General features: G+C 43.7%; 3 protein-coding genes across 17 annotated transcripts; all 3 read right to left on the reverse strand.

Annotated features, from left to right (window-relative positions):
* Positions 1–71,592: 71,592 nt before the first annotated feature.
* Positions 71,593–106,372, reverse strand: LOC141127053 (fatty acyl-CoA hydrolase precursor, medium chain-like). Of its 4 annotated transcripts, none has more exons than XM_073613189.1 (14): positions 106,344–106,362; positions 97,596–97,689; positions 95,105–95,309; positions 93,510–93,648; positions 91,191–91,321; positions 89,297–89,450; positions 88,904–89,017; positions 88,046–88,141; positions 85,513–85,653; positions 83,528–83,605; positions 81,378–81,525; positions 79,652–79,801; positions 79,163–79,235; positions 71,593–74,720 (listed from the first exon to the last, which is right to left on the reverse strand). In XM_073613189.1, the coding sequence occupies exons 2-14, from the start codon at positions 97,645–97,647 to the stop codon at positions 74,546–74,548; spliced, it is 1,656 nt and encodes a 551-aa protein (XP_073469290.1). In that variant the 5' UTR covers positions 97,648–97,689; positions 106,344–106,362; the 3' UTR covers positions 71,593–74,545. The 4 variants fall into 4 exon arrangements, with proteins under 4 accessions (XP_073469290.1, XP_073469289.1, XP_073469293.1 ...); XM_073613188.1 differs by lacking the exon at positions 106,344–106,362 and adding an exon at positions 106,066–106,304; XM_073613192.1 differs by lacking the exon at positions 95,105–95,309 and having other exon boundaries at positions 106,344–106,372.
* A 4,687-nt stretch (positions 106,373–111,059) lies between these two features.
* Positions 111,060–150,636, reverse strand: LOC141127054 (fatty acyl-CoA hydrolase precursor, medium chain-like). 3 transcript variants are annotated; one of them, XM_073613193.1, is made up of 13 exons: positions 150,427–150,613; positions 147,905–148,109; positions 143,371–143,509; positions 141,520–141,653; positions 141,174–141,327; positions 137,836–137,949; positions 126,953–127,048; positions 124,318–124,458; positions 123,013–123,090; positions 118,531–118,678; positions 114,235–114,384; positions 112,039–112,111; positions 111,060–111,601 (listed from the first exon to the last, which is right to left on the reverse strand). In XM_073613193.1, the coding sequence occupies exons 1-13, from the start codon at positions 150,476–150,478 to the stop codon at positions 111,427–111,429; spliced, it is 1,659 nt and encodes a 552-aa protein (XP_073469294.1). In that variant the 5' UTR covers positions 150,479–150,613; the 3' UTR covers positions 111,060–111,426. The 3 variants fall into 3 exon arrangements, with proteins under 3 accessions (XP_073469294.1, XP_073469296.1, XP_073469295.1); XM_073613195.1 differs by lacking the exons at positions 141,174–141,327; positions 141,520–141,653 and having other exon boundaries at positions 150,427–150,615; XM_073613194.1 differs by lacking the exons at positions 111,060–111,601; positions 112,039–112,111; positions 114,235–114,384; ... (2 more) ...; positions 124,318–124,458; positions 126,953–127,048 and adding an exon at positions 133,765–134,545 and having other exon boundaries at positions 150,427–150,636.
* Positions 150,637–191,011: 40,375 nt separating this feature from the next.
* LOC141127056 (uncharacterized) lies at positions 191,012–418,732 on the reverse strand. Of its 10 annotated transcripts, none has more exons than XM_073613200.1 (28): positions 418,349–418,732; positions 404,191–404,678; positions 368,664–368,750; positions 316,099–316,232; positions 314,818–314,843; positions 287,580–287,665; positions 278,108–278,145; positions 273,120–273,154; positions 268,748–268,842; positions 267,190–267,227; positions 255,330–255,403; positions 250,804–250,868; positions 248,662–248,696; positions 242,280–242,347; positions 239,541–239,593; positions 235,791–235,863; positions 233,592–233,623; positions 232,786–232,833; positions 230,488–231,547; positions 221,660–221,734; positions 221,340–221,432; positions 220,168–220,272; positions 214,928–214,984; positions 213,104–213,153; positions 204,213–204,279; positions 196,556–196,675; positions 194,410–194,478; positions 191,012–191,876 (listed from the first exon to the last, which is right to left on the reverse strand). In XM_073613200.1, the coding sequence occupies exons 2-28, from the start codon at positions 404,464–404,466 to the stop codon at positions 191,059–191,061; spliced, it is 3,777 nt and encodes a 1,258-aa protein (XP_073469301.1). In that variant the 5' UTR covers positions 404,467–404,678; positions 418,349–418,732; the 3' UTR covers positions 191,012–191,058. The 10 variants fall into 10 exon arrangements, with proteins under 10 accessions (XP_073469301.1, XP_073469300.1, XP_073469303.1 ...); XM_073613199.1 differs by having other exon boundaries at positions 196,556–196,678; positions 418,349–418,731; XM_073613202.1 differs by lacking the exon at positions 287,580–287,665 and having other exon boundaries at positions 196,556–196,678; positions 316,136–316,232; positions 418,349–418,731.
* Positions 418,733–429,873: the final 11,141 nt, after the last annotated feature.

The following is a 429,873-nucleotide window of genomic DNA, read 5'->3' on the forward strand; positions in this document are numbered from 1 at the left end:
TCATCCCCACAACCCTGCTTCCAGAGTCTGATAAGTCACCCCCTGCACCCCCACAACCACTAGGCCAGGGTTGAGGGTAAGAGGCCCTTTCCTCATTAACATGGGGACAAGGTGCTTTGGGGCCCCTACATGCTCAGAATAGGGTGTGGAATGGATTTTGGAGGGGAACCCACGGCATTTTTGGAAACACTGACATTGCCCATACCAAGTCATTTGCCTGGTTTACACAGCATGACAAATTATCAGCCCTGGTATTTACAGACAGTTGTAAAAATCACAGATTTTTTTATAACTATCTGCAAATTTACTGACTGTTGGCAATCCTGTCATTAATACATTGTATTGGCCAGAATATTAATTAATTCTGGCTATCAGAATGTATTAACATGCCTAATGTTAACATGCGTTTATGTGCGTTTGCACATTTTTTCCAGTCCAAACGCTCTTCTTCAGAATGCGCAAGTGCTGGGGGTTTTTTCTGCCTCAACTCCTATAAATGTATGGACTCAGTTAACAAACAGTGGCGTATAGAGGCAGAAAAGAAATGAAAAGTCAAATGCCTTTCAAAACAGGCATTTTTGAGATCAAGTGTGCATGAGTCAAGCTGCATTTGTCTGCACTGCGAATGCACAGAAATGCACGTAAATGAAGTGCAGTGCATATAAAACCACAAAAAAACAAAGAAGACGATGACCTTAAAAGAGAATGCAACTTTAGGCCCCTTTCACACGGATGGTCCGAATCCGATCGGGTCTGTCTGTTAGTTTTTCGGCCAGACTCGATCGTACCATCCATTGCTCTCTATCTGATTCGATCCTGTCTGCTATAAACAGATGGATAAGGATCCATTCCCCATAGAGGAGAGCGGGGCTTTGTCCGTGTCTGTGCATGGCAGAGCGGACACAGACCTGTCTAAATAAAATAAATTGCACCAAAATTATAAAGAGTGGAAAAAGGAAAAACGATATGTGTTGACCCTAGTAAGCAATCACATCCTGATGCCACGTACACACGAGCGGAATGTCCGTCAGAAAAAGTCCCATGGGAGCTATTCATCGTATATTCCGACCGTGTGTATGCCCCATCGGACATTTTCTGTCGAAAATTCAGACGGACTTAGATAGAGAACATGTTCTAAATTTTTCAGACGGAACTAATTACTATCGGGAAACCCGATCGTCTGTATGCTGTTCCGACGTACCAAAAACAACGCATGCTCTGAAGCAAGTACAAGACGGAAGCTATTGGCTACTGGCTATTGAACTTCCTTTTTCTAGTCCCGTCGTACGTGCTGTACGTCACCGCGTTCTGGACGGTCGGACTTTGGTGTGACCGTGTGTATGCCTTGCGCAGAATTCCATCGGAACTCCGTCAGAAAAACCTTCAGAGTCTATTCCGACGGCAAAACCGGTCGTCTGTACAGGGCATAATTGTATTTTATCAGGTCCTTTAGAAAATCGAACCTGATTTCAGTTTTTTCCTTCTTCCAGTTTTTATGAACGCTGTTGGTTATTGTCCAGTATTAGTGTCCAAACTGAAGTGAGTGTGCTGCTACCTACAAGGAGATGGTGCCCTTTGCACCTCCTCAGTAAGGCTGGCTGTTATGGTGCAAAGTGCACCATGTTGTGTCGAACAGAGCACTCCTGACTTTTTAACTTTCACAGATTAAAAAAAAAGGGTGAATGCACTGCCTAACACAGGATGGTGCACTGTAATACTGGGCAGGTACAAAGGGCACCATCTTGTGGAAGGAAGCACACTCATTGTGTTGACATTAGCTTAATTTTCAATTAATCACAGAAAAAAAAAATAAACAGAAGAATTACCAGCCTTGAAAACACTGACTTTTCTTTAGGCTAGGTTTACATCTAAGCGGGTGCGAGAAGGTATGTAATTGCACACCTTCCTGCACTGGCAGAGGATAAACACACTACTGCTTAGGAGATTTGCGGCGGTACACTACAATGCGGGAAACCCTCAATCCACGAATGTTTCATGCACCTCATTCACATCGCACCCCCCTTGCAATCTGCAGTGGGTGTCAGTGCTATTTTAAAGTGGTAGTAAACGCACCAACAAAACACAAACCTGCTAGACAAAGACATAATGAGCTAGTGTGCATAGCATACTAGCTCATGATGAATTACTTACCTTAGATTGGAGCCCCCGCAGCGGTCCTCGTACACCGCTTCGGCCGGCGACTTCACTCCAGGAGTTACTTCCGGGTATCGCGGGCTCCGGAGCCGCGATGACATCACTCCTGTGCATGCGCGCGGGAGCCACCGGTAAAGGCACACTAGCTGAAGCAATGACACGGACGTGCTATTGCTTCAGTGTGCATGTGCCGATGACGTCGGCACATGCTGATACAGGGGATATCTCCTAATCTGTGCAGGTTTAGGAGATATCGGAGGTAGCTAAGGTTGCAAAACCGTGTGTTTGCCTGCCCCAGATCGTATTCACAAAACGACCATGCGAACCAGTTGCCACGCAGTTCCAAAATTGGTGCATGCATGACTTTGGTGCGATTTGAGCCCATTCAAAATGAATGGGCCTCGATTGCACCACAATCAACACAGTAAGCCTGGTTTCATACTATGGTTTCCATGTAAATCGCATGGTTTGCTGGGGTTTTTTGCCTTCCTCTGGATCAACTGTGGGTATAGGATTGTGTATATGGAAATGTATGGTTTTTTTTTGGTTGTACTAAATGGAATTGTCTTTATTCAACCCGACTAACTATGTAACTATTTCATGCGTGTATTTAATGTAGCTATTTGCCCAGAGATACAACTTTAACGTAAGTTATTAAAGGAGAAGTCCAGCCTGAGCTCATTTGGCTGGGCTTCTCCTATGGATCACAGGAGTGCAATCCCTTTTGCACGCCTGTAACCCATTCTCAGCAGAGAGAGGGCTGAAGTCGGCTCTCTGCTGACGTCTCTGCAAACTCTGGAAGTCTGGATCCGCCAGGTGCCTGGACTGATAGCCGTCTCAGCCACTCAGCTAACCGCTGAGACAGCGGATCCCCACCCCTCCACAGTTTAGCACTCCAGTGAGCGTGGAGGAGCAGAGCGGAGAGCTGCTGATTGACAGTCAGCAGCTCTCGGCTGAGCCATCGGCGATGTTTGATCATTCTCAGTGCGGTTCTCAGTGCAGAGACACCGGGGGACAGATGCAGCATCGGACCAATGCTACATCCACCTAGGTAAGTATGATTATGGGGGAAAAAATTCCCATGCTTCTCTTTTAAAAGAAAGACTTTTTTTTTTTTTTTTGATAATTGACTTTTTATTGATTTACAAAATAAGTGCATTACAGCACTTAGGCCTCATGCACATGCAGTGTATGAAAAAGCCCCCCTGAATGCCAGAACCGCTGGCAGAAAAATACAACAGAAAAAAACGTACGTTTAGATGCGTTTTGCCCACACATTTATGCACGTGTAGATGCAAGTACGCGCATCGACACGTACAAGCAATTTTTTTTCTAAAACACTGCCCTCTGCTAATTTTTCACTTACAAATGCCCACAATGCATTGGCAAATATTAAACCATCATTTTTTTGGCTCCATTTTGAGAGCAGGGGGGCACTTTGTGTTCATTATGTATCCCATCATACAGAAGTTTGATGAAGCACTGCTGCTGATTCTGTTACAGAGGGTGAGGAGACAGAGATAGCTGCATGAGAAGAGCAGCTGTCATAGCTACTGGACTCTTTGGGATACTTTGCCAACATGTATGTAGAGCTGCGGAATTATCCAAAAGAAAATCTTTAACTTCGCAAGGATGTCTGTTGGTGTCTTCAATGAGCTCCTGGATAGACACAGACCCTAACTGAGGCCGGGTTTACACTGGTGCGAAACGACAGCCGTCCTACTTTGGATCTGACTTTGCCCTGCGACTTGAAGCCGACATATGTCCGACCTTCAATGAACAGGGATCCGACATGGATCCCTGCCAATACCAGGCACTGTGTTTGGTATGAATCTTGAGTGGGAACTCCGTGCCAAATTTTAAATAAAACACCGACATGGGTTCCCCCTCCAAGAGCATACCAGGTCCTTGGGTCTGGTATGGATTTTAAGGGGAACCCCCTACGCCAAAAAAAGGCATGGGAGTCCCCCCAAAATCCATGCCAGACCCTTAACTGAGCACGCAGCCCGGCCGGTCAGGAAAGGGGGTGGGGACAAGCTAGCGTGCCCCCCTCCTGATATGTACTAGGCTGCATGCCCTCAACATAGGGGGTGGGTGCTTTGGGGTAGGGGGTGCCCTGCGGCCCCCACCCTAAAGCACCTTGTCCCCATGTTGATGAGGACAAGGGCCTCTTGCCGACAACCCTGGCCGTTAGCTGTCAGGGTCTGTGGGCAGGGGGCTTATCAGAATCCGGGAGCCCCCTTTAATAAAGGGGCCCCCAGATCTCGGCCCCTCACCCTATGTGAATGAATATGGGGTACCATACCCATTCACCTGGGGGAAAAGTGTCAATAAAAAAAACACACTAGACAGGTTTTTAAAGCAATTTATTAGGTAGCTCCGGGGGTCTTCTTCCCACTTGGGGGGTCTCTTCCAACTTCTCTGCTCTCTCCAGCCTCTTCTCCCGCTCTCCAGTATCAGGAGGGGGGGGGCGCTCGCTCGTCCCCACCCCCTTTCCTGACCGGCCAGGCTGCGTGCTCGGATAAGGGTCTGGTATGGATTTTGGGGGGACCCCCATGCCGATTTTTCGGCGTAGGGGGTTCCCCCTAAAATCCATACCAGACCCAAGGGCCTGGTATGCTCCCGGAGGGGGAACCCATGTCGGTTTTTTATTTAAAATTTGGCATGGAGTTTCCCCTCAAGATCATCAGAGCACAAGTCGCATGCCAAAGTCAGATCATGCAAGACAGCGATGCGACTTTGATCCGACTTCAATGATATGGGCCGAAGTAGGATCAAAGTCGGACCAAAGTAGTACAGGGAGCATTTTCAAAGTCGGAACGACATGTGTCGGACCAGTTAAGACGGCTCCCATAGGGAAACACTGATTTTCACACACCATGCGACATGAGCTCCCAGTGTCGGAGCGTTTGTCGCACTAGTGTAAACCCGGCCTTAGGCCCCTTTTACATGGGCTTTCCGATCAGGTCCATCTGTCAGTTTTTCAGGCGGACCTGATCGGAGCCTCCGTTCACTCCTATGGAGTAGCAGATGTCAGCAGTGACATGTCCGCTGACACCCGTGCTATCCAATCCTGTCCATGAAATCCAGATGGATGGTGACCCTTAGACATGTGCACTGCCGAAAAATTCATTTGTTTTCGTTTCATTCGTTTTTTTGTTTAGTTTTTTTTTTTTTTGGGTAAATTCGAAAATCCGAAAATAAGAAAGCAAATCCGAAAGAATAACTAATTAATGCCCTGTACACACGGTCGGACTTTCCGACGAAATATGTACGATGAGCTTGTTCGGAAATTCCAACCGTGTGTGGGCTCCATCTGACTTTTTCCATCGGAATTTCCGACACACAAAGTTTGAGAGCAGGCTATAAAATTTTCCAACAACAAAATCCGTTCGCATAAATTCCGACCGTGTGTGGACAATTCCGACGCACAAAGTGCCACGCATGCTCAGAATAAATTAAGAGACGAAAGCTATTGGCTACTGCCTCGTTTATAGTCCCGACGTACGTGTTTTACGTCACCGCGTTCAGAACGATCAGATTTTCCGACAACTTTGTGCGACCGTGTGTATGCAAGACAAGTTTGAGCCAACATCCGTCGGAAAAACTCCATGGATTTTGTTGTCGGAATGTCCGATCAATGTCCGATCGTGTGTACAGGGCATAACTAATAATAACTAACTAATAAATTATAGGTATTGGAACTTCCTTTCAAATTTGGCTGTTAGTGAACGTAACGAATACAAATTTATCTGAAGTTACGAATGCCACATCTAAACAAATGGAATGGAATGAATTAATAATAAATAATACTTAAAAAAAGTTTTCATTATTATTATTGTTATGTATTATTATTAATTAGTTCCGTTCCATTCATTTAGATACGGCATTCGTTATTTCAGATAATTCGTAACTTTGGACAAATTCGTATTCGTTAGGTTTACTAACAGCCAAATATAAAGGAAATTCCAATACCTTTAATTTATTAGTTAGTAACATTTAAGTTATTATTAGTTAGTTATTATTTCAGATTTTCGAATTTTCAGATTTTCAAATTTACGAATATTCAGGAAAAATTTGTTAAATGGGTTTTCGTTAATTCTCATTTAAATTTGTTAAAAAACGAATTCGGAACTAAATGAATTGCACATGTCTAGTGACCCTATTTTGCATCCGTCTGGCGGATCGCATGGGATCAAACGAAAACAGACAGGCGGCCCATTTTCATCCGATCTCCCCATAGAGAAGAGTGGGGCTCTGACAGGTCTGTCTCTGCACAGTGGGTGGAGACGGACCTGTCATCCGCCTGCTCAGCAGTGATCAACAGAGCGATCCCCCGCTGAGCAAAGCGGAGTCTGCCGGGCGGACTGACCGTGTGAAAGGACCCTTAGGGCTCCTTCACACGGACGCGTCCGTGTACGGAGCCCGCTCTGCTCAGCAGGGGATTGCTCCGTCGATCCCCGCTGAGCAGGAAGATGACAGATCCGTCGCTGCACAATGTGCAGCGACGGACCTGTCAGAGTGCCGCTCCCCTCTATGGGGGATCGGATGAGGACGAACCATAGAGTCCGTCGTCACCCGATCCGATCCACAGAGGGATGGAAAAGTAGGTTTTTCCTCCGTCACACTTTTTTGGATCAGAGTGGGTCGGATGTCAGCGGACATGTCACTGCTGACATCCAATGCTCCATAGAGGTCTATGAAGCGTCCGTTCAGGTCTGCCTAAAAAACTGGCAGGCGGACCTGAACGGACAGTCCGTGTGAAAGAGGCCTTACTCGAATGGACACCCAGATGAAGATGAGCGTTTTTCTTTCAATTTAATTAATTTTTTTGCTCTTTTTATGTTTTTTTTTAAATGGTAATTTTTTTCCTTATATGTATTTTTTGATTTTTTTATATTTTCCCCTTTTTAAAAAGATGCAACTTTTCTTTTTTAATTATTTTTTTTTTTAGGGGTTCTTAATGTTTTTTTCATATGAATAGTTTTATTTTATGGGTGTAAGCACGGTGGCTAAAATGACCCAGACAACTTGCTTAGCACTGTGGGAGGAGTTGCATGATGCGGTCATGCCTGAGCCAAAGATATGTGGGAAGAGGTTCCATGTGAATTTTGTGAGAAGACTCCGTTTCCCTGAGGGAGCCCTGGATGGAAAACACGTCAATGTGAAAATGCCACACAAGTCAGGATCAACTACAAAAAATACTTCTCTATAGTCTTCTTGGGGTTGGTGGATGCTCACCTTCAGTTCATATCCATTGACGTTGGAGCGTACAGCAGCCAAGGAGATGCAAAAATCTTCATAGAGTCTGCAATGGGTCGTCGGCTATATGAAGGCCGTTTCTAGATTCTCCCAACAGGTCTTTCCCATGCACAATGGAGCTGAGTCTTCCACTTGTCATCATAGCAGATGAGGCTTTCAGACTAGATGAGAACCTAATGCACCCCTGCAGTGTGTATGGACTTTGCCAAAGGCAGAAGATATTTATTTATCAACTGAGCCATGCCCGTTAAATTGTTGAATTAGCATTTGGCATCTGTACTGTGAAGTGGCGGGTACTGCTTTCATGCATGCAGTTGGATGTTGAAAATGGCCTGCTGTGTGCTCCCTAATCACCTATGTGGTAAGGAGAAAGGCTCCTGGGAACCTGCACCCCCAAACCGTGCTCAGGATGTCCAGTTTACTGTATATTGCACTGCACAGAACATGAGCCTTAGAAATCAATTTGCAGACTTCTTTGTTTCACCTGAGGGTGAAGTGTTCTGGCAGGATCAATATGTGTAATGTCATCTTATATATCCATTGGCTTTGCATCTTCTCAGCTTTTCTGTCCTCAAAATAAAAAAATATCCATGTCTTTGAATAACATTTTTCAAACTTGTTTTTTGTGTCTTGGCATATTTTTATCTTTTTTCAACTGTGTGCGGAAAATCGGCCATTCTCCACGTACGTATTTACCCCACACAGAAGAAAAAGTGTTCTTTTCTACTGTGAGAGCTATAGCATACAGTGGTGTCTGTACGCATTTTACCCCAAACAGAAGAAATAGTGGGGCTGATTTACTAAAACTGGAAAGTGCAAAATATGGTGAAGCTATGCATGACAACCAATCAGCTTCCAACTTCAGTTTGTTCAATTAAACTTTGACAAAAAAAAAAAAACCTGGAAGCTGATTGGTTTCTATGCAGTGCTGCACCAGATTTCACACTCTGGAATTTTATTACAACAACCCCTGTGTGTTCTTATCTTCTTTGGGAGGTAAAGAATACAGTCAGCTTTGGTGTCTGTACACATTTACCCTACACATAAGAAATAGTGTGTTCTTTTCTTCTGAGGGAGTTAACACATACAGTCTCTGCATAGCTATGCATGCATTTACCCCCCACACAAGAAAAAATGTCCTACTTTGTGCTATGCAAATGACAAATACAAAAACTAAATGACAAAACAACTTAATGCAATTCCCTTTTTTTATTTAACTGAAAAATAATTTTTTTTTTGTATTTTTTTAAATGGCAAAGATGTAAAAAATTGCCTGCATGAATGTCACTATTTCAGGCAAGGGCAAAAGGGGCAAACAATTTCAGGAAAATAATAAACAGTAAAAATTGTTGTTGGTATGAGGGGAATGAGGATATTTATCCCCTTGGGAATAAATCCCATGGAGATTGGGGGTGATTTCTGTGGTAGTGAGCTGGTGGCTCCATATAGGAGCTTGTTAGTGATGGGGGCAGCCATGGTGAAGTAAGATGATAGGAAAGGGAAGATGGCCTAGTGGAGGTTACGGCTTACAGAGGTGGACCTTGAGAAACAGTGCATGGATAGGTGGGTGGTGGCATGCCACTTCTCTTAGCTGTCCTATATTGTATGGCAATAAAACGTATGGCATCCATGCATTGTTTCTCAAGGTCCCCATCAATGTCCTCCATAATGTGGTACAGGTTGCGGTAAAAGATGGCCCGGGGGTTACTGGGATTCAGAAATGAATCTGCGGCTATACCGTGGTTGGTGCTGGGAGCAGGGTATAAAAGTGCGGTCTTTTTCAGTGAGGATTTGGGAATGGTACTGGTGGTATTAATAGATGAATCATCTCCTTGTTTCAGAAGAGAGTCTAGATCGATGGTATCGATTAAGTCTCTCGAATTACTCTCCTCCAATAAGGAGTTTAAATTGTCTAAATCAGTGGTTCTCAACTCCTGTCCTCAGGACCCACTAACAGGCCAGGTTTGCAAGATAACTGAAATACATCACAGGTGATATAATTTGCTGATCAGTGATTGCAGTATTCTAGTCTGCATCACCCCAAGGTAATACTTAAAATCTGGCCTGTTAGTGGGTCCTGAGGACAGGAGTTGAGAACCACTGGTCTAAATCTTGTCTCGCTGTATGCTCTTCAGTAATAATTTTCGAGTGTAGAAGTGAAGATCTTAAATTGCCTCAAATCTGTCCAACCTGTTGGTTGGACAAAACGAGAGTCCTTTAGAAAGGACTGAAATTTCATCTTGAGTGAGGGGGTGAGAAGAAAGATTAATGATATTTAATTCAGAGGACAAAATTGGTGATTTTAAGGTGGTGTCGGAATCAGGGGAACAGAGGGATTCCCCTGTTTTTTGGGGAAAAATATCGTAGGAATCTTGGGAGTGACAAAAAGGGGAGTGTTACCTGCGGTGGCTGCTGGGGCCGCAGCGCCAACAAGATCCACCGGTGTTGGAGTTGCTGCCCCTGGACCCACCACAGGAGAGGTGCAAGAATTGTGTTTCGGTGCATGCTTGTTAGTAGATGTAGTGGGGTTGTTGCCATCTCGGCGTCTTTTAAGCCGTCTAGTATGTTTAGAGTGTTTGGAAGATGGATGTGATGTAATGGATGATGCAGAAGAGGTATCTGACATGTCCATTTGTGCATGGTTTGGTAATGGATTATGTTGAAAACCTATTATAAACCTTTTTGATTCCATTTATATGCCCTTCCCTCAGAAAAGGCCTGTCTATCTCTCAAAAATTTGTTCTCTTTCTTAGCAAGAATATTTTTATTAAAGAGTTCTATATGGATTCTTCATTTCTCATTCAATTTCTGAAAGGATGAATGGCCCTGTAAAGGTTTAATTTGAGAAAATATGTTATCTATATTAGCATCTATATAGACTAGGCGTTTTTGGTACTCCTCAATTAGAAGCCTCATCATGTCTGTAGAACAAGATTTTAAATTGTTTTCCCAGGCCATTTTGAATGCAGGGTCAATATCATCAAAAGAGGGAAAGATTTGGACACAAAGCCCTAAGGGGTTTAGATCATCTTTAATATATTCTTGAAATGTTTTGATATGCCAATGTATAAGTGACTGCTTCTCAAGCCATTTTGTCAGGCCCAAGAACAGGAAACTTAGTTCTGATTCACGGGATTCATTTTGGCCATATTCTTTTTGAAGTTTAGATACAAAATCATCCCAAGACTGTTTTAAAAATTCTTCCATGTTTTTAACAACACAATTAACACTGTAACTCAAAAAGGGATTTCAGAAAAAGGGACTTATACGGTATCTACTACCCCAGGGGTGTCCAAACTTTTTTCAAAGAGGGCCAGATTTGATGAAGTGAACATGTGTGAGGGCCGACCATTTTGCCTGACATTCTTTGAACCATTAAAATTCGGTCTAATGCCCCGTACACACGGTCGGATTTTCCGATGGAAAATGTCCGATCGGAGCGTGTTGTCGGAAATTCCGACCGTGTGTGGGCTCCATCGGACATTTTCCATCAGATTTTCCGACACACAAAGTTGGAGAGCAGGAGATAAAATTTTCCGACAACAAAATCCGATCGCGTCAATTCCGACCGTGTGTGGCCTGTTCCGACGCACAAAGTGCCACGCATGCTCAGAAGAAATTCCAAGACGGAACAGCTCGTTCTGGTAAACAGCGTTCGCAATGGATACAGCACTTTCGTCACGCTGCAATGTTAAAAATGGTTTAATACAGCGCACTCTCTTCTTCTTTATAATGTGACAAGAATTAAGTAGTTTTGCTGCTCATATTCACACACACTTCTCACAAAGTTGTATTTTTGTTTTTTTATTGGGATTCCCTGAGTATATTGTTATTAGTTGTCACATCTGACAGAATTTTTTTTTTTTATTTAATTTTTTTGGGGATTTTAAGCCTTTTTTTTGATTTAATGTTTGTATTTTTTCAAAGGCTGATCTTTGTTCAATGTTATTTTTATTTTTACTCCAGAATATTTTTGTGTGTGTTTTGTGTGTCAAGTTACCCCAACACCATTATTATCTTGTATTATTTAATCTCCAGGAGATTGTTTGTTGTTGGTGTCCCTTGTTCATTTCTGGACATTTTCTGGACTCAACACATTTCTGTCAGGGTCAGCTAAAACAAACACAAGCAGTAAATGTCCACCAAGAATTTCTTTTTTTTTTTAATTATAAAAAGGCTTCACAGATTGTCTGGCATATTGATAGCCCCCCTACCCGCAAAGAACTCCAGGTAGCGTAACCGGACATCACGGGCACTCAGGGAGGGCAAGCCAGGACGGCCACTTTCAAGCGCCGTCAGTGTGGTTTGATGTAGGATTCCGGCCTCAGGCCCAACTGAGCCAGCATAGTTAGCCGAATGTTTCCTTAAAAAGTTATGGAGAACACAGCACGCCAGTATAATATGGTTCAGTTTATACTCCGCCATATGGATGGGTGTCAGAAATAGTCGGAACCGGCTGGCCAGGATTCCAAATGTGTTCTCCACCACTCTTCGGGCTCTGGCCAGCCGGTAATTAAAAACCCTCTGTTCCAGGGTGAGGGTCCTCATTGGGAATGGCCGCATCAGGTGGTCCCCCAGCGCAAACGCTTCATCAGCAACGAACACAAATGGGAGTCCTTCCACATTGTCCTCTGGAGCTGGCAAGTCCAAGCTGCCATTCTGGAGACGCCTGTAGAACTCCGTCTGGGCGATGACTCCACCATCGGACATCCGGCCATTCTTCCCCACGTCCACATACAAGAAGTCGTAATTAGCCGACACCACCGCCAACATCACTATACTATTAAACCCCTTGTAATTATAATAGTACGACCCCGAGTTGGGTGGTGGGACGATGTGGACGTGTTTCCCATCAATTGCCCCTCCGCAGTTAGGAAAGTCCCACCGCTCGGCAAAGTGGGAGGCCACAGTCTGCCATTCCTGTGGCGTGGAAGGAAACTGTTGAGGAAAAAACAATAAACATTACTATTTTTACTCAGAAACATGGCAAGCAGATTATACACAAACATTATGGGGCAACCTCCAGATAGCATTTATTAAGGGGAATTTAACAAAGCCAAAGTATAAGGTACACCTATCATATTCCCCCTCCCCCCCTCTCATGGGCCATTTCTAACATTATAGGGGGTGTGTGGAAATCTTGGACAGGTAACCCTCTTCACTTCATTGAGAGATGAATGCCTAAATAATGGGTATTACTTTGAACAGACCCTCCTTAGTTACACTATTGGCAGACCACTGGACAGGTAAGAAGTGTCATAATACAAAGATATAAATACACATTGTACACATTTGAGGACATTTGGACATTCTGCTATTACCTATCAAGATAATAATAGGATACAAAAACTTTAAACAGTACCATTGGAAAGTATACAGGCAGGCCCTTGCACTACATGCTTTGGGGAATTCATCCATAAATCTGAGCACTAAAGAGGTGGGTATAGTGTGTATGGGTTTTGCAAAGTCAGCAGATAGATGATTAAGGATAGAGAATTGGGATCAGCTGACTTAGCAGTTGGGGGAGGGAGGGTTACTAAAAATTTTTGGGGGACACCACAAAAAAAACCCTCTGGCACTCTGCCTGATTTTAAATCAAAAATAACATTTCAAAACATTTTAGGGGGTGTTTGGGGTAAAGCACTACTATGGAGCTGATAAAATACATTGTTAAGTGACTACATGAGGTGAATATAGGGCAGGAGACACCATGCTGGGGAGGTTAGTGAAGGGCAAATATGTATGAAGGACATAAAATAATAATTACATAAAAATCCAGCATGCATGAGAACAAAGGGGACATTCACAGCATATTACAATCATGGTAATTAGGGAATGAGGAAAGAAATACAATATATTAGCAAACATTCAATACAATAAAATGTGATATAAAAGGATAAAAATCTTACCTTCATATACTCCTTCTGCAGGACCTGGATGATGGCAGAACAGGTCTCCGGGATAATGATCCCCAGAGCCTGGGGGGAGATGCCTGTTGAGAACTTCAAGTCCTGCAGGCTTCTCCCTGTGGCCAAATACCGCAGGGTAGCGACCAACCTCTGCTCCGGAGTGATGGCTTGCCTCATGCAGGTATCCTGCCTGCTGATATAGGGGGTCAGCGAAGCCAACAAACTGTGAAACACGGGGTCCGTCATCCTGAGAAAGTTCCTGAAATCATCAGGATTATTCTCACGGATCTCACGGAGCAAAGGCATATGAGAGAACTGGTCACGCTGAAGCAACCAATTCTTGGTCCATGAACTCCTCCCCACCCTGTTCATGGACTGGACTTGTGTCAAGATCAGGACCCCAACACCAAGCCCCTGCACAGCACGAACTCTACGAGGAGTACGCATACGAAACATGGCTAGAAAACGGTCGGCTGCTCAGAACGAAGTAACAGAACGCACTGAAGAACAGCAAGGCCTGTGAAGAGCGACCTGAAAAACAGCAACGAGCGGACAAGATCGCACAGAAAACTCCAATACGAACTGACTGCACGCACTGAAGAGCAGATACAAACCCACAAGCACAAACTGAACGGCAGAAAACGATCTGAAAGCCACGAGTCTGAAAAAGCGCGAATCGTCTCTCACCAAACTTTTACTAACACGAGATTAGTAAAAGGAGCCCAAAGGGTGCCGCGCTTGGTTCTGAACCGGCCTTTTCTAGTCTCGTCGTATGTGGTGTACGTGACCGCGTGGTTGGCGATCGGAAATTCCGACAACTTTGTGCGACCGTGTGTAGACAAAATAAGTTTGAGGCAACATCCGTCGGAAAAAATCCTAGGATTTTGTTGTCGGAATGTCCGAACAAAGTCCGACCGTGTGTACGCCCTATAAGTGTGTTCGTTCGAGCACTAATACACTGCCCAACAAGAATTCTCTTGCCTTTGTCGCGCTCGTTCCCGAGACACAGACGAATGCTCTGCTCTTTGGGGGTACCGTTAATTCTTAATGGTACCCCACACATTGGAAAACGTGGGGTGCTTTTGGTGCAGTGCAATTTAAAAAAAAAAAGGTAAGGGAATTCTTTCCCTGCATTTTTGTGGGTAGGGAAGCCCACTGAAATGAATGGGCTGCCCTACACGCAGCACGCAGCCACACAGATGTGAACCAAGGGCTTGTTCACATGTCAGGCTGGAGGGGCAGTAAACCCGCTTGGTTAAGCTGTTTTTACCACCCCCAACTTCTCCCCCTTTAGCTGCAGAGGGAGCAGCTGGGGGTGTACACATGCTATGGCTGCAGCTGGAGGTATACCCAGGCTGAATGGGGCTGCACTGCAAATATCCCGCAACTGTGTGCATTGCACGGTTGCGGTATAGTGATGCTGCATTTACGGGCTTAAAACAGGTGGTGAGGAGGCAACATAATGCCTCTTTACAACCTGTCAAATGCCTCTGAAAAGTGATCTGTGCATGGATTGCTTTTCAGAGGAGCAGCAGTCCTGGCTGCTATCACAAACAAGCCATACAAAAGCAGTTCTGATGGTACAGGAATGGGGGGGGGGGGGATTAAAAGTAACATACACGCATACATAAACACAGACACACGCACACACATGCAGACACATACACACATACAGACACATGCATACACAGACATACATACAGACACATGCACACACACACACACATACAGACATACATACAGACACATGCACACACGTACAGACACATGCACACACACACACACACACACACACACACACACACATACACATACATACAGACACATGCACACACACATACACACACATGCAAACACACACATACAGACACATGCACACACATACATACAGACATACATAAAGACACATGCACACACACGTGCACACACACACACACATACAGACAGACACACATGCACACACACATGAATAAAGCTCTTTTAAAATGAATCTAGCTTCAATCACAGTACTGTACCTTTCCAACTTCTTCATTCAGCCGGGTACTGCACTGTAGGGGGAAGCAGAGAGCACAGCACACTCCCCTGCACTTTACTTTCACTTTTGAGGCTGACGGAGCGTCTAACAGTGCCGATGTACAGTGCGGCAGGGGATCGGGCTCATCTGACAGCCCTGATCCCGCAGCACACTGGCTGAGAAAGGCTGGTTTAGATAACCAGGCGGGCCGCTCAAAACCGGATTTTTGATTGGCCCGCGGGCCGGACTTTGGACATGCCTGTACTACCCGATAAACATGAATAATGTATGAATGAAGAGAAATCACCTAAGAGTTAATTCCCAGAAAACTCCTACCACATCCCATGTTACAACAATTTGGAAAAAAGATGCCCTTAAAGGGATTGTGTGGGTAGGAGTATGAGTAGGGGATAGAGGCAAAAGTACCAAAGTATATAAAACAGACAAATTTTATTACAAAATAGCAATTACAAAATACAATTTAGGTGCTTGTTTGTCGGATCACATATGGACTCCAGAAAGGGGGTCATGCAGGTGATGTGATCACAAAAAATCCCAACATGTTTCGGAAAAACGTGGGAATAGGGGTAAAAATATTCATTTCCTTCCTCAGGGGTTAAGCGGAAGCAAACTGTTAATGTCTGGTAAAGAAAAGTTTGTTTTCAGTATAGTAAAACATATAGTAAAAGGAATGAATATATATATATATATATATATATATTTGATACAATAAATTTTGTGTGAACATAGCAGAGCATGTCAGAATATGGGAGAAAAACAATACAATTTAAATATCCCTTTTGGGAATAATGCACAAGCCTCATTAAAGAGCGACGGAGCCTCAAGTCTCAAAGATTGCTAAGTAGCAATATTGTGCCAGAGAAATGGGGTTCAGCCAGATAGATAGCTGATCATCAGGTTGATGGAAAGTAAATGGGGGAGGGAGATGGGCGGAGCCTAGCGGAGCAGACATGCATTGTTAGAGCTCTGCACCGCTGAGAAGAGAAGGACAAAGCGGAGCCTGCAGGCTCAAAAGGTATCCATTTGAACCTTTTTGCCCCAGGGAACAAACTGTGAAAGTTTGGGCAGGAAATATGGTACTGGGAGGAAACCGTGGCAGAAATAAAAATCACCTCACAAAGAGCTCACAGGCACTCACTGCAACTAAAGCAGCTCCAGTCACCTCACAAGATACAGCATCAGGGCGCTCTCACAGACAGAAAATGTCACAGCAAGACTCTCCATTTGAGTCAGATACAGAACAAATCCTCTCACAAACTTCTCCACAAGCCTCCTCAGCATCCCCAGTAATATTATTACAATTTGAAAAGATGCTTCATAAGGCTTTAAAACAAACCTCAGACCAAATAACAAAAAGCCTAACCAAAGAAATAAGAGAGCTGGGAAACCGCACCGCAGCCTTAGAAATAAAAATGGATATAATTGAAATTACAACCCAAGTAAATATAACAGAATTGGAACAATTAAAAGAAGAGAATTTAATACTTCAAACTAAGCTCGAAGATTACGAAAATAGAGCCAGACTTTCAAACTTGCGCATAAGGGGAATACCTGAAACTGTGACAGACCTGCAATCTACTATTACTGCTCTATTACAAGAACTAAAGCCAGATATCCCTATTGAACGTTTAGAACTGGACAGAGTACACAGAGCCCTCACAGCCAAAAAGAAAGATGGACCCCCACGTGATATAATCACAAAATTTCATTATTACAGAACGAAAGAACAAATACTAATTGCTGCAAGAGAAAAAAAGGAACTTAAATTTCAAGGACACAATTATCAAATTTTTGCTGACCTATCCCAACTTACTATTACTAAAAGACGATCCATGAAACCCCAATTCATGGAACTGCAATGCCACAACATTATGTATCAATGGGGCTTCCCCTTTTCAGTCAGATTTAACTACCAAGGTACAATTTACAGAAGCAGATCAGCAGATGAACTACAACAAACCCTTTTAAAATTAAATCTGACAGAACCCACAAGCAGCAACTCTCCCACACGCAGAAGAATGGCATCATCTTCACCTTCAGGCAGCACTCAGAAAATTTCAGAACAAAATGGGAATCATCATTCTCACAAAAGAGGCCGTTATGCCACATCATCCATGGACCAAGAAGATTCAATGGACTGACATCCTAATTCCTGATATCTCTTCATTTATTATACTAAGAGATGGTTCTCTATAAAAAACCTGTATTTATAACTGAATGTAACTGCATTCTGATAGTCACACACTGTGTGGGATCATGTTACATTCCAGTTATATTTCTTATTACTTCTGATTCATATAGCCTTAGAATATATAAGTGAAATAAGGAAATTCTTGTTCAGTTATATATTATCAGGTAATAACAATAGATTTATTACTTTTTTGGACAAATATGTTCAATAATCCTGAAGTAATGGAAGCTTTTTCTTTCTTTTCTTAAAACAAATATATTATTACCTAACTAGTTCCTAGAATTATGTTTTTGTTTATTCTAATCTGAAGCAATGCAACCTCAATTTTATGAGTTAACATATCTAAACAGTTACATATGAATAAAATATGTAATTGTTTACTCTAAAAGGGTTAAAATCCCAAAATATTTCAAACTATCTTCATCAATACCAAAGTTATTAACAGTACCTTTCTAACTGAATTATTTAGCCTAGGGCAAGACTAACCATATACAACCACCCTGGAATAAATAATTTCAACAAAAACTATATTCTGCACTCCAATTAATGAAACATCATTTTGATGTCTTTTGACATAGCACTTCTCTCCTGTAAGCGGAAGATCTGTGTACCCCCCATTAGCCCTCCTCATTCTCCCAACCATATTATGTGGGAGTGTGACGAAGGCACTTATTCCCCTGAGAGAGATATTTATTCTCTTTCACGGGTAAATTGTGATTACTTGCAAAAAATAATTTATACAATGTATCATCTAATCTCATATGTTTTTTGTTTACTCTTTACTCCAGAATTCACTGGTTTCTTTTCTATCTATTCATCTCTTCAGTCCACACAGGTTGATCTGCGCAGTCAGCTCTGCATAACAAAAAGTAAGTCAAAACTATTTGATCTGTTGCCATGGCACCACTGAATATACTTTCCCTGAATGTTCAGGGAATAAATGTCCCTCAAAAAAGGACCAAAGCCTTCCGTACTTTCCATAACAAGAAGGCTCACATAGTATGCCTCCAAGAAACACACATCACCAAAGATTCTACTCCAAAATATATTTCTCCTTTTTATCAACAAATTTACACGGCTTTTGCCTGTACCAAGCAAAGGGGAACTCTAATTGCATTTCACCAATCCACACCATTCACCTTATCATCAGAAATTAAAGACCCAGAAGGTAGATACCTGATACTCATGGGTTATATAATGGATACAGCAATCACGGTGATTTCCTACTACGCTCCTAACAAACAACCTACACCATTCCTCTCACATATATTACAAGTGATTAATACACACAAAATAGGAACAGTGATAATGTGTGGGGATTTGAACCAGGTCCTCCTCCCATTTCTAGATAAATCACCTTTTACACCATCCAAAATAACCTCTAGATTACCTTTTTCTCAACTTCTTTCCAAATACAATCTGGTAGATTCGTGGAGAGAAAGTAACCCAATGAAAAAGAAATTCACTTATTTCTCGCACCCTCATCAAACCTTCACCAGAATAGATCATATTTTTCTAACAATAGGAATGATACCAGAAATTATTGCATCAGATATAATCCCGATTCCGTGGTCTGACCATAATGCAGTATACACTACTATAGCCTCAGCCATACCAAAAGCGCATGACCCAACGTGGTACTTACCGGACATAATGCTCAAACACCCACTACATAAGATGGCCATTGAACAAGCTTTAAAGGAATACATATCAATTAATAATACAACAGACATCTCCCCAATAACACTGTGGGAAGCTCATAAGCCTGTCTTGCGTGGTACAATACAAAGACAAATGGCACTATTTAAACAGGAACGCAAAAATCTAGCAAAAAAACTAGAACTCAATTTTAATGCAGCCTACATATCATTTCAAAATAATCCATCTCAGAGTACAAAATCTCATCTGGAAAAATCTAGATTGGAATACGATCTATTTCTCACTGAGTCAGTTGATAAATCCCTCAAACGCTCCAAACACAATTTCTACATGAATACAAACAAACCAGGTACATATTTGGCTCGGGCATTAAATTCAACTAACAAATCTTTCAAACCAATACGTTTGAAATTATCAAAAAATGTTTACACTTGTAATCCAGTTAAAATAGTCCATAAATTTCACTCACATCTCGCAACTTTATACAAGACAAACAATGAATTTAATCCTACAGAGGCTGAATCCTTCTTCTCAAAAATAACCTTACCTGAGTTATCTCAGAATCAAAAAAGCAGTTTGGATGAGCCTATAACTATAGATGAAGTTGCTAACGCCATAAAAGACCTAAAACTTAACAAAAGACCAGGCCCAGACGGCTACTCGGCTTTATACTATAAAACATTCTCAGAAATACTCTCTCCCATTCTCACTGAAACTTTTAACAAACTTCTAGATGGACATTCTTTTCGGCAAGAAACACTAATGCAATTGTTTGTATGATCCCAAAACCCCTTTCTGATGATACTTCCTGTGTGAATTATCGGCCTATCTCTCTGTTAAACCTCGATATTAAATTATTAGCAAAAATAATAGCAAAACGCCTCAATAGCATTATAGGAAAATTAATACATAGAGATCAAATAGGCTTCATGCCAAATAGACAGGCAGGCGATAATATAAGCAGGGCAGTGTTATTGGCACATATTGCTAAAAAAACGGAAAATCCCTTTATGTTTTCTATCTCTCGATATTAAGAGGGCATTTGACACAGTATCCTGGCAATATATGCAATATTCATTACAAAAATGGGGTTTTGGACCCCACTTTTTAACATGGATCAAAGCATTATATAATAAACCCAAAGCCTATATTAAATATGCTGGATACAAATCTGAAGCCTTTAATATTGAAAGAGGTACCTGACAGGGTTGCCCATTATCTCCCTTATTATTTGCCCTTATACTCGAACCCATGGCCCAATACATCAGAACAAACCAAACTATAACTGGCATTGAAGTAGGAGGTATTACACACAAATTATGTATATTTGCAGACGATATATTACTTTTTCTATCATCACCACAGGTCTCTGGTCCTAACTTAATACCAGCTCTTGATGGATTTGCAGCCCTATCCGGCCTTATGATTAATCCTAAGAAATGCCTAGTGCTTAATATTTCACTCACAAACATGGAATTGATCCCGGCTAGGGCTGCACTCCCATTCACATGGGCAGAAAAATCAATCCCATATCTTGGAATTCATTTAACAGCATCTCATTCTGATTTATTCTCAACCAATTATCCTCCTGTATTAAGACAGATCACAAATCTAATAAAACAATGGTCGCAACTTCCTTTATCCTGGATAGGGAAGATTAATGCAATCAAAATGACTATTCTACCCAAATTGCTTTATCTATTCAGAGTCCTCCCTATTCCAATTCCTTCTTATTTTTTGAGAATAGTACAAAAAAGAGCAACTTTGTTTATATGGGGCTCTTCTAAACCACGTATACCTATACACACACTACATCTTCCCAAAAATAAAGGAGGCCTGGGATACCCTAATTTTACTAACTATTACAGAGCAGCACATTTGGCCAGTCTGTCCAAATACCATGCAAAACAGGAAATCCCATTATGGGTATTTATAGAGGCTTCAGAAAATGACCCTCTATTAATATCAAATTTATTATGGCTTGATCCTAAAGACCGCTTTAAAATTCATAATCCCATAACTAAACACTTCTTATCTCTCTGGGATAAACTAAAAACCAAATATCAGTTACAATCTCCACACAATCCTCTCCTTTCTTTTATCAGAAATCCGGCCTTTTATCCGGCATGGATCTACCCAAATTCTTTTAAAGCTTGGACAACATCAGGCATTCAGACACTAAATGACTTCATAGCATCTAAATCATTTCTTTCATTCCCATCGCTTAGAGAAAAATATGATCTACCAAACTCTGAGATATTTAGATATCTCCAAATCAAAAATGTCTATACACCATTCCTAAAGGGGGAAACACCATTATCCCAATTATCCATTTTTGAATCAATCTGTACAAAAGATCTATTTGCTAAAGGTACAATTTCATCACTTTATAATCAATTATATGGAGTAGCAAATCTTAATAGACCCTCTTACGTTCAGAGGTGGGAGGAGGACCTGGGACGAACTTTAGAAGACACGGAATGGTCTAACATATGGCTCACATCTAAGTCATCTTCACCCAACATCTTAGCACTGGAGACAAATTATAAAGTCCTAACTCGCTGGTACCTTGTACCCGCTAGAGAGGCAAAATATTCACCTAATACCTCAGCTCTTTGTTTTCGAGGATGCCCAGAAATAGGCACATATTTACACATATGGTGGACGTGCCCAGTAATCCAAACCTTCTGGAAGGAAGTCTTCGTGATTGCATCTAAAATATTTAAAAAAATAATACAACCAGATCCATATTTAACTTTACTTAATCTAAAACCGGAATGGTTAACACTCTCTCAATTCAAACTTATGATCCAACTAATAACGGCTGCAAAACAAACAGTGGCCAAGGCATGGAAATCTCCTACATTGGTACTAGCAGAAACAATTCACAGAATGAATAATACAATGTCCCATGCTAAGATGGTAGCCATCGATCAAAATCAAATTCCAAAATTTGAAAAACTTTGGCATCCTTGGATAAAACAACAGTTCCTGTCAAACTTCAATGACTCTGTCCTGTTGCCATGGTAACAGATTAAATGACTTACAGAGACACCCATTCTAAGGCTTCAAAGAGAACTAAAAAGAATAATAAACTGACGAGCAGGACAACCTTGTGGACCATACCTCTACCTTTCAACCCTTTTTCTTCTCTTTCCTTTTCTCCACCTTACGATTAAAGCTCATTATCAGAATTTATTTGACCTATATACACTCTACTTGTAAACAATATATATAGTAAGTATAAATCATTTAAATACCTACAAAAGTAACTAAGGAAATTATATATATATCTTTAATTTAGGTTTACGTGAACCCAATGTTTAATATTTGAAATTTCATGATATTTACCTATATAAACCCTACTGTAAAACAATGAGCTTACTTTATAGATCCTTGTAAACTTACTTTATGTATCTTTATAACATTGTATACTCAATAAACTTCTTTTGACAAGGAAAGTAAATGGGAGCCCTAGACTGGAACGTTCCCAGACTGTGCTTCAAAATATGTTGTGGTATGTATTGTCTCCACCATCAAGCAGCAAATCAAATCTCACAAGGAACAACCATGAAGTCAGGGAAACGCCAATCTAACATAAGACAGAGATGGTAGAGATGTATATTCATTCAAGAACTAATAATGAGTCATTAATGTATATCAGTTACAATCAAAAATAGAAAAAATACAAAGTATAGCAAAAATCCCAGATTTAGCTGAATTACAGCAGAGGGAATAATCTATAGAAAGGAGTATATATTAAAATGCAAAAATGAAAATAGAGAGGTATGAAGGAATATAAAACACCTTCAATGTAAATTCTGAAGTGGAAGGAAAATAACTGGTTTTCAAAATTTTTTACAAATATCTGAAAAGTGTGGCGTGGATTTGTATTCAGCCCAACTAAAATCCAGTGGAACCAATTGCCTTTAGAAGTCACCTAATAAGAAAATAGAGTCCACCTGTGTGTAAATTAATCTCAGTATAAATACAGCTGTTCTGTGAAGCCCTCAGGGGTTTGTTAGAGAACCTTAGTGAACAAACAGCATCATCAAGGCCCAGGAACACACCAGACAGGTCAGAGATAAAGTTGTGAAGAAGTTTATGGAGACAAATTTTAATAAAAAGTAAAACACTTACATTTAAGCAGTAAAAAAAGCGCTTTGTGTAAAATGAGCACCCCAGACGAAGTCTTGTGAGACGAAACGCGTAGGGTGGACCCCACTGCCGCCACGATTTTACACAAAACGCTTTTTTTACTGCATAAATGTAAGTGTTTTACTTTTTATTAAAATTTCTCTTGCTTACGGAATTACGCTATGTAGCCCTTCTTTATTTCCTATGGGCCAATCTCCCTGTATGTGTAACCACTGATTTGGAGAAGACCCCTCTATGAAGGTTTTGAGGATTCCAGATTCCAATCACCATTGATTCCTTAGGTCCCTTCTCCATTGCCAGTTGGCAGTACAAGCTCGTTTGACTCATAGAATGTACGTTCTTTTGGGTCCAAACTTTCTGGTAAGCCTATATTTCACTCTGGTGGTGGCATCATCCCATGGGTATTTTCACCTTTCATCTACCATATTGGTTATTCACATGGTGTTCAGGACTGTCCCACTTCAATTTGGACTGCGACTAATCACCGCACAAGATTGACACTTGGATATTATTAGAGACTTTATTTCTTATTTTGTTATATTAATTTTTTCACTGCATGTGTTACATGTACAATTCATTATCTATTATGGTTATTTAATTTGGCACTACAGCGCTACACTTTGATACACCTGTTGTTTTGAGCAATATTTCTATTTTTGTGTTAGCTGCTAATTATTGAGCAAGAGCAGAGTTAATATTTTTTGATTAAGGCCTCTTTCACACGGGGCAGATCAGTCATGATCCGCCCCGTGAACACACGCTGGCTCAGCGGGGATCGCTCCGCCGATCCCCGCTGAGCAGGAAGATGACAGGTGCATCGCTGCACGCTGTGCAGCGACGGACCTGTCAGAGCGCCGCTCTCCCCTATGGGGGGATCGGATGATGACGGTCCGTAGTGTCCGTCGTCATCCGATCCGATCCGAAAACGGAGGGAAAAGTAGGTTTTTCCTCCGTTACACTTTTCGGATCGGAGCGGGGTCGGATGTCAGCGGACATGTCACCGCTGACATCCGACGCTCCATAGGGATGACTGTATGTCCGTTTTTCATCCGAAAACGGATGGATGAAAAACGGACATACGGATCATCCGTGTGAAAGAGGCCTTACTGTTTCCAGATGGAAATAATGTTTAGAGCATGATATAATTGCCTAAATGGTACTGAAATATGCGGTATATTATTTAAAGATAATCTGCTTTTAAACTGTGTGAAAAAGTGATTTCTACACTGAAATATCTTTAAAAGTCTGAGAAGAGATAAATTCCCTGTTTTTGTACAACTAGGTACCAGCACAACTAAGCATGCTCAGACCGGAAAATAGCTCTCATTTTAGCTCCAGTGTCTTTTTTACCAGGCGCTATAGTAAATACCAAAATTAGCGCTTGGCTAAAATGCGTTTTTGAGAATGAAAATCAGCGCTATTATAGTCCAATGCAAGTTTCAGCCATTGATTCTAATGGTACAATAAATACATACTTTTAAAGTTGAAATGAAATGTATCTTTCTCTAAAATAAATGTTCCTTGCAACAATGTTGCTGCTTCTATTTTTTTTCTCATCTATTTTGTTGTTAAGAATACTAGAATGTGGAATGTTTTGATGTTTTGGTAAAATATATTTTTCTCTGTCACTTTCACTTGTTACATAGTTACATAGTTACATAGTAGGTGAGGTTGAAAAAAGACACAAGTCCATCAAGTCCAACCTATGTGTGTGATTATGTGTCAGTATTACATTACGTATCCCTGTATATTGCGGTCATTCAGGTGATTATCTAATAGTTTCTTGAAGCTATCAATGCTCCCCGCTGAGACCACCGCCTGTGGAAGGGAATTCCACATCCTTGCCGCTCTTACAGTAAAGAACCCTCTACGTAGTTTAAGGTTAAACCTCTTTTCTTCTAATTGTAATGAGTGGCCACGAGTCTTATTAAACTCTCTTCTGCGAAAAAGTTTTATCCCTATTGTGGGTCACCAGTACAGTATTTGTAAATTGAAATCATATCCCCTCTCAAGCGTCTCTTCTCCAGAGAGAATAAGTTCAGTGCTCGCAACCTTTCCTCATAACTAAGATCCTCCAGACCCTTTACTAGCTTTGTTGCCCTTCTTTGTACTCGCTCCATTTCCAGTACGTCCCTCCTGAGGACTGGTGCCCAGAACTGGACAGCATACTCCAGGTGCGGGCGGACCAGAGTCTTGTAGAGCGGGAGAATTATCGTTTTATCTCTGCAGTTGATCCCCCTTTTAATGCATGCCAATATTCTGTTTGCTTTATTAGCAGCAGCTTGGCATTGCATGCCATTGCTGAGCCTATCATCCACTAGGACCCCCAGGTCCTTTTCCATCCTAGATTCCCCCAGAGGTTCTCCCCCCAGTGTATAGATTGCATTCATATTTTTGCCACCCAAATGCATTATTTTACATTTTTCTACATTGAACCTCATTTGCCATGTAGTCGCCCACCCCATTAATTTGTTCAGGTCTTTTTGCAAGATTTCCACATCCTGCGGAGAAGTTATTGCCCTGCTTAGCTTAGTATCGTCTGCAAATACAGAGATTGAACTGTTTATCCCATCCTCCAGGTCGTTTATGAACAAATTAAATAGGATTGGTCCCAGCACAGAACCCTGGGGAACCCCACTACCCACCCCTGACCATTCTGAGTACTCCCCATTTATCACCACCCTCTGAACTCGCCCTTGTAGCCAGTTTTCAATCCATGTACTCACCCTATGGTCCATGCCAACGCACCTTATTTTGTACAGTAAACGTTTATGGGGAACTGTGTCAAATGCTTTTGCAAAATCCAGATACACCACGTCTACGGGCCTTCCTTTATCTAGATGGCAACTCGCCTCCTCATAGAAGGTTAATAGATTGGTTTGGCAAGAACGATTCTTCATGAATCCATGCTGATTACTGCTAATGATATCATTCTTATTACTAAAATCTTGTATATAGTCCCTTATCATCCCCTCCAAGAGTTTACATACTATTGATGTTAGGCTAACTGGTCTGTAATTCCCAGGGATGTTTTTTGGGCCCTTTTTAAATATTGGTGCTACATTGGCTTTTCTCCAATCAGCTGGTACCATTCCAGTCAATAGACTGTCTGTAAAAATTAGGAACAACGGTCTGGCAATCACCTGACTGAGTTCCCTAAGTACCCTCGGATGCAAGCCATCTGGTCCCGGTGATTTATTAATGTTAAGTTTCTCAAGTCTAATTTTAATTCCGTCCTCTGTTAACCATGTAGGTGCTTCCTGTGTTGTGTCATGAGGATAAACACTGCAGTTTTGGTTACTGAAGCCCCCCGATTCACTCGTGAAGACTGAGGAGAAGAATAAATTCAATACCTTTGCCATCTCCCCATCCTTTGTAACCAGATGTCCTTCCTCATTCTTTATGGGGCCAATATGGTCTGTCCTCCCTTTTTTACTGTTTACATACTTAAAGAATTTCTTGGGATTTTTTTTGCTCTCCTCCGCTATGTGTCTTTCATGTTCTATCTTAGCCAACCTAATTGCACCCTTACATTTCTTATTGCATTCTTTATAAATTCTGAATGCTGTGGATGATCCCTCAACCTTGTATTTTTTGAAGGCCTTCTCCTTTGCTTTTATATGCATTTTTACATTGGAGTTAAGCCATCCAGGATGTTTGTTCGCTCTTTTAAATTTATTACCCAATGGGATACATTGGCTAATGTCCTTATTTAATATGCTCTTAAAGCAAACCCATCTCTCCTCCGTATTCTTTGTTCCTAATATTTTATCCCAATTTATGCCTTTTAGCAAGGTTTGTAGTTTAGGGAAGTTGGCTCTTTTGAAATTCAGTGTCTTTGTGTTCCCTTCATGTCTCCTATTTGTGTGATTTATACTGAAACTAATTGACCTGTGATCGCTGTTACCTAAATTGCCCCGTATTTCCACATCTGTTATCAGGTCTGTATTGTTGGTAATCAGTAGATCTAGTAATGTTTTATTTCTAGTTGGTGCGTCTACCATCTGACCCATAAAATTGTCCTGCAAGACACTAAGGAACTGGCGAGCCTTAAATGAATGCGCGGTTCCCTCCGCCCAGTCTATGTCTGGATAATTAAAATCCCCCATTATGATAACACTTCCCATCCTTGCTGCTAATCCAATTTGTGATAGGAGATCCGTCTCCACTTCCTCCCTCAGGTTAGGGGGCCTATAGCATACTCCCAGTATTATTTTCCCCTTAGCTTCATCCCTTTGGAGCTCTACCCATAAAGATTCCACCTCCTCCCTAGCCCCCTCAGTGATGTCATCTCTCACATTCACTTGTACATTATTCTTGATATATAGGCATACCCCTCCCCCTTTTTTACCCTCTCTGTCCTTGCGGTATAGGGTATACCCTTGAATGTTTGCCAGCCAATCATGAGAGCTGTTGAACCAGGTCTCTGAAATTCCCACAAAATCCAAATCCTCCTTGTACAACAGTATCTCTAGTTCACCCATCTTGTCCGCCAGGCTCCTGGCATTGGTGAACATGCCACATAGTTTAGACCGGTCGCATATTGTCCTCGTATTGGGTGTTTCAAGATTGCAACTTGGACTTGCTACTATACTCACCTTGTGTTTTTGTGCTTTGGTTAACCTACCACTAATGCCCCCAATACTACCCTCTGGAATATCTTCCGCGCTGGCTATCACTGTCTCTGGACCCTCCCCCCCATCGCCTAGTTTAAAAACCCCTCTAACTTTTTGGCCATCTTCATTCCCAGCAGATCTGCACCCTCCTCATTTAGGTGCAGTCCGTCCCTTCTATAGTACCGGTTACCGACTGAGAAGTCGGCCCAGTCCTCCAGGAACCCAAACCCCTCCTTACTACACCAGCTCTTCAGCCACTTGTTTACTTCCCCAATCTCCCTCTGCCTCTCTGGTGTGGCTCGATGTACCGGTAGTATTCCTGAGAACACTACCTTAGAGGTCCTTTTCCTCAATTTAGCTCCTAAGTCCCTAAAATCGTTCTTTAGGACACTCCATCTGCCTCTGACTTTGTCATTGGTGCCAACGTGCACCATGACAGCCGGGTCTTCCCCAGCCCCTCCCAGTAATCTGTCCACAAGATCCGTGATGTGCCGAACCCGAGCGCCCGGTAGACAACATGCTGTTCAGCGCTTCAGGTCTTGGTTACAGATTGCCCTCTCTGTCCTTCTAAGAATTGAGTCCCCTACCACCAGGATCTGTCTTTCCTTTCCCTTTGCTGCCCCCCCACTCTCACTGGAGGAGTTCTTCCCCTGGCAGCTAGGAGAGTCCCTCATCTCCAGCAGTGCTGGTCCCTGACTGGTTACACCAATGTCACTCAATGGAGCGTACTTATTGGGATGCTCCAGTCCTGGATCGGCCTCCCTGGCACTTCCCCCTCTACCCCTCCTGACTGTCACCCATCTACTCTTTGCTAGTGCCTGCACCTCTTTGTCTCCACCCGCCTCTGTGCTGGCCCCTGCCGGCACCTGCCGTGTACGTTCCTGGCTCACCTTTAGTATGGAGGGACTTCTCAGTGCTGACAGTTGCTTCCCCAGATTCAGAACCTGGGCTTCCAGGGAAACAATGTGCTTACCTTTTGCACAGCAGTATTCGCCCTCGATTGGATGATCAAGGAACGCATACATGCGGCAAGATGTACAAAGAGTCGCCTCTCCACACCCGCCGGGCATCGTACCTATTAAATTTGGTGAGGATTTGGGGATTTTACCCTGTCCAAATTACCTAACAACTAACTTCCTGGCACTAATACTCAAGACAATACACAGGTACACGACAAGACAATACACAGGTACACAATACACAAGTACTAACGATCCACACACACTACTCAGACAACACTCAGATACTCACACTACACAGGTACTATGACCCCCTGTTATAACCTCCTGTTTTAAACTCTTGTTTTTAACTCCCACTTAATCCAGCTCCACTTACACCAAGCTCCACAGCTTCAAACTGAGCACGCTCAGACTGAGTCCTACAACAAGTTAAATAGGCACCTGTGAGCAATTAACCACACCCCTTAATTGATAGACTGATGAAACAAGAAAAAAAAAAAAAAAAAAAAAAAAAGCTATTTAAAAAGTGACAGCAAAAGGCAAATTAAAAACTAAAAGGAAAAGTCCCCAAAATGCAACCCAGCAAACACCAACAGACAGCAAACACACACCAACAGACAGCAACACACACCAACAGACAGCAACACACACCAACAGACAGCAAGACTTGTATACTCTAACACTTGTTTTTAACTCCCACTTAATCCAGCTCCACTTACACCAAGCTCCACAGCTTCAAACTGAGCACCTCTCAGGGGGGGGTTAAAACCGCCCCGCTAGCAGCCGAATAGCCCTGCTAAAATGACGGTAAAGCAGCGTTAAATATAGCGCCGCTTTACCGCTGACGCCCGGCCGCCCCAGTGTGAAAGTACCCTTAGTGTGTCTATGGCAATGTTTGACCATTCTTCCAGAAGTGCAATTGTGAGGCCAGGCACTGATGTTGAATGAGAAGGCCTAGCTCGCAGTCTCTAATCTAATTCAGCCAAAAGGTGTTCTATTGGGTTGAGGTCAGGTCAGGGTGCAGGCCAGTCAAGTTCCTCCACCCAAAACTCACTCATCCATGTCTTTATGGACCTTGCTTTGTGCACTGGTGTGCAGTCATGTTGGAACAGGAAGGGGCCATCCCCAAACTGTTCCCACAAAGTTGGGAGCATGAAATTGTCCAAAATGTCTTGGTATGATGATGTCTTAAGAGTTTCCTTCACTGTAACTAAGGGGCCAAGTCCAACCCTTGAAAAACAACCCCACACTATAATCTCCCATCCACCAAATGATTTGGACCAGTGCACAAAGCAAGGTCCATAAAGACATGGATGAGTGAGTTTGGGGTGGAGGAACTTGACTGGCCTAGACAGCGTCCTGACCTCAACACAACAGAACACCTTGGGGATGAATTAGTTGAGTGGAGACTGTAAGCTAGGCCTTCTCGTCCAACATCAGTGCCTGACCTCACAAATGCACTTGGAAGAATGGTCAAACATTCCCATAGACACACTCCTAAACCTTGTGGACAGCCTTCCCAGAAGAGTTGAAGCTGTTGTAGCTGCAAAGGGTGGGCCAACTCAATATTGAACCCTACGGACTAAGACTGGGATGCCATTACAGTTCATGTGCGTTTAAAGGCAGGCGTCCCAATACTTAGGCCAATACATTGTATATTGCTTGTGACACTGGGCATGGCTTTGGACTTGGGGCTGGTTCACATTACAGAGATGCAGAAAACTTTTGTGAGGCTGCCTGCTGGCTAAGTGGGTAGCAATTCTGTCTAGCAGCACTGGGGTTGCTGGATCAATTCTCCAACATGCTAATGCTAGTGTTGAAGTTTATGTTCTCCCTGTGTGGGTTTCGCACTACAATCCAAAGACGTGCTGGCATTTTATTTGTCTCCTGTCGAAATAGTCTCTAATGTAAGAAAGTTACTTTTGGACTTTAGATTGGAAGCTCGTTGCAGCCAGAGACTGATATTAATGGGGGTTATTTACAAAAGGCAAATCCACTTTGCACTACAAGTGCAAGCTACAAGTGCAAATTGTAGATCTGAGGGGAAGATCTGAAATGAGGGGAAGCTCTACTGATTTTATCATCCAATCATGTGCAAGCTAAAATGCTGTTTTTTATTTTCCTTGCATGTCCCCCTCGGATCTACAGCAACTGCACTTTCAAGTGCACTTTCAGTGCTTTTTCAAGTGCACTTTTCACTTGTAGTTTGCACTTGTAGTGCAAAGTGGATTTGCCTTTCGTAAATAATCCCCAATGTTTGTTAGCACTTATCATGCCCAGGGACTTGGACATTTAAAATTGTAGGGTTTACACTGCACAGGTACATATGCTTAGAAAACGGTTGCTTTGTTTACGTGCATGCAAATGGACTTCGATCTTTGCCCTGTAGTTGGAGATTTGATGCACACAGCCAAGGGCTAACACAGTTGCAAATAGTGTTATGTGTCCCTGCTCATCGGGTGCAATCACTTTAAACATACACAAAGAGACAGATTGAAAGATACCAGTGGGCGTGTACTTCTATTGGGCGTGTGTCAGTGTACTAACAATACAACCTCTCTTATATAAAGGGCTGCAGTGGGGGGGTTCGTTTGGCCTGAGAAGGTCAGGTTTTTTGCTGTGATTTGTGGGGGAGAAGGAATGATATTGTGCATATTGACAAATGCCCAACTAGGGTTGTTTGCTAAAATTCGTGTGCATTTTTTCCTTCAAAAGTGGGTTTAAGTGGCCATGCTGTCAATGTTGTGTGTGTATTGTTCCTGTCTGACCATGCAAACATGGTTTGGAAGCATCTGCTGACCTTCTACTCTTTGATCTCATTGCTTAATTGTGTATACAGAAATGCAGCTTCCAGCAGAACATGGTCAACTATGTATGTGTGGATTGTGGGGTGGTGGTGGGTGTTATGTTTTGAATAAGTGCCTTTTTTAATATTACGTTGGAATGCTTTGTAAGAATGACTGTTAAGTATGTTTCTATAATCTTGCAGATAGAAATGTGATGTGTTGCCCATTCTACACTGAAAGTAAAGCTGTGTCCACTCTTAGGCCCCATTCACACCTGACCTCGGCGTTGTCAGGCAGAAAATCGTGCACGTTTACCGCGATTTTGCTGCGGTTTTTACCGCGATTTGCCGCGATTTTGTGCAGGGCAAAAGGTCACCAATGTAAAAAGCAGAAAAACGCCCATATCTGCCCGATTTGCGTGACAAAAAAGGGTCCAGAACTTGTTTGAGCTTGAGGCGTAGGGCTTCAGGCATTTTGGAGTGGAGATGTGAACCATCTCCATTGAGAATAATTTATTTTTTCCCCTCCAGCATTTTGTAGCTTCAGGCTTCAAGCTACCAAACGCTCAGGTGTGAATGGAGCCTAAGATTTAGACAAATTTTAGATTGTAAGCTCCTATGAGCAGGCCCCTTAAAATCCAATTGCTAACTGTTTTGCTAAATGTAGCACCATACATACTGTAGATTTTTTTTTAAGCTAGTAAATGAATGTAGATAAAAAAAAAAGCAAAATAAAAGTACATTATTGAGCTTGTTTGTTGTGGTGTTTTTTTTCTCTTTTCTTTCTTTTAATTAGTTTTGGGGGTGGTGGTTTTGGGGAAGTGCAATATCTTTTTATATCTTGTAATTTCTATATGTATTTGTGCACCAAAAAAACTAGTCTCTTCACCCTGGTTCACACTGATGCTACTTTGAAATCGCGCTACTTCACTTGAAGTAGCGCGGTTTCAAAGTAGCAAGGTCAGCGCGATTACAGGTGCTTGATAGACATCTGTGTGGCTTCATACACAGATTTCTATTGAAGTCACACCTGAAATCGGCAAAAGTAGTACAGGAACTACTTTTGCAAATCGGTGTGGCACTGCAAAATTGGTGTTGCATCGATTGGAACAGTGCCATTGCCGTCAATAGGCTGCGACTTGTCATGTGATTTGAGCTCTCAAATCGCTTCAATGTAAACCTAGTCTTCAGCACACCTGCAAGTAAGTGATAAAGGTGGAATCTTTATATATAACAGCTGTGGAGAATTCCAGGTAATGAATTCATCTGGTGGATAGGAATGAGCCAAACATCCCCCGGTTCGGTTCACATCTAAAACACGCGAACGGACCGAAAGTTTGCGCAAACTTTCGAACACCGTTAAAGTCTATGGGACTCAAACGTGAGAAATCAAAAGTGCGAATTTTAAAGACTAATATCCAAGTTATTGTCCTAAAAAGGGTTTGGGGACCCAGGTCCTGCCCCAGGGGACATATATCAATGCAAAAAAAAGTTTTAAAAATGGCCATTTTTTCGGGAGCAGTGATTTTAATGATGCTTAAAGTGAAAAAATAAAAGTGAAATATTCCTTTAAATATCGTACCTGTGGGGTGTCTATAGTATGCCTGTGAAGTGGTGCATGTTTCCTGTGTTTAGAACAGTCCCTGCACAAAATGACATTTCTAAAGGAATAAAAGTCATTTAAAACTGCTTGCCGCTGTAATGTAATGTCGGGTCTCGGCAATATGGATGAAAATTATTGAGAAAAACAGCATGGGTAACCCCCCAGCCTATTACCAGGCCCTTTGGGTCTTGTATGGGTATTAAGGGGAACCCTGCACCCAAATTAAAAAAAGAAAAGGTGTGGGGCCCCCAGGCCCTATATACTCTGAACACCAGTGTACAGGTGGTCCCAAGAAAGACAGGGACTGTAGGTTTGTTCTTAAGTTGATTCTGTTTGTAATTTGGAACAGGTACATTATGTAAGTGTAGCTCCAGCCAAAAAATCTATTTTTAAGCTTTTTGGAAAACATAGGGAAGGGTTATCACCCCTGTAACATTTGTTTTGCTGTCTGTGCCCCTATTCAGAAGATTTCACCTCACTTTCTGTCCCAATGACAATTGGATTTTGAAAATTTGAGGTTTTTAGGAAAACGAGGATTGTTGATAAAGCATCAGTGGAGGAGACACCTTTTTCCCATATTAACTCTTACAGGAGAGAATTTCCCTTCCTAGGGGTAGATTTCCTCTCACTTCTTGTTGTCTCCCTCTGTTTGTAAGTAGGAGTCGTTTGTAAGTCAGATGTTTGAAAGTAGGGGCCTGCCCTATATACTCTGCAGAAATTTGGGCCTTAGGTGTTGGTGGTACCAGAACACTGTAAGCCCTCACAGTTACTCTTGGTGGGCGCTGGAACGGGCCCTACTGTGAAATATTATATCAAGAATTGTAATTACATGCTCCTGTTGAACAGGGTCAGAAAAATTGGGCCTTTGGTGGTGGTGTGGTGGTGTTGCCACAACACTGTAACCCCTCACAGATACTCTAGTTGAGCGCAGGAACAAGCCCAGCTGCAAAATATTACAGCAAAAATTATAATTACACGCCCCTGTTGAACAGGGGCAGAAAAATTGGGCTTTAGGCACTGGTGGTGGTGCCACAACACTGCAACCCCTCACAAATACTCTAGTTGAGCGCAGGAACAAGCCCTGCTGCAAAATAACACAGCAAAAATTCAAATTACACGCCCCTGTTGAACAGGGGCAGAAAAATTGGGCTTTAGGCAATGGTGCTGGTTCCACAACACTGCAACCCCTCACAGATACTATACTTTAGCGCAGGAACAAGCCCTGCTACAAAATATTACAGCAAAAATTGTAATTACACGCCCCTGTTGAACAGGGGCAGAAAAATTGGGCCTTAGCCATTGGTGGTGGTGCCCAGAACCAAAAATGTTCTTACAAGCTATCAACATGAACATTGAGGAGGAATAGGATAGTCACGCTGCATAACAGGATAGTCACTCAGCATCAGCATAGGCAGGCTTCAAGGGATCTCACATTCATAAAAAAATTAGTCGGTTACATCAGCATCAGGTGCTTGGTAGCTGGTGATCCAAGCCTGATTCATTTTTATGAAGGTGAGCCGATCAACCGAGTCGGTGGACAGGCGCACTCTGTGATCGGTTACAAAGCCTCCAGCAGCACTGAATGTGCGTACTGAAAGAACGCTGGATGCAGGACAAGCCAGTAGCTCAATTGTATACTGTGCAAGCTCTGGCCAGTGATCCATCCTCAAGACTCAGTAACCCAGAGGATTTTCCGTTGGAAAGGTCTCCAAGTCTGATCTTGCCCCTAGGTATTCCGGCACCATGTAAATCAGACGCTGGTGATGGTTGCTGGAACCGATCAGATCTTGGGGCTGTGGACTAAAAAATTGTCTGAACGCATCTGTCAGATGGCCACCTTCTCCACCGCTCCTTCTGTGACTGACCGAAGCCTCAGCAACATGTTGTCCAGGACCAGGAATTTGTAACCTCCCAGGCTCTGGAAACGCGTTGCACAATCCTTTCTGCAAGGCCTCCCAAAGATGTTTCATCTTCTGCTCCCTCTGCGACGCCTGGATAAGTTCCACAACCTTACCCTTGTAACGTGGATCAAGGAGGGTTGCCAGCCAGTACTGAACCCTCTCCTTGATACCACGAATCTGAGGGTCCTTTTGCAGGAACAGGGAGGCCATGCAGCGTAGGTTTGCTGAGGCATTCAGTCTGGACTCATCTGGGTCACTAAGGTCAACCTGATCCACAGCCACCTCCTCCCAACCACATACAAGTCCATGGGTTTCTGGGGACTGTAAACAATCCCTTGAAGACTGCTGCTGATGCTGAGTGCTAGGCTCCACCTCCATGCTCACACAATCCTCCTCCTCCTCCTCTTCCTGTGTGATCGGCGGGCCCGCAGGAACACTGTCTGGATAAAGGGGTCCTTGAAAGGTAAGGAAGTCCTCCTCTTCCTCCCTTTGTTCTGCCTCAAGTGCCCTGTCCATTATTCCACGCAGCGTGTGCTCCAACAGGTAGACGAGAGGGACAGTGTCACTGATGCATGCACTGTCACTGCTCACCATCCTCGTGGCCTCCTCAAATGGTGACAGGACAGTGCAATCATCCTTGAACATGAGCCACTGGCGTGGCGAAAAAAAGCCAAGCTCCCCTGACCCTGTCCTGGTGCCATAGTCGCACAGGTACTCATTGATGGCCCACTGCTGCATGTGCAGCCGCTGCAGCATGCCCAATGTTGAGTTCCATCTGGTGGGTATGTCACAGATTAGGCGGTTCTTGGGCAGGTTGTATTCCTTTTGGAGGTCAGCCAGCCGAGCACTGGCATTATATGACCGGCGGAAATGCACACAGACTTTCCTGGCCTGCCTCAGTAGATCCTGTAAGCTCAGGTACCTGCACAAGAACCGCTGCACCACCAAATTAAGGACGTGAGTCAAACAGGGAACATGGGTGAAGTGTCCCTGTCGAAGGGCCGAGAGGAGGTTGGTGCCATTGTCACAAACCACCATTCCTGCCTGAAGCTGGCGTGGCATCAACCACCTCTGAGCCTGCCCCTTCAGAGCTGATAGAATCTCTGCCCCAGTGTGGCTCCTGTCCCCTAAGCACACTGTTAAAGCACCGCATGGCATGTTTTTGCCTGAGTGCTTGCGTAGCCCCTTGAACGCCTATGGAGTACCGCTGGTTCCGAGGACAAATCTATAGAGGAAGAGGTCATGGAGGAAGAAGAAGAGGAGGGGGTGGAGGAGAGAGGTGTGTCAGAATCACCACTAGTAGCACTAGTAGCATCCTTCCCAGCTGCCAGCAGGGTCACCTAGTGCACCGTGAAAGATAGGTAACATCCCTGTCCATGGCTGCTGGACCATGAGTCAGCGGTAATATGCACCTTACTGCTGACCGCCCTGTCCAGCGAGGCCAAGACATTGCCTTCCACATGCTGCTAGAGAGCCGGAATTGCCTTCCGTGAAAAAAAGTGGCGTTTAGGAACATGCCACTGAGGTACCGCAAATTGCACAAATTCACGAAAGCGGGCAGAGTCTACCAGCTGAAAAGGCAGCAGTTGGAGTGCTAGCAATTTAGCCAAGCTAGCATTCAGCTGCTGGGCATGTGGATGGCTGGGACCGAATTTCTTTCGCTGGTTTAGCAACTGGGGTAGGGAAATTTGCCTGCTACAATTGGACGTTGGTGTAGCGATAGCAGATTGCCCGCAAATACTTGGCACACCTAATTCTACATCTTCATTCCTCTCAGTGCAGGTTTCTGAGAGAACTGAAGGTATGGTGGGGTTGGAGATCCCAGCTGATGAGGAGAAAGGAGAGGTCCGCCTTGTTCTTTGGTGTGTGTCTTTTAAGTACGCTTGCCAATGGACTGCATGGGAGTTCGACATATGTCTGGTCAAGCATGTGGTGCCCAAGAGGCTGCTGTTTTGGCCATGCTTGATATGCTTCAGACATGTGCCTCCTCCTCATCCTCCTCCTCCTCTCTCCTATCAGGCACCCATGTAGAGTCAGTCACCTCATCATCCCCTCCCTCCTCATCACTGGAGCAAACCTGGCAGTATGCTGCAGCTGGGAGAACATGACTGCCAGTTTATTGTCCTTCTTGGGCACCCCCTCTCTCTGGGTTCACGTTACTGCCTTCCTCAATCTGGGTACCATCATCGGAGCCTTCAAAATGCTGAGCTTCCTCCTTCAGCATGTACCCAACACTGTGGTCGAACAATTCGGGGGACTCATCAAGGCATGATGGTGGGGCTAGGGAAGGAGTGACTGATGACAATGAGCCGAGGGAAGAGGCCGCTTTGGCAGCTGCATTGGCAGCCAAAGTACTCTGAGCCTGGGTGACGGAGGATGAGGACGGCTTGATCATCCACTCTACCAACTCTTCTGCATGTTGTGGCTCAACACGGTCAGCTGCCGAAAAAAAAGGCAAGCCTGCCCCACGGCCACGTGCTGAGTATGCACCGTGTCCATGACCAGCAATATTGGCCATAGACACAGAGCCTGCTTGCCCTCTCTTAGTGGCCTGTGAGCATCTGCCTCTCCTTGTTGACCTTCCAGACATACTGTATTTGATGTATTTGTAATGTATTTGAATAGGTAAACCAGGAATGGTCTGCAGTGAGATGTAGCTGCACAAAGCTGGGATGTATATATATTACTGAATATACTGCAGCTAACTGAATGAACTGCCTGTAGAATATTAGGAAGAGAACAACAGGAACAGTCTACAGCGAAATCTAGCTGCACAGGATAAAGTACTGAACATACTTCAGCTAACTGAATGAACTGCCTGCCTGTAGTATATTTGATAGAGAACAACAGGAACAGTCTGCAGCGAGATCTAGCTGTACAGGATACAGTACTGAATATACTGCAGCTAACTGAATGAACTGCCTGCCTGTAGTATATTAGGAAGAGAACAGGAACGGTCTGCAGCGAGATCTAGCTGCACAGGATACAGTACTGAATATACTGCAGCTAACTGAATGAACTGCCTGCCTGTAGTATATTAGGAAAAGAACAACAGGAACAGTCTGCAGTGAGATCTATCTGCACATAATACAGTTCTGAATATACTGCAGCTAACTGAATGAATTGCCTGCCTGTAGTGTATTAGGAAGAGAACAGGAACGGTCTGCAGCAAGATCTATCCGCACAGGATACAGTACTGAATATACTACAGCTAACTGAATGAATTGCCTGCCTGTATTATATTTGGAAGAGAAGAACAGGAACGGTCTGCAGCGAGATCTAGCTGCATAGGATACAGTACTGTATATACTGCAGCTAACTGAATAAACTGCCTGCCTGTAGTATATTAGAAAGAGAACAACAGGAGCAGTCTGCAGCAAGATCTAGCTGCACAGGATACAGTACTGAATATAATGCAGCTAACTGAATGAACTGCCTGCCTGTAGTATATTAGGAAGAGAACAACAGGAACAGTCTGCAGCGAGATCTAGCTGCACAGGATACAGTACTGAATATACTGCAGCTAACTGAATGAACAACCTGCCTGTAGTATATTAGGAAGAGAACAACAGGAGTGGTCTGCAGCGAGATCTAGCTGCACAGGATACAGTACTTAATATACTGCAGCTAACTGAACGAACTGCCTGCCTGTAGTATATTAGGAAGAGAACAGGAACGGTCTGCAGCGAGATCTACTTCACAGGATACAGTACTGAATATACTGCAGCTAACTGAATGAACTGCCTGCCTGTAGTATATTAGGAAGAGAACAGGAACAGCCTGCAGCGAGAACTAGCTGCACAGGATACAGTACTGAATATACTGCAGCTAACTGAAACTGCCTGCCTGTAGTATATTAGGAAGAGAACAGCAACGGTCTGCAGCAAGATCTATCTGCACAGGATAGAGTACTGAATATACTGCAGCTAACTGAATGAACTGCCTGCCTGTAGTATATTAGGAAGAGAACAACAGGAACGGTCTGCAGCGAGACCTAGCTGCACAGGATACAGTACTGAATATACTGCTGCTAACTGAATGAACTGCCTTCCTGTAGTATATTAGGAAGAGAACAACAGGAACGCTCTGCAGCAAGATCTATCTGCACAGGATACAGTACTGAATATACTGCAGCTAACTGAATGAACTGCCTGCCTGTAGTATATTAGGAAGAGAACAACAGGAACAGTCTGCAGCGAGATCTAGCTGCACAGGATACAGTACTGAATATACTGCAGCTAACTGAATTAACTGCCTGCCTTTAGTATATTAGGAAGAGAACAACAGGAACGGTCTGCAGCGAGATCTATCTGCACAGGATACAGTACTGAATATACTGCAGCTAACTGAATTAACTGCCTGCCTGTAGTATATTAGGAAGAGAACAACAGGAACGGTCTGCAGCGAGATCTACTTCACAGGATACAGTACTGAATATACTGCAGCTAACTGAATGACCTGCTTGACTGTATTATATTAGGAAGAGAACAACAGGAACGGTCTGCAGCGAGACCTAGCTGCACAGGATACCGTACTGAATATACTGCAGCTAACTGAATGAACTGCCTTCCTGTAGTATATTAGGAAGAGAACAACAGGAACGGTCTGCAGCGAGATCTAGTTAAACTGGATACAGTATATATATATTTGTATACACAAAGCCTGGAATGTATATATATATATATATATATATACTAAATATACTGGAGCTAACTGAATCAACTTTCTGCTCAATCTATCTAAATGAAATTAAATGACTCTCACTCTCTCTCTCTCTCTCTCTCTCAATGCCAGAACACACTACACACGGTATATAGTGTGGGGCGTGTACTTAATCCCCTGAGCCATAATTGGCCAAAGGCACCCTGCCTTTGGCCAATTATGGCTCTGTTTGCTTACGGCGCTGTGATTGGCCAGAGCATGCGGGTCATAGTGCATGCTTGGCCAATCATCAGCCAGCAAACCACTGCAATGACGCAGTGCATTATGGGCCGTGACGCGCCGCTCAAATTTAGCGCGAAGGCCCATATTGTTCTTTGACAAACGATCGAACAGCTGATGTTCAAATCGAACTCATGCTCGACTCGAACTCAAAGCTCATCCCTACTGGTGGATAGGCAGTGTTTGAATGTGTCAGCTCTGGTTCACATTGGTGCGATTTGACATGTCAAATTGGTGGCAATTGCACCGTTCTAATTGGTGCGACTTTGGGGTGCGATTTGTATTAATATCAGTGCAGAAGCCTGCACAGATGTCTCTGATATTGCCCCTGCAGTCGGGACTGACATGCAGGAATTAAATTGTGTGAGTTCAGCTGAATGATTTCCTCCTGCTGTCAGTGTGAACCAGGGCTCATAATGGGCCTTTTGTCTTTGTAATTCACCTGCTGCTATCCCAGGGACACCATTTCTTATCAAACTCCCTTAAGTTTACTTTCAAATATCATTATATGTAGAAATACAGATTTGCATATCTGCAAATAAACGTAAATAAAAAATACTAATTGTGGTTGTGATCAAATATTCGCAGCTGCGATTAAAAGACAGTGGTTTCACCTTCTGACCCTGAAATGAGTCACCCAGAAGTTCCTGTGCTGGTCAGGATCTCCATCTAGGTGGACATGGCAAGGTCTCTCTTTAGCAAAGAGGGGGGTGCTGCTGATTTGCTGGGTAAGTGTTGGATATGTACTTGTGCTTACTCAATGTGGGGGTGGATGTGGTAGTTAGATTTGGTGTGGGTGGGGTTCATTGATTTGTTTGGCATCACCACACATTTGCTTCCGTCCCATGTACACACATCACTTCCTGCATTTGTTCTGCTGATGTAAATCAGTAAGGACTAGGGATGGGCCGAACACCCCCTTGTTCGGTTCGCACCAGAACTTGCGAACAGGCAAAAAATGTGTTCGAACACGCCAACTAGGGGAGGCTCCCGCCGTGTGACGATTCTCCTCTTCTGACGGTTCTTAAATAATGGGGGGGGGGCCACCCGGTGACCCAGCCCCCTCTGTCGCACGGGGACTTAACGGGGACTTCCCTGTGGCATTCCCTGTGATGTCAGAGGGGGGCGGCAGTGCCGGGACAAGGTCATCCAGCGCCCAGGGCGAACATGCCAAACTGCACCCCCCCGGTTGTGCATGGGATTAATGCCTAGTACACATGATGAGAACACTGGATGAAAGCAAGTGCATTTGGAGCGATTTTCTGATAATCTGATCAATAGTACACAGCTTTCAAGTGCTGTTTATGACAGTTCATGTGAATTTATCATAAAATAAGCACAAAAAAATTCTTGTAAGAAAGCAGAACGAACGATTTTCATGCAATTAGTATGGTATTTGCACGAAAAATAAAATCTGCCCATGCTTGGAAAAGAAAGAATACATTACAATACACCATTTCTGAAGTTGTATTCTGTCTAATGAGAATTTTTGTAAATTTAGTAACCTATTTGTTTTCCATATGAGACCAGCATGGAAAAAAAAATTATCTAATATTCTCATTGTGCGTATGGGCCTTTTATTCTAGGAGCAGAGGATTAAGATAAAAGCACCTAAACTGGCACACATGCATAGGTTTTTTTTTTTTCCATTCAGCCATTGGGCTGAATGAAAAAAAAACACTAATGCCGCGTACACACGATCGGAATTTCCATCAACAAATGTTGGATGTGAGCTTTTGGCTGGATATTCCTACCATGTGTATGCTTCATCGGACATTTGCTGTTGGAATTTCCATCAACAAATGTTTGAGAGCAGGTTCTCAATTTTTACGACAACAAAAGTTCTTGTTGGAAATTCCAACCGTGTGTAGCCATTTCCGACGCACAAAAGTGCTGCACATGCTCGGAATCAATCTGACGCATGCCCGGAATCATTGTACTTCATTTTTCTCAGCTCATCGTAGTGTTGTACGTCTCCGTGTTCTTGACCATCGGAATTTCCTGTCAGAATACATTGATCAATGCTGCAGCTGATTGGCTGCAAGCCGCTGGTCGAACAAGGTTTTCTAGCAATCCCATTCTACAGAAGCTGATCTGATGGGGCGGCTTCTAACAGGCAAGGTCATACATAGATCAAAATTTAGCTGGTCCCTGCTAAACTGAATGAATTTTGATCTGTGCTTACCCAGCTTTACCTTATTCTTTGCTCCAGTATGCTCTCCCAGTGCTGTGACTGGTCCTGTGGAGCTCCTGGGTGAATTGTGATTGGCTGCGGTCACACTCCAGCTTCATCATATCATACAGGGTTAATGTTCTTGTATTGTATGATGATGCTAAGGCTTTGGGTGGAGGGAGGAGAGCACTGCAGCTGGCTGGAGCAAGTACAAGTTTTCCCCCAGCATTGAAATGGTGGACTTTTTTACTTTGCTGGATTTGGGCTGCATTCAGGGCTGCTGTTAGAAATCATGGGGCCCCGTACAGCCTACCTGACAGGGCCCCCCTAAAAAATATCAAAACAATATTTTTGCTAACCATACACCACCACAAAAATCATTATTAGCATACACAAAAACAAAACTTATAAACTTACAGAGGAACAGGAGGGTACAGTGTGGGGGGAGGGGGCAGGATAGCACAGTACAGGGGGGGCAGGAGGGTACAGTATGGGGGTTGGTGGGCAGGAAGGTACAGTATGGTGGGGTTAGGAGGAAAAAGTACAGGGGGCGCAGGAGGGGGACAGTACAGGGGGAGGGTAAGGGGACATAGTACAGGGGGCAAGAGGGTACAGTATAGGGGCAGTAATGTAGAATACAGATATGGTCTCCTGAAGTAGAGCTGTGCAGGGAAGCTGATGTCACAGATCCTATCTATTCTGGCAGGCTGTCACTGGGCTAAATATACAACAGGAATGACAACTCCCCTCTTCCTTCCCCTTCAGAGTTTCTCAAGTCTCTGCTTTTGGACAGAATTAGCATCACAGAGGCTGAGACAAAGCATGATGCTCCAGTGTTTTGGCGCCCCCTCCCACACTCCGCCCAGGGCAGTGGCCCCTCCCGCCCCTGCCTTGTACCGACCCTGGGGGGCGGGGTCACCTGTTACGTAAACCCGCCCCTTCTGACGTCACGGGGAATGCCACAGGAAAGTCCCCGTGCGTCAGAGAGGGCGGGGTCACCCCCCCCGTTATTTAAGAACCGTCAGAAGAGGAGAAGCGTCACACAGTGAGAGCCTCCCTCCATGGCACCATGGATGCGGAGCGGCCCGAAAAGAAGATGAAGACAAGAAGAAGAAGATGAAGAGGAAAAGATGAAGAAAAAGATGAAGAGAGAAGCGTCACACAGCGGGAGCCTCCCTCCATGCCATTATGGATGCGGAGCGGCCCGAGGAGAAGAAGATAAGAAGACGCCGCGGAGGAGATGCCGGACGAGAACACCGGAGGAAGAACCAGAAGAACCAGAAGAAGAAGAAGATGGAGGAAGAAATCGAAGGAAGATAGAAGAAAGGAGATAGAAGAAAGAAGAAGCATTTAAATAAAGGAATTGTCAAAAACTGTCTCTTGTCATTTTTAACATTTTTGACAGTTTTTTTCTGAAATGGTAGGGGTACTTTTGTACCCCCTTACCATTTCACACAGGGGGGAGGGCCGGGATCTGGGGGTCCTCTTGTTAAAGGGGGCTTCCAGATTCCGATAAGCCCCCCGCCCGCTGACCCCCACAACCACCGGGCAAGGGTTGAGGGGATGAGGCCCTTGTCCCCATCAACATGGGGACAAGGTGTTTTGGGGGCTACCCCAAAGCACCCTCCCAATGTTGAGGGCATGTGGCCTGGTACGGTTCAGGAGGGGGGGCGCTCTCTCGTCCCCCCCTCTTTTCCTGCGGCCTGCCAGGTTGCGTGCTCGGATAAGGGTCTTGTATGAATTTTTGGGGGGACCCCACGCCGTTTTTTTTTTAAATTTTGGCGCTGGGTTCCCCTTAAAATCCATACCGGACCTGAAGGGTCTGGTATAGATTTTAAATGGGGACCCCACGCCATTTTTTTTTTATTTTGGCCAGGGTTCCCCTTAATATGCACCCACGTCATTTTTTAAAAAAATTTTGGTTCAGGGTTCCCCTGTGGGGAATTCCCATGCCGTTTTTATCAATGAACTTTTATGTGTATTGTCAGACCGGCAATTCATTAATAGCCGCGAGTAGTTTTAAATGACTTTTTTTCCTTTGAAATGTCATTTTGCTGTCAGACTGTTCTAAACACGGGAAACATGCGCCCCTTTACAGGCATACTATAGACACCCCCCAGGTATGAAATTTAAAGGAATATTACACTTTTATTGTTTCACTTTAAGCATTATTAAAATTCACTGCTCCCGAAAAAACAGCAATTTTTAAAACTTTTTTTTGCATTGATCCATGTCCCCTGGGGCAGGACCCAGGTCCCCAAACACTTTTTATGACAATATCATGCATATAAGCCTTTAAAATTAGCACTTTTGACTTCTCCCATAGACTTTTAAAGGGTGTTCAGCGGCATTCGAATTTGCCGCGAACACCCCAAATTGTTCACTGTTCGGCGAACTGGCGAACAGCCGATGTTTTAGTCGAACATGAGTTGGACTCGTACTCGAAGCTCATCCCTAGTAAGGACTATGGTAATATAAACAAGAGCTTCTTTCTATTAAAATATATATGACTTGTTTCACAGTTGGGCGACTTTTCCAGCAAATTTGAACCTCTGAGTTGCATGACAAGTTGTACCCCATGATTCTCAATGATAACCATTCATATCTGTGCTACTTTAGGTTGCACCAACTTCAAAGTAGTCACTGCATTACTTTGGTGTGACTTTCATGTGACTTGAGGTACATAGGGCGCAATATTACACAGGCCTTCCCAGAAGTTGGGGCCAAGTTGCAGCGGCAGCAAAATAGTGTGACTTTCAGGTCGCAGCAGTGTAAATGAGATTCAAGGATAACACCTTTGAATTTGGCCCTATTGTCACGTGTGCATCCTGAAAGTGTGGAAAATTCGTCCCTGCACTACCTTGGTTTGACTGCGATTTGAGGTCCATACACCACAAGATTACACAGACATTGCAAATGGGGCCTTATTCAAAGGTGTTATCAATTAATCTCATTAGGTTACTTTCACACTTGGGTGACTTTTCATGCAGCTTTGAACCTCAGAGTCACATGAAAAGTTGTCCCCCATGATTTCCATTCATATCTATGCAACTCCACCCATGTTCACATAACTCTGAATTGACATGGCAAATTGAAGGCCAAATCGGCGCCTATTGATGGCAATGGAACTGTCCGAATTGGTGCGATGGCACAACAATTCCCAAAAGTAGTTCCTACACTACTTTGGGCGACTTCAGTGGGCGATTTCTTACCTCCCAACTTTTTGAGATGGGTATAAGGGATACCTATTAGCAAAAGTATGTAGGCATAGGACACACCTCCTAAAACACCTTCTTAAAGGAGAATTATTAAAAAAAAAAAATATTGGTTAAACCTCCAAGTGATTTTTTTTTTACCAATAATATTCCTTTAGATTTGCTTTGGAAATTTACAAACAAAGCAATTTAGAAATTAGATGAAAGGTTTAGCGCTGGGAAACCCTTTTTGAAAGATAAAAAGTGCATTTTATATACAACTATACAGAACAGAACAAAATGAGGGATAACTAAGAAGGAAAGAGGGACAGAGGGACTTTGTTCCAAATCAGGGACAGTTGGGACCTATGTGATTTCACTAGACATCTGTGCAGGAAAGTGCACTAATGCCTCTGAAATCACTCACAAAGTCGGGCTGAGGCCCCTTTCACCCTTGTGCGACTTTGGACATCGGAGTCGCATGACAAGTCATACCCCGTGATTTTCAATGTGTAGCATTCATATCTGTGCGACTTCAAGTCACACCGACTTCAAAGTAGTCCCTATACTACTTTGGTCCGACTTTGATGCAAGTTGAGGTCCATAGACCTCAAGTTTACACAGGCATTTCCTGGAATCGCGGCAAAATTGCTGATGCAAAATCGTGGGAAAATTGCAGGCCTTTCCCTGCGACTCCTGCGTCCATAGACCTCAAGATTAGACAGGCATTGCTTAAAGTCGCATCAAAATCATGCAATTTTCAGGTGGCACAAGTGTGAAAGGGGTCCTAGTCACTGTGCTGAGTACTATTATACCTAGAATATAAAGTAGTCCCACCATCAAACACTAGTAAATGTATGTTCTCAATATAATTGTGCTCAAATGGCTGAAAATCACACAGATGGTATCACCTACTGAAAGCTTGCATTAGACTCAGCAGCATATGCTGAAAAGAGGCAAATGCCTATTAGCCAATGCCATATCAGCATGAGCATGGTTGTTACTATAATATTAATGCCTGAAATGCAAAACATTATTGTATAGAATCAAACATTAGTAAATGTAATCTCTGGAGGTATGTGCTCAGCTCTGTAGCATAGCGGTATGCCACCGGTATGTGATAGCATCACCTCCTGAAAGCGTGCATTGTACTCTGCAGCATAATTAGCCAATGCACATCAGTTTGGTTTATTCCATATTTTAACTCTTCAAATGCATCCAATGGTATGTACTTATTCAATTATTTTATAGTGTGGCATTCCAAAAATGAAGGAAAAAAACATTGTTGGGTCCCCCCAGTACATACCAGGCCTTTTGGGTCTGGTATGGACTTTAAGGGGAACCCTGCACCAAAATGTAAAATAAAATTGACGTGGGGCCCCCCCAAAATCCATACCAGACCCTTATTCGAGCATGCAGCCTGGAGGTCAGGATGGGGGGGGGGCGAGCACCCTCCCCTTCTGAACTGTACCAGGCCACATGCCCCAAAGCACCTTGTCCCCATGTTGATGGGGACAAGGGCCTCTTCCCGAAAACCCTGGTCGGTGGTTGTTGGTGTGCAGGCAGGGGGTTTATCAGAATCTGGAGGCCCCCTTTAACAAGGGTGCTCCCAGATCCTGCCCCCCATGTAAATAGGTATGGGGTACATCGTACCCCTACCCGTTCACCAAAAAAGCAGTGAAATATAAAAAAATCAATAGGCATTTTTTTACAAGTCCTTTATTGTAAAATTGCTCCGAGCTGTCTTCTTCCCTGAGCCGTCTTCTCCAGACGCTGTCTCTCTCTTCTCCCCGAGCTGTATTCTCCCAGAGCCATCTCTCCTGCCGCCGCCGCCATCTTCTCCATCTGTTGTCTTTTTCCACACCGCCGGTTACAAGCTAATAAAAAAAAACACTCTTCTTCTGTGGCGGTCTTCCTCCGCTGTGTTGTCACCCGCTGTGTGGCGTCTCTTACATAGCATTGGAGCAGACTCTCCGGGTGACGTTATCGGATGGCCACAGAAGACCGCCACAGAAGAAGAGAGGCTTTTTTTATTAGCGGGTAACTGGCTGTGCGGAAGAACACAGCAGCGGGAGAAGACGGCAGCGGCAGGAGAGACAGCTCGGGGAGAAGAAACATCAAACACTAGTAAATGTATTTTCTATGTATGATTGTGCTACGCCCAATAGGCTAGCGGTCAGCACTTTTACCTTTAAAAACTCAAGCTTTGATGCACTCATGGGTTCAAATCCCACAGAGAGATACTAAAAGATTGAATTGGTTAAAAAAAGGCAAATGACTATTAGCCAGTTAGCCAAAGCAGCATATGCTAAAAATAAGTGAATACCAATGCACTTTAATTTTGCTGATTCTTTTATATTAACTCTTCTGCCCTGTACACACAGTCGGACATTGATCGGAAATTCCGACAACAAAATCTATGGTTTTTTTTCCGACGGATGTTGGCTCAAACTTGTCTTGCATACACACGGTCACACAAAGTTGTCGGAAAATCCGATTGTTCTGAACGCGGTGACGTAAAACACGTGCGTCGGGACTGTAAACGGGGCAGTAGCCAATAGCTTTCGTCTCTTAATTCATTCTGAGCATGCGTGGCACTTTGTGCTTCGTATTTGTGTACACACGATCGGAATTTCCGAAAACAGATCTTGTTGTTGGAAAATTTTATAGCAAGCTCTCAAACTTTGTGTGTCGGAAATTCCTATGGAAAATGTGTGATGGAGCCAACACACGGTCGGAATTTCTGACAACAAGGTCCTATCACAAATTTTCCATCGGAAAATCCTATCGTGTGTACAGGACATTCAAATGCATGCAATGGTATGTAAGTATTCAATAATATTATGGTGTGAAATTCCAAACACCACACACTAGCTAACGGGCAGTTTACATTTTGTTGTTTGTTTATTTTAATTCGCTTGTGCACTGAAAAAATAAACACAGCTGGTGGATGTTGGGTTGGCTGGCATTTGAACTCGTACCGTGGGTGCTGTGGAGAGATCTGAGCAGACTACTAAGTCATTGTGCTAAGTACGAGAACTGCATAATAGTGTAGTATTATGAACATAAATAATTACCGCTTTATAGTCACCTAAATTGAAAAATAAAAAATAAAAACATGAAAAAAACAACATACAACAAATAGGTAACCTAAATGTTTAATACATGTAACTTTACATAATAGCAGACATTACTGTCTAATAATCATTCATAACTGCATTCGTTAGCAAAAGAAGGAAAAAAACTAGGAATACTAATTGCAATATACAGTTGCAATAAAAAGTATGTGAACCTTTTTGCAATGATATGGATTTCTGCACAAATTGGTCATAAAATGTGATCTGATCTTCATCTAAGTCACAACAATAGACAATCACAGTCTGCTTAAACTAATAACACACAAAGAATTCAATGTTACCATGTTTTTTATTGAACACACCATGTAAACATTCACAGTGCAGGTGGAAAAAGTATGTGAACCCCTAGACTAATGAGATCTCCAAGAGCTAATTGGAGTGAGGTGTCAGCCAATTGGAGTCCAATCAATGAGATGAGATTGGAGGTGTTGGTTACAGCCGCCCTGCCCTATAAAAAACACACACCAGTTCTGGGTTTGCTTTTCACAAGAAACATTGCCTGATGTGAATGATGCCTTGCACAAAAGAGCTCTCAGAAGACCTACGATTAAGAATTGTTGACTTGCATAAAGCTGGCAAGGGTTATAAAAGTCCAAAAGCCTTGCTGTTCATCAGTCCACGGTAAGACAAATTGTCTATGAATGGAGAAAGTTCAGCACTGCTGCTACTCTCCTTAGGAGTGGGCGTCCTGTAAAGATGACTGCAAGAGCACAGCGCAGACTGCTCAATGAGGTGACGAAGAATCCTAGAGTGTCAGCTAAAGACTTACAAAAGTCTCTGGCATATGCAAACATCCCTGTTAGCGAATCTACGATACGTAAAACACTAAACAAGAATGGATTTCATGGGCGAATACCACAGAGGAAGCCACTCCAAAAAAAAACATTGCTGCACGTTTACAGTTTGCACAAGAGCACCTGGATGTTCCACAGCAGTACTGGCAAAATATTCTGTGGACAGATGAAACCAAAGTTGAGTTGTTTGGAAGAAACACACAACACTATGTGTGGAGAAAAAGAGGCACAGCACACCAACATCTAAACCTCATCCCAACTGTGAAGTATGGTGGTGGTGGCATTATGGTTTGGGGCTGCTTTGCTGCGTCAGGGCCTAGACGGATTGCTATCATCGAAGGAAAAATGAATTCCCATGTTTATCAAGACATTTTGCAGGAGAACTTAAGGCCATCTGTCCACCAGCTGAAGCTCAACAGAAGATGGGTGTTGCAACAGGACAACGACCCAAAACATAGAAGTAAATAAACAACAGAATGGCTTAAACAGAAGAAAATACGCCTTCTGGAGTGGCCTAGTCAGAGTCCTGACCTCAACCCGATTGAGATGCTGTGGCATGACCTCAAGAAAGCGATTCACACCAGACATCCCAAGAATATTGCTGAACTGAAACAGTTCTGTAAAGAGGAATGGTCAAGAATTACTCCTGACCATTGTGCATGTCTGATCTGCAACTACAGGAAACGTTTGGTTGAAGTTATTGCTGCCAAAGGAGGTTCAACCAGTTATTAAATCCAAGGGTTCACATACTTTTTCCACCTGCATTGTGAATGTTTACATGGTGTGTTCAATAAAAACATGGTAACATTTAATTCAGTGTGTGTTATTAGTTTTAGCAGACTGTGATTGTCTATTGTTGTGACTTAGATAAAGATCAGATCACATTTTATGACCAATTTGTGCAGAAATCCATATCATTCCAAAAGGGTTCACATACTTTTTATTGCAACTGTACATCAATAGATGCACACGAGGTAGAGCACATCTCACATACAAATGTTTCTTTCACATATATGGATCATGGATACAGTGCATTGCTATATAATAACTTAGTAGAAATTGGCATTTGCATATACACGGAATCGCTAATTAGCGCTGATTTTGAATTTACTAACGTTTGTTCGCCGCTAATGGCGCTCTTTTTCATTCGTACATTCGCCTGTTGAAACTTTAATTGGCTAAGAAGGGCGCTATTATTTGCAATAGTGCCCAGTACTTCCTGGCGCTATAGTAAATGACCCGCAGTATGTTTTTTAAAAGAAGTCGAAAATAAATGTTTTTTTTTTTACATTATATTAATTTTTTTATAAACTTTAATTGGCTAAAAAGGGCGCTATTATTTGCAATAGTGCCCAGTACTTCCTGGCGCTATAGTAAATGACCCGCAGTATGTTTTTTAAAAGAAGTCGAAAATAAATGTTTTTTTTTTTACATTATATTAATTTTTTTACCAAATTTTTTTAAAATATTATCATCGTAGTTGTTTATTGTTACCATAGTAACACTATACTGCTCTGGGGGGGGGGGTTGGGTGATCAGGGATTTTTTAAATTTGATTGCTGGTACAATGAAGTTCATTGCCCCAGCAATGGTTTGAACTGTCATTAAAGGGTTAAGTTCATGACAATTGAAACACTAGTTGTAAGTTTTGAGTGATAACGCTATCTGAAGCCTTAAATATGGCATCTTATCCATATATAGCAGCACACTCCTTTAGCATTAGACCTCACCTAAAAAAAAGGGGATCCTCTGTCTGGACATCGCCCTGCTTTGCAGTACTCGAGTACAAACAAACTTGATTAGAAATTCCCAACAAACTTTGTTGGCAATTCGCCACGTATGATTCCTTGTGATTACCAGGCAAATTCAATAGGCAAGTCCTTTTATCTGATATTTTCGTATACTATTGGTGCTCTTGGTGGGCATTCGCTGACACCCCCGCTGGCAGTGCTTCATTCATTTTTCCAAGTTGCATGGTGGAACATTTTGCATGTAAGACAAAACTATGACTGCATATACTCTTATTAAATATCCCTGACGAAGGTGCTTGAACCAGAAACGCGTCGGGTACCGGAGACCACTTTATACCGGAGAGTAACAATAATCTTTTTGTCATGCAAACCATGTAACCTGTCATGTTTTCTGTCTTTTCTTTGTTTTTCTTGTTTCATTTTTTGGTACATTTTTGTATAATCTTTGTTATGTCCTTTTAATACGGTCATCTTATGATCGAACAATTTTATGTACACCTAATAAATTATATTTTCTAAATTTATATATGTGTGGTTGTTGCCTACAAAGTCCCAATAAAGGGGGATTCTCTTTTCTTGATATACAATTAGGGATGTGCCAACAACACACTGGTCTGATATGGTGAAATCCTCTTTTTTGCTCCTAGACAGTCCCATCCACCCTAGAGTTAGAACACACCTAGGGAACACAGTTAACTTCTTGATCATCCCCTAGTGTTAACCCCTTCCCTGCCAGTGACATTTATACAGTATTCAGTGCATTTTTTTAGCACTGATCGCTGTATAAATGTCAATGGTCCCAAAAATGTGTCAAAAGTGTCCAATTTGTCCGCCGCAATATCGCAGTCTTGATAAAAATTGCAGATCGCCGCCATTACTAGTAAAAAAAAAAAAAAAATAATAAAAATGCCATACATCTATCCCCTATTTTGTAGACGCTATAACTTTTGTGCAAACCAATCAATATACGCTTACTGCGATTTTTTTTTTACCAAAAATATGTGGAAGAATACATATCAGCCTAAACTGAGGAAAAAATTAGTTTTTTTGATAAAAAATGTGGGATATTTATTATAGCAAAAAGTAAAAGATATTGTTTTTTTCAAAATTGTCGCTCTTCTTTTGTTTATAGCGCAAAAAATAAAAACCGCAAATGCCACCAAAATAAAGCTCTATTTGTGGGAAAAAAAGACGTCAATTTTGTTTGTGTACAGCTTTGCACGACCGTGCAATTGTCAGTTAAAGCGACACAGTGCCATATCGCAAAAAATGGCCTGGTCATTGAGCAGCCAAATCGACCGGGGATGAAGTGGTTAAAGAAAAGCTTTCCTTTGACTGGTATTCCAGTCACCTTTTTTCTTAATACATATGTTGCAGGGACCGCACGGACTTAGTGAGTTGGCATATTTCTACGTTTTTTTTTTTTTTAGCACTAAAAACTGACAGGGCTTCTGATCCCTCTCCACTGTATCCATCCCATTGGATACCACGTCACGAGATAAAATACTGAATGTTTTTCATGAGTGAAATGCCTCACACTTTGATGAAATAACTAATGCTTTATTTTAGTAGTGTTTTTTTGTGAATTGCAAAAAAAGTTAGAAAAAAGCTATGAGTTATTTTATCTCAGATTTTAAGAGGAAAATGACTCTTTGTGAATTGAGCCCAGAGAGTGTGGAGTCCAGATAAATGTGAAACATGGACCAATATGTTGTCAAAACCATAGTAACAAAACCCAATTTGAAATCATAATTCTTTCTCATACAACTTAACTGAGGTTGAAACTCAGATTTAGCGTCTGGGCTTAACTTTTTATCCATCTCAAGGCATGGACCCTTTCGAACGGAATAAAAAGGTAAATTTATTTGCGTGAAGATTAACATACAAAGTTATTTTTGATAAGGATAACAGGTCATGTACATGGGCAGCTGTACAGAGCACCTGGGTTTTCCAGGCAGGGAAAATCAGCTGAAATTTTAGTTGCTCGGGCTCAAGTGCCCGTTTGTAAGAGGCCTTGTAAAACCTCAGCCAAAATGGATTTTCTAGTTGGGTCTTTACCACAATACCACTTGTTGATCATTGCCTAGGGCAGCAAGGTTAGAAGGGGTAGCACCATAAGACTCTCTCACTAAAAAAATAAACTTTAAAAAAATAACAACACTTTCCTTTCCTCTGCCAGTAAATCAAATCTTTGTGCTCTTGCAGAGATACGCCTTTTGCTTGAATGTTCAGCATCTGACATTTCTGGATATCCTGCATGCCTATGACTCCTGCTGTGAGCTCTGGTTTCACCTGACGGCTTATACATCAATACAGCATCCCTACAGCTCCAGGAGTCACAAAACTCTCTTGTTTGGTGGTATGTACAGATAAAAAAGTAGCTTTGCTTATGAAACAGATTACATACTGTTACACCTCCCGACCACCGGGGCTCAGCTTGGGGAGGCTCTGTCAGCAGGGAGGGGCAGGCCGGGAGCTTCACTGACTCTTTGACCCTGCCCCATGCAGCCTGTATGTGCTTAGACCCTCTGAGCAGCAGAGAAACCGAGCAGGAGCACTGAGAGCACCTCCACCAGACCTATGAGAGCTCCACCCCCAGACCGGTAAGAGCCCTGCCCCTGAACTGATGGGAGACCCGCCCCCGAACAAACGAGAGCCCCGACCCCAGACGGTCAGACCACTGAGAGTGGGAGGTGAGCCCGGCTGGTCAGGTAGATCTTTTTACCCACAGGAACTTGCAGTGTATTACTCGTATGTACAGCTGACAGTGTAAATGCTAATATGCTTGAATGTTAATACATTTTAGTTAAGCAGAGGCTGCAGGATATTATCTAGTGTTTATGTTGTAAAATCATCATATGCTATGCTATACCTCATTCTCTCACTAAAATAATTACTTAGCACTGTCCAAATGTTACATGCAATAATCCTTTATGAACTGATGATTGGCAATGGTTGAAAACACCTGATTATTGGCCCCCTTAACTTACATGTGAACATAGCCACAAGGATTCTTCCAGAGGCTGAAGCTACCACTTTGAAAGGTAGTTTCTGGAAGAATCAGTAAACCCCTTTCACACTGCAGCCGCGGCTGCGCTAGCAGCAAAGCGCCACTTGTTTTAGCGGCACTTTTCGTCCGCTAGCGGGGTGTTTTTAACCCCCAAGAAGGGGTTAAAAACGCCTGTGTTGCTGCTGAAGCGTTTTTCAGGCGCTCCAATGGGCAGTGGCGGTTTGGGAACGGTGTATACACCGCTCCCAAACCGACTCAAAGATGCTGCTTGCAGGACTTTTTTATCGTCCCACAAGTGCACCACCCTAGTGTGAGGCACTCAGGCTTTCACACTGGGGTGGCATAAGAGGCCGTTTTAAGGTCGCTTTACAGGTGCCATTTATAGTGCTAAAAGGTCTGAAAACTGCCTCGGTGTGAAAGGGGTCTTAGGTTCACATGGGCATTAAAGGGGTTGATTGTCAGGTATTAAATGTTCCCAACCATCAGATTGGAAAGGGCCACCATTAACACAGGCCTCCTCAGGAGCCATGGAATCTATACTAGCAATAGTTATATGAAGATTGAAGAGGCTTTGATTTATGACTTTGGAAAATGTGTCAGAGACATATATACACTGCATGCAGACTCACTGTTATGCTAAACCCTCCCTTACAGTGTTGATTACCCCCCTGTATAGCTGTGCATTGCTGAAAGTTAGAATCTTAAAAATGGCTACGTGATAATCTCCTGTAGTAGGTCGAATCGGCAGTCTCTGGTTATCTCCTGTAATGAATCCGCAGTCTCTGGTTATCTTCTGTAATCCATCCACAGTCTCTGGTTATCTCCTGTAGTCTGTCTGGAGTCTCTGGTTATCTCCTGTAATTCATCCACAGTCTCTGGTTATCTCCTGTAGTCTGTCTGGAGTCTCTGGTTATCTCCTGTAATCCATCCGCAGTCTCTGGTTATCTCCTGTAGTCCGTCTGCAGTCTCTGGTTATCTCCTGTAGTCCGTCTGCAGTCTCTGGTTATCTCCTGTAATCCACCCGCAGTCTCTGGTTATCTCCTGTAGTCCGTCTGCAGTCTCTGGTTATCTCCTGTAATCCTTGTTTAATTGTTTTAATTGAGTTCTGCACAGGAAAATACAGAGTACAATTTAAATATTGTACGTCATGCAACGACGTTGTTGAACACATAGTAAGAACATTAGGAGCTCATTAACAGTTAACAGTTTGCATGTAAATCAAACAGCAGGTAGATATTGGTATAAGCGTTCCTCTCTCCAGTCGTGGCACCCCAAATGGGAGCACTTTTATGCCACAGGAGGAGAGAGGGCCCAATGTACACATGCTTGGCAAGGGCAAGGTTCCCTGTACCTTGTATATATAGATCTATAAACTTACTTATTCAAAGCAAACATGTGTATTTCAGACATATTACTCGGTCAAGAAGAAAAACATTAGGGTAAGGTAGAAGTTTAGCTGACAGTCACAGCACGAGACCATTTCACCCAGGGTTGCCACGCTTTGCGGGTTTTCGTGGCCTGACCATTACTGGAGGCCATCATCGTCTCGTAGCTGTAGTGTAATGCAACCAGGTCATTAGTTTGTGTTACAGTTGGGGTTTTATCAGACTTCCATAGCCTCGTTATGTTGAGTCTGGAGGCCAAAAGAATGTGGGTGGGGATATGCTTGTAAGGATGGGGGATTGATTCTATACTTAGATTTATTAGTGCGAGGTCGGGCGAGGGGGGAAATCTCCTGTAATCCATCCGCAGTCTCTAGTTATCTCCTGTAAACCATCTGCAGTCTCTGATTATCTGTGCATGTGGCTTGTGGCTGTGGTAACTGTGACATCAATGGGCTTTTAATAAATTGAACTGCTATAATTACACAGTGAGCACTTAGATCCTTCCATCCTTTTTTTAAACTTCCACCCTTTTTTTGAAACTTGACATGTTGCGGCACCGTCAAGCTAAGCATCAATATTATGGCAATGTGTAGTCAACGATGCAGTTGCTATGTTTATTTAGAGATATGTATACAATAGGAAGTGCAGTGCAATATACAAAAAAAAATCACAACAAATTAATGTAAAAAAGAATGAATAAATATGGCAGAAAGTCCGGAATAAAAGTCCTTATACTGGTGTACTACAAGCCTCAGAAGATTCAGCAAAAAAACTCCCAAGGTGACAATCAGAACAAAAGTGAGTATATGGTGACAGACCCTCCACCTCTGGTAGTATATCTACACTCACCTCACTGCATGGACTCCTGAACTAACAGGCAGTCAATGCAAACAGATCCCACGCAACAAGGTAGGTAGCTGGTAAATCAATAGGGACAATTCCTCCAGAATTTTTACATCAAGGAACGATTTCCAAATATGTTTAAAAAAAGGATGGAAGGATCTAAGTGCTCACTGTGTAATTATAGCAGTTAAATTTATTAAAAGCCCAAACACAGGCTACTCACATTTCACAGATAAAATACAGGCTCTTTGTACAAACACTATGTACATAAATCGTATGGATGGCAGCGGGTGACGTCGTCCACACGTGGCTCCTCCCCTGTATGCGTTACATTCGATTGAACTTCCTCAGTGGGGCAGGACCACAACGTTACCTCACGTCTTATTTAAAGTACACGGTTGTCATACCAACCGTCAAACAACTACACGCCGCGATATTCGTGGCTCATTAATGGATAATGAATATGACAGCTGGTCGGTGCCGACGCCTCAGACCACAGTCGACATAAAAAAAGAACCTGTTAACAATAATGACAAACGTTCAATGCAGATAATAGCTGCCTGAAACACTCCAGTGGGAACAAAACAACTGCCCCCTACTGAATGGTCAACATAAAGATAAAAATTCCAATTTAATTGTTTTATAAAAAAAAACATTATTTCTATTTAAAAGACGAGTCTCCCGATGCCATCCAAAAAATATAAAAAAAAAACACTCATAATTCTACAATTTAAAAACAAACATTTTAAAAAACTCATAAAAAATCTCAAAATAAATAAAACCAAAAAAAAAAAATATTATTTATCCGCAATAAAACAATTGATCAAAATCAACGTTTAACCCTTCAGGTGTTAAAACTTTCGCCTCCACTATCCAGAAGGATTCTCTTTGACTGATCTGTCGAAAGTAATTACCACCCTTCCAATGTCTGTCTACCCTCTCAATGCCCCCAGAATTTCAAACATCTGGGGTCTCTATTATGGCATTGTCTGAAGTTTTTAGACACACTATGGGTCCTTAAACCTTTTTTAATATTATTCACACGTTCCCCCACTCTAACCCCGAGGGGACGGGAGGTGTGGCCTATATACTGGAGTCCACAGTCGCACTCCAGCATACAGACCACTCCTCGTGTACAACAAGTTATCAGGTTTTTAATTTGATAAACTCTTTTAGTAGAAAAGGAGGTAAAGTCCTTCCGCTTTTTAATATTAAATTTGCATTGCTTACATGACTGACATCTTCCACAGGCATAAAATCCTAAAAGGAGGGAGAAAATTCTATTTTCTTTAAAAACGGGAGGATCAATCGTTTCTGGGGCAAAAATATCCCTAAGGGTGGGGGCCTTTATATAAATGAATTGAGGACGTGAAGGGAGTACTGCTCCAAGATCCTTATCCTTCCTTAAAATATCCCAATGTTTTTTGACAATTTTTTCGAATTGTTTATGCTGAATGTTAAGGTCCAGAACCATCTTGAATTCGAACTTGTCTGTCTTCTTGTTAACAGAATCCAAAACCAAATTGGTTCTATCAAGAAGGCCAGCCTTCTCAATCTCACTCTGTATTTGGTCCTTGTGATAGCCCTTATTTTGGAATCTTTTAGCAAGAATCTGGGATTGTACTACAAAGTCCTCATTAGAGGTACAATTGCGCCTTAGGCGAATAAATTGGCCCCTAGGGATGTTACAGAGTCAACTTTTATGATGGCAACTGTCCAGGGGGATGTAGCCATTCCTATCAGAGGGCTTGATGTAGTTCCGGGTCTTAAAAACATTCCCTTCTTTGAAGATTTCCAAATCAAGGAAAAACATTTTTTGAGTGTTCCAATTCCAAGTCAGGGAGATATTTTTTGAGTTAATTTTGACTTAAAAAGTTCAAGGCTATTAACATCACTCTCCCAGATCATTATAAGGTCATCAATGTAACGTTTGTAACATTTGAGCTGGTTGGGACGTTCCTGAAAAATACTTTCCTCTTCCCATAAGGCCATAAACAAATTAGCCACGCTAGGGGCAAATTTTGCCCCCATGGCTACACCCATTATTTGGAGGTAAAAATTCCTGTTGTACCAGAAATAATTATTGGTTAAACAAAATTCCAGACATTGTAAAATAAAATTTCCTATGTCTACTGGAGAGATCTGATTTTTGTAAAGCCCATTTGACAGCCAACACAAGGAGCTGACATCAGCCGTAATCAGAATGCTATTACTCATACACAGTATTTCTTCAAGCAGTTGAATAAACTGTTTAGTGTCTCTGAGACAAGCTGTGGTCCCAGAGACAATAGGTTTCAGAAAAAAATCTATATATTGGCCCAAACGGGCAGTTACTGAGTTGATGCCGTTAACTATAGGCCTTCCTGGTGGATGTAAAGCGTCCTTATGGACTTTGGGCAAAAATATATAATAGGGGTCCTACAGGCACTAGGATCTAAGTACATGGCCTCTTTCTTACTCAAAACATTTTGTTTTAGACCTTTTTGTACCAAAATGTTTAAGTCTTTTTTGTACTCAAAAATCGGATCACTTTTTAAAACTTTGAAGGTGTTCACATCCCCCAGTAATCGTCCCATTTTTCCCCTGTTATACTCCTTACTCACCACTACTAACCCCCCCCCCCAATCAGCTGGGCTTATTACCACATCCTTTTTGGACTCAAGTGAAGAGATGCCCTTTTTGATAAAGGAGGGGTCTCTGACTTTACGAATTTTCATTGCATCCAAGTCACTTAATACCATGTTTTTGAATACATCAGTGTATTTGGTATCCATATTGGGCGGATTGAACACTGACTTATTTTTGAGAGATGAATGGGCTCCCACCGGAATCAAAGAAGATCTTTCTGCCGGCTTTGATAAAAAATATTTTTTAATATTTAGAGTCCTTACGAATTTCTGCACATTAACAAAATTCCGAACAGGGGCAAATTTCAGTCCTTTATCCAACACTTTCAATTTGTCATCAGAAAGACTAATACCACTAATATTAAATATACCAGTGCCTAGTGGGATCTTATCTTTTTGAACTGTTTTGCTTCCTGCTCTCCTGCCTCGTTTTCTCTTCTTTTTCGCCCAAACTTGTTTCCAGTGGGGGTTTGCGTGGGAGGTTCCCACCATTGGGAGTTGGGGTTCCCTAAAAAAACCCACGTTGGTCTCTATCCATCAGGGGCGTAAAATGGTTGTTGGTGGGAATCAAATACTCTTGATGAGCATATTCATTCCTCCAACCATTATGTTGACTGGATGAATGTTCATAGATAGTGGAGGGTAATACACATTACCTCTACCCCTCCCCCTCTGGAGGAAATGTCCCTATTAATTTACCAGCTACCTACCTTGTTGTGTGGGATCTGCTTGCATTGACTGCCTGTTAGTTCAGGAGTCCATGCAGTGAGGTGAGCGTAGATATACTACCAGAGGTGGAGGGTCTGTCACCATATACTCACTGTTGTTCTGATTGTCTCCTTGGGAGTCTTTTTGCTGAATCTTCTGAGACTTGTAGTACACCAGTTTTTTAAGGACTTTATTCCGGACTTTCTGCCATATTTATTCATTCTTTTATACATTATGTTGTTATGATTTTTTTTATATTGCGCTGCACTTCCTATTGTATACATTTCTCTTTTTGTTTTTTTGTGAAAAATCATTAGTGTTCTGCTTGCAATTCTTTAAATGGGGGGGGGGGGTGTAGGTTATTTTTGCGCTGATTGCTCTTATTATTTTTACTGTTCATTTTGACTGTCCTCTCATCCTGGATCACAAACCTCCCTCACTGGGCTATATGTTTTCTGCTGCTGGTTATATCTTCTTAGTCCTCTCCATAAAATTATCAGAAATTTGTGCTTAAAGTAGAACTATAGGCAACACTTTTTTTTCATTTTGTATAGAGTAAGGGAGGATTATAGCCCCTGTCGGTTTATTTTTTACCATCCTGTCTCATTGCAGAGATTTCCCTTTACTTCCTGCTCCATAGCCATACAGGAAGTGAGAGGAAATGTATGCAAATTTATGGGATAAAGTGGTTTTGGTTATGCGATGTAAACTTAAGGCTTTAACTACTATACAAAAAAATTTAACCAGTGTTACACGGAAAATTCAAAAGGATATGTTAATGGTTAACCAAGAGAAAGCTTCTTTGCTTAAGTTACCACAGCCACCGGTGCATTCTAACAGAGGGATAGAAATGGATATTTATATTTTTACTGAGTGTCAACAAATATCTCAAGAGAATAAAACACATATACAGTACATAAAGAGAATGAACTTTAAAGGACCAGTACAGTAGGAGAATGGTAGTATATGAGGAAAGTCTCCCCTTTAGGCCCCTTTCACACTGGGGCGGTTTGCAGGTGCTTTTGCGCTGAAAATAGTGCCTGCAAACCGACCTGAAACTGCCGCTGCTCTTTCTCCAGTGTGAAAGCCCCGAGGGCTTTCACACTGGAGTGGTGCGCTGGCAGGAGAGAAAAAAAAACTCCTGCAAACAGCATCTTTGGAGCGGTGAAGGAGCAGTGTATTCACCGTTCCTAAACGGCTCCTGCCCATTGAAATCAATGGGGCAGCGGGGCTATACCGCCGGCATAGCGTTTTGCGGGCGGTTTTAACCCTTTATCGGCCGCTAGCGGAGGTTAAAACCGCCCCTCTAGTGCCTGAATACCGCCGCTAAAACGACGGTAAAGCCGTTTTACCACCGACTCTCCCACCGCCTCAGTGTGAAAGGGGCCTTACTAATATTTGTTTAAAGAATTATAGAGTATAAGTTCCTTGCAAGAAGTGTAATTGTTTAAATTAGGGCTGCGGAAATTAACGATTAATTCCTCGATTAATCGTTCATTTTTTGGATCGATCAAAATTTTTTTGATCGGTAGGCTGCCTGCCCTGGGGCCGCTTTGGGCCAAGCTGTGGCTGCAGTGCCCTACTCCCTCCTCCTCCACTATATGTCATACACAGTCTGCGGGTATCTCCCGCTGTGTGTCTCGGAGCTGAGTGTGAAAACTTTGGCCACGCTGTGAGAAAAGTCCCGTCCCCCTCCTTGATCAGCTCGTGTGATAGACGCAGTGTTCTGTCTATCACATGAGCTGATCTAGGAGGAGGGCGGGACTTTTCTCACAGCGCGGCCAAAGTTTTCACACTCAGCACCGAGACACACAGCGAGAGATGCCCGCAGACTGTGTAATCCAGGCACAGGCACTGACTACAGTGGGGCTGCGATTATGGGCACAGTGAGACTGCATTATGGGCACCGTGAGACTGCATTATGGGCACGGCGAAGCTGCCATTATAGACATGGCGAGGCTGAGATTATGGGCACGGTGAGACAGCATTATGGGCACGGTGAGGCTGCAATTATAGGCGCGGCGAGGCTGCGATTACGGGCACAGTGGGACAGCATTATGGGCACGGCGAAGCTGCGATTATGGGCACGGTGAGACAGCATTATGGGCATGGTGAGGCTGCAATTATAGGCACGGCGAGGCTGCGATTATGGGCACAGTGGGACAGCATTATGAGCACGATGAGGCTGAGTTTATGACGTGTGATGTCCTAGCCATGCCCCGCTATGTCCGGCTTCAGCTGTTGCCATAACAACGGTGCTAAATCAGCTAAAAGTAGTTGGATCTGTATGTGCGTTATAATGAATCGAAATTAGTCGATTAATCGATTAAAAAAAAAACGATTAATGGAACACGAAAATTTTAATCAGTAACAGCCCTAATTTTTACATTGGAGTTAAGCCATCCAGGACTTTTGTTCGCTCTTTTAAATTTATTACCCAATGGGATGCATTGGCTAATGCCCTTATTTAATATGCTCTTAAAGCAAACCCATCTCTCCTCCGTGTTCTTTGTTCCTAAGATTTTATCCCAATTTATGCCTTCTAGCAAGGTTCGTAGTTTAGGGAAGTTGGCTCTTTTGAAATTCAGTGTCTTTGTATTCCCTTTATGTTTCCTATTTGTGTGATGTATACTGAAACTAATTGACCTTTGACACCTTCGCTGTTACCTAAATTGCCCCTTATTTCCACATCCGTGATCAGGTCGGTATTGTTGGTAATCAATAGATCCAGTAATGCTTTATTTCTAGTTGGTGCGTCTACCATCTGACCCATAAAATTGTCCTGCAAGACATTAAGGAACAGGCGAGCCTTAGATGAATGCGTGGTTCCCTCTGCCCAGTCTATGTCTGGATAATTAAAATCCCCTATTATGATAACACTTCCCATTCTTGCTGCTAATCCAAATTGTGATAGGAGATCTGTCTCCACTTCCTCCCTCAGGTTAGGGGGCCTATAGCATACTCCCAGTATTATTTTCCCCTTAGCTTCATCCCTTTGGAGCTCTACCCTCTACCCTAGAGCTTTGGAGCTCTATCATCAGTGCCTATCAGTGCCACTTCATCAGTGCCACCTCATCGGTGCCCATCAGTGCAGCCCCATCAGTGCCCATCAGTGAAGGAGAAAACTTACTTATTTATAGGGCTGTTACTGATTAAAATTTTCGTGTTCGATTAATCGTTTTTTTAAAATCGATTAATCGACTAATTTTGATTAATTATAACGCACATACAGATCCAACTACTTTTAGCTGACGTCATGCATAGCTCCTCCCGCGTACGGGTTACTTTCAATCAGAACTTCCTCAGAACTTCCTCAGCGGGGCGGGGCTACGGCGTCACCCTACAGTCTATTTAAATAGCACCATTGTGCATCAGGGGGACCGATGGAGAGCCAGAGACATCCATCACCTGCTGAGACAGCAAAGTGTCAGCTCCTTGGAAAAAAGTGCCCTCATCATAAATGTTTCTTGATTGCTGGATAACCAATGTCAGTTCATCGTCAAACTGACTTACAGCCAGGAAAGCCCTCAGATATGTTGATTTTCATAGCCAAGTCCAGGATTTACATAGATATTTATTTGAATACTTTGACCAGTGAGATCAATCAAATCGTTAGGATCTGTCTTCCTCAATTTTTGACTTCACAGACATCGACGTCACTGGACTCCTCCCCCCTTCCCTTCGTTAGCAGACGGAGGCACTTGGGGAAGGGGGGAGGAGTCCGGTGACGTCGATGTCCGTGACATATCCGGATCTCCGACGGAACTCCCTGAAGACCCCGAAGCCGGCGGAGAGGTGAGTACCGATCAAAAGAATTTTGATCGATCAAAAAAATGAACGATTAATCGAGGAATTATTCGTTAATTTCCCCAGCCCTAATAAAAATGACTATAAAAGCAAAGGAGAAGGCCTTCAAAAAATACAAGGTTGAGGGATCATCAGCATTCAGACTTTATAAAGAATGCAACAAGAAATGTAAGGGTGCAATAAGGACGGCTAAGATAGAACATGAAAGACACATAACGGAGGAGAGCAAAAAAAATCCCAAGAAATTCTTTAAGTATGTAAACAGTAAAAAAGGGAGGACAGACCATGTTGGCCCCATAAAGAATGAGGAAGGTCATCTGGTTACAAAGGATGGGGATATGGCGACTCGAACATCGGCTGTTCGCCAGTTCATTGAATAGCGAACAATTTGGTGTGTTCGCGGCAAATTCGAAAGCCGTGGAACACCCTTTAAAAGTCTATGGGAGAAATCAAAAGTGCTTATATGCAAGTTATTGTCATAAAAAGTGTTTGGGGACCTGGGTCCTGCCCCAGGGGACATGGATCACTGCAAAAAAAAGTTTTAAAAATGGCCGTTTTTTCAGGAGCAGTGATTTTAATAATGCTTAAAGTGAACGCCTGTAAAGGGGCGCATGTTTCCCATGTTTAGAACAGTCTGACAGCAAAATGACGTCAAGGGAAAAAAAGTCATTTAAAACTACTCGCGGCTATTAATGAATTGCTGGTCCGACAATACACATAAAAGTTCATTGATAAAAACGGCATGGGAATTCCCCACAGGGGAACCCTGAACCAAAATTTTTAAAAAAATGACGTGGGGGGGTCCCCCTAAATTCCATACCAGGCCCTTCAGGTCTGGTATGGATATTAAGGGGAACCCCGGCCAAAATAAAAAAAATGGCTTGGTGTCTCCCCAAAAATCCATACCAGACCCTTATCCGAGCACGCAACCTGGCAGGCCATAGGAAAAAAGGGGGGATGAGAGAGCGGCCCCCCTCCTGAACCGTACCAGGCCACATGCCCTCAACATTGGGAGGGTGCTTTGGGGTGGCCCCCAAAACACCTTGTCCCCATGTTGATGGGGACAAGGGCCTCATCTCCACAACCATTGCCCGGTGGTTGTGGGGGTCTGCGGGCAGGGGGCTTATCGGAATCTGGAAGCCCCCTTTAACAAGGAGACCCCCAGATCCCGGCCCTCCCCCCTGTGTGAAATGGTAAGGGGGTACAAATATACCCCTACCATTTCACAAAAAAGTGTCAAAAATGTTAAAAATGACAAGAGACAGTTTTTGACAATTCCTTTATTTAAATGCTTCTTCTTTCTTCTATCTTCCTTCGGTTTCCTCCATCTTCATCTTCCTCTGGTTCTTCTGGTTTATCCTCCGGTGTTCTCGTCCGGCATCTTCCTCCGCGGCGCCGGCATCTTCTTCCCTTCTTCTTCTGGGCCGCTCCGCATCCAGCATGATGGGATGGGAGGCTCCCGCTGTGTGACGTTTCTCCTCTTCTGACGGTTCTTAAATAACGGAGGGCGGGGCCACGGTGACTTCTCTGTCCGCTCCCCTCTGACGTCATGAGGAATGCCACAGGGAAGTCCGCGTGCGTCAGAGGGGGGTGGGGTCACCGTGTGGCCCCGCCCTCCATTATTTAAGAACCGTCAGAAGAGGAGAAGCGTCACACAGCGGGGGCCTCCCATCCCATCATGCTGGATGCGGAGCGGGCCAGAAGACGAAGGGAAGAAGATGCCGGCGCCACAGAGGAAGATGCCGGACGAGAACACCGGAGGAGGAACCAGAAGAAGAAGAAGGAGGAAGAAACCGAAGAAAGATAGAAGAAAGAAGATAGAAGAAAGAAGAAGCATTTAAATAAAGGAGTTGTCCAAAACTGTCTCTTGACATTTTTAACATTTTTGACACTTTTTTGGTGAAATGGTAGGGGTAATTTTGTACCCCCTTACCATTTCACACAGGGGGGAGGGCTGGGATCTGGGGGTCCCCTTGTTAAAGGGGGCTTCCAGATTCTGATAAGCCCCCCGCCACAGACCCCCACAACCACCGGGCAAAGGTTGTGGGGATGAGGCCCTTGTCCCCATCAACATGGGGACAAGGTGTTTTGGGGGGCTACCCCAAAGCACCCTCCCAATGTTGAGGGCATGTGGCCTGGTATGGTTCAGGAAGGGGGGTGCTCTCTCATCCCCCCCCCTTCTTTTCCTGCGGCCTGCCAGGTTGCGTGCTCGGATAAGGGCCTGGTATGGATTTTTGGGGAGACCCCACTCCATTTTTTTTCAAATTTTGGTGCAGGGTTCCCCTTAGAATCCATACCAGACCTGAAGGGTCTGGTATAGATTTTGAGGGGGACCCCACACCATTTTTATTTTTGGCTGGAGTTCCCCTTAATATCCATACCAGACCTGAAGGGCCTGGTATGGAATTTAGGGGGACCCCCCCACGTCATTTTTTTTTAAATTTTGGTTCGGGGTTCCCCTGTGGGGAATTCCCATGCCGTTTTTATCAATGAACTTTTATGTGTATTGTCGGACCGACAATTCATTATAGCCGCGAGTAGTTTTAAATGACTTTTTTTCCTTTGAAATGTCATTTTGCTGTCAGACTGTTCTAAACACGGGAAACATGCGCTCCTTTACAGGCATACTATAGACACCCCCCAGGTACGAAATTTAAAGGAATATTACACTTTTATTGTTTCACTTTAAGCATTATTAAAATCACTGCTCCTGAAAAAGCGGCCGTTTTTAGGGAGGACAGACCATGTTGGCCCCATAAAGAATGAGGAAGGTCATCTGGTTACAAAGGATGGGGATATGGCGACTCGAACATCGGCTGTTCGCCAGTTCATTGAATAGCGAACAATTTGGTGTGTTCGCGGCAAATTCGAAAGCCGTGGAACACCCTTTAAAAGTCTATGGGAGAAATCAAAAGTGCTTATATGCAAGTTATTGTCATAAAAAGTGTTTGGGGACCTGGGTCCTGCCCCAGGGGACATGGATCACTGCAAAAAAAAGTTTTAAAAATGGCCGTTTTTTCAGGAGCAGTGATTTTAATAATGCTTAAAGTGAACGCCTGTAAAGGGGCGCATGTTTCCCATGTTTAGAACAGTCTGACAGCAAAATGACGTCAAGGGAAAAAAAGTCATTTAAAACTACTCGCGGCTATTAATGAATTGCTGGTCCGACAATACACATAAAAGTTCATTGATAAAAACGGCATGGGAATTCCCCACAGGGGAACCCTGAACCAAAATTTTTAAAAAAATGACGTGGGGGGGTCCCCCTAAATTCCATACCAGGCCCTTCAGGTCTGGTATGGATATTAAGGGGAACCCCGGCCAAAATAAAAAAAATGGCTTGGTGTCTCCCCAAAAATCCATACCAGACCCTTATCCGAGCACGCAACCTGGCAGGCCATAGGAAAAGAGGGGGGATGAGAGAGCGGCCCCCCTCCTGAACCGTACCAGGCCACATGCCCTCAACATTGGGAGGGTGCTTTGGGGTGGCCCCCAAAACACCTTGTCCCCATGTTGATGGGGACAAGGGCCTCATCTCCACAACCATTGCCCGGTGGTTGTGGGGGTCTGCGGGCAGGGGGCTTATCGGAATCTGGAAGCCCCCTTTAACAAGGGGACCCCCATATCCCGGCCCTCCCCCCTGTGTGAAATGGTAAGGGGGTACAAATATACCCCTACCATTTCACAAAAAAGTGTCAAAAATGTTAAAAATGACAAGAGACAGTTTTTGACAATTCCTTTATTTAAATGCTTCTTCTTTCTTCTATCTTCCTTCGGTTTCCTCCATCTTCATCTTCCTCTGGTTCTTCTGGTTTATCCTCCGGTGTTCTCGTCCGGCATCTTCCTCCGCGGCGCCGGCATCTTCTTCCCTTCTTCTTCTGGGCCGCTCCGCATCCAGCATGATGGGATGGGAGGCTCCCGCTGTGTGACGTTTCTCCTCTTCTGACGGTTCTTAAATAACGGAGGGCGGGGCCACGGTGACTTCTCTGTCCGCTCCCCTCTGACGTCATGAGGAATGCCACAGGGAAGTCCGCGTGCGTCAGAGGGGGGTGGGGTCACCGTGTGGCCCCGCCCTCCATTATTTAAGAACCGTCAAAAGAGGAGAAGCGTCACACAGCGGGGGCCTCCCATCCCATCATGCTGGATGCGGAGCGGGCCAGAAGACAAAGGGAAGAAGATGCCGGCGCCACAGAGGAAGATGCCGGACGAGAACACCGGAGGAGGAACCAGAAGAAGAAGAAGGAGGAAGAAACCGAAGAAAGATAGAAGAAAGAAGATAGAAGAAAGAAGAAGCATTTAAATAAAGGAGTTGTCCAAAACTGTCTCTTGACATTTTTAACATTTTTGACACTTTTTTGGTGAAATGGTAGGGGTAATTTTGTACCCCCTTACCATTTCACACAGGGGGGAGGGCTGGGATCTGGGGGTCCCCTTGTTAAAGGGGGCTTCCAGATTCTGATAAGCCCCCCGCCACAGACCCCCACAACCACCGGGCAAAGGTTGTGGGGATGAGGCCCTTGTCCCCATCAACATGGGGACAAGGTGTTTTGGGGGGCTACCCCAAAGCACCCTCCCAATGTTGAGGGCATGTGGCCTGGTATGGTTCAGGAAGGGGGGTGCTCTCTCATCCCCCCCCCTTCTTTTCCTGCGGCCTGCCAGGTTGCGTGCTCGGATAAGGGCCTGGTATGGATTTTTGGGGAGACCCCACTCCATTTTTTTTCAAATTTTGGTGCAGGGTTCCCCTTAGAATCCATACCAGACCTGAAGGGTCTGGTATAGATTTTGAGGGGGACCCCACACCATTTTTATTTTTGGCTGGAGTTCCCCTTAATATCCATACCAGACCTGAAGGGCCTGGTATGGAATTTAGGGGGACCCCCCCACGTCATTTTTTTTTAAATTTTGGTTCGGGGTTCCCCTGTGGGGAATTCCCATGCCGTTTTTATCAATGAACTTTTATGTGTATTGTCGGACCGACAATTCATTATAGCCGCGAGTAGTTTTAAATGACTTTTTTTCCTTTGAAATGTCATTTTGCTGTCAGACTGTTCTAAACACGGGAAACATGCGCTCCTTTACAGGCATACTATAGACACCCCCCAGGTACGAAATTTAAAGGAATATTACACTTTTATTGTTTCACTTTAAGCATTATTAAAATCACTGCTCCTGAAAAAGCGGCCGTTTTTAAAACTTTTTTTTGCATTGATCCATGTCCCCTGGGGCAGGACCCGGGTCCCCAAACACTTTTTATGACAATAACTTGCATATAAGCCTTTAAAATTAGCACTTTTGATTATTCATGTTCGTGTCCCATAGACTTTAACAGTGTTCGCGTGTTCGAACAAATTTTTTGCCTGTTCACATGTTCTGGTGCGAACCGAACAGGGGGGTGTTCGGCTCATCCCTAGTCATGAGGCATGCGCAGTTTAGCAAGCGGCGCTTCACTCATCATTAGGATATATAAGGATTGATTGTCGTGCCGTTCAGCCAATCCCATGAGTAAGTCTTTGTGATGAAACATGTCGGGGGCGTGGCTGTACGACAATCAACAACATTGACACAGGACTGTGCACGACATACCAGCAAGTGAACAAGTGGGTTTTGATCCGGGACCAAGGGAGGGGTGAGATTCAACCTTATGCCTGCATACCTTGGGTCTGCCGTGGCCGCATTATCCACTGCTCTGGAAGTTTTAAAGGCTTGCCTTAGCCACTTTTGCTGCTGTTTTTTAACTTTTATCATGTGAGTGTAAACTTTGGAGGTTTGTTTAGTGTTTCTATTAAAAAATTTTTTACGATATTACACTATTGGTACACCTCTTTCATTTACATGTGGAGATTATATGAGACACACCGCTGAGGCTTGGATGCTAGCTTTGAAACCCTGTTTATGTGGTTCGAATGCGTTTTAGCCTAACATGAGAATGTAGGCATTGGAATTCGGTGGTATGTTACAGTCCCTCGCTAGATGCCCCAGTTCCTGACACAAAGAACACTTCTGTTCTGGACATTTAGAGGAGGAATGTCCCTTGACTCCACATTTATGGCACAGCTTAGGTTGACCAGGGTAGACGACAGTAATCCTATCCAGGGGCAGACTGATAACTCATGGGGCCCCCGGGCAATAGGAGATTATGGGGCCCCCAGGCAATCAGAGATTATGGGGCCACACAGTATACAATCACACTGTATACACATACTTGTACACACAGTATACACAGACAGATGTAAAAAAGTAAAAAATGTAAAAGTAAAAAATGAGATGTAAAAAATACAGTTTTACTGAGGCTGGCAACCCTGATGGGGCCCCCTAGTGGCCCAGGGCCCTCGGGCAGTGCCCAAGTGGCTCAATGGTCAGTCCGCCCCTGATCCTATCTCTACCAATAAAGGCAGAGGAGGGCAAAATGCTGGACCACATTCCCACATGCACTCAACCTCATTGACACTGACCACCCACCAGTGCAGATTCCTCTATCATCCTCAATCTTTTTTAGGGGACACAACGTTTCACCAAACCTCCTCAACCAGACCCATAAATCCTCGGGGGGTATAGATTAATTCCTTGTCAGGATAGTCACATTCTTAATCAAGCGCTGACGTAAGACAACTTTGGGGACAAGCCCCTTCCAGTCCGGCTGGCCCCTATATACATGCTCAAACCGCTCCCAAAACAGATCCAGCGACTCTGGACGCTACAAAGGATGAATCATATTCATATGAACCAGCCGGACTGATAAGCGCATAAATATCCTCTGCCTTAAATCCCATGGCTAGGATCTTATCCACAACTAACCTCCTGATAGGTGGAATATCTTCTCCCTCCCATCTGAGCTGTACCACATTCCTGCGTTTAATGGAAGAAGGTGCGTTAGGTGAAAATCGCACAACTGGCTTCCTTCCACCAGCAGCAGCATGACTTTGTCCCGACACAGCCTTAGCATAGTTCATAACTGGGACAGATGACACATTAACTGGCTGCATAGGAACCTCTGAAATCTGGTTTGTCATGCGACATTCCTGCTCTGCATTTTCAATGTTCATGCGACATTCTTGCTCTGCACTGTTAATGTCCATGTGGGACTCCTCACAGCCAGCAACTTCTCTGTCTGGATACATGCCTGCATTCCCATGATTGTCATCTGATGGGTTGGTGCCATTCAAGGGAGATTCTGTTTCTATAATGGTCTGCAGCAATCCGCCATTTTCCTCAACCCTCTCCTGAGATCACCCAGGCTGCTGGAGAGAGAGGGGGGCAGATACTGACTCAGGTGCGACAGATCCTGAGACGGGGTAGTAAGGAAGCCACTTCCTTACCCCCATCCATACTGCCGCCATTACTGCGGCATCCACCCTCTGGCTAGTAGTGGCACAGGCACTCTCCTTCATCTGTTGGAATCTCTCCTCATTCTCACACTTTTCTCTTAACACACCGATGCTCTCCTTCAGAGAAGCAACCAATCCCTCCTGCTTTTTTAATGCCTCCTCCAGAGACTTCAGCTTGGATACTTCCCCCTTACTGTTTCCAGACATACTTTGCAGAGATTTCTTTTTCCTGAGATCTTCTGTCATGACAAAGTTTCTGTTCCTCTTTAGCAATGCGGCGAAGTCTGTTCACCACTTTATCCTGGAGGACTGGTAAGGACTCCCCTTGCATAGGGACAGGCCCAGGATCCATTGCAGCTTGAGCACATGGAGTAGGCCTCAGTGCCTCTGGAGAGCCTCCACCTTCATCTTCCCCAATATGGTCTATGCTTGCCTGGGAAAAGCCTGCATGAGAGGCCCCAGGCTTTGCTGCTTCTCTCAGCTGAGATCACAACGGAGTGAGCCAACAGCGCCCTGCATAACAGCACCACCTGGTGGAGAAGCTCCTCTGGTGCAGAGACTGATGTGACTGGCTCAGTGTTCTTTGTACAGTGCTGTGGTATATGTCAGATCTATATGCAAATGCAGTTCTGTATAAATTATAAAGAGATGCCAGAACCTGAAGAAATGTTTTAGAAGATATTTACTGAAAATGTGCATCAGTGCCATTACACAGTTTGTGTCTCAGTGAAATCATTTATCAGTGAACTGAGAAATAGCCAACAAGATGTCTTCTTTTAGTGGATGGAGGTGACATTTGGTCTGACTTAAAGTAGTATTAAACCAAAAAGCAAACGTTTATTATATTGCAGCTTACCAATTCTTAAATGTAATGGATGCATTAGTTTTCTTTTTAAGGCTTTATTTCATTTATTTTCACCTGGTGATCTAGCCAGTATGTCTGTTGATTTTCAACAGAACAAGTTCTCCTGCAGATGTAGCAGAGGGTTGAGACAAACCATTTAACACTGATAGAAGCACTTCAATTGTATTTATTTATGTAAAACCTTTATCCCAAAAGAGAAAAAAAACAGTTTACTGTAACAGCAATGTAAGCTGGAGTTTGTTAGTGTATCTAAATCTGCTAGAGCATCTAACACCCCCTCCCCCCAGACTGACAATGCTGCTGTCCAAATTCGTATCTGTTGCCCCTTCATCCAGAGTGGTGTTACAGAAGATGTGGTACTGGCCAGATCACCAGGCGAAAACAGAGGGGAAAAAGCCTAAGAAAAAGAAAACGAATGCAGCCACCGCATCTAATGATTGGGATTGGTAAGCTGCAATATATATTACATTTTATGTTTGGGTTTAATACCACTTTAACTATTGTGGAAACAAGGGGAAAGTGGTAACAATAGACAAAGAGCGCAAAGAAGGTATGGAAGGGGTAAGATTAAGTAGACAGAGAAGAAGCGAAAAATACTAAGAGATTAAATTAAAAAAGGGGACAATCACTGCATGTAATTTAATGTTTGTGAATGTGGGTTTCCTTCACCTTGTTCAGAATTTGGGGCCTCTGAAGAGACAGAGAGAGAGATGGAGGGAAGGTAATGTGGAAATAAAAAGCAAGAAGCGCCAATGTAAGTGCAGTATCAAAAGCTGACTTTAATAAAAATATAAAAACAAACGGCCAAGTGGCTACTCACAAGAACAAAGTGAAAATAAGGCGCATAAGGACATGTAGCTGGCCCAGGGACATCATCTCAGCTGTTCACGGTGCAGACTCCAAACTGTGTTGTCAAGACGCTGGAGAGAGAGTGGAGAGGCGGTCTGTGGTGTAGAAGTCTCCGCTGATGGGTCTCTCTGAGATTTGAAGAAAATGCGGATGCATTGAAACGCGTCATGTGACACGTCCATACGTCATTTCCGCTTCTTTGTTGCTGGTGTATGGTGTGCCTCACGCTGGTTTCCATCCGGGTCCTGTTTCCTGCTTCCGGTCCTGGCTTTCGGTGCCCGATCAGATGCCGGCTCACCTTGCGGACACCCGGGTTTCACCATCCTCCCCACAGTCCAGCACCCATCAGCGGAGACTTCTACACCACGGAACGCCTCTCCACTCTCTCTCCAGTGCCTTGACAACACAGTTTGGAGCCTGCACCGTGAACAGCTGAGATGACGTCCCTGGGCCAGCTACATGTCCTTATGTGCCTTATTTTCACTTTGTTCTTGTGAGTAGCCACTTGGCCGTTTGTTTTTATATTTTTATTAAAGTCAGCTTTTGATACTGCACTTAGATTGGCGCTTCTTGCTTTTTATTTCCACATTGCCTTTCAGAGTTCTGCTTCCACTCTCAAGAAAGCAGCCGCTGGTGCTAAGTATCTTATTTTTCTGAACTGTATATATTGTTTTATTGCCAATTTTTGGGACTCTTTAGGTATAGTGTATATGTGTCCTGTATACCTATACGCCTTATCATAGCCACACATTGCCTTTTTGAACATTTGAACATTTGGGACATTATTCTGTTTTTTTTTCTTTTCTTCATGTTTGGTTGAGATCTTGCGCCATTTTCCCCTTTTTTTCTGGAGGGAAGGTAATGTAGAGATGGAGATGGAGAGATAGAGATGGAGGGAAGGTGATGGAGAGATGTGGAGATGGAGAGATGGAGATGGAGGGAAGGTGATGGAGAGATGTGGAGATGGAGAGATGGAGATGGAGGGAAGGTGATGGAGAGATGTGGAGATGGAGGGAAGGTGATGGAGAGATGTGGAGATGGAGAGATGTGGAGATGGAGAGATGGAGATGGAGGGAAGGTGATGGAGAGATGTGGAGATGGAGAGATGGAGATGGAGGGAAGGTGATGGAGAGATGTGGAGATGGAGAGATGGAGATGGGGGGAAGGAGATGGCGAGAAGGAAATGGAGAGAATGAGATGGAGAGATTGAGATGGGGGGGGGAGATGGAGGGATGGAGAGATGGAGCTAGAGGGAAGGAGATGAAGGAGATGGAGGGAAGGAGATGGAGATGGAGGGAAGGAGCTGAAGGGATAGAGATGGGAAGGAGATGGAAGGAAGAGGAAGGAGATGAAGGGATGGAGATGGGAAGGAGATGGAGGTAAGTAGTTAGATGGACTGGGATAAAGGGAAGAAGATGTAAAGAAGAAAAAGGAAATGAAGAGATGGAGAGGAGCTAAAGAGGCAAAGAAGGTGCATGGACAGACAGTGAGGGAGACCAAAGAAGAGATGGGTAAAGAGAGGGGAAGATGACGAGACAAATAAAAAAATGGATAGATGGAAGAGGAGATGCAGAGACAGAGAAGGAGATGAAGTGGGAATCGGAATAATCGAAATACAGAGAAGAAGAACATGACGAGATAGAGAAGAGATGAAGAGGAGGAAATGGATAGGAGTAGAGGGGGATGGAACTACGGAGGGGGAGATAGAGGAAGAAATGAGGAGATGGAGAGCTGCAGGAGAGACAGAAAGAAAGGAGGAGTTGGAGAGGTAACGAGACAGAAACTGAGATGGAGGGATGGAGGGATGGAGGGGAAATAGAGAGAAGGAGGAGAGTTGGAGGAAGAGACAGCGAGATGGGGAAACAGAGGGAGAGAATGGAAGGACGGGGAGAATGGATGGAGGTCTACAGCTCGGTGTGCTCTCCTCTCTCCTCCAACGTCCTGGAAAGGATCTTGCTCCAGAATTTGAACTTGTCTTCCTTTAGCTGAGTGGATGCTTTCTGCTTCAAGTTAATTTCCAAATATCCTTCTTTTGTGTCATACAGAGGCCAGTCTACCAGACCCGGTCCATTAGGATCCCTGCCAGGAATAAAATCAACAACAATTTAGTAAAGAAAGAAATAAAAAGATATGCATATGTTTAGAACCTTTTTGCACTTGCACTTTTATTATATTTATAGAGAGCGCGGTTTCAATTAATTAATTTAATACATTTTTTTCAAACTTAATAAAGAAGGTCATGTTGAAGTGAAGTTATACTCATTGGGGGTAATTAACAAAGGTTCCTGTGCCGTTATAACGGAATAGGAAACTGGCCTTTGTGGCATGGTGGGACATTTAAAGCGGAGTTCCGCCTAAAAAAAAAAAAAGAAAAAATTACAAGTCAGCAGCTACAAATACTGCAGCTGCTGACTTTTAAAATAAGGACACTTACCTGTCCAGGGCACCCGCAATGTCCTCACCCGAAGCCGCCCCGTCCCTCAGCTCCGAGTGGAGGCACCAGCATTGCTAGTAAGGAAATCAGGAAGTGAGGCCTTGCGGCTTCACAGCCTAGTTCCCTACTACGTATGCGTGGGTCGTGCTGAGCATTCTGAGCGGTCCCTGCTGTCTTCTGGGACCTGTTTTTCTCCCAGAAGACAGCGGGGGGGGGGGGGACAGAGGAGGGGCCGGACATGGTGTAGATCGCTGCGGATACTGCGGCGATCTTTCACCGGATGTGGGAGCAAATACCTGTATTAGACAGGTATCTGCTCCCCCCTCCCCCCTCAAAGGTGCCAAATGTGACACTGGAGGGGGGGAATCCGGACAGTGGAAGTTGCATTTTTGGGTGGAACTCTGCTTTAACTAAGTAGATAGACCTACAGTGTCTTGAAAATGCATTCATACCCCTTGAAATTTTCCACATTTTGTCATGTTACAATAAAAAAAAATTGAAAATCATTTTCCTTCCACTTCACAATTAATGGGCCACTTTGTGTTGGTCTATCACATACAATCCAAATAAAATACATTTAGGTTTTTGGTTGTAACATAACAAAATGTGGAATTTTTCAAGGGGTGTGAATAGTTTTTCAAGGCACAGTATTTCAGGTCTCTCCATACAACCCATGCTGTTTTATATTTCAGAGTGAAATAGAAACTGCTTCAGGGTCCTCTTCTAATTAGCAAAAGGATTGCAGCAGTTTTAGAAAACTGCCTCTGATCACCACCAGATCAGACCTGGTGTACTAGGTGTGAGCTGTCAGCAGACAGCTCATTTGTGACAACCCCTGTGTCTTGTCTGTTACAGACAAAGCATAGAACACAGAATGGATTACTCCTAAAGAACATAGGGGCTTGCATCCATTCTAATAATTAGAAGCAAAATCTGCTCTGCTTACTCAAGTTAGTAGAGTGGTGCAGGCATGAAGCCTGCACCGCTCTTTGTTAATTACACTAGTTGCGTATATAATTATTTTGTCATGTGCCTATATATTTTTTTTTCCATTTATCATAGCCAAAACTTAAAAAGTAAAATTTAAAAAAAATTTCTTCAAGTAAGTATTAAATAAAATATATAAATATGATGCATTCTCATTTTCTGAAAAGGTAGCATTTTAGGCTTTGTAGGCTCTTTTTCGAGACATTTTGTTTTTTTCACCTTTTTGTCTTGATTTTTAAATTTTGGCAAGGTGAAATCATCCAATATCACTTGTTCCCAATGGTTATTCAGATTCAGAATACTTTATTAATCCCAAAGGAAAATTATTATTGATCTCAAAGGGAAATTATAAAATGTTATCATTTTTATTATTAACCACTTGCTTACTGGGCACTTTCACCCCCTTCCTACCCAGGCCAATTTTCAGCGCTGTCACTCTTTGAATGACAATTGCGTGGTCATGCTACACTGTACCCATATGAAATGTAATGTTTATTTTTCACACAAATAGAGCTTTCTTTTGGTGGTATTTAGTCACTACTGGGTTTTTTTTATTTTTTGATAAACAAACAAAAAAAGACAGAAAGTTTTTAAAAGTTTGTTAAATTTTTTTGCAAACAGGTAATTTTTCTCCTTCATTGATGTGCGCTGATGAGGTGGCACTGATAGGCTGCACTAATGGGCACTGATAGGTGGCACTGGTGGGCACTGATTAGGAGGTACTGAATAGGCTGCACTGATAGGTGGCACTGATGGGCACTGTTAAGTGACACTGATGGGCAGCACAGATAGGTGGCACTGATGATGAGGCACTGATTGGCAGCACTGGTGGGCATTGATAGGTGGCACTGGTAGGTGGCATTGGTGGGCACTGCTTAGAAGTGCTGATATGCACTGGTAGGTTGCACTGGTGGACACAGGTAAGTGGCACTGGTGGGCACTGCTTAGCAGTGCTGATATGCACTGGTGGACACAGGTAAGTGGCACTGGTGGGCACTGCTTAGCAGCAGTGGATCTGGAGTGGTCAGGACCGATGTCCCATTTACTCCAGATGGTAATTGTCTTTTTTTTTTTCTCCTCACACTGAAAGCCAATTACCGGCTTCTATTTACATCACGTGATCAGCTGTCATTGGCAGACGTTGACGGGATCGGCCCCTTACTCCAATCTGTGATCAGCCGAGTCTTATGGATTCACTGATCACAGTGCGAGCCGCCCACATCCCACAGGGGGCGTGCTGGCTTCACATGCACGGGAGGACGTACATGGACACCCTCCTGGCAATTTAGGCCTGCGCTGTAGCTGTCTTTTGGCTATAGCACGGGCGTGAAGGGGTTAATCTCATGCTTACCACAGTACACATTGTATGTATATATATATATATATATATATATATATACACATACATACATACATACATATACAGACTGTCAGCAAGTGGTTATACCAAGATCATGGCTGCATGGTTTCATTTTTTACAACAGGTGACTGACTGTCTAGTAAAAGTGATCCAGGTGGCTATACAGAGGCCCCATCACTTTTACAGTACCAAGAAGGGATAGCAGTAAAATGAAATGAAAAAAAGTAAAAAAAAAGGGGAAAAAAAAAAAAAAAAGTCAAAAAACCCCCAAAAAACTTAGCGGAGTTCCAAAAAAAATGGAACTTCCGCTTTAAGGGAGATGACCCCCTGACATGCCACATTTGGCATGTCATTTTTTTGGGGGGGAGCGGAAACTCTCTTTTTAGAGGGTTCTAGCTCCTGCTTCCTCCCGAGGCACCTCTAAGTTCACCTCTCCCCCCTCCCTCTCTTGGAAACTATCTGGGATCTTCTGTCACAGCATGCAGCGCGGCTCGAGCATGTGAAGCCACAGCCAGGCACCCACAGTGACAATGCCAGCGCCTCATAGAGGAGGGGGAGACGAGTGGGGCTTCGTTCCCTGGCATAGCTGGACCCTGGGACAGGTGAGTGTCCGATTATTATTACTTAAAATTTTTTTTTTTTAGTTGGAACTCCACTTTAGATCTTTCCCATGCATGCAAATGTGCTCATGAGAGCAATAATTCTAAGGCCACAATTAATGATCATCTCTAAACTGATGATCTGTAAAGGCTTTTAAATCGTTGTCTGTGAAGAATTTTATGCGCTGTAGTTTGTTGGCATTTCAGTGCACACAATTTTAAATTTGTCATGTTTGGTATCTATTTACTCAACGCAACATCATTTTTTATATTTAACCAAAAAATCTGGTATTAATTTGTGTTTGTGTGTATTAATATTCATTTTAGTGTCTTTTTTCCCAGAAAATGTGCATTTGACAAATGACTGTGCAAATATCATGTAACATAAAAAATTGCAAAAGCCACCATTTTATTCTCCAGGGACTCTGCTTTGAGAAAATGTAACATGATTGGATGTTCTAATGCCGCGTACACACGAGCGGACTTACCGGCAGACTTGGTCCGGCGGACCGGACTCCGTTGGACAATTCGATCGTGTGTGGTCTCCAGCGGACTTTTTTTCCTCAAAAGTCTGACAGACCTAGAAATAAAACATGTTTCAAATCTTTCCGACGGACTCGAGTCCGGTCGAAAAATCCGCTCGTCTGTATGCTAGTCCGACAGGCTAAAACCGACGCTAGGGCAGCTATTGGCTACTGGCTATCAACTTCCTTATTTTAGTCCGGTCGCACGTCATCACGTACGAATCCGTCGGACTTTGGTGTGATCGTGTGTAGGCAAGTCCGATCGTTAGGAAAGTCCATCGGAAGTCCACCGAAAGTCCGTCGGATAGACCGTCGGACCAGTCCGGTCGATCAGTCTGCTCATGTGTACGCGGCATCAGTAATTTTCCAGCAAAAAATGCTGATTTTAACATGTGTAAGAAAATTTAAAAAACTGCCCTGGGCAGTAGCTGGTAAACAGTCATTTCTGATGATCTCAGTCCTCAAAAGAATATCTAAGGCAGGCCATATACAATTCATTTTCTTTTGGTCAATCAGCAGGTTCACCCATCTATGGTCGGCACTAAACCCACGTTGGATCTCTAGCCCTTATTGATCGTATAAACCAACATTGAGTCTGTACAGGACAGTCTTCTTACCCATTCCGTGCAAAGTTGGCCCAGTATCTCATGATGGTTCTGGAGAGGGCCTTCTCTTCATCAGTCGAATTACCTTGATGGGAAAAAAAACACGGCAATCTTTATCACTGGAAAAGCTTTAGGAGAAGAGATATAATAAACAATAACAAATATCCATTAATGCCTGGTTGTCTTTATAATAATGTATGCAGCAAATGTGACTGCTGTGATCATTGAATCTTCCAACATTCATAACATATTGTATGGCAATGATTCATCCTTCACCAGAGAGTGTTTGGTGAAAGTCACATCCACTGCTTTATAGTTGGACCCAATTAAATTGATATAGAAATTTCTCCTAGAGTCTCTCCATATCTTCCAATATCTAGGCAGGGGTACTATGACCCCACCACCGATAGGCCTATCACTGCCCTCACCATGGTGGCCAATACACCCATTTGGTCCAAACCAGTCCCACCATTACCCATCCCCTCCTGGATTCTGTATTACCGGCAAAGACAACGCCATCTCTTAAGAAGGGGCCTCCAAACACATAGATGAGCTCATCGGCGTGGTCCGCCTTCACAAAGTCCGGCTTAATACCATCAAACAAGGATGGGCGGTGCTGGTATTCATAAAAGAAGACAGGAAGTCCGGAGTCTGAAATAGATGGATGGTGAAATCAGTGTTACAGAGAGCACAATTCAGTTTAAAGTGGACCTGTCATTAGATATATCTTTTCAAGTCCATTTATGGTCAGCTATGTGTCAGTGTAACCCTTTCAGGCAGTTATTCTTTCTTGCAGAGATCACAGTAGTCCCCTGACAATGTCTTCATCTGCTTTTCTCTCCAGAAGGACAGGGCCATCTTTGTTCAGGCATCATCCAGGGTCATCAACTATTTCCTGGGTTGAGATGCCGGCTCAGAGATGATACAGTCATGTAAATCTTGGTGCCCATGCAGTTCTTGGCTGTGTTCACAAATGTCTGTCACAGATCAGCCCCTCTTGCAGCCTCTTTCCAAAGTAACAATGTACAGTCTGATTACTGGGGGTAGAGGAGACTGAGGATATGCTTCCTCCTGCCTGCTGCAGACTGGTTACATCATCTCAGCCTGGGCAAAGTCACTGACTGGAGCTCAATGACAATTTCATAATGATAAAACATGAAGCTTTTATAAAGAATGATGTTGTGATGTAATGTGAATTTGTTCGTGAAAACTTAAAGAATATGTAAACCCAACTGTACCATGTAATTGTATGACAAAGTATCCTGTTCTCTTTGTATTGCTTCCTTTGTGTGAAATCCCTGGTCTTCCTGCCAGTCCCTCTGCTTTCCTATTAAAAACTGACCACATTAGGCATGAGAGCACAGCGTGGTCAGTTATTTAGCTGTGCTGGGAACTCAGGTTGCTCTCCTCCAATGATCAGATTTGTCCTGCCCCCCCTGCACAGCCTTTCACTGGGAAGCTCAATATACTGCTGTTTCTCCTCCCCCCAGCTCTTATGCAGCTGAGAACAGAGGGAATGTGATCACTTATAAAAAAGGGGGGGGGGGGATAAAAGTATTTATAATGTTTTTTTATATCTATACATAAAGGTTTGGCCTTTCATATTTATTTTAAAATGAATGGGTTGTTTTGCAAGGTGAGGGTTCACATAAGCTTTAATAAAGTTATTGACAAGTCTGGATTAGGGCTCGTTCACATGGACTGTAGCCCTTTCTGCCCCGCTGAAAAGTGATCTGCAGCTCAGGGCAGTTTTTAGGGGGCAGGAAGGCAATATGTCACCTCCTTATCACCTGTTTTAACCCTGTAAAGCCTGGACCACTATGCTGCAACTGCATTGCACATGGTTGCAGGGTGGTGCACTGCCCCATTCATTTGCATGGGTCTCATTGGTTGGTGCCGTACTGCCCACCAAAAGCAACAAGGGGTTACATTTTTATCTCAAATGCTTAGCAAAACATGGCAGCTGTGGCATATTCTTCTATAGGTGGGTGGTCAGAGGGAAGTAAAATCGTGACTCAACCGTCTATTTTTACCACCCCTGGCCACCCATGTGGGAGAGGCCCTAAGCAGACTATACTGACTGATCTGTCCTTCTAGCTGGATCACATGAAAACCTCATGACCACCCAGCTGGACCCCTCCATCCCACATAAGTAAACTTAGATAATATAATCATCCCCAGAATACACCCAACCAGGCACTGACTCCGGCCTGTCAGCATCTCGCACCTCGGTGATATCTGGCGACTTTCAGAGCGGGATGAATGAACAGAACGTCTCCGCAGATATCCAGAAAACCGTCACGGAGTGCTATTGGATCGCTCACATCAGACAGGTATTCGTCCATGATAGAAGGGAGCACTCCAGGGGTCAATCCCTACAAGGAATAGATGTATAATAACAGGGTGACACTGTCATAGAGGAAGGCAAGTGAAAGTGAAACTGAACTGTATTTCTAATGAGTGTGGTAGAAGTTATATACGGTCTCAGGTCATTAAAGAAGATCTGTGGCCACTCAGTGAGGTTGGTTAAGAAGAGGTTTAATTTTAATCTGCACGGGTGTTTTTTTTTAAACTATCAGAGCAGTAAGGATGTGGAACTCCCTTCCTCAGTTGGTGGTGTTGGCAGGAGGTGTCATTAATTTCAAAAACGTTTAGATGGGCATGTTTGTTAGGGCAATATAGAGGGATAAAGGAAATGGTTGTGACCTAAACACACACACCCACTGGATGGAATGGTGTCTTTATTCAACCTTGCCAACTATGTATTGTAAATCTGTACACAGGGCTGCTGATAGGCCAGTACAACTGGCCCTGTTGTACCGGGCCCGGCCAGCAGGGAGGCCCGGGCAACCTGAACAGATAGCTAATTAATGTTAAAAAAAAATCCTCCAGCCATGACGAACAACGTCTGTCCGACGCCCACTCCCCCACCCCCCCATTTACTTTATATGTGGCTGATATGCTCTACAGCAGGCATCTCAAACTGGTTACCCTCCAGCTGTTGCGAAACTACAAGTCCCATCATGCCTCTGCCTGTAGGAATCATGCTTGTAGCTGTCAGCCTTGCAATGCCTCATGGGACTTGTAGTTTCGCAAAAGCTGGATGGCCGCCAGTTCGAGACCTCTGTTCTACAGGGTTACAGATGGGGGGACATGCAGGCCTTCTTTACTTGAACCAGGCTCCAATGAGTCAGCATGGGGTCCTGAGCCCAGCAGTGAAGCTGTAGGGGGGCCCATGATTTCCAATGGTGGCCCTATATGACTTTAATTATAGAATGTACAGGATCCGCTACAATGTATCACTTAAGAAAATTCTCTTCCTGTCTCCATGGAAACCATAACACCAGGCAAGTATCCACCTTGTAACCCACCACTGCTTCCTTAGCCAATCACAACATACCAGGAGTCTTCATGTCACTCCCCCTTTGACTAATCCTTCCGTAAGTTTTCCTGTAACAGTGTGTGGTTGGTAGAGAGGTGGGACTAGCCAAGGGATTTAGTCCAATCAGAGAGCGTGTTTTGGTCCCACTCCTTAACTTATGCAGTTCTAGAGGTAGGCAGTGACCCTGCCAGCTAGACTGTGCAGGGCTCCATGATTTCTAATGGTGGCCCCCGATGCTCTATGTACAGGGAAGGAGAAAATCCACTTAGCTAGTTTATGTCATAACAAGTCTCATCCAATCCAATTAGGTAGATATGGGGGGGGGGGGGGGGAGGAGTTCTGATTGTTTTACAGCATCCCTGAAGAAAGATTGTACAAGGGGAATAGGGGGTGGAGCTAAGCAGGCACTGTGTGTTTTTTGCATATTGAGATCTATATGACTAGTATACTAATAAACACAGCAAAGAGATGTAATGTATATAGTAAATGTTATACAATGTTGCTGCTCAGATTAACCCCACGATGTGAGCCTGAATAGTCACATATTAGGGTCCTTTCACACTGGGGAGGGGGGCGGCGTCGGCGGTAAAGCGCCGCTATTGTTAGAGCCGCTTTACCGTCGGTATTCGGCCGCTAGCGGGGCGGTTTTACCCCCCGCTAGAGGCCGAGAAAGGATTAAGTACCACCGCAAAGCGGTATAGCCGCGCTGTCCTATTGGTTTCAATGTGTATACACCTCTCCTTCCCCGCTCTGCAGATGCTGCTAGCAGGACCTTTTTTCCCGTCCTGCTAGTGCACCGCTCCAGTGTGAAAGTCCTCGAGGCTTTCACACTGGAGACACAGCAGCGGCTGTTTCAGGTCGGTTTGCAGGTGCTATTTTTAGCGCAATAACGCCTGCAAACCGCCCCTTTGTGAAAGTGCCCTTACACAAGAAATGTCCCTTAATGATACCGAGATTCATGTCTATAAATGTTCATTCATCTCATCTTAACTCACCAGGAAAGGAAGTTTACTGAGCGTCCTCCATACCGACTCCCTGTCCATCCCTTCCCTTATTTCCGACACACGGATTAACTGCAGCAAAGTATACAAAGTCACAGGAATGACAATACCCCCTTTGTGATGTATCAGGAGTTCAACGTGATAATATTAATACAAATAATATGATAAAATCCCCTCTGTGACATATCAGGGGATGGGGGGTTAAGAGATTACAAAGTGATAATATTAATAAAAATAATAATTTATTATTTTATTACGACAATACCCCCTCTGTGATTGGAGGATGGAAGGGAGCAGCAGCACAATGTGATAATAATAATAATAATATGACACTACTCCCTCTGTGATCTATTGGGGAATAGGGAGGGGGGGGGGTCACAGGAGTACAATGTGATAATATTAATAATACATATAATAATTTACTAATACCCCCTCTGATATATATTGGGGGTACAGCAGTACAATGTAATAATAATAAGAATATGACACTACCCCGTCTGTGATCTTTTGGGGGATGGGGGGGGGGTCATAGCAGTACAATGTCATAATAATTATATGACACTACCCCCTCTGGGGAAAGGGGGGTCACAGAAGCACAACATAATAATAATAATAATAATAATAATAATTTTAATAATACAATAATATCTCCTCTGTGATATATTGGGGGATGGGGGGGGGGGGTCACAGCAGTACAATGTGATAATAATAATATGACACTAACCCCTCTGTGATCTATTGGGGGATGGGGGTCACAGCAGTACAATGTGATAATATTAATAATACATATAACAATATCATAACACCCCTACTGTTATATATTGTGGGTACAGCAGTACTATATAATAATAATAAAATGACACTACCCCTTCTGTGATTTATTGGGGGGGGGGGGGGGGGTCACAGGAGCACAATATCATAATATTAATAATAATAATAATAATAATTTTAATAATATGATAATACCTCCTCTGTGATATATTGGGGCACAGCAGTAGAATGTAATAATAATATGACACTACCCCCTCTGTGATCTATAGGAGGATGGGGGGGGGGGGGGGGGGTCAGAGCAGTACAATGTCATAATAATAATAATAATAATAATAATAATAATAATAATATGACAATACCCCCTCTTTAATGTATTTGGGAATGGAGGTGGGGGGAGTCACAGCAGTACAATGTCAAAATATTAATAACAATAATATGATAAAACCCCCTCTGTGACATATTGGGGGATGGGTGGGGGGTCAGTCACAATACCACAGCAATAGCAGCAATCTTCTGGGTCTTGTGCCTGGCATCTGCAGTTCTGCATAATAACCACAGGGGGTCACCATTTACAGAACACTTTGTACCAATATATTTTTTTTAATGAATGCAAAGCATCCTCTGAATGGACAAGGTGGAGATCGTGACATCAGCATCCCACCTCTTCACCTCATCTAGTCAGAGAACGCCTTGTATTCATTTAAAAAAATACATTGGTAAAATGTGTTCTCTAAATGGTGGCAGTTCAGGGTGCGGGGTGAGGGGAACTCCCCCACCGAGGTTCTTGTATGGACCATACACAGGAAATGATCTCTTATTATGTGCGGACTGGAACTGTCAGAGCATTTGCATAGCCCCAGTTTTTTCAGCTTTGGGTGTTGGGAGAAAACATTTTTAAGCTGTGGGGGTACAGTTAGAACTTTGGACAATGTGTTTAGCATTGTCTGCATTTTCTTGTTCAGATGACAGCTGGGCCCCCATTTCTCGTATGCGTGTCACAAAGACAGGAAGTGAGGGAGAATCTTCCCAAGGGGGGTCACAGACCGAGGTAAAAACCTGACATCAGTTTTAACTCTTTCTCACTCCATCCAAAAATAATTTAAAAAAGACAAAACTTGGCTGTAGTTATGGATTATATAATGATATTGGGAATAGTAGATCCCTGTATGGGTGATGAATGGTGGAGAATGGGATATAGATGACATTACCAGGGGCAGAATCCAGCCGAATTCTTGGTTACAGACGCCCAGGAGGAAGGGGACTTGGTTGCCTTCCTTGTTGGCCAAGATCTCCTCCGCCGGTTTGGGTAGGAAGAAGCCGTCCACACAGGCTGGCAATGGGAAGAATCCCTGAACAAAGAAAAGAGACGACAGATAATTGTTCCAAGAGGTCGCTGCTATGGGATGTTGGTATTAAAGAAGGAGCAGCTGCAACTATTCAATAGTGATCTGACACCAACTAATTATGTAAAAATATAAATAATAGTGCGCCTTATGTAGAGCAGTGGTTCTCAACCTTTCGCCATGACCCCTTGCTAAAATTTCCCAAGCTGTGGGGACCCCAACAGTAAAATTATTTTCATAGCGTGGGTTGTCAGCACCCAAGGCAAGACAAGCAATTTGCACCCATAACCCACGGACATTTAGCGCTCCCCGAGTCCCTTCTACTCGTACAGTATTAAAACCCCTTATGGTACATTTTAGGATCTACCACTCTTTCTCTTTGTTTTTTGTTGGGATGAGTGGCAGTGCTGTGGGGAGTTCTGATCAGCCAACTTAGGTGATTGTGATCACGGTCATTTGCTGATCTGAAAACTGTAGTGGGGACTTTTAATGGCAACAATAATCACAGGTAGTGTTACTCACTGTGTCTCCGGCTTCACTGGGTCTCCGACTTTGTGGAGTCTCGTAGCAGTGACACCTATGCCGAAATCTTGAGATGGAGTCTCCTCCATCCCCTCCCACTTCACATTCCTCACCAATCAGCTGACCTCTAGTCTCTGCCTCCCAGCCATGCCTTGAACTGAATGGGTGGCTGCAAAGAGGCTGAGTGGGTGGCTGCGGGTTCCAGGAACAGCCCAGCTGGGCAGCCACATGCTCCAGGGACAGCCCTGCTCGGTGGCTGCAAAAAGGCTGGGAGAGCGGTGCGGGCATCAGGAACAGCCCAGGATTCGGTGACCCCTGGCAAATCATCATTTGACCCCTGAGGGGGTCCCGACCCCCAGGTTGAGAACCACTGATGTAGAGCAACAATTCCTTTTTTCAGATCCTCAGAGAGTTCTTTGCCATGAGGTGATATGTTGAACCTCCAGTGACCAGTAGTAGAGAGTGAGAGTGATAACACCAAATTTAACACACCTGCTCCCCATTCACACCTGAGACCTTGTAACACTAACAAGTTACATGACACAGTGGAGGGAAATGGCTAATTGGGCCCAATTTGGATATTTTCACTTAGGGGTGTACTCACTTTTGTTGCCAGCAGTTTAGACATTAATGGCTGTGTGTTGAGTTATTTTGAGGGGACGGCAAATCTACACTGTTATACAAGCTGTACACTCACTTCTTACATTGTAGCAAAGTGTCATTTCTGTAGTGTTGTCACATGAAAAGGTATAATAAAAGATTTACAAAAATCTGAGGGGTGTACTATAGTGAGATACTATATATTCAACTTTTTTATTATCATGAATTTAAATGAATATGAATTTATTGTTGGCCATTATTGGCACCTTTTGAAGTGGTGTTAAAAATCCTTCTTGCTGCATTTTTGCTGCATATTTGGTCAGTTAAAAAAAAAAAAAAAAGCGCACTAAAAATATACCTCCCCGCTGAAATGCATTAAAAATGCAGCAAAAACGCATCAAAATGCACCTGTGTAGCGTTTTTTCTTTATACATTTTTTGAGTCACATGAAAAACACAAAATAAGCACGGCAACATCGCAGCAATCCTGGGCTTTTTGGCAGTCATTATCAGCACCTTTCTTTCGGCACAATGCTGAAAACCCTATTTTTGCGCCCAACATTTTGGTGCATCACTACTATCTACTATATATATATATATATATATATATACATATACACATACATACATATACATATATTTATAAATACTCTGCTCACTCTCCTCGATCCTCCTGCCAGTATGTGCACATGCACCAGAGCTCTGATTGGCTCAAATACTTTGTTGCCTTTACAAATACTACAATTTATTTTTTTAAATACCCCGGAGTTGTTCTTTAACCTCCTGACACCTACGTCACGCACGGTGCAAAAAAAGGCGGGCATTAATGTCCACATATGGGTCAACGGGCAGCAGCACCTTCTCTACTCTTGGACTTTACTAATGATTGCTAGCCAGTAGGACCAGCTCTGCATCAAGTGACCACTGTGACAGCCAGCCATGATGGTCATGTGACCAGCCACTCACTGCTGCTCTTTCTGCTTGTTCACGCTGACATTTCTTGTCACCACCCCCTCATTTTCTTTAATGGGTGGAGCCTAATGGGCCCCTCCCACAGCTCTGCTCTTTGCGTATGCTATCTACAGCACAGTGATGATGTCACTTCTACTTTTTAAGGTAATATCTGGGTTTGTAAAGACATTTCATGCACACAAGTTGGATTTATATCCTTTGTGGCTATTGAGGAATAGATTTACATGAAAGTATTTTTGCTCGGGGGTTCAACTTTAACAAATCTTTCTACGATACCCAAAGTGGCATCCTGGGATACGACGTACCATCTTTGCAGCAACAGACAAGATATCCTCCTCCGATTTTAGCTTTAGGCACTCCACCACCGAGGACACCGAACAGCCGAACAGCCCCGCCACCAACTGCAGGGAGGACACATAAACCTTAATCAGGAATCTCATCAGTAAAATACTGAACCAGTTACTTCTCTGTACCAGAGGAGCTTACACTCTACCCCCCCCCCCCGTCTCTACAGCCAAGGAGAAGCTTACACTCTAATGCTCCCACACTGTCACACACTATTATTATTATAATTTTACTGTTTATAGCTCACATATACCGCAGTGCTGTACAGAGAACACTGAGTCAATCATCTCTGTACCAGAGGAGCTTACATTCTAATGACACCCCCCCACCCCTCCACAGTCACACAATATTACTATTATACATTATATAGCTCTAACATATACCACAGTGCTGTACAGAGAACACTGAGCCACACACATCAGTCTCTTCACCAGAGGAGCTTAAACTCTAATGCTCTAATTTAGTAGCTTGCAGATAATAAAATTATGTTCCTTTGTATATAGTTCTATTTATGTCATTTTTGAAAAAAATAGACATTTTATATTATTTGCTGACGTAGGATTGTTTGTTTTTGTTTATTTATGTATGTATTCATATTTATTTATTTTCTGTATATATGTAAATATGTTTTTATTATGTTGTATGTTTGTAAGAGTTTTAAGAAACAAAAATGTACACTCTAATCATGCTTTAACACAGTCACACACTATTATTATACATGTATATAGCTCTGACATACACTGCAGTGCTGTACAGACAACACTGAGCCAGTCACACTAGTCTCTGCACCACAGTCATGCATCTGATGGTGGACTTACATCTTGGTAGATGGTGAGGTCCTCCGGCTTACTGACCACTAGGCTGCTCATGGTCACGAATCCGCTCTCGGCGATGGCTTTGTGGAACAATCCTTTAGCTAAAGGTGACAACACCTGGAAGTGGAGATATTATTGATGAATTTATAGAAGATTCTGTGATGGCGAAGATGAGAACTAACACAAGACAGAGGTTGTAGTCTTTGCAACCTGGAGTTTTCCTATAATGGCTGACCCTGCCTGGAGTTCCTAGTCAGTAGAGACTATAGAATTTTTATTTCTCAGATTCCTTCCCGGATTTTTCTCCTTTACTAAAATTTGGCAAATCAGAATTTTCATGGTAAAATCATTTTGCCAAGATTAATGTTCTTCATCCTCTGCAGAGGCGGATCTTACCAAAGCTGAGACGCTGACTCCCCCGGCGGACTCCCCGAATATGGTGACAGAGTGCTGATCACCCCCGAAATCAGCGATGTTCTCCTGCACCCAATGGAGGGCCGCCACCTGGTCTATAAAGCCCAGATTGCCAGGGAGCTTATCGTCTCCGGTACTGTGGGGAAGAGGAAATAAAATTCTTCAGACTATTAATGATTAGACATGTGCACTGCTGAAAAATTTCCTTTACAGTCGTTTTTCCTTTTTTTTTTTTCGTTTTCGGGTCATTCGTTATGATCGCAATTCTTAAATTCTAAAATTCGTAAATTCTAAAATCCAAAAATAAGAAAGAAAATCTGAAAATTCGAAAGAATAACTAACTAACTAACTAACTAACTAATAATAACTAACTATTAAATTATAGGTATTTGAATTTCCTTTAAAATTTGGCTGAACGTAACAAATACGAATTTATCCGAAATAACGAAAGCCGCATCTAAACAAATGGAACAGAATGAATTAATAATAAAAAGCTTTTATTAATATTATTGTTATTTATTATTATTAATTAGTTACGTTCCGTTAGTTTAAATATGGCATTCGTTATTTAGGATAATTCATAACTTCGGATAAATTTGTATTTGTTGTGATTACTAACAGCCAAATTTGAAAGGAAATTCCAATACCTATAATTTAATAGTTAGTAATAGTTAAGTTATTAATTGTTAGTTATTATTTCAGATTTTCGGGTTTTCGGAATTTCGAATTTTGAATTCACGAATTTACAAATTTCAAATTTCAAATTTACGAATTTACAAATTTTAAATTTATGAATTTAAGAATTTCGAATTTATGAATTTACAGATTTTGGAAAATTCTGAAAAATGTGTTAAACGGGTTTTCGTTAATTCGGATATTTCCGAATTAACAAATTTGGGAAAATTTGTTAAAAAACAAATTCGGAACAAAACAAATTGCACATTTCTATTGTTCACCATATAAATCAGAAGAGATGTCACTCAATGAAATGTCTCCACCCTGAATTGTCAGATAAACTTCGGCCACTGATTGAAATTTGAACCCGAATTAAAGCAGAACTCCGGACAGATATAGAAGACACAAATTACTGCAGCTCTTTGATCATTTGTTGGTTCACACCAATTCTAGTGCGGGAAGGTGCGCGGATGTGCATGCTTTCCGGCACCAAACAGAAACGCACTGAAGCATGGGTGTCTTAATTATTTAGGACACCCAAGGCATCCCGCAAACATGGGTGTGTTCGCAGGCACTGAACTGCATGACACCACAGATTTTAAAAATCATGCCTGCCATACTTTTTGCCATTCCCATGCATTCAGCAGCCCATTGAAATGAATTGGCTATCAAAAATGCGCCACGCAGGAACGCGTAAAAAGTGCACATGCTCGAATACCAGCCCTAAAACATCATTAACCATATTTATTAAATATGAGCAGTGTAAGTCCCTGAATGTGACCTGGTATCAGCCTCCTGCAGTCCCTGTACAGCAGAGCTAAGACTGGGAAAGAGGGAAGCAGCACAAGGAGCCACTCAGGTGCCTGCAGTTCAAGGAGCGTGCTCATAAGAGGAGAGAGCACAGTGACGGAGCTCCTCAATCTGCTACTTTTACTTTCAATGTACATTCACAGGTTGGGGGACAGAGTAGACCTGTAAATGAAAGTGAAACTGCAGCAGAAAAATAGCAGGTTTCCCCAGCCAGACAGGGCTGTGCTGTGTGGAGGAGCTGTGTAAACCTCAGAACTGCATTAACGAATCCTTTGGCAGGTAAAACAGCTTTCGTATATGTATTTAACTGTTTGCCCGGAGTTTATCTTTAAGTCCATCTCAAGAAAGCCACAACATGCTATAAATTAAAGGGGGAAAAAAAATGATTCACCTGAAAAATCCCAGAATTCCCAGCCGGTACTGAATGGACACGACAACCACATTCTCATAGACGCTGAGCGCTGAACCGTCATAATAGGCTCCGCCTATTATCAGACCACCCCCGTGTATGAAGACCATGACCTACAAACACAAGAAGAGCGTGTAGAATGACATGAATGAATTACATTTTTTTTTTTTTTACATAAACAAAAAAAGACTGAAAATTTTGAGAAAAAAATCCAAATATTTTCTACTTTCTGTTAAAACATATTCGTTTAAAAATTAAATTTCTTGATAAATTTAGGCCAAAATGTATTCTGCTACATCCCCATGTGCACTACCAAAAAATGTGTTTAGTTTAATTTTCGCTTCATTCGTTTTTTTTTTTTTATCGGATTAATCGATATGATTGGCATACATTACTTCAGATCATTCGTAACTTTGGATGCATTGGTATTCCTTCCATTCCATCCATTTAGATGCAGCATTCGTTAGTTTGCATAATTCATAACTTTGGATGCATTCGTATACGTTACGTTCACTAACAGTTATTTTGCCAAATTTGAAAGGAAATAAAATAAAATTACAATAAAAATGTAAATCTAATCTATCCCAAATTAGCTGCTACGGAGCAGTGACCTGAATAGAAGAATTACTGACCTATAATTTAATAGTTTATAATAATTCATAATAATAATAATAATAAAAACTATAACAATAGTTAATAATTTAATCATAATAGAAAATACGAAAAACAAAATTATCCGAATGTAATTAATTTGTTAAACATGTAGGTTGAATCGTTTTTCATTCTTTCAGATTTTTGTATCTTCGTTCTTTCAGGAATTTTATTGTTTCTGAATTTTGTATGCATTCGTCAAAATAGTCTTTCGTTCATTCAAAAACTGCTGAATAAACGAATATGTCGGATTTCTTCAGAAAACGAATTTGTAACGAAACAAATTGCACATGTCCAAAGTGTATATTAATTGGTTTGTGTGAAAGTTATAGCGTCTAAAAACTATGGTGTATATACTGGAATTCATGTGGCTATAGAGGCTATACTATAATGGCCGTGATCAGTGACTTATAGTGTGACTGTGATAGGGTGGCGGGCAATCGGGCTCTAACTGACACTGGCTGAGAGGGTCACTGACACTGACGTTGATAGTGACCATTGGTGTGTGCAACCTATTGCATTAGGGCGTGCACCCCAGAGCACAAACACACATGAGTGTCTATCAGCTGAGCAGTGGACGGTGTCAGTAGAGCAAAGATTGGTGTCAGTAGTGCAGTGGACAGTGTCAGTATTTTTTATTTTTATTGTTTATTAAAATGATATTTTTTAAAATGATTTTTTACAATATTTTATATTATTTAATTTTTTTACAATTTTTTTAGGTGCCTCGTTATGGGGCTATAGTGACAGATCAAGTGTCTCACCTGATGTCTCACAGAGACAGCGAAGGAAACTGAGGACAGAGATTCCCCAGTCCCTTTCTCTGCAGCCTGCGGGTAAATCATACCTCCCAACATTTTGAGATGGGAATGAGGGACACCTACTAGCAAATGTATGTAGGCATAGGGCACGCCCCCTGCCACACCCCCTTAGAGGACACTGAAAAAAAAGGTTAGTTAAATCTACAAGAGTTTTTTTTTTTTATCACTACCATTCCTTTATATTGGCTTTTAAAATTTACAAATGCAGCAGTTTAGAATTTGGATGAAATGTTTAGCACTGGGAAACACTTTTTTGAAAGATAAAAAGTGAATTGTATATACAACTATATAGATCAGATCAAAATGAGGAACAAATGAGGAGGAAAGAGGGACATTGCTCCAAATCAGGGACAGTTGGGAGCTATGGGTAAGTTTGCTCTGCTTCAGTTAAGAATGAAGACAGGCATGATCGGTACAGATCACTTACTGTTTTCATTCAGAAAAGGAAGGGGCCGGTTAATTAAACATTTACCAGTCCCTTCCCTGTTCCTGAGAGGAGAGGAGGGAAGCTGGCAGCACTGCGGGGGGGGGACAGTGGGAATTGCAACTGCACAGGATGATTAGGGTGTGCCCATGCACACGGCACACCCTGTGCACACACCTATGCTAGTGATACTAATCAGTGATAATACTGTACACTGTACTAAGGACACTGGCTGGGAAGGGGTTGACATCTAGGGGTGCTCAAGGGGTTAACTGTGCGCTTGATGATTTGTGTATTGTGTGCTGCTTTTACTTACTGATCTGGCTGTTTTTTCTTCCTGTTTTTCAGGTAAAAAAAACAGCCAGATCACTGCTGTTCACTGTACTCTTTTGTCACAATTCTTACAGGTAACTTTGATTCCTTTTCTCTGTCGTTCGGAGTGTAGATGTTCAGATACAGGCAATCCTCTGAAGGCGGCGGCATCTTAAATGTAGATTTGTAGTAGTGGGTCAGCCCTTCCATCATTCCCATTTCCTGCAAACACCTGGAGGAAAAAAAAAATCCATACACTCCTTCAGTGTCCTGCTGCTTCTGAGATCCAAAAAAAAATCAAATGCGCTTTAACTGATTGGCGAGCTGGCTGGTGTTATAGTACGTACAGTACCACATCCTGGTGGCAGATATTACACCAAAGAAAAAGGGAAATGGACTTTTAGGCGGGGCTGATGCCTACAGGTGGGACCGGGCATGTGCGCATTTCTGTGTATTTTCAGCGCATTCCCATGCATCACGTGTAGGGCAGTCTAATAATTTCAATAGGCTGCCATAAACGTGAAAAATACAGAAAGGAAGTCCCTGACTGTTTTCCAAAAATGCGCCGCACTGAACCAAAATAAAAAATAATGCCATCCCTACTTGTTTTCACACGTTCCAAACTTCCAGGTGCCGCAGAACCATGCATTTCAGTGTGGTGAATTCTTGGAAAAGAATCAGACTTCCTGTGTGCAGGGCAGCCCACTGAAATAAGCAATGCACAGATATACACGCATCCTCGGTTGCACCTGTTGGTGTGAACCAAGCTTCAGTGGCATTGCCATGCGTTTGCTAAATGCGCCACATTTCTGTGGGTGTCAGGAAAGCATGTGATTTTTGCGCACGTTCTAGACATGCATAAATGTGACTGTAAGCCGGTCATACATGGATCGAAATGCATCCGGTTTAGCATGGTCAAGTCTAATTTAGATCCAGGTATGGGCAGGCTGCTTGGATTTTTCTACATAGGATTACTGCTGGTGGCTATAGCCGCTAGCAGTAATCATTGTATTTTTGGCCAGGAAGGCTCCCCACACCCCCTGCTGGCAGAACACAATAGCACTGCGGGAGGGATTCCCCTAAAGTCCAATAGACAATAAACTAGCCCTTTGGAAAATTTGGAGATCCCTGATCTAATGCTTTGACCGCTATTTGGAAGTGCATTCATCCTCGCTCTTCCCCACTTCCCTTTTGGGATTGCCCAAGAACTGCATAGCCGCAGTGCTCCAGTGTTTATTATATACAAGGTAACATGACCTCATTCATAGTCCTGAAGAAGGAGACTTAAGCCGACCATAGATGATTCAAATCTTGGCCGATTCAGCAGGGACCGGTCGAGATTTAAACCATCTATGGGAAGAATACCCCTTACATTGGTGGTCAGTGGGAAGAATGCCCCTTACATTGGAGGTCAGTGGGAAAAATGCTCCTTACATTGGTGGTCAGTGGGAAGAATGCCCCTTACATTGATGGCCAGTGGGAGGAATGACCCCTTACATTGGTGGTCAGTGAGAAGAATGCCCTAAGTATGAAGTAGGAAGCATATTACCCCTTGTCAGTGGTTGCTTATCTGAGAGTCAGAAATTGCTCCTTTCTCTTTGAAGCCTTAGCCTCTTCTTTTGGAACCTTTTGGGTTTCATGGATTGGAATACACAGCGAAGCTCAGATAGTGAAATCCTGACACTTACATGGGGGCGTATTGGGAAGCGTCTCGGACGGATTCCCAGGGTTCGGGTGCTTCCGGATATGCAAATCTCAATGAGCCCACTGGAGGCTTTGCAAAGGGGATTCCATAGAAAGCATCTGCAGTTCTTGGAGTTTCCTTTACTGGCACGTTGACCCCCCGTAGCTTTCCGTACTTTGTGTCCACCAATGGCCTTTCCACTGCTTGGCCTGAAATCAGATCATGGAAAGATTACACACCATCCAGCCTGGTGGCCACTACTCATCCTCCACCTAATAAAATTCACAAAGGGGATCTGTATGTGACTTTCTGCATTGTGTGCAGCACCACTCATCCCTACGGAAGCCGTACTTGTTGGATATCGCGGGTAAAAGATTGATGGTACAGAAACACGGTCTTTTAGATTCTGAATTGTCTTAATATCTACAGAGAAGAATTTACATTTAACACCTCACTTGCTTTGCATGTTTTGTGAGAATATTAAGTGGGTCATTCTCTGCTGCTGTGGAAGGGGTCTGATTATAGCACTTTGTCCTTTACCAATGAATTGTTTCAAAATCTGATATAGAGTCAAGTTGGCCAAACACATGTTTACAGGCTGAATTAATTAGATATTTTTTCTTAACTTACCCTGGGATGTGGCGTCCTTAAAAAATATAGGGGGATACAATATTTCATAATAATTTATAAATCATTTTCTACCCCATTCACACTAAACGTGGCTTTGAAATCATGCAGATTCAGCACGATTTCAAAGCTGCTGGTCAATGCGTGTTTATGTGCGACTTGCCAACATATGTGCGACTTCATGCACAGATTGTCTATGCAAGTCACACATGAAATCGCCAAAAATAGCACCGGAACCTTTTCAAATTGGTGCAAGCCAGAGTTGCACCGATTTGAACGGTTCCATAGACACAAATAGGGTGCGACTTGTCATTCGATTTTAAACTGTCAAATCGCATGACAAATTGCACCAGTGTGAACAGGGGCTTAAAGTAACATTCTAAAATATCTTTGCTACACAACACTTCTCAGCACAGTGGTGTGGTGGTTAGCACTTCCACCTACAGTGAGGAAAAAAAGTATTTGATCTCCTGCTGATTTTGTACGTTTGCCCACTGACAAAGAAATGATCAGTCTATAATTTTAATGGTAGGTTTATTTTAACAGTGAGAGCCAGAATAATAATAAAAATATCCAGAAAAACACATTTCAAAAAAGTTACAAATTGATTTGCATTTTAATGAGTGAAATAACTTTTTTTGCAATGTGTTTTTATGGATTTTATTTGTTGTTATTCTTCTCTCACTGTTAAAATAAACCTACCAATAAAATTATAGACTGATCATTTCTTTGTCAAAAGAACTGTAGAAGATGTACAAAATCATCAGGGGATCAAATACTTTTTTCCCTTACTGTAGCAGCACTAGTGCCATTGGTTCAAACCCCAACAACAGCACTACTTGCATGGAGTTTGAGTGTTCTGCTTGTGCTTTTGTCAGTTCCCTCTGACTACTCCTTGTTCTTCCCATATTCAAAAGACATGCTGGTAGGTTAATTGTCTCCTATCTGAACTAGCCCTAGTATGTGTATGTATGAATGCAATTTGGGAACCTGACGTGGAGGTTTTTAGAGCCCTTTCACACTGCTCTGTAGCAAAATCACGATAAAAACTCATATGCATTTTTACCATGCTATTACTGTGTTTCATATGCGTTTCTAGTGTAATTTCCATTCATTTCAATGGGAAGCTGCGTTTTTGGTGCAGTTTTCAACACTGCATCAAAGATGCAGCATGCATAACTTTTCAAAACCCACAGCACAGTGGTGTGAAAAGTCCCATTGGATTAAAGGGAAACATTTTCCTTGCGTTTTTCTTGCAGAGTAATGCCCCGTACACACGGTCGGACTTTGTTTGGACATTCCGACAACAAAATCCTAGGATTTTTTCCGACGGATGTTGGCTCAAACTTGTCTTGCATACACATGGTCACACAAAGTTGTCGGAAAATCCGATCGTTTTAAACGCGGTGACGTAAAACATGTACGTCGGGACTAAAAACGGGGCAGTGGCCAATAGCTTTCATCTCTTTATTTATTCTGAGCATGCGTGGCACTTTGTCCGTCGGATTTGTGTACACACGATAGGAATTTCCGACAACGGATTTTGTTGTCGGAAAATTTTATCTCCTGCTCTCCAACTTTGTGTTTCGGAAAATCCGATGGAAAATGCCCGATGGAGCCCACACACGGTCGGAATTTCCGACAACACGCTCCGATCGGACATTTTCCATCGGAAAATCCGACCGTGTGTACGGGGCATAAGGGGACTTACAGACATAGTTTCTGGAGCTGGAAGACATGGAGCACTACCCACCCTGATATACATTGTATAAATCACTACAGACAATGTAACAAGATCAGAGAAGCTGGTAAACATTACTATAGGACAAAGAAACTGTCTGAAATAAGAATAAGTATAAAGATCTCACCGATCCCGAGAATGGCCAACAGGGACAGGCAGAGGAGAGCGCAGAACTTCATCTTCCTTCAACCCTTTTAGGTTGCCCGCGTCAGTCTGTGATTCTGATATTTAGAATGAGATTAATGCATTGTTAATTATCTCAGTGTTTCTATTTACTACACAATAGGATAGACACACCCCTCGGTCCAAATAAATTTCACAACCTGACCACCAGTCTAAAGTTCTAAATGCACTTCGATAAGCTTTCCAAGCTCTGTGGAGCAAAGTTATTAACCACTTCAGTCTCAGGTTTTGTTTTAAAACAGAATCTAGACTGAGCTGCACCCACGGGCCCCTGCAAACATCCAGTCCTGGAACTGCCTGCTGTCACTAGAAATGAGCTGAACCCTGAGTTCAGTTCCAGCAGGGTCTTCAAAGAATTTCCGATGTCGAACCCAAACACTATTGAAATCAATGGGAACTGAATTTGTCAAATTAAAAAATACCCATTTACTGGTCTAATAGGAAAAATAGCACGAGGGGTGGGCACTGTTCTGGGGAATATGTACCAGTGCAAAAATAAAAAAAAAAATAAAAATTTAATTTGTCCAAAAGCAGTGATTTCCTTTTAAAGCACTGACTTCTACAAATTTAATTGCCCACAAATGACATTTCCCTTCTGGCTCCTATTAAAAAAAATAGGACTGTTCCTTAACACCCAAATCCCTGTAGATAACCCAGGCAACAGAGCCATCTTTTCTTTCGACGCTGCCAAAGCTTTTGGGCAATAAATGTATATCCTGGGTGCAGTTTTTGTATGCCGCCCCTATAGCCAGAGTGAGGATAAATGACTCCCTATCGGAGCCCTTCCCTTTGTTTCGTGGCACGCGGCAGGGGTGTCCATTGTCACCCCTGCTGTTTGCCCTTGCACTGGAACCTCTGGCAGCTATGGTGCAGGCCTCACCTGACATTACGGAGAGTATAGGGGGAGGAAAAGATTTCCTTATATGCGGATGATACTATGCTGTATTTGGGGGATACCGAACACTCCTTAAGAGCAGTAATGCACCTAATAGAACAGTTCGGACAGCTATCGGGCTTTGCCATTTATTGGCATAAGTCGGCTCTGTTGCCACTGGATCCATTACCGGCGCCTTTGCTGGAGGACGTTTGCCACATACAGGTGGTTTCATCATTTAAATACTTGGGAATAGTGGTGATTGGGGACACGCAGGACTACATAACTCTAAACCTAAAACACATACTACAAAAGAAACAGGCTAGTTGGAGTAAATTACCACTGTCAGTGACTGGCTGCATAAATTTCATAAAAATGATCTGGGCACCGTAGCTGTTGTACATTTTGCACAATGCTCCAATCTGGATACCACAGTACTGGTTCCAGCGCATGGACTCGCAATTCAGAGCTCTTATATGGAGAGGTGGAGTGGCGAGAATTAAACTGGCCACTCTACAGCTCCCTAAGGACCAAGGGGGCATGGCGGTCCCTCACCCTCTAATGTACTACCTGGCTGCACAGCTGCAACATTTCATGGGTTGGGATCTTGGGACGGTGTCAGATCCCTCTAGGGGTCTCCTCCTGGGCCCTGAAACAGACTATACTGCCCTATCTAATATGGAGATGGGCTTCCCTAAAGTTCCCTCCACCTATCCAACGGTTCGGTCACTGATGAAAATCTGGAAGAGGGCTAAGACCACATTGGGATTAACAGGCTACCTCCATCAGACCCCTATATGGCGAAACCGTTTTTACACAGAGCTGAACAGGGTACCCAACCGGCCGATTTGGGAAAGGGCCGGGATTAGATTCCTCACCCAAATACTTGACGGACCTGTCTTAAAACCATTTACCCAACTACTAAGCGAATTCCCCACACTCAAAGGTCACCGCTTTCAATATATACAACTACAACACACCATTAGATATCAGAGCATACAATCTACTCTGCAGTTAGAAGAATCCACGTTCCTTGAATCCATATACTCTGACCCAAAGAAGAAAGGTATAATTTCTAGAATTTATATCCACCTATTATCACACACACAAGCCCCAGATTTGCTGTCATGTAGAGAGAGGTGGGTGCAAGATGTTGGCTCCATTGATGGTGAGCAGCGGAATGAAATCCTGGGAGTAGGCCCCTTGGTATCAGTATCAGCGGCACAGTGACTGTCCCACGTGTTCATACTGCACAGGGTATACCGTACTCCTGTGCAGTTGCATAGATGGGGCAGGCGTGATTCCCCCATTTGTCCAAAATGCCAGGCCCACCCGGGCGACCTCATACACATGCTCTGGCGTTGCCCCAAGCTAGTGAGGTACTGGAGTTGCGTTGTCACCAGGATAAATAGTGTTTTCCAGGTTCAACTTGAGCTGGAACCACTGGTGTGCTTACTACGTAACCTGGAAGAAGATTTGTACATTGCCCTCACGAGTCACCTATACTTAGCCAGGAAGCTGATTGCCCGTTTGTGGCTGTCGGCACGTACCCCAAGGGAGGCGCAGTGGATCCAAATGGTCAATGCTACCCTTATCTGGTAAAAAAACACATATCAACATAAAAAAAAATCGCCCAAAAAAATTTCCAATATATGGCAGAGTTGGTTGAACTCCCCAGACGTGGCACCGCCACAACTGCCCTTGGATAGGCTGCTGATGGGATAACTGTACATACAGCGTTGCTCTTGAAAGTTTTATACAGTATGATAAGATATGAGACATTCTGGGAGTGCTTTGCATGCATGGTGGATCTGAACCCCTGGTGATATGTCAATGGTTGGTTTACTTCTCTTATTTTTATTTAATTTATCTTAAATGTGTTTCTTTATTGAAGGAGCACTAGGCTGATACAATGCTGTTACTTTTTGGTTGTATGATAACAGTATTGGATCTATAGTTAATGCCACTTTTATGTTGTTGTGAGAATTAAGACTCTTGATCAGGGCTGGACTGGGAATAAAAACCAGCCCTGGAAATAATTTCAACCCAGCCCAACAGCATAACATCATTATTTTTTGTTCATAAAAGGGAAAACCATGCATTTTAAAGTACATTTGAAGAGCGTATTATACAGTATATAGATAAGACAGATATGAAAGCACATAGGGCTAGGGATATCTATCTATCTATCTATCTATCTATCTATCTATCTATCTATCTATCTATCTATCTATCTATCTATCTATCTATCTATCTATCTATCTATCTATCTATCTATCTATCTATCTATCTATCTATCTATCTATCTATCTATCTATCTATTTCAGTTAAAAGTAGTAAAAGTGAAGCAATCATCAAGGGGGACACCTGGGACTCTGGGAATGTGAGGGGGGGAGGGGGACTCTGGTGACCAGAGACCACCTTCCGCAGAAAATACACTAAGGTAAGGGGGGGGGGGTTGGGGGTTACTTATATAGGGGGGAAACCTTTATATCAGTTCCCCCCTTACATTAATGTATTCACTCCCTCCTTACATCAGTGACCCCCCCTCAGACTGGCCTGGCGGTGCTGTCACTAAACTCCTCTCAGGTGCACCTTGCAGGGCTCAGTCAGTCTGCTCCAGCTTGGTGGCTCTGGTTTTCCTATAGTCTCCTCTACACAGTCCACACATGTCTGACTTCTCCCATGACCCCCATCCCGGCTGCGCTCCCACTCTTGACTCCTCTCCAGACTCCCTCAGAGACTGCAGACATGATATAAGACAAGAGATTGTCAGAGGCTGTGGCATAGTACAGAAGATGGTCAGAGGCTGCAGGCATAGTACAGGAGAGGGTCAGATGCTGTGGGCATAGTACAGGATATGGTCAGAGGCTGCGGGCATATTACAGGAGATGGTCAGAGGCTGTGGGCATGGTACAGGAGATGTCAAGATGTCAGAGGCTGCGGGCATGGTACAGGCGATGTCAGAGGCTGCAGGCATATTACAGGAGATGGTTAGAGACTGAGGACATGATACTAAAGATGTTAAGAGAATGTAGACATGATACAGAAGATGGTCAGAGACTGCGGACATGATACAAGAGATCAATGCAGCCTCACCAGTGCCCATTAAATGCAGCCTCACTGTGGCCATCAATGCAGCCTCTGTGCCAGTCCATGCAGCCTCACTGTGCCCATCATTGCCGCCTCACTGTTCCCATCATTGCAGCCTCAGCGTGCCCGTCATTGCAGCCTCAGCGTGCCCATAATTGCAGACTCACATGCCCATCATTGCTGCCTCACCGTGCCCATCATTGCCGCCTTACCGAGCCCATCATTGCCACCTTACCGTGCCCATCATTGCCACCTTACCGTGCCCATCATTGCAGCCTTACCGTGCCCTCATTGCAGACTTACTGTGTCCATCATTGCAGACTTACTGTGTCCATCATTGCAGACTTACCGTGCCCTCATTGCAGCCTTACCGTGCCCATCAAATGCAGCCTCACTGTGCCCATCAAATGCAGCCTCACTGTGCCCATCAATGCAGCCTCACTGTGCCCATTAATGCAGCCTCACTGTGCCCATCATTGCCGCCTCACTGTTCCCATCATTGCAGCCTCAGCGTGCCCTCATTGCAGCCTCACTGTGCCCGTCATTGCAGACTTACCGTGCCCTCATTGCAGCCTTACTGTGCCCTCATTGCAGCCTTATTGTGCCCATCATTGCAGCCTCACATGCCCATCATTGCAGCCTCACTATGCCCATCATTGCAGCCTCACTGTGCCCATCATTGCCACCTTACTGTGCCCATCATTGCCGCCTTACTGTGCCCTCATTGCAGCCTCACCGTGCCCATCATTGCCGCCTTACTGTGCCCATCATTGCTGCCTTACTGTGCCCTCATTGCAGCCTCATCATGCCCTCATTCCAGCCTTACAGTGCCCTTATTGCAGCCTCACCATGCCCTCATTGCAGTCTTACTGTGCCCTCATTGCAACCTTACTGTGCCCTGCCTTATTGTGCCCTCTTTGCAGCCTCACCATGCTTCATTGCAGCCTTACTGTGACCTCATAAAGCCTCACCATCGTTGCAGCCTTAGTGCCTGGATTACACACAGCAGTCAGCAGGCATCTCCCGCTGTGTCACGGAGCTGTGAAATGTTCGGCCACGCTATGACAAAAGTCCCGCCCTCCTCCTAGACCAGCTCATGTGATGGACAGAACACTGCATCTATCACATGAGCTGGTCTAGGAGAATGGGACTTTTGTCACAGTGTGGCCAAACATTTAACATTGAGCTCCATGACACAGCCATCTCCTGTGCGCTCTTGTGTGTTACAAGTAGGGAGGAGGAGGAGGAGGAGGAGGGAGGGCAGCGCTGGGCTGCAGCCACAGCCACAGCATAGATCAAAGAGGCCCCAGGGCAGGCAGCCTACTGGGAAATGTCCCGGCATCCCAGTAGGCCAGTCCGGCCCTGCTCCTGATACTCTCTTTATATTTTCATATGCGTCATACTTATGCAATATGTACCATGTAATGCCTTGTGTTCTCATCAATAAAAACCTTTTTGTTGATTAAAAAAAAAAAAAAAATGTCACTTTTTTTGTGGTTAAGCTTATCCTACAGCAAGAATGTAAAAAATGTGTAGAGTCCCCCCCAAAATGAATACTAGACCCCTTGAGTCAGCCAACATTTGGCCTGTGTGTAAAGCACCCCGTCCCATAGAAGCCAGCCGTTTGGAAAACCAGCAGCCGACTTGCTCCCAATCAGCGCTCTCAGCCATTCGTAGTGTTCTGGCCACCCCCCTGTCAGAACACAACAGCTCAGTGGGGGAGATCACTGTGCTTACTTCAGATAGTTAGTACAGCGGCTCAGGCCTGGAGCGGACAGTATTTTTGTTAAAGCCACTGGCTTGAACGAAAAGAATAAAACATAGTATGTACTCTGCTTTAATCTGAGCATGCAGCCTGGCTGGCTAGGAAAGAAGGAGGGAGTGTGCACCCTCTCCTCCTGAACCATACCAGGTTACATATCTTCAACATGGGGGGGACCCCCTGGCACATCAACTTGTCAGCATAATGAGGACAAGGGTCTCTTACTTACAACTCAAGGCTGGCGGTTGTGGGGGTTGGCAGGCAGGGAGCTTATCAGGATCTAGAAGCCCCTTTAAAAATAAGGGGGCCCCTGGACCCAATCCCCCCCCCCCCCCACTGAGTAAGAAATCCAAACACACTATTCTCCATCCAAATTTCTGAGAAATGGCTTTGAGTGTAAGTAGGTGTTGCAGTGACCACCAACTGGAAATCGCTCTAAATAGGTAAAGGGTGTTGCTACTCCATTCAGGAAAAAAAATTATAACCAAGAAAGAAAGACACCCAAACATTTGAAAAGTTCTCTATTCAAAAAATTTTAAATGCCCCCAAAAAAGTCCCTCTTATATCCATCAGTGATCACAATGCCCCATCCAGTGAAATAAAATAACTGAGAACTAATTGCTCAGAGCTGGTTTGATTTCTAAAATATAGGTACCCACATCCCAAATAATATAGAGAGAAAATGGGATAGATAGGGCAGCAGGATTCTCCTGGTGCTGTCAGAGGACATTACAGGATATTTTTTTAAAAACAATAAATCTTATTTGTATACACATACATTATATAAAAAGACAATCCATCAGGACAACAACATACAGGCAAAACAATTCACTCTTTGTGCCGGTTCACACTAGACGCGGCACGACTTGCAGGTCGCCTCACCGAGGCGACCTGCACACGACTGCCGGGGCGACTTGCAAGACGACTTCTGTATAGAAGTCTATGCAAGTCGCCCCCAAAGTAGTACAGGAACCTTTCTTCTAAGTCGGAGCGACTTGCGTCGCTCCGATTAGAACGGTTCCATTGTACAGAACGGGAGGCGACTTGTCAGGCGGCTAGGTCGCTTGACAAGTCGCCCCCGTGTGAACCGGCCCTTAGCGTGTCCTACATCCCCACCGAGGGAGGCACCTCTACCTGAGGAGTTCCTCAAGGGGGATTTTGGTGTAGGACAGGGATATGCAGTTAGCGGACCTCCAGCTGTTGCAAAACTACAAGTCCCATCATGCCTCTGCCTCTGGATGTCATGCTTGTGGTTGTCAGAATCTTGCTATGCCTCATGGGACTTGTAGTTCTGCAACAGCTGGAGGTCCCCTAATTGCATATCCCTGGTGTAGGCCATCAGGCTCTCAACATGTTTCACGGGTACCTGCTTCTTCAGAAGAATATAGAGGGGTACATACTAAAATACAGATGGAAAACGTACGTATGTATATATGCACAAATAAATATCATAGCAGATGTATGTCATACAGTTCTTTTAAACATATTAAAGAATATAGTAATGTGGGGACACTCATCCCAAATGATGGGCCTAGCTGGCAAACAGCCACAGAAGGGCATCAAGGAAGAGGACCCCGGGTGAGCATGGGGGCAGGTAAACCAGAGACGCTGGGATTTCTCTGTGCATATTATACAGACATACTGTATATAAGTATACATATATAGTATCCATTTATAAAGGGTACCGTTTATGTGGAGTATAAAAGGCAGGGTATTTAGCATAAGGATAAAGGTTTACATAGCAAAATGATAGTATTAGGAATTTAAGTTGGTCCTAGTTCTAGAGTTGATGGAATAAGTAAGGCAGTGCTGGGCTTCAATAGGTTACTTGCTGGCTGTACAGGCTTTGGGGTGAGCCACACTGCCTCTTGTATCCATATGTATATTTAAATCCCCTGTGATTTTTTTGCACAGGGATTTTCAGTACCCTTATGATATAGAGATATTAGTTCTATGCCATCTCCTTACAAATCCCTAGGTACGCTGCACTAGTTGACAAAAAAGGTTGACAGCGTTCAGGAACTGAGCTGGAATTGATGGGTAATGGCTGCAATGAACCACATAAAAAAGGAAAAGAAAGGCGCCTCTAAGTGCAGTATGTCAAATTTAATAGAGTGCACAAAGGGTTAAAAGCACTTACAAGATTGTTGAGTGTTAAAAGACATGATAAAATCAGGAGTCCTCATCTGTGGCATGTGTTCATCCTCAGCACGGTGGTAGAGAGCAGTGTAGAGCCGTCCAGCAGCTGTAGAGCGTTCTCATGCGTGTTGGAAAGAGGAGGCAGCAGGGAAGCCTGTATTCACTGCGGGACACACAAGGCTGATGGTGTCAGTGTAGGGAAGGGGGTGGTACACATGCCACAGATGAGGACTCCTGATTTTATCATGTCTTTTAACACTCAACAATCTTGTAAGTGCTTTTAACCCTTTGTGCACTCTATTAAATTTGACATACTGCACTTAGAGGCGCCTTTCTTTTCCTTTTTTATATCTTCAGAGTTGCTTCTCCTCTAACCAAAGTGCTGCCAGAAGTGCCATCTCATCACTATCATCCCTCTGACCAGCTACCCACCTCCACCAGAGCGCCCTTATCACCTCTCTGCAATGAACCACATGTATACTCACAAAAGTTGCTGGCTGTTTATTCCAAAGATTAAAACAGTACAAATCTGAATGACAACGTTACCACAAGGCTGTAAGGCTGGCACTGATGGATCACTAGGACCAACCGGGACAACCAAACAAGGGACACCGACCATGGAAATCTGCAAGGACACGCCAGCTGCAGTGTGTGGTGTGTAGAGCCGGACCCACCGACATGGAAGATGGTGTCACTGACACTGGCAATGTGAATAGAGCCAAGCAGCTGACTGTGTCCAGAAGAAAAGCTCCGTGGTGAATGTCAAGGGAGGGGGGCGTTCATCGAAGGCAAGCCAGAACTGAGGTATCAGAGAAGGAACCAACCTCGGCCAACAATCTCTGTTGCCGTGACTACCGGTTTCACACGCTTGCGTGCTTTGTCAAGTCACTGGAAAACTGCTAACAGAGGCAATACAACCCCATTGTAGGGGCAGGGCTAAGCAAGATTGATTGGAGATTTGGACTAATTGATCAATCAGTGCTCTTAACCCATTAGGAACAATTATGGATTATTAACTCTTGTATTATAAGTCCATAGACATTCTAAAAATAAAATTGCAAGAATAAAAACTGCAAAAATAATGAAACACTGCCTGTGTATATCTGTATAATATATGCATCTACACACATGCAGACCTAAAATCCTGTGTTAATGTTATATTAAATTTAAATTCTATACACATAATATATGTAGCACCCTGATATTTCGGCAGAAAAAAGCTAAAGAGAGAAACCAATCAGGAGTATATAGCTGCCACATCCCAAATAAAGAGAAACTTTAAAAATGAGGTGCCCCAGGGATTTTATGGGCAAGAAAAGTAAGCCAGAATGACAAGGAGTAATATCGTAAAAAAGTATAAATTTATTGAATATACACATATATATATATTAAAATTGCACAAGTAAGTACACCTAAAAACAATGCATTTAAACATGGGCGAATAGAACAGCAATTGAATACTGGAACACACTAGCCTCAAAAATGGAGGTTACAGTGAATGTGTGGTCACAGATAATCCCAACATGTTTCGGAGATGGAGGATGTAAGTAGCCAATTCCTTCTTCAGGGGTTTTTTACAGGCTGTTTGTTCTATTCAAAAAAGTGTACACAAAGAAAAACACATAAGTACATATAAGTGCTAGAGAAAATATAAATGTATGTGGATACAGCAGGTAAACAGCAAGATATCTATTCGTGAGACATGTGAATACATCATACTCACAGAGGATCATGTCCCTGGAAATGTAATACACATCAGAATTTCACAAATAGGAGGGGTTTGCATCTCTGCATTCTTTCAGTTGCACGAGGGACTCTGGAAACCAAGAGTGAGTCTGCAATAATGCATCCCACATTCACCAAGGGTGATGGGATTCCTAAGAGGCCTTTGTGTGTAAAAAAGTGCATGCTGAGTAGCCTTGCAGTTTCACCCTGGCCGGGAAACGCGCCAAAAATCGCAGAGATCGCCATAAGATGGGAAACCAATCTAACTAATGGATCACTAGGACCAACCGGGACACCCAAACAAGGGATACCGACCATAGAAAGCTGCAAGGACACGCCAGCTGCAGTGTGTGGTGTGTAGAGCCAGACCCACCGACATGGGAAGATGGTGTCACTGACACTGGCAATGTGAATAGAGCCAAGCAGCTGACTGTGTCCAGAAGAAAAGCTCAGTGGTGAGCATCAAGGGAGGGGGGCGTCATCGAAGGCAAGCCGGAACTGAGGTATCAGAGAAGGAACCAACCTCGGTCAACAATGGCGCAGGGCTTCTCTGTTGCTGTGACTACCGGTTTCACAGGCTTGCGTGCTTTGTCAAGTCACTGGAAAACCGCTAACAGAGGCAATACAACCCCATTGTAGGGGCAGGGCTAAGCAAGATTGATTGGAGATTTGGACTAATTGATCAGTCAGAGCTCTTAACCCATTAGGAACAATTATGGATAATTAACTCTTGTATTACAAGTCCATAGACATTCTAAAAATAAAATAAAAATTGCAAGAATAAAAACTGCAAAAATAATGAAACACTGCCTGTATATATCTGTATAATATATGCATCTACACACATGCAGGTATAGTTGCCTTGGCCAATTGATAGGGGATCCATTGATTCCACCCTAATTCTGGAACTGCTGCACTTCTCTCTTCTGTCACTAGATGGCTGGGTACCTGGTGACATTAGACAAGACAAGGGCATTGCAAGAACAGATTAGGAATAGATGGGGTATCTCAGCCAATGGGCAGGGATCTTTTGGGGTCCTTTGGCCTGCTGGGAGAGCCTATTTATTTGAGTGAGGTCAGGTGATTGAGGTTCTTGGACAGCTGTCTGGGTGGACGTGAATTGTGCTTCCCTGGGCTGCTAGGCCAGAGCCTGAGGCCTATCCCGGGGACATCTGGCTGCTAGGCTGTCTGAGGGCCTATTCAGAAGCATGAGAGCAGCGTAGAGTTGGGATTGCGGCTTGCTGTCACCACTAAGGGACCATCCACCTTGTTACCAGGGACGTCATATGCCGGTGGCGTCTCAGTGGGACAGTCACATGCTGGTGGAGTCTCAATGTGAAGGTTATGTTTTAGTAGACTCTCAACAAGGATGTCAAATCTGGTCTCATTCACTGGGGTGGGCCTGCCATGTGAGCTGCGCATGCAGTAAATCTCACCTTGACCTGCAATTAAAAAAAAAAAAAACACTCAACTACTGATGGAAAGCCTCCTCGTGGTTACTTATATTGGGGGCAGCTGATGACATCATAGTACAGCCTTGCCATTTATGGAAACATGTTTTTATTTTTAAAATTTGGCACTCAGCCGAAAAAATAACTGACAATTTTTCTGAAAGGAGCCTCGGGCTGGTGTGTTATCTTTGTGAATTCTGCCTGTAGGCTCAGTATTCAGATCTAAAAGGGATATGGCTCCTTTAAAATAATGTTTTTATTGGAGTGACAGTTATTTTGATTGAGATTTAAACCTTACAGTCCCATGGCTGCAACAAAGAGCTATATTCCTAGGATAACACTGTGAATTGAGTCTTGTCATTTCATATATAGCATTCCTAAAATATTTTTATTTGTGTCTTGCTTTTAATATTCTTTGTTTTTTTAATGATCTTTCATTTAATCATTATTACCCAAAATAATTGACTTTTTAATTTTTTTCTGATCTTTCCAGTGTTCCTTTAGCAGTCTCAAACCCCGCCTCTTGACATCAGTCTGAGCTCTTTCTGAACTTTGTGTGCCTTCTAAACCTAAAATAAACCAGCAATGATTACCAGCAGCATGTGTAATATGTCTGAGCTGCAGACAGGAGGGGCTGCTGTTGTCATGTTTTATCAATTATATTTCTCTGTACTTGCTGGCAGTTGGTGTCTGCATTTCCAGTCTTCCTGATTTTAACTTTCGGTTGGTATGCAGGGGAATGGGGCCCCATTCACACTGCTGCATCACATTTGTTGCACCTTTTTTCTCACAATTTTTTTGCTGCAGTTTTCACACAACAGCTTAGGTAAGCCCATTCATTGCGAGAAACACAACAAAAGTAGCTCCAGCACCGTTCCCAGCATTAAGCTTTGTGCAATTTTTTGTGCTACAAAACATAGGTTTGCTAACATAATTTGGGCTTCCATTAACAATTCATGGCACTGCAAACGCAATGAGCCATTTTCACGTATTTTTTGAGCGTCTGGAAATTAGTGTGGAATTTTCCCAGAACACGAAAACCTTACTCACGAGGCCTTACTCTAAATGTGAGTGCAGCAGATTACACATAGGGCTCAGCAGCGGTGTAGGGATGTACCCAGACAGAGACGGGAAGAGGTGAGCACTCAGACTGGTTTTATTGATTTATTTTTTTCATTTCTCGCATTCATGTTAAGGTTTAACTAACGGAAAACCTTTGTTTTTTTGTTTTGGATAGAGCGCAGAGGGATTAGAACATCTGTCAGGTTTTTATTGCTGTCTGTGCCTCCTTTAGGGAGATTCACCCTTTCTATTTTTCACGTTTTCCATTACCACCAAAAGTGAAAGAAAATCACAAATTTTGGGTTGTCACCAGGACAGGAAAAGAGGGGTAAAGTCTCCAATGGGGACACTAGTTCTGGTGACAGCCAGGGATTAGAAAATTGAAAAGTTCTTCCACTTAAGGGAGACTCCATTCCCTGAATAAAGTTTAGCAGCCCTCCACCATTTTTCTCTACTTCCTGTGCTGTTTTTTTTAGGAACATAGCCGAGGTCTTCAGGTAAATAAGCAGTTTGGTAGCGCAGACCAGATCCCTCAGGGGGACCATCGCCTGGGTCATCCCCAGAATCTCCTATCCTCACTAATCCAGGTAACTCACCTGGCCCCCTGGTGTCTGGAGAGGGAGAGTTATAGCACGCGACCTCTCTGGTGTAAAGATATTAAAGATGCAAGCTGTGACCTATCTTTTAAAGATTACAAATGTATCATTTTTAAGACAATAACCTAAGGAAGGTCCCAAAAGCTCAACTCATTGTTGGCCAATAAAGGGGATCACTGTAATCCAGCCTCCGACCTTCCCTTCACTTTAATTGCCCACTCTGATTTCACTGCACACTGTGAGCTTTCCTTAATGTGCATTAGAAGCTGCAGAAAGTCAGAGAGAGCCCATCTCATCTTCTGGCTGGAGGATGTCCAACACCATCTAGTTTTTTCCTCCCCAACCTGACTGAGCCTGGCTTACACCTTTCATTCATTTGATTCATGAGCATTCATTTGATTTCAGTTCTTTCAATCATGGAGGCTCAGCACCTAAGTGTTCCTTAGGGCAGTCTGTATGAAGATGTAGACTGTCTAGGAATGCCCACTCCTCCAGCCTGACACCCACCCATCAAGGCATTTTGATATCTGCGTAAATCCTGCCAAGAGCCAGCCCACTGCTTTCATCAGGACTGAAAGTTTTTAAGAGGAGCACTGAGGCAGGGTGCTGATGTGTTTTCAGGAAGCTATGAACAGCACCTTGCTGGCCCCTCCCACCAGCCATGATCTGCCTGCATTGTAGAGAGAAGTACAGGGTCTAAAATAAGTTATGTAATAAAAATGAAAAAGCTTTATTTAAAAATGTCATTAGCAAGTTGATGAGGAAGGAAGCAAGGCAAAATATGAACAGACTGAACTTTAGCTTTATATCAAAATGTTGTGTATTAAACTTTACATGGAGACACAGGAAGGTGGTAGAAGAGAGAAATGGAGAGAACGGGGAGAAGAAGGAAGAGAGAAAGACAGAGATTGATGGGGGGGGGGGGGGGGGCCAGAAGAGATGGAGAAAGAAAGAACTATCTCTGTGTGATTGGATATGCAAATTGAATGTTGGGTTCCATCACTTTGGGGTTCCTTGGAGAAATGAAGAAAGAAGTAGAGAATGAAATGGACATATGAAGAATGGATGGAGGTCTACAGCTCAATATGCTCTCCTCCTTCCTCCACCCTTCTGGAAAGGATCTTGCTCCAGAAATTGAACTTGTCCTCCTTTAGCCGGGCAGATGCTTTCTGCTTCAAGTTAATTTCCAAGTATTGTTCCTTTTTGTCATACAGAGGCCATTCCACCTGACCAGGTCCATTGGGGTTACTGCCAGGAATAAGATCATTCACATTTTAATTAAGAGCATCATATTAAAATGCATTTGCATCTCACAATCTGTCTAAATCTGATCAAAAAAAAATCACATAGCCTGTTTGAATCAGGTAAAAACTAATGTTCTTTAGGCTATTTCCTCTTCTGAACGAATGCTCTTTTATTATGGGCAGTAGTAAAATACTATACTATGGCCACTAGATGGACTTGAGGAGCATAAGGAATACATGCATCTTTGTAACAAGAAATACAATGTAACAATTCTAGAGAGCATCAGCAAATAAATGTAACTATTGGTTCTGTAGATCATAAAGTCCTACAAAGTTCTCAGAGCAGACCTGTTTTGAATCTGCTGCCTCATTCTCCTCATATTTAGGATCTACAAACCAACAACAATGATTCTATGAAGGAAGGGCCACATGTCTTCTTACCCGTTCCGTGCAAAGTTGGCCCAGTATCTCATGATGGTTCTGGAGAGGGCCTTCTCTTCATCAGTTGCATGACCTTCATGGAAAAAAAAAACACTTTAAATCCAGAGATTTGAAGACTTTGTAACCCAAACAAAAAAAAAGGCAATGTGAAGAGTGGAGTAAGCCATAGCAGGCAGATCAGACTGGGATGACAGATCCTAGATACGGGATTTGATATCATACCTATGGTAAGGAACCTTTGAAACAAAGCTTTCCTTTCCTTTGTGCCCCATCAACTAAGCTCTGCTAACCTACCCTCCCATCTTCTCAGTTGGATACCTCCTTAGTTCTGACACCAGGTCCAGCCACATCTCACCAAAATGTTCCTCTCCAACTGGCTGGGTCTCTTCCCACTACCTACAGGCGTGCAGTAGAACCTCATACTCTTCTATGGAGACATCTTTTGTCTTCTAAGTGAAGCTTAGACAGCAGAAAGAAGAGGCCTGACCTGCCGAAGGTGAAAATCGTGCCCTGACACGGCTGGATTTTGTGCCCGATCTAGGTAAGTGTGCAGCTCAGAAGGGGGAAGGGTGGTTTAAATGAGCCCAGTGGGGGCAGGGGAGGGAAAAAGAAAGTTTCCTCACCCAGTAATGTTCTGTAAGGTACATTAACTAGTGTCAGGAATATTAGAAATGTAACCCATTATTTTGTAAATTATAGGGAAAAACAAGATTAGGGCTTAAAATACACTCATACATCATCCATCAAAGTACATCAATCGCCAGTGAGCATTTATTTATCTATTTATTTATTTACTTAATTTAGTTATCTGTTTATTTATTTTTTTACTTATTTTATTTAGTTATCTGTTTGTTTGTTTGTTTAGTTATTTAATTAATTTAGTTATCCAAGTAATGTAGTTATCTGTTTATTTATTTTGTTATCTGTTTATTTATTTATTTATTTTATTTAGTGCATACATTTTTTTGTTATCTTTTTATTTGTATTTTTTTTTCCTCAAACAAAAAAAGGTTTTATTGAGCATAAGAAATAATACCTACATGTTCCAGAGCAAAGCCAATACACAAGATCATCAGATCAAAACTCAAAAGGAATCAATGCATTATACACCATATTTCACATAAAGCTAAACCTCTTACCTATGTATTCAAATAGGACATTACTCATCCTCGTAAAGTACACCCATATAATCATCATCTTTGAAATATTTATTTAGTTATCTGTTTATTTTATATTGTTATCTTTTTGTTTGTTTTAATTACTTAATTAAATTACTTAATTATTTAATTACCATAATCTAGTTATCCATTTATTTAGGTATCAAATTAATTTAGTTATGTGTTTTTTTATTTTTTTTTATCTTGTTATCTGTTTATTTTTTTAATTTATTTGGGTATCTGTTTATTTATTCATTTATTTAATTAATTGAGTTATCCATTTATTTAGTTATCTAATTAGTTTACTTATCTGTTTGTTTATTTATTGAATGTATTTGGTTATCTGTTTATTTTTTTAATTTTAGTTATGTACTTATTCATTTATTTATCTATTTGATTTAGAGTTATCTGTTTGTTTGTTTGTTTATTTTAGTTATCTGTTTTTTATTTATATAAGGTATTTATGTACATTTGTAATAATCTGACTCTCTGCTCTTGAATTGTTAATATAATGCAATCTTAGCTTTCAGGAATAACAGATTTTTTTTTAAATCCGCTAGTATTCTCTCTCTGCCAGAACAAGCCATGTAAGCTCAGTGTCAGGCTGTAAGCCCCCCCAGAGGCTGTTCTGTTGTCTGCCTGAGTGCAGATCTGATCGCAGACACTCAAATACACTTTTAGGATAAAAAGGTAAATCGGGCATTACATGAAATAAAAACTAAGGGCTTTGTTAATTGGAGGTTTACCTCCAACCAGCAGCCCAGGCATTGCCTAAAGTGGTTGTAAACCTCAGACATGAAACATGAACAAAGCATATTCCTCTATAGTGTGTTTTTGTCTCAATCCAGAGCACTAAGTGTAATTTCTGTCTTCTGCTTCATTCTTCTGCTATCTGCATGAGTCACTTCTGACATGTTTTCCTGACACCAAAAGAAAACTATTGACAGGGAGGGGAGGGAGCTCCAGCACACAGCCTGTGATTGACAGCCTCAGCTCTGTTCCTGTGTGCCTTAATGGCGGCATAGTGAGCTGTATTCACCTGCAAAGAGAACACCGTCTCTCAGGAAGGGACCTCCGAACACGTAGACAATCTCATCCACGTGATCCGCCTTCACAAAGTCCGGCCGGACTCCATCAAACAGGGACGGGCGGTGCTGGTATTCATAGAAATAGACAGGAAGTCCGGAGTCTGTACAATAAGAGATGGAGAGTCACAAACAGGTCAATCCGGCCTAAAGTGGACCTGTCATCATATATAAAGGGGGTTATTTACTAAAACTGAAGAGTGCAAAATCTGGTGCAGGTCTGCATAACCCAATCAGATTCCAGGTTTTATTGCCAAACCTTTATTGAACAAGCAGAAGTTAGAAGCTGATTGGCTACCATGAACAGCTGCACCATATTCTGAGTGCACCAGTTTTAGTAAATACTCCCCAAAGGCAACATGCTGAGTATTGTGTCAGTAAAGCCCTTACAGGTATTTATTACCTCTTACAGAGATCACAGTACTCCACCTGACAATGCCTTCATCTGCTTTTCTCTCCAGAAGGACAGTACCATCTTTGCTCAGGCATCATCCAGGACTCACCATCTACTCCCTGGTCTGAGATGCCGACTTAGAGATTGATCATTGGTGTAAATCCTGGTGCCTGTGCCGTTCTTGGCTGTGTTCCCAAATGTCTGAGACTGCAACAATGTACTAGAACTGCACGATTAATCATTTAAAAAATTGCAATAGGATTCAACCCCCCTCACGATCTTAATCCGGCATTTCCACCATTCTATGTAACAAGCGCAGAGCAGTTGTCTGCTCAGAGCTGTAAAAGAAAAAAAGAGCCGGCAAAGTTTATCACAACACTGCTCAGCGCTGAGATAAAAAGAAACATTGTATCATTTGGTTCTTTTAGATGAAATGAACTTTGGTCTGTAAATGAGGGCAGTTTAACCACTTAGGCTCCATTCAAACTAGCGCGTTTTTTGATGCATTTTGCATTTTGCAGAAATGCACGGGAATTTTTTAACATGGGTTCCTATGGAACATGTTCACATCAATGCCTTTTTGTTTCTCTGCATTTTTGGAAAGGGTCAGGGACTTTTTTTCATGCAAAATGCAGCGTTTTGCATGTAATAGAATTCAATGGACAAGCATCAAAAACGCAAGTGCACCGTTTTTGCAGCGTTTTTGCAGCGTTTTTGATGCGTTTTTGCCGTTTTTTTTTTTTTATTTTTTTTAAGACTGTAAAAAAAAACTGTAAAAAAAAAAAAAAAAAAACGCAAAACGCAAATCGCGGCAAAAACGCGGCAAAAACGCTACAAAAACGCTGCTCACAAACGTGGCAAGCATGAAAAAAAAAACTCCAAAAACGCTCAAAAGCAACATGCATAGGTGTGAATCGAGCCTAAGCCTGGATTCACACCTATGCATTTTTAGTGTTTTTTGCATTTTGCTGATTTGCACTACAGAACGTGTTCCATAGGAAACCATGTTAAATGGACTGTAGTGCAAATCTGCAAAATACAAAAAGCACTAAAACTGCATAGGTGTGAATCCAGCCTTAGGCTAGATTCACAGCTATGCATTTCTAGTGCTTTTTGCATTTTGCAGATTTGCACTACAGTCTATTTAACATGGTTTCCTATGGAACACGTTCTGTAGTGCAAATCTACAAAATGCAAAAAGCACTAAAAATGCATAGGTGTGAATCCAGCCTTGGGCCTGATTTACACCTATGCAGGTTGCAGTTTGCATGCATTTTGCATTTTTCAATACACGTTTTTGATCCATTGAAGTCTATGGAACCCAAAACCAGGAAAAAAGTCCCTGGCCCTTTCCATAAAATGCACAGATGTGAACTACATTCATAGGAAACCATGTTAAATGGACTGTAGTGTGTTTCTGCAAAACTGAAAATGCGCTAAAAAATGCATAGGCGTGAACCAGACCTAAACCTTTTTCTGACACTTGTTGCTTACAAGTTAAAATCAGTATTTTTTTGCTAGAAAATGACTTAGAACCCCCAAACATTATGTATATATATATTTTTTTTTCTTTTAGCAGAGACCCTAGAGAATAAAATGGGGTTGTTGCAATATTTTATGTCACACTGTATTTGCACAGTGGTCTTTCAAATGTATTTTTTTGGGAAAAAAATACACTTCAACGAATTAAAAAAAAAAAATGAAACAGTAAAGTTAGCCCAATTACTTTGTATAATGTGAAAGATGATGTTACACCAAGAATTGCAATCTTTATTCTAAGCAAAAAAATTGAGATTCTCATTTTATCCAAAATCATGAAGCTCTACAATGTACCTTTGTAGCACAAGGTGAGGGGCTGCTGTTGCTGTCTGATCACTGGGGGAGGGGAGACTGAGGAAATGCTACCTCCTACCTGCAGCAATGTGACCATAGGGGGAGGGGAGACTGAGGAAATGCTTCCTCCTACCTGCAGCAGACTGATGACATAATCTCAGCCTAAGCAAAGTCACTGTACAATTACTTAAATATACATATCTCAGGTGATTATAAATGATACATATCATATAATATTTTCACAGCTGCTAATCTGGTAAGTCGAAAAAACACCTTTTCTCTGTTTTACAGCACTGATTGGGGTTTGAGTCCCGGTTCACATTGGTGCGATGTGGGAACACAGCAAATCCACTGCGGGTTCACGCATCACACCTGACTCGCAAGCAGTGTTAATTTCGTCGACTAACTTAATACCATTTTAGTCGACTAAAATACGACTAAAACTAAAACAATTGAGATGACTAAAATACGACTAAAACTAAAATGGCATTTTAGTCAAAAGACTAAAATGGGACTAAAACTAAAATTAAATATGACGTCAAAATTAACTCTGGTCTGTAGTGCATGTTCATTCCTGAATACCATAAATAATAACCTATTAGATTTTTCAGCAGTATATAATGAGTTTGGAAATTGTAGAGAAATGCTTAAATAATGCACTACACTTTAACTACACCCATTCGATTTTAGATGACTAAAATTATTTTAGTCGACTAAAATGTCCTGGAGATTTAGTCTACTAAAAAGTAAAACAGTTGCAGAAGACTAAAATGGGGCGAAAACTAAAATGCCATTTTAGTCCTAAGACCAAGACTAAAACTAAATGCAAATTTTCTGCCAAAATTAACACTGCTCGCAAGGCAGTTCACACTGCACTATGCGAGCTGCTGGGAGTGTCAATACAATTTTGCATATCGCACTGCGAACTGACAGTTCGGACATGAATCGGATCGCATTTGGTGTGAACAGCATTGCGATCTGATTCTGGTGCGGACCAAAAAAAATGTGATGCAAATTCAGCCATACTATCTCTATGGCTGAAGTCGCATCGCACAGACATTGCATGTGATTTGCACTGCAGTGTGGTGCAAATCGCATGCGACCTCGCACAGCACACCAGTGTGAACCCAGCCTTAATGTAATCATAGTCACTGAGTGGAGCCTGTGATAGAAGTTACAGTTTTTTTACAGCCAAATATATTAGGAATTGAAGCTGACCCTATCCACGGGATGACTGTCGCCAATCTGGATCAGTCTGAGCAATGGACACCCCACCCCCACCTCTTCCCCACTGTCAGTTAACTTAGAATATCTCTGGTAGACTCTTCATTAAAATTGGAACTGTAGAAGTTCTTGAACTGAACCTGCAACACCTCCAGTCCTCAGCCTCTCTTCTCATTATTATCACTCTGTTTGGGTGGGTCCAGCCTTGGCTCAGATCACACAATCTACAATGGCTCATGTGGTCCTGAACACACCCAGAGACTCCTCTGCTGCTCACTGGCCTTTGGGCTACAGGAATGGGATTTGGAATGTTAGCTGTTCTGTCAGACTGGGAAACCAAAAATAAAAATTTGCTGTGCCAATGTCTCAATTTCTTTTTTTTTTTTATAATCATCAGCTCCATCTAGTGGCCATAATGCAGCATTTTTCTTAAATACCTCAATCAGCAAAATACTGCATTATGACCACTAGATGGAGCTGATGATTATAGAAAATACACATTAGACACAATCTGTGACAGTTGTGTGAATGTTTGAGGCATTCGCAGAGAAGTTTTTTTTTATATATAGAGGCCTTATAATCTACAGACAAGTAGCTATTTATGTGGTTTATAAGTGGCTTTTGTGTTTGGGGGGGGGGGGGGGGGTCATGGGATGTTTTTATTTAGATTCTGTGATGGAATGATCCATGAGGATGTTCCTGGCTGGTCATGTGTATTCCAGTCCGATAATCAGCACCAGAATACAAAGATCCAAGAAGAGTAATTTGCACCAATTCAGCCCATCCACCCTCTTCATACCGCGGTGATAGTTGGCAACTCTACGTGTAGGAACAATGAACAGAACGTCTCCACAGATATCCAGGAAACGGTCACGGAATGAAAACGGATCGCTGACATCAGAGAGGTATTCATCCAGGGCAGAAGGGAGCACAGCAGAGCTCAATCCCTACAAATGATAGCAATATCTTATAATCAGAGCAGTGATGTCATAGAAGGAGAATATGAAACTGTAACCCTGACAATGTGCATTAGAAGCTGCAGCAAGTCTTCAAATGTAAAGCGTCTGTATGATCTAAATTATGGACCCTTGGTGGTATCTATACTAAAAGATCTGCAGAAGTGGAGAAGACACACTTTGACGTGGTTAGGCAGGGTAAATGCGCTTAAAATGAGTGTAATTCCCAGGATCATTTATGTTTTACATACCGTACCCATAACACTCCCACAGATATTCTTTAAACAAATAAGAAGGGCTTTTATGACCTTTGTTTGGGGAGATAAACATCCTAGGTTGGCATATGAGATTTTGAGGAGACCAAAACGGGAAGTTGGGGTGGGACTTCCAGATATAGTGTCTTATTGCAGAGCCATGGCCCTGGTTTGTATTATGAATTGGTACCACGACCATGCTAGTAAACTTTGGGTGCCCCTGGAGAAAACACTAGCAGGTAGGAACTTGGCCGGAGCTCCTTGGATTCCGGCTTCCTATAGGGGGTTGTCGGAACATGTATCACCATTGACAAAGACAACATTATCTATCTGGGACAGAATGAACAGTACGGGAAAGTTTGCCCCCCCCCCAATATCCCCCATGATACCATTGGAAGGATTTCCCTGGTTTCCTCCGGGGGAAGAGAAAGGGAGTTTAGATCGCTGGGGAATGGACGGGAAGGGAAACTGTGCTGGAGTGGCCACACAGGGGAAGTTGCTTCTATTGGTAGATTTGGTTCAGATATTGGGGGAAGTATCAATGGCTGAATGGAAATATCGTCAGTTGACGGACCTGTTTAATAAGTGGAAGCATCAGATTAGGCCAGCGAACCCGCTTACTACTTTTGAGGAATGGTGTGTGAACCTATCAGAGCTGGGTCATATGTTGTCTCAAATGTATCGGTTGGTTCTGAGTGCCCAAGGTATGACAATTCCCTATTTCATCCGTGAATGGGAAAGGGAGCTGGGTTATAATTTTACATCAGAACAAGTTAAAAGGCTGATGGGGGCAACACACCATGCTTCAATAAGTTCCCGTATACAAGAGATGTCTTATAAGTTCTTGACTAGATGGTACCGCACACCGGCCCATCTGGCTCAGATATATCCATCTGCAGGTGTTAACTGTTGGAAGGGGTGTAACCAAAGGGGCTCATTTCTTCATTTATGGTGGTCAAAGATTAAAGTATTCTGGGAGGAGATAGCTCCCCGGGTTAAAAGAATGACATTTAGACCTATAGAATTCTCTCCATTACATTTTCTTTTTCATGGGATGCCATCATCTATTAGGTTTTATAAGAGAAGCGTCACTCCACATTTGTTAAATGCAGCCAAAATATTGATACCTAGATTTTGGAAACAGTCCAGATGTCCCACTATAATGCATTGGAAAAGGGAGGTGGAAAAAATAATGGAAGCAGAGAGATGGATACATACGGTTAAGGACCAACAGAATAAATGTAACCACTTCAATACAGGGCATTTTCACCCCCTTCCTGCCCAGGCCAATTTTCAGCTTTCAGCGCTGTCACGCATTGAATGACAATTGCGCGGTCATGCGACATTGTACCCAAATTAAATTTAGATTGTTTCCCCCCCCCCCACAAATAGAGCTTTCTTTTGGTGGTATTTGATCACCTCTGCGTTTTTTATTTTTTGCGCTATAAACAAAAAAAAGAGTGACAGTTTTGAAAAAAAAAACACAATATTTATTACTTTTTGCTATAATAAATATCCCAATTTGTTTTTAAAAAAACTATTTTTTTCCTCAGTTTAGGCCGATACGTATTCTTCTACATATTTTTGGTAAAAAAAATCCCAATAAGCGTATATTGATTGGTTTGCGCAAAAGTTATAGCGTCTACAAAATAGGGGATTGATTTGTCATTTTTATTATTTATTTTCTTTTTTTTACTAGTAATGGCATCGATCTGTGATTTTTATCGTGACTATGACATTGCGGCGGACAGATCGGACACTTTTGGCACTATTTTGGGACCATTCACATTTATATAGCGATCAGTTCTATAAAAATGCACTGATTACTGTATAAATGTCACTGGTAGGGAAGGGGTTAACACTAGGGGGCACTGAAGGGGTTAAATGTGTGTCCTAGGGAGTGATTCTAACTGTGGAGGGAGGGGACTGATGAGGGGAGGAGACCGATCGGTGTTCCTTTGTACAAGGAACATACAATCAGTTCTCCTCTCCCCTGACAGGACGTGGATCTGTGTGTTTACACGTGCAGATCCACGTCCCTGCTCTGTGATGAGCAATCGCGGGTGCCCAGCGAACATTGAGGCCACCTGGCACGCACATCGGGTCCCCAGTGATGCCACGCACGGGCGCACTCTCCACCATCCCGGGAAGCCGAGGATGTCATATGGAGGGATGAAGGGTTTCTGCCGCCGTCATTTTACTATACGGCGGTAGGGAACTGGTTAAAGATACATGGGCAGGACGGCTGTACTACTCCTCTGAAATAGGGGTGGATTAAAAAAAAAAAAAAAGGAGAAACTGCAGCAAGTCAGCAGGAAGAAGTCCAGCATCATTTAGCCCTTTCCTCCCCAGCCTGACTGTCCCTGGCCCGCCCCTTTCATTTAGTGGATTTCAGTTCTTTCATACGTGGAGGTTCATGAAACAGAATAGTTATGTTCTAAAGATTTGAAGCAGTGTACTGCCACATTTAGGCCCCTTTCACACGAACGGATAGAATGGCGCTTTTAGCTGCGGAAAAAAAAGAAAAAGCCGATTTCTACCATATTTCCAAAGCTTCAAGATTACATTCAGTCTTGCTTATTGCAGAATAGAAGAGTTTAGCTGCATGTGGAGTTACACACAGGGAAATGTGTAGCAACAGAAATACAAGTAATAGAAATAATAATAATAAATAACTGTAACAATAATAATAATATTAATAATAAGTAATGAATAATAAATAATAATACTAATACATAATAATAGAAATAATAGATATAAGAAGAAAAAAAAAAAAATTATATATATATATATATATATATATATATATATATATATACATACATATATACACACACACACACATATATATATATATATATATACACACACTGTATATTCAGAAGACAGAAACTGCAAATCAGTATCAAGCTAAAAGAGGAAGTAGAGATAAGATAGAATAAATAAAAAAATAATTCAGAAGGATATACATACAGTAATATATTTATTTGGAGGAAGATTATTGTAAAGGAAGTGGAAGATCTATGAAATACCTATGCAGTGATTTCCTCTAAGTTGTAATTGTAAATGTACAGTATATAAATAAATAAAACACTCAAAAGGGGAAGTTCTGCTTTTCCTCATCCATAAAGACATGGATGAGCGAGTTTGGGGTGGAGGAACTTGACTGGCCTGCACAGAGTCCTGAGCTCAACCCGGTAGAACACCTTTGGGATGAATTACAGCGGAGACTGCAAGCTAGACCTTCTCATCCAGCATCAGTGCCTGACCTCACAAATTTGTTTCTGGAAGAATGGTCAAACATTCCCATAGACACACTCCTAAATCTTCTGGACAGCCTTCCCAGAAGAGTTGAAGCTGCTATAGCTGCAAAGGGTGGGCCAACACAATAATGAACCCTAAGGACTAAGACTGGGATGCCATTAAAGTGGTTGTAAAGGTTCCCGTTTAAAACAAAAAAACAAAAAAAGACAGACATGTCATACTTCCACTGTGCAGTTCGTTTGGCCCCAATCCTCCTGGAGTCCCACGGCGGCTCTCTCGGCTCCTCCCCGCAATAGATAACCCCCTCTGGGAAGCTCTCTCCCGAGGGGGTTACCTTCCGTGTCCATACCCGCCGAGTGTATGACTGGGCTCTGGTGCCCGCGTCATTGAATTTGATTGACAGCAGCGGGAGCCAATGGCTGCGCTGCTATCAATCTATCCAATGAAGAGCCGAGAAGCCGTGGAGAGAGCGACGTGGGATCGCGCCCATGGAAATTCTGGGTTCAGGTAAGTAAAAGGAGGATGCATTAAGGTTAAAAAACACGTAGGTTTATAACCCCTTTAAAGTTCATGTACGTGTAAAGGCAGGCGTCCCAATACTTTTGGTAATACAGTGTATGTGTCAAATAAATACATTCAATTAAGAAACAAATTAAAAATACATTAAAAAAATTAAGAAACAAATTAAAAATAAATTAAATCAAATAAATAAATTGGAAACATAAACTAAATAAAATATTAAAAAATGTTATAGAATTAATTAGAGTTTTGTTTTTTTAAACTTTTATGAACCCCGCCGTAACTTACCAGTATGGGAAGTTTATGGAGCGCCCGCCGTACCAATTCCCTATTCATTCCTTCCGTTATTTCCGTCAGATTGAAAATCTGCCACAAAAGTGGATATATAAATAGTCACACTCAAATCATGTGATATTAGGATATTAACCCCCTCCATGAAGAACCTGAGGCTGGGGGGGGTTGTAGAACAAACTTGTATACATTTTAGGGTGGATTTATAGAAAAAATAATTTGCAGAGCTATTTGTCCTGTGAAACTTCATGTAGATTAATTTTGTGTGAAGGGGCAAACTTGAATGTTATTAGGCTCATGTCTCTCCAGGTCAAATGTTTTTTATCCAGAGGGAAACAGGGAAATACGGCACTATGGCCACTAGGTGGAGCTGATGATTATTGTAAATTCACTGTCTACTCATTGTGAATTGCTTGGAATCGAACAAAACATAGACTGGGAATGATGACTCATTGAGTGCAGATGAGGATGGGGGGGGGGGGTCCTTCCAGAACATTAAGGTGTAAAGTCCAGCTGCATTTTTTTCTTTTAATGGCTCGGGGACGGGCCAGAGCCTCTGTCAGGTTTTTATTGTTCAGAAGGACACATCCCAGAGGAGCTGAGATTTTAGCACTTAATTGTTAAAAGCAATGAAGAGAACATACAGTAATCATTGGACGCATTGGCTCTGGTGAAACGGCTCACGTGAAACAAGAATCTCCGCCAACGGTACCTGCAATGGGAATCAGGGCCGAAGGAGCGCAAAACAAAATGGTAAAGGTGTCCAAATCCATCACTATTTTGATTTGCAATGCAATATCCCCCTTGGATCTAAAATTAAGAAAACACTTGTGTAGGTGGCAGTATTGCCATTAAACTGCCTCTGAAAAGTGATCCCACATGGAGCACTTTTCAGTGGGGTAAACTCTGCCACCGATGTGTATGAGGCCCAATAGAATACATATTGGAAGAACTGCTGTAGTTGAAACAGTGTTCCGTTCACACTTGTGCGACTTGTTGTGCAATTTTGGACACATAAAGTGGCATGACAAGTCTCAGTCCATTGTTTTTAATGGCACCTGTTTGGATCTATGATTGAAAGGGTTCTTACACCACTTTGATGCGACTTGAGTGCCAGAGAATGTAAAATTGCATCAAAGTTGCTCGATTTCCAGTCGCACAAGTGTGAATGGAGCCTTAAACACACAATTCTTGTCTTGTGGAAGCCTCTGTGACATTGTTCTCACTTTCTCTAGGACCTTGTGAATGGCAGGTCCCTGTCTGGGTTATGATTGGCGGGGGATGGGATATGGATGACATTACCTGGGGCAGCATCCATCCAAATTCATGGTTACAGACACCCAGGAGGAGGGGGACTCGGTTGCTCTCCTTGTTGGCCAGGATCTCCTCCACCGGTTTAGGAAGGAAGACACCATCCACGCAGATCGGCAACGGCAGGAATCCCTGAAGAAAGAGAAAGAGGTGGATACTGTGCAGATTCGCACTTCAATAACACACAACTATTGATTACATTGTTACATTTGATTAATCTTTGATAAAGGGGGCGGAGTCACATCCCCTGAAACGCGTTGGTTTATTCATTATCTTGGTTTGATTCTTCACTTCTATGTTCACTCATCCTTCTCACCACCCAAGGTGACCATGGAAGCCCTACAATGTGTAGAACCCACCAACCCAGTATTCAGATCCTCTATATATACACCCCGCCATACTTTTGGATGAGAACAAGAATATAGAATACAGAAACCTCAGGGATCCAGCACCATCCATCAACTTCTCCGAGCAATCATCATCATCTGTCACTGTCTGAGATTTTGGAAAACTTGATTTTGCTGTGAAATTGTCAGTTTTACATTTGCCGCAATTTGGGAAAAATTCTCCTCTCATTTCACCTGTGTGGCAACGCACAGCGAGACCAGCAAGAAGGACACACAAGCAACTGAAGATACCGGCAATAAAGAAGCTTACAGTGCCTTGAGAAAGTAATTATACCCCTTGAAATTTTCCACATTTTGTCATGTTATAGGTGGATGGCCATGTCTTGGTAGATTTGCAGTTGTGCCATACTCTTTCCATTTTCAGATGATAGATTGAACAGTGCACCGTGAGATGTTCAAAGCTTGGGATATTTTTTTATAACCTAACCCTGCTTTAAACTTCTCCACAACTTTATCCCTGGCCTGTCTGGTGTGTTCCTTGGCCTTCATGATGCTGTTTGTGCACAAAGGTTCCCTAACAAACCTCTGAGGGCTTCACAGAACAGCTGTGTTTATACTGAGATTAAATTACACACAGGTGGACTCTATTTACTAGTGAGGTGACTTCTGAAGGCAATTGGTTCCACTAGATTTTAATTAGGGATATCAGAGTAAAGGGGGGTGAATACAAATGCACGCCACACTTTTCACATATTTATTTGTAAAAAAAAATTGAAAACCATTTATCATTTTCCTTCCTCTTCACAATTATGTGCTACTTTGTGTTGGTCTATCACATAAAATCCCAATAAAATACATTTAAGTTTTTAGTTGTGGAAAAATGTGGAAAATTTCAAGGGATATGAATACTTTTTCAAGGCACTGTATATAGAATGCCATCACTTGGTGCACTGGACCTATTATTTAAACACTAACCGCCCACCCATAGTACATTTACTGCAGGTGGGCGGCAGCTACAGGCTAAGCGACATACTGATACGTCACTTAGCACATGCACACTAGAGCGCCACCATCTGATGGATACAGTGGATCATGGTGCTCGGTACCCAGCTGCTGTGAGCAGCATGGGATCGTTATGATCAATCATAGGGATCGAATGATATTATGTAAGCAAATTGTCATGAATGGCTTTCATTCATGAACAGCTTGCTTACTATTGTGATGCTGTGATTGTTCCACAGCTATCACATGGTACCAGGCAATTCATAGTAGCCTTGTGTGTGATAGTTAATAGTAACCAAGCTGTGGTGAATGAAAGCCATTCATGATAGTAAAAGGATTGCTTATAACAGTGGTCATCACTGTTATAAGCAACCACAGTGTAAAAAAAAAATCCCTTTTTTTTCATTTTTTTTTTCATTGTTTGAGATTTTTTAGGCAATACAAGTCCAAATAATTCTTTGAACATTTTAAAGAGAGAGCAACACACATGCCCTCAGTGTTAAAAGTGTAAAATTTGCTATTTATACTTAAGTCCTAAAAAAACTTTTAATTTATTGTCATTTTTTTTAAACGTCAGGAAAAATCCCCAAAGATTTTTAGATCAAATGTGGCTTTTTCTTTTTTTCACTTTTCTAGCTGTATTTTGTTATCTTTAAAGAGACGGTGTGTTTTGTTTTGTTTTTCATTATATTATTCAATATATTGTCCTGCTACATGATTTATAACAAGAAAAAAAAAATGAATTAACAGAAAAACACACTATAAGACCCCTTGCACACTGGGGCGGTTTGCAGGCGGTATTGCGCTAAAAATACCGCCTGCAAACCGCCCCTAAACAGCCTCCGCTGTTTGTTCAGTGTGAAAGCCCGAGGGCTTTCACACTGAAGCGGTGCGCAGGCAGGCAGGACGGTGAAAAAAGTCCTGCAAACCGGTTTTTTGGAGCGGTGAAGGAGCAGTGTACGAGGGATTTTAACCCTTTTTCGGCCGTCAGCGGGGGTTAAAACCGCACCGCTAGCGGCCGAATACCTCTGCAAGAACGACGGTACAGCAGCGCTAAAAATAGCGCTGTTGTACCGCCGACGCCCCCACCGCCCCAGTGTGAAAGGGGCCTTAAGGAGAAGGGGAAAAATACATTTGTGTGTTGTCTCTTTACCAGGAGTCCTGGAGTTTAAAAAAACTCAAAAACAACCTCAGCAAAGGAGAAAGAACGATGCTGAAATAAAATGGGACACAAGATATGCCACGCAGCTCTGAGCCTGTCCTTTATTATGACATACCAGTTTTTCAGTGGCAGACAAGATCTCCTTCTCCGACTTCCGCTTTAGGCACTCCACCACCGAGGACACATCACAGCCAGAGACCTCTGACACCACCTGCAGGGAGGACACACAAACCCCCATCAGAAATCTCATAAAAACTTTAGCAAAAAATAAATAAAAAATTAGTAGAAAAACTGAGAACAAAACTGCTGCTAAAGTGACCCTGTCACGTGTGAAAGATAATAATACAAAAACCAATGTTACTTTATATAGCTCTGACACAGCGAACACCAACCATTCACATCAGTCTCTGCACCAGAGGAGCTTACACTCTAATGTCCCCCCACATTCACACACTATTATTATTATACATTTGTATAGCTCTGACATATACTGCAGTGCTGTACAGAGAACACTGAGCCAGTCCCATCAGTCTCTGCACCAGAGGAGATTCTCCACCAGGTGGTGCTGTTTTGCAAGGTGCTGTTGGCTCACTCAACTTGGATCTCAGCTAGAGGAAACATCAAGTCTGGGACTGTCCTGCAGGCTTCTCCCCCAGCCCCCGTGGAGTGGGTGCGGGGAGATGAAGGTGGAGGCTCTCCAGAGGCACTGAGGCCTACTCCATGTGCTCAAGCTGCAATGGATCCTGGGCCTGTCCCTATGCAAGAGGAATGCTTACCAGTCTTCCAGGATAAAGTGGTGAACATACTTTGCCGCATTGCTAAGGAGGAACAGAAACTTTCTATCATGAAAGAAGATCTCAGGAAAAAGAAATCCCTGCATAGTAAGTCTGGAAACAGTAAGAGGGAAGTATCCAAGCTGAAGTCTCTGGAGGAGGCATTAAAAAAGCAGGAGAAGTTGGTTGCTTCTCTAAAGGAAAGCAGCAGTGTGTTCAGAGAAAAGTATGAGAATGAGGAGAGATTCCAAAAGATGGAGAGTGCCTGTGCCAATACCAGCCAGAGGGTGGATGCCACAGTAATGGCGACAGTATGGATGGGGGGGTAAGGAAGTGGCTTCACATGGTGGCTCCAGTACTACCTCTGTCTCAGAGTCAGTATCTGCCCCCCTCCCCAGCGGCCTGGGTCATCTCGGGAGGAGGTTGAGGAAAATGGCGGATTGCTGCAGGCCATTACAGAAATGGAATCTCCCTTGAGTGGCACCAAGCCATCAGATGAAGATCATGGGAATGCAGGAAAAGCTGGCATGTATCCAGACAGAGAAGTTTCTGCTGGCTGTGAGGAGTCCCACATGGATTAACAGTGCAGAGCAGGAATATTGCATGAACATTGAAACTGCAGAGCAGAAGGACAAAAAAGGACAGTTTGTGGGACTTTATATGAAGCACATTACTAAGTCACATGAACCAATGAAAGTTAGTATGGTTATTTATTACAAAAGGTATACATCCACAAGTACAGTAGTGCTTGTGTATGCAGAGCAGAAGGGCTGTATGAACGCTGAAACAGCTAGTGTTTTTTCTAAACAGAAGACTTTACTTGATGACGGGACTGCAGGTATCTGTGGTACTTCTGGGACTATGGTGAGCGGGACTGTTCTGCTGGAGGGGAGGAGGGAGGATCAAGTGGTGGGTAATTTTACCAAACCAGATTTCAGAGGTTCCTATGCAGCCAGTTAATGTGTCATCTGTCCCAGTTATGAACTATGCTAAGGCTGTGTTGGGACAAAGTCATGCTGCTGGTGGTGGAAGAGAGCAAGTTGTACGACTTTCACCTAACGCACCTTCCATTAAACGTAGGAATGTGGTACAGCTCAGGTGGGTATGAGAGGATATTACACCTATCAGAAGGGTGGTTGTGGATAAGATCCTAGCCATGGGATTTAAGGCAGAGGATATTAATGCGCTTATCGGTCCTGGATCTGTTTTGAGAGCGATTTGAGCATGTATATAGGGGCCAGCCGGACTGGAAGGGGCTTGTCCCCAAAGTTGTCTCACGACAGCCCTTGATTAAGAATGTGACTATCCTGACTAGGAATGAGTCTATACCCCCTGAGGATTTATGAGTCTGGTTGAGAAGGTTTGGTGAAACATTGTGTTCCTAAAACAGATTGTGGATGATAGAGGAATCTGCACTGGTGGGTGGTCAGTGTCAATGAGGTTGAGTGTGTGTGGGAATGAGGTCCAGCATTTGCCCTCCTTTATTGGTAGAGATATGATTACTGTCTTCTACCCTGGTCAGCCTAAGCTGCGCCATAAATGTGAAGTCAAGGGACATTTCAACTCTAATGCCCCGTACACACGGTCGGATTTTCCGATGGACAATGTCCAATCGGAGCGTGTTGTCGGAAATTCCGACCGTGTGTGGGCGCCATCGGACATTTTCCATCGGATTTTCCGACACACAAAGTTGGACAGCAGGAGATAAAATTTTCCGACAACAAAATCCGATCGAGTCAATTCCGACCGTGTGTGGCCTGTTCCGACGCACAAAGTGCCACGCATGCTCAGAAGAAATTCCGACACGGGACAGCTCGTTCTGGTAAACTTAGCGTTCGCAATGGATACAGCACTTTCGGCACGCTGCAATGTAAAAAATGGTTTAATACAGCGCACTCTCTTCTTCTTTATAATGTGACAAGAATTAAGTAGTTTTGCTGCTCATATTCACACACACTTCTCACAAACTTTTATTTGTGTTTTTTTAGTGGGATTCCCTCAATATATTGTTATTAGTTGTCACATCTGACAGTTTTATATTTTTTATGTTTTTTTTATTTTGTTTTTAAGCCTTTTTTTTTCTTTAATGTTTGGATTTTTTCCAAGGCTGATCTTTGTTCAATGTTATTTTTTTTTTTACTCCAGAATATTTTTGTGTGTGTTTTGTGTGGCAAGTTACCCCAACACCATTGATATCTTTTATTATTTAATCTCAAGGAGATTGTTTGTTGTTGGTGTCCCTTGTTCATTTCACATTGTATATTAGAAATGTACCTGAATCCTCACAAACAAACTGTCATTTTTGAAGTAAAACACATAGGAGAGTATAATTCAAAACAAAAATCCTTTATTAAGGGATCAGAACCAAACAAAGAGGGAGGCAACACTGGATCAACAGGAGAAATTAGCGAAGCCTGGGACCCCCACGGCAGACATCAATTCTTCAACATCAAAATTGGTGGCCTGAGGAGTCCATATGTAAGGGAGTGCAGTCTGGTCCGGGATTTGCAGAGATCCGGATAGCAGCAGATGACATCTGTGTCCCCAGGCTGTGGTACCACAAGAGGCTGCATTTTTTGGCCGACCAGACTGGACCCAGGGCAATCACTGTCTGGTCTTCCTTTCACACTTCCTTCCGGGCTGTGGCTGTGCAGTTGGAGATGTGGCAGGAGGAGGAGTAGGACCTGGAGGAGGAGGAGGACTGGGGGGACCTGGAGGAGGACTGGGGGGACCTGGAGGAGGACTGGGAGGACCTGGAGGAGGACTGGGAGGACCTGGAGGAGAGGGAGGAGGAGGAGGACCATCCCAAAGCTGTGTGTGAGGTGTAATTTGGCCCCTCATACCTTTCTCCAGAGCCTCTGATATGAGGGCCTCACACATGGCTTTTTGGCCCTCCTCCATCCTCTGCATTTTATATGCTATGAAGGCAGCAATGTTCTCCTGCCTGGTGTGGGGTGCTCCCAGGACCTCTGTAGCCCTCCAAAAGAATCTGATAGCCGCCTCCTCTAGGGCACTCGTCCTACTGCCACTTTCTCTTTTCAGGGGGGGTGGAGGGACCTGCAGATCAGCCAGCCGGCTCGGCCCGGCCACCTCCTGGCTGAGACTTCCCTGTGTATGAAAAAGGGACATAGTTGTAATGTTTTGCATCATCAATCACAATCCTAAATTAGTACTCCAAACTAACATCTAGTTAACATCATTGATTGGACAAGCAGAAATATTTAGAGGAATGCTATACCTGGCTCAATCTGGGCTCCTCCACATGCGGCCTGGAAGGCCCAGGTTGGGTGTCAGAAGCCTCAGCCAGGGGGGAAGGAAGCGTGGAAGGAAGACTGGAGAGGGATGGCCTGGGTTCAGTCTGGCCTGCCAGAAAGTGCAGCCTGTCGTAGTACAACATCCTGGGGACATAGATGTCATCTGCTGCTCCGGATCTCTGTGAATCCAGGACTTTCTTGCGCTCCCTCAGATATGTGCTCCTCAGGCCACCAATGAAAATCTTTAAATAAGTGATGTCTGCCGTGGGGATCACCTGCTTCACAATTTCACACAATTGCTCCAGTGCTGCCTTCCTCTTTGCTTGGTTCTTGAAATGGGGGTGGGTAATCTCCCATAGACAGGGCAGCTCACTTAGCATATCAATGAATAGTGACATGAAGTCAGTATCTCTCATTAAGATATCCATGTTCACTGCAAGACACAACACAAGACAAAGCCTAATGTCAGACAAAACTCTCCTAATCTTGTTACAATATAGGCCTCAATCTAGAAGCAGTATAGGCACAAGTTTGTCTCTTACCTTCGTTCTTACGATCGGCGCGTCCAATGCTCCTTCCTCCGCTCACAGATCGTACGTAATACGCACGCGTGTTACGCTTTATACACACTGCGCATGCGTGTAACTCCGCCCGCCCCTGACGTTCTTTCTAGTGTATTCCCCGCCCCTTTTCGTTCGGCGCAGTGGGTGAAGAGCATGATGGCAGAGTTACAGCAGGTGCATGCTAATTATAGCAACGAGGAGGAGGAGGAGGAAAGGCCGGATCCAGGCACGTCCCGATCCAGAAGGAGACGTTTTAAGGCCACAAATATGTCGTTTGGGGAGATGTTGGAGATGGTACACATCATGAGGAAGTCCGACTATGACGGAAAATATGGGCCTTACCCCAACCCCAACATCCGAAAGGCAAAAATCATTGGTAAAGTGGTCAGGAGTCTAGAGCGGAATTTCGGGGTACGAAGGTCTAAAGATCAGCTCAGGAAGCGGTGGTCGGACCTGAAGTTGAGAGAGCCAGAGCAGTACCGAAAGATCCGGAGAGTGCTGCAAAAAAGTAAGTAGTTGTGCTGTGTTCCTATTCTTTCTGTCTTTATTACGTTCGTTCTGCTCCATATGCTTTTATTAATTGTAACGTTTAAAAGGGCAACTTTAATGTTCATGGGCCCATTATTCGTTCGTATCAAACATTTTTATTTCGGCCTCTAGAACACCATTGTTTAGGCCATATGCATTTTCACACATTTTTTGGGGCCTACTTGGATGCCAAAGATTTGTTTGTGTAGATGGGTTTGTTACTAGAATGAAATGACAACTAGATTGTGTGTAAAGAGAGGACACTGAGCAGCTGTTTTCACATCTGGACACTGGAGCACTAGTGTGGGACCCCAGAACACCATTTTTATTAGGGGGGCACACAGGTGCTCCAGTGTATACTATAGGGGGGGCTACATCTGTGAAGCTTGTACCAAACATGTAAAGTATTGCAGCTTGACAAAGGGCAATAAAAAAAATATACATCTTGGAACTCGGCTAAAATAGACAATTGTACCCCACTTCCAAGCAATGTTTCCTATTTCTAGTTCTGCCATCAAATATCTGTGTGCTAATTATACCATTTTTGTTTTACATAGGGGAGAAAAGACTCGGAGGACACCCCTCATCCGAGGAGACCACAGACCCCCCACCTATGGAAGAAGGTGAAATACCCCCAAACGAAGAAGAAGAAGAGCAGGAGGAAGAAGAAGACGTGGTGGAGATTGGCACCACAACAGGTGAGTGTCTGCGACCACAGGCTCAGGTAAAAGAGATGGATGGTGGCAGATTTTTGAGACCTTTTTTTTGTTCTTTATCTCTTTTTAGGTGATCGTGATGTGAGGGATCCTGAACGCTTTACTTCAGAAAGTGCCCAGATACTTATCGGGGAGATCATGGGGTGTAATCTCCAATTGCAAAACATTCAGAACCAAATCAGTGATGTTATTAAAAAAAATAATAACATCATTGATGTTTTGGGGCGAATTTAAACCCCACAAAATCACCTGTTTTATTAATGTGGTCCAATCTTCCAAAAATTTTTAAAATGTTTAGAAAAGCCAAATTTGGAGGATGCACACAGTGTGCCAACATGTGCTATCTGCCATCACGGGAGATCAATGGACGCGTTTTGGGGGTGCAACACCTTCCTCAATTATAAAGTCGCATTGAGGAAAGGCTTTCTCCCCCAAAACACGTCCCTTGATCCCCCCTGATGGCAGATAGCACATGTTGCCATTCGTAAATTGGTGTGCATCTTCCAAATTTGGCTTTTCCAGGGGTGATTTCCCCCCATCTGAACGCTAGATCAAACCCAGTTCCTAAATACTGATGTCTGATCTAGCCTTCAGGTTTTACCTAATGTGAACTTTGTAAGTTCAAGTTTTTTGGCTTTCTTGTTGGTTTTACACAGGCCTGTTTTATCTGAAATGGATATTTTGATTTTTCATAATGCTACTGCAAACATTGTTATACAACAAACATGTTGGTTTGTTTTGAAAACCTTTGGTAAATGCGCATGTGATTGTGCAGGTATAAAAAAGTGCCTTACTCAAGAATGTGTGGATTATTGTCTCAACACTACAACACTTTTGGGGTGATGTAATTGTTGTTTTATGCACAAATGGGGGTTATTTCCTAAGGGCAAATCCTCTTTGCACTACAAGTGCAGGTTCAGTGCAGTTGCAAGTGCACTTGTAGTGAAATGTGTTTTTGCATTTAGGAAGTACCAGCCAACACTGTTTTTTATAAGGTTACCCAATCACGACATTTTCTGCACTCAACACATTTCTGTCAGGGTCAGCTAAAACAAACACAAGCAGTAAATGTCCACCAAGAATTTCTTTTGGTTGTTTTTTATTTGAAAAAGGTGTCACAGATTGTCTGGCATATTGATAGCCCCCCTACCCGCAAAGAACTCCAGGTATCGTAACCGGACATCACGGGCATTCAGGGAGGGCAAGCCAGGACGGCCGCTTTCAAGTGCCGTCATTGTTGATGTATTTGGGATTCCGGCCTCAGGCCCAACTGAGCCAGCATAGTTGGCTGAATGTTTTTGTAGAAAATTATGGAGAACACAGCAGGCAAGTATTATATGGTTCAGTTTATACTCCGCCATATGGATGGGTGTCATAAATAATCGGAACCGGCTGGCCAGGATTCCAAATGTGTTCTCCACCACTCTTCGGGCTCTGGCCAGCCGGTAATTAAAAACCCTCTGTTCCGGGGGGAGGGTCCTCATCGGGAATGGCCGCATCAGGTGGTCCCCCAGCGCAAATGCTTCATCAGCAACGAACACAAATGGGAGACCTTCAACATTGTCCTCTGGAGGTGGCAAGTCCAAGCTGCCATTCTGGAGACGCCTGTAGAACTCCGTCTGGGCGATGACTCCACCATCGGACATCCGGCCATTCTTCCCCACGTCCACATACAAGAAGTCGTAATTAGCCGACACCACCGCCAACATCACTATACTATTAAACCCCTTGTAATTATAATAGTACGACCCCGAGTTGGGTGGTGGGACAATGTGGACGTGTTTCCCATCAATTGCCCCTCCGCAGTTAGGAAAGTCCCACCGCTGGGCAAAGTGGGAGGCCACAGTCTGCCATTCCTGTGGCGTGGAAGGAAACTGTTGAGGAAAAAACAATAAACATTACTATTTTTTCACAGAAACCTGGCAAGCAGATTAGACACAAACATTATGGGTCAACCTCCAGATAGCATTTATTAAGGGGAATTTAACAACAACAAAGTATAAGGTACACCTATCATATTCCCCCTCCCCCCCTCATGGGCCATTTCTAACATTATAGGGGGAGGGGGGAACTCTTGGACAGGTAACCCTCTTCACTTCATTGAGAGATGAATGCCTAAATACAGGGTATTACTTGGAACAGCCCCTCCTTAGTTACACTATTGGCAGCCCACTGGACAGGTAAGAAGTGTCATAATACAAAGATATAAATACACACTGTACACATTTGAGCACATTTGGACATTCTGCTATTACCTATCAAGATCATAATAGGATACAAGAACTTTAAACAGTACCATTGGAAAGTATACAGGCAGGCCCTTGCACTACATGCTTTGGGGAATTAATCCATAAATCTGAGCACTAAAGAGATGGGTATAGTGTGTATGGGTTTGGCAAAGTCAGCAGATAGATGATTGAAGATAGAGAATTGGGATCAGTTGACTTAGCAGTTGGGGGAGGGAGGGTTACAAAAAATTTGGGGACACCACAAGAAAAAGCCTCTGCCACTCTGCCTGAATTTAAATCAAAAATAACATTTCAAAACATTTTAGGGGGTGTTTGGGGTAAAGCACTACTATGGAGCTGATAAAATACATTGTTAAGTGACTACATGAGGTGAATATAGGGCAGGAGACACCATGCTGGGGAGGTTATTGAAGGGCAAATATGTATGAAGGACCTAAAATAATAATTACATAAAAATCCAGCATGCATGAGAACAAAGGGGACATTCACAGCATATTACAATCATGGTAATTAGGGAATGAGGGAAGAAATACAATATATTATCAAACATTCAATACAATAAAATGTGATATAAAAGGATAAAAATCTTACCTTCATATACTCCTTCTGCAGGACCTGGATGATGGCAGAACAGGTCTCTGGGATAATGATACCCAGAGCCTGGGGGGAGATGCCTGTCGAGAACTTCAAGTCCTGCAGGCTTCTCCCTGTGGCCAAATACCGCAAGGTAGCGACCAACCTCTGCTCCGGAGTGATGGCTTGCCTCATGCAGGTATCCTGCCTGCTAATATAGGGGGTCAGCGAAGCCAACAAACGGTGAAATACGGGGTCCGTCATCCGGAGAAAGTTCCTGAAATCATCAGGATTATTCTCACGGATCTCACGGAGCAAAGGCATATGACAGAACTGGTCACGCTGAAGCAACCAATTCTTGGTCCATGAACTCCTCCCCACCCTGTTCATGGACTGGACTTGTGTCAAGGTCAGGACCCCAACACCAAGCCCCCGCACAGCACGAACTCTACGAGGAGTACGCATATGAAACATGGCTAGAAAACGGTCGGCTGCTCAGAACGAAGTAACAGAATGCACTGAAGAACAGCAAGGCCTGTGAAGAGCGACCTGAAAAACAGCAACAAGCGGACAAGATCGCACAGAAAACTCCAATACGAACTGACTGCACGCACTGAAGAGCAGATACAAACCCACAAGCACAAACTGAACGGCAGAAAACTATCTGAAAGCCACGAGTCTGAAAAAGCGCGAATCGTCTCCCACCAAACTTTTACTAACACGAGATTAGCAAAAGGAGCCCAAAGGGTGCCGCGCTTGGTTCTGAACTGGCCTTTTCTAGTCTCGTCATACGTGCTTGACGTCACCGCGTTCTTGGCGATCGGAAATTCCGACAACTTTGTGCGACTGTGTGTAGGCAAAACAAGTTTGAGCCAACATCCGTTGGAAAAAATCTGAGGATTTTGTTGTCGGAATGTCCGAACAAAGTCCGACCGTTTGTACGGGGCATAAATGTCCAGAACAGAAGTGTTCTTTGTGTCAGAAACTGGGGCATCCGGCAAGGGACTGTAACATCATTAAATGTAACCTATGTGATAAGGTTGGTCACCCTTATAGCCTTATAGATGGTGCCCTGAGGCTTTGCACAATAAGCCAGAGCTAGTGGAGGAATTCTTCCGTCTGGATAGAGAAGAGTTTGGGTTGGCATAGGTTGTACCAGCGGATCCTAGTGTCTCTGTCCTGTCCTAATCTGTGTCAGTGAGGCCCTCTGTGGTGTCAGTGTCCCCCCAGTCTGTGGTGTCAGTGTCCCCCCAGTCTGTGGTTCCCCAGTCAGTGTCAGAAAGTGTGGTTGTCAAGTCTGTGTCTGCACCTATTGTTTCTCCTAGTGTAGTGAAGGCAGTGGAGGGTGCTGGACCAGCATGTATGGTGGTGCCAACCCCTCCTCCACGACATGGCAGAAGTGCGGCTGGAGGTCGGCAGACACCGAGGGATGGATTGGATGATCGTGGAGGGGGAGGCGGGAAGGGAATGAGGGTGGCTGGTGCAGAATGCAAGGTGAATGATGTGGAAGTCGGGGTGAATGATTTGTGGGAGGGGTTAATGGGGGGGGGGTTTCAGAATCGCATCCTGATGGCGAATTAAATCTCAAAATGTTTCTTAGCCTGAATTATGTTAAAGTTGAAGTTCGGGGTTTGTAGTCTCCTTTTTGTTGTCATTAAAATATGTTTCTTTCTATGTTATTTTGTCAGGAAACGTTTTCCTTTACTTGCTGATGTAAGCACGCTTGTTTTTGTTTAGTTTGTTTATTTTTGTGTAAATATGTTTTTATTAATGAACTGTATGTTTGTATGATGTTTTAATAAAAAAAATGACACTCTAATGTCCCCACACCATCTACTCAAGTCCTTATACGCTCACCGGCCACTTTATTAGGTACATCTGTTTAATTGCTTGGTAACGCAAATTGCTAATCAGCCAATCGCATGGCAGAAACTCAATGTATTTAGACATCTAGATGTGGTGAAGACGACTGGCAGAAGTTCAAACCAAGCATTAGATTGGAGAAGAAAGGGCATGTAAGTGACTTTGAATGTGGCGTGGTTGTTGATGCCAAGCAGGCAGGTCTGAGTATTTCAAAAACTACTGGAATTTTCACACACAAAATCTCTGAGAAATGTTTCCAACACCTTGTTGAATCCATGCCACGAAGAATTAAGGCAGTTCTGAAGGCAAAAGGGGGTCCAACCCGGTACTAGCAAGGTGTACCTAAATATAGTGGCCTGTGAGTGTATACAGTATAAACTGTATATATACTAGGGAGCACCAGTGCTAACTACTGAGCCCCTGTGTATGCTATCCACTACACAATTATTGTACAAGGCAATGTATGATGGTGGACTTACATCACGGTAGAAGGTGAGTTCCTCCGGCTTACTGACCGCCATCCCCGGCATGGCCACTGTACCGCTCTCAGCGATGGCTTTGTGAAAGAGTCCTTTTGTTAAAGGAGAGAGCACCTAGAACAGGGAAAGATAATAAATACTGTATATACATATGAAGCATCAGACTGATGAGCTTATCTCTCCGTCACTCTGCTCATTTCTCCTATCAGCATGCTGCATGTCAGCACATTAACCGATTGTACTGCTTCTGCCTTTCTCAGTCTGAGCTCTGCTGTACAGGAACTGCAAGAAGCTGATAGCAGGTCAGATTCTGGTGTAAAATATGAAAATTAGTGCCGCGCAGTACTATATTATGAGTCTATATGCAAACAAGTGAAACAAATCAGAATCATGAAATATTCATATGTACTCAAACTTAAATCAAAATAAAACAAAATTAATCAAGAAACAAAATGCCCGTGAGTTGTCCTTTAAATCATCTTAAGATCTCTCAACATTCCCAAAACATCCAAGAATAAAAAAGATCTAAAAATGATCCGTGTGTGTAATATTGCCCATGTGTACATACTACAGAAATAGCTAGATTAAAGAAAGTGTCTGTGTGTGTTCCTTTAAATCTTCACAATATATTAAAACATTGCAAAAAGCAGTCCAGAATTATCCGTATATGTGCTTAATATTATCCGTGTACCAATCAGATGTATCTTAGACCTTTCTCACTCATATATCTTCATACTTCCATCCGTGACTTTAAATGTGTACATCAGAAAGTGTAAATCCCACCCCCCATAATATATACGCTCTGATCTTATAGCCACACCTAAGAAACAGGTCATATGCACCTTCCCTTTTAACAGGGGTTGTCATAAGCCAGTGGACTCCAAACTGTGGCTCGGGGGCCCCTTTGCTTGCTTTTATCTGGCCCTTGAAACACTATTCCTCCCACTGATACCAATGTTTGGGCACTATTCCTCCCACTGATACCAATAATGGGGCACTATTCCTCCCACTGATACCAATAATGGGGCACTATTCCGCCCATTGATACCAATAATGGGGCACTATTCTTTACCCTGATGCCAACAATAGGGCACTATTCCTCCAAATGATGCCAATAATTGGGCACTATTCTTTACACTGATGCCAACAGTGGGGCACTATTCCTCCCACTGATACCAATGATGGGGCACTATTCCTCCCACTGACACCAATGATGGGGCACTATTCCTCCAAATGATGCCAATAAATGGGCACTATTCTTTACCCTGATGCCAACAATGGGGCACTATTCCTCCCACTGACACCAATGATGAGGCACTATTCCTCCCACTGCTACCAACAATGGGGCACTATTCCTCCCACTGACACCAATGATGGGGCACTATTTCTCCCACTGATATCAACAATGGGGCACTATTCCTCCAAATGATGCCAATAATTGGGCACTATTCTTTACCCTGATGCCAACAATGGGGCACTATTCCTCCCACTGACACCAATGATGAGGCACTATTCCTCCCACTGCTACCAACAATGGGGCACTATTCCTCCCACTGACACCAATGATGGGGCACTATTTCTCCCACTGATACCAACAATGGGGCACTATTCCTCCAAATGATGTCAATAATGGGGCACTATTCTTTACTCTGATGTCAACAATGGGGTACTATTCCTCCCACTGACACCAATGATGGGGCAGTATTCCTCCCACTGATACCAACAATGGGGCGCTATTCCTTCAAATGATGCCAATGGTGGGGTACAATTCTTTATCCTGATGTCAACAATGGGGCACTATTCCTCCCACTGACCCCAACAGTAGGACACTATTCATCCCACTGATGCCAATGAAGGGGCACTATTCTTTACCCTGATATGAACAATGGGGCCCTATTCCTCCAAATGATGCCAATGATGGGGCACTATTCCTTTCACTGACACCAACAATGGGGCACAATTCATCCCACTGGGGCCAATGATGGGGCACTATACTTTACCCCAACAATGGGGAACTATATCTCCCACTGACACCAATGAGGGGACATTGTGTTGGCATACAATGTTCATTTGTATTTTGTGCAACAACCACATCAATATCAGTATTTAGTAGAGACATATTCTTCAACCAGTAGATGGCAGTGTTTAACTGTATCTATGGTCAAACTCTATGTCTTTTCACTGTATAATAATAAAGTGTCCTGTTTCCTGTCTGCAGTTAAGCAGCAACGCCCGTGTAGTCTGTCCACCCCCCAAAGTCTGAAAAAGTTTGCTTGGGAAGTTTGGAGACCTCTGTCATAAGCCACAGGGCTGATCTTCACTCCAATATTAGAAGCTCCACAGTCTACTTCCTTCCTCCATCATAATAATGTCCAGGGTGATATAAAGCTAAAAAAACCACCATATAGTGCTCTCTGATAAAAGTATACTATTTTTTATTTAATCGAAATGTACTCAACTTAAAAAGTGTACAAAGAAACTGATGTGCAGCAGTTCCTTTGTGCACTTTTTCAGTTAAGTATATGCCCCTGCTGCAGCCTCTCACCTTGTGACTTCCTACAAAATTACAATGTTGCAGTCTGATTAATGGGGAAGAGGAGACTAAGGAAATGCTTCCCCCTGCCTGCAGCAGACCGATCACCGAGAGAGGGGAAACTGAGGAACTTCTGCCTCCTGCCTGCAGCAGACTGATGACATAATTTTACCCTAAGCAGAGTCACTGACTGGAGATCAAGGATGGCTTTTTAATGAAATAAGGTGGAGGTGATACTATTATTTTTACTATATTATTTTTTGTTTTTTTCTGTTGGGGGGCTTTGGAGAAATGTCATTGGCCTAAACAGAGAGAAAGGGACTGAGGACAGAGCTTCCCCAGTCCCTTTCTCTGCAGCCTCAGCTGCACTGGACAGTGAATGCTACTCTGTACTAAAATGTACAATGCTTCAGTTAAAACTGAACAAATGAGCGATCGGTACAGATCACCCAATGTGTTCATTCATTCATCCATGCTGAAACATCTCCCGCAGCAGCCGATGGGAGAGCAGAGGAGGGAAGCTGGCAGCACTAGAGCGGGGAGAGACAGGGAATGCCAGGAAGCAGGGGGAATTGGCACTGCACAAGGTGATTAAGGTGTGCCCAGGCACACCCAGCACACCCTGTGCGCACACCAATGGTGATACTATTGCTGTATGAAATGTCAGGAAAGTGACACAGCCAGAGAACTAGCATTTTCTTCAGGAGGCCAGCACTGGCAGCCCCCGGTAATAGTGGCACTTAAAATCTAATAAATTGCTTGGCCTCGTTGGTGATCCTCAGTTAGTTGCCAAGTTGGATCTTACCAAAGCTGAGACGCTGACTCCCCCGGCAGACTCCCCGAATATGGTGACAGAGTGCTGATCGCCCCCAAATTCAGCGATGTTCTCCTGCACCCAATGGAGGGCCGCCACCTGGTCCAAGAAGCCCAGATTGCCGGGCAGCTCATCGTCTCCGGTACTGGAGGAAAAGGCAAATACATAAAAATTCCTAAAAATCTGCATGCAGGAGTTTCCACAATGCAATGCAGGGCCATGCCTAGGCATTGAGAAGGTGTGTTGGGGTGCATTTACAGCAGCGTGGTGGTGCGATCGGGGTCTTCATGGGAGTTTTTTGCTTTAAAATTAAAGCGGAAAAAATTGAGAGCTTTACCTGAAAAATCCCAGAATTCCCAGCCGGTACTGAATGGATACGACAACCACATTCTCATAGACGCTGAGCGCAGAACAGTCAAAAAGACTGGCTCCAGCCACCAACAGCCCGCCCCCGTGTATGAAGAACATGACCTAAAACAACAAGAATGCGGAGTGACATCACAAACTGAGATAATGTACAAATCACTATCACTCTTCATATTTATGTAGCAATTGTTGAGTAACATGTGGTGGAAAATCATCAGTTTTGTTGCCTTTTGTTTGAACTCCAGCTCCACAGCAGAGCGCTGAGCATAGTCAGGAAATCACATTCATTACAACAGGAGGTTTATCTATAAAACTTTTGTTGCATGAATGTCAGAAGCATTTGTGCAAGCTGAACAAAATGTCACCGTAATTTTTGTAGGAGATTAATGCCTGTATCATCAGCTCCATCTAGTGGCCAAAATGTGGTATAGTTTTCTCATTGAGGTATTTCAGAAAACTATACCTCATTTTGGCCCCTAGATGGCGATGACAACACAGGCGTTGATCTGTTACAAACATTATGGAGACATTTCATTCAGCTTGTATGGATGCTCCTGATATTTGTGCAATGAATGTTTTATAAATAGCCCCCTAAGTATTAATTAGAAGCTATTATTGCTGAATTAGTAGTTTTGATTTCTTTTTTACTTTGAAAATATGTGCATATCCTCCTGTCGTTGCAGCTGCTGTATTTTTAGTATTTCCAGCTCTTCATAATAGCCAGCAGGGGAGGGGTGTGGGGTAAAACATCAGCTTTCTGCTGATTGCAAAACAACATCTCTCATAGTTGCTTGCAGTGCCTCCAGTCACTGTACTGCTGCTCCACCTGAGCCAGAGTGAAAGAACACATCCCTGGGTGCCCTTTACATGTATATCTTCCAGAAAGGGAGTTGGCCATTGTATGGTATAGACTTTAGTTGTGCATTTTGCCCATCAGTTGCTTAATTACCTTCTAGTAGACCTGCTTTTGGAATAGTAATCAAGCAACTGATCAGCCTACACTTTCGAAGGCCATTAGGAAGGAACATGCTCATCTAAAAGGATCCTGGGGATGTGTTCTTTCACTCATGATACTCGCTGAACATCACTTATGCCGCGTACACACGGTCGGACTTTTCGTCTACAAAAGTCTGACGGACGCCGACGGACTAAAGCTGGCTGACAATCCGATCGTGTGTGGGCTTCCCCAGACTTTCAGCGGACTTTCAGTGGACTTTTCCAGCCTCAAATCTGACGGACTTTAGATTTGAAACATGCTTCAAATCTTAACGTCGTAACTACGCCGGACCCAGAAATACGCTCGTCTGTGTGCTAGTCCGACGGACAAAAACCCACGCTAGGGCAGCTATTGGCTACTGGCTATCAACTTCCTTATTTTAGTCCGGTGTACGTCATCACGTACGAATCCGTCGGACTTTTGTGTGATCGTATGTAGGCAAGTCCGTTCGTAAGAAAGTCTGCCGCAAGTCCGCCGCAAGTCCGCCGCAAGTCCGCCAAAAGTCCGTCGAAAGTCTGTCGGACAGGCTGTCGGACTTTTGTAGACGAAAAGTCCGACCGTGTGTACGCGGCATTACTCTCAGTGCATCTTCATGGGGGGATGCAAAGTGAGATATTGAGAGAGTAGATTGAATTATAGACGCAGCAAAGGAAATTTATGCAGATGAGGATCTTTGGTTGGATTCTAAGGTATTTATTGGGACCAAATGTACACAGAATTTCAAAGAAAGTATATATTTACTTATTGTTTTACTTTTTGAATGTATTTACACTTTAAGTTTGCATCACCATCATCAGCGGCCTCCAATTTTGTTGCAATACTCACAGGTAACTTTGATTTCTTGTCTCTGTCGCTCGGAGTGAAGATATTCAGATACAGGCAATCCTCTGACAATGGAGGCATCTTGAATGGAGATTTGTAGTAGGAGGCAATTCCCTCCATAATCTCTACATGTTGCAAACACCTGAAAGACCAAAATACAAGACGCTGACACTGATGCAGATGATGACGCAGATTATACCTGGATTGTGTCTCTGCTGGTGTAATGTGCAGGCTCTGCAGTCAGTTTGACAGGTGGGTCCTCCTATGAAAGTCTGCCAATGGGGGGGGTAGAGCCAGCCCTTCTGTACAGGGTCCGGGCCCCGTCAGTTCAGAAGTGGGGACAGAGAAGGGACTTTTCAATTACATTTGGGCACATCAGTAATCCCACGGCACAGCAGGCAGAGTAATCCTCTGTGCCGCGGATCATGACATATAAAAGAAGTACAGCCAAAGCTATTTTGCCCATACTTCTCCTATGGATCCCTGGAGTGCAGGGACTTTAAAGTCGCGATCCACCCAGATGCCTGGACTAGCAGCTGGCTAAGCCCCTCAGCGTGTCACCGAGAGCCTGAGCAAGCCGCTCCCTCCTCCTCCTCCACAGCCCGGCTCTCCAGTGAGCAATGGAGGGGCAGAGCAGAGAGCTGAAGACTGGCAGTCACCGGCTCTCTGCAGCTTGAAGGCTGAGAACTGAGCGATCAGTGGTCTTTGATCGCTCAGTTCTCAATCTTGCAGCTGGTGGGGGACAGATGCAGCATCCTCCTAGGTGAGTATGATTATTTTTTTTCACAAACCCATACTTCTGTTCTAAATTAAAGTTCTCGCCTCTTATTTATCTATATCAGTCCAGGGCGTAACTTTCATTTTGTTGTTGGGAGCCCGTATACATAGGATTTCCCCACCTGGCAGGAATTATGGGACCCTATGATTTCAGTGGCCCTGCCCCCTATGTGTGACAAAAGAAGTGCTGAGAGCAGCTTCTGCATTAATTAAAGGGGTTGTAAACCTACGTGCATTAAGGTGAAAAAACACCTTGCAGTGTTCGCCCCCCCCGTTTTACTTACCTGAGCCCTGAATTTCTGTGGTGTCTATGGGCGCTGAGTGTATGACTCAGGAGCGCGCCCGCAAGGTAACCCCCTCGGGAGAGGGCTTCCCAGAGGGGGTTATCTAATGCGGGGAGGAGCCGAAAGAGCCGCCGTGGGACCCCAGAAGAGGAGGATCGGGGCCACTCTGTGTAAAACGAGCTGCACAGTGGAGGTAAGTATAACATGTTTGTTATTTCAAAAAAAAAAAACCTGAACCTTAATGTCACTTTAAGGCTACAAACAGGTTGATGTCTTCATTTACTAGCAGAAAACCTATTTTTATATAAAGAACCTAACATTGGCATATAAGCACCTAATGTTGCAATTTAATTATAAGTAAAACATAATAATAATTTTTTATGACTGTGCTCATAGAATCAGCCTGACACTCACAAAAAAATATTACTAACAAACAATAGTGTATCATGTATCAAACACATGTAATACGGAACATCAAAAATGATGTTCACGAAACATGTTTGGCACCATCGCTTGGATGTGTGAGACAGTTTCCTAAAGGAAGACTAAAACCTCCCAAATATTACCTAGTTTTGAGGAGCGATGTCAATAGAATAGGGATTATTTCCCCCGTAATTTATCCACCATTCATCTCCCATCACTCCTGTAAACTCTTTTGTAGGAACTTCTTGAGGATGCGGCTAGCATTTTTTTACGATGGTGACTACTACAAGATGCGGCGGCACACTACGCTTGGGAATGGCTGCTGGAAGTCCAATATCTAGCAGATTTTCTGTTTGAATATTTTATTGTGTTTTCATAAGGCATAACAGAATTCATAATAATAGTACCGTTCATATTTGTACAATACAATGAAAAGAATAGATTACAAAAAATAAAAACAGATTCTACACCTAAATCCCTCTGGCATCAAGACGTTATTATGCCCCCATCCCTGTGCATTCTAGCAGTTTTGTGTCCGTACCCCCCTGACATCTAAAAATTATTGTGCCCATACCCCCTTGGCATCTAGCATTTGTGTCCATATACCCCTGACAGTTATTGTGCCTATATCTCCTTGGCATCTAGCTGTTTTTTCCCCTATATTCCTTTGGCAACAAGAAATGTTGTGCTCATATGCCCTTGACATCTAGCAGTTTGTGTGCCCATGTCCCTTTGGCTTCTAGCAGTTATGTGCCCACATCTGGCATTTAGCAGTTCTGGTACCAATATCCCCTTGGTATCTAGAATTTGTGTCCATACACCCGTGTAGTGTGCCCACATTCCCTTGGCATCTAGAATTTGTGTCCATGCACCCGTGACATTTATTGTGCCCATATCCCCTTGGCATGTAGAATTTGTGTCCATGCACCCGTGACATTTATTGTGCCCATATACCCTTTGGCATCTAGAATTTGTGTTCATACACCCATACCAGCTATTTTTATAAGGTATAAGTAGAAGCTCCTGCATGAGCTCAACATAGACAGTATGTGTTTTTATATGTATCTTGAAAAAAGCAATAAAGAAATTTATATACATACAGTATATAAAAAAAATGATATATAATATTGATCTGAGCATTTTACAGGCAGCCATTGATCTTTTTGTCTGATGTTGAGGCCAGAAGCATACTACATCTCACCCCATATAACTGTAAGGTCTGTCTAAATTGAATCAGCTTCACATTAAAAATAACAGTACAGAATCTTCAAAAATAGGGGATATGTGTTCAAAACCCCTTGGCATCTTTCAGTTCTTGTGCTCATATCACCATGCCTGCTATCAGGTTTTTTCCCCCCACATCTGTCTGTTATTTAGCAGTTCTTGTGCCCATATCCCCTTGGTGTATACCAATTTTTGTGCCCATGTCCCCTTGGAGTCTACCAATATTTGTGCCCATATCACCTTGGGATCTAGCAGTTTTTGTGCCCATGTCCCCTTGGAGTCTACCAATATTTGTGCCCATATCACCTTGGTGTCTATCATTTTTTTTGCCCATATCACCTAGGGATTTAGCAGTTCTTGTGCTCATATCCCCTTGGTGCCTACCAATTTTTGTGCCCAACTGCCCATATTTCCTTGGAATCTAGCAGTTCTTGTGCCCATTTCACCTTGGTATCTACCAATTTTTGTGCCTACAACCCATTGGTGTCTAGCAATATTTGTGCCCTTATCACCTTGGTGTCTATCATTTTTTTTTGCCCATATCACCTAGGGATTTAGCAGTTCTTGTGCCCATATCCCCTTGGTGCCTACCAGTTTTTGTGCCCAACTGCCCATATTTCCTTGGAATCTAGCAGTTCTTGTGCCCATTTCACCTTGGTGCCTACCAATTTTTGTGTCCATAACCCCTTGGTGCCTACTAATATTTGTGCCCATATCACCTTGGGATCTAGCAGTTTTTGTGCCCATGTCCCCTTGGAGTCTACCAATATTTGTGCCCATATCACCTTGGTGTCTATCATTTTTTTTGCCCATATCACCTAGGGATTTAGCAGTTCTTGTGCTCATATCCCCTTGGTGCCTACCAATTTTTGTGCCCAACTGCCCATATTTCCTTGGAATCTAGCAGTTCTTGTGCCCATTTCACCTTGGTATCTACCAATTTTTGTGCCCACAACCCATTGGTGTCTAGCAATATTTGTGCCCTTATCACCTTGGTGTCTATCATTTTTTTTTGCCCATATCACCTAGGGATTTAGCAGTTCTTGTGCCCATATCCCCTTGGTGCCTACCAGTTTTTGTGCCCAACTGCCCATATTTCCTTGGAATCTAGCAGTTCTTGTGCCCATTTCACCTTGGTGCCTACCAATTTTTGTGTCCATAACCCCTTGGTGCCTACCAATATTTGTGCCCATATCACCTTGGGATCTAGCAGTTCTTGTTCCCATATCCCCTTGGTGTCTACCAATATCTGTGCCCATATCACATTGAGATTTAGCAGTTCTTGAGCCCATGTCCCCTTGGAGTCTACCAATTATTACACCATATCACCTTGGCATTTAGTACTTTGTATGCCCATATTCCCTTAGTGTCTATTAGTTTGTGTGGACATGTTCTGGATTTCTGTTACTATTTTTCTTGGTTATATTCCTATACTTCTTCCTGTTTGTCTAAACAAGAATTTGTGTTTCCTGTTCAACTAATCAAATTCATCTCATATTCCCACTGCAGTATGAGGGAATCAAATGGATTATCTGATTGGCTGCTCTGGGTAATAAGAAATGTTTTTTCAGCAATGTTCTTTATTATATTCTATTTCTTTATCCTCTGCATACTGTAATTATAGTCTGTAGCAAATAGTGGTCTCACTTCTTATGCTGCATTCGTTGTTATGTACAATAAATAGCCAGTCCAGAGATGAATAAGAAAGACCCCATCACAATGACCCGGGGCAGGTGGGTGGAGCTGTTTTTGGCAGATTGATCTGAATACTTTTAGAGCATGGGGCAGAATACATGAAGAGGCACAGATGGTGAATTCCTGACACTTACATGGGAGGATATTGGGAGGCGTCTCGGATGGATTCCCAGGGTTTGGGTAATTCTGGATTTGCAAATCTTAGTGGGCCAACTGGAGGCTTTGCAAAGGGGATCCCATAGAAAGCATCTGCGGTTCTTGGAGTTTCCTTTAATGGCTCGATGACCCCCCGGAGCTTCCCGTACTTTGTGTCCACCATTGGCCTTTCCTCTGCTTGGCCTGAAATCAAAGAAAACACACAGAGATTGCACACTGTCCACCCTGGTGATCCCATTTCCAGTCTATATTAAATAATGTGCCAGTGTAACCCTTCCAAGTATTTATTATCCCTCTCACAGAGCTCACAGTATTCCTCTTTACAATGCCTTCATCTTTTCTGTCCAGAAGGATGGCACCATCTTTGTTCAGGTATCATCCAGGGTCACCAAAAACTTCCTGGACTGAAATGCCGGATCAAAGATGACACAATCATGTAAATCTTGGTTTCTGTACAGTTTTTGGCTCTGATTGCAAATGTCTGACACAGTTCAGCCTCTACTGCAGACTCCCACCTTATGATTTGCTACAAAGTTACAATGCACAGTCTAATCACTGGGGGCACTAAGAAAATGCTTCCTCCTGCCTGCAGTCTGATGACATCATCGCAGCCTAGGCAAAGTCACTGACTGGAGCTCAACGATGGCTTTTTAATGATAGAAGATGGTGATTTTCTGAGAAATTATTCTCTTACTGTATATTGTGATAGGTCATGAAGTTATGCATAAAGAATGTTCATAGTGTTATTTCTTATCAATAGCTCCCATAATGTTCAGTATATGTAGTTCACATGTAATGCTAGAGAGGGCTGTCAGAGACTGGGGACATACAACAGGTTATGTTGAAGACTGGGGACATGAGACTTATAAAGGTCACTGCTATTATGCCTTTAAAAATCAATACTCCCACCACGGACTGCTAGGGTCCAAAGGCCACACAACAAACACTAAAGGGCCGCAGGTTGGGCACCGGGGATATAGAGTTTCTCATAATAATTATTAAGAGATAACGTCAATCCCGCAGATAAATTCTTCTATTAACTAGATTCCTGGCAAGTAAAAAGACATTAGCATTTATTAAAGTCCAACACCAACGAAAACTTTTCTATTTAGTGTCTGTCTTCTTGTCCCCGTGATATATATCAGTGATCAACCATCATTCTTGTTTTGGTGTCACAGAGACAGGAAGTGAAATGAACTCTACCTAAAGGGGGAAGGGCATTTCAAGAAACCAGTTTGTCCTACCAAAATAAAATAAAAATGATATGTGAATTTAACCTGTAATGAAGACAAATATTATATAACAGTGATGCCCAAACTGTAGTCCTTCACTCTCCTTTAACTTGCCCAAGGATGACACCCATGATGGGAAATTATTCCTTCTACAGACAATAATAATGGGGCACTTTTCCTCCCACTAACACCGATGATGGTGCACTATTCTTCCCACTAGCACAAATGATGGGGCATTATTCCTCCCACTGACACTAGTGATGGGGCACTATTCCTCTTACTGACACCAATGATGGGGCACTATTCCTCCCACTGATACCAATAATGGGCATTATTCCTCCCACTAACACAAATAATGAGGCACTTTTCCTCCACTGACACCAATGATGGGGCATTATTCCTCCACTGACACCAATGATGGGGCATTATTCCTCCACTGACACCAATGATGGTGCACTATTCCTGTCACTTGACACCAATGATGGGGTACTATTCATTCCACTGACACCAATGATGGGTCACTATTCCTCCCACTGACACCACAATTAAGAACTATTCTTTCTGCTGATACCAATGATAGGGCACCATTAATCCCACTGACACCAATAATGGGGAACTATTACTTCCACTGATGCCAACAATGATGCTCCTATTCCCCTCAATAACAACAATGGGGGCACCTTCTGGATCTCTCTGAAGCTGAGGGTTTTTTAAGCATCCTGGAGATGGAGCTGGGGGTCCCTGGATCTACCTGGAGCTAGAAGTTTCTGGATTTAACTGGATTTTAAGTAGCCTTGAGTTGGAGCTAGGCGGTTTCTGAAGATGCCTGGAGTTAGAGCTGGGGGTTCTGGTCTGGATCTACCTGGATCTAGATTTCTGGATGTACATGGAGCTGGGGATTTCTGTGTCTACCTGGGGTTGGGGGTTTCTGGAGCTGGCTAGAGATGGAGATGAAGCTGGGGGCTTCTGGATCTACGTGTGGCTGGGGGTTTCTCTATCTGGCCAAAGCTGGGGGTCTCCAAATCTGCCTGGAGTTGGGTGTGTCTATGTCTGCCTAGAGCTGGGGATTTCTTGATCTACCTAGAGTTGGGGGTTTCTAGACCTGCCCAGAGTTTTTTTTTTTTTTGGACCTACCGGGAGCTGAGAGTTTCTGGATCTGAGCTGAGCTGGGGGTTTCTATATCTGCCTGGAGCTGGGGGCTTTTCTGGGTATGCCCAGAGTTGCAGATTTCATATACATCATATACATTAGGTAACCTGAGATCTCACCTGTTCTGAGGAGGATAAATGAGGACAGGCAGAGGAGAGCGCACACCTTCATCGTCCCACTGCCGTTCTTCTACAAAATGCAATTAGGTGTTCTGATATTTGGAATGAGATTTTTATAAATGGTATTGCTTCCATGACAGGAAAAACACACCCCTTATAATCTTCACAGCCTGGCCAGCTCAGCAGATTTAGAAGTCCAAAGTTCCAAAAGCTCCTGTATACACATCCCATGTTCTGTTGAGCAAAGGTACTAAATACCTTCTGTGTTAAATATGATACACCGCCTGGGACAAAGATTACAACCAATAGGGAAAAAACAATATCCCTACTAATGAGCACCAATCTGTTCTGAGCAAAATCTGTTCTCAGCCCATCACCCCACCTGAAAAAGTTTTGCCTATAGTTCTACTTTAAGTAAAGTGCATGAAACATTGTCCTTGCCTGGTCTGGAGTTACTAAAGAGGTGTATCGTAAGTAGCCAGCACACATTTAGTTAACAAGTGGTTCTTTAACACATTGGCGTATGAAGACATCAATGTAGAATGAAGCAGCAAAGAGTAATGGAAGTGTAACAAGCAGCCTATCGATGCTGGCATGGTCTCTAGCAGCGATAGAGACGTTGTCGGCACTCCCTCCGTCAGCATGCTGTCTCCCAGAGTAACGGGAATGGATTGCCCTGCAGAGGTTCCAATCCTGTACGGAAATTTGAGAGTTCAGTGCACGTATGGAGTGGCACCTTACTTGGGAGTAGTAGTGGAAGATGCTGGACAGGTGGTTGTGGACATTGGCTCAGCGTGTCCCTCCTAAGTGCAGATTACATAGAAGGTGTACATTGTTACGGGGAAACAAGAGTTAACTGCAGAACAGTTGCAGTGCAATTGTACTTAGCTTACATTCATCTCTAAGAGTAGAGGTCCGCCTAAGGTCGAGTTTTCCCCCACAGCAGCCTCAGCCTTGTCCCTAGGCACTGTTGAAGACAGCACAAAGTAAAGGTACCCCAATTGTGCGTGTAAAGTGACCCTGTACTAAGTCTCTAACGTAGACCAGAAGAACCCATGTGAGGCAGGCCTTCCATGTAACCCAAGTACTTGGCGTCCAACAAGTTAATGGGAAAACATGGAGGACTTGACAACCAACCACCACTCCTGCCCACATGTAGTATAGGTGCCTGCCTGACTGGATACAAATTAAATGGGTTGTTTGGGTGGGTCCTCATATTACATAGTTTTGGTACATCTAAGGCTAGGTTCAGATCTTTGAGTGTTGAGAACTGTGCAAAATCACATGCTTTCCAGACAACCCGAGAAAAATGCTGCCCTTTAGCAGATGCGTGGCAGTGACACTCATTGTTAATGGCACCCCCACACATCTGCAAATGTGAACATTCTTGCATTTTTGCATGCACCAAGCCGCATGGTGCCACAGTACCATGTTGTTCTATGTGGCATGTTTTTGGAATAGAGTCAGGGATTTCTTTACTGCGATTCTCACGTATAATGCACCCCATTGAAATACAATGCCTGCCTTATACGTGTCACGTGGAAATACACCCATGCACGGTTGCACCTGTAGGTGTGAACCAAGTCTAAAGGAGATTGTACAATCAGATTGTATAGTGTATGGCCAACTTTAGGGCTGGGGAAATCTGTGCCCTGGAAGTAAGGTGGCTCATTGTTGATGTCTCCTTCTGAAAATGCTAGCTCCCTGGCTGCAGTGCCGGCGCTAGCATAGACAGCCACCTTTGGGTGCCGGACTGGGGGGGTGTAAAATCCTTATCCCCAGCCACTTGCTGTGGGCAGTCTGAACCCAGGAACCCTTCTAGGCCATTGTTAAACTACTAACTACCAGGGCAAAGGGACAACCCTCGGGACAGTCAACTCATAGTCCCAACAAGTCTGAAGGCATGGTCACTCTGAGCTCAGTGGAGTCCGTCTTAATCAACGGGCAAGAGATCTCATGTTTGATCAACACTGGGTCCAAGGTCATGGTCATGGAATATGATCTAGATGTGCAGCCTGGGGACAGCTCAACCCCTGTTGGCTGTCCTTCCGAGCAGCCAATAATCTACCTATCCTGGTAGATATCATCACTTGGGTGAGGATTCAAATTGAGGACCAGGTGGTGGGGTGGGTCAGAGTAGTGGTGACCCTCAGCCCAGTTAATTCTTCAGTGCTCGTGGTGCTAGGTATGAATGTCTTGAAGGACATTAATCTGCCCCACCTGTTGGACAAATTTAAGCATTCAGGCCGGTGGGCCTGTGGCTGCGGCCTGTGGGCAGTATGGCTCAGAGTACTTCAGGCTTTTGTGGCACAACACAGAGCTACTAAGAGGCAACCTGAACAAGTAGGGGTGGCCTGTACCCTCCTGAAGCAATTAGTTTTGGAACCACTGCAAGAGGTAATCTGGTCCCTGCCAGTGGGAAACCATAGGAAGCTACAAGGAGTCACAGGCATGGTAGAACCCTACAAAGATCCCAAGAAAATGGCTGGTGCACCATACCATATCTAAGGTTCACCTCGGAAGGATGTTGGTACAGCTCATCAACCTGGGAACAACACCAATCTCGCTGCCCAGGCATGCTGCGTTGGCTTACATATACGCTGTACCTCCCTACTGCACTTCCGAGGCCCAACCAAGGGTGCCCCTTGCAGCCAGGTAGCCATGGCTTCTTGGAACAAGACCCGATACAAGTCCCTCTGAGAGCAGCTGGACGTAATGGAAAAAAAGCAGCTTACTTACTCAGCTATTTGGACCCCCCCAGACAGTACCTATTCTCCACCACAAGATGTCCTCTGGAAATCAGTATCACATGTTCCCATTGATCACAGAAAATATTTGTACTGGAGTACAGGAAGCCATGGGACACAGTAGCCTGAAATATTTGTATTTGTATCTGCTCTAAAACCTTTTTTTTTTGTTTTTTTAGTAGATAATGGCCAAGTGGTTCAGATCTTTAAATGATATTATCCATTCTCAGTTTTGCTGCTGATCTAATAAAGTGGACAGGACTGGTGCTGTTTCAAGTGATGAAGGTCTCATTTCCCGGCAAATTCTTACATATCATGCTTGATTATCAGCAGACATCACAAATATCTGCATATGCCTGAGACTGGGAAAGCAATATTATTGACCAACAGAAACATTCCCAATTTTAGCATGAATAAAAACAGTAATAGTAATCATCATCAGAGTCATCTTCATCAATATCATCATCATAATCATCTTCATCAATATCATCATATCACCCTTCATATCATTATCCGCATCATCTATCGTCATCATATGCTCATTATATAATTGTCATCATCATCATCATCTTCATCAATATCATCATCATCATCATATTATCATCAATATCATCAACAACATCATCATTTTCATCAATATCATCATATCAGCATTAATATTATCACATCATCATTCTATCATCATCTTCATGATCATATCATTCTATCATCATCATCATATCAGCATCAGCATCTCAATTATCTTCAATGCAGCAATCAGTACCACCTTTTGTTTGTCCCCACCCACCTCTGTCAGTTCCCACCCATTTTGTGTGCCCCACCCACCTTTGTATGACGTCTGCAACTTTTTTCTGTCCCTGCTCACCTTTGTATGTCTCCTCCCACTGTTGTTCTGTTCCCACACACCTTTGTTTGTCCCCACCTACCTTTTTTCTGTCCTCACCCACCTTTGTCTGTCCCCACCTATCTATGTACAGCACCCTACAAGCCCCTTCCACCAGCCATGATTTGACTGCATTGCATAAAGAAGCACAGAGTACCAGTGATGATATCACTAGGTCTAAAAAAGGTATATGGTGAAAACAAAAAGATTTTATTTTTAATTGAAGGGGAGTGTTGATGGGTGGGGGGTCAAGGCAAAATATGAACATGTTACTGGAAGAAGGTGGTAGAAAAAAGACAGGTGGAGAGAGTGAGGAGAAGACGGAAGGGAGGAACATCAAGAGATACAGTCAGGTCCATAAATATTGGGACATCGACACAATTGTAATCTTTTTGGCTCTATACACCACCACAATGGATTTGAAATGAAACAAACAAGATGACCTTTAACTGCAGACTTTCAGCTTTAATTTGAGGCTATTTACATCCAAATCAGATGAACGGTGTAGTAATTACAACAGTTTGTATATGTGCCTCCCACTTTTTAAGGAACCAAAAGTAATGGGACAATTGGCTGCTCAGCTGTTCCATGGCCAGGTGTGTGTTATTCCCTCATTATCCCATTTACAAGGAGCAGATAAGAGGTCCAGAGTTCATTTCAAGTGTGCTATTTGCATTTGGAATCTGTTGCTGTCAACTCTCAATATGAGATCCAAAGAGCTGTCACTATCAGTGAAGCAAGCCATCATTAGGCTGAAAAAAACAAAACAAACCCATCAGAAAGATAGCGAAAACATTAGGTGTGGCCAAATCAACTGTTTGGAACATCCTTAAAAAGAAAGAACGCACCGGTGAGCTCAGCAACACCAAAAGACGCGTAAGACCACGGAAAACAACTGTGGTGGATGACCAAATAATTCTTTCCCTGGTGAAGAAAACACCCTTCACAACAGTTGGCCAGATCAAGAACACTCTCCAGGAGGTAGGTGTATGTGTGTCAAAGTCAACAATCAAGAGAAGACTTCACCAGAGTGAATACAGAGGGTTCACCACAAGATGTAAACCATTGGTGAGCTTCAAAAACAGGAAGGCCAGATTAGAGTTTGCCAAACAACATCTAAAAAAGCCTTCACAGTTCTGGAACAACATCCTATGGACAGATGAGACCAAGATCAACTTGTACCGGAGTGATGGGAAGAGCAGAGTATGGAGAAGGAAAGAAACTGCTCATGATCCAAAGCATACCACCTCATCAGTGAAGCATGGTGGTGGTAGTGTCATGGCGTGGGCATGTGTGGCTGCCAATGGAACTGGTTCTCTTATTATTGTTTGATGATGTGATGGCTGACAAAAGCAGCAGGATGAATTCTGAAGTGTTTCGGGCAATATTTTGCTGATATTCAGCAAAATGCTTCAGAACTCATTGGACGGCGCTTCACAGTGCAGATGGACAATGACCCGAAGCATACTGCGAAAGCAACCAAAGAGTTTTTTAAGGGAAAGAAGTGGAATGTTATGCAATGGCCAAGTCAATCACCTGACCTGAATCCGATTGAGCATGCATTTCACTTGCTGAAAACAAAACTGAAGGCAAAATGCCCCAAGAACAAGTAGGAACTGAAGACAGTTGCAGTAGAGGCCTGGCAGAGCATCACCAGGGATGAAACCCAGCGTCTGGTGATGTCTATGCATTCCAGACTTCAGGCTGTAATTGACTGCAAAGGATTTGCAACCAAGTATTAAAAAGTGAAAGTTTGATGGATGATTGGTAATCTGTCCCATTACTTTTGGTCCCTTAAAAAGTGGGAGACACATATACAAACTGTTGTATTTCCTACACCGTTCACCCGATTTGGATGTAAATACCAAATGCCAAAACCCAAATTAAAGCTGAAAGTCTGCAGTTAAAGCACACCTTGTTCGTTTCATTTCAAATCCATTGTGGTGGTGTATAGAGCCACAAAGATTGGAATTGTGTCGATGTCCCAATATTTATGGACCTGACTGTAGATGGAGGGAGAGGAGGCCAGAAGAGAGAGCAGAAGAGATAGAGGAAGAAATAGAGGGAGATGAAAATGTAAAGTGAATGTGGGTTCCTTCATCTTGGGGGTCATAAAGGAGAAGATAGGGAGATGGAAAGAGAGAATGAGATTGACATATTGAGAATGGATGGAGGTCTACAGCTCAGTGTGTTCCCTACTCTCCTCCAACATTCCAGAAAGGATCTTGCTCCAGAACTGGAACTTGTCCTCCCTTAGTCGAGCGGATGTTTTCTGCTTCAAGTTTATTTCCAAATATTGTTCCTTTGTGTCATACAGAGGCCACTCTACCAGGCCTGGTCCATTGGGGTCCCCTGCCAGAAATAAATTATTCATATTTTAGTACAGAGAATCACATTAAAGGCATTTGTGTCTCATGATCTGTTTGACTCTTAGAGGTCTATTTATAATAAAAAAATCTGTTAGCCATTTGTTCGGCGAATCAGCGCAATCATTCTGTGCGAATTGGGCAAAAATAATGTTCTTTGGGCTGTTTTCTCTTCTAAATAAATGTCCTTTTGTGATAGGCAGTAGTAAAATAATGCAATATGGCCACTAGATGGAGCTAAGGCGCATAGGAAATACATAGGTCATTGTAACAAGACATACAATGTAACAATTTTAGAGAGAATCAGATTGGTTACATTTTTGGATAATAAGGCCCTTACTGTGAGAATATTTTTGTAGATCGTTAATGTCCTATAAAGTTCTCAGAGAAGACCTGGATCTGCTACCTCGTCCTCCTCCTATTCGGGATCTACCAATCAACATCACTGATTCTGTGCAGGAAGGACCACAAAGTCTTCTTACCCATTCCATGCAAAGTTGAACCCAGTATCTCATGATGGTTCTGGAGAAGACCTTCTCTTCATCCGTTGCAAGAAAACAACACAACCATTTTATTGACTGAATAAACTTTAAAGGGAACTCTGGAGATCTGAAGACTTTAAAAAAAAAAAGAAATGATGTGCACAGTATAGTAAACTATAGCTGGCAGGTCAGACTGGGATTACGGAGAGTAGGGATGAGCTTCGTGTTCGAGTCAAACCCATGTTCGACTCGAACATAGTCTGTTTGCCCGTTCGCCGAATTGTGCCAAATTCGTGTGGTGCGTCACGGCCCATAATTCACTGCGGCATCGCAGTGCATTGCTGGCTGATGATTGGCCAAGCATGCACTATGACCCGCATGCTTGGCCAATCACAGCGCCATCTGAACAGAGAGCCGTAATTGGCCAAAGCCAAGGAGGCTTTGGCCAATTATGGCTTAAGGGATTTAGCACATGCCCCACACTATATAAGGCCGCCTGCACGACGGCCCTGTGTAGTGTGTGTTCCGGCGTTCATAGATAGAGAGAGAGAGAGACAGACAGTGTCATTTGATTTGAGTTAGATAGATTAGACAGAACAGTCAGTCAGTTAGCTGCACTTACAGTGTATTGTGTATATATATGCATCCCAGGTGTTGCATATATATATATATATATATATATATATATACACTGTATTCAGTTTAGCTAGATCCGTTCCTGTTATCTTCTTACTGACAGGCAGGCTTGTCTTGTTACAGTATTTACAGCTACCTGAAGAAAATTGCTGGTGTTCTTTTGATCCTATTAGTACCACAGTCAGGCAGCTAGACTATTTACAGTTAGTGGGGTGCGTCCTGCTCACAGTGTTCAGCTAAAACTACAAGTTAGTGGGGTGCGTCCTGCTCACAGTGTTCAGCTAAACCTACAAGTTAGTGGGGTGCGTCCTGCTCACACTGTTCAGCTAAAACTACAAGTTAGTGTGGTGCGTCCAACTCACAGTGTTCAGCTAAACCTACAAGTTAGTGTAGTGAGACCTCTGCACAGTGTTCATCTAAAGCTACAAGTTAGTGCAGTGCGTCCTGCTCACAGTGTTCAGCTAAAACTACAAGTTAGTGGGATGCGTCCTGCTCACAGTGTTCAGCTAAACCTACAAGTTAGTGTGGGGCGTCCACCTCACAGTGTTCAGCTAAACCTACAAGTTAGTGCGGTGCGTCCTGCTCACAGTGTTCAGCTAAAACTACAAGTTAGTGCTGTGCGTCCTGCTCACAGTGTTCAGCTAAAACTACAAGTTAGTGCGGTGCTTCCACATCACAGTGTTCAGCTAAACCTACAAGTTAGTGCGGTGCGTCATGCTCACAGTGTTCAGCTAAAACTACAAGTTAGTGCTGTGCGTCCTGCTCACAGTGTTCAGCTAAAACTACAAGTTAGTGTGGTGCATCCACCTCACACTGTTCAGCTAAACCTACATGCTAGTGTGGTGCGTCCACCTCACAGTGTTCAGCTAAACCTACAAGTTAGTGTAGTGAGACCTCTGCACAGTTTTCATCTAAAGCTACAAGTTAGTGCAGTGCGTCCTGCTCACAGTGTTCAGCTAAAACTACAAGTTAGTGGGGTGCGTCCTGCTCACAGTGTTCAGCTAAACCTACAAGTTAGTGTGGTGCGTCCTGCTCACAGTGTTCAGCTAAACCTACAAGTTAGCATGGTGTGTCCTGCTCACAGTGTTCGGCTAAAACTACAAGTTAGTGCTGTGCGCCCTGCTCACAGTGTTCAGATAAAACTACAAGTTCGTGCTGTGCATCCTGCTCACAGTGTTCAGCTAAAACTACAAGTTAGTGCGGTGCGTCCACCTCACAGTGTTCAGCTAAACCTACAAGTTAGTGCGGTGCGTCCTGCTCACAGTGTTCAGCTAAACCTACAAGTTAGTGCGGTGCGTCCTGCTCACAGTGTTCAGCTAAAACTACAAGTTAGTGCTGTGCGTCCTGCTCACAGTGTTCAGCTAATACTACAAGTTAGTGTGGTGTGTCCACCTCACAGCATTCAGCTAAACCTACAAGTTAGTGTAGTGAGACCTCTGCACAGTGTTCATCTAAAGCTACACGTTAGTGGGGTGCGTTCTGCTCACAGTGTTTAGCTAAAACTACAAGTTAGTGCGGTGCGTCCTGCTCACAGTGTTCAGCTAAAACTACAAGTTAGTGTGGTGCGTCCTGCTCACAGTGTTCAGCTAAAACTACAAGTTAGTGCTGTGCGTCCTGCTCACAGTGTTCAGCTAAAACTACAAGTTAGTGTGGTGCGTCCTCCTCACAGTGTCCAGCTAAACCTACAAGTTATTTTTTTGCGAGCTCTGCACAGTGTTCAGCTAAAGCTACCTGTAGAAGGTTGGTGGTTTTCTCATACTACAGGCAGGCAGTTTATTTTGCTAGCTGCAGTATCAGTACATATATATATATATATATATATATATATATATATATATATATATATATATCCCAGCTTAGTGCAGCTACAGGCCATTAGTATGTCTGGAAGGCCAAGAAGGAGAGGCAGGCTCTGTGTCTAGTGCTGGTCGTGGAGACGGTGCATCCTCATCAGCACGTGGCCATGGGACATGCTTGGCCTTTTTTTCGGCAGCTGGCCGTGTTGAGCCGCAACATGCGGAAGACTTGGTCGAGTGGATGACCAAGCCGTCCTCATCCTCCTCATCCTCTCTCACCCATGTCCAGGGTACTTTGTCTGGCAAAGCAGCGGCCTCTTCCCTTGGCTCAATGTCATCAGTGACTCCTTCCCTAGCCCCACCATGTCCTCCTGAGGAGTCCCTCGAACTGTTTGACCACAGTGTTGGGTACATGCTCCAGGAGGATGCCCAGCGTTTGGAAGGCTCTGATGATGATACTGAGCTCAATGAAGGCAGTAACGTGAGCACAGACAGAGGGGGTGCCCAAGAAGGACAGCAATCTGGCAGTCATGCTCCCCCTGCTGCAGCATACTGCCAGGTTTGCTCCAGTGATGAGGAGGGAGGGGATGATGAGGTCACTGACTCAACGTGGGTGCCTGATAGGAGAGAGGAGGAGGAGGTGGCACATCACCAACGAGACAGGATGCCCTCCAGGGGCCAGCCTAAGGGCAGCACATTGACTGCATCACAACCCAAAGCTCCACATGTGCAGGGCGCTGCAGTCTCTGCGCGTTATTCAAAAAGTTTTTTGGTGTGGGCCTTTTTTGAGACGAGTGCATCAGATCGCACCGCTGCTATTTGCAACATATGTCTCAAGCGTATCTCGCGTGGCCAAAACATCTCCCGCTTGGGTACCACATGCTTGACCAGACATATGTTGACCTGCCATGCAGTTCGTTGGCAAGCGTATCTAAAAGACCCACACCAAAGAACAAAGAGGACCTCTCCTTGCTCCTCATCAGCTGAGATCTCCAACCCCAGTATACCTTCAGTCCTCTCGGAGACCTGCACTGAGAGGAATGAAGGTGTAGAATTAGGTATGTCACAGCCAAGTACTTGTGGGCAATCTGCTTTTGGTACACCGACGTCATATTGTACAAGGCAAATTTCCCTGCCCCAGCTGCTGCACCGCCGAAAGAAGTTTGCTCCCAGCCATCCACATGCCCAGCGGTTGAATGCTAGCTTGGCAAAATTGCTAGCACTTCAACTGCTGCCTTTTCAGTTGGTAGACTCTGCCCCCTTCCGTGAGTTTGTGGAATGTGCGGTTCCTCAGTGGCAGGTACCCACACACCACTTTTTCTCACGGAAGGCGATTCTGGCTCTCTACCGGCATGTGGAAGGCAATGTCCATGCCTCGCTGGACAGGGCGGTCAGCGGTAAGGTGCATATTACTGCTGACTCATGGTCCAGCAGGCATGGACAGGGACGTTACCTAAGTTTCACGGCGCATTGGGTGACTCTGCTGGCAGCTGGGAAGGATGCAGGACAAGGTGCAGTAGTGTTGGAGGTTGTTCTGCCACCACGCCTCCAAAATTCTAATGATTGTGACACACCTCTCTCTTCCACCCCCTCCTCTTCTTCCTCAATGGCCTCTTCCTGTGCTTTGTCCTCGGAACCAGCGGTGCTCCGTAGCCGTTAAAGGGGCTACGCAAGTACGCAGGCCAAAAGATGCCATGCGGTGCTTGAGCTGGTGTGCTTGGGGGACAGGAGCCACGCTGGGGCAGAAGTTCTGTCAGCTCTGCAGGGGCAGGTTCAGAGGTGGTTGACGCCACGCCAACTTAAGGCAGGAATGGTGGTTTGCGACAATTGCACCAACCTCCTCTTTGCCCTCCGACAGGGACAAATGACCCATGTGCCCTGTTTGGCTCACGTCCTTAACTTGGTGGTGCAGCGGTTCTTGGGCAGGTACCTGGGCTTACAGGATGTCCTGAGGCAGGCCAGGAAAGTCTGTGTGCATTTCCGCTGGTCATATAATGCCAGTGCTTGGCTGGCGGACCTCCAAAAGGAGTTTAACCTGCCCAAGAACCGCCTAATCTGTGACATGCCCACCAGGTGGAACTCAACGTTGGCCATGCTGCAGCGGCTGCACACGCAGCAGAGGGCCATCAATGAGTACCTGTGCGACTATGGCACCAGGACAGGGTCAGGGGAGCTTGGTTTTTTTTCCCCACGCCAGTGGGCCATGATCAGGGATGCATGCACTGTCCTGTCACCATTTGAGGAGGCCACGAGGATGGTGAGCAGTGACAGTGCATGCATCAGTGACACTGTCCCCCTTGTCCACCTGTTGGAGCACACGCTGCGTGGAATAATGGACAGGGCACTTGAGGCAGAACAGAGGCAGGAAGAGGAGGACTTCCTTAGCTCTCAAGGCCCCCTTTATCCAGACAGTGTTCCTGCGTGCCCGCCGATCACACAGGAAGAGGACGTGGAGGAGGAGGAGGAAGAGGAAGATTGTGTCAGTATGGAGGTGGAGCCTGGCACTCAGCATCAGCAGCAGTCTTTAAGGGATCAGTCCCAAGAAACACATGGACTTGTACGTGGCTGGGAGGAGGTGGCTGCGGACCATGTCGTCCTTAGCGACCCAGAGGACTCCGGACCGAATGCCTCAGCAAACCTACGCTGCATGGCCTCCCTGATCCTGCAAAGCCTGCGTAAGGATCCTCGTATTCGTGGTATCAAGGAGAAGGACCAATACTGGCTGGCAACCCTCCTTGATCCACGTTACAAGGGTAAGGTTGCGGACCTTATCTTGCCATCGCAGAGGGAGCAGAGGATGAAACATCTTCGGGAGGCCTTGCAGAAAGGTCTGTGCAACGCGTTCCCAGAGACTGGGAGGTTACAAACTCCTGTTTCTGGACAACGTGTTGCTGAGGCTTCGGTCAGTCAAAGAAGGAGTGGTGGAGAAGGTGGCCGTCTGACCGATGCGTTCAGACAATTTTTTGGTCCGCAGCCCCAAGGTATGATCGGTTCCAGCAACCATCACCAGCGTCTGTTTTACATGGTGCAGGAATACCTAGGGGCAAGATCTGACTTGGATACCTTTCCCACCGAAAATCCTCTGGGTTACTGGGTCTTGAGGATGGATCACTGGCCAGAGCTTGCACAGTATGCAATTGAGCTACTGGCCTGTCCTGCATCCAGTGTTCTTTCGGAACGCACATTCAGTGCTGCTGGAGGCTTTGTAACCGGTCACAGGGTGCGTCTGTCCACCGACTCGGTCGATCGACTGACCTTCATAAAAATGAATCAGTCTTGGATCACCACCAGCTACCAAGCACCTGATGCTGATGTAACCGAATCATTTTTTTTTAAATCTCAGATCCCTTTAAAGACTGCCTATGCTGATGCTGAGTGACTATCCCTGAGTAATTATCCTCTTCCTCCTCAATGATCACGCTGATAGCTTGTAAGAACATTTTTGGTTCTGGGCGCCACCACCAGTGCCTAAGGCCCAATTTTTCAGCCCTTGTTTAACAGGGGCGTGTAATTACAATTTTTGATGAATACTTTGCAGCAGGGCTCATTTCTGCATTCCAACTAGAGTATCTGTGAGGGGTTGCAGTGTTTGTGCAGCAATTCTTGATCTAATATTTCACAGCAGGGCCCATTTCTGCACCCACCAAGAGCGAGTGAGGACTTACAGTGTTAAGGCACCAGCAGCACCACCACCACCACCACCACCAAAGGCCCAATTTTTCTGCCCTTGTTCAACAGGGGCATGTAATTACAATTCTTGATCTAATATTTCACAGCAGGGCCCATTTCTGCACCCACCAAGAGCGAGTGAGGACTTACAGTGTTGTGGCACCAGCACCACCACCACCACCACCACCAAAGGCCCAATTTTTCTGCCCTTGTTCAACAGGGGCATGTAATTACAATTCTTGATCTAATATTTCACAGCAGGGCCCATTTCTGCACCCACCAAGAGCGAGTGAGGACTTACAGTGTTGTGGCACCAGCACCACCACCACCACCACCAAAGGCCCAATTTTTCTGCCCTTGTTCAACAGGGGCATGTAATTACAATTCTTGATATAATATTTCACAGCAGGGCCCATTTCTGCACCCACCAAGAGCGAGTGAGGACTTACAGTGTTGTGGCACCAGCACCACCACCACCACCACCAAAGGCCCAATTTTTCTGCCCTTGTTCAACAGGGGCATGTAATTACAATTCTTGATCTAATATTTCACAGCAGGGCCCATTTCTGCACCCACCAAGAGCGAGTGAGGACTTACAGTGTTGTGGCACCAGCACCACCACCACCACCACCAGCAAAGGTCCAATTTTTCTGCCCTTGTTCAACAGGGGCATGTAATTACAATTCTTGATCTAATATTTCACAGCAGGGCCCATTTCTGCACCCACCAAGAGCGAGTGAGGACTTACAGTATTGTGGCACCAGCACCACCACCACCAAAGGCCCAATTTTTCTGCCCTTGTTCAACAGGGGTATGTAATTACAATTCTTGATCTAATATTTCACAGCAGGGCCCATTTCTGCACCCACCAAGAGCGAGTGAGGACTTACAGTGTTGTGGCACCAGCACCACCACCACCACCACCAAAGGCCCAATTTTTCTGCCCTTGTTCAACGGGGGCATGTAATTACAATTCTTGATCTAATATTTCACAGCAGGGCCCATTTCTGCAACCACCAAGAGCGAGTGAGGACTTACAGTGTTGTGACACCAGCACCACCACCACCAAAGGCCCAATTTTTCTGCCCTTGTTCAACAGGGGCATGTAATTACAATTCTTGATCTAATATTTCACAGCAGGGCCCATTTCTGCACCCACCAAGAGCGAGTGAGGACTTACAGTGTTGTGGCACCAGCACCACCACCAAAGGCCCAATTTTTCTGCCCTTGTTCAACAGGGGCATGTAATTACAATTCTTGATCTAATATTTCACAGCAGGGCCCTGTGAGGGCTTACAGTGTTGTAGCCACAACAACACCTAAGGCCCAAATTTCTGCTGAGTATATAGGGCAGGCCCCTACTTTCAAACATCTAACTTACAAACGACTCCTACTTGCAAACGGAAGGAGACAACAGGAAGTGAGATGAAATCTACCCCTAGGAAGGGAAATTCTCTCCTGTAAGAGTTAATATGGGAAAAACATTTCTCCTTTCCACTGATGCTTTCCAATCCTTGTTCCATAAAAAACCCCAAATTTTCAAAAAACATTTGTCATTGGGACAAAAAGTGAGGTGAAATCTTCTGAAGAGGAGGACAGACAGCAAAACAAATGTTACAGGGGTGATAACCCTTCCCTATGTTTTCCAAAAAGCTTAAAAAAGATTTTTTGGCTGGAGCTAAACACGTTAAAAATGTACCCGTTCAAAATTACAAACAGATTCTACTTAACAACAAACCTACAGTCCCTGTCTTGTTTGCACCGCCTGTATACTGCTGTTCAGAGTATATAGGGCCTGGTTGCCCCACACCTTTCCTTATTTTAATTTGGGTGCGGGGTTCCCCTTAATATCCATACAAGACCCAAAGGGCCTGGTAATGGACTGGGGGGTATCCATGTCGTTTGTCTCACTGATTTTCATCCATATTGCCAGGACCCGACATTACATTAAACCCGCAAGCAGTTTTAAATGAGATTTTTTCCTTTAAAAATGACATTTTGTGCAGGGACTGTTCTAAACACGGGAAACACGCGCCACTTTACAGGCATACTATAGACACACCCCAGGTACGATATTTAAAGGAATATTTCACTTTTTTTTTATACTTTAAGCATCATTAAAATCACTGCTCCCGAAAAAACGGCCGTTTTTAAAAGTTTTTTTTGCATTGATACATGTCCCCTGGGGTAGGACCCGGGTCCCCAAACCCTTTTTAGGACAATACCATGCAAATTAGCCTTTAAAATGAGCACTTTTGATTTCGAACGTTCGAGTCCCATAGATGTCAATGGGGTTCTAACGTTCGTGCGAATTTTAGGTCCATTCGCAGGTTCTGGTGCGAACCGAACCGGGGGGTGTTTGGCTCATCCCTAACGGAGAGTACATACGTATGGGAGTGGGCATCAAACCTAAAGAATAAGGAACATTTGAAATAGTGGTGGCCCATAATGCAGGGCTTTTTGTCTTTTCTATCAATCAGGTCTTTCTGGCAACTCATTGTGCAACCAAGAAGATCATGGCCATCAAGTCAGTCGTGAAGACTTCAGATTAACGTGATGCCATTGAAACAGATCTGAAGGTCATGCAGATGGCGGCAGGGTGTCAATTCCTCACCCAGCTTTACACCACTTTTTAGACCCGCCTGTTGCCTGTCTTCTGCCTGTTTTGCTATGGAATACATCTCTGGAGGGGATCTGTTTGATTTCACCGTAAACCATTTCCCTCTTCACATCTCCGTCATAAGGTAAGTCTCATCATCACAATGAGAATAGAATAGAAAGCAATCTTTAAAAGATATGTCGTTTTACCATCCAGGCTTTAGGAGTTTAGAATTACATTGGACTCCATTAGAATGCTTAGCTACATCAGTCCACCCAGATCTGACGTAGATACGTTAGAGTAATGTCACTCCATCCCCCATAAATATATGAGGGAAACAATACACAGCAGGGGACAACGCACCCCTCCCAAGCTCTATATTATCATAATAGGGTTGGGGTTCAAAGTAGACTGTTCATACACATGCCATTCTGCAATCCCAGTTTCCCCAAAGCGGGCAGTGATTGCACCATGTGGGGAAGGAGATGGAGACAGTCCAGAGTCACCTAGTAACGTTCTTTATTTTTTTTTTACAAAACAAAGGTGCTTTATTGTTTTCATATAGGTTGAATAAACAGTATAACCATTGGTACAATACACAGCATTACATGAAAGACAGCTGTGCCCATATAAGTCCAAAAGGACAGTGTACAGTAACAACATGCAGCAAGAGTTCACAATCCAAAAAACATAGGCAAGCGGTAGGTACAATCTGAACAGTGTCTAATAGTATATATTGACAGTTACAAATAGTGGGACATATAGTCCTCCCCAGTATCCTAGTCAGAGGTCCATGGGGCCCAAACTTTTTCATACTTCCATTGGCAGCCTCTGTTTATATATGTGATCCTATACATAGGTAGGGCAGCTCTAACCAGTGCCTTCCAGGAGGAGATAGAAAGGCGGGGGGGGGGGGGGGGGTGTCCGGCAAAATCTATTTGAGAAGTATTTCTTTTTTAGCATAAAAGAAAAGGTAAGAGATTAGCAATTTTAAATGGTGAGGAGCGTTGCTCGTCGTCATGAACCCCCAGCAGGGCTAGTTCCGGGGACATTGGAAGCGATAGTTGCAGTTTGGAGTTTATTTCCCCAAAGACCTTCGTCCAGTAGGTGGAGATGATGGGACAGTTCCAAAACATATGAAAGAAGGTTCCTATAAGTGTTTTACATCTGGGACACTCGGAGTCTTTGTCTGGGAACATTCTATGGAGTCTTTGGGGCGTGTAGTATATCCTGTGCAGGAATTTTACCTGTATTAGTTTGTCTCCAGAGGAGATAATCAACTTGGGGCCATATTCCAAACAGTCCTCCCAACCCTCCCTGTCTAATGAGGTTATGTCACTGTACCATGTTTCCCATAGTTCTATTTTGGGGAGTCATTACCTAGTAATGCACCGTAAAGTGTAGAAAGAGGTTTGGTTAGGTCCCCTGGAGCCAGGAGCTCCTCTATGGGGTCAGTTTTAAGTACAACCGGCTGGGGGAATTGAGCCCTAGTGGCATGTTTAAGTTACAGGTATCTGAATTCCATCCAGTTTGGTAAATTGTATTTGGCCTTCAGGTCCGCAAATTGTGGTAGGGTGTCCTGGGTCATGATATGATTCAGTGTTGTGTTACTGTACCTGGCTCACAGCTGTGGATCTGGAATGGAGCGAAAGTGTGGTAAGGCAGGGTTACCCCACAGAGGCTGTGCCGGACACCACTGATCCAGCTGCTGAAAGCGCTGCCGGGCAGCGGTCCACACCCACCATGTCGCCCTGGTTGGTGCCGGTGTCGTCTCATATGCCCCGATCCCCTGTAGGGAAAACTGCGGAGCCCAGCCAGTGAGCCCAGGCAGTTCGCCTCCAGACCGCCGCTTTAGATCTAGACTAGGGATGAGCTTCGAGTTCGAGTCAAACTCATGTTCGACTCGAACATCGGCTGTTCGCAAGTTCGCCGAACAGCGAACAATATGGGGTGTTCGCGGCAAATTCGAATGCCACGGAACACCCTTTAAAAGTCTATGGGAAAAATCAAAAGTGCTAATTTTGTGCAGGCAGTGTCAAATGGTCTCTCTCTGTGAAGCAATGTCAAGCAGTCTCTCTTTGCGCAGGCCGTGTCAAGCGGTCTCTCGCTTTGTGCAGGCAGTGTCAAGCGGTCTCTCTCTCTCTGTGCAGGCAGTGTCAAGCGGTCTCTCTCTCTCTCTGTGCAAGCAGTGTCAAGCGGTCTCTCTCTCTCTCTGTGCAGACAGTGTCAAATGGTCTCTCTCTCTCTGCGGGCAGTGTCAAGCGGTCTCTCTCTGTGCAGGCAGTGTCAAGCAGTCTCTCATTGTGCAGGCAGTGTCAAGCGGTTTCTCCATCTCTGTGTGCAGGCAGTGTCAAATGGTCTCTCTCTCTCTCTGTGCAGGCAGTGTCAAGCGGTCTCTCTCTCTGTGCAGGCAGTGTCAAGCACTCTCTTTCTCCCTCTGTGCAGGCAGTGTCAAGTATTCTCTCGCTGTGCAGGCAGTGTCAAGCGGTCTCTCTCTCTGTGCAGGCAGTGTCAAGCTGTCTCTCTCTCTGTGCAGGCAGTGTCAAGCGGTCTCTCTCTCTGTGCAGGCAGTGTCAAGCGGTCTCTCTCTCTCTCTATGTAGGCAGTGTCAAGCGGTCTCTCTCTCTCTGTGCAGACAGTGTCAAGTGGTCTCTCTCTGGGCAGGCAGTGTAAAGCGGTCTCTCTCTCTCTCTGTGCAGGCAGTGTCCAACGGTCTCTCTATCTCTGTGTGCAGCCAGTGTCAAATGGTCTCTCTCTCTCTGCAGGCAGTGTCAAGCAGTCTCTCTCTCTCTCTGTGCAGGCAGTGCCAAGCGGTCTCTCATTGTGCAGGCAGTGTCAAGCGGTCTCTCTCTCTGTGCAGGCAGTGTCAAGCGGTCTCTTTCTGTGCAGGCAGTGTCAAGCGGTCTCTCTCTCCCTCTGTGCAGGCAGTGTCAAGAGGTCTTTCTCTGTGCAGGCAGTGTCAAGCGGTCTCTTTCTCTGTGCAGGCAGTGTCAAGCGGTCTGCCTCTCTCTCTCTTTGCAGGCAGTGTCAAATAGTCTCTCTCTCTCTCTCTCTGTACAGGCAGTGTCAAGCGGTCTCTCTCTCTCTCTCTCTCTCTCTCTCTCTCTGTGTAGGCAGTGTCAAAGCGGTCTTTCTGTGCAGGCAGTCTCAAGTTTTCTCTCTCTCTGTGCAGGCCGTGTCAAGAGATCTCTCTCTCTCTGTGCAGGCAGTGTCAAATGGTCTCTCTCTCTGTGCAGGCAGTGTCAAGTGGTCTCTCTCTGTGAAGGCAATGTCAAGAGTTCTCTCTTTGCGCAGGCAGTGTCAAGTGGTCTCTCGCTCTGTGCAGGCAGTGTCAAGCGGTCTCTCTCTGTGCAGGCAGTGTCAAGTGGTCTCTCTCTCTCTCTGTGCAAGCAGTGTCAAGCGGTCTCTCTCTCTGTGTGCAGACAGTGTCAAATGGACTCTCTCTCTCTGTGAAGGCAGTGTCAAGCGGTCTCTCTCTGTGCAGACAGTGTCAAGTGGTCTCTCTCTCTGTGCAAGCAGTGTCAAGCGGCCTCTCTCTCTCTGCAGGCAGTGTCAAGCGATCTCTCTCTCTCTGTGCAGGCAATGCCAAGCGGTCTCTCTCTCTGTGCAGGCAGTGTCAAGCGGTCTCTCTCTCTCTCTATCTGTGCAGGCAATGTCAAATGGTCTCTCTCTGTGCAGGCAGTGTCAAGCAGTCTCTCTCTCTCTGTGCAGGCAGTGTCAAGCGGTCTCTCTCTCTGTGCAGTCAATGCCAAATGGTCTTTCTCTGTGCAGGCAGTGTCAAGCGGTCTCTCTCTCTCTCTCTCTCTCTCTCTCTCTCTGTGCAGGCAGTGTCAAGCGGTCTCTCTCTCTCTCTATGTAGGCAGTGTCAAGTGGTCTCTCTCTCTCTGTGCAGGCAGTGTCAAGCGGTCTCTCTCTGGGCAGGCAGTGTAAAGTGGTCTCTCTCTCTCTGTGCAGGCAGTGTCAAGCGGTCTCTCTCTCTCTGTGCAGGCAGTGTCAAGCACTCTCTTTCTCCCTCTGTGCAGGCAGTGTCAAGTGGTCTCTCGCTGTGCAGGCAGTGTCAAGCGGTCTCTCTCTCTGTGCAGGCAGTGTCAAGCGGTCTCTCTCTCTGTGCAGGCAGTGTCAAGCGGTCTCTCTCTCTCTCTGTGCAGGCAGTGTCAAGCGGTCTCTCTCTCTCTGTGCAGGTAGTGTCAAGTGGTCTCTCTCTCTCTATGTAGGCAGTGTCAAGCGGTCTCTCTCTCTCTGTGCAGGCAGTGTCAAGCGGTCTCTCTCTCTCTTTGTGCAGGCAGTGTCAAGCGGTCTCTCTATCTCTGTGTGCAGCCAGTGTCAAATGGTCTCTCTCTCTCTCTGCAGGCAGTGTCAAGCGGTCTCTCTCTCTGTGCAGGCAGTGTCAAGCAGTCTCTTCTCCCTCTGTGCAGGCAGTGTCAATTGGTCTCTCACTGTGCAGGCAGTGTCAAGCGGTCTCTCTCTCTGTGCAGGCAGTGTCAAGCGGTCTCTCTCTCTCTCTGTGCAGGCAGTGTCAAGCGGTCTCTCTCTCTATGTGCAGGCAGTGTCAAGCAGTCTCTCATTGTGCAGGCAGTGTCAAGCGGTCTCTCTCTCTGTGCAGGCAGTGTCAAGCGGTCTCTCTCTCTGTGCAGGCAGTGTCAAGCGGTCTCTCTCTGTGCAGGCAGTGTCAAGCGGTCTCTCTCTCCCTCTGTGCAGGCAGTGTCAAGAGGTCTCTCTCTGTGCAGGCAGTGTCAAGCGGTCGCTTTCTCTGTGCAGGCAGTGTCAAGCGGTCTGTCTCTCTCTCTCTTTGCAGGCAGTGTCAAATGGTCTCTCTCTCTCTCTGTACAGGCAGTGTCAAGCGCTCTCTCTCTCTCTCTCTGTGTAGGCAGTGTCAAAGCGGTCTCTCTCGCTGTGCAGGCAGTGTCAAGTTTTCTCTCTCTCTGTGCAGGCCGTGTCAAGCGGTCTCTCTCTCTCTGTGCAGGCAGTGTCATGTAGTCTCTCGCTCTCTCTGTGAGGGCAGTGTCAAATGGTCTCTCTCTCTGTGCAGGCAGTGTCAAGTGGTCTCTCTCTGTGAAGGCAATGTCAAGTGTTCTCTCTTTGCGCAGGCAGTGTCAAGTGGTCTCTCGCTCTGTGCAGGCAGTGTCAAGCGGTCTCTCTCTGTGCAGGCAGTGTCAAGTGGTCTCTCTCTCTCTCTGTGCAAGCAGTGTCAAGTGGTCTCTCTCTCTGTGTGCAGACAGTGTCAAATGGTCTCTCTCTCTCTCTCTGTGCAGGCAGTGTCAAGCGGTCTCTCTCTGTACAGACAGTGTCAAGTGGTCTCTCTCTCTGTGCAAGCAGTGTCAAGCGGTCCCTCTCTCTCTCTGTGCAGGCAGTGTCAAGCGATCTCTCTCTGTGCAGGCAATGCCAAACGGTCTCTCTCTCTGTGCAGGCAGTGTCAAGCGGTCTCTCTCTCTCTCTGTGCAGGCAATGTCAAATGGTCTCTCTCTGTGCAGGCAGTGTCAAGCAGTCTCTCTCTCGCTCTCTGTGCAGGCAGTGTCAAGCGGTCTCTCTCTCTGTGCAGGCAATGCCAAATGGTCTTTCTCTGTGCAGGCAGTGTCAAGCGGTCTCTCTCTCTCTCTCTGTGCAGGCAGTGTCAAGCGGTCTCTCTCTCTCTATGTAGGCAGTGTCAAGCGGTCTCTCTCTCTCTGTGCAGACAGTGTCAAGCGGTCTCTCTATCTTTGTGTGCAGGCAGTGTCAAATGGTCTCTCTCTCTCTCTCTGTGCAGGCAGTGTCAAGTGGTCTCTCTCTGTGAAGGCAATGTCAAGCAGTCTCTCTTTGCGCAGGCAGTGTCAAGCGGTCTCTCGCTCTGTGCAGGCAGTGTCAAGCGGTCTCTCGCTCTGTGCAGGCAGTGTCAAGCGGTTTCTCTCTGTGCAGGCAGTGTCAAGTGGTCTCTCTCTCTCTCTCTCTGTGCAAGCAGTGTCAAATGGTCTCTCTCTCTCTCTCTCTCTCTCTGCAGGCAGTGTCAAGCGATCTCTCTCTGTGCAGGCAGTGTCAAGCGGTCTCTCTCTCTCTCTGTGCAGGCAGTGTCAAGCGGTCTCTCTCTCTCTCTGTGCAGGCAGTGTCAAGCGATCTCTCTCTCTCTCTGTGCACGCAATGTCAAGCGGTCTCTCTCTCTGTGCAGGCAGTGTCAAGCGGTCTCTCTCTCTATGTAGGCAGTGTCAAAGGGTCTCTCTTTCTCTGTGCAGGCAGTGTCAAGCGGTCTCTCTCTCTGGGCAGGCAGTGTAAAGCGGTCTCTTTATCTCTGTGTGCAGGCAGTGTCAAATGGTCTCTTTCTTTCTCTGTGCAGGCAGTGTCAAGCAGTCTTTTTCTCCCTCTGTGCAGGCAGTGTCAAGTGGTCTCTCTCTGTGCATGCAGTGTCAAGCGGTCTCTCTCTCTGTGCAGGCAGTGTCAAGTGGTCTCTCATTGTGCAAGCAGTGTCAAGCGGTCTCTCTATCTCTGTGTGCAGGCAGTGTCAAATTATCTCTCTCTTTCTCTGTGCAGGCAGTGTCAAGCAGTCTCTTTCTCCCTCTGTACAGGCAGTGTCAAGTGGTCTCTCTCTGTGCAGGCAGTGTCAAGCGGTCTCTCTCTCTGTGCAGGCAATGTCAAGCGGTCTCTCTCTCTCTCTGTGCAGGCAGTGTCAAGCGGTCTCTCTCTGTGCAGGCAGTGTCAAGCGGTCTCTCAGTCTCTCTCTGTGCAGGCAGTGTCAAGCGGTCTCTCTCTCTCTGTGTAGGCAGTGTCAAGCAGTCTCTTTCTTCCTCTGTGCAGGCAGTGTCAAGTGGTCTCTCTCTGTGCAGGCAGTGTCAAGCGGTCTCTCTCTCTGTGCAGGCAGTGTCAAGCGGTCTCTCTCTCTCTCTCTGTGCAGGCAGTGTCAAGCGGTCTCTCTCTCTCTCTCTCTGTGCATGGCAGCGTCAAGCGATCTCTCTCTCTCTCTGTGCAGGCAATGTCAAGCGGTCTCTCTCTCTCTCTGTGCAGGCAGTGTCAAGCGGTCTCTCTCTCTCTATGTAGGCAGTGTCAAACGGTCTCTCTCTGTGCAGGCAGTGTCAAGCGGTCTCTCTCTGGGCAGGCAGTGTAAAGCGGTCTTTCTATCTCTGTGTGCAGGCAGTGTCAAATGATCTCTCTCTCTCTCTGTGCAGGCAGTGTCAAGCAGTCTTTTTCTCCCTCTGTGCAGGCAGTGTCAAGTGGTCTCTCTCTGTGCATGCAGTGTCAAGCAGTCTCTCTCTCTGTGCAGGCAGTGTCAAGCGGTCTCTCATTGTGCAGGCAGTGTCAAGCGGTCTCTCTATCTCTGTGTGCAGGCAGTGTCAAATGGTCTCTCTCTTTCTCTGTGCAGGCAGTGTCAAGCGGTCTCTCTCTCTCTGTGCAGGCAGTGTCAAGCAGTCTCTTTCTCCCTCTGTACAGTTAGTGTCATGTCGTCTCTCTCTGTGCAGGCAGTGTCAAGCGGTCTCTCTCTCTGTGCAGGCAATGTCAAGCGGTCTTTCTCTCTCTCTGTGCAGGCGGTGTCAAGCGGTCTCTTTCTGTGCAGGCAGTGTCAAGCGGTCTCTCTCTCTCTCTGTGCAGGCAGTGTCAAGAGGTCTCTCTCTGTGCAGGCAGTGTCAAGCGGTCTCTTTCTCTGTGCAGGCAGTGTCAAGCGGTCTCTCTCTCTCTTTGCAGGCAGTGTCAAATGGTCTCTCTCTCTCTGTACAGGCAGTGTCAAGCGGTCTCTCTCTCTCTCTCTGTGTAGGCAGTGTCAAGCAGCCTCTCTCTCTGTGCAGGCAGTGTCAAGTGGTCTCTCACTCTCTGTGCAGGCCGTGTCAAGCGGTCTCTCTCTCTGTGCAGGCAGTGTCATGCGGTTTCTCGCTCTCTGTGCAGGCAGTGTCAAATGGTCTCTCTCTCTGTGCAGGCCGTGTCAAGTGGTCTCTCTCTGTGAAGGCAATGTCAAGCAGCCTCTTTTTGCGCAGGCAGTGTCAAGCGGTCTCTCACTCTGTGCAGGCAATGTCAAGCGGTCTCTCTCTGTGCAGGCAGTGTCAAGTGGTCTCTCTCGCTCTCTGTGCAAGCAGTGTCAAGCGGTCTCTCTCTCTCTCTCTCTGTGCAGACAGTGTCAAATGGTCTCTCTCTCTCTGTGCAGGCAGTGTCAAGCGGTCTCTCTCTGTGCAGGCAGTGTCAAGTGGTCTCTCTCTCTGTGCAGGCAGTGTCAAGCGGTCTCTCTCTCTCTCTCTCTCTCTCTGTGCAGGCAGTGTCAAGCGGTCTCTCTCTCTCTGTGCAGGCAGTGTCAAGCGGTCTCTCATTGTGCAGGCAGTGTCAAGCGGTCTCTCTCTCTCTCTGTGCAGGCAGTGTCAAGCGGTCTCTCTCTCTCTCTGTGCAGGCAGTGTCAAGCGGTCTCTCTCTCTCTCTGTGCAGGCAGTGTCAAGAGGTCTCTCTCTGTGCAGGCAGTGTCAAATGGTCTCTCTCGCTCTGTACAGGCAGTGTCAAGCGGTCTCTCTCTCTCTCTCTCTCTGTGTAGGCAGTGTCAAGCGGCCTCTCTCTCTGTGCAGGCAGTGTCGAGTGGTCTCTCACTCTCTGTGCAGGCCGTGTCAAGCGGTCTCTCTCTCTGTGCAGGCAGTGTCATGCAGTCTCTCGCTCTCTCTGTGCAGGCAGTGTCATGCGGTCTCTCGCTCTCTCTGTGCAGGCAGTGTCAAATGGTCTCTCTCTCTGTGCAGGCAGTGTCAAGTGGTCTCTCTCTGTGAAGGCAATGTCAAGCGGCCTCTTTTTGCGCAGGCAGTGTCAAGCGGTCTCTCACTCTGTGCAGGCAGCGTCAAGCGGTCTCTCTCTGTGCAGGCAGTGTCAAGTGGTCTCTCTCGCTCTCTGTGCAAGCAGTGTCAAGCGGTCTCTCTCTCTCTCTCTCTGTGCAGACAGTGTCAAATGGTCTCTCTCTCTGTGCAGGCAGTGTCAAGCGGTCTCTCTCTGTGCAGGCAATGTCAAGTGGTCTCTCTCTCTCTCTCTGTGTGCCGGCAGTGTCAAGCGGTCTCTTTCTCTGTGCAGGCAGTGTCAAGCGGTCTCTCTCTCTCTGTGCAGGCAGTGTCAAGCGGTCTCTCTCTCTCTTTGTGCAGGCAGTGTCAAGTGGTCTCTCTCTCTATGTGCAGGCAGTGTCAAGCGGTCTCTCTCTCTGTGCAGGCAGTGTCAAGTGGTCTCTCTCTCTCTCTCTGTGCAGGCAGTGTCAAGAGGTCTCTCTCTGTGCAGGCAGTGTCAAGCAGTCTCTTTCTCTGTGCAGGCAGTGTCAAGCGGTCTCTCTCTCTCTCTCTCTCTTTGGAGGCAGTGTCAATTGGTCTCTCTCTCTCTGTACAGGCAGTGTCAAGTGGTCTCTCTCTCTCCCTCTCTGTGTAGGCAGTGTCAAGTGGCCTCTCTCTCTGTGCAGGCAGTGTCAAGTGGTCTCTCACTCTCTGTGCAGGCCGTGTCAAGCGGTCTCTCTCTCTCTGTGCAGGCAGTGTCAAGTGGTCTCTCTCTGTGAAGGCAATGTCAAGCGGTCTCTTTTTGCGCAGGCAGTGTCAAGCGGTCTCTCACTCTGTGCAGGCAGTGTCAAGCGGTCTCTCTCTGTGCAGGCAGTGTCAAGTGGTCTCTCTCTCTCTGTGCAAGCAGTGTCAAGCGGTCTCTCTCTCTCTCTCTCTCTGTGCAGACAGTGTCAAATGGTCTCTCTCTCCCTGTGCAGGCAGTGTCAAGCGGTCTCTCTCTCTGTGCAGGCAGTGTCAAGTGGTCTCTCTCTCTGTGCAGGCAGTGTCAAGCGGTCTCTCTCTCTCTCTCTCTGTGCAGGCAGTGTCAAGCGATCTCTCTCTCTCTCTGTGCATTCAATGTCAAGCGGTCTCTCTCTTTACAGGCAGTGTCAATCGGTCTCTCGCTCTCTCTGTGCAGACAATGTCAAATAGTCTCTCTCTCTGTGCAGGCAGTGTCAAGCGATCTCTCTCTCTGTGTGCAGGCAGTGTCAAGCGGTCTCTCTCTGTGCAGGTAGTGTCAAGCGGTCTCTCTCTCTCTTTGTGCAGGCAGTGTCAAGTGGTCTCTCTCTCTCTATGTGCAGGCAGTGTCAAGCGGTCTCTCTCTCTGTGCAGGCAGTGTCAAGTTGTCTCTCTCTCTCTGTGCAGGCAGTGTCAAATGGTCTCTCTCTCTGTGCAGGCAGCGTCAAATGGTCTCTCTCTCTCTCTGTGCAGGCAGTGTCAAGCGGTCTCTCTGTCTCTCTCTCTCTCTGTGCAGGCAGTGTCAAGCGGTGTCTCTCTCTGTGCAGGCAGTGTCAAGTGGTCTCTCTTTCTCTCTCTGTACAGGCAGTGTATTGGACAGGTGATGAGCAGTGCCTGGTTTTCTCCACACATACCGTTTAGAATTAAGGCCAAAAATTTCTATCTTGGTCTCATCAGACCAGAGAATCTTATTTCTCACCATCCTGGAGTCCTTCAGGTGTTTTTTTAGCAAATTCCATGCGTGCTTTCATGTGTCTTGCACTGAGGAGAGGCTTCCGTCGGGCCACTCTGCCATAAAGCCCCGACTGGTGGAGGGCTGCGGTGATGGTTGACTTTCTACAACTTTCTCCCATCTCCCCACTGCATCTCTGGAGATCAGCCACAGTGATCTTTGGGTTCTTCTTTACCTCTCTCACCAAGGCTCTTCTCCCCTGATAGCTTAGTTTGGCCGGATGGCCAGCTCTAGGAAGGGTTCTGGTCGTCCCAATCGTCTTCCATTTAAGGATTATGGAGGCCAATCTGCTCTTAGGAACCTTAACTGCAGCAGAAATGTTTTTGTATCCTTGGCCAGATCTGTGCCTTACCACAATTCTTTCTCTGAGCTCTTCAGGCAGTTCCTTTGACCTCATGATTCTCATTTGCTCTGACATGCACTGTGAGCTGTAAGGTCTTATATAGACAGGTGTGTGGCTTTCCTAATCAAGTCCAATCAGTATAATCAAATACAGCTGGACTCAAATGAAGGTGTAGAACCATCTCAAGGATGATCAGAAGAAATGGACAGCACCTGAGTTAAATATATGAGTGTCACAGCAAAATACCATTTGATATTTCAGTTCTTCTTTTTTAATAAACCTGCAAAAATGTCAACAATTCTGTGTTTTTCTGTCAATATGGGGTGCTGTGTGTACATTAATGAGGAAAAAAATGAACTTAAATGATTTTAGCAAATGGCTGCAATATAACAAAGAGTGAAAAATTTAAGGGGGTCTGAATACTTTCCGTCCCCACTGTAATTCTCCTTTAAGGGGACATGACAGGGTGCGTGTCCTATGCCTAAATACTTTTGCTAACAGTTGTCCCTCGTTCTCAAAAAGTTGGGAGGTATGAGCACTTGTTGTATAAAGTGACATTTACTTAAATCTCCCTGGCAGTATGATTATGTCAGATTTTTGCGTCTCAAAGTGGTACAATTATTTTGCATAGAAATTTGGCGTTTTATATTGCAGGCCTATAATTGTTAGAAATAACACATTTAAATCTGTCCAAACAAGAGTCTAGTAGATATCCCGGGTATAATAAAGTTTGAAACACAAAATCATAAATTATAATATAATAAATAAATATAAATAATTATAAAAAAAATAATAATATAACAATAATAAAATTAATTTCCCCACGATTCACTATCACTCAATTCTGCAAGTGTTCTAATTTATTATCGCTGTTTTCTAGCTGGTCTAAAACCACTTTTGGCGTAAAGGAACACTTTTTGGTTGCTATGGACAATCTCCAGTTTCCAGGCAGAAAGAACAGTAATATAAAACTGCATGCAGGACACTGGACAAACCACTAGGGACAAAAGGGATGTGAAGTTACAAAAGAAAAAGTGGTTCCCAAAAAGGTAACCCCGGGTCGGACTTTAAAGGCACAGCAAACCAAAAGGATATCAAAAAATATAAACTTTTATAGAAATACAAATATAAATATACATATAACAATGCAAAAAGGACATGAAAGAAACACATAAAAATCATATATATAAAATATACATGATGTGAGCCCTAATGCGTCTTACCTTTTTTTATCAAAAAATATAAACTTTTATTGAAATACAAATATAAATATACATGTAACAATGCAAAAAGGACATGAAAGAAACACATAAAAATCATATATATAAAATATTTTTTTTTTATTATGGCGGACTTCACAGGAAACAACTGGGTAGGCTTCATGCTAGATATTAAACAAACTTGTTGTGTGACCAAAGGTAATGAGGTGGAAATGGAGATTGTCTATCAAAAAATCATACAGACATTTGAACGTAAAGCCAGTTTGTTCTGGCATATCAGGTACTTTGAACAATACATCACTGAAGACCTGAATCCTAAGGGTCTTCCCAAATATTTGGGTGCTTGATCCTGATTTCAAGACCTGCTGGGAACACAATCTTCAGGATTGCACCAAGAGAATGATAGAGAATGATGGAACTTATGGTAGAACATTATATGCAGGAACTCAAATTGGTGGACTTTGAGATCAAGCGCATTTATGATGAGAATGCTCCTTTATTAAACAACCCTGATTTCGGAGCCTTTGATACACGTCTCAAAAGCCATGTCCAATCCTTTACCAAGGACCTCCTAATTAAAAAAAGAGGACAAAATGTCTAGGGACAAACTAGCATTTGCAGGTAATTACGCATATAATTGGCCACTCAATAATAATCAATGAGGTGGCCGCAAATACATACGTCCCCATAAGAGTACCTCTAAGAAATCAAAAGACAGAGCCAGTGATTTAGATTCCTCCACTAACTCTTATGTTTCACAGAACTCGCGAGTCTCCGATCGAGGATGGCAAAGAGGTCGTGGTTCGAAAACGATAACAGACCGGAGGTGGTTATCAGACAGGTACTGACAAGAAACGACTGGTAGATGAGTCTACCCAACCATCAGGTAACAATCACATAGAACGACAATGACAGGACCTCACTCCCCCCGGTAAATAGGGAGATTTCTATGTTTTCTGATTCTACCACACTGGGTTCTCGCTCCAATATTTCTATTCCTCTTATTGACCACTTCTTTCCAAGTACAAGAAACAATGAACATATTATTAAACAAGATACCGATTCCCCCAATCTCTGCCCTCTTCTGACATACCTACAGGTGAATGTATTTTAGATGCTTTAAGATTGGAAATTATCGACCTTTCATCTTATTCCCTTAGTCAAGCAGAGAAGGAAGTCCTACAGTTGGGAATAAGTTTCTGCCCTAGTTCTACACTTAAAACTTTTGATATCATTAATGACTTATATCTTTTTGCCAGAAAATTAACATATACAAACAGACTAATTCCACCGATCAGGAGATCTTGGGGGATTTTACGGTTGCTGAATTCAGAGTGCTGAAGAATCTGGTGCTCCTTCTGGAGGAAAGTGAAAATAGTTCAATACAGGAAATAGTATATGAATCTGATAAAGCCATTGGTCATCAGGCACAGATTATGCAATACCAGAATGAACTGAAAGCTTTGGGCAGTGCTCTTAAGAAAAAAGCTACTCAGTTTCCACCATTACATACCAATTCTAACATTTGGACTTTTCTCACTCAAACAACCAAAGAAATTGAACTCTAAGTCTCTAACAAATTGGGCAGTCATAATTTGAGCCGTGCTCATAAGACTGCACTTGATAATTTAAGCAAGAATTCTCACCTGGTAATCAAGCCCCTCTGACAAGGGTGGTAATGTAGTAGTAATGGAGGAACTGCAATACAGAAACATGTGCTGGGATATACTCAAAAATAGACTTTGGTATAAACCAATCTCAGCAAACATTATTGCCAAATACAATCAAGAATATGAGCATATTATACACTCAGCCTAAACTGATAGCTTGATTACCAGCAAGATTTTTGAGGGCCTACAAGTACAATACCCAAGGACTCCAACCTTTTATGCACTTCCGAAGACACACAAAAGTCTTCAAAACCCACCGGGCCGTCCTATTGTTTTGGGTGTTGGTTCAATGACGGAACCTGCCAGCAAATTTGTAGATGAATATCTTCATCCCCATGTTACCGCACTGCCTTCCTATATTAAGGACACTGCAGACCTCCTTAAAAATCTTGATGGCCTCAGTGTACCTGCGGGTTGCCTCCTCGTTGCCATCGACATCGAGGCTTTATACTCGTCTATCCCACACAGTCTGGGTATAGAGACTGTATCCAAATTTCTTGGAGAACGAGGCCCAAAGTTTTCTGGTATGAATCAATTGGTACTACAACTTCTAACCCACATCCTTACCAGGAATGTGTTCTCTTTTGACGAATCCCACTTCCTCCAGGTACAGGGCATTGCCATGGGCACATGCTGTGCCCCCTCTTACGCGAACCTGTACCTGGGTTGGTGGGAGCGAGATCTCTTCTCTAATGCAGACCATACAGACCTCCTTTATAACATCATACAATGGCATCACTACATAGATGATGTTCTTATGTTATGGGGCGGATCCAAAGCAATGCTTCAGCATTTTATGCAAATGCTAAGTAGGAACAACTATAACCTCAAGTTCACAATGGAGTCTCACAAGAACACAATCGCATTTCTAGATTTCACCATCAATATTGAGACAGATGGTACCATCACTACTTCATTATATCCTAAACCCACAGCTGGGAACATGATATTACACGCATCCAGTGGACATCCTGGTGCACTAATTGGTAGTATCCCCTTTGGCCAGTATCTACGTCTCAGGAGAAACTGCTCCAATGACAAGAGCTTCAAACATGAAGCGGATCTACTGTACGAACGTTTACTGGCCAAAGGATACAGCAGAACCTGCCTTAAGAAGGCTTTCAACAAAGCCTGGAATCGTTCTAGACATGCGATAATGTTCTCAGACTTTAGGAACATGAAGTCTAATGTGATAAGGTTCATAACAACATTTTCTGAACAACACCAAGCTATACGGTCTATCCTTGACAAACAAGCAAGATTTCTGGCTCTCACAGACCTGTATCTTCTTCTTTAAGAGGTTCCTCTGTCCTCCACTCATTTCCTGTATTAATGGCACCTGTTTGAACTTGTTATCAGAGAGACACCTGTCCACAACCTCAAACAGTCACACTCCAAACTCCACTATGTTGAAGACCAAGGAGCTGTCGAAGGACACCAGAAACAAAATTGTAGACCTGCACCAGGCTGGGAAGACTGAATCTGCAATAGGCAAGCAGCTTGGTGTGAAGAAATCAACTGTGGGAGCAATAATTAGAAAATGGAAGACATACAAGACCACTGATAATCTCCCTCGATCTGGGGCTCCACACAAGATCTCACCCCGTGGGGTCAAAATGATCACAAGAACGGTGAGCAAAAATCCCAGAACCACATGGGGGGACCTAGTGAATTACCTGCAGAGAGCTGGGACCAACGTAAAAAAGGCTACCATCAGTAACACACTACGCCGCCAGGGACTCAGATCCTGCAGTGCTAGACGTGTCCCCCTGCTTAAGCCAGAACATGTCCGGGCCCGTCTGAGGTTTGCTAGAGAGCATTTGGATGATCCAGAAGAGGATTGGGAGAATGTCATATGGTCAGATGAAACCAAAGTAGAACTGTTTGGTAGAAACACAACTCGTCGTGTTTGGAGGAGAGATAATGCTGAGTTGCAACCAAAGAACACCATACCTACTGTGAAGCATGGGGATGGTTACATCATGCTTTGGGGCTGTTTCTTTGCAAAGGGAACAGGACGACTGATCCGTGTAAATGAAAGAATGAATGGGGCCATGTATCGTGAGATTTTGAGTGCAAACCTCCTCGTATCAGCAAGGGCATTGAAGATGAAACGTGGCTGAGTCTCTCAGCATGACAATGATCCGAAACACACAGCCCGGGCAATGAAGGAGTGGCTTCGTAAGAAGCATTTCAAGGTCCAGCAGTGGCCTAGCCAATCTGCAGATCTCAACTCCATAGAAAACATTTGGAGGGAGTTGAAAGTCTATGTTGCCCAGAGACAGCCCCAAAACATCACTGCTCTAGAGGAGATCTGCATGGAGGAATGGGCCAACATACCAGCAACAGTGTGTGACAACCTTGTGAAGACTTACAGAAAACATTTGACCTCTGTCATTGCCAACAAAGGATATATAACAAAGTATTGAGATGAACTTTTGATATTGACCAAATACTTATTTTCCACCATAATTTGCAAAAAAAATTCTTTAAAAAATCAGACAATGTGATTGTCTGGATTTGTTTCCACATTTTGTCTCTCATAGTTGAGGTATACCTATGATGACAATTACAGGCCTCTCTCATCTTTTTAAGTGGGAGAACTTGCACAATTGGTGGCTGACTAAATACTTTTTTGCCCCACTGTATAATGATACTTTGATAATTATATTTCATGTATAAATGAATAATATTTGATTTGCATTACTATATGCTATGATATGCAATATATCTGTTGGCAAACTTTATCTATATAATATATATTAAATCTGATATATACTATTTTCTTGTTTTTGTGATACTGGGACATGTGGGTATGATCAGCACTATATACCATGATGATCCTTGTTGACCCATGATACAATCATACTGTTTTCTTTGCAGGTGTCAAAATATATTTTGGCATCTATTGATGGTAGTTCCGTCAAAATTGGGCTGACTAACTCACCGTCTATAGCCATGCTCTATTTGGTTTCTGTTCATTATTAGATTCTGTTTGCAGTCTTTATGGGTATGTCTTACGGCTGGGAGGTTTGGTATGCAGGTTTGTGTTTCTACTGGTATCATTGTTTGTGTGTTTCTGGTTGTCTTTCCCGTCACCGTTGTTTGTTTCTACGTTAACTTCCGGTTGTGGCTGTGTGTATTGCGGACACCACGGCAGCCAGCCTTGATGTTCACGCCTTTGCTATGACCTCACCGAGCCCTAGCACACTTGTAACGTCAGGAAGAATATATTCCCGCCTGACGCCGCCCTGTGACATGTCCAATAGCAGACTGCTTTGTCTGCTCGTTTGTCTGTTTTGGTGCCAAACCATTGGTGGGAACATTCTTTTGGAGCCAAATGGAGCTATATATTGCCCCAGTCTCTCACCACTAGTGCTTCTGCTTCCTCCCAGGGGATTTTTGTGTTACCATCACACCCACAGTAAGTTTCCTCTGGATGTTGACACTCTGTCATTTTATCTGGATATATCTAGGGGTTTAAGTATTGATTGAGTCTTTTCTCTCTTTCATCACTATTATACAATTTTTTTGAATATTCTCGTTTTTTGATCGGGCATGGATATAAAGAGTCCTTTAAAACACCTACATTAAGAGCCTTCTTTTTTTGGAGTCTGATTTGACTTGTCGGTGGGAAAATGTGTTCCATGTGCTCTTCTAGATTCTTCCATAGCTCATGGGGCTCAGTATGTAAAGGACTATCTCCTCAGACTTGTTTGCAGTGGGTCAGCTACAGGACTTCCCACCTGGCATGCAGGACATTTTTCACCTTAATGCAAAGGATGCATTAAGGTGAAAAATGTTTAGCCTTTAGAACCACTTTAGACCAATAACAGTTCTGCGGCCATTTTTTTGTGCTTTTTTTTTATAATTTTTTATCATTATTATTGTTAACATTTTATGGTTGTTTGGGAGCGGAACGGGATGAGGCCTGCAATCTCATGTTTAATCAAACTAATTTATATTTATTTTATTTGTGTATAAGAATTTGGTTATTGATATTTGGTGTTAAATTTTTTTTTCTAAAAAGGATTTTTGCCCTTGAATTCTTTGACTACAAAAGTGTGTCTATGTCACAGGCATAAAAATGTAAGAGAAAACAAATGTGCTGCGCCTATTTCAAATGAAATAATATAATTGACATATATTTGTGTATATAATTGTGCAAAGAAAGCAAATTATTAATACGTGAGACCAATACCGCCTCTTCTTGTTCTCTGTGCCTTGTTGATTGCTGCTTGTACAGATAGTTTCTATCTTTATATAGCCTGAATCCCATGCAGCCTGTATTGCCGTTTGGTACATACAGGGTTCGTTTGAACAGTAGAGTGAGTGTGGCTCATTGTTACAAGGAGGTACAAAAGTTTTCCATTATTGTTTTTTAACTCTCCAATGACAGAGACTACCCCAAAAAGGTATTTGTGTGTTCATACTCTTATATAACATGGAAAGGAGCTCAACGCCAGCTTCTAAATATCATAACTGTTTTAAGGAAACTTTTACTTAAAGAAACAATAAAGATTTAAATTGTACATTTCTAATTCCTCTATTTTTTTGGCTCTTAGTCCAACCTTTATGCTTGAATACTTTAGTTGGCCATACACGGCACAAAATTCAGCCAGTACAGCAGGGACCAGACAAATTTTGATCATTGTGTGGCCTACACCGCATTAAAGAAGTCTGACAAAGGAACAGGTTGGAAAATGTTTGGACTATCAATAGCTGCATAAAAAAAAAAAACGAATCCTGTAAAGGCCACCTTTGAGTCACTATCCAAGAACAAATATGCACATAAGAACAAAACTCCACAACCATGTGAATCAGACATGTTAATCAGCTTTGTTGCACATGGATTCATGAAAACTCCATACTAAACTCATCGTAGAGTCAAGGGGGCAGGGTGATATTTATATAAAGACTCCATTAGCAACAGTGAACTTCTTAAAGCTACCGAACACATAAAATTCACATTTCTATAATACCATTTTGCAGCCTTTCTCCCCTAATAAACACGATTTCCCCACCCATAAAAACACCCTTTCCTTTACCTAAATTTACATTTAAGCCACTTTGTGAAGTGAAATGAAAAGCATGGTGTTTCCATCTATAGGCAATAGTTGATTGAAACTCCTGATTAGAATGTTTGATGTTGACAAGCTTTGGATGTTTTTGAAAGACGATGGGATGAGTCCTTATTTATCAGGCATATGTGGCTGGCGTAAGCAGTCTGGATGGGCCACTTTGGGTTACTCTGCTGATGGGGACTTTCGACTTTATTGACTTGTATACATTTGCCAGGTCGGTATCCAAAAAGTAATCAAGTCAGGATAACAGCCAAAAAACTACATTTTTAGGAAAACAGCATCGGCAGCCCTAACTCAGTAACCTTCTATAAAGAGAAATATCACTATGTTCCCAACCATTTTTCTTAATAATGAACAACTTTTATAATCAGTCAAAATATTATTGTTTTATTTGGCTTTTATTATTTTTCTTACAAATTGTTTTTCTTTTTACGTATCAGATATAACTAAGTATAAAATATAATTGCACAATACAGTATAAAAACAACATTAAACTGAAAACTATATTATAAAACAGAATAAGGTATTCCTAGGGCCTTTGACAGAAATAAAGTTACCCGTGCAACATTTTTCTCCTAGGACACCTATCCAATCATCCCGATTGATAGAAAGTTGCCATACTCATTGTCCTCTGCACAGACCTGTGTTCCTGCTGCACTTGGAATTTTCTGATCATAGTGCACTTCAATACAGAACAGCCGCATGTAAAAATGCCCATTGTACTCAGGAATTCAGATACAATATTGTCTATGATGGCTTTTCCAGAATAGGAAAGCCTGCCATCCTATCACACAGGAAATTTTTTTCAAAAAAGGTTCATGCTAGACAGAAACAGTATATTCTCCATTTTTTTTATAACATGTTGCAACTGATACATGAAAGCCAAGTGTCAGTAAGATGTTCGTACTATGCTAGTAAGCAACTAAAAACCTTTGGTGTAACTAAGCTCCTAAAATAGTGCAATCGGTAACTTTTTCCATGGTAACCCTTAGCAACAAACTAGATTTTGGTTAACTCAAGTTAGAGAAGATTGAGCAATAAAGAAGTTAATGTAATTGGCTCTTTCCTTTATTTAATGCACCTAATATAGTACCATTATATGAAAAAGGACTTAATGCAAGCTTTCACCCAATGCATTCTCATTGCGTTTTTTTGGTCCTGGTGAAAATTATGTGTTTTTTTTGTATGGAAACATCTGTTTTGTCTTAATGCTTGATTATTCTTTCGATGGTCAGGTATATATAACAGGGAATTTGGGACTTTAAATGAAGCGATTTGAAATGCGGAGGATTAAAATTGTAATTTTATTAATATTAGTAGGTATATAGTAAAAGAATTTCATGTATATATACAGACATACATATATAGTTGGCACAAAATTATAGGCATATTGGGTGGAAAGGTACAAACAGTTGAATACATAATTACACTGGATAGATCATGGTCAAAGTAATGTTAGTATAAAATAACATATAACCTATAGGTGCCAGGAATGGCATATCCGGTAACTGATAATAAAATTGCATAACAAAATGATATAATCATGATATTATTCAATTAATGACATCGAGGTAACAATGGATAGAGTTCTGGCATCAAATGTAGCTCAACGTGTTTCGTGGATGATTTTGGTGGGAGCTGAGGCAGCATGTAATGTCTGGATGACATCAGGTAATAAAGTGGCAATGTATGGGTAGTGGAATGATCTCCATGTGGCAATATTGAAAGTAGTATGTAAGTTTACTTTCAATATTCATTCCCAGTTATCTTTTTCTGACAAGCTATGCCCCATCATTGTTGTCACAATTATTCCCCTAACCAGATCTCCTTTATTATACAATTTTTATTGTATTACTCATCAGTAATCTTCATATACAAGTATCTCTGTGTACATTATTTATACTATATAATACTTAATATAACCTACTCTATTTCGAACAAATACTGATATACTATTATTTTTTAACATCTATCCTCAGGTATTTTTACTTCCTGACAATCTATGTTTTATCATTGTTCCCACCTGGAGATCATTCCACTACCCATACATTGCCACTTTATTACCTGATGTCATCCAGACATTACATGCTGCCTCAGCTCCCGCCACGGGGTTTGTTGTCCCCGGCCCACTCCATGCCATCTGCCATGCGCCACGCTCAGTGTCAGGGTCGGTAAGTGCATTTTTGGTCAAATATTTCCAGCATTTTTGTTTTATTCCTATACGGATTGAGGTTGATTATACGTATATATCTTACAGGATTATTATGCATCAGCTCCTGATGAGTGGACAAAATCATCCACGAAACGCGTCGAGCTACATTTGATGCCAGAACTCTATCCATTGTTACCTCGATGTCATTAATTGAATAATATCATGATTATATCATTTTGTTATGCAATTTTATTATCAGTTACCGGATATGCCATCCCTGGCACCTATAGGTTATATGTTATTTTATACTAACATTACTTTGACCATGATCTATCCAGTGTAATTATGTATTCAACTGTTTGTACCTTTCCACCCAATATGCCTATAATTTTGTGCCAACTATATATGTATGTCTGTATATATACATGAAATTCTTTTACTATATACCTACTAATATTAATAAAATTACAATTTTAATCCTCCGCATTTCAAATCGCTTCATTTAAAGTCCCAAATTCCCTGTTATATATACCTGATTTCGGGATGGAGGCGACGAGTGCGCCTCATTTAAAGTCCCAACTCCCCTTCTATTGTAAAACTTTATATGGTCAGGAACACAGAACAGACAAAAACACACAAATACTATATACTTACTTAGAAGTGCAAAATAGATATTTTGATGACAACAATCTGTTCATACAGTTGTGTTCATAAGTTTACATACCCTGGCAGAATTTATGATTTCTTGGCCATTTTTCAGAAAATATGAATGATAACACAAAAACATTTCTTTCACTCATGGTTAGTGTTTGGCTGAAGCCAATTATCAATCAACTGTGTTTACTCTTTTTAAATCATAATGACAACACAAACTACCAAAATGACCCTGATCAAAAGTTTACATACCCTGGTGATTTTGGCCTGATAACATGCACACAAGTTAACATAAAGGGGTTTGAATGGCCATTAAAGGTAACCATCCTCACCTGTGATCTGTTTGCTTGTAATTAGTGTGTGTGTATAAAAAGGTCAATGAGTTTCTGGACTCCTGCCAGACCCTTGCATCTTTCATCCAGTGCTGCACTGACATTTCTGGATTCTGAGTCAAGGGGAAAGCAAAAGAATTGTCAAAGGATCTACGGAAAAAGGTAGTTGAACTGTATAAAACAGGAAAGGGAAATAAAAAGATAACCAAGGAATTGAGATTGCCAAGCAGCAGTGTTCAAACTCTGATCAAGAAGTGAAAAATTAGGGGTTCTGTTGAAACCAAACCACGGTCAGGTAGACAAACTAAAATTTCAGCCACAGCTGCTAGGGAAATTATTTGGGATGCAAAGAAAAACCCACAAATAACTTCAGGTGAAATACAGGACTCTCTGAAAACATGTGGTGTGGCTGTTTCAAGATGCACAATAAGGAGGCACTTGAAGAAATATGGGCTGCATGGTCGAGTCGCCAGAAGAAAGCCATTACTACTCAAATGCCACAAAGTATCCCACTTACAATACACCAAACAGCATAGAGACAAGCCTCAAACCTTCTGGCACAAAGTCATTTGGAGTGATGAGACCAAAATTTAGCTTTTTGGCCACAACCATAAGCGCTTCATTTGGAGAGGAGTCAACAAGGCCTATGATGAAAGGTACATCATTCCTACTGTGAAACACGGAGGTGGATCGCTGATGTTTTGGGGATGTGTGAGCTACAAAGGCACAGGAAATTTGGTCAAAATTGTTGGCAAGATGAATGCAGTATTTTATCAATAAATACTGGAGGAACATTTGCATTCAGCAGCCATGAAGCTGCACATGGGACGTACTTGGACATTCCAAATTGACAATGATCCAAAACACAAGGCCAAGTCGACCTGTCTGGCTACAGCAGAATAAAGTGAAGGCTCTGGAGTGGCCATCTCAGTCTCCTGACCTCAATATCATTGAGCCACTCTGGGGAAATCTCAAACGTGCAGTTCATGCAAGACAGCCCAAGAATTTACAGGAACTGGAGGCTTTTTGCCAATAGGAATGGACAGCTTTACCATCTGAGAAGATAAAGAGCCACATCCACAAATACCACAAAAGTCTTCAAGCTGTCATTGATATTAAAGGGGGCAACAGCGGCGGTGCGTCCATAAAGGGCGCAGGAGCGCCACCCCCCTATCCTGTCACTCGCTCTCTCACATAGATAGATTCATGCATTGCATGAACCTATCTATGGTCGCCGATGCCGCCCCCTATTCATGTGCCCGGCCCCTTGTTGGGTGCCGGGCATATGAATTACATTGGTGGGAGTTCTTTGGAAGCGCCTGATTAGAGCCATAGGCTCTAATAGGCTTCCTAATTAGAGCCATGGGCTCTAATAGGCTTCCAAAAGGGTAAACAGCGGGCGCAATGCTGTGTGTTCGCTGATTACTCATTGGTGTGTTAGGGAACCAAATACATCTCTTCCCTAACACTGACCCGCCTCTTAGCCAATCAGGTTACTCAGGTCTGGTTACCTGTCACCTGATTGGCTGAAACAACAGGTGCCGCTATTGGACACCTGACAGGAGGAGAGGACAGGAGAAGAAGTGCAGGAGACGCATGAAGGACCCCGTTCATCGCTGTCACTCACTGCCCCACAAGACAGGGTAAGTGCCGAGCAGAAGGCGAACGGGCGGGAGGCACACTGTCACACTGGCAGAATTTGGCACACTGGCAGCATTGGGCACACTGGCAGCATTTGGCACACTGGCAGCATTTGCCACACTGGCAGCATTTGGCACACTGGCAGCATTGGGTACACTGACAGAATTTGGCACACTGGCAGCATTTGATGGGCACACTGGCAGCGTTTGATGGCACAGTGGCTGCAATTGATGGCACAGTGGCTGCGTTTGATGGGCACAGTCGCAGCATTTGATGGCACAGTGGCAGCATTTGATGGGCACAGTTGCAGCATTTGATGGCACAGTGGCAGCGTTTGATGGGCACAGTGGCAGCGTTTGATGGGCACAGTCGCAGTGTTTTATGGCACAGTGGAAGCATTTGATGGCACAGTGTCAGCTTTTGATGGCACAGTGGCAGCGTTTGATTGCACAGTGGCTGTGTTTGATGGCAAAGTGGCTGCGTTTAATGTTTTTTTTTCAAATTCTTTTCAGTTTGTTTGCGCCCCCCCAAAATTTTTTAGCACCAGCCACTACGGGGGGCAATACACGGTATTAAGAACTGGGGTATGTAAATCTTTGATCAGGGTCATTTGGCTAGTTTCTGTTGTCATTATGATTTAAAAAGAGTAAACACAGTTGATCATGGGCGCTGCCCCCCCCCCCCCAATCCATGCGCTCGGTCCCTTTCAGGACACTGGACGCATAGATTCCTATGGTGGGGGCGGGAGAGGTTGGTAGTTTTTGAAGCACCTGATCAGAGCCAGAGGCTCTAATAAGCTTCGAAATACGGTGGGCTCAGGGTGCAGAGAGTGTTCCCTGATCCCACCCAATTGTGTGACGATAGCGAATTAATTTTCACTATTTTCATATTTTCACACTAGCCTTCCTCCCCGCCAATCAGGAGGCAGGGCGGCAGACCTGTTTCCATATTGGCCAAAGCGCCAGGCCACCCTATTGGATGCTTGGCGCTTAGGAAGAGGAGCGGAGAGGACACGCTGGAGGAGCTGCTGCAGTAAGTCCCCCATGTCAGAGCTGCACGCGGGGGGGGGGGGTGCTGTCAGAGCCACGCGCGTGGGGGGGAGGGGGTGCTGCCAGAGACACGGGGGGGTTGGGTGCTGCCAGAGTGCGAGTGGGGGGTCTATCAAATGCATATGGCTGCATATGAAGGGCACAAGTGGCTGCATATGATGCGCACGAGTGGCTGAATTTTATGGGCACAAGTGGCTGCATATGATGGGCACAAGTGACTGCATTTGATGGGCACAGTGGCTGCATATGATGGGCACAAGTGGCTGCATTTGATGGGCACAAGTGGCTGCGTTTGATGGGCACAAGTGGCTGCATTTGATGGGCACAAGTGGCTGCATATGATGGGCACAAGTGGCTGCATATGATGGGCACAGTGGCTGCATATGATAGGCACAGTGGCTGCATATGATGGGAACAAGTGGCTGCATTTGGTGGGCACAATGGCTGCGTTTGGTGGGCACAATGGCTGCGTTTGGTGGGCACAATGGCTGCAATTGATGGGCACAATGGCTGTAATTGATGGGCACAGTGGCTGCATTTGATGGGCACAATGGCTGCATTTGATGGGCACAGTGAGGCTGCAATTGATGGGGGGAGTTTCAGTATTTTTCAGTTTGTTTGCGCCCCCCCCCCCCCCAAAAAAAAAAATTTTGAACACCAGCCGCCACTGCAGTTGATTGATAATAAATGACCTCAGCCAAACACTAACCATGAGTGAAAGAAAGGTTTCTGTGTTATCATTCATATCTTCTAAAAAATGGCCAAGAAATCATAAATTATGCCAGGGTATGTAAACCTATGAGCACAATTGTATACAGTATTACTATTATCATCTTTAAGACAGTTAAGTCATAATAAGTATATAATGTTCTGTATTGTGACAGCCATTTATTGTTATATGTCTACATTTCTGGCTTGTGGCTATGTCTGGGGGAAGACTGATTTGTATATTGTTGTGGTACACAACCAGGGTTTGACATTAGCTGCTGACCCAAAACCGATGATAAGACCTTTAGAATAGACATTTGAGTGGACAACTTTTTATCTTCTGGAACTTTTCTTAAAAACTGAATTAGATTTGTGGCAAAACCTGCATCTCCATCTTTGGTTTGCTGCTGCAATTGGTACTGTAAGATTTGCAGCTGAGAAATCAGAACCCGCATTTCTTCTAAGGATCTGTGTCTCCGAGAGGCTTTCTCAGGCAGAATCAGATCACTTTCCCTGCTTGCTGACGGTGAAACTAGAGATGCTGCAGGAGATTCAATTTCCATTCTGTCTAGGTTGTCACCTTCAGTGCTTTGCTTTTTCCTGCTGCTCTCTGAACATGATTCAAACAATTCAGTTTGTATATCATCATGGCCTTCACCTCTACAGCTTTCCGTTTTCCTGTTGCTCTCTAAAGATGATTCAGACAATTCACTTTGCATTCCATCGTGGTCTTCATCTCTTGCGCTTTCTTTTTCTTTGCCGTTTACGGACAATGAAGATGTTCTGGAATATTTAGCTTCCACTTTATGATGGCCTTCATCTCTTGTGCATTGCCCTGCTTTTTTGTTTATTTGGGATGATTGAGGTGATCCAGATTCCATCCCATCAGGGTCTTCATCTCTGGTGATTACCCCTTGGTCTTCTACCACTGTACAAGAACCAACACAATCTGAATCACTTTCATTGTATGTCTCTCTGCTAGTAGTTCTGGAACTAATCTTTGCCTGGTCATCTGTGAAATAAATACACAATAACAAAAAGGAGTAATTTTTATTAGACTTTAGATGTAAAGCACAACCACAAAAACCTTTGCCATGTAACCTCTGTAATTCTGCTCTTTGCAGATAAGGGTATTTACTGGATGAATGTAACACTTACTATACTAGTCTATACTCTACACCTACTACACCAGGGATATGTAACTAGCGGACCTCCAGCTGTTGCAGAACTATAAGTCCCATGAGGCATAGCAATACTCTGACAGCCACAAGCATGACACCCAGAGGCAGAGGCATGATGGGACTTGTAGTTTTGCAACAGCTGGAGGTCCGCTAATTGCATATCCCTGTACTACACCCCACTGCTAGTCTTGCATTCTGTCCCCCAAGGATCACAGAACACCTTATTTGCTATGCCTTTCTTCCTTCTGAGAGAGCCAGGACCTGGTGGTGCTGCTGCAAAGAGACTGGTCACTGAAGATCACAGAAGTAATGCACATTGGTACTATCTCATAAGAACAATTCATTATTTTACATGTATGTATGAATGTATGTGAGTTTTTGTGTGTGTTGCTAGAAATAGTTTTCTTTTAAAGTGTTTTTTTTTTATTGAAATAATAAATAGGTTTATACTTACCTGGTCTTTGCAATGTTATTGTACAGAGTGGCCCCAATTTTCCTCTTCTGGGGTCCCCTACTGGCGCTCTAGATTCCTCCTCTTCTCTGTGTTTCACCATAGGAATACACTTCCTATGGTGGCACATGTGCGGTCGCACTCCTGAGCCTTGCTCTGTGTATCCATTGACACACACAGCGCAGCTTGGCCTTGCCTGCTGCTCACTGGATTTGATTGACAGCAGCAGGAGCCTGTCCTGTGTGAAAGGCAAGAGAGAAGAGAGCCACTGCAGACGGGTGCAGCGCTGAATCGAGTTAAGTATTTAGGGGGGGGGGGTGAGGGCTCGATACAGATAATGGAACATTTTTTTAAACTTAATGATGGAGGGAAAGCAAAGTGGATGTAAACCCCATTCATCAAATTTGACCTGGGCACATATATATGTATTGTTTACTTATCTCCCTCCAAAGCACTAAGTTCTGTGATTTTCTGCTGCTCTGTTCTTCTGTTATCAGCATGATAACTTCTGACAAGTTCTCTGACACAGGAGATAAAAGCAGCTGAAAATTTGTGTTGGGGTAAGTGCTATAAATAGATTATCAGTGAGCTGGTCTATTCACAGAACAGCTCTGCAAGTATCTTCGTTCCTCTGCCTATGTGGAGGGGGGAAGTGTGTGCCTTTCCTCCAATCAGCTCACACATAGTGTATGTCCAGACTCCACTCCCACAGCTGAAACAGGAAGAACAAATTCTAACACAATGTTAACTTTCTAAAGAAAGTAGCAAGCTGTAGACTGCAGATATACATGCAAAATTTATGTAGGGATTTGTTTCATCCCTGCATGTCATCTGAGGCTATTCACTTCACTGGGTATATGTGAGGGTTTACATCCACTTTAAGGTAACAATATTTTCCCTTTAGAACCACTTTAACTGAATAAATTATTTCACTCATTAACATCTTTTATTCAAGGTAAAAGGTTTAACAAATCAAGAGTATTGAAGGCCAGAAGCCATCAATCTTTATTTTGGTCTTGTTAGAGTAAGGATGTGTGTTAATTACTACTAATTAACCTGTCCCGCCCATCCAAAAGTGATATTTTAATTATAGGTAGAACCTGATCAGCGGAGTCAACTATTGACTTCTTATATGTCTTGGATATTTTAACAGCAAGACCTACCTGCTATGGTTTGTGACTCTATTTCTGTCCACCTTAGAATGTTGAGTGTTTCTGCATACATCTGTCTACATTACCTTTTATTATTCTGAAGAAATCCTTGTTTGTCCCTCTGTGCTCAGTGGGTCTAATGGGTGTGGTTTCATAATTATCAATCAGTTGTGCAGCTGCAGGGCTCTAATGAGGAAATCTGCTGGGCCTGCATCCCTTTAGACGTGTTCCTATTGGAAGTGTCTCACCAAAAATGAAATTTTTGTTGCAGGGGATGCCTGAAATCTGACTTGGATTTTAGGCAGACTTCTGAGAAAATTGGTGAGCCAATCACACAAGCAGGAAAGTATGTTTCTGATGTGTGTTCAGTACACATTTTGTATACAGAACACCTCCAGGTAGCCATATTGCATTGCATTTTCAGAAAATTACAGTGGCTGCAGATTGAAAAGGAAAGGTATTTTTTAATAACATTCAATTACAATATGACTTGTGTCGCAATTGTATATGCTATATTATATTTTTTCTTTATTTGCTATTTTTTTCCCCCACAGAAGTGGAGTTACCCTTTAAAGACGATATAAACAGTGCTTCCACATCACTAATAAATGCACTGTCCCTACCTCATTGTGAAGAAAATATAGTCTGTTAGTGGAACCTATTCCATTAAATCAAATAACACCCTTTGTGATAGTTCCTTTGTTATATATACAGACCTATTTTTTATAAAATATATAAAAAATATGCTATAAACATTTTTACCTTCTGTTCCACTGATAAAATTAGTAAAACATCCACTTGCTTGGAGAAAGGCAAATGCTTGCTCAAAGTCTGAAGATAAAAATAATTAGAAGGTCAACAGGAGTTATTCAGACCCAAAAAAAAGGTTAACTGGTAAATTTGTTAATGCCCAACTCTGGGCACAGAGAAAAAAAATACCCTTGTAGTGGGCTCCTCTGAGCTGCAAGGGTTAAATGTGTGCTAAATCAAGAAGAAGCAGCAATACGTTAAAGAGTCCACAAGGGTATTTTTCTGTTGTGGTTGGAGTTGGGCTTTAATGTTTTTTGCAGTCAGATAGCTGGAAAGTAGGGATGGGCTTTATGTTCAGGTCGAACATGAATTTGACTCAAACATTGGCTGTTCGCCAGTTCGCCGAACAGCGAACAATTTGGGGTGTTCGCGGCAAATTCGAAAGCTGCGGAACACCCTTTAAAAGTCTATGGGAGAAATCAAAAGTGCTAATTTTAAAGGCTTATATGCATGGTATTGTCATTAAAAGTGTTTGGGGACCTGGGTCCTGCCCCAGGGGACATGTATCAATGCAAAAAGAAGTTTTAAAAATGGCCGTTTTTTCGGGAGCAATGATTTTAATAATGCTTACATTTAAACAATAAAAGTGTAATATTCCTTTAAATTTCGTCTATAGTATGCCTGTAAAGGGCCGCATGTTTCCCGTGTTTAGAACAGTCTGACAGCAAAATGACATTTCAAAAGGAAAAAAAGTCAGTTAAAATTACTCAAGGCTATTAGTGAATTGTCAGTCCGACAATACACATAAAAGTTCATTGATAGAAACAGCATGGGATTTCCCCACAGGGGAACCCCGAACCAAAATTTAAAAAAAATGTGTGGGGGTCCCCCTAAATTCCATACCAGGCCCTTCAGGTCTGGTATGGATAGTAAGGGGAACCCCGCGCCAAAATAAAAAAAATGGCGTGGGGGGTCCCCCTAAATTCCATACCAGGCCCTTCAGGTCTGGTATGGATTTAAGGGGAACCCTGCGCCAAAATTTAAAAAAAAATGGCGTGGGGTCCCCCCAAAAATCCATATCAGGCCCTCCAGGTTTTAATTAATTTGATACATGTCCCCTGGGGCAGGACCCAGGTCCCCAAACACTTTTTATGACAATAACTTGCATATAAGACTTTAAAATGAGCACTTTGATTATTCATGTTCGTGTCCCATAGACTTTACCGGTGTTCGTGTGTTCGAACAAATTGGCCGGAGCCGCGATGATGTCGCATGCGCGGGAGCCGCCAGTAACGGCACACTCACTGAAGCAACGGCACGTACGTGCCATTGCTTCAGTTTGCTTCAGTGCGCATGTGTCAATGACATCAGCACATGCAAATACAAGGGATATCTCCTAAACCATTGAGGTTTAGGAGATATCCAGGGTAGCTGCAGGTAAGCCTTATTATAGGCTTACCTGTAGCAAAAAGTGTGTTGTAAGGGTTTACAACCACTTTAAGAACTCACCGATATCAATTACTGACACCTATTTTTAGTGTCAAATGACAGTTTTTTTAGGGCTCGTTAACACCATACATGCATGGAAACTGATGGGAAAACCGCACAGATTTCATTTTCAGAGACATGTGTATGTCATGTGCGTTTCAGTGAGTTTTTACAGCCTGTTCACATATGTTCGGGCCAGCCACAGTGTGATTTGAATGAGAGTCCTGTGCCATTTCTGTCTGGTTCAAGTGCGATTTCTAATCTCATACACTACAATTTTTCATTGGAATCGCACCATTGTAAACCAGCCCGCACATATGTGAACCGAGTCTGCAGGTTTCGGTTTTAGTAGTGGAGCAAATGCAAATGCTTAGTATCGGCACTGATACCGATACAGGTACTGGTGCAACGCTACCACCCTCTACTACTTTTCTGGAGACAACTCAAAAGTTGGATTTTTTTTCACTTTTACTTTGGATTACAAGAGTAAACATGACAAATAGAGACGGTTAATCTCCCTAACAGGGGCATAGGAAGCAGTAAAAACAGGTATTCTAATTCCTCCCCACTCTATCCAAAACTAAAAAAAAGTTTTTCCTTCAGTTTTACTTTACTGTTGAATAGTTGAATGTATTTTCTTAGTAATTAATAGCAGCAATAATAATAATACCTCTGTCCTTGGGCTCTTCGTGAACAATCGTGTGAAAGACTGATTTCATGTAACATGTTACCGAGGTTAGCAAGAATTCTCTACATTTGTTCTCTCGGCACAAATCCCAGAAAGCTTGAGCTGCTATAAACATATTCAAAATTATTAGAATTTTGTTATAAGAAAACAATGAATAAGAAGACAATGTGCAAAATTCAAAGTTCAGGAACCCTACGCCACCAATTTATCCTACAAAACAATATAACTTGCCCAAATCTAAGGAAAGCCAAAATGTGATCCAACATCCAAAGAATAGAATATTTCTCTCTGGTTAATGGTTTTACCATGTAAAGTTCCATCAAATGGTCTTTGGCATTATTATTTTTTATAAAACTGACTTTTTAATGATTTTCAAGATAGGTGCAGATTAATATGTGGTTGATTTACTATAACTACTATAACTGGAGAGTGCAAAATCTGGTGCAAGTGGGCATGGTAGCCAATCAGCTTCTAACTGCAGCTTGTTCAATTAGGCCCCATTCACACTTGTGCGACTTGTCATACAACTTTGGACATCAAAGTTGCATGGCAAGTCGTTCCCCGTGTTTTCTAATGATAGTCATTCATATACGTGAGACTTAAAGTTGCAGCAACTTCAAAGTAGTTCATGCACTACTTTGGTCCGACTTTCATGCAAATTGAGGGTCATAGACTTCAATGTTAACCCTCAAAAGTTGCATGACAGTCGTACCTGAATGTTATACAATGCGACAGTTGTGCAACAGTTGTCCATTATCACTTGTCAAAGCCAAAGTCTTATTCAAGTTGCACCCATCCAAAGTTGCGTCAAAGTTGCATCAAAGCTGCATCAAAGTTGCTCCAAAGTTGTACTCCAAAGTTGGTGCAACTTTGGAGTCAAACAAGTGTGAATGGAGTCTTAAGCTTTAACAAAAAAACATGGAACATGTTTTACTTTCCAGTTTTAGTAAATCAACCCCTAAGTATCGAGTATACAAGCCAAATATCATAGTTTACATCAAAGAAGCAGATCAAAGTTCAAGTAAGAATATACATTTTAGGCTTACATTTAGGCCTCTTGCACACTGCTTCCCTTTCAATGTTTTTAGGTATATAGGCCTTTTTTTTTACTGCTGTAAATCTACATACCTCCCAACTGCCCGGATTCGCCGGGACTGTCCCACTATTTGATCTAAGTCCTGAATCAAGGCTTCGTCCCGGAGTGGAGCCAGTGGCTTGCCTGCAAGCATGCAGTAGCGCGGGCACCAGTAACATCCGCCCCCCGCCTTGTCCGGGGCGCTTTGCGCCCCACGCTGCTGTGTATGTGTGACAGGCAGCCGGTGGTGAGAGATGCTGGCTGCCGTTCACTCATATAGTGCATGGCAGAGCGGCTTGCGGCTCCTCCCAGTGGCGTATGGGGGGGCGGTGGCCCCAGCTGCAACTTCCAGAGGGGCGCAGAATTAGTCCTACGTGCGCCGTTCCGACCCCTGTGGTATGTGCTCACTGTAAGGCCTTTGGTGATCTTAACAGCAACGCTAACCCCCACCGGCCTGGACTGTCAATATCGTGTGGAGAGAGCCAAAGTTCGAGGAGGGAGGAGTTTAATGCCACTGCTGGTCAGTGTACAGGTAGGGAGCATAACACTGTGTGGGTTGTGATGCAGACATGAGGGGGGAGGTGGGGAGAGTCATGTCATGCACGGATCAATGGGGGTGATGAGGTGGGGTGATGTGTCCCCCCCTTCTAGATTTCACCTGTGTTCCCCCATGGAGAAGTGACAGCAGCTGTGCTCTCCCTCTCCTGTCATTCCATGGATCCTCCAGGATACATAGATTGAACTGTACACTGTATGATTAGTGCCCCCTCCAAGAGCTGCTCATCTTCCAGCAGCAGGAAATGTGGATGGGGGGGGGGGGCAGGATTCATACACTGTACAATTTGATCTATGGATCCGACTGGCATCATGCACGTTGGCACCAATGACAAAGTCGGAGGCAGATGGAGTGTCCTAAAGAATGATTTTAGGGACTTGGGAGCTAAATTGAGTAAAAGGACCTTCAAGGTAGTATTCTCAGGAATACTACCAGTACATCGAGCCACACCAGAAAGACAGAGGGAGATTAGGGAAGTAAACAAGTGGCTGAAGAGCTGGTGTAGTAAGGAGGGGTTTGGGTTCCTGGAGGACTGGGCCAACTTCTCAGTCGATAACCAGTACTATAGAAGGGATGGACTGCACCTAAATGAGGAGGGTGCAGATAAGCTGGGAATGAAGATGGCCAAAAAGTTAGAGCAAGATAAGTATAGTAGCAAATCCTAGTTGCAATCTTGGAACACCCAATAAGAGGATAATATGCGACCGGTCTAAACTACGTGGCATGTTCACCAATGCCAGGAGCCTGGCAGACAAGATGGGTGAACTAGAGATACTGTTGTACAAGGAGAATTTGGATTTTGTGGGAATTTCAGAGACCTGGTTCAACAGCTCTCATGATTGGCTGGCAATCATTTAAGGGTATAGCCTTTATCGTAAGGATAGAGAGGGTAAGAAAGGGGGAGGGGTATGCCTATATATCAAGAATAATGTACAAGTGAATGTGAGAGATGACATCACTAAGGGAGCTAGGGAGGAGGTGAAATCCTTATGGGTAGAGCTCCAATGGGATGAAGCGAAGGGGAAAATAATACTGGGAGTATGCTATAGGCCCCCCAACCTGAGGGAGGAAGGGGAGACAGATCTCCTATCACAATTTGGATGCAAGGATGGGAAGTGTTATTATAATGGAGGATTTTAATTATCCAGACAGACTGGGCGGAGGGAACCACACATTCATCTAAGGCTCGCCAGTTCCTAAATGTCTTGCAGGACAATTTTATGGGTCAGATGGTAGGCACAGCAACTAGAAATAAAGCGTTACTGGATCTACTGATTACCAAAAATACAGACCTGATCACGGATGTGGAAATACGGGGCAATTTAGGTAACAGCGATCACAGGTCAATTGGCTTGAGTATAAATCACACAAATAGGAAACATAAGGGGAATACAAAGACACTGAATTTCAAAAAAGCCAACTTCGCTAAACTACAAACCTTATTAGAAAGCATAAATTGGGATAAAATTTTAGGAACAAAGAACACAGAGGAGAGATGGGTTTGCTTTAAGAGCATATTAAATAAGGGAACTAGCCAATGCATCCCATTGGGTAATAAATTTAAAAGAGCGAACAAAAGTCCTGGATGGCTTAACTCCAATGGAAAAATGCAAATAAAAGCAAAGGAGAAGGCCTTCAAAAAATACAAGGTTGAGGGATCATCATCAGCATTCAGACTTTATAAAGAATGCAGCAAGAAATGTAAGGGTGCAATAAGGACGGCTAAGATAGAACATGAAAGACACATAGCGGAGGAGAGCAAAAAATGAATGAGGAAGGACATCTGGTTACAAAGGATGGGGAGATGGCGAAGGTATTTGAATTTATTCTTCTCCTCAGTCTTCACGAGGGAATCAGGGGGCTTCAGTAACCAAAACTGCAGTGTTTATCCTCATGACACATCACAGGGAGAACCTCCATGGTTAACAGAGGACAGAATTAAAATTAGACTTGAGAAACTTAACATTAATAAATCACCGGGACCTGATGGCTTGCATCCGAGGGTACTTAGGGAACTCAGTCAAGTGATTGCCAGACCGTTGTTCCTAATTTTTACTGACAGTCTACTGACTGGAATGGTACCAGCTGATTGGAGAAAAGCCAATGTAGCATCAATATTTAAAAAGGGCCCAAAATACATCCCTGTGAATTACAGACCAGTTAGCCTAACATCAATAGTATGTAAACTCTTGGAGGGGATGATAAGGGACTATATACAAGATTTTAGTAATGAGAACTGTATCATTAGCAGTAATCAGCATGGATTCATGAAGAATCGTTCTTGCCAAACCAATCTATTAACCTATGAGGAGGTGAGTTGCCATCTAGATAAAGGAAGGCCCGTAGACGTGGTGTATATGGATTTTGCAAAAGTATTTGACACAGTTCCCCATAAACATTTACTGTACAAAATAAGGTCAGTTGGCATGGACCATAGGGTAAGTACATGGATGGAAAACTGGCTACAAGGGCGAGTTCAGAGGGTGGTGATAAATGGGGAGTACTTGGAAAGGTCAAGGGTGGGTAGTGGGTCCCCCAGGGTTCTGTGCTGGGACCAATTATGTTTAATTTGTTCATAAATGAGCTGGAGGATGGGGTAAACAGTTCAATCTTTGTATTTGCGGACGATACTAAGCTAAGCAGGGCAATAACTTCTCCGTAGCATTTGGAAACCTTGCAAAAAGATTTGAACAAATTAATGGGGTGGGCAACTACATGGCAAATGAAGTTCAATGTAGAAAAATGTAAAATAATGCATTTGGGTGGCAAAAATATGAATGCAGTCTATACACTGGGGGGGGGGGGACCTCTGGGGGAATCTAGGATGGAAAAGGACCTGGGGGTCCTAGTAGATGATAGATCCAGCAATGGCATGCAATGCTGCTGCTGCTAACAAAGCAAACAGAATATTGGCATGCATTAAAAAGGGGATTAATTCCAGAGATAAAACGATAATTCTCCCACTCTACAAGACTCTGGTCCGGCCGCACCTAGAGTATGCTGTCCAGTTCTGGGCACTAGTCCTCAGGAAGAATGCACTGGAAATGGAGCGAGTACAAAGAAGGGCAACAAAGCTAATAAAGGGTCTGGAGAATATTAGTTATGAGGAAAGGTTGCGAGCACTGAACTTATTCTCTCTGGAGAAGAGGCGCTTGAGAGGGGATACGATTTCAATATACAAATATCATACTGGTGACCCCACAATAGGGGTAAAAACCTTTTCGCGGAAGGGAATTTAACAAGACTCATGGCCACTCATTAAATTAGAGGAAAAGAGGTTTAACCTTAAACTACGTAGAGGGTTCTTTACTGTAAGAGCGGCAAGGATGTGGAATTCCCTTCCACAGGTGGTGGTCTAAGCGTGGGGACATCGATAGTTTCAAGAAACTATTAGATAAGCACCTGAATGACCGCAACATACAGGGATATACAATGTAATACTGACATATAATCAAACACATAGGTTGGACTTGATGGACTTGTGTCTTTTTTCGACCTCACCTACTATGTAACTATGTGCTGTATGGAGGAGCTTTGGTATGACATGAGGGGGAGGGGGCTATTTGCACATGGAAGGTTAATTTGGGAGGGAGGAGCAGGGGTATTTTTGCTAAGAGGAATGGCGGGGGGTGAATTTAGGATGGGGTGGGGGGATTTTGGTTAGGAGGAAGAATGGGGGGATTTGACCCCCTGTACCCTTCCCTACTGACGCCTGTCCTCTGTTCTGCTGACCCCAGTACCCTGTCCTCCTTCCTGCTGATCCCTGTACCCTGCCCTACTGACCCCTGTACTCTGTCCTGCTGACCCCTGTACCCTGCCCTACCAACCCCTGTCCTCCGACCTGCTGACCCCTGTACCATGCCCTACTGACTCCTGTCCTCCGTCCTGCTGACCCCTGTACCCTGCCCTACTGACTCCTGTTCTCCTTCCCGCTGACCCCTGTACCCTTCCCTACTGACTCCTGTCCTCTGTCCTGCTGACCCCTGTACCCTGCCTTATTGACTCCTGTCATCCGTCCTGCTGACCCCTGTACCCTGCCCTACTGACTCCTGTCTGCCGTCCTGCTGACCCCTCTACCCTGCCCTACTGACTCCTGTCCCCTTCCCTACTGACTCCCGTCCTCTGTCCTGCTGACCCTGTACCCTGCCCTACTGACTCCTGTCCTCCTTCCTGCTGACCCCTGTACCCTGCCCTACAGACCCCTGTCCTGCTGACCCCTGCCCTACTGACCCCTGTCCTCCGTCCTGCTGACCCCTTTACCCTACCCTACTGTCTCCTGTCCTGTTGCCCCTGTACCCTTCCCTACTGATTCCTGTCCTCTGTCCTGCTGCCCCTATACCCAGCCCTACTGACTCCTGTCCGCTGTCCTGCTGACCCCTATAGCATTCCCTACTGACTCCTGTCCTCTGTGCTCTGTGCTGTGCTCTGTACCCTTCCCTACTGACCCCTTGTTCTCCATCCTGCTGATTCCTGTCCTCTGCCCTTGTGACCCTTCTTCTCTGCCATACTAACCCCTGGGCTCTGCCCTGCTGAACCCTGTATAGGTACAAAGAAATACAGGTTTTGTTTAACCACACTCCTTAAACCCCTTCCACTGTTGAGTATGGCCACACCCAAATGTTGCCGCGGCACTGCGCACACCACAAATCACTTCCTCCACTGAGTGTCCCTCATTCTGAAGTTCAAAAGCTGGGAGGTATAAATCTAGACCATGGTACATAGCAGTTCTGGGGTTTGGTACCATTGAAAGAGTATTTTATATCATTTCTCTTTATACAATGTAAAGACAGCTTTTAGAAGCCTGGGACCAGATGATTTGCCCAGTTTCCAAAGGTATTTCCTCACCTAGAATCTGCTCCCATCTTTAATGTATAGATGTTAGAATGGGGATTGGAGAGGGAGTGAGGACAACACTTTGTAGACATTAGAGATTAGGCCTTTGCTCGAAGGGCCTGCTAGACACATTTCCACAAATGGTGTCAGTTTAGGGAACTGGAGGGTATTAGTTAAATAATTAGGCATTGATTGATGACTTCCATCATCCAATCATGTGCAAGCAAAAATGCTGTTTTTTTTTTAAATTTTCATTGCATGTAATTGGGTATTCTTTGCAAAATGAAGCTTCACCTCATTTACTAAGCTAATACCCTTTTGGTCCTTTCTGTAAACTGGTCTTTTATGAAGGGAAAAGGCTGTAATAGGCCTTTTAAAACTAAAGTCAACTACCAGAGGTGAGGGCACAACCGAACAAGTGTGTAGTCATGTGGTAGAGCACTAGTGTTGATTTGCAGTGAAACACTGAGAAGAACACAAGAAAACATATGCAAAGAATATATATTGTCACAAGGGCTTTATTCATTTCCCAGCAGGATGGACAATATTTGGGATGTTTGATTTTGGTGTATAAAATTGGAGTTCTTTTGGTGTGCATAATATTTAAATTATACTGCATTATGTCTATGTCTGTGCATAATATTTTATGGTAAATGCAGAATAATATATAGAACATGGATTGACTGTAGGATAGGAGGTATATAGAGGGAACTCATTATAGTACTGACGTGCTACTTAGGGAGAGGTATACTTCAGTAGAAGTTAGTGCGTGAGAATTAATGATTTATTAATGCAGTGAAGACCCAAGTCTGTAATACTGGAATATCACACACAACACTTTCCAACTAGTAAATGAAATATCAGTATTAAAAGGTAGCAATATTAGAACGAGTATGGCTGAGAGGATGAACGCCAACGATTCCATATTATCTTGGTTGCAGGTTTTGCTGTGCCAGGTACAACAGGAGATTCCCAGCAGGCATCATGATTAGATGTTGAAATTACTTCAAATGACTTGATTGACCAAGTTGTTATGCCTATATATTTCATATAGCCTGTCAGTTAATTATTTTATAATCTACATGGAACTAACAGATGTGGTCAGGAAGTATTATTTTATAATGTCTAATGACCTATACCACATTTAGAGTTATGTAAAACCATATTAGACCAACCTTTTGTCCTATCTCCAGTCCTTGACATCAGTTTCTCAGCTTCCTTATAACTCTCCATTAGTTTACTCTAGAAGCATGCAATAGAGACGTTTTACTAACAGGCTATATTTCTCCTATAAAATAAATCAATAGATAAAATAGAATATACAGTGATTTAAAAGTGTCTTAGATATACAGTATATGTGAATATGATTAGCTTAATGGTAAGAAAACAATTGGTTGTAGTTTCGTGCATGTAGACATCCTTCATGTACAATATACATGCTGTACAGTGACTGTGCTTTACTGATTTTATTGCTTTCCTGTACATGTAGCACAAATCATCTGAGGCTCACTAAATGCTGTAAATGATTAAATCTCAGCAGTAAGGGTGCCAATTGCAAAGGCTGACATACAGTGCCTTGAAAAAGTATTCATACCCCTTGAAATTTTCCACATTTTGTCATGTTACAACCAAAAACGTAAATGTATTTTATTGGGATTTTATGTGATAGACCAACACAAAGTAGCACATAATGGTCAAGTGGAAGGAAAATGATAAATGGTTTTCAAAAGATTTTAACAAATCAATATCTGAAAAGTGTGGCCTGCATTTGTATTCAGCCCTCCTGAGTCAATACTTTGTAGAACCACCTTTCACTGCAATTACAGCTGCAAGTATTTTGGGGATGTCTCTACCAGCTTTGCACATCTAGAGAGTGACATTTTTGCCCATAGCTCAAGCTCTGTCAGATTGGATAGATAGCGTCTGTGAACAGCAATTTTCAATTCTTGCCACAGATTCTCAATTGGATTTAGGTCTGGACTTTGACTGGGCCATTCTAACACATGAATATGCTTTGATCTAAGCCATTCCATTATAGCTCTGGCTATATGTTTAGGGTCATTGTCCTGCTGGAAGGTGAACCTCCGTCCCAGTCTCAAGTCCTTTGCAGACTCTAATGCCGTGTACACACGAGCAGACTTTACGGCAGACTTTGCCCGGCGGACGGGATTTCGTCGGACAATTCGATCGTGTGTGGGCTCCAGCGGACTTTGTTTGCTCAAAAGTTAGACGGACTTAGATTTGAAACATGTTTTAAATCTATCCGTCGAACTCGAGTCCGGTCGAAAAGTCAGCTCGTCTGGTATGCTAGTTCGATGGACAAAAAGGCACGCTAGGGCAGCTATTGGCTACTGGCTATGAACTTCCTTATTTTAGTCCGGTCGTACGTCATCACGTACGAATTTGACAGACTTTGGTGGATTGTGTGTAGGCAAGTCCGTTCATTCAGAAAGTCCGTCGTAAAGTACGTAGAAAAGTCCGCCAGGCAAAGTCTGCCGCAAAGTCCGCTCGTGTGTACGCGGCATAACAGATTTTCTAAGATTGCCCTGTATTTGGCTCATCCATCTTCCCATCAACTCTGGCCAGCTTCCCTATCCCTGATGAAGAAAAGCATCCCCACAACATGATTCTGCCACCACCATGTTTCACGGTGGGGATGGTGTATTCAGGGTGATGTGCAATGTTAGTGTTCCGCCATACATGACGTTTTTCTTTTAGGCCAAAAAGTTCAATTTTGGTCTCATCTGGCCAGAGCACCTTCTTTCACGTTTGCTGTGTCCCCCACAAGGTTTCTCGCAAACTGCAAATGGAACTTCGTATGGCTTTCTTTCAACAATGGTTTTCTTCTTGCCACTCTTCCATAAAGGCCAGATTTGTAGAGGGCACGACTAATAGTTGTCCTGTGGACAGATTCTCCCACCTGAGCTGTGGACCTCTGCAGCTCCTCCAGAGTTACCATGGGCCTCTTGGCTGCTTCTCTGATTAAAATTCTCCTTGCCCAGCCTGTCAGTTTAGGTGGACAGCCATATCTTGGCAGATTTGCAGTTGTGCCATACTCTTTCCATTTTCAGATGATGGATTAAACAGTGCTCTGTGAGATGTTCAAAGCTTGGGAATTTTTTTATAACGCAACCCTGCTTTAACCATGCTGTTTGTTCACTAAGGTTCTCTAACAAACCTCTGAGGGCTTCACAGAACAGCTGTATTTATATGGAGATGAAATTACACACAGGTGGATTCTATTTACTAATTAGGTAACTTCTGAAGGCAATTGGTTCCACTCGATTTTAGTTAGGGGTATCAGAGAAAGGGGGATGAATACAAATGCACGCCACACTTTTCAGATATTTATTTGTAAAAAATGTTGAAAACCATTTATCATTTTCCTTCCACTTCATAATTACAGTACGTGACACTTTGTGTTGATCTATCACATAAAATACATTTACGTTTTTTGTTGTAACATGACAAGATTTCAAGGGGTATGAATACTTTTTCAAGGCACTGTAGAGGAATTGATCTTTCCATATTCCTCCTGCAGCCACTGAATGCCTGCAGGAAGGAGAGGAGGAGAAGCAGGAATTCAGCGGCTGCAGGAGGAATATGGAAAGATCAATTTCTCTATATGCAGCTGCCCCCCAACTCCCCCCACCCCCGCTCCTCCTATCCAACTTCTTTTTTTGCCCCCCCCAGAGCTCTCCAGCTCTCCCCAGTGCTCTCCAGACCCCCCCCACTGCTCTCTTCAGCCTCCCCACCTACTGCTCACCAGCTCCCCCATGCTCTCCAGCCCCCCCCCCACTTCTCTGCACCCCCCCCTGCTCTCCAGCCTCCCCCTCAGTGCTCTCCAGCTCCCCCCACTGCTCTCCATCTCCCCCCAGTACCAGCCCCCCCACAGTGCTCTCCAGTCCCCCCCCAGTGCTCTCCGCCCCCCAATTACTCTCCAGCCCACCCGTGCTCTCCACCCCCTGTACTCTCCTCCCCCCAGTGCGCTTCAGCTCCCCCCGAACCCCCAGTGCTCTCCCCCCCAGTGCTCTCTGTCCCCATACCTCCCAACATTTGAACTTCAGAATGAGGGACACTGGAGGAGGGAAAAGATCTGCGGCGCGCACAGTGCGCTGCGGTAAAATGCGGGTATGACCAAGTGCTTAGCAGTGGGAGGGGCTCAAGGGATGTGGTTAAACAGAACACAGGTTTCCTTGTACCTATAAAATATGCTTTGATTGCTTTGTATTTGTCCTTAAAATAGTAAGGGACTGCACAGCAACCAGCAACTGTTGAGACAATGAAGACTTTGGTGAGAAGTATATAATGTACAATATTGTGTATATATAGTACAAGAGTGTGTAATGTACAGAATGCAGGGGTCAGGAGTGTGTAATGTACAGAATGTAGGGGACAGGAGTGTGTAATGTACAGAATCCATCCTTCTTGTCCCCCCCTCATATCCCATCCCAGCTCCATCCTTCTTGTCCCCCCGTCATCCCATCCCAGCTCCATCATTCTTGTCCCCCCCCCTCATTCCATCCCAGCTTCATCCTTCTTGCCCCCCCCCGTCATCCCATCCCAGCTCCATCCTTCTTGTCCCCCCGTCATCCCATCTAAGCACCATCCTTCTTGTCCCCCCCCCTCATCCCATCCCAGCTCCATACTTCTTGTCCCCCCCTCATATCCCATCCCAGCTCCATCCTTCTTGTCCCCCCCTTATCCTATCCCAGCTCCATCCTTCTTATCCCCCCCTCATCCCTGCTCCATCCTTCTTGTCCCCCCCCTCATCCCATCCCAGCTCCATCCTTCTTGTCCCTCCGTCATCCCATCCCAGCACCATCCTTCTTGTCCCCCCCCATCCCATCCCAGCTCCATCCTTCTTGTCCCCCCTCATATCCCATCCCAGCTCCATCCTTCTTGTCCCCCCGTCATCCCATCCCAGCTCCATCCTTCTTGTCCCCCCCGTCATCCCATCCCAGCACCATCCTTCTTGCCCCCCCCTCATCCCATCCCAGCTCCATCCTTTTTGTCCCCCCCTCATATCCCATCCCAGCTCCATCCTTCTTGTCCCCCCGTCATCCCATCCCAGCTCCATCCTTCTTGTCCCCCCCATCCCATCCCAGATCCATCCTTCTTGTCCCCCCACTCATCCCAGCTCCATCCTTCTTGCCCCCCCCCTCATCCCATCCCAGCTCCATCCTTCTTGTCCCCCCGTCATCCCATCCCAGCTCCATCCTTCTTGTCCCCCCCTCATCCCATCCCAACTCCATCCTTCTTGTCCCCCCCTCATCCCATCCCAGCTCCATCCTTCTCCCCCATGCCTCCCTCCTCTGCAAGTCTTACAGAAATTGTCACAGACCTGGCAGAAGAGAGAGAGCACATTCAGCTGCAGGAGCGGGGGAGGTGCTGCTGGCGGGACTCGGGAGAGCGGACTCAGGCTGAGCGGAGAGATAGGACATTCAGAGTAGGAGGGGGGTCTGCTGTTAGTGCTGGCGGGGGGCACACTGGCAGGACTGTCGGGAGTGAGTCTATGCGGCTAAAATCCTACCTCAGATCAGCCGCGTTGTTTTGGCAGAGCGGTATGCTGCTCCCCGCCTCCTCCTCTTTGTGTACAGGAAAACATAGGAGGAGGAGGTGCAGGTTCAGTGCACTCGGCTCTGTGCTGTGTGCCCGGGAGAGATACTGGCTGCTATAAAATGTGTTGGTTGCGGCGTGCGGGAACCATAACAACCCGCACATGCTGCCGGCATTCCGGGACTTAGCCCTGATTCGCGGGATTCCGGGAGAGGGACTGATTTCCGGGATGGTCCCAGACAATCAGGGACGGTTGGGGAGGATGTCTGTCCCACTACACAGCATCATGGGCTGCTCAGTCTAAAATGCCCGGGCCTATTTTTTTGTCCCAGTCCAGGCCTGATTGCTTTCAACCCCTAAGTACATCCAAGCGTGTGCTCTGCTCATACAGGGTAAAGTTAATACCTCCATATACCTTAAACTGAACATTGACTGACTGCTCACATGCATATTTGGTAAATCTGCGTTTATATCTCCATATACCTTAAACTGAATATTGACTGACTGCTCACATGCATATTTGGTAAATCTGCATTTATACCTCCATATACCTTAAACTGAATATTGACTGACTGCTCACATGCATATTTGATAAATCTGCGTTTATACCTCCATATACCTTAAACTGAATATTGACTGACTGCTCACATGCATATTTGATAAATCTGCGTTTATACCTCCATATACCTTAAACTGAATATTGACTGACTGCTCACATGCATATTTGGTAAATCTGTTTGTCACCACTGTTTCAACTCCATCTGTAGCCATGCTCACATTATTTATGTTTATTTAGCTATTAAGTCTTACCTAAATTATGGGTTCCCTTATCTTTACAATTTTGGCCTTTTAGTCCACTTACAGTTTGATTGTGGTGTGAAAGTTATGCTCTGCTAGCTGTGTGCCTAATATCACCTCCTAATTGATTACCGGTAATTGCCAGATTCTATCCACACCCAACACAGTATAAAAACAAGGCCTTCTTTATGGGGGAACACATACAGGGGGCTGCACATACAGGGGTTCTTCCAAAGAAGCGGGGTTCTTTAAATAAGTGGCACTTCTGCTCTTTGCACAAAGCAAACCACAGCAGACTGCAGGTGACCTCAATTCCAAATCATCTCACCTTCCTCTCTGAAACATGCACTCTTTACCTCTCCTCCTTTTCACAATTGCTGCCTCTCTCCTCAAATTCTCTTTTCTTCGCCCCTCTGCTCCACCTCACAATCTGTACATATCACCCTCACTTCTCCCCTCCCGCTATTACTGCACCCATCACCTCTTTCTAACTCTAAGCCCACTTGCTAACAAATCCCCCAGGATACTGAAGCATGTCCTCTCATACAAATCATATTCTCATATTACCTCCCTTACTCTTCTGCTTCTCCTAATCGCTGGAGATATTTCCCCAAACCCTGGGCCTCCCTTATTTAACTGTGCCCAACACACCCATCACCATCACCCTACACCCTCTGGCAGTAGTCGCAATCTACGCAATTTAGTCTAGATTCCTCTTCTTCCCAACGCCAGCCTCCCTCTCTCCTGTGCCCTCTGGAACGCTCGCTCTGTCTGCAACAAACTCATGCTGCTCATGACCTCTTTGTCACTAATTCCTTTAATCTACTAACTCTCACCGAAACCTGGCTCCATGAATATGACACCCCTTCTCCTGCTTCCCTATCCCAGGGTGGCCTTCACTGGACTCACTCCCCTAGGCCTAATGGACGCAAGGGAGGTGGGGTGGGATTCCTCCTATCCCCCCAGAGCACCTTCCAGGTTATTCACTCTCCTCCCTCTTTTTCCCTCTCATCATTCAAAGCCCACTGTATACGTCTATCCTCTCCAACTTCCCTAAGAATTGCTGTGATCTACCAGTCCCCTGGACCATTATCGACTTTCCTTGATGAGTTTTCTGCCTGGCTACCCTACTTTCTCTCTTTGGAAATTCCCACAATCCTTCTCTGTGATTTCAACATCCCTGCTAATACAAACACTCCTGCTACTTCTAAACTTCTTAGTCTAACCGCTTCATTTGACTTGAAGCAATGGGTACAGGCTTCTACTCACTCTGATGGCAACACCCTTGACCTTATATTCTCCTACCTATGCACTCCATGCTACTTCTCAAACAATCCTTTTCCTCTCTCCGACCACCACCTTATTAGTTTCTCTCTCCCCCTGTCTTCTACCACCTTTCCCTCCAATCGCCTAACCATCACCCGTAGAAACTTTTGTACTTCAAAACTTCAACTCCTCTCTCCTCTATTCTGCTACTGACCACCTCTATGACAAAATCTCTCCCCTGTCCTGCCCCAACCAAGCCACGTCCATCTACAATAAATCCCTGTCCTCCACCCTGGACAAGCTCGCTCCCCTCACCACACGCAGAATCAAGCCTCGATCCCTACAACCCTGGCAAACAGATGACAATAAAATTCTCAAAAAACGTAGTCACGCTCTTGAGTGTCTGTGGCACAAGACTAAGTCTCTCAAAGACTTCAATCAATACAAATCTGCCCTCCAAAAATACAATTCTTTCCTCCACACTGCCAAGCAAACCTATTTTACAACTCTTATTAACACCTTCTCATCCAATCCCCTTAAATTCTTCTCTACCTTCAACTCTCTGCTTCATCCTCCACTGCCTCCACCCACTGACTCACTCACTGCCCAGGAGATTGCTAATCACTTCAAAAACAAGATTGATACAATCCATGATGAAATCTCCACTCTACAGGTATCTCCCCCAGCTAAGACCCCATGTCAACAGGTACAACTGACACTCCCCCTATTCAAATCTGCTACTATAGACGAAGTTGCTAAACTCCTTTCTATCGCCCCCCTAACCATCTGTCCCCTGGACCCTATTCCCTCTCAAATGCTACGGTCGCCCTCTGACTCCATCCTACACTCTCTAACCCACATCTTCAATCTCTCCCCCACCTCTGGCATCTTCCCCAGTGCTCTAAAACATGCACTGGTCACCCCCATAATTAAAAAGCCATCCTTGGACCCTACCAATCTTAACAACCTATGCCCTATCTCCTTGCTCCCCTTTTCCTCTAAACTCCTTGAAGGCCTGGTTTACAACCAACTGAGTGACCATCTCATTAAAAACAACCTTCTTGATCCCCTTCAATCTGGATTTCGCCCTCAACACTCCACAGAAACTGCTCTTTTAAAACTCACAAATGACCTACTAACTGCAAAAACCAACTGACACTATTCTGTACTCCTACTTCTGGATCTTTCAGCTGCCTTTGACACGGTTGACCACCCCCTCCTCCTCAAAAAACTTTACTCCCTCGGTCTCCGTGACTGCGCTCTTCAGTGGCTCTCATCCTACCTATCCCAATGCACCTTCAGTGTCACTTACAATTCTACTTCCTCCACTCCTCTTCCCTTCTCTGTCAGGGTCCCCCAAGGTTCTGTTCTTGGACCTCTCTTATTTTCAATCTACACCTCTTCCCTGGGTCAGCTGATAGCCTCTCACGGCTTTCAATATCATTTCTATGCTGACGACACACAAATCTATCTCTCCACCCCTCAACTCACTCCATCAGTCTCCTCACGCATCACTAACTTACTAACCGACATATCTGTATGGATGTCACACCACTTCCTCAAACTCAACTTGTCCAAAACCGAGCTTATAATATTTTCTCCCACACGTGCCTCTTCCCCTGACTTGTCTGTCAAGAGCAATGGGCAAAAGCATCCACCCGTCCCCACATGTCAGGGTGCTAGGTGTTATCCTGGATTCTGAACTCTCCTTTCGGCCCCACATACTTTCCTTTCTAACCAATTATACCACAAAGCTCCTGATTCACTCCCTGGTTATCTCTCGCCTTGACTACTGCAACTCCCTCCTCATTGGCTTACCTTTAAATAGACTATGCCCCCTTCAGTCCATCATGAATGCTGCTGCCAGACTCATCCACCTTACAAACGCTCAGTGTCTGCTACCCCTCTCTGCCAATCCCTCCATTGGCTGCCACTCACCCAACGAATTAAATTCAAAATACTAAAAATAAGTTACAAAGCCATCCACAACTCTGCCCCCAGCTACATCACTAGCCTAGTCTCAAAATACCAACCTAATCGCCCTCTTCATTCCTCCCAAGACCTCCTGCTCTCTAGCTCCCTCATCACCTCCTCCCATATCCGCCTCCAGGGCTTCTCCCGAGCCTCGCCCTCTGATTCCTCCTGTATTGAATTGTATTGTAATTGTACTGTCTGCCCTAATGTTGTAAAGCGCTGCGTAAACTGTTGGCGCTATATAAATTCTGTATAATAATAAAATAATAATAATCAGAAATCTGTGTACAACATCATAATAATATAGCAGAACAAGGAACTCAAGTAAAACACCAAGTGCATATCACTTGCAGGACACCGACACAAACACACACACAAAATATAGCTGAATTTAGTTGAATACATTGATATAATCAAATACCAATGTTTACTGGGCATAAAAAGGTAATTACAGTCAGGAAATTCTTACTTTTTGGTCAATGCCTAGATTCATCAGCTTGTCAACATTTGCAGGATATCCTGTAAATCATTCAATAAAACCATATCAGGGGATTAAACGTGTTTTAATTTGCACATATCCTGTTATATAGACACTAAATGCAGCTCCTCTCATTCTCCAGATATCTTACCTTATTTCTATTATTGTTAAATTTATTGGCAGAATTTTCAGCAACCTTAAATGCTGGTGTACTATTCCCCAGAGACACCAGGTTTTGGTGTAGTCTGGGAAACCAGGCTTGTGTGTATCTTTGACAAATAAACAAAGAGGGGGGTGACGAGTGTATTGGAAATAATTCACTCAAAAATGGTCTCACAAAGATCACTCATTGTGTAGGGTGTAGTTACCGTAACCAAAACCATATAGACACTGCAAAACCTGGTATAGAGAATCAGAAAGGGTTACTACGGTAACAGATGGCTCATAGTAGAGTATTTCTTAAAACATTAATTTATTGTAACAAAACAGGCTAAAATTAGAGTATCAGCCAAAAATAATGACAACTTCACATAAACAAAGGCTGTCACTGCAACATAAGGTGACACATGTGTTAATTACCAAATAACATTAGACATAAACATGACATATAACATAAAACATATAGATGCGTCCTGACACCATGTAACAACAAACGGGAGGTAAGCCCGGCGTAATAACGTTGTGTAATTAACATTATGGATTAATTAAATCTCAGATAATAGGGCATACCTTCCGTGTGTGGCCCCAGGGATGGGGAGGGGGGAAAGGGAAAGGAAAAAATGGGAAAAGTAGAGGGAAGCCGGCTGGATGGATCTTAGGCACTGGGACTGGTGTGCTTAAATTAGATGGATTGAAAGCAAGGATGGTCAAGCTCTGAGTATGGCAAGTGAACTAGTCAGTCCTATATGCTGTAGGCACTGATGCATGAAGAAGTCTCTATACTCTATCCACAGCTCACCATAATGATTAAGATCCTGTTATTCAAGTATGGTATACTTTATGACTGTATTGGTAAACAATCAAATAAAGTTCCTCTTGGAAGACAATCCACATGAATAAATACTATAGTTGAAACCGCAATGGGTCAGCAAGTGTCAGCAAAGTGATGTAGGACAATTGTTCATAGTTGCTACTGCAAAGGTACATGGGGCTATATAGTAGGTATAGCCGAGTCAGTGTGGCGTGTTTCCTATGGTTGCATCAATGTACCGTGCCTGTAAAGGGTACATTACCGTTCCCATGAAGTCCATGAGGGAAAAGAAGCCATTGGTGACCGATCCGGGCAAATCCAGTTAGGTTTTCTTCCTTATGTACCTCCTTGTGTCCGATGGAAGTAGAACAGTGCTCAGCAGAGCAGAGCCGAGCCCCCACTACCGGTATGTGGTGCGGCTATTCCATACGTCTGGTCCGCTAATCCTATCTCCCAGTTTCAGCCGGCTATCCCAACAGAACGGGGCATGCATGAATGGTGTCACGTGACGTCACAACATTGATGCAACCACAGGAAACACACCACACTGACCAGGCTATACCTCTAAAGCTGTTTGCAGACATGAAATTAAGGGTGGTGATGATCATGTCATGTTTGTGGAAACCTTTACTGCGTATCCCAAAGTATCTTTAAAACTGCTACTATTTCTATCTCTATAATATGCTGTAATTTCTGTACAATGCTCCACCTGGTAAACTGTGCTCACCGTCTAGTGCTCCCCCTTCAACTCAGTAACCCTGAACATTCAACCTCATAGCCCTTTCTGTGCCCAAATAGGCACTGTTTTCTGGTTTACCTAGAGGGAATTTATTTTAAATGCATACCAGAGCTGGTTTCTGTTTGTGAAGACTTTGCGGTCAGTACAGCAAGATTTGTTCTATCTGGAGATACAAAAAAATCTTTATTGTGGGGTTACATGCATCATAAAACATTGAAACCGTACAAGGACTATACAAAAGGTAATGCAAAAGTGGGCATAGCTTTTTTTATTAACTTTCATAGGCTATTCAAGTTTCATGTGTTGGTAGAGTTTCTCTTCTTCTATGGTTACCCTTCTTTTTCACTGCAGGTACATAATGGATTCCAAGCAGAAGCAATGTGCTGTCATTGAGTTCTTGACAAAGGAGGGGTGCAGGTTGCTTGACATCCACAGTAGGCAACAGAATGTTTACAATGATGACACCATTAAACTTCTTTATCCATCCATACACATTGCTCTTATCAATAGTGTCATGTCTATAAACATTCTGTAGCCTTTTGTGGATGTTGGACATCGAGCACCCCTCCTTCACTGATGGCAATGAAGGCACATTGCTTCTGCTTGGAATCCATTATTTACCTGCAATGAAACATGTGAAATCTGAATAACCTATGCAAGTTTATTGAAAATGTTATGCCAACTGTTGCTTTACTTTTAGTACAGCCCTAGTAATTCTTATGATTTAAGTATCCAGAACACATGCCCGTTAATAGTCTTGGCTTCCCTTAGTTTTAGAAGATGTTTTCCACCAAACAGAATCACAACTCTCCAACTTAGGTTTATGTCTGCCAGCTTGTTCTCTGCTCATCCAATCATTATTTTATCTATACCCACAGAGATACTTATTGGGCATAGTTTTAGTAAAAGATTTGTGCATCCAGAAATACAATGCAAAACCTCACAGATGCACAAATGACACAAGCAACAATGCATGGAATGTAGAAAACAACTTTCTAGAGTGCGCATGTATGTATTAATGAAGAGCGTAGATTTGTTATATAAAATTGCTCACTGTAGCACTCCAGCACCTGTCTGTTGTGATATAGCGTATGTGCAGGTGAATGTGTATTTTCCAGATAAAAAATTCAACAATTCGAATTTTTCTTTCCAAAACTTTTTATAGGTTTCACAGAAACATCTTTTAATATTTAAAGGGTAACTCCACTTTCGTGGGGGAAAAAAAAAAAGCAAATAAAGAAAAAAGAATATAGCACATATAATTGTGACACTAATCATATTGTAATTGAATGTTATTAAAAACTACCTTTCCTTTTTAAAGTGTAGCCGATTTAATTTTCTGAGAATATGGCTACCTGGAGTTGTTCTGTACACAGAATGTGTACTGATCACTCCCTAGAAACATAATTTCCTGTTTGTGTGATTGGCTCACCAATTTTCCCAGAATTCTGCCTAACATACAAATCAGATTTCAGGCATCCCCTGCAACAAAAATGTAATTTTTGGAGAGATACTTTCAATAGGAACCCATCTAAGGCTGGGTTCACACCTATGCGAATTGGATGCAGCTTACACCGCATCCAATTTGCAGAACCTTTTAAAATCTATTACTTTCAATCAGTCTGGTTGACATATGTGAGTTGCATTTTCACTCCGCATTGCCCAAAAAACGTGTGCGTTTTCTAGGCAGTGTGGTGTGAATTGCAGGCACATATTCTTCTATGGGAAGGCATCTGATTTGCAGATGCGTTCCGTTGTGAGCAGGCATTCTCTCCCCCTCCTCACTACACCTCCCCCTCTCCCTGCTCAGCTGATCCGCAGCTACAAATGGAGAGGAAGCGCTAAACAGCTGCTTTTCTCTTTGCACAGAGAACGGAGCTGGAATTCGCACCGGACTGCTGTGAATCCAGCCTAAAGGGATGCAGGCCCAGCAGATTTCCTTATTAATGCCCAGCAGCTCCACACCTGACAGTTAATTATAAAACCACTCCCAATAGACCCACTCAGAACAGAGACACAGAGAAACACACATGGATTTCTACAGAATAACAAAAGGTAGGAATCTGCAACAAAGGTTGTTATAATCCTTGCAATGTACATAGATCAGCCAGGGGGGAATGTTTTTTTCTCAACAAAAGTGGAGTTACACGTTAAACAGTCAACTTTTCAATATGCTAGCCTAAACTGCCCAAGAATTATATTTCACAGACCTTTCAGCATTTATATGAAACGTTACATATAGAAAAATAATTATTTGTATATTGCTTTCAGAAGAGATCATTTTTTTTATACCTCTGTATGTTCATGTGGCTTAAACCAATATTGTAAACATTAGAGACCATTATGAAAAACAAAAAACAGTTGACTTGGAACCCCAGAAGTACATGCCACCATGTAATACAAAGCTGCCCGTTTGCTATGCATGCATGGGTTTAGGCTACCCGAGCAGGTTTACCTACCAGGCATGACTTTGTATGAATTCAATTGCAGTGTGGCTTTTTATAATGATATATCTAATGATATATCAATACAAGTAAAAAGCTTCTTTCCTTATATCTAGTGCCTTGAAAAAGTATTCACACCCCTTGACATTTTCCACAATTTGTCGTGTTACAACCAAAAACGTAAATGTATTTTATTGGGATTTTATGTGATAGACCAACACAAAGTGGTACAAAATTTTCAAGTGGAAGGAAAATGATAAATAGTCTTCACATTTTTTTACAAATAAATATCTGAAAAGTGTGGCGTACATTTGTATTCTGCCCCCTTTACTCCGATACCTCTAACTAAAATCTAGTGGAACCAATTGCCTTCCAATTGTCCACCTCTGTGTAATTTAATCTCAATATAAATATACAGCTGTTCTGTGAAGCCTTCAGAGGGTTGTTAGAGAACCTAAGATCCCTTTCACACTGGGGTGTTTTTCAGGCGCTTTAGCGTTAAAAAAAGCGCCTGTAAAGTGCCTGAAAGAAGCCTCATCTGCAATCCCAATGTGAAAACCCAAGCCCTTTCACGCTGCCAGCGCCCGAAAAACGCTGGTAAAGCGCCGCTTGAGACCCTTTTCACACTGGGGCGTTTTGCAGGCGTATTTTGGGCGCTGGCAGTGTAAAAGGGCTCGGGCCATCGGCACACCCAGCCCGCTGGCAAAAACAGGAAAGCGCTGCAAAGAAGCTGCTTGCAGGACTTTTTTTGACGCCCTGCCAGCGCAGCGCCCCAGTGTGAAAGCACTCGGGCTTTCACATTGGGATTGCAGATGAGGCTTCTTTCAGGCGCTTTTTTTTTAACGCTAAAGCGCCTGAAAAACGCCCCAGTGTGAAAGGGGTCTCGGTGTGAAAGCACTCGTGCTTTCACATTGGGATTGCAGATGAGGCTTCTTTCAGGCGCTTTACAGGCGCTTTTTTTAACGCTAAAGTGCCTGAAAAACGCCTGAAAAATGCCCCAGTGTGAAAGGAGTCTTAGTGAGCAAACAGCATCATGAAGGCCAAGGAACACACCAGACAGGTCAGAGATAAAGTTGTGAAGAAGTTTAAAGTAGGGTTAGGTTATAAAAAAAATATCCCAAGTTTTGAACATCTCATGGAGCACTGTTCAATCCATCTTTCGAAAATCGAAAGAGTATGGCACAACTGCAAACCTATCAAGACATGCCTGTCCAAGTAAACTAATAGGCCGAACAAGGAGAGCATTAATCAGAGAACCAGCCAAGTGGCCCATGGTAACTCTGGAGGAGCTGCAGAGTTCCACAGCTCAGATGGGAGAATCCGTCCACAGGACAACTATTAGTTGTGCACTCCACAAATATTGCCTTTATGGAAGATTAGCAAGAAGAAAGCCATTAGTGAAAAAAAGCCATAGGAAGTCTCATTTGCAGTTTGCGAGAAGCCATGTTGGTGACACAGCAAACATGTGTAAGAAGGTGCTCTGGTCAGATGTGTCAGAAACCATGAATCAGACTGAGACAGAAGTACAGTTAAATCACACTTGTTTAATAATAATAAAAAAACGGTATACACAGTAAACGTAGTCAAAACATAGCCAAAGTTCAGGAACCGGAACGCATAGTCAGACAAGGCAAAACATCAGGGAGTCAGAAGGAATGTCAGACAAGCAAGTCTTTAACAGGAACACAGGAACACGTCTCTAGAGATGAGACCAAGGCGAAGGCAGAGATCATCTGGACTGGACGGCTTAAGTAGGCAGGACCGACAAGCAGGTTAATCAACAGGTGAGTCACTGTGAAGAGATAGGAGCTGGCAATTAGCTGACAGCTGAGCGGCCAGCTCAGAGAAGGAAGGGCTGGGCCCAGCCTTGACAAGATGCGACCAAAATTTAACTTTTTGGCCTAAAAACAAAACGTTATGTGTGGCAGAAAACTAACGATGCACATCACTCTAAACACACCATCCCCACTGTGAAACCTGGTGGTGGTAGCATCATGTTATGAAGATGCTTTTCTTCAACAGAAACAGGGAAACTGGTCAGAGTTGATGGGAAGATGGATGGAACCAAATACAAGGCAATCTTAAATGAAAACCTGTTAAGAGTCAGTAAAAGACCTGAGACTGGAGCAGAGGTTTGCCTTCCAGCAGGACAATGACCCTAAACATACAGCCAGAGCTACAATGGAATGGTTTAGATAAAAGAAAATATACATGTGTTAGAATGGCCCAGTCAAAGTCCAGACCTAAATCCAAATGAGAATCTGTGGCAAAACTTTAAAATTACTGTTTAGATGGTCTCCATTCAATCTGACAGAGCTTGAGCTATTATGCAAAGAAGAATAGTCAAACATCTCTAGATGTGCAAAGCTGGTAGAGACATCCCCAAAAAGACTTGCAGCTGTAAAAGCAGCGAAAGGTGGTTCTACAAAGTATTGACGCAGGGGAGTACAAATGCACACCACACTTTTCAGATATTTATTTGTAAAACATTTTGAAAAACATTTATCATTTTCCTTCCACTTTACAATTATGTGCCACTTTGTATTGGTCTATCACATAAAATCCCAATAAAATACATTTACGTTTTTGGTTGTAACGACAAAATGTGGAAAATGTCAAGGGGTATGAATACTTTTTCAAGGCACTGTATGTGAGGCTGTCAGTTTGCAATACTCTTGTCCAATCCTTTGCCCTGGCCATCCTCCACTCATGCCCATTTATGCATGTATTGTTCTGTACACTTGTTTTCTGAGTAATCAATGCGTAGTTTGTAAATACATACTATTTTACTTGTTTCCATTATTCTTTTCATAATAAAAAGATATATATGTATACGTGTATATTAACACTTGGCATGGCCAAAGCAACACATTTTATGGGCAGAAGGAAAATCTGAACTCACCATAAAGGAGTACAGTGTCTTCATCTGTGTGTGTTATCTCCTCCACAAGCATGGATCCATATTCCTCAAGGTCACCAGGAGAATCTGGCTTGTCCGATGTCTGCCCTGAATCCATTATTACCATAAAAATATTAAGAGCCCTTTCACACTGGGGCGGTTTGCAGGCGTTATTTCGCTAAAAATACCGCCTGCAAACCGACCCAAAACAGCCTCTACTGTTTGTTCAGTGTGAAAGCCCGACGGCTTTCACACTGAAGCGGTGCGCTGGCAGGAGAAGAAAAAAGCTCCTGCAAGCCGCATCTTTGGAGCAGTGAAGGAGCGGTGTATTCACCGCTCTTAAACCGTTCCTGCGCCCATGAAATCAATGGGGCAGCGCGGCTATACCGCGGCAATACCGTGGCTATAGCTGCGCTATGCGAGCGTTTTTAACCCTTTTTTGGCCACCAGCGGGGGTTAAAACCACACTGCTAGTGGCCGAATACCGCAGCAAACACGACGATAAAGCAGCGCTAAAAATAGCGCTGTTTTACCGCCGACGCCCCACCGCCCCAGTGTGAAAGCAGCCTACTGCCCCGTACACACGGTCGGATTTTCCGACGGAAAATGTGTGATAGGACCTTGTTGTCGGAAATTCCGACCGTGTGTAGGCTCCATCACACATTTTCCATCGGATTTTCCGACACACAAAGTTTGAGAGCAGGATATAAAATTTTCCGACAACAAAATCTGTTGTCGAAAATTCCGATCGTGTGTACACAAATGCGACAGACAAAGTGCCACGCATGCTCAGAATAAATAAAGAGATGAAAGCTATTGGCCACTGCCCCGTTTATAGTCCCGACGTACGTGTTTTACGTCACCGCGTTAGAACGATCGGATTTTCCGAAAACTTTGTGTGACCGTGTGTATGCAAGACAAGTTTGAGCCAACATTCGTCGAAAAAATCCTAGGACTTTGTTGTCGGAATGTCCGAACAAAGTCCGACCGTGTGTACGGGGCATTAGTGTTAAAAGAAGCTAATTAAATACTTTTCAACACAAAATTCCGTTTGTTAAGCCTTCTTACTTGATGCCACAATTAATTTCTTATTACAAAGATATAAATGTTTATACATGTTTATTAACACTTGGGAAAGCCAAAGCAACACATTTATGTGCAGCTAAAAAACTTACCAGAAAGGAGTACAGTGTCTTCACCGTCATGCACACATCCATCTTCTGGGGGGTTACCAGGAGAAGCTGAATCATCCAGTGTCTGCTCTGTGTCTATTTTAACCATAAAAAGGCATTAAATGGAGCTGATGGAAATACTTTTCAACACAAAATTCCATCTGTTAAGCCTCCCTACTTGCCACCACCATTATTTTCTTATCAAAAAGATATATGTGTACTGTATATACTAATAATAATAATAATTATTCAAGCCAAAGCAACACATTTTATGTGCAACCAAAAAAATCTGAGCTCACCAGAAAGGGGTACAATGTATTTACCTGCTATCTCCTCCACAAGCATGTGACCATCTTCTGGGAGGTCACCAGGAGAAGCTGGCTCATCCACTGTCTGCCCTGTATCAATTATTATCATAAACATATTAAACATCAAATGGAGCTAAAGTAAATACCTTTGGACACAAAATTCTTTTTGTTATGTCTTCTTATTTAGTTATATCGAAGTTTACATTTTTATATTTTAATATGTTTATTAGCGTTTTCACATACAAAAGAGAACATACATTAAGAATTTGGTCACATTTTCTTCCATGTTGTACAGTTCAGTAGTGGCCATAAGTAATTTTCTTTTGATACAGGCACAAATAATATCATCATACAATATAAAGTATTATGTTATCTGAAAAAGGTCATTGTTGCATTAACTTACAAAAATGTATAGTTTAAATCCCTTTTATAGGTGCACCATCTTATTCCATATTACAAATGAGAAGATGGGACAGTACCAAATAACTTACGGTATTTTGATATTTGTGAGAAAAATAGGAGGAAAAGACAGGAAATGATTAGGAAAAAAGAAGAAAAAAAAAAGTATAGCTGATGGAGGGGAGGATTGGTATCTCTGGGGTATCACGAGTCAACGAAAAGATATCATGTCCATGGGTCCCACTTTTTCACAAACTTGATTTGGGTGTTATTGAGTATACATGTGAGTTTATCATTAATCATAATTAGGGCTGAAACGATTAATCGATATTATCGATAATAATCAATAATGAAAATCGTTGTCAACGATTTTCATTATCGATTAGTTGGTCCGCACCTTCCTTCTGTCTGTCCGTCCGTTTTAAATCCTCCCTCCCTGTGTCCTCGGCGCCGCCATTTGTGACCAGGCACGTCTGCGCCGCCGCACGTCCACGGCGCGCCTCTCCTCCTCCTTGCTGACGTCACCCCCCCTGATCTTCTCAGCCCCGCCCGCTGCCTCGAGGGAACAGAGAAAAAATCCTCCCTCCTGTGTCCTCGGCGCCGCCGTTTGTGACCAGGCACGTCCGCGGCACACCTCTCCCCCTCCTCCTCTTTGCAAACGTCATCCCCACTGATCTCAGCCCTGCCCGCTGCCTCGAGGGAACAGAGAGGCGAGGGCAAGAAGCGAGGAGAGCCGAGCTGCTCATTCATAGTGAAAGGTAGCAGCTAATAACACAGTAAAAACAGCACATTTTTATGACCGGGCACCATCCTAACAGTATTACTGGGGAGGGAGGGGGGGGGAATGCCCCATCATTGGTGTTCCTGGGAGGGAGGGGAATAGACATAGTTCCCCATTGGTGTTCCTGGGAGGGGGGGGAATAGTGCCCCATTGGTGTTCCTGGGAGGGGGGGGGAATAGTGCCCCATTGGTGTTCCTGGGGGGGGGAATAGTGCCCCATTGGTGTTCCTGGGAGGGGGGGGGAATAGTGCCCCATTGGTGTTCCTGGGGGGGGGGAATAGTGCCCCATTGGTGTTCCTGGGAGGGGGGTGCCTGGAGTAGTAGTTCCCCATCATTGGTTTTCCTGGGTGGGAGGAGAATAGACATAGTGCCCCATTGGTGTTCCTGGGAGGGGGGGTAGTGCCCCATTGGTGTTCCTGGGAGGGGTGGGGGGATAGTGCCCCATCATTGGTGTTCCTGGGAGGAATAGTGCCCCGTCATTGGTGACCCCGGGAGGAATAGCGCCCCGTCATTGGTGACCCCTGGAGGAATAGCGCCCCGTCATTGGTGTCCCCGGGAGGAATAGCGCCCTGTCATTGGTGACCCCGGGAGGAATAGCGCCCCGTCATTGGTGACCCCGGGAGGAATAGCGCCCCGTCATTGGTGACCCCGGGAGGAATAGCGCCCCGTCATTGGTGACCCCGGGAGGAATAGCGCCCCGTCATTGGTGACCCCGGGAGGAATAGCGCCCCGTCATTGGTGACCCCGGGAGGAATAGCACCCCGTCATTGGTGACCCCGGGAGGAATAGCACCCCATCATTGGTGTCCCCGGGAGGAATAGCGCCCCGTCATTGGTGTCCCCGGGAGGAATAGCGCCCCGTCATTGGTGTCCCCGGGAGGAATAGAAAAAAATGGCACATTACGATTTTTTTTATGATTTTATCCGATTAATCGATTAATTGAAAAAATAATCGGCCGATTAATCGATTATGAAAATAATCGTTAGTTGCAGCCCTAATCATAATTCAGTTTAATTTGTGTTTGACATGGTCAGTAGACACAATCTTGCAATCACAATTCTAGCAGTTAGAATTATATATGACACTAATCCCTTTTAGAGGTTGAGGAAGTCCATTGACAGTTTTCTGAAACAGTGCTTCTTCTAGTGGCCTAGAGATATTCACCATGGTGACAGAATTTATTCATTTGAAGATACTGACCCAGAATCTACTTATTTTAGGGCATCACCACCTTATGTGTAGCATGGAACCCACTTGGCCACAGTTTCTAAAACATTGAGATGACATTTGTGGTCACATTTTAGCTGCTCTGCTGGGGACCGTGTAGCATCTTAGTAGCTTTTTTAAATTAGATTCCACAAGGGTTGTAGATATCATAGATAAATGATGGGCTATTTCTTGCCACTTTGATAGATCTAGACCAAGCCTGGTATAAACTAGCAGGTTTTTTTTTGTTCAGCCCAGGGTTAGCACAGAGATCTCCCCCCGCTGAGCTATTGTGTTCTGACAGGGTTACTGCCACCTCCCCAAGAACACACCGACCAGTCCTCTCAGCCATTGCCGATCAGCAGACCTTTTTCGGTCATGTCCCTTCATGTCCCCGGACAATCGACCAACTTCTGTCAGACGGGCTGTTATACACACGGGCCGAATGTTGGCCCAGTTTCTATTAAGCCGGCCGGTTCTGCCCAATATTTGGCCCATATGTACGGGGCTTAAGTCTATATTCAAGTCTTGTTCCCATTGTTTAATATATGGGAGTTTATGACTTGGTTTAGTTAAAATATTGTATATTATTGAAATACAATCTCTTGCAGAATCCCTGGTTTTGCAAAATAATTCAAATAATGTTGATGTTAAAGTACAGGTGGTATGTTTTAGTTTAGTTTTATGGTAAAATGTAAGTTCATTATAATGAAACATTTAACATAGAGTCACAGTCTAGGCCTACAACTTTGGTTGCAGATGCAGTAAGTCCAACATCCTTATTCTAATGCCATTTGGAGCTGCCTTAGGGCAGTTATGATATTAGGGTATATTTTTATTCCTAGGCAGGATAAGACAAACAGACGACTGAATGTCAAAGGTAATACCTCAATTTCTTTTACACATTTTTTTTTTTTACCTCCTGACGGTATAATTATGTCAGATTTTTGCGTCTCAAAGCGGTACAATTATTTTGCATAGAAATTTGGCGTTTTATATTGTAGGCCTGTAATTCTTAGCAATAACACACTTAAATCTGTCCACCAAGAGTCTAGTAGACATCCCTGGTATGGTGAAGTTTGAAACACAAAATCATAAATTATAATATAATAAATAATTATAAATATAAATAAAAAATAATAATATAATAATAATAAAATTAATTTCCCCAAGATTCACTATTGTGCAATTCTGCAAGTGTTCTAATTTACTATCCCTGTTTTCTAGCTGGTCTAAAACCACTTTTGATGTAAAGGGACACTTTTTGGTTGCTATGGACAATCTCAAGTTGCAGAAAGAACCGTATATATAATATAAAACTGCATGCAGGGCATTGGACAAAGCACTGGGGACGAGGGGATGTGAAATAATTTCATACAGTAATGTAATCTGTAAGATTACACTGTACTGCTGCATATACATCTTCAATCCACTGCCACACACACACCAATTAGGTCGCTTGTAGTAGCTTTTCACTCCCTCCCACTCCCCTTTCATCCACCTCCCCTTATGTGTAATATTGTGTATAATGTTTCCATGGTAACACATCATGTGACTGTGTGTTGTGCGGGTATATCATGCCCCCACTAAAGATAGCCGCTATTCAAGCCTGAGGAAGGGACACGCATGTCCCAAACGCGAGCACCTCCCGCCGACCCCACCCGGAAGTGACGTCCGCCACAGCGAGCAGTGTCAACCATCGATCCCCTCTCCTATCCACCGGACAGCACAGTGAACCAGCAGTGTGACCGGCATAGGATCGGATCCAGGAGACACAGCCACCGCCACATCTTACCGGACCTCCTCCACTCTCACCTGGCCTTGTGCCTTCACTTTTGTTAGTGTTTTTAACCATTTCATTGATTAAACCAGCCTGTATACTGCACTTAGAGGGCGCTGTTCTTTCTTGTTTTCTCCATTCCAGAGTTCTTGTGCATTCTCACTCTGAACTGGCAGCCCTCTGTGGACAGTTTTCCTACAATATCATTCCTTATATTCCTTATATTGTTTTTAACATCTGGTTTTATATTAGTTTTAATATCATTTTTAACAATAGTGTTTTTCACTATTCACTGTACCGTGGTCAACACTGTCCTTAAACCACTGTTACATTGTTTTATGGCCTTAGTCTGTATCCTTATATGGCCCGACCATCCCCAATAGATACCTGATTGTTTCCCTGCCCCCCCCCCCCCCCCACTGTCTTATCCTTGCTGTATCCAGAGAGCGCCGTATTATCTTACTCCTTGCTATTTCGTAAGGCCAAATACAAAGTAGAGGGAGCCTTAGCAACCAATCAGAAGTAATCTTTCATATATCTGAATATAATAACGACATCTGGTCACCATAGGTTACTGCACTTGTTACATCATCTTCAGCTACTTCTGAAACTTTCCTGAAGCTCAATGAACCCTATAGTATAAATCAACTAAATACATACCATGTGCATCAAATAAACAGTGTTCAAAGTCTTGTTTGTGTCCTTTAAAATGGTTGTAAACCCTTTACAACCACTTTTTACTACTGGCAAGCCTATAATTAGGCTTACCTGTAGCTACACTGGATATCTCATAAACTTTCATGGTTTAGGAGATATCTCTGTATTTGCATGTGCCGACGTCATTGACACATGCGCAGTTAAGCAAACTGAAGCAACGGCACGTACGTGACTGTACCGTTACCGGCGGCTCCCGTGGAGTGACGTCATCACGGCTCTGGCCAATCACAGTGCTGGAGCCGCGATACCCGGAAGTAACCCCCGGGAGAAATGTCGGCCGCCGGAGCGGTGAACGAGGACCGCTGCGGGGGCTTCGATCTCAGGTAAGTAATTCATAATAAGCTAGTATGCTATGCATACTAGCTCATCATGCCTTTGTCTTGCAGGTTTTTTTTTTTTTTTGTGGAATTTTTTTTCAGGGTTTACAACCACTTTAACCTCTTGAGCTCCCGAAGGTTTTACCTCCTTCATGGCCAGGCCATTTATTTTCTATTTCACTACACTACTTTAATTGGCAATTGCGCAGTCATGCAGCACTGTACCCAAATTAAATTTATATAAATTTTTTCACACAAATAGAGCTTTCTTTTGGTAGTATTTGATGACCACTTTTTTTTTTATAATTTTTTTGTTATTATTATTATTATATAAAGTAAAGAAGGCTGAACATTTTTCTACTTTGTTATAAAACATATCTAATAAAATCAAATTTATTCATAAATTTAGGCCAAAATGTATTCTGCTAAATGTCTTTGGTTAAAAAAAAAAAAAAAATACCATTAAGTGTATATTGATTAGTTTGAAAGTTATAGCATCTACAAACTATGGTATATACACTAGAATTTACGCAGCTATAGATGCTATAATAGTAATGGCGGTGATCAGCGACTTATAGTGTGACTGTGATAGCATAGCAGGCAAGCAATCTCTGACGCTGATACTGACTGGAAGGAAAAATAACTGACTTGACACTGACGTTGCTAGTGACACTAATACAGTGATAATTTATAATACTGTACACTGTACTATGAAACTAATGACACTAATGGGTGACAGGGGTGGTTAGAAGGGCAATCAAGAGGTTAACTGCTTTTACTCATAGGATCTGGCTGGTTTTTCTCCCTGAACTCAGAGTTGATTTCAGGGAGAAGAAACAGCCAGATTGCTGTTTGGTGTTCTGTGTCTTTGTAATCACAGAACTCTGTGCTGTGGTTGGCCACAGCCGATCAGCAGGCATACAGCAAAAACCATTGGCTGCAACCTGCTGACAAACAAACTAAACTACAAACCTTGAAAAAAGGCATAAATTGGGATAAAATATTAGGAACAAACAATACGGAGGAGAGATAGGTTTGCTTTAAGAGTATATTAAATAAGGGCATTAGCCAATGTATCCCATTGGGTAATAAATTTAAAAGGGCGAACAAAAGTCCTGGATGGCTTAACTCCAATATAAAAATGCTTATAAAAGCAAAGGAGAAGGCCTTCAAAAAATACAAGGTTGGGATCATCCTCAGCATTCAGACTTTATAAAGAATGCAACAAGAAATGTAAGGGTGCAATTAGGATGGCTAAGATAGAACATGAAAGACACACAGCGGAGGAGAGCAAAAAAAATCCCAAGAAATTCTTTAAGTATGTAAACAGTAAAAAAGGGAGGACAGACCATATTGGCCCCATAAAGAATGAGGAAGGACATCTGGTTACAAAGGATGGGGAGATGGCGAAGGTATTGAATTTATTCTTCTCCTCAGTCTTCACGAGTGAATCAGGGGGCTTCAGTAACCAAAACTGCAGTGTTTATCCTCATGACACAACACAGGAAGCACAGCCATGGTTAACAGAGGACAGAATTAAAATTAGACTTGAGAAACTTAACATTAATAAATCACCGGGACCTGATGGCTTGCATCCGAGGGTACTTAGGGAACTCAGTCAAGTGATTGCCAGACCATTGTTCCTAATTTTTACAGACAGTCTACTGACTGGAATGGTACCAGCTGATTGGAAAAAAGCCAATGTAGCACCAATATTTAAAAAGGGCCCAAAATACATCCCTGGGAATTACAGACCAGTTAGCCTAACATCAATAGTATGTAAACTCTTGGAAGGGATGATAAGGGACTATATACAAGATTTTAGTAATGAGAACTGTATCATTAGCAGTAATCATCATGGATTCATGAAGAATCGTTCTTGCCAAACCAATCTACTAACCTTCTATGAGGAGGTGAGTTGCCATCTAGATAAAGGAAGGCCCGTAGACGTGGTGTATCTGGATTTTGCAAAAGCATTTGACACAGTTCCCCATAAACATTTACTGTACAAAATAAGGCCCTTTGGCATGAACCTTAGGGTGAGTACATGGATTGAAAACTGGCTACAAGGGCGAGTTCAGAGGGTGATGATAAATGGGGAATACTCAGAATGGTCAGGGGTGGGTATTGGGGTCCCTCAGGGTTCTGTGCTGGGACCAATCCTATTTAATTTGTTCATAAACGACCTGGAGGATGGGATAAACAGCTCAATCTCTGTATTTGCGGACAATACTAAGCTAAGCAGGGCAATAACTTCTCCACAGGATGTGGAAACCTTGCAAAAAGATCTGAACAAATTAATAGGGTGGGCAACTACATGGCAGATGAGGTTCAATGTAGAAAAATGTAAAATAATGCATTTGGGTGGCAAAAATATGAATGCAATCTATACACTGGGGGGAGAACCTCTGGGGGAATCTAGGATGGAAAAGGACCTGGGGGTTCTAGTAGATGATAGGCTCAGCAATGGCATGCAATGCCAATCTGCTGCTAACAAAGCAAACAGAATATTGGCATGCATTAAAAAGGGGATCAACTCCAGAAATAAAACGATAATTCTCCCACTCTACAAGACTCTGGTCCGGCCGCACCTAGAGTATGCTGTCCAGTTCTGGGCACCAGTCCTCAGGAAGGATGTACTGGAAATGGAGTGAGTACAAAGAAGGGCAACAAAGCTAATAAGGGGTCTGGAGGATATTAGTTATGAAGAAAGGTTGCAAGCACTGAACTTGTTCTCTCTGGAGAAGAGATGCTTGAGAGGGGATATGATTTCAATATACAAATACCGTACTGGTGACCCTACAATAGAAATAAAACTTTTTCGCAGAAGAGAGTTTAACAAGACTCGTGGCCACTCATTAAAATTAGAAGAAAAGAGGTTTAACCTTAAACTACGTAGAGGGTTCTTTACTGTAAGAGCGGCAAGGATGTGGAATTCCCTTCCACAGGCGGTGATCTCAGCGGGGAGCATCGATAGTTTCAAGAAACTATTAGATAAGCACCTAAATGAACGCAACATACAGGGATATACAATGTAATACTGACACATAATCACACATAGGTTGGACTTGATGGACTTGTGTCTTTTTTCAACCTCGCCTACTATGTAACTATGTAACTATGTAACTTGTGCTGTGTCCCATCACAGCACAGGTCAGCAAGGGGGCGCACGCACAAAAATCAGGAAGTACATCACGGCATACAGGTACATCGCAGTACATGGCTAGCAGAACATGTACTACTGTTAGCAGACAGCAAGTGGTTAAAGAAACAACATCTCTGCAATAAATAGCCCTTTAAAATCAAAAACAAAACCTGTTGATTTGCCAGAAACCCCGTAAGCTTCTATCTTCCATGTTCACTCTGCCTCTGCTGCACTGATATTCCACTTCTACTAAAATTTCAAGTAGTGTTATTGGCCTGAGTTTTCCTCTGTTGACTACAGAACACTTCCACCTTATGTTATGGCAATGAGGAGTGGGGAAGGTGAGTACAAGAGAACTGAGCAGAACTGATAACACTGTTGGTATTTCAGTGCGGCACACTGGATGTCTGGCATATCAATTAAATATTTTTTTAAATATTTTATGCAGACCTAAACATTAACTTGCAGACTAATAAACAAGATAGAACACACAACCTACCTTGCTTGAGCTGTTTTGCTTCTTCCCTGGAAGCAGGAGCTTTTTTCCTAAGTAATTCCTTTGCAAGGAAGGCCTCCTTTCCAGTAGGAGAGCTGGCTGCAATTTCTGTGTATTTACTCTCAACAAGGGAAGAGCATAAAGGCTGCCCATTTAACAACTCGGTTCCAGTAGTAATGGCTGAGAGATGAACTACTGATTGACTTTGTCTCTTGAGGACTGTTGCCTTCTGGTCTACAGGAACATTCGAACCATTCGAGTTTACGGCATGCACCAAAGCTTTTGTGGTATTGGCTGTCCCTGTAGGCTGTTTACTTAATGTCTTTCTAACACCAGGGGATTGCTTACACTGGTCCTCTGTTGACTTGCTGGTAAATTGAAGGTTCATAGGTTGCTCATTTGATGTCTTGCTAAGACTTGGAGAGTTCACAGGCTCCTTATTCAACAGTATGTCAGTATTAGCAGAGCTCAAAGTCTTGCTTAGGGCATCCTTAGAAAAAATTTGAGATGCATGTTTCTTCAATGTCTTTCCTAAACCTGCCAGCATTAGATCCTTATTTTTGGTATCTTTGTTATGCTGCTCACTTGATATGTTATTATTTGGAGACGTCATAAGCTGCTGTTGATCTGATGCCTCGTTTGTAATGCTGGGGCTCAAAGGTTGGTCAACTAAAGGTTTTGTAGGATTATGACAGACTGCACTTAAGGGCACAAACATATATTTACCATTACATACCGGTATGTCCTTAGGTTGTGCTCTTGCATTGCTTACACCATCAGTAGAATCTGCAGATTTTAATATTTTAACATTAGTGGAAGCTAACCTTTCACCTCGGAGACTGTCTGTACTTTTTACTTTGTTATTAACATTAATAAGTTGTCGAGATGGAAAACTTGTTACACTAGGAGAATGTCTAGGAAGTTGGGAAACGCTTGTGGCATCATGTGCAGGAGTGGAGCTGGCACACTGGCCTTCTGGAGTTCGTATTGAGCCTGAAGACTCTAATGCAGCAATCTTAAGATTACATCTATCGGATCTTGCCTTTGTACCAGTATGTTGATCCTGTAAAAAATACCATTGTAATTTATAACCCAAGTTTCCATACACAACACATCTTACCAGGTTATTTGCATGTTGTGTTTTTTTTTTTTTATTTGACAGGGAGCTTCAGTAGTAATTACATCAGCTACTACACGACTTGTAACTCACAGAAACAGAACATTGCTGGGAAAAGAGGTTTTAAATCCTCCTACGGGCCCATAAAAAGCATTAAATGTAATTTCCCCAGAAAAGGAAAGCCGTCAAAAAAACTTTGAATTTGACTTGACATATTTATAACTACATTTTTTGATTTGCCTGCAGTTTTATTATTTGTTTCTATTTTATAGTGTATTGTAAACACATAAATGTCTGTTATGGGAAAGCCGCATACACAGTTTTCTATAGGGACAATTAGAGCATCACTAGCACTAATTATACAATACCCACTTATAACTAAATTGTGCAGAAGATAAAAGGAGATAAACCCTGAGCAAAAGATCCCCCAGTGTACTAAAGAGATGCACTGTCCCATTCCATTATTTCCTTGCAATTGTACAAAATAGAAGGCAAGGGTGGCATCTACTGTGCCAAAGCTTTTTTGGCCATACTTCTCTCCTGGGTTAAAGGAGTGCACTTACTTTTGTGCTACTGTGACCTATAGACAGCTTATAGTTGGTTATTGCCCGCTGTAAGCTGACCTCACAGAGCTGGTCCAGGCTCTGGAAGAATCCCGATCATATTGTTGGGATCCACTCAGCTACTTGATTGACGGCTGGCACTGCAACTACAGAGGTCAGTGAGAACTTTTTAAACCTTATTTATTGTTTCTTAGGATTATGTAAATATTTAATTGTCTATAGCCTGAACAGTTGAACCAGTCTGACATTTTACAGTACTTAAATGGTCAATTTTATTTCACTGCACACACAATGAAAGAATCACTGTATTTTCTAAAAGAACGGCAATACTGCTTTAGGAGCAACGGAAGAAATGATTTGGATGAAGTGGGCCAGGGTTTCACCCACTGCCAGATCTTTATTGCTTCTTTATATCTTGATACGTACTGCGCCTCCATTTCTGGCATTTTTGTAAGAGTATGTGAGCTTAGCTTCGTTCCACCCTTCAGTCCTTTAAATAATCCCACTGACAATGATACAATACTTATATGCCCACTACCCAAAAAGCAACCTTCTATAGGATTATTTTGAGAAATCACTGAGGACAATGACGACCCATCAACTGGCTACTGTGTTATATACCTTTGAAATGTCTTCCACAGTCCCGGAAGTATCCTCCATTTGCTCACCCTGAAAATAAGTATATAAAAAAATATATGTTACGTTATAATTAAACTTTTAGACTGATTAAGTTAAAAAAAAACACATTAAAGGGATTGTTTTTTCAAGTAGTGTTGAGTTAGTCATTTGCAATTCTAAAAAAAATAAACTTATAATGTATACACCGCATACAAGTAGGAAAAGATAATGAGTACAGGCAGTCCCCGAGTTACGAACACCCGAGTTACGAACCACTCCTACTTACGAATGGCCTCAAATGCCAGCCACTTGTGCTCCACGCTTGTCCTAGATACCTTTCGAGCACCTCCGGACACATCCCACACTGCCGTACTACACCCCAGATAAGATAACAAGCGCCCGGAACATCCCACATCCATGCACAGGCGGCAGTTACACTTACGAATGCAGTGTTCCGACCGGGAGTTACACTTACAAATGCAGTGTTGCGACTTACGAACAACTTCGATTTACGAACAAACCTACAGTCCTTATTGTGTTCGTAACTCGGGGACTTCCTGTAAAGTCATTGACATGATGGATTGCACATATCATGATGTTAGTTATTGCATAAAGAATGATGGAGAAATTGTTCCTGGACTACTAACCACTCCCCTCTTCTGGCCACATGACCTGATAATACTAACTTACAGAAAACAATGGTATGTGTGTCATTGTGAAATTTATGATTATATTCTACTCCGGGGCAAAAACGCTTCCTTTATTGTTTCAAAATAGAACATTTGTCAATAAAAAATAAACAGACTTACCTCACAGAGGTCTTCAGACATGGAAATTGAACCTGAAATGAGATGCAAATAAGATTTTCTTTGCACTGTTCTTTTTTTTTTTTAACATATTTATTTTATTGATTTTGGTAGAAAATAATTAACAGGTACATATAAACGGGTACATCCGTGGATGAATCTCCTTTCGAAAAAACAATAGCCCAATGGGGCCATCTAATAATTACTACAATTATAATTGCCAAGTCCTCAACAGAGGAAAAAACGTATTCAGTAGGTATGGCAGGTTGATATATGTAGGCCACGTAGGGCCCAGCTACTGTAGGTCATAGAGCAATAGGCAGTGGAAATACAAGCAATTCACACCACATTCTTACACACACACACACACTTCTATACACATACGCACAGTCTCAACCAGTGGAAAACAAAACCATTCCAGCCTCGCTCCCCCTACACCTCCTACCATGCTATATAAAAAACCCTAGCCAACCATAGGGCTCTCAGCCGCCTGCAGTCACCGGAGATCTAACAGAGGGAGACAAAAGCCAACTATTGTTGTGATAGCGGAGTATTATTCCAGAAGGAATCAGCTATATCACGCCAAGATTGCCAGTAAACTTTTTGGGACAGGCCCTTCCCTTGTAGATAAGTTTAAAGATGGGTGTAACCTTATTTATCATACAGTACAACATTTGAACATCTGGAGCAGTTGCAGTCTTCTATTGCATTGAGATTAATCTTCTAGCATAAAACAGTACTATGCGGACGAGAGTTCGAATACGGGTCCTTTGTAGGAAGTCATTCAACACACCCAACAGTCCAACCTCTGGGGTGCAGGGTACCTGTATATGTAAAATGTTTTCAAAAAAGAGAATAAGTCCCTCCAGAAGGTGGACAAGGCTGGACATGACCAAAACATATGCATGTATCAGGCTTCAATGAAGCCACACCTGAAGCAGGAAGCAGCAGAAACATAACCCATACGGGCCAGCCTGGCAGGAGTATAATGCAACTGATGTATAAATTTGAACTGTACATATTGGTCATTAGATCCAATAAGATCAAGGAAGTATTCCTCCGAGGTCTCCTCCCACCCCTCCTCTGACAACCCAAGTATTTCCTTTACCCATTTTCGCTGAGCAATCTGTAAGTGTTTGACCCTCGCAGCTTGCAGGCGTGAATAGATAGTTGTGACCAGTTTTCCAATGTCCAGGTATGACATAAGCACCTCCCGAGGTGATTCAGTGAGCGCCTGGGTCAGCCCAGTGAGTTGTGCCCGGATGGCATGACGTAGTAAAAGATATTTAAAAATAAAACTTATTCGCCACTCCGCACCTTGCTTTCAGATCTTCAAACGAAATGAATGCATCGTTTATAAAAATATGAGAGGCGTGGGTAATGCCATCTTTGCACTGTTCTTAGAGAAAAATAAGTAAATGCCGGGGATCCAAGTCTCTGTACAATGTATTTTGCTCAATTATACATTCGACTATCTTGTCTAATTACAGCTCAGCAGCTACAGAACGTCGTAAGCACAGTCCTCAGAAACCTGGGTCATTCTGCACAATGAAGTATACTGTGATCTGGCCTGTGCTGCCTGTGTAGTAAAGCCTACATTTGACATAGAGGGAAGATCCCATCTGTTATGTCCACCATGGGCCTACAATATGAAATATAAACAGATCATTGATGAGGCAGCACTGATAGAGCTGTATTGATAGGCGCTGATTGGCAGCACTAATGGGCACTGTTGGGACTGCACTGATAATCAGGACACTGATAATCAGTGCCCTGATTATCAGTGTAGATGTCCCTTTCACACAAGCTGGTTATTGGTTCTCCTCTCCTCTTGCTGTCAGCATGAGGAAAGGAATGCCGATAACCAGCTTGTGTTTACATCATGATCCGCTGTGATTGGACACAGCGGATCATCATTTAAACATGAGCCACTGATTGGCTCTTTACCTCGATCTGTAATCAGCTGTGTCCGGAGGACACAGTGATCACAGAGCACACCGCCCACAGGAGGACATCATATGATGTCCTCCCAGAACTGGCTGGCTGCGCTGTAGGCGTCATTCGGCTATAGCGTGGTCGGCAATTGATTAAATCAGTTTGGGGGCTATATTTATGTGTTATTTTTTTATGCCTTGCTTTTTCTTTTCCTTTTAAAGATTTTAATATAAATAGTTAACAATATGATGTTTTTTATGCGCTTACCTCCAACGTCATCATACAATTGAGAACAGGCCTCTCTTTCATCCGGGTGCATAGTCAATAAAGCAGTTTCAAGCTGTTATTGCAAAGAAACATCAAAACATCATTTACAGTTTAGGTTTAAAAAGACATACTTCAGGGCTAGGGCTTTTTTTCTCAGAGAATAGGTGCAGGAACTCCCCCTTTCAGAGTCACCCCTTTTCTCCACCCCCTACCCACATTCAAGCACCTTCCCTTGGTTCCCACCCCTACCTACCTCCCACTATTGCCCCTTCTAGAGAATACAGAACCAAATAACATTTGCGGTGCTAAGCCATTTGTATTGAATTTGTCTATGATAACAAGAAAAGCAGTAACATACAGTGCACCTGGAAAGCATTCACAGCGCTTCACTTTTTCCACATTTTGTTATGTTACAACCTTTTTTCCAAAATGGATTAAATTCATTATTTCCCCCACAATTATACAAACAATGCCCCATAATGACAATGTGAAATATTTTTGTTTGAAATCTTTGCAAATTTATTAAAAGTAAAAAATTTGAAAATCCCATAATACATAAGTATTCACAACCTTTGCTCAACACTTTGTTGAAGCACCTTTGGCACCAATTACAGCCTCAAGTCTTTCTGAGTATGCTGCTACAAGTTTGGCACATCTATTTTTGGACAGTTTCTCCCATTCATCTTTGCAGGACCTCTCAAGCTCCATCAGGTTGGATGGGGAGCGTCGGTGCACAGCCATTTTCAGATCTCTCCAGAGATGTTCAATCAGGTTCAAATCTGGGCTCCGGCTGAGTCACTCAAGGACATTCACAGAGTTGTCCCGTAGCCACTCCTTTGTTACCTTGGCTGTGTGCTTAGGGTCATTGTCCTGATGAAAGGTGAGCCTTCACCCCCAGTCTGAGGTCCAGGGAGAGCTCTGGAACATGTTCTCATCAAGGATGTCTCTGTACATTGCTGCATTCATCTTTCCCTCAATCCTGACTAGTCTCCAGTTCCTGCTGCTGAAAAATATTCCCCACAGCATAATGCCGCCACCACCATGCTTCATTTTAGGGATGGTATTGGCCAAATGATGAGCGGTGCCTATTTTCCTCCAGACATGACACTTGCCATTCAGGCCAAAGAGTTCAATCTTTGGTTCATCAGACCAGAGAATTTTGTTTCCCAGGGTCTGAGAATACTTCAGGTGTCTTTTGGCAAAATACAGGCATGGTGTCATGTGCTGAGGAGTGACTTCCGTCTTGAGATTGGATTAGCGCAGCACCACATCTTTATTGTGTTGACTTCCGTCTTGCCACTCTACCATACAGGCCTGATTGGTGAAGTGCTGCAGAGATGGTTGTTCTTCTGGAAGGTTCTCCTCTCTCCACAGAGAAACGCTGGTGCTCTGTCAGAGTGACCATCAGGTTCTTGGTCACCTCCTTGACTAAGGCCCTTCTCCCCGATCGCTCAGTTCGGTCGGCACACTCTAGGAAGAGTCCTGGTGGTTCCAAACTTCTTCCATTTCTGGATGATGGAGGCCACTGTGCTCATTGGGACATTCAATGCTGCAGACATTTTTCTGTACCCTTCCCCAGATCTGTGCCTCAATACAATCCTGTCTCAGAGGTCTACAGACAATTCCTTGGACATCATGGCTTGGTTTGTGCTCTGACATGCACTGTTAACTGTGGGACCTTATATAGACAAGTGTGTGCCTTTCCAATTCATGTCCAATCCAGTTGTAGAAACATCTCAAGGATGATCAGTGGAAACAGGATACAACTGAGCTTATTTTTGAGTGTCATGGCAAAGGCTGTGAATACGTATATACAAGCAATTTTTTCCTTTTTTATTTTTAATACATTTTCGAAGATTTTAAACAAACTTTCCTTCGCGTTGTCATTATGGGGTATTGTTTGTAAAATTTTGAGGAAAATAATGAATTTTATTCATTTTGGATGTAGGCTGTAATATAACAAAATGTGGGAAAAGTGAAGTGCTGTGAATACTTTCGGGATGCACTGTAGATTACCTGCAGCCAGCAACCATAGACCCCCCTCATCAACAAAAGATCCCCCAAGCAACAATGGGCCGCTTCCAACAATGGACCCATGGCAGCAAAAACAAATCTCCCCGCAGCCAGCATCAATAGACCCTCCAGCAGCCAGCAACAATAGATCCCTCCCTCAACAGTTGATCCCTTCTAGCAACAACTGACCCCCCAGCAACATAAGACCCATCCCCAGCAACAATAGATGCCCCACCAGCAACAAGAGACCCCCCTGCAAAAATATATCCCCTCCAGCGCCAATAGATCCCCCAGCAGCCAGTATCAATAGACCTTGAAGCACACCCCAGCACCCTTTGCCATTACATACAATATATCCTGGAGGTGCCAGGACTGCATTCCGGCTGACAAAAAAGCCTGGCTGCTGAACCCATTTCCTTCTCTAACTGGCTTGACATGATTTTGTGGGAAATGTCTGTATACAATCTATACTGATCAGAGTGAACAGAAACCCAAAGCTATACATTACTTTTGCATCCACAATTCTGGAAGTTCTATGGTCTGTACAGTTTTGTGATCCACTCAAGCAGTGGGCCCCAATGAGTTAGGGCTGGAAGAAGCACAGGCAGAGCTCTCTTGCTGCTTAAATACCACTGGTTAATCCCTCACATGCCATGGTCTGCTCTACAGACTTCTCCTACAAACCCATGGTTATAATGAGCATCTGATTTGCTCTCATATACAGTACATTCCCTACCTAAAGTGATTGTAAATGCTTTGCTCTTTTTTTTTAATAACAAATAACAATAACAAACAGGTTTATACTTATCTGCTCTGTGCAATGGAATTGCACAGAGCAGCCCCAAATCTCCTCTTCTCAGATACCCTACCAACGCTCCTGGCTCCTCCCTTCCGACAAGCGTCCGCTTTCTGTGGGGGCACTCATGCATGCTCACTCCCAAGCTGCGCTGTTTGCGCCTTTTGGCTTTGATTTACAGCAGCAAGATCCAATGGTTCCCTCTGCCTCAGCAAAGCCAGTGAGACCAGGAAGTGAGGGGAGAGAAGAGCTACAGACCGGCACAGTGCTGGATCGAATGAGGGCTCAGGTAAGTAAAAAAAAAAGGGTATATAAGAGAAAAGAGTCGGCAACTCAAAGTCCTTGATGCAAAAATGTATTGGCTACATATGAGCATTACTGCTCATATGTAGCCAATACATTTTTGCATCAAGGACTTTTTAGTTGCTGGCTCTTCTTTCTTATACTGTATATTGTATTTAGTGTGAAAAGACACATTAAACCTTGGCACCTGTGCTGCAGACTGCACACTAGGATTAGATTGCTTCAGTTGAGAGTGCTGCATCTTTCATTTTTCCATTTCTCCTCAAGTAAAAAAAGGGGATTCAGATGCCGGGAGGTGGGTCGGGGTTTCTGTTAATGTGACTGCCGTGATTGCCTGTCACAGCAGTTACATGATCGGAAAGCTCCCGATCACTAGTATGCACCAGGAGCTTTTCGGTACCTATTGGATAGCATGCTGGGGGCGCACTCTCAGCATGCTAAGTTATTTTACCAGGGCTGCATAAATGCGGCCACTTGGCATTAAAGCCCACTGCCAGTGTCAAACAGGTTAAAGTATCCAATGCTTTGCCTGCTTGGACTAGAAATTTCTGGTAAAATTAAACTCCTAAAATGACAGTAGCTGACCAGTAGGGAGAATATAAAAGGTTACAAAAGTTGCAATAAGCAAAAGCTCATACCTCTGGATTATTTTGTTTCCGTTTGCGCTTCCTATTTCGTTTTGGAAAGTCACCTATAAAAATGTATTTGTAGAAAAAGCTGAACTTTGAGCAGGTATGAAAAGAAACCAGTTTAAGCAGTTAGTTATTCAGAAAACATGAAAGCCTTCTCAGTGTGCTGCTGTTTTTCCTCCCCTGGCTCTCTGAGATCCTTATGCAGCTGAGAACAGAAGGTATGTAATCACTTATAAAAAAGGAAAGAAAAAGATATTTATAATGTTTTTCATCTTTCAGATCAAATGTTTTACCTTGCATTTGTGAGTGTTCACATATACTTTAACATAATTAAATCTACTTCCACAGTTATATTGGAAATCTCTACTGATGGGTCAATATCCATTCACCTTTGTGGCAAATTTAGTATTATAAAACATGGCAGCAAAATCATCAGCTTTTAATAAGCAACCAGTACCATACTGCCATGACATTTGTATGTCCTAAATTTGCCCTAGTATTTAGGTGAGCATTTGTAGGACTTTGGTAGATACATTTGGGGTTATTTTTTCAGTGGTAATGTGGGGGAATGAAGCACCTCCAGCATTGAATGTATGTAATGACAAGGGGTGCTGTGTGCTGTAGGGTCTATTGATGCTGACTGTGGAAGAATTCATTGCTGCACGGGGTCTATTTTTCCTGGGGAGATCTATTGTTGCTAAACGGTTCCTAAAATGCTGGTGGGTCAATTGTATCTGGGAAGGACTTACTGTTGATGGCTCTTGGAGGTTTTATTCATGCTAGCTGCTGGGAGATCTATTATTGCTGGTGGGGAGCTATTGTTGCTGGGGGGGGTATATTGTTGCTGTGGGCAGATCTATTATTACTGGGGGGGGATCTATTGTTGCTGGCTGCAGAGGGATCTACTTTACTACTTTTCTTGTAATCATTACCATTTTCCATATAAATGACTTAGCTCCACTAAATGATACTTGGTTCTCTAGTCTCTAAAAGGGGCAGTACTGGGAGGTGGGTATAGGGTGGAACCAAAGGGCAGTGCTTGACAGTGGGTGGGGGGAAAGGGGAAAGGGGTGACTCGGGGGGGGGGCACCTATACTCTGAGAAAAAAAGCCCTGGCTATATCAAATTATAAACTTTTAGGAGAACAAGGATTTATGTGAATGGTTGTAAGTACACCACGGCTCATGTGTAAGGTAATGTCTACAGGTTTGGAAAGATCAATTTGTAAATGGATAGAAAACTGGATAAAAGACAGAATTCCGAGAGTAGTGGTTAATGACTCGTACTCTGAATGGTCTAAGGTTATCAGTGGTGTACCACAAGGTTCAGTGCTGGAACCCTTACTTTTGAATATCTTTATAAATGATATTGGGTCTGGGATTAAAAGTTACATTTCTGTCTTTGCAGATGACATCAAGCTATGCAGTGGAATAACGTCCTTACAGGATGTCTCCAATTTACAAGCCGGCCTCAATGCACTGTCTAACTAAGTAGCAAATAAGGTTTAATGTTGATAAAAGTAAAGTTATGCACTTGAGGCTAAGAATATGCATGTATCATACATACTAGGGTGAGTACAACTGGGGGAATCAATGGTGGAGAAGGATCTGGGGGTTTTGGTAGATCATAAGCTCAATAATAGCATGCAATGCCAAGCTGCGGTTTCCAAAGCGAGCAAAGTCCTTTCTTGTATTAAGAGACGTATGGACTCCAGAGAGAGAGAGAGATATCATTTTGCCCCTGTACAAATCATTAGTAAGACCTCATTTGGAATATACAGTTCAGTTTTGGGCACCAGTTCCCAAAAAGGATATCGGGGAACTGGAGAAAGTGCAGAGAAGGGCAACCAAACTGATAAGAGGCATGGAGGAGCTCAGCTATGAGGAAAGATTAGAGGAACTGAATCTATTCCCTCTTGAGAATAGGAGATTAAGGGGGGATATGATCAACATGTACAAATACATAAGTGGTCCATATCGTGTGTGGTGTTGAGTTATTCACTTTAAGGTAATCACAGAGGACAATGGTGCACTCTTTACGTCTAGAGGAAAAAAGATTTCATCTCCAAATATGAAAAGGTTTCTTCACAGTAAGAGCATGAAAATGTGGAATAGACTCCCTCCAGAGGTGGTTCTGGCAAACTCAGTCGATTGCTTTAAAAAAAGGCCTGAATTCCTTCCTAAATGTAGACAATATAACTGGGTACCTACATTTATAGGTAAAGTTGATCCAGGGAAAATCCGATTGCCTCTCAGGGGATCAGGAAGGAATTTTTATGCCTGCTGTAGCAAATTGGAGTATGCTTTGCTAGGGTTTTTTGCCTTCCTCTGGACCAACTGTGGGTATAGGTTTTTGGTTGAACTTGATGGACTTGTGTCTTTTTTCAATCTAACTATGTAACTATGTAACCTGCATAAAACGTCTGTGCTCTGTAAATACAGGAAATGAATGAACAAAATTCATTTAACTTATTTCTAATGGTCTATGTAATGCTGGTATGATTGCCAAATGCTGTGTTTATATTTTCTAACTGATTATTTAGTGCTATAATCCCCTAAGAAAGACAAGCAGTATATCACAAATGTTCATAAAAAGCGCCAAAGTAAAATAACCCCTACAAATAACCTTAAGATGTATTTGCTGAGTCATGACAAATACAAATGTTTACTATAATGGGAATGTATAATAACTAGCAAAGCACAAAATCTCTGTCTTCCACATTAAAACAAAAGATACTGCACTTACTGAGAGAGATAGTACGTGATATTTTTGGGGTCTGAGAACCACTGGAATCTTTGCTAATGCTTGATGTACTGTGGTTAAAAAAAAAAAAAAAAAAAAAAAAAAAAAAAAGGATGAATACATGAGGGTAGGGCAGTGTTAATGCTTGAGGTAAAAAAACAGTCAAACACAGGTAAACAGGTACAACGTAGGTCAAGTGATTAACAATGGCTCCCAAGCTGTTTTTCACTTCTAGACAGTGGACAGGCTCTAATGATGCTCCTATGTCACCTCTCAGTGGCGTACAGGTGTGGTGGCTCAGTAAGTCTGTGGGTGTAGACAGCACTATGACCTGGTTAATATCACTGATGTGCTGAACAAGAAAAGTGCAGATCTGAGAGCAGACAATGCTACAATTTCAGCACTGGGGCCATGACATTGCCGGCTCAACACAAAAAACAAGAAAACTAGCAGAATCAAAGGATCAACAGATTCTTATAACCATCGGAGGGTAAAATATTTAGGAAATTAATAATGAATTCATCATCTTTGTTTGAGAGAATCTTGTATTTTGCCTAGAGCTGTGTAAAATACAAGATTCTAACAAGATTTTAACATACAATTGCTAATCATAACCACAGAACATCCCAAAGTATTTTAACTAACAGGTGAACAAAATGCCATCAGGCCCATTTTAAAACACCTAGAAAGTTTGGAGACCCATGCTTTACACCATAGACTTAAATGATGCCCTGTCTAATCACCCTAAGCCAGCTTTTTTCGACTGGGGTGTCCAGGCACCCTGGGGTGCCTTGAGGTTTCTTCAGGCGTGCCTTGGCAAAATGCCTAAAAATTGCCCGAAAATTGTGAAGCAAGAGACGGGAAGCCCCCACAGAAATTCCCAGGAAGGACCAAGAGGGAATCTAATTGCCTGAAAACCGCTGTAGCAGAAAGGTAGACTCTCACAGCATGTACTACATCAACACATTGGGGGAAATAATCCTTGGGATGTTTTGGAGCAGGGCAAGAAAGACCAGGATCCTAGTTAAGATGGAAGGAGAAAATCATCCTGGGGAGAAAGGAAGCCATGGGCTTCAGAACAGAATTATCCTTGTTTAACACCTAAAGGATAAGGCCACTATCTCAGACACCCACCTGAAATAGGCCATAGCAATGAGAAGAACCAGCTTGTGAATGAGACAAGATAATAGAGTATCCCTATTTGGTTTAAAGGGTGACCTCTGAAGGGCTGGCAAAGCCAGGTTGAGGTCCCTCGGTGTTAATGGGGTTTGCACATTGAGAACAATATAAATGAGACCCTGCACAAAGGCCTTAACAAAGGAATGAGAAGCCAATGGTCTCTGAAAAACAAAAGGTCCCTTGATGGTACCTAAGGCTAGATTCTGATCCAGACCAGACTGAAGAAAGGACTTGATTTGTCCCATGGTGTCATTAAAAGCATGGACTTTCCTAACCTCACAGCAAAGGAAGTAGACATTCCAGGTGCAATTCTAAACTTTGTGAGAATTCAACTTCCTAGCCTTCAAGAGTCAAAAACTAGGTTATCCTGGACCAGTTTGGTGCAATGAGTTTCCCCAGAATGCCCCATCTTGATCCTGTGTAGAAGACAAGGAAGAAGGTCTAGAGGAGGGAAGGCATGGATCAGACAGAGTTGTAGCAAGTTAACTATGAATACCCTCGCTCTATGGTGGTTTTGTGTTTTTAGGTAGCTGCTGTCATACTGTGTTATATTGAACATCAGATGACATTGTCAAAATAAACCAACAATTAACAGTGCTGCCTCTCACATATAACATACTATAAGTGCAAAACTACCACATATACATAAAAGTCCACAAATCATGTATCTGTGTAATTGTGATCACTCCAATGACAAACATGACATACTATAGTGCTTTAAAGAAAAGAGTATTTCCACAAAGGAACATTCCTGTAATGAAAGACAGCTTACATAGATTCACAACTCACTCTGCGGATGGAGTTGATCCCTTACTTTTAGCCAGTGAGTCAAAAAGGTATGTGTGTATAAGGCCAGGAATAAATGTCTGTCAGTTCCTCCACAAATCTTCCTTCAGCTCTATTGTAAATACACAGCTTTGTCACATAAACTGAATCTCCAAACAGTTGTTCTCCACATAAATAATACAAAGGAAAAGAGCCCCACATGAAAGTATGTTTATTAAAAAAACAAACGACAAGTACTGCACTTAGGGTCGGTTCACACTAGGACGACTTGGGATCCGACTTGTAAGCCCTCAAGTCGCCTCAAGTCGCCCCAAGAAGAGATTTACATTACAGTGTATGGGAGTGTCTTAATTGACACTACTGAAGTCGCTCCGACTTCAGAGCGTACTCCTTGTACTACTTCGATCCGACTTCAAGGCGACCTGTACCCATAGAATTCAATGGAAGTCGCCTCCAAGTCGGAGCTCCATCTACATTGAAGCGACTTTACAGGGAAAAAATTTAGTTTGCCCAGGCAAACCCCTCCCTCCCAGAGAGCTGATTATCCTGTGATTGGCCACAGCCAAAGTCGCCTGTCCTGGAGGCGACTTGAAGTCGCGTTGTAATTTGCTTAAAGTCGCGCTGAAGTCGCGTTGAAGTCCCCTTGCAAAGTCGCGCTGAAATCGTGTTGCCCCTGTGTGAATCGAGCCTTACATTAAAAGAAACTGTCACCAGCCTGTAATAAACTCATGGCCACCGCACACTTCCTATTCCAGGATGTGACACCACCTGGAAGTACAGTTCTAATAAAACCAATCCCACAGAGTAACCAGAGCATCTACCACAAAGGCCCAAGGTTTCCTGGATCCGCCAACAAACCTCTCTAGTTTGTTGTAGAATTTGGACCTCAGAAGATCCATGTCCCCACACCTGTGGCAAAGAGCTTGAAACATCTCAGAATGGAGAGACTATTCCCTGGGATACAGATGCTGATGACTGCCTTCGAGCAGCGTAACATCTGGTGCCTCCTTCGTATTTTATGTAGGCCACTCCCCTGGCATAGCCTGACTTGATTCTGGTCAGGTGACCTGACAGCTAAAAAGTCCAGCGTTGAAGGGATAAATGAATTGCCCGCAGTTCAAAGACATTGATGGGATGTCAACCTTCCTCCAACAACCAAGTTTCCTGTACTGAAGGGGCATCCAGGACTGCATCTCAGATTACCAGGCTGCCATCTGCCATGAATACCACCCACATTTTTGGAGTAAAAGGCTTTCCCAACTCCAACACTGGATTGGAAATCCACCAAACCAGGGAAAGTCAGGTCTTGCTGGTCAGACACATGGGGCAGTCAAGAGACAGAGTCTGTTTGTCCCATACAGTCAGAATGTTGAGTTGCAACAATCTGGAGTGAAACTAGGCATATGGTACCATCTCAAAAGGAGACCACCATCATATCTGGAACTGGAGGATCTGAGCACAAGGCCAAAGGAACAGAAGTTTGTCCCAAGGCATCAGGATCCTGGACAAGGCTGTGTCCAATATAAGATTCAGATGCAAGCGAGGAATCAGTTCCAACAATAACTTCTGGAAATTGAGGATCCATTCAAAGCTTTGAAGAGTCTGCATCGCCTGCTGGACAGTGGCCGACAGGGCTTAGGCAGACTGGTCCTTTAACAATGTATATACCCTGAATTTGAAGCAGGGCATGGACCAGGTCAAACACCTTGGTGAGTACTGTGGATGGGCCAAAGGGAAGGGCAACAAAGTGGTAGTGATGCCTGTCTACTGTAAACTGCAGATATTATTGATGAGGTGGGAAAATAGGGATGTATAGGTAAACATCCCTGATGTTCACAGAGACCAGTTGATCCCCCGTGAAAAAAGGAAGGGTTGACTAACCTGGCAGATTCAATGCAAAACTACTGGACTATTAGAAACAGGTTGAGGGTCTTGAGATCCAGAATGGATTTGTTGCCATCTGGCTTGGGAACAGTGAACATCTTGGAGTAAAACCCTTGAAATTACTCCCCATCCAGAAAGAGGGCAATTACCCTCTGTGCAGGAAGCTGTTAAATAGCAGCAGATGAATCTGCCTTTCTTTGCAGACAGGATGGCAAATTGAAGAGCATGAAGCAGGAAGAAGTGTTCAAAACTTCAATTTGTAGCCCCTGTATACATCTGTGGACTCAAACACTTGAGATTTCCTGAGACCAGATGGCTAAAAAAGCCAGCAGGCATTTCCCCACTTATTGGAAAACCCACTCATTATGAAAGTGGCTTGCTCCCAGACTTGTTGGGTTTGGAGCTCCAAAGCCTCCAACAGATGTGTGCCCCAGGTTTTGGTTTGGAGCCCAAGGTGGGCAAAAGAAACTATTGATAGACACGGGAGCAGGTTTACTTGCAGAAGCATGAGCCTTCCTTTTATAGGGGAGGACAGTACTCTTACCCCCAGTGATTTTCTTGATGTACTTGTCTAAGGAGGAAACAAAGGCATTTCCTTTCAAAGGGCATCCTCTCAATGAATTTATTACATGGATGTTCCACTAACCAGCATTTTAACTAGAGGATTCTGTACATGTGAACGATAAGGATGCTCATGTCCACCAAGCCATCTTCAGTAGGCCCACAGACAAATATTCTAAGTGGTGGTGGACTTGTTAACGTGATTCTCCTCATCCAGGTAGGGGGCACGGTACACCTCTTGTGCTGTGATTAGTCACAGCACAAGCCAATCAATGAGTGCCGGTGAATGGATGGCCACAGGCACCCGCTGATTGGTGAAGAAGAAGACAGGACAGAGCTCTGTCTATGTAAAGAATACAGAGCTCTGTCCTGTAAGCAGGGATGTGCTGGTTTTTGTTTCTCTGCAAAGCATTTCTTAGTGAAAGCACCTCACAGTACACACATAAACATTGGTTAGGCACACATTTAACCCTTTAATCCCTCCTAGATGTTTAACCCCTTCCCAGCCAGTGTCAGTACAGTGGCAGTGTATATTTTTAGCACTGATCACTGAATTAGTGTCACTGGTTCCCAAAAAGTGTCAGTTAGTGTCAGATTGTCCGGCCGCAATATCGCAGTCCCGCTATAAGTCGCTGATCTCTGCCATTACTAGTATAAAAAAAAATATAAAAGTTCCAATATATACCATAGTTTGTAGACGCTATAACTTTTGCGCAAACCAATCGTTATACGCTAGCAGAATACATATTGGCATAAATTTATGAAGAAACTAAATTTTTTACATTTTTAGCAGAAAGTAAAAAATATTATTTTTTATTTTTTTCATCATTGTTGGTCTTTTTTTTGTTAATAGTGCAAATAATAAAAAACTCAGTAGTGATCAAACACCACCAAAAGAAAGCTCTATTTGTGGAAAAAAATTATATGAATTTAAAGAGGGAGTCCCGCGAAAAAAAATAAATTAAAAGTCAGCAGCTACAAATACTGCAGCCGCTGACTTTTAAAATAAGGACACTCACCTGTCCCAGGGTCCAGCGATGTCGGCGCCCGAGACCGAATCGTCCCTCGTTCCTCGGGTGCTGCCGCCGCCATTCTCTGTAAGGGAATCAGGAAGTGAAGCTCTGCGGCTTCACTTCCCGGTCCCCTACTACGCATGCGCGAGTCGCACTGCGCTTCCTAACTGGTCCCCGCTGTCTCTGGGACCCGTGTGTGTCCCAGCAGACAGCGTGGTGGGGACGGGAAGAGGCATAGACTCCCGTGGGAGACTATGCCGGAAGTGGGTGCAAATACCTGACTTAGACAGGTATCTGCACCCCCCTCCCCCTGAAAGGTGCCAAATATGACACCAGAGGGGGGGAGGGTTCCGAAAAGCGGAGGTTCAATTTTTGTGTGAACCTCCGCTTTAATTTATGTACAGCGTAGCATGACCACGCAATTGTAAGTTAAAGTAATGCATTGCCATATAGCAAAAAATGGCCTGGTCATGAAGGGGGGTAAATCTTCTGGAGGTAAAGTGGATAATCAAACACTTTTGTACTTGCATTTTTTTTTTTTTATGTTTACAAATGAAAGAGAATATTTCTTTTCCCTTTTTGCTGTCAATTCTTCTTTTTTTCCCCTGCAACACTGCTTGCTACTCATGCACGGTGCAGAGGAGTATCTCCATCATGCATGCATCATGTGTAGAGTCAGCAGATTCTACAGCTCCACCTTCTGGCTGTTGTTGATATGAAACATTACTGTTATTATTAATATTATTATTATCCAAGATTTATATAGCGCCAACAGTTTGCGCAGCATTTTACAATATAAAGGGGGACAGTACAATTACAAAACAGTTTAATACAGAAAGAATAGGAGGGTCCTGCTTGTGGAGCTTACAATCTAATGATTTATATGTATTTGGCTAAAAAGAAAATATAAAAAAAAATGTTATTATTTTTTGACATATGGAAGGAAAAATCACAAATCTTACCGTTCACGAGCAGGTGATGGCAACATTTCCTGCAACTGTAAAAATATAATGGTAATGTATATTTTTGAATGCTACTAAGGCCGTTTCATTTTTTTTCCTGTTGAATAGAGAGCATGCTGATTGACAACACGGTGTGTATAATGCAGAGCACTGCACCCTTAGGTGCCAGGTTTTTTTTTTCCATTTTCTAGTGGACACCTACTCAGATATGCCACACACTGAGACACTGTAATGTATTTTTTGATGAAGAGGGCTACAACTATTTTGCTATAGTATTATATTAATTTGTACACTCATGCAGTCCACAACCCAGTACTGCTTTGTTCCCAACCTTTATTTTCTTACATTTTACATATGCATTTTGTATGTTTAAAATCCTTAAAAAAAACAATCAAACTATATGGAATTCTAACTGGACTCTCTTCTGGGTTTCTTTTTATATACATACAGTACAGATCTATTTTACATAACAAAGCCTAACCTCACAGTAATAGAACACCCATACAGTGTTCTCATTCTTGCTGCATGTGAGTGGCCAAGCCACTCAAGCAAAGTAATATCTCTTGTGTTTTCTATTTGAGAAATAGGACCACTATGCACTTCTGTACTTGTTAGGCTGTGGCCCAATTAATTGGTCAAGGCTGTTCTCATGAGTGACTTGGCTTCTATTGGAAAGGTCATACGGAGACGGGGGGTGGAATCATAATAGAAAAACAAGTCTCTGGGGTGAACTTTATCTTGTATCTCCACATTTTTGTTTGGGGTTTAAATACACCATAGTGTTCCAAGAAAAATCTGACTTTTGTCCAAATCAAGCCATTTCTGGACAGTATCTGTCTATAGGGTTGCCACCTGTCCAGGATTCACCCAGACAGTTCGGGTTTGGAATCATGCGTCTGGGTTTCAGACTGCCTGAAACCCGGACACATTATTTAGACTGGACTATGGCTTCTCAGCAGGGTTGCTGGCTGCAGTTCTCTAAGCTGAGAGTGTCTGTTACACTCTCTTTCATGCTGCCCAAAGCCAGCAGTAACAACCCCCCCCCAAACAAACACACAGACGAGAGAGGAGAGAGGGCTCGATCTGCACCTCTTTCTCCTGCCCCTACCCCTCTGTGTCTGCCCACACTCCAATCCCAAGGGCTGTGCCTCAGAAAAGAAAAGTGGGGGCCGGAAATTTGAAGTCCAGCAGTCTCAGATACATCTGGATGAGAGTTGCTCACTGCCAAGGGGTGAGTGAGCTCACCATCCATCCCTGTCTGCGACTGAAGTCTCCCCCCCTTCTCTCTCCTGCCTCTGAGTGAGTACACTAAGGCAAATCAGGGTTCTCAGAGTACCCCTTACATCACAGTTCCCCATTACACCAGAGGCCACAGTGTTTCCCCTTACATCAGAGTCTTCTCTGTACATCAGAGTTCTTATTGTTCTCCATTAAATCAGGGTTCCTAGAGCATCCCTTATGTTAGAGTCCCCAGAGTTCTCCCCTACATCAGAGTCTGCAGAGCCCCCCCCCCCCCTTACAGTGAAAGGGAACTCTGCAAGTTCAGATGTAAAAGGGGAACTCTGTGGACTCTGATGTAAAGGGGGACTCTTGTTATTAACTTCATATGATTAGAACTGTTATTTAATAGCAAAATATATGTATAGTTTATACTATAAAAAAAAATTGCTGTGCGCCGCTAAAGTATTTTGATGAAAAGGTGGCAACCCTATCTGTCTACCACTTACCACAACACTTACCAGACAGCTAGCAAAAGAACTGATCTATGTACAGCTTTGCATGGCCACGCAATTGTAAGGTAAAGTAATGCATTGCCGTATAACAAAAAATGGCCCTGGTCATAAAGGCCGGGGGGGGGGGGGGGGGGTAATTCTTCTGGGGGTAAAGTGGATAATCAAACACTTTTCTATTTGCATTATTTTTAATGTTTACAAATGAAAGAGAATACAGTATTTATTTTCCCTTTTTGCTGTCAATTCTTTTTTTTTTTTTTCCTACAACACTGCTTGCTACTCAAGCACAGTGCATGAAGGGGGGTAAATCTGTATAACATTTTGCATGTAAAACAGAGGTGTGAATTGGTCCTATAGGTTTCATGAAAGATCACTATAAAACGTACATCAGTATCAATAATTTACTTACTTGCAATTTTCCAGTTGGCGTACCAGTAACAGACGTATCATCTTTGGTTGAAATTCCTTCTCCTTCTATATTAATATTAAGACATTTAATGCATCTTGTGAAAGCAGGAGAGAATGGTAAAAGACAACAGCCATGAAAGGTGCAGTAAAAGCTCATGCAGTCCAGAGAGAGAGAAAGCGCTCAACAATGCCTTGGAGTGGTGACATTACCCATAGGCTTCTTATGGCCCCATTCATTGTTGATGATCCCTCCTCTCCCCTGCAGCGGCCCCTTGGCTAACACAGGGAAGATCATGTGACTGGATCTGAGCAGGATGAAAATACAGTCAGGTCCATAAATATTGGGACATCAACACAATTCTAATCTTTTTGGCTCTATACAGCACCACAATGGAAACGAACAAGATGTGCTTTAACTGCAAACTTTTAGCTTTAATTTGAGGGTATTTACATCCAAATCAGGTGAACGGTGTAGGAATTACAACAGTTTGTATATGTGCCTCCCACTTTTTAAGGGACCAAAAGTAATGGGACAGATTAACAATCATCCATCAAACTTTCACTTTTTAATACTTGGTTGCAAATCCTTTGCAGTCAATTACAGCCTGAAGTCTGGAACGCATAGACATCACCAGATGCTGGGTTTCATCCCTGGTGATGCTCTGCCAGGCCTCTACTGCAACTGTCTTCAGTTCCTGCTTGTTCTTGGGGCATTTTCCCTTCAGTTTTGTCTTCAGCAAGTGAAATGCATGCTCAATCGGATTCAGGTCAGGTGATTGACTTGGCCATTGCAGAACATTCCACTTCTTTCCCTTAAAAAACTCTTTGGTTGCTTTCGCAGTATGCTTCGGGTCAAAGTCCATCTGCACTGTGAAGCTCCGTCCAATGAGTTCTGAAGCATTTTGCTGAATATGAGCAGATAATATTGCCCAAAACACTTCAGAACTCATCCTGCTGCTTTTGTCAGCAGTCGCATCATCAATAAATACAGGAGAACCAGTTCCATTGGCAGCCATACATGCCCACGCCATGACACTACCACCACCATGCTTCACAGATGAGGTGGTATGCTTTGGATCATGAGCAGTTCCTTTTCTTCTCCATGCTCTTCTCTTCCCATCACTCTGGTACAAGTTGATCTTGGTCTCATCTGTCCATAGGATGTTGTTCCAGAACTGTGAAGGCTTTTTTAGATGTTGTTTGGCAAACTCTAATCTGGCCTTCCTGTTTTTGAGGCTCAACAATGGTTTACATCTTGTGGTGAACCCTCTGTATTCAATCAGGTGAAGTCTTCTCTTGATTGTTGACTTTGACACACATACACCTACCTCCTGGAGAGTGTTCTTGATCTGGTCAACTGTTGTGAAGGGTGTTTTCTTCACCAGGGAAAGAATTCTTCGGTCATCCACCACAGTTGTTTTCCGTGGTCTTCCAGGTCTTTTGGTGTTGCTGAGCTCACCGGTGCGTTCTTTCTTTTTAGGGATGTTCCAAACAGTTGATTTGGCCACACCTAATGTTTTTGCTATCTCTCTGATGGGTTTGTTTTGTTTTTTCAGCCTAATAATGGCTTGCTTCACTGATAGTGACAGCTCTTTGGATCTCATATTGAGTTGACAGCAACAGATTCCAAATGCAAATAGTACACTTGAAATGAACTCTGGACCTTTTATCTGCTCCTTGTAAATGGGATAATGAGGGAATAACACACACCTGGCCATGGAACAGCTGAGTAGCCAATTGTCCCATTACTTTTGGTCCCTTAAAAAGTGGGAGGCACATATACAAACTGTTGTAAGCCCTACACTGTTCACCTGATTTGGATGTAAATACCCTCAAATTAAAGCTAACAGTCTGCAGTTAAAGCACATCTTGCTTGTTTCATTTCAAATCCATTGTTGTGGTGTATAGAGCCAAAAAAATTAGAATTGTGTCGATGTCCCAATAGTAGGAGGGGTAAGAGAGCATTTTTAGACCCTTATTTTTAAGGGTTTGCCTGGAATTCTCTTTTAAGGTGTAAGACAGATACAGTAATTAATGTGTTACTAAACCCAGTAATATGACAATAGTCCCCCCCCCCCCCCCAGTGCCCACAGCCTATAAATCATCTTTTTACATTAAAATACTACAACTATATACCTTTTTGGCTGATCTGTACCATGGTCACATGATAAACTGCAGGGTCCACCCGAGTGCAGAGTGTTCAGGTAGGAGGAGATTTCCACTATAGCCTGTGTCCTCATGCTGTTATGGGAGGTGGATCATCCATCAATCAAGATGTGACATCCCACCCACTGTATTTGTGTTCTTTTTTAGTTATTGGGCATGGAGGAGGAGGGAGGGACTGAGCTGTCATTTAGGATCTGTATACACACTCACATGTGTGATGTCAAAAAAATAAAAAATTAAAAAAACTAATTTCTTCATCAGTTTAGGCCAATATGTATAATTTTACATATTTTTAGAAAAAAAAATCGCAATAAGCGTATATTGCTTGCTTTGCGCAAAAGTTAAAGCATCTATAAAATAGGGGATAGATTTATAGCATTTTTAAAATGTATTTATTTTTTACTAGTAATGGCGGCGATCTGCGATTTTTAGCAGGACTGCGACATTACGGCAGACAGATCGGACACTTTTTTGGGACCAGTGACATTTATACAGCGATCAGAGCTAAAAATAGCCACTGATTCCTGTATAAATGTCACTGGTAGGGAAGGGGTTAACACTAGGGGGCGATAAAGAGGTTAAGTGTTCCCTAGGGAGGTGTATCTAACTGTGGGGGCAGTGTAATGACTGGGAGTAGAGAGAGATCGCTGTTCCTGATCACTAGGAACAGCAGATCTCTCTCTACTCTCCTGTCAGAACAGGGATCTGTCTGTTTGCATTGACAGATCCCCGTTCTGGCTCTCTGTGGAGCAATCGCGGGTGACCGGAGGACATCGCAACCGCCAGCCGGGTGCATCGGCTCCAGCGCCGTGCGTGCCCCCTATTGCTCTTAAAACGGCCGACGTACACCTAGGGCGATTCACGCAGCCATGCCAACCTGCTGCAGTATAATGATGGCGGCTGGTCGGCAAGCTGTTAAAGTAGAAATCCACTAGGGCTGCAACTAACGATTATTTTCATAATTGATTAGTTGGCCGATTATTTTTTCGATTAATCGGAAAAAAATCATGAAAAAAACGCAATATGCCATTTTTTCGTTTAATTAAAAAAATAATGAAAAAAACTGAGTGTTACACAGGTCATATACAGGTATCCTGTCACAATGGCATTTATAGTACAAACTCCCCTCCAGGAATACAGATAATGGGGCACTATTCCCCCCCCAGGAACACCAAATTATGGGGCACTATTCCCCCCCCCCAGGAACACCAATAATGGGGCACTATTCTCCCCCCAGGAACACCAATGATGGAGCACTATTTACCCCCCAGAACACCAATGATGGGGCATCCCCCCCAGAAATACTTAGGATCATGGGGCACTTGTCATCACAGAAATGTATGTACTGTAATGACTGAGTATTGTATAGCCATTAGCCGCTACCTTATCACTTCACACAGATGTAGCTCGGCTTTCACGGCTGCTTCTCGCCTCTCTCTGTCTATTCCCTCGAGGTAGCAGTGGGCGGGGCTGAGAATATCGGTGGGGGGCTGACGTCAACGAGGAGGAGAGGCGCAGACGTGCCTGGTCACATGAGCGCCACCGTATTCTCATGAGAATACGGCGGCGTTGCTGCCTTGTACACAGGAGGATTCTAATGGACTGGCAGGGAGGAAGGTGCGCACCAACTAATCGATAATGAAAATCGTTGACAACGATTTTCATTATCGATTATTATCGATAAATCGTTTCAGTCCTAAAATCCATCCTAACACTAAATCTACAGGCATCCAGGATCTAAGACTAATCTATCTAAAGTATCTATGGGCAGGCTGGTTGTACAGAAGTTAATCAATTGACTTCAGTACAACCAGCCTGTCGGGTTTTTTCATACGATCACTGTTGCTGCCTATAGATGGCAGCAGTGATCATTGTATTCTGACGGCGGGGGAAACCTCCCTCTGTCAGAATACAATAGCACAGTGAGATGGATTTCTCCATCAACACCTATGGGGGAATCAAGTGATTTCCTTTCTTTCAACCTGTGTTCAAAGGAAAGAAAATGGCATAATGCATAGCCAGTCTTATTGATAAGTGTCCCCAGGACAAATAAAAAGGGTTTATCTACCAGTGGGGGACACCGGCAGCAATAAAAAGTTGAATGGGGATCTAATCTTGTCTTACTATAAACGATTTAGTACAGGGAGTCATGGACCATTGGTTTTATGCTGCTACTTTCAGGTGATTGGTCAATGGCCACCACAGCGCTCTCATATAACCCCGCCTACTCCGTGCGACTCCAGTTTTTTCCTAATGTCCTTCTTATTGTAATTGTTAAAAATGTAGAAATGCACAATATACAAACACTGCAAAAACAATGACGTATTATCAATCCACAATAGCCTAACAGTAAATACTTACTTATGTTCACAAGCTGAGAGCCATTAAATTCTGGCAATTCATCTTCACTTTCAGTATCATCAATAACAATTGTACTGCAAAAAGATGAAAAGATTGTGTAATCTTCCTTGAATATTATCATTCTGCATATCCAACTTGTTCTATGAACTGTCACCAAGAAAGACATTTGTTTGAATATTTGAGGCAATGTGCTCCTCTGCTTTCTCCCTGTGCAGGGTGACTGCTCATGTATCCGCTTCCTGTACTTCATGTAGCTTCCTGCAGGCGGCCTGTAGTGGGTGGAGCCTGCTGGACCCCTCCCACAGCTCTGCTTTCTGTGCAGCACAGTGATGATGTCACTGCTACTTTCACAAGGTAATAACTAGGTTTTCAAAGACATTTGTGCCATACAAAGCATATTTATATCCTTTGAAAGTTTTTTTGTGCCCACAGTTCCGTTTTAGGGGGCATTTGCCTTTGTGCCATTAAAGCCTAGTTCTACTTATCTTTCAAGGGACCAATATTGTGTTTCCACGCTAGAGTTTTAACAAAGCAGTGGTACCCAGTGGTGGCTGGTGTTTTTTTTTGGGGGGGGTGGCGAACAACCACCCCCCGTCTGCCGGACGGTCCGGCACTTACCCCATCTAGGCAGCGGGCATCAGGTATCGGACATCAGGCAGGGGGCTCCTGTGTCCTTTTCCTCCATCGCAGCGGCTGTGCGTCTCCTCCCCTCCCCACCATAGGGATTTATGCGCCCGGCGTCCCAAAAGGGGCCGGACGCATTTAGGGGGCACCAGCATGGATGGGGGGGCGGTGCCTGTGCGCTCTTAATGGACGGGCCACCCCGGATGGTACCACAGCTTGGGTTGACAGTTATTGATACAGTATAGAAATCAATATGAATGATATAGAATTGAATAAATTGGATCTGTGGTCACAAATTAAAAGCATATGTTCATCACATTGTATTTCAATTATTCGTAGCTAGAGTTGCACGATTCTGGATAAAATGGCAATCACGATTATTTTGCTTAGAATAAAGATCACGATTCTCTTTCGATTCTTGGCAGCTTTTTTTTTTTTTTAATTCATTGAAGTGTATTTTTTCCCAAAAAATTGCTTTTGAAAGATCGCTGCGCAAATACAATGTGACATAAAATATTACAACGACTGCCATTTTATTCTCTAGGGTTTCTGCTAATAAAAAAGATTTATAATGTTTGTGGTGTTTCTAAGTAATTTTCTAGAAAAAAATACAGATTTTTAACTTGTAAGCAACAAATGTTAGAAAAAGGTTTAGTCTTTAAGTGGTTAAACTGCCCTTATTTACAGACCAAAGTGCATCCCTATGATCAAAAACCAAATGATACAATGTTTCTTTTTATCTCTCACCGCTGAGCAATGTTGTGATAAATTTTTTCCCTGTGTTCTGTCAAAATAGCCTATTCATCGAAATCTCCAATCACGTCACTTACAATTAGTCTCCAGCATTAGTAATTGGAGATTTTGACAAGTTTGCTGTTTTGACACAACACCGGCAGCGTATACACTCCAGTACAGGACGAGCTTGCTGTTTTGACAGAACAGCGGCTAAGTAGGAAAAAAGTTGCCGCCACCTTGGAGGCGGCCATGTTATTGGTCAGTATCAGGCGGACTAACAATGTCCGCTCATAATATCGTGTACAGTGGTGTATACGCCCCGGTGTTGTGTCAAAACAGCCAACTCGTAGAAATCTTCAATTACTGATGCTGTACAGTAACTGGAAGTGATGTGATTGGAGATTTCGCCGAGTTGGCTATTTTGATAGAACTCTGGCTGCTTTTTTTTTTTTTTTTTTGACAGCTGTCAGCTGTGAGCAGAGAACGGCTCTGCACTGAATCGTGGGAATTCTGGATTAGAATCGTGAAGGGGGTTGAATCAAGATTGTGATTTTTAACGTTTATTCGTGCAGCTCTATTTCTAGCCTACTCCTTTCACGCTAGGACCACGGCCGCGTTAACGCTAAGACAGCACTAATTTTAGCGACGCTTTAGCGCTGTTTAAGAAATGCTTTTCGGCCACTAGCGGGGCTGTGTTGCTGCGCTTCCGAATCGCTTTTTAGATGCTTTGGAAGCGCTGCCCATTCATTTCAATGGGCAGGGCATTTTTGGAGCGCTAAATACAGCACTCTCAAATCGCCCCAAAGATGCTGCTTGCGGGACTTTTCCTAATGTCTTACAAGCGCATGGCCGCAGTGTGAAAAGTCATACTGAAATGAATGGGAGGCAGTTTTCAGGCGCTATTTCTAGCACTAAATGCCTGAAAACTGCCTCAGTGTGATTTTGTGTCCTGTGTGTGTTCTGAAGTGAGGTGTGTCCTGTGTGTGTCCTGATAATGTTCATTCAAGAGTTCTTAGAGAACTTTGAGGTATAATTGTTGAACCATTAACTGATTTTTAATTAATCTCTTCTAACAGTAGAAGTTCCCCATGCCTGGATGACAGCTAATATTGACCTATGCACAAGAAGAGTAGTAAGGAACAAGCTGGCATCCACAGGCCAGTGGGTGTATATATAGTATTAAAATTAATGTAATCACTCTTAAAAAGAAGGATCAATGTCAATGATCTTTCAAAAACACACAGCTTGCTAGATCCTAGACAGTATGGCTTTACTGAGGACAGATCATGTCAGACTAATCTGATTGCATTTTTGACTATTATTATTATACTGGAGTTATTTAGCAACAACAGTTTGTGCAGACAGTACAGTTACAATACAATTCAATACAGGAGGAATCAGAGGGCCCTGCTCGTTAGAGCTTACAAAGGGAGGGTCAAGTAATACAAAAGGTAATAACTGTGGGGGATGAGCTGATGGAGAAAATAAAAGTACAGCTGTTAGATGGAGGCAGGATAGGCTTCTCTGAAGAGAAACGTTTTCAGGGATCGCCTAAAAGTGCATAGAGTAGGAAAATAGTCAGACAAATTGGGGTAGGGAATTCCAAAGGATGGGAGAGGCTCGAGAGAAGTCCCGGATGTGAGCATACGAGAAGGTGACAAGGGAACTAAAGAGCAGGAGGTCTTGGGAAGAAGGCAGAGAACAATTTGGTTGGTATTTTGAGACTAGGTTAGTGATGTGGCTGGGGGCCGAGTTGTGGATGGCTTTGTAAGTTATTGGTATTTTGAATTTCATTCGTTGGGTGAGTGGTGGCCAATGTAGGGATCTGCAGAGAGAGGTAGCAGGTACTGAACAGATTGTAAGATGGATGAGTCTGGCAGCAGCATTCATGATGAAATAAAGGGGGGTAGCCTATGTAAAGGTAAGCCAATGAGGAGGGAGTTGCAGTAGTCGAGGCGAGAGATAACCAGGGAGTTAATTATCTTTGTGGTGTCATTGATTGGGAAGGGGCATATTTTGGAGATGTTGCGGAGGTTGAGGCGGTAAGCTTTGGAAAGCGGTTGGATGTAGGGCCGAAAGGAAAGTTCAGAGTCCAAGACTACACCTAGCACCCTGGCATGCGGGAACGGGTTGATGATTGTGACATTGATCTCAACAGAGAATTCAGGGGCAGGGGGTACATGGGGAAGAAAATATTATGAGCTTGGATTTGGACAGGGTGAGTTTGAGGAAGTGGTGTGACATGAAGATTAATATATCAGTCAGTAAATTAGTGATGTGTGAGGACACTGATGTTGTGAGCTGAGGGATAGAGAGATAGATTTTTTGTGTCATCAGCATAGAAATATTATTGAAAGCCATGGGAGGCTACCAGCTGACCGAGGGAGGAAGTGTAGATTGAGAATTGCAGAGGTCCAAGAATAGAACCTTGGGGGACAATGATGGAGGGGGACAATGATGGAAAAAGGAAGAGGATAGGTGGAAGTAGAATTGCAAGTGACACTGAAGGTGCAGTGGGACAGGTGGGATGAGAGCCAATGAAGACCATGAAGATCAAAGGAGTCAAGTTTTTTTTTGGGGGGGGGGGGTGGTCAACCGTTTTTAAAGGCAGGCGAAAGGTCCAGAAGTAGGAGTACAGAATAGTGTCCATTAATTTTTGCTGTTAGTAAATAATTTGTGAGTTTTAGGAGAGCAGTTTCTGTGGAGTGTTGAGGGTGAAATCCAGGTTGAAGGGGATCAAGAAGGTTATTCTTAATGAGGTGGTCACTCAGTTGGTTGTAGACCGGGTGTTCAAGGAGTTTCGGGAGCAAGGAGATGGGGTGTAGGTTGTCAAGATTGGTGGGGTCCAAGGAAGGCTTTTTAAGGCAAATAGTTTGGACCAAGGTAGTCCTGGGAACATATCCTATTTTGGGTCCAACATAACATTTTATACAATTCCACATACAGGGGGTCCCCTAGTTACAAACATCCGACTTACAAACAACTCCTACTTACAAACGGAGGGAGACAACAGGAAGTGAGAGGAAATCTACCCCTAGGAAGGGAAATTCTCTCCTGTAAGAGTTATTATGGGGAAAAGGTACTTCCACTGATGCTTTATCACCAAGACTTGTTTCCACAACAACCCAAAATTTTCAAAATCCAATTGTCATTGGGACAGAAAGTGAGGTGAAATCTTATGAACAGTGGCACACACAGCAAAACAAACATTACAGGGGTGATAACCCTTCCCTGTGCTATCCAAAAATCTTAAAAATAGTTTTTTTGGCTGGAGCTACACTTAAAAAATGTACCTGTTTCGACTTACAAACAGATTCAACTTAAAACAAAACCTACAGTCCCTAACTTGTTTGTAACCCGGGGACCCCCTGTAATGATTCCACACTAACTATGTAACTATGTAACTATGATCTATTCAAAAAGCTGTACAAGCTAGGACAAAACCTTTGGGCTATTCTGTGGATATGCAGTTCACTAAAGGATAGATATTAGTATGGTTGTAAATGGGGTTCAGTCACTAGTGGTGTACTACGAAGCTCTGTACTAGGTCCTGTTCTATTTATTCTGTTTAAGTGATAAAACTGAACGTTTGCTGGACATGGTACTGTATGTCTTTTTTCTAATGACACAAAGGTGTGCAATGGGGTTTATATTCCTAGAGGTGTTTTAACATGGAACATGATTTGGTATTTCTGGAAAATTGGTCGAAGTAGTGGAAACTGCAGTTCAATATTTCAAAATACAAAATAATGCACTATACAAAAAGGAATCCTCTCAGAGTACAATTTTGGGGGTTCAGTGTTGGCCAGAAGTACAAAGGAAAAATATATTTTTTTTTTATTCCAAATGATTGCAAAATAGTTAACAGTTTGGCCGTGCAATGGGAAAAGAGAATAGAATTCTAGGGTGTATCATTGGAGGGGTCACCAGCTGGAGGAAGGAGGTCCTGATTCCCTTATATAGATCTTTACTTACTACTAAAGGGATCACCAGCATGAGAAAGGAGGTTCTGATTCCTCTATATAGATATTTACTTATTACTATAGGGGTCACTGGCAAGAGGAAGGAGGTCCTGATTCCCCTATATAGATCTTTATTTGCCACTATAGGGTCACCAGCAGGAGGGAGGTGGTCCTGTTTCGCTTATATAGATATTTTCATTTATTACTACAGGGATTACCAGCAGGAGAAAGGAGTTCCTGATTCCTCTATATAGATCTTTACTTATTACTAGGGGGGTCATCAGTAGAAGGAAGGAGGTCTTGATTCCTCTATATAGATCTTTATTTATCACTAGGGGAAACACCAGCAGGAGGAAGGAGGTCTTGATTGCCCTATGTACAGTAGATCTTTATTTATCACTGGAGGGTACACCAGCAGGAGTAAGGAGGTCCTTATTCCCCTATATAGATCTTTATTTATCACTAGAGGGATCACTAGCAGGAGGAAGGAGGTCCTTATTCCCTTATATAGATCTTTCGTTAGACCTCATTTGGAATATTGTGTCCTGTTCTGGAGACCTCACTTACAAAAAGATATTGTAAGATAGAACAAGTCCAGAGATGGGCAACAAAAATGGTGAAAGGTCTGCAAGATAAAACAAATCAGGAGATACTTCTGGAACTTAAAGTGGTTGTAAAGGTAAAGAAATATTACTGCCAACCCATCTGTTCAATCAATCCATCCTACACTGTGTACATTTTTGTATAAAACAATGCCTGTAAATACCTAATCTCAGATCTTTTATGGCTGGTCACGTGACCTCCAGCCGGTCTTCTCCTCCGATCTAAGGGCTACAGCGGGAGGGCCAAGATCCCCTCTGATATCAGCTGGAGATGTCACGTGACTGCTGTGCTGGCCGCTCAGCCCCTCCCGCTGTAGCCCTTAGAGGGGGAGGAGAGCGGCTGGAGGTCACGTGACTGGCCATATAAGATTTAAATAAGGTATTTACAGGCATCGTTTTATACAAATATTTACACAATGTATGATGGATTGATAGAACAGAGGGAGTGGCAGAAATATTTCTTTACTTTTATTGCCAACTACTAATAGCGGCAGGAGGGGGGGCAGAGAGGGTTCACACACACACAGGAGTTGGCAGGCAGGGAGGGAGGGGGAAAGGGGGAGAGAAGCGGGATGACGGAGGCATGTAACCTGTCCAAGGTAATCATGGATTAGCAGCCATGATTTCCGTGGTTAGCACACTAAACGGGACACAGGAACAGGCAGGAGCAACTAGGTTTTTTACAGCTTAGAGAGGGACAGATTAGAGAGCACAAGCGCTGTACTGTTTAATCTGCTTTAAGGGTACAGGATCTTTTTTTTTTTGCAAAGTAATGTTATACTAAAAGAGTAGTTGATACTTGAAACAGACTTCCAGCAGAAGTAGTAAGTCTGTCAACTGTAAGTAAATCTAAACATGTTTGGGACAAACATAAATCTATACTCAGACAAAAAGGTTAAATACAAAACAGAAAAACATATAAAAAAAACCCCAAAATAATAATAAAATAAAAAAAGGGGGCAGACTCAAAGGGGGTATATTTTTTTAAAGCAGTGCATCTGACAAACATTTCCTGCATGTAAATCTTCCTGGTGCATGTGTTTTAAATAAAAGTGATGGATTCTACCTCATAAGAGAATGGTGGAAGTTTCTATGTTTCTATGTAAAGCCAACCTTTAAAATATACAGCAAACATGGCAAAGGCTGGTGTGGTCCTGAAAATACACAAACACATTGTATCGCATGCAGGCCTAATGGGTTGTAAAAAAAAACAAAAAACAAAAAGAAAAGCACCTCTGAGTGCAAGTATTTAATAAGTGCAACAACATGTAATCCGACACTTACATGGGGGTAAGGGATAACAGGCTCCTGGGAAATGAGGGCTCCTGGATCAGTCCACAGCAACGCTGGGTATCTGTGCAGTCGGAGTTTTCAGCTGGGATGACCGTGATCTCCTGCAGGGAAGCCGGCTGGTCGTCTCACTCGCTGGAGTGGATGGAAGTGTTCCACTCTGAAGGGATGCCTGCTGGTGTGTGACGTCACCGGAGTGTAGGGGAAAAAGACAACGCGTTTCAGAGCATGCGCAAGACTCACAGTGAGCATGCGTGCTCCTTTGTCAAGTGTATAGCGAGAAGACGGGAAGCTTGACCATGGGTTTGTGGGAAAACTGGTTCATATGGAACAATAATCCTTTTGCCAAACATTTGGTGTTTTATGGCAGCTATATAGACGATATTATCGTCATTTGGGATGGTTCTCCGTCCACAATTGACAATTTTGTCCTACACTGCAATACAAATGACCTGGGGCTTTCCTTTATATCTATATTCAATAAGGAAAGTCTATAATTTTTAGATCTTGAACTCTTTCATGAAAATAATTGTATTCTTGCTCGTAATTACACTAAACCCACTGCGGGGAATTCATATTTACATTTTGATAGTTGCCATCATCCCCAGTGGGTTAACAACATACCCAAAGGACAGTTTTGCAGATTAAGACAAAATTGCACTAGAGTCTGCGATTACATTTCTCAAAGTGCACACCTTAAGAACAAATTTCTGGAAAAGGGTTATCCTGAAAAACTTGTGGATCAGGCTAACACCACTTTTCTACCAGGTAAAAGACCAAAAACCGATAAACCGTCTGAAAATGTAGTTGCATGTTTTCTTACTAGGTATCATGGAAAATACAAGAAAATGGAGCATATTCTCAACAAACACTGGAATATTTTACAAGACCCTCTTTTGAATACCATCCTTAGTGATAGACCCAAGGTCACCTACAGAAGGGCCCCTACACTAAAAAACCAAATATCGCCCAGTAAACTAAAAAGTACCAAAAAAGATAATCCTTTATGTTTAATTCCTCTCACAGGGATGTATAGATGCAATAAACCTTTATGTAAAACCTGCGCCTTTGTGAGACACGGACAACAGTTTTCAGCACAAAGGCAACACCTATCACTTAGATAAATTTTACAACTGCTTTACTGACTATGTAGTTTATTGTCTGACATGTCCTTGTAAGCTTTTGTATGTTGGCTGCACCATCCGTCCACCGAGACAACGTTTTGGCAAACATCGTCGCTTTGTGGAGGTAGGTTGCGACCAACATAGTGTGCCTCGCCACTTTTTAGAGCACCATACAGGTGTGGGTTATAGAATCCATACCTAGAAACCTGTCTGAAGCGGAACGTTTTTTGAGGTTAAGTGAACGTGAAACTTTTTGGATTTTCACCTTGAATACTCTTGCGTCAAATGGGTTGAAGGAAGAATTAGAAGTTAGCACCATAATATAACGTTTACGTGCATCCTTACATATATGTGTACATGTGTTTATATGTGTGTGTGTATGTAGTATGTATGTATGTATGTATATGCTACTGACCCCTCTTTTGCATCCTTTGGAATTCTGCTACATATGATAAAATACCATATCCCCCTCTTTTGTTCTCATATTGCAATTTTCCTTTGCGTTAGATAAGTGTGTACCTCTTGTATGTGTGTGTGCGTATATATGCAGATAGACATACAAATATAAATTGTTACTTATTTAATCATACACTTTATTACATTCCTCCCCAACTCAGTGCATAACCTATATACATTATAGCCATAAATTTTGCCATTATTACGGAACAACCAATTAGTATTATCATTATTATTTTTATTTTTAGTTCCCTTAGTGTTTCATACATATTATACTATAATTTTTTCCATTAAGTGTAGGCCCCGCACATATGTGTGTGCGTGTGTGTGCGTGTGTGTGTGTGTGTGTGTGTGTGTGTATATATATATATATATATATATATATATATATTTTTTTTTTTTTCTTTTACATTATTATTATTTTTTCCCACCATCCTCCTCTTATTTTAATCCTTTATAACAATTAGCATCATTGTTCTCCATAGGTGATTTGTAATTGTTGACCAATAATTTATGGGTAATAGTTTAGAATATATATTGTGTTTGGTTTTATCTATTTTAATTAATTTTTATGAATGAATTTCTTATCATCTTTGCATATGATTCCTTGCATATATTGATATTACATATATTTATACTGTCTTAGTTCTAATTATAAATGAGCATATGTTTTTTGCCATTTATCAATATTTTGCCCTTTATATTAATTTTTGATATAGACAATTTATATGCAAATTTTCATATTCTTAAGATACACATATTATAAATTCTTTTTATCAATAATTTTTATCTATGATATTTATCTAAATATTTATCCTATACAATGGCTTGTCAGTTTGCCAATTACTTCTATTTTCCAATTGGCCAGCTGTTTTGTTTTTTTCTAAATGCAGAGCATTTAAATTTCCTTCCCGTCCTCTCGCTATACACTTGACAAAGAAGCGCGTATGCTCACTGTGAGTCTCGCGCATGCTCTGAAACGCGTTGTGTTTTTCCCCTACACTCCAGTGACGTCACATGCCAGCAGGCGTCCCTTAAGAGCGGAACACTTCCATCCACTCCAGCGAGTGAGGCGACCAGCCGGCTTCCCTGCAGGAGATTGCGGTCATCCCAGCTGGAAACTCCGACTGCACAGGATACCCAGCGACGCTGTGGACTGATCCAGGAGCCCTCATTTCCCGGGAGCCTGTTATCCCTTACCCCCAGGTAAGTGTCAGATTACATGTTGTTGCACTTATTAAATACTTGCACTCAGAGGCGCTTTTCTTTTGTTTTTTTCCTGTCTCATTTATCAGAGCTGACTTCGCTCATATGAAAAGCTGTGCCCTCAGTGTTGGTCTTACCACAGAGATGTTATAAACATCAAATCTCCAAAGACTGCCTTGTCCTAGTTCAATGGATATTTTTTAAATCTGCATTGACGGACTATTTAGATTTGTTATTATTACCATTATTTTTATTGACCCTTTATCTCCATGTCCTGAGCGCTAGCATATGTATATATATTCTAATGGGTTGTAGGAGGCAAAAATGTTATGCTGATCTTTAATTTATCTTCCATACTACACATGCAAAGAACAAACTGAAAATAAAATCCCTGTGGTTTAAATATACATATTTTTCCCTGCAGTTCGCCTTAATTATGGCCTAATCTGTGACATTATGAATACATTATGTACAATAAATTCATTGTTGGGAACTCTACCACTCTCAGTACCCCATGTCCATGCTGTGGGTCACAGGTATGACTGCAGCAATCTCCCTTCCTACACCACTACATCTACTACCATACTTGCCAAATGCCTTTCATTCTGGTAAGGCGAGTCATGACTTGTTATTAAAAACGTAGTTGTGATTAGGGAAAAACGCTGTGACTCTGCCTACTTAGATAAAGGAATTAAGCAAGAGTTTAATTTCTGCTTTGGATTTACTTTAGAGGGAACTGGACATCCCAGCTTGTGCACTGGGCCTCAGCATACACTTCTAATGTTTAGCGGTTGAGCTTGGGTAACATTTTGTTTAAACATTTAGCCCTGGTTCACACTGGTGCGTCTTGACATGCGATTTGACATGTCAAATCGGCGGCAATGGCACCCTCCTAATTGGTGCGATGCTGCATTTACGGCACCACACTAATTTCAAAAAGTAGTTTCTGTACTACTTTTTGCGATTTCGGGGTGCGATTTCCATCGACATCTGTGCAGGAAACCCACACAGATGTCTGTGAAATCGCTGCCGAAATCGGGACTGACATGTGGGAGTGAAATCATGCGAGTTCAGCTGAACTCGCACGGCTTCATTCCCGCAGCCCAGTGTGAACCAGGGCTTACAGGCTTTTCTGCCTGTCTCCACAAATCTCTACTTTTCATGCAACCTTATAAAGCCCCTTCCCCCTAATAGTGAATATGGACAGGTCTGCATCATGAGCTATTGGGAGAAAAGGTAATGTAGATCTTAGATTTTTGTGTTGTTTCTCCAGAAGATGAGGTCCTCTGAACCATGTCCCTTTGCACTCCTTGGAAGGTGTCACATAAAATGAGATTCACATTATCCACAGTAGAAATAACTGACCACAGAAATAACACAGATTCATGATGTATTACTACAGTACAGGGGGTCCCCGGGTTACAAACATGTTAGGGACTGTAGGTTTGTTCTTAAGTTGAATCTGTTTGTAAGTCGGAACAGGTACATTTTTTAAGTGTAGCTCCAGCCAAAAAAACTATTTTTAAGCTTTTTGGATAGCATAGGGAAGGGTTAACACCCCTGTAACATTTGTTTTGCTGTGTGTGCCCCTGTTCAGAAGATTCCACCTCCCTTTCTGTCCCAATGACAATTGGATTTTGAAAATTTTGGGTTGTTGTGGAAACAAGCCTTGGTGATAAAGCATCAGTGGAGGTACCTTTTCCCCATAATAGCTCTTACAGGAGTGAATTTCCCTTCCTAGGGGTAGATTTGCTCTCACTTCCTGTTGTCTCCCTCCGTTTGTAAGTAGGAGTCGTTTGTAAGTCGGATGTTTGTAAGTAGGGGACCCCCTGTACTTGTTAGATAAAACAATATCACTTACCTATTATCAAGGTTTGTCCAAGATGGTCCTGGGACTTCCTAGGCGTCAATGAAATCCACAAATACTTAATATTTAAATACTGTGCAGTGTCAACATTCACATAAAGGTGCATGAACATTTTAATACTGCAAAAAAAGTATACCACAGGCTATTTTATGCAAAAGTGTTGCTTACTGTAGGCTGTAGTTATGGAATTACCTAATCAGAAAACTTTATCTAGAGAGTTTTTAAACAAATCATTAAAACAGGTTGCTCATTTGTAATAATTGTGCATATACATACACGATCACAGAATTAGGCCCCTTTCACATTTGGCCCAACCACGTCTGACTGTCAGTTTTAAAGGGACCTGATCAGAAGCTGCATGGGCTTCTATGGGTGGCTGAATGTAAACAGACACACGCCCATTTACATCCAATTACAAGTCTGTTCTAATCCAAACAAGGATGGAAAAGGTCTGCATCATTTTCCTTGCTTTCAGACCTAAACATGATGAATCTGATGTAGCCCCTGAGTCTGTCCAGCATAGAAAAAGTCTGCATCCTTTTCAGTATTTTCAGACTTACAGTAAATGTGATGGATCTGATGTAGCCTCATGTAAACAGATGCAGGTCTATTTACATCTGGTTGCCCATAGGTCTAACCCATAAGTTCAGAAAGCTCTGGTTCCTAATGGAACAGAAAACTCAATAGATAAGGATGTCATAAAAGTGACATGTATTCCATTCTGCTGTGATTCAAGTGGTTGTAAAGGCTCAAGGTTTTTTACCTTCATGCACTCTTTGCATGAAGGTAAAAAACATTTTGTGTGCAGCAGCCTCCCCAGTGCCAATAATATTTACCAGAGCCGCATCTCGATCCAGCGTGTGCATTGTGCACGAGAGCAGTGGCTCTCCCGGGTCTCTCCCTTCTCACTGGCCGAGACAGCAGTGGGTGCCATTGACTCCTGCTACTGTCAATCACAGCCAGTAAGCCAAAGAGGAGAGAGCAGGGGGCGGGGCTGAGTCACGCTCCATGTGTGAATGAACACACAGAGCAGCAGCTCGGGAGCAAGCCTGCTTGGGTGCCCCCATATTAAGCTGCTTGCTATGGGGGCACGCAGCAGGAGGGAGGGGCCAGGAGCACCAGTGGGGGACCTGAGAAGAGGAGGCTTTGGTCTGCTCTCTGCAAAACCATTGCACACAGCAGGTAAATATAATGTGTTTTTTTTTTCAATCTGTCATTATTACTTTCAGTTAACACCTGTTCATGGATCTTCTGCTTATCAGACCAGAGGCCTATGTGAAAGGTGCCATAATTGCTGCAATTACAGTGAAAGATACTGAGTGCAACCCAGAGAACCGTGCCTGAAATACTGATCCTTCTCTACTCTAAGGGAGAACCAAGAAGAGTTACAAAAAACCCATCAGGTACAGTAAGGAGGTCTAAAAAGGTAGTTCACAGGACCGCTTGTTGGAATAGGTACACACACTGAACAATAATACTGGTTCTTGGAGTAGCTACTGCATGCCCTGATATAGCAATGTTTGCTATATTTACAAATTATCACAGAACTGACCATGTCTTCTTCATCTGTATTGTTATCCAGCAACTGGTGTGATCCCCTTTGTTCATCATCTGAGTTTAAACACATTTCTGCATTTTGCACAGTTCCTGAAAACAAAATAAAATGTAAGCAAATCGCATTGTGTACAATGGATAACTTAAGTAAACTGCACAAAAGCACTGTAAAGTCTTAGGCCTCTTGCATGTAGGCAACTGTAGTGCAGGGTACCTAGCTGGCTGTAAGAGGAAGTGGGTTAGCAAGTTTATATACTTACTTTTCACTCGATTTGATATGTTTATGTGTACATATGTTCAGAGTTCTCTGGCCTCTGTCATTGTCTCCAGCACCATTTTGGAGAAGCCTGCTGTCCTCATAGGACAGCAAATCTCAGGAGATTTGGTCGGTCATTTTGGGATACCTTATATAAGAAAGCCCAGCCACGTTTAGTTCAGTTCACGTGTGTGTGTGTATAGACAGGGACAGAGACCCACTTGTGAGGGAGATTTAGGAGGAGATAGGGAGAGTGTTCTGGACTGTGAGAGATAGCTCAGGGTTCCTACGGAGTTCTGTAACAGCAATCCTGGTCGGATGAAAGACTCCTCGGGGCGACAATAAAACCGGTGCCCTCACTGTGAGGGCGGGACAAGCGTATCCTATGCCTATATCCATCTGCTGAAGAAATACCGTTATTTCTGGATAACGTGTGTGAAGATCAGCCTCTTCAGATACGCATTGTGTGCTGGGGTTTATACTGTGTTAGTCAGTAGAAAGTGACTATAGTGCTGACAAATACAATTACTGCTTACATCAGAAGGGACTGTGCTGTGTATCTATGCCTCCATGCTTGGAGTGAAACTATGTGCATTACTGCTGTAAATACTTTTTTTTGCTACCGTTACTCCGGTAATAAACGTCTGGTTCATAAAGTCAGTATGAGTGATTCCCTCTGTAAAGCCGCTACACCCCAACCCCACTTACATGCACACTGCAGCTTGAAAAACTCAGTACAGCTTTTTTTTTTACTGAGCTAAAATAGAGCCCATCAATTGTAATGTGTCTATGCACACAAGCGCGCAAACAAGCGCCGTGCATTCTTCAGTAAAAAAAATATACTGCTAGGGTGAAACTCCAGGGTGTAGTATGTGTTGTTTGGTGCAGTTTAAGGCCAGAAATGAGAAGACATCTCTTTATAGTGGATGTAATTACTGCATTTCTCCTAACCTTTGCTCTTGTGACAACTCACTGGGACAAATAGTGAAGTGAATTTCCCCAGCAAGAACACAGACAGCAATAAAATCCCCTACCTACTCAATTCCAATAAAAATTCCGCTAATGCAGATTGAGGGACCACTGGTCGGTTATACAAGAGTATGTGGCACCCAATAATAATTGAGAGCATTTTTTATTGATGAGCAGTAGCTATTTCACATTTACTGTAAAGGCATATGTGGACACTTGTGGACATGAATGCACTCCCAGGGCTGATCCCAGACGGGGTGCACGGGGTGCAGTGCACCCGAGCGCCAGAGAGGTGGGGCACTGAAGCGCCAGAGTGCTCCGTTCCCTCCTCCTCTTGTTTGTGTCTGGCGCCGGTGTTCTAAGAAGAAAAGGCGCCGCTGTGTTAACTGCTCAAGCAGGGTCTGTCAGAGAAGAACAGCCAGCCGGAGATGAGAATGGAGGCAGAGCAGCTGGTCTCTGTGTGGAGAGAGACCAGCCGCGCAATGATGTATGGCGCGGGGGGGGTCGATGCGGTCCAGGTGGGTTCTGTACTAATGGGGGGTCTGACCTGGGGGGTCTGTACTAATGAGGGGTCTGTACTAATAGAGGGGGGTCTTTCCTGGGGGGGTCTGTACTAATTAAAGGACGGGTTTGTCCTGGGAGGTCGGTACTAATGGAGGGGGGTCTGTCCTGGGGGGTCTGTACTAATGGAGGGGGGTCTGTACTAACGGAGGGGGGTCTGTCCTGGGGGGGGTCTATACTAATTGAGGGGAGGTCTGTACTAATGGAGGGGGGGGGTCTGTCCTGGGAGGTCAATACTAATTGAGGGGGGGTCTGTACTAATTGAGGGGGGGTCTGTCCTGGGGGGTGTGTACTAATGGGGGGTCTGTCCTGGGGGTCTGTACTAATAGAGGGGGGTCTTTCCTGGGGGTCTGTACTAATGGAGGGGGGTCTGTACTAATGAAAGGGGGGTCTGTCCTGGGGATCTGTACTAATGGAGGGGGGTCTGTCGGGGGGGGTCTGTACTAATAGAGGGGGGGTCTGTACTACTGGAGGGGGGGTCTGTCCTGGGGGGGTCTGTACTAATGGAGGGGGGATCTGTCCTGGGGGGTCTATACTAATGGAGGGGGGGTCTGTCCTGGGGCGGTCTGTACTAATGGAGGGGGTTCTGTCCTGGGGGGGTCTGTACTAATGGAGGGGGGTCTGTCCTAGGGGGTCTGTACTAATGGGGGGGTCTGTACAAATGGAGGGGGGTCTGTACTAATGGAGGGGTGGTTTGTCCTGTGGGGGTCTGTACTAATGGAGGGGGAGATCTGTCCTGGGGGGGTCTGTACTAATGGAGGGGGGGTTTTCCTGGGGGGGTCTGTACTGAGTAAGGTCTGTACTGAGGGAGGGGTTTATACTTAGTGCGGGTTCTGCACTGATGGAGGGGGGTCTATACCCCCTCTGACCATCTCCTGTACCATGATTGCAGTCTCTGACCATCTCCTGTAATATGTCTGGGGGCTCTTTCTAACAGACTCTCTAACAGAAGCCATCTCTGTGTGCATCAGAGAGACCCCCTCCAAGTCTCATTAGTGTACGCTCTTCCTGTATTTTTTTTTATTGTTAAAAGATCATGGGAGGATCCCAGGGTAACAAAGACTTCTTAGGGGAGCATCTCTGTGTTTGAGTCGTTGCCATAGAAACATTTGTAAAGGGGAGAAGTTGGTAAGATGACCACGCCCATGTGGGGCGCCAGAAATATTTCTGCACCAGACTATTCATGCACTCCCCAGCCACCTACTGGGCACCCTCTCCCAGAGATTGCCTGATGCAGCATAAATATTCAGGCTGCTGATTTGCTTCTTTTCAACCCACCACATTGTAGAATCCTCCAGAAGGCAGGGGAAAATAATCAAACTTGTAGCCAGTGAAGCCCTGAACAGCCCAAAGCAATCACAAGCTGCTCCTCTGTTTAAATGGGAGCCCAAAAGAACTAGATTTACCTAACCTTTTTTACAACCTACCTAGGAGGGTGTTACAGCTGTTAATTGAGGATGTCATTGAATGGATATATATAATTGCATGTACACATGATTACTATTCACACTACTAGTGCTGAAGCCAAATTAGGTAATCTAATGAATCTGTTATCCACAATAATAAAGGTAACCCATGTTATCTTTCCATTCTTTTCCTCATTTTTTTAAAAATAAAAAGCCCCTATATTTCCAAATTTTAGCCTGTTTTATTTTCTACTGTTGTTTACTTTACTGCAACTCTGAAAAGCTTAAAATTAATCTGTATAGAGTCTAAACTTTTTTGTTGTTTTAGATAGAGAAGGTGTTCACTGCTTCTCTAAAAAGCGTTCTGTAGTGGAGCGCATTTCAGAGCCATTTGACAGGCAGCTTGGAGGCAAAATGTCGCCTTCTGAACGCATGAGTTAACCAGTGAGAGCCCACTGCACCACAACCCTGTGCATTACATGCGGTTGCAACGAGGTCTGTTTCACTTGAATTGGTCGCGCTTGGTGGCATTACTGCCTGCCAAACATGGCCGCTTGTATAAATTTCACCACGCTGCAACTGGCAATAGTGATATGTACTAGAATGGCCACTGGTTATGTCAACATGCAGCTCAGGGGTCGGGAAGGGGGGGCGGGGTAGGAAGTAAAATCAGGTCTCATCTGCCTGTTTTTACCACCCCTCACCCACACTTGTGACCTTGTCATCAGGTCAGGTAATGTCATACCGGTACCTGGATTTTCCCTCAGTTCTATCTGGTGACAACTGTAACCTTTTTGGATGGTCAATCACTTTTTGTCGTGGTGACATTGGTTATCCAGGGAAATGGAAAGGGTTAATCTCCCCATTGGGGACACAGACAAAATTTAAAATCTGAGAGAGGTTCTAATCTTTTCCTATGCTATCTATTTCTTTTGAAAAATATCACCTTCACAGGAAAGTTCTCAGCCAGTATTTGCAGAACAGAAGTATGTAGGAATCTTCTTTCAAATATCAAAATAAACACAAATGTAAAGTTGGCATGGAGGTATATATTTTTTTTATTCAGTGTGGGAATTTGGCTTTACAGCCAAAATGTTTTTCTCTCCTCTTAATGATTATTGCAATAGCAAATAGTGTTTAAATGTCTGTGAAAAGTTTGTTTTGATTTAATTTCTCACCAGATTCAGGTTTTCCTCCAAAGCTCATTTTTTTCCTGTAATAAAGAACATGAACATTATCAAGGAAAATCATGTATAAGACACCACAGTTGCAGAAACATTCCTTGTAATCTACCAGAAGTGCATTAATATCCTATTTCCTGTAGTGAGCTGACAAGGCTGCCTCTGCTGTACTGAAATTCCAATCAGCGTAGTCAGCCCTGTATAAGGTCCCCCTGATAGACTACAGAAAGCTCTCCTTTCCTCATCACTTTAAGATAAGGGGGGGATAAGGAGGATTTTATATTATGTTATACACATTTTTAATAATGTAATTTTATTGTACGACAAATTACGGCAGAGCACTACCTGCTCTGTGATGCGATCATGTTTCAATGAAACAATGCGATCATGTTTCAATGAAACAATGCCTTTGGACACTATTTGTCGATCCATGGTGTGCTGGCAAATTTCCTCATTATGACTTTCTGAACCCGTTTCCAGCTGGTGGTTGCTGCAGCACCAAAATCTTCTAGAGCTTTATCTAGGAACATGTGCGATGGGATAATGGAGTATTACCATTATGGCCAATTCACACCTTGGTGTCCTAGTACTAACATACTACATGGGCCTCTAACTAAAGGCAAACAAAAGAGAACTGGGGTGGGACTTTATATGAGGTATGTGCTGCAGAATTGAATTCAATATAAAACATCCAATGAAGATAAAATGCATCCAATATACCCCACGCGTTTCATGGATTTATTCTACGCTTCGGGGCAAATGCATTAAATATCTGTGAAAAAACACAAATATATAAAGTAGAAAATACAATTGTATAAAGGAATCTAGCCAGGGTGGTTAGATTACCCTGGCTACATTGTTTTATACAATTTTATTTTCTACTTTATATATTTGTGTTTTTTCACAGATATTTAATGCATTTGCCCTTGAAGAGTGGAATATACGAAACGCGTAGGGCATATTGAATGCATCTCATCTTCATTGGATGGTTTAGACCAGTTTCATACATACAGATTTCATCCCTATACTGTTTCTGAAGTGGTCCATGTCAGCTAGGATGGCTGTTCTATAATTACCCTACAATGTATTATGTTGATGCAGCAGTCATATGTTTATTATACAATGCATCATTTATTTTTGTTGCCAGGTTTTCTACATACCATGTTTGTTACATGTTGTCATTATGGACACAAACCTATGAATTAATTTTCTTACATGTTATGCAATTATTATTTAGCAATAAACATTGTGTTTTATATTGACTGCATTTCTGTTGCCCCACATACCTCATATAAAGTCCCACCCCAGTTGTCTTTTGTTTCTATTGAATCAGTAATGGAGACGTATTTACATACGTTTCATATAAAGTCCACCAAGTTCCCTTCCCCCCCCCTACATTTTTCCTTAAATAAAGGCACTTTCTGTCATGTCTATATGTGTTTTTCTACTGTGTTGTACTGTATCAAGCTGCTATTGTTTTGTAGTATGCTGGCATCTAATGGCAGTTTAGGGTCACTACAACAACACTTATTTACTTACAGTATCTCACAAAAGTGAGTACTCCCCTCACATTTTTGTAAATATTTTATTATATCTTTTCATGTGACAACATGTCAGGTCACCTGAGGCCAGGTGACAGATGCACACCGTTGGGATCAGGAGTGCACCACAAAGGTAGTGGACCCTACGGCTGACTGCTGCGGATGGGAGTCTGGGTGGTAAAGGAAGGCAGACCCGCTGGAACACCAAGATGGATCCCACAGGGGCTAAAGCGTAAGATTCCCTAGGGTGCAGAGTCTAAGAGCCAGCAGGTGTATACAAGAGCCTCTAGTGCAGTGGTTCTCAACTCCAGTCCTCAGGACCCACCAACAGGCCAGGTTTGCAAGATAACTGAAATACATCACAGGTGATATCACTTGCTTCTCAGTGATTGCAGTACTCTAGTCTGCAACTCCCCAAGGTAATACTTAAAATCTGGCCTGTTGGTGGGTCCCGAGGACTGGAGTTGAGAACCACCGCTCTAGTGGTAAGGATGGACTGGGCTGCAACTGGCTCCAGGTCGCAACCCCCAGGGTCTCCCAGCTCATGCCCACAGTAGGCTACAGGAGAATAGAGATAGTAAGGGAATAAGCCAAAGGTCGGGGCGACTAGCAGACAAGGATAAACACAGAACATGCCAAAGGTCAGGGTCCCAAGCAGACAGGGATAGTCGAGAACAAGCCAAGATGGGTAACTGGAATCAGACGTAGAAGACACAGCAAGAGGCACACGGAAGCCAAACACACAAAGGTGATCAGCAGGGTTGGCTTGCAGTGCACAGGTTAATATAGAGTTCTCTGATAGGGGCTGAGGTGGAGCCATGCTAGAGGAGAGATTATAAAAGCAGTCAGGTGAGAGTGGCTGTTCTCTAGAGGTGAACACATGGAGGAAAGGTAAGCTGACAGACAAACAATATTGCATAACCATGACACAACACTGAAGAAATCACACTTTGCTACAATGTAAAGTAGTGAGTGTACAGCTTGTATAACAGTGTAGATTTGCTGTCCTCTCAAAATAACTCAACACACAGCCATTATTGTCTAAACCGCTGGCAACAAAAGTGAGTATACCCCTTCGCGGAAATGTCCAAATTGGGCCCAATTAGCCATTTTCCCTCCCCGGTGTCATGTGCCGTGTACACACGAGCAGACTTTTCGACCGGACTGGTCCGACGGTCTAGCCGATGGACTTTCGGCGGAATCCCGACAGACTTTCCTAACGAACAGACTTGCCTACACACGATCACACCAAAGTCCGACGGATTCGTACGTGATGACGTACGACCGGACTAAAATAAGGAAGTTGATAGCCAGTAGCAAATAGCTTCCCTAGCGTTGGTTTTAGTCCGTCGGACTAGCATACAGATGAGTGGATTTTTCAACCGGACTCAAGTCCGTCGGAAAGATTTGAAACATGTTTTATTTCTAGGCCCGTTGGACTTGTGGGGAAAAAAAGTCCGCTTGAGCCCACACACAATCGAATTGTCCAACGGAGTCCGGTCCGCCGGACCAAGTCTGCTGGAAAATCCGCTCGTGTGTACGTGGCATTAGTGTTACAAGGTCTCAGAATTGAATGGGGAGCAGGTGTGTTAAATTTGGTGTTATCGCTCTCACTCTTTCATTCTGGTCACTGGAAGTTCAACATGGCACCTCTTGGCAAAGAACTCTCTGAGGATCTGAAAAAAAGAATTGTTGCTCTACATAAAGATGGCCTAGGTTATAAGAAGATTGCCAGGACCCTGAAACTGAGCTGCAGCACAGTGGGTAAGACCATACAGCGGTTTAACAGGGCAGGTCCCACTCAGAACAAGCCTCACCATGGTTGACCAAAGAAGTTGAGTGCACGTGCTCAGTGTTATATACAGAGGTTGTCTTTGGGAAATAGACGTATGAGTGCTGCCAGCATTGCTGCAGAGGTTGAAGGGACGGGGGTCAGCCTGTCAGTGCTCAGACCATACGCCGCACACTGCATCAAATTGGTCTGCATGGTTGTCATCCCAGAAGGAAGCCTCTTCTAAAGATGATGCACAAGAAAGCCTGCAGTTTGCTAAAGACAAGCAGACTAAGGACTTGGATCACTGGAACCATGTCCTGTGGTCTGATGAGACCAAGATAAACTTATTTGGTTCAGATGGTGTCAAGTGTGTGTGTGTGGCGGCAACCAGGTGAGGAGTACAAAGACAAGTGTGTCTTGCCTACAGTCAAGCATGGTGGTGGGAGTGTCATGGTCTGGGGCTGCATGAGTGCTGCCGGCACTGGGGAGCTACAGTTTATTGAGGGAACCTACACATGATGGGACTTGCCTACACATGATCAACCAAACTCCAACGGATTTGTACGTGATGACGTACGACCGGACTAAAACAAGGAAGTTCATAGCCAGTAGCCAATAGCTGCCCTAGCGTCAGTTTTTGTCCGTCGGACTAGCATACAGACGAGCGGACTTTTCGACCGGACTTAGTCCGTCAGAAAGATTTGAAACATGTTTCATTTCTAGGTCCGTCGAACTTTTGGTAAAAAAAAGTCCGCTGGAGCCCACACACGATCGAATTATCCGCCAGACTCCAGTCCGCCGGACCAAGTCTGCCGTAAAGTCCGCTTGTGTGTACGCGGCATTACATCCACCGGCTCCGTGATGTCATCAAGGAGGAGTGGAAGAGGACTCCAGTGGCAACCTGTGAAGCTCTGGTGAACTCCACGCCCGAGAGGGTTAAGGCAGTGCTGGAAAATAATGGTGGCTACATAAAATATTGACACTTTGGGCCCAATTTGGACATTTTCACTTAGGGGTGTACTCACTTTTGTTGCAAGCGGTTTAGACATTAATGGCTGTGTGTTGAGTTATTTTGAGGGGACAGAAAATGTACACTGTTATACAAGCTGTACACTCACTACATTACATTGTAGCAAAGTATAATTTCTTCAGTGTTGTCACATGAAAAGATATAAAAAAATATTTACAAGAATGTGAGGGGGCAATCACTTTTGTGACATACTGTATGTGATCTGGTATCTCCCTCTCTCCTCCACTCCTGTTTAGTGCTACTTAGTTCAGTCCTAGCCAGACCCTCCCTATTTCTTCCATGTTCCCACAGTCAGTGTTAGTTGTTAGGCAATGTATAAAGCGGAATTTAAAGCAGAACTGACAGAATGCAACCTTTTGCTGGTGTTGCCTCTGCATGCGATCACTATGTCACAGCTGTCATAGTGGGCACATGATGAAGAACAACACTGATTGATTCCTGACTTTAAGTACAGCTTGGAGTTGTCAGACACAGCAGAGTCTAACAACTAGTAGCCAGTTCTGGTTCGCGATTCATCTTGATTGCTGCATTATGAAAGGTTTGCTGTATGAGGGGCTGCCTTTTGTTTCCTCTCCTGTGTATCCCCCAGACTGTGGAAGTTACCTACTTCTCTCCAGTGTTTCAAGGTTCAACCTCTTACCTTGCAGTACTGTGTTCCATTTTCTTTTTCAATGTTTTCTTGAGAAAGAAAAGTTAAAAAAAAATCACTGTCCCTTCAATAAAATGTTAAATATATTTATATTCCTTTACAACATCAATTTAAAACATCCCAGGCAGCTGGGAAAGACATTAACAGGATAAGACTAAGTTTACAATAGCAAAAGCTTTTTTATAAGTTTATAATGGAGCTAATGTGCTGCAAGTGCGAGCTGACCGAGAGTGACAAGTGCCAACAGGTGTCGTCTGTCAACTCGGCATGTTATTGTAAATTTAATGCGACTGCGATGCAAAGCATCATGACCACGGCATGTGAACAGCCTCCTCTGCCTTTTTAGCCTTTAGGTGGATGGCTGGGTGGGGGCCTTGGGAGTAAAACTACAGCTCAGTCACCTTAACTGAAAAAAAAAAAACCTTCTAGTGCTCTCCGCCTCCTCAAAATCTACAAAATTTTTTTTTTTTGAGCTGTGATCTGATTTCCTGAGGATGGCTATGTTTCTTCTCCATGGTCCCACTGTATATAGGAATGTAGCCACCCTCTTTTGCTTACACCCAATATGGACTAGGGACTATGGGATGTTTGATAGGCATAGAGCATAATCTAAAAGATAAGAAACAGTAAGACATGATTTTATAAAAAAAAATAGATCACAGGGCCAATAAGAATTGAATATGTATGTATTATCCCGGCCACCGTTAAAAAAATTCCAATAACCCCTTCCTATACCCTGTCCCCCACTTCCAATCCACCCACTTTAACCCAACATCCCAACACCTTTTTGCTACACTCCTGGAGAATGGAGACTTGACCCTGGCACTGGCTGGCAGTACCAGTACTTCATTTGTTTCTCAGTGATGCTAGGTTATATTCCTGTAGTATGCCACACACCTACATGGGCTTAAAAGAGAAGTATGTTTTTTTTTTTTGCTGTCTCATACTAGGTGGTACTAGGTACCTAGGTGGATGCAGAATTGGTCTGATGCTGCATCTGTCCCCTGTGGCCTCTGCACTGAGAATCGAGTAATCGAACATTGCTTGGTTCCCACAGATCCCCGAGCAGAGAGCTGCTGACTGTCAATCAGCAGCTCTCTGCTCTGCCCCCCCCCGCCCCGCGCTCACTGGAGCACCAAGCTGTGGAGGGGGCAGGGAGCGGCCGTCTCAGGCTCTCAGCGGCTTGCTGAGAGGCTGAGCCAGGCATCAGTCCAGGCACCTGGTGGATCCAGGCTTTATTGTCGTGATGACGTGGTGCCTGGACTGATTCCTGTGACGTCATCAGAGAGCGGACTTCAGCCCGCTCTTTGCTGAAAACTGTTGTGACCCATAAGAGAAGTCCAGCCAAACGAGCTTAGGCTGGACTTCTTTAACTTCCATAAAAATAGTTACTAAAAACATCATTTTTTTTTTTTTAACAATTTGAATTAAAAATGTTATATATTAAAATGTGTACTACTAATAATACAAGTGGCATACACTCTTTAATCTTTAGGGCTCTCCATCACATGACTTGTACCACAAAGAAAGTCATCCCTCATTCTGCACTGCAGGCTGATGAGGTGGTCAGAGAAAATATTATGTACCCACACTGCCAGAACCAAAAATCAGCTCAGGGAAGAAAAAAACGGAAAATTGTATACACACCTTTCCGTAATTTTCCTTTCCTGTCGCATCTTCATGGCAGCATATACTTTGGGTTGTGACTCCGCCCTCACAACCTGATAGGACCACATAGCTATAAATTGATGAGAAGGCACCCGCCCCAGTATTCTCTGTATATATATACCACCTCAGAAGGGTGGGCGATTGTATGCTGCCATGAAGATGCGACAGGAAAGGAAAATTACGGAAAGGTGAGTATACAGTTTTCCGTTTTCCTGTCGCATCATGGCAGCGTACACTTTGGGGAGTAACGCGCCAGACTGGGTGGGAATGCAAAGTAGGTTTATTGACAAGGAATAGAAGAGTTGGCCTGGATAACGGCCTTCCCAAAATCTACTGCTGATAGGAGTGCAGCATCCACCTTATAATGGGATATAAAGGTGTTTCTGGAAGACCAGGTGGCCGCTCTACAAATGGTTTCCGTTGAGACTCTACAGTAAACTGCCCTGGTAGAGTGCGCCCTCAAGCCCTCCGGAATCTGTCATGTGCTCAGGGAGTAAGCCTTCTTGATAGTCTTCACCAACCGTGAGGCGATGGTACAGGCTGATGCCGGTTGGCCTCTTTTAAAGCCGTGTGGGATGATTAGGAGGTTATCCGGTTTCCTAAAAGGCTTGGTTGCTGACAGATATTGCAAAATATTGCCCTTGACATTAAGTGGATGAGGAACGCCCTGATCCGTGACAAGGGCCGGAAGATTGATCTCCTGATTAAAGTGGAATGAAGAGGAGACTTTCGGGATAAAATGATCCGAAGGCTTCAAGACTAGCCTGTCCGGGTAGATGATCAGGTACGGCTCTTTGGCTAGCAGGGCTTGCATCTCTGAGACTCTCCTTGCTGATGTTATAGCAATTAGGAAGGAGACCTTTAGCGTCAGATCCCAAAGGGAGATGTTTTCGAGTGGGAAAAAAGGCTCGTTGGACAAGACTTCCAAGACAGTTGAGAGGTCCCAGTCCGGAAATGAAGGCTTCCTAGGAGGCCTTAGTTTTAGACAGGCCCTTTGGAATTGAATAACAAGGGGATTAAGGGCCCACTTGACTCCTGTCAAGGTGGAGATGGCTGATACTTGCACCTTCAGGGTGCTGGACCCAAGACCTTTCTCCAGGTCTGATTGGAGGAACTCGAGAACTTGAGACACTGATGGAGAAGAAGAGTCCCAACCTTGCTCATGAGTAAAGGAAACAAACTTTTCCCAGATCCTTCTGTAGGTGTTATTAGTGGTAGACTTTCTAGCCTGGAGTAAAGTATCCACTACTTTCTGAGAGCAGCCTTGGTCTAGGAATCTAGTCCTCTCAGCCTCCAGGCCGTTAGATGTAACTTCTCCGGGTTTGGGTGAAGCAGCTGGCCCTAAGCCAGTAAGTCTGCCGATACCGGAAGGGGGAGTGGGTCTGCTGTGTTCAGCAGTAGGAGGGTGGTAACCCAAGGCCTCCGTGGCCAAAAGGGAATCACAGCCACCACTAGAGCTGCAAAATGCTTGAGCCTCAGAAGGAACTTGGCTATGAGGGGAGTTGGTGGAAAAATGTAGCCGAGGCGAAAGTTCCAGGGATGTTGGAGACAATCCGTTCCCTCCGCTGAAGGAAAGGGAATCCTGGACAAAAATCTCTGGCACTTCGTGTTTGCCGGTGTTGCTGCAAGGTCTATGTCCGGAGGTCCCCAGGTCTGAGATATGAGGGTGAATGCTTGGGGGCTCAGCGACCACTCGTTGTTGGAATTAAAGGTTCTGCTGAGTGAATCCTCCAGGAGATTCTGAACGCCTAGAATGTAAGCCACCCTCAGATCCAGAAGGTTCAGTTGTTCCCATTGCATCACTGGGCGGACCTCCTGCATCATAGAGATGCCCCCCTGCCTGTTGATGTAGGCTACTGCCACTTTGTTGTCCATCTTTAGGAGAACTTGTTTCCCTTTCAGAAGGGTGCTGATGGCCAAGAGGGCCTGAAAGGCTGCCTTCATTTCCAGTACGTTTGAGACAGAGTCCTGGGTTCTGAAATGCCAGCGGCCTTGAGCCGCGTAATGTAGATTGTGCACCCCCCAACCTTCCAAGCTGGCATCCGAAGTCACTAATTCCTGATGGGGGGTGACTATCTGTTTGCATCTCCTGAGGTTGCAGGGATGCGTCCACAACTGCAGTGATAGGCTGGCTTCCTCCGAGATGTAAATCAGTTGGGACATGGACAAACCGTCCCACTGGCGCAGAAAAGAGGTTTGAAGGGGTTTCGAATTCCATTGCGCCCACCGGACCATTGGGATGGTCGCTGACAGAGAGCCTAGAAGACTGAGGCAAGCTCTGGCTGGTAAGGATGGTGCTGAGATTGAATTTCTTACTCTCTGAATTAATGGAGGTATTTTCTCTAGTGGCAGCTCCACTGTATTTGCTCGGGTATCCAGTTCGGCCCCTAGAAAGACCATCCTTTGAGTGGGCTGGATGTTGCTCTTTTCCCAATTTATTAGCCATCCCAAGCTCTTTAATGTGGAAACTAGGATTTCCCGGTGTTGTACGAGGGATTCCTGGCTGTTCGAGAGAAGGAGGATGTCGTCCAGGTAGTGGTGGACTCTTAGACCTTTTTCTCTCAAGGAGGCTATCACCGGTAATAAGACCTTCGTGAATGTCGTCGAGATTCCGAAGGGGAGACTCTGAAATTGAAAGTGCCCGTGATCCACTGAGAATCGCAGGAATCTTTGGAATGCAGTATGAATCGGGATATGCAGGTAGGCCTCCCGGAGGTCTATGGAAAGCATCCAGTCTCCCAGATTTATGGCCTGAAGGATAGACTGCAAGCTTTCTATTTTGAATGACTCCACCCGGATGGATCTGTTGAGACTCTTTAGATCTAGAACCGGGCGCAGATCCCCTGATTTCTTTTTGACGAGGAATAGCGAGGAATAAAACCCCTTGCCCCTCTGTGCTGGCGGAACTTCCACTATTGCCTGCTTTCGGAGAAGGTCCTGAACATAATTTATTAGTGACATCCTTCTTTCCTGAGATGGAGGAAGATGGGTTAGACAAAACTGATCCTTTGGGGGTCGACTTTTGAAAGACCACCTGTGGCCGAATCTGATGGTGGCCACTGTCCAGGGATCCTTTATAATTTCCGCCCAGACCAGCTTGAATCTTGAGAGTCTGGCTCCCACTACTGCTGGCTGGACGGACGCACCTTCAAAAGGACTTCTGGTCACTGGAAGCGGGAGTCTTGGGCTTTTGAAATTTCATGAAGGACGACTGAGGATTTTTCCAGCTCCTTCGGTATTCATTCCCAGGCCTGTAAGCCTTTGCGTCCCTATACCTCTCCGGAAGGTTTCATTTAAAGGGAGGAGGTCTCTGTTGTTTCGGCCTTCTATCCGAAGGGATAAGTCCGGACTTGCCACCAGTCACCTTTGAGATGGCTGAGTCCAACTTCGCCCCAAAGAGGTTCTCTCCATCAAAGGGATGCAACACCAATTGGACTTGGAGGCGGGATCTGCCGTCCAGGGCTTTAGCCATAGTGCTCTTCTGGCCATTACAGAGGCCAACATAGACTTAGATGCAGACCTGATTGTATCGACAGAGGCCTCTGCCACAAAGTCCCCCGCTAGGCTCAGTTCTTGCAGAGCTTTTACTATCTTCTCCTGGTCTGCACCCTCCGATACAAGCTTCTCAGTGTTTGCGGACCAGCTGGAAATGGCTCTACCCACTGCTGCGAGCGCCATCGCTGGCCTGCAGGCGCCTCCTGCCGACAGGTAGGCCCTTTTAAGGTCCGTGTCGATTTTCCTATCGAGCACGTCCCTGAATGTTACCGCGTCCTCTATAGGGAGTGTAACATGCCTGGCCAGGCGCATCAAGGATGCATCCACCACAGGAGGAGAAACCGGGGGGTTACTTTAGGCTCCTTGAGCGGATACAGTTTGAGAAGTCTATTATTTAGACTGGATTTTTTTTTCGGGTCTTTGCCATTCCTCCTTGATTAGCTCGCCCAGCTCCTCAATAAATGGGAAAGCTTCTGGGTCCTTTTTAAGTCCTTCCCAGTTTATTGCCTCCTTAACCGACTTGACAAAAGGCTCAATTAGAGAAAAGTCAAAGCCAGCCGATACCTCCAGTCCCTCATTATCAGACAGAGAGTCTTGCTCTCTTGATGTACTGGCCGGAGCGGGAGAGACACTGTGGATAGAAAACTCAGTTTCCGGAATCAAGGCCTGCGGAGCTGAAATCCCAGCGGATTCTCCGGTATCCGAAACTCTTTCTTTGGTGGCCTCCTCGAGGCACTTTTGACAGGCCAGTTTATCTGGGAGGGCAACCGCACCGCATATCCAGCAGGCGTTCCCGGAGGGACGGGAGTGGCGCGCTGGAGACCAGGGTCTGCGTGAAGGGGATCTTCTATGGTGGGAGCGACTGTGTCTTGAGTAAGATCTGGACCGGCTCCTTCTGCGACTCCCCCTGTGGCCCGAGTGGCTTCTCCTGCGGTATGAGCGGCTCCGTCTGTGTCTGGAGCGGCTTCTTCTGTGTGAGGTCTCTCTATGTCTTGAACCAGACGTTCCTGAGGACCTGATAGGGCTGACCAATTTAGGTAGCGTTAGTAGTGCTCTCTTTTTCAATCTTCACTACTTACCATGTTTTCCCCCCACATACCCATTATGCTGGCGGTGATCTGCTGGGGCAGCGGTCTCCATAGCGAAGGAGTGGTGAAGCCTGCAGAAACAGCAAGAATAAGACATGCAGAGAAAAATAAGGCAGAAGACAGGTAGACCGATAGGATAGGTACTTACCTCATTAGAGCGATTTTAAAAAGCTATAAATCAATCTCTAGTTAGCAACACAGCAGAGGCAGTGAAAACTGACACTGGGGCTTTTTAAATCTGCTGCCATGATCGCCGAGCGCTTGTGCATGCGCAGTAGCGCCGCGCCGCACCCGGCGCCATCTTGGAACCTGCCACAGGCAGAGAATGCCCTGTTACTGCGCACCGCACATGCGCGAGAGCGCCGAGAACGCTCTAGCACACAGGGAAGCCCACAGAGGAACAACAGAGCCCAGGGGTAAATGAGAGAAAGTGGGGGGGAGACCGCTGCACACAACTAAGCCTGCTTAAGGCTTATATCTATGAGGCCAGAGTGTATCTTCTGAGGCCATTCCTGTTCCTGCATGCCTGTTTAAGGCTTATATTTGGGTTGCTGACAAGCCAAGCCTGTTTAAGGCTTATATTATGGCCAGCAGAGAAAAAGAAAAGTGCCCCTGAGATCACCAGAGTGGGGCTCCTTCCATCTAGCTCGTTTAGAGGCTGTACAGGAAAGGACTTCCACCCAGGAGAGGCTAGAACCTGGCTGGGGCGAAGCGGTAAGGGAGTGCTGATCTGTGCGGTCCTGACAGGTGAGGAAAAATAAGAGAATACTGGGGCGGGTGCCTTCTCATCAATTTATAGCTATCAGGTTGTGAGGGCGGAGTCACAACCCAAAGTGTATGCTGCCATGAAGATGCAACAGGAAATATTAATTGGGCCAGCTTCTGCTAATTAAATGGTTTGGTTTATTTCTTTATGACTTCTCTGTACAGTCTATTCCCTTTTTTCTATATTTTTTTATCTTGCTGTGTGGACAGCAAATTTTATTGAGGTTGTAGGGAGCATAAATTGTTGAGGTGTGCGAGCATTGAATAATAATGGAGCTGTAATCCCCAGCAGCCTCGAGTAACATTTGACAAGTCTTTGACTAGTTCCTATATCATTGTTGAAGACAGGGGGCAGTGTTATTGGGGGAGTGTAATATGAGACCGCTTCAGATCACAGCCTCCCTCCACATCTGTAGCATGCCCACTGTCTCTTACCATCTCCAGCAGTAAGTCCACAGTCTCTGACAGTCCCCTGTAGGTTTACACTCATTATGTATGAAGTTGATAGTGATTTCAGGGGCGGGACTTGACACCCTCTATATTTAATAAGACTGGCTTTATACTAGAAGAATTTAAGAACATTTGTTTGATTGTCTAATCATTAGTGGGATCAAATCAATGCTTTTTTGACTGCAGTGAAGAGAAAGACTGAATTTTTTTCAAACAAATTTCTAACAGCGAATGTGATTTTTAATCAGGAAATTACATTCATTCCAAAATTCAATGCTAAAAAGAAGCAAAATTTTGAAGTACTTTTGAACGACATTTGTCCAGTCATTGAATGCATAAAGAATTTTTGTACGAACATTCATTTGAAAATCTACTAGTGTACAGCAAGCCTAACGTGGTCGTAAGGTCAGAAGGTTTCTTATCTTAATGCATTCTATGGATTAAGATAAAACAACCTTCTGCGTGCAGCAACCCCCCTCAGCCCCCCCCTAATACTTACCTGAGCCCCATCTCTATCCAGCAATGTCCACGGGTGCTTTGGCCATCCGGCACTCTCCTGTTTTGTCGAGACACAGCAGCGGCGCCATTGACTCCCGCTGCTGTCAAAGTCAATTAGCCAATCAGGAGAGAGAGGGGGTGGGCCGAACCGGGGCTCTGTGTCTGAATGGACACACAGAGCTGTGACTTGGCTCGGGTGCCCCCATACCAAGCTGCTGGCTGTGGGGACACTCGACAGGAGGGAGGGGCCAGGAGCACAGAAGAGGGACCTGAGAAGAGGAGGATTTGGGCTGCTCTGTGCAAAACCACTACACAGAGCAGGTAAGTATAACATGTTTGTTATTTTTATAGTAAAAACAAAAACTTTACAATCACTTTAAAACCTCTGCTTTAAAGGCTTCAAGAAAGCTGCTTGAAGCTTGCTAAAAGCATGACACATGTTTATTGGAATCTATCCAGAGGCAGTCTCTACCGCCTTTCTGAAAATCAACCCATAGTGGATCAGCAGACTCCAGGCATTCAGGAGGCAATCTTGCTGCCTCCCAGATGCCTTTTTTTAAATAATATACAGCTGAGACATCCCCAAAAAGACTTGCAGCTGTAATTGCAGTGAAAGGTGGTTCTACAAAGTATTGACTCAGGGGGATGAATACAAATGTACGCCACACTTTTCACATATATATTTGTAAAAAATGTTAAAAACCATTTATCATTTTCCTTCCACTTCACAATTATGTGCCACTTTGTGTTGGTCTATCACATAAAATCCCAAAAAAAGAACATTTACGTTTTTGGTTGTAACATGACAAAATGTGGAAAATTTCAAGGGGTATGAATACTTTTTCAAGGCACTACATACATACATACATATATATATATATATATATATATATATATATATATATATATATATATATATATATAATATACGCACATACATACAGTGGATCCTTGGATTACGAGCATAATCCGTTCCAGGAGAGTGGTCCCATTGACCTAATTTTGCAAGTTTGACAGGTAGTGTCACCTGTCAAGCTTAACAACTTCAATTTTCTACAAAGCAGGCATTACAACTGCAGCATGTGTAAGACCCTCTTTGGCTGCATGTTATCTTTTAGGTGGGCAGTCAATAAAACCACAGCTCAACTGTTGTCTTTTACCACCCCCTTGCCACACATGAAAATGAAGCCTAAGAGCCCTTTCACACTCACACCACCCGGGCGCTATTTTTAGCGGCGCTTCATCATCATTTTAGCGGTGCTTTTCAGTCACTAGCGGGGTGCTTTTAACCCCCGCTAGCGGCCAAAAAGGGGTTAAAAGGGTATACACAGCTCCTAAAGCGCCACATTGAAGTGACAGGAGAGGCTTTTTACAGGTGCTATTTTTAGCGCTATATCGCCTGTAAAGCGTCTCCATGTGAAAGGGGTCTTATTGTTTAAAAAGGTTACTCCGAGCATAATACAGTGTTAAACAAGTAACCAACTTTTAATTTTCTTTACCTGTCTTTTGTTTTTACGTGGTTTCTTTAAAGAGGCTGATGTTTTGAACGTTCCAGTAGTTTCAGTGCCATTACTCAACTGAGTGGCTGAAAGTAAAAATACACAAACAGTTTTGATGTTCAAAATGCAGTCTGCCTATGAGACATGATGAAAAAGTAACTACGGTAAGTTTATTAAATAAAAATTTATATTACAGAAAGTAGGGCTCTGTTTGATCTTAACAATCATCACATTGTAGATCATTACTAGTCTCTGTGGTTACCTAACCAAACATTGATCACAATGATCCTACATGCTGCATCTTTGGAGTGCCTTCAGAAAATGCACCAAAAATGCCCAATCTAATAGAACTCTATGGGAAAGTTTGGGTAACCTGCACAAAAACCACGGGTACACTGCATTGCACCCTTGCTGCAATGTGAAAGCACTCAACAGGCAGAAGTGTCCTGTGGACAAAGGCCCCGCAAAGAGACATATACCTGTACACACAAACATATGTATTTTTTCTATTTTATATAAGACATATAATGTTAAGAAGTACAATACTATTGTGATTTAACATAGAAATGTTAGGTTAATGTGATCCATTGAGATGCATACTTTCTGAAAGTAAAATGTGCCCCCAGTTTGCCCTGGGGGCACCACTGCATGCTCACTCCTGAGCTGCTGCTCTATGTATTCATAAGACACATAGAGCAGCGGTTCGGTCCAGCCCCCTGCTCTCTCCTCATTGGCTCACTGGCTGTGATTGACAGCAGTGGGAGTCAATGGGCTCCTGCTGTCGTCTCAGCCAATGAGGAGGGAGAGTCCCCATACAGCCGAGGCTATCCTGAACATCACTGGATCGGAGGGGGCTCAGGTAAGGATAGGGGGGGAGCTGTGGTGGGCTGCTGCACACAGAAGTTTTTTGTTACCCTAGAAAAAAAAAATGTATCCTGTTTCTTAAAGCATGTTATACAGCACGGTGCTTGTGCTGTGTAATTTGGTCCCCTGTATCACCTGAAATACATGGCTGATCCTGTCTGGTTCTGTCCTCCCCCCTGTAAACTGACCTTGGTTCACCATGGCTGCTGAGCCCTGACACAATGGTCAGTTTACATGCCTCCGTCATCCACAGCTCTCCTCTTTCCTCTCTCCCCCTCCCCTTCCTGCCTGTCAGCTCTGTCCACTCCTAGACCCCCCCCCCTCCCCCCGCTGTAAAAATAACAGTGTTTTCGTTCTATAGTTCCCTCTGTTAGATAACTTTAAGCTCCCAGTGTATGTAATTTATAAAAATATGCTGTCTAATACCTTATTTCCGAGCGCCGCTCGGTGCTCACGTGACTGCCTGCTGGTCTCCTCCTCTCTTCCTCTTGGCTGACGTCAGTGGGGGATACCCAGCCCCTCCTGCTGCAGCTATCAGATTGGGAGAGGAGACTAGTGGGTCACGAGAGGGCCGAGCAGCGCTCGGAAATAGGGTATTAGGCAGCATATTTTTATAAATCACATACACTAGGGAGCTTAATGTTATCTAACAGAGGGAACTATAGAACAAAAAAAATGGCTTTACAAACACTTATGTACACAAGTATTCATGCCAATATACATTTCATGATTGCATTTTTACTATAGATATTGCACCAGGTTTAGGATGATTTCAGGCAGCACTTTATATTTTATTTCTATTTTTGGTGTTGCTGGAACACAAGTCAGTGTTTGCTGCTGTTACACTATTTATATGTGGTATTTTTAAGCTATTTATTTTAGCATTTTTTACTTTGAGATTTGTAGATTGGCTTAGGGGGAAGCAGGAATTATTCATTTTACTGTTCTCTGTAGAATAAAGTTTAGCCTGCCAGTGAGGACAGTCGAGAGGAAAGAGGACCTTGCATGTCATGTGATTGATGTATGCAAGATAAAAAAATAGAAATCCTGCCGGTTATAACTGGGGCACAATGTTTATTACTACTCTAAACAGGGGTGGCCCGTCCCCTCTATGTACACTTCAGCAGTATCCCTGAGCTTGTAAAGAGTGGTGCACTGTAGCACCCACAAAATGTGAGTACCCCACAGTAGGGGCTAAGTTTTATTTATACAATAAATTGTTTAAACAATATCACACTATGGAGTTTTTTTCATCATACACATGTGGATCATGTTACCAGCAACCAGCCCAGGATTCCAACATAAACACTGCTGAACTAGGGTCAAACCTGAACACTTTAGCATCGCACGGCAATTTTTTTTATAGTATAAACTATACATATATTTTGATATTAAATAACATTTCTAATCATATGAAGTTAATAACAAGAGTCCTCCTCTACATCAGAGTCAACAGAGTTCCCCTTTTACATCTGAACTCGCAGACTGTAAGGGGGGACTCTGCAGATTCTGATGTAAGGGAGAACTCTGGGGCCTCTAACATAAGGGATGCTCTGGGAACACTGATTTAAGGGGGGGGCGGGCACTGAGAACTCTGATGTAAAGAAAAGACTCTGAAGACTCTGATGTAAGTGGAAACACTGTCGTCTCTGGTGTAAAGGGGAACTCTGATGTAAGGGATGCTCTGAGAACCCTGAATTACCTTAGTGTACTCACTTAGATGCAGGAGAGAGAAGGAGGAGACTTCAGTCACAGACAGGAATGGATGGTGGGCTCACTCACCCCTTGGCAGTCAGCACCTCTCATGTATCTGAGGCTGCTGGACTTCAAATTTGCAGCCCCAACTTTCCTTTTCTGAGGCACAGCGCCAGGGATTGGAGTGTGGGCAGAGACAGAGAGGTAGGGGTGGGGGGAAGAGGTGCAGATCGAGCCCTCTCTTCTCTCCCGTCTGTGTGTTTGGGGGGGAGGGTTTGTTAGTGCTAGCTTTGGGCAGTGTAAAGAGTGTAACAGACACTCTCAGCTTAGACAACTGCAGCCAGCAACCCTGATGGGAAGCCATAGTCCAGACCTAATAATGTGTCCGGGTTTCAGGAAGTCTGAAACCTGGACGCATGATTCCAAACCCGAACTGTCCGGGTGAATCCTGGACAGGTGGCAACCCTACACTGAACCCAGAGGTGGTTCATATGCGTGTATTGACCAGGCTTAATTGCAGGTCACACGCTCTAAGGTGAGCGCACATACACGTTTTGCCATCACCAGTTGCTTCGGATGTTTTGAACTGTGAATGGATTGTATATATAATGCATGTCAGCTTGTGAATCAAGCACAATAGCACTTTGCACATAACACTTCTTAGTGCATGGGAACACGTTTGTGAATATTTGAGCACAAATATATTGGATTTATTTTATGACAGTTGTTGATGTTTGAGTATTAATGTATTTATTTTATTTCGTTGCACAGAGTCACTTTAATGAATAATTAGTTGTGGCAATCATTAGCACTATATGCATGTGATTTTCTATAGGCAGTAGTAGAGTGTGGATATAAGGATAAGCAGAAATACTAATCAATTAGTAGTTCACATGCTGCAATATAATTGAGCACAGAGTTACACCAATTTCAGTTAGTGGTGTCATTATAACATTTTAGATGGTGGTACAGACATAGTATAGCTTGTGTATACATGTGTATTAAACACACAGGCACTTTTTAGCGCAACGCCTTTTTTATTATATTTTTTTGCTGAATGCACGGCCTTATGAGATGTGATCAGTGCAAGCAGCTGAATATATTATAACTGACGATTTGTGTATGGTAGCTCGCAAGATCACCATTGTTTAGATTAATGGCTGTGTGTTGAGTTATTTTGAGGGGACAGCAAATTTACATTGTTAGGCTCGGTTTCCATTAGTGCGACTTGGGACTGAAAAGTCGCATGACAAGTCGTACCCCATGATTTCCAATGAGTACCGTTCATATCTGTGCGACTTCAAAGTAGTCCCTGCACTACTTTGGTCCCACTTTGATGCGACTTGAGGTCCATAGACTTCAAGAATACATATGTGTGTTATACAGGACATAAGTTGTATAGTGCCATCTTTGTGGACAATTGAAAAGGTACAATACTTTTATGTTTCATGATTAAGAGAAGTGACATGGAAGTGATTGGTTGTTTACTTCTGAACTTTAACTATGACCTACCCACAATGCTCCTGAACAAGAGGAGAACTGAACTGCATTGTGGGAGGATATAAAAGGGCTGGGAGCGGCCATCTTAAGTCTCTTGTTCCTGGGATGCGTGGGCTGCCTGCAGAACTCTGTGGGTGTGTGTGTCCCACAGGGTTGTGGCCTACCTTGTGAAGGAGCGGAGCAGCAGCAGGGATCCTGTCATCGTATCACAGTGTGCTGGAGCAGCAGAAGTGATTGTTCCGGAGACCCGTGGAGGAGGTAACCGAGGACTCCTGCTCGTTAATAAACGGAACAGTGTGACGGCATGGTGGTGGCTTCATACGGACTGAGAACTGTTGAAACGGAGACATCCAGCTGCCCGGATCCAGTGTGGTGAGAGGGTTAACACCCGGAAGTTTGTTTAATACTACACACACTTAGAACTTTTACAGATTGTTGCTGGGACAGATAGTCCCACGGAGCAAGTTGAGTTGGAGAATATTACATTTGCATAGACTACAATATTCAAGAGCTGACACTAGATGTCTGTCTTCTTTGTATAAGAACACTTAATCAGTTTGATGGATTATAATTGCCTTTGTGTATTACCTTACACTGCGCAACACCTCAGAAGAACTCTCTGTGGATTACAATTACCATTTCATAGCTAGCGAAGATTGAAGACGTCAAGACTATCTTTTTTATTGCAGGGCCCTGCATCTAGTTACAAAGGGTAGTGACTTTACGGTTTAGAGCAGGGGGAGCTCCCTGGTATAAATATATGTTCAGGGGTATTTGTATATGTTACCAAGATTGTCATAACTATTTACTATACTGTTGCACTATGTTGGTGTGATAGTGTAGTCTCTGTAATAACTCTTTATATAAATACATAATTTACCAAAAAAGAAGTTATTTTGGTTATTACAGAAATTTGTGTGCAGTGTTGTTATTTTTCCTGCAGGTGGAGCTACAAGCACCCAGGTAGAGGTAAATATAAATATAAGTGTATATTGTGGGTTAAAGTTGGTACTAATATCATTACAACACTGCACTACAACTGTGTCAAGGGGATTGAACAACTTAAGAGGGGTGAAGAGAATAGAAGACAGGCCCAATAATAAACCAGCAGCTCCACTGTGAGTTATTGCTACATGTGGGGACTCGTCCGGGATAACTGTCACTCTGAAGCCAAACACCCCCTTAAGAACCATAGAATGGATCCCCCCACTGTGGCACAGTGGTGTGAGGCGGAAGGCACCCGCTCAGAAGTAGGGATGAGCTTCGTGTTCGAGTCGAACCCATGTTCGACTCGAACATCGGCTGTTCGATCGTTCGCCGAATTGCGAACGTTATGGGCCGTTCGCGCTAAATTCGTGTGGCGCGTCACGGCCCATAATTCACTGCGGCATCGCAGTGCATTGCTGGCTGATGATTGGCCAAGCATGCACTATGACCCGCATGCTTGGCCAATCACAGCGCCGTCAGTAGAGAGAGCTGTAATTGGCCAAAGCCAGGGTGGCTTTGGCCAATTATGGCTCAGGGGATTTAGTACACACCCCACACTATATAAGGCCGCCTGCACGGCGGCCCTGTGTAGTGTGTGTTCCGGTGTGCTGAGAGATAGAGAGAGAGAGAGACAGTGTCATTTGATTTGAGTTAGATAGATTAGGCAGAACAGTCAGTCAGTTAGCTGCACTTACAGTGTATTGTGTATATATATGCATCCCAGGTGTTGCATATATATATATACACTGTATTCAGTTTAGCTAGATCCGTTCCTGTTATCTTCTATCTAGACTATTTACATTTAATGCAGTGCGTCCTGCTCACAGTGTTCAGCTAGATCCGTTCCTGCTATTTACATTTAGTGCAGTGCGTCCTGCTCACAGTGTTCAGCTAGATCCGTTCCTGTTATCTTCTAGACTATTTACATTTAGTGCAGTGCGTCCTGCTCACAGTGTTCAGCTAGATCCGTTCCTGCAATTTACATTTAGTGCAGTGCGTCCTGCTCACAGTGTTCAGCTAGATCCGTTCCTGCTATTTACATTTAGTGCAGTGCGTCCTGCTCACAGTGTTCAGCTAGATCCGTTCCTGCAATTTACATTTAGTGCAGTGCGTCCTGCTCACAGTGTTCAGCTAGATCCGTTCCTGCTATTTACATTTAGTGCAGTGCGTCCTGCTCACAGTGTTCCGCTAGATCCGTTCCTGCTATTTACATTTAGTGCAGTGCGTCCTGCTCACAGTGTTCAGCTAGATCCGTTCCTGCTATTTACATTTAGTGCAGTGCGTCCTGCTCACAGTGTTCAGCTAGATCCGTTCCTGCTATTTACATTTAGTGCAGTGCGTCCTGCTCACAGTGTTCAGCTAGATCCGTTCCTGTTATCTTCCTACTGACAGGCAGGCTTGTCTGGTTACAGTATATAAAGCTACCTGAAGAAAATTACAGGTGTTCTATTTGATCCTATTAGTACCACGGTCAGGCAGCTAGACTATTTACATTTAGTACAGTGCGTCCTGCTCACAGTGTACAGCTAGATCCGTTCCTGTTATCTTCCTACTGACAGGCAGGCTTGTCTGGTTACAGTATATAAAGCTACCTGAAGAAAATTACAGGTGTTCTATTTGATCCTATTAGTACCACGGTCAGGCAGCTAGACTATTTACATTTAGTACAGTGCGTCCTGCTCACAGTGTACAGCTAGATCCGTTCCTGTTATCTTCCTACTGACAGGCAGGCTTGTCTGGTTACAGTATATAAAGCTACCTGAAGAAAATTACAGGTGTTCTATTTGATCCTATTAGTACCACGGTCAGGCAGCTAGACTATTTACATTTAGTACAGTGCGTCCTGCTCACAGTGTTCAGCTAGATCCGTTCCTGTTATCTTCCTACTGACAGGCAGGCTTGTCTGGTTACAGTATATAAAGCTACTTGAAGAAAATTACAGGTGTTCTATCCCAGCTTAGTGCAGCTACAGGCCATTAGTATGTCTGGAAGGCCAAGAAGGAGAGGCAGACAGTCACAAGCCAATAAGAGAGGGCAAGCAGGCTCTGTGTCTAGTGCTGGTCGTGGAGACGGTGCATCCTCATCAGCACGTGGCCATGGGACACGCTTGGCCTTTTTTTCGGCAGCTGGCCATGTTGAGCCGCAACATGCGGAAGACTTGGTCGAGTGGATGACCAAGCCGTCCTCATCCTCCTCATCCTCTCTCACCCATGCCCAGGGTGCTTTGTCTGGCAAAGCAGCGGCCTCTTCCCTCAGCTCAATGTCATCAGTGACTCCTTCCCTAGCTCCACCATGTCCTCATGAGGATTCCCTCGAACTGTTTGACCACAGTGTTGGGTACATGCTCCAGGAGGATGCCCAGCGTTTGGAAGGCTCTGATGACGATACTGAGCTCGATGAAGGCAGTAACATGAGCGCGGACAGAGGGGGTGCCCAAGAAGGACAGCAATCTGGCAGTCATGCTCCCCCTGCTGCAGCATACTGCCAGGTTTGCTCCAGTGATGAGGAGGGAGGGGATGATGAGGTCACTGACTCAACGTGGGTGCCTGATAGGAGAGAGGAGGAGGAGGAGGAGGAGGAGGAGGAGGAGGAGGAGGAGGAGGCGGCAGCACATCACCAACGAGGCAGGATGCCCTCCAGGGGCCAGCCTAAGGGCAGCACATTGACTGCATCACACCCCAAAGCTCCACATGTGCAGGGCGCTGCAGTCTCTGCGCGTTATTCAAAAAGTTCTTTGGTGTGGGCCTTTTTTGAGACGAGTGCATCAGATCGCACCGCTGCTATTTGCAACATATGTCTCAAGCGTATCTCGCGTGGCCAAAATATCTCCCGCTTGGGTACCACATGCTTGACCAGACATATGTTGACCTGCCATGCAGTTCGTTGGCAAGCGTATCTAAAAGACCCACACCAAAGAACAAAGAGGATCTCTCCTTGCTCCTCATCAGCTGAGATTTCCAACCCCACTAGACCTTCAGTCCTCTCTGAGACCTGCAGTGAGAGGAATGAAGGTGTAGAATTAGGTGTGTCACAGCCAAGTACTTGTGGGCAATCTGCTTTTGGTACACCGACGTCAGATTGTACCAGGCAAATTTCCCTGCCCCAGCTGCTGCACCGCCGAAAGAAGTTTGCTCCCAGCCATCCACATGCCCAGCGGTTGAATGCTAGCTTGGCAAAATTGCTAGCACTTCAACTGCTGCCTTTTCAGTTGGTAGACTCTGCCCCCTTCCGTGAGTTTGTGGAATGTGCGGTTCCTCAGTGGCAGGTACCCAAACGCCACTTTTTCTCACGGAAGGCGATTCCGGCTCTCTACCGGCATGTGGAAGGCAATGTCCATGCCTCGCTGGACAGGGCGGTCAGCGGTAAGGTGCATATTACCGCTGACTCATGGTCCAGCAGGCATGGACAGGGACGTTACCTAAGTTTCACGGCGCATTGGGTGACTCTGCTGGCAGCTGGGAAGGATGCAGGACAAGGTGCAGTAGTGTTGGAGGTTGTTCCGCCACCACGCCTCCAAAATGCTGATTGTGACACACCTCTCTCCTCCACCCCCTCCTCTTCTTCTTCCTCCATGGCCTCTTCCTCGGAACCAGCGGTGCTCCGTAGGCGTTCAAGGGGCTACGCAAGTACGCAGGCCAAAAGATGCCATGCGGTGCTTGAGCTGGTGTGCTTGGGGGACAGGAGCCACACTGGGGCAGAGGTTCTGTCAGCTCTGCAGGGGCAGGTTCAGAGGTGGTTGACGCCACGCCAACTTAAGGCAGGAATGGTGGTTTGCGACAATGGCACCAACCTCCTCTCTGCCCTCCGACAGGGACAAATGACCCATGTGCCCTGTTTGGCTCACGTCCTTAACTTGGTGGTGCAGCGGTTCTTGGGCAGGTACCCGGGCTTACAGGATGTCCTGAGGCAGGCCAGGAAAGTCTGTGTGCATTTCCGCCGGTCATATAATGCCAGTGCTCGGCTGACGGACCTCCAAAAGGAGTTTAACCTGCCCAAGAACCGCCTAATCTGTGACATGCCCACCAGGTGGAACTCAACGTTGGCCATGCTGCAGCGGCTGCACACGCAGCAGAGGGCCATCAATGAGTACCTGTGCGACTATGGCACCAGGACAGGGTCAGGGGAGCTTGGTTTTTTTTCCCCACGCCAGTGGGCCATGATCAGGGATGCATGCACTGTCCTGTCACCATTCGAGGAGGCCACGAGGATGGTGAGCAGTGACAGTGCATGCATCAGTGACACTGTCCCCCTTGTCCACCTGTTGGAGCACACGCTGCGTGGAATAATGGACAGGGCACTTGAGGCAGAACAGAGGCAGGAAGAGGAGGACTTCCTTAGCTCTCAAGGCCCCCTTTATCCAGACAGTGTTCCTGCGTGCCCGCCGATCACACAGGAAGAGGACGAGGAGGAAGAGGAGGAGGAGGAAGATTGTGTCAGTATGGAGGTGGAGCCTGGCACTCAGCATCAGCAGCAGTCTTTAAGGGATCAGTCCCAAGAAACACATGGACTTGTACGTGGCTGGGAGGAGGTGGCTGCGGACCATGTCGTTCTTAGTGACCCAGAGGACTCCGGACCGAATGCCTCAGCAAACCTACGCTGCATGGCCTCCCTGATCCTGCAAAGCCTGCGTAAGGATCCTCGTATTCGTGGTATCAAGGAGAAGGACCAATACTGGCTGGCAACCCTCCTTGATCCACGTTACAAGGGTAAGGTTGCGGACCTTATCTTGCCATCGCAGAGGGAGCAGAGGATGAAACATCTTCGGGAGGCCTTGCAGAAAGGTCTGTGCAACGCGTTCCCAGAGACTGGGAGGTTACAAACTCCTGTTTCTGGACAACGTGTTGCTGAGGCTTCGGTCAGTCAAAGAAGGAGCGGTGGAGAAGGTGGCCGTCTGACCGATGCGTTCAGACAATTTTTTGGTCCGCAGCCCCAAGGTATGATCGGTTCCAGCAACCATCGCCAGCGTCTGTTTTACATGGTGCAGGAATACCTAGGGGCAAGATCAGACTTGGACACCTTTCCCACCGAAAATCCTCTGGGTTACTGGGTCTTGAGGATGGATCACTGGCCAGAGCTTGCACAGTATGCAATTGAGCTACTGGCCTGTCCTGCATCCAGCGTTCTTTCGGAACGCACATTCAGTGCTGCTGGAGGCGTGGTAACCGATCACAGGGTGCGTCTGTCCACCGACTCGGTCGATCGGCTGACCTTCATAAAAATGAATGAGTCTTGGATCACCACCAGCTACCAAGCACCTGATGCTGATGTAACCGAATAATTTTTTTTGAAATCTCAGATCCCTTCAAAGACTGCCTATGCTGATGCTGAGTGACTATCCCTGAGTAATTATCCTCTTCCTCCTCAATCATCACGCTGATAGCTTGTAAGAACATTTTTGGTTCTGGGCGCCACCACCAGTGCCTAAGGCACAATTTTTCAGCCCCTGTTTAACAGGGGCGTGTAATTACAATTTTTGATGTAATACTTTGCAGCAGGGCTCGTTCCTGCATTCCAACTAGAGTGTCTGTGAGGGGTTGCAGTGTTGTGGCACCAGCACCAGTGCCTAAGGCCCAATTTTTCTGCCCCTGTCTAACAGGGGCGTGTAATTACAATTTTTGAAGCAATAATTTGCAGCAGGGCTCGTTCCTGCGTTCCAACTAGAGTGTCTGTGAGGGGTTGCAGTGTTGTGGCACCAGCACCAGTGCCTAAGGCCTAATTTTTCAGCTCCTGTTCAACAGGGGCATGTAATTACAATTCTTGATCTAATATTTCACAGCAGGGCCCTGTGAGGGCTTACAGTGTTGTGGCCACAGCAACACCTAAGGCCCAAATTTCTGCTGAGTATATAGGGCAGGACCCTACTTTCAAACATCTAACTTACAAACGACTCCTACTTGCAAACGGAAGGAGACAACAGGAAGTGAGATGAAATCTACCCCTAGGAAGGGAAATTCTCTCCTGTAAGAGTTAATATGGGAAAACAATTTCTCCTTTCCACTGATGCTTTCCAATCCTTGTTCCACAAAAAAACCCAAATTTTCAAAAAACATTTTTCATTGGGACAAAAAAGTGAGGTGAAATCTTCTGAAGAGGAGGAAAGACAGCAAAACAAATGTCACAGGGGTGATAACCCTTCCCTATGTTTTCCAAAAAGCTTAGAAAAGATTTTTTGGCTGGAGCTAAACACGTTAAAAATGTTCAAAATTACAAACAGATTCTACTTAACAACAAACCTACAGTCCCTGTCTTGTTTGTACCGCCTGTATACTGCTGTTCAGAGTATATAGGGCCTGGTGGCCCCACACCTTTCCTTATTTTAATTTGGGTGCGGGGTTCCCCTTAATATCCATACAAGACCCAAAGGGCCTGGTAATGGACTGGGGGGTACCCATGCCGTTTGTCTCACTGATTTTCATCCATATTGCCATGACCCGACATGACATTAAACCCGCAAGCAGTTTTAAATGAGATTTTTTCCTTTAAAAATGACATTTGGTGCAGGGACTGTTCTAAACATGGGAAACACGCGTCACTTTACAGGCATACTATAGACACCCCCCAGGTACGATATTTAAAGGAATATTTCACTTTTTTTTTTTTACTTTAAGCATCATTAAAATCACTGCTCCCGAAAAAACGGCCGTTTTTAAAAGTTTTTTTTGCATTGATACATGTCCCCTGGGGTAGGACCCGGGTCCCCAAACCCTTTTTAGGACAATACCATGCAAATTAGCCTTTAAAATGAGCACTTTTGATTTCGAACGTTCGAGTCCCATAGACGTCAATGGGGTTCTAACGTTCGTGCGAACTTTCGGTCCGTTCGCGGGTTCTGGTGCGAACCGAACCGGGGGGTGTTCGGCTCATCCCTACTCAGAAGCAAGCGTGGCCATGGAACACTGGGGAGATATCTGGGAGAAAGAACACATTAAGCGAGTGGTAAAAACGCTGTCCCCAGAGCAAAGAGCCAAAGTGGTCGATGTAAGACCTAATCATGAGACATTCTGCACTTAAGCAAAAAAAAACAGAAAAGAACAGAAAAGAAAGAGGGCGCACCAACCTAGTGCATTACCACTGATAAACTTTAATGCAGCATAAAAACAGTAAAAATTATACTCACAAACGAGCTAGTATAAATAGCTTTCAAAAGGGCGCAAAGGCACTGTTTCTGTGGATCGACACCCCAGGACCTGTTGCCGAGAGGATAAGACCAGCGCATATGGCTGATGGCTTACGTGTTTCGGGGGAGCACCCCTTTCTTCAGAGCCTAAGCGGGCAATGGTTGGTCTCTCGAATTGCTCTCTCTATAAATGTATGTATGTGCCTGTGTCTACCCCACCCAATTAGTGGCAACGCCCCCTCCCACAGATATTAGGTACCACCCACCCATTCAGGTTAACCCTCTCTATCCCATCCCTCAGAGTGTGATTCCCCATTTGTAGCCAAAATATAGAGGGCAAACATCACCCTATGTAATCTGCTAAAAAGATAGTGGTAGTAGTAATACTAGTACAAAAAGAAATTGATTGAAAAAATGAATAGATATAAATAAAAATATAGAGACACTGGACCAGTAGATCAATTTCACTCTCACCATATGCTATGTGCAACAGGGCAGGGGAAGGGGGATTGGGTGCGCCAAAACAAAGACACCTCACCTCCTTCATGCAGCTCTACTTGTGTCCCCATGCCTCCGATCTACTGGGGTGGATGATGCCGGGCTCCTCCGGCTCCCAGGAGCCATAATAGTGCCGCATGCCATGTGTGGAACGCACGGAGGAGCCCGGCATCATCCACCCCAGTAGATCGGAGGCATGGGGACATCATGCATGGTGATCTTTTCACAGCCCTGGGAAATTTGGTGTCCCAATGTCAAAAAGGCAACCCAACATATTCAGGAACTGGGTACCAGAAACTGGGCATTTTCTCAGGACAACGGCCTGTACCCAAAGGAGAAGACACTTTTGAAGAGTGGTTGGAACAGGCCACGCAAGTGTTGGATGAGTGGGACATCCCTGAAACGCAAAAGAAACAGCGGATTACTGAGAGTCTGAAAGGGCCTGCTTCCGAGGCTATTCGAAATTTAAAGTTTAGCAAACAGAACTGTGTTACCCAAGACTACTTAGATATCCTGCAAGATGTGCTTGGACGTACCGAAAAGGTTTCTGACCTAATTTATAAATTAGAACACACTTATCAAGAAACAGGAGAAAAGTTGTCAGAATATATGAGACGGTTAGACAAGGTCATTCACCAGATATTGTTAAAGAAGGGATTAGATCCTAGTAAGGTGGATGAAATTCGAGCCAAACAAGTCTTAAGGGGTGCCCAGCCTTTGGACCCCATCACCCTCCAGTTAAGAACTCGCCAAGATGGAGGCATATTGAAGTACCCAGATCTAATTCGGATTGTATGGGAGGAAGAAGCTGTTCTAGAAAGGAAGAAGGAAAACATTCAAGAACCAAAACACACTGTTGGAGTCAGGACAGTTAGTGTGATGGATGATGATCCCCAGATTGAGCTTCTTAAGACTCAGGTGGCCCAGTTAATGGAGATGATGGCTTTGCTGAATGCAAGATCCCCTAATCCGCCCAATGGAGGAACTAAAAAAATAAAAAAAGTATCAGACTTCACACTCAGGAGGGAATCTGGACTTTGTTTCAACTGTGGAGGGGCTGGGCATTTTGGGAAAGTGTGCCCAAGTCCAAGGGCAGCAGTACAACATCAAAAGCCGGCGGAAAACTTCAAAGGGCCCCAGTGAAGGAGTCATCTGGGTGCCCTGTAACAGTCGTCAACTCCAACGAAACCCAGGTTCACAAAGTTTTGAGAGTATGAGGAGGAATGAAGTTGAGTGAGCGTCCATGGAGCGCATGGACGCAAGATGCGCACTAACAAGCAAAATAAGCCAAACACTCATGGTGGATTTCCCCTCAACCTAGTGGGACCCTCTCCGATCATCCCAATCCAGGTAGAAGGAATCTACGCCAAGGCACTGCTGGATACCAGAGCCCAAGTGACCTTATTATATAAAGATTTCTACATGAAGCATCTCAAGCATCTGCCCCTGCAAAAGTTGGAAGAATTGGAGATATGGGGTCTAGGTACCCAGAATTTTCCTTATGAGGGGTATATCCCTATCAAACTCACCTTTGACCCGAGTGTGGCTGGAAAGGCGGATACTTTCGACACCCTGGCGGTTGTATGTCCTCGACCCCCTGGGGCCCATAGAAGTTCTCTTATCATCAAAAAAAAACTGATCCGGTCAGAAGACTCCTAACACCACTTGTACAGAAGGAAAGTGCCCCGACCATGAAGGTACATCCCATGCTAACCCAAGTGTACGAGGATATAGTACACGAACAGAAGGCCCCACCAGAAGGGGTGGGAAAGGTTTGGCATTTAGACTGAGATGAAGAACTGCTACAACCGGGTGAAGTGGTATGCATGAGGACCTCTGTCAAGTTGAGTTGGAGACAACCTGGTCATTTCATTGTTTTGGAGACGGACCCCGGGCCTGTATTATGCCTCTTATTCCTGAAGTGCCAGGGCTGCCCTGTATACTGATGGTAATAGGTTTTCTGGGGTTAGCCAGGGAACTTTTCATCCACCTGTAGGCAGACCTGGACCTAAGGCAAGACCATAGGAGCATCACATCACCACTGGGACTTTACAGGGACCAGAAGAGGAGGACCGCTGACTGGAAGTGTCAGTGCACAGGCCGACAGGAGCTACTGTAAGAGAATACGCAGGATAAGGAGGCCCTACCCTTCTTCAGACGCCCACAGCGCCACTGTTCCTGCCAGCGTGAGCCAGGTAGGCAGCGGGCCTGAAACTGCTACCATGGGCTGACAGCATGATCAACACCTATTAGATTGTAAGCTCTTCTGAGCAGGGCCCTCTTAATCCTCCTGTATCTTATTGTATCATAACTGTATTGTCTCCCTTTTATATTGTAAAGCGCTACGTAAACTGTTGACACTATATAAATCCTGTATAATAATAATAACAACACCTCTCCAACAGGACCCTCATCATCATCATCATCATCATCATCACTGACTAGGGGTGAGTGAAGGCTCTGAGGGCTGGGAATGTACACAAACTTCACTCTGTTCTGTCTGCTTCAGTCTCCTCTGTGTCAGTGTCTTCCCTGCTCAGTGTGCTCTGTCTGTCAGCCTTTAGCCATCCCCTTCCTGTTCACTCTCATCTCTCTGGTACTTTCATTTATATTTCACTTATCACACTTCTGACCTGTGAGATGTCTTCATTGTGTTTTCATTTGCTGCAGTTATTGCAGGTACTGTGCTAGGATGGTCAGTGATCCTGTCCAGTATACAGCATGTCAGGGTTGAAGGGGAGATTATTGTGTGGTTACATGTGTGCCTAACACACTGATCAGTCAGCTTGTCGTCATTGGCTTTTCTGAGGGTTTTATTTACTTCCTTCACAGGAATTAGACTGTTTAACTGCTTGCCGACCGTCTGCCGCAGTTATAGTGCAGCAGAATGGCACAGGCAGGCGAATCGCTGTCATAGTACGTTGGTACCATAGACGGCCACTAGAGGGCGCGTGCCTGCCCCCCCCTGCTCGCCCACGGAGCCGATGCAAGACCCCGACGGTCTCGATCACCGCCGGGCTCCCGCAATCGCTCGGGGCACACAGAGAACCGGGAGAACACACAGTTTCTGGTTCTCTGAGGGGAGAACTGACAGATCCTCTGTTCATACAGAGTATGAACAGGCGATCTGTTAGTTTCCCTGCACAGTCCACATCCCCCTTCAGTTAGAACACTTCCTAGGACACACACTAACCCCTTCACTGCCCCCTACCGTTAACCCCTTCACTGACAGTGACATTTTTACGGTAATCAATGCATTTTTAATCGCACTGATTGCTGTATTAATGCCAATGGTCCCAAAAACGTGTCAAAATTGTCCTACGTGTCTGCCAAAATGTCGCAGTCACAATACAAATCGCTGATCGCCGCCATTACTAGTAAAAAAAAAAAATTATTAATAAAAATGCCATAAAACTATCTCCTATTTTGTAGACACTATAACTTTCGCGCAAACAAATCAATATACACTTATTGCGATTTTTTTTTAACCAAAAATATGTAAAAGAATACGTATCGGCCTAAACTGAGGAAAAAAATTTTTTTTTTATTTATTTTTAGGAGATATTTATTATAGCAAAAAGTAAAAAATATTGCGTTTTTTAAAAAATTGCCACTCTTTTTTTGTTTATAGCGCAAAAAATAAAAACCGCAGAGGTGATCAAATACCATCAAAAGAAAGCTTTATTTGTGGGGAAAAAAAGGACGTCGATTTTGTTTGGAAGCCACGTCGCACGAAAGCGCAATTGTCAGTTAGACCCCTTTCACACCGGGGCGGTTTGCAGGCGCTATTGCGCTAAAGATAGCGTCTGCAAACCAACCCGAAACAGCCGCTGCTGTGTCTCCAGTGTGAAAGCCCCGAGGGCTTTCACACTGGAGCGGTGCGCTAGCAGGATGGGAAAAAAAGTCCTGCTAGCAGCATCTTCGGGGCGGTGAAGGAGCGGAGTATACACCGCTCCTGCCCATTGAACTCAATGGGGCAGCCTGGCTATACCGCTGGCAAAGCGCCTCTGCAGAGGCGATTTGCAGTGATTTTTAACCCTTTCTCGGACGCTAGCGGGGGGTAAAATCGCCCCGCTAGTGGCGGTATACCGCCACTAAAACGACGACGCACCTCCCGCCCCAGTGTGAAAGGAGCCTTAAAGCGACGCAGTGCCAAATCTCAAAAAGTGCTCTGGTCTTTGGCCAGACAAATGGTCCGGGGCTGAAGCGGTTAAGGCTTGTAAGCTTTAAATCTGTGAATGAGTTGCCTGATATTGTGTTTTATGTTTTTGCCACTTTGTTTTATTAGTAAATGTTAAAGATACAGTACAAATACAGTACACAATGTGTCACAGAAAATGACATGTAGGCATGATAGTGTTTTTAAAATTTTCAAAAGGTTATCACCTCTAGCTGTGATTCTTGAAGAATCCAATGAGTCATTTGTCAGTTTCTATGGGTTCTTGTTCTTAATTGATCTAATTGGTTATACCCTATTCTCATTGATATACCTAAATCTACAGTATATCAAGCTTTTTTTGTGATTACAGTGCCTTGCAAAAGTATTCACCTCCCCTTGGCATTTTTCGTGTTTTGTTGCCTCACAACCTGGAATTAACATGGATTGTTAGAGGATTTGCATCATTTAATTTACAGAACATGCCTACAATTTTGAAGATTTTTTTTTTTATTGTGAAGCAAACAACAAATAGGACAAAATAACAGAAAAGGTCAATGTGCATAACTATTCACCCCCCTAAAGTCAATACTTTGTAGACCCACATTTTGCGGCTATCACAACTCCAAGTCGCTTTGGATAATGTCCCGTACACACAATGAGATTATCGGACGAATGATCATCCATTTTTTTTTTGCATGCCAATCTCAGATCGAATCTGATGTATTTACTAAAGTCACGAAAATTCCCGTACGACAGAAAAAAAATTTGGAAGTGATATCATGTGTTGTAATGCATTTGTATTGCATTTTCGAACGATAGCTGAGATCTTTTGATGTAAAGTGCACTATAAATAAAATGTATTATTATTATCTAGCAGGTACTGCGTGAAAGGAATGTCCGCCAAAATCTCGTCCAGTTTTCATTGCCAAATGGCTGGGGCGGAGGCTACACCAAACACCATCCAATTGTATTCATACAGTCCCTTGTGGGTGTTGATGGTTAGAAACTTGCGGTAAGAACGATGGACCTCAAACTGTAAATATGCTTGTCTGAGATCAAGCTTGGTAAACTTTTGACCTCCTGCAAGAGAGGCAAAAATGTCATATACTCTGGGAAGGGGATACCGGTCTATCTCCAGTTGGGAGTTTAGTGCCATGTGGAAATCGGCACAAATGCGTAAGTCTCCATTCGCTTTCTTTACTGGTACAACTGGTGATGCCCACTCGCTGTGCTCTACCTTTGAGATGACTCCTTGTTCCTCCAGCCGACTTAGTTCCGCTTCCACTCCTGCTAGGAGTGCAAAAGGTACTGTCCGAGCTTTGCAGAACTTAGGCTGAGCGTTGGGTTTCAGCTTGAGTCTCACACAGTCATGTTTTTTTTTTCCCCAACTGGTCATCAAAGATCTTTGGGAACCGCTGCTTCAGGGACACCACCCATCCCTCATTATCTCCTAATGGAATTGTAACGGTGTTATTGGCGATGTCTGGCATACCAAAGTGAGCAAACCAGTCTCTCCCAAAGAGTAGGTGGAGTATCTGTTTTGAGTATGCCTGCAGTTTGATTGGTGTTGGGTGGACAGTTGTTCAGGTCTGAAGTTGTCTTCATTGTTTCTGAGTGATAACTGAAACTGCTGCTCCTGTGTCTACATCTATCTTGAGTTTCTTTCCCTCCCTCTACCTCTATAGTCATTGCGGAGGGTGTTGAATGCATATGATGTATGTCTAATCTGTGGAGCACTTCCTCATCCTCTGACTCAGATGATGATGTATATCTTCCCATCATATATGTCTTTGTCTTGGGATTCAGAGGTTGTTTATCTTGCACCTTCTTGCTATGGCACACTTGTTTAAGATGGCCTGTTTTACCACAATTTTGACAGGTCTGATCCTTAAACCGGCAGACTTTGTGGTCATGGTCTGTATTCCCACAACGGTAGCAAGCTGACTCCCGTCTTGGTGGGGGTCTGTATTTACAGTTTGCGGCAGTTGGCTTGACTGCTGTTCTGAAAACGTCCTGTTTCACTTCTTCCCTTCTGCCCTGGGGGTTCAATTCCTCTGTATCTTTCACAGCCATTTCCATCACTTAAGCTATCTCAATTACCTTTGTAAGGGTTAGGTCTTTCTCTGTTAACAGTTTCTTTTGGCTAGACTCACTGTTCAGTCCCATGACAAACTTATCTCTCAGTGCAGGAGGGAAAGTACTCCCCAAAAGAACAGGTAGAGGCTAGTCTGCGAAGGGGGAGCACATAAGCTTTCATTTCTTCACCTGGCTGCTGCTGCCTCTGATGGAACCAGAATCTTTCTGCAGTCTCTAGTGGTTTAGGCTGGAAGTGATCCTCTAACAGTGTCAGGAGCTCTACCAATGTCTTATGCCGCGTACACACGGTTGGACTTTCTGTCCTACTTGGTCCGGCACACTTTCTGACGGACTTTGTCCGCCAGGTGCGCCGGACTTTAAAATGGACGGACTTGCCCACACACGACCGGACTTTGCGGCGGGCTAAGTCCGCCCGTTTTTCTGACGGACTTTCGCCGGAGTTACTGCGGACTTTCAGAATGAACGAACTTGCCCACACACTGACAAGTCCGTTCATTTTGAACGTGACTCAGGTGCGACGGGACAAGAAAAGGATGTCAATCTTGCCGCTTTTATCGGCGAGATTGACACCTTGCGAGCCCCGTTGCGGGGCATACCAGGCCCTTGGGTCTGGTATGGATTATAAAGGGGAACCCCCCTACGCCGAAAAAACGGCGTGGGGTCCCCCCTAAAATCCATACCAGACCCCGATCCGAGCACGCAGCCTCGCCGGTCAGGAAAGGGGGTGGGGACGAGCGAGCGCCCCCCCTCCTGAACCGTACCAGGCCGCATGCCCTCAACATGGGGGTGGGTGCTTTGGGGGAGGGGGGCGCCCTGCGGGCCCCCCCACACCAAAGCACCTTGTCCCCATGTTGATGAGGACAAGGGCCTCTTCCCGACAACCCTGGCCGTTGGTTGTCGGGGTCTGCGGGCGGGGGGCTTATCGGAATCCGGGAGCCCCTATAAGAAGAGGGCCCCCAGATCCCGGCCCCCCACCCTATGTGAATGAGTATGGGGTACATGGTACCCCTACCCATTCACCTATGGAAAAAGTGTAAATAATAAAACACTACACAGGTTTTTAAAATATTTTATTAAACAGCTCCGGGGGGTGGGTCTTCCTCCGTCTTCGGGGGTCTTCTTCCGGCTTCGGGGGTCCCTCCGGTTCATCTTCTCCCGGCGTCCGGTTGGTTCTTCTCCGCTCTCTTCTCCCGGTGTTCCAGTCCTTCGGCCGGCTCCTCCGCTGTCTTCAGGTAGCTCTCTTGCCAGCAGAGGTCCGGACTTCTGGGCTTCTTGTCTTCTCTTCTCTTCTCCAGATGTTGACACGACGCTCTCTCCGGCTGGACTGTTCTCTGAGGGCTGCGTTGTGACTTATATAGGCGGAGACCCCGCCCCCTTATGATGTCACAGTCCCTGGGCATGCTGGGACTGTGACGTTTTAGGGGGCGTGGTCACTGGGTGACGCCGGGAGAAGATGAACCGGAGGGACCCCCGAAGCCGGAAGAAGACCCCCGAAGACGGAGGAAGACCCACCCCCCGGAGCTGTTTAATAAAATATTTTAAAAACCTGTGTAGTGTTTTATTATTTACACTTTTTCCCTAGGTGAATGGGTAGGGGTACCATGTACCCCATACTCATTCACATAGGGTGGGGGGCCGGGATCTGGGGGCCCTCTTCTTATAGGGGGCTCCCGGATTCCGATAAGCCCCTCGCCCGCAGACCCCGACAACCAACGGCCAGGGTTGTCGGGAAGAGGCCCTTGTCCTCATCAACATGGGGACAAGGTGCTTTGGGGTGGGGGGGCCCGCAGGGCGCCCCCTCCCCCAAAGCACCCACCCCCATGTTGAGGGCATGCTGCCTGGTACGGTTCAGGAGGGGGGGCGCTCGCTCGTCCCCACCCCATTTCCTGACCGGCCAGGCTGAGTGCTCGGATCGGGGTCTGGTATGGATTCTAGGGGGGACCCCACGCCGTTTTTTCGGGGTAGGGGGGTTCCCCTTTATAATCCATACCAGACCTAAGGGCCTGGTATGCCCCGCGCTCGCCGCAATAGGAAAATTTGTTTTTCCTATTGCAGCGAGCGCGAGATGCAATACCCTGCCCTTGCGTCGCATCTGGTCCGTTGGACCAGCATACACACGAGCGGGCTTTCCGTCGGACCAGCACACAGACGAGCAGACTGTCCGTCAGAAACTGAGTCCGACGGAAAGATTTAAAACTTGTTTCAAATCTAGGTCCGGCGGGCTTTTGGGAAAAAGTCTGCCGGCGCCTACACACGGACGGATTGTCCGGCACACTCTGGTCCGCCGGACCAAGTATGCCGGAAAGTCCGACCGTGTGTACGCGGCATTAGTTGCTGGTTTAACAGAGGAAAGGAGATCACTAATGCCCCGTACACACGGTCGGATTTTCCGATGGACAATGTCCGATCGGAGCGTGTTGTCGGAAATTCCGACCGTGTGTGGGCTCCATCGGACATTTTCCATCGGATTTTCCGACACACAAAGTTGGAGAGCAAGAGATAAAATTTTCCGACAACAAAATCCGTTGTCGGAAATTCCGATCGTGTGTACAGAAATCCGACGCACAAAGTGCCACGCATGCTCAGAATAAATAAAGAGATGAAAGCTATTGGCCACTGCCCCGTTTATAGTCCCGACGTACGTGTTTTACGTCACCGCGTTTAGAACGATCGGATTTTCCGACAACTTTGTGTGACCGTGTGTAGACAAAATAAGTTTGAGCCAACATCCATCGGAAAAAATCCTAGGATTTTGTTGTCGGAATGTCCGAACAAAGTCCGACCCTGTGTACGCCCTATAAGAGTGTCATATGTCTTAGCACCAACCACTGTCAGAAATACTGCTACTTGCCTGTCGCCTAGGATGGCATTTGCACTGAAATACTGTTCCAGTCTCTCAACCCAGGAACTCCAGGATGTCTGTTCTCCATCAAATTCACTTAATGTCCCAGATAATGACATTTTCCTGCTGGGCTCTGTGAGTGCTTTTATCCAGGTGACAATCCACACTGCCTTTGTCTCTCTCTCTCTCTCTCTCTCTCTCTTTCTCGCGCTCTCTCTCTCTTACTGATAGACACCTTGTAAATCCTATCCTTGTCGCCACTGTTATATTCTCTGAGTTGTGAGAGACACAAGACTCTGGCCTGGAACAACTGATGTTTATTTCAGTACTCACTGTACACTCCAACATGCATTTCAGGACAGGTATATCTTATTATGCTTCCTTACATGTGCTCTAAGATGGCTACTATGCCCCTTGACATCGCTCCTGGGTGGAGCCAGCTTTAAAGTGACAGTACATGTGGCACCCTTCAGGTTTAACAGTGGGGCAGATGAGAAAGGGGGAACATTGGTGGGGCAGGTGAGCAGGGGGTTACATTGGTGGGATAGAAGAGCAGGGGGTTACAGTTGTGGGACAGATGAGCAGGGGGTACAGAGGTGGGGCAGATGTGCAGGGGGATACAGTGATGAAAGAGATTTGCAGGGGGGGGGGCAGTGATCTGAGGTGTGAAGGTGCATGAATTGGGGCTGATCTGAGGCGTGAGTGCAGGGTGTTAATTTCTCACTACTACTCAAGTAGTTTACAGCATTTACTTTATAAAAAATCCTTTTTGTAATTGAGAGTATGAAGTTGAAATTTTTGGGTTATAAAATCGGCATGCTCAATTTCTTTGAAAACATTTTCCGGCACACTATGCTCAAAAGCTTGCCTACCCCTGCCTTAGACCATTCTCATTCCCCAATAGAGCTGATTCAGCAATTTTAACTATTTGCAAGGCTTTCCTTTCTTTTTTGTCACATGTGAATGGCTCTCCTTTATCAGAATCATAATTAGTGGGAATGCTTTAGCAGTCCCACTATTGTTATTCGATTTTATTTATTAGTGGGAATGCTTTAGCAGTCCCACTATTGTTATTCGATTTTATTAGTGGGAATGCTTTAGCAGTCCCACTATTGTTATTCGATTTTATTTATTAGTGGGAATGCTTTAGCAGTCCCACTATTGTTATTCGATTTTATTTATTTTTAATAATTTTAATTTTAATTTTATTCCGTAAATTTTTTGGTTCTGCGTAACTTCTGCATACTTTCAGCTATTAAAACCATTCAACTATCAAAATGTTCGTCTCTTTTAGCTGATGTGTGCTCTTTTTCAACTTTTTTTCTACCATTTATACTTTTTAAAATATTAAGCTTTTTATCACTTTTTTTTAACATTGAAGTCAATGGGAGCATGCTTGAAATCCTTAAATTCTTCTTCCACTCCCAAAAGTTTCAGCTCCTTCATACTTTCACCTAGAGACACCAAACAAACTTTAAAATGTTCACAAAATATTCAGCTATCTGGCTATATCTTTTCAGTTTGATATCTTTTACAGTTTTTGAGAAAAAGCTTTTTGTTTAGAGGTCATTTCAGGAAATTTTAGCCATTAATCAGAGTGTACTGTGTTTGTTTTGTTGCCATGGTTACCAAAGCTTCTGTTATACACAGGGGGGGAGGTGGCTGGAGCATCTCAGCTCTGATTACAGAGCCCGGGGGAGGGGACAGACACACCATGTACTGATTTATAATAGAGGAACATGATGGGGCAGTTTTGATAGGGCAATTCTGATGGGGCAGTTTTGATGGGGCAATTATGATGGGGCAGTTTTATTGGTGGCAATTATGATGGGTCAGTTTTGATGGTGGCAATATGATGGGGCAGTTTTGATGGGACAATTCTGATGGGGCAGTTTTCATGGTGGCAATATGATGGGGCAGTTTTGATGGGGCAATTCTGATGGGGCAGTTTTGATGGTGGCGATATGATGGGGCAGTTTTGATGGGGACAATTTTAATGGAGCAGTTTTAAAGGTGGCAATATGATGGGGCAGTTTTGATGGGGGCAGTTTTGATGGTGGCAATATGATGGGGCAGTTTTGATGGGGCAATTCTGATGGGGCAGTTTTGATGGTGGCAATATGATGGGGCAGTTTTAATGGGGACAATTTTGATGGGGCAATTCTGATGGGGCAGTTTTCATGGCAGTATGATGGGGCAGTTTTGATGGCGGCCATTTTAGCGATTTAGATATTCAGCATTCCCACGCATTTTCCCCAGGAAATGCATTTTCTAGTTTTTAATAATTTTATTCTGTACGTTTTTTGGTTCTGCGTAACTTCTGCATACTTTCAGCTATTAAAACCATTTAACTATTAAAATGTTCGTCTCTTTTAGCTGATGTGTGCTCTTTTTCAACTTTTTTTCTACCATTTATACTTTTTAAAATATTAAGCTTTTTAACACTTTTTTTTAACATTGAAGTCAATGGGAGCATGCTTGAAATCCTTAAATTCTTCTTCCGCTCCCAAAAGTTTCAGCTCCTTCATACTTTCACCTAGAGACACCAAACAAACTTTAAAATAGTCACAAAATATTCAGCTATCTGGCTATATCTTTTCAGTTTGATATCTTTTACAATTTTTGAGAAAAAGCTTTTTGTTTAGAGGTCATTTCAGGAAATTTTAGCCATTAATCAGAGTGTACTGTTTGTTTTGTTGCCATGGTTACCAAAGCTTCTGTTATACACAGGTGGGGAGGTGGCTGGAGCATCTCAGCTCTGATTACAGAGCCCGGGGGAGGGGACAGACACACCATGTACTGATTTATAATAGAGGAATATGATGGGGCAGTTTTGATGGGGTATTTCTGATGGGGCAGTTTTGATGGTGGCAATATGATGGGGCAGTTTTGATGGGGCAATTCTGATGGGGCAGTTTTGATGGGGCAATTCTGATGGGGCAGTTTTGATGGGGGCAGTTTTGATGGGGGCAATATGATGGGGCAGTTTTGATGGGGCAGTTTTGATGGTGGCAATATGATGGGGCAGTTTTGATGGGGACAATTTTGATGGGGCAATTCTAATGGGGCAGTTTTGATGGCAATATGATGGGGGCAGTTTTGATGGTGGCAATATGATGGGGCAGTTTTGATGGTGGTAATATGATGGGGCAATTCTGATGGGGCAGTTTTGATGGTGGCAATATGATGGGGCAGTTTTGATGGGGCAATTCTGATGGTGGCAATATGATGGGACAATTTTGATGGGGCAGTTTTAATGGGGACAATTTTGATGGGGCAATTCTGATGGGGCAGTTTTGATGGCAGTATGATGGGGCAGTTTTGATGGCGGCCGTTTTAGCAATTTAGCTATTCAGCATTCCCACGCATTTTCCCCAGGAAATGCATTTTCTAGTTTAAATCTGTCCCTAAAAGATGTTGATGGTGCAGGTTATGAAGCTGCTACATAGGGGGTGCATCAGGATGGAGATGGGTGCCCTGCTCTTTATGTCCATCCTGCTCTTTGCATTTATTACACATGTCTCTGCCTTTTATAATGATAATAAAAAAAATTAAGAAAAAAGAAATTAATAGTATGAATAGTTGACATTCATAGGTTTTCTGGTGCGGAGGATTTTATTTTCCTCCTGTTAAAATTCCAGTTCTCTTGCAGGGTATATGGGGAATGTATTTGGAAAAGCTGGCTGATCATATTCCCTCTTTGCAAGTGTGAGCTGTGTTGGATACACTTATTGTTCACCTGGAAGGGAATAATTTAGGTGAATTCAAAATCTTAGACCTTCTAAAAAAAAATGGGAACTGTTCTGTCTACAAATAAGTGGTTTTCTAGGCCTGGGCTTCAGTTTACGGTACAGTTACCATAAAATGTGAATTGACTGATATGCTGATTTACTGTATACTCATTAGTGACTTCGTTTTTTCTATTGTGAACTGGAGAGTTACATCAGAGGTTTAGCAGTATTTGGCATTGTGCCCAATTGTCTCTCCTTTGGGACCAAATCCCTCTGTCCCTCATGCAACTTCAGTTGTCCCTAGTTTTGGTCTGATGTGTTCATCTCTATACAAAATGTACTATTTTGCTGCTAAAAGTGTTATGCTGCACTAAACTTTTTATCCAGATTACTGCATTTGTTATTTTGAAAATCTATTATAAGCTAAAGTAGAGATCAGAAAAAAGCACTTATGTTGTTTAGCCAACCATTTTCTGCACATTAGATCTTTGAGGTCCCTGTAACCAGGGACATGTCCTTTGCTACTTACTATGTAAAAGGGTGTCCCTCTTTATGATTTTAGAAATTTGAGAGGTATATTTTTGGTACATTTTCTCAATCATTGGTAAGGGCGTTTTCAACACTGGATTGCAAAGAGCGATTGTTTAGGCCGCGGTGGAGGGGTGGGGCCAGGTTTGTAACTTGGATTTTGGGTAATGTTGCCCACTTTGTGGGTGGACAGTGGTTGGTAAACTGTTATTTGGTTGGTATAAGATATTGCTGCTTGCGTCTTAGTGACTAAGTATGTCGGTCTGTTAATGGTTAACGGGTGGTTCTGTTTGGTATTGAAGGTTAAAGTACAATCCCATGTCAGGGCCACTAAAGACTAAAATCGAGAAGTAGCCCCATGGGATTGTCACCCCTAACACCCATTTGTTTTATAAATACATTTTACTCTTAATAGAGGGATTGTTAATTGTTAAGTACATGACTTTTTTGCTGCTTTGCTGGTTCTTTCTGTTTTGTGTTTCTTTAGCCCCTTAAAGGGGAAAGCACATATTGACCTGTGGAAGGTCAGTAATGGAGGTGAGCGCACAGTTTGGAAGGTGGCAGGCTCTGGAATTTGCTGTGAACCTTTTATGGGACCCATGGACTAGCCTCTTCACCATATTGGACTTTGTGTGTTTCAAGCTTACTTTATATCACTGAAAACGCCTATCACTGATTATCACTGGTTTAAGCATCACAATGGTGTTTTATTCAAAGTGGTTTTGTTGTTTATTTCTAGATATCACACAGTGTATTTGTTTTTATTGATGTAAAGGACCTCACATGTAGTGTGCTTTTAGTGTGTCATATTATACATTATCAGTGTGTTTTACTATGCAGTATTAGTGGGGAGCGCTGCACCACATATCTTATTTTTAACATGGCAATAATCTGATGGCTTGAAAGGGCAGCCAATTAGGAGAGGAGGAGTGGGCAGAAAGTGTGGCTTAAAAGAGATTTTGGAAAATACAGGGTTGCTGTGCGCTTACACAGTGTGCTTGTACCTTCGATTGGAGATACAAGGTAAGTAAACTGACCACACTAGCATGGATCGGCTAACATTCTTGCATGGTCAATTTACAACCAGGAAGAAGTGGAATTGGCAGTATCAACCAGATGCAGAATTTAAAATATTAGCATGAAAAAATAAAACGTTTTTGTATTTGAAGAGATAAATTCATAACATTATTTTTTTTAAGGTAACAAACATTTTAACTTACAGTTGGCATGCTCACGACAATAGACGCTGTAAAGAGAAAAAAAGCATTTGAATAACAAATCAGTTATATAAATCCCAATTCAGAATAAGGGAAACGTGAAGCAGAACAAATGTGAGAATAATTGATGAACCTAAAGCTTTCTGTTTGAGAAGTTCATGAACTATCACAACAAGCAAGGTCTGTTTTATTAAATGGAAGTAAACTTCTATCGATTATTTGTACCTAAAGGTAAGCCTATAATAAGTCAACGGACCCGGAAGGAAGACAGGTGAATATGGATGCAGCCTCCAGCAGTGACATCATATGGGTTTAGGGCTTCATTTGCAGGTAAGTTTCACATAATGTGCTAGTATGCGATGCATAATAGTACATTATGCCTTTACTTTGCAGGTCAGAAAAAAAGAAGACAGCGGTTTACTTCCTCTTTAAAGTATAACTAAAGGCAATTTTTTTTTTTTTGGTTTTGGATAGCGGGGAGAGGGATTACAACACCTGTCAGTTTTTCTTTTGTATAGTCTGTGCCCCCGTTAGAAAGATTTACTCTCTCGATTTGTCATGTTTATTTTTTCACCAACAGTCAAAGAAAATTTTGGGTTGTCACCAGAACAGTAGCGCTTAACTCCAAGCTTTCTTGGGAAACAAAGGCACCTATTTGCAAAATGGTGTGTAGGCAAAGGACACCCCCCCGTTACTTGGAGAATGAATGCAGAAAAAAATGATTGGTTAAACCCACAAGTACTTTTTACCACTACTTCTTTACATTGGCTTTTGAAATACCCAATTCCAACAACATATACATTGGATGAAAGGTCAAGTACTATAAAATACTTTTTGGTAGATAAATAATGCATTTTTATACAGGCATATACATTATGGTTATGAATGGGAAATCTTCCAATGGGTACACTAGTTCTGGTGACAACCAGGGATTCACTCACTTTGGAGGGATTTCCCATCATTTTCTATTTTGGATATGAGACTAGAAGTGAAGGGGAATCTCTTCAACGGGGCGCAGATGGTAAAAAACTGACAAGGGTTATAACCCTCCCTTATTGTATCCAAAATGGAAAAAAGCCCCTAGTAACAATGCAAAGCTAAATAGGACCAGCACTGGCTAAAGGTAAAAGCAGACACCTTGTATGTGACATTTAAAAGTTTAGTATAGTAGAAAGGTTCCCTCAGTGGCAAGATTTACTCCTTGATAACCCTTTTTATGAACACCTAGAAAGAAACTCATATCATACGTGGCTTAAAAAAAAGTTGAATATAAATGGAACTTACATATACTGTCCTTTTTCATCATCTCTTTTAATTATACCTTTGGCTTCAGTCACACATGGATAATGGTATGTTCTATTGCATTCTTCGTGATCACAGCCAACAGTAGCTCCACTTTTCTTACACTTCCCACACCTCTGCAAATTGAACAGATATGTAAATATTTTAATTATTTGTTGCTCAGAAATATGCATGATGACCCCCCCCCCCAAAAAAAATCCCATCAAATTAAATTTAGGATACAAGTTTAAAGGTGCAATGCTTGAATTTTTAGTAAAGCCTAAGTGCAGCCAAATGAATAAAACAGAAAAATAAGCACAAGGGACTTAAACTGGAACTGTTATACCCATAACAACTTGATTATGTTCCTTAGTAAGGAACATACATTCTACATGAATAATTATGCTACCAAATTTAATGTGTGCTGTAAATTGTCTCCAGCATTGCTTCTGTTCCTTCCTCCTAAAGGCTGCCATTTTGCTGATGCCCAGAGCCCCTGAATAGCAGTAAAATATAAAGCGAAACTAAACCCATCGGTTTAATGGTTTCAAAAAACAGTTACATTTCTGGAATGTCAGGATTGCTAACTGTCACATTTGCTTGTGTCCTCAACCAAACTGTCCAACCAAATAGCTGGTGTAATAACTGATTACATGTGCAGCCCCATGACAGTTGCAGATCAAACAGAAGCATCTTCCTTGGCTGTAAAGGATAGGAGGGTTTAATTCCACTTTAAGGCTGTTAGCAGATCGGCCTCTACAAATTCAGCAGTGCCTAAAAATGGAGAGCAACTGAGCATGTGCAGAGCAGGGTGAGACAGTGTATTACTAGATGTTAAACAGTACAGGCACTTATTTTTAATGTTTTACATAGCTTTACCTGCAAAAGGGGCCAGAAGTCATCTGGCAGGACTTAATTTTCTGACAAAAAGTTCCACTTTAACTAAGGCCGGCCATACATAGTTCAGTTCTCGGCTGGTCCTGCTTAATTTCGAACCAATAATTTCCAGGATCGACCAACTTGGGTATAACCAGCCTACCAGATTCACTACCGATTATCGCAAGCGGCTGCTATGGCCACTAAATAATAATCATTGTCTTCTCCCACCTGCCCATTATTGGTTCGAAATTCAGCAGGACCAGCCGAGAATTGAACTGTAATTAATGTAAAGTTGAATTCTATTATAAGCAAATGTCTAAACAAAAAAGCCATGCATGTTCATACTTGAAGCTTGGTGTGCTTTGTTTTTCCTCCAGATCTATGAAGTGATCCAGTGTGAAACTTTACCTCTTTGCAGGAGTTTCCTGTAATAAATACCAGTAACTGCTGCTCTCTCTCCTTGTGCAGGGTGACTGATTTTGTATTTGACCTCTGCTGTAGTTTTCTCCAGGCAGCATATATAGGGTTGCCACTTTTTCTTCAAGCCAAACCTGAACACTTTAGCGACGCACAGCACAAATTTTTTTTTTAGCATCCATAGGATTGTAAAAGACCTGGGACACCTTTCGGCGCTCCAAAGAGAATAGTAATGTGGCGTGCATAGTGCCCCCTCACCCTCCTATCAGGCACTTTTCTGAGCTGGAAAAAACAAAATCAAAAGCTGCGCTCAAAGTTAAAACAAAATCTATATGTTGTGGAATCAAAAGCAGCCTGCACCAAGATCTAGTCTCCAAATCTCATCACAGAAAATAATAAAAAAGATGCGGCGCTAAAGCATGATTGAAAAAAAACACTAAATGAATATATATATATAATACATAAACCCAATGTGAAGTGGATGAACATAGGAATAAAATAGAAAAATACACTAGTATCCAAAAATTATTATTACATACCAAATGTGAATAAATATATATATAAGTGAAAACATCCCAAAATTTAAAAACCAAAAAACCAAAAAAAATCCGTGATTGAAAAAAAGAAAGTGCCAAAAAGTGCCAAGAGAAGATAAAGATGCAGATGGGGAAATCTTCTATGTCTCTTCACACCCAAGGTGGAATATCAGATGCGCTTACCAGATCCTGGTGACTGCTATTACGGCAGTCATAAACAGCACAGGGAATTTAGGGTCTCCCCACAACCTCAGCATAAGGTACCAGTGAGTGGCAGATGATTTCTCAGGAATGAAAAACAAGAGGACAATCCATAGTGTAATATGTCTGCACAGTCAATTTATTAAAAAGGAATTGCACTTACAAGAAATCGATGAGTAAACAGCATAAACCGTGATGCCAACGAGAAACGGCGTCTCCGTCTGCTGCCTCCGCTTCCTAAGTTTGTGTAAAAGCCCAACACGAGAACGGACGTGGTGACGTCGTAGGCTCCTCCCTACGCGTTTCGTCACGATAGGACGTCGTCTGGGGATTGGCCAAGCTCGAGCGTCACCACGTGTGGGCATTAAATACACTACGGACGCCATCTTAACTAATGGCAAATAGAATATAACATTGAGAGACGGCCCAGCTATCTTAAATACCAGCCAACAGTATACATAAACAAGCGGAGGGAAGTCAAAAAAATATAAAAAAGAAAAGTGCCATCTTGTGGTAAAAAAGAATAGCAATCAAATTAGTTCTCAAATGGTAACAACAAACCATGAAGGGATACAGCAGACGGCAGACATAATACAATAAAAATTATACATTTGTGGTGCAATAAAATATATTACATCAGCAACAACGAAATCGAAATCAATAATTTCTTAATAATGAAATCATTAAAAAAAATTTTATTTAAAAAATTTAATAAAAAATTAAAAAATTAAAAACTTAAATAAAAATTTAATAAAAAACACGGAGGAAAACTGTAAAAAAGGGGGAATTGGGTCAAAAGTGGAGAGGAACTCTATTCTCAAGAATTGTTTATAAAACAATTGATGTCCCAATCCACGTTTAATCCAAAGGGGACAAAAGATCTCATATGGAAGATCCACCTAGTTTCAAGCCTAGAGATGGACCTGACTTTATTTGTCCCTCTCCAATGAGGATTTATTTTATCAAAAGCTAAAAAAAGGGTACCCTTCAGTTTCTTGTCGTGGTACTTGGCATAATGCCTAGATAAATTATGCTTAGTGTAACCCCGTTTAATATTGGCTACATGTTCTGATAACCGCACATGCAATTCACGTTTAGTTCGACCGATGTACTGTTTTGAACATGGGCACTGAATAAGATAGACGACATATTTGGTGGAACATGTAATGAAGGATTGAATGTCGTATATCCTATTCGTGACCGAAGACTGGAAGGACTGGACTTTTCTGAGCTACATTCCTGTCTGAATATTGTGTCCGGGATTCAGGTGGACTAATTCAAAACCCAAACTGTCCGGATGAATCCCGGACAGGTGGTAAACACTAAACCTATGGTAGGTGACGCTTCTGGGTAGATCCCATAACTCTGCTCTGTTCATGGGTAATATGTATAGCTCAGTGATGATTTCAAATAACTGCAAAAGGTATACCATTTCCTCGATAGCCACATGGGATAAAAATCCACTGCAAAAGGCATACAATTCAAACAAAGTGGATTTTTATCCCTTGTGGCTATTGGAGAAATTATTTAAAGTAGAACTATAGGCAAACCTTTTTCCTGGTGCCTTCATGACAGCATACCTGTGACAAGCCATGCCTTGGCTCCTCCCTCAGGACCAGTGAATATTATAAAAGAAAAGGATTAGTGCCTTCCCAGCATTCTCCTTTTTTTCCCTCATGGTCAGTAAATGGTGGTCGAACGTCCCTCACCTCTGCAGTCGGCAGCTTTCAGTTGGGTTCAAGCCTCTCCCAGGTCCAGTCCCTATTTTTGGGCAGCTAAATGCGCTAATAAGATAGGGAGTCCCTTCTGTGGGCCTTTTGGAACAGCAGTTGTCTCTTAACTAAGAGCTCTTATCTGCATTTATATACTGGCATTTGCTCAAGCCTGCAGCAGAAAAAGCAGCTATATCTATTTTCCACTAAGACCCCTTTCACACTGAGGTGCTTATCAGGCGCTTTCACTCTAAAAAAAAGCTCCTGAAAAGATAATGAAAACCTATTTTCATTAAAATCAATGAATGCTTTCACACTGAGGCAGTGTGCTGGCAGGGTGGTGAAAAAACGCCCCTCTCCATTGAAATGAACGGAAAGCGCTTCCAAAGCGCCTGAAAAGCTCTTCAAAAGTGCTCAGTGTTTTACTGGCAGTTTACAAGTGCCTCAGTGTGAAAGGGGCCTTAGGATACTTTCACACTGGGGCGGGCGGGCGCCGGCGGTAAAGCAACCCTATTTTTAGCGCCGCTTTATCGTCGTTTTTTTCTGTGTCTCCTCGGGCTTTCAAACTGGAGACACAGGAGAGGCGCTTTACAGTCGCTATTTTTAGCGCTGTAGCACCTGTAAAGCGCCTCAGTGTGAAAGTAGCCTAAGCTTTATCCTTCCTTTTCTCCCTCCTGTCATCTATTCTCTTTCACTTTCCTTTTCTTGCATTCCTCCCTCTTTTTCACTTTCCTCCTCCCCCACCACCTCCCCCTCCTTGTGATATTGTACCTTCATTCCTGGTTGCTATAGTGGGCTGCACGCACCTCGTGCCGACTTTTCTGAGTCCCTCAGTGTCTTCCTGCCCGCTCTGCGCATGCGTGGACGTCAGGAGCTGGTTTAGTGGGCTGGGCTGAGTCGGGCAGGCCGCATCGATCCCAGTGCCGCCGGCCGTGCTTGTGTTGTCTGCGAATCAGATACACAGGGGTCTGCACTAGTAGACAAAGAGAGGGATGCCTGTAAAGCCACGTCAATTAACCACTTCAGCCCCGGAAGGATTTGCCCCCTTTCTGACCAGGCCATTTTTTGCGATATGCGTCGCTTTAACTGACAATTGCGCGGTCGTGCAATGTTGTACCCAAACAACATTTATGTCCTTTTTTCCCCACAAATAGAGTTTTCTTTTAGAGGTATTCGATCACCTCTGTTGTTTTTATTTTTTCCGCTTTAAACAAAAAAAGAGCGACAATTTTGAAAAAAACAAAAAACAAAAAAAAACCACAATATTGTGTACCGTACTTTTTGCTATAATAAATATTCCCCAATTTTTTAAAAAAATCAAATTTCTTCATCAGTTTAGGGCGATATGTATTCTTCTACATATTTTTGGTAATAAAAACCACAATAAGCGTATATTGATTGGTTTGCGCAAAAGTTATAACGTCTACAAAATAGGGGATAGATTTATGGCATTTTTATTATTATTTTTTTTTTACCAGTAATGGCGGTGATCTGCGATTTTTATCAGGACTGCAACATTGCGACGGATACATCGGACAGTTTTGACACCAGTGACATTTATACAGCGATCAGAGCTAAAAATAGCCAGTGATTACTGTATAAATGTCACTGGCAGGGAAGGGGTTAACACTAGGGCCGATCAAGGAGTTAACTGTGTTCCCTATGTGTGTTTCTAACTGTGGGGGGAATGTGGCTTACTTAGTAGGAACACACAATCTCTCTCCTCTCCCCTGACAGAACCAGGATTTGTGTGTTTACACACACAGATCTCGGTTCTCGCTCTGTCACAAGCAATCTCGGGTGCCCGATGGCACCGCGCCACCAGGCATATTCATCGGCTCCGGGGACATGCTGCGGGCATGCGCGCGTGCCTGCTACAGCTTTTTAAAGAGCCGACGTACAGCTACAACAGCTCACGCAGCTGTGACAACCTAACTGCGGCGGCTGGTCGGGAAGTGGTTAAGGCATGTCTTCTGGACCACAGATGCCAATGCAATAGGCTAGGAAGCACATTCCAACCAGATGTTGGTTCAAGAGAGATGGGTGTTCAATGCGGCAGACATCATCGCAAATATCCTGGAAATCCAGACGGCTTATCTCGCATCGACAGCATTTGCTCTCTCAGATCAAGGACAAATCAGTTCTGATTCAGATAGACAATAGAGCTACAATATCATACATACATCACCAAGGTGGAACCCACAACAGTTTCTTACTAGGGGAAGTGGAACCCATCTTCCTTTGAGTAGAGGGGAATCTGAAGGACCTAAGAGTAGTCTATCTTCCAGCCCACTTAAACACAAACGCCAATAACTTATACCAAGGATTCCTGGATCCCAACAAATGGCCCCTACAACCGAAGTTATTCAGTTGGGTTGTGGGCCAGTGGACCTTTCCTGAACTGCATCCTTTTGCTACAGCAAGCAATACCAAGCTGCGGAGGTTTGTTTCACATCTACCTCACCCTTGGGCAGAAGTAATAGATGCCGTCAAGTCCTTGGGCATGTAATCTAATTTAGAAGAAAAACAGAAATGGAAGGCACGCACACCTAGCGCATTACCAAAAACTATTTAATAATAATTTTTTTTTATATAAAAGTGGGTACTCACAAAATGCAACTGACAAAAGGCCATAAAAACAATGCATGGACATGCACAGAACACGGGGTACCACTAACGCGTTTCGGGGGCGCACCCCCTTCCTCAGAGCTAAAAAATTTTTGTTATTAAATTATTTTTGGTAATGCACTAAGTGTGCGCGCCTTCCATTTCTGTTTTTCTTGTAGTTCCTTTCGGATTACCCCATCTGAGGAAGGCAGCATCCACCCAGTTTTGGATACCATATATACCTTTCACACCACCATTTTATTTGATATCTGTTACTCCACACCTTGGAAGACCTATTAGCGCTGGAAGTGACTGTGTTTTATGTAATCTAATTTAGGCCTCCTCCTGCCTCCTACCTTGGAAATTCTCTTGAGACTTACAATATCAACAATAACAGTCCTGCCATATTTGCAGGGAGATCCATGATTAACTAGGGCAGTATATCTGTGTCCAGCCTCCGGTAAATATTCCTCTGATACCCTTTCTTCTGGTTCAAGGCATCACACCCATCAGAATCCTCACAGCTGGAACCTTCACAGTAGAATGTTAAAACACAGAGGCTTTAACCTCCCTGGCGGTATGATTATGTCAGATTTTTCCGTCTTAAAGCGGTACATTTATTTTGCATAGAAATTTGGCGTTTCATATTGTAGGCCTGTAATTCTTAGCAATAACACACTTGTCCAAACAAGAGTCTAGTAGATATCCTGGGTATGATAAAGTTTGAAACACAAAATCATAAATTATAATATTATAAAAAATAATATAATAATAAAATGAATTTCCCCACTATCGCTCAATTCTGCAAGTGTTCCAATTTACTATCGCTGGTCTAAAACCACTTTTGACGTAAAGGGACACTTTTTATTTGCTATTGACAATCTCCAGTTTCCAGGCAGAAAGAACAGTATATACAATATAAAACTGCATGCAGGACACTGGACAAACCACTAGGGACAAAAGGGATGTGAAATAATTTCATACAGTAATGTAATCTGTAAGATTACAGTGTACTGTATGTGTTTTAATTTTTACATTTTTTGAATTTGCTGCCGGGCTCCGCCCCGTGCGTCGCGACGCTCGCAGGGAACGGAGCCCGGCACTTAGAGGCATCGGGCGGAGTCGCCCCCACGAACACAGCGGGATGACATCACAGGATCCTGGGGACAAGGTAAGTATACCGCACCAGGATCCTGCAATGCAATCCCGAGTGTGGCTCGGGGTTACCGCTAATGGTACTAAAATTTAACCCCGAGCCACGCGCGGGAAAACTGCCAGAGAGGTTAATCATTAGGATGTTCCTCCAGAGTTGTTTCAACTCTGTTTAAAGCACAGGAGCCTTCAGCGAACAATACGCATGACAAGGTTTGAAATAAGTTTATATCTTTCGCTAATGGCAAAACTTCAACCCTGATGTACCCTCTTCCTCCCAACTCCTTGACTTCCTGCAAATAGACTTGATTTAGGATTAAGATTAAGCAATTTAAAGGTACAGCTGGTGGCAATCTGTGCTGTGACCACAAGAGATGGGCCGAAGATCCTTTAATAATCAAATTCTTCAAGACCGTCAAGAAGATAAGCCCACCCATTAAAACAAATCTTTCCCACTTGGGATCTCTCTATCGCTCTGGAGCTCTTATCCACACAGCCTTTTGCCCCATCTGATTCAGCATCTTTATGGAATCTCACTTTGTGGCGATGGCATCAGGCTGGGGAGTCTCAGAACTTCAGGCTCTGGGATCAGAAGACAATAATATTATTTTTTGTACTCGGGTAGAGTGTGACTTAGAACAGTACATGGGTTCATCCCTAAGTTATCCTCTTCCTCTACTATCTCCGAGCCTTGGGCCCTGCCAATCTTTTCAGATCCAATTTCGACCTTCTTCACGAAGACGATATTACTTCGGTACTAAGACACTATCTTCAAGCCACAGCTCCCTTCAGACTTTCATCTAACCTATTTGTAATACCCCCCCAAAAAAAACAGGGGCAAAGAAGCATCATCTGGGGCGGAGGCCTCCAGAATGTGGCCCTCCAGCCATTCCAGAACTGCAGTATTCATCATGCCTAGTCATGTCTGTGAATATCAGTGCTTTAACCACTTCAGCTCTGGAAGATTTAGCTGCTCAATGACGCTTTAACTGACAATTGCGTGGTCGTGCCACGCTGTACCCAAACAAAATTGACGTCCTTTTTTTCCCCACAAATAGAGCTGTCTTTTGGTGGTATTTGATCGCCTCTGCGGTTTTTATTTTTTGCGCTATACACAAAAGAAAAGCGGCAATTTTGAAAAAAACACAAAGGGGGTTATTTACTAAAGGAAAATCCACGTTGCACTGCAAGTGCACTTGAAAGTGCACTTGGAAGTAAAGTCACTGTAGATCCGAGGGGGATATGCAAGGAAGATAAAAAACAGAATTTTAGTTTGCACATGATTGGATGATAAAATCAGAAGAGCTTCCACTCATTTCAGATCTACCCCTTAGATTTAGAGCGACTGCACTTCCGAGTGCACTTTCAGTGCAAAGTGGATTTGCCTTTCGTAAATAACCCCCAATATCTTATTTTTTGCTATAATAAATATCCCACATTTTTATAATAAAAAAAAACAAAAAAACACATTTTTTCCTTAGTTTAGGCCTACATATTGTAATATCGGGGACCATTAGCTCTCGTGGCAGATGTGTTTGTCAGTGATTTAAGCCAGTCAGGAACTATATTTAACCACAATCCTAATATTTTATTATGACATGAAAGTCATATTTTACTAATAACATTTCTAATTATCTTACTTTTCTCTATTTTTCTTAAACTGACCTATACTCCTTAAACAGTTAAGCCCCGGACCATTTGGCTGCCCAAAAACCAGAGCACTTTTTACGATTCGGCACTGCGTCGCTTTAACTGACAATTGCCCGATCGTGTGACATGGCTCCCAAACAAAATGGATGTCCTTTTTTCCCCACAAATAGAGCTTTCTTTTGGTGGTATTTGATCACCTCTGTGTTGTTTATTTTTTGCATTTTAAACAAAAAAACAGCGACAATTTTGAAAAAAAAAAAAATTTTTTACTTTTTGCTATAATAAATATCCCCCAAAAATATATAAAACAACATTTTTTTCCCTCAGTTTAGGCCGATACGTATTCTTGTGTGACTTCGACATTATGGCGGACAGATCGGACACTTTTGGGACCATTCACATTTATACAGCGATCAGTGCCATTAAAAATGCATCGATTACTGTGTAAATGTGACTGGCAGTGAAGGGGTTAACCACTAGGTGGCGCTGTAGGGGTTAAGCGTGTCCTAGGGAGTGATTCTAACTGTGGGGGGGAGGGGCTATGTGTGACATGACACTGATCACCACTCCCGATTACAGGGAGCGGTGATCAGTGTCCTGTCACTAGGCAGAACAGGGAAATGCTTATTTACATAAGCATTTCCCCGTTCTTCCTCTCCATGAGACGATCGCGGGTATCCCCACAGACATAGAGTCCGCGGGACCCGTGATCCCGCCAACCGCTTCTTAAAGGGCAACGTACAGGTACATTCATCTGCCTGTATGTGCCCTTCTGCCGTTGTATATCGGCGTGAGCCGTTCGGCAAGTGGTTAAGGGTGTGGTAGCCCATCTTTATTAAAAAGGCAAATAAAAGTCCATAACATAAAGGTTTCCCACGCAGGGGTTCTTCTCCAGCAAATAAACACAACAGAAAATGCTTGCCCACCTGGCTCTCTTTAGCAGTACCTCTGCCCTCTATCCTGGTCACACAGACCACAGGATTCCTCAATGTTGATGGCTTCACTTTAGCACCCACAGCTCCGCTCTGGCCTTAGTCCTCAGGCCATTGCACTGTCTCTTTCAGTCACACGTTCTGCACTGCCTCCTGCAGCCCCTCTGACTCCTGGAGACCTCCTGTCTCTGTGGGTGTGGAGCAGTCTCCAACTGGGAGCATTGAGATCTTCCCATACCCTCATTATAAGTGCTGTGCTCACCTGAGCACACACCCTGCTGGTAATCTACAAAGTCTGGACACAGGGTTGGAGATCCCGTCCCACCCAAGACACTATGGAATCTCCAAACTACAGAGCCCCATGCCGGAATACCAAAACCTGGAGAAAGCTGCGAAAGCAGTTTTCTCCAGTTCACACCTATGCTCTGCAGTCTTGCACCAAGCAAATGTGCACACCCTGTGTCCCCCAAACTATCAAATTTACCGTTACAGCATCTCCTACCGTCACCTCTGCACCAGCTGTTCGCTGCGTAGACCCAATCTTTTTTCCGGGTGCGTTTCCAGGCACGCCATACCCTGGATCGCAGCGGGGTCCTACAGTTCTGTATCCTCAGCCTACTCCCTCTGTCCTTGGGGTTCCTGAGCTCCAATTTCTTTTCTGGTGGCCCCCTGCCTTCCCTGCTACTTCCTTACAACTCAGTTTCTGGATTCTGTAGGGAACCTGCTCCTGATGAGGAACCCCCCACAATAGGTCTCCTGGGTTTACCAACTCCTTTGCCGTTACCCTTGACCACCAATTCCCCAGAGCTCAACATCTGTGTATCACGCTCATTTTCCAAGAAATTTTTCATGGTCATATCAAGGCCATTATTTACATTAACATTCAGTAATACACCACCATTTCTCCAATTACCGATACCGTCAGTTCTTTTTTGTTCAGGGTTTGGTAGGGCCAGGCCCAAGGAGGGACAACATACAGGTGAGCAGCTATCCCCTATGAGCCCTTCACAAGGCTTCACTTCACCTGTTGTCCAAATCTCTGTGGGCAGTTGTCCTAACAACTGACATTGAGCAAGGTATGACCCATTTCTAGAAGTACCAATCTTTGCCAGCTCACACTTTTCCATGTCACAATTTTTGTTCCTCTCCATACTATATTTGAGAGCGTCTCCAGATACCCCAACTTGTACCTCTCTGCTGGTGACAGACAGAATCTCTGCTTTTGCCGCGTCCATATCTTGCCCTTCCTTCTTAGGAGGTCTAGCGGGTGAGGCAGTATCCGCGCCATTTACTAAACCCTGCTCAGCTGCACCTCAGACCGCACTAGCAGACATGTCCATCACTGCATCAGGCGGAGAGACCTCTGATGTCTCCAGCAGCCTCCCAGAGCGCCTTCCGTACTGAACCATATCCGGACACACCCTCACAGGAAACCCGGGAGATTACTTGCCACAGTATAAGAAAGCACCGTACCAACCAGTTCCACTGGTGATTAGTCTTAACTGGCACAGCCTGTACTACCTGGCTCAATCCATTGGTACCACGCAGCACCACCACATCCGATTGTAATGGAGGCACCCAGGTATACAAGAAATGTGCTTTCACCAGTCCAAGCAGTTCCACTAGCATACTCGTCACTCCAGATCAATATATAAGACCTTTGTAGGGACATTTCCTTTATCAGAGACGTGCAGGAACTCATTCACTGCAGCTTGAGAGGCCGAGACATTTAAGGGGGCCTCCACCTCACTGGAAGTACCCATCACAGCATGACACTCCTCTGAAACACTGTCAGACGCATATCTCCCACTCATGCCCTCTAACTCACCAATAAGCCTCTGCAAGTCAACATTCATTACATTGTCACCTTGACATTCAGCGGCTGGGCTGTGAACACCACATCTGCCATGCAAGTGCCCTGATCTGGTCCTACCGACTGGAGGGAAACAACCCTTGCAGGGACAAACGCACCCTCAACCATCGCTCACTCTACAATCTCCCTGTCTGGCATAGCAGTTGTATTCACACCCCTGTCACTCAACATAGCCTTGTCCAACATAGCTAGTAATTGTTTAGCCCAACTGTCCCAATCCATTGTGCTTCCATTATGAGGGCTCAGCAGTACCTCATCATGTGCTCTAGGAGGCACCTGGGATTCTGCAGCACAAACAGTAACTTTGTAAGTTCTATATAAATCACATTTTGACAACATGCTTTTACTCTTTACTAATGCTTCATTAAACAAGGCAGGAACACCCCCCTGTTCGGTTCGCATCCAGAACATGCGAACAGGCAAAAAATTTGTTCGAACATGCGAACACCATTAAAGTCTATGGGACACGAACATGAAAAATCAAAAGTGCTAATTTTAAAGGTTAATATGCAAGTTATTGTCATAAAAAGTGTTTGGGGACCTGGGTCCTGCCCCAGGGGACATGTATCAATGCAAAAAAAGTTTTAAAAACGGACATTTTTACGAGAGCAGTGATTTTAATAATGCTTAAAGTGAAACAATAAAAGTGAAATATTCCTTTAAATTTCGTACCTGGGGGGTGTCTATAGTATGCCTGTAAAGTAGTGCATGTTTCCTGTGTTTATAACAGTCCGAGATCAAAATGACATTTCTAAAGGAAAAAAAGTCATTTAAAAGTGCTAGCGCCGGCTATTAATGAATTGTCGGTCCTGACAATACACATAAAAGTCATTGAAATTTTTTTTTAAAAATGCGTGGGGGTCCCCCAAAATTCGATTACCAGGCCCTTCAGGTCTGATATTTCCCAGTGACGTGTACAGGTGACCCCGCCCCCCTCTGATGCAAGGAGAATCCTTGCATCAGAGGGGGCGGAGTCACCCATACACGTCACAGGGAAACCCTGGCGTTTCCCCTTGTCAGAGCTCTCTGGTAGGCCGCTCTCTCATCCCCCCTCTTTTCCTGTGGCCTGCCAGGTTGCCTGCTCGGATAAGGGTCTGGTGTGGATTTTTGGGGGAACCCCACGCCATTTTTTCCTACATTTTGGCGCTGAGTTCCCCTTAAAATACATATCAGACCTGAAGGGTCTGGTATGGATTTTTGGGGGGAACCCCATGACATTTTTAAAAAAAGTTTTGGCGCAGAGTTCCCCTTAATATCCATACCAGACCTGAAGGGCCTGGTTATGGAATTTTGGGGGACCCCCACACATTTTTTTTTTCTATCTTTTAATGACTTTTATATGTATTGTTGGGACCAACAATTCATTAATAGCCTGCACTAGCGCTAGCACTTTTAAATGACTTTTTTTCCTTTAGAAATGTCATTTTGCTCTCGGACTGTTATAAACACGGGAAACATGTGCTACTTTACAGGCATACTATAGACACCCCCCCCCCCCCCAGGTACGAAATTTAAAGGAATATTTCACTTTTATTGTTTCACTTTAAGCATTATTAAAATCACTGCTCCCGAAAAAAACGGCCATTTTGAAAACTTTTTTTTGCATTGATACATGTCCCCTGGGGCAGGACCCGGGTCCCCAAACACTTTTTATGACAATAACTTGCATATTAACCTTTAAAATTAGCACTTTAGATTCCTCCCATAGACTTTTAAAGGGTGTTCCGCGGCTTTTCGAATTTGCCGCGAACACCCCAAATTGTTTGCTGTTCGGCGAACGGGTGAACAGCCAATGTTCGAGTCGGAACTCATGTTCGACTCGAACAGATATCCCATCCGTAGTGTTCACATAAGTTAGGAAAGCAGATAACGTTGTTTGTAGTTTCAGTTTAATGCACAGGATATTGCAAGGATGCTGCATTTCTGGAAGGATCAAAATGAGTTTTTCTGTACTTGGAAAGTTCTTGTTTACATGAAAAAAAAAAAAGAAAACGAATGCAGCCACGACTGGTAAGCAGGGTCACTGATAGGGGTCGCCTATACCAGGACCAAGACCCATCGGCTCTGCATGGGGTCTGGAAGCAGAGAAGTCTCTTTAAATTCACAGCAATCACATCCCAGCTAATTGTTTCCACACAGCTTAGAAAATAAACTTAAAGGCCGACTGGCATTTGATCTCCTAAAAGCAAAATTGACATGGATGATGATCAATGAACATATGGAGGCTATAGATAAATAGATAGATAAATACTTTATTGTCATTGCAATGCAAATTACAATGAAATTCTATAAAAGCTACACACATATGTAAACATGTCACATCCTCAACATACACACATTTTACCCCCATATAAAAAAAAAATAAAAGGAACCCCCACTGCACCAGCAAGCCAAGTCACCTACAGTAAAATAATATTTTTCCAAATTACCATTTAGTGCCTTGGTAGCTCTTGGAAAGAAACCGATTGTATTATCTGGCATCCCAACTTCAGCAATTAAATGGATGGAATGTTATAGATTACGAGGATCCCATACAGCAAATTATATTCTTTCAGTTGCCGATAGATCCATCGGTAGAGTTAATAGTAGCTTATCATTTTTATAGTAAACGCAATTATCCTACATTTAATTTGTTACATAAGATTTGGATTACTATTCAACAAGACACTCGATGAGGGATACACTTAATATGTGCCAATATGGAATAATATACAATTGCCTGAGGTTGTGAAACTTGAAAATTTTGATTTATGGAAAAAGGCTGAAATTCTGCTTCTTTGTAAACTTTTTGACAATGAGGTCTTGCAACCATTTGATAAATTGGCAGAGTGATATAATTTGTCCAATAAGTTATTCTTTCAATATTTACAACTACGGCATGCTTTGCCATGACTTTTTTTATTAAAATATAATCCTTCATCTATTTTAACATTGGCAGTAACTGCAAAATGCTCTAAACAGGGACTTATAGGGAGTATATATTCTTTTCTTAAAACAGCTAGAATCAATCCACAAGAGGGTAGCTTTGGGCAGTGGTGTAGGGATCTAGAGACACCCAATGACGAGGAATGGGAACAAGCTCTGAAGAATATGTAGCACTTGCCCCCTAAGAAGCTGCTGGTAATTAATCGGGCCTGTACTCTGCTTTTCCACCCCCAATGAATTGACTCAACCTACTTACTTGACACAGCTGTGTAACAGGGTTGATATGAAACCCAATAACAAGGAACAACCCAACAATAGCAATATACATATATTGTACCTCTATCGTTACCTGGGTTGCTCCACCTGCTATGAGAATAAGCGAAGCCTCAGGCCAATTATATTTTAACCAGACTGTAAGTTTACTGAATTCTGGTGTAAGATAGTAATTACGATAACAACTCTGGTACACAAATTCAGAACAACAATAAACTAGGTACATGTAAATAATTGTCACTCAAAGATTACCGGAATGATGTATTCAGGTGCCTCCAAGTGGGACTAGTGCTCAGGGTGGTAAGACCTTGACACTGGGCACCTTCCCACTTCCAGTGCGACCACGCAAACACACACCGGACTTGCAGCACGCTATCTAGTGCTAGAAAACACAATACAATACAGTATAAATGCTCAGGAGCTTCCCCTGTGGTGCAATGCAGCTCCTAGAACATGTAAGGGAAACAAGACCTTACAATGAATGGTATAGTCTCTTGTCTTCTTTCTTCTAGCCATATTATACTGCAGTATTTGTATTCCAGTGAGTGAGGAGATGGCAAAGTAATATAAAGTAGTGGATAACAGCAATTTCAATTATGCAACACACTTGTAACTTTCTTCTGGAGAATGCAACCGGACCGTCAGTCAATGTCTAGTGGAGTGCAGGCTTTGAGGCCTGGTTAAACACAGTCTATTTGATTGAGACTGTTCCATAAAACTACAGGTCTCAGCAACCCTCCGCAACTAGTCTATACCGTGTTAAGTGCTTTATATAAATCTTAGGCAACAGCCCTCTCACCGCCCCAGGCCTGGACAGTTGTACTGCTGCATTCCTGTGATCTCAGTTCCACTTCCAGATGGGCTCCGGCACACCGCACCGCTCCGTCAGATGAACGATGGTTTTCATCAGGTCCCTTCAGGCTCCTTGAGTCCTCCGACCCGATCACACGTGCCTCCAGCACACTGTGTTCAGAGACCTCTCCGGTTGCATAGACTTCGTTCTGTGCCAAGCAGGCCGCGCTCTTCCGAACACTCCCACACAGGTCCCTGCAGGCAGGTCTTGCGTCCCAGGAAGAAGAGACAAAACATGGCCGCGCTGGGCCTTTTATTTTACTCCCCAGCATGCAGTTCTTCAACTTGGCCTCATGGGTAGGTAAGTGAGGCACTGTGGGTAAGTAAGTCTTTTCCAGATAAACCTTTACGTCACTTTCTCCACATACTTTACAGCATGTTCTGATGTGTAAACAAACAAAGTCTTATTTCACAGAGATGAGCATTACATACTTGCATAGCATTAGATGGCAAAAATACCAGCGCTACAAATATTTTTGAGGTATCAATATCCTCTTCACAGTGTTTAACTCAGCTATTTATCATTCATAGAGTCCATTACACCCCTTTAAAGCTATACTCTTGGGGTGAAGCAGTTACACCAAATTGTCCAAGCTGCACTACTGATACAGGTACACTTATACATATGCTGTGGCGATGTCCCAAATTGCATCGCTACTGGGAGGATGTATTTGATACTTTAAATTCTTTAAGTTCCACACAGGTTAAATTGGATCCAAAAATAGCATTGCTAGGGACTATATAGGAACACCCTCCCAGCTGGGATGCATGTGATTTGGTTAAGAACTATGTGTATGGCTCGTAAACTTATATTACAAAAATGGATATCAAAATATTCTCAAACAATAGATCAATGGATTGGGGCGGTTAACTTAAATCTAAGACGAGAGGAATTGACATATAGACATAGGAGGAGTCCTAAAAAATTCCTAAAAATTTGGCATTGGTGGCTAGTTTCCAACTTGTCTGAACCATCAGTTGAGTAAACTAATGATACTGAGGAAATCCAATAATGACATAAGAGGTGGATAAGTATATATACTCCATTAAGGAGCATTAATGAGATGAAGGGCCTTGAGTAAAGACTGAAGTGTAGACTGGTAAGCGCAAATATGGAAATGGGTTTGGTGGGGTTTTTTTAGGGGGGGGGGGGGGGCGGGGGGGGTGGGGAATTTGTGGGAAAAGTTTTTAGTGTGTGTTTTTTTGTATTATGAAAAAAAAGAATAAAAAAAAGTATTTAATTGAAAGAAAGGAAAGAAACTTTCCTTGAATCGTTTGTCCTCACTTTTATATTCTGAACCTCCTGCAAGATGGCAGTAGTTAAAAAAAGGTAGTTTCCAGGGTGGGATGGGTCACTCACTATTTCGTGCAGTGCAAAAAGTTTGCTCGAACACGGGAACACCGTTAAAGCCTATGGGACACCGAACGTGAAAAATCAAAAGTGCTAATTTTAAAGGCTTATATGCAAGTTATTGCCATAAAAAGTTTTTGGGGACTGGGTCCTCCCCCAGGAGACATGTATCAATGCAAAAAAAGATTTTAAAAACGGCCGTTTTTTCAGGGGGCCGTGATTTTAAGAATGCTTAAAGTGAAACACTAAAAATGAAATATTCCTTTAACTGCTTGCGACCGCCGGCTGTCATATGACGGCCAGGCGGCACGGCTCTTGTTGCGGGAGGGCGTCATAAGACGGCCTCCCATTTAAACAAGGAATGCGTGCGATTGTGTGCGCGCATCCCTGTTCCTTCGGATGACACCGCTCGCCACCGAGGGGGGTGAACAGCCATTGGACATGGCTGTTTACCACGTGATCGACTTCATCACGGCCGATCACAGATGGTTCCACCCCAATGTGCACGGCACATGCGCGCGATCGCGAGCGAGCTGCGCGTGCACGTCAGTGGCGGCGTGTTCCCGGGAACACTGCTCGTCACTGACACCGGTAAACAGCCATTGGCCGGCTGTTTACCCACGTGATCGGCTGTGATCCTTTCACAGCCGATCACTAAATGTAAACACAGAGCGGTAACTAGCTGTTACCAGCTCTTCTCTCCTCACACAATGTTTCCAGTGTGAGGAGAGAAGAGCCAGAAGCACTGAGTTACCGATCTTTGTTCTGTAGTGTCTGCACCAACACCACACCTGTCCCATCGCCCCCCCCCCAATTGTCATCTGTCACCCAACAGTCACCACAGTCACCCAATAAAGTGCACCTGTTACATAAGACTGTCATCAGTGACCGTCTGTCACCCATCACCCGTCACCCATCAGTGACCGTCAGCCATCACCCATCAGTGACTATTAGCCATCACCCGTCACCCATCAGTGACCACCAGCCTTTACCTGTCACCCATCAATGACCATCAGCCATCACCTGTCACCCATCAATGACCGCTAGCCTTCACCCATCAGTGACCGTGAGCCATCACCTGTCACCCATCAGTGACTGCCAGCCATCACCCATCATCCATCAGTAACCGTCAGCCATCACCCGTCAGCCATCACTTGTCACCCACCAGTGACCGCCAGCCATCACCCGTCACCCAACAGTGACCGTCAGCCGTCACCCAGCAGTGACCGCCAGCCATCAACCGTCACCCATCAGTGACCTCCAGCCATCACCCATCAGTGACTGTCAGCCATCACCCGTCACCCATCAGTGACCGTCAGCCATCACCCATCACCTGTCACCCATCAGTGACTGCCAGCCATCACCGGTCACCCATCAGTGACTGTCAGCCATCACCCATCAGCCATCACCTATCACCCATCAGTGACCTCTAGCCATCACCTGTCACCCATCAGTGACCGTGGCCTGTCACACGTCTGTGACCATCACCCATCAGTGACCATCACCCGTCAGTGACCATCGCCTGTCACACCATCATCACCTATCAGTGAACGTCACCTGCCACCCATCGCACAGCCCATCAGTGACCATCACCTGCCACCTGTCACACAGCCATCAGCATCATGTTCCAAAAGAGTATACACCAGTGAGGAGGCGTTCCAGATCCTCTCCATGACTGAAGAGAGCAACAGGGAGTTCTCATCAGATTCCAATTCTGATTCCGAATCAAATTCGGCATTTGACCGAATAGTGAGTCGGCAAATGATTCGGAGGAAGAATGGGTCCCTCCTAAAAGGACACGGCACTCTGGAAACCAGTATTATATTCCCCGGCCCAGTACAGTGCTGCCACCAGCAATAGGCCCCAAGAACAAATTCCCAGTCCAGTACCAGCGCTGCCGCCAGCGTTAGGCCCCGGAACAAATGCCCAGTACCAGCGCTGCCGTCGGCGATAGGCCCCAGGAACAAATGCCAGACCCAGTACCAGTGCTGCCACATCACGCCTGAGTACAGCACAGGAAAATAATCATGGGGAACCCCATGATTAAATCTTTATGATGAAACATGTCGGGGCGTAGCTACACGGCGATCTCACACGAGTGCTAGAGGAGGGAGTGAAGGGGGACAGAGTGGAGCTCCAGTGAAGGGACGAGTGCTGCGGACGGGTGAGACGAACATGAGCACACACACCTCCTGGGTCCGCCGTGGCCTGCCTGTTGTTATTTCAGTTGCTATTGCTTGCTGTGCCGTGGGAATTCTCCATTTGCCGTGAAGTGACTTGCCTGTTATTTTATTTTAAATGTGAGTTCATTACAAGTTGTTTTATATGTGATTAAATCTTTAAACGAGATTACACTATTGGAGCTTCTTTTATTTTTATGTCATACTACCAACCTGAGAAAAGCGGTGTTCCTATGGAGCAGTGGAGGTGTATGCTCGCATGTTAACCCCCATGTAAGTGGGTTAGAGGCTCTGTCAGGCCAAACACGAGAGTGAGAGGCCTTAACAGCTGGTGAGTTTGAATTTCAGCAGGGAGTGGATTCACGTCACAGAGGTGTGGTGGATGTTTGAAAACACAGCTGAACAGTTTTGGAGTCACCCTCACTCTTTTTTTGGACTTTCTTCAAATATTTTCACGATTATTTTTCACGATTGATTTGTTTCTGGACTTTATAGACATTTACTGTGTTCCATTTTTATTATATATTTTGTCTTGGATTTATATATTTGTATATCACTTTCACTGAGTGTTATAATTTATATTAGCTCATATTGAATTTATTGAATAATTTATTTTATTTAATATTAATTTTTACTTTTTGGGATATTTAGCAATATATGTTTTTTTCACTTTTTTTCTAGTCACATCTGTATTCAGCTCACTGGCTGGATAAGAGTGTCTGGCATCTCCCCACTATTTCATCCATAATTTTCTTTTGGTGAATCGGTTTATATACATTTTATTGTTAAGTGGCAGCTTTGATAGGGTTTTGACATTTATTAACATAGCGCGGAGGTGGTAATACAGGTCAGGGGTGGCGTAATTTGCACCTGGTTATCTCCGGTTTTCATAATTCCTATGTAGTCTACACCAAATCCATGGAAAGTCCCGCCCCCTTCCTAAAATTCATAGAAGAAGTTGTCACGTCCCTCATCTATCACCAAAGACCCCCCAGAAGACCTCGCTCTGAGGCTGTTTGCCGACTTCATGAGCGCCACTTCCCTTCAGCATTCCACCATCTGAAGCAGGCCGAAGACGGCAAAAAACTGTCGCGTGTGCACCAAAAGAGGATTTTAAAAAGGTACCTGCTACCATTGTCCCCAGTGTCCCTCCCAACCTGGCCTTAAAAAAAAAAAAAAATCTTAATTTTGCAAAGAATTGTGGGAAAAAATTACAACTTAAACAAATTCACCATGCTACTTACTTAATACCTTGGAATGTCTACTTTCTAAAAAGGGGTCATTTAGGGGGTATTTGTACTTTCCTGACTTGTAGTGTCCCAAGAAATGAGTCAGTACATCAGGTGTGATCAGATGTGATCAAATTTCAGTGATTGGCACCATAGTTTGTAGACTCTATAACTTTCACAAAGACCCAAATAATTAACATTAATTTGGTTTATTTTTACCAAAGAGAGTAGCAGTATAAATTTTGGCCAAAATTTATGAAGAAAAATTGCTAATTTGCAAATTTTATGACAGAAACAAAGAGCATTTTTTCACAAAATTTACAGACTTTTTTATTTATAGCACAAAAAAAAAAAAAAAAACCTCTAGTGATTAAATACCACCAAAAGAAAGCTCTATTTGTGTGAAAAAAAGGACGCAAATTTCATATGGGTACAGTGTTGCATGACTGAGTAATTGCCATTCAAAGTGTGAGAGCGCTGAAAGCTGAAAATTGGTCTGGGCAGGAAGGGGGTGTAAGTGCACTGTATTGAAGCGGTTAAATATCGTGCCTGGGGAGTGTCTATAGTATGCCTGTAAAGTGGCACAGTTTTCCCGTGTTTAGAACAATATGACAGCAAAATGACATTTCTAAAGGAAAAAAAGTAATTTAACACTGCTTGCGGCTGTAATGTATTGTCGGGTCCCAGCAATATAGATGAAAATTATTGAGAAAAAACAGCATGGGTCCCCCCCCCCCCAGCCCATTACCATGCTCTTTGGGTCTGGTATGGGTATTAAGGGGACCCCGCACCAAAATTTAAAAAAAAAATAGCATGGGGGGGATCCAAGCACTATATACTCTGAACAGAAGTATATATACTATACGGCCTGCCCTATATACTCTGCAGAAGATTGGGCCTTAGGTGTTAGTGGTGCCAGAACACTGTAACCCCTCACAATTACTCTTGTTGGGCGCAGGAACAGGCCCTGCTGTTAAATATTATTTCAAAAATTGTAATTACACTTTAGACTACAATTAGACTATCTGCACCTTGCAACCCATCAAGGGATGATAAAATACGGGCCTATGATAGAGCAAGCCCCAGCAGCAAGATGGCGCCGACCAGCACCACAGTCGAAAGCATGGACAGCCCTCCTCAGTGCAACAACCTCCAGGGAAGAGTGAGTCATGGCAATCCCAGGCTTTCAGCCCTGCTGACCCCCTCCTATTCTCTCCTCCTGATGACACTGGCTCCCCTGCAACTCCACGCCATGAGGCAGAGCACACAGAGTCTACCTGACACAGATCATGAAGGCTATACAGCACAGCCATACTTCTCTCACTACACAGATGGACTCCATTAAAACTGATCTCTCCTTCCTGAAACATGATGTTCATACCCTCCGCCATAGAGTGACGAATGCAGAACAACGCATAGGGGACTTAGAAGATGAGACGCGTCCCTTGCAGGGCTCTGTTAGGGAACTGCGTCAGGCCCAAACCTATACTGCTGACAAGCTCACGGATATGGAAGACGCTTGAGGCGCAACAATTTACGCTCTTGGGGTTCCAGGAGGGCTCAGAGGGCAGAGACCCGGAGGCCTTTATGGAGCACTGGCTGACCACCACATTTGGCGCCTCCACCCTCTCACGGCTGTTCGCCATCGAAAGGGCACACAGAGTTCCCCTACGCCCCCTGCCCTCTGGAGCCCCATCACATGCCATCCTCATTAAATTACTACATTTCAGAGACAGGGAAGCCGTTCTCAGAGCTGCCCGAGAAAAAGGCAAAGTATCCTTTAACGGCAATGGAATCACTATCTTTCCTGACTTCTCAGCAGCCACTCAGAAAAAAAGGGCTACCTTCTGGCCATCAAAATGAGGCTAAGAGAGCTCCATTTACTCTATGGTATTCTTTATCCTGCAAGAATGAGGATCATTTATCAAGGCAAGGCCTACTTCTTCACAGATCCTAAGCAGGCGTCGCATTGGGTGGACACCCTGGGACGCCCGGATCACAGGGATCAAAATCGGAGATCACTGAAGTGGCTTGATGCAGAACACATTTAAATACCCCTGCCTACACCCCCCCCCCCCCCCCACTTGTTTGAGGTATGAATGGAGGAGGGAGAGGGATAGGGACAGGTTCCTACATTTGTATGGCCCTATAACTCATTGTGCTACCCACTGAAGCTGGGATCATCCTCAAGATCCTGAAGATCATGGCTACAGACTTCTCTTCACACCTCAGGGTTTGTTGGTGAGGGCATATGACATGACCCCCTTGCTTTGCAGTTTTAGTTTGGGAATAAAGCTCTCATGTGTTTGGGTTTGGGAGCCGAGAGGGTTAGGGTGGTTTTCAATGTTCTGGGACTGTTTTTGTTCTTTTTTCTTTTTGTTCAGCTTTTACTCGCTAATACATAAGTATCTGATTACGGGTTTGGTTGCCCTTTTTGGCCTGCAACTGATCCATTTAAGGGGCACTTTTTTTCTGCAATGCTGGTATTTACCATTCTATGTACTTTTGTCTAATGATCTAGCCGGCCGATATGGTATACAACTGTTATCTCTATATGGCATGCTGTGGTTTTACATGTTTGATTCACTCACACTCTTATGCACTTCTCATGGCACGCTGGACCTCATGCTATGGTTGCTTCCAGCGGGCTTTGGGAACTGGGTTTCACTAGTCATGCTTTGTTCCTACTCATGTCTAGACTACGTATAGTTTCCTGGAATGTTCGGGGGCTTAACTCTAAAGTGAAACGATCCCTCATGTTTGAATATCTGGCGAGACTTAATCCGCATGTGATCCTTCTCCAGGAAACCCACCTCCATGGATCTAGGGTCATGGCCCTTAAGAGAGCGAAAATTGCATACGCTATTCATTCCACATACTCCACTTATGCCAGGGGTACATCGATCCTCATAGCTAAATCAGCACCCATCAGTATTAAACATATCAAACTCGACCCTAATGGTTGCTTTGTAATTGTCGTGCTTGAACTCCTGGGTAAGCCATACACAGTGACTACTATATATTGCTCTGCCACCCTTCACTAAACTGTTCTTTGAACGGGTGATGAGCACCATATTGGCAATAGCGGAGGGCCCTTTATTGATAGCGGGTGATTATAATACGGTACTTGATAACTCTATTGATAGGTTCCGCTGCTCTACACTGCCCCCCACACCCTTGGGTTCTTTTCTGACTCAATTTGATTTAGTGGAGGCCTGGAGATGGAAGCATATGGATAGGAGAGAGTATTCATGTCAGTCCGAATCACACAGTACTTTGTCTCGTATTGATCTCTGTCTAGTCTCGTCAGATTTGCTCACTATGGTGACTGAGGTGAAATATCTTCCTAGGGCGGTATCTGATCATTCTCCTTTGCTGGTGGACCTCGTCCTGGACTCCCCCTCCTCCTATCAGGTGTGGAGACTGAGTTCTTTGTGGCTAGCTGATCAGGCTGTTGTGGACCAAAGTGCGGCCAAAATGAAATCCTACTGGATAACTAACAGGCAGAGCGCCTCCGTCCCGGTGGTTTGGGATCCTTTTAAGGCCACCACACATGGCTCTTTTGCTGCAGCAATTGGAAAAGACCGCAAGGCATCTCAGCCACAGAACTAGCTTGGTACTTTTGAAGCGCACCCAGAAGAAGTTACTGTATCAGAATCCATAGGTGGTAAGCTATAATTTATATCCACGCATATTCATCTATACCTGTACACTCAATTTTGTTTGTTTGTTTAGTCCCAAATTTTATTTTTTTATCAGCAGGCTTTGCCCTCTATTCCATATCCCATGCCGACTCAAATGACTTTTTTGTAGCAATCGGGCAACTGTGACACCTTTAAGGAGATTTGGAGGCATTGGAATTTGCGTTTTATGTATAAGCGATTACTTTTATTGATATCTACATATTTTTTCATATATATTTTTCTCATATATATGACTTTTTTGTAGCAATCGGGCAACTATAACAGCTTTAAGAAGATTGGGAAGCATTAGGTATCTGTGTTACATGCACAAATGATTACTTTTATTGATACCTATATATCTTTTTATATATATATATATATATATATATACTTTATTTTTATATATATATATAAATATATATATATATATATATATATATATATATATATATATATATATATATATACAGGCATCATATGTGTCAATAAGTGGCTTCCCCAGTTGCCGGGTTGTACGTTGGCCCCCGGACAACCATTTTTCTGTATGGGGCTCTCTCCGTGGATCATTATAAAGGGATGAAATTTTATTTTATTTTTTTATTAATGTATACTCTGTTCTGACCTCTGTTTATAATGTATATGCACTTATCGTTATACTTTTTTTATATATATTCAACAGAACTACCTCTAGCTCCTGAAGAAGCGTTTTTTGACGCGCAACATGTCGAGCGTATAGAGAGCATATAAAGTGGAATACCTACTGCACCTGCAACTCAACCCCCCCACAATCTTCGCTCCTACATTCATAATTGCAACCTATATCTGGGAAGTTATCTTTCCTTTTTCTAATTGAATGTTGGATTTTATGTACCAATAGTAGGGTTAAAAAATATATGCAGGGGAGGATCCACTCGATATATGCAATACATTTGCTATATTTATATTGTATTGTTTTTAATAATTGTGTCCACTTTTGTAATTTAAATCTAATAAAATTTAAAAATCTTTTTACTTTTCATAGTTTAATTACCTGTGTGCCCCCAAGGTCAAACCCCATTAGTTTTCATTTCTTGCATACAAATTATAGGGACGCCTTTTTCGAGAGTACCTACAGTGTCACCCTGTTTTTAGGTACTAATTTAATTGGGATTCTTTTCTGAACTGTATCAGAATCAGCGACTCTTTGAATTCGGTGTTTTACTGGCTTATCTCTCCAGACACGACTATCAGCCATGTATCCCGAGAATTAGGAACTCAGAGGGAGTAGTGGTAGAACAAAACAAAGAGATAATGAACGCATTTGTCACATTTTACTCCTCATTATACGCTACCAGAGCTCATGATTGCTACACGATTGTGGAATTGGATGACTACCTATCTGATATCTCGCTGCCAAGACTTCAGGATCATCAGGCTTTACTTCTTGATGCTCCTCTAACGGCTGAGGAAATTGGGGAAGCCATACAATCCTTTGCCAGAAACAAAACACCAGGGTTGGATGGATTCCCCATCGAGTGGTATATGCACTTTAGAGAGCTACTAATACCTCACCTACTGAGGATATATAATTTTGCTATGAAAACGAGACAGTTACCGCCCACTATGTCAGAGGCGCTGATTGTCCTCATTCCCAAACCCCATAAGGATCACCTACTCTGCGAATCGTATAGACCGATCTCGCTCATTAATTCAGATGTCAAGATTCTCGCCAAGGTGCTCGTCCGGAGACTGAACACTGCTATTATTGGTGCGGACCAGACTGGGTTCATCCCTGGGCTATCGACCTCCATCAATTTGCACAGGCTTTTTACTAATCTGCAAGTCACTTGTGATAATGTGGGATCTCGGGCCGTCTTGGCCTTAGACGCACACAAGGCATTTGACTCGGTCGAATGGCCATACCTGCTTTAACTTTTAGCAAAATTTGGATTCGGCAACATTTTTATCAGATGGGTGCAACTACTCTATCTGAAGCCCACCACTAGACTAAGAGTGAATGCAGCCGTGTCTGATCCCTTTCTGATAAAGAGAGGCACTAGAAAGGGATGCCCCCTATCGCTTCTGCTATTTTCGCTGGCGATAGAACCTCTGGCGGCGCTGATAAGATCCAGTGGGGAGGTTATGGGACTGACGATTGGGGGTCTGGAGGAAAAGGTGTCTCTGTACGCTGATGACATGTTGATTTACTTGTCGGATCCTCAATTGTCTCTACCAGCCCTGCTGGAAATTATTCAGAGATTTGGTCACTTCTCTGGGTTCCAGGTCAACTGGGACAAATAACTTCTATTTATGATAGACCAAGCAACATTGATAGTGCTACCTCTCTCTTGTCCCCTACAAATAATCAACTCCTTCCGATATATGGGGGTTATGATACAACAACCAATGAAATTTAACCTAGATCCTCTTATCGGAAGATTGAGAATCACGTTAAAGACGTGGACCAATCTCCCTCTAACATTACTAGGCAGGATAAACATTTTTGAAACAATCTTTTTAACACGATTTTTGTGTCTAAACGGGGGGGGGGGGGGGGGGGGGGGTGTGAAAACAATCATGCATCTCATCTGTTCTCGGATAATACGTTCTGCTCTTTTGAGGAATTTCGGAATATAATCTACCCCGTACGGCCTACTTCCTATATTTGCAGATACGTCACACTGCAACAACGCAGTTTGGCCTTCGTAACATAGTTGTTCAACTCTCTCCACTAAAATGATTACTGACTGACTCTTCTCACACCAAACTAGTTTCATCATACTATAGATCCCTCTTGCATTCTACAACTCATAGGCTCAGCAATACGGCCAATAAGTGGAGTGCTGACATCCCTGAATTGACGGAGGACATCTGGCAGGAAGTTCTTCCCCTCCAGGTTCCCTCTGTCATTTCTTCCCGGGACAAGGTGATACAGACTAAATTACTATACAGATCCTACTTTACACCATGTTTACTGTATAAATTAAATAGATTACTCTCTGCATTATGCTCTCGATGCGGCACGGCTGATGGCACATTCTTTCATCTGATGTGGGAGTGCACTCCAATTAGGAAGTTCTGGTCGGAGGTCACGGCCTTCATTAGCTCCTTAATTCAGATAACCAATATCTGCAATCCTATACGGTGTTTACTGGGTTATATTGATGATGAAGGTATATCTAAAAATGTACAAACCTTTCTGTGCATAGTATTGTTCTATGCTAAGAAATCGATAACCATCCATTGGAAGTCTCAATCCTCGCCCACTATAGCCTTTTGGCTCACTACCATTAATCATGCTATACCGTTATATAAGTTGACATATGAAGCCAGAGGATGCCCAAAAAAATTTCTAAAGATTTGGGGTTCTTGGGTCAGCTCCAAAAGTACCATACCACCTGCTCCTTGAAAGACTAAATGAAGCCCCTGATCATTGATTGGTTCCAATTAAGCAAAATAGACATTTGACCTTTAGGTTGTTACGTATCCACTAAATGTATACCAGTTTACCAGATTTTGTAATGGTTCGAGCGATGTTCGCTCCATATACAGTTTTGATTTCTTTGTTGTTTGTTTCGTATGGAAAATAAATAAAAATTGACTTTAAAAAAAAGTTTGCTCCAGTGATGAGGAGGGAGGGGATGATGAGGTCACGGACTGTACTTGGGTGCCTGAGAGAGGAGAGGAGGAGGGGGCACAACTCCAATGATGCAGGATGTCCCCTAGGGGGCAGCTTAAGGGCAGCCACCCTACGGCATCACACCGCAGAGCTCCGCAGGTGCAGGGCGCTGCTAACTCCCCTCTGATTTTGAAAAGTTCCTTGGTGTGGGCCTTTTTTGACACGTGTGCAGCAGATTGCCCTATTGCTGTTTGCAACCATGTCTTAAGATGATCAACCATGGCCAGAACAGCAGCCATTTGGGCACCACATGCTTGACCAGACATATGATGACCTGCCATGCAGTCCATTGGCAACAGCACTTGAAAGACCCACATCAAAGAAAAAGGCAAACTTCTCCTTGCTCCTCATCTGGGATCTCCAACCCCACTATACCTCCAGTGCTCTCAAAAACCTGCACTGAGAGGAATGAAGGTATAGCAATAGGTGTCCCAAGTACTTGCAGCCAATCTGCTATCAGTAGACCACCATCTGCACTGCACCAGCACTGCAACTGCTGCCTTTTCAGCTGGTAGACTCTGCCCCCTTTCGTGAATTTGTGGAATGTGCTGTACCTCAGTGGCAGGTTCCAAAATGCCATTTCTTTTAACGGAAGGCCATTCCGGGTCTCCACCGGCATGTGGAAGACAATGTTTTGGCCTCGTTGGACAGGGGCGGTCAGCAGTAAGGTGCATATTACCGCTGACTCATGGTCTAGCAGGCATGGATAGGGACGTTACCTTTCCTTCACGGCACACTGTGTAACTCTGCTGGCAGCTGGGAAGGATGCAGGACAGGGTTCAGTATTGTTGGAGCTTGTTCCACCACCACGCCTCCAAAATGCTAGTGGTGATTCAGCCACAGCTCTCTCCTCCACCCCTTCCTCTTCTTCTTCCTCTATGGTCTCTTCTGCAGATTTGTCCTCTGAACCAGCGGTGCTCCATAAGCATTCAAGGGCCTACGCAAGCACTCAGTCAAAATGATGCCATGCGGTGCTTGAGATTGTCTGCTTAGGGTACAGGAGCCACACTGGGGCAGAGATTCTGTCAGCTCTGCAGGGGCAGGCTCAGAGGTGGTTGACGCCACGCCAGCTTCAGCCAGGAATGGTTGTATGCGACAATGGCACCAACCTTCTCTCCGCCCTCTGACAGGGACACTTGACCCATGTCCCATGTTTGGCACACGTCCTGAATTTGGTGGTGCAGTGGTTCTTGAGCAGGTACCCAGGTTTACAGGTTCTCCTGAGGCAGTAAAGATGACGTGAAACCTCCACCAAACTTCAGTGTGCAAAGGAAAAACACACCACACCCACGTGCTATCAATCTGCTTAACAGAAAGATATGAAAAACAGGCGATGTAATCATATGATGCAGAGGGTTAACAGCAGATCCAAATGGTACACTCCATCATAGGCAGGCAAAACATGGTAATAATCAGGTCATCACATATCAGAAGAATCAGGACTCACATAAGGGATGGATGATTGGTGCAGTCATCATCAGGAAAAAAACATGGTACCACTGAAGGTAAAGGCGAAGCTCCAGGGTTGCTTGATCAAGAAGGCGCTGGTTCAGTTTGCAGCTCCCAAGATGGCGCCTGCTGAAAAAGACTCAGTCGCCTCTCCAAGGTCTGTCTCTACTACACATGGAGACAAAGACAGGGACAGCCAGGTGAGCAACCTCTAAACGATCACTAACTGCCTTACTAGAGAAATCAGGGAACTAGCCCAGCGGATGGATGATTTAGAAGCCAGGATAGATGATGCATTTACCTCCATTTCTGCACATGACAAAGATCTTAAAGTGTATGTAAACCCAATGGCATCCTTTCTAAACTACTGCCATAGGGGTTATCTATAAGGATATACAGGCCTCCTGCATGTATCTTTACCTGTCAGGCCTTATGTGAGTCCTCATTCTTCTGATATGTGATGACCTGATTATTTCCATGTTTTGCCTGCCTATGATGGAGTGTACCATTTGGATCTGCTATTAACCCTCTGCATCATATGATTACATCGCCTGTTTTTCTTATCTTTCTGGTAAGCAGATTGATAGCACGTGGGTGTGGTGTGTTTTTCCTTTGCACACTGAAGTTTGGTGGAGGTTTCACGTCATCTTTACTGCTGATTGATTTTCATGGACAATCACATTTCTTTGGATATTTGTTTCACTTAAGCACTGCATTTTGACTTTATACATTTGTGTTTGATGAAATCCACAAACTATGTTGGCTGCTTTTGTTGCTCTTTTTTAGTTAGCACAGATATTTTTTCACTTGTTTTTTTTTTTTCTCCTGAGGCAGGCCAGAAAAGTCTGTGGTCATTTCCGCCGCTCATACAATGCCAGTGCTCGGCTGGCTGACATTCAAAGGGAATGCAACCTGCCCACCAACCGCCTCATTTGTGACATGCCCACCTGGTGGAACTCAACATTGGCAATGCTGCAGCAGCTGCACACGCAGCAGAGGGCCATCAATGAGTACCTGTGTGAGTATGGCACCAGGACAGGGTCAGAGGAGCTTGGCTTCTTTTCATCATGGCAGTGGCTACTGATCAAGGATGCATGCACTGTCCTGTCACCATTTGAGGAGGCCACAAGGATGGTGAGCAGCGACAATGCATGCATCAGTGACACTGTCCCTCTAGCATAGCTGTGCGCAGCCTCCTGCATTAGGGTGTGCACCCCAAAGCTCAAATACATATGCATGTGTATATGTACTGATGGTGTCAGTAGGGCAGTGGACAGTGTAATTTTGTTTATTTTCTTTGCCAAAAAATAATTTTCTTTTGTAACTTTTTTTGGGGGATGAAATATCAGTGGTCTAAACAGGGGGGAATATGCACCACACAAGGCGATTAGGGTGTGCCCAGGCACACCTGGCACACCCTGTGGGCACGCCTATGCCCTCTAGTCTTCCTGATGGAGCACACGCTTCGTGGAATCATGGACAGGGCACTTGAGGCAGAACAACGGGAGGAAGAGAAGAACTTCTTTACCTCTCAAGGCCCCCTTTATTCAGATAGTATTCCTGCTGGTCCGCCAAACACACAGGAAGAAGAGGAGGAGGAGGAGGATTGTGTCAGCATGGACGTGGAGGATAACACTCAGCAGCAGTCTTCAAGGGATGGTTTTCAGTCCCCAGAAACACAAGGAGTTGTACGTGGCTGCTTGCCCTCTTTTAGTGGCCTGTGAGTGTCTGCCACTCCTTGGTGGCCTTCCGGACATAATGTATATTTTGTTTTGCAACACTACACTGTATTGTGTAATGTGTACACCACCAGAAGTGTAGTAGCAACTGCAATACGGCTGCACTGTATTATGTACTGTGTACACCACCAGAAAAGTAGTAGCAACTGCACTGTATTGTGTAATGTGTACACCACCAGAAGTGTAGTAGAAACAGTACACCGTGGAATGCACTGTAGATATAGGCTACACTGGATGCAGAGTATATATATATATATATATTAGAAATAGTATAAACTGAATGAACTGTAGATATAGGCTACACTGGATGCAGAGTATATACAGTATCTCACAAGAGTGAGTACACCCCTCACATTTTTGTAAATATTTTATTCTGTCTTTCCATGTGACAACACTGAAGAAATGACACTTTGCTACAATGTTAAGTAGTGAGTGTACAGCTTGTATAACAGTTTAAATTTGCTGTAACCTCAAAATAACTCAACACACAGCCATTAATGTCTAAACCGCTGGCAACAAAGGTGAGTGCACCTCTAAGTGAAAATGTCCAAATTGGGCCCAAAGTGTCAATATTTTGTGTGGCCACCATTATTTTCCAGCACTGCCTTAACCCTATTGGGCATGGAGTTCACCAGAGCTTCACAGGTTGTCACTGGAGTCATCTTCCACTCCTCCATGACGACATCATGGAGATGGTGGATGTTAGAGACCTTGTGCTCCTCCACCTTCCGTTTGTGGATGCCCCACAGATGCTCAATAGGGTTTAGATCTGGAGACATGTTTGGCCAGTCCATCACCTTTACCCTCAGCTTCTTTAGTAAGGCAGTGGTCATCTTGGAGGTGTGTTTGGGGTCATTATAATGTTGGAATACTGTCCTACGGCCCAGTCTCTGAAGGGAGGGGATCATGCTCTGCTTCAGTATGTCACAGTACATAATGGCATTCATGGTTCCCTCAATGAACTGTAGCTCGGCAGCATTCATGCAGCCCCAGACCATGACACTCCCACCACCATGCTTGACTGTAGGCTTGACACCATCTGAACCAAATAAGTTTATCTTGGTCTCATCAGACCACAGGACATGGTTCCAGTAGTCCATATCCTTAGTCTGCTTGTCTTCAGTAAACTGTTTGCGGGCTTTCTTGTGTATCATCTTTAGAAGAGGCTTCCTTCTGGGACGACAGCCATGCAGACCAATTTGATGCAGTGTGCGGTGTATGGTCTGAGCACGGACAGGGTGACCCCCCACACCTTCAACCTCTGCAGCAATGCTGGCAGCACTCATACGTATATTTCCCAAAGATAACCTCTGGATATGACGCTGAGTACGTGAACTCAACTTCTTTGGTCGACCATGGCGAGGCCTGTTCTGAGTGGAACCTGTCCTGTTAAACCGCTGTATGGTCTTGGCCACTGTGCTACAACTCAGTTTCAGGGTCTTGGCAATCTTCTTATAGCCTAGGCCAGCTTTATGTAGAGCAACAATTCTTTTTTTCAGATCCTCAGAGAGTTCTTTGCCATGAAGTGCCATGTTGAACTTTCAGTGACCAGTATGAGAGAGTGAGAGCGATAACACTAAATTTAACACACCTGCTCCCCATTCACACCGAAGACCTTGTAACACTAACGAGTCACATGACACCGGGGAAAGAAAATGGCTAATTTGGCCAAATTTGGACATTTTCACCTAGGGGTGTACTCACTTTTGTTGCCAGTGGTTTAGACATTAATGGCTGTGTGTTGAGTTATTTTGAGGGGACAGAAAATTTACACTCACTACTTTACATTGTAGGAAAGTGTAATTTCTTCAGTGTTGTCACATGAAAAGATAGAATAAAATATTTAGAAAAATGTGAGGGGTGTACTCACTTTTTCTGAGATACTGTATATATATATATATATATATAAATTAGACTGTATAAATGTCACGGTTCCTACTGTGCCATGCAAGCGGCCAGGCGTGGTCACCCCCCCCAGGTGGCTCAAGGGGGTATTGAACTCATGACTTTCTGTGTACTGCTCCTGCTCTGAGCTCCTCAGCTCTTTATTCAGCCTGGTTTCCAGCTATGCCTTGTCCTGCTTGCAGTACTGAGGGCTATACTCTGGATCTTGCAATTAGCACTTGTCACTCCTGGTTCAGCTGAGGCAGTTTATCTAATCAGCTGGGTATAAAACACTACAAGAAAAGATGAGATAAAAATGACATTTTAAGGCTCTACCCCTAGTAATTAATTAATCCTAGTAATTAATTAATCATGGCCAGAGGCAGGAGGCTGTAAATTGCAGCACCTGGTAACGGCTCACTCAGTGCTCACACCGCAGAGAAATTCTCCGAATGGAGTCTGGGGTGTGTTCCTCTGGCCAGGCATATAGAAAAAGAGGAGGGAATTAAAGAAGAAATTCGCAAAAGCAATTATTCAAGGAGGAACAGGCAATTTTTCAAATCCTATAAATAATTTTATTGCACAAATTCACTTAACACTAATCAAAATAGATAATACCACCACCAAATTCATTAAAATTAGACAACGTTGTCTACAGACTCAGGTGGCCACCACACACATTCATACACCCCCCATGGATAACTTTATGCAAGTAGTAAAAATCACTAATGATTCCTAGGAGAATGTAGATAATGGTCTTCCTAGGAACAGTATACTGATAGTAAATAAAAGTCAAACAAAGAAACTGAATCCCTTTCATGAATTTGTATAGCCACAATATTGGATGGTAATGGGGGCAATTGACTGCTGAAGCAGGTTGGAATTTAATGAACAGTTCATGGTTTTCTGACACAGAAGAAGAGCAGATCACTGGGAATTGCAATTTTGAGAGAATAGGCAGGTAATCGTGGTATGGGAAATTCCTTCACTAAGCTTATAAATGCACGGCAGCTGGTTCAGGCTATAAAACACATATGCTGGCGGGTAGGTACATGTCTAGGGGGCAAGTGAGTGTGTGTGTATATACCTTCCTCCCAGCCGGGAGGTGTAAAACATTAGATCTCACCGCTTCTCCCACTGATCACCTCAGCCACTGCACTGGTGAAAAGCCGACTCTGCGTTTGCCGATGAGGTATAAAACACTGTCTCACTCTGAGGGCTGTGTCAGTTCATTGTCTCTTGTATTGCCAAAGGTTCCTGTTTGTCCTGTGTTCTTATTTTCAAGTTTCAGCGTTCCAAGACTGACCCCAGCTTCTGACCCTGGCTCTGTTCATCGTTAACTCAGACTTCTGGAATCCCTGACTACGGCTTCACCTTGACAATCCTTTGGTAAATTCCCTGTTAAGCCTCCGTGCACAGATTCACAGCCCAGGTAGCCTTTTACCTTGTTACTGTGGGCTGTGTGTATTTGCAAGGGTGAGCATACATCTCTGCACTATGGACTCCAACCAAGGTAAGCCCTTACATAATGAACTGACCATCATGGAGTCCGCAGAGATGTACCAGATGCTCACCTCCCTTGCTCAGCAAGTCTCCAGCCTGGGCCAGACCGTTTTGGAGCTGCAGCAAGAAGTCCAGTTGTTTAAAACTACAGTATGCCCAGCCCCGGAACCAGCATGTCCTGAATCATTTGTTGTGATGCCAGAGAAGTTTTACGGTAGCCGTGTATCCTTCTTGTGTTTTAGGATGGATTGCGAGCTGTTAAGCCTAGGTCTTATGCCACCGATTATATAAAGGTTTGTGCTGCCATCAACCTGCTCACTGGGCAATTCAAAACATGGGCTCATTAGCTACTACAGGAAAGGAGTCCAGTCTTGGACAGCTGGGAAGGATTCATGTTTGCCCTGGACTCTCACATTACAGTTTCAAAGAAAACCAGGGTTCCCAAATCTGCTCCTAGTTCACGTGGCCTACGGGGACGGACCTAGGGACAGGAAAACCATGTACAGGTATGACTCCAAGCCATTCCAGTCCGTGCCAAGCTATGTAGCTCCAAACCTACAAAGCCTAGACGCTCCTGAGGATATACACACACCTACGCTGGAAGATGTGGACCCCATTGAGATCGGGGTCATCCGGTCCAAGCTGTCTAAAGGTGAAAGAGAGCGGAGGAAAGGCTGTGGTCTTTGTTTCTATTGTGGGGAAAGAGGGCACTTTATCTCTCTCTGCCCAACTCTGCCAAAGGTTCTTCAAGTAGGTACTATTAGGATCCATCCTGCTACCCCCGCTTATCAGCCTGTAAACTGCCAAGGTTGCTGTAAGACCTGTCCACGTTCAATGACACAAGTGGGTACCCAGACTACGGTGGTTAACAATACGGTGTTCCTCAAGAACCTGTAACCAATACCCCTGAGAAGCTCCTACCATCTGGTCTAGAGGCAATTATGCAACCTTCTGACAACAAACCAGTTCCTGCAGTCATCCCAAGCTCCATAGTGGTAAGTGAAGTAACATCATCCTGTCCTGCCAAGGAAGTTCTACCACCTGACTGCACATATGCCTCGAATGGCACCATAGTCTATAAGCAGGAACAGGAGATGTTTGAAAAAGCTTTGCTTCCTGCAAGAACTTCAAAACAACAATGCCCAAAAAGAATAAGGAAAGGTCTTCTAACACTTCTGTTGGTGCATTGTTTCCCCGTGAATTAGATGAAGACTGTACGTATGGCATGGATGCCTATGACGAACTACCTGTTCAGGCCCAGAGGGCGTTTCTAAGGGGGGGGAACGATCACGGTTCCTAACGTGCCATGTAACGGCCAGGCATGGTCACCCCACAGGTGACTCAAGGAGGTATTGAACCCATGACTTTCTGTGTACTGCTCCTGCTGTGTTGCCTCTGAGCCATACCTCCGCTCATTATTCAGCCTGGTTTCCAGCTATGCCTTGTCCTGCTTGCAGTACTGAGGGTTATACTCTGGATCTTGCTTTGCAATTAGCACTTGTCACTCCTGGTTCAGCTGAGGCAGTTTATCTAATCAGCTGGGTATAAAACACTGCCTCACTCTGAGGGTTGTGTCAGTTCATTGTCTCTTGTATTGCCAAAAGTTCCTGTTTTTCCTGTGTTCTTATTTTCAAGTTTCAGTGTTCCAAGACTGACCCCGGCTTCTGACTCCGGCTCTATTCATCCTTAACTCAGACTTCTGGAATCCCTGACTACGGCTTCACCTCGACAATCCTTTGGTAAACTCCCTGTCAAGCCCCCATGCACAGATTCACAGCCAAGCTAGCCTTTTACATTGTTACTGTGGGCTGTGTGTATTTGCAAGGGTGAGCAACCAAAGTAAGCCCTTACAATAAATATATATTTATATATATATATATATATATATATATATATATATATATATATTACACCACCTGAAGTACATTAGAAATAGTACACCACGGAATGAACTGTAGATATTGCATGCTGAGTATATATATATATATATGTGTATGTATGTATGTATATGTGTGTATATATATATATATATATATATATATATATATATATATATACACACAGTCAGGTCCATAAATATTGGGACATAGACACAATTCTAATCTTTTTGGCTCCATACACCACCACAATGGATTTGAAATGAAACAAACAAGATGTGCTTTAACTGCAGACTTTTAGCTTTAATTTGAGGGTATTTACATCCAAATCAGCTGAACGGTGTAGGAATTACAACAGTTTGTATATGTGCCTCCAACTTTTTAAGGGACCAAAAGTAATGGGACAGATTAACAAATATTCATCAAACTTTTATTTTTTAATACTTGGTTGCAAATCCTTTGCAGTCAATTACAGCCTGAAGTCTGGAACGCATAGACATCACCAGACGCTGGGTTTCATCCCTGGTGATGCTCTACCAGGCCTCTACTGCAACTGTCTTCAGTTCCTGCTTGTTCTTGGGGCATTTTCCCTTCAGTTTTGTCTTCAGCAAGTGAAATGTATGCTCAATCGGATTCCGGTCAGGTGATTGACTTGGCCATTGCATAACATTCCACTTCTTTCCCTTAAAAAACTCTTTGGTTGCTTTTGCAGTATGCTTCGGGTCATTTGTCCATCTGCACTGTGAAGCGTCGTCCAATGAGTTCTGAAGCATTTTGCGGAATATGAGCAGATAATATTGCCCGAAACACTTCAGAATTCATCCTGCTGCTTTTGTCAGCAGTCACATCATCAATAAATACAAGAGAACCAGTTCCATTGGCAGCCATAAATGCCCACGCCATGACACTACCACCACCATGCTTCACTGATGAGGTGGTATGCTTTGGATCATGAGCAGTTCCTTTCCTTCTCCATACTCTTCCCATCACTCTGGTACAAGTTGATCTTGGTCTCATTTGTCCATAGGATGTTGTTCCAGAACTGTGAAGGCTTTTTTAGATGTTATAAAGTATAGGAAGGACAGAGATAGTCAACTAAAAGCACCACATCCCATGATTAAGTATTGAACAGAAACTAAAGGCTGTTTAGCCTAGAGAAGGGGGGGGGGGAGGGGAAAAGATCTTCCCCAGGGACTTTTAAGGTGCTATTTAATAGACAATATATTCAAAAAATACTGTACAATCATACTAAGTAAAAATTGATATTTATTTATATTAAATCACATTAAAATATTTATGCCTCACTTCACGAGTGAGACATGTTAATAAGAACAATATGACATAGACAATGTCACCCAAAGATCATTATCACATTTAGACAATGCAACAAGAAGCAACTACTTAAAGGTGCCAAGACAATCAGCCGCTCTCGACATGTTTCGCTCTAATACGAGCTTCTTCAGGAGTTTAGAGGCAATGATTGTGGCGGACTCTAAATGATGGAAAAGTAGACAAAAATCAATACATACATTTGAACATATTGTAGAAAACATCTAATGAATTCTTTGAATTTACAAAAAATTCCATTACCAGAGTAAAGATTGATACAGAGAGTTTAAATACATGCATATAGATTTCAATGCTAAACACTTTAACCAAATATAGGTGAACAATCAAAATTTATACATCTTACCAGGCTGTAGCACATTGATCCGATATAAATGCTTCAATGGAATGACAGTACTGCTGCTGGTTTCAAACCAAGGAGTTATCATATATGAGGGGTATCGCTGCCATGCTATGACCACAGGGGAATATAAAGTTTAAGGAGTGGCCCTTTAAAAAGCAAAATAAATTCAAAAATTAGAAAAAATTAGAAAAAAGGGGGGGATCGCAACCAGGATCTTTAATAATTTATTTTATTTAATTTAATTTAGGGGGGATATGTACCCTAAGGTAGAACCAATTCAGGATATATTACCTGGAACATAAAAGTATAACGGCAAATATTGTCATATAAGTGGGGATGGCATCATAAACAAGTGAAGAAGGTTCACTAATAGCTGCAAAGAAGAGCGATCACCAGCAGAGATGTTTTCTAAATGTAAAAAAGGAAAAGAAAGAAAGAGCAATAAGGACCAATAAAGAATCCAAGGCGTAGCTTACTGTCAGCTAATGACAGTGTCACGCAGGGAAAACTTACTTCACAGATAGTTGTCCGGCACGCAGACTGGGGGGAGCATCACGCTGCCTCCGTAGGATCGCACCGGTGACAGAACTGTAGGCGGTGTGTGACCGCCTATATATACCCCCATCGCGGCGGCGTCTGATCTCGCCGCCGGGATGCGGACGCTCAATGAGATTGATCACGTGGGGACGCAAGGGAACGCGGTGACGTCAATTCTGACGTCAACCGCGTGTGTAGAGGTTACTGCGCATGTCAGCGCGGTTCTGGAGCCCGTGGAGCATCAGGGCGCCGAAGGCACCATCTTTGTTGAGGGAAAGAGAAGGGTAAAAACAGAATGGAGATAAATTAAAGCATTATACCTGCTTTTGTTCTAAAGAACAATAGAAAATATATGTATTCCCAATGAGTTCTTAAAGGAGGCTCATATATATCAATAAATTAGGTATCCCAAACCCAAACCAAACGTGATCAGGCTCAAATTTAAGGGCCACCAGCCATAGGGGCGATTGGTTCAACACCCCAAAAGGTGGGTGCCCGGGGCGTCCGTGTGGTCTAAATTGACAACGATAGTCCCAATATGAGGATAATTCCAGCGAGCAATTGAAAATAAAGAATATATAACCAAGAACTCCTTTAAGGTGAGATTTGCAGCCACAGCCTGCAAGATGTAATACAAATTAAACAGTGGAGGTTCGGTGATATCAAATGTAACATACATAGAATATATGGTCAATACTACAACTAATGCTAAATGTCATCTATGGCTCAAACATACAAGTGATGCCACAGCACAGCATAAAAATACTGAGTATAGTAAACGACCAGAAATAATAAAAAGAGACAGGAGGATAGAAAAGTAAAAAAGTAAAAAAGGAGAAGGGGGAGAAAAAACACAAGAATAATGCAGGGCAGAGGATGCGACCATATCACGGTTAAAAATATTGTAATAATTCAAATAAATGGCTTGAAACTGAACGCATCGTTCATGCCAGGATGTTGGAGAGCTGACAATTTGTGTATCCAGCGTGCCTCCTTTTGTAGGAGGAGCCTATCATAGTCTCCTCCTCTAACACCAGGGGGAATATGTTCTAAAGCAAAAAAGTGTAAACAGTTAGCGTTGAAATTATGTTGTAGGCCTACGTGTCGACTGATAGGGGTCTCCATTCTTTTTTTCTGTATAAGGGAGACATGATCCCTAATACGACAGAAAAAGGGCCTCTTAGTTTTCCCGATGTAAAACATTTTACACTCGCATAGCATAATGTACACTATACCAATGGATTGACAAGTTACTGCAAATTTTGGTTTGAACAGATCCCCGTTAGGCAACAAAAGGCTTCGAGTGGCTAAAATGTATCTACAGTAGGAACAACGATGGCAGGGTCTACTGCCTCTGTCAACCTCTTTGGTTTTAACAACTTGGTTTTCATAATGGCTCTGTACCAATGAATCCCTAAGGGATCGACATCGTCTGAAAGTGATCTCCGGGTATGGGTTAAGGTGTTTAGCCACTTTTTCGTCTCCCATTAATAAGTACCAATATTTATTGAGAATGTCACGTATTTGTTTATGTTGACTAGAGTAGGTAGTGATGAGTCTGACGCCGGGATTAGCTTTTTTGGGTCTAATGTTGTGTAAAAGAGAAGCTCTATTTTGATTTTTAGCTCTAAGGTAAGCTTTTTTGAGGCACTTTTTGCTATATCCTCGGTTAAGGAAGCGTAGACGTAAACATTTAGCTTCCTTTTCAAAGTCAGACTCATCACTACAGTTGCGTTTGGCTCGCAAGTATTGCCCATAGGGCACACTTGTAATCAGGGGGGCTGGGTGGGAACTGCTGGCATGCAGCAGGGAGTTACCTGCGGAGGGTTTACGGTATAAGGTTGTTCTGATGCTACCGTCAAATTTAACTGTGATTTGGGTATCCAAAAAAGTCAGATTAGATTGACTAAATTCCACCGTGAATTTAAGATTGTACCTGTTAATTTTAAGGCTTTCCAAAAAGGACAAAAGAAGATCTTTGGGGCCTATCCATATGAAAAAAATGTCGTCAATAAACCTCCTCCATAGGGGGATTAATTCCATATATTGTTGCATATCATCTCGGGAAAATAATTCCCGTTCCCACCCCCCCAGATACAGGTTGGCATAAGAGGGGGCACATTTGGTCCCCATAGCCACCCCCTGTATCTGGAGGTAGTGGGATCCCCCAAACAGGAAGATATTGTTGGAAAGGATGAACATCAACAAATTCAAAATGAATCCGTTGTACTGAGGAGATGTCTCATGGTTTTGAGAGAGGAAATCTTTAACAATTTCCACCCCCTGCTGGTGGGGGATTGAGTTGTATAAGGCCTCCACGTCGAGGGCTACCAGCCACGCGCCCTCGGGAAGGGAAATCCCATCGAGGGCGCGTAGCAGGTCATTGGTGTCCTGAAGATAGGACACCAACCCCTCGACGTGGGGCCTAAGAAAGTCATCAATTAGTTGGCTGGCTGTCTCGGTGAGACTGCCATTACCAGAGACAATTGGGCGGCCTGGGGGTTTAGTCTGACTTTTATGAATTTTGGGGAGAGCGTATAGTGTAGGTGTTCGTGGGGATGTGACATTTAAAAACTCCCAAGTGGACTTGTTGATGAGACCGCTTCGGTAAGCCGAGCCAATTAGATGTTGGTAACGGTTGATTGTCAAAGTAACGTGAGTTGGTGATACTTTACGGTACCACTCATGGTTCCGGACAATAGCCAGTACCATGGACTCATATTGTCCCCTGTCCATCACCACCAAGTTGCCGCCCTTATCGGCAGGCTTAATTACAATACTTTGATTTGATTGTAAAGATTTTAAAGCCTTGGTTTGGGAAGGAGTCAGGTTGGCTTCGGAGGTGTTTCTCCATTTAGTTACCATAATCTCTTTGGTAACTTGGTTAGTGAATGCCCATACGTTCGGGTTGCCTTGGAGGGCAGGGAATTTGGAGGATTTAGGTTTATAATTACGAGGTGTAGCAGTGGACAGGGAACAAGGGTGGGCCAATGGAGGTGGGGAAGGAGGCGGGGGGTCAACAGCCGTTTCGAGGGCAAGAGCCTCGAGCAGGTCTGTTTCACTGATCCCCCCCTCCTCCCACAGCTCCATTAAGTCCTCCATGGCCTTGATGTCATTAATGGACATGTCCTTCCAGAGGGGATTATCCAGAGACGAACTTTGGATAGATGGGGGTGGTCTGTCATAAAGGATTTTAAACATAAGTTTTCTCGAAAATAGATTGAGATCTTTTATTAATTCAAAAGAATCTACCTTTTGCGTGGGGCAAAAGGTGAGACCCAGTTTTAACACAGAGATTTGTTCTGCCGAGAGAGGACAAGAGGAGATATTGATCACCTCGAGTTGAGTTTCTGGGGTTTGGAATTCCCCGAATCTGAACTCATGGTTCTTTTGGGATCCGGCATCAATTGTGTAAAAATTGGGGCTGGACGAAAATCCTGCTGTGAAGAAAAAGTGTTAACGTTACTTACCGAGGTGCTCGGGCCGATAGTGAGTGCGCAAGTGGTTGTGCAAGTGTTGGAAAGAGGTTCAGGATGTGTCGGTGCGCTAGTCAGTGAACTTTTGTTTGCGCCCGCACGAGTGACCATGGGTGTCTTAGGGTTAGGCATACGTCTAACTGTGCCTGTGGGTACATTTTCTCTGAGGTGTTTGGAATTCAGTGAATCCTGAGTTCTGGTAAGCCGTGTGGATTAGATTAGCGCACCGACACATCCTGAACCTCTTTCCAACACTTGCACAACCACTTGCGCACTCACTATCGGCCCGAGCACCTCGGTAAGTAACGTTAACACTTTTTCTTCACAGCAGGATTTTCGTCCAGCCCCAATTTTTACACAATTGATGCCGGATCCCAAAAGAACCATGAGTTCAGATTCGGGGAATTCCAAACCCCAGAAACTCAACTCGAGGTGATCAATATCTCCTCTTGTCCTCTCTCGGCAGAACAAATCTCTGTGTTAAAACTGGGTCTCACCTTTTGCCCCACGCAAAAGGTAGATTCTTTTGAATTAATAAAAGATCTCAATCTATTTTCGAGAAAACTTATGTTTAAAATCCTTTATGACAGACCACCCCCATCTATCCAAAGTTCGTCTCTGGATAATCCCCTCTGGAAGGACATGTCCATTAATGACATCAAGGCCATGGAGGACTTAATGGAGCTGTGGGAGGAGGGGGGGATCAGTGAAACAGACCTGCTCGAGGCTCTTGCCCTCGAAACGGCTGTTGACCCCCCACCTCCTTCCCCACCTCCATTGGCCCACCCTTGTTCCCTGTCCACTGCTACACCTCGTAATTATAAACCTAAATCCTCCAAATTCCCTGCCCTCCAAGGCAACCCGAACGTATGGGCATTCACTAACCAAGTTACCAAAGAGATTATGGTAACTAAATGGAGAAACACCTCCGAAGCCAACCTGACTCCTTCCCAAACCAAGGCTTTAAAATCTTTACAATCAAATCAAAGTATTGTAATTAAGCCTGCCGATAAGGGCGGCAACTTGGTGGTGATGGACAGGGGACAATATGAGTCCATGGTACTGGCTATTGTCCGGAACCATGAGTGGTACCGTAAAGTATCACCAACTCACGTTACTTTGACAATCAACCGTTACCAACATCTAATTGGCTCGGCTTACCGAAGCGGTCTCATCAACAAGTCCACTTGGGAGTTTTTAAATGTCACATCCCCACGAACACCTACACTATACGCTCTCCCCAAAATTCATAAAAGTCAGACTAAACCCCCAGGCCGCCCAATTGTCTCTGGTAATGGCAGTCTCACCGAGACAGCCAGCCAACTAATTGATGACTTTCTTAGGCCCCACGTCGAGGGGTTGGTGTCCTATCTTCAGGACACCAATGACCTGCTACGCGCCCTCGATGGGATTTCCCTTCCCGAGGGCGCGTGGCTGGTAGCCCTCGACGTGGAGGCCTTATACAACTCAATCCCCCACCAGCAGGGGGTGGAAATTGTTAAAGATTTCCTCTCTCAAAACCATGAGACATCTCCTCAGTACAACGGATTCATTTTGAATTTGTTGATGTTCATCCTTTCCAACAATATCTTCCTGTTTGGGGGATCCCACTACCTCCAGATACAGGGGGTGGCTATGGGGACCAAATGTGCCCCCTCTTATGCCAACCTGTATCTGGGGGGGTGGGAACGGGAATTATTTTCCCGAGATGATATGCAACAATATATGGAATTAATCCCCCTATGGAGGAGGTTTATTGACGACATTTTTTTCATATGGATAGGCCCCAAAGATCTTCTTTTGTCCTTTTTGGAAAGCCTTAAAATTAACAGGTACAATCTTAAATTCACGGTGGAATTTAGTCAATCTAATCTGACTTTTTTGGATACCCAAATCACAGTTAAATTTGACGGTAGCATCAGAACAACCTTATACCGTAAACCCTCCGCAGGTAACTCCCTGCTGCATGCCAGCAGTTCCCACCCAGCCCCCCTGATTACAAGTGTGCCCTATGGGCAATACTTGCGAGCCAAACGCAACTGTAGTGATGAGTCTGACTTTGAAAAGGAAGCTAAATGTTTACGTCTACGCTTCCTTAACCGAGGATATAGCAAAAAGTGCCTCAAAAAAGCTTACCTTAGAGCTAAAAATCAAAATAGAGCTTCTCTTTTACACAACATTAGACCCAAAAAAGCTAATCCCGGCGTCAGACTCATCACTACCTACTCTAGTCAACATAAACAAATACGTGACATTCTCAATAAATATTGGTACTTATTAATGGGAGACGAAAAAGTGGCTAAACACCTTAACCCATACCCGGAGATCACTTTCAGACGATGTCGATCCCTTAGGGATTCATTGGTACAGAGCCATTATGAAAACCAAGTTGTTAAAACCAAAGAGGTTGACAGAGGCAGTAGACCCTGCCATCGTTGTTCCTACTGTAGATACATTTTAGCCACTCGAAGCCTTTTGTTGCCTAACGGGGATCTGTTCAAACCAAAATTTGCAGTAACTTGTCAATCCATTGGTATAGTGTACATTATGCTATGCGAGTGTAAAATGTTTTACATCGGGAAAACTAAGAGGCCCTTTTTCTGTCGTATTAGGGATCATGTCTCCCTTATACAGAAAAAAAGAATGGAGACCCCTATCAGTCGACACGTAGGCCTACAACATAATTTCAACGCTAACTGTTTACACTTTTTTGCTTTAGAACATATTCCCCCTGGTGTTAGAGGAGGAGACTATGATAGGCTCCTCCTACAAAAGGAGGCACGCTGGATACACAAATTGTCAGCTCTCCAACATCCTGGCATGAACGATGCGTTCAGTTTCAAGCCATTTATTTGAATTATTACAATATTTTTAACCGTGATATGGTCGCATCCTCTGCCCTGCATTATTCTTGTGTTTTTTCTCCCCCTTCTCCTTTTTTACTTTTTTACTTTTCTATCCTCCTGTCTCTTTTTATTATTTCTGGTCGTTTACTATACTCAGTATTTTTATGCTGTGCTGTGGCATCACTTGTATGTTTGAGCCATAGATGACATTTAGCATTAGTTGTAGTATTGACCATATATTCTATGTATGTTACATTTGATATCACCGAACCTCCACTGTTTAATTTGTATTACATCTTGCAGGCTGTGGCTGCAAATCTCACCTTAAAGGAGTTCTTGGTTATATATTCTTTATTTTCAATTGCTCGCTGGAATTATCCTCATATTGGGACTATCGTTGTCAATTTAGACCACACGGACGCCCCGGGCACCCACCTTTTGGGGTGTTGAACCAATCGCCCCTATGGCTGGTGGCCCTTAAATTTGAGCCTGATCACGTTTGGTTTGGGTTTGGGATACCTAATTTATTGATATATATGAGCCTCCTTTAAGAACTCATTGGGAATACATATATTTTCTATTGTTCTTTAGAACAAAAGCAGGTATAATGCTTTAATTTATCTCCATTCTGTTTTTACCCTTCTCTTTCCCTCAACAAAGATGGTGCCTTCGGCGCCCTGATGCTCCACGGGCTCCAGAACCGCGCTGACATGCGCAGTAACCTCTACACACGCGGTTGACGTCAGAATTGACGTCACCGCGTTCCCTTGCGTCCCCACGTGATCAATCTCATTGAGCGTCCGCATCCCGGCGGCGAGATCAGACGCCGCCGCGATGGGGGTATATATAGGCGGTCACACACCGCCTACAGTTCTGTCACCGGTGCGATCCTACGGAGGCAGCGTGATGCTCCCCCCAGTCTGCGTGCCGGACAACTATCTGTGAAGTAAGTTTTCCCTGCGTGACACTGTCATTAGCTGACAGTAAGCTACGCCTTGGATTCTTTATTGGTCCTTATTGCTCTTTCTTTCTTTTCCTTTTTTACATTTAGAAAACATCTCTGCTGGTGATCGCTCTTCTTTGCAGCTATTAGTGAACCTTCTTCACTTGTTTATGATGCCATCCCCACTTATATGACAATATTTGCCGTTATACTTTTATGTTCCAGGTAATATATCCTGAATTGGTTCTACCTTAGGGTACATATCCCCCCTAAATTAAATTAAATAAAATAAATTATTAAAGATCCTGGTTGCGATCCCCCCCTTTTTTCTAATTTTTTCTAATTTTTGAATTTATTTTGCTTTTTAAAGGGCCACTCCTTAAACTTTATATTCCCCTGTGGTCATAGCATGGCAGCGATACCCCTCATATATGATAACTCCTTGGTTTGAAACCAGCAGCAGTACTGTCATTCCATTGAAGCATTTATATCGGATCAATGTGCTACAGCCTGGTAAGATGTATAAATTTTGATTGTTCACCTATATTTGGTTAAAGTGTTTAGCATTGAAATCTATATGCATGTATTTAAACTCTCTGTATCAATCTTTACTCTGGTAATGGAATTTTTTGTAAATTCAAAGAATTCATTAGATGTTTTCTACAATATGTTCAAATGTATGTATTGATTTTTGTCTACTTTTCCATCATTTAGAGTCCGCCACAATCATTGCCTCTAAACTCCTGAAGAAGCTCGTATTAGAGCGAAACATGTCGAGAGCGGCTGATTGTCTTGGCACCTTTAAGTAGTTGCTTCTTGTTGCATTGTCTAAATGTGATAATGATCTTTGGGTGACATTGTCTATGTCATATTGTTCTTATTAACATGTCTCACTCGTGAAGTGAGGCATAAATATTTTAATGTGATTTAATATAAATAAATATCAATTTTTACTTAGTATGATTGTACAGTATTTTTTGAATATATTGTCTATTAAATAGCACCTTAAAAGTCCCTGGGGAAGATCTTTTCCCCTCCCCCCCCCCCTTCTCTAGGCTAAACAGCCTTTAGTTTCTGTTCAATACTTTTTTAGATGTTGTTTGGCAAACTCTAATCTGGCCTTCCTGTTTTTAAAGCTCACCAATGGTTTACATCTTGTGGTGAACCCTCTGCATTCACTCTGGTGAAGTCTTCTCTTGATTGTTGACTTTGACACACATACACCTACCTCGTGGAGAGTGTTCTTGATCTGGCCAACTGTTGTGAAGGGTGTTTTCTTTACCAGGGAAAGAATTCTTTGGTCATCCACCACAGTTGTTTTCCGTGGTCTTCCGGGTCTTTTGGTGTTGCTGTGATCACCGGTGCGTTCTTTCTTTTTAAGGATGTTCCAAACAGTTGATTTGGCCACACCTGATGTTTTTGCTATCTCTCTGATGGGTTTGTTTTGTTTTTTCAGCCTAATGATGGCTTGCTTCACTGATAGTGACAGCTCTTTGGATCTCATATTGAGAGTTGACAGCAACAGATTCCAAATGCAAATAGCACACTTGAAATGAACTCTGGACCTTTTATCTGCTCCTTGTAAATGGGAAAATGAGGGAATAACACACACCTGGCCATGGAACAGCTGAGCAGCCAATTGTTCCATTACTTTTGGTCCCTTAAAAGAGCCAAAAATATTAGAATTGTGTCGATGTCCCAATATTTATGGACCTGACTGTGTGTGTGTGTGTGTGTGTGTGTGTGTGTGTGTGTATATATATATATATATATATATATATATATATATATATATATATATATATATATATTCTCTCAAATATACTGCCACTAACTGAATAACCTGCCTGCTTAATCTAAACCATGCTATCTCTCCATGCATGCCAGCCTTATGGACTTAGCCCCCCTGAGCCATGATTGGCCAAAGGCACCCTGCCTTTGGCCAATCATGGCTCTCTTAGCAGAGGGCGCTGGGATTGGCCAAAGCATGCAGGTCAGGTGCATGCTTTGGCCAATCATCATACAGCAATGCACTGCGATCTCGCAGTGCATTATGGGGCGTTCCGTGGGCGCCCCATAATGTTCATTCTTCGGGGAACGGTGAACACCCGATGTTCGAGTCAAACTTATGTTCGACCTGAACATCAAGCTCATCCCTAGTCGTTCGGGACAAGCTAGCCTACTTGCTTCAGAGCATGCGTCATTTTTGGTACGTCGGAACAGCATACAGACAAACGGGTTTCCCAATAGTAATTAGTTGCGACGGAAAAATTTAGAACATGTTCTCTATCTAAGTCCGTCTGAATTTTCAACGGAAAATGCATACACACGGTCGGAATATACAATGAAAAGCTCCCATCTGACTTTTTCTGACGGACATTCCGCTCGTGTGTGCGTGGCATTAGACACACTTTGTCTTTTATCATCTCTATCTCTACTGATTTTCCATTTTTACTCTGTTCTTTCCTCCTCCCCTGATTTCTTCCTCTACTTTTTTGCTATTTCCTTTTTCTTATAAGATGGATGTAAGTCAATTAAGACATTGTAGGTCCTGAGTGACCTAGTCACTAAATATAAAGTTGAAGGGCTCACAGGGGTCCATGTAAGTGAATATGTTGCAGTCAATAATACGTTCTAAGTTAAATATAGATTGCCCTGTGTTTACTATTTATTCTTATTTGTTTTTCTTATTTAATAGCTCCCCCTGTTGAGGATGTTGCATATGATACTCAGGTATATCGTCTACTGCTCAGGTTCTATATCTTAAACGGCGTAAATATCTGACGAATGGGAAGCCACCCATAGGTCAGAGAGTTATTGGGTTGTTTAATCTTGCCTTTCTCTAGTATGTACCCAGTTCTTTACCAAGCTGGACCAAAGTAGGATTGTTTTATTGTACACCACTTTTATGTTGTCCCAAAGCAGGGGCGTAACTAGAAATAGCAGGGCCCCATAGCAAAATGTTGTATGGGGCCCCCCTGCAAACAGCCCCCCCCCCCCCCACAGCTGCCCTAGTGTCAATGCAGCGTGACCTGTGCCCAATACAGCGTGACCTGTGCCCAATACAGCGTGACCTGTGCCCAATACAGCCTGGTCTGCCTGTGCCCCATACAGCCCCACCTATGCAGAGGAAGAGGCAAGCCACCCGGATCAGCAGAGAGCGGGATTGCCCGCTGTAATAGCTTTCATTTGAATTTCCCATCTTCCCGGGGCTCATCGTCACATAGCCTCACCTCTTGGCCTGACGCCTTTGATGACGTCACATGTCCCGCATTGGATCGGCGTTCTGTCTATCAAAGGCACCGGGCCAAAAGGTGGAGCTATGTGACGTGAGCCCCGGGAACACTGGAAGTTCTAATGAAAGCTATTACATCGGGCAATTCAGCTCTCTGCTGATACGGACAGCTTGTCTCTTCCTTTCCTCTCTCTTCCCCTGGCTGGGAGACTGTGTCGGCGGTGCTCTTATCCTCACTGGGCCCCACTCGGCTGCAGGCCCCATAGCGCCTGCATGGGTCGCTATGGTGGTAGTTACGCCCCTGTCCCAAAGGGATTCCCTTAATTTACTGGGATTTCCTTGCACTTCCTGTTTTGGCTATGGGACAGGAATAGAAAGGTAAATCTCCCCAATGGGGCACAGATGGTAAAAAAAAAAACCAACAGGGGTTATAACCCGCCCTTACTCTATTCAAAATGGGAAAACAAAGTTTTGCCCATAGTTCTACTTTCATTCCCCCCGTTGTCCTCATCACAACTTTTGGTGGTACTGGATTTTGAAAAAAAATGTTAACCTACATAACCTCTCAGAGGCAGCATGCTCTATATGCAGACTTGTACTGAATGATGTCCTTCCAGAACACAGGCCGCGTAGCGGCACAATCTGCCACCGGTTGTGTCCACCAGACACAGCCAATGACTGATCAATCCACTGTCCCGACCAATCACAGAAGACCACATTAAAATTGTAAACAATGGATAGCTTCCTTTCACGTCATTCTTTGTATATAATTGTGTTGCTAGTTGTGATTGGTCACAGTGATCACATGGTACAGACAGGGCAAATCAAACAACTACAACTTCAAAAAACTTGCTATGCCTCTTACTAAACACATTGGACTGTCTAATTTCCGAAAAGGGGTTACTTGGGGGGTATTTGTACTGTCCAGGCATTTTCGGGCCTCAAGAAATGAGATAGGCCGTCAGTACATCAGGATTGATCATTTTTCAGATACCGTATTTATCGGCGTATAACACGCACCGGCGTATAACACGCACCCCAAGTTTAGGAGGGAATTTTAAGGAAAAAACTTTTAGGAGTAAAGTTTAAGGAAGAAAAACTTACATTAAAATGCCCATCAATGCAGCATTATCGGTGTCCATCTGCAGCCTTGTCAGTGTCAGTGCAGCCTTGCTCCAGTGTCTATTGCAGCCTTGTCAGTGCAGCTTTGCCCCAGCGCAGAATTGTCAGTGCAGCCTTGTCAGTGCAGCTTTGCCCCAGTACAGAATTGTCAGTGCAGCCTTGCCCCAGTGCAGCCTTGCCCCAGTGCAGCCTTGCCCCAGTGCAGCCTTGTCAGTGCAGCCTTGTCAGTGCAGCCTTGCCCCAGTGCAGCCTTGTGGGATCGCTGCGATCCCTGCCGACATACACAGCCGTGTGTAAATTCAAATATGGCACCGAGACTGCAGGGACTCGGCGGAGCCGAGATACACATACCCGAGTGTCCTCGGCTTTTCTCGGCGCCGCTTACAGTCCCGCCCAGTCCTGCCCTATGATGGACATCACACAGGTCCAATGGCGGGACTGTAAGCGGCGCCGAGAAAAGCCGAGGACTCTCGGGTATGTGTATCTCGGCTCTGCCGAGTCCCTGCAGTCTCGGCGCCATATTTGAATTTACACACGGCTGTGTATGTCGGCCGCGATCGCGGCATTCGCCACGATCGCTCCGATCACACAAAATTGGCGGGGATCGGCCTATAACGCGCACCCACGATTTTCCCCTGATTTTCAGGGGAAAAAAGTGCGCGTTATATGCAGATAAATACGGTCTATTGTATAGACCAGGGGTAGGCAACCTTTTGAGCACAGTGTGCCGAAAAATGTTTTCAAAGAAATTGAGAAAGCCAATTTTATAACCAAAAAATGTCAACTTCTCACTCAATCACGAAAAGGATTTTTTATAAAGTAAATGCTGTAAACTACTTGAGTAGTAGTGAGAAATTAACATCCCGCCCTCACGCCTCAGATCAGCCCCAATTCATGCACCTTCACACCTCAGATTACTGTCCCCCCTGCGAATCTGTTTCATCACTGTACCCCCCTGCTCATCTGCCCCACCATTGTAACCCCTTGCACATCTGCCCCACCACTGTAACCCCTTGCACATCTGCCCCACCACTGTAACCCCTTGCACATCTTCCCCACCTCTGTAACCCCCTGCTCATCTGTCCCACCACTGTAACCCCCTGCTCATCTGTCCCACCACTGTAACCCCCTGCTCATCTGTCCCACCACTGTAACCCCCTGCTCATCTGTCCCACCACTGTAACCCCCTGCTCATCTGTCCCACCACTGTAACCCCCTGCTCATCTGTCCCACCACTGTAACCCCCTGCTCATCTGTCCCACCACTGTAACCCCCTGCTCATCTGTCCCACCACTGTAACCCCCTGCTCATCTGTCCCACCACTGTAACCCCCTGCTCATCTACCCCTCCAATATTCCCCCTTTCTCATCTGCCCCGCCACTGTACCTCCCTGCACATCTGCTCCACCGCAGTACCCCCAATGCTCTTCTGTCTCACCACTGAACCATCTTCTCATCTGTCCTAATACTGAACTCCCCCAGCTAATCTTTCCCACCACTGTAACCCCCTGCTCCTCTGTCCCCCCGCTGAACCCCCTTCTCATCTGCCCCAACACTGAACCCCCCCTGCTCATCTGTCTCACCACTGTAACCCCCTGCTCATCTGCCCCATCAATGTACTCCCCGTTTTTCTGTCCCACCGCTGAACCCCCTTCTCATCCCTTCCACTACTGTACCTTCTGCACATCTGCCCCACCACTGTACCCCCTTGCTCTTCTGTCCACCACTGTAACCCCGCTGCTCATCTACACCATCAGTGTAACCCTTTTCTCATCTGCCCCACCACTGTACCTCCCTGCACATCTGCTCCACTATGTATCCCCATGCTCTTCTGTCTCAAGATTGAATCACCTTCTCATCTGTCCTAACACTTAACCCATCTGCTCATCTGCCCCACCACTGAAACCCGCTTTCTCATCTGCTCCACTAATGTACCTCCTGCACATCTGTCTCACCTCTGTACCCCCTGCTTTTCTGTCCCACCACTGAACCCCCCTGCTCATCTGTCCCAGTGCTGAAGCCCCTTCTCATCTCTTCCACCACTGTACCTCCCTGCACATCTGTCCCACCACTGTAACCCTATATATATATATATATATATATATATATATATATACACATATATACACAAACACACACACATTTATATGTCTCCTACCAGTTTTCCTCCTCTTTTTATTTCTGATATAACAGAAGCAATATTGAATTCACTTGGCGAGTCTTGAGTCACTTTTGGTGAGAAAAGCTGAAATAATTAAAATAAAATGAAATATAAATAAATAGAGCAAATCAGAATCAGAACAATCATATGTAAGTGCTGGGTTATTTTTATTGGCTGTACTACACAGATGATTTTTCTAGTTTATGTATTTACATGTTTGTCACATATGTAATAGCAGAGATATAAATGTCTATAAATCATGCTCACAAATACATGGGCTACATTTGTGGTCTCCAAACTACAGCACACAGGCCAAATCCAGCCCACCATAGGATTGCACCTTGCCTGCAGCTATGGTCAGGTTCTACCCACTGTGCTGTCTTTCTCCTAGTCAGATGGTTTCTAGAACCACCAGATGATGTGCTTGCCCCAGCAGGGGGATGCAACATCCTTCATCCATACCCGCTCCCGCTCCTGCCTTTCAATTATACTGACTACAGCCACTCTGTAAGCACAGTATGGACAAACCACTGATGGGGAGTATAATGTAGGGGGACTCTGATATAAGGAGGAACTCTGATAGGGACCCTGATGAAGAGCAACTCTGATGGGGCCCCTTATGTAAGAGGGGACTCTGATGTAAAGGAGACCCTGATGTAAAGGGGGACTCCTAATATGGGGTAAGTGTGGCTGTGATGGGGACCCTGATATAAAAGGGTCTCTGACTTAAGGGGGGACTTTGCTTTGTTTTTGTTTTAAGTTATTTCTTATTTGTTCTGAATCATATCATGCGGATACCAAAAATATCCAAATATTTATTTATTGATTTATAAAATGTTTTTTTTGTCCAACACATATTTATAAAATATACAATGTGGCCCTCGTATAGAAAAGTTTGGAGACCCCCTGCACTACATGGAGGTGTTATTATCTGGTGCCCCACTAACAACAAGATAGACTCTCTCAAATATTTATCCTGCACTGTGCCTACCTCACCCCCTTGGAGTAGCTAGATATAAGAGGGGATACTCTACCACCTGCTCCCTGTGCCACCAAGAGATAGGCACATTCTTTCATCTCATCTGGGCATGCCCTCTTATATGGGGATTCTGGAAGCAGGTTGTGGACTTCCTACACAACACTATGGGCTCTCCACTTACACTAGATTCAAAGCAATGTATACTAGGGATATTCCCGAATTCGGAAATAATAGATTCACAAGGATATTCGTACATGAAACACAATTCTGAGCCAGGAAAATTATTGCTAAGCAGTGGATGAGGCCGTCACCCCCCAGTGTTATTGACTGTAAGGTGGACGTGAACAACACCTTGCCCTATAAGAAATTCTTATATATAAACAGAGGACGCCCAGCCAAGTAAAATAAAATTTGGGACCCGTGGCTTTCGGACTCTAAAACCTGCACGTGACCAATGGCCTAGGTCCTCCAGGAGCGTCACCCACTATTAACTACTAATCTGTCAAGTAGACTCTCCACAGGTATTGCCATCTGTACTCTGCTTGCTTGCAGAATGACCACTCATGGAATTTATTTTGTATCTAAGCTATATACTATTTCTCCTCGTGATAACTGTATTGCCTTAAATAAACACACAAGACTGTGTTGTATATGTAAATTGTTTAATAAAAAACTTTTTTGAGAGAGTCTATCAGAGAGTTTAGGGGATACGGCTTTACATGAATCCAGGGCCTCACTACATTCCTCATCCTCTAAGTTACCCACCTCTCTCTCCCAGCATGATTTAACATCATACACTAGATTGCTGGAAGATGGGGTAATGAGCATATTATAGAAGGTGGAGATTAGCTTTCAGGGGGTCTGTGCTTTTATCTACTGCCATGATAGCATTGGAAGGAAGCTGTGGGCGGGACTGAGGGAACTGGCATTGCATGGCATGGTGTACCTGTAAGAATCTGAAAAACAAAGTTTGGGAGTGAAGTAGAATAATAACGTATCAAACCAGGCAGGACTTCAGTGATGCAGGTTTTCTTTATTTGACTCGTACGAGGAGACAAGTTACAACAAAAGGACAGATATTTGCCTACTGGTTCTCACTGCTATAACCCGTGCAATAGGGCTGCATATATAGCAGTGAGCCTGATAGACGCCTATCTGGACTTGTCTGTCTAGCAATTGTAAAACTTGCATTTATATACCTTTTACAAACCTTATCTTAGCCATCTCTCCTAGATATGATTGGTTGCTAAGATCTACGTCAATGTAAAATCTGACACCTGTTCTACAACCAGACAAACTTATTAATTCCCAGAATTCCTATATGTTCATTAACGTGATTTATAACTGGTTTTGTCCAATTAAAAACACTTGTGTAGAGAATGAGACAATATGGCATCCAGCTGTGTTAAATCAAACCCTCCTCGTCCTGATAAGACTTTACCAACTCAAAGAGAACAGATTTACGACTTTGGGAAAATGAACTTTCAATAACTCCACCAAATGTGTTATGTCTTATTGTTTTTCACTATACAATCCTATGTGTATGTATACATACATTGGTTTCACAAAAAAGTACTGTATTATCTACATAATAAATAAATATATATATATATATATATATATATATATATATATATATACACACACACACATACATATACAGTATCTCACAAAAGTGAGTACACCCCTCACATTTTTGTAAATATTTTATTATATCTTTTCATGTGACAACACTGAAGAAATAAAACTTTTCTACAATGTAAAGTAGTGAGTGTACAGCTTGTATAACAGTGTACATTTGCTGTCCCCTCAAAATAACTCAACACACAGCCATTAACGTCTAAACCGCTGGCAATAAAAGTGAGTACACCCCTAAGTGAAAATGTCCAAATTGGGCCCAAAGCGTCAATATTTTGTGTGGCCACCATTATTTTCCAGCATTGCCTTAACCCTTATGGGCATGGAGTTCACCAGAGCTTCACAGGTTGCCACTGGAGTCCTCTTCCACTCCTCCATGATGACATCGCAGGGCTGGTGAATGTTAGAGACCTTGCACTCCTCCACCTTTTGTTTGAGGATGCCCCACAGATGCTCAATAGGGGTTAGGTCTGGAGACATGCTTGGCCAGTCCATCACCTTTAACCTCAGCTTCTTTAGCAAGGCAGTAGTCGTCTTGGAGGTGTGTTTGGGGTCGATATCATGTTGGAACACTGCCCTGCAGCCCAATCTCTGAATAGAGGGGATCATGCTCTGCTTCAGTATGTCACAGTACATGTTGGCATTCATGGTTCCCTCAATGAACTGTAGCTCCCCAGTGCCGGCAGCACTCATGCAGCCCCAGACCATGACACTCCCACCACCATGCTTGACTGTAGGCAAGACACACTTGTATTTGTACTCCTCACCTGGTTGCTGCCACACACGCTTGATACCATCTGAAACAAATACGTTTATCTTGGTCTCATCAGACCACAGGACATGGTTCCAGCAATCCATGTCCTTAGTCTGCTTGTCTTCAGCAAACTGTTTGCAGGCTTTATTGTGCAAAATCTCTAGAAGACGCTTCTTTCTGGGATGACAGCCATGCAGACCAATTTGATGCAGTGTGCGACGTATGGTCTGAGCACTGACAGGCTGACCCCCCCACCCATTCAACCTCTGCAACAATGCTGGTCATCACTCATACGTCAATTTCCCAAAGACAACCTCTGGATATGACGCTGAGCACGTGAACTCAACTTCTTTGGTCGACCATGGCGAGGCCTGTTCTGAGTGGAACCTGTCCTGTTAAACCGCTGTATGGTCTTGGCCACCATGTTGCAGCTCAGTTTCAGGGTCTTGGCAATCTTCTTATAGCCTAGGCCATCTTTATGTAGAGCAACAATTCTTTTTTTCAGATCCTCAGAGTTCTTTGCCATGAGGTGCCATGTTGAGCTTCCAGTAACCAGTATGAGAGAGTGAGAGTGATAACACCAAATTTAACACACCTGCTCCCAATGCACACCTGAGACCTTGTAAAACTAACGAGTTACATGACTCTGGGGAGGGAAAATGGCTAATTGGGCCAAATTTGGACATTTTCACTTAGGGGTGTACTCACTTTTATTGCAAGCGGTTTAAACATTAATGGCTGTGTGTTGAGTTATTTTGAGAGGACAGCAAATTTACACTGTTATACAAGCTGTACACTCACTACTTTACATTGTACCAAAGTGTCATTTCTTCAGTGTTGTCACATAGATATAATACAATTTTTACATAAATGTGAGGGTGTACTCACTTTTGTGAGATACTGTATATAAACATACACATACATCAGTGTTATCCTATTCAATGTATTTTAACAGTTTTATCTTTGGGCACAAGCAGACCTTTGTTTTACCCTGTCAAACTTAATTAATGTACTGTACATAAATTTCCCATTTTCCACATAATTATTTCTAAACCACCTGTATAAGATATTCTTATCTTATCAGGCTGTAGCTCAACTGCTGTCAATTTTTTCTTTTCTAATTAGCGCTTACTTACTAAAAATGAACTATCCTAATGAACTTTCACCCAGTAAACTTTCTTATAAAAAATATCAGAAAGAAGCAGAGAGGTAATTTAACCAGTTATCAACTGGCCCATAGCCAAATGACGGCTGCAGGGAGGTTGGATAACTCTGGGAGGGCGTACAGTGACATCCTCCCAGAATCCTGCTCTCGCGCCCCCCGAGAACAGCTGTGACCGGACCCCGCGCATCAAGGATCAATTGACGGAGCGATCACATGTAAACAAACCGGCGTCATGTCATGACGCCTGTTCCTCTCTCCCCTCTGTGTACTGATCTGTACAGTGGAGGGGAGAGATCGGATGGCAGCAGCGCTGTGGGCTGGATCTGTAGTGCCCACAGTGCTGCTCTGTGACAATTGCAGTCACATCCATGGATCCATCCATCCATGCTCAGCCATCCCTCCATGCTCAGCAATACTCTGCAATACCCTGCAATACTCTGCAATACCCCGCAATACCCTGCAGTACTCTGCAATACCCTGCAATACTCTGCAATACCCCGCAATACCCTGCAATACTCTGCAATACCCTGCAATACCCTGCAATACTCTGCAATACCCCGCAATACTCTGCTATACTCTGCAATACCCTGCAATACTCTGCAATACCCCACACTAAGCTGCAATACCCAGCCATACTCTGCAATACCCAGCCATACTCTGCCATACCCAGCCATACCCAGCCATACTCTGCAATACTCGGTGATGCCCAGCCATACTCTGCCATACCCAGCAATACCCAGCCATACTCTGCAATACTCAGTGATATCCAGCCATACTCTGCCATACTCTGCCATACCCAGCCATGCCCAGCCATGCTCAGCCATGCCCAGCCATGCTCAGCCATGCTCAGCCATACTCAGCCATGCTCAGCCATATTCTGCCATACTCTGCCATACTCGGCTGTACTCAGCTGTACTCGGCCTCTGTATGTGGCCAGGCTGTGGAAGTCTCACACATGTGATATCGCCGTACTCAGGAGGAGTAGGAGAATCTATTTCGGGGTGTCATTTTTGGTATTTACATGCCATGTGTTAGAAATATTGCATAAATGGACAACTTTGTGTTAAAAAAAATGCGTTTTAACCACTTCCCGCCGCCGGCCGTCATACGATGTCCTTGACTTTGTGCGGGTATATCTGAATGATGCCTGCAGCTACAGGCATCGTTCAGATATCAGCTTTTTCAGCCGGCGATTCCCTACGCCATAAGAATGATCATAGGGGCTGTTCCACTGCTTGAACGTTCTTACGGGAGGCGAGATGGGACGTCCCCCCCCCCCCTGCTGCCCTCAGGTGCTTCTACCGACTCACCGCTACGATCGAAGCCAGGATCTTTTATTTTTTTATTTTGTTTTTATTTTAGGCTTCCCAGCCTAGAGGTGAGATGTGGGGTCTTATTGACCCCATATCTCACTGTAAAGGACCTGTCATGCCATATTCCTATTACAAGGGATGTTTACATTCCTTGTAATAGGACTAAAAGTGATCAAAAAATAAATTTTTTGGAAAAAAGCGTCAAACTAAAATAAATAAAGTAAAATGAACAATAAAAAAAAAAAGAAACATTTTTTCCCCGTGTCCCCGTGTGCTCGCATGCAGAAGCGAACGCATACATAAGTCCCGCCCACATATGAAAACGGTGTTCAAACCACACATGTGAGGTATCGCTGCGAACGTTAGAGTGAGAGCAATAATTTTGGCCCTAGACCTCCTCTGTATCACTAAAAAATTTTAAAGCTTCGCCTAAGGGGATTTTTAAGTAGCGAAGTTTGGCACTATTCCACGAGCGTGTGCAATTTTGAAGGGTGACATGTTAGGTATCTATTTACTCGGCATAACTTCATCTTTCACATTATGCAAAAACATTGGGCTAACTTTACTGTACAAGTAAAACTGCTTTTTTTTTTCAAAAAAACGCGTTCGAAAAATTGCTGCGCAAATACCGTGCTAGATAAAAAGTTGCAATGACCGCCATTGTATTCTCTAGGGTCTTTGCTAAAAAAACATATATAATGTTTTGGGGTTCTATGTCATTTTCTAGCAAATAAATGATGATTTTTACATGTAGGAGAGAAATGTCAGAATTGGCCTGGGTGCTCCAGAACGCCTGAAGGTGCTCCGTGCATGTTGGGCCTCTGTATGTGGCCACGCTGTGTAAAAGTCTCACACATGTGGTATCGCCATACTCAGGAGTAATAGCAGAATGTGTTTTGGGGTGTAATTTGTGGTATGCTTTTGCTGTGTGTGAGAAATAACCTGCTAATATGACAATTTTGTGAAAAAAAAAAGAAAAAAAATCTTGATTTTGCAAAGAATTGTGGGAAAAAATGGCAACTTCAAAAAACTCATCATGCATCTTTCTAAATACATTGGAATGTCTTCTTTCCAAAAAGGGGTAATTTGGGGGGTATTTGTACTTTTCTGGCATGTTAGGGTCTCAAGACATTAGATAGGCCGTCAGTACTTCAGGTGTGATCAATTTTCAGATATTGGCACCATAGCTTTTGGACTCTATAACTTTCACAAAGATTAAATAATATACACTGATTTGGGTTATTTTTACCAAAGATATGTAGCGGTATAAATTTTGGCCAAAATATATGAAGAAAAATTACTAATTTGCAAAATTTTATAACAGAAACGAAGAAAAATGCATTTTTTACAGAATTTTCTGTCTTTTTTCTTTTATAGCGCAAAAAATAAAGAACCCAGCAGTGATTAAATACCACCAAAAGAAAGCTCTATTCGTGTGAAAAAAGGACAAAAATTTCATATAGGTACAGTGTTGCATGACTGAGTAATTGTCATTCAAAATGTGAGAGCACTGAAAGTGGAGGGCGGGACCACCTGGTGACCTCGCCCCTCTCTGACGCACGGAGACTTGACGGGGACTTCCCTGTGGCATTCCCCGTGACGTCAGAGGGGCGGGTGTGCCCGCCCCCCTCTGACGTCACGGGGAATGCCACAGGGAAGTCCCCGTCAAGTCCCCGTGCGTCAGAGGGGGGCGGGGTCACCGTGTGGCTCCACCCCCCCGTTATTTAAGAACCGTCAGAAGAGGAGAAGCGTCACACAGCGGGAGCCTCCCTCCATACCATCACGGATGCGGAGCGGCCCAAAAAGAAGATGAAGACAAGAAGCTGAAGAGAAGAAGATGAAGAGAAGAAGATGAAGAGAAAAAGATGGAGAGAAGCGTCACACAGCGGGAGCCTCCCATCCAATCATGGATGCGGAGCGGCCCGAAAAGAAGATGAAGAGAAGAAGATGAACAGAAGAAGATGAATAGAATAAGATGAAGAGAAGAAGATGAAGAGAAGAAGATGCCGCGAAGGGAGATGCCGGACGAGAACACCGGAGAAAGAAGCAGAGGATTGGAGGAAGAAGAAGATGGAGGAAGAAACCGAAGGAAGAAAGAAGAAAGAAGATAGAAGATGAAAAAAAGAAGACTTTAAATAAAGGAATTGTCGAAAACTGTCTCTTGTCATTTTTAACATTTTTGAAAGTTTTTTTGTGAAATGGTAGGGGTACTTTTGTACCCCCTTACCATTTCACACAAGGGGGGCCGGGATCTTGGGGTGCCCTTGTTAAAGGGGGCTTCCAGATTCCGATAAGCCCCCTGCCTGCAGACCCCCACAACCACCGGCCAAGGGTTGTGGGGATGAGGCCCTTGTCCTCATCAACATGGGGACAAGGTGCTTTGGTGGGCTACCCCAAAGCACCCTCCCAATGTTGAGGGCATGTGGCCTGGTACGGTTCAGGAGGGGGGGCGCTCTCTCGTCCCCCCCTCTTTTCCTGCGGCCTGCCAGGTTGCGTGCTCGGATAAGGGTCTGGTATGGATTTTTGGGGGGATCCCACGCCAATTTTTTTTTTAATTTTGGCGCGGGGTTCCCCTTAAAATCCATACCAGATCTGAAGGGTCTAGTATGAATTTTGAGAGGGACCCCATGTCATTTTTTTTTTTAATTTTGGTGCGGGGTTTCCCTTAATAACCATACCAGACCTCAAGGGCCTGGTATGAAATTTAGGGGGACCCCCACTCCAGTTTTTTTTAAAATTTTGTTTCGGGGTTCCCCTGTGGGGAAATCCCATGCAGTTTTTATCAATGAACTTTTATGTGTATTGTCGGACTGGCAATTCATTAATAGCCGTGAGTAGTTTTAAATGACTTTTTTTCCTTTGAAATCTCATTTTGGTGTCAGACTGTTCTAAACACGGGAAACATCCGCCCCTTTACAGGCATACTATAGACACTCCCCAGGTACGAAATTTAAAGGAATATTACACTTTTATTGTTTGACTTTAAGTATTATTAAAATCACTGCTCCCGAAAAAACGGCCGTTTTTAAAACTTTTTTTTGCATTGATACATGTCCCCTGGGGCAGGACCCAGGTCCCCAAACACTTTTTATGACAATACCATGCATATAAGCCTTTAAAATTAGCACTCTTGATTTCTCCTATAGACTTTTAAAGGGTGTTCCTCGGCTTTCGAATTATCTGCGAACACCCCAAATTGTTCGCTGTTTGGCGAACAGCCGATGTTCGAGTTGAACATGAGTTCGACTCGAACTCGAAGCTCATCCCTATACAGGAGCATAAATTCACTGCAAAGGGTATCGAAGCGTTTCAGTTTCCCATCCGAGAGTAGATGGTGCAAATAGTAAATTTCCCGGGAGCCCCAGATCTTAGAAATCTGTAGGAACTCAGGGAGTAACCCATTGTGCCAAATAGGGGTGAAGTCGTTAATTGGAGGAATCCCCAGTTTATTGGTGGCTATGTCCCATATGCGTCTATAGTGATAGAATAAGGGCTTGTTTTCTCCTTCAGGCCTGGCACCCCCAGAACCCACTGCAATTGCACATAGTGAGTCTGAGGTCCGTTTCGCTCAATGTGGGCACAAAAAAGTGCCAAATCTCTCTCTGTCTGCCTTGTCTATGTAGTACAATTGGGACAACTGGGAGGCAATATAATAGAAGTTGAAATCTGGAAGGGCCGTACCGCCCAGGTCAGTAGGATTCTTGAGAATCCGCCAGGCGAGTTTGTGTCTATTAGTTCACCAAACAAACGGTTTGAGAAGAGCCTCTATGGTCTTAAATTACTTCAAGGGTAAATAGGGCAGGGTGTGCCAAAGAATATACAGAATTTTAGGTAGCAGTATAATTTTTATTAGATTAATGCGTCCCCGGACACCTAGTGGTAGGCGTGCCCAAGTTTGTATTTTGTATTTAATTAGGGTAAAGAGAGGTTCCACATTGAGGGAGATGTAATCAGCTGGGATCCTAAATACATGTACTCCTAGGTATTTAATGAGAAACACTCTTTGTAATGGGAGATGGGCCTGGACCTCAGATGGTGGGAAGCTATCAAGAGGTAGGATTTGCGACTTTTCCCCATTGATCTTAAGCCCAGCAAATGACCCAAATTGTTCTATTGTTCATAATGCATTTTGGAGAGAGGGACCTGAGTCAGCCAAGCACAACAAGGTGTCATCAGCATTCATACTGATTTTTTCAGTCAAGCCATCCGCACAGATACCATGGATCTCCTGGTTCTCCCGTATAGAAATAGCAAGGGGTTCTGCTGCCAGTGCATATAGGAAAGGGGGATAACAGACAGCCCTGTCTCGTACCTCTCGCGAGGCAAAACGCCGGAGAGGGCCATCCGTTGGCCACCACCTTGGCCTGCGGGTTCTGATACAGTAGTTGGATCCATTTGATAATCTTAGGCCCAAATCCGTAGGACTCCAAGCATTTCCATAGATACCTCCACTCCACCGAGTCAAATGCTTGAGCAACAGCGCGGTATATTTATTTATATATTTTTAAATGCTTTAGCCGCATCCAGAGTCACTACCACCCGTGAACCAACCCCCTCATGCGGAGCTTGTAGGTTAATGTACAATCTTCTTAGTTTAAACAAGGTATTACGCCCTGGCATGAAACCTGCCTGGTCTGCATGTACCAGGGTCCAGATAACTTGGTTGAGGCGGAGAGCAAGAACCTCAGCTAGGATCTTGATATCGACCTGTAAAAGGGAAATAGTAAGAGGTGGGTTGTCCCGGGTCCTTTCCTGGCTTGGGTATCAAAACTATAATCCCTTCTCTCATAGAGGGAGGTAATTCAAAGGATTCAAAGGCATAGTTATAAAGAGCTAAAAGTTTAGGGGTAAATATTTCACTGTACTGTAAATAAAATTTGAGGGGTAGGCCATCTGAGCCCGGGGACTTGGATCTGGCTAGTAAGTGCCTCTGTAATTTCATCTGTCGTGAGAGGGGCCTCTAATAGTGCTATTCGATCGTCTGTAAGTTGCGGGAAAGTGATTCCTTTGGGAAAGAGATTCATCGAATCCCCATCTTCTATGGTTGTAGACGTGTATAATTCTGCAAAGAAGTCTCTAAATTTAGCAGTTACCCTAGCAGGGTCAGTAATCTGTTCTCCCCCATCACCATGAAGTGATATTACAACCGGCGGTCTATCTTCACTATGTACTAAGTATGCTAGTAACTTGCCCGCACGTTCACCATGCTCAAATAGTTTTTGTTTGGAGAAAAAAAAGTTTTCGCCTAGCCATCAAATACTGTAACTGGTTCACCACTCTAGTTTGCAGCTTGAGTAGGTCAGCTTGGGTGGGTGTGGGGTCACGTGCATATGACTGTTCAGTAGAAGATAACTCCACTATCGCCTTATCAGCGGCAGCAGCAGAGTAAGCCTTCAACCTATCAATGTGAGAAATCAGAATAGAGCAAACATGTGCCTCAAAAGATTCCCATACCGCAGATGGGGAAGCAGATCATTCTCCGTGAAATATAGTTTACAGATATTCATGAGCTCGACATCCTCCAGCAACAGTGATAACCAGAACAATTTTAGGCGCCAGGAGCGGAGTGGTTCATCGACTGGGACGGTCAGGGTAATCCAGTAAGGGCTATGAACAGAGAGAATTCTAGGGCAAAATGCAGCTTCTTTTAAATGTGGAGCAAGTATATGGGATATCAGAATGAAATCTAAAAGAATAGGCTAGGGCGAGTGGGTACTTATGACGCCATGTGTCAATTAAACTAAAAGTAGACATCAATTTAGAGAATCTGGTTTCATGTGCAGCCCCTGAAGGTGGCACCCTCGGTCTGGTCCTATCTAGACTGAGATCCATTGTGGTATTAAAGTCTCCCATCCAAGTGGCCTGTACCGAAGGATAGCGAGTCATGAATGCAAACCCATCTGTAAGAACAGCCGTACAAAATGGTGGGGGAATGTAGCAGGCTAATAAAAGAAAAGGTTCCCCATACAGTTAGGCATATAAAAAGACATATCACCCCTGGGGGTCAGAGGAGCCATCACACAACTCAAAATGTATTGATTTGGCTATAAGACCTGAAACTCCTTGTGCATGGGACATGTGGGTTGAATGAAAGGCCCACCCAACCCATGGATGCCAAAGAGGGAGCTGCAGTCGCCCCTCCTACATGGGTCTCAAGCAGCACCACTACATCTGCACGTTGCTTCTTAAGGAAGGAGAGGGTTGCCGATCGTTTAACCTTATTGCGCAAGTCCCTCACGTTCCAGGTAAGAAATTTTATAGATGCCATGTCAAAAAATTCATATAATCAAATAGCAGATCATTATACCACCACCACCTCAACATTTGGAAGTTAAAAGGGTCCCCACAGCGGCCGCCAGGTGTCAGCAGTAGAAGGAGTAAAATTGCTAAGCATAAAACAGAAAGCACACATTTACATAGCATCTGAAACTTTACTTTATCATCTGTATTGCCATCTATTATGAAAATAAAAATCCCCAACCCCCACCCTGCCCTACACCCACCCCAACTGGTGCAGGCATATTCCCAAAACATGGTAGAACAAGCAACTAGGAAAAAAACGATGAACCAGGAGTAAAAAAACGAAAAGTGTAATGAACAGATAGAGCATACAAATTTGCTGGTTGAAGTTCCTCAAAAAGAAAAAAACAGCCATTCTTGATGACCCATACCAGGCGTGGGCCTTGTAGAGGCTGATGAGTATAGTCCAGCAACCATCCTTGCCATCATAACCGTATCTCCTAGTTAAGGGGGGAGCAAAAATTCGCAGCACTTTACATGTGATTTGCAGGACTACTTTGGCTCCAAAAAGAATAGGATGCATGGCACGTAAGAAGAAAACAAAGAGACATAACCAGGGTGGCTCAAAGGGAAAGTGTCATGTCATGGCAACGGGACTCCTCTGAGCAAAACTTGTGGGTCTTCTGGGGAGGTGTTCGTATTAGCAGTAGCATGTCAGCATAATGAAACCTCCTCCAAGTAGTGAGTAAGTGCCGGTACAAAGTAACAGTCAGGGAAAGAAATCAGCAGGCAGGGCATCACCCCTCAGAACAGTGCAAACATACACATCTGACTGTATAGCTTGGAGTCATCATTTGGGCAGCAGGTAGGTTGGAAATCTAGAATCTTGTGTCAGCCAGTTAATCCACTGCCCGCGCAGAAACATCACGCCACTCCAGCCAGGCAATAACTTCCTCAGGACCTTCAAAGAAGAGGACTTGGTCGTTATACTCCACTCTAATGCCCTGTACACACGGTCGGATATTCCGACAGAAAAAGTGTGATCGGATTGTGTTGTCGGAAATTCTGATCATGTGTGGGCTCCATCGGACTTTTTCTGTCGGAATTTCCGACACACAAAGTTTGAGAGCAGGCTATAAAATTTTCCGACAACAAAATCCGATCGGTTAAATTCCGATCGTGTGTACACAAATCCGACGCACAAAGCGTTACGCATGCTCAGAATAAATTAAGAGATGAAAGCTATTGGCTACTGCCCCATTTATAGTCCTGACGTACGTGTTTTACGTCACCTAGTTCAGAACAATCGGATTTTCCGACAACTTTGTGTGACCGTATGTATGCAAGATAAGTTTGAGCCAACATCCATCTGAAAAAATCCATGGATTTTGTTGTTGGAATGTCCGATCAATGTCCGATCGTGTGTACAGGGCATTAGGCGTGCAGGAAACAACATGGAGTATTTAAGGTGCTTAAATACTTGATTCTCAGGCGTCCTTTAGCTGCCGTGAAGCTCTGACAGCGACATTGGACCTCCGCTGAAAATGTGGAATGTGGTTGGGTTCTTACCTTCTGCCCCCTCAGGGAGACAGATGAAGTGGGTGTTACTTCTCCTGAGCCTATTTTCCATGTCATCCTGCTTTGTGAGAAGCTGGTTAATCTGCAGTTGCATACGGTCTGCCCCTGTCTGCAGCGGCGGAATGATATCTTCCACAGCACCCAGGTGGTTCTCAGCTGTCTTTACTCGGTCACGGAGCTTCTGGAAGTCCTGCCGGATTAGTGAGATATCTATCTTCACCTCCTCAATTTGAGCAGTGATGGAGGTTCTGCAGAACGTAATCGCCTCAAGGAGCCTGTCTGTCCCCAGATGAGTCCTTCTCCTCGTGTGCAGCGTCGCCATCTTCCTCATGGCTTTCCTTGTCCTGTCGGTGGTATTGCTCGAGTTTAGCCACGATAACTTTCTGAGATTTCATCTGGGACATGTCTGTGCAAGAGGAGGGGTCCTTCAAAGGTGGTCCAAGTACAATCAGGTTGCCACAGGGTCACAGGATTAGCTTAATTGCAGGAGTAATGGACGGAGCTCTGTGGAAGTACTTCCTACTCCATGCTGCATCAGGCCACGCCCCTCAATTCTATTGACTTCTATTGATCCACTGAGAGGCAATCGGATTTTCCCTGGATCAACTTTACCTATAAATGTCAGTACCAAGTTATATTATGTACATTTAGAAAGAATCCAGGCCTTTTTTAAAGCAATCTACTGAGCTGGCCAGAACCACCTCTGGAAGTCTATTCCACATTTACACAGCTCTTACTGTGAAGAAACCTTTCCGTATTTGGAGATTAAATCTTTTTTCCTCTAGACGTAAAGAGTGCCCCCTTGTCCTCTGTGATGACCTTAAAGTGAATAACTCAACACCAAGTCCACTATATGGACCACTTATGTATTTTTACATGTTGATCATATCCCCCCTTAATCTCCTCTTCTCAAGAGAGAATCAATTCAGTTCCTCCAATCTTTCCTCATACCTGAGCTCCTCCATGCCTCTGACATGCCACATTTGGCATGTATTTTTTTTCTGTGGAGGGGGGACCTAGTTTTGACAGATACACAGCTCCCAGTTTTGCTGATGGTGACGCAGCCCTGAGCGGAAGTTCTCCTCTCCCCCTCCCTCCCTGCACTCTTCTGGGACAAGTCACAGGTCCCAGAAGATTGCCCAGCCATTCAGAATGCTCAGCGCGACTCGTGTATGCACAGTGCACACTCATCTGTGAAGCCGCAAGCTGTCACAGTCAGGTGCCCACACTTGTAATGCTGGTGCCGCGGAGAGGAGAAGGAGAGAAGTGAGGCTTAGGGCGGATGCATCGCTGGACCATGAGACAGGTGAGTGCCTGTTTATTAAAAGTCAGCAGCTACACTTTTGGTAGCTGCTGACTATTAAAAAACACAGAAATGTGTGGAACTCCGCTTTAAGTACTTTTATCTGCTACTAATTGTTCTCAGTTTCATGGCCAGCATCATTCAACTTACTTCCTTTGAGCTCAGATCATCCTGGACTAGGGTTGCCACCTTTTCTTCATGCCAAACCCGAACACTTTAGTGGCCTGGGACACCTTTGGGTACCCCAAGGAGAGTAGTAATGCGATGCTCATAGCGTGCTACAGCTAACAGTGGTTGTGGCCAAATTGCTCTTGCTAACATCATTGCCTTGCCCCCAGTGATGCCGAACCTGCCCCCAGACAGCCGTCCACTGCTCCCGGATGGCAACAGATTTTTGTGTGAGAATCTTGGTTAGTTGGTGAACCACAGCCCAGTATGAATAATGTGTTCGGGTTTCAGTCTCCCTGAAACCAGGGCACATGATTCAAAACCCGCACTATCCGGGTGAATCCCGGACAGGTGGTAACCCTATCCTGGACCCAAACATGCGGGTAGGGCACACACACATGTATGTAAACAGCAACTGCACCACACTTGTTGAGTATCACCATGAATGTCCATGAGAGCAATAAGTGAGAACAATAATTCTAGGGCCATCATTCTCTGTTACCTTTAAACTGATGATCCATTCAATTGATGCTTACAGGCAATTTTGGGTATCGTTGTTTTTTACCATTTCACAGGCACATGTAGTTTAAGGCTTGACATGTTTGGTATCTATTTACTCAACACAACCCCATCTTTTATATTTTACTAACAATTTGGAATTATATTGTGTTTGTGTGCACTAAGGCCTGGTTCACACCTGTGCAGTTTCAGTTTTGCAGAAACACACTACAGTCCACTTAACATGGGTTCCTATGGATGTAGTTCACATCTGTGCATTTTATGGAAAGGGCTAGGGACTTTTTTTCTGATTTTTGGTTCCATAGCCTTCAATGGATCAAAAGCTTGTATTAAAAAACGCAAAATACACCTGCAATATGCAAACTGCAACCTGCATAGTTGTGAATCAGGCCTAAAAGTAATTTTACTATAATTTCCCTGAAAATATACATTTGATAAAAATTGCAGGTGCCAACATTTTGTTCTATAGGGACTATGCTTTCAGAAAATATACGGTAATTGTTTAGGGGTTTTACTAAAAAAAGTAACTAGCAAAAAATACAGATTTTAACATGTATGCAAAAAATGTAAAAACTTCTCCAGACATAAGTGAATAAAGAGCCTGCAGGTACCTGCACAAAGCCAGCCGGTCTAACATCTTTGGGTAGTGTAAAAGCTTGCAGCTATGTTCTGCCCCTAATTAATACTCCTGCAGACAGGGGTGAGCATATTTTACTGCTTAAAACAGAACTAAAGTCTGCTGGGTGGGGGGAGTGTGCTATAACGTGAATGTGCACATTATAGCAAACTTACCTTACTTGAGTGCCTTTCTTCCGCAGGCTTTTAGTTGCTGCTCTATCCACAATCTTATCCATTTATTCTTCCGGGTCCCCCATCACCCTCTTTGGTCATTGGTTGACCACTCTCTATTCATGATATTTTACAAAATTGATAGGGGTAAAAGCAATTAGTGATTTGGAGCAGGAGACTTCATATCTCTTCTGCCAAAAAAACTACTTCTATTATATTAGAGGCTTAGTTCTGTTTTAAGTGTTTGTTATCCTAACATTTCATATTCCTGATATGAACCTGCTGTACCGTGTAATTGTATGAGAAAGTATCCTGTTCTCTTTCTATTGGTTCCTTTGTGTAAAATCCCTGGTGTTTCTGCCAGTCCCTCTGCTTTTCTATTAAAAACTGACCACACTAAGCAGGAAAACACACCGTGGTCAGTTCTCTAGCTATGCTGGGAACTCAGTGTGCTCCAATGATCAGACTTGTCCTAATACGCCCCCGTTCTACAGCTATTCACTGGGAAGTTCAGTGTACTGCTGCTTCTCCTTCCCCCAGTTCTTATGCAGCTGAGAACAGAGGAAATGTGATCACTTATAAAAAAGGGGAAAAAGCCATTTATAATGCTTTTTTTTTTATTTTTTTATCTATTATATCTATACAAAAATGTTTTGCCTTTTATTTTAAACGGAATAGCTTGTTTTACAAGGTGATCATTTACAATCTCTAAGTTTTTGGTTGTATCACCCAATTGCCTAAAAGAGGTGGAAGTAAAGTGAAAGCAACAACGGTGCATCGAGAGCTTGATAGAATGGGTTTCCATAGCCGAGCAGCTGCATCCAAGCCTTACATCACCAAGTGCAATGCAAAGCGCCAGATGCAGATGTGCAAAGCACGCCGCCACTGGACTCTAGAGCAGTGGAGACTTGTTCTCTGAAGTGACGAATCACGCTGGTCTGTCTGGCAATCCAATGGACGTGTCTGGGTTTGGCAGCTGCCAGGAGAATGGTACTTGCCTGACTGCATTGTGCCAAATGTAAAGTTTGGTGGAGGGGGGGATTATGGTGCAGGGTTGTTTTGAAGGCGTTGGGATTGGCCCCTTCGTTCCAGTGAGGGGAACTCTTAAGGTGTCAGCATACCGAGACATTTTGGACAATTTCATGATCCCAACCATGTGGAAACAGTTTGGGGATGGCCCCTTCCTGTTCCAACATAATTCTGCACCAGTGCACAAAGCAAGGTCCATAAAGACATGGATGAGCAAGTTTGAGGTGGAGGAACTTGACTGACCTGCACAGAGTCCTGACCTCAACCCGATAGAACATCTTTGGGATGAATTAGAGTGAAAACTGTAAGCCAGGCCTTCTTGTCCAACATCAGTGCCTGACCTCACAAATGCGCTTCTGGAAGATAGGTAAACCATTCCTTTAGACTATTGGTGCTCAACTTGTGGCTCTCCAGTTGTTGCATAACTACAAGTCCCATGAGGCATTGCAAGCCACTGACAGTTACAAGCATGACTCCCAAAGACAGAGGCATGATGGAACTTGTAATTCTGCAACAGCTGTAGGGCCACAAGTTGAGCACCCATGCTTTAGACACTCCTAAACCTTGTGGACAGCCTTCCCAGAAGAGTTGAAGCTGTTATAGGGTGGGCCAACTCAATATCGAACCCTACGGACTAAGACTGGGATGCCATTAAAGTTTATGTGCATGTAAAGGCAGGCGTTCCAATACTTTTGGCAATATAGTGTATTTGCAGAAAAATCTCACACAGCAAGGGTGGAGTCCTGGAAAAATAGAACGCTGGATAGCCACACCCAAAAAAAGTTCACCTTTATTAAAAAATGAATATCAAAGCATCACAGGGCAATACAGACTAACTAAAGGTAAAAATTATGTGGCGCTAATCAAAATTTACCACTTGATATAAATCTCAAACTAAAGAAATCTTAATGCTTCCTTACTGCTCAATACTCAAAAAACTCTCTTGATGGACAATACTTACTTCTCCCATTAGGGGGCAACCAAATCAACAAAACTATTAAATACTGGTAAATAAACCAAAATAAAATATATATATATCATCCAATAACTCAAGTGTTCCTCAATCAGACTGTGTAAAACTGTGACCAACGGTGCTTTTAAACACCGACACAATAGATGAAAATAAACAGTTCCTCAAAGTGTGTCATACATTGTGCATAATTTTCTCCAGCTTAATAAATAAAAATAAAAATAATTTCCTACACAAAATAAATAATGCTGATGGATAGATGATATCAAAGCAACTGTGATGCAATAATAAATATAAAAGTGCAACTCTATATCACATATATATATATACAAAGTGATCAAGTGCAAAAAAGTGACATTAGTGCAGAGCCGTGCATATATACAGATCTGACTCTGAAATAGACTCCCAAAATCCAACTTCTCTATCCTCCTAAAATTATAGTATAATGAAGATACAAAAAAGAAAACAACTGTGACAGTAAACTGTGATCAAGTCCAAAACTAATGCTTCATGCAATGTGATTCATAATGTCCATACAGATGGTTAATATTAACATGCCAGTAGCGTGACTTTGTGCTGGATTCATTCACTTGAAAAGTAGGTGCAGCACACAGGTGTTTCCCCCAGCCTCTCACCTCTATCAGCGGCCCCCAATGGGCCAAGTCAGGCAGATAGTTAATATTCCTCTGTCAGGGATGATGCTCCAACAGCCGTCCCCCTCTTCCAAAGGGTATGCGTGGGTCAGACTCTCTATCTAGTCACCAGCGCTCCCACCGACCCCAGAATAGCAATGAAGAAGGAGATGCTTCCATAGTGAAGTAATTCCAATACAAGTTTATTGATAAAAAGTAGTAACTTACATTAAAAACTGAAACTGTTAACGAAATTGCAGCAGAAACAATCAGGCTTCCGGGTACGGCCGTCCCCGGGAAGCGTCGGCACCTGGCTCCTCCTACCCTGACGCGTTGCGTCACACCACGTGACTTTATCAAGTGGTGTGACGTGATTTTATCTTCTCTAATCTTTACTCTAGTACCCTTGATTTTGTGAGATTCTGGTTGTGCGCACTAGTTCTGTATCATTTTAATACAGACTAACTGCACAGCGCTGACGCATTTCACATGAGATATGGTGCTTAGTCAGCTATGACTAAGCACCATATCTGGTGTGAAACATGTCAGCAGCTGTGCAGTTAGTCTGTATTACCCTGTGATGCTTTGATATAAATTTTTTAATAATGGTGAACTTTTTTAGAGTGCAGCTATCCAGCGTTCTATTTTTCCATTATCTCTGTTGCAAACAGAGCCAGCACCCTGCCTGATTGCGGAGACAGCTGTTCTTAGGAGAGGTGATCACTATGGAGCGGTGCACTCCCAAGGGTGGAGTTCTGCATTGCTCCTGTCAACAGGAAGGGGGCGGCTTGAGGGTCTCATTTGCACCATGTTACATAACACTCTAAATAAAGGTGTAACATACAGTATACAGTAACATGCTGCAAAATGTGGAGGCCAACAGTTTCCAAAAAAGAGCGGCCAAAGCAGAGATTTTTTTTTTCCGCTTGATGGTACTAAAGGCTAGATGCTGATTGTGACAAAACCATACAGCACCCAGCTTAGGTGCCTCCGTCAAGATATATAGCTTTCTCCAGTCTGAACCCAGGAACCATATATTATAGCAGAGCACCCAAGACTAGCCGATAATAGCTTAGATGCAAACTGGAACTCACTTTATTGAAAACACACAGAATATATAGTACACCAGATCAGATAAGAATTTGATCAAATTATTCAAACAGTAAGATAATTACCATAGCTAAGGAACAGCCAACATAAGCAGTATGTCAATACATCTCTAGCAACTAATAGCTGACAGTGATCCATTTAAAATGAACTAATTAACTAGTCATTTAAACAAACCTAGGTGCCCAGACCATTCTTTGATTAATCGGGGATCCTACTTCCTCTTAGACTTTGCGTCACCAGTCTACAACTGTCTATGAGACAAACTCATACAATGTTCCAACAGTCTGCAAAGGTGGAATTAATTTATCTTCATAGATCTCTTGAGGGATATTGTTGATAACTATTTCTGTCCCAAGTGAAGGAGCCCCTCCAACCCAGTCTGCAGGAGGGCCACCATATTTCCTGACCATTAACCTGTACAAGATTATTATTACACCTTTCCATCCACTCCGGAAGGAAAGCTTAATTGTCCTTATTCAGAGAATTAATCCAAGCCTTGCTCTTAGCGTTCATCACAATGTGTAGGTGAAGGGAAGCACTGACAATTCAATTAATTAAGTCTGCTGCACCTGAAAAACCCTGAATACCAGGAATGAAAAGTGATTGATAGTGTAATGGTGCGCTGATTCTTTGTAAAGGGCAGGGCCGGTGCTAGACTATTTTGCGCCCTAGGGGGGTGCAGCTCGTGAGGTAACCGAGTGACCCCGCCCTTCTGATGTCATGTGCCATCAGAGGGGGCGGGGTCATCCGGTTACAATCAGCGGGTGGCCCCTCCCTTGCCTATATAACAGCTGTCACAGCGAAAAGACAGCAGTCGGCGGGACGCCTCCCATGGAGGCAGAATATTTTGGGTTTTTTTCTATTTTTTCGGGTCCATCAGACGACGTGATTGACGATGGATGGACATCATGGTTTTTACTTTTTTTAAACTTTTTTTTTGGTGAATAGGTAGAGGTACAATGTACCTGATACCCATTCACATAGGGGGAGGGACGGGATCTGGGGGCCCCCTTTTTAAAGGGGGCTTTCAGATTCCGATAAGCCCCCCGGCCGCAGACCTCCACAACCACCGAGCCAGGGACCTCAGAGCACCCTCCCCATGTTGAGGGCATGTGGCCTAGTTCAGGAGGGAAGGGGGCGCTCCCTTCGTCCTATCCTGTACTCCAAGCTGCATGCTCGGATAAGGGTCTGGTATGGATTTTGGGGGGTACCCCACAGCAATTTTTTTTATAAATTTTGGCGTGGCATTCCCCTTAAAATCCATTCAGACCTGAAGGGCTGGTATGGATTTTGGGGGGGACCCCACGCTGGTTTTTAAAAAATTATGGCATGGAGTTCACCTTAATATTCATACCAGTTGGCAATACATTACAGCCACAAGCAATTTTAAATTACATTTTTTCCTTTAGAAATGTCATTTTGCTGCGGCACTGTAAAACATATCACAGAGATGCGCCATTTTACAGGCAGACTAAGGTCACCCCAGGGCATGATATTTAAAGGACTATTTAATCTTTATTGTTTCACTTTAAGCATTATTAAAATCACTGCTCCCGAAAAAACGGCCATTTTAAAAACTTTTTTTTGCATTGATGCATGTCCCCTGGGGTAGTACCCGGGTCCCCATACACTTTTTATGGCAATAACTTGCATATAAGCCTTTAAAATGAGCACTGTTGATTTTTCATGTTTGTGTCCCATAGACTTTAATAGGGTTCTCATGTTCGCACAAATTTTTTGCCTGTTTGCGACAGGGCGCATGCGCGAGGCTGAGATGGCGGCTGTGTGAAGTCTCGGCTCCGCTCCCCACCGGCCTGCTCGTCACTCACCCGGACAGATAACGATCCCGCCCGCCGGCGAAAAAAGCCCTGATCGGACCACCGTTACCCCGGGAACCTGATCCGTGGCCCGGACGCACCATAAACTGTCCCCACGTTAGCCGCTGGAGCGGGGACCAGGGAAGGCCGGAAGCCGCGGCCTCAATTACACTACCCGCCGGGCCGATCGCTCCTCCTCACCTGGGCTTCCAGTAACCCTGCTAATCACAACGAGCAGCCCCCGGACACCTGCAGCCCTGGGAATCATCACCACAGGTTGAGGTAGGCCAGATTAGCCCCCCCAGCTGCCGCTCTGACATAGGCCAGAGAGTGCCTGAAACACCAAGATGGCGGCGGCAGCAGCGCGGCTCACTAACAAACAGCAGCCCCCACCGCAGACACAGCCTGAGAATGCCTTATTCCACAGCTTGGCAGGGGAGGCAAATGAGGCGACCTCCCAAGCAGCTTCACTATCTCCAGAACGGGACATGTTCTCCTCACAATCTGATGTGGATAGGGCTCTGGGGGACATGCTATTCAGCCAGGGGAGCCCAGATAATAGCCCTAGCTATCCATCCAATGTGCAGGCGGCTCCACCACCCGCTGAATATTCTGGGGATCCTATACTCTTAGCCAGATTTTCTGCATTGCTTGACCAAGGTCTGGAAAAGGCCACTACACGCATAACCTCCGACCTTAAACGTGAATTTCAAGAATTGGGTACCCGCTTAGGAACGTTAGAAAACACGCTGGATGATACTATTACGAGGACCAACCAAAATACTGACTGCATAGAGAATATCCACAAAAGGCTTGATGACGCCTTAAACAAGATCGATGACCTGGAGAACCGCTCTCGCCGCTACAACTTTCGTGTCCGCGGCATCCCTGAAAGTTTCACAGACACTGAGGCTATTGTCAAGGAACTGATTTCATACCTTATTCCAGATATACCCCCCCACAGAATGGAACTAGATCGAGTCCACAGGGCCCTGACTGCTCCCCGTCCTGATGGTCTACCAAGAGATATCATTGTAAAACCTCACTATTACGAGGTGAAAGAAAGAGTGATGGCTAAAGCAAGGGAGATCGCGGACTTACACCTGAGAGAGCACTCTATCCAGATTTTTGCCGACATCTCGCCTGTCACCGTACAAAAACGCAGAGCATTGAAACCGCTGCTACAACCACTCATTGCTAACAACATAAAGTATCACTGGACCTTCCCGTTCCGACTGAATTTTACCTTCCGTAACAAAAAACACGCCTTCTCGACCTTTCCTGATGGCGAAACATTGCTGAGAAGTCTGGGCCTGATCTCCACTGAACCTAGAGGCTCCCCCCATACCCCACAATCCAAACCTCCAACCAGCGTGCCACTGCAGAGCCCCCTATCCCAGGTGCGGCGCTCCACAAGAAGCAAGGCCAAGCTCAAGGCTCAACCTCCCTGACGACGACGGCTGTCAAGGTCCCTTTTGGGATGATGAAAAATTTCTTCTTTGTCGCTAATTTCCCTAATTGATCCTAGGGCGGGATCACAGTTAGAATCACAGTTAGAACCATTGAGGGTTTAAGTTTACAGTTATGTTACAGAAAGAGGGAAACCCTCCCTTATAAACAAACACTATCCTCTAATATAGTGTACAACAACAATGGGACTTCCATTCCTTGTTAAAAAAGTATGGTTCTACAGTTAATGATTCAAGGGTGTTCTAATGGCCGGTGGCGGATGTCATCTGCAATGTTTGATTTTGCTCTCCCCCCTTGTTGAGGAGACTGGGATCAAACCTGGCCTTGGGTCTAACCCAAGGCTGTTACTGACGACAAGGGGCTTATACCCCCTCCCCCCCCCCCCTTTTTTTTTTTTTTTTCCCCCCCTTGTTATTACAATTTAGCTATCATTAACAATATAAGTGACTTGTTCTAATATTGTTTTCTCCATTTTGTAGGACAGTACTTATTCAGGTTGTAAACTCCATCTCTACTCTCTACCTCTCTTTCTTTCCCTTTCTCTCTCTTCCTCTTCTTAAATCTTTCCCTTGGAGTCCCTCGGTCCTGGGTCCTGACCACTAAGTGAACTTCGCCAGTTGGACAGCCCTGAGACCATCCTCTGGGGCATAGGTGAGTGAGTTTATTGCTTCTTGATTGCACCATGGCGAACCAGAATACAGACCTCCCCTTTAAAATTGTTACACATAATGTTCAGGGATTTAATTCTCCAGTTAAACGCAGAATGGCTTTTCAACACTACAAATCCCTACACACAGACGTGCTTTTCCTTCAAGAAACACACTTTCCTTCGAATTACAATCCTAAATTTCTACACCACTACTACCCCCACTTTTATCTAGCGAACGGCCCGGGTAAGACTGGAGGGGTGGCAATATGTTTTTCCAAGCGGGTCTCCTTTTCACTGGAGAAACAAATTAGTGATCCAGAGGGCAGATACCTAGCATTAATAGGAAACCTAGAGGGCTCCCGCGTTACCTTAATTTCTTACTATGCACCCAACACAGGCCAACTACCTTTTTTTCGTAAACTACTGCACACCGTGTCCCCTGACCTAGGAGGAGTTGTTCTCTTTGGAGGAGACTCCAATGTGGCCCTAGACTCTATTTTCGACAAAACCAGGAGGCCCTCATCGGCTCCACGACACTTCCCCAAAGTTGGATCTAAATTAGCCAAAATGTTATATTATCACAACTTGATCGACGTCTGGAGAGAGTTAAACCCATCCAGGAAAGATTACACGTTCTTTTCCCATGTCCACAATACCTACTCCAGAATAGACCACTTTTTCACAAACCCCACAAGTGTTCCTCTTTTTCGGGCCAGTAAAATAGGGGAAGTGACTTGGTCAAATCACTCCTTGCTTTGGACCACGTGTGACTCTCTACGAGACACTAGGGGTCCGGCTCCCTGGAGAATAAATGATTCTCTTCTGAGCAACCCTTCCGTCTGTTTTGATGTGGAGCAGCACCTTAAGGAATATTTCTCATTGAACGACTCGGAAGATACTTCCCCTGTGACCAACTGGGCTGCTCACAAGGCCACAATTAGAGGATATCTCATACAAATAGCGTCCCGAATTAAGAAACACTCTAACTCATTAATACAGGAAAAAGAACGGGAATTAAATGATCTATTGTCCCAGCACAAACAGTGCCCTGACCTAGACTTGAGAGACAAAATAGATTCCACTAGGTTGGAATTAAACCTTTGCTTGACAACTAAAGCGGAAAAAAGCCTTAGATGGACCCAGGCTTCCTTCTATACGTTGAAGGATAAACCTGGTACTATGCTGGCTCGCAGACTAACGCCTAGGACCCGTCGGACGGTACCCCCAAAACTCAGACAGCCTAATGGAAACTTGACACAGAACCCACAAATTATCACAAAATTGTTCCACTCCTACTATACTTCCTTATACTCTACACAGGAGGCCCCCCCTCCCGGAGCCCTGGATGACTTTTTTAAAGACGTGGCCCTACCATCTTTCTCGGATTCTCACCGGGAGGTATTGGAGGGAGACATCACCGTAACAGAAATATTGTCTGCAATAAAACAGGCTAACGCGTCCAGGACTCCGGGGCCGGATGGCTTCTCAGCCTCTTATTATAAGAAATTTGCTCCACTATTGACACCTCATCTACTAAAATTCTTTAATGCCCTTCGTGACGGGGAGCAACTTGATACAGATTCTAACAGAGCTCACATCAGTCTGATCCCCAAGCCAGACAAGGATCATAGTGAAGTGGCAAACTATCGCCCGATATCACTGATCAACAGCGACCTGAAGCTACTCACAAAAATCTATGCAAACCGATTTAATACATTTCTGGCGCAATATATCCATATAGACCAAGTGGGATTTGTCACGGGGCGGCAAGCTGCTGACCAGATCCGACGGGCCACTGATCTGATTTCTATTTTACGCTCTAATTGGGATGGGATGGGCGCTAGGCGAGGAATGCTTTTGTCATTGGACCTTCACAAGGCCTTTGACTCCATTTCCTGGCCCTTCCTCTTCCATACATTGAGACAGTGGAACTGCGGGCCTAAATTTATGAGCCTTATTGGCACATTATACTCTAATCCTTCGGCCAACATTCTTGCATATGGACACAAGTCTGATCTTATACAGATAAAGAAAGGAACCAGGCAGGGATGCCCTCTCTCGTCTCTCCTTTTTGTTCTAGCGATCGAATCACTGGCAGAGGCAATCCGTGCTAACCCCAACATTCATGGGGTACCTAGTGGCGGCAGGACACATAAATGTGCTTTATTCGCCGACGACTTGTTATTATTTGTAACAGATCCGATTACAACTCTACCTAATTTATTTGCTACACTCTCTAGATTTGAAACTGTCTCTGGTCTACGGGTTAACCAATCTAAATCTGAAGCGTTGGACATAAACCTTCCTGGCCCGGTACGTGATGCAATACAACAGTCGTTTCCCTTTAATGGTGCACACAGGCACTCCCTTATCTGGGAATTAAACTTACTCGGGATGTCTCTACACTGTTTCAGGTTAATTACACCCCACTTTTTAAGTCCATTGAACAAGAACTAAAGAACTGGCAGTCACATGATCTTTCCTGGATGGGTAGAATAGCAGCCATAAAGATGACGGTACTCCCCCGAATCCTTTACTATTTCCGATCATTACCGATCCCGATACCATCTGCATTCCTTAGAAAACTTCAGACGCTAATATATAAATATATTTGGGGTGGTGGGAGATGCAGAGTAGCTCACTCCACTCTCTATATTTCCAAAGGGAAGGGAGGACTGGGAGTTCCCCACTTCGTGAAATATTATAGGGCGGCCCAACTGGTACAACTTTACCAAATTTTTTCTACAACATACCAACCAGACTGGGTTCGGTTGGAAGCACAAGCCAGTCCCTCACTACCAATAGACCTCCTGCTGTGGCTCCCGACAAGAGAACGTCGGGCCATATTGTGCCCTTCCTTATCCCACTCCCTACGTCTGTGGGACACGGTGAACAAAATACACTCATTGAAATCTCCTCATTCTCCTGTAGCCCCTATATTCAATAACCCACACTTCCCTCCAGGACAAAATCCCCAGCAATTTACGTGGTGGGTTAACAAAGGCCTTTATAGGATAGCACATTTCATAGATCACAAAGGGATCAAGCAACAGTCTTATTTTCGAGAGACATTACAGATGCCACAGACGGAATCTTTCCGTCTATATCAAATCACTCACTTCATCAAATCCCTAGCTACTGATCTGATAGACATAACTACTAGGACCTTGTTTGAGAATAAATGCTTACGCAGAACTGAGTCACGGGGAGGGATCTCTGAGCTCTATGCCCTCTTCAATACCCAACACACCAAACTTTCATACCAAATAGCATGGGAATCTGATCTAGGAGAGACTATAGAGGAGGAGATATGGGGGAAATGGTCGACCATGGTGCATAAGGGAATACTTAATACTTCCCTGGTGGAGGGAAACTACAAGGTGTTGTCCAGGTGGTACCTTGTCCCGGCGAGGCTGGCGAGGATGTACCCCGGAACTTCGCCCCTTTGCTTTAGAGGATGCGGGCAGGAGGGCACCATGTTACATGTTTGGTGGTCCTGTCCCAAAATCCAGCGCTTCTGGATCAGAGTATTCACCTTGGCCTACTCAGTGACAGGACAAAATCTACCTAAAAATCCCAAGACGGCGCTATTTGCAGACTTGCCAGATGGGACCCCTAGACATCTCCGAACTCTCATCTTCTTTATTTTTTCAGCAGCTAAAATCACAATAGCACGAGCATGGAAAACTCCAGTGGTCAACCTCGCACTGGTAAAGAATAAAATATCTTGGATCATGGTCAACGAAAAATTGGCCAGTATCCTTAAAGACAGACAAGCCAGATTTGACAGGGTGTGGTCCCCCTGGATCAGATACCTCCAAGCCCCATAGTCTCTAGAACTGTATGGTGGGGGACCCAGGCCGAGGGAAAAGGCTTCTTCTTTGGATTCTGGACCTTTATCTTTTTTTCTCTTTCTCTCCTTTCCATTCTCCTCCTTCATCTTAACCTTACTTTATATCACTTCTCTTCTCCCCTCCCTTTCTTCTCTTTTTATGTTTAAAAAAAAAACTCTACTTATGGATACAAGTGGAGAGTTATGAAGCCTCTCTTGGCCCCGAGGGAGGAACAAGGTAAACTCATTTTAAAGGCCTAACCTCCTTTGACGCCAAGGGCCCTGATACTGAGATGTACTAAAGGTACTACAACTTGATTTAATATTACCAAAAAGTTAAGAGTACTCCGCTTACGGGGCAAATTTATCTTCTTTATCCCCCCCTCCCCCCCCCCCCTTTTTTTTTTTTTTTTTTTTTTCCTTTGTGTTCTGTACAACACTTTTGTGTCATTTAACAGAAAATATGTTTGCTGACTGATTGTTCATGCCATTTTGTATAATTTGCAAAACCTTTAATAAAGAAAATTGAAAAGAAATTTTTTGCCTGTTTGCATGTTCTGGTGCGAACCGAACTGGCCCATCCCTAATGATCATACCATAAAGGTTTTTTTCCAGGCGATTCCCGTTATAGGGCGCTTTCACACCGGTTTGGCCACGGTGCAGGTGCAGAGCAATGTACCCGCAGTTTTCATGAGGGTTACCCATGGTTGCCCATAGACTTTCTATTTTTTCCCACGTTTTTGGTGCATTTATTGAAAGCACACCTGCATGCTGTAAATTTGGTGTGCTTTCAGAATATGCGCCAAAAATGTGAGACAAAACTTTTTCAAATATATTAATAGTAAAAAGGTCAGGTCTGAGCATGTAGGCCCTTTACAAAATAATCTAGAGTGGGTGACTGGGGACAAAGAGAAGGCTAATTTATTAAAAAAATGTCTTCAACTCTGTGTATACAAAGGAGCATGGGGGAGCTCATGTCTATAATGGGGGAGGTAGTGACAAATGATCTACAATGGCTCAAAAGTGATATGGTCCAGAAATATTTAGACAGAATAAAGGTGGATAAAGCACCTGGACCAGATGGCATCCACCCACGGATCCTAAAAGAATTGAGCTCTGTCATTTCAAAGTCATTGTTTCTCATTTTTAGGGACTCGTTAATGACTGGACTAGTACCACTGGATTGGCGCAAGGCCAATGTGGTGCCCATATTTAAAAAGGGATCAAAGTCTTTGCCAAGTAACTACAGAACTGTTAGTTTAACTTCTATAGTCGGGAAGATACTGGAGAGTTTAATAAAAAACCACATAGACGAGTTCTAGCTGGAAAAAAATATTTTAAGCAACAGACAGCATGGATTCATGAAAGTCAGAAGTTGTCAAACACACCTGATTTCTTTTTATGAAGAGGTAAGTAAAACCTTGGACAGGGGGTGGCTGTGGATGTGGTATACTTGGATTTTGTAAAAGCGTTTGACACAGTTCCCCACACATGGCTCATGGGTAAGGTAAAGTCTAACAGGCTTGGAAAGATCAATTTGTAAATGGATAAAAAACTGGTTAAAACAAATGCAGAGAGTAGTGGTTAATGATTCTAATGCCTCGTACACACGATCGCACATTCCGACAACAAAATCCATGGTTTTTTTTCGACGGATGTTGGCTCAAACTTGTCTTGCATACACACGGTCACACAAAGTTGGTCGGAAATTGTGAACGTCAAGAACGCGGTGACGTACAACACGTACGACGAGCCGAGAAAATTAAGTTCAATAGCCAGTGTGGCTCTTCTGCTTGATTCTGAGCATGTGTTGCATTTTGTGCGTCGGAATTGTGTACACTCGATCGGAATTTCCGACAACGGATTTTGTTGTCGGAAAATTTGATCTCAAATTTTGTGCGACGGAAATTCCGATGGAAACTGTCCGATGGAGCCTACACACGGTCAGAATTTCCGACAAAAGGCTCCCATCGAACATTTTCCGTCGGAAAACCCGACCGTGTGTCTGGACCATTATTCTGAATGATCTAAGGTTTTTAGTGGTGTACCCCAAGGTTCAGTGCTGGGACCCTTACTTTTTAATATCTATATAAATAATATAGGGTCTGGGATTAAAAGTACCATTTCTGTCTTTGCAGATGACACCAAGCTATGCAGTGGAATAACATCTTCACAGGATGTCTCCAACTTACAAACCGACCTCAGTGCACTAATTGGGCAAATGAGGTTTAATGTTGATAAAAGTAAACTTATGCAATTGGGGGCTTAGAATATGCATGCAGTATACATACTAGGGGGAGTACAACTGGAGGAATTCATAGCAGAGAAGGATCTGGGGGTTAAGGTAGATCATAAGCTCAATAATAGCATGCAATGCCAAGCTGCGGTTTCCAAAGCGAGCAAAGTCCTTTCTTGTATTAAGAGTGGTATGGACTCCAGAGAGAGAGATATCATTTTGCCCCTCTACAAATCATTATTAAGACCTCATCTGGAATATGCAGTTCAGTTTTGGGCACCAGTTTTCAAAAAGGATATCGGGGAACTGGAGAAAGTGCAGAGAAGGGCAACCAAACTTATAAGGCATGGAGGAGCTCAGCCATGAGGAAAGATTAGAGGAACTGAATGTATTCTCTCTTGAGAAGAGGAGATTAAGGGGGGATATGATCAACATGTACAAATACATAAGTGGTGCATATAGTGTTGTGGAAATTTTTATTAATGTATGTTGACAGATGTCCCCCAGTGTCAGTTTTGCTGTAATACGCTCATGTGAGCATGACCTTCCCGTGGACATGGCAGATCTGTTTGCTCTTTTAAGGATGTTTGTTTATGCCTCACCAAGGGACATGGCAACTGCATCTAAACTCCTAAGTAAGCAGATCTGCGTACATGGGAAACATAGCATAACCATACAAAATTATGGCCCACTGAGCCATGATGGAGTATGGCTTGCATCATTGGTAGCAGTGGGAATGTGCACATGATCGTGTTCAGAGTCATGTAAGTAGTGTTAAAATTGTGTCTCACAAAGACGCTTGCCGCATGGCCCTGCACATGACCATCTGCACATGTCACTACTGTATTTCTATTTAAATATACACATGTGTGTGATTGGTTCTTTTGAAAGAATACACGTGTCTGATTGGCTTATTCTGAAGCCACCACCTTCCTTTGTTATTCATGTTTATAGTATAAATAAAAGGAGCTGGCTACTCTTCAGAGCAGGGATATGCAATTAGCGGACTTCCAGCTGTTGCAAAACTACAAGTCCCATCATGCCTCTGCCTTGTGGCTGTCAGAGTCTTGATATACCTCATGGGACTTGTAGTTCTGCAACAGCTGGAGGTCTGCTAATTACATATCCCTGCTCTAGAAGATTCTGCTAAGCTCAAGGTGATACCAGCATCTGTGTCTGTGCTACTTGGAGAAATACAAGCGCGCTTTCCCAGCATTATATAAGATATCTGTTTTTTGTGCTTTTAAGCGCAAAGAAATTATTTGCTTATAGGGAGAAGCTTATAATTTCCCTGTCAGCTGTGAACTTGGTGTTTAATTTTTCACTTTAAAGAAGAATCCATCAGTGGTGTTCGGTGGCTCGGTTCTCAGTGCAGAGATGCCGGGGGACAGCTGCAACATCGGTCTGATGCTGCATCCACCTAGGTAAGTATGATTAGGAAGAAAAAAAAAACATACTTCTATTTTTAAGTCATCACAGAGGACAAAGTGGCACTCTTTACGTCTAGAGGAAAAAATATTTCATCTCCAATTAAGAAAAGGTGTCTTCACAGTAAGAGCTGTGAAAATGTGGAATAGACTCCCTCCAAAGGTGGTTCGGGCCAGCTCAGTAGATTGCTTTAAAAAAGGCCTGGATTCTTTCCTAAATGTACATAATATAACTGGGTACTGACATTTATAGTTAAGTTGATCTAGGGAAAATCCAATTGCCTCTCTGGGATCAGGAAGGAATTTTTTCCTCTGCTATAGCAGATTGGATTAAGCTTTGCTCGGGTTTTTGCCTTCCTCTGGATCAACTATGGGTGAAGGCTTGTGTATATGGGATTGTATGATTTTTTTTTTTTTTGGTTGAACTAGAAGGACTTATGTCTTTTTTAAACCTGACTAACTATGTAATTATATACAGTATCTCACAATAGTGAGTACACCCATTTCATTTTTGTTTATATTTTATTCTATCTTTTGATGTGACAACACTGAAGAAATGACACTTTGCTGCAATGTAAAGTAGTGAGTGTACAGCTTGTAAAACAGTGTATATTTGCTGTCCCCTCAAAATAACTCAACACACAGCCATTAATGTCTAAACTGCTGGCAACAAAAGTGAGTACACCCCTAAGTGAAAATGTCCAAATTGGGCCCAAAGTGTCAATATTTTGTGTGGCCACCATTATTTTCCAGCACTGCCTTAACCTTCTTGGGCATGGAGTTCACCAGAGCTTCACAGGTTGCCACTGGAGTCCTCTTCCACTCATCCATGACAACATCACAGAGCTGGTGGATGTTAGAGACCTTGCGCTCCTCCATCTTCCATTTGAGGATGCCCCACAGATGCTCAATAGGGGTTAGGTCTGGAGACATGCTTGGCCAGTTCATCATCTTTATCCTCAGCTTCTTTAGCAAGGCAGTGGTCATCATGGAGGTGTGTTTGGGGTCCTTATCATGTTGGAATACTGCCCTGCGGCCCAGTCTCCGAAGGGAGGGGATCATGCTCTGCTTCAGTATGTCACAGTACATGTTGGCATTCATGGTTCCCTCGATGAACAGTAGCTCCCCAGTGCCGGCAGCACTCATGCAGCCCCAGACCATGACACTCCCATCACCATGCTTGACTGTAGACAAGACACACTTGTCTTTGTACTCCTCACCTGGTTGCCGCCACACATGCTTGAAACCATCTGAACCAAAAAAGTTTATCTTGGTTTCATCAGAGCACAGGACAAGGTTCCAGTAATCCATGGCCTTAGTCTGCTTGTCTTCAGCAAACTGTTTGCGGGCTTTCTTGTGCATCATCTTTAGAAGAGGCTTTCTTCTGGGATGACAGCCATGCAGACCAATTTGATGCAGTGTGCAGCGTATGGTCTGAGCACCGACAGCCTGACCCCCCACGCCTTCAACCTCTGCAGCAATGCTGGCAGCACTTATATGTCTATTTCCCAAAGACAACCTCTGGATATGATGCTGAGCACGTGCACTCAACTTCCTTGGTCGACCATGGCGAGGCCTGTTCTGAGTGGAACCTGTCCTGTTAAACTGCTGTATGGTCTTGGCCACTGTGCTGCAGCTCAGTTTCAGGGTTTTGGCAATCTTCCTATAGCCTAGGCTATCTTTATGTAGAGCAATCATTATTTTTTTCAGATCCTCAGAGAGTTCTTTGCCATGAGGTGCCATGTTGGACTTCCAGTGACCAGTAGGAGAGAGTGAGAGCGATAACACCAAATTTAACACACCTGCTCCCCATTCACACCTGAGACCTTGTAACACTAACGAGTCACATGACACCGGGGGGGGGGTTGCTAATTGGGCCCAATTTGGACATTTTCACTTAGGGGTGTACTCATTTTTGTTGCCAGCGGTTTAGACATTAATGGCTGTGTGTTGAGTTATTTTGAGGGGACAGCAAATTTACACTGTTATACAAGCTGTACACTCACTACTTTACATTGTAGCAAAGTGTCGTTTCTTCAGTGTTGTCACATGAAAAGATATAATAAAATATTTACAAAAATGTGAGGGATGTACTCACTTTTGTGAGATACTGTATAACAAACAATAGATGGGAAACTGCGGGTAATCCGCATTTTGTGACAGCGGCCATAGGTTGACAACATTGGGACCCTGGCTTTCAATTGTGTTCCTGCATTTTCACTCGTCACATGGGCCTCTGATAGAGACTACAAGTGGCTGCGTTAGCTCACATTACTCAGGCATCATTCACAGTTGTTTCTATCAGGAAACCCACCCTGAAAAATGCCATGCAGCTCATGCTGGAGTACTCGCATGTAGACAGGAAGTGGCTGCAGGAGATCAGCAGATCTTCGATAAAACAGAGGATGAAAATACAGTAGGTGAAAACCACAAAGTATGTTATGAAAAATAAAAACATAACAATTCTTTATGCTTTGTGGGGCTTTAGCAAAGTAAATGTCACCCCATAAGTGTTTACTTCTACCTTAATTTAAAAAAAAACTCCAGCCAAAATGCATTTTTTTTTGTTAGCTAAGGGTAGATGTAGGGTTATTTTAATCATAATGGAATTTGTAGACTAGAGCTTAGGGCCGCACCAAGTGACCCTGTAACTAAACAAAATTTAAAAATATGACTATTAAAGTAGTTATACAATTACAGTATATCAAATCTTCACTCTCAACCTGGGTTCACACTATTGCGAACACAGACATCACATGTGATTCGCACCGCATTGGTGTGCCGATCAATGCAATGTCTGTGCAATGCGAATTCAGCCATACAGTTGCATGGCTGAACTCGCATTGGATTTGCATGAAAAAGGTGCAGGAACCTTTTTTGCCTTGCACTGGAATCGGTGTGAACACCCATGCGATCAGATTCCTGTCCGAATTCACAGTTTGCACTGCGATCTGCGAACCGATCTTGGGGTGTCATTAACTTTGTATTGACACCCGCAGCGGGTCGCAGAGAGCAGTGTAAACTGCCTGCAGGAGAGAAGCAATGCGGGAACTGGCGCTGGAATCATGCTGGATCCCGCATCACTATAGTGTGAACCCAGCCTCACAAAGCTACACCTTCTGCTGGAATTCTCAGAATCTGACACTTCTGCTGACAATTCAGCATGTGCATTAATGTCGCGTACACACGACCGGACTTTCCGGCAGACTTGGTCCGGCGGACTAGACTCCGTCCGATAATTAGATTGTGTGTTGGCTCCAGCTGACTTTTTTTCCCCAAAAGTTCGACGAACCTAGAAATGAAACATGTTTCAAATCTTTCCGACGGACTCGGCTTTCTAGCGTACAAACCGTTCGTCTGTGTGCTAGTCCGACGGACCAAAACTGACGCATACTCTGAAGCAAGTACAAGACGGAAGCGCTCGGTCTGGTAAAACTAGTCTTCGTATTGAAGACTTTTATATTTCAACAATATATATTTTTCAATTTGTGAAAAATTATCAAAAATCTGGCATTCGGTGAGGCTTCTACTGGGCCCAGCAACCTCCTGCCTGCCACTGAGCATGGCCTCCTCCTCTCTACCACTGGGCAAAGCCTCCTCCTGGCTGAGCTCATCCTGTGTATAAAAAAAGGAACATAGTTGTAATTTTTGCTTCCTCAATCGCACACCATTTTCAGCTCATGACTTGCAAATATAATTTTAAACAAATAGAAAAAGGCTATCATTTTGACCCCACCATTATTCTAGCTGTTCACCAATCTTTTAAGTACATTTTTGGCCACTACTGTCTAGTGATATGTATACATAATAATAATTGTGATTAAATCATTGATTTGTAAACAATTCAAACATTTTAGTTTACATCATTAATATTTACACAATCCAAAATTACCCTAAAAAGTATACCTGGCTGCAGCTGGGCGCATCCACTTCATCGAGGATTAAAGGGCCCGGTTCTTCCAGGGACGCCTCAGCTCGGGTGGAGGGAAGGGTGGAGGTTGAGGGAAGGGTGGAGGTGGAGGAAAGGGTGGAGGGAAGGGTCGAAAGCGATTGCCTTGCTTCTGTCTGGTCATCCAGAAATCTCAGTTTGGGGTAGTACCACAGCTTGGGGACATAAACCTTGTCTGCTGCTGCTCCTGATTTGAGGGAATCCTGTATCTTCTTGTGTTCCCGCCTGTTCATATTCCACAAGATCCCAATTTTATTTTCCACTAACTTAATGTCTGCCTGGGGGACTCGAGTCTTTACAAACTCCAGAAGTCTCCCCAGTGTTGCCTGCCTTGCTTGCTTATTGAAATACAAGGGGTGCTTGACCTCCCACAGGTTTCAGTTCTCTTGATAGAGGTCAATAAAATTACTCAAAAAATCCTCCTCCTTAAAGGGATTCATTTTTTCTGAAAGGCAAGACAAAAGATAAAAACTGTAATGTCAGTCCAAACTCACAGTATTTTTTTTTACAGAATATAGGGTGCACACACACACACACACACACACATACACACACACACCAAACACATACACACACACCAAACACATACACAAAACACACACCCACGGTTAAATCTTTACCTTCGTTTATGACGCTCGCTACTTCTGTTCGGACATACGTAGGCCAGCGTACTAGCTTTATATACACTGCGCATGTGTCATGCTCCACCTGCGTCGCCCGCCCCTGATGTTCTTTAGAACAATTTTTCCCCGCCCCTTTACTCTTCATTGCGCAGTGTGAGTATATAGAGAAAGATGGCAGAGAAATTATCTGGAACTAGCGCAGAGGAAAGCCCAGAGCCACAAACATCCAGATCCAAGAGGAGAAATAAGGCCACCAACATGGCCTTTGAAGAGATGGTGGAGATGGTGGCCATGTTGAGGAGGGAGGACTATGATGGCAAAAAAGGACCGTACACCAGACCCAATATGCGGAAGGACAAGATAATGTCCTCAGTTGTCACCACTATTGAGCAAAAATTTGGAATTAAACGGGCTAAAGAACAATTGAGGAAGCGCTGGTCTGACCTAAAAACTATGGAGCCAGAACAATATTGCCGAATCAAGAAGGTTCTTAAAAAGTAAGTACTTGTTGTGTGTTCCTATTGAGATACCTAACTTGCATGCTGATCCATATGCTTTTCGTTTATACAGCATCGTTCGTAAAGATCGTTATTTTGAAACTACATATGATTATTATAAAATGTTGATTGTTTGGCAAGAAATACGATGGTACAGGGTTCTACATACATTTAGGTCTTAATAATTTGTTGTATTAAAAGAAGTTTTGGATGTTGTGTAGATGTGTTTGAAACTAGAATGCTTAATAAAAAATGATTCAGTGTAATGTAAGGACAGGACACAGCAGCTGTTTCCACATCTGGACTCAGGAGCACTAGTGTACTGTGTGACACCAGAGAACATTTTTGAGGGTAATCCACACAGGGGCTCCAGGGGATACTTGAGGTGTCTCCATCTGTGAAACTTGGACAAAAATTTTAAGTATTGCAGTTTTGTTAAAAGGGAATTTGAATCCTGTCTTAAAATATTTTTTTTTTACAAACAGACAATTGTCTACCACTTCAAAGCAAGGTTTCATATTCCTATTTCTGGCCTGAAATATCACTGTGTTAAGTATACCTTTTGTTTCATTCTCATAGGGGAGAAAAGACTCAGACAACAGTCGGAGGATCCCAGGACCCCAGCCTGAATCGGGAATTACCCCAAGCCTAAGACCACGCCCACCCGAGGATCTGGAGGAAGGAGAGGTGGAGGAAGTGGGCAAGATTTGCACCCCACCAAGTGAGTGTCTGACACCCCAGCTTAAGGTAATCTATTTAGGCGTGCATATTTCTAAATACATTTTTCCACACAAATTTTAGGTGATGTTCTGGTTGTGGAAGGCCAAGCGGCGGAGCCATTTAGCACAGACAGTGCACAAAGACTCATTGGGCAGATTATGGTGTGGATTGCCAAATTGATGGAATGCGAAAACAAATTGACAGCATGAGAAATCGGCTGGACAGCATGCAACAGGAAATGAAGAACATGATTGATGTTTTGGGGAGAATATAATCACTTTTTGCCTAAAACATCAATCATGTTCTTCATTTCATTTGAAAATTTTCTATTTTAATTTTTTTAAAGTTGGTAAATAGTAAAAGCCAAATTTAACAGATGCACATGGTGTGTCATCATGTGCTATCTGCCCTCAGGTGATCTCAATGTACTTGTTTTGTGTTTGCAACCCCTTCCTCATAATGCTAGTTTGTGAGAGGAAGGGATTGCACACACAAAACACGTCCATTGATCCCCCATGATGGGAGATAGCACATGTTGACTTTAGTCATTTGGACTCACAATTTGTGTGCATCTACTAAATTTTGCTTTTACATGGGTGACATCACCAGCACATTTTTTGACATGTTGAACTTTGTAAGTTCCAGAGTTGTGTTTTTTTATTATGTGTGAAAAAACCCTGTTGTAAAAAAAAAAGGTGTATAAACAAATATTTTTTGATAAATATGCCTAAAATAATCAAAAAAAAATTTATATTGATAAAAAAAAACAAAAAGATAAAAAAAAGAAAAATGAAATGACGTTTTCAAAAAATGCACCTTTGAATGTGCGCACAGTAAAATGTTTTTGCTACAACAATGTGTGTGGCTTCTTCTTTCAATACTCAATACCAGTTTTGTAATTTTTTTGTGTTTACAGTGACAAAGGGCCTTATTGATTAAAGGGAAATGCACTTGCCAATACAAGTGCACTAGGAGACAGCCAAAAATAAAATCAAACAAGAATAAAAACAAGAGATTTGATCCAAAATAATTTTTTTTTTTTTTTTTAATTTTAAAGATGTTCTGGCATTGCAATGGCCCCCCTACCATTAAAATAACTGACATATCTGTCCCGCACTTGAGGGGCGGTTTGGGGGGCCAAGCCAGTACAGCCAGTATCCAGGCCTGTGAGTGCAGATTCGGCACTAAGTCCGGCCTCAGGCCCAACAGAAGTGAGATATGTTGTAGAATGTCTTCTTAAAAAATTATGTAGAATGCAACAAGACATGATGAGATAATTGATTTTATAGTCCGCCATATTGATGGCCAAGAGGAACAAACGGAACCGGCTGGCCATAATTCCGAAGGCATTCTCCACAACTCTTCTCGCTCTGGCCAGCCAGTAGTTAAATACCCTCCTCTCCGGGGTGAGGGACCTTTGAGGGAATGTCCTCATCAGGTGCTCGCCAAGAGCGAAGGCTTCATCTCTGTTGAATACAGAGGGGAGTCCCTCAACGTTCTCGTCATCAGGTGGCAATCCCAGGCCACCAGTCTGGAGACGCCGGCACAACTCGGTCTGTGCGAAGATTACTCCATCAGACACCCGCCCTTCTTCCCCACGTCCACGAACATAAAATCCAATTGTGCCAATACCGCCGCTATCAATACTACACTATTGAACCCCTTATGATTAAAGTAGTAAGACACCGAATGGGGTGGTGGCACAATGCAAACATGCTTCCCAGCGAACTGGGAGGCCACAGTCTGCCATTCCTGTGGCGTGGAAGGAAACTGTGGAGTCAAACAAGAAAAAAAAATATATAAGTACTTTTAAACATAACTTTGCTAGCAGATTACACAAAAACATTTTTGCACAACAGCAGTCTAACATTTTTTAAAGTATTATTTATAAAAATCTAAAAAATAACGCCAACTTATAAGATGACTCACCCCCTCTGATGGCCCATTGATCAATTTGTGGGGTGGGGGTGGTTCTAATTTAGTAGAAGACCACACATGACATTTTGAGACATTTGAGGGGGTGGGGGGGGGTAAAGCAGTACAATGGAGCTGACAATATACATTGTTAAAGGGACTATAGGCTACAGGTGTATATGGGCCCAGGATTGCATGGTGGGGAGGTTAGTGAAGACAAATATGCATGTAGGGCAAAAAATGATTTACCAAAAAAAAAATGCATGCATGAAGATAAAGGGGACATTCATAGCATATTCCAAGCATGGTAATTAGGTAATGATGAAATTAATACAATACGTTAGCAAACATTAAAGACATATCAAGTAATGTTAAAGGATAAAAAGCTTACCTTCATATAGTCCTTCTGCAGGACCTGAATTATGGTAGAACAGGTCTCTGGGATAATGATCCCCAGAGCCTGGGGGGAGATGCCTGTCGAGAACTTAAGGTCCTGAAGGCTTCTCCCAGTCGCCAACTAACATAACGTGGCAACTAGCCTCTGCTCCGCAGTGATGGCTTGCCTCATGCAGGTATCCTGCCTGCTGATATAAGGGGTCAGCATAGCCAGCAGATGTTGAAAAACGGGGTCAATCATCCTGAGATAATTCCTGAAATCCTCAGGATTATTCTCACGGATCTCACGGAGCAAAGGCATGTGCGAGAATTGGTCACGCTGACGCAGCCAATTCTTCATCCATGAACTCCTCCTCGCCCTGTTAATGGACTGGGCTCGGGTCAAAGTATGCACCCCAACACCAAGCCCCCACGCAGCATGAACTCGAGAACAAGTACGTCCACGCACCATGGCTTCAAAACGGTCGGCTGGTCAAACAAAAATACTTAGAACAAACGCACTGAAGAACAGCAAGGCCTATGAAGAGCGACCTGAAGATCAGGAACGAGTGGACCAGAACGGCCTGCTATACAGGTTACGAACTGACCAACACGCACTGAAAACAAGATACAAACCTCACAAGCACAAACTGAACCGCAGAAAACTATCGAAATAAGCTGAAGTCTGAAAAGCACGAATCGTCTCTAACCAAACTTCTATTAACACGCGGTAAACACAAGATTAGCAGAAGGAGCCCAAAGGGTGGCGTACTGGGGCTTGAACTTTCTTTTTCTAGTCCCATTGTACGTGCTTTTGGAGTGATCGTGTGTGTTCAAGTCCGTCCGTTTGTAAATCCGGCGCACCTATGCTACAAAGTCTGTCGGACCTAGTCCGTCGAAAAGTCTGCTCGTGTGTACGCGGCATAAGAGTCACGCACTGCTGGGATGATGTACACATGCAAAGGAATTACGCTGTCAGTGGCTGACCAATATCTAAAGAAAGAAGGTGCTTGAGCTAGACTAGAGGAACACCAAAAGAAGGTAGCAATGGTGACTCAACCAGAGGGACACAGATATCACATCACTGGAGGGGGCAAACTGAGAGGTAGGTCTGCTATAGTGTGCAAGTATGCTGCTTTATTGCACAAAAATGGTCAGTTATGTTTTTTGTTACACTAATGGAAAAATGTGGGAACTGGCGCTGGAATCATGCTGGATTCCGCATCACTATAGTGTGAACCCAGGCTTACAAAGCTACACCTTCTGCTGCAATTCTCAGAATCTGACACTTCTGCTGATCTGACTCACTGTATGCTGCCACAATGCCAACAGGGAATGATTCCAGATGAAGTCCCACTGCACTTCCAGATCCTGACTGTGCCGGATCTGGAAGTGCAGTGGGACTTCATCTGGAATCATTCCCTGTCGGCAGTGTGGCAGCATACAGTGAGTGATTGATGGAGAACAAAAAAAGAAGCTGAAGAAGAAGTCACAGTCTGTGGACATTAGTTCACCCTCATATAATCCTTTGACGGATGGATGCACTGCCATCACAAGCGAGTAAATCGCTATCTACTTCCAGAACCATCAGTAAAGAAGAGCAGAACAACACTGCGAACACTCAGAAACGTCACCCTAGGAGGGGAAAGCTGAAAAGGGGCTACACTATCGTGTATATCCATCAGTGTATAGAGTCTGTCTCCTGGGAGCGTGCCATGGAAGGTGCTCTTCATTGATGCCAGCCGGTCACCTATGAGGGAAATCTGTGAGATCCTAGCAGTGTTCCTGTCGTTCTACTGAGCCTGATTTGACCCCCCTGAGTAAGGGCGGTCGCAGGCTTTCTGGTAAGCCTCCATTGTTCATTGAAAGGTGACGGGCAGCACAAGTGGTGGAAAATATAGACCCAGGGTTTTCGCACTGGAAATTTTTCATTTGGATATTTTCACTTATAAACTGTTTTTTTTGGTCACATTTTTCTTTGTGTTTAAATGCACGTATTGCTGCTAATGCAGTAATCACACATGGACTATTTTCTATTGGATGGTTTTATTTGCACCTGATTTTGATTACTAATGACACATTGTAAACCTATTGTACACATTGTAATCATACACATTATATACACTTGTATTATTGGTATATTATCCGGCGCTGCACTCCTATCTTTATTTAAAGACACTTTTTAGTAAAGTAAGAAAAGTCTTAAACCGAACCATCATGAGTTTGTTTTTCTGACACCCATCACCCTCATTTCTCGTTGTCTGGCCAACCATGTTCTAGTGAGCAGACAATCTGACAAAGAATCTAAACTTTACCTTGAAGTTAAAAAAAATAAAGTTTGGGCTTTAGTCATGCTTTATACAGATTTATACATAAAAATAGGCCCTACATCAGATGGAAGGGAGCATTCACACCTCTGCACTAGGGATGAGCTTAGTCATGTTTGGATGCTGTCCTGAACCTGCCTGAGCTATCCTGCCAGGAAGCTGTCCCTGTGGGCCATCAGTCATAAGCCACCCAGAATTTTCCACCCCGCAGCCATACATTAGACAAGGGGCGGGAACACCTTGGCTGCTTAAAATTGCTGGTCTGCACTGACAGCTTCCAGGCGGGTTCAGACCCGTATCTGAAGCTGACTGAGCTCCTCTCTATTACATCTTATTTGTTCTAAATAAAGTTTAATATGGCTGCAAACAGCATAATTTATATACCGTTCTTCTGAATGAAAACTGTTCTCATCTTCACATTTGCAGTAGTCATTGTTAGAGATAACTAGTCTAGACTAGTGCTCCACCACATGACTATACACTTGTTCGGTTGTGCCCTCACCTATGGTAGTTGACCTTAGTTTTAATAGGTCTATTACAACCTTTTCCCCTACTGTTATTAAAGACCAGTATATAGAAAAGACCAAAAGGGTATTAGCTTAGTAAGTGGGGTAAAGCTTCACTTTGTAAAGAATACTCAATTATATGTAGAGGTGCGCTGAATAAAAATTTTGGTGCCGAAACTGAAAATTCAGGAGGCACTTGGCCAAAACCAAAAATGACAGTTTTTAAAAAAATATATATATTTTTTTATCAATAATTGTATTGTATAATTGTATTGTATTCGACTTTTTAACCACTTCAATACAGGGCACTTTCCCCCCTACCTGCCCAAGTCTATTTTCAGCTTTCAGCGCTGTCGCTGTTTTAATGACAATTGCGCAGTCATGTTACACTGTACCCAAACAGAATTTTTATAATTTTGTTCCCACAAATAGAGCTAGAGGTGGTATTTTATTACCCCTGGGGTTTTTATTTTTTGCTAAAAAAAGTCTGTAAATTTTGAAAAAAATTAAGTTTTTCTTTGTTTCTGTCATAAAATGTTGTAAATAAGTACGTTTTCTCCTTCACTGATGGGCACTGATGAGGCTGCACTGACAGGGACTGATAAGGTGGCACTGATGGGCACTGGTGAGGTGGCACTGATGATGGACACTAATATGCAGCACTGATGGGCACTGATAGGCAGCACTGATATGCAGCACTGATTGGCATTGATAGGCGACACTGATGATCACTGATAGGCGACACTGATGGGCACTGAAAGGGGGCACTGATGGGTACTCATGGGTGGCACTGATAGGTGGCACTATCTGCCACTGATAGGTGGCACTGATGGACACTGATAGATGACACTGATAGGCATCACTGATAAGAAGGCACTGGCAGGCATTACTGATTGGCATCCCTGGTGGTCATGGGTGGCATACCTGGTGGTCATCATGGGTGGCATTCCTGGTGGTCCTGGGTGGGCATCCTCGAGGGCGCTGTGCTGATAATCAGCGCAGACCCCCCCTGTCAGGAGAGCAGCCGATCGGCTCTCCTCTAGTCACGTCTGTCAGGCGTGATAGAGGAAAAGCCGATACACGGATTTTCCTGTTTACACCATGATCAGCTGTGATTGGACACAGCTGATCACGTGGTAAAGAGCCTCCATTAGAGGCTCTTTACCTAGATTGGTGTTGCGGTGTGTCAGACTGACACACCGCATCACCAATCGCCACGCTGCGAGCCCCCACGGGCGCGTGCTGGCTTGTTATCCTGTCTGACGTCATATGACGCCCAGTCAGGATAACTGAACCACTTCCCGGTCATCATTTTGCTAAAGGCCGGCTGGAAGTGGTTAAAGAATAAGTTCACCTATATTAAATGCAAATCTTCATGCAGGTAAAAAAAAAAAATGTGTATTTATTATTTTTTTAACAGCCTGTAAAGCATTGCACTCCCGATCAGCAGGTGCAAGGCCAGGATCCTGCAGACTCTCAGTACACTGTCTGCCCTTACCTCCGATACGAGCAAGCAGTTAATGAGCTGCAGGAACAATCAATGACCTACAAGAGCGCTCGCTAGCAACCTTGGGGGTTCACTGAGAACTAAGTCGCAGTCGGCTGCGGTGGACATTGGTACTTGTAGTTCATTCATAGAACTCTGTGAATGAATGACGCGTCTGTGTGGGCGGAGCTGCACTGTTTTGAAATTGTGACAGTGGGTGTGAGGATTCTAAATTTGTTTATTTTTTTTTTTAAATGTAATAATTTTTTATTGCCATTTCAAATAGAAAAACAACACAATGTATTTTATATCAAATGACACAAATAATATCGAAATAACCATTAAATCACACCTTCCTTAAACCTATAGCTCACAACTGGTCCATTAATTCAGATGTAATTAAAATATCAACGTGTTTTGAGCATTTATATAACTTGCATTGTCTTCTGCTTAGAACACAAACCTTTAATTTTTAATTCCCTCCCCCTCCCCTTCAAGAAGGATAAAAGGGAAGAGGGGGGGCAACAAAAAATAATACAAATATAGGAGGAGATCCTTAATACGGGTGGAACATGTAAAATGTTCCAAAGGTGAACTTGGCCTTTAAATTTATTTTTGAAAAAGCAAGCAGTGCAAATACCTAAATCTGACTTGATATCAGCTTCCTCAATCCCTGTACAGCAGATGGAGTAGGGCCAGGCTGTCAAAATTCAAAAGCAGCAGCAGGAGATTCATCTCTGCTGTATGGCGTGGATGGAGGAATCAGTTAAGGAGGCCATAGACTGGCCAAAATTTGGCAAGTTTAGCAGGGACCAGCCAATTGTTGATCAATGCGTGGCTGTCCCTGCTCAAAAGAAGTTGATTGTTCGATCAAATTCTGTCAGACATGCTGGCCAATCGATTGCACCCTCTGATCAGTGTATCCTGACAGCTGCGGAACCCATTGTCATAATACAATGTCTTGGCCACAAGATTTCTTCCATCCACCTTGTTTGTCAATCAGCCATTCACATGGCAGCAACTCATTTAGGCATTTAGACGTGGTGAAAATGACTTGTTGAAGTTCGAACCGAGCATCAGAATGGTGAAGAAAGGGAATTTAAGTGACTTTGAAGTGGCATGGTTGTTGGTGCCAGACAGGCTGGTCTGAGTATTTCAAAAACTGCTGATCTACTGGGATTTTCCCACACAACCATCACTACTATGTACAGAGAATGGTCCGAAAAAAAGAAAAAATATCAAGTTAGTGGCAGTTGTGTGGAGGAAAATGCCTTGTTGATGTCAGAGGTCAGAGGAGAATGGCCAGACTGGTTTGAGATGATAGAAAGGCAACAGTAACTCAAATAACCACTCGTTACCACCAAGGTATGCAGAATACCATCACTAAATTCACAACACATCGAACCTTGAAGCAGATGGGCTACAGCAGCAGAAGACCACACCAAGTGCCACTCCTGTCAGCTAAGAACAGGAAACTGAGGCTACAATTCTCACAGGCACATCGAAATTGGACAATAGAAGATTGGAAAAATGTTGCCTGGGATACCCTAATTTTACTAACTACTACAGAGCAGCACATTTGGCCAGTCTGTCCAAATACCATGCAAAACAGGAAATCCCATTATGGGTATTTATAGAGGCTTCAGAAAATGACCCTCTATTAATATCAAATGTATTATGGCTTGATCCTAAAGACCGCTTTAAAATTCATAATCCCATAACTAAACACTTCTTATCTCTCTGGGATAAACTAAAAACCAAATATCAGTTACAATCTCCACACAATCCTCTCCTTTCTTTTATCAGAAATCCGGCCTTTTATCCGGCATGGATCTACCCAAATTCTTTTAAAGCTTGGACAACATCAGGCATTCAGACACTAAATGACTTCATAGCATCTAAATCATTCCTTTCATTCCCATCGCTTAGAGAAAAATATGATCTACCAAACTCTGAGATATTTAGATATCTCCAAATCAAAAATTTCTATACACCATTCCTAAAGGGGGATACACCGTTATCCCAATTATCCATTTTTGAATCAATCTGTACAAAAGATCCATTTGCTAAAGGTACAATTTCATCACTTTATAATCAATTATATGGAGTAGCAAATCTTAATAGACCCTCTTACGTTCAGAGGTGGGAGGAGGACCTGGGACGAACTTTAGAAGACACGGACTGGTCTAACATATGGCTCACATCGAAGTCATCTTCACCCAACATCTTAGCACTGGAGACAAATTATAAAGTCCTAACTCGCTGGTACCTTGTACCCGCTAGAGTGGCAAAATATTCACCTAATACCTCAGCTCTTTGTTTTCGAGGATGCCCAGAAATAGGCACATATTTACACATATGGTGGACGTGCCCAGTAATCCAAACCTTCTGGAAGGAAGTCTTCGTGATTGCATCTAAAATATTTAAAAAAATAATACAACCAGATCCATATTTAACTTTACTTAATCTAAAACCGGAATGGTTAACACTCTCTCAATTCAAACTTATGATCCAACTAATAACGGCTGCAAAACAAACAGTGGCCAAGGCATGGAAATCTCCTACATTGGTACTAGCAGAAACATTTCACAGAATGAATAATACAATGTCCCATGCTAAGATGGTAGCCATCGATCAAAATCAAATTCCAAAATTTGAAAAACTTTGGCATCCTTGGATAAAACAACAGTTCCTGTCAAACTTCAATGACTCTGTCCTGTTGCCATGGTAACAGATTAAATGACTTACAGAGACACCCATTCTAAGGCTTCAAAGAGAACTAAAAAGAATAATAAACTGACGAGCGGGACAACCTTGTGGACCATACCTCTACCTTTCAACTCTTTTTCTTCTTTCTCTTTCCTTTTCTCCACCTTACGATTAAAGCTCATTATCAGAATTTATTTGACCTATATACACTCTACTTGTAAACAATATGTATAGTAGGTATAAATCATTTAAATACCTGCAAAAGTAACTGAGGAAATGATATATATCTTTAATTTAGGTTTACGTGAACCCAATGTTTAATATTTGAAATTTCATGATATTTACCTATATAAACCCTACTGTAAAACAATGAGCTTACTTTATAGATCCTTGTAAACTTACTTTATGTATCTTTATAACATTGTATACTCAATAAACTTCTTTTGACAAGGAAAAATGTTGCCTGGTCTGATGAGTCTCGATTTCAGCTGCAACATTCAGATTGTAGGGTCAGAATTTGACATAAAAAGCATGAAAGCATGGATCCATCCTGCCTTGTATCAATGGTTCAGGCTAGCGGGGGTGGTGTAATGGTGTTGGGGGATATTTTCTTGGCACACTTTGGGCCCCTTAGTACTAATTGAGCATCGTTTAAACGCCACGACCTACCTGAGTATTGTTGCTGACCATGTCCATCCCTTTATGACTACAGGGTACCCATCTTCTGATGGCTACTTCCAGCAAGATAATGCACTATGTCACAAAGTTCAAATCATCTCAAACTGGTTTCTTGAACATGACTATGAGGTCACTGTACTCCAATGGCCTCCATAGTCACCAGATCTCAATCCAATAGAGAACCTTTGGGATGTGGTGGAATGAGGGGTTCACATCATGGATGTGCCACCGACAAATCTGCAGCAACTGTGTGATGCGATCATGTTAGTATGGACCAAAATCTCTGAGGAATGTTTCCAACACCTTGTTGAATCTAGAGGTATGGCACATATGGCAAGTGCCATGGGCGCCAAATGAAGGGGGTGCCATGAGTGGCTGGACAGCAAGGCACTTACCAGGGTCTGAGGGTCTGAGGGTCTCTTCTTCCCTCCCGGCTCCCAAGCATAGGCAGGATCTCCTTTTCAGCACCTTTGCTAATGGACAATGGCAGCGCTACGAGTGGGACTATTTCTCACTTGGCTTTGTAACTCCTGTGAGTACAGTCACTGGCCGCGGAGTAAGCAGGCAGGTGGCCACATTTTCTGATGCTGCCTCTATAGTCCCGGCTACAGCATCCCTGACATCTGAATATCACTCCGCCACCTGCTGTCAGGGATGCTGTAGCCAGGACTATAGTGGTGGCATCGGGGCCAGAATAAACTAATTATTTTATGTTTTTATGCTCAAAACAAGTCCTGCCCGCAGCCCGCTGCCACAGTGGGGCTGTCGCAGCACACCGCTGCCCTGTGTCCACCGAAGAAAACGATTGGTTGCCAGGACTGCCCCCTCCCCAGGAGACCCAGGAGAGGAGGAGGATGTAACTTTCTCCTCCCTGCTCCGCCTCCGAGTACCCTGCCTCCCAGCTTCCGCCCTGCAGACAATGGAATCAACTGAGGTGCAGAGGACTGTTGACTCAATCAGGAGATGTCTCTGGTAAGGAGGGAGTGGGGGCACAGACTTTGGCAGTGGCAGTGTATGTGCAGCACTGCAGCAGGCAGGGAGAGAGGGTGTCCTCTTGTATATTAGTGCAGTCATCATTCTCAGTCACACCGTGTGTGGGGCACTGGGGAGCAGCAGAGAAATAGGAGCGCAGCCTACTATGCTGGAATTTGTAGTCCCATGGAGGTGGGGAAATGCTCACACACACTGGGGAGGGGGGCTGGTCATATAAAGTAAAAGGCTCTGTGCTGTGAGGGGGCTGCCATGACTGACCTGACCCCTTTCTAAAAATACTTATTGTCTGGCATACTGCTTTAAGGGGGAACTCTGCAGACTCTGGGGTAAAGGGGAACCCTGATGTAAGTGGGATCTCTGTGGACTCTGTGGTAGCCAGAGACCCCCTCACATCAGAGGCCCCAATACATACCAGTCCGCAGAGATCTCCTTTGAGTCCCCCCTTACAGTATATATAAAGGGGGACTCTGAGGTAAATGGGGACTCTGGGAACCCTGATATAAGAGGGAATGCTGGTAAACCTGATGTAAGGGGGGATTTTGATGACCAGAGACCCCCTTATATCAAAGTTCCCCTTTACACCAGAGTCCACAGCATTCTTTAGATCAGGTTTCCCAATGTGAAGGGGAACTCTGGGGATTCTGATGTAAGGGGGCTCTCTGGGAACTATAATTTAAGGGGGGAACTATGATATAAGATGTAACGCTACTGACTCTGGTGTAAGGGGTTTTGTGAGGTGGGCACTGTGGACTATGTGCAATATGTAAGGGGTCATTTACAAATGCTTTCATTTCTGAAGAGCAATCTGCAAACAGATCGCTCTTTAGAGAGCATTTGAGAAGCAGTGAGGAGGCATTGTATCACCTCCATACCATCTGCTTTTTTGTTAAGGGTTACTGAAAGATGGGTTTCAAATGTTTTGACAGGGACGCAGTTTCAGTGCTTGCCATAGGCGCCATTTTCACTAGATACGCCTCTGCTAGCAAGGTGTACCTAATAAAGTGGTCGATGGGTATATATCAGTATGGTCAGCTTTAGGCTCAGCAAACATAATATAGTCTACAGCAGTAATCTAAAGTACAATTAGTGCACCAAAGTGAATCTAACACACATATGAACAGATATCATATCAGTGTGGCTTTAAGTACTGAAAATCACTGACAATTCCTCCCAGGGACAGATCTTCATAACCCTGGGAAGACAGAGCCTATAGTCAGCTACGACCACAAGACAGAAGGAACAATCACAGACATACAGTATACATTTACACAGGGAGGAATTACTAACCAGGCAATTGTAATGGGCTAGGATGCCTTTAGAAATCCTGTCCAGGCTTTCAGCGTCCTCCGCCCTCTTACAGAAAGCGCACTCTTTTGGTACATCAGCCATAGAGCTCAGTGCTAGAATGGAAAGGAAAATTCCTCCAGAAACTTTCACTTTCTATTACCGAATTGAACGTAACACAAACTGTAGGATGGGCCAATCTGTAATATAATACAGTGTTTGTTTTCAAACTCTTAAAGTATAAGGTCTCCATTTCAAGCCGTTTAGGGCTACTTTTTTTTTTTTAACATTCAATTTTTTTTAATTTAGTTATCAGAACATAAAATAACAAATAAAGACATTAAGAAAAGTATAACAGGATTCACACTATTACAGTAACATAGTATAGCGAATGCATTTTTGATAAATACATTAAGTCAGTATAATAATTGTGAATAATCCTTCAAATTCATATCTTTTTTTTTTATATCAAAAAGGTGTTTATTGAACAAGTTTACATAGCTTTCATTGTACAAGCATCATACATTAATACATTTTCATGCAAACAGTACAGTCTATTCATCATCTATTACCAAAATCTCGTCTGTAAGCCAAAGATGTACATAGTGTCCCAATGCTCATCGAACCTCTGATCAGTAATATTTAGTAAACCTCATGGACCCCCCCAGGACATTGCAGCAATCTGGACATTACCAGTTCCCTGGGATTTAGTCCAGGGGTGTCCAACCATGGTGCCCAGATTCTCTCAAATCTATTAGTGCTACCCCTATGTTGGTAAATACATTTTTCCATAGTCAAGGTGTTACCCATATGTGTTATCCAGGAGGTCACTGAAAATGGTGAGATTTCCAGCCAATTAGTATGAGTTTGCGTGCCTGGAATAGTGCCCTAGTGAGTGCTATTCTAGTCATCTCTTCCGGGACAATGTCCTCAAGGACTCCCAATATACAATGAATTGGGTCTAGGGGAATGTTAGTCTGGAACACTTGGTTAAGTGTCCCCAGTACCTCGCTCCAATACCTATGGAGTTTTGGGCATCTCCAGAGTAAGTGAATGAGATCACCTTGATGTCGCTCACATCTACTACACAAGGAGTCTGGCCTTCTACCCATCTTGTATAATTTAAGTGGGGTGTAATGCACTCTAAGTACTATATATAGTTGGGAGACCTTTTGGGCCACATTGAGAGAGCATATATTAATAGATTGCAGAACTTGCTCCCATTGATCTCCCGTAAGTGGACCTACATCCTTCTCCCATAGGGACGGTGCCTTAGTTGGGTGAGCTTTTAAAAGTTGCATCAGTAACATTTGATAACAGCATGAGATAAATCCTTTAGATTCTGTGCTGGACTGCAGCAAATGAAAAATGGGGGTAGTTGACTGGGTCCAGGGAGTACCTTCTCCCTGCGCGTCCACCGCATGTTTAAGCTGGAGATATGAGTAGTACATGGTATTTGGTAAATTATACTTTGAGCCTGTTCCATGTGTTAATTTTGTCTCTAAATCTGGACAGTAAGGGATGTATATTTATATTCCGCAAGTTTAGGTGAGATTTGTATGCCCAAGTATTTGAATGAGGACGTCACCGGGACCGAGCAGGAATCCGGCAGATCCACCTCTCCCTCCTCGTCCAACATCATCAGAGCCGACTTGGACCAGTTAATTGCCAGGCCAGAAAAGTGGCCGAAGCCTGAGATAATGGTGATCACCTCAGCCAAAGACGTTGTGGTGTCTCCCAGGAAAAGCATCATGTCGTCAGCGTACAACATGATTTTCTCGTGGAGGTCCCCATATTTGAACCCTGTGGCTCAATAGCGATGGCAAAGAGCAGGGGGGGCAGGGGACATCCCTGCCTTGTACCCCTGCCCAGAGCAAACGCATTAGACATCCTACCAGACATCCTGATGGTCACCTGCGGGGAAGCATATACTGTAACAATTTAACCCAGACTATAAATCGGTCTCCAAACCCTAACCGGGACAGTACCGCCCAGAGATATCTCCAGCCTTGTTGGCGTCTAGGGATAGCAGAGCCCTGTTACCCTTGTTGTCAGACTGTAACTGCATGTTTAGAAATAGGCGCCTGAGTTTGGTGGCCATGGATTTTTGCGGCATAAAACCTGCCTGATCAGGGTGTATTATGGAAGTAATGATCCGGTTGACCCGTAGCGCCAAGACCTTAGCCAGGATTTTAACATCACTTTGAAGAAGAGATATAGGCCTGTAGGAGCCTGGGTCAACCGGATCTTTCCCAGGTTTCAGTAATAAAATTATGTTAGCTCTAGTCATTGAGGATGGCAGATTGCCCTCCTTGAGAGAGGCATTAAACACTTCTAGCAAATGCGGCATTATCCACTCGCCATACTGGACAAAGACTTCCATGGGGATGCCATCCTCTCCCAGCGCCTTGCACGTGGGAAAGGAGCATGCCGCAATTTGTAACTCTTCCAATGTCAGGGGAGCCTCCAGCGATTGTCTGGCCTCCTCCGACAGAGAGGGTAGTTCAATCCCCGACAGGTAGGCCCCCAGCTCATTATCTGAGTAGTCATCCCTCGCACCGTAAAGACCCTTGTAGAAGGATGCCAGCTCAGATATAACGTGTTCAGGGTCATTGACCACCTTACCATTAGTTGTGCGGATCGCCCTAACTGCCGGGGGCTGTTGCTGTGACCTGGCTATCTTTGCCAGCAGGCGTCCCGTTTTTTCCCCTTCCTCATAAAATGCCATTTTATTGAAAAACCTCTTGCGTTCTGCAGCGGAGGATCTCAGGCGGTCCAGGGAATCCTGGGCCGAAATCCATGCCTCCCTCGCAGAATCTGTAGGATCTGTAACATAAGTTAGTTCCAGCTGACGCACCTGATCCCCAACCTGTTCCAATAGGGCTGAGGAGTTTCTTTTGACTGCAGCTATCTCAGCAATAAACACCCCCCTAAGGTAGGCCTTGAAGGCTTCCCATTTTTGAATTTTATCTGTGAAATGTTTATTAGAGTGGAAGAATTGTTCTATTTGGGTTGTAATTCGCTCTGGGGAGTTAAACAATTTTAGCCAGAAAGCATTAAGCTTCCATGGCACCTTAGGTAGCGAGGTAGGGGGTTGGGTAATTAACCACAGGGCTACTGGCGAGTGATCAGACACTCCACGCGGAAAGTACTCTATCCTAGATGTGTAATCAAGTATATTAGGTGTTCCTATACTAAGGTCGATAGGAGCCAGGGAACCGTGGGTCTTGGAGAAGCATGAAAACTGCTTCACATCAGGATTACGTATGCGCCATATGTCTGTCCAACCCATCTCCGCAATTAGGCGGCTGAGCGCTGTACCCCTGCCACCCTTGGGGGAAGGGACTGGGGGGTGCCTATCCAATTTGGGATCTAGATAGCAGTTGAAATCTCCCATAATCAGCAGTGGGACGTCAGGTTTGCCTGCCAGGTACGTCAGCAACAACTGTAACACTTCCCGTGAAAACGGGGGTGGGATATATATAAAAGCTTTCAGCAATGTTAAGGTATACAGTTTACAGTAAATGAATACAAATCTGCCAGAAGCATCTACCAGTGAGTCCAGTTCCTGGTATACCAATGCTTTGTGTATCAGTACACTCACCCCCCGTGAATAGGCGGAATGAGTGGAATGATACGACTTGCCCACCCAGGCATATTGCAAACATCCCACATTGTCTCCCAGGAGGTGAGTCTCCTGAAGGCCAATAATGGCTGGATGGAAATTGCGCAAACCAGAGGAGATCATGGTCCTTTTGTAAGGGTCATTCACTCCGCGCACATTCCATGATACTATAGGTGTGGACACCATTGCAAACATTTAAAAATACATTGAAGGGGAGCTCCTCTAGAAATCAGACTGATTCGGACTGTACAGTGGCCTAGGTGCATTGGAGCATGTTGCATCAAAAAACACTCTCTCTGCGAGGAGGTTGCACAATGGAAACTTATTGTTCGAGAAGAATGGACAGTCTCGTGCAACTGCGCGGCAACACAGTAGAAAACATAAAATGTGTTGGAACCCTGGATCCGGCCATGATGGAACGCACACAGCCAATACTGTCCAGGGGCTGTAGGGTATGTGTTCTGTTCTGAATATTAACGCCAACAGGGCTTTGAAACATTAGCCATGTAACCCATGACTTCACATAGCTTACAAACACCCAGCACGGTGACATCACCCGTGAGGGCCAGTGCTTTAAGTAAAAATAACTGGTGTTAAAGAAATAACAATTTTTCCTGCGGTAATCACTCGCTGTGTAAGTAACAAGTATAGTTCCTCTTCAGAGTGATAAACATAAAACGGGAAATTAATTGCTCATTGTGATCCAGCCAGGTCGCAGCATCTTGTGCATTTTCAAAAAATTGGTTCTGTCCATTGGCCGTCACCCTTAGCTTGGCTGGGAACATCATTGCATAGGATAACTGTAGCCTTTGTAGCCTTTTCTTGATATCTGCAACTTTCGATCGTCTGCGTTGTACTTCGGCGGAGAAGTCTGGATAGAATGAGATTTTGGTGCCATTATGTTTGACAGTGCCCTTTTATCTGGCCAGTCTCAGTATCACCTCTCTGTCCTTGTAGTTCAAGAGCCTGGCCAACATCGAACGCGGGGGGTTCCCAGGCGGAAGGGGACGCGGGGGCACCCTGTGTGCTCTTTCCACAGTGTAGATGGGAGAGAAAGCTTCTTTACCAAAGACTTCCTGTAGCCATCCTTCAATAAATGTTGTGGGATCACGGCCTTCCACTTTTGTCAGGGAGCCCCACTATACGTACATTGTTGCGTCGCAGACGGTTCTCAATTTCGTTTTGCTAAGGGCTTGAAGGGCGTTTTGAGTGGCCATCCTGACATCTCTGTGAAGGGGGGGCAACTGATCCTCCACGTCACTCACCCTACCCTCCACTGCGGTGGTTTTCTCTCGGATCTTTTGGAGATCCTGACGCATAAGGGACACTGTTTCCTTCAGCCCTCCAAATTTCTCCTTCAGATCATCTACAGAGGCAGTACATTTGTGCACAGCATGCAGGATTTCACTCAGAGAGGGCTGAGCATTATCCTCTGTGGGGGAGTCAGATGGATCAGACATGAGGTCTTGCTGCATGTCTAATGGCACTGTGTCATCTAGCATGCTTGTGTCTTCCCTGTTATCCAGCTCAGAGGTGTATAAGGGCTGAAGAGAGCCAGGCAGGGGGAAATCATGTATAGTAAAGCATGTCTCTGGATTGCTCTTTGATTTTAGGGAGTTTGCTGGACTTACCCCCCTGCTCGGATTTCTTCTCCAGGCCGCGCTGTGCTTTGGGAGGCTGAGACTGGCCGGCGCCATCTTGGTCAGCCTAGGACTCCCAGGCCTCGGTCTCTGCTCGGTTCCCCCGGGTCATCATCAGCTCAGGACTGTTAGCCAATGGCTCCGGACGACTCCAGGAGGTATCAGGCAGCTTTTTGGGGCAAAAACAGGTGAAATCGGTGGTGAGGAAAGGATGTTAGACAGGATCATCAGCGGAAGCTCCGTGCAGCAGGTCTGCTCACATGCCTCGTCGGGCCACGCCCCTCAAATTCATATCTTTAATTCAGTTTCTAGCTAGTAAACATCCAAGAATAAACCTATTCACCCTTAGGGGAGCAAACTGTGAACAGGTCTATTCTAACTTGAATAAACAAAAGAGAGAACAGGATGTCGTCTAGTAAATCAATGTATTCTAGCAAGTCAAACCAATCAGGAAATGAAAGCAGCATAAGTCTCTACAAGGAATAAGTGATACCAACAGGCTACCTAGTGGTAGTTAAGACTGAGCGTACAAGTCTTTTAGTACTGTAGATGCTTTAGGATGTATGATCCATACATACCAGTGCTTCTTAAAGTGAATTACGTTATAATTTTTAAGTGCTAACAGTAATTCATAGTACGCCTGGGTGTTGACTCTAAGTATGACATCACACAGGTTAGGGGCCTCAATTGATTTCCACATTTTCGTTATGGTAAATCTAGCCGCTATAAGAATATTCGCCACTAATATTCTGTATCGAAATGGGAAAGTGTCAAAGTTGATACCTAAAAAAGCCATAGCAGGTGATAGTTTTATCAAGTTGCCTGTGAGAGAGGCAATAAAGGTGGATATTGAGTTCCAGAAACTGGTCAGATTTTTACAACTCCATAAAATGTGGAATAAGGAACCAACTTGATCCGTACAACGCCAGCATAGTGGTGATGTAGATGGATATATTTTAGCTAATTTGTAAGGAGTTAGGTACCATCTATTCAATATTTTCTGAGAGTTGTCCCAATGCTCTAGTGGTGCAGTAAGAAGGGTCGCTGGTTCGAATCCCGACCACGACACTACCTGCCTGGAGTTTGCATGTTCTCCCTGTGTCTGCGTGGGTTTCCTCCGGGTACTCCGGTTTCCTCCCACACTCCAAAGACATGCTGGTAGGTTAATTGGATCCTGTCTAAATTGGCCCTAGTATAGGTATGAATGTGAGTTAGGGACCTTAGATTGTAAGCTCCTTGAGGGTATAGGGACTGATGTGAATGTATAATATATATATGTAAAGCGCTGCGTAAATTGACGGCGCTATATAAGTACCTGAAATAAATAAATAAATAAATAAATAAAATGCTCTAAGCAGGATGTTGCAGTTTGGTTTATTCTCATAGCATTGTACCAACATTCATGTGAAAGGTCTGAGTAGAAAAAAAATACCTGCATATGGATCAGGTAGTGGGACATGTTGTCGTGCGCTTTGCATCAGGAGATCTTTAATATGATAGAAATGAATTCTCGCAATAACATCTCTCGGGAGTTTTTTTTGGTATATGCGAAGGTTTTGGAAATCGATGAGCCCTGTCAATTGTCAGCTCCTGATGCGGGATTTTGGGGAGTAGGTCAGACATCATTTTTTTCAAAAATCCCTGTAATTCAGTATTTTTTACAGTTTCTGGGATCCCTCTGAATCTTATATTATTGCGTCTGGATCTGTCCTCGATTTCTGACACTTTCAGCTTAAGTTGCCTCAATTCTTCTATTAGCTCAAAATGGGAGTCTACCAATTCATTATGCGCGTCAGCGACATCCTCCATTTTGTTTTCCATGTCATGAATTCTTACTCCTATACCTTCTATTGCCACATTAGTTTTGTGCATATATGACTGCACATCTTGTTGAATCGCTCCTCTCAGGGACAGAAGCATTTCTTTGATATCTGTATCAAGTATAGGCTGTCCAGATGTGGGGAAGGCAAGCAGTTTATCAGCACAGGGATTATTAACAGGTGGCTGGTCATAATCAGGCAGTGAACTACTGGTATGTTCATCTGAGGGGGAAATCCTCCTTCTTTGTCTCTGAGGTCCAATAATTTCCTCCCCCATGTCAGGGTCAGACACATATCTGCCATTTTCAGTGTTACCAAGCTCACTGTCTCTGTCACTGAGGCGTGCTGGCTGCTGTTCAGCCCTAGAGTGCTGAGGTAAAGCTGTGCCATTTTTCCTCACAGAATCACTATAGTGATTCTTAAATGACCCCAATTTCCTGGGTCCTCCGCTGTCTTTCCTTTTCCCCATTGTGACACGTTATTACTCCAGATATTTCAGTATCTTTTTGTGCCCTCAATACCTCTTTTAGTTGCCGTGTGTCGCTTCAGGGAAAGTCAGTGCTGCAGAGCTCAGCTAGATAGCAGCCATCTTCCTCCACTGCTGTTATCAAAGGAGTGCCACCCCATGGAGTTATCTGAATATTAAATAGTTATTAGGTACCATCATCCTTAATCTATATGGAACAGTATGGTTGAAAAAGGGGAAAGAGAAACCCTAATAGGACCTCTCCAATCCGGTCCTGCCTTTTTCTAGAAATCTTAGGACTATTGCGGTACCAAAGGGATATAAACCAATTTGTATAAAATCTTTTAATTTATTAAAGACGTTAAAATAATCCGTACAAGGGTACACATGTAAATAAACACAAACAATTAATGTTTACAGCAATGTTGACTCAAAAATTAATAATAGTGCCTATACAGGTGAATAGAGGCAGATTGTTTAGTACTTTCTGGACGTGACCTCTACAGTTTCGCGGTCAAGCCGCTTCTTCGGGAGGCGTCTAGTACATTTTCTACAAGATGACAAAAAATCAGTCAACAATAATATAACGAGTAGACTATAAACTCTGCAAACAAGTGTATACATCATTGATATTGGAGAAGGTAATTTAAGTTAATACACTCACCACCTTTGTCGTTCCAGCCCCTTGTGGGCACACAGGGTCCAAGGTCCACAGGGACTAAAAATCATGCAGAGTAAACAGCTAGAGAAACAGCTATCTATGTGAGCAGGATAGATCAAGGGTGACATTAACACTAGACAGAAAGGGACATTTTCATGTTAAGTTGTGGGATGAATTTGGGATCAGGCACTACAACTAGTAAAAGTCAGAAACAGAGAAATGAGAGGTAAAACAGAATACTTTATATGTTGTCAGAGAGACAAGATGGGATGAGCACTCTGGCTGCCCATCTGATCATAGAAGCTAGATATAAAAGATATCTGAACAAAATAAGGAATGCAGAATTTATGCAGGGAAATATTAAAGAGTTAAAAGAAAGTGAGAGAATGATATGCATGTGTTGTGTACAAATGGAAAAATGTAAGCGATTTTAGAGAGATATTGGTGTATGTGTGTACGAATGCTGGGACCTTTAGTTCTATTGCTTGTGTGTGTCATGTACACAGATGTGACCCCCTCCTTTGTGCTCTCATGAACGAATGTGGCTGGGATGAGAGGTTAGTGATAAGCTGGAAGGACACCATGCCAATTCCAGTTTTTTAGACAAAACATGTGCCGGGTTAACGAATCTAATGGTAAACAATGTGATCACAATTATTTTGAATCTGTTTTCCAAACATGGTAAAATGAAGGTTACGTTTAACCGTGTATTACACAAATTGAATATCCTTTGATTGTGGAAACAGTGCATTTAAAAAAGGGAAATTAAGTAAAATTAAGTAATAATGAGTATTCATTTCTAATATGAGTTTAACAATTTTATTAATATAGATATATTGAAACTGGTTTAGACAACCTTTGGTTGGAAATGAAATCCAGGTTATTGGGGAAATTTGTAATGAATGGGATTAGTTTAGATTAAGATAACAATTTTGTAATTTTACATTTATACAATAAGCCCTTATTGAGAGAAAAAAGATTAAGATGAGGTTGTTATTTTGAATAAAGCTGCCATAATATTTAACAAAGCCAAGATGGATGGAATACATAAGAAGTTTTTCTACAAAAATGATATTGTAAGGTTTTTGATGATAACTTGATGTGCGGTCCATGATGTAAGAGTAATAATAAATAAAATTTAAATATAACAGACCCATCACATCAAGTCCACACACCCTGTTAGGATAGATGCCACCTGCAGCCAGTTGTTTTATAGTTTTTGATGCTTTCTGGTCCATCATACAGATTCTTGATCCTTTTGTTTTTGTTTATTTTTATTTTTGAAATCCAAAGCAGAATGTGTGGATTGTGAAATGATGTGCCCCTTTTCCTTGTAGGTACAGTGGTATAAGCAGAAGAATATTTTGAATTTATGGGCATCTCTGCATGACCGCAGGGTATTGTTATCATTTATTATAATATTGCCAGAAAAAAGTTGTCTTTTGAAACATGAAACTGGAGTTCTTACACAAATAGCATGATAGAAAACAAGCCATTGTAATATATTTATGCAAGCTGGACCCAGTAATGAAGGGTTCATCCCGATATATCAGAGCTGTAGCTTTTATGCAAAGGTGCTATTAGACAAAGTTAGATATTGTTTTGGTCAAACATTTAATTTTTAATGGTCCGACATTCTGTGCAGCAAATATACAGCTAACTAAATGTTTGTCTAATGAAAGGTTTAAAATATGAGTTTGTTTATGTACAAATCTAACAATGAAAAATGCGTACATTTATTCAAAAGAAAGGAAAAGACACATGTGTTAAATTGATGACGTAGGAATCGGCTGCTGTGAGCCCAGTGCAGGACACACTCCCTGAAGACCCAGATATTACATTTTTTGTAGATTTGAGTATGCAGTTTATCACCCAGAAGGATACTCTGTATTCAAAGTCATTGGATCCTTTTTTCCCAGCTCAAGAAGCAGAGCTCCATGTTTTAGCAAAGCCTGTGAGCTATAAAAAGAGTGTATATTTATATAGATAGTCGAGATATAGAGAGCTTTTGGTTCCATTTAAAGGGCCAGAAGTTTGTTTTTACTTCGGCAGGTAAACCAACCAAGCATGCAAGTTAATTTGATTGGCTGTTTTCAGCCTTCCAGCTTCTTGCTGAGGTAGCCATATTAACTTTAACACATGGAAGCAGACCAGGTGACTAAGGATGCTGCATTTACAGCCCCGGACACTTGATGGGTCTGTGCAACTCACAGATTCCACCCTAGTTCTGGCCCAGTATAGCTGGGGTTAATAATTCAACTTTAAGGACCCCAGAACGAGAAGAACAAGTGGTCCACAGGGGGCAACTTCTTATGAAACAGGACTTTGGAAAAGGTGATCATTTATGTCTGCCAGCCACTCTTTTCCCTCCAGCTTGACACATGGACCGTGTCATCAGTCACAAGCAGTTATGGCTGCCTTAGTAAATGAGCGTGGGATAGAGCCAGGGTTCTCCACAGTTGTTTTTATAACATACCACTTCTTGTTTTACCTGTTACCAAAGGTGATACCAAAAGCTGAACATCCCTTCCAGAGATTACAAAAAGATATATCCAGATGCCCAAGTCAGGATCTTACGAGTATGCATTTTGTCTGTATGGACATGTTTTTTGGATGTCCAGTGGCAAATGTTACTGCAAAGGCCACAGTTAAAAGTGTTATCAGAAGTAGTTTGTAAATACAGGGTGCAGAAAGTACAGAGAGTAACAGAGGAAATCATTTTTCATACGAGAGTCCTTACTAGAAGTTTTGAGGTTTTATTTTTACACCCCCTACTGTCTACAATGTAGCGGACAAAGTAGAGTAAGAAACTAGAAAACTTTTGCCTGAATGTTTTCTTATATTTTATCAGGCCCCTAAGGGGGATGTTGGACTCTCTCCCTATGGGATTTTGTTTGGGAGTGTGTTACTCACTTGCTTATATTTTGTCTCAGCAGCTGAAGTCCTCCATTTGGATCTCACAGAGAATGTTGCTGATCTTTTAAGGTTTTTGACAAACTCATTTATGTGTTTTCTCCCCAATTCCAGATCCTAAAAGTTTGGAAGGATCTAAAACTAAAGCCAGGTGACTTTTGGATTGTTAAGAGACATTTATATATTAGGAAATGTTTGGAGACTCAATACAGCATCTATTTCATGTACAGTTTTTGCAAAACTTGAAGGAAAAGTCACCTGGATCCACACCAGACACTGCAAAAATGACTAAATTAAAGAAATCTCTGTGTTTGATTTGTTTCCCTCTTGTGATCACAGTCTAGGGTACTTTTTGATTCAATTACTTTAATTGTAAGGGATATATATATATATATATTTGAAA

This window comes from Aquarana catesbeiana, linkage group LG02, assembly GCF_042186555.1.
Source record: "Aquarana catesbeiana isolate 2022-GZ linkage group LG02, ASM4218655v1, whole genome shotgun sequence".
Lineage (NCBI taxonomy): Eukaryota > Metazoa > Chordata > Amphibia > Anura > Ranidae > Aquarana > Aquarana catesbeiana.

Excerpts from the sequence above, each read along its gene's own strand:
- LOC141127053 (XM_073613189.1), bottom strand. The coding sequence starts at position 97,647 with ATGAAGTTCTGCGCTCTCCTCTGCCTGTCCCTGTTGGCCATTCTCGGG. Across the intron at positions 89,451-91,190 it reads GGAATTCTGGGATTTTTCAG|TACCGGAGACGATAAGCTCC; the intron begins GTGAATCATTTT and ends TCTTCCCCACAG. Across the intron at positions 81,526-83,527 it reads TCAGTAAACTTCCTTTCCTG|GGATTGACCCCTGGAGTGCT; the intron begins GTGAGTTAAGAT and ends TATTCCTTGTAG.
- LOC141127056 (XM_073613199.1), bottom strand. The coding sequence starts at position 404,466 with ATGAACAGGCGGGAACACAAGAAGATACAGGATTCCCTCAAATCAGGA. Across the intron at positions 255,404-267,189 it reads TGGACAAACCTTGATAATAG|TACAATTGTTATTGATGATA; the intron begins GTAAGTGATATT and ends ATCTTTTTGCAG. Across the intron at positions 248,697-250,803 it reads CGCCAACTGGAAAATTGCAA|TTGCAGGAAATGTTGCCATC; the intron begins GTAAGTAAATTA and ends ATATTTTTACAG.
- LOC141127054 (XM_073613193.1), bottom strand. The coding sequence starts at position 150,478 with ATGAAGGTGTGCGCTCTCCTCTGCCTGTCCTCATTTATCCTCCTCAGA. Across the intron at positions 141,654-143,370 it reads ACAAGAAATCAAAGTTACCT|GTCATGTTCTTCATACACGG; the intron begins GTGAGTATTGCA and ends TTGTTGTTTTAG. Across the intron at positions 127,049-137,835 it reads AACTCACCTTCTACCGTGAT|GTGGTGTCAGAGGTCTCTGG; the intron begins GTAAGTCCACCA and ends TCCTCCCTGCAG.